The 498313-nt window shown below is 34.4% G+C and overlaps 3 protein-coding genes, 1 long non-coding RNA gene and 1 other non-coding gene across 10 annotated transcripts; 2 read left to right on the top strand and 3 right to left on the bottom strand.

The window, feature by feature from the left end:
• Positions 1-146854: 146854 nt before the first annotated feature.
• Positions 146855-357467, top strand: LOC149085227 (gamma-aminobutyric acid receptor subunit beta-like). 5 transcript variants are annotated; one of them, XM_089233108.1, is made up of 8 exons: positions 146855-147352; positions 163313-163395; positions 195194-195261; positions 228427-228653; positions 250668-250750; positions 256690-256827; positions 257671-258176; positions 322925-323284. In XM_089233108.1, the coding sequence occupies exons 1-8, from the start codon at positions 147261-147263 to the stop codon at positions 323153-323155; spliced, it is 1428 nt and encodes a 475-aa protein (XP_089089234.1). In that variant the 5' UTR covers positions 146855-147260; the 3' UTR covers positions 323156-323284. The 5 variants fall into 5 exon arrangements, with proteins under 5 accessions (XP_089089234.1, XP_089089231.1, XP_089089233.1 ...); XM_089233105.1 differs by lacking the exon at positions 322925-323284 and adding an exon at positions 311264-312107 and having other exon boundaries at positions 146858-147352; XM_089233107.1 differs by lacking the exon at positions 322925-323284 and adding an exon at positions 294430-297143 and having other exon boundaries at positions 146888-147352.
• Positions 195220-206742, bottom strand: LOC149085229 (uncharacterized). Its single transcript, XR_016192822.1, has 3 exons — positions 206660-206742; positions 196254-196460; positions 195220-195303 (listed from the first exon to the last, which is right to left on the bottom strand). It is a non-coding gene; the product is annotated as an uncharacterized LOC149085229 (long non-coding RNA).
• Positions 242877-242950, bottom strand: TRNAT-GGU (transfer RNA threonine (anticodon GGU)). The gene has a single exon. It is a non-coding gene; the product is annotated as a tRNA-Thr (tRNA).
• Positions 357468-384836: 27369 nt separating the features above from the next.
• On the bottom strand, positions 384837-422414 carry LOC149085226 (gamma-aminobutyric acid receptor subunit beta-like). The gene is made up of 9 exons (XM_089233103.1): positions 422154-422414; positions 421652-421752; positions 421437-421504; positions 420390-420610; positions 413321-413403; positions 397779-397910; positions 394855-395007; positions 393313-393536; positions 384837-389148 (listed from the first exon to the last, which is right to left on the bottom strand). The coding sequence occupies exons 1-9, from the start codon at positions 422351-422353 to the stop codon at positions 388777-388779; spliced, it is 1554 nt and encodes a 517-aa protein (XP_089089229.1). The 5' UTR covers positions 422354-422414; the 3' UTR covers positions 384837-388776.
• Positions 422415-438226: 15812 nt separating this feature from the next.
• LOC149085225 (gamma-aminobutyric acid receptor subunit alpha-6-like) lies at positions 438227-487090 on the top strand. Of its 2 annotated transcripts, none has more exons than XM_089233102.1 (9): positions 438227-438694; positions 443637-443746; positions 459597-459664; positions 460498-460721; positions 473877-473959; positions 475430-475567; positions 476581-476733; positions 477295-477545; positions 486678-487090. In XM_089233102.1, exons 1-9 carry the CDS (start codon positions 438552-438554, stop codon positions 487059-487061), a joined length of 1554 nt encoding a protein of 517 aa, XP_089089228.1. In that variant the 5' UTR covers positions 438227-438551; the 3' UTR covers positions 487062-487090. The 2 variants fall into 2 exon arrangements, with proteins under 2 accessions (XP_089089228.1, XP_089089227.1); XM_089233101.1 differs by having other exon boundaries at positions 443637-443761.
• The last annotated feature ends 11223 nt before the right edge of the window (positions 487091-498313 follow it).

The raw sequence follows: 498313 nt of genomic DNA, 5'->3' as shown, positions 1-498313 counted from the left end.
GTGAAGAAAAGGAAAATCAACGTCTAAATGAAACAATACCTCATTTCCTCAGGTTTTAATTTTTTTTTTCTTCTGCATCCGGGAACATACTGATACAAATTTAATTAATTAACTGGGGACGTGACCAAATTGCATTTCTTAAGAATTGAAGGAATTCACGCTACTTTAATTGAACCTATCTAGCTTGTAATTGAATGCTCTAAAGGTAATTGAATAAATTCTACCAATTTTCCACGTCAATTAAAAGGGTTATCGGATAATTTTAGACATTCACTGCTTTGAAGTTTCACTCAGAATAACAGAATTTCGTTCCAGTACTTTTCATTACTACCCTTTTGTGTACTTAAATTAGTCATTACTGTAGAAGCATATTAGTCACTCTGTGATTTTGTTTTGGTATCAAATGACCAAATCAATTCAAATCTATTAGAAAACTTTTCCATGCATAGAATAAAATATTTCAAATTCCATTTATCATACATATGTTTTTGGAATGAAAACATTACAAACTGTGTTAAAAAAGAAGACTCTTTGGGAAAACTGTTAAAAGTTTCCACAAAAACAAAATTTAGGAAGACGGAAGTTTATAAATCTTCACAAAACATGATCTTGTGTGCATAATGTCTATGATAATGTTATCTAATTAAATCAGTTGTTTTGAAAAATGCATCACTCACATTTTTTTTCGAAAATGAGTTATGAGTATTCTTACGTTCTGTTGGCTTAGGTACACCATTTTGTATGAAAAGTGTACCGATCCAATGTTCAGCATGGCTTTAGTAGGCAACTGGATTTAGTTTTTGTTTTGAAAACAACGATGCAAGACATCTTACTCTCTTCAAAAATACTCCATATGAACCCAGGAATGCCTTTTTATAGACAGAATGGTTGGTTTCACATCAATCAAAACGCTACACAAAAATAGCAACCACACAAAACAATCATTAGACAATGGAATTCTGGAATGGCCAGTATTTCACTGAATGCCCACGTAATGCAGATCATTTAATAAGAATACAATTTCAACACAGTTCAACTCAAAATTATCTAAAATTGTTTTTATTACGATGATGACATTTTCATTATCGGAAAATCAAAGTTTTCACTAATAAAGAGAGGAGGATTATTGTTTAAATTAAATTCAAAATTTTATATTAATAACCTTTAATGAGAATTTTGACAAGTAATCGGCTTTGGCTCTCTTTATATTCTTTTAAAAAAAGAATGAAATATCATCTTGACAGCGAGGTGAAGAGATAACATACATCGTTGTCAAGTTACAAAGACTTCAGTGAAAATCTCTTCAATAAGTAATTACGCATTACATAATACGCATATTTTAGGGGATTCTGTGAATAATATTTGTATAGAGTCATAGTTATATGTGTGTGTTAGAGATTACTTTTCATGTCACTTCGTTTGGTTTCAGAGAATGTTTCCGTTTCGAATGCAGTAATTAACGCCATGTGTGAATAAATTTTAGTTATATTTTCCATGCTCCAAAACTGATGAATATTGTAATGTGGTTCGAAAAGTGTTAGGAAATATGCAATTTGTGGGCAATTAGAAAGGTACTTGAACATATTCAATATAAAAAATCACCCCCGAAACTATTGCCTATCTCGGAAATAAAAAAAAAATTGAGTAAACATTTTAGAATAAACACTAATCATTAGAGCTCAGATTATTATGACAAGTCATATTCTTTTATGAGAAGTCATATTATGGGCATTTTTGAGCTATTGGTCCTATTTTGAGAATTTTCGAGCAATAGAGCATTTTTTTGATGATTTTATCACCATTTCAATATCTGCAGGCATTTTGTTTGGATATATACACCCAGTGGCCAAAAAATTAGGAACCCCCTGTTACACACAACTAATATCGTGTGGACTTCCTCTGGCTTTGATGAAAGCAGATATTCTTCTAGGCATGGACTCTACAAGTTGATGAAACCGATAAGGAGGAATATCACCCGATGCTAACGAAATGGCAGCTCTTAATTTCCTCAGATTAGAAGGTGGTGTTCGGGAGCTTTTAACAGACCTTTCAGCCTCGTCCCACAAATGCTCAATTGGGTTGAGATCGGGTGACTGGGGGGGGGGGGCAGCGAAGCAACTGAAATACTGAATCATGTTTCTCAAACCATCTGAGATAATTCTAGCCTCGTGGAAGGGTGTATTGCCCTGCTGGAAATATGTGGCCATCATCATCAGGAAACATTATGGCCATAAACATGTGCACGTGGTAGCAACGATGTGGAGGTAGCTGGCATTCACGGATGTTTCCAATGGGAATAAGGGACTAAGTGTATACCAGGAAAATGCTCCTCAGACTGTGATTTCGCCGCCACCCACTTGAGCAGTTGTCATGTGACATGCTGGATAAATGGCTTCGTGCTGGTCGCGCCACACACGGATTGTACCATCAACGTCATGAACCAGAAATCTTGACTCGTCAGACCAGACAATCTTCTTCCATTCATCAGATGCCCATTTTCTGCATTCTCTAGCCCACAAAAGTCGTTTTATTGAAGCGAAATCAAAGGGACTCTTGTTGTTCACCGGCTATTAAAACCAATTCGTTTTAAGATCCGTCTTGTAAAGCGTACGCATATACTTTACGATGATCCTGAGTTATATTGCCCTTCAATTCGTTGCGTTGTAGCTCTTCTGTTGCTGCACACAATGCGTGTCAGTCGCCTGGCATTTATTTCGTTCACAAGCGATTTCCGCTCGAAGTTTTTTGGCTTAGCTGCCATTCTTTTTGAAGACTTGAGATACTGTTGTACAAGAAAAGCAAAGAAAGTTAGTAGCTTCGGAGATACTGGAACCGCTCCTTCTGGTGTCCACAATCATGCAGCGTTCAAAGTCACTAAAAATTTCTTGTTTTCCTCATGAACGGGGAAATTGCAACGTTAACTGGTGCTTCTGACCAAGAGAGAGCTTTTTATCAGCAAATCTGGTTTATTACGTCTGCGCACGTGCTGCACGGACGAGTCGAAGTTTGAGCGAGGGGTGTTCCTAATATTTTGGCCACTAAGTGTAATTTTCACTTACGATGAATTGTCTTTTTTTTTCTTTGGAAAAAAATTTGCATAACTAGTAGCAATAGTCACTTCTTTGTTCTCGAAGGATACACTTGCTGTGTTCGGATGCTTGAAGTCGACGTTCAATGTACTTTCATCATGCCTAAACATTGAAGGGATTTTTGTTAGGCGGGCTGACTTGCTATCGCTCACAGGCACTGTGAAACTTTACAACAATGTTTTTTGCATAATATTTTAGAGTAAAAATCATTTGCTCAATTTTCAACAACTCCCTCAAGTTTGGTCGTAGCCCTCCTTTTGTCCCTTCCTGTAACTCTGGCGCTGCCTAAAATTGAAAGTTCAAAGTAGAAAGTTACTGAATTTATCCCCGGACTTCGGGAAGAATATTTTCAGTACCAATGGTAGCCGATGTGCGGGCATGTGGGGATCGTGAGGGATTCGAATCACGAGGACCTGGGATCAAATCCCATGGTTGTGAATGGTGGTCGGTTTTCTATAGTTTTCCCGCTTCAGACGCAAATGTGAATCAATCTCACAGTTGGAAAGTCTCACAACAACAGCTCCTGCAACTAGGGCCGCAATCATAAACAAACATTGGCATTATCACCCGAAAGGGTAAAATACCCATTTTGGAGCTCCTTCCTTATAATTTTGAACGGACAAACAGCAAATTTGGTGCCCTCACAAGTTCATCATCCGGTGCATCAGACCCTCTTGCCCACTCCTCTAGTAGCATCTGCCTGCTCCCGATATTTAAGCATTACCCTTCACTCACAATTCGAAATACAGACGGCGACACTGACTTCACACACAACACTAGACATGCAAGCGAGATGATTATGTCCATTAAGTATCACTCAGGTATGGCATACAATGCATTTTCAGCACAACTGACTTACTTTTGAAAAGGAATAAAGCGATAATAAATTAACCAATGACGTTAGACTGAAATTTCGATTTAAAAATAGGACCGATGATACCACTTGTATAGTATTTTGTTAAATATGATAAAAGTTCCAGCACAAAACCGATTTAAATGTGCAACAAGAATGCAATTCAGCTTGAGAAACAATCAACGAGATCGCAGAAACTAAACCTTTGCTTTATGACAGGATTTCTTAAAATATTGCTCTATCCAGTAATTTTTCTCGAATTTTTAAAACAACTTTTGCAAAGTATATATATAGTTTCTTTTCAAAAATATTTCCTGGAATAAACTAAACAATAGTTTTTCTAAACATTTGAAACTGCATCTCATAAAAATGCGACTCTAGAACATACTATTAGTTGTGCATTAGGTGGCATGTTCTTCTTTTGAACTTGGTGAGAGAATTTCAATTACAAAGTTGAATTGTTTTGTAAGATTTGTTTATTTTTCAACTTGATAAGATAAGAAGCAATAACTGAAAAGAAGAGATGGAATAATGGGAAAATTATAAGGTTATATTTTTATGTTTTTAAGCCATAAATTCTTGCATATTTTTAAGATTTTTACGTCATAAAAATCCGAGCGCTACTAACCATAACACGAGTACACGTATGTGTTTTCAATTGAATATTTTACGCTGGGGTGAAATTTAATCCTTCCGTTAGGAGGTTAAGTTATCTAGGATGTTGAAGTTTTTTAGTCGAATTTAAAACCATCCACGGAAAATCTGCAGAACAAACACATATTTGGTTAAAAATTTCCAATAATATCTTGAAACAACTTCATATTCAACTAATTTGATACGGTCATTTTCCCCGTGTGTTTAATTAAATGATTTAACATAAGACATGAAATAGTTATCTGAGAAATTATAAAAATAGCCATTGCTTATTTTGGAGAATTCTAAAAGCCATTCTCTATCGTCGAGACGAGTTTCAACAAAGATTTTGCGACCGTTCGTGTATTTATATCACTTTTAGATTAGACGTAATGTGCTCCAAACTGCCGCCCAAGGGATCATCCAGAACATTGAAAAACCAAGATTGATGGTTATATGATGGAGCCGAGATGACACCTCACCACCGGAAGAAGTCAGAGTTACATTACCAACGGCATATGGCTCTTTCGTTCAAAAAAAATAAGAGCGTGCTTTCTTTCTTATTTTCCTAATGGTTTCAAATGCGTCGCGAATACAATATCTTATTTCAGCAGGTGAAAACATTCCACAGTAAAACAAAACTTCTACGCAATTTGATAAATATTAACTCAATTATTTTTAGGGTCGGTAAAACTAAACGGAAGATTAATGTTTGAATAATTCACACAATACATTAAAGATACTTAATACCTCTAGATTCATGGATAAATAAAGAGATTAGATATGTTAATACTCGCTTAATATTTGCGGAGATTTAAATCTGGTTCTGATCTTCACCCTTCTTCTTATTATGTTAACATGCAGAGGTCTTGGAAATATTAAGTTTCTTTCCTAAAAATACGAAAAAAAGCGTTTAACGCGAGTAAAGAATGTAAATGTCTTCCTTTTCGCTGCTAATGATCGTGATATTCAAATTATCTGGATGTGAATAAATTATATTCAAGCCTGATAACCAAGAAACTAGTTTTCTTTAAATTATCAAACCGAAAGGGAGAGATTCCAGATGAACCTGAATATGATTGAAGCGTGAGCTAACGATTAGAGCATGACTTGCAGCTTTACCCATTACATGGTCGCTCATTTTGGTTCGAACAACTCACGTTTCACTAACGAGTTGAATGGTATCGCTATCCCGAGTGCAACTAGAGTCAACGATTTGGGAATTCTTATTGACGAGCGGCTAAGTTTTCGGTCATTTCATTGTTAAAAAAATGTCTTCGCGTTCTTTCACTTTTCCAGTGTTTCGTTTGTCTTGGAGTATGCAGTAATGTTTTGGAGACCCTTTACTTACTGACAACGGGCCATAGACTTCGTTGTATGCTGTTGTGGTGGGTTGGTAAGATATGGAGTCAAAGATGGGTTCGAACCCAGCCACGGGATAACTCCCGACTTTTTTTCTCAGCCACCTCGCTGGGCATTTTGCCTGTTGTTGATGTTTTGAATGCGTTCACATTTGCAGAGCGCAGGTGTCGGGGTGATACGACCCAAGTGTTTAAAATTTGGGATTTACAGGATGGACCATGAGTTATTAACACTTTATCGGTCTCTGGGATAATAATTTCCCACTTTTGAATTTTAATGGGGTAAAAATAACATGGATCCATGGATCTTTTCCACTAAAAAAATAATAAAAACTATTTCTTGGTCATTTGCCCTATAAAATGTTAACGCAACATCAATCGACTGCTTCGACAAGAGGACGATATCGATATTGATTAGTAAGACACAATTCTAGAATGTGATGTCACAGAGAGTTTTCTGTAGAGTTTGCTAATAAATGGAATAGCTTACCTCCGGGATCGAGAATTCTAACATAATCAACACGTTTAAAATGAAGTGTGATAAACATATCTTTTACTACAATAAGAAGGTACGTCTCGGCCCCAGTATACAGTGTTGTCACACTGAGGCCTCTGTAATATTTGTCTATCTGTATATTTTTTTAGTACTTATTATATGAAAGTGTGCCACCATGGAAAAATTTATGTTTCCATAATCTGAATGGATGAAGCGATCCCTCGAGTAGAATATTGTATGTATACGTATATATATTGTATTTTTATTTACTATTTTTTTTCTCAATAAACTGTTACTATAATTTTATTTCGATACATTCATATAGACACCCTGTGCCGAAAATCCCAATTAGAATGTTGTTGTCCTGTATCTCCTGATGCCAACAAAAAGAATCCACGTTCCTAAGTGAAATATTCGCAAAGATATCTGATATCAAAAATCTGAGAAAAGTTGGGAAAGATCCGTTGTCCGTTAGTGTATTTGTTTTGTTCTTTCTTAACTTTCCTCCGTTTTTTGGAATATCTCAGTAGATATTGCACTTGAAAACGCGAAAATTCATTTTCTTGTTGGCAACAGGAGAGACGGGGCAACAACTACAGGGTGTCGGTATAAAAAATTAGTTGCTTTTATTTGAATAACTATGCAACCCCTTGCAATACGAATGACGTAGCCAAAATTTTAGACTTTTTGCACCTTTATATTCCGCAAGAATAACTTTCTATCTATAATTCTATCTAATTTCTATCTAATATCTATCACCGTTTTCTTGCTATCCAATATTAACCGTCAGTCGATTGTGGGACACCGTATATTTGATGACATCCATATTTTTATGGACATCTTTTTTCATCCACCTTGTTGGGCATTTTTCCTGTTGTGGCTTTGTATTTGTATATATGATTCCCAGTCACTTAGCACCGTTACAAGTTGTCTTCAAATATAACCAGCAAATAACAGAAAATGAAAGTGTACTCTGAAATAATACTACCATAAATCTATTTTTTTTCTTCTTTCGAAACCTTTTTTTTGCTATTCGCTTAAAGTCATCTTCCAATAGAAAGAAATTGAAATAAAAAATGACTGGCAAACCGAGTCAACGCGTTATACCAATAAGGAAAGCTTCTACTATATATAAAGCGATAGGAGCAGCTGCAACGAATTCTTTTCTTGTAACTTTGCACTTCCCATTAATGATAACACAATATGAGGAAGAAAAATGGTTTCGAAGATTGAAGAAAAAAAAAACGAGGTACTTTCATAAGTCATATTGCTTGTCCTAACAAAATAACTAAAGACTTAATTTTTCTTAACACATGAAGAGAAAAATGTGAAGGGCAAAGCTATTTTTCACCAGAGAAGAATCCTTCTGGAGAATATTATACATTATTTTTCGATCTCCGATTTCAATCCTTTTTACTAACTTTAAGTGAAAAATAATATTGCTTCAATTTATCAGTGATTCTAGTTCATTTTTGTTGTATCACATGATCACTGGAACATCCCTGGAACATTCTCCAACAACTCCCAGCCCCACCTCATCCGTTATATCCACAGAAAAAATCGCTACAGTACCCAATGTCCAGGGAAATGTATTATTATAGTTTATTTGTATGTGTTTATATATGTTTTGGTATTTTTGTTTGTATATGTTTGTTTACCTTTGTACACAGGGTGAGTACTTAATTCCCCTTGCTGCATTTTACTGTTTTTTTGTAGGACTCACGAGAGACAGGGCAACAACTTTCGAATTGGATCTTTGAGGACAGGATGTCATTAGAAAAGTTAATTTTTTATTTGAATAACTGTACAAACACTTGAAAAATGAATGACATATCCGAGTTCTACATGTTATTTCGATAGTTCTTTGTTATTGGAAGTATGCCTCTAGGATCAACGGTTCTCTTGTGAAATGCTGCAAGGGAAATTAAGTAATCACCCTGTATAAATGCTTATATATTTTTTTATTTTTTAAATATTTTTTGCTGAATAATAAAGTGTTCCACACTTCTCCAGAAAGCTGGACTGGAAGAGATTTTGGCAATTGGACAAGTCTGCGGTAGAGCTCTGGCATTCATTCATACATTACGTAATTAATGACTTTATGTGCTTACGAGAATCTGAATATACTATAAGTTTATGAATCCAAACTTGTCGAACCGATGTTTAGAGGGATGGCCTGGTAATTTAATTGGTAAAATAAAAAAATTGATATCTAATTAGTTTTCTGAAACATCGAAACTTTTCTTAAATTTCTGATATAATTTTATACTGGTTAGAATCCTGAATAGTTTTAATTGAAAAAAAAAATGATAGATGATTTATAATATTTCACTCATATGTATATGTTATTAGTGTAATTTGATATATATATATTTGGCTTGATATTTATTCTTTGGAAATGCACTCTTTGCGTGATATCACTTTGGAACAAGATAGAATAATAGAATTCAAAAACATCCTTGAACAAATGGTTTCTAAAAAAACCAGAATTCTGTATTTTTCACGATTCTCCGTAGTTCCATGTTTTATGGAAAAAATCCGTAGAAACTACGGAAATGCCGCAGTAGTCGGCAAGTATGGATAAGGGTTTAGAATACTAAATTTTGTTTTTGAAAAGTTTCCAATATTTATCATGTTTAAATGGTGAAAAGTTAGAGATAAATGAAGTAATGCGATATTGCTTCCTAGAAACTACACTGAAGTGCCATGGAATTGAACGTTCGTGATGACATAAAATCGCGTTTAAAAAATAAATAGAAACCACAGAAACTTTCAAGTGCAGCTCATGAAATGGAAGAGTTAGAAATCCGAATTCAGTTCCAAATTTTGATTTGTCGTCTTCTTCGGTGTTGTTCTCGAGGACACCAGCGCCTAAAAATATACATAACGTGGATTGAATGTCCTCTAAAAATTTCTGAATACTCTTTTTATCTTTCTATAACAAAATAAACCGTCCTGAAAAAGTGAAAGGTGTTTTAAAGAGCTTATAAAATTCGAATAAAAATTCTGCATTGTATAACTGTTTTTCAATTTCGGTAAAGATTATCCAAAATATTGTGAATGTACACGTCCTTTAAAAAAAATTAGAACACCCTAGAAATTTACGAGAGCAGTTGACGAAATACTCACGACGGAAAGACGAAATTAAGGGAACGGATGTAGTTTGTATTTTCATCTTCTAAGAGGTTCTTTTAGCATATCGGCGGCAAAAACTTTTTCACGAAACCACCGACGATGGGATTCATGGTTGAGGTCCGATCTAGATTGGTGCTGGAGACTTCAATGGCTTCGTTAGTGTGAGGAAACGTGTTGATATAACAAGAATACGATGTGGTATGGAGATCTTTGACGTTATTCATAAATTCTATCCCTCATGACATTCAATTGAAAGCATTTTGTTACATATCCGAATAGATATTCACAATTATTTTCACACAGTTGCAGTTTTAAATCACCCATAATAGGCCCCCCAATTTGCATGCATTTCATCATCTTATTTTCAGAATAAAACAACGATGTTTCGGTAGGATTAATATCAAGTACCGTCATCAAATATCAGGAAAACGGCGAAGCATCGGATGGTGGAATCCTTGACGGAAACTTCGTTTTATTTCTCCCAACAAAGACTTCAACTACTAGAATCAGAAAGAGGACACTAATACTTTATTACAGTACTACAGCGGAACTTGGTTAATTCAAACGTGATTGATTCGAAATTTGGATAATTCGAACCTATACAAACTAATTAAACGATTATACAAACTAAAGTAACAAAATATAATTTAATATTAACATTTCTTGTTTAACTCGAAGTTTTTTCGAATATTTTGAATAATTCGAAGTTGTTTTTCTGCGGGGAGAATCACGATTTTTTTCGTTACGAGCAAATTAGTATGGCAGTCGGGGAAGTTCACAAGTAGTCAGAGGTTACTTCTCTCGACCAGATTGTTTAATCTCCATGATCCATATTACTACTTAACCACACATGCACCTCGTTCATATTCCTCTGCGGAACTTCTAATGAATTGAAACATGTTGGAGTGTGCGTGTATTTTTGTGAACCTGATGTGAAGTTTGTTTCTGTTTTAATGCTTGTTATTTGTAGTGCTGCCATCTGCTATCGATTTTTCTAACTATGAGTGAAGTGCAATGATTGAATAATTGCATTGTTGTAGACTTGTTGCTCTCTGTGGTGAGACTTTATAACACGCTTCGAAGTTGGGAACCACAGAAAACCACCTTCAGCCATCCACTACTGTGACAACGGTGGGATTCGACACTATAAGCAATCGACCACCACAGAGGCAGGGCTATTGACTGCTGACAGTAAATATTTGAAAATAAAACTTTAAAATATTTGAAGTTTAAGCGCACAACGGGTGTCGTTTTTTCACGTTAATTTGTGGCCCCAATAGCCATGCTAACATTTTATCCGCTGAGCAACGTGTAAGGAATTGTCGGGCTAGTTTTAAAGATCACCCCAGGTTTTATGTCAACTTGTAATAAAAAAAATGAGCAATTCTTCCTCCTTACATACACACTCTATGTCATTGTATGTCATAATTGAATTAATTCTTTTTGCGTTGCATTTATTATTTTAGTCCGAAAAAAAATTACCGGTTTTGTTGATCGGAATCAAGCAAAAAATTCTAAATGCTAATTTGCAATTTTTTTTGATAATTTAATGCTTATTGCAAAATTGTTCAACCGGAATGCATGGGAATCGCGTACCACTTGATATGAACTGTGTTGTTAAACTTGTGGAAACAGATTCCTTCAGAATAGTTTCTTCTAACAAATTCTGTTAAAAATAATTTCTCTATTACCATACAAATGATTAGAGAAATTTGAGAAACAGTAAAGAGTTTCGTAACTGATGATTAGTAACTATTTCCATAAATCAGGCTTTGAGCATGGTCAAAAAATTCTACAGCGATGCTAATTCCACAAAAATGGAATAATGTAGCTACAAGATCAATTATTAATCCTATGGGAATATCGATGATTAAGCTGCAATTTGTAGTCATTTTATTTACCGTCATTTTATATTATAGATTACTTATATGATTCTAATCTTTTGTTAATTTGAACTTTTTTGCTGTCCCCTTGAGCTTTGAATTAACTAAGTTCGACTTTACGTATATATCCGATCTATTAACTATCTAGATCTATCCGATCTATATACAGGGTGCATAGCAAACAGGAGGTATGCATTTTACTGGCAAACCGTTGATCCTACAGGTATACTTCGAAGTAGAAAAAAGGTTCCAAATATAACCTGCAGTAATCAGATGTCATTCATGTTAAAATTAATTCATATTAAAGAAATATATATATATATTATAACTTTTTTATACAGGCCCCGTGTGCCCCAAAACCCTGTTAGAAAGTTGTTGCCCTGTCCATCCTGATGCCAACACTTTTTTTTACGTTTGTAAGTGCAATATCCACTGAGATATTCCAATTCAAAAAGTGGACGAAAGTTGGGAAAGAAAGAATAAAAAGCGGGTAAAACGGATTCTTATTTCGTCATTTTAATGATTAGAATTTAGGTATCCAACGACAGTGAGATCGTCATTTTAGGAGAAAACATTGATTCTTTTTTTTCGTTTTTATGGAAGTTGTAGTGATTACAAAAAGGCCTTGTTTTGTTTATTTGACCCTAAAAACCAAAGTTACGTCCACTTTAGTGTTTCGTTTTTACATATAAGTAATCATTTGATCATTTTTGTCGCACCACGATCATTTTCTGCACACCAGGGCTAATTAGATCGCGGGACCTACAATTAATTGCCGATTCCGAAGGGCAGGCTTGTTTTTCATACTCATCGAGAGGTTGGTGCGCTAATCCCTCGATGGGGGACTCCCTGCGGTAGCAATTTTTTCTATGGTCATGTCGCCGTTTCGTTTGTACCCCTGTGTCAGGAAAGTTTTCTGACAAAGACGAACCAGGTATCGAACTCGCGACACTTCTAAACATTCTTTGGTACTTTAGGCGAGTATCTTATCGACAGGGCTACCGCACCCTATAAGTAATCCGTGAATAAAAACTTTTTACCCGTTTGACGAATTCTATTTTGGACATTTTACTTGAGAAACATTATTTCTACTAAATATAAATTCATGGTATCAATACAAAACTTTAATATGATATTTTGCTGTATACTGTTAAGGTTATGATCACATACTAATCTAAGGTGTTTATCACATACATTTGTCTAATTACAATGTTTTATAGATAATATGTAGAATAAAATTTCAAAAAGTTCGGCCGTACATTAACAGATTTGAGTGTAACTGATGAGCATATATCATGTAATCCTTTAAAAATTTGGGTTTATAACCTGCACCATCACTAGATTAATGTACTGTGAAAATATCAAAGCATTCCATTCATAGAACTTTTTGTAATCGTGTTTGGATGTCGCATGAGTTTTGCTTAAAATAAGGACATAATCTTGACATAAAAATGACTTTCTCATAGAAAATGGCATAAGTAGTACAAACTTTATTATTGTTATCACCATTTTAAGACACTTTCTACCAAAAAATATTGTTAAAGTTCACTCCAATACCAATTTATAGAATTTATAGAAAAGTGCTTTCGAACATAGTGGGATGTTTTAAATAATCATTTTGCTATAGCAAGATGGGCTCAACATTCAGCAGAAACGATATCGGTGTCTATTTCGTATTTATTTATCTGTTCCTGATTTTTCTTTGAAATTTACACTAATAATAATATAGCTTTTTACGCGATGTCGATTTGCGGAGAATGTTGCTTACATGTTAAATTTATTTCCATTTCCTACCGCAGTAATAATTTTTACTTTATGATAAAAGACTGCGAGAAAGAAAAACAAAATTAAGCACATGTTTAAAAAAAAAGTGATAATTCTGTTGTGATAACTTCCTCGCGTGCAGCTTTCACAAAACAGAGGTAAAAATGTTTCTAGTAAAACACTATTATAGTTGGAGACATTCAAGAGGAGACAGTCAGAAAGAGACTCGCAATAAACCAGCGAGATATACTAAGTGGATAACAACTTAATCCTGCATATACATCAAGGGTGCGTGATCTGCAGAGACACCCGAATTTCCGCTCACGCAGCAGCAGCCTTAGATGACGAACCAGACAAGAGTTTCTTGCGTGCAGTAGTCGATTTCAAGCGCCGAAGGAGGAGCAGATCAGAACAGCTTATCGCGCATCGAAACACACTGACATACTCCGAATGAAGCTTTTCGCAAATCGCTAAATATTGATACGCTACTTCTATTCTACATAGAAAAGTGCAAAAATATTCACGTATATTGTATGAGGGCGTTCACGTCTGACAGAAAAATAAATGCACTCTCTGTCAGACAATTTGTGGAAAGCGATTGTCACTGTTAAATCCCTGATCACTTTACCGCGTTTTATATTGCAACAAAGCATATGCTAATGATGTCTTCAAAAATAAAATTTTCTAAGCCTTTTCAGTTGTCAAGTATTGAAATATAAAGAGGGGAAAAATGTAGAAGGAATGTATGAAGCAAATGAGGTACCCGGAATGCTATTACATGACGAATAAAAAATTGTTGTCAATATTAAAAAAATATGGGATATTACACTTCAAGGAATGCACTGCCTTTATGATTTACATAGTTTTGAATATTATAAAAATGCCATTTTTTTGTTTGCCAATTTACTTTATCATCATTGTTGAAGAATGATGCACAGCAATATATCTCCTCCACACACAGTGTTTGTCTCCAAAATTCAAGGTTCAAAAATTGTTCTACCTTCGCTTGTCATGAAATAGGAGACATGCACCTTTGAACCATTCTGCTAGTAAACATAGAAACTTTATGAAGAGCTCACAAGTAAAAATCTAATATATTAAGGAGTTGCTTAAAAGTATCAATGCTGAAACGAACTCAAAATAAACAATCCGTTTTACTTGAAAAATATAAGAAACTCGTGTTGTTTTTCTCAGAGTAACAATACCTAATAAAATATTAAACGAGAGATATTTTTGAGCCATTTACATTAAAATATTTATTTTATGTATTTCTACTAATGCCATAAAACATTTAAAACAAGTATTAATATCTCTTACTACAGAAAAAAAACTAGAGTTACTTCATTTAGAGATTAACGCTAAAGAAAAGTGTGTTGAGGCCCTCCAATGAATTTAGGTTTTTGATTTACATATTTTATTGCGCTTTCTTCAAAACTATATATCATGTAAAATTGAATAGAAACTTAAATATTTGGTAATGGTGACAGGTGTGAAAAATAAATAAAAACTACTAACTAAATTTGTCATAATTAAAGAATCTTAAACTGGGACTTGAACGTACTTAGGAACAATAAATTATATTTTTGTCAAACAGAATTGTAATAAATATACGTTTGTTAAAAAAAGAAAATATATATATATATATCATTCGATAAACTTACAAAACAAGTTCATAAAATGTTCAAGTGTAGCAGATAAAATTTTGCATTATATCTGTAATTTGTATTTGTCGTCTTCGAAGTTTTTCGTGGGCGCATTCGTGATTACGAAATTTTGATTACGATTTCGCATACGAAATGGTACGTCGTATCGCTTTCAGACCCTGGTGGCACAAAGGTGTCGGTCGCTTTTTCTAACTACATTTTTCTTTCTTTTGACTTCAGGGTGTTAAGCCAAGACTTGTGTAAGTTTTGAGTTAGAGATATGGTGAATATGAACTTGGCGGACTTTCATCAGAGGACAACACTTAAAGCTGAACTTTGCGGACTTTCATCAGAGGACAACACTTAAAGCTGAACTTTCAGGACGTTTTAAGATGCCTTCCAGGAGAAAGTTCCTCCGGGAAAATTATGATTTATTACATAAAATTTAACAATAAATTCTGGAAAAAATTTGTATGTAAAGATGAATATATTCTGCACGATATTGGTTGAACAATTTTGAACCAACGAATTTTTTTTCCCTAAAAACCCAATTGAAAACTTGAAACAAAATTGGCAAAATAAGGATTTGCTGAAGTCGATGTTTTTAATGCATTCTTTGAGTATCAAAAATGCAAAAATATTTTCAAAATTCTAACAAATGAATGTTCGGGTCTGAACGGGGTATATCTATGTACACTATATGTAACTCCCATTTCTCTTCAATGGCTGTATTTCGAAAATATTATACAAATACAATTACAGCTGTCGTTACTTGGGGAAAAGAGACGACGAAATGTTGCGTTCTCGGAAATCATAATTTTATATTTTGTGAGTTATGAAAGCTGTCATATGATTAGAACCACTTGCTACTCTTGACATCTCAGCAGTATTTAATTTGAGATGAGCACGTGTCACGCTCTGGCTTGGTGAAAAATATGGTGAAAATTCGAACAATATATTAGTTGTTGCTATCAAAGAGTAACTTATTGGATTTTCACAAAGAGATATTAGTCGGCTTTCCAGTCGGGATTTACGGTATTTGTAAAACCAAAGCAGATATAAAGTGTAGTATTGCTTCATGTCCTGCTGGGTGGTTACAATCTACCGTTGACTAGACAAGTGACGCTGCTTTATATAAACATAGCAGAAACAGTTGTGCCAAGTGTCATTGACGTACGAGGTGAACATCGGTTCTGACGATGCCTGAGGGTAAGCAGTACTGAAGTTGCACATCGAACTATAACATTTGTTTTCAAAATGAGACTAGCTAACTCTGTTGTGCGTGGGACTATAGAGGTTGTGGATGATTAGTAAAACCGCATAATATATGGCAGCATCATATTTAGACTATTTCTTATAGGCAAAACGTGTTGTTCTCTCCGAAGATTAACTTTTTAAGATCCATGGAATAAATTTCTATGAAATTTTCGAGAAAAAAAGACTCTATAATCCTTTCTAAGTGAAAAAAGCTGGTGGAGTAGCATTTTTCTCTGGGGAATATTTTGTGGCATTTTGAGTTCACTAATATATACCGGTGAAAGACATTGCCAATCAATATGATTATGAATCGATCCTTGCAGATCATGTACAGCCATAATTATTCATTGGGAAAACATTGAATTCGTAGACTGATACAGAGGGGAACTCATCCCTTCCCGTTTAGGCAACTGCCTGCCTTAAAATGACGAATTTCTCGTGAAATTCGTCAAAAAATGAAATTAATTTTATGTATTCATTTAAAAGTGCAGTTATTCTAAAATTCAAAACTGTTTTATTTTTGCCTCTACAATAACTAGAAGCAAAGCTATTGCTGATCAAGTAAAACAAATATAATGATCTTAATCCGGTAATGACATCTTTGAATGTGTTTTCTGAAGAGTTGTGTTTTTATTTTTTAACTTCACAAAAAAATTCATAGATCAAGCACTTTTCCAAAATATCTCTATGAAACTTTCCCACTGCATTTTAAACAGTTCATACTGTACAATAAATTAAAAAGTAAGCAATATGTTTGGAAATTTCAGATTCACATAATTTTGAATTGAGAATATCAAGTAATTTTAACGAAAATGTGTATTTGTTTTACGTAAACAATCATAACTCAAAATGTTTTTTAACAGTATTCTAAAACTTTCAGTTCATCGCACAGAAAAATGTCAGAGTAAAAATCTGTGTGAAGAACAGTCGATTTTAGTGTACAATGTCTAGCAGAAGTACTGAAAAATATGTTAATTTTTACGTAACTAATGTTGCAAAAATATTCATGAAATCACAATTATTTTCTTAATATTACACCATTTACAAATCAAAACCACGTTAGTTTTATCCAAAATACTTTAAAAATAATACCACGAAGGCAGGGCAGTCGCCTCAAACTTCATAATGCCGTTATATTCAAAATATTGACTGATGCTCCTATTTGCGACGTACTGAGGATGATCCCAAAAACTCTAGAATTAAATTTCTACTCTTTGATTATTAATCAGCACAAGTGACCATGGCATTGAATAATGAATATTGCCAGCATATCCATGTGTGGTCGCGAACTACATGTATTTAAGGGTACCCCAGACTTTTCCAGTATATAGCCTTATCTATTTCAAGAGAGGTGCAATTCTATAATTAGTATAGGCACTCTAAAGACGATTCTATATACCCTCGTATTATATTGTATTCATGATTATTATTAATGAGATGATAACGTGAAACATCTGTCAGTATTCTTCAAATTACGACACAATGAATTCTCAAGTATGACATTGTTTGCTCCAGGTTCAAGACTAACGTGATCATTCGAGACCAAGTTAATGATTAGCTTCGACTTGTGATTCGATCTATAATGAATAACTACATTTTAATGAATGGAAATTTCTCATTGACCCCTCATTCATTTTTAATGGTTAATTTTATAAGTGAAATTAAATATAAAAATTGTATCACCGAAAACAAAGACGAAAATTCATTTAAATCGAAACTGGTGCCGTTAAACAAGTAAATACAGTCGACACTCGTTATAACGAGCAAGTGATATTACGATATCTTCATTAACACGACCGGTACGATAAGTCCTAGATTTTTTTCATGTCATTCTAAATTATTTTTAATCCAATATAACGTCTTACAAAGACCATTCAATCATTGTTTCGTTTGTCAAAAGTTTTGTTTCACCTTAACCTGAGATATTTGAGAATGTACATAGGTACATCCATGTGTAATTAGTTATTAAAATTTTATTATTACTGTATTTTCTGACCTGATGCATTTTCAATGCAACTGTTTACATCATAGAAAAATAAATAATATGATGTTTTTCTCCGTCCAAATATTAATTTCCTTAAATACTACTTTTCAAACTTTTCATATAACACGACCTCCCAATATAACGTTCATTTTCTGTGGAACGGGGGGGGGGGTCGTTATAACGAACGTCGACTGTATATATAGGTAATCCTATTTGGAAATAAATATGGAAATTTACGGACTGCAAGTAACATGAATGAGAAATGAGGGAAAAATTGAGAATTTTTTACGACAGAATATTTGCAATTTTGAGGAAAGTTTTCTACAGACTTACGTTGTTATCTGGAAAAATATGCATTAAATCGGGGTATATTTATGTCATTACGAAATAAAAACCACTTGGTGAAGCTATCACTTGACCACCTATATTGTAAAAAAATAAAACCATAAAAAAATTCGTATGTGTAAATGAATAATTATTTATAGAATATTCATCATATTCGTCCATTGTTAATCTGAATTTCATTTTTTGTCGATACCTCTCATATATATATTATGTAATTTTTTCTAGATCTCTCTCTCTCTCGCTAAATAATTATGGTGTGTCAGTAATTTGAATCATATTTTCATAAAATTATTACTTTTCATATCTTCGAAAAGTAATTATCAACTTATCAGTTCACATATATTTTGGCTATTTTTCTAATAAGAAAAAACAGTGCACCATGCACCTGAGTGTGCTATATCCTCACTTTTTGATAAATATTCAATAAACCTTTGAAACCTTGAATGGCGGAACGACGGTCCTCGCTGAGTGTACGATCAGCTGATAGCGTCTTCGTCATACCCAAGCCAATTCGAAAACATTAGTGCGCTAAGCAAATGACTTTAATAGGGTGTAATAGAAAACACTTAAAATTTTCACATCCATGTTTGTTTTATGGCCATCTTTTTTTAGCCACCTCGTTGGAAATTTTGCCTGCTGCGACCATGTATTTGTACTTGTATTCGTATTTGCATTTATTTTGTTTCGTCCTGTTTGGGGAAGAAAAAATGAATCCAGTAAATCACGTTAGACTGTAGGGGAGAACCATGCCCTTATGCCATGTATCATATTACGTTATATAAAATAAGATTGTATTATATGTGTGATGATCAAAGTGAATAATGTTGAAAATATTGTGAAAATAACATATGATCGATTAAAAATATATATATTCTGTATATAACAAGGCGGGGCAAATCCCAGGCGCCAGGTCGCTAAGGCGACAAAAGAATTGGTATTGGCGGCTAAAATTTTATTTTTGTAGTTACTAAATTTCAGACTGACAGCAAACCAAAATGTTTGGAATTTATAATAGCATATCTGCCGATATGAAAATGAGTCACTTCGCCCTGAAAAAGCATTATTTTGGATCTTTTTCTTCAGGTAAATTTTTGGCGCCTAGGTTTTTTTTCAATTTGTCAGGCCCTGATATATACCACTACCTAAAATATTATCATGATGAATATTTACATACAAAACACTAGTAGTATGCTAGTATTGTGAAATTATGAATAATATGAAATGAATGCATGATTTATTTATGCATTATAATTCTATTATGTCAGACATAATTACCGTCAGAAAATTTTTATGTCCAGCAAATCTGAGTCTTTGTGCACGGGATTATGGAGCGATTTCCCTCAGATGTTGAAATTCCGATTAATCCAATGATTGATGGAAACTTTTAGAACATTTTTGGGCATAATATGTAATTGTTTGGATACGAGTATTCTTTCTCATATCTTTATTTATAATGAACCTCTGAACATTGAGACAGTGAGGGAGTGTGACGATTTGGTAGTAGTGTAAACGGGTGAGATTTGAGTGCTATTAATTTCAATAGTTGCGTCAGGTGAAAAGTCCTTGTCAGTCATCCACATCAAGATCGATTTATTAGCATTAACTTCGACTCTACTGCTTTCACAACAGTTCTCAATCCGGTGGAGCGTTTCTTGAGTATTGCTAAGTGCTTTTGTGGGCAACCTATCTACAGAAATCATGACCGAATTGTCTACGTAAAGGGCCGTAATAGCCTTATGAGCGATAGAAAAGTCATTCATTTGAGAAGATTGTGTAATAATGGCCCAAGGACACTCTCTTGTGCAATGGGGCTCTGATAGGACGTGAGTTTGAAACTGAGTCATTGATTTAAATCCGAAAGGATCGAGCGCAAAGATACTGTCTCGTGAGTTTGATTATGCTGTACGGCATGTTAATGTGGATCAATTTGTATAGCAAGCCATCATGCCATGCTTTATAGAAATTCCTTTTCGATTCAAAGAGAGCCACAGTTGCTGTATCTGTAGAGTTGTAAACTCTAGCTTCCTATAAACACTCCAAGTCATTGAGTAGCTGCATAACGACAGAGTGATTTCTATGATGCATGAAACCATGCTGTTAAGGAATAATAGCAATATGATTGATATAGACGGCTTTTTCTCAGCTGAATATATCAAGGAAACAAATATTATTCCGGATATTATGCTGAGGTTGACTCGAAAAGAAAGAAAAGTGCTCTGATCGCCGCCGGGACATGAACGTAGACCCTTTTGCAAACCGGGCAAGCATATTACCACTGGAGACCCTGCCATCTTTATTTCACGCACTGTGTCGTGAGGCGCTGAAGTAGGGGCATTAGTAGCCGCTCTTAACTTTCTTAACTTCAGGAAATATCCCCCAGGTGAAACGGTAGAGAGAGAGAGACGGCTTTTTCTGTTCTTCCGGTGAAAACCCGGCGACTTTTCTTTCCGAGTCCACCTTGGCATAACCTCCTCCTAATGACATAATATAAAGAAAATATTTATTTCCTTAACATTATGATTGTTGGCATAGTCTTCAATTCTTACAAGAATGATCTTTTCAAACAGTTTACTCAGAGAACTGAGCAAAATAAACCTGAAAAAAACTTAATAAATAATACTTAAAAAAATACTTAATACTTAAAAAATAAATTATATAGATTTATCAAATATGTATGTAATATATGTCATCATCATCATCAACAACAATTTTTAATCCACTGCTGGATGAAGGTCTCCTCCAAATTTTTCCATTCTGCTCTGTCTGATGCTTTAGCCATCCAGTTGACTCCTGCCACTTTCCTGATCTCGTCAATCCATCTTGCGTGGGGACGCATTCTCGGACGTTTAACACCACAGGGGTACCACTCTAGAATACTTGTGGTCCATCTGTTGTCATGTCTTCTTGCAATATGTCCAGCTCATTTCCATTTGAAACGTTTAATTCCTTCCATGATATTATATACCTTTGTGTGGTTCCTTATCCAAATGATTCGTTTCCTGTCTCTCCTTGTGATGCGTAGCATACATCTTTCCATGCTCCTTTGTGTTGTCTTTAGCCTTTGTATCGCCTTGCTTGTGAGTGGCCATGTTTCAGCTCCATAAGTCAATGCTGGTAGCACTGGTTAAAAACTTTTCTTTTCAGGCATAATGGCATGCGACTCTTCAGAATTACACAGTTTTTGCCAAAAGTTCTCTATCCAATCCTGATCATTCTGTTTATTTCATTAATTATTCCGTTGTCAATGGTAATTTCCTATCCCATGTATGCCGCATAAAACATAAAATACAGGGTGGGCTAAAAGTCCGCACAAACTTAGAAAATTCTTAAAAACCGGAAAAATAACCGAAATAAAAAAAAGTTTACAGGGGTAGCATCACTAGGTCACGGGGAATTTTTTAAGGCAGGAAAAAATAACTTAAAAACAGCCGATAGGTGGCACTGACGTACACAACTCAAACAAAATATACGCAAATAACGACAGAATGCTTCCAAATCATTTATTACAACGGTATGTGTTCCACATGACCACCACCACCACAGGGTACAACACATTGCAGGCGAGTCACAAATCCAGCAACAGCAGAGTGCAGCAGGTCCGGATGTATACATGACATATCTCAGCGGATCGCATCTTTCAGTTCCGACAGATTGGATGGAAATGATTGCGTATTTTTTTTTACTTGTGTACGTCAGCATCACCTATCGGCTGTTTTTTAGTTGTTTCTTTTCCTGTCTTAAAAAATCCTCGTGACCTAGCGATGCTAACCCTGCAAACCGTTTTTATTTCGGTTATTTTTCGGTTACTTTTTGCCCACCCTGTACAACATAATTAAAGTTTATTGTGATTTGTCCTAACACCCTTTATAGCTCGAGGTACTGGATATATTTTCGGATTGTGTTATTTATTAATTATTAGTCCATTATGCTTAGCAACTATCTACAAACAAGCATGTCAAAAGGCAAAACCCCTCATTTTTGGATTCAGAAAAACAAAAAAAAGGTTTGCAAATGTCGCTGATCTGTTGTACTATCTACACTTCTACAACCTTTATGCCTTTCGTTTCTTTTATGTGATTTGTAGTCTTTATGTTACAGCACCATCTCTGTGTGAAATATTAGACTTTTTTTTTTTCAAAATTCATGAAATAGAAAATTCTAAGCCATGTGAACCATACTTTTTTATGTCAATTGATTGAATTTTTAATAATTTTCAAAATATATAATTATTTAATTACTTGCTGAAACAATTTTTACTTAAAATATACAACTACGGAGGTGTACAATAAATTTGTAAATACTTAAAATAATCTTGAAATTTAAGGAATCTGTATACTTAAATGAGGTTTGTAAAAAGTTTGTCTCACAAAAAGATTATTATTTTTCAATTCTTGTCGATAGAGGCCGCTGCACGAAAGAAAATCAGTAGAAATATGCAAATTAGAGTCCTATAAAATGCAGGGTGTACGATTAGCCGCTCATTTTGGAATATTTCTGTTAATAGCGCTTACATAATATTTTCATCGTGATATTAACATTGGTGTATAAAGCAACATCAGTGAAGTTGTTTTACGTCAGCCACGAATCACCAGCCGAAGCTCTACTAATGTTTCAAACACAGAAGAGATAGAAGGGTCTTCAGGCCCAATCACTCCTGTTGGCAGGCATTTTGTTTGGTGGCCTCTTCGACGAAAAAATTCCAATTACTTTTTTCCTCTACTGAAAAAAATCTCCGTTCATGAAAATAAATTTTCCTCAAACCGCATTCAAATATACCAATTCCTTCAATTTTTATGAATTTTTTAACCATTTACGAACTTATGGCACACACTGTGTATAAAATATTTGAGTTTCGGATAATCATTTTTATGCACTTGATTATGGTAAATCATTTTTTAAATTTGAAAAATAATAGTGAGTTGAATTTTTTATCGTTACTCACATGGGAAAAAAATCCGCATGGATAATAAGAAGGAAACGCATTTACGAATGGCGTTTTTCACATTGGTTACCTAACGAGATACGATCTTCTTTCAAGTGTCGAGTGAAAATTGAGCGACGTGCTCCCGCTACTAATGGGTATCAAGTTGGTTCTATTTTTGGAACAGAAAATTCTCAAAGCACTCGATATTTTTCGTACCGGATTTCGATATCATATGCGTTGTATATATCGCATCCAAATAAGAGCACTCATATATACATTTTCGTATCCAAAAAAGAAAATATTGAGATTTGAAGGATCTATAGCTAGTGCTTCAATATTTTCATTTTTTTTCAGATAATTTTCTGTCACAACAAAACCGAAGAATCTTCGAATGCATTTTTATCAATGGATATCTTCTCTCCAACCAGTATCGTTTTGAAAAATTATTCCTTTCCTCTAGAAAATATTTTTGTTACAGAATTACAAGAGTCTCGGAGGAAATATCTAGTTGTTTCCTCGATACTTTTCAGCGCTTGTAACAGCAGCATACTTTTCTTCCTAATTTTAACCAATATTGGAAGATCTTTGTTGCTTTTCAGGTGAAATGCGAGACCGTTTTCATTTAATGGATCAAGAATTTTCTTTGTTTAGAAATGGAAAAAAATCCAAGGATATATATATATATTTCGGCTATTATGTTTGGTATATACTACGGGGTGTCCTGTAAGTTCTAGGATGGTCTTTATCTCATCAACGGTCTGCTATAGAAATCCCATTCACATGTGCAAATATTGCGGCAGCATTGGGAGTTATAGCACCCGCTTTTGAAGACTTTTTTCCTTCGTAAGGAAAGAAATGGAGAGCAGTCATTGGTGAAAATTCTTGAAGCCGGTTTTAAACCCACTTTTTCTATTTCCCATGTTAACGGGGCTATAAGTATGATTCGAATTTAAAAATTGCTGAACAGTCGTTCAAAAATTACCCTGTACCAGTTTTGAGAGTGAAAATAGTCTGCAACAAAATAAAAAAATCAAAATTTTTAAACGGTCCCCCAACGACTTTCAGTAAAATAGTTGTTGCCCTGTCTGTCTTGATGCCATCAAAAAAATGTTTGTTTTAACAAAAAATCCATGTTTCTAAGTGCAATATTCACAGAAATATTCGAATTCCAAAAACCGGAGGAAATTTGGGAAAGAACAGCTGTAATTCCGGTTTTATTGTTTTTTCCGCATTCAACTTTGTTTTTTCCCAAATTTCCTCCGTTGTTCGAATTCGAGAGAACATCTCTGTGAATATTCCACTTAGAAACACGGATTTTGTTGTTGGCATCAGGAGAAACAGGGCAACAACATCCCAATTGTAAGTTAGAGCACAGGGGAACGTCTAAAAATGTAAATTTATTATTTTTTTACATACTGTATTTTCGCTCTCAAAACTGGTACAGGGAAATTTCCGAACGCCTGTTGAAAATTTTTTTAATTGAAATCATACCTCTCTCTCCTACGAGCAAAGTTGCTGAGATTATGGCGACGCAATATTCCTCGAGATCGCTGTTGTGACGCGCTCACCTTTCTGTCCGATATTTGCATGTACCTGTATAATATTCCAGTCTTCTTGTTGTTGTTGTAACCGTCGGTCGCGGGTACAGTTTTGCTCTTATGTTAATTGAATAAATGTTAATTTTATTTGTTAATTTGCGCATATCATTTTATGTCACGTAATAATATAAGACTTCAAGTAACTAAAAGATAAAGGCCAATCTAGCACTTACAGGACACAATGTATATATAATAAATTATTTTTACACACAAAACGTAATATAATAAGTACAACTTTTGTCAGATGTTTCAGGACTCTCTAGGCTCGTGAAACATAATTTAGTTAATTTACCAAATATTGGCCCTACGTCTAGCTAGCCAAAATGCAGTGAAGTCTGACTACAACGATTCAATATGCTTTAGTAAGGATAAATCCCTCTATAACGTTATTTGTTGAAGGGATTTTTAAACCCTCGCACAAAATCGCTTTTAATTTTTTAAAATGCTCGTCACCATTTCTTCTGAGGGCGTCCAATTCTATCGGTATTTTGCATCACCTGATCACCAAGTACGATTTATAAATCAACTTACTAATTACAATTCTTCGCCCCGAACCAATACGTGAACCAACAAGCCGAACATTGACATTTCTGAACGCGGGCCTTCCACCATGTGAATTTACATAGAAAACACTCCCAATGTCATGTATTCTCAAAGTAAAAATACGTTTAATGAATAACACTCGCGTTGAATGTGACAGGTAAACAATTAAAAAATTAGTCCAACCAAATTTATGCTAAACATTGTTTATTATGCGTTATTGTGTTAAAAATAGAAATACAGTGATATCCTGAAGTTACGCGATAACCGCTTAAGTTGGGGGTGCGATAACCGCTTAAGTTGGGGGTGCGATATTGCATACAAATACACACAAATATCAGAATTAATTGGGACCAAAAATTTAGGAACAATACCTGTTTTTTTTTCCTTATTTTTTATGGATGTACACAACTAAGGTACTTTACTAACTTCATAAAATTTAACTCTCCTTGTGACTGCAATTTGGTCCTTGATTAAAAAAAAGGCTAAATTCCCGAAAATATGTGCAAATTAAAGTCACGTGTTAAACGCTTTCAATGCTTCGGTTACACTCTGGTCCTTCGAAACAAATAAGCGGCTTCTGTTTGAGGCGAGATAACAATTTTCCTCCCAGGAATTAATTGAGTTGCACACTAGGTACAGTGTTGGTGATGGATAAATAACATTAAACATTTTGTTAACACGTTGGACTTCAGGTTTAAAATTGTGGCGAGTGTGTAAAAATGACAGATACTTGAAAGCCATGAAATCCATTTCTAAATCGCGGCAGAATTTTATCCCTATGAGTGTATTTCCGACTCTCAAAAATCAATGCACTTTCATTACATATGATGTTTGGATCGAAAAAAAAAAACAATTCTCTCTTTACTTGTTTATTTCATTTAATAATTTCTTCTCTCTTATTAATAATCTCGTGATTATGGTTGAATTACAGAAATGAGAGTTTTTCACAGGAAATCGCGTAACTTGAGTTATTGTATAAGTTGTATTACTGTAGAAGGAAAGTGAGAGAGAGAAGCAACTTCACAATTTTTTCTTTATAAAGGAAAAGGTATTCTAAATCTCTTAACGCAAATCTCACAATAAAGAGTTATATGCCGTACTTATAAAGTGGTTGCCATAGCTGAGAATACCGCCCATAAGTGGTTTGCTTGTTCCAAAAATGGCGGTTTGGATGTGTAAGAAAGAGGGCATTACGGAGGATCCACGCTTGATGGTGTCAACGAAATCGGAACATAAATTACACATACCGGGTGAAACGACGCGAGACATCGTATAGATAATTCACGTTTCTCCTATATTCGTTGTAGAGCTTACAAGAGACTTGAATACTGCTACAATGTTTGCTTGCCTTAACATTTATGAAAATAATACAGGGTGGGCAAAAAGTAAGAAACTTAAAAAAATTCATAAAATTCACACACACACACATTGACTCTAAAAATTCATAAAACCGGAATAACAACCGAAATAAAAAACGGTTTGCAGGGTTAGCACCACTAGGTCACGGGAATTTTTTAAGACGGGAAAAATGGCTCAAAAAACAGTCGATAGGTGGCGCTGGTATGAGCGACTTTGGTGGAATTTCACTTTGTGTTAGAACAATAAAAAAGTTCTTAAATATCGATAAAACATTTTATTCTCTAAACCTTCATTGCCAGCATTGTGTTATAATGCGATTTAAGTTACCCATTATTCCTTTAAAATTTATCGTTAAGAGGGGGTTGGCCGTGATGAGAGGAATGGGCAAACCAAAACAAACTACCCAGGTTCACTAAAAACACAAAATATCAAAGTTTAAAATCATTGATGACACAGTGAAAACACAAAACACAGTTTTTCATTTTCTTATAAATCATAATGAACGTATTTTTAATCACTCTTTTTAACATCATTAAGAGGGGCCCCCTGAGTTCACAGCTTCCGCTGGAATGCACGACAATACTAGTGGTATCGTATTTCCATAATATAGATAGTACATTCCGGATTAAATACTCAGACATTTTGTTTATATCGAATGAGTGAAATAATAAAAATAATAGACTTCTATATCAGTGCACATATTATCATTCGTCGTGATATCGCTAGAAGGGATAGAAATAGACGGTGAAATAAACAAGTCTATTACCGAGGGTTTCAAGTGTCTTCTCTGAGTCCGGAACGACGATGGAACCAAGAAGAGGAGGTCGTTGAGAGTTTCGGGGGTTACGGGCTCTCGAAATATCTTCAGTTTTTGGAATGGCATTGCCCAGCTTAGACGACCAAGGACCCTGGTTACGGGTCCTCGGGATATCCTCAGCTTCTGGGAAGCCACTGTCCAGCGTCGACGACCAAGGATCCTGGTTTCGGGCCCTCAGGACATTTTCAGGTTCTCGAAGGATATTTAAAACACCAGCGGTACGACGACTAACTCTGTTAAGGATATCGGGGAAATTTGCTTAAAACAAAAATCCATGTAATATAATCACGAATATTTAGGGCTCGCCTACTAGACTGAAGTCTGGTAGGACCTAGGTTTTACCAAGTTGAGTTGGTAAAAGCCCGAAATACACTTTTAAACGCTTTCATTTTGGACTTTCAACAGGTCAAAGCCGTTTTTGATAAATCAAATAACCGTATTTCGGGCTTTTACCAACTCGTCTTGGTAAAACCTAGTTTTCTCTTGGGGGAAAAATACTTGAATTTCATTATCTTGATCATTTCTATATCGACCTTGTGCCTAAAAAACGGTGACCATATAAAAATATTTGACACATAGCTCTGATACTGTATATCAAATGTAAACACATTATGCTGTTCCTACATCGTTAAGGTGTACATGAGAAAAAAAAAATCACGTACTCGCCGTTTACTTTCCTCAGAACAATAAAAAGCACTAATATGTTTCATAATATTGGTGTGAATATGCGGAAGCTTAGATGAGGCGAAAGCTCAGCGGAGAATTAATTTCTATAATATAAATATACAGTCTTGTATATTATATATGTTACTGCCAAAGCCCGAAATCAGCCAATTTCGTTAAATATTGACCCGGCTCATGTCCGAATTTCGGGCATTAGCCGGCCAGTTCGCGAAATGATGGTGATCCCTGGTCAAAGTTAGATAACAAAACGCATTATTCGGGATCATCATCAACTTCGCGTATTTTCTCGTGATAATTATATCTACGTTAGTCGTGGCAACCAATCAAACCGCGGTCACGATGCGGTACTCATTTTTTCTCAAAAATATGGCAGAGAAAACTATATTTACAAAACTTGAATTAATTTTTTTATAGTTTATTTTTCAAATTTCACTTTCTTTTCTTTCGTCACATGGAGTTAATCCAGTACAGCTGCTATTTATAGTCATATGTCAAACGTTGGAGATTTAAAAAATGGATTTTGCTCCTACCGGGCCGTCTTACATCAATGCATCGAGCTTTTGTCAGGGGTCTCCTGCCCCGTTGGGCCGCACTTCGGGCTTTGACAGTAAGATATACACACATAATGAAGACTGTTCAACAAAAGCGATAACTACTTGGTAATAAAAGCGAATAGAATTCTCGGTTTCATTTTCAAAAAAATCTCTTCGAGCTCAACCAGTCACTCTCCTGCTTTTCCGAAGCTTAGTTCGGCTTGAACTGGAGTATCTAATGTTTTGGAGACCATACCTACAGAGGGACATAGACTTGGTTGAAAGGGTGCAGAGAAAAGCTACACGGGTTATGAAGAGAGACTTAATATTTTGAATATGTTTTCATTGGAAGAACGCAGGTGTTCTTGGGATATGATCGAATTGTTAAAAATTTTCAACGAGATGGATAGGATGGACCATGAATTATTAATACGCCTTCAATCGAATGCTTTTTGACAAGGGGATACCAGTATCGATTGGTCAGGGATAATTCTAGGTTGTGGTAATAAGGGTGGTGAATAAATGGAATAGCTTACCCCCGGGGGTAATAAATTCTGACACAATTGACACGTATAAAAAAAATACGACAAACATGTTGGGGTGAATCGATAAGCTATCGTGCTTAGATAAGACAAAAATATTTTTTATGGGTATTGTGTTATATCTTATCATGTTTATTATAGCATTTTTAATTGGGTTGATGTATCTTAGAAATATATGGCATCTATGTTTGTTGCGGACATCTTTTTCTCAGCCACCTCGTTCGGCATTTTGTCTGTTGTGGCCTTGTATTTCTATTTGTATTGAAAGGATACATATCAATTCATTTCTGGTATACGTCGTGTTTCGCGTTTGTTGTCAAAACATGTATCTGGAAGCCCTGAATTTGGCAGCATATCTCTTGACTATGCGCTTCATCAACGCAAATGACTAGTGGGATCAGTAAAGCGAACAAACAATTACTTTATTGATCGCACAAAACTTGTTTCGACGAACAGCACAAAACAATTAGAATCCCGAAACTAAATGCTTCGAACACGGTTTTGAGGATGCGAGTGATGTAATCTATTCAGGGAGGAGGGCCACTGGGACCTTATTAATTTGTATTACCTGTTCTCAAAGGTCAGCGAAGCATGAGATGACCAGGACATGATTATAAGCCTTGGTTAGTTGAGTAACATGCCCTACGTCACTTCAATATTTCCGAGCCTTATTATTAAATGATCTAAATAGAATTGCAACTGATGAATAGAAAATTTTGAATTTCCTACAAATAAAGTGGAACTTTGCTACAACAATACTCTTTACAACTATAAATTTCTCTTCAACGATATTTTCCCAAACTTGTTTGGAATTGCTTATAGTCTAAGCTTATAGTCTAAGCTCTCGATACGGAGATATCCTTTACTATGATAATTCTCTCTATAGCGATATTTTCTGAGATTTTTCAAAAACCGCTACAACGATATATTTTACTAAATTGCTCAAATTCATTATGAATTTGATTTCAACTTCATTACTTGTTTTCGTTCTTCAGAATGTGCCTTGTTACATCGATATTTTGCATAACAGGATCAGCGAAACGCCACAAGTAATTGGTATTGCTATTTTCTGTGTGTCACATGACAGTGCAACGCGGTAAACACCTTCACTGTTGAAATTCATCTAACTGAATTTTATCAAAAAACTAATCAATTGCAATTTTTACGTCGAATAAACGCATAATAACGCATTTTATAGTAGTACTAATAATGCCGATTTAGAAAAGATGACAACAACAGCATAAATTTGATAAATAATATCCTGCGGTGATAATCCTGCCTCTGGATATAACGATATACCCTGCACAACAACAATTTCTTGATCCGCAGAGTATCTTTATATCGAGGTTTCACTGTACTTGAAACAGATAATAAAAATAACATATCTTCTTAAACATAATGAAAGAAAAACATAACGATAATAAATAGCTAAAATGAGTTACGGTAATTTTAGAGCATTAATAGAAAATTTTCATTCCTAACAGTAATTTCAGAAATTATTAATCTATTCTCGGGACAGCGCTCGTTACGTCATAACGTTTACTGTTGATGGTTATACCGAAGCGTACGCCATTCACAACGAAATGAAATCCTTTCCTCCCAAATAACTGCAAGAGCATTAAGACAAGTTACAGTTCTGGAATTAAAATTAATGGATATGTTTTAAAATTCTGTAAGGTCTCGGGTAACACTCCTTCATGGTTTGAGGATTTTGTGCCTGGAATCCTGCGTGTCATTCTTTAGAAACCACGCTCTTTGTTCAAGTTTTAAATCACGCAAAGCGCTAGAAAATAAAAATTGCTCTCTATGTAAACAATGGCCACCACGTCCTGCGTTCGAGAATTATATCTACGATTTTTTACCCTCTCTCATTCTACATAATTTTTTAGTGAAACGCGTGAAGTTACTCCATTACTTGTTTTCTTCGTTAATAAATATTACAAGTGGTGGAGTATAACTACTACAGAGAAAACAAACCCCACGTATATGATCGAGTGTCGAATACAATGAAATGAAAAAATTGTGTTTGTTTACTGATATGCTAATAATGCACGGGGTGTTTCCCAAGTGTCGGAAAGGAATAAAAATTCAATGATCGATTCTATAATCAATGAGAAATATGAGAAAAATATCTGCGAAGTAAGAGAAATTGAGGCTGGATATTTCTCCCTTGGTAAAACGTTCATGGAGACAAACATATAAATTACAATTATTATAAGGCTCTAATCAAAAAAACAGCAGCTAGTGAAATTTGCATCTGTCTCAATACAAATAAACCCGAATAAATTTACTCAGTGAAATTTATTTATTCGCCGAGATATCAGAGAATAAAACGCATTTTGCATTTGACAATAGAGCACTTCATTTTGCATTTGACAATAGAGCACTTCATTTTGCATTTGACAATAGAGCACTTCATTTTGCATTTGACAATAGAGCACTTCATTTTGCATTTGACAATAGAGCACTTCATTCTGCATTTGACAATAGAGTACTTCATTTTGCATTTGACATTGTGTTGCACTTAGCAGAACTAATCATTTAGCAATAATTATTAGTAATCATTATGCCCCACAGCATTTAGCAATATAATTTAGCAGATTCATTCGTCTGCTTGTAAAAAGTGAATGACTTTCTCACGAAAGAGGGACAAGAAAGAGAGAGACAGTAGTAAATCACTGAATTTTTTTTACGTTTATTTTTAACATAATTTTTTTGACGTTTTTGACGACCAAAGGTTAATCGAACCCTGGGTGACTATTTCTCTCCACGGCTCTAGTGATGACAGTAATGTCATTATAGCGAGTCACCCAAAAATAAGCCATCCTAAACATGCACAACTCAAATTTTGTGAACAAAACACATGAATGACGATTTCTGAGTGTTGCAAAAAAAATCTAATAAAGGGAAAAAATCCGCGAATACGGAAACCGTGAATACAGAAACCGCGAATATGGAAACCACGAATACGAGGGGCCGACTGTATTTTACTATTATGATATCCATAAATAGCGCTGTTATCTTCATAAATCTTTCTTTTAAATACAAATACAAACGCCACAACAGACAAAATACCAAACGAGGTAATTGAAAAACATGCCCATAAAAAATATCGATGTCGAGTATATATCTGAACCATATCAAAAATACAGCAACCCAATAACAGCAATAATTATGATAAAATATAAATATAATGGCCATAAAAAATTATAGTTCTCTCATCTAAATATGGATAGCTTCTCGATTTATCCCAATATGTTTATAGTATTTCTTTTTAAACGTGTCAGTTGTGTTTAGAATTCACGACCCCCGAAAGTAAGCTATTCCATTCATTCACAACCCTATAAGAGAAAAACTCCCTGCGACACCACAACCTAGAATTGTTTCTTACGAATCGATGCTGGTGTCCCCTTGTCGAAGCAGTTGACTGACAGTGTATTAATAACTCATGGTCCATTCTATCCATCCTGTTGAAAGTTTTAAACACTTCAATCATATCCCCCCCGCCCGACATCTGAGCTCTTCCCATGCAAACATTTTCAGAAAATCAAGTCTTTCTTCATAGCTTAAGCCCCGTGTGCCATCAAGAGCCCACGTCTATAAACATTTTAACTTTTATACGGTCCCGCTGTCCTCTAACTTCCAATCAGAAAGTTGTTGCCTTGTCTTTCATGAGGCCAACAAATATTTTCATGTTTCCAAAGTGCAATACTCGATATTTGAGTTCAAAAACCACAAATAAAAGTAGGAAGAATAGCATAAATGAGGGAAACGAGCATTGTCCGTTAGTTAATGATATGTTCTTCCCTGATTTTGAATTAAAATATCTCAATGAATATTGCACTTACATGGAAAGAGTCCAAAGGTGCCATACTCAAAAAGTTTCGAAAAAATTACCACTAATTATCCTCCTTTGAATACGCACAAACATATTAAAATATCCCACGAAATTATTAAGGATCACGGAAAAACATGTAAATATTAATATTTTTAACGCCACAATGAAATTAAAGAAGCCAAAAACGAAATTAAAGATCCCGCAACCCAAAAGTATTGGAGCTACGTCATTCAAGCAGCACAAGGTTATATACGGCACAGGCAGAAAAAGAGAGAGAAAAGAGAAACACACACACAACTAGAGTTTTTCTAGGGGGAAAAAATCTGGAGAAAGGAAGTATTTTTCATAGATATCACCAAGAAGCGCGAGAGGTGATGAGTAACCATCTATTGCCATTTTTAATATTTTTGTAGCTTTAATAATTGCATTCCGCCGCTATTTTTTGTTTTTATGTGTTTCTGGACGAGATGAATATAATTAATTTTTTCATACTTTTTTGAGGATGACACGTTTGGACAGAGATGGGTCAGTTGCACTAGAAGGTAGGTGTGGCTACCGAATTGCACTGCTGCACTCTTTTTATCCAAGTGTCCGGATTGCACTGGAGCTCCACTTTCTCGCTGATACCGCTTGTTGATAGAGATTTTATTTGGATCATTTAGATTTTAGACCATTGGACTATTTCCTTGTTAGAGACATTGAAATTTTTGTTGGCTTCAGGAGAGATAGGGAAACAGCTTTTTAATTGGAAGTTAGAGGGCACGGTGCCCGTATAAAAACTTGAATTTTGCAACTTTTTAATAATTTATTATTTTTTTAACAGCATTTAAGATGATGGATGACATCATTTGAATTGTTTTTTTCACAATTCAGAAGTTGCCTCTAAAACCAACGGATCAGGAAAAAGCAATAGAACAACGATAAGAGTGGCCACTCTGTATATAAATACACATACGTATGTTAATTCAAAACCATTCTTTACATGTTTCCAAAAGTTCCTTCTCTTCCATATGTTTCATACAATATTCAACCGACATTTATTCTAGATACGATACGTATGCTTTTTATGCTGAAATTCACTGAATCAAACTGATAAATACTTAAAAAGACATAAGAAAGAAACTGTCAGATGTAGGTCATAGTATTTGCAGATAAAAGTCTCTTATTTCATTCTACAAATAAAGACAAGTAGATGATGGAATTTCTCAACAATACTCATTTAAATATAATACTCACTCCAACATTTCAATACTTCAGTTGTGTCCTATTATTTTTCCTCTTGTCCTACCCTTTGAAGGTCTTATCTTTTCGCCTATATATTCTCTTTACCTGGCACATTGTTCTCGTTCCGCTGCTAGTGTATCGCATTTTCGATGGGAAGGCCATTCTTTATCTCCGTTCACGGCGAACACATATTTTTATCTATCAAACACCGTTATTAATTACTCTTCCGCTACCCGGTCCGTTACCATTATTCTCAATAACAATTATGGTAATTGCTCATTTATTAGTTTCCATTCATCTTCCGTTCAGTTCGTCTTCGTGGCTGTTCAACAACCTTAGTGCGACACTTTATAAATATAAATCATTTCAATCTCGACATTTTTACAGCTCGGAATTCTCATACATCCACTTGAAATCTCATGTCATTTGAATTTTAGTAGCGTATGGTCAAAATATGCGTTTTAGTTATACAGGGTGATTCAAAATTCAACGTACAAAGTTATAGTGGAGGTAGAAAACACAAAAACAAAACAGAATTACAGGAAACCACAACCTGATCAGCTGGAAGATAAATTTATCTTTATTTAGCGATACTTTTCCACGAGAGCAGTACGTGTACACGTTAAGTTTCACAACAAGTGCTCAAATTTCTTACCATAAACAGATATGAACGCTTGAGGGCGCACGGACCTCGTCGCAAGAATCTCCGTCGCAGCTGCAAACCTCCGTGAAATGCCAGGCATTTTTGAAAGGGGGGGGGGGGTTCGACAATCAATATGTCGCGATTGTGAAGCGTGCATGCCGGAGTGTTCAGATCGAAATGTCTCGGAAGAGCGCCAGTTGTCTCGATAACAGTTTCAAATTAATGGTGAAACGTTGGATATCCGAGATGGAACATGAGGATAGTACTGTTAGTGAATTGTATGTAAGATCTGTGCGATCAATATGTCATGGTGTTGTTGAAAATAAAATGCATGGTGTTGTTTTTTAATGAATTTTGAAAATATTTGTTTCTGTTCAAATATCTCAGGACAAAGCTATAGATATAGCACGCAGTGCTGGATAATTTCAACCAAGCAATTCCATTTTTTTATTTAATTAATCTAATATTTACATATAGTTAATGAGTTGGCAAGATATACACGTGCGCATAAAAATCAACAAAGAAAACAATGGAGAGAAGCAAGAAAAAAATGCATTGAAACTGCTAGGACTTGGATTCAAACCTGAAACTTTTGTGTTCACAGACTAACATTTTAAACAGGGCTATATAGGGTGATTCAGAAAAGAAGGGGAAAACTTTAAGAGGTGATAGTACACACCAATACAAGCAACTGTCATTAAAGAACGAATGGTCTAACATGAAACGCAAACGCGTTAGCGCGTTTCGAACCGGCCGCTCCGCAAACGTTAAAACGGCATTGCTGTTGAAATTTATTGGGAGAAAAAAGAACACCATGAATACAAATGTGATCTGGGGAAGAAGAATAAACCGTGTGCAAATCTACGTCACGGTGAATAAAAGGCGCGAATGCAAGCCCTGTGAAGTTATTTCCGCGTGCAACTATTCTACACCTGTTAGAACGGTAGAAACATTATCGTATTTTGTCCCTTTTTATAAAAATGTCCCATTTTTTTAACGAAGCTTGCTTTAATTCCCAATCTTAACTACTCACGTTGAAGGTAATTTGCATAATTTATAAATTGTAATAAATATGAATATAAAAATACTAATCTCCGATACTTACCACATTTTATTTTTTTTCGTGAAATACATTTTATCAGACTTATTACAGCATTTTTTTCTCGTCAAAGGGTATTTATAAACAATATTTGATAATTTCATCGACATGTGATAACATTGTGGCGAGAATTGACGATGTCAAGTACTGTGTAGTTAATATATACGGAAAACCAGCTGTGTGAAGAGATATTGATGTTTTAGGACAGAAAAATTCATCTTTGACTTCACGGGGACTCGAACCCCAGTCTCTCGTTGGCCATCTTGTGGCCTTGACGTCATCTGCAAGTTATTCGCGAAATGTTGCCGGCGTCCATCGCACGGAATCATTCAGCATAATCAGCATATATATATATATATACACACACTCCTGTGCTCCAAGATGGGACTATTCTATCTGCTTTCATAGCTTAGAGGCCGAGCACTTGTCCTGCATACGAAAGACCGGGGTTCGAGTCCCCGTGATTGCAGAGACGAATTTTAATTTCCTAAAACAATCTCTTTTCGCACAGCCAGTTTTCCGTATATATATTTTTTGTATTAGCAAAAGGAGAGAACGTTCTTTCTCTACATAACCGTATTAACTATCCCAGTTTCCTGTATTTTCTCGATCATTACCTTAATCATAAAGAAATATGAATTTCATGAAAAGTATTTCACACGTCTCTAATTATATCTTTCGTGAAAAAAGATCTTGAAAACGTCAACTTTGTTTGTTACGTCAGGATAGGTTATAACCCAAAATTTCGTGGAATCTTCAATGTCGTTATAACCAAGTTGACTGTAATATTAAAATGTTCAACAAAATATGTTTTATGTATTTATGACACACATGAAACTAGGTTACATTTATTGAATTTCTGAATCCGAAGAAATATTTACTTGATAAACTACGGAGAATAAAATGTACCAATGTTTATTACATTTCGTAACGTTATGAAAAACTATAGAAGAATATATATATGGAGAGAAAATAACAATCTTGTCGTAACACATTGTGTGAGGAATCTACTTTTATGAGTATCACAAATTATGATACAACGACTGACGTCACTGCTGGGAATAAGAAACGCTGTGTTGCAAATACTTTGTTCCCATCTGACTGGCTGATTAATTCTGTTGGCTGTATTTTTTTTCCACGTTTCTACTTTTCCCATTTATCCCTTTTTTTATACATCCAATTTTTTTGTCTTTCCTTACCATTCCTTGTTTAGTGTTTATTCTTAAAGAAAATCAGAAAAAAAGAGATTATTTTGAGTTTGCGTGACCATTTCATTCCTAAGCTTTACATTTACAGAATAAAGCTTTTTTGTGCATAGGAATGTTATTTTATTTTATTTTTTTCGTTTTTATTTGTTCCCGCAACTCCCGCATTCCGTTAAGAAAGATAACTTGGAGAATAAAATATATCTTGTCTCTTAGAGAAATAGGCCTTTAATATATTTTCTAAAACAACAAAAAAAGTTTCTTCCTCTCCACTGCATTTTTTAAATACTATTTAATGTTATTTTATTCTCTTGCGGAAATGTTTCGTTACTTTCTGTTTTTGGTTGTGGACAATTTATGGTAACAATGTGCGTATAATTCTTGGTATTTACAATTCCCATAATAAAGCGTGTACATTGTTTGTTTGGTTTTGATGTGACTTAAGAAATGAATTGTTAATAGTTTTATTACGATTTTTCATCCTAGAAACAATATTAGCAACTTCAACTGATAGTAAAATTTCCGATTATATGCAGTGACACTCCAAGATCATCATTTGCTTAAATTTGATATCATTCTTCTCTGCATCGTTCTAGTTTTAGAACATCTATATGCAATTCAAGGTACTAAAAGTTCTTAGCTCAAAAATTTAGAGACAATTCTGAATGGCAAGACAAGCGATGTTTAATTTTTTTTCGGTTCTTTCTTTTCGGAAAAACAACTGTTCTGGGCCAGTGTTTCTTGACCTTTTTCCACCTATGCCCCCCCCCCTTCAATCGTATTTTCTTCTCGTGGCCCACCGTCTCACTCAGGGGCCCCCGTCATCCAAAATCAAGACCTTTTCTTCTTATTGTACTGATTTTGTGAGTAAATTTATAAAAAAGGTCGAGATATCCTGACCTTTGGGCCAAAGTTCACTGAGCTTCTCTTTTTATGGTTTTATGCAGAGCCGTCTTAACATCATGGACCACTGGACAAAATGATGTTTTGTAGCTACATATTTTAACTGGAAGTAACAACTTACATATACTTATGTACTTACTTTTAAAAATAATTGTACTTGATGTCGTCATGTAGGCCCCCTATGGACATGGAACTCCGGACATGGCCGAATAGGCCCATCCAGTAAGATGGCCTAGGCTCTAAAGGGGATTTTTCTGGATTCTGAAAACAATCCTACTCATACACACCATATCTCAATGCTATACTTCTCATCTCATTATTTGTCAAAGCTCTCTGTTGCCACCTTAACCCCCTGTTATGTCTACCCTTCTACTTGGTTTTCACCCATGTCTTCTCAGGCCTACAGGAAGGGGGTGCATGACTTCGGGTTGAGAATAATTCTTCTAAACCACATAGAAAAAGAACTGATTTGGGCTTCACTGATTGCAATATGTTTCAAGTCAAACCTGATTCCAAGCCAAATAAAAGTAAACAAGCTTTTTTTCCTACTTTATTGTGGAGAAAAATTACAATGCAAATCTGTAGCAACAGTATTTCAAATATTAATAAATTATTTATTTTAGTTAGCGTTTAATAATGTTTGACATTCCCGAGCTGTCGGATACATTTTGGATACACTATATGCTAGAACTGCAATTCAATCCCATGTCTGTTGATCCCTCTATAGTCTCGTGGGAAATACTAAATTAACAATGCATTGTATAAAAATAACGTGAGAATTTGATATAAATTATTTTCCAGTGTCGATATTTTTTGCTCATGAATAAAACCAATATTTCATCATTTGAATTTTGAAAAATTGTATCCACTTCATTTTTTTTTCTGTCAGTTAATGATGATGCATCAAATTTTGAAAAGTTGGTGCAATACGTATTTGTTTTACCGTTTTTTTCCTATTTCTTCATAAATCTTAGAACTAGGAACGGAATCACACCAATTCAACCAATCGAAACAACCCTAGAAGCCTGTTCACCATTTATTATTCTTCGTGGTATTGTGATAAAAGAATTATGTGAATGAGAGTCATTAATTTTCATCAGAATGACAATTTTCATCTTTTTTTCTAAAGAAAATCCTCGTATTCCGTATCTTTAAATCTTTAATATGATTCCTTGAAATAATATCCTGCACTCTCTTGACTATAACTTATGCATTTATTTTCGTATCGTTTATTAAAAACTACGCGCACTGTCAAATCAATACCGACGAGTTTTGTAGAATCGGGAAAACAAATGTAGCTATGTAGATGGTGAGGAATCATTGGCTAGTCTTTTGAGCGTTAGAAAACTTGACGATGTGAGAGATATCTTCATTTCACTATATCCGAACAACCAAAGCACTCGAGATTCTTCACAGGACATGTCAAATAACAGCAAATCTTATCAAGGAAATGAAGTAGATTTGTATTAGGAATATATTAATGCTGACGCTAGATGCAAAAATTTTAAGATGCAGATGTGACTAGCAAGTGCGAAAAAAATATTTGTTGTGAGTAAATATCTCAGTAGCACGCGCCGCACGTGATTGTTGTCGACAAGAAATTCTGTGACTGCCACTTTCCCAAATGCATTTTTTGGCTATTGAACTTGACATTTATGCATATTCAGGGGAAAATGTCGAAAAAAGCTTTTAGAAATTGTGTTTTTCTGTGTTATTTTTTAGTTATATTTTAGTAAGCAAAATGCTTCACAAATTTCACGAAAACTTTGAATATTTACATGAAACTTCAACATAGTGCGCCCCCTTAAGCTTTGAAAAATTAAACTGTTGTATGTGCAATTTTTTTTAATGTCATCCGAACATATAGCACATTCGTTATATAATGCCACTTTCATTTTTTCGATTATTCCAATTTGAAACATGGTAGAAATCTGAAACCTTTATTTCTATAAAATTTGGTCTATCGTTTTTAAAAATAAATATTATAAATAAGAAAAAAGGCATTAAAAGAATCCTTTTTATGGAGTAATATGGAGTGGGAAGTCCAAAATGAAGAAACCTAATTCGATCTGATCAAAAACAAGGTTCTATGGAAATGAAAAATAAAAATTTCGTGGTTTGTTTTCGCAGTTCATGATACGATGGAGTCATAATCTATTTACGAGAGTCACAAATGCAATCTTTCTAGTCTGCCACAAACAGGCAAGGTGAACCCACAGAGAACAAGGCACATATTATATATTTTTAGACCACTTTTCTCTTCTATCTTACTAAACTTTCTACCTTGAATATATATTCTAAGGATCTAACCGAACTCATATGACACTTATGGTATTCTATATTACCCGGCATACCATCTTACAAAACAGCGTTCCATCTAACTGGAGAGAATCGCTAGCTAAAAATGAGAACATCACAATAAAAGGAAACACTGGAGATGTGCACTGTGCTTAGTTTCAAATTATTTTTCACATTTTCAATAATTAGTAAGCTCTTTTGAATACTGGCCTGAGTATTCTGAAAGTGTAAAAACAAATATTTTCTCCTATAACAGCCGTGATGATGGTGACAACCGAGTGACACTGACTACTCTATAGCATCATTATAGTATCATAAGAGGCCATACCGGAAGACAGCGAAAACCTTGCATTTAATATTACCCGAAAATGTGTGTACTCTTTATGTGCGTGTATATATGTATATTATAATACAGGGTACCCTGTAAGTGCTAGCACGGTCTTTATCTCATCAACTGTCAGTCATAGAGGTATGATTCTAATTTAAAAACTGCTCACAACAGACGTTCAGAAATTACCCTATACTAGTTTTGAGAGTGAAAATACAATACGTAATGAAATAAAAAAAATTTAAATTTTTATACGGTCCCGTTGTGCTCAAACTTCCAATTACATAATTTTTGTCTTGTCTCTCCTGATGCCAAAGAAAAAAAATTCCATGTTTCTAAGTATAATATTCACAGAGATATTCGAATTCTAAATTTGGGAAAGAATAGTGTTAAATGCGGGTAAAACGGTTTTTCCGTAGTTGGACTCAAAATCGTGGTGTGAAAAATCTAGATGATATATAAATGATATGAAGATAGATAATGAAGAAACAGCTAAGTAGCTTTTTAAATGACATAAGCGCTAGTACTGCTCACTTGTTCATTCAAAAAAACCACAAAAAACAATATATCTACTCTATAATATAAAATCACAAACTCGAAAAGGGCCTGTTTCCAAGCGACAGAAATTAGTGACGATTTTATGTTACGGAAATGGGTGACAGAAATCTGTTACGTTTTTGTGTTACGGAAGTCGGTTACGATTTTGGGTTTGGGTCAAGTAAACTTGAATTTAACTCTAGCATATATCGGGACCCATTTCATCCATCGAGACCATGTTATGTGCATGTACCGAGAGGCTCCCACATCCTACAGCAGGGCCCTTAGGCTGGAATTTAGATGGCGAGCCCCCAAACCAGCTTTTTAGGGGCCCCTCTGTGGTTAATTTATAGTGTGAAAAATCGAAAAGTGATAAGAATAGTTGTGGCCTCTGTCAGCCCTGCCCTTGTGGGGGGGGATCATGCCGAGAGGTATGTATATGTATAATATACATATAACAGCAGTGCTCCCAACACACAGCGTTGGGGTACCCGGGGGGGATTGCACGTATACCTTCATGGGAAAGTTAAAAGTTTTCATTTCCAGGGGCCCTTGATGGATCTCATTGTTTTCTTGTTGCTTTAACGTTGAAAAACTTGCGATAGCGGAAGCAGAAGATTTATCCAGTCTGGGGGCCCCACAAAATTTGTGAATTCGGTCAAGGGTAGTTGCGTGGGGGCCCTGGATTTTATTCGTTGCTAAAACGAATACAAATGAAAATTTTTCATGGCACTCGCACCGGGGGATACACCGACAAGCTTCCAAGTCGGGGCCCCATGTTTACAGGTTTCATTTTGGGGGCCCTGGATGAATCTCATTCCTTTCTGTTGTAGAATTTGCAACAGCGGAAGCCCGAGATAAAGTCAGTCTGGGGCCCCACCAAAAGTATGCGAATTGATGTCCCGGGTAATTGGTTGGGGCCCTGGATTTTATTCGTTGGTAAAAGGAATACAAATGAAAATTTTTGATGGCACTCACAGGGGGGAATGACCGACAAGTTTCCAAGTCGGGGGCCCCCATGTTTGCAGGTTTCATTTTGGGGTCCCCTGGATGAATCTCATTCTTTTCTGTTGTAGAATTTGCAACAGCGGAAGCCGGAGATAAAGCCAATCTGGGGCCCTACTAAAAGTATGCGAATTGGTGTCCCGGGTAATTGGTTGGGGGCCCTGGATTTTATTCGTTGGTAAAACGAATAAAATCCAGACAAGCTTCCAAGTTGGGGGCCCCATGTTTACAGGTTTCATTTTGGGGCCCTGGATGAATCTTTTTTGTTGTTTAATATTGTAGAATTTGCAACAGCGGAAGACCGAGATAAGTCCAGTCTGGATTCCCCCACTAAAAATCTGCGTATTGTGTCCCCGCTACTGGATGTGGGGCCCTGAATTTTATTCGTTGTAAAATTGATAAAAATGAAAAATTTTCGTGGCCTCTCACAGGGGGGTGTCCGACAAGCTTCCAGGTTAGGGATCCATGGAAATGTTGACAGGTTCTAATTCGGTGCCCCTGGATGTATCTCATTGATTTTTGTTGTTTAACGTTGTAAAATTTGCAACACATCGGTAGCCCAAGATATATGCAGTGTGGGGCCCCACTAAAATTCAGCGAATTGAATCTGGCACCCCCACGGGGAAGTTTTCTGGGGGTACTTGATGAATCTCATTTGTTTTTTGTTGCTTTATTATTTTTATTAAAATTCGCTTCTTCAATAAGCTGGTGCTTCCACACGTCCCCTTCCATAGCACGCTGATGAAGTGGGATGAAATAAACATAATAAAGATATGTTGGGAAGAGAAGTAGGGGGGGGGGGGTTGGCCACCAAAGGCGGAAGGGGGCAGAGCCCCCCTAGTATATACATATATACACACACACAAAAAGTAAATTATTTGAAGAAAAAAAGAATACAACATAGAATTTATGCAAGAGTGAAATAGAACATATGCAGTGCTCCGTCATCGGAACACTGCATATATATTATATATATATATATATATATACATACATATATTTCCTGCTATATAAGCAAAATGAAGCATGAGAAAAATATACAAATTACAAAATATACAGAAATTAGAGGGAATATTTACAAGAATAACAAAAAAAAAAAAATTGAAAAATCTCAAAATTTTTGACTACATTTTGGATTTTTTAATATAGTTTTTACACCCTGTATATGTTTATATATAGGTTCGTACTATAAGGACCCGCATCCTTCCAAAAAACGGACGTTATATTGGGAAGTGGTTATATCGAATTTTTGATTAAAGCTTAGCTTCTTGAGAGAATTCAAGCTCTGATGGCATAAAAGTTTTTATTTTTCATTTAATTGTAATATAACTAGTTGCAGTGAAAATGTTCAGGTAAGAAAACAATGATAAAATCGTGATTATTAATTACGTGCATGCACTTACTATATTACTGCATTACTGAGAGAAACAGAGAGAGAATTCTCCAACATATGTCAAACTCTAACACGATTTTGGCAAACAAATGCCATGGATTTTTTTATATTTATTTGCGAAGAAAAAAGGCGGGACAGAACTGAGTTCGGGCACTGTATTATATTAATGACCTATAATGGTCTCTGCATGTCAGATTCAAAATATGATGATGAATAGGAAAATATATTCGTTGTAATGATATAGTCGCAAGAACGTAAGGTCTTTATAAAGAGCGTCGGCTGTACAAAAATAAAATTTTAATTTTAATTTGCAAGAAAAATTATAAGTATGAGTGCTATAAGAAATTTTGTCATGTGTATTTAGCGTAACAAACTCTCAGCAACATCGCATGAAGAGTTTTTTTCATCGATGAAATCTCGGATAACCGAAGTTAATGTGCCGTTAACATTTTTCTAATAAATAAATCTGATATAAAACCAAACAACACGTATTATATTAAACAAAAAAAATCTGCGTGCGATAGAAGTGAAACTTCTAGGTTTGACATTACTAGATTCAAGAATTTTCGAAAAATGTATAATTATTATAAATATTCCCATATAATATAAATTTTGTCACAAATAAAGTCTAAAAATGCATTAAAAACAGCTAGCACGCATGATAATATAACCCGGCATCGATGTAATTGAATAAAAATTTATTCAAAATAAAAGAAATTGCGTTATGACAGCGCAGCCAACTAGGAGCTTGCAATGTGGCGTCACAAAACTTGCGTTAGCGTACAAAATATAGTCTCGTGTGGCCTGGGGGTGCGGCATCACGGGGAATAGGGAAAGGTAATGAACTGTCTTTGTCCGAAACAACCCGTCCAAATGAGCCCACCCCCAACTTTATTTTCTTACACCGCCAAACCTTTATAAACATTCCCCACCACCACCACAGCCCATCTGCTTCTCGGACTTTCATCACACAATCAGTTAGAGGAACAAAAAGTTGAGTTTTTAGGAAAAAGAAAGCGTTTCACTTTCTGTGATGATTTCCTTTCCCTCACAGAAATTCACTCTTATGTCGCTATAGAAGTTTCACTTCAAAAAAATATGTGCACGTTATACATAATATCAGAATAAGAATAGTTAACAACAATATTAACAGTGGGAACCATTATTTTAGCATACTAGCTTCAAAGCATTTTGAGCCGGTATATGAATTATGATTCAGGTTTAGACGTATTTAATTAATTTTTGACAAAGTACCGAGGCTTTTAAAACTTCAGATCCATTTGTTGAAGAATCTGTATAAAGAATTTCAAGAGGGAAAAACCCGATGAAATTACTTTTTATTTGATTGAAGTTATTTTACTACGAACTCCAAAATTTAAAATATTTCCGCCTCTGGATATTTTAAAACGAATCCAAAAATAATTTCAAAGCGATAGAATTATAATTTTTTTGTGCGTTTAAATTACTTTTCCGTAAAAGAAAATATAAATGTCTGTGTGTGTGAACCGCCGGTAGATACTGTGAGAAAGTAATGAGTTTCTAAATATAGTTTTAGTCATTGTCCTTCGTCCGATGTCCTGGTGATCCTGTGAGAATAGGAAAGTTTTTTCCCCTTGAAATAATTCCATTCGAAATGATGGTTCGAATTCATCTTATCTGCCTCCATACAGAAAAGAAAAAAAAATGTCTCTAAATCTATCTTTTTCCCAATACGAATATCGGAAACATTGATTTTAACAAAAATACCGCATGAATTAAAAATATTTTAATGAGGATTCATTATTTCGTTGGGATTTATTTTACATTTCTAAGAAAATGCGCAAGTATTCAACCGTATAGAGTCTGTTGTTTCTGTGATAAAACCGCTGTAATATTATTTCAAACTTTCTGAATTGTATGGATGTTTCGTTGGTTGAAATATTATTGTTATTTTCTGATTGCTTACATTACACCAATAAATGAGGAGCTTATTTTCTAAAGGGAACATTTCCACTTTTGTTAAATTTTCAGTAGATGTAAAAAACGTTTTTTCTCCGGAATGGACCGCTTTACTAAAGTAGAAAATAGTTCAACAGGTAACATAAGGGAGTGGTATAAGAATATTTAAATATTCTTGTTCTTAATAAACATTCAAGGTAGTTATCAGCTTTCAAAGTTTGGAGATGGATTTTGGAGACTGAAAGAAAATTAGTGGAAATGTTATCTTTTGATCAAAACTGGAGCTGGTTAAGTTTGAAAAGTCGGAATTTTTAAGCCACCCATTGATTCCAGAAGGTTTCACCTAGACAAGTAAGATATCCTTACTTCTCTCTCGTGAATAGGATAGAAAAAACCTTGATCATTCTATAGTGGAACCTCCCATAACGGACACTCCCATTAGCGGACATGTCCGTTCAGCAACGGATACTTTTTGAATTACGTCGACAGGACCCAATGTATTTTACCGTCCATTAATGGACGCTCCTCATTAGCGGACAAAATTTCCGGTCCCATGGGTACACGTAATAGTGAGGTTCTACGGTAAAATGAATAAGGTGAATGTGTTCCCGTGTGGTAAAAACAACCCACTTTACATTGTAATTTCGACCAAAAATATTCCCGTTTGAATAACCCCATAATTTGCATAATCCGACCGAGCTAAGATTCAGAAACCGTTTAAAAGTGCATTTCGAAAAAAAGTTTAAATGTTCCCTTTTGAAAATGTGCTCGTCAAATATTATACCTATTTGTTATTTTAATCCAGAGATCTTCAACTTTTTTTCTAGTCGCGAGGACTAGCTGTACACATCAATTAAAGAAGAGCACCCTCACGGCAAATTTGATATCCCAAAGCATGAAATCAGGATGATTTCATTCTTTCAATGCAGCCTGTACAAGGTTCTTACTTTGGACGTTGATCAAGTGCTCACGAGCATCGAGCGCTCTGGGTGCTTCAGGGGAGCACAGTGGTGTTTACGAGCAACGGGTTGAAGATGCATGTTTTGATTCATGACTGAATAAATCAGCTTTATATACGGTCTGTTTAGTCTTCTAGGGTCTTTGCATAGAAGATCCCAGCCATAAAAAACATGCTGTAAAAGGACTTCTGAACATTTTATCTAAAATTATGGTGTAGGTTACAGCAATTACGTTTGATCTAAAATTAGTAAAAACAGTGTTAGACCAATGTGTTTTTTTGGCTTCTCTAGGTGCATTGAGGCAGGCTGGGAAAGCATCATTATTCCAAAAAGTCTAAATATGAATGAAAATTTCTGCTGAAATCAATGGTGTACAGACTTTTATAAATATTATTTTAATGATATTATACAAATTATATTTATTTAGCGAATTTAATTCATTTTGCCGTATTTTACGGTATTTTAAAATAATGAATTTTTTTGAACATTGTGATAAAATCTAAAAAATCCCAATAGTCTCTTCTGCAGGAGATTGTACACCTCATGCACACACAAAAACTTTTCAGCAGGTTTTAATTTTTCAGATGTCTAATCTATAACTATCACGAATTTATATTTTGTCCGAAGCCACACAGAATCACCTCTCGGCTGCATGTGGCCCATGGGCTAGATGTAAGCTATCCCTGCTCTAGACTATGACTGTTTAGTCCTGAATCTCACCAGCATGTGTAGAGCATGCATGCTCAACACATGACCCTCGGATACACCTGATGTGGCCCACGAATTCAAATCTAATTTCACAAAAATTAAAATTTTCCAGATTACTCTTATATATATATATATATATAAAGTGACCCGCGTTGGAATTCCACGTTACTGAAGTGACCCGTTGCACATTTCCAGATCATTGAAGGGACCAGCGGCATATTCATAGATACATTGATTGACGCGCGGAACAGTTACAGATCCCATAAGTGGCCAGTGGTGCAATTCACATCACTAAAGTTATCCGCTTCACAGTTGCGCATCACTCAAGTTATCCGCTTCACAGTTGCGCATCACTCAAGTTATCCGCTTCACAGTTGCGCATCACTCAAGTTATCCGCTTCACAGTTGCGCATCACTCAAGTTATCCGCTTCACAGTTGCGCATCACTCAAGTTATCCGCTTCACAGTTGCACATGACTCAAGCAGCTTGCGACATATTTACAGAACACGTATGTGACTTGCGATACTGTTTCAGGTCACCTTGAGTGACCCGTATCACGATTGCAATCCAATCAAATGGCCCGTGGCACGTTTTCAAACCAATGAAGTGGCCAGCACTCTCCTAAATGCCGGGCACACTTGATGTACAGTACCACATCATAAAAAAAACGAATAAAATTTCTTCAGAAATTATAATTTTTTTTTTATCATTTCAGACTATGCTCATAAACAGAAAGGAAAATCTCTTGTCATTATTCAACACCCATTTTTTAAAAACAAAATTTCATTAATTGAATCTGATTTTTTTTGTTTTCAGAAAAACGGAAATAATTCAATTTAAGAGAAAGTTTAATACAACACCAACTTTTAAGGAAACTTGAAAATGAAATCAAAATTTAAAAAAAAATATAGGATTTTTTTTCCCCTTCGTATATTATGCATTACTCTTGATTATTGGTTTCGGCATTTTCATTAGAAATTTTTTTTTCTTGTCTTTAACATAATTGAAAAGCTAATTCAATTAAAAAAAAAAAAAAAGAATGATTATTGAAAGAAGAGGGGAAAATGTTTAAAAAAAAATGGTGTTTTTCCAAAGTTAATTCCCTTACGGAAAGAATTACTTGTGTTATGATGATGTGTGTTATGATATCGCTCCCCTGTTCGAAAATGAAGTGTTCGATTGGAGTAATAGGTGGGAAATAAGGGAGGAACTCTCTCAACAGAAAGCTATAATGAAAAAAAACACTGAAAAACCGTGTTTCTCGAAGCACTTCTTGCTACCTCTCATTAGCCAGGATATTCAAGTGGCTCCTCTTTTTTTTTGGTAGCAATTTCCTCTCAGGAGAGAGCCAGAGAGAGAGAGAAAGAGCCCTTGAAAAATAAGCTTCCGTTTATTCTTTTTATCATGTATAGTTTTTTTTTTTTCTCATCCGATCGAGTTCACACAAAATGGTTATTCACTTTCACAATAGAAACACTAGAAGTACTAAACTACCTAAAGAGAGATTTTTTTTTTTTTCCTATCTAATTCGACTTCCGTATATTCTCCTCACTAAATTGAGAGACAGAATTTTTAACGATTAACCAATCGCTTGCAGCTGACTTTTATTATTGTCGCATCTATATATGCACGTGTATTTTTTTTTTGTTTCAATTGTTATTTGGTAAAAATACCTGGATATTGACGTGGTTTTCAATATAGTAATTATATTAAGTTAGTAAATGATTTAACCCCTTTAAGCGGTTTTCAAATTTTTCTTGATCCGCATTATAACTGCCACAGTAAACCCTCTAGAACTTTCTACTCATTTTCAACAAGATTTTGTTTTTTCGGATTTTGCTATATATATAGCTGATAAATGCTTTCCCCCGGAACTGAGAATATATGTATATATGTGAATATATATATTAGGATAAAAAGAGAAATGAAGATAAAAATGAAGAGGAACTGAAAAAATATCTTTTGAATGAGAAAAGCGCTAGTGCTGCTCACTTGTTCCATCACAAATATATATATACAAAAAAAAAGAATTATTTTAAGAAAAAGGAAAAAATTGAATTTTATGAGAGTGAAATAGAACCTATTCAGTGGGTCTTCATCAGGGGGAAACCCCATGCATGGTTCGAAAAGTGTAGGGATTTCTGTAGGGTGGTTATGCCTAATTGCATTAAAAATGTCAACCCTTGTTCCCTGACGCCTGCCTTCTCAAAGACATGTTGGACGAAAAAAAGACAATGAAAAAAATGTTAAAAATACAATATTAGAAAAAATATATATACAGACTTCAGATTATAAGCTCAAAGAAGCATGAGAGAGAAAAATATATACAAAGTTACAGGAATACAATAATTGCAGTGAATATTTTACAAGGATTATGAAAAATGTCAAAAATAAATTAACAAGTCCCCAAAAAAATAGTCAAAGAATCACCGGACATACCTCAAGAATTGGGAGACTTGTTGTTTTGAAGATTTTTTTGGAAATGTCGTTGAGAAGAAAGCGGTTGGAATACTGTTGCCAGATGCAGTTTTAAAAAGATTGGGGAATGCTGTATTGTGAATTCCTGTTTATTATTACAAATGTGTCCGAATCTACAAATTGGTGAAATGAGTGTGTTTCTGAATATTTTGGTGTTGATGTTTGACTGCCAGTGGCTTGAACTGTTAACAGAAAAATCGAAGTCTTTCCTTTTGTCATAATCACCTGTTTCCCATTTATTGTTGTTTTTGTATATTTTTATATCCATTAACATTATTATGTCTTCTTTTGTGGTTTCCTTTAGAGAAAACTCTTCAAGATAGATGTTGGGAAAATGCTGTTAAAAATTTCATTCGTTGAAAATGATTAGATCATCAATGTAACGAAAGCCAAAAAAGTTGTATTGCAGTTTGGATTTTTGTTCATAGAAGTAGAGAAAAAGGTTATAAAATACATACATATGTACAGGGTGATTATAAAAAAACTATCCCGACATATGGGCCCCTAACTATCATACCATTCACAGAAACTGAATGAAATTTTGGCATAAGGTATTTTGATGTATGCGCTCAAGAATGATATGGAAAACAACAGTGTCACTCTAACAGTTACGGTTACAGTGAGAAAATTTCGAAAATATCAAATGGCAACACCAAGTTTTTTGTATTGGAATGTGATCTCCATTGTGAAAAACCCTAAATAGCGTTCGAACGGCAACTGTAGCATGAAAATCATCGGCGGTAGATAGGCTAAAAGTGAGGACAACCAATAATATATAATATATATATATATATATATATGAGATATATTTAGAAAAGGGAGAAAATTCAACTGCCCTTGCGGGGAATTGAACCCACGTCCGTTCACCCGGAAAGTGAAAGGACGTGGGTTGGATTCCCGGCAAAGGCAGTTGAATTTTTAATATAAATGAAAATATCAGCGAGGCACAAACTAGCTGATTAACAGCTGGTTTTACTTTTTATATGCACGCTCAATCATAAAATTCTTAGAAGAAATGCTGCATTAATATTATTAATGGGAATGTTTTTATGCCTATTTTATAGTAATATGCTAAGCATAGTTACATGAACTTCTACGATATTATTAAATTAAAATTTTTCCAAAACACAAAAAAAGTGCAAACAACACAAATAAAATCACATATTACATTGCGCTAAGTCCTAAGAAAATCATAAAATTCCTACAGGGTTCATTAATATGGATAGACTTCGCAACAGACCATCGCTATTTGTATATTTATCCATATCTTTGATGCAATATACAAAATCTTTGTGCTAAGGTTTTATTCGGTTTTATCTTTTCAATTGAGAATTCCTTTCTGTCAAGTTTTCCCATGATGAATAGATATTATGAAGTTAACTATTACCGTTTAGGTATAATCAGGAAGTTGCTGCGAAATAAAATCCTATAAATACCAGCGCAGTAAAGCTACAAAAAAAAGCGTATTGCTTGCTAAAAATTTACATATCTGCTGAACTTTTTGAATGCAAAAAAATACCGGAAAAAATTCTAGAGAATGTTTTAAATCCCTTAGAAACAGCTTTTTTTAACTTTCAACTTTAAAGAATTAAAATAAGAAACAGAAATATAGTGAAGCTAATAATCATTTCTCAATCCAATCGCTTATATTTATTATAAAAAATGAAATATTTTTTTAGCATAAAAGTAACGTTGAAAAATGAAGATAGGATGATTTATATTGCTTATAAATTAAGCTAATGAGTTTTCGGCGAAGGCGAATCCGTATTTCAATTTTTTTGAAGTCATCAAATCAGAAATACCAAATTATTAATTTTTCCTCTAGAATCGACTGAAGGAAAAAATATTGTTGAATGTATGAATAATTAAAAAAAAAAACTACAGTAGGAAAATAGTTTATGCAAGGAACCAATATAAGTGTTTTTTACCATCAAACGTTTGGAAGATTTGGTATTAAAGAAAGTAATACAAAAGTTGATTTATGTTTTCTACCCAAGATGAACACCTTCGAGTGATCAATTATAAAATAATTGACTACTCCTCTCAATTCAAAACATCTTCTTCTTCCAAAGTAATTGTCCTTTCTCTTTGAGACTTGAAGTCTTCTTTTTTGAACAACAAAAGATCTTTTGCGAAGGAGCTCAAAACAAAAGAAATAATTTAAATAAGAGAAAAAAATGTATAATCAATACACGGAGTAGTGCTAAAATAATCTGAAGGAGCGTAACAATAGCATCGTCTTTATAATTAAAAAGCCAGGACAACAACCGTCATTAATTGTTTTGATTGCCAAGCCTCTCTCTAACCCTATTTACTTGATCAATTCTTCCACCAAAAGCGTCAGCTGTTCCTTTACGTGCACAAAGTGCACTTAATCTTGTAAATGTAGAACTTTTCCTTGATTAATATCTTTCGTGATTGTCCAGAGCTTCTTTGTTCTAAAAGCTGGTTCACGTTATTTTTTTTAGTCTTATTTTTCATTATTTTTATGTGTCCCCAAAGGATTTCTTGTAATCGTTTGCTCATTTATCTGGTGGCAAAATGTGTTAAAGAAATCTTGAGAAGCACCAGTGCTAGTAACTTGCATGTTTTATTCTATTTGAAACACTTATACGATTGCATCCTTCATTAGATGTTTAACGAAAAGAAACAGGTGAACGAATATAAAAGCATCGCAACGAGAGAATTGTTAGTAACTTTTAACTATCTCTGTTATTCGATTAAAATTTTCTCGCTAAAATATCTTAGAACATTATTGGCAACGCTTTCACTGTAAATTATTTTCTGATAGTAAGTATAAAACATGTTTTCGGAGCTTCCAAAATCACTGTGAGTAAATAATTTTATTCAGACTTAGAGATTGCTTATGTTTGTGCTATCAATTATCTTGAGTTTATTTTGTTGTGTATATGTTATGGTTAATATGCATCATCGTGCCGAACAGGTTGATAAATTAGCCTAAACTCATCACTTTTACCGGCGATTATGCATAATACTCAAGCGTCTTTGGTAAATATAAATCGTACTAAATTCATCACATTTGCCGGTTGTTATGCATAATCGCAATTTCACATTAATGTACACGATAAATTGGTTCCATTGCTGCGATTGCATTTATTAACAGATTTAAAAGCGGGTAAAACGGTTTTTCCACATTTAACTCTGTTCTTTCCCAAATTTCTTCCATTTTTTTGTTGGCATCAAGAGAGACAGGACAACAACTTTCTCATTGGTAGTTAGAACACAGGGTGACCTTATAAAAATGTAGATTTTTTTTATTTGTTTTCACATTGTGTTTTCACTCTCAAAACTGGTACAGGGTAATTTTTGAACATCCGTTGAGCATTTTTTAAACTGGAATCATACCTCTACGACGGACGGTAGATGAGATAAAGGCTGTGCGAGTACTTACTGTACACCCAGTATAGTAGTTGTATTAGATTAGTTCCATGTGACGAGTGAAAAAAAAGAGAAATTTGAGAGAAAAATTTATTTGTGTAATAATATCGACATAGTTTTTCTTTCAAATTTTGAACAAAAATGATAACCGCATACTGGCTGCGGTTTGATGGATTGCCATAACTAACTCGAAAAAATACGCCAACTTGATAACCCAAAACCAAGTCTTTTATTATCGGACTTTGACCAGGGATCGCTAGCCACTTCACGAACTGGCTGACCAAAGCCGGAAATTCGGGCATGGGCCTGGTCAATTTACAACGAAATTGGACACTTTCCGGCTTTGGCAGTAACATATACAAGTGAAGAATCGATATAAATTGACGCGGATTCTCATGTCCTATTTCTTTGTTTTGTGTACGGTGTAAATGAAGTTTTTCTTGTAAAAAACACTGTGAGAGACGTCATTTTCATAACATCTTGAATTTTCTTCTCAAATTTCGTTTCATAGGTTTCAAGAATTCTTGTCTTTCTGTGCCTGTATGAGCATGCCAGCCATAAATTTAGGATACACTATAGTTACTTAGAAACTTTACGAAAAATGCCAGTGCAAGTAATTCATGAAAATAAAAATTGTCCAAAAATTTTAATGATGATTTTTCTCTCAGTGGCTTTCATAGTTACATTTTATTCCAAAGCTTCACCTATGACTTTTCATGACGATACAAAAAAATTAACACTAACAACGAACAACCTCAAATATATACAGGTTAATTCAAAATGAATGGTACATAATGAAAAATCATTGCCGAGGCCGTAGTAGGGGGAAGACCAGACCCCTAATCCTCGCCCCCCCCGAAATGTGAAATGTGAGAAAATGACCAAAAAAAAAAGGAAAAATAGTGCCAAATCTTTTGTTCTATCATTTGGTCCCTTACCCGAAATGAAAGTGGTCCCCCTTCGAACGAAATTTCTGGCCACAGGCCTGATCTCTGCAACTGCTGCAATCAATCAATTTCACACATATCAACATAACGTGAATGGATTAAAGTCCAGGTTTTATTTGACAACACTGACAAACTGCCATTATAAGCGCTGTTATTCAAAATGCATAAGTGAAATGAAATCTTGCGGTGTGCTAGAATATGCGAAAACTTCGACGCCTTTTGATATTCCTTACTGATTTGGGTAGACAGTAAAACCTCATTAAGTCGTCACTCCGGTTAAGTCGTCATTTTTCTTCCGTCTCGTCTAGCTTTCATAGATAACAATGTTATTAAGCGCAATCTTACTCGCCGTTAATTTCGGTTAACTCATCACTATTCAAAAGTTTGAAAGAGAGGAGCTTGTGGTAGAAGATACTAGGAGCAAAAACCAGTAGCGGAACAAGTCGCGTGTATGCACAAGGCTCTTTTAGCGGTCTTGCGCCTACACGTGACTTGTTTCCGCTCTTAGTAGCTTCCAGTGGACGACTAGCGTAAAGTGGTAACTAGATGATGTTGTTAAATCAGCTGCCTGATCGATATGGCATTTCAAGGAGCTAGCTCATTCTATAGTTCAGGCTATTCTAGCATAGATATCTAGCAGCTAACTAACTAGTGCACACTTAGAAGATGACAATTTTTCAGTGTTGTCAAATATAACTTGAACCGTCAACCTTTCATATTATATGATATATGTGGAATAAATTCATTAAAGCTTTCACAAGAATGTCTTCTTTTTGTACCATTTATTTTGAATTATCCTGTTGAAACGACATTCGGTACACTGGTGTGGGGAACCTCATGTTAACAATGAGTATCAGCACGATTAGCAAATACAAAAGGGGCGCTTTTAATATTGCAATTATGGTTACTTTCGAGTACATCTATGATATTATGGCAATTTATAGAACTTTAAGAAAAATATAAATTTTTCACAAGTATAAAATTCCGTAAAATCAGGAATACATATCGTAATCTCATTCTTTATAAATAACTTCATCCTCTTTCAATCCTCACGCTTTAAAAATGTTCAAAAGAAATTATTATTTTTCTTCTACTATGCGAATAGATTTGAATATCTGATAACACGTTTTTTAAGAACCAAATCTGAACCTTCATTCACGCCTGCCTTTTGCGATTAAATTGATTATTATACAAGCTTTTAAACTGGAAAAGAAAGGAAGCGCATTACGGTATACAAACACCAAAAAACTCCAAAAAGTTTGAACAGCAGCTTTTGATGGATACACGCAAACATATGATGACAAGAAAGCAAACAATGCATCATGATAATTATCAAATATTTTCATATAATTAATCTTGAACCTATGAATGGAATCAGATTCGGATCTGAATTTGAATTCAGTGAGACCTTGTAAGGAAAAGAAATTCTTTTGATCTTCTTAAATTCAGAGGTGACCTCATTTCTTCATCATCTTTTTTGCTGTCGTAATAAAACAGTGTGGGTAAAAGAGAAAGAGATAAAGGAGAGAAAAATTTTCCGGAGAAAGCTACGCCATTTTTTTCTTCTCCGTCTTTTACGGAATAAGTAAAAGAGAGAGAGAGAGAGAGAGACAGAAAAGACCAAAAGCCTTTCATGTTACAGTTCCAGGCACACTTTTACCTTTTCTTATACGCTGCTTTCATTTTTAACTTTCAGAGAAAAACCATGTCTGAAAAGCGCCGAAGACCGTCCATAATGAATCTCAATCCAACCTCATGAATTGTGTATAAAAACGGCGTATATATCCTCTAGTTAAGCTCAGTTGCGTTGCCTGTAATTCTTTGATCGAAATTCTATTTTTTTATCTCACGACTAATAAAAGTTGTTCTCATGTTAACCAAGTTGTGTAATATGTGACAAGTTATACCATTTGATATGTTCGTCACAACTGTCAGATCGTCCTTTTTAAAAAGAAAGAAAGAAAACTTTTTTTTTTGGAACAATTTCTCTAAAAAATAACTGATCGTATTTTCAGATCAAATTATATTTTGTTATCATGAAAATATACGGGGTGGAAATTTAGGTCCGTTTCACTTCGAATAACTCGTAAACAATTGTTCTTTTTTTTATTTCACATATAATGCACAAATACAGCATATGCCCAAATTCAAACATGTTACATAAATATAAGCATGAAATGCGCAAATTCAAACATATGTTATATAAATATAAACATATAATACACAAATGCAAGCACATGCACAAATACAAACATACAATACACAAATGCAAGCATATGCACAAATACAAACATACAATGCACAAATACAAACATACAATACACAAATACAAACATACAATACGCAAATACATGCATACACAATACAAACACTTTGTAGCATCAAGAGATTGACACGTCTTCCAGCAGAGGCCTAAAGGAATTTATTATGTTGAAGATTTTTTAGCAACAGCGTAATTGTATTTATTAGATATGTTTCAATGTATTTTCATTCGAATACTTTGGAATAAAAGTTCAGAACCAAATCAGATATTGTGAAGCTCAATATGGTATACATATCATGAATCATTTCACTTTTTTATTATTTTACTCTTTACTTGTACTCTGTTCAACATTGTTTTTATATACTCTAACAATACGTTCATCTCAAAATGGTTTCGTAATCTATGCTACTAACGAAGTCAGATATTATATGATTTATTTTTTTATTATTGATTTTTAGAGTGAAAAACGTTCAATATCAGAAATGTAACAAAAGCTCTTTTATACAGTTTTTATTAGGTTTTGGCACTTAATAAGCTTGATTCTATCTATTTGTAGTTCTATTTTGATTTTTCGTTAACGATTTTTCATTTAATTGCTAAAATTGTATAATTCTGTATATATAGCAAGACAAGAGTTTCATCAAGATAATGCAGGTCGTAGTAGTAGATGAACTGTGCACAGGCGTGCAGCACGCGCAAAATCCTAGTTTAAAGGGCTAAATATTGGAATATTTGATTTACCAAGCGTGTAGTCCCGATCTCAACCTATTGAGAATCTTTGCGGCATTTTTCGAGAGGTTTATGGAAATAATCGATAGCATTCGTTTGTAGAACATCTCAAATCTTCCGTTGAGAGTTGTGTTCTTTCGAGCCGCAGATAATGAAAGTCTTGATTTCTTATATGAAAACTTGCATTAACGAACTTAAAGAAAAGAAACATCCATCCAGATTTTAAATGATTTTTATGTTGCCGAAAATACCACCTTGTCTAAACTTTTGCGTCAATTGTTATACATGCTATTTTATTTGTCATTATGTTGTCCATAAAGTTTACAACCTAATATAATTATTTTCCATATAAAGTGCAGGTTCACCCCAATAAGAGGTAATTAATTTGTGATATTGGAATTAGTATTTCTCAGATACTGTGTGATCTCAACTAGTGTCCAAACTTTAACTGTGCACTGTATGTCACTTTTTAATAGGGGCCGTAAATGAACCGAAATGTAAAAAAATTAATTCTTCACTCTTTTCCCGTCCTCTATCATCCAGTCACGAAGTTCTTGCCCTATCTCACTTGAACTCAACATGAAAATTCCAGATTTCAAGTGCAATAATATCCGAGATATTCGAATTTGAAAATCACTGAAAGTGAGGAAAATATAACAGCATATATTAATACTTATTTTTCACACAGCAACTCCGGCTACAACGCTATTCTAAAATTTACCGCGTTAATGAGTTTGGATGGAAATGAAGAAGTCACCTATATCAGTGGCTCAAGCTCGTTGAGAAAAAATATCTTTCTATCAACATTTTTCCCCGCGATCGAACATAGGACCAAACGACAACCTTCGTAGTGATAGACGAACATTCTACCACCACGCCTTTGGGCACTAACAGCATGTATTGAGAAACAAGCTTGTTTTATGTGGTCCATACGCTATTCTTTAATTTTCAGTAATTAGAATTCAAATGTATCGGCTGACATTGCAATTAGAAAAATGGAAATGTTTTGTTGCGCTCAGAAGAGACAAGGAAACTTTTGTCGAAAGTTAAAAAGTAGGGAGACTGTATAAAATATTAAAGTTTGTATCTCGGTACATATACGGCCTCTATTAAAAATCATGACAACTAAAATGGGCACGTGCTATTTGAATACTTTTTTTTCTAATTGAAAGTATGTTTCTGCAACCAACTGTTTATGAGGTATGTATTCTGTGTATGCCTGTATGATATATTTTATCATAATATATTTTCATTTGTTTTATTTGAGTGTGTATAGTTTTTCGTGTTACTCTTGCTCTCATTTTCCTGTATTTTTTGGCCGGTTTTTTGTTTTTTTTATTTCAAATCAAATTTATAATCATTACACAAGTACAAAAAAAGCGAAAAATATAGAAAATAAATTTACTAAGGGGTCAAGTGAAGTAAAAAAAGTGGCCCACATTCTGGTAAATACTAGTAAAAATATATTAGTATGGGGAAACAAAATTTTGAACGGATAGAATAGAAAGGATAAAAATATCCGTTAAAAATTTTGTTAATATATAAGATTCATGGCAACAGAGGAGTGCAATTTAAAAACAGTTTTACATGTTTCATCAAAAAAAAATTACATTGTAAAAGTTTTGTAAAAGCTCTTTGATAAAACTTTTATTGCATGATCGGCATCCATATTTTTTATAGGAATCTTTCATCAGCCTTGATCGGCATTTCGTCTGCTGTGGCCTTTTTATTTGTATTTGTGTTATTTGACATGAAACAGACTTGAGTTTCCACCCTGCACAATCTAATTTCCTTACTTTTTCCTATGTATCAGTTATAATTTCAAAAAGTTATAAATAAAAACATGAAGTATAGGTTAATATAAAAATTTTAGCTTTGATGATTACTTATTATATATATAATCTGTAATATAATTTATTTTTTTAATTAAAAATGTTAACCACGTGAGATAGAAATAACATGGTTGTTGAACAAAAACTTGGAAGGCTATGATCATTTTTCATTGATTCTTATAGTCCATCGTATCTGTTTACTTTATGCGAACTTACCGAATTTACGCGATCGCAAGTTTAATCTTACTCCTTTTTACTTATATAATTGAGTTATGCCGCCAGTTTCAGTACCTTTGATTGTTCTAGAAAATTCACATATGTTATTGTTTGCCCACAGACATGATTTTCTGCTCAAACAAAGTGGTATTTCCATCGCTGGTGCAGTTTCCAAAATACCCACTCACAATTTCAGTCAACATACCTAATTAACGGCACAAAATATATAGCATTGTCAGGAAATCCTTAATTATTAGAACCGAGGTATTGCTACAGCAAGGCTATTTTTTTTCCTTCCAGAAGCACGCATGTCAAAGTTACGGAATTAACTGCTGCCGAAACACTGCAGGAAATAAGAGTTTGAAGTTACTGTGCTTCCTTTTTTAATTAAGGAAGCTGAAACCTTATTGAAGGAGTACGTAATTTAATAGATAGTAGTTCTAGAACACAGCACTGTTAATTTTCTCAGGGAACTAACTCCTCAACCGTAACTAAACGCATCGCGAAGATGTTAGTAAAATGTATAAAGCCGCAAGTGAGAAAGACTGGATTTATGTGGGCATTGGATATCACTTTCTTCGACATATACCACTAAATTTAGTTTCTGAAATTTCGAGATAAAATGAGAGAATATTATAATGGTGTAAACAAAGCTCCTTCAGGAACTGGAATATATTTTACAAAGAAATTTCAAACTTACTTCATAATTTTGCTACATATGTACATAGTTACTGGAGGATTAATTCATTTGATATGACCGCGGAATTGTTTATATGTATTCTTTCCATATTATGTGTGTTTACTTGTCCACATTTATTATCATAGGCGTGATGTCATCGAAATATTTTATTTAATCCTTAAATGCGTAGCTTAGCATATGTGCTTCAAAAATAGTTCTTTAAACGTTCATTACTGAAGCGAGTTTTTAAGATAAAAATCGCCAGAATTAAAAATTAAGACAGAATTGCTTTTGCACATATAGTGGCAGGTCTTATCCTCCACAAATCTGAACGAAAAGTGACTTAATTTTCTTTGATTGATTTGTGTTTATTGTATGTCAAATGCCCTAAAATTAAAAAAAAATTTAATTAATTTATTAATTTGGGTCGATATCTTTCCTAGGGTCACTTGAGTCGGTTACGCTTACGCATAGTAAGTCTTAACGTAAAAAAAATAATCATTAAAACCATTAAAAACAGTTAAAAATGAAAGTACATATAATGTGTGGACCTCTGGAACGAAGAAGATATTCTTTCCATTTTATATTTGTAATTTGCTCTGGTAGACGTCACAATTAAAAACAACTCTTTGTTGCAGAGCATGTGTGGCTGTGATTTCACTAATTTGTTTCATCGTTTTGTTTTCATTTCGTTTTTCTTTACCTTGGAGTATGGAATCCGAATTTTTTCTTACCATAGTTTGAATCACAAAGAGGGTAGTTATACATTTGGAAAGTAATATTGCTTCAATACATTCATTTTATGTACGATTTGCACATCTTTAAAAAGGATTAGTATAAAGTCGAAATAGATTTTTAAAATAATTTTTCGGCTTTAAATACGTGTCATGAACTATGAAAAAGTTATCAGCTCAGAAAAAAAAACTTGAGAATTTTTACGATTAATTCAATTTATTCATTTTTGAACATTGGAGGTTTTCAAAACCTTTTAGTATTATATAGTTTGCAAGAATAATTTTCTGCAATCATACTTTAACTTTTTTTTTTTTTTGCAATCTGGAAAATGTTATCAAGTTATTTTTTTTGAAGCATTAAGAGAATTATTTGTTTTTCCAATATACGAAAGCCGTCACATTTTCATTTTCTTGCAGCTAATTATAGCTGAACAAACTGTATTCGTGCTCTCAACTTTGTTTCAAGTCATGTCCAATGTGTCAGAGACGCTAGCGATGAGATCCAGTTCTTTTCCCGGAGAGAATAACTACAAATAATAAATAAACATGAAGAACGAACATGGAGTATTCTGCTACAGAATAAATCCACATATTCGACCGTGGGAAATGAGAAAAAATCAAAAGTGAAGAGCAAATAGAGAAAAGGGCAAAAAGACAGCCTTACAAAATCCCCTTTGGGGGTTTAAATAAAGTTTGGATGAAATAGACGATTCTTCGCTATCACCAATTCCGCCGGGAATCGACGTTGCGAATGCGCCTCAGCACAAGAAAGGAAAGGGTTAAGGAAGAAAAGAGTTGTGTGCCAACATAAATACAATGCTGGCGAAGCTTAAAGAGAGAGGAATGTACGTTGAATGAGAGATTGTTGTAGGTATGAACTCCAGACCACAAGGGCACTAGTATGGCAGCCCGAACGGGGAGGTAGTTCCGTTCTAGTTGTCAGCCCTGGCAGTCTGTGGCAAAAAAAAGAACAAAATCAAACGAAAATCCAATAATTCCTCTGAGATATGAGTGACCAGAGGTGTTGTTGCTTGGTCACGGGTAAGCAAAAACAGCTCCCTCTCGCGGGTGCCCTCTAAGGATATATTGACTTTCCGATTCTTTCCATTTCTCTCAGTTTTTCTACTTTTATATTTCTTTTTCATCGCTTCAAAAATGATTCCAAGGTCCAAAATGTAAGATACGCGACACTAAAATTGAATTTCTTCTATTTTCGCGGTGGTTCTCTCCCAGCTTTCATATACTTGTGGATGTTGCTTGCACTTTCATACCCGAGTCTCGCATATTCGCAAGATTGTTTAATATATATATGCGCTGCTGTTAAAGCAGATTCAGCCGAAAGTATAATCACCAATCCCAGTACAATCATACCCGCTTATAATAAGGATCTCTTTTTAAGAAGACAGCAGCGAATAAGGCAAATACACGTAAAAATACAAAAAATTCTAGGATTTTTTGTATTTTCGTGTATTTGCCTTATTCGTTGGTGTCTTCTTAATATTCTTGGGCAAAGTTCATCAACTCTTCCAAGGGTCTCTTCTCAGCGTAAATGCTCGTTATTTCAAGTCACTCGCTAAACCCGTATTCAAATGGAATAAAAATGAAATTTCTGAAATTAAGCACTTAAAGTATGTTGTATACACAGTGAAACTTGGTAAATTCGAATTTCGGATAATTTGAATTTTTGCGAGCTCCCCTCGAGTTTTATATCTAATTAAATGTTACAAAATTTCTTCTTTAATTTGAATTTTTTTCAAATGTTTTGGATATTTCGGTGTTAGAGGGAAAAAAATCGTGGTTGGTTTTGTATGAACAAATTTAGTTTGGAAAAATTCTATAAGCACTCAAAATGTTTCTCTCAACAAGCTGTTATACAACAAATCTTTGAAGACCGAAAATACGCAATTTGAATGAGTAATTCTTTTTTTTTAACCTGCACCCATTGTATACTGAACAGAATTTAATTTGCTTTTCGCGTTATATTTATTTTTTTAGCAACACAGTTCGACAAAAAATTTACCATTGCCTATTGAAAACCGGAAAAACTCCGTGATCTAATTTCATAAAAAGCTATACGTGCTGAATGCATCCGACAAAAGTGCTGGAATGACGAGTGAGCTATTTCAAATATTGAATTGTCAGTATAGGAAAACACCAAAATGTTTATTTATAAATTTTAGGTGTTTTTTGTCTAAAAATTCAAAGCCCATTTTAAAATTGTTCAGCTGGAGCGTATCGAGAATGTTTACTACTTGATACGAATTACGTTGTTAAACCTATAGATCAAAGTGTAGGCTACCATTCAAAATCTGAAACTTTTTATCGTCATTTTATGAATAAGGAAAGTATTGTATTAATTAAAGTATTAATTATTTAAATCACTTAATCTATTTAAATTTGGGAAATAGTTTCGTAAGATCAAATTTAATAATTAATAATTATTATCCTATATAAATATTGATGCTTATTTGTAATTTGTAGTCATTTCACGGATCCAGGAGAGATTAATTAGATAATTCAAACATTTTCCCCAGTGACTTTGAACATCTAATTAACAAAGTTTGACTGTATAACACGGTAGAGATATTTGACGTATAAAATATTTTTTCCGCCTTTTTCTAGCAACTTTATAATTTTCACTTAATATTTGGCAGTAAAACTTTGCTCTTTAGGACATTTGCCCCCAAATTTGAACAAATTACTGTAAAGATCTTCACACTCAAACACTGGAAGTAAAGCAAGGGACGAATTAGATTTTTTTTCAAAATTCTGATTGGTCAGTTTCTCTTGTTTTAATTTGTCATTCCTCTCTTCTAGAAGAAGCACTACTGTTCCTACACATTGTTCTTACACAAATCTTATGAGGTGATAGACCTTTTGTTGAATTATTGGACCGATATTTATATATCCCTCGTCAAGTGTATTATCTCTATGTTGTGAGGGAATCAAAAGAAACTCAAACACATTTGTGGTTCTTCTTGCTTTGACTTTTCATTTTCTCTTCATTTTTGAATTCATTTTTTTTGTTCTGTTTTTCTTTCAAATTACTCGTTAAATCTGAACTACAGTGACAACCTGCCACCATAATTACCATACAATTAGCATTGTGCCGAACCAAAAGCATTTATTTGCACGTTAAACCCAGAGTCTCACTAAAAGTCGGCTCGTTATAAGCGGGTGCGACTGTATATCCTATATTTCATTATTGTTAATCATTATAAAGTAAAAAATTTTCCGTTCACGATATATATATATATATATATATATATATATATGAATTTTTTTCTTTCGAAATGTTAGGCACAAACATTGCTGGTATAAATTAGACATTTCCATTCTAACAACTCACAAAGGCTGATAATAAAAATGCAGTGTTCTAGCTCAAAAGCGAATAAATCCCGTTTTAGAATAGAATAAAAAAATTTCACGATTTTGAACATTTTTTGCAATCAACTATGTCGGAAAGAAAAATAAGTTATCCCGTTTTACCATGATGTTAAACGGGATATATCGTCACTGTACTTGGACACGGGACTTTCCTCCGATATAATTATCATTCGGTTATTGTTACGAGGAACGAATCCTGATGTGATCATTTTTAGCGGCTGTAAAATTATAATTATGAGACATTAGAAGACTAACATTTGCATGAAGTTCAATGTGTATTTTAGCCAGAAATCTTTAAATATTTTTTTTATGATGCTCGAGGATCAATTCTACATGTAATGTAAGGAAACCTGCATCATACGCAGTAACAATCCGATATTAATTACAACCGGGCACAAAGTAGTAAACTAAAGGATATAAGTAACATTCGTTCGACATCTGAAAACTTTAATTAATAAAAAAAATAATGGTGGTCATGATTATGTTTTGACATACGGCGATATTCGTTAAAAATCCACGAATAAAGGAAATTCGAATGAATGCTACAATATTATTTCAAAAATGAACAGCAAAGTCGATCTTTCAACTTTTTCTCTTTGACAGAATTGTGGCTCTTAAAAATGGTTCTAAGAAACCGCAAACTCTTGAAGTAAAAGAAATGATTTCCGAAATTTCCATCCCAAGTCTCACTTCTAACAGAATTCTCCCCTTTAATATATATATATATATTATCAAAGAAGAAACGGATAAAAAATTCAGTTATGTTTTGATAGATAATCTGTCTTATGTTCAATATATATTTTTGAATCAGACTTTCGTATTCTCATCGTCTTTTGTATCAGCCGCTCTTTGATGAAAAATTCAAAGAAGTTCATCTCTTCTCTTTCTGAGAGCAAATATTTTTCTTTTATATGCGTATCATGTTTTTTAATCATGACTTGCTTCAAAACCAACGGTATTTTACCACTACTCATTTTTTGTGGGGGTATATCCTTATTTTCTTATACGAGTATTAAAGCTTGAGAAATTTTTATTGAATGTTCTCTGTCAAAAAAAATAAGAAAATATTAGATTCAATTTTTTATCTACGACAAGTAATGCTGCAAATATTTTCTTTTCCACATTTCTATCCTAAAAGATTAGATGAAAATGCAATATGTGTGTAAGAAAAATAAGTTCTTTTTTTCCTATAGCCTCTAATCGCGAACGCTTCTTACACTCCGACTTCAGTTATAATCTCTATTCAAGTTCTATTTTTATAAATACTAGAATTTATAATCCTGTTTCTTTGAAGACTATATGAGAGAAATTCCATATCTACTTGTAATTACTTTTTTTCCATGATCTATTTGCTTTGAATGTAATTATACAGGAAAACTTCTGTGACAACTCATTTTTATACTCATCTGTAACATAAAATAGGAAAAAAAAAACAATAAATGTAATTCGTTCTGAATTTTTATGTATTCATATTTATAAAACGAAATTGGTTATTTCATTATTTTCTCGGTTTTCTGAAAATCTCTCCGACTTTTAAATATTTTATTTTTATGGCGGAGATTTTTTTTAATGATTTTTCGTTGCGTCTGTTATTTTTCCATTTCTTCCCATTTTTCATTTTTATCCGAAGTTTTAAATAAATATATTACCAAAAGTTATGCTTGTTCTCTAACAAATAACATTGGATGTGAATCTATATGTGTATAAAAAAAGTTATCAATGAAATAAAATTCAATGGATGGACTCAATTTTGCAATTTCATGAATTTTAATTTTAACACACAAGATACGAAGTTTGTTCAAAAGTATGCGGCTATATTTTTTCGTGCGTGAACCAATAAAGCTAGGTAGGCTTGGTTTGGTGCACGTTTGAGACAATCATAGTGCGCATGCTTGAATTTTTTTCCTTTCTGCAGAAGCTGCCAGTCTCCAGCAAACCGCCGAGGAGTGAGGAAGTGTAAGAAAGGGCCTTGTGTGGCATTTTCGTTTTTGACAAAATGACAGGAAAATGTGAAAATTCACTGATCGTGAGTTGACGATCCTGCATCACTTGGTCAATAACGACTTCATTTCTGCATGTTTAGGGCCTACCAGAACGTTCTTCACTGTCCACTTATGTGCGGCAATCTTTGAAGGAGTTGTACTACTCCTTTATCTGAGTGGTGCCGTGCCGATTGCTTCATCCCTGAAGTCCTATTGAATTTTGCGGATTGTTTCCACTCGGGAATCACCAAGCTTCACACAAAACTTAATGCAGTAAGTAGCATTGCTCAAGTTTTTCCTGCCATTTTGTCAAAAACGAAAATGCGACACGGCGCTTACTTGTATTTCCTTGCTCATCTGCTGTCTGCCGACCACTGGCAGCTTCTACAGGCAGGAAAAAAACTTCGAGCATGCACACTAGGATTGCCTACATAAGTGCACCAAATCATGCTTCCCTAGCTTCATTGGTTCATGCACGAAAAATTATGGTGGGATACTTTTTGAACAAACCTCGTTTAGGTTTTTAAATGAATATTTGTAAATCCACACACACACACTTATAAGTATGATTACTAATAGTCTCATTTGGTATAAACCAAACTAGATTTTAATAACATTTTGAGCTTCATTACAGTCAGGTCGTGGCATAGTCAACAATTCATGGAAATAAACTTCGACAGGTTAAAGTAATTAATTCATTGCGTTAGTCAAAACAAACCGAAACTGTAAAAATAACTTGTTTATACAAGGAAATAAAACTGAGTAGCTCTAGGCTGTGTAAGAAACAACAGTGTAGAGAGGTTAATGATGTGAAGCTTGGTAATGACCAATATTTTCTGTTTGTTCATCTCTGTTTCGAATCAACGCTATTTAATTTGGTTTTACTAGAGACCTCACTAATTAAGATTATTTGGAATTGTATTAGCAAACACCATGAAATGATTGTGGTTTTCGGTCATCAGAGAATGAAAGTCATAAATTTCTATGAATAAGTACACCATTCGCGAGTCTGGCTCAAAACGTATCTCGTACTCTCGAAAACTTCTAAAATAATTCTTCGGAAATATTAAAGCTTATTACGAACGAAAAAAAGAATAAAAATATCGAGCAAAATACGTTTCTAATATCATTGTAGGAAGTGAAATAAAATACGGCTCTAAAAAAATTGAATTATTGGTGAGTATTTTGGCGATAGTAATCTTCTCCGTCATCAAATGCTGCGAGTAACACACAAATACAGATATCAGTTTATTTTATTTCTCCGCTCCAGGTTAAAGCTCAAGAATATAAAATCGTTTTCGCCCACTGAAGAAATACACTTCTAGCGTCATCTGGAATGGGCGGTGATACATAAGTTTCAGTTTACTTTTTATACAACGTCTTTCTCTGGCATAGGACCTGAATGTCTCATGATTAATTGTGACACAAATGAGGCGGAAAGAGGCGGTGTCGTTGCTGTTGTATAAGCTTCAAAGTCGTTAGCCATTTATAGTCTAGGAGGAAAAGAAGTTCCATACACATGCATATATACAAAATTCCTGAACTTTTAGCACTAGAAATTTTATGAACTGCAACGTATCCCAAGACAGAAGAACATGGTGAAAGCAACGTTCACTCTAACATTCATTATTATTCTACGAAATTCATCACGCATTTATTAATTGCAACAATGATTTAAACAGCCATATACTTGGTAAGATATGAAATTTTGTAAAAATTCATTCATTTATTTAAGCATTTTCTGCTTTATCCGAAAGAGATGTCCCTCTCAGCTATTCCTCGCGAAGGCTTCGTATGAATAGCGGACATTGACATCAACTTTGGATAAGTCGCCATCTGGTGGTAGCTCAACAGCAGGGCCCCTAGGCTCGGATCTTTTGCCGGCCCCCCGGTCAGACGTTTCACGGGCCCTTCTATAGTTAATTTATTGCGTGAAGAACCCAAAAATGATGACAATTGTCCCAGGCCACAGGGCAAGAGCCCTGTCGGCCCCGCCCTTGTGGGGGCCATGGTCATCAGTTGAGGTCTGACTGTCCATCTACGGTCCCGTTCAGCGCACACGAACGCTAAAGCCAGGTTTTTCTTAGAGCAGGAGTATCCGTTATGAGATATTGCTTAATTTTACATAGAAAAGTAAATGGTGACAGCTTAGACTTCTTTGTTAACTAACAATACTACGGTTTTACTTTTATATATAGTTCTATACTTGACACTATTTATGCAAAACGATTTCGATGACTTTTCAATATCGGATATAAAATGACATAGCATGATTGCGAATAAAATTGAAATAAAAACATGATATGTAGAAAATTGATATTTTCATATATATTCGAATTTAATCTAAAAATATGCCATTTTAAGGAGTATAATTCAAAACATAATTCGCCTTTGTCTATGCCTCAATGAAATTTTTTTGACCTCACGCGAGTCACTATTCATTGTCTAATAGGATATAATCAAGCATATCCATGCGAATCTTTCAAGATTTAAAACGCAAGAAAAAGAAGTCTCCGTCTTCTAACGATAGTTGACGTTGGATTCGTAGACCTAAAAAAAACAATATTTATTGAACTTTTCCATAAAGTATTTTGTTTATGAACAAAAGTCTATGGTGGCAGCTGTCCGACCAGCTGTCAAATCATGGTTTTATGTTCAATAGTCGGCATGTCTTTCAAACTTGAGTGAGTGGTGGTGAAAGCCAAAAAATATAATGTGGTTTTTCAGTGCTCGTCATTCAAAGAACAAGTGGTCGTGACATTGTTTTGTTAGAGAAACGACAGAAGAAATTTAAACAAGAGCCGAGCCAATTTTAAACGAAGGTAATACAAGAATTTTTCTCAATTGTTGCTTCATTTGCCACTTATTTTATTTATTTATATATACTCACACAACAGGCATATGCGCAATTACAGTGGAGTGAAGAAAAAAGTAAAAAACAAACATAAACAGCACGTTACAAATAACAACACAAATAAATATAATTCAAATAATACCATATGTGAAAAAAAAAAAAAGTCAAAGAAAAAGCACATGAAAACTTCCACACCTGAGGAAGTGGAAAAGAGGAGAATTTTCCAACATGTTAGTTCGGTATGGTGGGACATAGAGGAGATTGCGGTTAAGAAGATTGATGCTATACAGTGAAAACTGATTTGCCCTAAAATGTCTGGTACATCCAAGTCGAAGTGCAGAATTTTCACAAAAAAGGTGATAAATGCAGTCTGACGGTGGACTTCGAGTGATTCATAGTTAAAAGCAGATCTGAGTATTTCAGTAGGAATCCGAATATCAAAAATCTGAAATTTTTTGAAATAAACAAAGCGTAAAAGCCTATTTTGTTTGCTTTCGATCCTAACGTTATTGTGCAAGTAATATGGATTGCAGATTATGGAACAATATTCTAGGACTCTGATTACTTCACAATTAATTCTTCTTCAACTACGTAAGAATTGTAAAGAGGCAGAAAGGTTTCTGTATTTTGAAAAAAAAATTGCTGTTGCGGATTATGAAGACATTTCTTGATGCTTTTGAAACAATGTCATTAATATGATGGTTGAAATTGAGTCTTATCAAAAGTGACACCGAAGTCCTTTATGTACTCTACTCTTTCGAGCGTTACTCTACCATCAATATTGTAATTGTACAGGATAGAACTATGCTTATTAGGTACCACATCAGCTGTTCATTCATGCATGCGCAATTTTTAATGTAATGAATATATAAATTACGACATTTTATCATTCACACTATTTAAATCAATTAGTGATAGATACTCAAATGATCCATGTGTGAGTTCGTTTAAAGAGAACTATGAATGTTTATCTATGTAAAATATCATAAGACTAATACCCGAGCAAAGCCTTGTGTTTAAAGCAATTTTTGAATAACTTCATATTGTACTACTACTGTACTTTTAGTTAGTTCTTAAGTAGTTTTGCTTTAGTAGTCATTTTTCCCCAGTTATGGTGAAACATAATTATAAAAATGTAAATGATTCTAAGACACATAAATATCCTTCCCATATAACCATATATATATATATATATATATATATATATGGTTATACTAAAAAAAGTCATGCAAGACATTAAACGCTCACCTGTGTTGAAACAGCAAGTTCTAAAGCCATCTGATGCTCAATGGAGGTCATTGGAAACCACCATATAAAACTCTGGAATGTTTTAGGTAACGATACCACGTTTTCTACACGTGCAAGTAGCTCACGTTTCAATATTACGCATTTGAAAGCCCGTTCCCGTCTCTCTTTTCATATCGACCCGCTAGATATGAGCTCTTGCAAGTTCACTTTATCCCGTTCATACATGCAGAAGGAGATTGTCCCGACTTTTAGAAGCATAAACGTGCCAAGAGTAAGTTTTTCCATGAAGTTGGAAGCTGTTTCACGTATGTTATAAGAGCGTTTAACCTCTCTGGGACTCAACGAAGTGATACTCCTTGAACTTTTTCTGCAACGAAGAAAAATAATAATACGGAACATAAAAGAAGAGAAAGAAAACAAGCGAAACAATATATATATATAGAGAAACGGGAATACAAAACTTATTATTTAGTTGTTTCTTGTCGAAACAAACAATGTTTTCAAGTCCAGTGAGTTTCACTTCTTATGGAAGTGGAAGTAGTATACAAACACATTGTTTTGGTAAAGTTCGACCTACTCATGTTTGGAAATTTTCAACATGCTCACAAGACAATTGGATTTTTTTTGCGTTGCGGTTCTTTCTTGAATATTCTGCAACCAGGATGTTAATACATAACCCATAAAAAAACTGAATAAATTTTGTTTTAATTATTCTAAACAAGCACGTCAGATATTTGATTTCATGTAATTAGACTCGGTTATTTTTATTTTCCTAATTTGTTAATTACAATGATGATGTATGAAAGGATTTAATATAATGTAATCTTAATAGCGATTTACGCAATTTTTACTAAACTAATGGTTAAATAATCGCACGTGAAGACTAACTACATCAATTGTGTGTGCAATATCAAAAAAGTATCAGTAGTTCGAAATTTGGGACTATCATTTATTTTTAAAATAGGATCACAACTTCACATATAGTGTTGCAATGTCACCCACCTTGAGCAGATGAAGTTTTATGGAAGTGAGTAGATATCTTTGGAACGAATTTTTTTGATTAGATGAAGTTTTTTCCATCATATCTCGTATTTTCAATTTTGATTTCAATGTACTAGTGTTTCCGTAAAGTACGGTATTTATGGGCAGCGGGAAAAAAAAACCCATCGAAAATGCAGCCCACATTTGCTGCGATGTATGGAGATGTTTTATAAAAATTGATTCTTACTTCTTGACTTTTTCTTTCGAATAAAAGATAACAGATTTATAAAAAACTTCTTACATGATATTTTTTTATTAATATAAATAAATAAATAAATAAATAAATATATATATATATAATTCACTTTTATATCAATCGCTAATTTTTAAAGACCAACTTAACTATCCCCAACATCCTTCCAAAAGTGGCAGAAATCATGAACTTTTATCACCGATATCTCGGTGTAGTTTTACCCAAATGCTATGAGATAGATTGTTTTCAGCTAAATAAAGAAAATGGTTGATTACTGTAAACTGGGGGAGGGATTTGTATCACTTTTTGAGGTTTTCCGTTGATATTTTCCCTAATACTTAGCTTAGGATTTTACCAAAGGTAGCCTCATATCTCATCTTTAGAGTTATGGTTTTAAATTTTTTTTTTTATAATGACAAGGGACAGGGGGGTCTTTTCAAAAAAACTATTTCTGAACAAAATAAGGGCGTTTTTGAATTTTTAAAGAAATTGGTTTCTGATAGTTTATAGACATTTTGAACAAAAGAAAACATTTATTTTTTTAATTTCTTTTTGGATCATTTTAATTTGCCGAAACATAAACAAGATTAAAAAAGACTCAAAATTTCAACATGTAAAGCTCTTTTTAAAAAATAACATCGTATAAATATAACATTCATTTCTTCATATCCACTGCAAACTTGTTGTCTTTGCTAACTGGTCGAGGTTTCGTGATTTTCATTATGATTTGGCTCATCGGATACCAAATTTTATCGGCTGGGCCAGGCCATGAGTAAAATTTGCGAACTTTCTTCAACACCCTTATACACGCCTCCACAATATGATAAAAATTGGTGAGCATCTATTTCTTTCTTATCGCACAAAGAGCGTCTTCAAGTGTTTCATTTGAGTAATTGCGGTAGGGGCGACAACCCAGCTTCCGCTCGTACTTGCAAACCATTTCTGGAACAATAAAAAATAACAAACTAGTGAGAAAAAAAAGAAAAACACTGAAAAAAAAACAGGCGGCACAAAGTTGTTGTTTGTGCGTCATATTTCTACCAAAATATGCTGTATTTTTAGAATTCAAATAGGTATTTCTAATTGTAACTTCTACATAGAAATATTAACTTACCTAGTTTCCCCGAAACACACTAGCTGCACCAGAAGAGGTTCACGCGCTCTTGAAAAATTTCGTGTAATCTAAAAAATCCTCCAGACAACAGCTGATAGGAGATGATACAATGAAAGACGTGAATGGAGTCACCTACAGCTCCTGAATCGGCGTGAAAAATTTTGAAACCGTTAATTCATCCAAACGATCCCAGGAAGTGCTTTCGTCCTAAAATCCGTGAAAGGTACGTAGTCGGAACCTTGGCACAAAGCCACCCCAGTTTACAGTGCACTAATTGTTCATTTTTTGATCGGGGCTGCGGAAAAAGTTCCCATTTTAATGTTCCTGTAATTATTTCACAGAGATGCTTCTATCGCAGCTAAATTCTGGTAATTTACTGGAGTTTCTCGATATTTTATTTTCATTTTAGAATCAGCCGTAGAATTTTTATTCCTTTCGGTTAATTTTCGTGAAAGACCATGTATGCAATTCCATTCTGTATATGAAAGACTGAACAGTGATTGCTTTATTCATTCAAATAAAATCAAATTATCTTGTTCCTTATTATTCGAGTCACTTATTTCCTTCGTCTACCTTAAAACTTGTTACCCAAACTGAGTATTTTCAGATAAATGGAAACTTTCACCAAGATTTAATTAATTTTATTCAAGAGAGCTCACTACTATGCGTTTGGTTGTAGTTTTCAATCGATTTATTTCAAACTATTTCTCTAGAGACGTTGATTCAAAATGTTCGGTTTTATAACCAATTTTCTGAAGCAATGAAATGTTTTAAAATAGCATTCTCTGAAAACTAGATGTAAAAACGTTTCTATGTCTTAGAAAAAAATAATATATGTCCATATTATTTATCATGCAACCTAAACAAATTACTAAGAAAAATCACATGAGACGTTTGTTCGCCGATTGCCATTAATGGTAGACTATTATAACTTAATTAAATGTAAGAGAATACACTCTTCTCTAATTTATCATGCATTCGGTATTTATTGTTGCTGGTGAATACATTCTGATTTATGCAAGTTAAAACTTCTGTGATGCTCAGAAAAGTGGTAATACTTTGTTCCATAAAAAAATTTACTTTTAGTGGTTTGCATATAAAATAGTATTGATATTATTTGAAATCACCAATCTTTCATTATGGCTTCAAGGCCCATGTCCTCGCTGAGGAAAGTTTATAAAATCAATCGAACTATTGGGGGGCAAGATTTGTGGTGAAGTACTTAACAAAAAATTCTTACTTAAAAGTTATTACTTAAAGAATTTTATGTTTCGTTGCTTTCCAAAATGTACTTGATAGGCACATTTACATTGCATCGGTATTCTCCAGAAAATTAAAAGTTGCTTCATTTGCCGCAATTCCCTCATAAATCACTTATTTTTTACACCTTTCAATACCACCTGTCTTAAAACAAAAAAGTGTAAAGAAATTTGTGATATCACTGAAAAAAACAAGTCAATAAAAAACATTATTGTAAAATATATTACTGTTTATGTCTGTAAAAAAAGGTACGCATGCAAATACGCAAGTATTCGTACACTCGAACAAACACGTCTAAAAATACGTGCAAGAAGAAGACAAGTCATGAACATAAATAAAGAGAAGCATGTACGAAAAATATATGCACTATGCGGCCTCGAGGGACATCAAAGTCTTCCTAGAAGTCAATATTATATGTATTAGTTTTTCCTCTTGCCACTACTATTTGTTCGAATTACGTAACTATGAAATACAATAAATGGTTTAGAAAAAAAAAATCTTCTTATATTAAATCTTTTTTAGTTCATACAAAAAAAGACTTGTAACCATTTTCAACGGGAATTTTTTGGTTGTTTCATCAGAACTTGAAATTTATTTCAGGTTATCCGGTATTTTTGTCTTAGATATATTAATATTTGTGTTCTCTTTAAATTTCCTGACAGTTACAGTATTTTTGTATTTCATAGTGAAATATATGAACTGAAATAGAAGTGTTCCCGAATGAATAATATGTGCTTTATTTGTTATTATATAGTGAGATATCGAGTTTCCGCAACACTCAAGATTTTATTACCACACAATACAGAGCAGACAAAAACAACCACAAATTAAAATTTCATAAACAGTACTATAGGCATTTATTTTCCAGGGAGAGTTATGATGCTAACAGACCAATTTGTGATTGTATGTCTTTCCTCACAGCATTCATAATGATATAGGTATAAATTATGAGGTAGTTTAAAATATCGTTACGTGATTAGGAAATATAAATGCTACTTCCCACAAAAAATCTAAATCAAATGAATATACAAATGAACCATTGGCGCTGAAAATTAGTTTTTGAAGTCCCGTTTTTTTATTTACTTTTTCCAATGTGCTTTTACTCATATCGTTATTAGACTCGTAAATAACCATCCAATGCCGTGATTGCATAATGTTTGACAGGTTAAATCAAAAATATATATTGATTAGAAAAAGTTGGCAGGGTGAGAATGATATTCCTAGATTAGACTATATTATTAATATATTTAATTAATTTAATTATATTTATAATAAATGCCTTTATTAACTATTGCCACAGAATTTGATCTCCATTTGAGGGTTTTGTTCAAAACCAAATGAAATCAAATAATGCTACAATACAAATGCAGTTACAATAATCATGTAAACAATTCATTGCAATGAATTGGTATTTCATTCAATATACAGGGTGCCTCGCACCGCAAATTATTGTTGATCCTAGGCATACTTCTAATTAGAAATAAATATGCAAATGACATGTGGACCTCAAAGAAACGTCATTCATATTACAAGGGGTTTGTAGCTATTAAAATAAAGCAACAATAAGTTTTTTACGAACACGCTGTGCTCAAAAATCCGATCAGAAAGTTGTGGCTCTCCCTCTCCTGATGACAATAAAAATATTCTACGTTTCTAAGGGCAATATTCGCTGGGACATTTGAATTAAAAAACTGAGAAAAACAAGATAAACTTGTCAAATTGCTTTCCCCCCATTTATGCTGTACCCCCGAATTTTCTCCATTTTGAATTCGAATATCTCAACGTATATTGGCGTTTAGCAACATCATTTTTGTTTGGCTCAGGACAGACAGGGTAACAACTTTCCAATTGGGTTTTTCGAGCACAGGATGTTCGTATAAAATGTTGTTTTTCTTCATTTTAATAACTATATAACCCCTTGCAATATGAAACTTGTGTCACAGGTCCACACGTTATTTAGATATTTTTTAATTGGAAGTATGCCTCTAGGATCAACTTTTCGCCATTAATGTGCGGTTCAAAGAGTTATCCATCCTGCATTGGTAGTCAATGATTTTCTGTTTTTACTGAAGTATAAATAAATTGTATAGTTCTATTTAAATTTAGTTATTTCAAGAGTAAAACCATTATATTATCCCTATTCGAAATTTTCTCAATATCTTTTTCAGCACGTTTATGCAGATTTGGTTTTATTTAGAAGCTAAACAGTTCTGAATAATCTGCGTAGCGCATAACATTTGCATCTAATTTCGAGTATTCTATATCGTTAACAGGAATTGGAATTTATTAAAAAGTATTCTTCAACCAAAAAAATATCATTAATATAAATTATAATTCTTTTTAATGGTAGAATGAAAAAACATATGCAGTATTTGAGTATGTTATATATATATATATGTCATACGTAATTCAAAAATAAACGTGACACCTAAAAAAGATTTCTAAGACGCATCTTATTGGAAATCGTTGTGAGTGTGCACGTGAGTCTTCTCTCTGAATGCAAACCTACAATTTTTGACCAACCTTCACAAAATTGGCATGTATACCAAACAATACGTATTTCAAAAATCACTCAAAAATCACTTTTTATACGGACACCATGCCCTAAATTACATCCCAACTAGAAAGTTGTTATTGCTCTGTTTCTTCTGGGTGGGGTCAACAAAATTTTTTTCCCAGTTTTTAAGTAAAAGAAGGGAAAGAAAAGCGTAACGAGTTCGTCTGTGTTAGTTTATGTGGTTCTTTCCGCCATTTCCAGAATTTTTTTCAATTCAAATACCTAGGCAAATATTTCACTTAAAAAGGTAGGGTTATTTTTTTTGTTCGCCCCAGGAGAACAGTGCAACAACTCTATATACCTGAGTTTTTTTAATGATAGGGTGACGAAATAGAAAGTCATTTTTTTATTTTAATAACTATACAACCCCTTGGAATATCAATGACGTGTCTACACGTTATTTGAATATTTTTTTCTTATTAGAAGTTATGCCTCTAGGATCAGCAGTTCACCTGTAATTTGCGACCAACGGACTTAAGGTGTCACCCTGTAGAGAACGTAAGCGCACTCACTCAGGGGTATACTTGTACAACCACCTGTGTACAACTCAGGTGGCATCTGACGAGCTTGAGCTAAGTATGGATGTTTATTATAAGTTTTTTACATTGCTGACGTATCTAAACATAAGCTGAATCAAACATCTTTATCTTGGGAAAGATTTTCTCTCCATTTGTTAATACAAGGGTAATCGAAAGACCAGTAATAATTTGAGATGATAAGTTTAAGAAAATTCATGTCTGCCTCCACTGGGACTCAAACCCCGGTCTCTCGTTTGCCGGACGACTGCTCTAGCCTCTAAGCTATGGAAACAGAGCATTTCTCTCTTGGAGTGTATATATATGTTGAATGGGTGGACGGCGACAGAGCAATCAACTAATAGCCCTTGAATGGCATAGGTCACCGAGACTTATATGTTGAGAAAGATGTCCTCTCCCTATTACACAAGATTCGTCAAAAGACTGGTTATATTTTGAGATGATGATTTCAGAGCGGAGAGGACATCTTTCACAACATATATGTCACCATCTGGTCCTCTGGTGGTCTATGTCATTCACTAGCTATTAGTTGACTGCTGTCGCCGTCCATGAACGTAGATATTCAACATATACTATATATATGTTCCAAGGAAGAAATATTCTATCTGTTTCCATAGCTTAAGGGTAGAGCACTCGTCCGGCAAACTAGAGACCAGGTTCGAGTGCTTGTGGAAGCAGACATGAATTCTCTTCCTAAAATCATCTTCAAATATAGCCGGTCTTTCGAGGAATCTTGTATAAGCTAAGATCTCCATCACTCTGTATATTCGCGACAGCAACGCGCGTTGGTTATGGATTCGGGCGTTTTAGTTGTCCTTCTCTTTGGAATTTTATGCTCTACGCGTTCGTGTATGATTTATGTTATTCTGGTTTTACTTTGCCCTCCTATATCGTGACATTTTAGAGAAATCGGGAAATTTTCAAACTTTTGCGAATTCACAGCCTCGTATCTTTTTGAGTTTCCAACACATAGACTTGAAATTTAAAATTTAATATAACACGGACACTTTTCTTCAACACTTGCTTAATTCGAATTGGATAATTAGTTCTTGAGATATTGATCTCGTTTATGGACACGTGTCCAATCCGGAAAGTCGAAAATCGTGGGTTTAGTTTGTGCGTGCGCAGCCCGCGACGTATCGCTGCCACGAATATCGGAGTAAAGCCGGTACAATGATGGCACTGCTGTTTACATTTAGCGGAGTTTTTTTTTTCAAGTTTATGTTACTCCAACACAAACTTTTCCTCATTTGGGCACGATTGCCTCCCCACATCCAGCATTACTTTAAAAGACGTTTCCATGTCAAAAATATCAAAATGTTTTAGCTATACCAAAATAATGAATGGTCTTTAGAGATCCAGATGTATAACTTCCACCCTTATGCCAATACCCTTAGCCATTACCCAATGTCTAGGTCACATAATTGCAAAAACAAATATGACGCCAGTTATACACTATTTTCTTCCCAAACCCATGCTGGGGGGTTATCTGACAATATATCATTATCTAAAAATTTCAAAAGATCTAGAGGCTTCATAAGTTTTTAGACCGAGAACAAGATCCGTGGTCTTGAACCTCATCCTAATCTGTTGACTTGAGGAATATCCAGACTTTCAAAACTTCCTTCTTCACCAATTAGGTATTTTTCTCTGTATCAGTTACTAGCGGTATTTCACGATGATGCAACACACACAATGAAGGAATGTTGAAATACGGGATAGTGGACACATTCTTTTCATTCCGCTCATTTTGAAAGGCTTCCTATCGTGAACACACAATCACTTTTGTTCTGCCAGATTTCTCTCTTCTTCAGACAATCATAAGATACAAGCATAGGAAAATATAAGATATATATAAGGAAAATATAATATAATATCCGCTTATAAGAATGAAAAAAAAATTCTCACAAAAAGTGCCCCCGTTCATATCAGTGGCGAGAACTAGTTGAATATTTTTGGTTATACACTCATTGTCATTTTTACCTTTGTAACAAAACCATTCGATATTGACTGTTGTTTTCTCTCCCTTCCCCAAATAGTAAGGATTACAGTTGTGTAGTAAAGTGACCTTCGTTCCATGAAGGAAATAACTTATCCGCAAGGAGTTTATGGTTAAAAAAGGGTATTTTTTTCTGTCAAAGAAGTTACTGATAAGCGAATCTATCTATACATAGAGCAGTGTTTCTCAACCTCTCTTTCAGCTCATGGTTCCCTTTGGACAATATTTTCTTCTCGTGCCCCCCTCCTCCCGTCTTATTCAGGGCTCCCCTACTTTCATAACGGATCGTGATCCTTTCAACTTACCGAATTAAATTCAGTGAAAGCTGAATTAATAGTGAACGAAAATTTAAATAAATAAACTGGATCTCTGGAACTCTGGGCCAGACACGGATCCAGAAGGGGAGAGAAGGGGGGGGGAGAGTTAATCGTCCCTCTCAAGAATCGAATTAAAGGATAAAAGTAGGTCTGTGTAAAATATGGGACGTTTTTCAGCAACCTACAATCGACCCTCTCACCACATCACACTCTGCCCGTGCTCACCCTGGGCTAGAGTTCAGCGAGCTATATCTTCTTGTTGGGGGGTTCATGGCCGTCTCGACGTCATGGGTCTCGGGTAAAGTGATTTTTTGGGGAGTCCAATGCTTAGCTTGTAACAGCTTACAGATTTACATACTTACATTAAAAAATCATAGTACCAGATCTCATCATGTAGGCTCCTTATGGATATGAGACCTCGGGCCATGCCTACGTGGGTTAAGATGACCATGCTTTTATGGAAATCTCTGAAAGGTGTAATATTTTCACCTGCTCTCTGTGACCCCCTTCACTAGAGGGCCCCCTTAGAATATTCCAGGACCACAAGGGGCCATATGGTCCCAGGTTGAGAACCACTGACCTAGAGTAGTTTTTCCACAAAGTAGGCAATGTCGCTCCACTGCCGGGCGATAGAAACGTCCAGGGGTGATAGAAGCTACGGGTATAACATAGAATCCCATGGGTTGACTCGAGTTTGGGGCGATGAGAATAAAACTTCTGAAGAAGTGGGTGGGTGCGTGCGTGTGTGTGTGTGTGTGGAACAAAAAAAGGTTTAGGAACCTCTGATCTAGAGTGAGTTAAGCGCTCGCACAATAGTCATGCTCCCCACATCCTCTAGGCTGGAATCTTTCGTATGTCCCCGGACCAGACTTTTCAAGGCCCCCCCCCCCCAGTGATGTGGCGGTACGCTAACTTCTCCGTTACCGCCGACCTACGTCACCGCTTCAGGGAACGTTCTGCTTGTAGTGACGTGGAACGAGTGTCGGTGCTAACCTACGTGACAGCCGATCCATGGTAGTTGCACGGACCCTGCCATTTGCACATCCTCGGATTGTGAGACGTGTGTTGTGTATATAAGGACGAAGCAATGTTACGCCATCGCTCATTCACTCGCTTGCTTATTTACGTAGGTTAGCAGCAACTAACTCTCCTTGTACGTCACTACAAGCAGAACGTTCCTTCCGCGGTGACGTAGTTTGGTGGTAAGGGAGAGTAAGGCGAGACTGGAATAAGGATAAATAAGAATGATAAGCTATATGCAGTGGCTATAGAAGTTAGCGTACCGCCACAAATCAAAATCGCTGAACCAAACGTGATTCTTATAAGCGGTGGCTACTGTACAATAATATCTATTTTCGATCACTAAATAAACACGTGTCGGTGAGAACATTTTATATTTCTTCCACAAACGACTGAAATTACTTTATGCAATGTGACTGTTTCTAACAAGCGTATTGCAACAATAAGTTAAATAATAGGCATATTAATGACACATTAATTCCCATTCATTAACTATTATATTAAATTCTCAGAGATTTATTTAAATTGCATAATTGGTCTAAAATGAAGCAATCATGGCAAAATGGAAGAACGATAGATAAATGATATAATGTAAGATGTATATCTCTTATCATTAGTTTCATTGCTTTAAATGAAGTCTGACACATAAGAATATTTTCCCAGCCAAATAATAAATTACGTTATTCAATGTCTTATTTCATAAAAAAGAGTAAACGCATTTGAAATTAGCTGTTTTGTTTATAAATATTTTCGAATTTATATTTCTACGACGAGCACTTTCATTTATGCTCACGTGATGAATAAATGAATTACAAGAAGATGACGGAACCTCATTACGAAAAGGCAATGGTTTTCTATCCAGCATAATCCAATAAACATCAGTTGGAATTTCAAAACTCTCTCCAAATGCGAAATATATTTCGACATTCATTTAAAATAGAAAGAAATGTTTCACATCGTATACGTATATATATATTTTCCCTTATGATTAAGTTACAACATGTTTCAAATTTCACGATTAAATATGAAATTGCGAATTCAAGAAGAAAGGGTAATTTGAAGTGCATTTGAAAACAAAAATATTTTCAATGGATTACATGTCATTTGGCATTAATAGCAATACTTTAAACCGAGCTTTCGATTAGCATAACATAGAATGCATTTATACGAATAAAAAAACCTGCGATTTTTCCCCACTTTACTAGACAACTACAAACTTTTTGTAAACAATGAAATTATTTTTTATTCTCTAACCTTTACAGGCACTCTAAAATTTACACGTTTTGTTTTTAATTGTAATATTGAGTAGAAATTTGTCAAAAATTCTAGACTCATCTTTTTCTGAATGAGTTTACTCACGAAACTGTCGTTATTTGCATATTGACAGTTACTGCATAGAAAAAATAACTACCTCTCATAATGCGTCTTGCAACGCAGTATGACTTGTGTTGGAACAAACGTTGCATTGAATATGCGCATCTGAGGAAATCGAGCCATCGCTTTAAATAAGCAATGCATTCAGAAGCTGATGTGTTAATCATTAATCAATACAATGGTCAGATGCCACTTGGTAAATGATTTCCTCTAAGTTTCAAGTATGGTTTCATCCTTAAAAATTTTTTTATTTTTTTCACACATCTTGAAAGCGGGCGTAAAATCGTTTAAAAACCGCATTTCAAATTCCACCGCTTACGATCGGTTAAATTTAATGAATCGATCATGGGAATTAAATTTTCGGATCACAAGATCGAACAATCAGTTGTGTGGGACATAGGAAGTTTTTAATTTTTGAAAATGAATCGAGTGAAAATAACGATGAGCGCGCGATCGATTAGATGTTGATTGAGCAGAATCGACAACGAAACTGCATGTTAGTCATCTTCGTGGTTTTAGATGCATTGCATATTTTCATTCCCCGAAAATGTTCCGTACAAAGCTAGATCCACCAGGCAGACGTGGGATTATTCTACAATACATTACCCCCAGAAATCACTCACACAATACTAAATTGTCATCCTTTAAAAATACATCAAACATTACTTATTCTCGGAAGAGTAGATGACTGCCTAATAATACTCAAAAAATAATCAACGAATAAGGCAAATACCAGGAAATACTAAACAATTCCTAATGCATTTTGACACGCTATGGGTGTCGAATAAGAGTATCCCGCAGGAGAGTATCCATCCTTCAGAGGATATAAGAGTATCACGCTGACCGAGTTTCCCACTTGGATTGAGTACCAAATCTTCAATCTCGGTTGCTCAGCGGAAAACAATACGTCTGTTCAAATGTTTGACTTGGACAGACGAATTGTTTTTTCATTCCGGTTTTCACACGGTATTTGAATTTAACTCCTTGAGAAAGACTATGGTCTCGCTTTATGTGCAGGGCGCGTTTCTGAAATCTCATCTTCAAATTGGCTGCAGTAATGAACGTTTAAAGAAACTTTTGCACATGCAAAGCTACACATTTAAAGGTTACAAAATAATAGCTAAACTGTTACTCTGTAGATGATTCATAACAGTCACGGCTAACATTGACAAAATCACAAATCCGAAACGGCACATGTATTTTATTCATAAGTGCTTTCAGATCGAATATAAAATTATCTGTATCAAATAATCGACCATAAGTAAATATAACATTGTGTTTTAACCACGAAAAAGTACGTGTAATTATAGATGATCAGACTACGAGTACATTTCGTTTTTTTTAAGAAAAAGAACAAAATCTAATAATTTAATTACCTAAAGCATCGTTAAGGGAAAAAGAAATGATCGAACAGTCCACGCTATTAACCAAAACAGCCAAAAAAGTCTCTGGAAACAGTATATTGGTTACTCATGAGAACAAAATATATGGTTGTACTGGAAAAGAGAGAATAAAATCGACTTATATACCTGGACACACGCCATTATGTCGGGACAGATTATGGTGATGTGCAAGGCCGCGGAAAACATAATGAAAGCTATAGAAAAGGAAGGAACACGATAAAGCGCTGATGACGTCGCTTCAAAGGACGGCCGCTTCAAATGAATAACGATATCGGTAGTCTCCTAAAGCTATGTGTGCTTCCTAAGAACCTCATTTACTTAGCCTCTCCACGCAAACGATATAAAGTTGACTCTTAATAGTGTGTTCCTGCAGAAACAAATATCTGTTATCTAGATAAGATATCAGGCAGATTGTGCCGTGCTTACAGCTTTCAAAATAACCATATAAAACTTTTAAATTACACCGAGAAGAGTAAAGATAAATTTTATGAATTTTTATTAAGTTTTCTTTTTTTCCTTTTAAATTGAAAATGACTCGAAGAGTAATTACCTTGAAATAATTCTGGTTTATTGCAAGTATAAAAAGCCAAGTATAATCCTGCCCTTATATAAATTAATGTTTGTGGTTGACGAAAATGTTGAGCGTTGAATTCAAAAAAGCCACTATATATTAATATGTATATTATGAAAACAAATATAATTTTTTTAGGAGACAGAAAAACGAAAACTTTATATCAAATCATATAAAGTGATGTCAAAACCTACCGACAATAGCGCCTAAAAGCTGAAACATGCTACACTGACGTGACTTGATAATCACGTCACGTCAGAGACGTTGTGAAATCTGATTCGTAGAAATTCTGTAACGCGGAAATCTCACGTCACAGAATTTCCACGAAACAGAATTCGTAATGTCTCTGACATGACGTTAAATCACATCACGTCAGTGTATGCGTTTCGACCTTAAGACAGCTGATATTATATGGTGCGATGAATAAACGATATTAAGAGAAAATACAATTTTAAATAATTGGCCCAGGGGCTAAAAATGATGCAGAAAGAATTAGCACAATGCGACATGAAAAATTCTTTTCCAAATCTTCAAAATTTTTAGAATGAAAATTTACCTCAAAGATAGAAATAATTTTGAATGGAAGATCGAAAAATAAGTTTTAGAAACATCATCTTTTGTTTTTATCTTTTTTTTTTAGCACAACTTTTCAAAATTATATATAATTGAAAATGGGTTTTTCAAACAAACTCAATGTTAAAGATGATGTAATTTATTGTATGGAATGGCTTCTGTTAATCAATAAACAATGAAACCATTATAAACCATGAAACATTTATTTTGACAAGAGCCAACCTTAGAGGGGTGTATCAGGTGCGGTCGCACCGTGCACCGTGGTTTGGGGCCCCGCACTTACGGTACTGAAGTGAAGAAATATACATAATATCAAATACAGTTTTTTGTAGTAAATAAGGTGTCTGAGCCTCAACTTATTTGATTGTGGAATTTTCATCAATTCTGGAATTATTTCTCTCATTTATTCGGAATTTATATCAAAATTCTGGGTGTTTATTGTCAACAATTCTGAATTTCAATCTTTTTCTCTCAATACTGGGACCCTTTTCTGTCATTAATTCTGAATTTTCATCAATTATCGGATTTTTTCCCTCATTGATTCGGAATTTTCATCAAAGTTCCGTGTTTTTATTTTCATTAATTTTGAATTTCAATCAATACGGGCTTTGTCTTTCTCATTAATTCTCAATTTCAATAAAGTTTGAGATTTTTTTCTCATTAACTCTGAATTTTCATCTCAATTCTGGGGTATTTTTCTCTGATAAATTCTGATTTTTCATTAGTAGGAAAATATTTTTCAGCATTCCTGTATATTATGTGATAATGCATGAATCTTTGTGTGCATACTGATTCCCTAGCCCCACAAAATTGTAATATCAGGGCTAAGGAGCCCCAAAATTATTTTCGGACCGGGCCCCGCGTCCGATAAGGGCGGCTCTGATTTTGACGAAACATACTCAAAGTCCCAAAGACAAAGAAGAAAGTCATGATTATAACTAAGAAAATATACTCTATAATATACTAAAAAACTTTGTGAATTCCTTTTTAAATAAGTAATAAGTGGCTAAGTGATTCTCTAGAGAAGAGCTGATGCACTCACAGGCGCGAAGAAAACTACTCCCCTGTGTAAACTACTGCAGCAAACTTTCCAAAAAGCCGACTATCATAAGTTGCTAAAAACATAACAAAGTAGTAACTTAGCAATTTCCCCGTTTATTACTTTCGTGCATGTTCAAGGTGGGCATTTTTATTGCACCGTAAAATCCGATAAACTTATTTCTTTACCTCATTGGCCGAGATTCGTTATTCTACCAAAAATGTCATGTTTTTGCTATATATGATCGGTCTCTTTCCCTTCTTCAAGATTATGTAAGAAAGAGTCGTGAAGAATGATTGGATTCTCTCGCTACTTTATTTACCTGAGGAGGCGTAAATGGATTAAACCTCCATCACGTCCTTGAAGACGGAACAAAAATCCTATTTATTCTGCAGCGAGCTAATAAGTAGCTTGAGCCAATCACCCAGCACTCCCTTAATTAATGACGTAAAGACTTAAGCTGTGAAGAAAATTGAACGCTTGAATTCATTTGAACAATCTTGTCCGGTTATCATTAAAATGCAACGCGACGCTAATTACATTATTTTAAACAGGCAATATAATTTCCTTTTATGCAATGATGTACTGAATTCTTTACCTGCCTATGCATTAACATTATAAGCAATACGTGAACAATCTGAATCGTATAAAACACCATATAAAACGCCCTTGTACAGACACAGTGCATTTAATGCAAACCTGAAAAAAATTAGAAAAAAACTTTCTTATTGGGTATTGCCTAAATGCAAATATTCTCGAGGTGAAATTCAGTATATATATTAGTAAGAAAAACTAGTAGAAGAGTATAGTAGAGTTTTCCAGCATTTTTGATGCCGCAGATCCCCTGTAGTGAAAGTCAATGCATCATGAACCCACTGTGGAATCGAAACTTTGATTTCGATACTATCTTCCCATAAAATGCAATATGTATTGTTTCTTTGTTTTCCGTTTTTTTTTAATTTGCATATCATAAAAAATTGAACTTTACAGCACAAAATTGAACTTTACAGCACAAAATTGAACTTTACAGCACAAAATGTGTTATTCATTGCAATGGAAGCAAATGAAAATGATTTGGCGGACCCCTTACAAAGTACTTATGAATCCCCGAACATGTATCCTTTTAAAGGGCATTTTGACATACAATAAAAACACAAATCAATCGACATTTTTTTTTCAATGGTTAGTTTTGGCTCAGATATCAAGACGATAGACAAAATTATAAGACACCTACTGATTTTTGAAGAAAGTAAAATAACATTCAAAAACAAATTACATATAAATTTACAATAATCAATATTCACAATAATCGAAATTCACATTTTTTTACAACCTCTAATGCTAATCAGACAAATATTACCATTTGGCATGGATTTAACATAATCAAAGTGTCACAAGAAACATCATTCCAAGCCTGTGATATTGGGGCTTTTAGATGCTCGATGGAAAAACATTGCGTCTAACCAGCATATACTGATATGTAAAGGATGCCTCCGGCTAAAGCCCGAACTTTGGACATTGACCGGGTCAACTGGGCTGGCCACATCGTGAAGGGGCCAAGTTAAAATTATTAATTTTCAATCTTGAATATAACAGTCAGTTAGATCACCAATGTGATATTTTAATATTTAAAAAAGGTTAGATTTTGAATCAATTCTTTCTGGGGAAGTATTTCCTTCTATCTTTTATAAAAAAAAATTAAACAAATCTGGAAGAATAAGAAGAAACCAAAGCTTTTCACTTACGGAAAGTGAAAGCCTGAAAGTCACACCGTCAGATTTGACAGCTGCCAAAAGAAAAAAGCGTATGTAGTTCTTTTTTTTAAAAGCCGCCATCATTACAGAAGATATAAAAGAAAAAATATATTTCGAACCATCAATCATGTTTTAGACAGCTTGCTATACCTCAATATCCTCTTTCATGACAAAGTCAGCGACATACTATGGAATTAATACACTTGCTAGAGGATAAAAAAAATTAGGAAAGGACTTTGAAATTCTCTTGTTTAAATTTTTTTGTGATTCCTTGAGGATCTAAGACAACGGATGTTTTTACCCTTGTCTTAGAACTAACCCAACGTATTTCGATCATGTTTATTAAAATGGTGTTAAAAATTTCACTATGTTGTATCAGATTATACAAACTACGGTGAAGCCTCTCCTAATGAACATGCTCCATTAACAGACACTTCTCTGATCTTCGGTCCCGTCAATAGGGCTTTGGTGTTTTTCCCGTTAGCGGACAGTGAAATCAGGCAAACTAATTTTTTTTTCGAACTCTAATTTATCAATTTTTGGTCATAAATCGAAAATGAAGTTTATTTTTAACTAATGTTGTGATTAATCCCAAGCTCGTGGTGGTAAATATGATAAATCGCCAACTAATTACTTAATTAATTGAACATAACTGTGGCCCAGGATGGTGAATTCGAATAGTAATGTGTTAGTTTTGTTAGTTGATCCGTGTGAAGAAAGCCAACATTACAAGACTGATAATGTTGTTATGAATGTGCTTTATCTTCTTGGCACTCGTTAAAATTTAATTTTTATTGCAAAATATATGTGGTTCACGTATCATGTATGGGTAAAAATAATCAATTTGTTTTATGGAGAGAAGAAAGTTGTTCCATATTTATCAAACTTTCTAACTTTGCTTGAGAATTATGTATAATCAGCGGTAAAGTGAGTTATAACGTGAAATTTAATCAAACTCTCTTTATCGAGACCATTATTGTTTATGCATAACGACCGCTATATCACTTTTGCACTGTAACGTATAAATTTTAACATTAAAATTGATAGGGATCAAGTGCGACCATCGCATCGTATAAATGTGAAAGTCGTATAAACGATGTTACACAGTGTCTTCCTCCCCATTAGCGGACACTCCTCGTTAACGAACAAAATGTTTGGTCTCATGATGTCCGCTATCAAAAAACTCTACCGTAATAACATTCTACAGAGATTTTTATTCATATACATCTACAGATGGAAATTTCTGTAAATTTTGAAAATTCTGATACGATAGAAGTGACTTTCGTAGTAATTGAAATAACAGTTGATCGCTTATGTCATAATGATAGCTTTTTGACTAATAATCCTAGTTTTGACCAGAAAAACCGTATCTTGTATTAGGTGAAAGTAAGAAGTGACTACTTACCCTCATCCATCAAATTGCCAGAAAGGAAAAAGAATCTGTATTTATCAGAAGTATGCTGTGTTCTTATAAAAATATAGGTTGTTAAAGAGAGACTGTGCAAAAACTACATCAATCATGTCAAGTCTCGTTGACCCGTGATTCGGCACATTGTTCCAGCTGTACTTACCCAAGCAAGATACTATGTCACAATCTTTCTGAACCATAAAAATGACAATAGTTTCGAATTAATGCTCTTATATAATACTCCGTAGAAATAAAAACATTTCCTTACTAAAACATGACCTATTGGCAGTATAGAATATCGAACAACAAACATTCAATGTTTTTTCTTCAAGTTTTTATTTCTATTTCTATGCTGCTTTAGGTGAAAAGTTACGTCATTTCTAAGTGGAGTCTTTCTCAATTCATTTATGTTTGTCATATAGCAAAGATTGCTTCTGATTTCCCTTAAGGCGAGCTTTATACGGATACTCATATTTTCAGACAGTTTTGTTTCGAGTTTGTTTTTCTCTTGTTTTTGTTTTATCTATGTTCCTTGCTTTCACTAATGAAAGTATGTGGATAGCCAGTGAAGTTTCTGGTCTTCTGTGTGCTTAGAGTAATAACTTTTGTTTCGAACCTCTTTTTCTCTTTATTTTCTCAAAGTCAATAGAGAAAAAAATACTATCAAAAAATAATGAACTATTTTGATACACACGTAAGAAAAAAACTATTTAAAAAACGATACGTCACTCACTTTTAAAAATACTTCAGCACTTTACCCGTGGAGAGTAGCGAAAATTCCATTGTCTTAAGTGCTGCTTCCTACTTTAAATGACACGCGTCGACTTCATCTTGAATTTTCAGAACAGAGTAAAGCTTACGTGTACTTGCTGTCATGTAATATTTTCGTCATCATTTTTGATTAATAGTTTACATTCTATTCTGTAGCATTGTTGACATGAGTTGAAGTCTTAAACTTTCCTGGAAGCACTTTTATGGCCTGTCATTTATCTCTCTATATCTCAAAAAATGTTTATACATATGCCCACGAAGTTTGCAATTTTCATGATGCATGTTTTTGAAACTTTTGTTTAATACATGTATACGAGATATTTTATAAAAAATGTCCGAATGAGACCAAAATGTATGGAAATAAGCTATAAATAGAGAAAACTCAGCTGTGATAGTGGCCCCACTGTGAAACAATAATTAGGAGAGAGAGATATTGCATACAAATAAAAACTTCTACACGGCCTTCAACAAAAAAATGTCAATCAATGAAATTCGCATTTACCTTGATTAAACCGGAAGATATTTGGATAAAAATTCGCCAAGATATCGATAATTGAAATTATTGATTGTTGCAACCTCTTGTGTCAATTTTTTAAAGTTTCGAAAACTTTTTAAACCAAGCATTTTAGGAAGTAAAAATTAGGAAAACTCATGGTGATAGTGAATTCGAATTTCACGTAGTAAATTTCATTGAGTACAATTAAATCGATAAAAATTTTACTATTTAGCATCTTTTCATTGGAGCTGGTGTTAAACTTTTCATCAATTACTATTTTAGAATCAACCATAGCATTTATAAACATAAAGACAACAACGTGGATATACCCAAGATGTGATGAAATCGACGGCTATCAGCTATACACTTTTCGGAACTATATGAAGTTTCTTCTTAACAAGCATACATAAATATGACAAAAACGGCAAAAAATAACCTCATAATAGCGGAGGTTGCTCACCTATCAGGACGCAAAGTCAAATTGACTTTGCTCAAAATTTCTTACTTTGCGTCCTGATAAGCGAGAAACCTCCGTTATTACGAGGTTACTTTTTGCCGTTTTTGTCTTTTTTTGTATGCTAGTTAACAAGGAACTTCATATAGTCCCAATACGCGTATTATAGCTGTCGTTTTCATCACATTTTGGGTATATCTGCGTTGCTGTTTTTATGTTTACTCTTTCACGCAAAAGGTAAGCTCTTTCCATGAATTTATATTACTTCCATTCACTCTTGGTAAAATCCATTGTGTACAGCGATTTAACATGTATTTTGCGACGAAAAACTATTTACAAAAAACATTTCTGTTACTTGAAATGTATCACGCACGTATTTGGAGCAAATATTTTTGATAATAAGAATAAATGTGTCATGTATAAAAATTCTTTCTAAACTAGCAAGAGTGTCAAAATTATTGACACGTCAAATGGATTTGGCAACGAGAAACTCTCGAGAAATGTACCGTTTTCGTGACACTTTCCAAGTAATCAGATAGATATCATTTATAATCCGTTTTTTTTCAAATTTATTGGTAATAATTGGCGTTTCATAGCAGTTCGTAAAATAAAAATTTTAAAAGCATAAATTTCTTTGAACAATTTTGAAACGCACCCCGCATTGCATCACTTATAAAATTAAAAGCTGCTATAAAACTTGCTGTTATTTCTACAAATGTTCATTGTTATCCATGTTTGTTAAATTTTCGTAAATACGAGCAGTGCTCAGCATTTATTAAATTAATCTCAATATTTATATATACAGGGTGCATAGGTAACAGGGCGTATGACATTTTACTAGCGAACCGTTGGTTCTAGAGGCATACTTTCAATTAGAAAATCCGTCCAAATAATGTGTTGTACTCATTCACTGATTTATTTTAGAAATATATGAAATCCATATTTGTTACGGGCATCTTTTTCTCAGCCACCTCGTTCGGCATTTTGCCTGTTGTGGCATTGTACTTGTATTTGTATGTTGCAAGGGGTTGTATACTATACAATAACTATACAATGTGTATAGTTATTTAGAATAAAAAAATTACTTTTTATACCGTCCCCATATGTTGTTCTGTATCTCTTGATGCCAACTAAAAACATTCCATGTTTTTAAGTGCAATATTCACTGAGATATTCGAATTCAAAACTCGGAGAAAAGTGGGGAGAAAAATATCATTAAATGCGGGAGAACCGTTTTATTCGCACATTTAATTCTATTTTTCCCCACTTTACTCAGTTTTTATAATTCGAATATCTCAGTAAATATTGCACTTGTAAACGTGGATTTTTTTAGTTGGCATCAGGAGAAACCGGAAAACAACTTTCTAATTGGATTTATGAGCACAGGGTGTCCATATAAAAAGTTTCTTTCTTTTTTTTGATAACTATGGAACCCCTTGCAATATGAATGACATATCTGAGGCGTGGATGTCGTTCTGATGAAAAATATGGAAATTAATATAAGTATTCTTAACTGATCGAATTCATTGGAGAAATAATAATAATGTAAATTATAATAAATAATAATAAATATAATAATATTTATAATATTAATAATAAATAATGTAAATTTCGATGAACGTCTATGGCTGTAATTACATGGGGGTGTCTAAAAATGTATTACCATTTCTCTCTCTTTCTTGGGGATTAATATCTCTCAATTTAATAAAATAACAATATCACATCGAACTATTCGCAGAAATCTGTCTATTACTAGACGTGCACGAGAGATATTATTAACGCATCTTGAAAAATTATAATAAATTCCTATTTGAACTGCATGTGTATGAGTTTGTGTTTCATATTCAGTGAAGTATATGACCACCGAAAATGTTTTTCATATTGGTAAATTTTGTATTCAACGAACAATGAAATTTCTAACAGATCTTAGCATTATTTCCTCAACTGTTATTCTAATGTGGATCTCCGGAGACTTCCAAGAGGTCTAAAGATATTCATGATTTCTTTAAGAGAAGGTGTCTAATGTTTTCTTAAAGTGGCAGAGTGAACATAATAACCATCTGGAAAAGTCATAAAATGTTACTACCTTCACTATAGCCAGACTCTATCTTCTAATAACGCATAGTTTCCTAAAGTGAAGTGGCATGCCAGAGATATTACAAGTAATATGAAGCGATGGAAGCAAATAAAAAGAAATTTTATGGGTTGGGGTTTTTTACACTATTCTCATTTTTATGATAGTCTTTGGAACAGTAAAACCTAGGAGATTCCGGCTATAAAGCGTTTATAATTTCCCAAGATCCCGTCGCTTTCAACGAAGAAAAATTTTTACTCGTCCGTTTATATTAATTAAAATTACAGTCAGCTGGAGAGCAAAATGCTCGGAAAAGAATTTCTGTTGCCGTCTGAGAGATATGAATAGGATTCCTGGCAACGAAATTTGCCTAGTATAATTCATGCTACTTAACACAAATTGCCCGAAAACATTAAAGATGCGTACGCAGGAGGAAGCACTAGCTGGGAGCCATAGTGATTTTTCACTTTACTATAATCATGAAAACGTGGTCCTCTCTGCACAGTCTGTTAATTGTCTCAGTCTTTCATTTGTAGAAAAGGCAAACGTTGTTTGTGTGCGTGTGTGTTTGCAGGAAATTCTGTCGGAGAAATGGTATCTGACGTCGAGTACAGAGCGGGAATACGGCCACAGAGCTCAGCTACAGTGTCGAAATGAATAATCTGTTATCATTAGTTTATGGCTCTTCTAAACCCAATCCCGTTTGAAGCAGTTATTTTGCTCCCGAACTGTTATTTCCTTGTAGTTACGTGTTCAACTCACGCACTAGAAAGAAGAATGATTTATCTCTCCACGAAAGCACATATATGTTCGACCCTAAATCATTTCCGAACTCGAGAATTTCTCTTTGAATGAAATCGAAAAGCTTTAGTTGAAAAAAGTGCCATAAAAAATATTTTACTGCCTATATGAGAGAATACATATTTTATAACTATATAATTTCGCCTAAAACATTCAAATGGTCCTTGGAATGGACATCTATGCCATTCACTCTAATAATACTTCACCTATGTATAACTTTTGAAATAAGATACACATAGTAATGATATAGACTAGTGTATATATCCGAGTATCATTTTGGTGGGATTCCCATTACAATTTCCAATTATGATAAAAATTTCGATAGTATACGATTTTTATGTACTATGAGCCTCATGTGTATTTCGAAACATAGATTCATCAGTAACATGTAATGGATAACTGTGGGTATGTCGGGCTTACGTGCCTCTCTGAAATAAATGCTTCAATGGTTGTGTTTGATAGTTCAGGCACGAAAAAAGCGCTGACGTGTGTCATTGCAAAAACTCGTACTTTGGCGGCGGCGAGAAATGCATTCTAACAAAGTAATACTTGTACACTTTATCCTTGAAATAAATACATCGAATTACACTGAAAAACAAATTTTGACAAAGTTACTGCGTTCGATACAAAAATAGTCATTTATTATGTAATTCGGTGTGTTAAACACGAATTCGACCATAAAAAATGGATTGGTGACTTCGGTTTCCTCTGAAAGTACATATTTAGTACGCATATAACAAAATATATTGAAACACAACATGATTATATAAAAACAAAATAAATGTACAGAAAAAAATATCACACACACAAATATATAGCGAAACTGCAGCAATATAAGTAACACAACACAAAAGCATAGTAACACAAAAATGTTTTGCACCCCTATAGTTCATTTACGGGCTTCTCATATGTACTTCGTTTTGTTATTCGGCTTGTACTGCACATAGGATTATCTCTTACAATTGCCCAACAGTATTCGGCCAGCTTCGAGATGGACCATTGTTAATAGGATGATATCTAAAACAAAGAGTTAATAAAACGTTTATATGGTTATATTCATATTCAGCAGATCAAAATCCTTTGGAATTTATATTGTCATTGTCGGACACAATTTCATTGTTATACAGTGATACTACTCGTAAAGCTCTATTTTAACCGTTTACATAGTAATATTTTCAAAACAACAGCTAATAAAACTTTTTCATGGTTATATTCGTATTCATCGGAGTGAAAATCAGTCGGAATTGTATATTTTCATCTTGGACACAATTTCATTGTTGTCCAGCGCAATGAACTGTGTAAGTTTAATAAACACCTCAGAATAAATGAAAAAACACCAGAAAAGAAAATGTGGAAAGCAATTTTCTCAGTTCTAGTTTCTTGACCTCAACAAAATACCGAAGCTTTCATATAAAACGAATATATTACAACAACAAGAAAATATTATCCCAAGGAGAAAATTCTGGTATATATATATCAACCATTTAATTTAGTTCGAGGATAACAAGGAATTAAGTTCAGTGTTTCTCGGAATAAAAAGGAAACGAATTATTGATCCTGGTGAGGAGAATAAGCTCGACTTATATATTTTCTTTGATATTTTTCTTTCAGAATTCTCCGTGAAGCAATTTTTTTCGATACCGATAAGCTTATTGAAGTTATCTCAACAGTTTTCTGTTTCTTGTCAGGCAGTATAAAATTTATTCACATAAAATATATTTCACTATTTTCTGGGGGAAAAAATGATGTATTTATCCGGCTAATCCACTCCATGGGGCATGTAAGAATCTTGTTTTATTTTCAATTATAGGTCGTATTTCTTTTCCACAAATAAAATGCAATATTATAAAAATCTCGAATTTTAACAGTATAATCAGAGTTCTTACAGGCTTGAATTCACCTGTAATAGTTATACGAAAAATGTTGCTATCTAAAAATGTTAATGAATAATGTGTGTAAAAATTAAATTAATACTATGCGTGGAAAATATTAAACTAAATTTTTTTTTAAGCCGCAAAATTTATTTCCTGAACTCATTAAGTTTAAAAAGAAATGTAAGTGGGTTTTTAACAATTTCTATCCACTTTATAGAAGAGGGTAAATAGAAATTCGTTTTTTCTTCGTCACTGACATGAATTTAACGTGTGGAAACAACCAGCCTTTTCCGTGATACAGATTATTTCAGATCTTTTTCGACACATCCAAAGAATATTTCGGAAAATGAGGTGGGTCTTATGGAAAAATACGGTATAAAAGATACATAGACTTTATCAATTGAAAGCTGTTAACGGCTATCGTAACTTAGACTCCAACCTTAATTGCTGCACAAATCATCGTAACGACTCCGGTGGGACGTTTGAATGCCAGTACATGCTCAATCCTACCTCTTACCTGAGCGATTGGCGTGACTGCGAATTTATAGCAGAGACGTGCATAGCAATCCGTCGAATGTTTCCATGCAACAAAGAATTCGGTTACCTAGTCGGGCAGTCAGTCAAAATGCAAGACTGTGCTCAAGATTCAATTCACGTACTAATTCCCTTCACTTTTTTCTGAATTACTCTTAATTTCACCTGAAGTACCTTAAAAGTTACCGAAAGTCTTCAGTTATAGATGATTTCTGGATCGTTTTTTTTATATTTAAGAGTTCCTTACTCGATCCAATTACAAAGATATTCTTTAATAAGTGCACTGAAATAAAACGCGTAAGTGTGAAATCATTTGTCATTTGTTTTCTATTACAGAAGGCATATAGTGCAGCACGCGCGCGCGTATGGTGTCTTCCTATTTAACCGTTTGGCTGCGCGTAGAAATAGACAGATAAATGCTATCAGCGGATACCAAAAAAAATCTTTTTTTTAGTCTTTTTTTGTGAATTATAGATGGTACTCAAACTCATACATTACAAATTCAATATAATTGAAAAAAAAAAAGGTGATACAAACACAAAATCTGGAATCGAACCCAAAATCAATGACAAACTTGTGATTGGCGGTGGACAATCTACCACCACTCAATCCCATGCACACCCGTACTATACAGTACACACAAACCTGCCAGAGAATAGAGAAATAATAATTAAAAAAAACTAGAAAACGCGTACTCCATCAAAACGGCATTTTAAGAATTCCATCTCTTAAAAAAGTATTTTTTTAAACCATTGGCGGATGATTGAGCATGCTACTACGCTCATCATCTGTGATGGGAGTGCTTTGAGGGTTAAATTGGCAACCCATACAGAAACGTGAGCGCATGATTAGTATACCCACATCTTTTGAGTGATTATTGATGAGTGTATCAAGCATCATATTGAGTTACAAATCAAGCGATATGTGTATTGTTTGACCGTTGGATGGTGCAGATGAGAATAGTACTTACATGTAAATATTTTCATACGAGGTAGAAGGCTGTAACACATGATGTTAAATTTGCATGTGTTGTGTTATTGATCTCTACATTTTTTAGGATGATACCGGAAGTACAGAAACTGTTCACCTGTGGTTAGGATATCATTAGTACATTTAACCCTTATACGTAGCTATACATATGTGCAGAGTTTTTTTTTAACCACTGCACAGAGAGTGGCAATCTCGAAATATCTCGTCAAACTTGGTCTGCTTTATTTCGATCACCCAGAAATGTCTCGGGTTTTTAACACGCTTTTATTTCCAATGTGGCAGTTATAATGAAGATCGGGAAAATTTAAAAAACTGCTTAAAGGGTAAAACGTTCATTACTGCGGCCAGTTAGGAGATAAAAATTCAAAATCACTTTGCGCATAAGGAGAGGCCACATTCTTTCCATTTTATGTTTCGGATTTGCTGGTAGATGTCACAGATAATGACACAAGTCTTTGTTTGTTGCAAAGCATGTGTAGCTGTTATTTTGCTAATTTATTAGAATGCTTTGCTTCGATTTCTTTTTGCTATCTTTTAAAGTTTGCAATCCAAATTTTTCTCTCATTACAGTTTGAATCACAAAAAAACTAGTTATATAAATTTAAAATAATATTGCTTCAATACATTTATTTTATTAGTGATTTTTGCACGTCTTCCTTAATGCCCTGTATAAGCAGCACTGTTCGAGATAGACTTTTACATGATTTTTGCGAGGTTCCATACGTGTCATTAATTATGAAAAAAATTATCATCTGGAAAAAAAATTGAGCATTTTTAAGGGTGAACATTATTGAACATAATTGCTGGATATTGTCCAGAAATGTCCCCAAAGAACTTAGTACCCAATTATTACACACACACACACACATTGCTTAATATTCCACAACATGATTTTGGCATTACATGATTGACTTGTAAGAGGCTATTCATGTAAAATTTGAGAATTCTAACAATATATGCAGCTGCACCAGCTAACGGTCTATGGCGTGCTACCGTATTTTCTAACGTATAATCTGTGGATTTTTATACGTTAAAACAACCATCTCGGAGTTTCTTAGTGCTGATTATCTACGCTTTTTTTCCAAGAGGTTGCTATGGAAGTAAATATTCAAAATTAATTCACAAAATATTATTTGATTGATTAAAGATTCATGGAGAGCGTATGCAGGATGAACGTGATTTATTCTGCCAAACAATAGGGGGTGATAGACGAATCGAAGTGGAACATGAAACGCACAACCCCCCCCCCCCCCTGTTTTATCCCAAACAGTTTTCGAATTATAGGGATATTCACTTATCGAAAAAAAATGTGTCAAGTCTACAAAAACCCGAATTTATGACGTTTCTGGAAGACTTCCCGCAAACGTACGTATTTAGAAAGAGTGGAAAAATCTTATAAGAGGTGATATACCAATTTCATCAGAATATCCGGACTAAATGCCGAGCTCTAAGCTGAAAGATTGGGGAGGTTTAAAACTGTCGCCAAAATTTTTAATCACCAATTCCGAAAACCCCCTCCTAATAACAACCGTTCAAAAATTTCCAGAAACTTATCCACACATTCCACCATCTTTCGAAATGACTACATAAACCTTATCGTTGTTCTGGGTTTTGAAGAAATTTAGCCTTTTGTTCGCAATACATCACTGAAATCGATATTCATCGAAGGACATATTCGACGAAAATTCGGAATTCGCGGTTGCAGCTTTCGACGACAATTTTATTTTACAGAAAAATCCTATTAAGTGACCCTCTCCCCCCCCCCCTCCCGTATCAGAATATCTGGATTAAATGGAGAGCTACAAGCACCTAGAGATTGGAACTCGAATCATTTTCAAAATCCACTAAAATGTCTACTTCGACAAACGCTCATTTCAGTGATGTATTGCAAACAAAAGAGGCTATATATATATTTCTCCTGAACCGAAGCACCGATATTGTTTATTGTAGACTCTTTTTCGAAAGCTGGTAGAATGGATAAATTTTTTTTTAAAATTTGACTGTTTGTAGCTAGATCGGCTGTGGTGCGCGAGTAATCATAGATACGTACTCGCATCGCGTGGAACCGGATTCAAACCCCATCGTCACCACAGTGATCGTCGGCTGAAGTTGGTTTTCTGTGGTTTCCTACTTCAAAGGCGCAAAAATGCGAGCCAATTTTACTGTTAAAAAGTTTTGACACAGAGATCAACAGGCATACAACACCACGGTTGAATTTTCAGTCATCATTTTTCACTCATAGTTCGAAATATAGATAGCACCAATATAACAAGAATTACACAGAAGCAAACTTTCACAACAAAGCCTCACAACACATACACTCATAGCTTCCAGCATAGCTCAGGTATTCTTTAACCACCTGCTAAAATCTTTTGATTGAGACAGAACGGGGAGCCATGACCTGGTTGAAGGTTGTAGCTATAATGATATTTGCGGAATTGACAATTGAAAATTTTGGCAACAAATCGATTTTTAACTTCATGAAACTTTCAGCGCTTGTAGCTCGCTACTTGATTCATATATTCTAATCAAAATGGTAGCACCTCATAGGAAATATTCTACTCTTTCTCAACATGTGCTTAGTTTGAGTGTAGGTTTCTCAGTAACTTCACAAATTTGCGTGTTTTACACTTGATGCATTTTTTTTACATAATCGATTGTCCACCATAACTCGAAAAACTGTTCGAGATAGAACAGGGTGGGTAGAGTTTCATATTCCACCTGGGTTGATTTATTCCCCCTCCCCTTTTGTTTTGCAAGCCTGGTCACGTTCACCTTGAGGAAAATCTAAAATTTTTTTCCTAAGGAAAACATGACAAACAACCCTTTCCATTCCTTAAGTTTTCATTAACCATGAATGAAATATTTACACGCGTAGTGCATGTCATTACGAATTTCATTTTCTCAAAGTTGGGAAGGTTGCATCTGCTGATTTTACGCAGGAAAGTACGAAATTGTCTAACACTAGAAAGATGGACGGGGTCTGTGTGACCCTGCCCGCTCTTTCTGCTCCCAGATCTCAAGTAAGAATGAACCAAAAGCTTTAAAATTTCTCAAATTTTCCTGAATTACCATGTTCTTAGCGTACACCAAAGCTCTTTTCTTTATCTTTTCTTAGCAACGGAGATAATAACGGGTATACCTAGAAAGACGGAAGGGGGGGGGGTCACACTGACCCTTCCATATATTTTAGAACACATTCGCCATATAATGTCACCAATATTGGTACCACTGATTTTGTAAGGTCGAAATTCTTCTGATAATCTCTTTGTGCATCTAATACGGTACATCTCCATTCGTGAGACCTTTTTTTACCTTCATTCTTATCTGCAGATGTTGGTCAGCAGGTGTCTCAGCTTTTGTTCTCAAGTATTTTTGTCATTTCGTACAACAAATTGTTTGTGCTGCAAAGTAGAAATATTCACGTGCTTATGATTACTGTAGAAACGGCAAAAAGATACAGATTCACCGAAGACGAAACTTTTCAGAAGTTGGTGAAGATTGTGTGTGAAAAAAGCAGCAGTGCTGATGATGAGAATTCAGAGGAGAGAAAAAATGAAAACTATCCGATGCAAAACCTTTGTGAAGATGGATGAGCGAATCAGAATGAAATTATATCTCCAAAAATTTTTCGGCTGATGCTAAATGAAATACTACTAGAAACAATTAATGCAAATCACATTGAAGGCAAAAATGAAAACCTAGAAATACACCAAAACGTCAACTGATTTCCATAAATATCAGAGGTTTTAATATCTCGTTTATCGGTAGCGAAGAAACTGCAGATGAAAGTGTGAGAAATATCGTGGGACTTTCCTCGTCAATAGGACATCAAGGATTCCAAAATATTTTACTCATTGTTTACAGATAGTGATTCCATATCAGTTCTAACTATGTGAAAAAATTTTTTTCAAATCTAAATCAAAAACTTTTGTTGAAACCCTTAGGAATAATCATTGTCAGGTGCTTCAAACCACGATAAAAATATAGCACGCACATTCGTTGAACATATTCACAACGTAGAAGCGATGTAGCACTGAAATCCTCTCTCTATCGGGAATATAGAAAATACAGATTCCCCCAGTCTCTCGAGCTTCCTCAACACTGATGCTCATCAAGAGAAGTCGTTTGCATACGCACACAACAGAATCCTGCAAAATCAAATAATGACAGAATATATTAACAGGTCAATGGTTTTATACACTAATTCTTTGTGGTATAACTTTATTTTACCATAAAAGTATCATACCAAGCTATAAAAATATTAAAATGTTCAAACATTGTCGGAGAAAACAATGGGGTAACACAGACCCTTGCCCATCTTTCTAGGTATAGTCCCCGACCTGTCTTTCCAGTGCTAAGTAACAACTCTCAAATGAATTGAGGTATCACACATTCTGACAGGGTTGCCAATTCAAAATATCAGATACAATCCGTGTCTCACCCTATATAAATATGTATCAAAAGGTAGAATACGTAACATGAAAATAACATACACGGAAAACACCATCATCACAAAGTTTACGAAACAAACGATATATATATAATTCCCTTCCTCTTTTCATTTTTATTTTTTGTACTTCCAAATTTACTTAATTTTTTTTTTCCAGTAAAAAAAAAAAATCTTTTAAAATTCCTTCATACATAGTGCAGTATATAAGCTCGTCTTCGTACCCTACTTTATGCGTTTCGTAGATGCGACTGGATGAGCTGGTAGAACAGTTAATGTCTTTCTTGGCTCTTCCAGTGAACCAATGGCTTTTCCTATCCTTTTTATTTACTTTTTTTCGGTTATATTTGTGTTTTTATCTCTTTTTTCCGCCTTTTAAGAATCGGCTGCTTCCCGCCGTAAAACCGAAAATAAAATAAATAAATTCGAATCCTATTCCGAAGAGGCGAACCCCTTCCATAAATTTTCTGTACTGAATTATTTGAAAGTGTTGATCTGCAGCCGAAGAAATAGAAAATGAATGGGCGGCGAAAACCTAAATGGGCCATCTAGCACCAGAAAAGGATTCAGCACGTGAAATAAATTCGAATTGAACCATCACGCAAATAATGTCTAACTCTTTTTCAAGGTGCTCTCTCTCTCTCTCTCTCTTCTTCTCTCTCCTTTTCTTTATTTTTTCTTTCCCTACTGAATATAAGATAATCTTTTTTTTCCCCCATCCTTTTCTTGGATAAAGTACTGGGTGCTATGATACTGAATTCCGCGCGTACTGTTCTTTCTCTCAAGAGGCTGGTTTATGTGGGATTATGAAGAAGAAAATTTCTCAGGAAAATATAATTTTTTTTTTCCTTCCTCAGTATTTGGTTTGAAGATAAATATGGAGAAGTAGATCCCCCGAACTTGTGTAGAAATTACGTGCAAAAATAATATATTATGAGAGAAATTCTACAAATAAATCTTGATTCCTCACATGAAAATTTAATCACGATAATGTATTAAATATATCTTTAGTCGGTATACGTATTTTTTACATCTAGTTTATACTTAATAATATAATCAATTTATAGATAACTAAATATATTTTTGAATATACAAGCTAACAAAAAACTGGCACTATATTAACGGGACTACCTTTGAGATTTGATTTTTTTTTATAATTTTCATTTTTATGGTATTGAATAAAACAGTAAAAAAATGAAATCTATCGTACGCTTTGCCTTTACGAGTTGTTGAAACAGACACACACACAGATGGTGGAATTGCAACTTTATATTCCGCAGTTGCAGTAAAGTTTACTAAGAGAGAAAAGATGCAGTAATACACGTAATACCCAACCTACGTCACTCCGCGTTTACGTCGTCTCGTCCTAAAAATGTGTGTGTGTGTGTGTGTGTGTTTTTTTTTTCAATTAGACGTATTTTGAGCGAAATTGGAAAATAGTTGATGCCACGTTCTCTCTCAGTAAAGAAATATTTACCTAGAAAGTTGCATTGAAGATGCGGATTGATAAGAATAGGATGGCCGTATCACCCACATTTCAAGGGACATTTCACCCACATTTCCGTAGCATTTACAGTCTAGATATTTTTAGTGTCCCATTTTTTGAACGAAAAATTGTTATCTTAACGCTCCCACCGGCACTGATGAAATATCTCGCCTTTTCAAGTCTTCTATTTCAACAATGAGGAACCCAGATATTTTGTGATTGATAACACATTTTCCAATTCCCCCTTATTTGACACCTGATCAAAATCGGCAGAAAACCTACTTCTCAAAGAAAATAGCATCCAACTAGGGGTATAGTGATTTCTGCTATGTCGATTTGAGGATCAAGTGAAAATGCACATAAAGATAATTTTAATTGCTAATACAAAAACAAATACAACAACAGACAAAAATGCCCAACGAGGTGGTTGAGAAAAGATGCAAATAGAAATATGGATATCGAAGATATATCGAAACTATCAAAAATAGAGCAACCCAATAAAAGAAATAAAAAACCAATAATTATAATAAAATATAAATACACTGCTCATAAAAAATTATGGTTGTCTCATCTAACTATGGATAGCTCTCGATTTATCCTAATATGTTTATCGTATTTCTTTTACGTGCACATTGTGTCAGAATTCACTACCCCCGGAGGTAAGCTATTCCATTTATCGACAATCCTATTAGAGAAAAACTCCCTGCCACACCACAACCTAGAATTGTCCCTTACCAATCGATACTGGTGTCCCCTTGTTAAAGCAGTTGATTGACGATGTACATTTAACAAATAACAAATACACTGCTGGCCACCCAAATTGCAACACCAAGAAAGCCAAGAGATATCGCAACAATATTTATTTTGTAGATACCATGTTGACCAAGCATCAAATGATTAAATTTATAGACTTCTGTGAAGTGTGGTTCCTGCCAAAATCAGTAGCCAGAGTTGCCGCCATTGTTGGAGATCACCGCTGCCACACGCCTCGGCATTGATTCAAAGAGACTTTGGATGTGTTCTTGGGGTACAGCAGACCAAGCAGCTTCCACGCGTTGCCAAAGTTGATCTGGTGTGGCAGCTGGGGATGTAATCTGGGTCAATCGTTGAGCAACCATGGACCACATGTTTTCTATCGGCGAAAGATCCGGAGAGCGAGCTGGCCAGGGAAGCAATTCAATCTGGCGATTGACGAAGAACCTTTGGACAATGCGTGCCACGTGTGGTCGCGCATTATCCTGTTGAAATATGGCTGTGGGCAAGCCCTGAAGGTAAGGAAGGACAACTGGCTCCAACACCTCGGAGATGTAGCGCTGGCTTTTTAAAGTACCGGCAATGCGTACTAGAGGAGTGCGAGAGTGATATCCAATACCGCCCCATACCATAATACCCGGTGCAGGACCAGTGTGGCGGTGCATAACGCAGCTGTTCAGCATCCTCTCTCCACGGGGTCTCCAGACTCGAATCCGACCATCGTGGTGTTGCAGACAGAAGCGTGACTCGTGAGTAAAGACAATTTAATTCCATTGTGCCGTCCACATCCTTCTTTCATCGCACCATTGGCGGCGGAGACGTCTGTGGTTCTGCGTCAAGGGTAGACGAAGCAATGGACGTCTTGCGGACAGACCACTCTGCTGTAAACGGCGTCGAATGGTACGCGCAGACACTGGATGATGCGGTACAGACTGAATGTGCTGTGCTATGGTTCGTGATGTGGCTGAGCGATCCGTCACTGCCATACGCACAATACGCCTGTCATCACGTGAAGTGGTGCACTGAGGTGGATGCGATCGAACACGTCGGTCCGTCGTACCCTCCTGCATCCAACGATCAAATATCCGCATTACAGTTGTTTGGTTTCGTCCAACACGACTACCGATTTCCCTGAAAGATAATCCACAATCTCGGTAGGCCACTATCCTTCCTCTGTCGAACTCGGATACTTGATCAAAAGATGATCGCTGTTTTCTACGAGGCATAATTGATCGTTTTTTTGAAAAAACCACAAGAAAAACACAATTGCCGTACTTCAAATCGTCGAAATCTCCAAGCCTTAAATAGCGCTTTGAAGTGGCGCCACAGGCGCGCGTGATGTGCGTCTGCGCTGAAATTCTAATCATTTGCATATCTCACCTCCGCTAATGCATGTTGTAAATTTCATATTATTTGCATGCTTCCTTCAGGGTGTTGCATTTACGGTGGCCAGCAGTGTAACTCACGGTACGTTTTATCCATCCCGTTGAAAATTTTAAAAACTTCGATCATATCTCCCGACAATGTAATATAAAGATTGAAGTCTCTCTTCATAGCTTAAGTCCCGTGTTCCACCAAGAGCACGCGTGGCTCTTTCTTGCACCCACCCACCCCCTCGACCAAGTCTCAATGTCTCTCTATAGATTACATTGCGATGATTATAACTACAAATACAGATCAATATGCATGCCACATATATGTCAGCAACGTTTTTTATCAATTGCCTCCATAATCGCTAGTTATTTCCTCATTTGACAACTTTTATGCTGAGAATAATTGATATCATTTATTTCCGTCGATGAAATATGGTCACACGAAGACAGAAAAGGCTACCGATTCAACATAAGTAGAAATAAATATAAATAAATTATGATCAATAATTACAATAGGTTATGGTCATTAGATTTTGAAGAATTTTAGTTACCTCATTGTTTTAACAATCCTGTATATCAGAAAAGAAATTTACCTCGGCTTATGTTGTTTGACTTGGAACGAATCTCACCAATATTATATAATGGTGGTATCACCATATTATTATTCAAGTAAAGTGATTTATGAGGCCAATCTTGTAAAATCATTACGGTGCATGAAAAACCAGTTATTCCTACTAGCTGAAACATGGTAAGTAGAATAAGAAGTGATAATAGATGAGAAGTTCAGGCAGTAAAAATGGTAAAAATGGGCAGGCAGAATGTACTAAAAATGCCTAGAATAAGCACTAAAAAGGCATTTATAATTAACTAAATCTATGCATTTATAATTACCTAAATTTATGCATTTATAATTACCTAAATTTATGCATATATAATTAACTAAATTTAGGCATTTATAATTAATAACTAGAAGCTACGATATTAGTGTCCAAAAACTCACTTAAAATTAGTTGCTCTGACACAATCTACTGTTTCAATTTTTGATTGCAAGAACTGCTCTATAAAAAAAAAAAAAAAAAAAAAAAATGAAAATAGCATATGCCCCCAGTGTAGAACTCTGTCAGCTCTTAATCCACCCTGATAGAGATGAAAGTATACAAATACAACGCCACAACAGGCAAATTGCCCAACGAGGTGGCTGACTTAAGAACATCATGGATCCCCGAGGGAGGCCTTACCTACTACTGCTACACCATACACCCCCCCCCCCTCGCGGAACCCCCAACGAATCGGTACATGCGGGAATGTGCGTGTGCGTGTAGTGAAACCTGACGTGAAGTTTTTTGTTTCTCTGTAATGCTTGTTATGTGTAGTGATGCCATCTGCCACCAGTTTTTCAAACTATGAGTGAAGTGTTATGATTGAATGATTTATCGTTGCAGGACTGTTGCTCTCTGTGGCGAGACTTTTTAACGGGGAGATCGGCTCGCATTTGCGCCTTCAAGTTGGGAACCACAGAAAACCAACTTCAGCCGACCACCACTGTGGGGTTCGAACCCGGATCCTCGCATCGCGAGTCCGTCACTATAACCACTCGACCACCACAGCGGCACCACATTTGTCACTTCTATGCCCAACACCAATTTTCTTATCTCTCAGACACTTATGGCTATTTTTAGGCGTTCTTTCTAATAAGAACAAAAAAGTTATAAATTCTAAAAACACAATGTTTTTTTGAAATTCTCAATGCTAAAAATATCAGAGTTCTTCTGAATACGGCCTCTAAAATTCACGAATAAACATAAAACAATATCGAAATAAAAATTTACGGCAAGAAAAATTCAGATTAAGCATGTTTACGTAAAAATAGGCAAGAAAGGCATTTACGGCATTTTTCCTGAACTTCCGGGTTCTAATGATAAGGCATCTTGTAGTTGTGAATTAGCTTTAATATTAGTATAAAAAATATGATCAAACCGGTGTAATTTATTGGCTAAGATTGAATAATGTTGCCGTTGGAAGTTATACAAAATAAGTTAAGGGGATTTCTGAGAAAGGAATTCCCTAACTGTTTTACTGCAGTCAACTTCCTGCCAAAGCCTAGTCTAGCAAGACATTTTCATCGTTTAATGAGCTTACCGCAACACACGCACTCTCTCAGCGATACGATGAAGTTGAAATATCGATTCGTCTTACCAAACGACATGTTTCGAGTCATCTACCATCAAGTTTCGGTTCACAAATGTCGCTGTATTACTTGAAATTCCCAAAACTTTTGCAGTTGACGTGATCGAATACGCTGCCTTTCTCAATGGCACAATTTGTTCGCGATCTAAAACAGGATATAATTCATTTATAATGCTTACTTCTCACACCCATGATTGAATTTTCATTCCCGGAATTCCCGAAACTCAGAGATATGCACTGCACATATTTCACTCCAGATTGTCTCAGATAGAGCCAAGTTATGAAAAGTCTTGTGTGTACTGATTTGCTTGTTCAAAATCAGAAAAAGTATTTATTATATATACTACTGAAAGAGAAGTAACTGTAAAATATATTCGCACATTGACAAGACTCATTTGAAAAATTACTGCCATTAAGTAATTATCTTGTATTTCAGTTCTGTATTGAAAAGTTTAACTAACCGCAATTCACTTTTCCTTTCTAGAATTTAACGAGAATTCATAATTATGATTAAAAATTAAAAATAATCATTGACATGCCTTTCACTATCAAAAAGAAATTCATTAAGCATTTTAAAAGTCGTGTTATTAATAATCAATATAGTTTAACTTGCAATAAATGCAGTAAAACACCGTACATGGATTAAAATTTCTTTTTACGTATTCTACACGTATTCCATTGAATTGATAAGTTTTCGAATGAATAATTTCGAGAAATTAATTAAACAGTTTCCTGATTAATTAAATTTCTGATATCTAAGTAATTGATCTTTCATTAAATAAAAAAAAATATATATTTTTGAATAAATCGGGATTCTCTTCATCACCGTCTACCAGTGCGGAAAAGAAAATATTCAATATAAGGCTCATTTATCTTTTCGCTAATTATTCTAGCAGAAATTACACACGCTTCTAAATAAATCTAATTTAATCAACTTGCTTTTGATTGAAATTGAATTATTTATTGAAAGAGAAATATCCTTCGGTAGAGGTATAAAATTTAGAATTCTAAAAAAAATCAATGAATTAATCAGAGACGATTGCATGCTCAACGAAGACAGTTAATTATTTATCCACTAATCATATATGCAGAAACAAAAGTCCAAAGAAAAAAAATCTCAACCGTATAATTATGCATTTCTCATGCCAAGAACGAGATGACAGACATACGCATTCCGAGTTATTTTCACGGTAGTTTTCTGCACAACATATTTTGGGTTGGTAAAAAAAAAGAGAATCGCACATATGTCTTTAAGAGAATATTTTTTTCTCTCTCTTTTCTCGAGGTCATAAAAGTAAATAAAATGAGGAAAGAAAAAAGGAGAATAAAATAAAAGGAGTAACAACGAAAGGCTAAGATTCTGAGGCTGAGAGCAAGCAGCAGCTCAATCGAATGAGGCAAAATTTGTTCTTTCTCACTGGAGGTACTGACCTAGTTTCTTAGGATCCCAAAGCCATGAGATTCTGCCTTTTTTTGTCCTTTTTTTTTCTCCTCTCCCTGGTGATTTTTCGTCTTTTCTGTTTCCTTTTTGCCGTAATGTGGAACTTCCAACCAACAAAGAGAATAGAAAAGATGGAGGAAGAGAAATCAAGGCAAAAAAATAGAATATTTCTACTGTTAATAATGATACTATTTCATTTCTTATATAAGAAGTAATCTCTCATATTTATACATTTCCTTACTGATTAGTAAATAACTTAGGAATCATCATTTAGATCGTTTTATAATTCCAGGATAGCGTTTTTTTTCACAGGTGAACTTGGATAATTCGAAGTTGATTAACCCTTTCAGTGCCACATTATGAAAAAATGAAATTAATATGCGAATTTTTTGCTAGGTCATTTTAGTTCTAAGCCCTAGAAATAAAAAAGAAGATGTAAAGAAGAAGTAGTATACAAAAGTGTAATGCAGTAAACACTTTTACAGGGGTGAAACATTCAATTGAATTTTATCACAAATATACAAAGGCCACAACAGGCCAACAATGTCATTTGCAAAATGTATTTTTTCTCAAAATCCCTGGCTAACTTTCAGTCACCTTTTTCTTTGTTCCGTCGTTTACCGATCTTTTTCTAAATATAACATGTAGCCAACATTGAAAAAATTACAATCACCAAAATCTAAACTGTTTTTTTGTTTTGGCTCCAAGAAACTATGATTTCGTTATTAGTTTCACACACTAGTTTTTCCTTCTCACTGCACAGTTGGTGTTTTAAATCAATTTAAGTAAAATATTATATTATTCATTTTCATATTGACAAAATAATTTATCAAAAAATTCGAAATGTAACTGTTGTTACATTCCTTTGTTCTCGATTACAAAAACAAAACTATTATAAGACAAAATCCGAAGTACAGGCTTGATTGCTGCTACGAAACAGTATTTCTTGGTCATATCATATCTATGTAAGTATTAGCAAGAACCAATTTGACTTAAAACAAAACTATGTATACTTATCAAAGATAATTTCCTTACTTTTCGGAATTATGAACAAATAAATGTTTCCAGAAAGATCCCAGATCATTTTACTTTTCTACTTTGAACGGAAAAATGCTAAATATGCAAAATGTTCTTTTATTAAGTAAGTAAGTGTATGTTATTTATCCTGAGAAAATTTAGTCTAACGGGAACTGCAATCTAGCTTCTCTTGTTTTTTTCGCTTTCATCCGTCGTTCCAACAAAAGCTTTCACAAGCCTTGAAAATATACTCTTGTGTTCATTCCTATAACCAAAGATGAGTTAATATCTTTTTCAAGAAGACACGCTGTAATTTTTCTCCGTGTTTTGCGATTTAATGAGCTCCATCTATTGTATTTATTAGCATGGTATACTTTGTGAGTAGCTTAATTTTCTCTCTCTCTCACCAACATCCTTCTATACTTAAATTCAACCTTGTAACATGTTCTTGTGTTTTCTTTTCTTTTCCAAAAACTCGATATTTTCAGTGCTTTTGGGAAAATAAGACGGATTATTCTGAACTCTTTCAAGTTGTTTTCCTGTCAGAATTAATTTTATAATAAAAATTTATTGTTTCGTTGATGTATTTTTTAGGCAGTTCCTTGTGTGTGTCTGTGTACATATGAATATCCTTTGTCACAAGTTCTAACTAGATATTACAGAAATGTTTATAAACATTCCAAGTGCGTATAAAAAATGAAATATTTTTCATTAGCTTCGCTTGCGTTTGAAATATATAAATACTTCATTTTTTTAAAGCGTTTCGATTACTTTTAGTGGTTATAACTAAAAAAAACGCTGTAATTAATGTAAAATGTAAAAAAAATACAAATTTCATCTAATTCTGTTATTTCTAGCTTTTCATTAATGTTTTAAAAGTTTCTTTTCGTAATTGAGTGAATGTAGCAGCGAAGGCAGTAGATGATGCGATTTTCAAACAATAAGCATGAACTCAATAATACCCGATTTTTTAATATACTACGCAAATTTAATCAGGTAAATACAAAACATTTGTAGACGGCGATCGAAACCCCATGGTACGATCTTTAAGGGAGACTAAACACCCCTAAAAATTATTTTATATCATATAATTTGTGGTCTAAACACAATAGAGGGTTCTTTTGGAAAAGGTATAACAACTCTTCATCGAAACCAAGTACCTTATATTTTTCGACTGATTTGTTGCAGGATGTGACATCAACCACCAGAGGACGCATATGGTTTCAGTATGATAAAATAACCCTGTTTTCACCATGAAAATCTCTCGATTTTTTCTTGTGAGGCCATCTTTTTGTCATTTTGAATATGACCCCATTGGAACACTCGAACACCTAATCTGCGTGTGTGTGGTGTCACTCTCCGCTATTTATAAGAAGGTTTTAACAGCTGGCTGATGCGAAGATGAATTCAGGAAAAAAAATTCAACTACCTCTGCGGGGAATCGAACTCACGTCCTCTGACTTGACCACTTCGCCTAGCATAGTCCGAAGTAGACCACTGCTTGGGATAAGTCGCTATTTGGTGGAACAGTCAGAAATTGTGAGTTTTGGTCTGAGTTAGTTTTGACCGTGGCATCGTTCAGCACACACTAGCTGTACGAAAAGAGCTTCATTGTCTACTTAGCGTAGTGGTTTATCACACTCACCACGCAAATAAGGGAACGTGGGTTCGATTTCCCACGCAGGCAGTTGAAATAATTATGCATCAGCGGCTGGTGAATCCTTCATTTTCATTCAACTATGAAAATTGCTTGTTTAAATGCGTTCTATCACATGTACAGTTCGCACCTTAAATGAAATTTGAAAATCATCCTGTATAAATGCATGAAAATTTTATTATGTAGATAAGAGAGAGAGAAAATGTATTATTACAGAAAGTTTTAATTTCCTTGCAATAGAAATAATAAAAAAAATAGATATCAAAATGCAGAGAAAATCGTCTTCAGCAAAAAATAAAGACGTCCGTTTTCCGAATAAAATACGTCCTGCAAACTTTTATTTGTAATGGACTTCATGACAGAATCACTTTTTGAAATATTGCAATGCCAGTGAGACTTGAATAATCGTTTTGCATGAGAAAAGCAACATGGATATTGCAACCATCAACACATCAACGAAACAACTTTGATATACAGGAAGGGAAAAATCAACGTCTTGATCGAAAAGACGAAGAACATATCGATTTCATTCGGTTCGCTGGTTGAAACGACAGATTCTTCAATCCTTATACGCGGAACATATTTACACATTCTTTTGAAGTTATCTTTCTTGCGTAGTGAAAGTGAATACCTGTCAAACTCAAACGAGTTCGCATATAAATGTTAAAAGCTATTTTGAATGCTTCCCTTCGCATGAAAAGAAAAATATCAGACTCATTTCGTAGTTGCGAATACAAGTTTGAATGCACGCCGTCATAGTCTTACAAATTCTTTAAAACTTAACAGAAAGGAAACTTCTCTCTTGTATAGGTCGTCGTTGGATTTCGTTCTGTTGCAAAGCACAAAAATAACGCAGTCGATTAATCACGGCTTTCGTAGATATACCATTAATTTGAATCGAATGCATTAACGAGAGAGAAGGATAAAAATTCAACAAGACTTACCGATCATTTAAATTAAGTCTTTCAAGTATTCTGAAAAAAAAAGATGGCTTTCATCTATGGTTTAAACTTTTACTTTTGTTAAATTTTCCACTCGATAAGCGAAAATTAGAAAGAGCGTTAGATATACAAATTTAAACATGGAAAGGAAAGATTTTATCTACATGAGAAGGTTTCAAAACCTATTCAATAGGGAGTTTTAAAAGTGAGAAACGGTTTATCAAAAGAGAAGATATAACTTTAGATTTTATACGCAAAGTGGTAAATATTGACCGCCCAGTAATTACACACGTGATTACTTACGAAAAACTAATATGAGAAAGTGCTTTTAGTTTCTTTTATTTGACAAATAATTAATGTTACCACAAAAATTAGACCTACCTCGTTTTAATTTGTACAAAAAAATTGACAGCTTTTCAGACAAATAAAATTTTAATTGGTCAACTGGTCGAAACGCGTCGACCAGTCAACCAATTAAACTTTTATTTGTCTAACAAGCGTGTCAATTTTTTGTACAAAGTAATTAATGAGTTATAACGTTTTAAAAATTGATGCCGTCACTTCATAATCCTGCCGAATTCACCGAACATACACCAAGGGTATACCTTGGCATTTTTGAAGGTATTAATATTCTATTAACTCTATAAGAGAGAAAATCGAGAAAGCGAAAATCAGTTTTTTTTCCTCTCGTGTCTGTATTCAACATTATATATAGCAGAAAGCTTGTGCGCGAAGCTCGGGACGTCACTGAAGAAGTTCATTTCACCTATAGTCATTGGATATACTGCAAAACAGGGCAAAGATATGGAGTATTTTTTAGAAAATGTTGAATATATATATATATATATATATATATATTCTCTCAGATTTTTTAATTTATACATTTTTTTAATTTAAAAATTTATAAAAAAATTTTTATCTTAACGGATGAGCTCAAAAACTGCAATTTGAAAAAAATCACGTTCAAAGTGTTTTTCTTGTTCACGTTTGCACTGTTTATTTTGAAAAAACAAATTAACCAGATTGACGCGAAATATTTCGCATTTGATTTTCATTTGAATGAAATATTTTTAAACTCAAATTTTTGAAAAACAAACTTTACGGGTCGTGATACCCCCTTATAATGAATAAAGTATTGCAAAGAATTTTGAAGGCCGTTGTTGTAATTTAAGTTTCGGAAGATTTGCATTTTGAATCATGGCTTTTGATTGTAAGTTTTCAAAAAAATTAAGTTGATTAGCAGAATAATCTTATTTAATGAAATATATCAGAGTTACAAGCTTAAATAAAGCCTTTAAAATTTTTATGACATCTCATTTGTGTTGTGACAAAAATGAGATACCATGAACATTTTAAACTGCAATTGTTAGACTTCTTCATCATGGAAATTTGTAACTCTGATCAATTTAATTAAACATGATTATTCTGATAATCAAGTTAATTGTATTGCAGAATTATAATCAGAAGCCAAAATGCAAAATGTAAATCTTTCAAAATTTTTAAATTGCAACTGGAAAAAAAATCTCATCTGAAAATTGTTTGCAATACTTTATCCATTATAAGGGGATATCACGACACCTAAAGTTTTTTTTTCTAACATTGACTTTAAAAAATATTTCATTCAAATGAAAATCAAATGCGAAAATATTTCGTGTCCATCTGGGGTTGGTTAATTTGTTGTTTTTTTCAAAATAAAATTTGAAAAAAGTAATGAATTATAGTGCAAACGTGAACGCGATTTTTTTCAAATTGCAGTTTTTGAGCTTATCCGTTAAGATTTAAAAAAAAATCTATACTGCACCAAATTTCAAACATGACTTTAAAAATATTTCACTCAATTAAAAATCAAATGCGCAAACTTTCGTGTCAATCAAGACACTCTTTTATTCAAAATAAAGTAAGAAATAAAGTTAGTTTATCCGTAAGATTAAAAAAAAAAACATACTGCCCTAAAAATTCTGAAATTTTGCAAAAATGTTTATTCGACACATGTTAGTAAAATGAATCTCGAACTTCAATATCTGGTCATTCATTAGAATTTTACGATCTTTTTTTAAGTTTGAAAAACTTAATGAATTTCAAAAATCGGAATATTCAACATTTTTTTTAAAAATACTTCCCATGGGATATTTTCTAAATCTGGGGTTCATTTTACTGACACACATGGTAAGTAAATATTTCTGCAAAATTTCAATATTATTTTGCGCAGTAATTTTGTTTTTTTTTCATCCCAGCATGAACTCAAAAATTGCAATCTGAGAAAATCGTAATAACAACAGCGTAGTACACACGCGCGCGCGCACACACACATACACAATAGAGTAAAAGATACTGGTTTGCTTTCTCGATTAATCTTATTAGGGTGAATAGAATATTCCCGCCCAAAAACGCCAATTTATACGTTCGGTGTACGTTTGGTGAAATTTGGTAGGAGATTATGAAGGGATGTACTCAGTTTTAAAGCGGTATAACTCCTTAATAATGGTTCATATCAAAAAAAACTGAAAACACTTCCCCATATTAGTTTTTCAGAAGGAATCACGTGTGCAATTATTAGGTAGTCGATAGTTATACAGGATGCATAGTAAACAGAGGATCTGACATTTTCCTGGTGAACCATTGATCCCAGATGTATACTTTTAGTTAGTTTTCAAATAACGTGTAGTACTCAGATATGTCCTTCATGTTGCAAGGGGTTGTATAGTTATAAAAATAAAAAAGTATCTTTTTATACAGTGTGCCCCGAAACCTAATTAGAACGTTGTTGCTTTGTCTCTCTTGATGTGAACAAAAAAATCCATGTTTTTAAGTGCAATATTCACTGAGATATTCAAATTAGAAAAACGGAGTAAATTTGGGAGAAAGTGTTAAATGTGGTTAAAAAAAACATTTTTCTGCATTTAAGAGCTGTTTTTTCTCAACTTCCTCCGTTTTTTGAATTCAATTACTCAGTGAATATTGCTTTTAAAACATATAACTTTTTTGTTGGCATCAAGAGGTTTTTTTTTATTGCCAACAAATTTCCAATTGTGTTTTGGGGCACACGGGGACTGCATAAAAAGTTTATTTATTTATTTTAATAACTTCACAACCCCTTAACACATGAATGATATAATCCGAGTATACACATTATTTGGAGATTTTTTTCTAATGTTAGTATACCTCTAGGATCAACGGTTCATCAGTAAAATGTCATACTCCTGTGTGCTATGCACCCTGTATATAATTCATGAAGTGAAATTCGAAGTAATTACTTCAATGGAAATCTCTTGTATTAACGATAATATTGGCATCATTGAAATTTGTGCCGTTTTCCCCGCATTATGCACGTCGCAAAAAAATCGATGACACCAGTTTTTTAAATGTTAGAGTCTGGTCCATTCCGATATACCGAGGAAAATGAGGTTCCATGAGAAGCACATGATGCAATAAGATCGATATCAATCAATGTACATGGTGTTCGGATCAGATGTCCCTATTTTTAATCAGTTCTTACACATTTTAAGTAGTTGGAAGGAATGAGAAAATGATATAAATATAAAACTCGGAAAATTTATGTAAAAATGTCAGCCCACTTCCACATGCGGTCCTTTTGTTTTCCTCCAAGAAAAATGACCCCCCCCCCCCCACCATTTAACGCAAAAGTGCGCTGCGCAGATTGATTTTGAGATGGTTTCTTTGCACTTCGAAAATTGCAAGGGTATTTTCTTTGCCCCAAATTCGGCTATTTTGCTTATTAACCCTGTTGGTACATAAAATGTTACCTCATCTGAAAAAAAAGCCCTGGAGTGTAAATTAGGTACACCATCAGAGTTAACATCCCCACAGAACAATTCGTGCTATCTTCTGTAGGGGGCCATTCAAGTATTACGTCAACAGATTTTTAGCCATTTTTGACCCCCCCCCCCCGTCAGCAGAAGTCAGCAAAACATAGACCCGCCTCGTCAGAAGCTTAGAATATTTCATATCTTCAAAAAAGGATGGTTGATGACGTAAACAACCTTCAAACCCCCCTTATTATCAAAAGTCAGCAAATCCGAATCCCCCGATGCTGACGTAATACTTGTATGACCCCTAGTGACACTATTTTTTCATTTGTTTGCTCGTAAGAATGGCAGCGTACGTAATTACGCTTGGATAAAATTTGTCGTCAAACTCGCAGATATGGGCATTCAAGTTCTTCCTAATATCGTAACCCTACGTAGTATTATTGATTTTGAATCGCTGTTTTTTTTTAATATTAAGGATATTTGATCCGGACACCCCATATATATATATATATATATATATATATATAATATATGAAATACTGAATATATGCGAGTCGGAATAAAATTATTTTTTCATTGTAGCAAAAATGTATTTTGCCTAGGAATTCGATAACGATAACCGAAATTGAGTATTTACTTATTTTTCTTATATAATTATCACCAGCCTAATACGAAACGCAAATACAGTGTTTTGAGCGTTTTTTCCCGTGTTCAGAGATTGGAGAAATATGCTGTCACTTTTGTATTGCGATATCATTTTTTGCAACACAATGCAGATTTCTGCTCTGCAAAGTTAAACACATGATCATAGAATAAAAAAATACTTCACAACTGCTAACTTTTCCTCTTTTAGATCATCAAATCTACCAGAATGAATATGCTTAATATCCGATGTTTGCAATAACTAGATTAAGACAACCATAATCTTTTTTATGGGGGTATATCTATATATATATTGTATTTATATAGCATAACCTATTCGTTTTTTCTTCCGTGATATCTGCTTTTATATTGGGTTACTGTCTGTCGGTTATATAACTGACATCCATATTTTTAAGGGCCCCTTTTTTTCAGCCACCTCGTTGAGAAATTTTTCATGTTATGGCCTTTGTGTTTGTATTTGTATTCATATGGTAACAAAAGCAAACTTGATATCTGAACTAGCTCAACATATTTCGTAAAACGCAAAGGATCCTAAACTGCAGAGAAAACAGGCAAGCTTCAAATCAGACAATTCAATTAATTTTTGTGTGCAGATATTTAAGTATTTTTCAGAATCTGTGGCTCAAAATTCACGGCATGCCGGTTAATGAGAGGGAATATGGTATTTGAAAATGACCGGCTAGAAACACTCACTTCATTTAAGTTGCATAATGTAACGTTATCAAGAAACTTAATTCTTAAAAAATAAAATATATAACACGTACATATATTACTTATTTACTTCTCACATCGGTACTTTATTAGCACTCCTAAAACAAAAAAATATTATTGTCGGGGTAATTTGTATTACCATGGATCCTAATTTTCTAAGAATTTATCCAGTTGAAAACCCATCATAGAATGGACTGTTTTAATCTGCGAGTTGTGTGAAACATGTTACATTTTTCGAAAATTCATAACCATTACGCTTCCCACTGATTTCTCGGCCATTTTTCGTAACTAGAAATGTTCAGTCATTTTTCCTCATGCCTTTCAAAATTCATCGACCGATACTGAAACTTATGGAATGACCCACTTTTCCTTCCACACACAAGGCAATTACGACCCAAATGGTCATGCAGCATCGCATCATTTGAAGCGAAAAATAATAATAATAAAATGGTAATAAAAAAAATACATTCCTCTCTCTTTTCCTCGTAGCGATGATAACAGAATTGCATAAAAGAGTGATTGGATGGGGTGAGCTAATGTGGCATATAAGATCTTTCAAGGCAAATTTTTGATCAATATTCCCTGTCCTCTCTTCTCAAACACTTTGTGATTTGATTTTTACATATTTCGATTTTTTATTTTAATACGTTTTCTTTTCAATGCTATGTTTCTGTGACGATCGATGTCATAAATCAACAAGCATTATATGAAATCAGAGAAAAAGATTTCTTCTGTCCCCCACACCATTAATCGAAAATCGCAATTTTTATTTCTATGTACCTAACGAAATAATAATGCGGCGAAGATTACTGATCCTGATATTTTAGTAAATCAATGTCCATCGTATTTCAAGAAAGTATCAAAAGAGAAATGACATATGCTCGTTACCATAATTTAGTATAAATTATCATTGATTGCGTAGATTAAAGTAACTGTGCCACCGTTGTGATTTAAATGTAATATTTTAGACAAAAAAAATATTTGATGTTTTTAGACGTTGTTAGTTTTGGAGTTATCTAGTTCTGTACGAATTCTTTGCTCTGTAATAATTGCTTTTCCATTTTATTATTTTTTTAAGGGTACTGAAGTACATTTCTTAAGGTCACAGAAGAAACGTTTGAATATTTGGAAGTATGTTTTACAGTTGCCAGTCTTGTGTATTTTAAGAGGTCATTCAAGGTATAATTTTGAAACTATGGTGTACTTAATCTATACAACAGCATATGTGTAAGAAGTGTTTTAAATAACGCTACAGAAATACCTTTTTAACGTATCCTGGAGGTTTTTTTCTGTCGCTGCTACACAGATGTATTGTCAAAAATGAGTAATCATATTTTGTACCCTGTTTGTTTCTATATGTACAAATTGAGTATTTTCCTTTCATGTTTATTAAAATTTGCCAATCGGATCAATGCTTATTTTAGCTAATGTAAATATTTTTTTCTTCAAAAATATTATTAAACAGGCATGCCTATATAGTAGACTTTGGCCTATCCGACCTATTGCGGCGGAAGGGTGGGCCGGATAACGAAAAAGCCGGAGTTCTATAAAAATACAAATACAACGCCACAACAAGCAAAATGCCCAACGAGGTGGCTGATAAAAAGATGCCCATAAAAATATGGATGTATGATCACTTCCATGTAATGATCACTTCCTACCCCTCCACGTTCATCAAAAACACCTTTTTTTACCAAAGCCCCTTTTTATTTATATTGAACAGACGATGACCTCTAAGTACAGACGAGTACTTGATATTGAATGAACTGTGTTTTAAAAATTTATTACAGAATAAATGATCCAAGAATAAAAATATTTAGCCATATTTTAGGATGAACTATACATTATACAGTATGAATATGCACGCTTTCGGGATAAACAAAATAAACACCTAAAACGTAAGGATTTGTTTCTTACAGAAAATATACAAACTTATTTGACTGTTAATTGATAAATTATAACACAAATGTGTGACAAAAGCGTCAAAATATTAGTCTTTCCTAAGATCAAAGAGTGAAAACTCAGTTTTTAGTTTTTCGAAAAAGTCCTTGGGGGTGTGTGGGGTGTGGAGATAGATGCCTGCTTCCCTCTTTTAGCCCTTTTCAGCGATGTAATATCCCTTCATTAACGCTTTAGCCCCCGCAAAAACCAGTTTTGAGGTGTGGCTAGTACAGAGTGGGAGATTTTAATGGTGAATTTTGAGTAGAAAAAACTTCAAACCGGTTTTGTGCAGCTTTGAAATCATGAAGAGTTATTATGTATGAACTTTTAGCTATATAGACCGTATAGCCGTGAACCGGATATTGGAGTCTAACTGCACAGGTGTACGCAGAATTTTCTCGAGGGCGAGAGTTTTCAATTTTTTTTTCCTTCTGAGGGGGTTTACTTTTTTCCTGCAAAATAACACTACAAGCTTGACTCAAGAGGGGGTTAGAACCCCAAAACCCCCTTTGTGTAAGCCAATGGTCTATTGTATGTGTTTCGAAAACAGCTGAGATGAAATATCAAAAAGTTGCATGTTCTTTTTCAGCCCGTTACAGGGCGGACAAAAAGTCCGTAGAAACTTTAGAAATGAATAGAAACCGGAAAAATAACCGAAATAAAAAACGATTTGCAGGATTAGCATCACTAAAGGTCACGGGAATTTTTTAAGACAGGAAAAAACTCAAAAAAGCCTATAGGTGGCGCTGATACGAGTGACTGCGGTGGAAATATGCAAATGAGACGGTTATAAGAACTTGTGTTCATAATCCAGTTCACCGTTGTAAGCCGTGTATGTGGACCTGCTGCACTCTGCCATTGCTGGATTTGTGACTCGCCTGCAACGTGTATGTGATGGTGGTCATGTGGAACACATGCTACGGCTGTAATAAACGATTTGGAGGCATTCTGTTTGTTATTTGCGTATCTTTTCTTTGACTTGTGTACGTCAGCGCAAATATCGGCTATTTTTTTAGTTTTTCCTGTCTTAAAAAAATTCCCGTGATCTAACGATGCTAACCCTGCAAACCGTTTTATATTTCGGTTATTTTCTGGTTTTTATGAGTTTTTTAAAGTTTCTACGGACTTTTTGCCCACCCTGTATATTGACATACACAATTATGAATATTCAATGTTTTATTTCCCTGAATATAAATTACTTGAATAATGATGTTTTTTAATTGTAATAATACACAAGCTGGAACAATAAATTTTACAATGTAAATTTGTTCATGCAAAAGAGAATGAGAATTATATTTTAACTGTCTTGGAAATCTTTCTTATAATGCAACTTTTAAATAGTGGTGATTCAGGGTATCTGATTATCTCGAAATAATCATGGATATCAATGTCATAAAAAGAGACTGATTTGCCAAGTAATATAAAGATAGCACTTTTTAGTAATAAGGAAACATCAATGCTGCCCAATGAATCTGAAATATACGCACTTCCAGCATGGTAGACGTATCAGTGTCAGGGAAGAAGCCCATGAATCATTGAACACTTCGTGCATTTCGCCAACTATAAAAGCCTCAGGAGGAAGTGTCATGACACTTCTGGTGCAGCAACAAAATCAAATCAACTGACCATCGGATAGTACTGGGTGACCACATGATTTAATCTCTATGGATTTATTTCTTCCCACAAAGAGAGCGATCGCGCGTTGCCAGATGACAATGCCAGAGTTTATCGGATTCAAGTAGTAAAAGATTGGTTTGTGATGTAAAAGTTATTATATAGCTAACACGTGGATTAGCCATTGTGTCATGTCCATTGTACAAAATCCAACGATGATATACAATTTAAAATTTTTCCCCAATGTAACTAGATTTGATACAGAGTTGGCCTCACAGATTTATTAATTTAAATGCTAGGGGCTCTGCAATTGTTTTTGGTATACTGGGGGATACGTTTACGTTACTATAGATAGAACCAATATCAAATCGGGTGGTGCGGGGTATGAAGAGATATTGAAGTTTTAAGAAAGAAAAACCCCCTTTTGACCTCTCCGGGACTCGTGCATGCCGGACGAGTGCTCTACCACTAAACAATGAAAGTAGATGTGATATTCTCTCTTGCCTTGGAAAGAATATATATATAGATATATATGCTGAATGGCTCCGTGCGATCTTTGGCAGCCACATTCCGCTAATAGCTCGCAAATGACATAAAGGCTACCAGATGGCGAAGTTTATGCAGATAAAGACGTCATCTCCACTTGTAAATACAATATATACGAAAAACTGGCTGTATGAAGAGATATTGATGCTTTAGGAAAGGAAAATAATCAACGGTTCGCCAGTGAGAAGCGGCAAGAGGAGTTAGCTATGCACCCTGTATTGATTGAATAAAATTATCCTATTAATTTTTAAATAGTGATTTTATTTCGGTATAACACTTGTATATGATTATATTTTGCAGATTTTTTTATTATGCAATAAGTAATAATAAAGTGTAATAATAATCACTTTGATGTGTTATGCTCTTCGTCTTTCTGAAAAATTCCATTGATCGCGTATGTACAGTTTTAAACGAAAGGGCAGAAAGAGCGATCTCACCCTAAATAATTGCGGTAAACATAGTTTACTTCCAGCAAAGTTTGAACTTAACTGATATTGGTGAACCACAGAAGTATACATACATTTTTCGTCCTCCGTTTGACTTCGCGTGCTTACCAGAGCATGCTAAAATTCAAAGATGTATAGCCCTATTAAAGTCACGTATAAACTACATCTGTGTGCTTTACGACTTTCTAGTGATAAGACTTTATTGCCTTGTAAAGTTGCAAGAGACGCGAATAGAAAACGATTCATCATCTTCATTTTCCGTAAAGCATCCGGTTGCGACATTCCGAGCAGTGGATATTTATTACTTTCTTTTCAGGCGTAACATATTTGCCGCATTTCCTTCCAACATTATATCTTACGCTAAAGATTTCAGTAAAGCTGGTGATGGTCTTTTAAAATATCGCTTATATCCTAGAATTACACTCTGATATAAAAACAGGAAGCCACACATCGTGGCCTTTAAAGTGCACGTGGCTAAATCACTTTTTTTATTTTGAACGATTCAATTTCAGACATACTGAATATCGATTCGATAGTTTATTTTTGAATAAATATTATTTTTAAAATCTCTTTCTCAAACAACTTAAAATCAATTGATATCACGGATGAAAAAATAATTTCATAAGACAAAATTTCTAAATATATACATAAAAATATTTTATGGATCACACTTTTCAATGGAAGTCAAGGTGAAAAATCGAGATTATTTTTTGAATTTGTGTTTTGTTAGAATCCATATTTTTCACAAAAATCCATGGAAGCATTAGAATAAATATTTCTATTAAACATCGTTATTATTTTTGTTTTTCTTTTCGGTATGTGATCCTAAAAAAAGCCGAGCTGTTCTAAAAACTTTTCAACAGTATTCGGCTACCGTTTTGATTCTAGAAATACTGGTATCATAACTCTGAATTGTAAACGGGGGGGGGGGGGCAGTGTCTTTTTTTTTCCTTTGCTAGCAGGTGTTAGCAGTATTGGAAACTTTTATAAACGGAAACTGCAGTATTTGTGGTTTTTATGGAAAAAGTATGTATATGCAAATCAATATAAAGCTAGCCACCGAGTGTTTATTTCCTAAGGGATTTGAGAGAGAGCTGAGATTCCTAATAGATATGCACATAAATGCATACAAATTGAAAAATTCTTAGCCACAGCGAGTTATAAAAAATTATTTCTATAATACTGATTTTTTTTGTAACATAAGTTATAGTTTGCTTCGGTCTACATATACGTTGGTCCCAAAACCTAAAAATCGACTATGATTTGACCATAAACGAAAGTTTTTCTTTCTGTCGAATGTAGAACTAAATATATTGTTAGAGAGAAAGATAAATATGATAATACACACAGAGCTAAATGGTAAGTGAAATGTCGATGCGGAAATATGTTCATCCCAGGTAACGATGTAACTTTCATAACAACAAGAAAAATTTTGTAGGGTGAGTTGAAAACCCGAAATTGTGTCAACGATAATCTAATAGCGTTGAGAAGGTGACCTGTGATACCAATTAAAAATGCAAAACTCCGAAACTATAGAGGTTTTTTGGTTGATTTATACCTTGGTCTAAAACAGAATTTACAAACTACACCGCCCTGGATGGCGTGAAAACAGGAATAACTATATTTATGCCACAATAGCCTTTCATAAACTGATGCCTACAATTGTGAATTGCTTATAGATTAGTCTAAGCCGTAAATAACGGCGTTCCTCGGTATACGCGGGGATTACATTCCGGAGATCGCCGCGAATATGGTAAGTCCACGAATAACAAAAACCATAAACATTTGTTTTTAGGTCTTCCGTTTCTGCTAGACAGAAGGGTGTCCAGGGATTTTTGGCAGTCTTTTCTGAAAGTGAATGTCTGTTAGCTCCGTTTTTTTTTATTTCAATAAATTTGTTAGAGTATGGTAACAAGGCTACCAATTTCTCTACTTGTGAAAAGCGTACCATAGATGGGTCTGTCATGGCAGCAATCCCTTGCCGATTTAAACTTACAAATGCCTTACTCTATTTTGCTCATGATGCCTTGTCTTTCACTTCTTAATCTTGATAGCTTTCATAGGTTATCACTGGTGTCGAGGAGGGGGTTATGATCGAAATGTTTAAAACGTTCAATGGGATGGATAGGATGGAGCGTGAGTTATTAATACACCATCAATCAACTGCTTCGACAAAGGAACACCAGTATCATTTAGTAAAGGAAAATTCCAGGTTGTAAATGTCGCAGGGAGGATTTTTTTGGGGAAGATTATATGCTGGGAGGGAGGATTATCATTTGTACTTTGTGAGACAATCACTATCCTTTTTTTGGGCACTGCCTTATACAGTATTAATTATTAGTTTTTCTCTCGTGATATATGTTTTTGTATTGAGTATTTTGCATTTTGGTCATATTTCGCATCCATATTCTTTATGGGCATCTTTTTTCAGCCAACTCGCAGGGCAATTTTTCTGTTGTGTCCTGTTGTATTATGAAAAGAGGAGCTATACGTTACCATCTATGAAAAATAAATAAGAAATGCTCAATTACACGCGATTAACTAATACGCAAGACTAAATTCTCAGTCACACAAATCAGCACGATCACAAATCAGCAAGATTCATGTTAATTTTTAACTTCTAAACATGATCGTATCGTAATGCATAAGAAAAACTGGATGAAAGTTCAATTTGATTTTTTAACAGTGCTAAAATTTTATATATATATCTGCATTTTATACGTATTTTATATCTGCAAAAAAATTCCACGACACACCAGTCTTTGAAATAACTTTAAACTCTTTCATGATAAAGACAATGCGAATGTCTTATTTTCCGGTAAATTCCCGGTTTTTCTTTGCAGTTGCTTTTCATACGTTGTTGATATGCTATTTTTCTTGTAATAAAATCCTTTCCAATGATGAAAAGCTTGTAACATTACCTGCAAAGAATGTCAAGTACGGGCATATTGTTTCTTCAGACGTAAATAGAAAAGTTGAAAAGTTAAAAAGACTGAATAACAAGGAACGGAAGGAAACTAAGGAAAAATTCCTTTTATCTTTCCCGTGGATCTGTTTGCTCTGGAACTCTGGATAGCAAAAAAAAGATTACTTGACAAATAAGGGCCATACTTCAACAGAAAAAAAAGCCCTCATTGCCAACATGCTGGTAGCATCAATAAATTCGCGACTTTGAATTCTACTTCCATAGAATCTCTCCGTCCAAGATACGTGTATAGAAACAGAAATTTTTCAGAAAAAAAAAACTGAAGGTATAGTTAGCGTTTTCTGAAATGTGCTCCAAGGAAAAATTCTTAAAGAATAGGATTTTACTTTGAATTTCAAGAATGCAATGTATATGTTACGGCAAATGCGATACAGGCAATTATTATACATAATAACCAGTTAATATGCATACTTACCAAGCATTTCGGCATGTTTGGTAAAGTTCTCTAAATTTATCACTTTTACCGGTGATTATGCATAGTACCCAAGTGTCGGTAAAAGTGATTAATTTCTCTAAAGTAATCACTTTTATCGGTGATAATGCAAAGTATCCAAGCGTCGTTGCTAAAGTACTAAAGAAACCATCACACTTTTACCGACGATTGTGCCCAAAAGTCACGCGTTGTTAAACGCGAAACACCGTACTATATGATATACTATACATGATAATTCATACATGTATTATATCATTCTATTGGGATACGATCGTAAAATTTGATTTCATCGTATCGGGGTCCGACTATATTCATCACGCATACTAGACTCATTCTGACTCCTAATTTGACTCATAATTTTTTTTTCATATTTATCAAATTCATCAATCACACTTAGATATTATGCATATTCGCCGGTAAAAGTGATAAATTTATCAAACTTACCAAGACGATTGGTAAGCTTTAGCGTACGCGGGAGGGGGGCGATGTTACGGTTCTAACCTCCCCCCTTGAGCCGACATAATAGTGTTATTTTGCAGGAAAACGTGACAAACCGTTGTGTAACAACCGATTAATATGCATAATAACAATCCATCACATTTACTGTAGTATATATATGTACGGGGCATTCCACCATAAGGAGTTTCCCAAATTAATGTAAATTCTACGATTTATAAGAAAATTTTAAATGTGAATAAATATCTGCAAAAAAAGGGAGGTTTAGCTGTGCTGGTGACATTTTATTTTCAGCCAGATATGAACACTTAATATTTTGTTGAAATATGAAAATCAAAAATTTTATAGTACCTAATGAATTAACCATTTAACTTCCCGGAAAATTCCCTCTTTGAAAAATGAAAAATTCCACCATTCTCTCAATCGTGTGCTTTTTGTGTGTGTGTGTGTTTTTTTTTGGTAGATGAAAAAAATTACTTCAAAATATATTTTTCAAAAAATCGTTCTCTCTCTGTGAATTCCAAACGTAATAATTTAAGACGTCTCATGATTTTTTTCATTAAAATTTTAATTTTTGTAGTATCAGCAAAAGAGATGTCGATTATAGTGAAATTTGTTACACTGTTTACAGTGATACATTGGAACGATACAATGATACTCTGCGAACCAAGAAAAATATCATTGTAGAGGGATAGCGTCGTTGTAGCCTGGTTTCACTGCATATCATACCTATGGTCACACATGGAAAGCTCACGCATGATACAGAGATACTGATACATACATATGCATACTGATACTCTGTATCAGCCGAAAGAAATTTACTTCTGAAAAATGAAATTAAAATTTCTCGATGTATAGATAATTCAAATGCTAGAATTTTCATTACGTACCGAGTCTTTTTGAAAAGCCTTACAACTTTTAAAACAAGTAAGATATTTTAATAATCATTTTGGGAAACTTAGATCAGAATTTCACTGAATAATTTGTTTAATTAAATTTAAAAAAACAACAAATTTTTAACTACGAAATTTTCGGTACTGAGTTTATCGATAAAAAGTGAAAAAGAATGGAACCAAATACACTTGTATGAGAGACTCCTCTTTTAACACCTGTCCAATCAGAAAAATTTCCGTTCACTACCCTATCTCGCAACCACGATTCTATCCAATTCAACGAGTTGCCTTTAATCCCAATTTCATGTAAATGCTTCAAGAGTTTACCATGTTGGACCCGATCGAATGTTTTCGGGAAATCAAGATAAACGACGTCGGAGCTTTTACTTTTTTCTAAGGCCTTTGTCACGTGATCATTGAAGCAAAGGAGATTGGTTACACGTGACTTCCCCTTCCTGAACCCATGCTGGTTTTCCGACATCACATTGTTTTCGCTTATCCGCTTCACCAATTTTGCCTTTTGATCATAATTTCCAAAATTTTCGAGAGGAAGGTCATCAAACTCACAGGACGATAATTCGACACGGTTTCTCTACTACACTTTTAAATATCGGACTCACATTAGGAAGCTTCCAATCCCTTCGAACGATACATTCAGCAACACTACATCTGTAAATCTGTGCAACTGGCCCCAACAGTTCATTTGCAAATTTCCTAAGGACCCTAGGATAAATATCATCTATCCCTGGTGCTTTGATTGCACATGCATTTTTTAGAAATTTTAGTAATTCCACATCTTCCACATGAATATCGTTGAGAGCTTTATCATCTCATGACACATCCGTAATTTGCATATCACCTTATTTATTAAAAACTGACGAGAAAAACATTGAAAACACTACACACGCGTACATTGCTCTCTACCCTATATCTTTCTACCAAGTGGGAGCGCCAACTGTCTCTCCTTACATTCATAATAAATAAAAACGTCGTCGAAAAACGAAGGTGGAAAAAACAGTAACCTGAATGATATTGGAGTGGAGTTCGAACCACAACCTTCATAACATGAGCCCTATACTCTACCCACTGTACCACCGCTGACAAGTTAATTAGCAGTCGTCGAGCAACTCATAAATAAAAATACTATTATTTTTGGGGGATCTAATTTTAATTAAATTGAAATAATGATTTCTTATCAGCAAAGGTCTTTAAAACTAGTTGCGTGTGTGTGTTTTTTTAATGATGGACGTTAGAAAGCAAAGAAAAATTTGAATAATAATAATACAAATATTTAGTTTAGAATTTCTTGAAATGAAATTCCATTTTTAATGAGAAATGAAATTGCTCGTTTTCTGAATCACACATTTACGTGGGTAGTTATTTGGGAAAGTTTTCAAAATGACATTTAAATTTTTTTAAAGGAATACAAGTGGAAGTGTGTTTTGAAATTTACTTGGGAAGTTATCTTTTGGCATTCTTCTGTCAACACAGAAGTACAGAACTATTACCGAAAACTCTAATAGAACGCTGCTGCTACTTTTACCGAAGGAATCACAAAGAGGTGCGTGGAATTGGAAATAAATGTTCACTCTCAACGCTGTAATACACTATAAATTTCTTTGCATTTTTTGATACATCCATTGCTTCCAAGCTCCGTAATTTGGACACCTATTCATCGTTCCATCCGAGTTTTCTTAGTGCTTCATAGAGAATGGGATTTAGACTATACTCCCATTCAACTCAGAAAACCTTAACGCATATATGAAGAGTTTTCCATCACTTCAACCAGGATACATCAAAAATAGCCTTCCATACAATATATTAATCACTTCATGGTATATGAGCACAAAATAAGTAATTATTACGATGATTTTTTTTCTTATGAAAGCACGAAAAATATTCTTCCGGAAGACATTAATTAATACTTTTTTCCGCCTTCTAACTATTCATTGTGTGTTCACACACACACATACCATTTATTTTCATTATTAACCTGGTCATTCCTCAAATATTGTGCAGTCACGTAAGTTTGAAGAACATAATTAAATTGCAAATCCATCCATCAAAGGATATTGTTTTTGGAATCAGACACTAGGATTAGAAATGAAAATATTACAACGTGATAAACATGTAGCCTAATACAACGGAAAGAAATGATATGAAAGTTTAAGTAAAATTAACTAGACGTTGTTAGAGGAGGTTTGTTGCACCACATTTGGGGCAAAAAGAGGTGAATTACGCAGTTATGTTCATTCTATTTTTTTAGAATATTCCAGTACAAAGGATATCGTTGGAAGTTTGAATTCTCGGGATTACGTATGTTTCTCTCCGGGTACTTTGATGACACTCTTGGTGAATTTAACACAAATATGCTTCATAACATCAAATTAGTGCTGGTTGAAACGTTAAAAGTGTTATCGTTCTGGTTTTTCTCGTGTTTTAGGTGTTTCTGCCAACTCATTAACATAATCTCCTAACCAAGTGGAATGTTTGAAATTCGTTGCGGAATTAACTAAAAAATTCCTTTCGTTTTCAAAGCTCGCTATCAAATTTTCTGGATTATTTCTTCCCGAAATGCCATAGTTTTTAATTTTGATAATGCAATCAGAAGGAGGAAAATGACATTAAAAAACTATTTTTTTATTATTTATTTTACCCGCACTTCAAGTATCAAGTTGGATGCTTTTGAAATTGTAAATAAATATGGGAAGGATAGTCATGCAAAATTGAAATGTTTTTAACTTCTTTTAATTTTGTGTTTTTGGATGCAAGTTAAATTCTGTGGATACTTACGTTTCCTGAAATGAAAATAGGCATATATAGCAACGGAATTCATAATATGCATGTACACTGCTTTACAAAAGTTCAACACATGGTAATATATTCGATATAACTTTGAACTTTCTTCTTCGATTAACCTCAAATTTTATACCGAAAAAAGTATACCGACGGAAAAGTATACCAAACTACCGTTACAGAGGGAGGCACGTTAAATCATGGGTACTGTATAGGGTGAACAGATAATATCTCATACCCTAGTCCATTCTTTTTGGTTAAAGTGAGAACAGGAGTATACAGATTTGCAACAAACCATCACACATTCATTATAGAAATGGGGCACTTCTTAATTCATCTAAGAACGTTTACAGAATGACTAACATTGTTAGACATTAGTTTAGGTTAATTACAAGTTAGTTCAATGTAAGCGCAGCCCATGAAGAGAACCTTAGCATGAACCATGAAAAATTAATTAATTCATTCTTGATTGATGAAAAATTTAGGCAAATATTATATACCATTGTTTTGGTTTTCCAGTGGTTATTTCAGAACGGTTATTTATTACAATTTAGAATATTTATACTTAGAGTAAGAAGAAAAGGTTTGTAGGTTACAGAAGTAAACAGAGCAAACTTAGAATGACCCTCAATATTTCAATATGACCTGCTACTACGACTATTAACCATGCATGCACTTCATAACATTCTTCTACAAAATGTATTCACCATTTTTTTTAACGTAGCTAATCACCAGTTGGATACGTGATGTTATCAAAATATCATATCTTCCTTAAAATTTCACCCAATAACAATCACAAATGCCATCTTCCTTGTTTACGGAGAACTAACTTTGATGTTTTAAGAGGAGGTTAGCGGAAGTTTTCAAAGACCGGTTGGAATCAGTAGGGGTGGTAGATCAATGGGAAGAATTTAGTACGAAGTTGTCCTCTGTTTTGCACGACGTCATACCCTTTGTTTGAAAAAAGCGTGTTTGTACATCGCACCTTCTATGGTTCACGGACAGCGTGTGCGTAACCTTCATCTTGAAAAGAAAAGGGCATTCAGAGAGTATAAAAGTGGACGAGGTGACGTATCATTGTTTACTGATCTAAGAAGAGCGTTGAAGAAAGCGATAAGGGATAGTAAAAAGGAAGTTGAATCGAGGTTAGCAGATAACACATTGGCTCTGACCCTAAATCATTTTATAGATACATCAACAATAGATGTAAGGGGACAGTTGGCTCCCTCTCGATAGGAGGGTTTAGGTTAGAGAGCAATGTAAGCATGTGTAGGAATTTCAATCACTTTTTCGCGTCGGTCTGTAATAGAGATAATTATATTGTACGGGTGTTGCATGGGGTAATAAAATCCTCAAAAATATTCAAATGGAAGACGTGAAATTTCTAAATCTTCTAAAAAATGTATGTGCAAGCAAAGCACCAGAACTAGATTATATCTATCCCAGGGTCCTCAGGGAATGTGGTAATGAATTGTTGGGGCCAGTCGCACAGATATACAGGAGTAGTGTTGCTGAGGGTATCGTCCCAAGGGATTGGAAACTTGCTGATGTTGTTCTGATGTTTAAGAAGGGTAGTAGAGAAGCTGTGTCCAATTATCGTCCAGTGAGTTTGACTAGCTCCCTCTCGAAAATTTTGAAGATTATCATCAAAAGGCAGTTTGTGAAGTGGATAGACGAGAATAATGTATTGTCGGATAATCAGCATGGGTTCAGGAAGGGGAAGTCATGTGTAACTTTGCTTCTATGATCACGTGACGAAGGCTTTGGGTAATGGCAAGAATGTCGATGTTGTTTACCTTGATTTCCAGAAGGCATTCGATCGGGTCCAACATGGCATACTCTTGAAGCGTTTACACGAGATTGGAATAGGGGGCAAGTTGCTCAATTGGATAGAATTCGTGGTTAAGAGATAGGTCGCAACGAGTTATGGTGAACAGGGAATTCTCTGGTTGGACAGACGTCACAAGTGGAGTTCCTCAAGGAAGTGTCCTCGGCCCCATACGTTTCTCACTTTTTATCGATAAACTCGATCAGGGTATCGATGGTTTTGCTAGCAAATTCGCAGATGACGTGAAGCTAATGGGGGTAATCGGGAAACAAAGCGACAGCGAGTTGCTCCAAAGCAACTTAAACAATCATGCACGCTGCTAGTTAGAAGTTGGTATGCCTACGACCAAGGAGTACTGAGCAACTTAAACAGGATTGCAGCATGGGCAAATGAATGGAGCATGACGTTTAGCGTTGACAAGTGTATGGTCGCTCACTTTGGTTCGAACAACCCACGGTCCTCTTACGAGTTGAATGATGTCGCTATACCGAATGCAACTGAAGTCACCGATTTGGGAATTCTCATTGACCAGCAGCTTAGGTTTTCTGAACATTGTTCAGCGGTGATCAAAAAAGCGAATAGAATGCTTGGAATGATTTTCAAAAAGGTCTCTTTGCGTTCTCCTATAGTCATTGTTCCACTTTTTCGAGGATTAGTTCGTCCTGGACTGGAGTATGCTGTAAGGTTTTGGAGACCATACCTACAGAGGGACATAGAATTGGTTGAAGGGGTGCAGAGAAGAGCTACGCGTGTCCTTATTGGCACACAGGGCTTGAGTTATGAAGATAGACTTCATTTTTTGAATATGTTTACATTGGATGGACGCAGGTGTCGAGGAGATATGATCGAAGTGTTCAAAATTGTCAATGGGATGGATAGGATGGACCATGAACTTTTAGTACACGAGCCAATCGACTGCTTTTACAAGGGGACACCAGTATCGATTGGTGAGGAACAATGCAAGGTTATGGTGTCGCAGGGAATTTTTCTCTAATAGGGTTGTTAATAAATGGAATAGCTTACCCCCGGAGGTAGTAAATTGTAACACAATTGACACGTTTAAAAAGAAATACGATAAATGTGTTGGGGTAAATCGAGAAGCTATCCATACTTAGGATAAGATTGGGTTGCTGCATTTTTGAAATATATGAGATCCATATTTGTTATGGGCATCTTTTTTCAGCCACCTCGTTGGGCATTTTGCCTGTTGTGGCGTTGTATTTGTATTTGTAATTTATATTTATTTATTTAAATATATTATATTTATTTATATTTATTTAAATTTATATATATTTGTAAAATTTCCATCGCGTGTTTAACTATTTGGAAAGCTCTGTACATTATGCTTAATATGCAGTAAAATCTGTCTTTGATTCGAAGATAATTCTTCAGCTACATATCTTTTAATGCCCACGTTTCGTTTTCCCTACGCAAAAATGTAAATGAAAAACAAATATAATAAAGTACTGTGTTACACTTCAATATAAATATTGAATTCACTCTTTCGTATGAAGTCAGTTTCTAGTAAGTGTCTCCGAATGAAAGATCAAATGTCAGCTATGATGTTAAAATCAAAGTACTAAGAATCTTCCAGTTTAGATTTACCTTATATATCATAAAGGGAGGAAGAGATTTTCTAGAAGGCAAATGCAAAATGTGTTTGTGCCTTCTGGCCGTTATTCAAAAGTTTATGCGCATAATCTGGATCAAACCGATAGGAAGAGAAATCAGATGAGAGAGGCAGCATTTCTGCTTCAAAACTCACAAAATAAGTCACTTGGAAAAGACGTATGATGCGGAAAAAACGCAGCGTTGGAGAAACCGGAAAAGTATACCGAACTACCGTCACAGAAAGAGGCACGTTAAATGATGGGTACTGTATAGGGTGAACAGATAATATCTCATACCCTAGTCCATTCCTTTTGGTTAAAGTGAGAACAGGAGTATATAGTTTTGCAACAAACCATCACACATCCGTTATAGAAATGGGACACTTCTTAATCCATCTAAGAACGGTTATAGTTCCATGTAAGCACAGCCCATGAAGAGAACCTGAGCTTGCATCATTAAGAGAACCTGAGCTTGCATCATTAAGAGAACCTGAGCTTGCATCATTAAGAGAACCTGAGCATGAACCATGAAGAGAACACTATCCGCATTTACCTATACATGTCATTGTGAATATTAAAATACACTCATGTCCAAAAGTTAAGCATAATGCACAAACCACAAAATAAGTGCGTACACCTCTCGCAGGATCGACTTTTGGAGGGAACGCACAAGAATCGGGAAGGGAAAGCACAAGAATCTCCTTCAGAGAAATTTTGAATTGCTAACCTTCAAAAAAGTATTTGAAATTAGCGGAAACCGATTAAAATGGCATGCAAAGGTATGTAGTTTTTTCGATGCATTTACATTTTTTTTTGTTTACACAGTTATTCAACATTTTCAGTTTCTGATCGTCTTGAGGGAAAGAGCATGTGCCTCTCCCCCTTATGTTCCTCCCCTGCGTACCCCTATGACCACGTCTCCACCGATTCTGACGGAAAATCACCCGTATATCTAATACAGTACATCTACATAATAATCACCAATACAGTATATCTACACTGTTTCCTAAAGTGAGCATTGTCGCCCTCTGTAAGAAGATATTCATTGTTACGGTTACAATATAAGCTATAGCTCAGAAAAGGAGGTTGGACGATGAGTGAAAAATAACTCTGGGAGTTGAGAGGCGATGAAAAACAATGTTTGAGAAACTGTGATCTGCACCGGTGCTTCCCAAAGTGGGCAATATCGCCCCGGTGGGCGATGGAATGTGTCCGGGGGTGATAGAAAGTATAATATACGTATAACACAGAATCCTATGGATTCGCTTGAGTAGACGGACGATGAAATAAAAAAAAATTGCTGAAGATGGGAGGCGATGAAACAAAAAATTTGGGAAACTACGATCTATAGTCATATATACATTAGTGATTAGTCTGATTATTCATTTTTGAAAGAAAATCAATGGATATAAATTTGTGATATAACGCCAAACTGATGATCCATATAACAGATGAGAATGACAAATTAGTAATGCAGGACCATTAGAAACGATGAGCTGTTATAAGGTTTAAGATAGTAAAGTCTGTAAATTATATATCGGCGTTTAGAGTGAATATGGTTTACATGTGATTTCCATTGTAGATTCGAATCAATGAAAACTCCTAAGTATTTGATGGTATTAACCTGTTTGAGATGACCACAGTTACAGGGAGCACCGGCGTAGTAAAATATGTGAAAGGTAATATAATACTTTGTTGAAGATCATATTGCAAGGAAAAACTAATGAATTTAGTTTTAGTAACATTTAATACAAGACAGTTTACAGAAAATGAATTTCTAATTTTTATTAAATCATGGCTAATAATATTAATCAGTGATTGGTAATATTTTGCTGAATAAATTAAAACCGTATCATCATCAAAGGTTATAATTTTACCAGCAGAGTTCAGCTTACAGAGATCATTGATGAATATAATGTTATTATATTCATCAGAATGTTAATTGCATTTTTAATTGGGTTGCTGTATTTTTGAAACATATGACAACCATATTTTTATGGGCATCTTTTTATCAGCCACCTCGTTGGGCATTTTGCCTGTTGTGGCGTTGTATTTGTATTTGTATTTGTATTTGTATAAAGAGCCAAGAATCGATCCCTGAGGAACACCTTTATTAATTTTCATTAGATTATTGATTTTATCATCGCATTTTCCAATCTGGTATCTATTGGTTAGGTAAGCTTCTAAAAGGTTGAGAGGAGTTCCTCTCACTCCGCTAAAGTTTTGTTTTCGAGACATATTTTACGGGACACACTATCAAAATCTTTTCTGATGTCAAAAAAATAGCTATTGCCTTATAGGAATTATCAATATTTTTAAAAATTGTAAAGGAGAATTCCAAAAGGGCCGATTCTGTATTTATTTTTTTTATGGAGAAATCCATATTGATTATCTGAGAAAAAGATGGATTCATAAAGAATAAGGTCTATTTTTGATTAATGTTTCAAAGATTTTAGAAAAAGAGTTCAAACTGAAATAGGTCTATAATTATTATAGTTATCAGGGTCACCTGTCTTGAAAATCGGGGTATTTGCAGCAGTTTTCGGGCTATCAGGGAACACACCATCCAAAAAACAGGAGTTAACCAGTTGAGTCATCACTTGAATCGTTCTGAATTGGAATTTTTTTAGAGCTAGTGAATTCAGGATGTCAGAAGAAGTTGATGATGCCAAAGAGTCGGTAATTTTTTTTAGTTTCATTATTATCAGTCGGAGGGAAATAAAATGAATTAACACTACTCACCAAGACCACCTGAAAATGAAGAATATTAATAGAAGGTAGATTCCCAACCATTTTTCATATCGTGGACCCCCTGTAGTGAAGACCAATGTAGTTAAGACCTTGTAGTGAAGACCAATGTAGTTAAGACCTTGTAGTGAAGACCAATGTAGTTAAGACCTTGTAGTGAAGACCAATGTAGTTAAGACCTTGTAGTGAAGACCAATGTAGTTAAGACCTTGTAGTGATGACACCGCTGACCTTGTGACGTCAGTAGGTCAATTTTGACGCTGGCCTCACATAAAGTTTAAAATGTATGGTTTTTTATATAAAATTTTCATATCATAAAAAATTGAATAAGTTACAATTCTGTGGTGTTTGGTTAGAACATGATATCTCCAAAAAAAAATGGTTTTTGTGCATTTATCTCACATCTAATTAGCCTCGTTAATTATAACTAATTAGAAGTGAGATAAATGCACAAATACATGCGTACGGCTGTAAAATATTATGATGTATGATATTTTTATTTGTATTTGTGTGTATGCTTTATTTGTGATTTTAAATGACACTGAAAATGCTTATATCTCAAAAATGTGATTTTGGAGTTGTCATGTACTGACCAAACACCACAGAATTTCGCTGCACAAAATGTGTCATTCACCCAATGATAGTAAATGACATTATCCCGCGGACTTCTTACAAAGTATTTACGAACTTTTAATGAAAGTTTCAATCGAATTCTATTTTGATTGATTGATCAAGTAGATTATACCCACTGTATTCATTTGAGTATAGCTTAACAAGAAAACGTGTGTGTTCCGAATTTTTTCGGAAAAATATTATCAGGCACAAATGGGTTAATTCAACTAAAACTTTTAGTGCGATTAACAATTTCTCGATCAACCAACCCTATTAATCGATTGAGCCGATTATCCCTAATCAAGATTAGAATAAAGTTCTGGATGATTTTCCAAAGTATCGATAAGAGAATAAAATGATTTATTAATTCTAATCTGTCAAGTATTCATAATTAACATAAGTCTATTGATTATGAAATTAATTAATTAAAGCATTTCAGCAAAATTTAATGCAGTAATTTAAATTAAATTTAATAGTTTATTATCATTCATAAGTATCAATTTTTGAATCCTTTTCATTGAAATATGAAAAAAAGGAATCTTTCATCTTTGAAATATAATTGTGTAATTTTGAGTGCTGAAATATGAGTCGCTCCTTTTTGGTGAGCGTTTCCGATCTCGATACAACGCAACTGCCTCGACGTGAGTTCCATACAAGTCTCACAAAATAATGCATTTATTCAGGAACTGGGCCCGAAGGTAGATTCACATCTCATCTCTCAGAATTCAGAGTTTACTGCTTGTGAGAAAAGTTAAGGAAAATATAACGACGTGAGATAGAAAAGAAAAGCCTCTAAGAACGAAGAGTGGTCTCTTTCGTAACGATGAAACATTCGCTTTCTCGACAGTACCATTTAAGGTGCCATGCATTCTGAATACCAATTCATATAACAATAACAAAATAAGAAATTGAACGGAATACCTTTTACCGTTTATTTCAAATTCAAATATATATATATATATGTTTATTTTTACTATAAATGCTAGATGGACGTATAAGACTTTGAAGAAAGAAATTTCCTTATATCATAAATATGATGAAAATTTGTTACATACGGTAGAGCTTCGGTTAACGAGCTTAATTCGTTCCACGAACATGATCATTATCCGAGAATCACTCATATATCGAATCATACTTCCCCCAATAAAAAATAATGGAAACGCGGATAATGCATTCCGCAATTATTCATTCCGATAAAAATGACTAATGAAGACGACAAACAATAATAGAACACAATAGCAATATAATAAATAACACACACACGCCGTAAAATATTCTTATAATAAAATATAATACAAAAAACCCATAAAAATATATAAACATACAAAAATACGATAATGTTTACAAATTAACTTACTCTAAATGACGAGAAAGAGAAGAGAGAAGAGAACTCACTGTGTTGTCTGTTCAAGTCTTAGCTGTCTTCTTCATTTGTGTGGATTTTGAAAAAGAACCTATCCAGTCCAATGACACTTGCCCATGCTCCTTTTTAGTGTTTCTCAGAAATGGGAAATTGCGTTGCACGCGGGCGCCGTAGGACACATTTATTGCTTGCACACTGCTACATCTTTATTTGGGTTTTTAGCTAAAGCTTTATTCTTTTCTACAAAGTTTTACACAGATTCCCACATTCTATACATCTCTTTAATCTCATTCAAAGTGAGGGACTTCTCCTCACACTTTTCTCTTCCTGAGACGAGATACCCACCATAAGCTCTTGCTATCTCGTGAAATGGATACCCATCAATTCGTCCACTGTCGATTCCTGGCCATGTTCTTCTACTAGTTCCTGAATGTCATCCTCATTCATTCACCATCAGTCCCATAGTCTTTTCCAAGGAACCAATCTCTACGATAAATGGTGGTTCCTATTCATGAGCTAGCCTCACAAAGTCACGTTCTACATCTAGTTAATGCTAGGCATCGATTACGCTTAATTTTACTTTTAATGAAAAAACGTACTTCAATATTCAAACATTGCGTTCATAGTAAGATATACAAAACATTCTCATTATAAAGGGTGATTCAGAAAAGATGGGGGAAACTTTAAGAGGTGGTAGTACACACAAACACAAACAAAAAAATAAATGGAAAAAAAAATAAATATATATAAAAAAATTTTTTTTTTTTTCATTTTTTTTTTTTTTGTGTGTACTACCGCCTCTTAAAATTTTTTCCCATCTTCTCTGAACCATCCTGTGTGTATATATATATACATTGCAAAATATCATTTTTTATGTATGAAAAAAGAAAAAAAATTAATTATGTAAACTGGAAAGAAAAAAATGAAAATTTCAAAAGGAAAAAATATAAAATTCAAAAATGAGAAATTCAAAATTGAAAAATTTATAACCAATGTCTAGGGCTATCATCATTTTTCCTTTTCAAATTTTCTTTTCTTGCTTCCCAGTTCACATAATTATTATTTTTTTCTTTTTTCGTATATAAAAAATTATATTTTTCAATGTTTTTTCACTGCAATGCATATTAAAGCTGCCTATGGCGCTGGTATTGGTGAGTTTTGACAAATTTTAAATTTTCATAATGTACATTTTGTACATTTTTCTATATATATATATATATATATATATATATATATATATCGATATAGATAATTCCTATGAATATTATGAATATTGGTAATGAAAATCCTCAAATAGTTAATATATTAGAATTGTGAATATCAACTTATATTTCAATTGCGATTCATTATGTTTTACAGACGCATTTATATATATATGTGTGTGTGTGTCAATCTAATTAATATATCGAATCTAACTAAATATCAGAATATCAGTAGAAAATTTACTGTGCATGTGTTTTCTCTATATATACAACCAAATCAAGAATTGCGTTACATATATATATGGTATTATATGGTACAGGCGAGTTATAAATACACTGACACAACTCAGCTTGTGAATTTTACAACTACATCTAGCTACCTCATCCTTATCAATGCTACCGTATTTTAATCAGCCACGTTTGCACGTGTGTTAATTTTTCGAGTGAGCCACGATTACCGGAGACTGTAGGGGAGAATATTACCCACAATTCCACAGTACGTGTGCAGACGAAAGTGAAAAACTATTGGCTCAATTGTAATAACGTGAAACTGAATAAAAATATTTTGCTCGTAATCCAAGTCATCGCTCGTTAACCGAGTCAAAATTATTTATGCGATTATTTCGTTATGCGAATCGCACATCAACCGAATCACTCGTTAACCGAAGTTCCACTCTATTTTTATGAAATGTAATATATTATTATTTCTGCATGATGATTTGTTTGCATTTCACTCTTTAACAGAAAATCATTGGATAACTATGTCCATTCTACTCTCTCTCTCTCTCTCTCTCTCTCTCTCTCTCTCTCTCTCTCTCTCTCTCTCTCTCTCTCTCTCTCTCTCTCTCTCTCTCTCTCTCTCTCTCTCTCTCTGTATTTTTCTTTAAAATACTAGAATGAACATAAATATCCAATGATTTTTAAATCTGAATGTATTCCCTTAGAATACATTCAAATTAATAATGCTCTTACATCCTATATATATGTAGGGTATGCTATATATATATAAAAGTCCGTAGAAACTTTAGAAATGAATAGAAACCGGAAAAATAACCGAAATAAAAAACGGTTTACAGGATTAGCATCACTAAAGGTCACTAAAGGAAAAAACTCAAAAAAGCCGATAGGTGGCGCTGATACGAGTGACTGCGGTGGAAATATGCAAATGAGACGGTTATAAGAACTTGCGCTCCTAATCCACAACCACTTCACTGTTGTAAGCCGTGTATGTGGACCTGCTGCACTCTGTCGTTGCTGGTTTTGTGACTCGCGACTTGTGTACGTCAGCGCCACCTATCGGCTGTTTTTTTAGTTTTTTTCCTGTCTTAAAAAAATTTCCGTCAATTAGCGATGCTAACTCTGCAAACCGTTTTTTATTTCGGTAATTTTTACAGTTTTTAGTCATTTTTAAAGTTTCTACGGACTTTTTGCCCTCCCTGTATATAGCTCTCTCTCTCTCAGCATGTAGTAAATAATTTTTCTTCATGATATTTCTGATAGTGTTTGGCCAGCACTATGCCCTCTGATACTTCGTTGAACTAAAAGTTTATATGTGCAAACTCTCATTCTTTGAACCACAAAGTTATGTTATAAATTATCTTTGCTTATTTTTCATCAAATTGCTGTATTTATAATACTCTAATATGAAGGAAAAAACGAGAAAAAAAATTTTTACTGTATGCAGTCTTCACTGCAGATATATCCTATATGAGAAGAAGCCAATATAAGTGATTCCGTTTTTGGAAGTGATTCCTACATTTTGCTATATTTCTTACTTACTGTACAAAATGATAGTTTTAATTTTAAATAAATAAAGTGGTTTTTCACCAAAACGCAACTTATTATATTTAAAATATTTTGATATTGCCTTTTTTCATTTTTAGTGCATTTCCATTCATAGAAATTTTAGATAAGTTCTATATAAATTTAACTTTTTTCCTTCTCGCTATACAGGGGCACAAATTTTACCATTAAAAAGACGAGATATTTCTGTTTTGAGTGAAAAAAAAGTATTAGTATCAGGAGAAAATTATATTTGATCCCTTGAGGTATATTTATACAATGAATATTAGTCATTTAAAACAATCATTAACTATTCAATTAAAGTTAACAATGATTGTTTTAAATGAAATCGAATTGGAGGACAACTTCAGTCAAAATTATTCTTTTTCAATGCGATTAGCTCAGACAAACAACTCCCAACGTGCATATAACAATTACTAAAAGCACAGTTTTTGTGACACAAATTCTATATATCCGTAAAAAGTTTTCAAGCCAGTGTGCGTTAACTATTACTCATATAATCGGTATCATGATATAAACTCTAATTTGGATGGACTACACTTTGTGTATGCCTGAGAGAATCTGGCTGTCCTACACTGATAATACAGCCCACCTGTAACGTATAAGAAATATTCATTTTTCGATTGGTACTACAGATTTTAGTAATCACAAGTTCACAGATGATCCTGCATTTGAATTTATTTAAAGTATAACTTTACTCTAAATCACGTCTTTAGAACGGTAGCAAAACAATATTTCTATCTCGTATCTCTGTTTTCTCGTATCTTTACAAAAAATATAAACTTTAACATCATTTCTATGTAAAAATATAACCATATGTTTTGCACGAAGCGCCAACATTTTCGTTGGATATACGTATATCTATACATAATTATATGCACTCGAAGCTCGTTGTCAATACCTCTTCGAGGTTATTCTTCAAGTAGAAGTAACACATTGTGACGATAAGTATCACCTTCTGTTTCTAGTTCTTTTCGCTGAAAAGAAAGTAAAAGCGAAAAAAATAAAAAAAAAAGCTTCAATATATATATTTTCTTTTTGTCTATCTTGGTTTTGTGAATAAAAGCACAGAAAGAGGCTCAAAGCCCCCGTAGGAAGCCAGTGTTGAAAAAAGAATAAAAGTACGTGAGTGTTTGAAAGGCGAAAAATTGAACAAGTCAAAGCTTAGATGTTGAAAGTAACAGCAACGAGAATGAAAAACGAAGATGAAGTGGCAGAAAAAAAATTAGAAAATAGCAGCACAAGAAGAAAAGAAAGAGACTTTATATCTAAGATAAACTTGCCGAGAAACATCGGGATCTCTCCAGGAAAAGAGAATGTTTTTATGTCTATTCTTTTATGGTACGTGGAATGAAATTTAAATCAAGGCTCGATGCCATTCCCCTTACGCACTTCAGGAGCTGCTTATCAAAAGTGGCCTTTGTTATCCAAACAACTTATCAAAATAAAAACGTTCCAAGCAAATAAACCACACGTGAAACATGCCAAAGAAATGGAGTGGATTCACTTTAAGAACGTGTAAAATCATTAACTATGTTATAAGAGAAACTTTCACTCTCTTCCTAAAAATTATTATACTCATAAACTTAGCCTGAAATCAACTTCGTTAACACGAGTAAATAACGGTACCATCAAATTTCTTTATATCTCATTCATACATTCAAATTTTTTGCCAAGTCATCTGCTCATTGCACTTTTTTTATAATTTATAAAACTCAAGAAACGTTGTAAAACCCAACTTCACGACTGCGAAAGAAGGTGTATTTATACCTCTCTTGATAATTCCTATAAGGCAATAGCTATTTTTTTGACATCAGAAAAGATTTTGATAGTGTGTCCCGTAAAATATGTCTCGAAAACAAAACTTTAGCGGAGTGAGAGGAACTCCTCTCAACCTTTTAGAAGCTTACCTAACCAATAGATACCAGATTGGAAAATGCGATGATAAAATCAATAATCTAATGAAAATTAATAAAGGTGTTCCTCAGGGATCGATTCTTGGCTCTTTATACAAATACAAATACAAATACAACGCCACAACAGGCAAAATGCCCAACGAGGTGGCTGATAAAAAGATGCCCATAAAAATATGGTTGTCATATGTTTCAAAAATACAGCAACCCAATTAAAAATGCAATTAACATTCTGATGAATATAATAACATTATATTCATCAATGATCTCTGTAAGCTGAACTCTGCTGGTAAAATTATAACCTTTGATGATGATACGGTTTTAATTTATTCAGCAAAATATTACCAATCACTGATTAATATTTTTCTCTTTTTTGTTAGAATTCAGTCGCAAACATTATTTTCTTCTATATTAGCATTAAAGCTCGCTTTTTTCATGTTCACTTACATGAAAAATGATTATAATTATTATTATACACTTCTCCTTGAGAAGTGGAGTCCCTCAATGAGGTGTTCTTAGCCCCATAATTTTGTGACTTTTTATCGATAAACTTGCTCAGAGTATCGATGTGATTGTTAGCAAAGTCGCAGACGACGTGAAGCTAATAGCGGTAGTCGAGACTCAATGCGATAAGAAGTTGCTCCAGACCAACTTAAAAAGGATTGCACCGTGGGTAAATGAATGGATCGTATCTTTCAGCGTTGGCAAGTGCGTGGTCGCGCATTTTGGTTCGAACAACCCACGTTTAACTTACGAGTTAAAGGGTGTTATTATTACGGATGCAACTAGGATCACCGATCTGGGCATACTTATTGATGAGGTGCTTTTTTCTTAACACTGTTCTGCGGTGGTCAAAAAAATCGAATAAAACGCTCAGTTTCATTCTCAAAAAAGTTTCTTCGCGTTCTCCTAAAGTAAAGGGGGTTGGGGTTTTTTGGGGGCTTCGTTCATCCTGGATTGGAGTATGCTGTCAGGTTTTTGGAACCATACTTACAGAGGGGAATTTACATGGTCAAGGAGGTACACAGAGGAGCCACGCTTGCTCTTGGTGGCACACGGGGCAAACTATGACTGATTTTTTGAAAAAAACATCAAGTAGTATACATTGGAAGAGCGCAGATGTTGGAGGAGATATGATTGAAGAGTTCAAGATTTTTTTCAACGGGATGGATAAAATGGACCATGAGTAATTAATACATCGTCAATCAACTGCTTCGACAAGGGGACACCAGTATCGATTGGTAAGGGACAATTCTAGGTTGTTGTGTTACAGGGAGTTTTCCTCTAATAGGGTGGTTAATAAATGCAATAGCTTACTTCCGGGTTTTGTGATTGAAACACAATCGACACGTTTAAAAAGAAATACGATTAACATGTTCGGGTAAACCGAGAAGCTATCCATATTTAGATGAGACAACAAAAATTTATGTACGGTATATTTATATTTTATCATAATTATTGGATTTTTATTGCTTTTATTGTGTTGCTGTTTTTTTGACATAGTTTACGTAGCTTCTGTATTCGACATCCATATTTTTCATGGACATTTTGTCCGTTGTGACCTTTGTATTTATATTTGTATTAAATTTTTAATATTTGAAGTATTAAATATTTAGAACAAAAAATATATATACCTCCTTTGTGCATCCTTATTGTCAAAATGAAACTTTTTTTTTACAAAGTCACTTGAAGAATCATTTATTTCAACGCATGATTTTAATACCCGCAAAGAAAAATATATCCTCCAGCCTTCTTCAAAATCAGCTCAAAACTGCAGTTTTAATTTTACTATTAGTAGCATATCTTCGGCACTCCAAAATCCGGTTTCATTTTACCGAACAAACAAAAAGCATCACAGTAATAGGTCCGGAACGCAAAGTAGATGCGACAAAAACCTCTGATTTGAATTTTTCCAGCATGCCTAAACTTCTGTAGGGTCTGCGGTCAACATGCGACTGTATGATCATGTATTAATTTCAATAAGAGATGGAGGAAAAATCAAGCCTGCAAGAGAAACATGTGATTCTCAATCACCGGACAAGGTATTGCACGACACCATGTAGAGCAGGCATCTTCACCCCGTTACTCGCGAGCACATGGTGCTCCCTGAAGCACACAGAGTGCTCGATGCTCTCCCCCGATTTGGTGCTCCCGAGAATTTGATCAAAGTTCTAATTAAACCCCCTTGTACAAATTGCATTCAAGGATTGAATCCATCCTGATTTCATGCATTCGTATGTCAAACGTGCCGTAAGGGTGCTCCAATTTTAATGATAGGTACAAGCAGTGCTCGAAAACTCGACTAGAAAAAGATCGAAGACCTCTGATGTAGAGAATAGTTATTACGACGACTAAGTGAGGGGCAAACCACCGCTCGCCGCGGATAGTATAGCAGTTTTCAAAATTTTGTATCAAAATATTCATTTAAAAAATGAATTTTTGAAATTTAATTTGTTTTTAAAAAAAATCATTCAAGAGAGTTCGTTTTTTATCATATGGAAAATACACTTTCAGAATTCAAATAGAAATTGATTTAAAAACTTTTCGCTTCAATTTTTTTACATACGAAAATCTTTATGCACATATGCATAAAGTTATTAAAATGTTTTTATTTATTTTTCACATTTGTAAAAGATAAAACCAGTGTGTCATTTGCAATGAAACCATGGCAGTCTTCAAACTATACACATCCCACCACTACATTTCCAAGCCAAACAGTTCCAATTACGGTATTTTAACGTCTCTCATCGGTATCACAATCAGCTACATCAACCAGTCAGTATCATCAACAGAGTCACTTTCATCGTAAATTGCAAGGAATTATGTGTGTGTGTGTTGATATCTGTAATACTTTTTAAGAACCCCCCCCCCCCCTATTTTTGGGATAAAGGTCTTTGCCAAAAAAGGCCTTTTATCACACATTAAAATACGGTTTGCCTGGCCCACAAGTTTTTTTCTCTCTCGTAAAAAAGTTCGCTCATCACTAGTCTACACCATAGAAAGCTAATGGTTTCACCCCCACCCCCCAATTTCGAATAGGAATGGAGGCCTAGCTAATTCGGAAAATTACGAAAGCGCAGCAAATACCATATAACTCCAAGTTCAACGTATATCTTGATTTGTCTACATATATTGATAGAGGCGCAGCAGCCCAGGTCAATAAGATACTCGCCTAAAGTACCGAAGGATGTTTAGAGGTGTCACGAGTTCGATACCCGGTTCGTCCTTGTCAGAAAAATTTCCTGACACAGGGGTGCAACAAAAACGGCCCAGAAAAAAATTGCTACCGCAAAGATTCCCCCATCGAGGGGTTAGTGCACCAATCCCTCAACGAGTATAAAAAACAAGCCTGCTGTTCGGAATCGGCAATAAATAGTAGGTCCCGGTCTAACTAGCCCTCGCGTGCAGAAAATGACCATGGTGCGACAAAAATCATCAATATATTGATAACACACACAGTGCCAAAGCGAATTTTATATCATATTTAATTAGGTTCATAAAAACGTTTTTTTTTTTTATCATACAAATGCATATACAACTGAATTTTTGCGAATAGCAATTAAAAAAAGAGGGGATGTATTTATAATTCTAATAGCTTAATAATAGTATACTTAATCGTCGTTAAGTATTTGAAGATTTTCATTACACAAATACTCATAGCAATTTTCTAAAGTGAGAATGATTTATATCTCTTTCTATGAATGCACATGTTGTTAAGTATAACCGTGACGTTAAGTACAAGTGATTCTCAAAGTAAAAGCCTGAGGATATATTCACCGCAACTAATCAAATTTTATGGTTGGACACTCGCGAAGGTGTTTAGAGGATAAGACTTGCAGAAGATACAATTGAATATCAGAGAGAGAAAATTTGATTTAGAGTCTTATGATTATCAGAAAGTAATCCAATTTACTAACATGTGATATCACTTATTGATGCAGAAGTGATACTTTTCTTGAGGCATAATAATATATCATCTTTAGTTAAAAGTAAATCTATCCATTTTATAAATTGGATTATTACCATTTACGAGGGACATTGTTTTTCTCCCTATACGTTTGCTTTTATGAAATTAATCACAATGTTTCAAATAAATGCAAATCCATTCATGTTAGAAAAAAATTCAAATTGGATAACATTTAAATTATGTAACGATTACGTTTAATGTTTACGTCTGTGGAAATTGGAAATTCTACTCTTTTAACCGTAGAGGAATTTCAAATTCCGATGGAAAAACTCCCGTTTGTATTGATTCTTTTCTGTTTTAGTCATTTATAAAAGTTGCCTCTGCTGAAAGATGTATAGTATCTTTGAAGGAATGTTTTCCTTTATAAAACGGGAGAAATTCCGAGCGTTCGGTCATTTTTATGTTTTATTTCTTTTCCTTACGAGATGGAGATTCTTCTTTCCCACATTTTTTCTCATCTCACGAGAAAGTTGCTACTATCGTGGAGCCAAAGGAAGCAAGCAAGAGAGCATCGAGGGCATGCATGCCGTGCCGCCGTATCACACAGCAGATGGCTTTGAAGCGCGGGGAAATTAGCCCCAGCGTGCATCTCCCTCTTTAGGGACTCGTGGAATATGAAAAAGTCGTCGAAGTTCATCAATCAGCTGGACAGTGTCCTCACAGTTACTCCGAGAAGTGAGTAGATGGCGCTACCGCGTGATTTTCGAAGGAGGGGGGGGGGCTGAAAAGATCGCTACTAGTGCGGACTGCGGAAGGGTGCGCAGCTAAGTTGCGCTTCGGATGAAAATCGATGGTCGAATCTTGAAGCTGAGCAGCTTCGGAGTTGCCGAAGCTGATGCTATGTGCTCGTCGGAGTAGTCCAGAGAAGGAAGGAGGCGAGGGTCAGTCGACCGCGAGCGCCGGCCAGAGCTCGCGAGATCGATTTTGCGAGCCTCTTCTTCCCCTCGAAATAATCACGGCAATAATAAAAAAATCTATATGAAGTCCGTGCCGAGGCTTTGACACCTGTAAAAACCGAAAATTCAAATCGAATCGACGGCGAAAAAAATTCTACATAAACCTACAGAACTTTTCACGAAGACGGTAGCAGACGACAGGCTCTCACTTCGTAACCCGCCACTGAGGGTCCCGGGGCTGAATCCCACCGGAAAGTGAAACTCCTTGCGCTGGACTCTTCCCACGCGGCTGCTTCTCTACCTCAAGGGGCTGCTAGAACCGATGGCGTAGAAAAATGTCGGAAGAATTCCGGGTGTCCTTGATGCTTTGTATTTTACTATTCCTGGCACCCGTGCTGAGGAACCAGGGAACAGTAGCTGCTTCCGGGTAAGTCATTACTTTATTTTGCTCGTTCATCATCTAGCTATATCCGCGAACGTAAACTATATCTATCCGTTATTTTATCGTAATCATTTATCGAACGATTTAGCCGTAAAACTTATTGTCAATATCGTATGATTCGAGACACCCCGCCATCACCTCTTTTCCCATCCTGCGCGCCAGTCGCAAAACTTTTCCGAACTTCATTCGTCCCTCAGGAAAAGTTTTCAAACTTAGCAAACTCTGACGCGCACTTCCGCGGGACATTTCCGGCTACCAATAGGCGTGAATTACTTTTCTAGGTGTCAAAATAAGCATTAATGTGAGCTATTGGAGGGATATTTAAACTGATTTCTGGTTGTTTTGGTGGATGGCTTCTTCGGAATCGAAAGAGAAACCCTCCTCCCGAAGCTAACATCATTCCGTTTTTAATAATATGTATTTGGCTGTTTATAAAACAAATTTAGGTATTTAATTTTTAATATATTTCGAATGATTTCGAGTTCAGAAACTACTTTTGTTCGATATTTACCACCTTGTTGATCATAATACTTGTCGTCAAGTAAATAAAGTTTTTGTCCCACATATATTATTTCGACAACTTTCTAATATAGTTTATGTATTTGCGCTTTATATAGGTATTATATATTTATATCAAAAAATGAAATATTTATGATAATGAGCAGAACGAGAAGAGATTTCGTTTACGGTTTATATTCCTCGTCAGTTTTGGGTTCATGCCAGATTAGAATTAGATCGGATCGAAATGAATTCGATCATTCACTTCAATGTTTACACAACATCATAGTCCATAATGTATGGCAGTAGAATTTCATGTATCACGTGTTTTATGGTAGAATATTTTTTAATTTACTGTTGTTTATATATATATACCTAACCCTAGAGAGAGTAATGATGATATGACCTTAGAGAGAATGGTATTGATGATTTAAACTATCCATGTCAATTAGTAATTTGTGTCACTTGAACATCAGCCACCTGTCATCATAGTAATAAGCACGCTATTATTCTGACTGGTGTATAAACTTGAATATGGAATCTTAATGAAAAGTAATCGATTCAGCCATTCCAGATATACATTAAAGTTTTGAAAAAATTAACGTGAGAACGAAGTACACTTTATGTAGAAAGTTATTTTTTGATTTTTCAGCAAAAACAAATGAAAAATATTGTGTAAATTTCGGTAAAATTCCCCAAATTTTAATAACTTATATGGGGTTTTCGTGATATACGACTTCTAATTAAAAAGTAAAAATCTATCTTCTCTAGTAAATTAATGTTTCTATTAAGACCAATAAAGCAAGCCCAGCTAATTCTTACCTACGGATGAAATGGGGTAAAACTAGTGTAATTTCTGAATAGGGCGTTAATCATCAAATGAAAAGAATCAATCAGACAATTCAAAAATATCCAATGTGCTGTTAAGGCTAAAAAACATAAATCATTATAATTTTTTTTTCATGAATAGAAATTTAGCATCTCAAGATCTTACTCGTATCATTTTTTAATAACTTTCTTAGCTTCTCGAACTTTCATTTGAATAAATCAAATACCAATTCATATAAACTTCATTAATGAACATTCAGTTTATTTGCTTTTTCTAGTGTGAAACTAAACTTTAAGATTCATTTGGATCGTATTATCAATTAACATCAACTCATTAGTGTTGGTTGGTAAATTAAACGTATAGAAAAATTATTTGAAATACATCGTGTATGCAGTTCTTATTAAACAGGTATCATTATAAAGGTATTATAAAAACAATTCATTAAAAAACCAGTACATAACAAAAGTGATTCCAGCAAATATACTCTGGAATGATTCAAAACATCAATGAGGATACCAAATTAATTTTATCTTTGTTTTATAAAATTAAAATCCTAGAGTGATCGATATATTTTCACCTTTTTATCCATAGGGATTTAACCTATGGTTCACGACCCAAATGTGGGTCACAAAGATTTCTGAAATGGGTCGTACATCATTTTTTGCGTTATTAGTTTCAATAATTTCGAACACCAAACCATGAGTGGATTATGCTGTGGATCATGGCTAAAAAAAGGTTAAGAACCCCTACTCTAATCGGGACAAAAAAGAGGATCAATGTAAAACACTAACGTCATATTCACATAACATCATATTAACGGCCAAGTTCTAACAGTCAAAGACTCAAATTTCTATGTTTTGAGATATCTGCAATTTAAAGATTCACTTTATGTGGAACTGAAGGCAATGAACTCAAATTTAAATATATTTAGGAGTATAAGCAGGGTTGGGAGTTTGGCATTTCCCACCGTTCTCATGGTGTACATAACTCAAAAATGCAATTATTTTAGCTGTTGGCTACTTAAACTTAGGTCGGTGATATACATAAAGTTCTAAAACACACATATAAATTCTTTTCCTAAAAATTAACAAAAAAAAAAGATAACTTCCAAAAATTTATTTTTTGGCAAAATTAGCAGAAAATAGATTTAAAAATCAAATTACCATTTTTTTTCAAATCAGATGAAATGCTTTGAATGATGAATTCATTCATTCTTGATCATCCCTTATTTTTAGTTCTTGAATTAAAATTCATGAGCAACATGAAGAATCGCCACATTTTTAATAAAGTAACTGTTAAAGGTACACCCAACAAACACATTTTGACCTCTAACCCCGGATTCCATTTACACCCATTCATTTCTAACTGTGCTAAAGCATTTCCAATCTCAGAACTAAACAGATTAGCCTACAGTTTCAATGTTGTCGTCAACCTAGTAGTGTCTAGATATCGGTAACAGCCTTATGAATAGTAAATTCACATAAACGCCATTATACGAACAAAACACACTGTAGCTATTGAAATCAAATATTTATCAGGCCGTGGCTTGGGGTGTGACGAATCGTCAAGAATTGTTCATCGGGGATTAAAGACACGCGAGTTTGATCGATCTGTAGCTTCTTTTCACTCCTGTCCGAATGAGAGATCTGAAACCGTGTAATTATGTGGGCGGTACATGCTACTTAAGTAGTCATGAGGAACCCCGTGCCAAAAATCTAAAAAGGTGGTCTCCAACAAAATTTTTCTGGTCACCGGTTCATCACACCATTGCTGCCAAAATACTCTCTAGTTTGTAGTATCGGCGTTAGTTGCTAAAAATAAAAATTGGAAAATCTCCACGTTGATTAAATGTCACAGTCATGTGATTGGATTTCGTCCGTTCTTTTGTGTAATAGATAATTTCGGATACGGTTCAAAAAGTCTCGTGATTATGTTGAATAATTTGAAATATTCATAGATTTTAGTTAATATCACTGTAGTACTAGCCCTTAAAATCCAATTTGACATTATTCCATTACAGCCACGTTTTGCTGAAAAATGTTAATTATATTATATCATGAAAATCCAAATATCAAAAACATCTGGAGTCGAATTACAGAAATTTGTCTGCACTTAAACTGCCCCCTTTTTTAAGCACTTAGAAGATATCTTCTAAATAATACACATTCCCACAGAAAGTTTTTTTTTTTAATTCTTTCGTCCAATGAAAATCATCGACATTCTAATAACTTATAGAAAAATAAAGTCCACAACAGACGAATTGCCCAAAGAGGTGGTTAAAATGAACTGCACATAAGTAGTAGACAAGTAAAATCAATTTTTTTAAAGAGAAGTGAGAGAGTCCATATTTCCATACGCTAATGATTATTTTTAGATTCTTTTTAACTTTCAACTCAAATTTTTTCAGGATTATATTCAGAATCACTAATTTAGCCTGTATATAATTTTCTTATTATTCTACGATAAACCAACTAGTTGAAAACTTTTTTTTTTCCAAATAATATACAGCGTATTTTATGTAAGTAAAAATAAATATTTGTATCGAGACATATCGAGAAATAATATCAAATGACTGGAAAATTTCTCCACTTAACATTTTAATAATTTTTTAATTATTATAATTTCCTCCCAGTAAATGTCATTTTTTTATTTATGAAATTAAAGGAAAAATGTGTAAAAAATATATGTACGAGCGTGTTTAATATTTTTACTAATTTTGCCAAAATTCAAATATTTATATTAAAATATAAACTCGGGTATAGTATTCTACAAAGTAAACTAAAATAATACTTTTTTTCATCGAATAACAGAACTCCAGCAAAAATTTCGTTTTATAACTTTTTCAGATCCTGTACGCACAAATGTGTGGCTTGCTTTTTCTCGCGGTAGATATTATGTTTTTTTAACCTCGGAGAATTCAACCTTTACTTGAAGAACTATGGGTGTTTTATTGTTGAAGTCACAAAAGGGCTGAACTCTCTGAGGTTGAAAAAAGAATATCTGCAGTGAGAAAAAGGAACAACCCCTCGTTTATTAGTACTGAATCTGAAAGGAATACAATCGTGCATCGCACACAGAAGTATATTTTTCTTAATCATAACACAGCCTTATATCTAAAAGGATAATTTCAACACGATATCATTGCATATTAATTCATGTGGCAATGATATTTCAACTTCTATTCCCCTTTCACGATAAGTTAAACTTAGTTGTATTGAATAAAGTCCACAGTAAACACTAGATCTAGAAAACCACAACATTTTGAAATTTCCTGAACCAAGTTATCAGTAAAATGATGCTAGGAAAATAATCACAAAATATCTCGCACAATTCGTATCGATATATTTTTGTTTCTAGGAAAACATTTCATTTCACACAAAAGTAAAATAGATATAACTAAATAATGGCAACTAGTTATCGGAACCAGAAACTGTTCGAAAAAACCAATATTTTCTTGTGAAAAAAAAATCTGATGATATTTAAAAATCAAAACCCAATTAATAATGTCTTATCTAAAAGAGAGTGTAAACTAAATATATTTAGTATGAATTCTGCATAGTAATTCTAAACTTTCTGAACTTGTTTTTAATTTTTTCTTCTATTTTCATTTTGACCAAATGAAATACGTTGATAACACTTTCTCTCAATTCCAGTTTCCAATTCAACTTAACCTTCTCAATATAGCAAGATAAAACTTTTAAACTGCATTAATTCTTCCCCGAATTTCATCGTCAAAACTTAATAATTTATTGCAAGACTTATTTTGCGTTTATTCTCTTTCCCAATACACGAGCTTTGTGTGTGTGTGCTGATATAATTTCATTATATTTTCTTGCGAGGTGCCACCACTATACTTGAGGCTCTATTTACAAGTAAACTGATTTTAAGTAGAGTTAATCAATATTCGAAGTACATTTATGGAACACTTTTTTTTTATTATAAACCGAATCTTAATTGCAACATTAATTTCTAATTTGAAAGAGGTTAGAACAATATCATTTGATGTTTGCAACCTCTAATAATAATACGTTTTGGTTGATAAATCATCAATCAGAAAATAATATAATACAGTATTTTTTTCTTTAACATTTTTTTAAAGTGATATAATATTTTTCTAACTTTTTTTTAATTGTATAAATTGCAAAATAATATAGATATTTTTCTAGCATATTTTTGAAAAACAATATAAATCAGAAAATAATACAAATATTTTTCTAATGTTTTCTGTTGATAAATTAGAGGGCTCAGAAACCAATCAGCGTAAGGCAATTTTTTGAAAATGACAACGTATTTTCAAGTGCCTTTTCATTCTTAAAACTTTCAATTGAAAAAGCATTCAAGTCGCCACATTTATATTAGAACAGCAAAACAACCACGGAAAGGAAAGATCCTTTTACCTCATTTTTAATGTTTATTAACTGACACTGATTGGATTCTGAGCCCCCCAACTGTCAATCAGAAAATAATATAAATATTTTCTAACATTGAGATAATGTATACTATCAACAATGTGATTTGTATGTGGATTATATATTGCCATCGTAATTTAATTTTAATTTTATCTCAAAAGCTAGAGCCAATCTAGCCAAAAACAAAATATATGCCTAATTCGGAATCAGTACCCCAAAAATACCCTAAAATTACTGAAAGTTTCAATGTGATTTGTATGCTGCTTATGTATTACCACTGAAATTTAATTTGATTTAATCTGACAAAACCAATGCCAGATTCGGAACCAAAGTGTCTCAAAATCATCCTAAATTCACTGAAATATCTTTGAGAACAAAATCAGCAGCACTATAATTTAAATTCAAGATTTTTTTTGTTTGAAAATCTCTGATGATAGTATTTGGCAAAATTGGACTCATGTATATCAGAGTACAGGTAATTTCAGCTTTCATTAGGTGAATCCCACTCATTGTAATGGAAGGGACAATACCTTTTGAATTCGGGTCCACCGATCAACCATTAATTTTTATATTTTTATTTCAAAGCGATTGCGTCGGTTATCCTTCCAGCACTTGAGTCCCATGGACATCAAATATAAATTCGTAGCCTAGGCAACTGAAAGGTTTGGGTTAAAAGATTAATTTGTGCCAATTTAACGTTTCTCGCTGCCGATCAAAACTAACAGAGTGTATTAGTACGTTCCTTGTATAGATCCAATGGAAAAAGAAACATTTATTTTATTTTTTTATGGTCGAAAAATTCAACCACTCGCTAGACGTCTTTTACTCTACAGCATTCGTACTTACTAACAGGATAGAATAGTAGAAATTGTGTATATAAATAGATTTTCAATATCGCGGTAACCATACAAGCTGGTCAAAACAAAGTCACGTTCAACACTATAAATATATTTATAAATGTATAAGCAAAAAAATATATTAACTATTTGTAACTAAGGAATTAAACTAAGTACTTATAGAGTTCCTTAATATTGTATGTATCTACAACATGTACAAAATGAGAATGAGAAATCTATGGAAAAAAGTACTGATTTGAGAATGAACGTATACAGTTTTTGCACATGAATGAATTCAAAAACAGATAGAAAATTTACGAGGAATTGAAGGCAGTCTCTCTCGCTAAATAATTACTAAGTAATATTATATAATCTACTCGATTCTTTTCAATCTGGCTAATAAATCACTATGCATTGCATAACAATGCTTCGGTACTTCATGCACATCAATTTTAACTGGTATTCTTACTGTATGCTCAAAAATGGAAACGAATATATTTCCGAGAAAATATTATCTTGTTTTTATCAATCAAAATTGTATACAGGGTGTACATAATTCAAGTTCATTTGTTTTGAGCTGCCTACAGCCCGAACTACCCATCAAGACCAACTACATCAAGATTAACTTCCTCTCAAAGAAAAAATATCTCCACATGGCTTAAAGTGCGGAATCGCATCTACACTACGATTTGCATAGAGAACACCCTCAAGTAATCGATGTCGGAACTATCTTTTTCTTTCAATTTTATTTACATCCCTTCATGAAATAATTTCAAAAGTTTCGTAACTTTCTGATGAATAGTTATAGCTGTCAATAGGTGAACTTCACTTATATAATGACATGTATCTTATACAACCCATTTGGTTTTCCTTAATGTCGGTTTATACAGGGTTCTTACTTAATTCCCCTTGCCGCATTTTACTGGCGAAACGTTGGTCCTAGAGAGGCGTACTTCCAATTAGAAAAATTACCCAAATAACGTGCACAACTCAGATACGTCATTCATGTTGCAAGGGGTTGTATAGTTATGAAAATAAAAGAAATTAAATTTTTATACCGACACCTTGTTCTCAAAAACCCAATCAGAAAGCTGTTGCACTGTCTCTTGAGGCCAACAAAAAAACTTCCACGTTTCTAAATGCAATATTCGCTGTTCGCAGAGATATTGGAATTCAAAAACTGAAAGAAGTGGTGAAAGAAAAGCAAAAATTATGAACAACGTTTCTCCTCCTAATTTATGCTGTTCCTTCTCAACTTTAACTTCTCTAGTTCTACACGTTATTTGGATAATTTTTCTAATTAGAAGTAGGCCTCTCTAGGATCAACGATTCGCCATCAAAATGCGGCAAGGAAACTAAGTAATTACCCTGTATAATCGTTTCCATTAATCAAGAAAGAAATCAAAAATTGAGATCGATAGGCGGAACGTCTACAGTTGAATATGCATGAAGTTGTCATCTTATACTAACGAACAAAAGTAAAAAAAACATCGAATAACACGATATTCATATGAGTGGCACTAGATTAGTTTTTCCCAAATACACAACAGGCCACACAAGGCCACAACAGACAAAATGCCCAACGAGGTGGCTGAGAAAAATATGTCCATAACAAATACGGATGTGATATGGTTCTAAAATACAGCAACGCGAAACTGAAGACTATACATGCATGATAAAATATAATACAATGCACATAAATAATATTTATGGTTGTCTATAAACCCAAATTTCCCCATAGAGACAATGTTGAAGTCCCTTGCTTGAATGTGTAAGTTTCACGATCCAAATACGATAGAGCTTAACTTTAGTTGTTTTAGCATTGATTCGATTACTCCTATGTGGTAGTGAATAAAACGATTCTAAGCAAAAAAATGTGTCAAACGAACTGTAAAATTATGCTCGGTGACTTATACAGACCCAAAGCACGAGCGTTGCGAGATAGCTAATCGCTGATCGTTCTGTCGTGATTAGGGAACGACAGCACAGTTCTAAATCATGGGAACAAATACTTATGGCTTTCTCTCAGAAATGTAACTTTATCTAGCAGCTAAATGGAACTAGATTCTAAAGCTCCAAGTCAATACTTGCTGCAGCCACTGGATAGATAGTATACAGAAAGCTCCACAAAAAACGTTTGCACGGGTGGCGACAATATTTGAAGGTGATGATTTTTACCTCGTGTCAGAGTAGTATTTTAATGTGACACGGAAGTCATGGGAAGTCGACTCGAAACGTACTTATTCACGGCTAAGTCTCTCATGACCATACAGTGATTCCGATTGTATTTTCACCTGAAGAGAATCAGACATTCGAAATCTTACGCTTAACATACAATAAAAGGACGCTTTAGGTACATAAACGCAATGTGCTTGTGTGAAAAATTATTATCCTTGGGTGGGAGTACTGACCAGTAGGTGTTTCTCTTCTACTAGAGAAGGAATAGGTTACTATATACCTTCTCCCACAAAGGTCTGCATGGGAGTCTAATTTCTCAAAAATAATCTTAGTTCGAAAGCCATTTCTGGGGTTGCTCTGATACATGGAGATGATAACAGTTGGGACTCTGTTGTTTATCTGTGGATGACCATAATGAAATGCGATACAATTGTATAACGAAGAGATAATGCCCACCCACAAGTAGCTGGGTTTGTTCAGCAGCACGTGGTTTAGAACAAGCTATATAATTCCATTGTAATGTTCCTTTCAGCGATAAGCAACGATAAGAAATTTCAACCGCCCCGCCCTCCCCCCCCCCCCCCCCCCCCGGCGATGAGTGTCAGAAGCTCTCTCCACCATAGGTAGTGGGATTTGACAAACTTTATAAGTTCACGGTAACCTTGTTGTTTTGAATATATATATCACGGCGCCCTAGCCTGATCTCGAGAATTTACTGTAGTATCTTTAATTCCTCTGACACACTGGTTAGGGTAACAGCCCAATTACTACGTGCAATATAATTTTATCTCGTGGCACCTTGAACCAGTCTCATGGACCCTAAGGATGCGGTTCACACCGTTTGAGAATCACTGTCATTTGGATGAACTAAAGAGGCGTATCTGGCTTCGAATCTCCTCCAGAAGCCTTTTTACCATACAATGCGTGGATTGCTACCCCCATGAAGGTCAGCATGAAAAAATGGAAGGGTCGTATAATTGTTCGAGGAGGCTTTTCCTACATTGAGATTCTTCTCCGTATTCAATTTCCATATCCATATTTAGATACTTCAATGTTTCTATTGTTTATATATATAAAAATAATTAAATACTCTTTGTTATATGAAGACATGATATAGATTATGATGACGCATCTAGGACTACCGATCTGAATATTCGAATTGATGAGCGGCTTAGGTTTTCTGAACATTGTTCAGCGGTGGTGAAAAAATCGAATAGAATTCTCGGTGTCATTTCAAAAAGGTCTCTTCGCCTTCTCCTAAAGTGATCGTTCTACTTTTCTAGGGCTCAGTTCGTCCTGGATTGGAGTATGCCGTCAGGTTTTGGAGACCATACTTACAGAGGGTCATTGAGTTGGTCGAGTGGTTGTAGTGAAGAGCCATGCGTGCTGTTTATGGCACACGGGGCTTGAGCTATGAAAAGCGAGACTTGTTTTTTTTAAAACCTTTATATTAGAAGAGCACAGATATCCGGGGGGAATATGATTTTTAAGTGTTTAAAGTTTTCAACGGGCTGGGTAAGAGCTAACACATGAGCTTATTAATATATCGTGAATCAATTGCGTTGACAAGGGGGCATCAGCATCGATTGGTTAAGGAGAATTGTAGGTTGTGGTGTCGCAGGGAGTTTTTTTTAACAGGGTTGTGAATGAGTGGAATAGCTTACCTCCGAAAGACTGTGAATTCTAACACAACTGGCACGTTGGAAAAAATTCGATAAACATATTGGGATAAATCGAGAAGCTATCTATACTTAGATGAGACAACCATAATTTTTTGTGGGCAGTATATTTATATTTTATCATAATTATTCTTTTTTTATTGCTCTTATTGGGTTGCTGTATTTTCAATATGGTTTAGATATATATTCGATATCCACATTTTTTATGGGCATTTTTTTTTCAGCCAACACGTTGGGCATTTTGTCTGTTGTGGCCTTTGTATTTGTATTGAATTTTATCAAACTTTTTGATTTATTACTTTTTGTTTAAATTTTCGTTTGCGTTAATGTGGATATGTTACGGCAAATGTGATAAATCCAGTTATTATACATAATAAACGGTTATTATTCAGAATCGCCTAGTGTTTATATTTTAGTATTTATCAAATTTACCAACGACGTTTGGGTATTATGAATATTCCCCAGTAAAAGTGATAAATTAATTAAACTTACGAAGATGATTGGTAAATATGCATAACAACCGGTGAATATGTATAATAGCTAATTTATCACACTTACCGTAACAGATATATCTATAATGATAGAATACAGTCAGACCTGTCTTTAACGAGACCTGTCTTCAACGGAAAAAACTTGTTCACGTGATTTCAATTCATCAAAAAACCTGTATTAAAAGGAACCTATCCGACGCGGAAACGGAAAGGAAAATTATACCTTTTTATTTTTAACGGAAAATTTCACTCAAACATTACGAATGTTTCGCGACCAATAGACTAGGGCATAACACAAAATGTTTGTGTTTTACCGAAATTTTTTATGCAAGCTCTGCTTGCCAATGTGAGTTCTACAACATCCATCCCTAACATTAGCAAAGAAACCGTTTCTGTACTTGATGCTGTCATTTGATAAGCCATATGTAGCAAAGCAGCTGCTTCCTAAAACTTATGATAACAGTTTTCAGAAAAGCGGAATTTTCTGCGGGAGAAATCAGTGTGAGGGTTGGTTTTCTAAATGATATAGAAGACTTACAAATGTGTATACAAGCTCTTTTCTGTGATCGCAGTGCTGGAACTAGAGGTGCGAAAGGGGCAAATTTTATTTCGGAACAGAAACACTGTTATAAAATCATCAAATTTTACAGTGGTAGGTAGAGGGTGGAAAAATCATGTTGCCTTCAAAAATCCAACTTACGGCTCTGATGATGAATATTACATGAACATAGACTATAATGTGCAAACTGAACCTGACACGACAGATATTGACACTCTCATTCGAAACTTTAGACAAAGTAAACAAAGAACGTAAATTTCGTTATTTCGGGAAAAAACAGTGTAAGGTAAACTTTTGTGAAAATGCTATCAAAACCTTGAAAGAACACATTTTGTGTTACAGTTTAATTACTTGGGCATATTTAGTACGATTTCGAAACAAAACTGTTTTTTGAAAGTCAGATAGTAATGGGTGTGAACGGCATACAGAAAACTTATTATCTACTGGAAAAAATACAAATTTATTTATTTACAGTAATGTTTTTAACTTTTTATTCACTATTCGGCGATTAAAATAGTTAATGTATACAATGTACTGTTCAATCGATCCCGCTTATAGTGGTTCCACTCAGAACGCTTTCCCGCTTAGTATGACTTATTTTCGTGGTCCCAAGTATAATTCTCATGTCAAGATTTCTCGTAATGTTTTCCCGCTTACAACGTTCTCCACGGTGATTTGTGAAAAAAATCTATAAGCGGGATTTACTGTAGAATGTAATGTTAAAGTAAATATATATGTATTTTAAAAGAATAATGTATCATATTCAGTGATAAACACTTAGTAATCGGAGAGTAAATATTGCATATATTGCTTTATTTATTTTATCTATTTTAAAATTATTTACTTTATTTTCAGTTAATTTATTTTTATTCTATTTCAATTAACATACGAGATCGTTACATAATTTTACACATTGTCGATTGAACATTTATGAAACGAAAACCTGTGTTCAACGGAAAAAAATCGCGGCAAAATTTGGAAAACAGTTTCGTATCAGATGATCATAAACTGTTTCCGTAAATCAGGCTCTAAGTATGGTCAAGAAATCATTTAATGATGTTGATTCCAAAAGAGTGGAATAACGTAGCAGCTAAGACAAATTATATATATAATATAATTAAAAATTATTAAAATTTTTGGAAATGTTTCTTAACTGATGATAAAACTTTATTAATTTATAATCATCATTCTATGTGAATGTTGGTGATTAAGTTGCAATCTGTAGTCATTGCACGGATCCAGGACAGATTAATTGGATAACTCGACCTTTTTTCCAGGCACTTTGGATTTCAATTTAACCAAGTTGACTGTATTCGATTTTGACGATTTTATTATGAATAAGAAATGCCATATGAAAAATTTGTGGACACAGAGGATATTCATTCCTTCAAAGCAAATTAGTCAGTCCTAGTTTTAACCTATGAGTTGAAATTTTATTTTTCGTAATCCGTTTTTTTTCCTCTTATGTCAAGAAGTCCCTGGGTACAATTTCCTCAAGGGCGTGGTAGCCCAGGTCGATAAGATGCTCGCCTAAAGTACCAAAGGATGTTTAGAGGTGTCGTGAGTTTGATACCCGGTTCGTCCTTGTCAGAAAACTTTCCTGACACAGGGGTACAACAAAAACGGTGACAAGACCGCAGGGGGAAAAATTTGCTACCGCAAGGAGTCCCCCATCGACGGGTTAGCGCACCAACCCCTCGACGAGTATAAAAAACAAGTCTGCCGTTCGGAATCGGCAATAAATTGTAGGTCCCGGTCTAATTAGCCCTCGTGTGCAGAAAATGACCGTGGTGCGTCAAAAATGATCAAATAATCAAACAATTTCCTCAAAGAGCAAAAACATATATATCTTCAGCCTGGGAGGGGCTGAAGATATATATGTTTTTGTTGTTGTCCTTTCACATCAAGCCTTTGTCCATGCTGATAAAGCTAAAATACGACAATGCAACCGAAGGTTGTTTTTTTTATCAGAAGATACAAAGCTAAAAAAGAATGACATGATACAAAATAATACTCGAGATTATACGTAAAGAAGGAAAACGAATCGATCATAATCTGTTCTATTGTTTTAGTATCAAGTGTTTTATCGGTCTTCGTTTCCAATCATATTATATATTCTTCGGTCATATCGCTTTTGTTTCTTAAGACATAAGAAACACAGGTAAAGAAATGTAAAGAATTTGTTGTTCATGTAAAAAGATACTGTTCATTAAAAACACGAACCACTCCATAGTACACACTCCATAAAAAAAAAGCCGAGTTCTCTTTTTATTAACAGAATGTTTTCACGACGTTAAAAAAACGGAGAATTACACTTTTTTTATGCCGTCAATATATTTTCACCCTCGAGGCAAGGAAAACGAGTATCACAATAGCTACCTAACAATGATGGTATCTTGTCATTCTAATCATTTTAACAGGAAAAATGAAACCGTGCTTTTCTCTTCGGTTTCTTTATGCCTCGAAGCGCTTTTCAGGGAGAGATGTAGTTCGTATCATACTTAGAAAGATCTTGAGTTTCTAAACATGTTTCATAGGCCTTAATTAAAAATCAAACTGGGAGTTTCGTGCTTTGCCGTATCTGATATAATCGTCAATAAACATTTATACGTATTTGTTAAAAAAATTATTTCATCAAGTTCACAAACAAAACAAACGCTGAGGATTAAGATTCTCTTCTTATGCTAAAATACTCTTACAGACGATGGTGATGAATTGTTATGGGGGAATACATTGACTCTACTTCGCAACAGAGTGGTCAGCGCACCAATCGGTTTAACAGGAATTGTATTTCTGTGAGAGACATGGGAATAGAAATAGCCTTTTTGAAATAGCTTTGACTCTTTTCGCGGCCAGGACAGAAATCACTAAACTCCCTTTAAAATGTATTAATTTTTTTTAATGAAGTAGAATACTTTATGATTTTCCGCAGGTGTGATGTAAAAGTGTAAAGAAGAGCGTTCGTTTGAGAACTAAACTTTAGAAAGTATCTAGACTTTGAAAGAATCAAAGCTAAAATAAGATGTTATCAAACAGACGAGATATCTCGTCATTGTCGCTTAAAGGGTTAAACTGTTTGTTGTGGTTGAAGTAGTCCCCGTGAGCATAAAATGATTGTGTTAAAACTATCAAATGAAGAATCGGGATTGTGAGCAATTTTCCATGCCTCATACGCTTCAAAACGAAAGCAATGAGCACGGTGACGCTAAAATTAGGTCTATGGAACCGGTAGTGTCTAATGTGGCAGAGATGTATCTTAACCTGTACGTTATGACCCACACTTGGGTCACAGGAATCGGGAGATGGATCGTAACACACACACAAATCTGATTATAAATCTATTTAATGCACCATACAAACTCCGGTCATATCACCATTCGACAATTTCTTACCAATGGAGTTGGGTGGGACATGGAGACGCCAATTATCGGTGGTCATCCCAGGCTCGGTAGGTAAAAAACTAATTTTCTATGTTCTTCCCCGGATTGAACCCGTGGACTCTGACGGTAATTTTCATGCTGAAAGACAGTATCTTACCACACACCGCACCACTCGGGCGCAGCACCAGGGCCGTCTTAAGAGCATCATGGGCTCCCCGCACCAAGTGATTTTTCTGAGGCCCTACCAGGCAAATTCTTGAAAGTTTCAAACACATTTCATTTTTGTGAGGCTCTTTCTTTTCTCGAGGCCACCCGGGCACGGCCCGGGTGGGACAATGCGTTAAGACGGCACTACGCAGCACCGCTACTTTCATTGGTGCGCCACTGGTTTCATTGGTCTTAGTGATTGCTGTGGCCTGGGTTGAGACCCACAAATTGTTTTGGTCATCTTGAGCCATAATTTTATGTAATTTTTTTTTTTGGGGGGGGGGGGTGGGGAGACGGCAATGAAGAAGGCATCACATTGTTACAGAATGCAAACAGAAACACTGAAAAGTATTTATACGAAAATATGAAAACGCTAAACAAAAATTTTTAAAAGTTCAGACATGATGAGCATTTGAACTGATGAAAAAAATACATTATTCAACAATTCATAAAAGAATACTGAAAATTAAGGAGACAAATAATTCCAGAATCAACGGAAGTTCAGAGTTTATGAGAAAAAAATAATTTTGCAGTTATTGAAGCCTTCAACATTTTTGGGCCCATTACCTGTTGGCTCAGCTATTAAGAAGACATGAATTAGTTTCATTATTTTCAAAAAACTAAATATTTTGTTGATCGAGAATATTTAATAAGAATTTTTAAATTAAAAAAGACCGTTGGGTCACAAAGTTGATTTCGTTGTGTTGAATTTGTGGTTGTGACTGAAAAAAGTTAAAAATCTTTGTAATATGTTATAGTAGAAGTTGTAATTACGCAGTAACGAGTTTTCTTTTTTTACCCTTATATCATTTGTTTATACTTTTCATAATAATTTGTGCTAAGGATCTGAGATGTAATGACTATTTCTTCTCTCTTCAGAGATGACAGAATCAACATCACCAAGATTCTGAATGCATTCTTCGACCAGGGCTATGACAAGCGGGTGAGGCCAAATTATGGCGGTAAGTTATAATACATATTACGATTAAAATCTTTTCGGATCTATTTCGTTACAAATTGGACCCAGTTGGTGAATATATAGAAGAAAAAAAATTGTATTTTTTTGAGAACTAAATATTTCTTAAAGAAAATAAAATAACAAAAAATTTACACAAGAGAATATTTCATATGCAAATTCTCAAGTGAATACTGGTACAGAATATTGAGGTGTGAAATTTTCTTCCCTAAATAAGTATAATGAACTGATAAAGTTAAGTTTTTATCAGTTCAGGTAAGGATGTATACTAATGAATTGTCAACATGAGACATTTTTTTGTATAGTCTACGTCAAGAAATGCTCTCTAGATGGTTTAGTTCCTGTTAGTACATAACTCTGCATTTGGAATTTCGTGATTAGAAACTGAAGTAAACAACTTTTGTGCTGGTCTTGTCGTACAAAGGGTACAATAACCATTCACGTCACTACTGGAATTTTCGCATTAAAATATCATGGAAGACTGCGCGATAAAAGGAACTCCTGAAATCTAGTTCTCATCCTGTTAGGCTTACTGGAGCATTTAATTTTAATGACAGTCATATATTTCAAGACAGCCTCATGAGGCTGAATACATATCATTTATGAAGAGAACGAAATAACAGCATGAATAGACTGAAAGCTAGTTCACACACACACATTATTATTCTAGAATTTCGATCCGGAAGCTCCAGCTTCAACGTAAAGTGGGAAATTTTATGGCTTACGAACCCGTCCACTCTTCCCATTTTTGAAGTACTTCTCCCGATGTTGATGTCATTGGAAACAGCTTTATTTTGGAACATTTCTGAATTTAAAACTTAACATATTCCCTATTTGTCTTTTTAGCTTCTCCAAACTCATCTAATACCACGTCGAAGCATCCCAACTCAAAAGAAAAATCTTTATTGATAAATTCTAATAATTTCTCACAAAAATATTCAGATCATTAACTTATTGAAATTTCAGTACCGATTCCTCTGAATATTTTGGATCAAATAACATTTCCTATCAATGATAAGAAATGCAAAATTATTTTAATGCATTTCATTATGTATGCTCTATTTTAAATATGAAAAACCACACATCTCTCTCTCTCTTTAACATCAGATTCAGCAAGCATGAAACTGTTCGTTTAGATGACGGAAGGTAAATTATGAATTGAATCTGATGTAAATTAGTTCATAAAAATTAATTTCGAGACACTTGGTTCAGTTATACAGTAAAAAAAAAATCGCCCATAAAATTATCATTACACTCAAATGTCCTGAACATAATAATATCAGTTATAAAGTTTTAGTGATCATTTCCTGCCTGATTAATATTCAATTTTAGAATTTTATGCAGTATTTCTGATCGATCAAAAGTAATCACGAGAGTGAAAGACGTACAATAGCGTAAAATAAAAGTAATTGACATCCATACAAAAATTTTAAGTGAATATACAGTGAAACGTCAATACAATAAGACTCGATACAACAATGAATCCCTCTCCAACGACTTCTTTTCAAATATTTTCTGGATTGCCTGTAGTCTGTTAAACTTCTCGTTATAAAATATTTTTTTTTTTAAATTCCCTTTATAATGATATTTTTTAAAAGATTTTGAAACCACAACATGAATATTTTTTTATATATTTCGGTACATAATTGAAAAATTCAAAATAAAAGCATGGATGCTTACCAGAACGAGCACCTTAACCAAAGAATTTTCGACTTGGAACATCTATATAAGAGGGAACACCTCGAAAATATCATAGCCTACTTCTGCAAACCAAAACATGAAAATAAAATGTACATGAGTATAAAGAAGGAAAAACTCCCATCATTTTTATTTTAACTCAAATTTTACTTTCTGTTAAACGTCTAGATACGCGATTTACATTCTAAAAGTTATTTACATATTTTAAAATAATTACGTTAAAATTAATCAACGTGAAAAGTGATTTTTTGTCATTTTCAATATTTTAGTCACTCAATCATTCAATGGTAAATGACCAATTCACAAATATCGATCCCCTCACCATAAAACCAAAGTTCGAGGGTAATAATAATCATTTTCATGGTTATTTTGGCAAAGCAAATACAGAAATCCTAAGTTTTTCCCAAGGACAAAGTATTTTTGTAACATATTTTTATTCAATTCAATACAATGGATAAATACAATGAAACGAAAGGTAGATAAACCCCCATCGTATTTATGGCTTCATTCTTTTATATTTGTTTTTCTTTGTACTAAAATTAAGAACGCCTTTAAAGAATTCGAGTCTTAAATTAACGGCAATATCTAAAGCTTCCCTTTAGCCTCGATGCAAAACCTATCAACCAGTATTTCGTCAGAATTATATATTAACCTTATCCTAATTAGAAAGTTCGTGATGTGTTCACGTAGTCTGCTGATGTGTCAAACCACAGGTCGGGTCGGTGTAATATGTAAATATGGTCGCAAATTAAATGCTTTAAACAGCGAAATGCACTTTAGTGAGATGACGCGGCTTCTTTTCGAGCCGTCTCCTCTTTCACCAGCTTCATCCATCAAGCCTCTTCATACTAAAGCGAATGTACGCAAAAGACGCTAAAGAAATTTTATCCGCTGCAAACAATCAAGGAATTCCGCCCAAAGATTTCCTGCAACGCACCATTTCACTCTTTCAAACCAAATCTTTCGGCATTTCCTGATTATTTCGGCTTTGGATCAAATCAAACCTCAAACTACAGTAATTTCTTCAAGTAATAAGTTACAAAAGATTTCAAATTCAATCGCTTGACTTACCTATTTACTGAATCTATTGTTTGCGATTGATTGTCTTGACGCCATTTATCCCCATTAAAAACAACCGGAGTGATTGAAAAATTTTATTTTTAATGCTTAAATCAAATTCCATTTTGGCATTTTTTAATTTAAGTAAATTAAAATTCACATTTATATGACAATTAATTCCAAATTTTTTATCACAACATTATATATATTTCTGGACTTTCTATAATGTCCATACATATTTATCGGAGGCAAAAATAATCTCAAAAGATATAATACAATTCATACATTTTGATTTAATATTAAAATACAAATACAAATGAAAAGGCCACAACAGACAAAATGTCCAACGAGGTGGCTGAAATTGTACAACACTATTTTTGGAACAAAAAAAACATTTTCTTTCTTCCAGGGTGGAAGTTGTGATTTCTGTGTTTGCTTGGCCGGAATAATCATGAAAATGATGATTATTCCCCCAAAACTTTGTGCGGCGAGGAGATCGCTGTTTGTGAATTGGCACTTACCATTGGTTGATTAGGTGACTGGAATAGTGAAAATATCAGTGCGAAAAAACTTTTCGCACTGATAATAAAATTATATTTTAAAATATAAGTTACATATATCTAGACCTTTAACAGAAAATAAAATTTGAGTTGAAATATAATTTTAAATTTAAAAAATGAGACATTTTTTCCATCTTTATTTTCATCTTCACGTTTTACCTCCCAAAAAATAAATGGCGTGATATTTTTGGATATATTTCACCCCCAGATATATTTTCCGTGATAAAGAAGATATATATATATATATATATATATTCCCGTGATATAATATTTCCAAGATATATATTTTCACCCAATTGGAGAATTGTTTGGTGAAAGGGGTTGAGCACCCATGATTTCTTTGAATCCAGATGAGCGTGAATTCAGCAAACGTTGGATATTGTATTTTTGTACAGATTTTTATGTTTTCTCACAAGCTCAAGATGGTTTTTGGTCCAGCTAAGAACCCGTTCAGCATGTGAACAGATATATGCAAAGCTTCTTTATCGGTTTTTGACTTTTTTGGGAAGTTCTTTATATTTCAAATTCTTTACTGTAATTACAGTACATACGACACATAGCATCCTCCACGCTCATCTCAAAAACAAAGCATGGGTGCTTACACAAAAGAGCACCTCCACCAAAGAGTTCTCGACTTGGAGTATCTATATAAGAGAAAACATATCGAAAATATTATTGGCAATGATTTTTGATTGCAAAAGAAAAAGGAATATGAAGTGTATATCGGAACAAAGATGGAAAAAGTCCCATTATTGTTTTATTTTAAAATTTTATTTTAACTCAAACTTTACTTTCTGTTAAACGTCTAGATACGTGACTTACAATCTAAGAGTTATTTATACAGTTTTTAAAATCATTATCAGTGCGAAAAATTCTTTCTTTTTGTCATTTCAATATTATAGCCACCTAATCGGCCAAGTGATTAATTCACAGATAGCGATTCCCTCTCTTTTTTTACAAATTTAAAGTACAAAATTGCTGCACTCAGTCTTTTTTAGTCGTAAACCATTGAGAAATGTGGTTTGTTAACCATGAGCAAAAATCGTGTTACATAGTATAATTTTCAAGTGAATTTTTTAATTCATAATTTCCATAATTCATTTTCTGACATTTTATATGTTCTATATGGTAAAACTCCGAATATCCGAGCTGATGTGAATCGGACCTAACGCGAATAATAACGAACCCTGAAGAATTTTGAGGTTGAGTTAAATATTTCTATAAATGGTGGAAATTGAATTTACATATATATATATATATATAAAATAAAACTTTTATTACTGTAAAATGCAATAAAAACATCAAATGGTTATAGCATAAAAATACATTAGCTCTACTGAATTGAATTTACGCTTTACAACTCTTTTCGAAAATTACTTCTCATACAATACTTTGGAAAAGAGTATTTCAATTTCTTACGTCATCGAACACTCTTAAATAGTTTGAGGAGCACCATGGTGTTCCCGATAAACAGGTTTGAGATGCCTAGTCTAGAGCAGTGGTGGTTCCCAAAGTGGGCAATATCGCCCCCAGAAGGTGATGGAATGGTCCAAGGGGGCGGTAGAAGCAATGGGTTTAGTATAGGATCCTATGGCCTGACTTCAGTTGGGGGCGATAGGAATAAAAATTCTCTAAAGAGAAGGGAGCGATGGAACAAAAAGTTTGGGAGGCTGTGGTCTAGTCTTAAAAATTTATTTCTGTCGTCGTCCATGCTAAAAAATTCCAATTACACCCCCCCCCCCTGCCAGGCCAGCCTACAACATTAAATGTTGTACCTGTAGCTTCTACTGAACCCCTGTGCCATTTCATCTCTTTTTGAGGTCTAATCTCTAGAGCAGTGTCCGTGGACCCTAGAGGTCCACCTAGGGATCCGCGGTATCATTTTCATTCACTACACACGATTGCAGGAAAAACACATTTAGTGCTGTGAAAATATTAATTCATTACATCAATTTTTTATGACACGAAAATTATACAAAACAATACATTTTGGATTTCATGTGGGTTGGGGCGATCCAAATTTACCTTCGCTGCAGGGGGGGGGGGTCAATGCAAAATTTACCTATACTATAGGTCAATTGAATTGCGATGCATTGAATTTAGCTGATGAGGTCCCTATCATCAAAAAGTTTGGAAAACACTGCTCTAGAGCATAGGGTTTCAACTGGTGTTCTGTGGAACATAGGGTTTCGTGGGAGCTTTTTTGCTGTTCCTCGGAATAAAACACTACGGAGCCTTTGAAAATGACGAAATCCGGACAACTTTTAAAGAAAAAAATTCTTAACATGATACGCGTAAATCTTCATTTTGAATTTTAAGGAATTAGTGGTTTTAAAAAATCCAGACGACTTGGATGACTATGCAACTTGAAAATAGTCGTGTGCGAAAAATTCACCGCCAGCAATTCACCGACAATTAGAAGCTGGTTCCAACTCCGTGAATCAGATAAGATATCATTAATGTCATTCTTTGTATCATTAGGAAATTATAACTCGCAAAAAAAAAAAAGATTTTTATTTATTAGGACAGTAATAATTCCCTAACTTCAGAGCACACCCGCATCTTTACGGGACACCCAGAATTATTTCAACGAATGGAGCCCACCCGGGTACGGCGTAAGAACCTCATCTACATAAAAGCCGCACGATAATTCGATCCAGCTCTGATTTATGAGTAATGCGAATAATTTTAATACAAATGTGTAAATTAATTAATTCATCCAAGCCTATCATATTGCTGAGGGGTTATGATGATGTTAAACATATGGGCAATAGGATTATCCTGCATATGAAATAAATATTCAAAATTTGAATTGCATACGTTTTCCGCCTTGTTAGTCCATGGTTTAAGGAAATCACGTTATAAGATAAATCCGTTCTAGTTGAACCAGTCAATCCAAATCTTCTGTGGCCGATCAAGCTTCAGATGTCTATACAAGAAATAACTCAACAAGGGAAGATATACGCCTTTCTCGCTTGTCGCAAAGACCTACGCGTGTTTGAACCTGTGAGGATGAGTGCCACAGATGTAAGCAAAACGTCAGAAAATTAATTTCTTAGGTCTGGGAAACGTATGTAATTCATTTAATGTCAGCCATAAAAGACTCAGGCAATATTCAAAACTTGTTTAGGTTCCGTGGAACAGCATCATTATCATCAAGGGTCCCGGGGAACAACGTTAAAACTATCAAGGGTTCCGCAAGAGGTTTTACATTGGATATCCCTGCTCTCTTCACAAACTGCAGACATTTTGTCGCCACGCAAGGCATTTCGCGAGTTATTTTACTGCACTGAGTTTTTGAAATCAATTCATGGAAATTACCTTTCATATAAACGAGGTCCTATTGTATTTAGTTTCTCTCAATGATCAAACTGAGAGGTTTTATTGTATGTTATGTACTCAAATATCGCCATAAAACTATTTATTTTTGTTTTTCCGTGACGTTCGTAAATTCCATGGTCAAAAAATTGATAGCGAACAAGAAATCACGGTTATATAAGACAATTTACTTCTTGTGGTTATATGCGTGCAAAAACCTCAAAACGCGGATAACTTCGTAACTCGATTTTGAAGTACCTACCAGGGAATGTCCCTACTTTTTCGATTGCTCTGGTTTGGTTATGTGACTTCAATCCATCACTCTGAGTGGATTCGATTTTTCCTAGAAGCATAAATATGAGCTTAATATGTTCTTGCAGGGTATTTTTTTTCTAAAATAAAATTCTTATTTCCTGATGCTATCTCGTTCTACTACAGCAATATGAATTTTGACAGTGGCCTTAAAATATTATTTAAGAATATCGAGTTTACGTGGATTTGCACTATTTATATTCTTCTATGAGACAAAAATCGCGTGAATATTAAAATAGGGATGACGATTGCACTTTTACAAGACCAGGGCTTTCTATTTGTTGCAAAGACACCGTACATTAGCTGTTTAAAGGAGCTTGGATATTTATCGCTGGAAGTAGGAAAGCTGTGGTGTTATCCTCTTCAAACGGCCCTTATGTTTTAAACTACAAAACTACTCAAGCCTCGCAACCATCACATCTTGGCTGATAGATTGCTACTTCAACGTGCCCATAAGCAAGTGTTCACTTCTTCCTTGGAGATTAAACAAAAGAAAGAAGTGCAGCAGCCATTAGCCCTGGCTAGCACCTATTTATTGTCGTTATCTTTCTCTGGAGCACTTAATTCGTCCTAATTAGGAAAGCCGCTTTTAGAGAAATTGCTTTCACATTTCCTAATGAAATATGTAAATAAAAACACCGCGCTTTCCTCTTTCTCTCTCTTCTTCAAGCAATTATAATACCCGCGATGCCTCATACAATTTAAAAAGAGCAACATTTAGCTCGTCAACTTATTTAACGCAGATATGGTATCTCTGAACGCTTTACTGGAATTTTCCACATTGCTGGAATAGTACACTCTGGAAAAGGTTGAACTGAGCTCTATTTCCCCACCAGCATAGGATTTTTTTCTCATATTTCTATCAAACTGTAATGTTCTTTCTACACTATTTGTTCATAATTAAATTCATCTCAGAACTCTCTAGCTCACTATCTGATGACATAGATGACTATTAATGATTCGCATAACGAGGAAAATGGCTGGAAAAGGTTCTGTTCTCATTATCGTCCTACGCTGAACACTTCACGCTTTTCAAAGTTTGTCGATAAAAAATGTTCTTTTCTGGTATAAATTGCATCAGTTTGATTCCTCAATAACAATTAATTAAACATTATGAACACTTGACAATAATTAGTCTTATGGTTTATTGAATTGAGCATTTAACTGAAAGACACACACAATTGGTATTTCCATTAATCCTATCGGGTGACTTGGAAACGACATCGAATGTTAGCGATATTATTTATCATTAAAAGGAAGAAACAATTTAGAACGGGTAAAATTGCCTTACGTGAACAAAATATGAAGTGGGCTTGAATGATGTTCTTAAAGTATTAGATTTTAGTGTGTCACTTTCATGAATAGGGATATGGTTCATCCAATAGGGATTTTTACGTATGATTATCAGTAATTAAGTCCTTTTTGCTAGACAAGAAATATAAATATCCACCAAGGAAACCAATAATAACTTCACTTAAAGATTCAGGCTTACTTATTAAAGGAAAAATTAAATTGGATACCCAAAAGTAGAACAATATTTTTTTCGTTTTTTTTATTTTTTCAATGGCTTTGTTTTAATATAGATTGCAGTTTAAACTATTTAATTGAAATTGAACTGTATTTCAGATAATTAACAATCATATTCGTTAACATTCTAAGATTGTTTCTCTTAAAGCTTCTGTTTACTCAACGTCTATTCATATAGGCAATAGTTTTTCAAAAAGATGTCTCTCTGAAAGAGACATTTAATTGAAAATATCTCTTATGATTTATGACTTTGGTGAAGAAAAAGTCCTTTTATTGGTCGCGCGTCATTTTAAATCAAATTATTTTATGAATCCTCTTGAATAATTTGTGTATTGACGATGACGATCCATTCTAGTGGTCCTAAACATCCGATAAAAATGCAAAAGTAATCCTCTACGCGCTATAGAACCTTGGAGAGAAAATGATTAATTCGAACCGTCTGTTCGGGATTTCGCGAATGATTCCCCTTGTTGATGTGATCAATCAGTGTCAAAATGCTTTGGATTGATGATCGGGCAACGAAAGTTCCAGACACTTTCGTGCTTATAGCTACGGATAGGAAAAACAAACTGCAACTTTTTCCTTTGAAATATTGTTCCTGAATCTCATCTCAAGATGGCAGATCGCAACTTTAAGTATACCTAATACGAGATAATATATTTCAATGCATTCTTCCTACTATGACAAAGTATGTTATGCAGTTTACGAATTTTCCTTCGTATTTGCTTTGACTAGGCTATTTTTCTCTTCAGCCACTAGGCTATGTATCGCCTTTAACCAAATTCCCCTTTATTCCTCATAGATAATTGAATTAAAGGATATTTAAAAGGATATCGTCACATACGTCATAGTTTGTAGATTTTAGTAATGATGATATGTTTAATAGATTTGAAATATTCTGATAGATGTTTTTCATAGTCGTATAAGCGATACAATTTCAAATTTCGAAACCCATGTCTCTAATTTTTAATCTGATCTGGTCATCACAAATACAAATACAAACACAAAGGCCACAGCAGGAAAATTGCTAAACGGTAGAAACATTTTATAGCTGCAAATTCGAGTTTGGTCATACTTAACTGCTTAGCTTTAACATAATGTCCAGGTCGTGTAAGCGTAGAAATGAAACAGAAAAATATCACAGTTTGAACGAAATAAAATGTTTCAACTAAAACATTCATCAGGAAAAGAACTCGCAGACTTTCTTATGCAACCTCAAAATCGACTTTGAATCCCAATCTTAAAATAATATAATTTAAGCCTAAAGACCAACTTGTGTAAAATTTCAGTGTGTCTTTATAGAATTAAATCAGGAAAAAAATTGAAAATTTTTAAACCGAAGGGGCGCAAAGTCTGAACTGAGAAAATACACTCGAAATTTCGGAAATTTCAGACAAACTTATTAAAGTAAGTAGCCAAACTACCATTACCGAGATTCACCCAAGATGGTAAAAATAGAAAAGTTGAAAAATAATAATATATATATATATATATGAAAAAAAAGAAGATAAAAAGGCATATATGTTCCGTTTCCTTGAAACCTTTTCCACATAACTGATATACTTCATCATTTGGTCTTTCATGGCGCGTAGCAATCCGATTTTTACCTAGGGGTTCTAAATGGCTTCCTTCGTTACAGTTATTTTTTCTTCTTCTCCTCCCAGTTCTTTCCATCAAGTTATTTTTGTCATCTTTTCATCGGAGTTAAGGAACCGTTTCTTATGTCCTTCTCTCTTCTCTCATACAGACCAAGAAAAAAAAAATATTTCTTCCGAAATAGTAAAACCTTTCACGTTTCTCGGTTCACGAACGTGAGCATATCACGCGGACCTCGGATAACGGGTCAAAACCAAGGCTGCGTTTCCCGCTTATCGCCGCCGCAAATTTCCTTTCATCCGTTCCCATTTTTCTACTGTTACTTTCCTTTTTTCGTGTTTTATTTCTGTGATTCTTATTATTTTTCTCTTCACTCTCTAGTTCCCATTTTGGAAATCAATAATTTTAAAATGGCAACCGTACGAACCTTTATAGTGCAGGCGTGTTTGTTATCTGCGCTGGATGCTATTATATGCCTCCCAAAATGGACATAAACTTCAAATCGAAAAGCAGGAAACGGTTTAGAAGGACCGCTCTATACTGAATGTAAGCCGGTATTGGGTCTTATTTTTTTTCTTTACATCACCGGGTAAACTTTTGTTGAATTCCAAGAGACCCGTTCATGATTTTCTAGATTCGTGTGGATATAGGAAAGTAACATTTTTTATGCATGGGCGTATTCCCATTTTTATACTTGAGACTAGCACGGGATTGCGATGGTCGAGGCGGTATCATCGTCATCTTGATGCAGTTTTTTTTTTTCATCAATAAAATGTTCTAAAGAGATTTCATTCTAGCATCTTACCTTGATTGCTTTCTTTCAGTTTGATTTACTTTTCTTCATATTACTTTCGACTTGAGAGGCGAGATTGAATTGGTAGCAACTTCAAACACAAACGATCTTAGTTTGACCATGGATGTTTTTTATGATTATCGATATTTCTTTGCACTTTTTTACTTTATTTACCTAATAGTATACGCAATGAAATTGTATTTAAAATGACAAACGTGGCAAATCAAATAGCTATCTGTAAAGTATGCATGGTAAATATTGGATGAAAAATATATTCTTGATCTATGTGCAAACAAAGCACCAGGATCAGATGGTATCTACCCTAGGGTCCTCACAAGGAATGTGGTAATGAATTGTTGGGGTTAGTCGCACAGCTTTTCAGGAGTAGTGTTGGTGAGGGTATCGTTCCACGGGATTGAAAGCTTGCTGATGTGGTTCCGATATTTAAAAAGGGTAGTAGAGAATCCGTGTCCAATTACTGTCCAGTGAGTTTGTCGAGCTCCCTCTCGAAATTTTTGGAAATTATTATGAAAAGGAAATTAGTGAAGTGGATAGACGAGGATAATGTATTATCGAATAATCAGCATGGGTTCAGAAAGGGGAAGTTATGTGTAAACAACCTCCCTTGCTTCTATGATCACGGGACTAAGGCTTTGAGGTAATGAAAAAAACATCGATGTAGTTTATCTTGATTTACAGAAGGCATCCGATCGGGACCCACATGGCAAACTCTTGAAGCGTTTACACGAGATTCGGATTAGGGGCAACATGCTGAATTGGATAGAATCGGTGACAACGGGTTGTAGTAAACGGGGAATTCATTTATTGGACAGGGGTCACAAGTGAAATACCTCAAGGAAATGTCTTTTTCTCCCATACTTTTTTCACTTTTTATCGATAAACTCGATCAGGGTATCGATGGGATTGCTAGCAAATTCGCAGATGATGTGAAGCTAATGGGGGTAATCGGGAATGAAAGCGATAGGGAGTATCTCCAGACCAGCTTAAACAGGATTGCAGCATGGGCAAATGAATGGAGCACGACGTTTAGCGTTGATAAGTGCATGGTCCCTCATTTTGGTTCGAACAACCCACGGTTCTCTTACGAGTTGAATGGTGTCACTATCCCGGATGCAACTAGGGTCACCGATTTGGGAATTCTCATTGACGAGCGACTTAGGTTTTCTGAACATTGTTCAGCGGTGATCAAAAAAGCGAATAGAATGCTTGGTCTCATTTTCAAAATGAACGCTTGCTCGCATTCTCCTAAAGTCATTCTTCCGCTTTTTCGAGGATTAGTTCGTCCTGGACTGGAGTATGCTGTAAGGTTTTTGAGACCATACCTACAGGGGGACATAGAATTGGTTGAAGGGGTGCAGAGAAGAGCTACGCGTGTCCTTGTTGGCACACAGGGCTTGAGTTATGAAGAGAGACTTCATTTTTTGAATATGTTTACATTGGATGAACGCAGGTGTCGAGGAGATATGATCGAAGTGTTCAAAATTTTCAATGGGATGGATAGGATGGACCATGAACTTTTAGTACACCGCCAATCGACTGCTTTTACAAGGGGACACCAGTATCGATTGGTGAGGGACAATGCGAGGAATTTTTCTCTAATAGGGGTGTTAATAAATGGAATAGCTTACCCCCGGAGGTAGTAAATTGTAACACAATTGACACGTTAAAAAAGAAATACGATAAACGTGTTGGGGTAAATCGAGAAGCTATTCATTCTTGGAATAAGACAACCATAAGTATTCTTTATGGGCATTGTATAATATTTTATCATGTGTCTATATTGTTTATAATTTGTGTTAATTGCATTTTTAATTGGGTTGCTGTTTTTTTTTTGTTTTTTTTTTAAATATATGACATCCTTATTTTTATGGGCATCTTTTTATCAGCCACCTCGTTGGGCATTTTGCCTGTTGTGGCGTTGTATTTGTATTTGTATTTGAAATCAGAAAAATGTTGTGTTGATAACAAGATTTATTTTGTATACATTTTGAATCTAAGGGGACCAAACTTTAGGAGGGGATATGAGACTCCTAAATAACGACGGATTTGTTGCGATATGTGCTGTCAACCATCGAGGATGCATATGCACCTTTGGATTGGAGTTTTTTTTTATTGGTGCAAGGACCATGAAGGATACGCTGCCCTATACAATGATCAAGCGGTATAATGATTTATGGTAGAATTTGCGTTACCCAGGTTGAACCGCGAGAAGGCCTACCACATTACAATACCCCGAACCCTCGGATACTTTATTGCACTTACTGTAGCAAATCTGTCAGAAAAAATATGATTTTTAGTGAAGAGCTGTTGGGCTCTAAAATTACCCCTCTACCGCTTTTGCTATATCGATTCCAGCGCATAGTCTATGATCAAAAATGTTTGTTTAGAAGTCTTATATCATGTCTTAAAGTTTGTCCTATGAATTTGGAATCACCCTATATATATAGAGGACATGAAAAGGATTGCAAATTGCATGGGAACCCATGACCGGAAATGCCATCGTACGCCGCTAGGCAGTGCTGTTCATGACAACGCTGGAGAGGAAACGTGATCTTTCTTCATTTGAGCGGCAGTTGCTTTTGGAGTAGTATGCAATGATATACGAACAAGGGGCTGGTAGAAAAAAAATGAGGAGAAAATCCTATTTTTGTCAAATGGCTTGTATGTTGCATTGAGTTGATGGCTGTCTTCATGGGGAGAACGACGCGAGTAATTCGAAACTTGCGAGCATGGGGCAAAGGAAGCCACCACTATAAATCTTTGCTAACTTTTTCGACACAACTCGGCCTCTTTTCAGGTAACGGAAGTAAGGTGCTTTACATCAGTCCGGGGTTGTGAGCAGTTCTATCGATCTATCTATCATTTTAAAGTCTGTACCTCTATTTATGGGACACCCTGTATACATCAGTTCGAATTTGAATTGATTATTTATATTAGACACATATGAAGCTAGAGACACAGTCCAAAAGACAGCAGCATAATTGGTATTTTCGCGTATCATCATTGTCAACCCTTTTCATTCCACTGCTCGATGAAGGTCTCCTCTAAATTTTTCCATTTTACTCTGATGCTTTTTTGCTATCCAGTTGACTTCAGCCACTTTTCGGATCTCGTCGATACATCTTGTTTGGTGCGCCTTCTCGGAAGTTTAACACCATGGGGGGGAGGTGGGGTGGGGGAGTTCAATTCCAGAATACTTGTGGTTCATCTGTTGTCATGCCAGCGTATCATACAAATATTTAGTTGTAGAACAATTTTTCTTAATGATTAAAACTGTTTTTAAATAGTTTTACAAAAAATCTAATTAGTTTATATACAATGATACTCATACTAAATTTCTCGTAGATGTGGTTGTCTGAGAAAATAGTGACGCAGACGCCAAATCGGAATAAGCTCGGAAAGCCTCCATTTAAAAAAAAATCATAAGCACCGTCGACCGATAGACAAAAATTAAAATTTAGATTGAAAAAAATATATTTTACTCTCCAAGCTTTTCTATAATTTTTTTCTCAGAAAAACAACTTAAAACTATGTTGCTCAGTTACAAATATGTTAGATGAAAAGTATTCTCTATATCAAAGTTCTCGTAGGAAAGAAATAACCACTCACGTCAAAATAAATTATTAGGACTGAACCAAGGTATGTACTTTTGCTCTATCGAAACACCGAAGATAAAGTATCTCGAAAGCATACCATGTAAAGAAACACATCGCATAATTATACGTCTCTGCTATGACTCAAGAAATGATGGATATATTTTGAGAAAACGACGTGTTTGCTTGACTGCTATGCTGGAAATAAAGAATCATAATCTTAAATTTGAAGTAGGATGTCTGAACATGTGTGTGTGTGTACACACTTTTTTTTCCATTTATTTATATTAAGACATTTTAAAAAGAAAGTATCATCTTTTATAAGACGGAGCTTGCAAATCTGAATCAAACTCTGCGGCAGCAATTCCCGGCACCGAGAGTTTGAAAATTATTATAATTATGAAGCTGGATATCAAATTTGCATTGAGAAGTCCATTTCACTTTCTCACGTTCTTTCTTCTATACGTGATGTATAAATATTCTTTCAATTCGTTTTGAATATCATTCTTTCTGAATTTGTACTCATTGTTTCAGTGTGACGACAATGGCATAACTTCGCTATTTAACCTTGACGATTAAAATACTTTGCTTATATGCTTCAGTGACTGATTGGACCGTGACGTATCATTATAACTTATACGTATTAGTAGTGAACAAACGAACTCTTTCTCGAGCGTAGATCTGGTCTTTTCTATGCCATTCACAGAGTCAACCATCCAAATCCACGTCAACGTAATAAGTCAGTAATTACTTCCTCAATTATATCATTCATCTACGAATTGTAGAAGTTCTCTCTTTATTTTTCCATTCTTTTCTCGGTAATTATGTCCGAGATTTATCACTAGACTCGTAGCGTAGAGTTGAACTTTGAAAAGCTCTATTTCTGTCTCTGCACACAACTTTGTGAGAGTTGAAATGAAACTATCTTTATATACATCTCCGCCTCATTTAGTCATAAAGCATGCATTTTCATAATTAAGATTTAAAAAAAGAACTTCTGCTGGATAACTAGTTTCTAAATGTCACTGTAAGAACTTTCCACATTTCTAGTTTTCAATATAAGTAAAAAGAGTCGTCTAATATTTGATATGAGTGTCTCCATTTGGATGAACTTTCAAATGGTTCTTTAATAATATAATTAAAGAACCATTTGTTTAATAGTTTGATAGTTTAAGATGTTTAATAGTTAGCATTCTCGATTTTTTAATGGCCTGGTTCTTCGCCTTGACTATGATTTCTTTTCATTATGAGTCCAAAACTTGGATATCTATATTTCCATCTCAGTACACTGATACAAGGAAACTATTTTTAGTTCAAATGTATGCATAACATTGCAATGGCCCTTATGCACGTGATTCTCTGTATCCAGCTACTGCTTAAGAAATGTCACGGCATTTCCAAGAATGATTTTCAAGGAGATTGAATTCAGCCTACGATGGTTTGAAGCGTGTTATGTTAGTGAAAGTCCGGAAAAAACTTTTTCAACAACAAAACGATAGTAAGAAATTGTCTAAATAAACATGACCAACAATAACTGTTTCCCGCAACAACCATACAAAAAACGCTGCCAATTTAACATTATATATTTCAACATTGAAATCAATACAGAAATCATTCTTAGGACTACGCTACACTTTAGAATGGTGAATATCCAATACGTTCTCATGAGGAAAATCATTGTGAAAACTTTCTAATGTTTACTTTAAGAAATTAATCTAAACAGCTGATGCCCATGTTGAGCAACACTGTTGTAATGCGCGACTTTGACGCAATAAAGTACCAGTGGAAAAGTCAAGCAAGTAATAAGTAAAGTTCATGAATCCTAATGTGTTTAGACACACTATGGGTGATGTCTGCAGAGGATAGCCAGGATATCCATATAACCACTGTCACCCTGACCGAAAATCCCACTTGAGTTGGTTACAAAATCTCAACTCTTGGTTGCTCAGTGGAAAATTATTACGTCCGTACAAATCGGACACTGAGATCAAAACACATGCATACTTTTTTTCCGCTGAGCAACCGGGAGTTGAGATTTCGTAATCAACCTGAGTAGGATTCCTGTTCAACATGTAATGCATGAAAGACGCTATACCCCGACCCAACGATGAGACCAAACGGAGAGAGACGAAGCCCTGGCAAAATCTGTAGCTTCGACGTGGGAAGCAGTCCTGCTCCTCTTTGGACCTGAAACAACGGTGCTCGCGTCAAGTGCTAAAGCACTAACACGTCACTGAGCAACTTATTCAGAATAATTAAAAATTGGCTGCAGATCTACGCGTCTCCACTTTGTGCGAGTTGCACAGGGGTCGAGTTTGTGGTTTGGCACCGGACACGAGAAGTGACCTAAAAATAATGTGGTCAATATGATGAATAGTTATATGAATATCCTCTGAAAACCTTAACCATAGTATATTGAAAAGCGTCATGTTTTGTGGTTTCCCCCTCCCCTATTTGCCTTTTTTTTAATAACTGGTTGGCTATTGTGTTAGTTGCCAAAGATTCCAATATCTCCACAGAGCTTTGAGCCTAGCCTGGTAGGGTATGCGTTTTTACATACGATTAATTCGTGGATAAAAACTTTAAACGCGTTTTTACAAAGAATGCTATTATTGGCATTTTAGGTTTGAAACATGATTTATAAACAATTCTACTGTATCATTATAAAATTTTAGTGAGATATTTTGTTATATATTTTTGATGTTATGAAACAAAATCCAAGGTTTATAATACTTGTCTAATTATTTGTTTTATAGACGATATGTAGAATTAAATTTCAAAAAATTCACACGTACATTAACATATTTCAGTGTAACTTATACGCATGCGATACAATTCTTTAAATTTTGCTTCATAACCTATACTATTACTTGCTAAATGTACTGTGAAAATTACAAAATATTCCATTCGTAAAACTTTTTACAATTATGTTTCGAACATTACATTAATTTTTCTTGAAATTTGACAAAAATAATTTTCATAAACATAGGTAGTCCAAAATTTATTATTGTTTCCACTATTTTGGGACAATTTCTATCAAAAAATGTTATTGAAATTCAATATTATTCAAGTTGAAACCTTCGTATAAATAGCAGAGAGTGACATCACACACACAATCACACACTCACACATCTTCAGATTACACTACTACTATGCTCTAGGATTAATCGTGTGTGTGTGATCCTGACTGCACATTTATTACATGTTCCGGTTTGTTGATAGTCCTTGTCACAATTGTTTATAATGTATTTCTTCTATTTGAAATAATTCCATACATCGATCGATATATCAATCCAAAAATCTACTACGATTTTGTAAAAGACAAAGAAATATGTGATTTTATAATTAACTCTTTTTGAATGGTTAGCTAGAGTATCAGTCTAGTAAAGCAACAAATATACGAATGTTTACATATTTATGCATACGTAGAAGCTCAATCACTCGAGATTTTCAGAACAGAAAACTGTGAAATATCTTCATAAATATTCGTCACACACAATAGAAACGTACATTTCCGACATTTGCAAAATCAAGAAAAAATATTCTCTTGTCTATTTTTTACGGAAGGATTTGTAGACCAGCATTCTAAGACATGAATACACATCGAACAAAAAATATCTTAAGAAATGCGGTATGTAAGAAAACGAGAAAAAAATATCTAATCAGAGTTCTATTTCTTTATTTTCGTGTTTTTCCAGAAGTAAATCCTGCAGTAAATCTCAGAATATTACAAAAAAATCGAAATTTCTGGTGAACTGGTTTTTTTTTCATTTCTAAAAAATCAAAGTATTTTTATCAAAAATATTTGCAAGGGATTGAGTGCTTTTCTTTAGTGAATTCTCTAAGCATATAAATATTTGAAATATTTTCATATAAAAACCAAAATTTTAAGTGGATTTATGCAAATAATTTTTATGTCGTAGTTAGCTACATATAATTTACACGCCCAGGCACAAAAATTCTTGACAATTAGTGTCAGTGTTGAAAAGCCTCAAGACCGCATGAATAGACCCTTTACATCAATGACCTCAAAGAATCCCTCAATTGCATCACTAGATTATTTGCTGATGACTGTGCAATTTTCCGTATCTTTCACCATGAATCTGATCAAGAATTTCTCCAACATAACCTGGCTTCCATCGCGGATTGGTGTTATTTGCCAATCAATATCTCAAAAACGGTTCATATGAAAGTTACTCGTAAATTACTTCCTCTTGAATACTTGTGTTCCATCAATAATTTAACGTTATCCCAAGTTTCTCAAATCAAATACCTCGGTGTCACAATCTCAGCCGACCTACGTTGAAACAAACATGTCGACTACGTTTACCAGAAGTGTCTTAACAAACTTTTCTTCCCACGCCGCAATCTTAAACACTCCACTCGGGATATCAGACTACTCTGTTACCAAACTTATATCTCCCCCTTTCTTTCTTATGCCGCTAAAATCTGGGACCCCTAAACCTCCAGTAATATGGACGAACTCGAATCAATCCAAAATGAATCCACCCGATTTGCTCACGACTGCTGGTCATCTTTCGTTTCCGTGTCCGAACTCAAAAACGAACTTCATATCCTCCCTCTCTCTACTCATCGTTTCATTTGTCGATTAATATTGTTATAAAAAAATGTCCATGGTCAATTCAACATAGATACTTCTGGTACCTTATCCAAACCATCCTACATCTCTAGAAAAGACTCGACCATTACCTTAAATTAAAACCTATTTCTTCTTCCACTGACTGCTTTAAATACAACTTCTTTCCTCATACCATTGGTGAATGGAACAAACTCCCAAGCTCTATTGTCGAATCCCCCACTATCACTAGTTTTTTGTTCAATATCAAACAATATATTTGTCATTTCCAATCGCATCCTCTTGCATGGGCCCCAGGGCCAACAATATTGTATAAATAAATGAATAAATAAATAAAAAGATCACAAAGCGACGGGAGAGAACATTCCGGAAAAAGTCAAGTGGGGAATGTAATGTCGCTTGAATAGAACGTGCGTTGGTTTTCTTTAGACGCGTCACGCCTTTTTCTTGTCAATGTTGATCCGAATGTCCGACATTAAAGTCAATGCTTGTTGTGAGGATCCGTGAATGTTCAGGAACTTGAGGCTAAATCGTAACATATGTTATAGATGATTTCATTCTGGAGACTGACAATTTAACTACTGATAATTTTATCGTAACTTGCATTTTATAATCGAAAATTATCACATATAATGTTTAATTTAACTGAGTGATTCGAAGTTGCAATGGTCCGGAAAAATTTATATTATTATATGCCGAGAAAAATTATACTTTGACAGCCATCTTCATTATTGTTTGCTAAGGATTTAATTATTACCTACAGATCAAAATACATACCGAGATGCTGCTCAAACACCTTTATTTACTAGCAGGAGTTCATACCCCAAGAGCTTTCGAAGAATTTTTTTCTAACCAAGATCTTATCGAAAAAAATTAAAAACTAGCAGTTCTCATCAATTCACAATTAATTTTCATAATATAGTGGCTGATACGAAAGTTTATATTATTATTATTTTCCAGTATTCAACGTATACAAATTCAAATACACAATCAAACGCCATTCCCAAGAAGATGGCTGCTACTTTACTGCACACCATCTCTGGTCATATATCGCCATACGGCAATTTCAAACCAATAGAGCTGGGTGATAAATGAAGGTGCCATCTATCGGTGGTCCCCCTAATATCTATAAGTAAAGAACTTGTTTCTGATGTTCTTGCCCGGATTTGAATTTGTGAACCTTGGCGGAAACTTTCATAGTGGAAGACGAGCAGCTTACCAATATGAAGGTGATGGGCACCGACGTGCTACCGACTGCGTCAGAACCAGTTAAACAAGATGGCTGGAAAAAAATAAAGAAATATCAATAAAATTAATATTAATGGAAAAAAGCTCACTAAAAATATGGTTGTCATAGCCTATAAATACAGCTATCCAATATGACGAAATATACAGAGTGCATAGCTAACTCCACTTGCTGCAAATTACTGGCGAACCATTAATCCAAGAAGCATACTTTTAATTATAAAAAGTATCCAAATAAAATTTGTAGACTTCTGCTACGCCATTCATATTGCAAGGGGTTGTATAGTTATTAAAATAAAAATATAACTTTTTTGTATGGACATCCTGTGCCCAAAAACCCAATCGAAAAGTTATTTTGTCCCACGTTTCTAAGTATAGAAACAATATTACTGAGATATGGAAATTCAAAAATCGGAGAAAAGTTGAGAAAGAATAGCATAACAAACGGACAACATTTCTTTCCGTATTTCTGTTCCCCACCTTTTCTCTGATTTTTCCAAATCAAATATCTCAGCGAATATAGATAGCATTTGAAAACGTAGAATGTTTTTGTTGGCCTCAGAAGAGACAGAGAAATAGCTTTTCAATTGAAATTTTAAAAACAGAATGCGCGCGCCAATAGAAAAATGTTAGTTTCCTTTATTTCAATAACTATACGACCCTTTGCAATGTTAATGACGTAGCACAGGTCTACACTTTATTTTGATACTTATTCACATTGCAAGAACGCTTCTAAGGTCAACAGTTCCCCAGTAATTTTCGGTAAGAGGAGTTAGCTATGCACCCGGTATATTGGCTTCAATGCCTCATCCTCATATCATAACAATTCATTTCAATATCTCGTGTCTTTTTATTCATTCTTTGCAACAAATGGCATTCCAGAAATTTTCGTGACACACCCGTATAAATATGTATATAAATTAGTAAAATTTGAAAATATAACGTTTCTTCATTTTTTTTTTTATCAATTCTCCGCGTGTGTAAGAATATATATATTTGGTTGTAAGTATAATGAATGTGAAAGGGGCATTTTCCTACGTACTCAACACTCCGATCAATTCAAGTCATATCGCTAGAATGGCTCTTACTTTTCATTCCCTTTATTTTTACGCTATGCGAGAAATAAATGGGCTTCAATTTTTTTTTCTCTTTTCTAATAGATTCACTTTAATTAAATACACTTTTCCTCACTGTTCATCGCTTCTTCCGTTTTCTACGTGCGTTCAGAGATGATTTTAATTTCCGTTTTTCATTTCTTGTTTAAAATCTTTCATTCCTCGCTTCTTTGAGTGGTTCTCCCTTTCCCGGAAAAGTCATTTATATATATATATGTGTGTGTGTATAGAGAGTGCCTAAGCGAAAATTTGATATCTTTCTAAAATTAACATTTTTCTGCTGGAAAATGAGTAAGTGGGGGAAAATATACTTCTACATATTTTCGACGTTTTGAAAACTAACGTCGATGCTTTCTTTCCTTGAATAAATCAATAAATGACAAAAAAAAAATAAGAGATGAGAAAATATTTTTTTATCTTACATCAATGCATTACCCTATTCAAGTAGAAATATTATATGTTTAAAAAAATGAAAACAAGAAATGAAATTTCGAGATAAAATGTATCAAAATTTGTCCACTTCCTTCAATATCAATTGCCAAATCGAAATATAATATTTTTAGTCTTATTATTTTATACAAGATTTAGTTACACTGTAACTTTCTTTCTTTAGAGAGAATACTACGTGTATAAAAAATGAATGGATAGAGGATATTTGATCATATGGAGTTTTGACTTTTTATTAGGAAAATGAAGTTCTTATGCAGTTACTTTATATTTGTTTACGCTTGCTCTTTCGGTTCATCTTTTTTTTATTTGTTTATTTATAACGGAACAATAACTGAATACAGTAAATCGTCATTTTATATGCCGTTGATTCTGAACGGAAAATGAATAAAACTATTAAGTTCACATCGCATACTCTATAAATTTATTCCATAAACCTTGTGTTTCTTGACGTGTGGAGTGATTCGGCCTGATATTTTTTTTGTAATTAAACTGCCAAAATGTACTATGAATATCAATATAATTATTATTATGACTAAATTGTCAAATTAATAATTTCTCAATTTAAACTGAACATTATTACTAAATTTTTTCTCATCATTTTATTTTTCTACCTCATTGGATTTTTTATGTCTCTTCGAAGCTAGAAAGTAATTATATTTTATATTGGCATGTTTAGCGAATTGTAATGTTATTGAGTTTATTTTATTATAACAACCAGTATGGGACCTTGGTGTCTCTTCAGTGGTTTTCATTCCATTAAAAATTATGAATTGTTTTTATTAAACTTTTTATATAAAAAATATCTATTAAATTGAAGAAAATTAAATTTATGAAATTTATGCATTTGGTAAATATATAATAGCATAATACAGTGTAACTTCGGTTAACGAGCTTAATTCGTTCCACCGTTGTGCTCGTTATGCAAATCAAACTTCCTTATAGAAAATAATATTAAATTGGATAATTCGTTCCGCAATTAACCAAATGGCTAATAAAAAAGTCATTCATTCATTCAATTATGTAACATAATAATAATATAATAAATACAATAACATATTTAAAAAATAATAATACCACACATAAATAAATATACAAAATACGATAATGTTTACAAACTAAATTATTCTAAACGACCAGACAGAGGAGCACTACCGTTTAGGACGAATTACGCAACGCACTCACCGTCTGTAATTAACTTATTTGTGTGACTTAAAAATGGAAAACCCAATCTATGACACACTGATTTTTTTTTTTTTTTTTTGGAAAAAGGAGATCGCACTATACTTTATTGTCCGCACTGCTACAGCTTTATTTTTGGAGTGTTTCTCTTTTCTTCAAAGTTTTGCACAGAAATTCCCACGTTCTACACATCTCAATCTCATTTGAAGTGAGGGACTTTTCATTTCTCTCTTCGTCTTCCTCAGACGAGATCATAATAATCTCTTGCGTTAATCATATTAAGTGAGATCTTAATGAGCTCTACGTGCATAAGCGCTTGCTGCTGCGCTCAATGGAGATCCATCAGTTCGTCTGTAGATATGATCATGTTCCTCCAATTGTTCTTGAATGCCGGGCTCATGCACCTCCAGTCTCATGGTCTTCCCGAAGGCCACAATCTACTAAGAAATGGTAGCCCTTGTTCATGATCTAGCCCCTCAAAGCTACGGTCGATAAAACAATCAGGCCAAAGTTTTTCTCAAAGCGGAATTTAAAAACTTCAAGTTCACATACGCGTGGTTACAATCTAGTTTCATATCGTAAACAGTCACGTTCGTAGGGGTGTTCTTTTTTTCGAGTTAATCACGCTGACCGAAGACTATAGGTAAGTACGTTACCTACAATTTCACAGCACTTGTGTGGACGAAAGCGAAAAACCTCAGCTCAGTTATGATAACGTGAAAATAAATAAAGCCCAAAATTTTTGCTCGTAATGCGAATTATTACTCGTTAATCGAATAAAAATTTGTTCGAAATTTTTGCTCGATATGCGAATTGCTCGTTAACTGAAGTTCCACTGTATCTGATATCGAAATCAGTAAGCAAACAAAATTAGATGCATCTGAATCAGCTAAATATTTAACACATTTTTTTATTAGATTTCGATCAATTTGCAGCCTTTTTTCCTTAGAACAAATTAAAAATCAAAGATAATTATGTTATTGTACTGTAACAGAACATTTACTGAATAAAAATCCAATTTGATTTAAAAAAATCCAATTTTTGACCAAAAAAGGCAATTTTTGATACCTGAACTTACGAATAAATGTAGGCTTTTTCTTCAACGTAGCCAATCGCTTTGTACACTTATGTTGAAGGATACCTTACTTTGATGACATAAATTGTACAACGCCTTGAGAATGTTTTGTCAAGATAAATCACTGTTTTTCCTAGTAATATAATTTTTTAAACTTTGTTGACATATCGATTAGTACCAATTGAACTAATTAATCAGATATAAATACTTAGTTTCGAAACAAAAAATCGGCAGTGCATGCCGATTGTAAAAACCGGGTAAAGAAAGAATACCAGATCTTCAATTGCAGTTTAAATTTTTCATTATATTTTCTATGTGATCGCTCTCTGACATTTGCAACATAAATGTTATTTTGTTCAGCATAAAACAGAAGATAAACTGCACCATCGTTATAATTGGCTCACGAGCAACTTTATGGCCAGTCATAAATATCGTCCTTTTTATTCTCTTTTCCGAATGTTGAAATATTTGGATAGACTCGAAATAGCCGGTCGTATTCATGAATACCTCCGTGTTTCAAAATACGGGGCTTGCGGTATCTGGAATTTACAGCACTCGTGTCATTTAGGCTTTAAAGCATTTTGGGCGTGGGCTTTTCGACACTTCACAAGTATTATTTTCCTCTGGAGAATAGTAACTGTTTAATTATAAGATCAGTATATCAATTAATGTCACCTATACTTAATGAATACAATAAATCTGATGCATCGGTGGTAATAACAATATTTGAATAATTTCTCACATGTAACTTTATTCAGATATGTATCATTATTATGACGTCTATATACTAGTGAAACGCATGAAAAACCACAACAAAACTTAATCCAATTCATGAAATACTTTGGCACAATATAAGTTTAGTTTCAAAGTACAACCTCTTCATTTTAATAAGAATTTGTGTAGATATATATTTATTTTCGTGATTGCCCTATAATGATGAAAAAAGCGATAGTTCAAAAAATGTTGTTTTACTTGAATCTCGTAGAATTTAATAATATTTTACGACAAAAGAAGTCAGTAAAAAATGTGTTTCATTCAAGATAATCCATAATATATATTGAACGAAACACAATTTGCAAATTATAATGAACTTTGAATACTGATGATGCGGCTCATGAAAATAAAATTTCCTCATTTTGCATTCACTTTTCGATCATAACAATCTTCAATATTCATAGTTTGCGCACCCAGAATATTAAAAATCGTAATATTTTGTAAAAAAAAATTATTTCTCCATGTCCAGAAAAAGTGGAATCGTCGTAAAAATAGCTAAAATGAAATTGAATTAAAAAAAGGATAATTTGAATTTGCATTTCAAATTTTGTCTCTTTCATATAGAACTAACATATTTAAAATGAATGGGTTCATTTTTTTGCTAATAACTTTATTTCAAACTTCGGGATATTTCTACAATTATTACTAGAGTTCTTTTGCCTAGTATAAAATAAAGCTTTCACTGCAGTATTCACTTGAATAATACATGAGCCCCTTAAGAAAAGCCAATAGTAAAAAAAACATTTTAGCAGAAATGGTCGTGTTATATATAGGATCACTCATCAATTTCTATTTTAACCAATGTCGTGCAAGAATCAGCTTTTTCTTTCATTTTATCGCAGTCCTTCCATGACTCAATTGGAAGTTATTAACAATTCATTGTACAGTGAGATTTTTTTTTGTCTTGCTTAATTTCATTCACGCACGAAGGGAAATATTTCTCATGGTCTTACATTTTATATCAAACTCTCGATACAAAGTCAATCTAAGTTTTTTTGATTGATGGTGGTATATTCACTCCCGTGAGAACAATTGTCATGTTCGGGTTACTCAAAATTGACGACCTGAGATCAATTTTTCAAGATCACGGCTTTAGTCATAATATTTTCTTATGGATATGTAAATGAATAAATCGGTGTTATTATCGCATTTAAAAGTTTGAGCTTATATCGCTTTATATGGACTTTTCCGACCTTTTAAAAAGAACGGTAATTCCCATATTACGTACAAAAACTGAAGATTAGGTTGAAGTTTTTTCGGTATCGAAGTTTTCGCATTATATTTATATATATATATTCATCTCAATCTCTTTATTTATATCCCCTTAAACTTTGTCATCACTAGTACTAGGAAATCTAAAAATCCATTAAAAGTTCGTATGCATTTTTTTCTGACTTTTAAATAACTTATATCCTTTGATTCGTTTTTGACTCTCATTTTTATGATTTTCTTTGGATTTAATAGTATGCAATCGTTAAAAAAAATTGCATTATATATACTAATAGTACTTAATCTAACTAAGTGACCTTTCGAAGTATAAATGGGCTAGAAAACCGTGTTATTTCATTCATCCCAATGGAATACAGTTGTACCTTTGTTTCACATGAAATATTATAAGGATAAATTAATGACTCCTCAAAATATTTCTTCTCTCTCTCTCTCTCTCTTACATCTATAAGCAGAAAGACACTCAAAATGAACTTTCCGAATAGCATGATTGAAATGTTCGAGGCCATTCCCCATTTCCTGGTTATATAATAATATCTATAGAGAAACGAGAAACGGAGTAACATAATTTTCTAATAAATTCTGAGTGGTTTTGGATGTTTTCAAGGTTTTCAACCATTTTATTTATATCTTGAGTAGATACCATTGATCCATTATCATGAATACTAATGCTTTATTATTTTTGGTTCTTTATGGGGTAGTTCATGAACAAGTGACGTTGGTCATTTATCATCATTTCTTTATGGATCGTTTTTTTTAGGTCTAACCCGCTAGAGGATACAGTTCTGTTTCCATGAATTCTCATGCATTTATTTATTTTGTCTATGTATCTTCACCGAACGTCAGCTATAATTTATTTCGTATTCCCTCAACTTTCTTTCTCACTATCCGTTTGATTTTTAATTTCGAATATATTGTGATTACCAACTATACACGATTGATATATTTTACACGAGGAGTGTTTATTTTCTGTGAAAAGTTTAGCAGAAACGTTTTCGTGCCTCGTACTATACAGGGTGATTCAGAAAAAATGGAAAAACTTTGAGAGGTTATGCTACACACCAATACAAACAATTGTCATCAAAAAATGTATGGTCTAACATGAAACGTAAACGGCCGCTCCGCAAACGTTAAAACGGCATTGCTGTTGAAATTTCTCAGGAGATAAAGAACATCATGCATGCAAATGTAACCTGGGGAAGAAGAAGGCACCATATGCAAACCTGCGTCACAGTGAATAAAAGGACGCCAGCCCTGTGAAGTTATTCCAGCGTGCAACCACACATTCTAACACTTGTAACGTATGGGATGGCGTCCGCGTCTTTTATTCACTGTGACGCAGATACTATACTTTGCCTACTTCTTCTTTCCCAAGTTACATTTGCATGCATGATGTTCTTTTCCTCCCGATAAACTTCAACAGGAATACCGTTTTAACGTTTGTGGAGCGGCCATTTCGGAACGCGCTAGCGCGTTTGCGTTTCATGTTAGTCCATGCATTCTTTGATGACAGTTGCTTGTATTTGGTGTGTACTATCACCTCTTAAATTTTTTTTTATGAATAAACCTGTATAAGTCCTAATTTAAATATTTTATCGCCAGGTTATGATTTTATAGAATCATTAGTACTTGCAGAACTTAATCCAATCTGACTAGAAAACAATGTTGTCCTTAGTTTCAAGATATTAGAGTATTTCCAGGATTCGTTAACGGTAGAGTGGGAAATTAACCATAATGACCGAATTGCGCAAAAATCAGACTCCCAAGAATTTTAGGATATGGTGTCACTTCTTGAAAGGCAACGTGAATCAACATATCATAAAGTCTTGCAACAGTCCATGTGTCAGCTGTTGTCAGGAGTGAATCAACTAATTACAAATAGTCTATATAAATGCCGCTATTGTCGAAGAAAATAACCAAATACATTCAAAAATATTCCGCATGTACCTATACGATGTGGAAGGGTAGAAAAGTAAGTTGATTTACATTCAGCCACTTTGTTGGGCATTTTGCCTGTTGTGGCGTTGTATTTGTATTTGTATTCTTAAAAAGATTAAAACGCGTATTCACATCCATCAGTGACGCATTTTTGGATATATTGCATATATTGCAGTTATACTGAGTCCAAACAAATGTAGGGAACAAATTTCACTGTCTATATAGTATATAAATACAAAATATGCATGAGTACGTATGTTTGCGTGAGAAAGAATCATCTGGAAAGATGTATTTTCTTCACGAATATCCCCAATGCTACTATATTTCATACAACCTTTGGTTGACAATTCTGCTTTGTGTATGAATTTGACAACTTTCGGAACATAAGATTTTATATAGTTTTTGATCTGATCATCAAGATCATTTCAATAATCTAGATATCGCACATTCTACTTTCTGTAACTAATGGATTCTAGTCGCTCACACTGTTGTTAACATTGTTTTTTTTTCCCCATACCCCTGGCGGTTAACGTTGCGTTCGGGTGAGAACTTACAGATTCAATGGATAGCTTCTCGATTTACCCCAACACGTTTATCGTATTTCTTTTTAAACGTGTCAATTGTGTTACAATTTACTACCTCCGGGGGTAAGCTATTCCATTTATTAACAACGCTATTAGAGAAAAATTCCCTGCGACACCATAACATCGCATTGTCCCTCACCAATCGATACTGGTGTCCCCTTGTAAAAGCAGTCGATTGGCGGTGTACTAAAAGTTCATGGTCCATCCTATCCATCCCATTGAAAATTTTAAACACTTCGATCATATCTCCTCGACACCTGCGTTCATCCAATGTAAACATATTCAAAAAATGAAGTCTCTCTTCATAACTCAAGCCCTGTGTCCCAATAAGGACACGCGTAGCTCTTCTCTGCACCCCTTCAACCAATTCTATGTCCCTCTGTAGGTATGGTCTCCAAAACCTTACAGCATACTCCAGTCCAGGACGAACTAATCCTCGAAAAAGCGGAAGAATGACTTTAGGAGAACGCGAAGAGACCTTTTTGAAAATGAGACCAAGCATTCTATTCGCTTTTTTGACCACCGCTGAACAATGTTCAGAAAACCTAAGGCGCTCGTCAATGAGAATTCCCAAATCGGTGACCCTAGTTGCATCCGGGATAGTGACACCATTCAACTCGTAAGAGAACCGTGGGTTGTTCGAACCAAAATGAGCGACCATGCACTTATCAATGCTAAACGTCATGCTCCATTCATTTACCCATGCTGCAATCCTGTTTAAGTTGGTCTGGCGCAACTCCCTATCGCTTTCATTCCCGATTACCCCCATTAGCTTGACATCATCTGCGAATTTGCTAGTAATCCCATCGATACCCTGATCGAGTTTATCGATAAAAAGTGAAAAAAGTATAGGGCCAAGGACACTTCCTTGAGGAACTCCACTTTTGACGTCTGTCCAACCAGAGAATTCCCCGTTCACCATAACTCGTTGTGACCTATCTCTTAACCACGATTCTATCCAATTCAGCAAGTTGCCCCCTATTCCAATCTCGTGTAAACGCTTCAAGAGTTTGCCATGTTGGACCCGATCGAATGCCTTCTGGAAATCAAGGTAAACAACGTCTACATTTTTGCTCTTACCCAAAGCCTTAGTCACGTGATCATAGAAGCAAAGGAGGTTAGTTACACATGACTTCCCCTTCCTGAACCCATGCTGATTCTCCGACAATACATTATTCTCGTCTATCCACTTCACAAACTGCCTTTTGATGATAATTTCCAAAATCTTAGAGAGGGAGTTCGTCAGACTCACTGGACGATAATTTGACACCGCTTCTTTACTACCCTTCTTAAATATCGGAACAACGTTAGCAAGTTTCCAATCTCTTGGGACGATACCCTCAGCAACACTACTTCTGTATATCTGTGTGACTGGCCCCAACAATTCATTAGCACATTCCCTGAGGACCCTGTGATAGATATCATCTGGTCCTGGTGCTTTGCTTGCACATGCATTTCTTAGAAGATTTAGGACCTCCACGTCTTCTACTTGAATATCGTTGAGGGTTTTATTACCCCATGCAACACCCGCATATCGAATATCATCATCTCCATTAACTACTCGACCACTAGTCGAGGTCGAGGCATACTAACACTATTGCTAAAGCTAGATAATAATAATAATTAAAAATAGGAAAATAAAAAACGTTAACAGGAAATGAAAATAATGTAAAATACATTACTATGCGAAATATACGTAAGAGATTGTACGAAAAATTACGTAAAATAGAATGTACGAAAAAGTTACGTAAAATAGAATGCTCAACACTAAATCACGAAGAATAAAATAAATATGTAAATAAAGAGTAGAACACACTCTAAAAAAAGTATTAAGCTACAAAGTACAATTTTTACTTCTTAGAATTAGCTAACTATCTCAAATAACACTAACACTACAACTATAGGCCCAAGTGGAAGGGAAAACAAAGTTATTCAGAGAACCTGGGAAAAAGTATACACTGTTTGCTAACCCTAACGTCCAAAAAACCTACGAATTTATATCAGAGAAGCGAGAAAACACAAACCTGGCAAAAATTCAATGAAAATGAAATGCGAACGAGGAAAAAAAAAATTTAAGTCGATCGAAAATACACAACGAAAATTAAAAAAAATTTGAGAGCAATATAATAAAAAAACCACTTGTCTCGCAATCCAGCGTGTGCTAGAAAAAAAAAGAGAACACCGCAGAATATGACCCAAAAATAAACAACACGCTAAGTAAAACTCACGAGAACGAAGAAAAACACAAAGAAAGACACAAAATGGCGCACTGACGTGGCGGATAATCTTTCGGTAATCCCCCGGCAACGGTTTCGGATAAAACTTCTTCTATTGGTCGGTGAGCGAGCGCGATAAAAGTTCCCAACCACGTCCGTTCCCAACCACGGCGAAGACGAGAAAAAGAACCACGTCATTTGCTATCGATTTGGCAGCAGTTCGCTTTCTAAAAATCTCTTAAAATAAGATCTCTCTATTCTGGAGTTTTATTTAAGTGAGGATATATGTACACAGATCTTACGGATCTTTCAATGTAATTTTAATGCATCGAAGTTATCGTTTTTAGATTAAGTATAAAAATGAAATGAAATGAGAGAATAGATAGTTTTATTTTCGCTCAGAAACTTTATTCGGTAAAACATTCCATAACTCGAGTTTTTTAAAAGAATCACGAATAAGACACATTAGAGATTTTTATTAGAAAAAATGTCTTAAAGATAGTTATTCGGAAGTCATCGTATAAATTATACATGTAGTTCATATGAATTTTAATTTCTTATTCTAGATTTGTGAGTATGAGTTTCAGTACAAATTTAATTAAAGCAACAATAATTTACAAATTTCAGTACATGTTATTTTGCAGTATGCCCTAAAATAAATAAAAACCCAACACATATATTTTTGTTATTTCTGCATTACCCTCTTCTTTAAATATTCTTAAAATACGAACATATACCGGATAGTTTCGCTTTCAGTATTACCACCATGAAGAAGGATCAAGACAAAGGTAAAAGTTTCTTCTTCACAAAAGTGCAATATATCTAAACATAGTAAATAACATTTGATGTGGACTTTTGAGTTTTAATAATCGTCGTGGTGATTTGGATTTCCTTTCCTTGCACACAGGTCCGCCAGTGATAGTGAGTGTCACAATGTTCATCCTCAGCATCAGCTCTGTTTCCGAGGTTTTAATGGTAAGTACTCATTTCATAACACTATATCTTTTATTTTCTCACCTACAAAACAAAGTCTTGATTTAAAACTTTTATCCACATTATTTTAAATCTAAAAAAAATAGAATAAAATGAAAAGTAAACCCTTGCAGCTCTCAAAGAAATTTCTCGCTTTCTCATGCCGACTAACTCGGAAATATCTATATAATAATCGGATTTTTCTCCCATCTTTGAATGAATAACAAATGAAAGCTCTGCACCAAGGATAAGAGATTATACCAGGAAAAGGTAAGTGAGGAGAGAAAACACACACACAGGTATTTTCACAAGCAGCGCCAAAAAGTACAGCGAATAGTGCAATAAGAAAATGAGAAACTGAAAAGAAGGGCAAAGCAAAGGAAAAGATTCCTCCGGATACAAAGTGGCATTTGCCATGACTATGATCGATACTCTCTTGAAGGAACCGATGTGATGCTTATCGACTAGAAGCATGGATGGATAAAAAAAAAAAGAGAGATGAACATTCTAGAAAGAGAACAAAAAAAAACGCTCTGGTTCAGATGTTAATCAATTCTTGTTTGTTGAAAAGGACAGAATGGAGCTAGGTGAAGATAAAGCAAAAAAAAAAGTACTGAAAAAAAAGAATAAAACTGAAAAAAAAAAGAAGATTTATCTCGACAGCAGCTCTAGTGTTCTTCAGTGTCGTTTTTACCATCCCCCAGTAACGAAATGAATGAGAATCCTATCGATTTTTCCCCCCCTTTAAAACTTATCGAAAGAAATATTTTTTTTTAAGGCAGCATTAGTTGCCGTTTCCTCTTCTCTCAGGATTCCCCGCATCTAAATGAGTTTCAATCCCCCTCTTTCTCTGATAGAGTGCTTCGTATTGAAAGTTAGGACATCGATGCCCTAGAAGATAGATAAATATATATATATCCGTATATAATCATACAGGATGAGTGAAATTTTTTTTATAAATAAATAAAAAGGCTCTGACATTCAGCTCCACCTACTGATAAATGCGTGGTCTTGATCCAGACTTGATTGCTATATCTCGATCTTGTATTTGGACTGTTTATCTTCCATAATCATCAAACTCGAGCAAAAGGTAATGACATTTAGATTTCTGATTAGATTCCCTATGATTTCTCAATCCATCTCTGAAATGTTTCCGTTTTGGGATTGTTGCTTCGTGCGACTACGTCCTAAGCGGTTTTCCTCTGGTAAGTAAAATAATAAAAAATGAATAAAAAATAATGTCATCCATTATACGTTTGGAACGATTGAATTTACCGGTACTATCATGTCTATTTCTATCAATGAAAATTCAAGCTATGAGGTAAGAGTTGTTATATATTGACGTTTTTCCGATCAATATTCAATCTCTGGTAATGTAAAAAATCAGTTATATAAGTCACATCAACTATAAAGTTTGAAAATACAGGTTCATTACTTAAGTCCGTTGTCCGCGAATCACTGGTGAACCGTTGATCCTAGATGCATGCTTCTAATTAGGAAAAAGTATCCAAATGGTTTGTAGACCTTTAGATACGTCATTCATATTGCAAGAGGTTATATAATTATTAAAATAAAATAAAATCAACTTTTTATTTGGCCATCCTATCCTAAAAAACCTAATCAAGGAACCCTTGCCCTGTCTCTCTTGAGGCAAACAAAAAAAAATACGCGTTTCAAATTGCAACATTTGCAATTATTGCTGAAAAAGGGAAAGAACAGCATAATGAGCTTGTCCATTAATTTATGTGGTTCTTTCCCACATTTTCAGAATTTTTTCTATTCATATATATCAAAGAGTATTGCACTTGAAAATGCTGATTTTTTTCGGCCTCAAGAGAGACAGGGCAGCAAATTTATAATTGGGTTTTTAGAATAGGATTGGGTAAATAAAGTTAGATTTTTTTATTTCAATAACTATACAACCCTAGCAATATATATGAATTTCTTATCTGAAGTCTCCACATTGCTTAGATACCTTTTTTCTAATTGTAAGTATGCCTTCAAGATCAACGGTTCGCCAGTATTTTGCAACGAAGGGACCAGAGGGGTATGACGACCCTTCCAGTCGAGTTTTCAAAAGTTTTCAGTCGAGTTGATTGCAAAAAATGTTTCATCCAATTGCAAAGCATATTAAGACTTTCCTGTCAATTGGTTACTTCGTTCTTTCATAATAAAAGAAAGAAATAATGAATTATAGTGTAACCGTATACAACAAAAAACACTTTAAACGGGATTTTCTCAGATTGAAGTGTTTTTGAGTTCATCCGTATAAGATTGAAAAAAACTACTACCCAAAAAATTTTGAAAGTTTGCAAAAATGTCAACTCGACACATGTGTTAGTAAAATAGATTTCTAACTTAGACATCTCACTATTCGTTAGAATTTTATGAACTTTTAAAGTTTCAAAAACATATAAATTTTAAAAATCTAAATTCAATATTTTTTAAAATACTTTCCATTAATCAATATGGCTAAATCCCAGATCTATTTCACTAACACCTGTCGAATAAACATTTATGAAAAATTTCAGAATTTTTGAGGCAGTAGTTTTGTTTTAATCTTACGAATGATCTCAAAAACTGCTAACTAAGAAAATCGCGTTCAAAATATTTTTGCTTGTATATGTCTACACTATATTTCATTATTTCTTTTATTATGAAAGAACAAATCAGCCGATTGACAAGAAATTTTTAATATTTTATTTGCAATTGGATGAAATATTTTTTTATGTCATTTTTGAAAATTCGAGACCCCTTAAGTAATCACCCTGTATATTAAATGCTACGCATTTGTATTTTGTTACGCGTTATAAATAAATCTGTTCAATCCATCGGTACCATTTTTATCCAATATCCGTATGTTTAATTTATTATGTTTGGAAACCAATTCTTAAAAACTTTTTGAACGGTTATATAGCAACTAAAAACTTCAGTAAAAACCCTGAAAAGAATGGTTTTTTCTTTAGAAAGTAGCTACAATCACTTTAGAGCATCCGATCGAATAAAACACGGTCAATATTTTAACGCTTAGTTTTACTTAATAAATTCAGGACTGCTGCAGGCCACGTTAAGTGATAAGAGACTAGAGATGAATACATACCCATGAAGGATGCAGCAAGTGGAGGAGGATTAGAAGAGGGGAATAGGGTGGAAATTTTCTCAAGCTGTTACACACCCTTTTGTCCTTTCTTTTAAGCGTGAGCTCACTTTTCTGCTATTGTGGACCGTTCCTCTTTTAAAAGGGTTAATTATATCAAAAACATTGTTCTTGAATTGAGCTACAAGAGCTGATTAATTGCTTTATACACACAGCTTAGAGCTCTCTTCAAACGCTGAAAGCGATGAATAGCCATGTGTTTATACTCCTTGAGGATATATAACGAATGAGAAGAAAGTATTTAATACAGAACCCTCTGCCAATGAATTTCAGTGTACGAATTGCCACTAATTAGAAATGCACCGCAAGCACGTCATATTATTTGGATTCCATAAAGCCCTTTGGGAGAGACTGTGGTATTAAAGTATCGGGAACGGAGAAGCTGTGTGTGCTTCATAAATAGCTAGACTTAGATTTACATCTGAACAAGATCGGGTTTATTAGGGAGTTTCTCAATAGTATCGTTAATATATTTTTCCAGTAAACATAATTTGATGAGATAAAATTTGTAGTCTTATGGCTGATCCATCTTTCAAATTCCGATGCTTTTCACCTAATGTTCTGTCCAATCCCTAAATAAGCGGACAGTACTAATTTTTATGTTTCCCGTAAGTATTTATTTTATCATTGTAAGCTAAACTTACAATCGACGTCATTATTAGGAAATTATTAAAAACGGTATTCCACGAAAACAAAATTTAACAAAGCCATTTATACCTTATATATAAATAGCTTTTAGCTGATCACTTTCCTTTACTTCACGTATCGTTTCAATATATTAACATATAGTGTGTCCTGTAAGTCCTAATACAGGCTTTATCTCATCAACCATCCATCGTAGAGGAATGGATCTAATTTAAAAAACGCCCATAATGTGTCCAAAAATCACCCTTTGCAAGTTTTGAGAGTAAAAATAGGGTGTATCACAGAATAAAAAAATCTTAATTTCGTTATACGCATCTCATTAAAAGCTCTATTAGAAAGTTTTTGTCTTCTCTCTCCTGAAATTTGAATTTTTTTTTTTTTTTTTTGTAGCTCACTCTCGAAACTGGTATATATATAGAAGTAATGTGTGTTCCTGAACACTTTTCAACATTTTTTTAAATTAGAACCATACCTCTATGACGAACGATTCATGAGATAAAGACCACATTAAAACTTACAGGACACCCTGTATATCATTATATGGTAATGGTAGGGTGAAGAGTTTGCAATGTAGCGTTGATAGCTGGTTTAATGTTCCACGAATATCAGTTTCGTCGAGAAAATTTTGGTGTTTGGTATGAATCTTGAATAGAAACTATATCGAAAACAGGATTTCCAATTTGTGTATTTCCGAGAAAAATCCCCGAGTCATTAAGATGTGTTGTCCATTTTAAATGGATCTATGTTAAGATATAGCTAACAAAAGAAGTCTTTGAGAAGCGTTTAAGCGTAACTTAGAGATAATCCTCATGTCCATTCGGAGCAAAGCTGCGTAGCTGCGAGGAATTCGAAACTTAGTATTGAAGTCACGTAATTCATTTTCTCCGAAAACGATAAGCGTCCGACACGTTCAACGACGTTCAGTTCGATAAAAATCCCACAAACTGCAAAGACGTGAATGACAATCCTTTAGTATAGATCTTGACACATAAATCTCTTTTCCTATTTCCCCCGCACATATAGAAAACGGCAAATTCACTGAATTCCTTGATTTTCGCAATTGAATAAGATGTGAATGTCAATCCGAATTTTGATTTCCTCATATTACCGTCAAAATGATGAGAAAGGAACGTCTTTGGCCAAGCTAAATTTAGAACTAGAACAGCATAAATGAATCGTGAATAAAAATATAGCGGAAAAAAATGCTTTTAAGGGGTTTCATACTTTTTGACATGGTTTAAAACTATGGTTTAATAGAAATATTATTTAAAAACTATTTGTGTGACCATTGATATATTCCAAATTTTTACACATGTTCTCGATTGTATGTTTCTATCCAATGCCAATATATATCGTTTTGCATACCTCTGATACTTAATTTTTTGTAAATTTTCAAAAACAATGCATAAAAAGAGATTGTGTGCGTGATAAAATATCATGACATAAATGTTATTGAATAAAGATTGATTCAAAACAAAATAAACTGTTTAGTTCATGAAATGAAGCAAAAGGTTGGGATATCATTGACTCAATCTTATTTAAAATTAAATTTTAAAATTTCAAAAATTTTCAAATTTTAAATGAGATTGAGTCAATGAAATCTCTAACAAAATTTTGCTTCGTTCCATGAACTAAACAGTTTCTTTTACTTTAAATCAATTTTTATTGAATTGCATTGATGTCATGGTATTTTATCATGAGCGCAAGCTGTTTTTTTAATGGTTTTTTGAAAATTTACAAAAAATTAAGCGTCAGAGATATGAAAAATGTTATACTGCATAGGACATAAACATACAATTAAGAACATGTGTAAAATGAATTAAATCAATGGTTAATATTTTTAATGGTATTTGTATTACAGCATAGTTCTTCACTATGTTAAAAGATATGAGACCCCTTAAGAGAAATTGAGTGGGTTTTCGATGAATCTTAGAATATCTGTTATATAAGCAAAATATGTGATTTAAAAAATGCAATCATAACTAATGACGGGAATCCGGCATTTCTACGTCAGAGTCGAATCAATACTCATTTATACTTCTAATGTAATAAATATTCAATTTTTACTCTTCCAAAAAATTCCAATAAAATTTTTTATTTTGTTTAAAAATATCGATACATAATATAATCGATACATCGATAATTTATTATAAAAAAGTCAAGAATTATCTTTGAAAAACTTTTATTGAACCCATAAATGGTCAGACTTTTTTTAATTTTACGAGAGTACCGATTGTTAACAAGAGTCAGAATGCAGAAAAAAACCGTTAACATTTTGCTTTTATTACAATATGTATTTTTAATATCGCTGTTCGCTGAACCCGATTAAAATTTCCAGTTGAATCTTGCGAGGTTGTTCAGAGACAGAAACAATGATTTTAAGATAAATTATAGCTATATAATTTATCTTATATAAATAAAGAAATAAATTAGACTTATAAATAAACTATAGCTCTCGTTAAAACACATTCTAAGAGTTTTTGGATATAAAGAAGTTATAAATTCATCAAAGAGAAATATCATGTTAATTTAAATCGTAAAAGTTATTAGAGAGGTCATGTTGACTTGTCAATGTATCAACAGTATTTGATTAATTATAAAAAATATGATGATATAATATCTTATAAAAAACAATATACCTATTTCTCTGTGAAATTATTTGGTTATTTCGTGTTTAGTTTTCTTTTACCAATTATTTTTCCTTTAACATTTTATATAATATACATTTTATATAATACACATTTTATATATGCTTATCAGCAATGTATATATATATATATATATATATATATACTATAAACTAAGTATACAAGGTGCATAACGAAAAGTTGGCACCACAAATTACTGGCAAACCGCTAATCCTAGAGACATACATCGAATTAGAAAAAGTATCCAAATAACGTGTGGACGTCAGCTCCGTCATTCATATTGCGAGGGATTGTAGTTATTAGAATAAAAATAACTTTTTATTCGGACGCTCTGTGCTCAAAAACACAATAAAAATGTTGTTGTCCAATCTCTCGTGAGGCCAACAAAAGAAATTCTACGATTCTAAGTGCAATTTTTGCTAGTATATTTGAATGCAAACAGATTGAAAAATATTGGGGAGAATACTATAAATGAGAGAGAAAAGCATTTCCCGTTACTTTTATGCTGTTTATTTCTCACGTTTTTTCCATTATTTTAATTAAAATATCTCAATGAATATTGCTCGTAGAAATGTAGAATTTTTTGGCCTCAGGAGAGACGGAGAAAAAATTTCTTACTGGGTTTTTGAGCACAATATGTCTATATAAAAAGTTGTTTTTATTTTTATAACTATACAACCCTGTGATACACCCGCCCCCCACCAACAATATGAATGACGTATCTGAGATGCACACGTTACTTGAGTACTTGTTCTAATTGAAAGTATGCCTCTAGGATCAACTGTTCGCCAGTAAATTGAGGTGTCAGCTGTTAGCTATGTACCTTGTATAACTATGCCATTATGAAGGTACATAGCTAAGTACATAGCAAGACTTCTTGCAATTCATCCTCTTGATGCGCAGTAATATGCAACATTTATGAAATTCGTAATGACATTTGATGTCTCTAGAGACAGCATGAAGTTTCGCAATTTCATGAAATTGACATATTTTAATGTGTGAATCATTTTTCTGGAAGAAAAATATAAAGATTTTCTTCAACACACACTTCAGGTATAAATATTACAAGATGTTAGGAAGTATAGAGTTTCCAGTTGTAGCATTGAAACAGTACTTGTATTTTCTTTCTAAAAAAAATTCTATCTCGCTCTATTCTGTTTGATATTGACAAATATTAATCTTTTGAAATATATTCGTGTCCAGTATTTGTTTATCAGTATTTCCGGAAATATGTACAAGTCTGTAGTACTACATTCTATTTATTTTGATTGTACCATCTTTGTTCCCTCCAGTGTTAGAAAAAACAACAAAACAGGAGTTAAATTTTTTTGTCATGTTTGAGTTAGAAAACAAACGCTTCGTTGCATCTCTGCGTGTTGAACGATAATGTTCTAACGACTTTATTGCATGATACAAAAGAGAAACCTAATAAAACCGCATCGTTTCTTTGTTGCAGAGAAAGAAAACTAGATTCTGTTGTCTTTTGTTTCCAGCAGGTTGGCAGCAGGAAACAATAATAGTTTGCTCAACGATTGCACCAAAGAAATGACACTCCAGAGAGATCCTACCCCCTGCACGTCACTATGATTAATGATTGAATCGAATGATTGATAAGCCGATCAATTACTTTACTGATTACAGGTACCACAGTCTGTGAGCACGAAAGATTATTTGGCTTGCCGCTCTTTCCTGTAATAGTTATCCCTGTTGTTTGTTTCATTGTTTCATCCCATTTCTTTCCGCTGATTCAAGATTTCATACAGATTTCAGTTAGAATTCTTCATTTTCCTTTTTCTATTGCCTATTAGTTTAATTATATAAATAGTTACTTGATTTCTAAAGGTACTTACACAGGCTTTTACAGTGTTTACCTTTTTACTCCCACATTTCGAATCTCATTTGACGCATATTTGACTAATATTGTTCTGAGTTTTTTCCAGAGAAAATAGAAGGTGGAAAAAACGATTCGAAACATGCGTAATATTCCATATTCGATTGATAAAAATTCCTAAAAAAAGGATTACAGAGGTCATGTTGTCTCGCAACGGTTTCAAGAGTATCTGATCAAATATAGAACATGATTTATAATATCATATAAGAAGCTAAATATTTATTTCTCAGTACAATATATATTAATTTCGTTTTCAATTTCTTTATACATCACGCAATGTTTTAAATTATTCAGTTGAATGATTGCAATCTAAGTTTTTTTTCTCAAATAAATCTCAGTTTATGTAGTAACATTCATTTATATATGTTTTCTGATTTATATGCGAGAAATAACTTAGCAGATATAATAAGTCAATATTTTTTTAAATGTTACATGTAACTCTCAATCTAATCACATTTCTTGCGAATTGATATGTTCAGTGCAAATGAAATTGATATAAAAAGCAGCGGAACTCCTAGGTCTAACACTTAAGTGTCAAATCAGTCACCAATTTTGCATCATCATTTAATTTTTACTCTTTTATACTATCGATTACTCATTAAAGACATCTTATGTTGATTTCTAGTAAATGTTTTAGGTTAATTTAAAACATAGATGATTTAGTTACATTCATTATAGTTCCTTACACCCCAAAAGACAATAGAACACTCTTCAGTTTCATGTACAGAAAGACAACTCAATATTCGTTATCCAAATATTCCAGCGTGTCCTCACACCCCAACACTAGCGTTATTATATCCACAATATTATATTGCAATGTTAAAATTTTCAGCCATGCTTTCACTGTAAGATGAGATGAATTGCAAAAAAAGCCAATGCACAGTTACTTGGATTTTTAGGGAAAAATTCGACGATGGAATAAATATAGCACCAAAGGACAATACTTTATCTCTGAGCAGATTTCATCATCATAAATATTTTAATTTTTCTTTTGATGAATACAATTTTTTATATCTAACGCAAGATAAATTTAATTTTGTTTGCAAGAATCATGTCCTTCAGAATCGATCATAAAACTTCTGTTATGTAATAGGTGAAAGGACCGAAAATAGAAGCCTATGAATATCATGAATATTTAATGAATTTCATTCCTGCTTATTTTGAAAGACAGCCTGATGAAGTTTCAAACAAAAGATTCATAAGAATTTTTGTTTTTCTTTGATAAACCTAATTCATATGAGCTTCCAATCAGATTAGAAAATTTTTATAGAAAATCTTTGATTCTTTAAATTGACGCTTTTGAAATCAATTAACTCAATCAGTGCTTCCGACGCGTTTCCGATTTCCTTTCACTATAAAATTTAACCTTTTATGCTGCAAGCACTGCAAAAAAACAAATCATTCCATTATGTTTAAATACAATGACAGGATTCTTCAATATGATATATGTAATGTATCATATAGTAAATGACATATAGTAAATGTTTCTGACATATAGTAGGTTTCCTTAATAGAAATTCGCCAACACAAGAATTCGTGGCGCTTTTCAACAAATGAAAAGAATTAGAATTCAATATGCTAAAGCATTTCTTAAAATATTTATATTTTATCCTTAGTAACTCAATATTTCAAAATAATGATTACATTCGATAAACAACCCTTTTCATTCGTAATTTATGAAATCAAACATTCCCACTATCTATGGTAGCTGTGTTTATTCCCGTTAAGTAAATTTTATTCGAAAATATTATTGTTTAGAGAAAATATTTATGTCTAAATACGTACTGCGGAAGATAAACCGATATATTTGTTCATGCCATACAAGTAAATCATAAAATGAGAACTAGATATTTATTGGAACAGTTTTTAGTTTATCGAAAGTCATGCGTTTCATTATTTAAAAACTCGATGTTACCTTAGTTTTGATCAAGTAACAATCAAAAATTTGATATTTCATAGTTAAATATTAGAAATTTGATAATAATTTTCTGATACGTTAAGAACAAAAAGTTAAAAAAAAACAGATTATAAAATATTTTTATTCCAGTATGCATAACATTCCATGGATTCCTACGAAATTGAGTAACAAGATTATTTCCCTGGACTATTTTGCGAATTTTTCAGAGTTTGTGGCATTAATCAGAATTTTTGAACTGACATATTTATTTGAGAATAGTTCAACTTATTAAATGGGGTCTATCAATCAATAAGACATGTATAGTACTATTAAAATATGGAATCCATGAAGGATATGGCATTGGCCACAAAACACTTCATTGACAACTACACGTATATTGCAAAGTAACCTCCAAAAAATAGGCCATATACAGGGTGATTCCATAATTCTCCTTGCCGCGTTTTACTGGCGAACCGTTGATCCTAGAGGCATACTTCCAAATACAAATACTAGGCGACAACAGGCAAAATGTCCAAAGAGGTGGCTTAGGAAAAGATTCCCATAACAAATATGAATGTCACATATTTTTACAATACAGCAACCCAATTAAAAATGCAATTATATAAACTTAAGAAAGCATATATATATATATACATCATAAAATACAGTGCAATGCCTATAAAAATATTTAAGGTCGTCTCATCTATGTATGGATAGCTTCTCCCTTTACCCCGACATGTTTATCGTATTTCTCGCAAAAAGCTCTTTTTCAAAATGAAACCGAACTGTCCATTCGCTTTTTTGACCCCCGCTGAAGATTGTTCAGAAAACCTAACCCTCTCATCAACGAGAATTCCCAAATCGGTGAACCTAGTTACATCCAGGATAGTAACACCCTTCAACTCGTAAGAAAAGCGTGGGTTATTCAAACTAAATACGCAACCATGCAATGGTTAACGGCAAACGTCATGCTTCATTCATTTGTCCATGCTGCATTCATTTGTCCATGCTGCAATCCTATTTAAGTTGGTCTGGAGCAAATCCCTATCGCTTTGATTCCCGAGACTACCCCCTTAGCTTCACGTCATGCTAACAATCCCATCGATAACCTGACCGAGTTTATCGATAAAAAAGAGAAAAAAGTATGGGGAAAAAGACATTACCTTGAGGTACTTCATTTGTGACTCCTGTCCAACAAAAGAATTCCTCGTTTACTACAACCCGTTGTCACCGATTCTATCCAATTCAGCATGTTGCCCCCAATCCCAATCTCGTGTAAACGCTTCAAAAGTTTATCATGTTGGTCCCGATCGGATGCCTTCTGGAAATCAAGATAAACTATGTCAATGTTTTTTGCATTATCTCAAAGCCTTAGTCCCGTGATCATAGAAGCAAAGGAGGTTGTTTACACATAACTTCCCCTTTCTGAACCCATGCTGATTATTCGATAATACATTATCCTCGTCTATCCACTTCACTAATTTCCTTTTCATAATAATTTCCAAAAATTTCGAGAGGGAGCTCGTCAAACTCAGTGCACAGAAATTGGACACGGATTCTCTACTACCCTTTTTAAATATCGGAACCACATTAGCAAGCTTTCAATTCCCTGGAACGATACCCTCACCAACACTACTCCTGAAAAGATTTAGTACCTCCACATCTTCCACGTCAATTTCGTTGAGGACTTCGTCACCCCTTGCCACACCGTTACTTTGTACATCGCCTTCACTATTAAAGACTGACGCGAAAAGGTCATTTAAAGCACTACACATGCTCTCTACCCTATACCCTCCTATCAAGAGGGGTTCAACTGTCCCCTTACTTGCTTGCATGCATTATTGGCGTACCTGAAAAATGATTTTGGGCCAGAGCCAATATTACGTGTCAATCTAGATTCAAATTCCTTTTTGCTATCCCTTTTATCCCTCTCTTTAACGCCCATCTTTTTTCAGTGCACAATGACAGGTCACCTCGTCCACTTTTATGCTCTCTAAATGCTCTTTTGTGTTCAAGGTAAATATCACACACGCTATCCGTGAACCAGAGGAGGTGCAATACACAGACACGCTTTTTACGGACAGAGAGTCGTGCAAAACAGAGGATAGCTTCGCACTAAATTCTTCCCATTGACTTACCACCCCGACTGATCACAAGCAGTCCTTGAAATTTCCCACTATCCTTTCTCTCAAAAGATCAAAGTTAGTTCTGCGAAAATAAGGAACCATTCTCTTTCTTATCAACTTCGCCCGAAGAAAAATTACAGAGAAAACTAACGACACAAAGTGATTTAACGACCAGTTAACGTATTCTAATAACGTGTAGAACTCATATATATGCGTCATTCAGGTTATAGTGCTGTATAGTTATTAAAATACAAAAATTAACTTTTTGTATGGACACCCTGCTCTCAAAAGCTCAATTACAAAGTTATGACCTTGTTTTTTCTGAAGGGAAAAAAATATATGAGAGGTATTTGAGTTAAAAAAACCGGAGAAAAATTAGAAAAGATCAACATAAACTAAAGAACAACGCTTCTCACCCTCGTTCATGCTGTTATTTCCCAACTTTTCTATGATTGTTTAATGCAAACATCACAGCGAATATTGCACTTAGAATCATGGAATTATTATTTTTTTTTTTTTTTGGCCTCAAGCGAGACAGGACAACAACTTTCTAATTGGGTATTTGAAGACCGGTTGTCCGTATTAAAAAGTTAGTTTTTATATTTGGATAACTATATAACCCCTTACAACATGAATGACGTATCTGGGTTCTACACGATATTTAGATATATTTCCTAATGGGAAGTATGCCTCTAGGATCAACGGCTCGCTAGTGAAATATGGTAAGGATAATTATGGAATCACACTCTTTACTAAACACATTTATTTAAAAAAAATTATTCATCGTTAAGATTTAAAGATGCATCAACAAAAACTCTTTGAACATCTATAATAAAGCAAACTGTTGAAAGAAATTCATATAAAAGAAATTATTTGCTCAAAATCACCGAATACATATATATAGAATATGAATGCACCGTTATTAAAAGAAACTCATATCGGTCCTTTAGATTGATGGTAGATAATTCAGTCTTGAATTTCTTTCGGAATGTAACGTCATCTTTATACTGATAAGCTCTTGCTTATCTATGAGCAGTTTTCTGAGGCTTATCTTCCTGTTCACGGTAGAAAGAAAAATGCCCGAAATAAGACGAAGAAGAAAACAACATGGCTGATATCTTTTCACCTGCAATAGACGGTAGAACCGAATCTCGGGAGAAGAGAGAAAAAAAAAAAAAATATATATATATATATATATATATATATATAAACGAAAATCGAAGGAAAAACGAAAATAGAAAGATATATATATATATCTATATAAGAAACAAAAAAGAAAAGAAAAACTTCTTACTATTTTGGAAATTGTTGGATTTTTTTTTCATTCTTTTCTGCTTTTCGATTTATTTTCTTCTGTATATATGCACCTTTCCTTTATCCGCCATTTTTTTTTAAAGATGGAAGCTCTCTTTAGAGTGAGTTTCGTAAAAAAAAAAAAAACTCTCGAAAAAAAAAAATCAAAATAAAATTTTGATGCGAAAGAGGAGTGAATGCGTCATTTCGATCGAAGAGGAGCCTATCCTATCTTTCTCTCTGGTTCTGCTCATAACAACCGCTACCCTCACCTGACCTCTGAGTAATGATCTATAATTCAAGTCCTCTCTTTCATTATTCACCAAGGTTCGAAAACCTGTTAAGAGATTTAAAAAAAAGAGTCATGCTGCCATTTGAGGTGGGTGTAATAAGGCATGTATAAAAATTCTACTAATGCGATGGAAAAACCAACTTTGATTTATCAGAGAAACATCTCTACTCACGTCCCGCACATATTAACAAGCTTGCAATTTTGGTAAAAATAAAAGATCTCGGGTTGTTTCATTTGATAGTTGATATTATTTTAACCATTTTTCTCTAGAGAGCTGAAAAATTACTACCACCCAATTATATTTGCTATTTTAATGTTGATATATAATATTATATCATCGTGACTGATCGCTCTGTTCAATTTCAAAATATTTTTGGAGGGTGAGTAAATTTAAAATAGTTGGTTGATTAAAATTATTCTCATTAGTTTATGTGCATCATCTTTATCAGAAATTATGCATTTAACTTTTTTTCGTTATTCACCAACATTCGAGAACCTCTCAAAAGATTTTAAAAAGAGACATGACGCTATTCCAGGTACGTGCAATATGGCATGTGCAAAAAATTCTACTCATTTGATGGAAAAGCCAACACCAACATTGATTTCTCAGAGAAACACCTAATGTACATATTAACAAGTTTGCGATTTGCGTAAAGTAAAAGAGTCCATTTTGTTTCAGTAGATAATTAATATAATTTTAACCACTATCTTTTTTTCTTGAGGGAGAGTGTATATATCTACGAAATTACTGCTATCCAATTCTATTCACAATTTTAATGTTGATACGGAACATTATATCGCGGTGATTGGATTTCGATATATTTTTGACTTGTCAGTTAATTAGAAAAAGATAGTCCCAATTTCATAGAATTATTTTCTTTCTGCTCATGCTCATCTTTGTTACACATTTTGCCTTTAAGTTTTATTGTTCACTAAGGTTCGAAAGACTGTTAAGAGATTTAAAAATATGATCCATGACGTTAGTTGAGGTGGGTGTAATAAGGCATGTATAAAAAATTCTACCAATGTGATGGAAAAAACAAACTCTGATTTATCAGAGAAACATCTGTACTCACATCTCTTGTGCATATTAAAACGCAATGCAGAAATTGACTGTGTGTGGTGAGACAAAAATGATCAATCATCCATTAACAGTTTCGAAATTTGCGTAAAAAATAAAAGAATACGGGTTGTTTCATTCTCAGAGTTAATAAAATTTTAACCATTTTTCTTCAGAGAGTGTATGTCGCTAAAACATTACTGCTATCCAATTCTATTTGCCATTTTAATGTTGATACAATATTATACCATGGTGATTAATCTGTTCAATTTCGATATATAGTAGTACCGATACCCCCAACGACCCTTACATCTCTACTCACATCCCTTACATATTAACAAGCTTGCGATTTGAGTAACAAATAAAAGAGTCCAGAGATTGTTTTATTTGATAGTTAATATAATTTTAACCATTTTTCTCGAGAGAGAGCGCTTATTGCAAAAAAAAGCTATCCAATTAAATTTGCCATTTCAATATTGATAGAGAATATATCATCCGGACTGATCTGATCATATGAAAATATTTTTTGAGGAGGATCAGTTAATTAGATTTAGATGGTAGAGTGTCCATTAGAATTCTTATGTCCATTAAAATTCTTATATTCTTTTATGTCATCTTTATTAAAAAAAAATATGCGATAAATTATTTTATTTTCAAATGTTTGCTTCCTTTCGCTAAATATGCGTTTTTAGTCATTATAAAGCCCTAAATAACGTATTAAACTATCGGGAATATGCATATACAGTATTATATGTAAAGTTAGATGTATATTATAGTCAAATTCAAATAACGGTTTTGACTAATGTTATTTAATTGAGGTTAAAGTATGATAACAGGGACTAAAATATGAATATGTTGACGAAGCTTCAAAATTAAAAGCTAAGTAATACATACTATTAATTTGATTATCATTCTATCGCAGGGAGCCCCCCATGGTGTGGTTAGTGCACCAACCTCTCGATGAGTATAAAAAAACAAGCCTGCCGTTCGGAATCAGAAATAAATGGTTGGTCCCGGTCTAATTAGCCCTCGTGTGCAGAAAATGACCGTGGTGCGACAAAAATGATCAATCATCAATGATTATCGTTACATCAAATTCAATTATGTTATATTTAATTTGATATTTTAATATTAAGTTCAATTTTTACATTGAATTAATTTTTAATATTAAATTCAACTTTTTTTAATACTAAATTCAATTTCTTTGATATTAAATTTGATTTTGTTCTACACGGTATGTGAATATTTTTTTTCAAAATTGGAGTTATACCACTAGGATCAACTTTTCGCCAGTAAAATGACGTGCGTTGTGTTACCTATGCACCCTGTATATTCAAAATAATTAACATAAAATTATAAATTTTCAAATACAATACCATGACCCTCAACAGGGAAATTGCCTAATGAGGTGGCTGAAAAAATTGGCCGATAAAATATATGGATGCCAAATTTAACCAAAATACCCAAAGCATATATTACCGACATTTAATAATATATAATACATCGTCAATAAAAAGATTACTGTTGTCTTTACTAAGTATGGATAGCTTCTCGGTTTCTCCCACTATGTCTATCGTACTTCATTTTAAACGCATCAATTATGATTGAATTCCCGACCCTCGGAGGCAAGCTATTTCATTTATGGACAACCCTATCAAAGAAGAACTCCCTGTGGCACCACAACCTTGAATTTTCGCTTATTAAACGATACTCGTGTCCCCTTCTCGAAGCAGTTGATTGACGGTGTATTAACAACTCATCGTTCATGTTATCCATCCCCTCCGAAATTTTACAATCATATCCCCCATATCTGCAAAGCGTTGATGCTTCACTCTAAACAACCCCTACGCACAAGACCACCCGGTGGTCTGACTCGACGATTGCGAGAGTTTCATGTGCCAAGTAGAGCAAGGTGAGTCAGGTACCTTTCATTATCAAGGATATGCTATCTTCAATAGAAAAAAAAAAACTTGCACAACTAAAGACTATGCACACCGGGAAGTGATGCGTGGAACGTTGCAAGACAACGTCTCATACTGCTCTAAGCAAGAGACTAGCTTGTCACCTGTGTACACACTGGGTGTTCCTGAAAATTATAACACTATGCTGTAGAAATACAGAAGAGATTTCAAGACGGGAACAGTATCAAAGATATATACGACAAGTTCTTTAGCGTAAGCGCTAGATTTCATACTTTTTTTCCAAAGGTATGCTATGCTATATGAAACCCCCAGAGACTTTCAAACCGCCTGTCTTGTTCCCTGGTACTGGCAAGTCAGCACAAGCAGCACTCAATTATCCTGATGCATACCACAAAATGCTGATGGGTTCTGGTGACTGGTGGGTTAGATACATACGTAGTTATCATTAACGATTTCTACTCCTGGCTAACCTTTGACTCACTCTTGCGACTTGCGTTTGAATAGAATATTTAGTCTTTTTAGCGTCACTGTCAGTAATAGAGAACACATGAGGAATCATATCAGGTCAAAAGATCCACCGGGGGTACGCCATGTATGTGGCTTTAATGTTTTTAGCAGGATCAGAGTCTAGTATTTCAGGTTGCCCGTTAGGTATAGGTAAGTGTTCAACAGTTCCAATTATATCGTCTATTATTTTGCTGCCAGTCTTTAGATAGGTTAGAGAGTCATTTATCCAGTGAGATTTGAGTATCCTGTGTGTGTACTTGAATGGTTTCCTGTAATTAAGTTGCCATTTAGAGAACATTCCTTCTTCGTCGTTGTATTGAATAACAGCTTTAGGTACTACACCGTGTTTGTCCCAGAGTACGTGCATTGCAGGATTGCAGTGTCTGTAGACAGTTTGCAGAGATGTACTGCCCACCAGCTTGTCGTTCGGGTCAGTGACGTATCTGTATATGTCGTAGTTGCAGTTTTTGAAGTATGCTGACCATTGCACAAATCTCTTGGATCTTTACTGGTCCTAGGTGTAGGAAAGAGATTGGAGAAGTCCCTTCGGTAGCCATGGCGATACCTTTTCATATTCTGAAAGTAGTTTAGCAGGAGTATCAGCTTGTTCACTAGACATACCAAACGTCATGTTGTATGTCTGTATAGATTTTAGAGTCACATACCTGCGTATAGGCATCTGTAGCCAGTTCCTGGGTACAGCAGGTTGTGCTTTAGTCCGAGAGCTCCCATGGCGATAAGTCCTGCGTCTCCGGTATAGGTTGCATGTCCTCATCGTCGAATATGTACGCAGGCGGCGACCGGCGGCGAAGTATCCTCGGTAGCGGTATCCTCGGTGGCCGGTACCCCGACGGGCCAGGTACTGGATCCGTCTGCGGTTGAGTTGTCTGCGTCTCCACATGCTTGGCTCTCGGATGTACGACTGCGATGTTCGGCATCAGTGTTCTTATACTTATAGGAATTATCGGAACATGTCCCACGATGGACACTGTACCCTGTGCTGTTAGATAAGCATGTGATCCGTGATAAGAGTCCTTGAGTTCCTGATCAAAGCATGATGAGGTTTAACCTTCTGAAGAGTGCTGACCTGTTTACTATATTTGGATACCAATCCCCCAACACTTCCATCATATCCCCCGACATCTGTAATCCTTCAATCTAAGCATATTCAAGAAATCAAGTCTTTCTTTATACCCGACGACACCAAGCGTACGCACAGCTCTTCTCTGTACCTCTTCAACCAAGTCTATGTCTCTCTGTATAGGTGTGTGGTCTCCAAAACCTTACGGCATACTCCAATCGAAGAAAAACTAAGTCTCGGGCAAGAGGAAGAATGATTTTAGGAGAACGCGAAGCGACTTTTTTGAGAATGAAATCGATCATTTTAATGGCGCGATAGCCCGGTCGATAAGATGCTCGCCTAAAGTACCAAAGGATGTTTAGAGGTGTCGCGAGTTCGATACCCAGTTCGTCCTTGTCAGAAAACTTTCCTGACACAGCAAACTTTCCTGGTACAACAAAAAACGGCGACTTGACCGCAGCAAAAATTGCTACCGCAAGGAGTCCCCCATCGAGGAGTTAGCGCACCAACCTCTCGATGAGTATGAAAAACAAGCCTGCCGTTCGGAATCGGCAATAAATTGTAGGTCCCGGTCTAATTAGCCCTCGTGTGCAGAAAATGACCGTGGTGCGACAAAAATGATCAAATGATCATTTTATTCGCTTTTTTTTACTACCGCTGAACAATGTTCAGAAAAATTAAGCCGCTCGTCAATGAGAATTCCCAAATCGGTGACCCTAGTTGCATCCTAGTATCTCGGGGAAAGATACTATTCAACTCGTATGAGAAACGTGGGTTGTTCGAACCAAAATGAGCAACCATGCACTTGTCAACAATAAACGTCATTCTCCATTCATTCGCCCATGCTCCAATGCTGTTGGTCTGGCGAAACTCCCTATTACTTTGATTCCCGACTACCCCCATTAACTTCACGTCATCTGCGAATTTTGCTAACAATCCCATAGATACCCTGATCGAGTTTCTCGTTAAATGTGAAAAAAGTATGGGGGAGGGCACTTCCTTGAGGGACTCCACTTTTAACACCTGTCCAATCAGAACATTTCCCGTTCACTATATCTTATCTCTCAAGCATGATTCTATCCAATTTAACAAGTTACCCCTTTCCCCAATCCCAGTCTCATGTAAAAACGCTTCAAGAGTTTACCATGTTGGACCTGCCTTTATTAAAAAAAAACATAACGAGCAAGGGTGGAAAACTCAGTAAATTACCAATTGATTTTCAAATGATCAAACGAAGATAAGTAAAAATTCACACATTAAATAAGCATTCTTCATCTGCACCATGATCTTTGTTTCAAAATTCAAAAAGCATTAGTTTAGAAGTTTTTCATTCAAAAGGTAGTTTGAGTTGAAATGTTTCATTTCCAAGAGAAAAGACTTTTAAAATATTTCAACAGACCGGAGTCAAAACAAAGCTGGTTTAGTTACGGTATTTAAAAAAAAAAAAACGTAATTAGCATTTTCACTTCCACCCAGATATTTGCTGAACTCGCAAACGCAGAGAGAGAAGATATTCAACTTTAAAAATAAAAAATAAAAACTTTTTGTCGAGCTTATATATATTATGTTGCATTTAACGAGAGAAATCTTTTTGCTGTGTGTGTGTTTCCTTTTTTTTTTTTTCTTCTTTTCTTCATATTATGCAAGAGTCTCTGTAGAGCGTAGTTAACACACACAGCCTGCGGCACTAGGAACCTAACATTATATATTTTCTTTTAGAGAGAGAGAGAGAGAGGAACACTGTTGCTAACAAACGTTGTTCACGATCTTAAGCTTTTGCAGCTACTTCGTCATAAGTCTTTTCCTGGTTTACACGAGTCGTTAGTTGGCAGGAGCTACTTCCTTGCGCACGAAATCGATCTGCACCGAGAAGGAAGAGAAGCACCAAAATGGCAACTGTAAGCTCAAAGCAAGGCATAACATCAAGAAATCTTGTTTGCTGCTAAAAACTCACGAAAGATAAATAAACAAACAAATCTTGTCTTTCGTATAAAGCAGTGGTTCTTGACCTTTTTTTTTCTATTCGCACTCCCAGTGAAATTCAATTTACCATCCTGCACCCCCGTTGAATATCGTGTTGTACTTTAGTTAAAAAATTTAATTTTTTTGTAATTAATTACATTAATATTCCACATGTCTACAAAAAATACTTTCCGAAAACTTTTTTAATTTCGGCATAAATGATTTTCATACTATTTCCAATGCTGATTCCAAAAATACAATCTATTATCTTCTATCACATAAGGTTTTTATTTCATATTTTTGCGGGAAATAACTAAAATACATATATTTTGAATATTTTATTTACATTTTACCACCTCATAAATGCATAATTCATATGTTTATCCTAGCTCTATTATAAGCTCTGCTATTATTCTATCTCTAATTATAATGATAGGCATAAAATCAAAATGAAATATCTTTGCCAGGGATTTACTATATTTATTCATAACACACAGTTTCAATGAGATTTGTATGCTGCTTAAGTACGACCATTGGGATTTAAAAAAAATTTCACTTTTTCTAAAAAAAATTCATCTCACAAAACCAATGTCAGATTCAGAATCAGCGTCCCAATATCACTCAAAAATCGCTACTCAACTACACATGAACCTCACCCACATTCCTCTGTGGAATTTCTAACGAATTTGTACATGTTGGAATGTGCGTGTACGTGTTGTGAACGTAACGCGAAGTTTGTTTCTGTGAAATTCTTGTTATGTGTAACTACCATCTGCCTCAGTGCTAGCATCTGCCATCAATTTTTCTAACTATGAGTAAAGTGCAATGATTAAATAATTGTACCGTTGTAGGCCTGTTGTTCTCTGTGGCAAGACTTTCTAAACGGGATCTGCTCGCATTCGTGACTCTAAAATCGCCAAACTAATAGTTTAAATTTAAAATATAAAACAATTGCAAAACTAATTTGTTGAAGACAAAATGCACACGGGGGGGGGGGGGGGTATAGGTTATTTTATTTCTGATTAAAGATTAAAGAGACAAGTACGATCAAATTGAAGAATTATATTTCTGTAATGTTTTCAGCCAAATGTGTGTTTAAATTACCTAAACACATACGATAAATGCGTTTTAGTGTATCCAATCAAATTATTTGTAAAAATTTTATGTTTAACTAGCTATAATGCCCGGCGTTGATTGGGTTTTCTTCAATTACTGGCAGGATTGAAAATTGACAAACCATTACAAAGAAATAAACTGTTATACATAATACAGGCAGCATTAAAGAAGTGGCAAACCATTAAAAAGGAATAAATTGTTATACATAATACGGGCCGCATTAAAGAAGTGACAAACCATTGTAAAGCATATGAATGTCTGAAACGCAATGGTAGGAAACCACGGTAACCAAAGTAAACATTCCGAAAGTGATTTTTGAGGCTCAGAAACATTGTTGCCCGACCGTTTTTCGCCCATTTCGGGCATTTCCCCCTGCTCCGACGAACTTTTAAAGTAGCCTATCGTTCAATCCGGGTCCTGTTTGGTATATATGCAAAATTTGGCGACGATCGATCTAAAATTGCAGATTTGTATAGAGAACATATGAACATACACACAGAGAGAATAAATGTTATATGTATACATGAATAATTTATTGAAAAATAACCACACAACTGAATTGAGTTATATTTGTTCCCCCTGCATTTCTCTCCTATTCTGATGAAATCCAATTTTTCATTTTATTTTGCTAACAAAGAAACACACAAACATTCATAAGCATCTATTTTAAGCCATGACCAATGATATGAGAAACCATAAATAAAAAGTAACAAATTGGCGCCAAACGAGTTTTTTCGACCTTTTTAAAAATCAAATAGTTTTTATGTAGTAAATATATATATTGATGTGATTATAAATGGATTCTTAGTTGTCTCAAATAGGTCATAAAAAACAAGTGTGTAAAATTTGGAATAAATGAATAATATATTGTTTGCGCAAGAGACATTTTGAATATCACTTTGTGACGAAATACAAATGCGGAGAAAACTAGAAATTAACATACTATTTTTCCCGTGTACAACCACTACTTCGCCACACACCAACTCTAGCCACATCGCTATACGCAATTTACTGCCATTAACGAGTTGGTTGGAAATAAAGGCGCCATCTATCGATGATGTCCAAGCTCGTTATTTTTTTTTTCAAGCCATGATTTTTTTAATTTTAAAAATTCGAATAGAAAAATAAGTAACAAACGATTTTATTGGGTAGTTTTGAAATATTTTACGTAAATTCTGCTATATTTTTATGTGTAAAAACCAAAAGAAATTCAGTATCTTAAATATTTGAATATTCCGTACCTCTTTAAGGCCTAAAGACGAAAAAAAGTATATTTTTTGCGAAATATTAATTGGTATAACAACGATGAGGTGGTTCACAAATCTTCATATGACCCCCTGCAGCAGACAGAAATACCACGAATTAATTAAGGCTGAAAAATTTAGGTGAATGTGTATATAGAGATAGATATATATCACATACGTAAAAAATATCATATGATATAAATATATTTTGATTTATAATTAGTAAACATGCTAGTAGACTAAAAATTATAATAAAAATAAATAAATAAACAATTTTGTTTCAATGTTAAGAAAGGGTTTCGAGTAACGCTTTGAAAAACCTAACTTCTAAATATGCATGAGAAAAAATTTATACTAATTCTTTTCTTAAAAAATTCTGAAGAAGTAGAGAAAAGTTTGAAGACAGTAATTTTGTGTGTGTGTTAAGAAAGAAACAAATTATCATATTAAAAGTTATATCGCTAGTAGATCTAATTATTTATTCTCTACAGAAACACAAACATGTAAATAGAGTTTAAGTATTAGCCAGGGAAATACACAAGTATATCGTTTTTATAGTTTTTAGTATAACTTTTTAACCCTATCAATATACTGAACACTTTTACAGGGAAATCTAATTGAATTTATTAATTAACATATTTTAAAAAGTAATAGTCTCACACTTGTGCAGTCGAGTACACTCATAACATACCCTGGATATAACATACGGTTTTGCAACCCTTGATTTTTTTGGCCCATTCACTTATATATATTTTTTACCTCTGCTATTACATACCGCGCTTAAAACGTACACATTGTATTTTACATCCAGAAACACTGTTAATCGAGAAAAAAAATCGGATGTAACATGCGGCAAACAAAAACTTGGAAAAATGAAGCCGGAGAGTGATTTATTTGTGTAACATTCATTGTATTCGGGGATATTTGGATTTATTCCCCTCACAGAAAGTCATGGAAATTTCTTTAATAACGAAAAATTTAGTCGAAATAGTTACATTCGCTATTGATAGTGTTGTAATGAATCAGACGCGGATCTAATGGGGGGTGGAGGCGATCACTCTCAAAGAGCCAGGAAAATAATGCTTTTGTCCCTTTAAATACGGGACGTATATTCACCATTCACCCTTTGCTCCGACTAATTTGCCCTCCCAATCATATTGCTCTAGCCGGTGGTGAATGGCTAGAGAGAGAGAGAGAGAAAGAGCGCTTCCTGTTGTTATCAAATATAACTATTCTGACGATGGAATTTTTCTTGTTATTTTGAAAAATTCCTATTTCCTCTATTTCTGTTAAAAACTGCATCATCGATACTTTTAAAATCATCGAATTTTCACCTTTTTTTAAAATTTTTGGATCATCTGGTAGATGGCAGAGATAAACACCTGTTGTGATCAAGAACAGAAATCCGCACTCTGCTAAAAGCATCAAACTTCTACAGGTTGAAAGACTGCGAAAGCATGTTGATTGATGACACACTATTTATCATCATATAATATTACTTAAAGTTTTCTAAATTAATTCTACAAATGTTTAGAACTTTGAGTGTTAGCATAAACTCAAATAGTATCAGGGAAATAAATTAAATTAAGCACAAATTTATACACGTTCGGTATATTATGTACTCTAGTCAATTTTCAGAATTCCTCTGAAGATATCAAACAATATCTATTTTCATCCTGTATTAAGCTTATTTTGTTCGCTACAGCCAAAAAATTCACTTTATGCGAGCATGTGTACAACTCTATACACTGGGTGATTTCATAATTCCCCTTGACTCATTTCACTGGCGAACCGTTTATCCTAGAGGAAACATGGAATCTTTTTTTATTGGTTTCAAGAGAGACACGGCAACAACTTTCTAATTAGCTGCGCGTTATTGTTCATATTTGATAACTATGCAATCCTCTGAAACATAATTGACGTATCTGATTTCTACACGTTATTTGGATACTTTTTTTCTAATTGGAAGTATGCCTCTAGGATCAATGGTACGCCAGTAAAACGCAGCAAGAGAAATTATGGAAGAAGCTTATTTCTAGACCTCGCTTATAAGATGCAATTCTCTAATCATCAAGAGGACCCTCTATGGTCCCGTGTAAATTTGAATATGCCTTTCAGAGACCCTGCACGCACAAATGTGGGGTTGCTCTTTCTCACTTAAGCCCTGATTTAAGAGCTTGTGGGTGTTATGAGTTGAATACATGCTAAATATGAACTATGGGGGCTTCATCCTGGAAAAACACTTGGAGTGTATTTTGCTGTTTTTTCAAGTTGGCTTGCAGGAACCTTCCGGTAAAATATTACATAAAATGTAGCATTAAAATTCTGGGGAAAAATCGTATGGGAATAACAATGTACTTTGTGTCGTTTTCAATGCAGAAATTTTAACGAAATAAATTATTTTCTTACTTATGAAGCTCAAAACTTTGACATGAACATGCATGTCAGCAATAAATTTACTTTTCTTATGACAAACGTTTTTGAACTAATTATGAGTTTTCTCTGATCATTTTAAAGCAGTTTTTTAGCTGATAAATTTTTCTAACGAATGAACAGTTTTACATCATAAGATTGAGAACAGTTTACATTCCTTGTAGTTTACAGATGGATAGAATTTCATTAGAAAAACATGTGCTTGAACAATAAATTTGATGCAATCATTTTAAAACAAATTTAAGGGAAGGAAGGATGAGACGTGTGTGTGTGTGTGTGTGTGTGTGTGTGTGTGTGTGTGTGTGTGTGTGTGTGTGTGTGTGTGTGTGTGTGTGTGTGACATATATATTTATATCTGCGAAAAGAATCATGCTGCTTTTATCAATATCACACCATGTGACATTTCAAAAGCTGAATTTCAGGCAAACGCATTTACGTCGGTCCTTAAATCTGAAGAAAAAAAAAATGTGCTGAAATTTATGTTCTTATTGTAATTTTTGAATATCAAATGCGCAAAAACTTCTTAAAAGTTTGAAAAAATTAATGATTGGACATAAAAGGTACATGGCAAAAATACAAATAAAATTCAAAGTAACAACTACCCAACTTTTCTAAGCAAGATTTTATGTTTATAGATAACAGTAAAAAATGAAGGAAAGTTGTATATTTTACGTTTAATTGGCTATTGTAACTAAATTGCAGAAAAATTAAAAAAATACTAATATTCATGCCTCATTTATGATTATCAATATTTTTGTGATAAAATTGCATAAACCATAAACATTATTTCAACTAGTTCGATTTAAGCATAAAGTTAACATCGGTAAAAACATTAGCTGTGTGTGACCACGAATTTCAATCAAAATTTTCAAAACTCAATTTTGGGTATCTTAAATGAGATGTTTCCGATAAGTTTTCGTAATGGTTGTGATAACTATCAAAATAATTTTGATTCCACAGTTCCATAGTATACTCATTACTACGAAAAATTATTGAAAATAATGTTCTCTCTCGATTTATGATAATTTACCCAAAATTTCATTGAAAAATGAATGAATATTGAACTTGGAAATTTTATTTCACAAATGCAGTTACATTGATATTAATAAAAATAATTTACATTTGACCTGTGGTCTTTCTAAAGTAGATTTGTGAATCAGAAATGATAAATAGTAATTTATCATTAACTAGAACGCACAAAAACTAGAAAAAGTTTCAGAGTTATACCTATGCAGTATCTTTAATTATTTGAAAATTTCGACCCATTCCAATTTTTTTCAATTAATTGAAAAGAAGGAATTAATTGAAAATTATGCATTTCTCTATTTCACACACACACAGTGTTTCTTCAAATACAAATACAAATACAAATACAAATTTCAAATAAATAAAATAATTCTCAGGTGTAGATTAAGAATTAATAAGCATTACGACTTTCTAAAGTAAATTTGAATGAACAAATTTTTTTATTAATCAACTTTAATAAATAATATTAAAAGTTGGCCTCGACTTTTGGAAGGAAGTTTTGACGAATGCCTCTGAGCTAAAAGAAATATTTATTATTTTCTCATTATCTAACAATAATATGCATAGGTGAAAGGTTAATAAATTGGTAATTAATGAGAACTCGGGCCATGGATCATTAAGCTCATTAATCATAAATGACTTCTCTCGTCACCCCTTGAAAGAATTTTTACTTTATGCCAAGTAAAAATTGATCGGTTATAAGGAAATGAAAATCGCTGCAAGAACTGCAAAGAATATAAAAGGTCTGGGGAACGCTCCATATAAGATATAGCTGAAATTCATCAAAAAAAAGAAAATATTCCAAATATTTTACGGAATCATTATCCATACTGTGTAATGACTTAGAAGTTTTCTTTAAGAGAACGTACGACGTATAACACCTAAAAGCTAAATATTCGAAGTTATTTCAAAAACAAAGTATAGATTTGAGACGAGCGTATTATTTTCCGAATTACCATTGCACCCTTTTGCATAATTTTAGTAATCAGCGGCATTTATAATAAAAATTTATTGTGATGTCAGACATTATTTATACAAGAATCATTATAGTGTAAAACATAAGTACAAACATACGTAAAAACTAAAATGTTATTCATATTCATGTTTCTAATAGCAGTTTCAATGTTTAGAGATGTATTTAAAAATTTTCAAATCAAAAATTAGCAGAATAGATCTATTCATCGGAAAATTAAATTGAAAACAAACTAATAACATAATCAACGTATTTTATCATTTTCTTAACCCTTTAAGCAGCTATTAGAAATCACTCAAACACCCCTTCAAAATGCCATATCTGTTTTAATGAATTAGGTTTTCCTTCCAATTTTCAGCAGGTCCAAACTAAAGGGTATAGGGAAAAGTTTTCCATTGAGAAATTAATTTTACAAAACCGAGACAACGATATTCTTTATATATCAAATCAAAATCAGTTTGGATATATTTTCAAATTCCTTCGAGAATTCGAGAATTTCTGAGATAATAACATTAATATTTTGCATTATATATATATATATTCTGTGTGTGAAAATATTAAAGACTTCTTTCTATGTAGTAAACAAAAATAATGTGCAGTAAACAACTTTACAAGTTAGACAACCAACTGAATTTTTTTAATCAATTATAATATTTTTGCTGCGAATAATCACTTATAATAGCATTTTGTCTTGAAATTAACAACGCCAATTCAGAAGAGACGTCAAGAACAACATAAATTTGTTGGTGCCTGATGATAGTTCTATCCCTCGATGTAACGATAACCCTTCTACAACTATATTTTTTCTTGGTCCGCAGAGTATCGTTATATTGAGGTTTCGCTCTATTTTCAGCCGTTTATCTTTGTCTTAAAAATAACTTTTTTTCCAAAACAATCCAGAGTTCTGTACCACCTACTACTTTCGTTATTTGAAAAGCATATAAGTGCAGAAACCAAAGCCTAAATGACAACACGGAGTATTTAATCGTTCGTTAGAATGACTGGATGCATAATTAGGCATGTCTTTAACATTCTGATACGAACAGAAATCGCATAAAGATTTTGATTAAACATTAATTGCATTGAAAGACGAACTGCTTACATCCTCTCGTGAAGGCACTTCCATTTCCGTATCTGGAACAAGTCGGATTGTGTAACAGTAATCTCAGTCGACGAGATTAGATGGCTCTATCTGTGGGCTGTAATAAATTTATTGCGAAACATTCACGTTCCAGCAGGCTTATTACAAATGCTGTGTACAACACACATGCATACACAACACTCAGTGCATCAAATAAATCTGCTATGCCGAAGCCACAGTTACTCAGAGGGTGAATATTCTTTGCTGTTCAGTAAAATTGAATTGGGCGAGCATAATGACAGTCCTAGTGGATTCCGAAGGCTGGCCAGAGTAAAATGGAGAACTTATGGTGGGAAGAAGGGGCAAGGAAGGAATGAAATGTTGAGCTCTTCTGTGCTCGCTCTCATTTAAATAAATCTATGCCGTGAATCTGTTTTCACTCCTGCCCGAACTGTTCATGTCAAACTTCCAACAAATTCGTGCCCCGCTCTCCATGGGCACTAACATCATGAATATGCTAGATAGGAAGGAAGCTGTAGCACATATTGCAAAGACTAAAGTGTTCAAGTCTTGATCTGTTTAACAACTTCGAATGAACATTAGCAATCTAATACACTAGTAAGCAATGGCTTCGAAGTTTCAGACATTCTGTTTGAATCCAAACATACAACTAGTCATCTGGAGCCTTCTGTTAATCACGTTTTGCAAATTCATTGGGTATTTAGAAATGATTTTTACACTCAATATGTATTTAGGCTAACGAAAATGTTGATTCTTAAATTGTGATGCATTTAAAATGTGATGCATAGATTTCCTACAGTGAATCGAAATATTATGAAAATAACTTTTGTTTTGTTCATAATTTTTTTTCAAATAATGGCTAGTTCAAAGATGTTTTTAGATGTGTTATCCTTCCTCTAACTGAAATAACTTATATGAAATGGCACTCGAGTGCATAAATTGCCCGCTAGACTATATTGGAAAATGAAATTGCAAAAGTGTCATAATTTATTTACTCTCTAATTTATTGATTTATTAAGAGTATTTAGTTAAAATGTTATACTACAGAATATTTTTTTGACACATTATAGAATGAGATATTTTTTAATTTCAAAGAATTAAACACATAAATGACAAAGGTACAGTAAACGAAATAATACGTGCACAATATAACAAAGTAAAATACACAAAAAAGTGAAAACAAAAAAATAAACGCCCACCCTTGTAACCCTTTGTAAGGATTTTACAAAATCATTCCATCAGGTCTAGATGAGGTATAAATATCAAATTGTTTACAATGCAACAGAGTTGGTTAGGATGTTATATTAGTTATTATAATACATTAAACAATATATCTGAGAAACATTGAGGCGGAATAGTGCGATATCAAAGTATAAATTTCTGTGCGTGTTTCATGTGATATCAATTCAGAATATTATATATATATATATATATATATATACACATATATATTTTTAAACAGTAAATGTATCTCACTGCATCATAGTTTCATAATTTAAGTCTTTTACAATTGAGATAATGGCTTTTGTGGAATTTGTTACAATTTTCATGTTATTAACGCTATAGTGATAGTTCAATATTTTGCTCACCGAGGATTAAATCGCGGATGAAAATTTAAAAAAAATGTGTACTCAACAATATGAAGTATAAGTGCCTTCAAATACGTAGATCCCATCACAGTTACTTCGTGAACATCACAGGCAGAAATGCCACCGACGCAAATCAATAACGAGGCGGCTTTCCCGGACAGTCATCGTTCAGCTTCACCGGAGCTCCCGGAGAGCGTTACGCGGCTTTAACACGGCAGCTACGCCGTTCGAATTCCAGCAAGTATTTCGGGAAACGAATTCAGCGACGATCACAAAATGCAGGAACACTTTCGTAAGCCTCATAAATGTCTAGTCTGCTGTATATTTTACGATTCATGAAATCCTGTGTGGTCTAATGAAACTGTAAGTTTATGTGAAAATTTTAAAACAACACGAAAAAGTAACATTTCAACCTTAATTTCAAAACCAAATTTAAAAATACCATTTGCCACATAATTTTACAAGTTAATATATTTGATGTGTTGTATTGTTCAAATTTTGTTATGTTTTATATCTATTTGACCATACGTCCACTAATTTCCGAAGGTTCACTTTTAAAGGGGTTCTTTAGGGCCGTATTCACTGACATGGTTTGAACTATAGTCACAATTTTTTGATAAGAGATCGACACGGATTGGTTAAATTCGAGTTTTTAACCAATCTGTGTTGATTTCTTATCCAAAAATTGTGACTACAGTTTAAACCATGTCGGTGAATACGGCCCTTAGGAAACTGAATCTAATGACTTCGTTGAAGGTTTATTCGCAGAACCATCTGAAAAATCCAAGAGTATGAGCAATGAGCTCAAAGGTCCTTCCGAAAATCCTCAGTCTCCTATGATACAGCACGACACTGAAGTTTATGCATACCTCTGCATTCAATATTATCAATCTTCCGACTAGCGTTGCTTCCTACTCGACGTGATTAATTGGACATAGTTGTGAGAGAGAGATTTTAAATCTCTTTCTCTCACACTCCTGTACCAACTGGCAAACAGCCACCATTTCATACAGTTTGGATGATATTACAACTGACGAATACATAATATTAATGTCCCGCATTCCAACTGAACGTGTCACAAGCATCTCTTTCTCTGTAAAACTCTCTAAACTTGTTACTACGTATAATTTAATGCTATCATTTAAAGCGAAATTTATTTGTAGCAAAAATCAACACCTCATTTCGAAAATAACTTGACAGAACTTCGTACGGCCGAATACTTTTGTGTTTGCAAAATAAATGTACCTTCAAGTAAACTACATCTACGTATGCATACTTGAATCAATCAGTATGTATTCATACACATAACCAATATCATATATATAATTGCTTTTGGCTGCAATAACTAAACATTTGAATAATAAATTATTTCATTTTGTGCGTTGATGGATTTCCAACAAACAAATAGAGTGGCGCGTTTTTCTGAACATGATATTTGAGGACCTGTGACTAAGAACTGCCTTATAAAGGTCTACCGTATAGAACACCAACTTTCTCAGACATTTACCAAAGAACAACCATAGTTTTGATTCATAGTTTTGAACAACCAAGTCCGGGATAACGATAGCCAACAATCACGGAAAAAATTGTCTTTATAATAGTCTTCTCGTTATAAGTGTATTCCACTTAATTGCTTTCTTTCGGGTAACAAATTGCAAAGTTAGGGGTCTTAAATTTAAAAATTACGACTTTATCTGCTTGATTATCGTCTTTTAGACCAGCGGTTCCCAACCTTTTTGAGACCGCGTACCCCCAGCTGCCTCTGTTCCTTTCCTCGTACCCCCCGACCCCGAATCCTCCAGACTCCCTCCCCCCATCTGTTTCACCCATTACAGTTTTCGAAAAACTTCAAAAAAAGGTACATGTTGAATTGAATTAAATGGTCCATTCTCATTATTTTGATTTTTTATCTTTCAAGTAAGTAAACAAATTAACACAAAGATTTGGAATCGCAATAGCAAAGGCAGTGTTTTTAGAGAGCGCACTACAGAACTTCACCAAAAGCAAATATCATATTTTTCTGACGGATTTGCTGCAATAAGTACAAACAACCATTCGAGGGTGCATGGTATTGCAATGTAGTAGTCCTTTTCGTGGTGCAACCTGGATAACGCAAATTCTACCACAAGTCATTAAACCGCTTGATCATTGTTTGGCGCAACATAACCTTGATGGTCCTTGCACCAATAAAAGACAAACTCCAATCAAATCCGAAGGTACATATGCACCCTCTAATATTTGGTAGCACATATCGTAGCAAATCCGTCTGAAATATATATATAGAAAAATGTACATTATGAAAATTTAATTTCTATCGAAACACCCCAATACCAGCGCCAAAGGCAGCTGTAATATGCAGTGTAGTGAAAAAACATTGTTAAAGTTCCATTTTTAAATGTGAAATTTTTTTTATTATGTGAAATGGAAAAAGAAAGCAATAATATGAACATTGAAAATTTCAAAAAGAAATTCAAAAATGAAAAATTCAAATAGGAATTCAAAATTGAAAAAAGTCATATCCACAATGCCTAGGGCTCTCATCAGGGGGGGAACACAGAACGTTTCTGGGAGCATTTCTTAGCCTCCATATCCTATAAATAGATGCTCTATCCCCAATATATATTTATTTATTTATTTATTTATGCACTCCAAAAATCACTCTCGAAAAACACTCTCTACCGCCGTTGCCTATTGGACCGAACATTCTATGATCAAAAATGCTTGTTTAGGTGTCTTATATCACCTCAAAGTTGATACCATGTGTATTCAGAATCTCACCCCCGTTTTCCCATTCTTTTGCAGATACTATTATTAGTTTTATCTGCCATTCATGGATATTAATCGTGTGTAAAATATTTGCGTAACTCAGAAGAAACCCCCATCTATAAAAATTCAAAAGGCCACTCTTTACTAATTATCATCAAGCTATACTAGATTGGCATTGTAGCTTGAAATATGGCGTGAGGTATTTTCCGACGTCTAAAATCTAAATTGCATCACGTACTTACGCGAAGTTTACTGCGAGTCCTAATCATGATCATAAATACTGAGATAAGAGCTGGCCTTGAGAGTATATTGTGTGTTCGTGAATATGAATTTATTACTTCTGCATATACAGTACCATGTATATCCACTTATACGTACCGTACACGTGTCAGAAATAATGCGTGACTGAATATTTTTCTTTTTTTTTTTGCTTTACAGGATTTCACTCTCGATTTCTACTTCCGGCAAGCGTGGAATGATGACCGGCTTTCCTTTACACCGAGATCCGGCTTCGAGAGTCTCACTGTCGGAGCTGAAGTTGCTGACAGAATTTGGGTACCAGACACGTTCTTCGTGAACGAGAAAAGCGCTTACTTCCATAAGGCTACCACTCAAAACACCTTCCTACGGATATCGGCTGGCGGTGAAGTTTTTCGGAGCATCCGGTAAGTTGAAATTTGTTGCTTATTTCCACATTTATTCGTGCTAGATTCTAAATCTTGGATGTACATAACACGAAACTTTTGCTGTTTGAATACTCGATCAGGGATAATAAATCCAGGCTCTCGTGCTGCAAAACTGTTTTTCTTCACAGCTTTAAAACTAAACTAACTAAAACTAAGCTTTATCGAACAGTCGCGAGTTCCATACCCGATTCGTCCTTGTCAGAAACTCCTGACGTAGGGGTACGACAGAAACGACGAAAATGACCGCAGATAAAGATTGCTACCGTATGGAGTACCACACCTAGGGTTTAGCGCACCAACCCCCTCAACGAGTAAAAAATAAAGGCGAAATGCCGAATGCTGCCATTCGGAATCAGCAATAAATTGTAGATCACGGTCTAATTAGCCCTAATGTGCAGAAAATGCCCGTGGTGCGACAAAAATCATCAATGGTGAATGGAATTTTAGAAACTTACGGGACTAATGTATAAACCATATATATTTCAACGAGTAGAATAGTATAAGATTTATTTTAATCTGAATTTTTACTTCTGAACGGACTGACGAGGTAAGGATTTTGCCTTCAACTTTAGATTATTCAAACACATTTAATTAACTTCTTGCAACGAGTTGGAACTTTTATGCATTTTCAGCTACTTTATGTCAATATAAATGTGAAAGAAATCAAATTAGGAAATTAAAATGAGGAAGTACATGGGGAAAAACTCCTTTATTCATAACACACGGTCATAACTTTTTCGAATTTTTCATATAAACACGTGAACGTTTTCAACAAATCATTTATTTTTTCATTAATGTGATAACGTACACATCACTTAAATTAAAATGGAAATCACATTTTAATTCTGATTGCCTAAAAATTTGTATAATTATCCCTTCATTCATGATTCACGACCGAACCCAAAAATATCGTGGGCGGATTCTCTAAAAATATTTCTATAGCTGTATGAAGTGTACCGTAGAGCAGTGGTTCTCAACCGGGGACCATATGGCCCCTAGTGGTACTGGGATACTTCAAGGGGGCCACGGAAGAAGGGGGCCAGGACCTGGGCTGCAGCTCTGTCAGTGCCACTCTTGGCAGACTGTCAGTCCCATTCATGCCCGGGGGGTCTCATGTTCATAAGTGACCCCATGTTATATTTTGTATAGTACAATAAATTTTGAAAATAAGTAGGAAATATGTAGGCTGTTTATTTTCGGCTGAGTATGGGACTACCATAGCATCATGGTCCTGAATATAACTCGGATTAGCGGGCAGCTCAATAAATTCTAAGCCAGTGGTCTGGAGGCCAATCTTATTTGCGAAATTTTCATTCAGTATCTTGCTTCTAAATTAGGGTCGAAGACTATGGGTAAGACAGGGGAACCACGAGAAAAAAAATATTCTTCCAAGGGGGCCATGGGCAAAGAAAGGTTAAGAGACACTGCCGTAGAGTACGGGTGACTTGGGTACAGATTTTGGACATTTTTTTGCATTATCTTCCTTATGAATTAAGGAAGATACATTATACAATTATTATAATCCTCAGCCACCTCGTTAGGCATTTTGCCTGTTGTGGCCTTGTATTTATATTTAACATTTTTTACTGAAAGTTGCACCACTGGAGAGAGAAAGAGAAAAGCTTTTTTTCTATGTTTTTGTGCAAGGGCAATTGCTTTGCAACTTATTATAATGGAGAAAAATGAATGAAAAAGTCGCACCTAAGTCAGTCCACCTGAAGGGGGTGACTTGGGTACACTACGCTATCACGTCAATATTGCCCTTTTCGAATCGTATATTTGCATCTGACCCCACCAGAAATAATTAAGGACAAATAAAATACATAAACACGTGAATTTTGTTTTTATTACACACAAATATAAATACAGGATATTATTTTTTTATGTCTACAATCTGCCTAGTCAAAGATGGCTGTTGTGGTGTTAATCTTCAAATGCGGTGTCAATATCTCAAATTAATTAATTTCTAATGGTCTAAGTAATTTCTAAATGGTCTGAGCATAACATTTTCTTATATGTTCGTGGCATCTTTATAACTGTTTGTTCCTGTAACGTATATGAAATACTGTCCTGATGTCACCCCTCAATTCTTAAACATTTTACTAATCATACAACCTTTAACTAACAAATTGATTTAATATATTTGATGTTTTATCATTCATGGTTGAAACAATAAATATATTACCTAAGCAAAATTCTAACAAGACTAAGATGCAACCACAAAACTCTGTAAACAAAGTTTTGCAATGGTTTCCATGAAACCGTAAAACACAGGTTATGATAAAAGTAGGCGTAAAAAAAAGACGGGATAATTATTAGAAATCTGGGCACAATTTTGAATCATGGTGGTTCACTCTTGAGGCTGGACTTGGAATCCTCTCTATTTCATTCATAGCGGCTATGGCGTCATCTAAAATAAAAAATTAGAGCATGTACCCAAGTCACCCCACTTTACGGTACCTTTCCCTGTGTTGCTGCGAGACGTCGAGTCGGGATTATATATAGTGTAAATAGCCTAACAATGCAACCCAACTACCAGCCACTTAATGCCTTGGTGATGTAAATGTGTTAATGGGGTGTAAAGTTTGTAAACACACCGGAAAAGAAACTAAATAAAGCATCTTACAGTGTGACGGCGAGTCTCTCGGGAGTTCTTTCATTGGTTTTGACCCAAACCAAGAAGAGTGGGTAGCGTTATCATTTCGACCTTTCCGACGCGATCCCTTCTTAACTGAACTTACATCCTAGGGGTTGGTCAATTCGACCTTAATAAGTGCCCTTGTGACCAGCCCCGTGGAAATTCTTTTGAAATAAAGATGCGTGATGTGTGCATCTTCTCTCCACACCTTGTGAGCTCCACGCTTGTCTCGCAACCGAGTTCCTTCGATTCTATCCCGTATGCCCCGGGGGCTGGTCGGGGGTGAACTATGCATTTCCCACTGTTCATGGATAATAAAGGACTCTATAATGCCATTAAAAATGTAGAAATTAATTAGTTCTAAAATTATATCCCAAAGAGCACGTACGTGTTATTCGCAACATTGTAGTAAATCACCCGCGTGCTACGAGTAATCATTACATGACCTTTATCAGAATCTTTTGGTTAATGTAATATTCTTGCCCCTTCGAAACAGGTTTGCTTACAGCACTCACTTTTGATACAAGCAATAACTTATGGTGATTTCAAATATGTCTCTAAATAATTAAATTCTATTTCTGGACTTGACGCAGACAGTCGCATCTATCAAACTGACAATGTCAACCAAAGGTTGCACGTTACGATGCCCTGATGGATAAGCATTAGCGCGATCAGTTTGCGAGAGAGGTTTGATGAAAGATTTGTTTAGGTGTGCTCTAGCATAAGGAATACGGCTTCTGGTTTAAACGATGGATCATTGCGTGATGCCATTCCATTAGTGTTATTGAACAGAAATCCGCTTTCACTTACTTCCAGCATCAGTAAACTGGGAGGAATATTTAAAGGCGTTCATTACCCGGAAATTTATAATTTGTAACATTGTGTAACTAGTAACACTGTTCTAGCATTTCCGTTGCTTCGATAGTTTGTGGTTTATTGCGTGTCATATATTAATACTGCCATGAATCTGAAGCGGATATAAAGAGAGTTTGTTTTATTTCTTTACCGTCTTAACCTATATTCTTGGTAGATAAATAGGCGTCAGAACGTAGCCCAGCCAAAATAATGACATAAATTACAAAGATAGCCATTACAAGTATACTAAAATACAATCCAGCTTTGCTATAATGACACCGAAGATTTCTTGAAATTCCATCGATATAACCGAGAGGTTGACGTTTTCCAAAACATTTGAAATACAGAGTGGATAACAAGTCCTGGACATATATTAAAAAATAATAAAAATCAACCAATTGACATAAAAAAGTGTGGTTTACACTAACTTATCATGGCCTAGAGATCATGGCTTTCTGATAAATTGCGTAAAAGTTCAAATTTTACTCACAGGTGGCACTGTAAAATAAAAAACTCGACATAGTACATCATATGCAACACAAACAGTGTATAATCAATGTTTCTGACAACAATTTTTTCGTCATATAAAACTATCACATTTCAATATAAGCGTTCTTTCTTTAGCTCAGGCTACATCTAAACAGGTGAAAGGATGCGCATGTTGAAACATGGCAGTTTTACGTAATGCAAATTGTCGTAAAAATTAATTATACACTGTGTTGCATTTTATGTGTGTTATATCGAGTTTTTCGTTTTACAGCACCACCTATGAGTGAAATTTGAATTTTTTTAATCAAAAAGGTCTACGCCATAACATTACGTAGTAAGTTAAGGCGTCTACTTTTAATGCACCTAGTTTAAGGCGTCTACTACATTAAGTATACGCCATATTTTAGTGCAAACCACAAACCACTCCATTTTGTGTCGGATGATTTGTTAATAATTTTTAAAACGTGTCCAGGACTTCCCGTCCACCCTGTATTAATAATATACTCGGATACAATCTACTACAAAAATAAAGTTGATTAAGGTGACCATATTTTATCGAGAAGAATACAGGAAATTGGGATCATAAACATAGAACATCGCAGTTCTTGCCAAAAATTATATCGCCTATTGTCGGCGAACTTCACAATTATTGCCTGTAAATAACTGATATCTAACAATAAAGTGCAACAGCAAGTCTGCAAGGAATTAAAAACTATTTCACGGAAAAATATAACTTCTCCATAACTAATATACGAGATTAATATTTCTGTGTTCAGATGGCAAAATATTATAGGCATTTTTTAAAATATCACGATGGCACGAATTTTTAAATAATAATTTTTCAACATGCGATACTGTGGCTTTTTGACATATTACAATTTGCCTCCGTTGCTTCCTCATAAACTAAAAAAGAGAAAGATTAAATTTTGCCACCTTCCAAAATTTTAAAGAACGAATCTCTGGAATGCGAGCAACTCAATTTTTTGGGAAAAAAGTGACTTATAACATTTTTCCATCTGAGCACACAGATTTATAATCATATTCTTATGATATAATTATAAATCGTGCAAACTATCTTGATCCCTGATTTCAGTCTTTGAATCAGAGGAAGCTTCATTGAAAAAAAGACATTTTCAATAGGAATAGTGCAGAATCTTCTTGAGGAACGGAAGCAAAGTGGCAAAAAACTGTTACATTCTAGAATGTTACATTCCAAGGTCGTTGTATTTTTATCGATGTAATAATCAAAGTTCATTAACATTACTCTCTGTAGGAATCAGCTGTGGCATCCAATTATTGACGTTATAGCCACGGTGTCGTTACAACCGAGTCTGACAATATTTAAAAATGCTATGCGATATTCAGCGTATTCGATAATAAAATCTCACTTATCTGGAGAATCGAAATACTCCAGTAGATGTCTTACCGGCGTAGTTTTGCAGCTACCGAAGTACATTCTCAAGAAATAAACTTGAGTTCGAAATTTACAACTCGCATTTAAAAATAGCTTTATGATCGCATGATAAACATTCATTCTAGTATATTTATGACTCTTTAAATAAATAAATAAATAATGCGAAGGAAATAAAGTTTGATGGGGGGACATCATCGATAGAGTATTCCTAAGGATTGCCAAAGTCATCTCGTGCTGGCAGCTTGAACTCCATAGGAAAAAGCCGATTCTCGATATCGTCTCGTATATTCTTAACTAATGAAATTGGTCTTAAGAAAGGACTAGGCGGTAAACTAAATTCCGATTTAGCTAGCAAAGTTAAATGCTACGATCAATAAAAACTCTTTGCTCTCCGCATTCACATATTAGAAATCAATCTATTCGGCTGCGTCGGTTTCCTGTTTTCAACAGTTTCTGCGCATACGCATGCTGGTTCCACTATTATCCGATTCTTGAGTCCGATTTATACATCATCAAATCTTTATTTAAAATTAATTGATAAAATTTCTCATTATCTATTATAGCAACCTCACAAAAAATATGAATCAAACGCGTGTTCTGACCGATGTATAAAAACCTAGAGAATGCAGTTTGCGAGTGAGCACGTAAACCTCAAGTTTAAGTAATTTGCAATCCTTCATACTGGAATTTTTATTCTCATATTTAATTAAACATAGATGATATGCTAAAGAAAACTCGTGCATGCTCAAAACAAAAATATCATAAATACAAACACAAATATAAATACAAGGCCACGACAGGCAAAATGACCAACGAGGTGGCTGAGAAAAGATGCCTATAACAAATATGGATGTCATATGTTTCTAAAATACAGCAACCCAATTAAAAATGCAAATCATAAAAACTAAAGACTATATATACATAACGAAATATAATACAATGCCCATAAAAATATTTATGGTTGTCTTATCTAAGAATGGATAACTTCTCGATTTACCCCAACATGTTCATCGTATTTCTTTTTAAATGTGTCAGTTGTGTTAGAATGTACTACCCCCGGGGGTAAGCTATTCCATGTATTACATGGTATTGTATTACATGGAATCCAGTCGTCGCAGGGAATTTTTCTCGAATAGGGTTGTTAATAAATGGAATAGCTTACCCCCGGAGGTAGTAAATTGTAACACAATTGACACGTTTAAAAAGAAGTACGATAAACGTGTTGGGGTAAATCGAGAAGCTATCCATTCTTAGAATAAGACAACCATAAGTATTCTTTATGGGCATTGTATAATATTTTATCATGTGTATATATTGATTATAATTTGTGTTAATTGCATTTTTAATTGGGTTGCTTTTTTTTTTAAATATATGACAACCATATTTTTATGGGCATCTTTTTATCAGCCACCTCGTTGGGCATTTTGCCTGTTGTGGCGTTGTATTTGTATTAACAACCCTATTGGAGAAAAATTCTCTGTGACACCCCAACCTAGAATTGTCCCTTACCAATCGATACTGATGTCCCAGCAGTCAAAGCAGTCGATTGACGACGTCTTAATTATCCATGGTCCATCCTATCGATCCCGTTGGAAACTTTGAACACTTCGATCATATCCCCCTCCAATTAAATCTCCCTTCTCCCTATCTCCTATCTCGCTTCTTCCAATGTAAACATATTCAAGAAAGATGTCGTAAAAGAATATTTAAATACTATGTTGAAAAGTGAAAATTGAGTGAAAAAATGAATTTCGGAAATGAAAAGTGAATTTAACAAAATGAGAATTATCTGTTTTGAGAATATAAACTCCTCTCAAATACAGTTTTGAAGTCTCTTTTCATAGCTGCGTGTGCCAACGAGGGAACGCGTAGCTCTTTTCTGCACCCCTTCAACCAAGTATATGTCCCTCTGTAGGTATGGTCTCTAAAACCTTACGGCATACTCCAGTCTAGAACAAGCAAAGCCTCAGAAAAGCGGAAGAATGATTTTAGGACAACGGGAGGGGGGCGAAGAGACCTTTTTGAAAATGAAATCGAGCATTCTATTCACTTTTTTTGACCAACGCTGAACACTGTTCAGAAAACCTAAGCCGCCCGTCAATGAGAATTCCCTAATCGCAAATTAAAAAAATTTTTAATTCGATAATATTATAATTCCAAAATCATTAAAAATATTATTTAACCAGTGATTTATTATAAATGTAGAGCACAAATTTTCAATTTTATGTGGCATGCCATGCCAACACAAAGTTTTACAAGTCTCTAATATAGGTTTTTAAAAACCTATATAAAAGTTTAAGAAACAAATCTGTTTTATACACCTTGTGCCCATTCAGACCCGGCTTTCATTTTCTTTTTTTTTTTTACGATACTTAAAGAATGCCTTAAAACATAAATGTTGGCAAATCGTCCTCAAACCCCCTGAGGTCGAAAGAAAAAGGTTCTACAGTGAGAAAAAGCAACCCACACATTTGTGGCACCAGGGTCTGAAAGGGATAAAATAGCATTCTAGCAATGTGATTGAATAAAAATTGATTGAAAATAAACAGGAACTTTTCTAGTTTCATTAAATGAAAATATATGCAAAATATTTAAATTTCACTTAATATTATTTAAAATTGAATTTTAAATTCAAATTTTGAAAATGTCAAATTTTAAATGATTTTCTTTTCATAAAACTAGTCTTATGAATGAATCTCGAATATTTTGTCTCATTTGATGAACCAAACATTTTAAATCAAATTTTATTCATTTACATTAGCGTCATGTTATTTTTCATGCGCGCAAGGTATATATTAACAATATTCTTTTTTTTTCTGAATGTTTGAAAATTTTCAAAAAAATAAGTATCGGTTGTATGTTAAACACTGTATTTCCATAGCATAGCAGATACAGTCAGAAATTATGTATAACAAATTTGAAATAAATCAAAAGTTAAATAATAATTTTAGTTGTTTTCTTACTAGAGCATATATTGTGAGGGTTTGCTTTTTCTTTTCTTTTCTTGCTTCTTGTATATATTTTTTGGAAATAAGTTTTAAGAAATATTCAACGCATGACACAAACCAAAAAGTAATAAAAGTTATTACTTATTCATCTTTAAAATGTCAATAGTCTAACCTGGGTATAAAGACACTTACTTATTGAGCAATATTATGACATAAACACGAATCTCATTAAGTAGGATTTTACCAAACTCACTTTGTAAGAGAGTGAATTCACGTATTCGACATGTTATCAATGTTTAACTGCGTACTGATAATATTAGTTTTGAAATACAACTAGAAATGCAAGTTAAAAGTTCAAAAAATAATGGCTAGAGTGCTAGATTATCGCAAAGATTCGTCTTTTGTAAATTCCAGAATTTTTGTAATTTTATAAAGAAATATTGTAGAGAAGTCATGTCAATTTCACTTTACTTCCTCCAACGTGAAACCTGACATTGCCAAAAGTTTACAAGACATCATTATCCATTACAAATTCTGAACTATTCAAAATGGGAAAAAATCCCATGATATAACATCAAAAAAATATTATTTACTTATCATATTTCTGAGATATGTACTGTAGGCATTAATCGGTATGTATTACGAAAGAGGAAATAAAACTAGCACAGACTGGAAATAAAATTCTTGTACATTTGTTGGATTAAGAAATCATAAATGCTCAGGAGAAAACTTTACGTCTCAGACCAGCTCATTTTTATTCGCTACAGGCTGGAAGAACAATGTCTGCTAGAAATTTTTAGATAGAGAGAGAAATAAAAGAAAAAAAAATTTCTTCCCATACATCTTTGAAGGTTTCACTAAAATGTATACTGTATATATATATATGCACTTCACTGTCTTCAATACAAATTAGACTGCACTCTCATGGGTTCCTGTACTCGTAGAAATGTATAAGTTATATATTTTGCGTCTTTCTTTGAATTGCAAGCCGCCTCGTATTTTTTTTTTCCTTGAAAATGAACTCTAAAAGAAAGCGTACATCGTGCATAGAAAAAGATAAGGTGGTATAGAGAACTCTCCAAGACTTACAAAAATAAAGAGAAAAATTTCTGCAAAGTAAAGGTAAAAAAAGCAGAAAAAACAAAAAAACACGGAAGTAAAAAGTAACTGACGCACTATTGGAGCAAAGAAAATTGAATTTTTTTTCTCTTTCCTCCTTCAAAGAACAAAGCTGTGTCAAAATTACCTTCAGGAATCAAATTTCTCCCAAGAATAATCTGCCGCCTCACGAAACACAAGATAGAACCATCATTTTCTCGTCTTCTTTTCTGGGCCATTTGCATACATAGGAAATGCTAACAGCTGCTACAGAAATATTGTAAAAGAAAATACTCGAATACGCATAACTTCGAACGAACTTTTCCTTGTTTTAGCTCTTCTTACTGAAACCGAATATGATGTGTGTGTGTGTGTGTGTGTGTGTGTGTGTGTGTGTGTGTGTGTGTGTGTGTGTGTGTGTGTGTGTGTGTGTGTGTGTGTGTGTGTGTGTGTGTGTGTACCGAACTTGAAAAGTATGCGACGAAATAACTTTAAGAAACTCGCGTATGAAATTGTTAATTATTTTTCACCTATTCTCTTTTTTTGGTTCTATGCATTTTGAGAAGACCATATCGAAACCAAAATTGTGAAATTCACCAATTACGTAAGTTCGTGATGGTTTTCATTGGAATATTTCTTAGTTCTATGTCCACCTATTCCATTATATTCCAAAGGAAAACTTTCTATACGAGTATAGCCTAGCCTACATGATATGGAACTGAAGATAGGATAACTGAAGAAATATACTCATGATATACACTGAAGAAACAATTACACCCATAATAGATAGCAGACCCTTACTGAATGCATGTATTTGGGGAAAAGTTCAAAGCAGTGAAAAATTATGAACATTCTGAAAGCGAATATATATTGAAAAAAATATAAATTGATGAGATGATTTTTACATTTTAAATGTCGGAGAAAAAAATAATATTTCAAAATATGCCACGGTATTGCATACTGTACTGCTAAGATTTTATTTTTGACGTATGGCAAGGCAATTGAACACAAAAACAATTACCTTGAAGCTTATATATTCAACTATCATGATTTATCTGTTTTAATTGAAATATTTAACAAATTACAATTTTAAGCTTGCTCTGAGATTATGTAGGGAATTCGATACTACTATTAGGCAGAAACAATCAGTTTTATATGCACAAATGGCTATAAAAATCGTAAACTAGAAATTTCAGATATTGAGTGGTTCGTCTCATTTGATAGTTAACCATTATGTAAATTTAGAGAAAATTTACTATGTATACAGGTATAATACGTATATCATGCACTGTGTGTATCATAATTTGTTGTAGCTCAATTGCAGCTATTGTTGTGTAAAATACTTTTCGAAGGTTTTAACAACTGGCTGTTGCGAAGATATATTTTGAAAAGAGAGAAAATTCAACTGCCCCTGCGGGGAACCGAACCCACGTCCTTTTACTTTCCGGGTGAACGCCCTAGATCACCAGACTACAGAGGCACCGAATTTCTCAATCTTACCTCGGAGCTCGTGTACACTGAAAGGGACCGTACATGAACGGCAGGAGCAGACTCAGGCCAAGTTCACAACTGCTGACGCTGCCACCAGTCCATCACGAGCTCCGAGGTAAGATTGAGAAATTCGGTGCCTCTGTAGTCTAGGGCGTTCACTCGGAAAGTGAAAGGACGTGGGTTCGATTCCCCGCAGGGGCAGTTGAATTTTCTCTCTTTCCAAAATATATCTTCGCAACGGCCAGTTGTTAAAACCTTCGTATGGTAGCGGAAAGTGACGTCATCCTTGTATAAAATACTTTTGTTTGCTATTGTTCCAAAAAATCGGTTCAAAGTAATCTGTTAGTACGACCATGGAAGGATTTTTTTTATCCCTTTGATGTATGTTCATGTTTTGTATAGTGTATTGTGGTGTTTATTCGAAATATATGAATAGTTCTTGTTAAAATTCTTAAGTATGGTGATGTTGAATCCATGAGCTTTACAACACCAAAAGCCACACATTGTCTATCAACGTAAATGTTTATTAGAAGTCTTTTAATCTAAATACCATGGCATAACTAATTTCAAGATAATTATCTTAAGTTAAATGCAGCATGCTTTGGCAACCATGGTTCACGCCAAAATTGTTATCTCAAATGTACATCACTGTAGCACCATCAATATAAATTGTTCTTGCAGTCAAAGTACGGTAGAATCTCCAAACAGTAATGTTACGGATGTTTAGACATCTTACAACCACTGTTTTTAAAATGTAAGCCATGTACTAACTATGCCAAAGAGCACTGTAAAATCAATATTTCACTATATAGCAAAATATAAAATGTTTCTTTACACTATAATATCGAGAAAGGTGACAGAGTGCTTAATAGCACGTCTTTTGATATTCGCTGGTGACTTCTAAAGGCAATAATATGACCTGCAGCTTTTGTGATCAGTAATTTTGAGGAGAGAAGGTTATGTTGCAGGCTCTGTAAATCCGCAAACTTGAACCTTTGTGAGAAACATTACGCTTTAATGCTCCGCTGCAATAATCTCTATTGGTAGTTAATGTTTCTCCAAGCTACACGTTATGAAGACAAATCTCGTGGAAGCACTACGAAAGCCGTTGCCAGAATTCCTAATAGGACTTCCAGTTCGCTATTTCTCGCAACTGTTTGAGCCTGTTTCGTTCTATATCTTTCATTCTCCATCTGTATAATATGCTTCATATTATGCGTCAATGCGTCTTTGCTTTCTAGTTGCATGATATTTTTGGTATTAGAAAGAACGGGTTTCATTCGCACAATTGCTGCTAGACAGTTTGTTTTCAAATTTTTAACATTCCCTGTTCGTTTAATAAAAATGTCTTTTGGTGGAGTTTCCTTAATTTAATCATCAATCTGCAGTATACTTAATTAATAATCTTGATTTTAATTGTAATAATTATAGATAAAACAATATAAAGGTCTCTTTAATATTAAATTACTAGTGGAGACCATACCTACAGACGGACAAAGACTTGGTTGGGGGGGGGGGTACAGAGAAGAGCTACGAGTGCTCTTGATGGCACAGAACACGTGAGGTATGAAGAAAGACTGGATTTCTTGAAAATGTTTACATTGGAAGAACGTAGGTGGCTGGATATGGTCGAAGTGTTCAAAATTTTCAACGGGGTGGATAGGATGGACCATGAGTCATTAATACGTCATCAATCGACTGCTTTGACAAGGCGACACCAGTACCGTTAAGTAAGGGACAATTCCAGGTTGTGGTACCGCAGGGAGTTTTTCTTTATTAGGGTTGTCAATAAATGGAATAGCTTACCTCCGGGGATCGTGAATTCCAACACAATTGACGTATTTTAAAAGGTGTACGATAGACATGGTGGGATAAATCGAGAAACTATGTATACTTAGTTAAGGCAACCATAACCTTTTTTATGGGCAGTGCATTGTATATTACTTTTTTTTATGTTATATCCAATAATTCGGTTGCATTTGACGACCATAATTTTTATGGGCAAATTTTTTCAGCCACCTCGTAGAAAAATTTGACTGTTGTGGTCCTTGTGTGCTTTGTATTTGTTTGTATTTGTACTATTTTTGTACAAATACAAATAAATGCCCAATGAGGGGGGCTGAATAAAGATGCCATAAAAAATATGTTTTTCAAATATATCTAAAAGACAGAAATCCAAAATAAGAGCAATTATCACGAGAAAATAAATGCACATTAAAACCTCCTTCCGATGTACACATATTCGACAAATGAATTCTCTTTTCGTGGCTCAAGCCCCGTGTGCCAACAAGAGCGACTATGTCCCTCGGTGGGTATGTCCCTCCAAAATTTTACGGCATACTCAAGTCCAGGACGAGCTAAGCCCCTGAAAAGTGACGAGACCACTTTGGAAGGTATATCCTCGGTGAAGAACGCGTAGACAGCTTTTTAAGAATGAAACAGAGCATTCTTTTTGCTCTTTTGATTAACGTGGGATAATGTTTTTGTAAGATGAACGAACCAAAATGAACGACCATGCATTTGTCATCGCTGAAACTCATGCTCCAGTTGTTTGCCCATGCTGAATGAATGAACGCCAGAACTTTGCCACTGGACTTATCCCGTTGCCGAGATCTCTTCCGGCCCAGATTCGTGCCAGAGTCTGGAACAATTTATTTTGTGTCAGAAAGAAAAAAAAACCATACAAAATCTTCACAACATATTTTCCCCGGACAATTGGGTACTATCGCAATTAACAATTTTTGTGATTACAGACGAGATGGGGTTGGGAGTTGGAGAAAAGTTTCGGGATTTCGTTAAGACGGATGAATGCCTAATCACTTCATGGTACACCCCCATATTGTGGATATCGCATTCTCTATACTTAAAAAACCACCAAGGAATTCTTATAAAAAGTCACCTTAACAAAAAAATATTGCCCATCTCATGGTGATATTTTTCCAGAAAGGTTATATTTTAATCTCTATGGCAACGTTTTTCAAACCATTCAGACCAGAGAATTCGCTGATGCAAAAGAATATTTGTGAAATGCCATGTATTGCAATTAAATAAACTTATGTAATTGTTATGTTATAAGTATGCGCAATTGTACCATTTGTCAAAGGGTAGAAGGGATCAGCAAAAATAATAGTTATAGAATAACCCCCAATATTGCTTAGACAGAAGCGATTACCTCGAATTCTATCTCTTCATTTAACACTATTTACCTTCAAGGAAACAGTTATTTTCCGGATATTATGCTGAGGTGAGCTCGGAAAGAAAAGTCATCACGTCTCCGCCGGGACTCGAACCCAGGCCCTCTTGCATACCGGGCAAGCATGCTACCATCTACACCACTGGAGACACATGAATCTGCCTTCCAAATTTCACGCACTGCGTCGTGAGGCGCGGTATGCAAGAGGGCCTGGGTTCGAGTCCCGGCGGAGACGTGATGACTTTTCTTTCCGAGCTCACCTCAGCATAATATCCGGAAAATAACTGTTTCCTTGATATCTCTGGCTGAGAAAAAAGCCATCTATATCTCACTATTTACCTTCTTACACAAATTTTACATCAAAACCAAAAAATCAAAAATTGATTAGAACTCTAAAATCTGTAGTTCATCCTCGTGAACATACATGTACGCAAGTAATGTACGAATAATTATTGTTGAAATTTTCAAGCAAGGTCATGTCAAAGCATGATTTTACGATACTAACAACAACACGGTACCTATCATTAGAACATTTTATTCGGACGAAATTTGTTGATAAAAATATCACGGCATATATACATATTTTAAGATATTTATCCTAAATTAAACACATTGTCTTCAAATTAGAGTATCAGTGTGATTTTATGCGTGCTTGCTTGCGTGTGTGTGTAATGACTTGATACGCTCAGCTCCGATGTATTTTCATACGACTTGTACGCTTACGGCAGGGCTATGTCGAAAAGATAGTCATCATTAGTAATATGAAGCAGAGGTGTCAAATTACTGGAGCCAAATGCTGTTGCCATACATGGCTCTGGAAAGTATAAACCTCGTCTGGGCGAAAGTCTCGTGTGGAGAAAAAACAGGTTGCGAAAGTAGTAATGTGGAAAGTAAAAACGCATATATATCTGTTTGGAACATCTTGATGCACTACCACTCGGTGCCATTCTCTTGTGCCGGAAGTCCATTATCTTCCTTTGGACTGTTCGTGTGGGTTGCCTTTGTTGTTGAACGGCCAATAGTATATTTGGTTTCCTTTGACTACGTAAGGTTGTTTTCGAAAACACTGCATGTATCGGAATTAATGTGTATTTTATAAAGATCAATATTCGTTTTCCCTTTCACTATTTCTGGAATTGTACTGCTCTTTGATATATTCTATAGACCATTCTTTCCGTTTAGGATTTATTTCTGTAAGATTTTCTCTATAAATCTTTTCTCTGCAGGCAGGTAAAGTCCAGTTGTCACTCTATTAATGATTTTTAATCCTTCGCCTTGTAACGATGGTGAAATAGCTTATCTTGTCTGGGTTGTCTAGTGGAGGTTGCAACATTTCCTTAATGTCGGCCTTATATCCCCGTTTCGGTATGGTGATTCAATCACTAAAGAAATCTAGTGAAATCCATACAAGGAAACTGGAAAAAAAGTCACTAGAATGAAGATGTTTCACCGAATTGTCTTGGTGAAAGTGGAACAAAACACTGTATTAAGACCATGTTTCTAAAATTCATCGTCAAAATTGGACCACCGCTCAAATCACAGAATGGAAAATTAATTGACAGACATTTAGCTACAACAAATCTTATCCACTTTAAAAAAAAGGGTTGCGGACTGAATTTCTTGGCACTGCGTATGTTGATAAGAATTAGCAAATCTCAAGAATTTGTTTCACTGATATTAGGAGTCTCTTGTTACCATTTAATTATCAACAAAAATACGAACATCATTCCAAAAAAAACTCATTCGCTTTTGAATAAGTCTATGGATTTATTCAATAAGATATCCATATCCAGAAATTTTAGCTCAGTGTGGATAATTTTTTTCACGTTGTATACTTATACATTCATTCGTTCTAGGCCATAAAGTCAAAACCAATTTTTATTACAGAAAGAACTCTTTTGAAAATGCGAGCTTGATCCATGATGTTTGGTACGGCAGCAGTTCTCTTGAAAAACGTATTCAAGAAATAAAACTGACATAATTAACTGCCCAACACTAACTAGAACTGTTTATTTATTCACTGCTTTCGTGCTACTTATTGCCGTTTGAACTGTAAGAGGAAATGTAAATTTTTATGTATAATTTAACATTTATCGTTTCTAGTAACAATTTTTCACGAACACTAAAAAAAAACAAAATGGGGACAAAAATATTTTTGGCTAGTGTATCAAAACCAACGCTGGCTGATAATGAATTACCAGGAGAAAAATCAATCGCCCGGGAACGAGTGAAATGCAGGCAACAACCCACTACTATCGCCATTCCGTATCTCCGCTTTTCATAATTGACGAAGTTAGCCGAAGTATTTTTAATTTTTATTCCACAGGGGGCTGCCTCATTACATAGAAACTAAAACCTGCTTTTACGTCAGCATAATCAATAACACTCATCGTTGGATAGCAACAAAATTCCCTTAGATGTGTGTGTAGGTGCCCAGAAAAGCAACAGGAAATGGCATCTGTTGGGAGTGGCAGTAATAATTAATTATTAACAAGAAATTCCTAGCTATTTCTTGGGAATTATGGAAAAACGAAAAACGCTTTCTGACATTTTACTTTCCCCTTATAAGGTTTTACAGCATCTAGGATCAAGATTTTTTTTATAAAGAAAATTCCAATTACATTAAGCTGTTCTAAAAATGTCCAAAATTCATTGAAAGTGTAACGTCCATTTGTTAATGAAATAATACGAGTACGTAAAGAAATTTTACCGATATATATATTTCACATTATCTGATTCAAATATAAACTGGTTCTATGTAAGCTCCCAAGAGCCCAATTTATCTTAAGGTTTCCCCATAACACGCAGAATAGCTTCTTAATTTAGAGTAATGAAATATAACAGCTTTTAGAACGGTGATTCCCAAATTGTGAGCCACGACCCCTAGGGAACCATGTAAATCAGTGATTCCCAACGTGGGCGTTAACGCCCCCTGGGGGCAGTAGAAGCTACGAGTATAACATAGGATTCTATGGGTTAGATTGCGTTGGGGGGCGATGAGAGAAAAAAATTTCTGAAGAAGGGGATGATGGGGCAAAAAGGGTTGGGAAACTATGATGTAAATGAATCAGAGGGGTCGCGAGAGAATTTTCAAAATAAAAGTGTCTGATAATAAATTTAGTTTCATCTTTGTTTAACATAAATAAAAAGATACCAAACCAATATAATACCTTACTTTTGACTAAGCTATTTAACATACATGTATGTATCATATCATATAATACGATTCTACAGATAATTCCGTGGTCTTCAAGCTTTTCGATAGTTTGATTAAATCCGTCTTCTGCTACGCATCTGCCATTTGGGCATTCCCATACTCCGAAATACTGGAAAATGTCCAAACCCTTTTTTAAACAGGTTTAAAAAAAACCTCGTATTTTTAACTCACTCCTGTGCTCACTTGCTCATTCACTCATTCAAGTCAGTCATTAAGTGACAAAATCAGGTAGCAAATGAGCACATGAGTGAGAGAAAGAGAAAATTTGTGAGCAATTGAGCATAGAAATGCGTGAATGAGCGAATCAGTGAGAAAGAGAGCATAGGAGTGAGCGATTGAGCAAATTATTGCTCACTTACTCACTGACTTGCTCATGATGCCATTCACTAGCTATAGTCGTTGAATTACTTGTTGGCAGTGACTGGAACCTGACCGACAGTAACTGATGTGTGTGAATAGCCCACACGGTAACTGGTTGGATGCATCGGCAACTGAACAAAGGTGACACGATGGCTGCACAGATGTGTGAATAGATCTTAATATTGACTTTCATCGATCACACATTGCAGCATAACATAACCCGTGTGACATCCTCCTCCAAATACGCATATACTTATAACTGATTTCAGTATTAACCCAACCGTATATTTTGTACAACATTCCACTCCCAGTCAGACAAAATATGTCCAGACTACGTCTATACAGTCGAGTTCGCTTTTAACATGTCCCTCGGTGATTCGAGAAATGTATGTTATAACCGACGTGTATGTGTTACAGCAATGTCTTGAAATTAGCTTATATAGCAGTTGTATGTATGCCTAGAGTACATTATTTAGATTGCCCCGGACAAAATAAGCTTATGCAGCATGTACTTAAATTTAATACAGAATGAATATCGTTTTCCGTTGATATCTCTTGACGAATTTTGAAAATTTATTGGAGCTGTGAAGTACATGCAGGGCATACGTGTCTGCAGTATACACTGGATATATTAGAATATACATTTCTTTTTAATGTAATTTATTCCACTAATATTATTCGAGTTTATGCTAATGGTTTTTGTTCAGCATTAATACAATGAGTAAATAAAAAAGCAACTCACAGAATTTCACTTGTCATCAATTAACATGCTTTTGAAAAGTCTTTCAATAGGTAGAGATTTTTGATGCAATTGAAGCAGCTTGAATTTTTTGGCTTTTACCGATCGGAAAATTCGTTTATCACTGTCATCTACCAATAAGTGATCCAGAAGTTACAGAAGTGAACATTCAATAATTTAAAGAGCATATTTCATAGTTTTTTTTTCACAGAAATGCATAAAATCTCTTTAAATAATACAACTTTATTGTAATAATAGTTAAATTTTTAACTAAGGTGACACTTTTTAACTGTCGGCCATTACAGTGCTCTAATGTAATTATTTACAGTTAATGTAATTATTTCGAGATTAATATTTTTTTGTAGAAATTCCCACGGCTTTCTGCGAACTTCCTTGTACTCGACTGTATCAATCTATCTTGTATTCTGATAGTGCCGATTTATTCAGATTTTTACCAGATACCCCATGCTTTTTTTCCAGTATTAGCAGAAATAACCTATTCCACGTTTTCCTCGAATGCAACTTTTTTTCTCTCCAGAAGCACAAATATCTGTCAAAATCCATACCTATATTCTGTTGAAGGAACAACTTTGCCTATTTCCTCAAGAACCCCTCAGAAAATGTATGCTTCTTCCTCTATGACATCACCCAAGACATACCCAAGAGCATAAGTCTCATTCAATATATATCCTAAAATTTGAAAAAGTCTCGTGCATGCCTCAAATTCTTTTACCTGTATTTATTTATCGGTGTTTTCCCCCTCTTTTTTTCTATTGTACTAGATTTTTTTTATTTTTTCTCCGTTTCCTCTTCAACATATACAGATATAAGCCACAACGGAAAAATTTCCCAACAAAAGGTGGCTGAAAAAATCATGCCCATACGAAATACGAATGTCAAACATAACCAAAAATACTCAATATAAAAGCATATATATCATCGAAAAAATTAATAATTCTAATACACAGGCCATAAAAATGATTATGGTTGTCCGAGCTGTAGCTTCTCGATTCATTCCCTATGTCTGTCGTACTTCTTTTTAAACGTATCGGTTGCGTTAGAATTCACAACCCTCAGAGGTAAGCTATTCCATTTATTGATAACCCTTACAACCGCAACCTGGAATTGGCCCTTACTGAAAGATACTGGTGTCCCCTTATCGGAGAAGTTGATCGACGGTGTATTAATAATTCATGGTCCATCCATTGAAATATCCATCCCATTGAAAATTTTAAACACTTCGATCATACCCCCCCCCCCCGACACTAGCGTTCTTTCGATGTGAACATATTAAAAAAAATCGAGGCTTTTTTCATAGCTCAAGCCTTGTGTGCCAAGCGTAGCTGTTCTCTGCACCCCCCCCCCCTATCCTAGTCTTTGTCCGTCTGTAGGTATGATCCCCAAAACCTTATTGCATACTCGGGTGAAGGACGAACCAAGCCTGGAGAAAGCGGAAGAAAGAATTTCGGAGAACATGAAGAGACCTTTTTGAAAACGTAACTGAGCATTTTATTCGCTTTTTTTTACCACCGCTGAACAATGTTCAAAAAAACCTAAGCCACTCGTCAATGGGAACTCCCAAATCAGTGAACCTAGTTGCATCCGGGATAATGATACCATTCAACTCGTAAGTGAAATGTTAGTTGTTCGAACCAAAATCAGCGACCATGCACTTCTCGACGCTAAACGTCATGCTTCATTCCTTTGCCCATGCCGCAATCCTGTTTAAGATAGTCCTGTGAGCAACGCCCTATTCCTTTGATTCCCGACTACCCCCAAAATAGAAGCGTATCTAGTAGCTTCTGATATTTGCTGATTATAAGAAATCATCGAGCACCAACTTCAGAAAATCTCTTTCATATTGATTCCTAGCCTATAGCCAATCGTTGCCCAGATAATTAAAATTCACTAATATTATTACCCTCTTATGTGTTTACACATGTATGGAATTCATTCATCAAGCTTGGAGATGCAGTTTGATCCCGATTCGGTGGGTTATAGCAAACTCCTACAATAAGCTTACGACGCTTTTTCATTTCAAGCTCAATCCATATAGTTTCAATATCACTTCTCTCCACGTTTAACGTGTATTTATTTTTATAATGTATTACGTGTATTTATTTTTTCCTTTGTATGTAACATTTATCCACTTTTTCGAACAGCTATTTCTATTTTTTTTTTCCTTGTATCGTTGTACTGCCAACCCTGATTGACACATATGAATTTTCATTCATAATAGGATTCTAGATACACAATAATCAATATATGCCTAGAATAAATTTATATACATATAAGCAATGAGAAACAAATGAAAAAAGTTATTTGGTAGCAAATTGTGTGTGTGACAGTGCAGTTACTGTTGTATTTTGAATGAAGTTAATTTTGCAGCCGGTAGGCTGGGGAGGGAGGAAGGAGTCAAAGATAAAGTCTTGTCAAAAGAGGGGGGGTTTCCAATAAAATTCTTATCAAAAGGGGCTCGCGCGTGCTCAAAAATTTTGGGAACGAATATTTTAAAAGAATATAGATTTTTCTGATCTTCTTCAAAGTAAGAAAATTCTAGGCTGTAGAGCCATAGACCACAGCACGCATATAGCTCAACGATGCGACTGATTATTGAAAAATTAGGATTTTTTTGAAATTAATGAAATAAAATTTCATGAATTTTCTCGTGTATGAAGTATTGTTTTAGGTACATTAAGTCATATACGCATGCAAATATAACAATAATAGATTTCCAGTGTTAATGTTTAACTCGTACAAACCTATGTGGGTGTGTAACGCTCAAATGCGTATAGGAAATTTCGATAGCTGCCACATAAATATTTCATTTAGCATAGCACTCCACAGAACCCTAAAAATGAGATCGTACACCAAATTATATATGAGTTCGTGTAAAAGTGCGTGTTGAGTAATACCGAACGCTGTGAAATATTGTAGGAAAAAAAATTAAAATACGAAGTTCTTTAATTTTTATCTTTTTTTCCCCGCCGAAGCATTAAAAACACCTAGCAACGAACGTTTTTGCATATTAGTAGAAAGATATAAGCTACATGCTTCTAAGAGTACATAAATTTTCCGAGTTGAGGAATTGCCAAGAAGTTCCGCAGCTGGTTCCCTTATTCCTGAAATACAGAAAATGTCGGAAGAAATTAAGAAGGTTCTAGAACTATTTGCATTCGATTTGCAATTCCAACCACGCCTTAAATATTTCCTAATTGCAGAATCGCGTTCTTTAAGTAGAACTTTGTTAGACGTTTACGTGTCGTTATTTTTTATTTCTTTCCAAAAATTAGAAAATTTTCGGAAATTTACAACTGCACAGTATTTTAACGAAAAATCTCCATCCCTTCTATCAGAGATGGAGATTTCGGTAATTTAGTTGTTTCCCATCAAATCGGCATGTCTAATTTTGGAACTAACAGGGGACATTTAGATGTCATTTGTAAAATATAGCACTTGTATGTTTTGATGTGGTACGTACACACACACACACACACTGTTTTGACAAAACCTATTGGATTCGCACTCTAACCATTCTATTTTATTCACAGACTGACTGTCACTGCCGGCTGTCCCATGGACTTGCAATACTTTCCTATGGACAGACAAGTGTGCTTCCTCGAAATTGAGAGCTGTAAGTTACACTCTTTCAATGTTTTATAACCATTTTAAAACTTTCCCCAAATTTATGCAATTTGAAAGAATCTCACAGTTAGGGCAACAGAATGGGTGATAGAACTTCTCTGAGAATATAGAACCATTTTAAATTCTCTCACGTTTTCCATTTTGCTTTTAACGAATCTAGTGAATGCACGATATGCTAAACACATTTTTTCTTCGCTTTTTTTCTTGAATACTTTTCTCCTTTATCAAAACTCCAGGCGGAAACCATTTGATACGCTGCGAACTTAGAGAGTACGTGATGCATCACGAGCTTCCCAAATGAGCCAGTTATTGAGCCGAACGTCATGAGCAGAATTATTATTTTGTTTTTTGAATAACAATGTTCTGCGCGCAACGGTTCTGTTTATCTCGCATGTATTCAGCTGTGAGTTATGAGGAATGTATAACAGAAAATTGTATGCACCTCGTATACTGTAGTTTTCAGTGAAAACTTCTCTCTCATTTGAATTATTTATTTTTTCCATTTCTAATACTGGGTGTTGTTATCCTTGTCAATAATCCCAAATTCCAAAGCTCGAGTTCTGATAATTCGTAAGATCTAGAAACTCACTCTGCTTTTTTCAAAATCTTCCCTGACACAAGATAACTGATGTGATTTCGAAAACATTAGATGGCACCATAACTACCGGAAAAGTATATGATTAAGGGACAATGTTACACCTTGAGCATTATTTTTCAAACTTTACTTTCAAAAGTCAGTTTTTACGGTAAAATTAAACCAAATTGATTTTTAGTATCTGTATACTGAATGAAACATCGGGTGATATTAAATCACCTTTCTGTTCTACTATAATCATGATATATGGATTTAAGAGCGGGCTAAAATGTCTCAAGATACAACATTGGATGTTGTATCTTGAAACAGGATAAAATTACAAAAACAAAGAAATACTACTGGAAAAATAGTATATAATAATTATTTTATTAAATATAAATCACATACAAATACAAATACAAAGGCCCCAACAGGCAAATTGCCCAGCGATGTGGCTAAAAAAAAAGCCATAAAAATATGGATGTCTAAAATGCAGCAACCCAATAAAAAAGCATATATCACAAAAAACTAGCATAAGTAATAATATAATATACTTTCCGTAAAAATTTTTTTTGATTGTCGTACCTAAGTATGGATAGCTTCTCGATTTTTCCGAGTATGTTTATCGTATTTCTTTTCAAACGCATGTGAATTGTGTTCGAATTCCCGAATCCCTGAGGTAAGCTAATCCATTTATTAACAATCTTATTAGAGAAAAACTCCCTGCGACACCACAACCTGAAGTTGCCCCTCACTAAACGATACTGGTGTGTTCTTGTCGAATCAGTTAATTGACGGTGTATTAATAACTGATGGTCCATCCTATCCATCCTACTAGAAATTTTAAACACTTCAATCGTATTCCTCGGACACCTGCTCGTTTCTGATGTAAATATATTCAAAAATCAAGTCATTCTTCATAGTTCAGCGCTGTGTGCCAGCAACAGCGTGCGTACCTCTTCTCTATAACCACTCGGCCAAGTCTATGCACATCTGTAGGTATGGTCTCTAAAACCTTACGACATGCTTCAGTCTAGAACAAACTAAGCCTCAGAAAAGAATAATGATTTTAGGAGAACGCGAAGAGACCTTTTTAAAAATGAAACCGAGCATTATATTTGCTTTTTTGACTATCTCTCAACAATGTTCAGAAAACCTAAGTAGCTCATCTCAATGTTGTTGAAAACATTAATAACTTTATTCACAAGATTGAGCATTTGGTATGGTTTATCAAGTGATTGCATATATTAGGATTGCTAAATATGGTTTACCAAACTTGCAGTGATGAGAAAAAACACGTCAAAAAGAAGCGCACAATTTTGTTACAAAAACGTATCTACCTGCAAAATCTCTGTCAAGGTCACAGGCAAAGAGCTGAAACACCATTCAGTTGTGAGGTTATGTATTTCTAATCACTTGCACTCGAAAAACATCCTCTAAAATGCGGATGTTTTGGAGAGCATTAAAACTATTTCAAGGATTTCAAGGTTTACTATGGTCAAGGGGTATAACAGTGTACCCTACTACAGCATCGTTAATGCGTAGACGTTGGATAAGGCTTGGATGTACGTGTGGGATAAGACGATTGCTTCAAGGGGGTATTGGGAAATAGCTTCTTGTCTCACAAAGAATCTTGAACTAGAAGCAGTAACAGCAAAAAACACCTAGTAGCGTTCAATGACATTTGCACTAAATCACAATTTCAAATTAGATTTAACATGAATGAAAATTGTCATGGATCCAAATATTACTTTTACGGTATTTGATCACAAATATTTTGCATCAGGCCAGTTTTATGAGGAATGATTCAGATTTTAGAAACACTGAAACTGCCAAATGAACTAAAGTGCATTATGTACCTCCAGACTGTTACGAAACTATGTACAAGTAATGCAGCACAGGTGAAGATGATACGTTAGTCAGTGGTTCAAGATAAGTTGAAAGCAATTCAGACAAGATAGACCACATTTTATGTACTATAAACATAAGTTTCACACACTCCGACTGCGACCTTCAAAAGGGTCTGCACAATGTTTTGCACAAATCAAGCAACGACCGTTGTACACCGCAACAAGACCTGTTACCGAAGCCAAAAAAAGGAAATCATGGACTCTTTTTTATACCCCTTGTTCATCACCCCTTCTTTAACTACTGCTTTAAAAATTTCAGAAAAATGGATGGCATTGAACCGCTTGACTATTATGATGACCCAAGAGAATAAAGCCCAATCGAAGAAATGACCTCCAGACCTTCCCGAAAGAAAGAATGATTGAAGATTTTTACTTCTTCATGATGCTGATTAAAAAACTAAATACAATAAAACATTATAAAAAACTAACTTTATTTATGCTTTATTCCTTTATAATTATTTTATTAACGAGAGTGGCAAAATGAAATTTCAAAGAATGCAAAAGCGGTGTAAGTCATGCACAAATGGTGTAAGCAATTTTTCATGGGAAATTTTTTCTGCAAATGTAAGTCAATTCACTATGGAATATCAAGGAAACAGATATTTTATGGATATTACGCCAAGGTGATGTCGGAAAGAAAATTTATCTGGTCTCAGCTGGGACTCTAACCCAAGCCTTCTTTCAAACCAGGCAAACGTGCTACTATCTACACGACTCCACTTGCCAAGAAGGCAGGGTCGTGTTTGAATGGTGTAGATGGTTTGTCTAAAGGGGTTTTTACAAGAAGGCGTGGGCTCGAGTCCCGGTGAAACACAGATGACTTCTCTTTCCGAATTGATCTCGACATAATATCCAGAAAAATATCTGCTTCCTTGATATATTGGGTGGAGAAAAAGCTGTCTATCCTCTCTGACTATGGAACAATTATTCCAATTCTGAATGAGAATCACTGAAATGTGCTCAAGTAGTTAGACATGTTAACTGGGAAAAAAATTAGTATTTCCTTCAATAACTCATAATTTACAGAACATCTCAGAAAGGACTAATTATCTCGAAACACATTTTTTGACCTCACCACATTTGCACTGAACGGCACATATATCTGTCCGGAATCGGCCAATAAATCCTGCTGTGTTTAGTCATGAAGTAGTAAGCATAAAATGGCCGCGTAATGCGACTAAAATTATGAAATGAAATTTTTTTATTACAGATTTCATCAAATAATACTCCCTAAATGTTGAAAATAATCTTTCTGTAGACAACAAACAGAACATATATAGAAATAGTGTCTAAAAGTATGAGAGGAACTTATTAATTTATATCAAAAAGAACTCATACAGTTCAAATAATGAATTCAAAACAGAAAAATCTCATAAAGAAGGGTATCGAAGTAGGTTATTCAAACTAATAAACACTAGCCGTAAGCAAAAAAATTATCTATATTGAAAATGTTAATTATAATACTAATTCCCAAGAGTCTACTATTAATTTCTCTTAAATTAATGTCATTTCTGTATGTTTGCTAATGTTTATTCTGACCCGAGGGTAGAAAACTTCATAAGGAACTGCATCTTCTATATGCAAAACAAAGATCACGTTCTCTGTTATCTAAGCTCAATTCCATAAAAGCGATCCAGGCTAACTATTACTGAAAGATAAAAATATATTTCTCATTGAGAACTTGATAATTTTTCTTAATATTATTATTTCAGCATTTTCCGCCATGTTGCTTTTATTGACTCGAAATCTTGCGGAACGGAGGTTAGAGAAATTATTTATGTGAAGAAAAATGTAAGGAGGGAATCTCTCGTGGAATGCGTATATGTACTGTACACACATGGAGAAGCAACTTGAGCTAATGAAAAATGAAATAAATAAGAAATATACAACTAAAACTAATCTAATTTCGAATTCTGAAGAATTGTCGATATTAATTTCGAAAGCCAGCCATGCATGTATGTCTCTGAATAAGTTTTTTTTTTTACTTTTATTTATTTATTTTCCTGGAAGCCAATAAAACATTTGCGTGACAATTTCTTATTCTTTGTTTCCTTTTTTTGCGCATTAGAAATGAAACTTGAAAAGTAACGCGTATTCTTTGCCAGATGTAGAAATCTGATTTCTTCATTTTCGTTTCCTACTTGTGCTTTCATCTTTTATCGATGCGAAAAGTCTTGTTTTTGTTTCTTTCCTTTAATACCATACGAATTCTTTGTAACTTCTCTTTTGCTCTCCCATTTCCATCCAGCATGTTCTTTGAATCCAGCTTCTAGTCTCCTCTTTTGAACATTCTCTCTACTTAGTTTTTGTTTCGTTTTATTTCGTTCCTTTTCATTTTTCAATGCGCCCCGTAACAAAATTCTTATTCCTCTAGTGTTTTTACTGTTTTCTTGTTCTTTGAATGAAAACTGTAGATACAGAAAGCCGATTCTGACTATTCGTCTTGAATTAGCATTTTCATCGAAGCATTCTGAGGCTTTATTTTGCTTTAGTTTAAGCTCAAAGTTTCCTCTTTCTCCGATTTCTGATTTTTTGTTACTTCTCTCCTGTATGACACAAGAATCCTTTTGCTGTAAGGAGACACGCTTGTCATGAGATTTCTTTTAAATTTTATTCAAAAATTTAACCTCTTGACGTATTAGAAATGTCAAATATAAGTACGAATTCATAAAAGCGAATACAAAAATAAAAATCTCTTTCGTATTTAATTTAATATTTCTATGTTTAGATGCTCAAAATTTTCAACGCAGTTCTCGTTGAATAAAAATTCTTATATGAGAAGTTAAATCGTTTTATAGTATTATAATACAACTGAGGTTCAACATAAAAGAGCTTTAAAGCTGCGACTCTTGAACGAGTCATGGTGGTAATAATTTAAAACAACAAATTTTCAACAATTTTTTGAAGTTTTATATAAAAGTCTTCGATTAAAGTTATTTCCAAAGAAACTTAAACTTATTTAAATAGTAAGATTTTGTTTCGTTTTGAATGAATAATTCTTGCTTTACACGTCTCTCTTTCCTTAATTCTTAAATTAATCTTTCTGAATCACAGTTACAGAATAAAAATTACCATACTTGATCTTTTATCGGTAAGATTAATCGAGTTTTATTTCTTCAAGTGTTCTTAATGTCAAATTTCTGGTTTGGAAAATGTGTTTTTTGTGATATACAAATTTTAATCACGTGTTGCTAGTTTTTACCGGTCACATGTTTGAAATTTCACAATTAATTTTTGTTTCATACAAAGTTAAGTTCACTCATTTAGGATAAAACTGCGACATATTGATCGAATTCTGTTCCAAATTTTCATAGACATTCTCAGACTTTCTTCCAATTTCGCCTTACTTTGATGACACTTTGTTTGACAATTATTATAGTATCAATCTAAATTGGCTTCCATTCCATCCAACGATTCAGTGACCTAAGTTTATTTTGTTTGCAGTCGGCTATACGATGAGGGACATCAGGTATCAATGGGGTCAAGGAAAAAATTCCATTGGTATGTCTACAGATGTCGAACTGCCTCAATTCAAAGTGCTGGGGCACAAACAAGACGCAAAGGAGGAGCACCTATCAACGGGTGAGAATCACGTTTGTACAGTTTTCAATGTATTTGACCAATATTTCTCATCCAAAAGTTGATAAAAAAAATCATAAAAACGTTAAAAAAAACATCCAAAAATGAAATCGACAATAGTTGAAGAGCTTCTTTTCAAAAGGGAAGATTTCCACTTTTTTCCTAAATGCACTTTTTAACTGTTTATGAATTTTTGGGATAAGCTGTGTCAGATTATGCAACCGGAATATTTTTGGAATAATGAACCGGAATAATTATTTCAAACGGGAATATTTCGGCAGATATTGATATTTATTATATCAATGTAATTGAAAATGGTGTCCGTCAATGGCGGTGTCCGCTAACGGGAGTATCCATTATGGGAGGTTACACTGTAGAACTATCGTGTTTCTTATGTTAATGACGGGAGGGTAGTAAGGATACTTTCCTGCAGTAGTTAAAACTTTCTGGAATCAACAAGTGTCGTAGAGATTTCCAATTTTTCAAATTTGAACAGCTCAAATTTTCATCAAAAGGTATCATTTACACATTATCATTTATCATTTTTTCTTTCAAAACGGGCCGTTTCCAAAATCCAAATGAAGATAACTCTCTTGAATGTTGATCATGAAACATAGTATTTAAATATTCTTCTACCATTTCTACATGCTGTTGAGCTATTATACTTTTGCAAAGCAGCCCATCCAGATAAAAAAACGTTTTCATTTCTACTGTAAATTAACAAAAGTGTAAATGTTCCCTTTTGAAAATAAGCTCCTCAGTTATAAATGTACTGGCTTCTATTATTAATAGGTAATATTAATTGGCATCAATCATTTAATATATGCATTTTTGTTTTCTTTTCAGGTAATTATTCGAGATTAGTATGTGAAATACAGTTTGTGCGGAGCATGGGCTACTACTTAATTCAAATTTACATCCCAGCCGGGCTGATAGTAATAATTTCTTGGGTGTCTTTCTGGCTTCACAGAAATGCCACCCCAGCCCGTGTAGCCCTGGGGGTCACTACCGTGCTCACCATGACCACCCTAATGTCCAGCACCAACTCCGCCTTACCTAAGATTTCATACGTCAAAAGTATCGACGTCTACTTGGGCACCTGTTTCGTGATGGTGTTTGCATCCTTGCTCGAGTACGCCACAGTCGGCTACCTCGGAAAGAGAATTTCTATGAGAAAAGCTCGAAACCAACAAATGGCCAAGATGGCCCAAGAACATCGGCAGCGTTGTGTCGCAGCGGCTGCTGCTGCAGAGGGAGGTCCTCCGGAGAGATGTCCTCCACCACCGGAAGCTGTTCTTCTGCCAGGCAACGCTGAAGTTACCATGGTCAAGTCAGCTGTGCGCGGTCAGCCGGTAAGTGTCTTTCTTAGTTACCATTCTAACCTTTAAACCTATAAATTCCTGAAATTTCCTGATCCTTATAATTTATTCATAGAGTTTTTTGCCTTTTTTCTTAATCGAAGGAAATACTTCGAGAAAAAAACAAAAGTCTTGAAATCTGTTTATTTTGCCACCATTTTAGGACTATAAATTTTGACTATATGAATTTTCACTAGAATTTTATAATGCTTAGGGGAAAAAAAATTGAACATTTATTAAAGCTGATAACATAAAATCAGATGATATGATCAGATGATCAAATATATTCTCTAACAAAATACTATTTGGTTTTAGTCTTAGGAGGGGGATCTCAATGCAAAAATGCATTTAAAATCCATATTGCAGTCGATTGATCAAAAATTACCCATTTTTAACAACGGCGACACATATTCCGCAATGTTTAGGTATAATAAAGTTGTATCAAACATCAGGATCGTAAAAATATTAAGGCAAAGGCGTCAACTGTCTCCGGACGGAAAAGCTTTAGGGCGCGGTAAATTTCAGGAGGAACAAAAACACCGTTATAACATTATCGAATTTTACAGTTTTGGCGCGACAAACGTGATTTTGCCGGCGTCCCCCTCCATAAAAATCCTAGTTACGATCCTGATCAAACAGTAAATTTGTTGCGAATTTAAAAGAATGTGTCAATACGCTGTACGTTATCGCATATATTCGTTGGTATTATTTGTCAGAGCTTTGATTATACAAGTATGTTTTTATGAAGGTATATTTTTTCCAAGTTTCTTATAATGTCATGATCTAAAAAATAAAAATATTGAATAATATCTAAAATAATGAAAATGATGTAAAATTTCTTCATAAATAAAATTATGCCCAAAACTACTCAAACTATATCGTTCAATTTCCATAAATTTCAATAGAATTTCATAATGTTTTCAAACAAAGACGGTAATATTTTCTCATTACCGAAGTATTGTTTGCCCTTCTATCATGGCATATACATATTCTACTACTAAGATACAAGGAAAAGCTCTAAACTTACAGGGCAGTAGTTTAGTTTCGATACGCGTTTATTTTAAGTTTATTATGCCAATCTTTCAAAGGTTTCGACAAGAAACAGGGTTTTCTCTGCGGGCACGACACGCTAAACGAGCTGTGGGGTCCTTGACTATCATTTATCCTAAAGATAGATCACTGTGGAGTGAAAGTTGTTTGTGATTTTCTCTCTAAACATTAGAGAAATCCATTCTTCTTTACAGTGTCACGTCGTTACTAGGAAAGGGCATTTCTAAAAGAGAAAAAATTTTGCCCGGATTTACGGAGAAAGTGTTTAATCTCTTTTGTCTAGTATGATTTTGTTTCTCTGGTCATTCAAGAGAAAAAGGTTATAGTACCAACGTACCGGAATACAGTCAACCCTCGGTTTACCGACGTCTCGGTTTGCGAACAATTTGGTTTACGAACAACAAGAAATGTTTTGTTTCACGAAGTAATCCTTGTTTACGAATAAGCTAAACGGTCTAAATACCGGAAGAAACATAGTTCAGAAGTCTGAGATACTTTTTTTCTATAGAATTTGGTTGAAGAAATATACAGTCGATGCCGTTTATTAGAGTCATGGAATACGTGATTACCCGGGTATTTTTATTCACCTTTCTCAAGGAATGGAACGGACCAATACATGGGGAAAATTCGTTCATAGTTATCGGGACTTCGGATAATACTATCAATTAATTTTTTCCCATCCAGAGTTTTTTGAGTGCATTCTGAAACTAAAGTTTGCCAAACTTAATTTTTTTTTCTTCTACTTAATGTCGTAATCAGTACGCAGTATTCACTGTCCCATGTATGTGTGAAGTTGCTTTTGTTTCTATAGTGAGCACTTTCCTATAGTGAAAGCAAATGTATAACGAAAAAAAGCGCTCTCCTTCAGCTCTCGATCAGTTTCTTTCAGTTCACCAGATTCAAATTTATTTTCCAGAGAGTCTTTTTCAACGGATCTATGAAACGTATAGTGTACATAAAAAAAATCATTAATTTGCCTAATACATTAGGCAGTTTCATTCTAAAGCCTCACATGGCTGATTAATAAAAATGCAAAATTTTCGCTTAAAGGGAAAAACAAGAGGTCCCGTTTCAGAGTAGGAAAAACAATTAACGATTGAATATTTTGCAACCTATTATGTAGGAAAGAAAAACGGATGTCCTGCTTTATCAAAACCCCTTTACCATACGTCTTCTTCAACCAACAGGATGTATAGTCACAGTATTTCAAACGGGACTTTTCGGATATATTTATCATTCGGTTATTGTTATCAGAAACCCGGGTCCCATGTGCTCACATTAAGCGGTGTGGACTTTATTTCATCAAAGTAAAATTTCTACTACCAAATACGGCTCCTCACATCCAGCCCATGGATCAGCAGGTCATTTCAAGCTTTATGAAGGTGTGAAGAGAAGACTTACCTTTTATCACCCTACAATTGCATAGCTCTTATTACAGCTTGGCAGCAATTGTCTTGCAGAGCCACCAATTTGGCTAGAAGTATGTTTTTCCCCGCGCCCGAATGGCCTGGTGGTAAGATGCTCGTCTACCATTGTGATGGTTGCTGTCACAGTCCCGTGTTCAAACCCGAGGGAGGCTATAGATAAGATGTTTGTCGAGCTTGAGGCTGTCACCGGTAGATAGAGCCTTTATTTCCAACCCATCTCATCCAGATAGCAAAAGCGAAGATTTTGATTGCTTTGACACCGAGATTATAGATGGCACTTATGCACGAAAGGGATGGAGTGACTGTAATCCAAATACTGGATCATGCTCTGCTTAGGGCTGTATTCACCGACATAGTTTAAACTATAGTCACAGTTTTTTGCTAAGAGACCGACACGGATTAGTTAAATTCAGGTTTTCAACCAATCTATGTTGATCTCTTACCCAAAAATTGTGACTACAGTTTAAACCATGTCGGTGAATACGGCCCTTAGGACTCCAGACTTTGCCCTTGCATCGTTTTCATTCCGTTTGCATTTCACCTCTATCGAATTATTTTTTCAGTGTTGGTTTAATGATAACCATATTGGCTACGCACAGGCACAGCACATTAAAAGTTCACACTAAAAATGTTCGGAGTCTCAGAAATGGATAAATTCATTTTACATTGATTCCTAGGGAAAAAATTGTTTTCGTTTGCAAACAATTCGGTTTACGAACGGATTTCAGGAACGAATTACGTTCGTAAACCAGGGGTTGACTGAGCTGACAAAAATATTAGATTTCTCCTTACTTTATTTATTTTTTTCATCCGATTCAAATTCTGAACCAGAAATATATAAAGGATTTTATTGCAGAGTTTTCTTCCGTCTCTGGGTATATTTTTAATGGATTTCGTTGTTTTACGAGTCTGTGTTCGCACGTGTTTTTGTGTTCCTCACAGAATACTTACATTGACTTTAATAAATGTATATTTCTTCTGCTTCTGGGCTTTGTATGGAATTGGGAAGAGTATGGTTGTTGGTTTTTTTTACCTTGAGAGCAGCTTGCTTGCCTATTTCACGTCAGCAAACAACGTTTTACGACACGTGGGGTTTCCATAGAGGATAGGGTTGGTGGTCGTGCTCGTATTTACCGATTTCTGTGTTTTTTTTTCCGTGGCGCCCACTTGTCATTTTTTCCGATTTGCGTGCTCGCCGGTCTCCATTTCGAACCTGGTCTCAATGTCGTCCCTACTCGCTACAACGAACACGAACTATATGTGTTTTCCTTTCATATCCGAAGACGTATCTCCATGATTGGTTCATTCTTTTATTTATTTTTATTTCCTATTTTTGCCATTGATTCTTCTCTCCTGGAGTGTAGTTTTCTCTTTCAGCCGTTTCCTGAGGAATATATTAAAATACTGAACTTCAAATATTCAAATAAGGTAGAGATATCTCAAAAAATATCGGATCATGATTTCATTTTATGTTGTAGAAAGAAAATCCCCATCAGCTAACTCTTCTGTATATTGTATATTTACTCAAACCAGAGGATTTTTTTTTTTTTAATTTTTTTTCTTTTCTTCCTGTGTTTATCAATGTTCCTGTCTGAGTTTTAAGATTAGATAACATGCACATGCCATGTCGTATTCAGAAACATGATATCTCGCTCTTTGATGTGATGCACAAACGGAAATATTCGGAAATGCCAAAGAGTTATGATCAAACTTCGTGGGTATATTTTCTATCGCAGGATTGAATATCGTGCCTACTAAGTCAATCTTTTATCTTCGATACATTTTCGTATTGTACATGATGATATTCAAAAACATTTTCAGACATATATTTATATATATATATATATATATATATATATATATATGTTATTTGACTCAAGAATTTTCAAAAAATTCTTCATAGTAGCTAAGCTAGAAGTCTTGAATTATTTTGGTTGAAGCATTGGCATAAATAGATTCACAGATATGGGAAACAGAAATGAATTAAACAAGTTTCACGTAACCAGCATGAATTACTATTCCGAAAAGAAGTCATAAAAATATATTCAGGGTGTTTCTGGAGGATTTCCCGGAACAATGAAAAGTTTATGATTTCAAAATTAGTAAGTTAATGAATTATAAATTATAAACAAAGAAATATTGAAGAAATAACAGAAGAAATGTAATTCAGCTTTGATTGTGACATTTTTGTGAAACAATAGTTAAGGTAAGATGCTAACTCAGAGTATTTAGTTAATACAGATGGATCACGAATTATTATGCATTTGAAACCACTACAAAAATAATGAAATTTTTATGCGTGAGGAAAACGGCTTTCTGTGAAAAACAAGCAATGATAAATTTTACTTTAACGTTAATTTTTTTTTCAGCTTCATAATTGATGCATTTGCGGTGTACAAAAAATTTAAACAAGAAATTATTTGTTGTAGTTAACTTTGCAATACGAATGATAATGAATAGCATATCCATATATAGGTTTAGATTATGTTTTTCTTATAGAGGGAAATAGTGCAATAAAGCCATTTTTAATTAATAATTTCCAAGACAACAAAAACATTTCTACACAATGAAAAAACAAAAAAATATCAAACTTACAAAAACTTACAGGCTTTTTGAAGATCTGGTATAATTTCAATTTTTTTTTTCCTAATAACGCCAAACACATTATCCTCCCTATGGATCCTATTAGATTCTGTATTTTCCAATATCAATACTGTGCAATACTTTCTCAACACGATCAGATACTCACCTCTGAATAATTTAAAATTTATGCATTTTCACCTCAAGGAGAATCGTTTTGTGGTGATTGATCTATGAATAAACGCGTTTTAGAAACAAAATGTTTATTTTGAAAATCCTAAAGCCTTTTCAAGCGATAGTTATGTACAGTGTCTACTTGTATGCGACTGTGTTTTGACGGCCGTCCAAACTTCAAGAAAGTGTCATCAAAGTCAAACGCCACATCACACTGTTACTAAAGCTCGAAAAATCAAAGTCAGTTCTCTTCTTTAAATTATACAAAATGCAAAACTTTCCATATGAACCATCTAACAATATGCCATTTACCGCTGTAGCACACATACAGGATTTCAAATTCATTTCAGTTTAGCTCGTCGGTGCTTTTTTGGTCGAGTTGATTTTACGGCAATAGTTTTTGTAAGCCAGGTATTCAGCTTCATAAACAATTTCGTCCGAAATTTTCACTTGAGAAGCTCTGGTTTCATTCACTAAGCACATTTTTTCAAGTTGAAACTGAACGCTCGTTGCAAAGTGTTCTACTTTGGGGCTTACTAAATTGAGATTTCAGCTAAGATGACAAACGTTGAGGCAATACACGATAAATACTTATTCAAATGATTGAAAGGAATATCGATGCCCTTTAAAGGCATTCTCTTTATTTTTGAATGAATTGTTTAAAGGATCTCGTCGGACATAAAATATCAACGATTTTATCATTTTTTACACAAAACAGTACGATAACTTCCCGGTTTCATGCATGTACCTGAGACAGATTAATTTTTCAAAATGCATATGTGACTAATCTAAACTTTTGAGTTGGCTGTTTCTGAAACTTTTGTGTACCTATTTTTTTTCCACGGATAAATGTCCGTGATTTTAGTAAATTTCCGCATCTGATATCAAGCAAAAAACAATTAAAATCAAGATCAAAATTTATCATTCTAGATGATACGATGCAGTTGAAAATATGGAGCTTACACATATACTTGCATGAACAAATTACCAAAACACTTATGATGTAAGGAAAAAATCCTATATTTGAATGTGAATCAGAATTGGTTCAATCATCACAATACCTACCTTAAAAGTACTAAAAATTATCGTGAAGAATGATGACAAAGGTTTAATCATGAATGTTATATTTTCAAAGAAAGACATACTACATCTCACTGACAGTAAAAAGACATTCTCAACGTCTATGTATGGTAAGTAAGTGAAAACAAACTTTTTTTGTTTCGTTTCGAACACTGCCACATCATCTAACACCTCGCAACAATACTCAAGATATGCGAAAACATCGATACTAGAAGGCATTCGTTGATAGGAAAACAGTGATTCAGTCTACCTAAAGTACTTCTTCTTCCACGACAAAAAAAAAAAAACTCTTTTTCCCAAAAAAAGGCTATCTTTTTTACTTTTACTTTCTATACCTCACGATAATCTCCAGAACCTAAAGAAGACCCTCTTCTTCACTGACGGACTACGTTACTCACCTAAAGGCAGAAGGGCTCAGAAAACGCAGCAAAGAAAACGAAAACCAAATGAATCGAAAGGAAAAGAGCTGATGTAAAAGAAAACACAAAAAAAACGCTATTCCTTGAGCAAAAGGAGCCTTTTGCCGTGCAGTGAAATCGGAAAGGAAAAACCCCAGCATCTTTTCGCAGCTGTTTCAAAGGAGTAGAAATCTCACGCCTACAGCACAATTTTTTTTTTTTTTTTTTTATGAGCACTGCTTCTTCATCTTTTCGTTTTCTTATTTTTCTGTTACCTTTTTTTTGTATATACATGTATATATTTTAGTTCCTTTTTCGCTACTAGCATCACAACAAAGAACGCTGCGGTCTCTTCTACATTTTTTTTTTTTTTTTGAGCTATTTGCTCATTTCCATTTATTACCTTCACCTATTTGTTTTCTATTTTTTTTTTCCATTTTTATTATCTTCTGTTGTTTTTGTTTGACCCTTCCTTCTTGTCTTATTTTGATTAGGCAGTTCCTATATATATTTTTGTTTTTCCTACCCCTTTGACTGCCCATTTCCTATCTTTCTCTGTTTTTCTCCTATACCTTCTCGTCCTTGTTCTTCTCCGTCTTCTTCTTCATCTTCTTTCTTGAAGCTTCCCTTCTTTATTTTATTTATTTTCATTTTTATTTTATTTTCTATTCTTTTTCTCTACACGCTGTCTACTGTTTCTTAGTTATATTCGTTTAGTTTGACGAGGCGATTCGCAGAAAACGTGTGTTTGAGTGTGAAGACTGTTTTCGTGAGGCCTGGATGAAGAATTGCCCCATCGAAGGTGATCCATAAAAAGGTGAGTAAACCACATGAAGAACATTTCAACTCTTATCTGTCTGTTCTCTATTTGTTTTCTGTTTTTTTTTTCTTTTGTTTCTCTCTTTCTCTATCTCTGTCTCTCTCTCTATTTCTCTCTCTCTCTATCTCTATTTTTTTTATTATTATTATTTCTCATGAGTTTCTGTGTGTTTTTCTTTAACGCTTTGAACTGATATATGGTCTTTTTTGCAAGTGCATGATTTTTCTGCTTATGTTTATTTACTTATTTTGTGTCCACACTTTAAGTTACTTTGCACTTTTGTGTATGGCTGTCATTCACTGTTTCCATGCCAAAATGTTTTTGCAAGCTACTTTTAGGTAAAAGTAGGTGTTAAAAGTTGGGAAATCAGTGTTTCTAAACATCTCTATTTATTATCAATGTGTAGAAACCAAAATCAATGTCGTTATTGTGACGTTTATGTCAAAACGTGTTTCAACGATTCGATTTACTTATGTGTTTTTTTTTTGTTTTTTTTTTTTTGTTCTTTTACGAAAGTAGATGTAAAATATGTGTTTTTTCTTCTTTTAATATATGTCATAAATGAAATGTTATTTTTGCAAGATATAAACTCGTTGTTTTTTACGGTTTGATGATAGAAATGAAACCACTTTTCCATTACTAATAAACCAATATCGGAGATATAAATAGTGATTTTATCCGCGTTAACCTTTCAGACTTTGGTGCGCAAATGTGCAGATTGTTTTTCCCCACTGTAGAATTTTTTTTTCTTTTGACCTCAGAGATTCAACTCATGACTTATAGGATTGTGTAAGTTCTGAGTTATCAATACAGTGAATATGAACTTTAAGGGCTTTCACCAGAGGGCAGCACTTGAAGTTGAACTTTCGGGGGGTTTTTAAGATGGCTTCCGGGAGAAGTCCGGTTTATTACATATAATTTACCAATAAAATTCTGGAAAACATTGTATGTGAAGATGAATATACCCTTCATCCCTGCATTGTTTTAGCTGTAAAAATTTAAACGAAGTTCAAAAATAAATTGAAAATTTAAAAAATAAAGATTTGTGCTGACATTTGTGTTTTTAATGCATATTTTGAGTATCAAAAATGCAAATACATTTTTAATGTTCCAAAAAAATGAATGCTTGGGTATGAAAGGAGTATTTTATAATCTTACTCTTTTTTGCTCTATTATTCTCGAATTCTTTAGTAATGAAAGATTTACAATACACTCACGATGAAACTCTCTTTCAATGCTGGCGCATTGTACTCGACAATCATCAACTTATTTTTTAGTCATTCAAATTATCCACGAAAATTTATATTCACATTACGATAATCATATTTTGAAAAATATGTGTTCTTTGGAATGTTGCAATGTCGATACATCTTGAATGAAGAAAATAACTGAGGTTATGGTCGGAATAGAACTATATTTTTGAAATAATCTTTTAGAAAATTGATTCGTTGCAGAATCATTCACTATCGCTGATAATTACGTTCAATAGTTTTATAGATATTTGTTTGAAAATGACGATGAAAGAGAGAGTTTGCAATACAATTTAAAATTTATAGTTGCTTCCCCCATCTTTACAAAGCTTACAAACTACTAAGCTTTAATCAAAACGGATCTTTCAGCATACGAGCAGTTGTAATAAGTTATAAATTCATAGGGAATTTAATGAATGAAAAACGTCTGAGAGAGAGGGGGGGATTAAATATATATATGTATAAACGAATCTCAATTTGGTTCTTCAGCCTGATCACATTCATTGAAAAGAATTCTTTGAAGGGCTTTGACTCACTGATGAATGATCATATATTATTCATCACGAACTACCTTCGCAAAAAAAAAAGCACTCGTGAACAACTTGGATTACATTTTTGTGATTTTATTTGGGATTTTGCCATTTCCGTTGGGGCTATCGCATGTTTGAACACATTAGACACTTCGCGCTGTATAGATAGAACATTTTTTTTTCTTTTGGCATTCGTGACAGATGAAATTGAGGAAGCCTAGTAACAGGATTCAAAATGCGTAAAAACAAATAAACTTATACTACAACTACTACTGAAAATGGTAGCCTATGAAGTACTTCTCTTTACCAAACAAAAAAGTAGCGCTATTATTTAATGTATATTTATTCTATTTTTTAAAAATTCATGGACGACATGATATATTTTTAAAAACAACGGCATGTCAATGTTCAATCATAGTGGAGGCAGAGAAATCGCAATGTAAATTGAATAAATTATGTTTCGGAAAACATTAAGGAATTACGTAGTTTTTTAAAGTACCCGACTACGTTGAAAACGTCATTTTGGAAGAACATTTCATCATTTTTCATTTTTTCGTTTCACTTGAAAGCCATGTTCTTTGTGATTCCAGAACAGGCTTTGTTTTGTTTGTATGACGCTCAGAACCGAAGTTACGTCCACTTTGGTGTTGCGTTTGTACATACAAGTAATACGTGAATAAAACTCTTAACACGTGTATTACGAAGAATGATATTTTTGACATTTTACTTGTGTACAAGGATGACGTCACTCTCCGCTACCATACGAACGTTTTTAACAACTGGGTGTTGCGAAGATGAATTTTTCGAAAAAGAGAAAAATTCAACTGCCTTTGCGGGGAATGGAACACGCGTCCTCTGACTTTCCGAGTGCACATCCTAGACCACTAGGCTACAAAGGCAACGAATCCCGTAATCTTTCCTTGGAGCTCGTGTGCACTGAACGGGGCCGTACATGGACGGCCGGACCTGACTCAGGCCAAACTCATAACTACTGACGCTGCCACCAGATGGTGACTTATATACACGGATGACGTCACTCTCCTCTATCATTTTACTTGTGTTTTTGACATGATTTTAAAAATCTATCCATTGTATCATTACAAAATTTTAATATAATATTTTTCTATATATTGGTAAGGGTGTGACCCAAAATCTAAGGTCTATCACTTATATTTTCTGAATTACAGTGTTTTATAGACGAAATTGTATGCACGTACATTAACGCAATTGTGTGTAAATTTGAATTTTGGTTCATAGCCTGCAGCATCACTAGCAATGTACTGTGAAATATACTGTGAAGATCGCAAAACATTCATTGACAAAATTTTTTACAATCGTGTTTCGAATATTACGTGATTTTTGCCTACAATTTCACATAAAAACGACTTTTTCTTAAAAAATGGCATAAGTAGACCAAAATTTGTTCACCATTTTTCACCATTTCGAGATATTTTCTATCAAAAAATGCTATTAAAGTTCACTCCAGAACCATTTTACATAAAAGTGCTTTCGAACGTAGTCAGATATCTTAAATAAGTAGTAAATTGAGGTTCTAATTGCTAATATATTCATTCCTTTTGTAAGATACAAGAGAAAAGAGAAAAATGCCTTGATTTCATGGGAAAATATCGCAGACAACACATCGTGTTAACTTTATGGAAAACCATAGACATATGGAATCATAGACATCAACATTCTCAAGAAATTATGTTTGCTTTTTTTGTTTTCCTACACATAAACAATTTACTTTGTTTTTCACAAACAAACGTTTACTTCAAGTCAATGTTAATTAATTAGGTGTTTTCACACACCTTGCATTGGCTGAAGTTAATATTTCAGCTATTAAAAAGTTCTTAAATTAATCATTTTCATAAAAAATATGCTATCCGATTTTTAAATAATAATATGTAAGCGCTGTGGAAAACATTATACAGTAAATTTCATTAGATCGTCATCTATGCATGGTTGTAATTGATTTCTCTCTCTGGTACAGTGATACCTTGGCTTACGAATTTTTTGGCTAAAACAGATTTTTTTCGAGACTTTTCTGCCTTTCTAACGAACAGTTTCATTGGTATGGATGCACGGGCTAACATAAAATCAACGCCACGTCATGACCCGAATTTTAGCTCCAATCACGATCAGAATTGCTGTCACTCGAGCTCGATTAACTCCTGTTCGCCTCGGAATCTTTTTTCAGATGTACCTTCACTTCTCTTTCTGAAAATATTTGAACGATTTCATATAAAATGAAAGATTCAGCTAATAGAAAATGCATTGGAAAAAAATACTTATGTTTTCAGAGCACACGTTCTTTCAGTGCAAGACTCGCAACATCAAACTGAACAGTCTGCACATTCTGGAAGCTTATATTTTTCATCTACGTGTATTAGATGTTGAAATGAGCTGACCAAATTAGAAATGGATGGGGACACAAATGGTGTTCGACACTTACGAACTTTACTGCGTTGTGTCAACACTAGCTTCAGTAGACTAAATCATATGATATTTGTAGACTAAATTTGGTGTTGGCTGTGTATACGGTATGAAATAGAATAAACTTTAGTACCTCACCTTCCTGTAAATTCTCATTATCCCAATTTTAAAGCTGTTGATTTTAGTCTTCGATCAGTTTTTGTCATTTTTATAGCGCTGTTTGGTGTTTTAAAATACTTATCTTTAAATTTGGGCAGTGCCTGGAACGAATTAAACAATTTTCTATAGAAATCGCGTTTCGGTTAACAAACGTAATTCTGCAGCGAATCCCCTTCGTTAGCCGAGGTATCGCTGTATAAATAAATTTTGTGAAATCTATTTAAGCAATTTCTATCGTTAGAATATTTATTATTAATCTATTGTGATGACTTTTCAATCTGCAAGGGTCTGCTACTGAATGGATGACGATAAGGTAGGAGTGGTACTGTATAATTCAAAGAGTTACATTTGCTACTACATCTGCCAGGTGGAAAGACTTGTGTGTTCAGAGTACCACATTAGGCGCGCTATGAAATCCTTTTTCCATTCCTGATGTCTCTACTTAACTTGGGGAATAATTTGAACGGACTGGTCTTTCTTTGCTTCAGCAGCTTTTCCGAGCCAGCCACCTTTGCATCATGTGGTTTCAGATCCTCATTTTTGGCTGCCGATGCTGGTATATAATGCTCTTTTGCTCTCTATCCATGGCTGCTTATTCGTCTTAGAGGTCGGAAAGTTTGCTAAACTAATCAACTACGTATGTGTAGGTGGATTCGTGGGAGTTGTACAATAAGTATTTAGAACTTTAAAACTTCCCTGGATTATTTGTTATGCCGTACTATGTAGAGCTTTCAGACAGCGTGCATACATGATACGTTACCTGTGAGAATGGCTGTTGCACGATTCCCTTCGGCTGCTCTCTGGATTGCTTTCAAAAGTACAAACAATTCCATTCATAAATGTTGTTTAGATGCTCTAGGTCTATGGACTACAGTAGCTGGATGGTACCATTTCTACCGACCTCGAAGGCAGCTGTCTTTGACCGATTCATTAAGAATTAGACTGGAAAACTCATGACATACCCTGTGGTAACATCCAATTATAAATCAATTAGATTTAAGTTTCAAACGATGTCACTGATTTGTTATGAAAGAGAGAAATAATAACTTTCGTGGGAATGTATTTTCATTCTAAATTAATACGCAAAAAACATTATTAATTTAAATTCGAGGATGTCTTTATTACCAAAATTTTCCGGGTGACCGAACTCGTTTTCAATGCGACGTGTTTTTTTTTTCTTTTAATACCCGGTTTTATTATTATCATGTATTTTATTATTTTTCCTTTTCCTATTTCTAATTTCCGAGTCGTGTTTATCGTAAGCAGCGCATACTTTCTCACACTATACAATGCTTCAGGTGCTTTTTAATCTGAGAATTAATTTTCTTTCTCCTCTCTCGCGCTTTCGTAACATAATTTTACTTTGAAAGCATTTTTCTCAAATTATTGCGCTAATTGCTTTGAGGCTGCAATGAGCTGCTTAACTTATGGCTTAATTAAATAAGCCAGATTATTATTTTTTCATTATTATTATTTTGGGAAACCAAAAAACGAAAAACTCTTCATGATAGTGTTTTACCCTATTACTCATTTTGCGGCAAAAGTTGGAAAGTAAAAAATAATAATATTATTAATACCAAAAAAATAAAAATGTGAATTCTGAAATTGAAGAATATTTTTTTTAATATTTTTGAGAGAGGAAAAAATAAAATATGGCAGCAAATTTTTCTACAGGATCAATTAATTGTCTTCTCGGAATATCTCTCTGGAATTAAATTTTCCTTGCTGAGGTGACTTTTTTACTTCACCTTTCCCTAGAACTATTCATTTTTAAGTTTATTTTAATTACTCTTCAAAAACGGGTTTTTCTTGGAGAAATACATTTTTTTCTTACTTTTGATGAAAAGAGGACAATTTATAGGATTTAGAGTATTTTAATGAAGTCTGTGTTAAAGTTTATGTGAATTCCAATCAGTAAATTCAATCTGAAAGAAAATTTTAATTTTTTTTTCTCCACCATATACGAAAAATGATGACGGGAAATTACGTTCTTGGAATACCGAAAATACCTAAAGCTTCTATCGGATTTCTAAATTTAGTTTTAATTGAAATGAAATCTTAGAATAAAATATAATAGTTATTTAAATTAAATGTGTCGATTGTTTTTAATATATATATATATAATGAAAGGTTTTTCATACTTATCTGTCATAAAAATGCTCGCGGGCATTCAAAACAATAACAATATAATGAGAGTAATTTTTACTTTTTTTTCGTGATATTTGACAAAACAAAAAAAAAATTGTCTCGATCATTATAGAATTTACTTTTGTTTGTGTGTATTCACTATTTATTTTTCTATATTTATTTATTTATTTGGTTCTTCAAATAGTATTAAACGAGTCGAGATAATAATGGGTATTCCTCATGCACACATATAGATAGAAAAGTTTGAAGATTCACGTCATGAACTTTTGCGTTACTTGAACACGACTCTTTTTGTTATTGCAAACCTACCTGAATTATACTCTCGAGTTGTTCAAGTATGGAGGAGGAATAATTTATTGACACTGACACTAACACTAGCATAATAAAGAAGAAACGAACGAGATGAAGGCAAATACCAAACACGAATCATCTTTCGCAAACCATTTTCTGTTTCACTACCATCTCATATTGGATCTTGTTACCCAAGCAACCGAGACATGCTCTCGGCGTTTCTTACTTATGTAGCAAAAACATTCAACGTCTACTCAGATCATATTACGTTGGACCATGAGAAGTTACTAAAGACAGAGATTGCTAACACAAAGATATTTAGCACAAAATTCTCAACACTGCTATAAGTTACTACTCCTCAAAAAAAAATTCAGACAGGCCATCCAGAGAGAGTACTGGTGATGCCTTATGAATCAGAAATCTCTCAAGATCACAAACATTCTAAACTAGTTCAACCTAGAATTTTGGGATGCTGTTTCACATAGGAAGAACAAATTCGTGCTCAACCAACTCCATAGATGAGGTGCGCTTGGCTCTTTAATTTTCCTTCGCATACGCAGTGGCTTTAAGGCCTAGAATATACATGCTACTAAGTAGCACGAAAGCATTCCACTTTCGAGAATATGCAACCAGTGAGCTTATTGGTTGCATTCGAGCAAATGTTACCAGCAAGCTCATTGGTTGCATATGCTCGAAAGTGGCATGCTTTCGTGCTAGTCAGTAGTGTGTGTACTCCAGGCCTAACTTGTTCTCAACGCCGAATTAAATGATTCGAAATTAGCAAAAAAACAATTAGTCTCTTGCATTAATATTGAGCTTTGCATTGAGAATCTTATTTACATTCCATACATAAATAGAATGCTTTGGATTTCAATTTTAAATCATTTAGTAGTGTTTATAGTATTTTTCAATGTGTTTTTTCATTTGTGTTTCTATTTCAATTTTTAATTAATCAACTGCGTATGCATTTGTTCCTGCATATTTCAAGAATAGATAAAAATGTATCTATTACATATAAAATTTGCGATTTTTTCAATGATAATATATAGAAATTAGTTGATGCCGTTCGTTATTCCCCGGTTCTTTTCCAAAACATACATTCATAAAATTTTCTGACATTGATCCTAAAATTAGTTCTTCATAAGAGCTGTGATTTTTTACGTGACTATTTTTTTAAATTGTTATATATATTTCTCCACATGTTAAAACTGTTAATCTAGGGTATCAAAAACGAGTGCGCATCAAAAGCGAATCATTTGTTTATTTTACTGCGAAATATTGATTTAAATATTTTCACTTTACGGTTTGAATACCTGTCTATTTGATAGCTTAATGTTTCATGAATTTTTATTTGAAGATTCGTTTGATTAGAGTGGGTGTTTTCAATCACAATACTTCAGAAGTTACTGATGTGATGTTCAAAAAAAACATGTTCAAATGTTCAAGTTACTCTGAAAATACTATACCTTTCTCGAAGAATATTTTTTGGTTCTGATGACCAGACCAATATAATTTTCCTTTGAGCACTACCATTTTGATGACTATAGTTTAGCTGAACATCTGAAGTGCTGTAGTGATGTATTTCCATTTCAATTTGCACTTTGAATTGCTAGTGCAGCATAAAATTTAAAGTCTTTTTACGGACTATAAATTTAAAGTATTTTGTGGGACCATAAATAAAGTTTTCTTTCTACTAATATTTTATTCATAAACCCCCGAGAAGTATATATTTATTCAGTTATTAAGCAAATAGTTTACACAAAACAACAAACAATCAATTTACCACCGAACTTCAAATCATTCTAATGCAATTCAATGAGTTATGCTCTTTTCAGTTTATTATCGACATAAGTTTTCTCTGAAATTTTGTATAGTTGTGTGGTATATGGATAAATTGTTTCTCATTTATGCAGCCGTTTTTTTCTTCATATTATATATACATTAACTTTTATCACCAATCTTTCATAGAATTTACAGACTGTCAGTTTCTTCTCCGCCCTGCGGAGCAAAATTCTTACATCCCATGGGACAGAGCCTGGGTCATGTATGGTCCTATAGACTGTGCTATCCAAATCACGGACAACCGTTTTAAGATAACACAATACATAATTTTCATTCAAAATATCGGTATAGTGATGATAAAATCCTCCCCTGAGGTATCACAATTTTCGCAAATTTGTTGCATTTAGAAAAGAATGACAGGATTTGAAATACATTTCGATAGGAAACATTACGACTCATAACGTAATATTTCATTTCATATTCAGAAGTAAAAGCACTACTATGATATACATTGTAAAAGGAGTTAATTATTGATTGATTGAAAAAGATCTTAATGAATCTGTCCTTTGGGATGTTTGTTAAGAATATTAAAAGTACTTTGTTTTATTTATATCTATCCCCCCCCCCTTTTCTCTTTAATATCCATTATATTTAAATCCGAGGATATCGACACATTTCTTATAAATCAGAAATGCTCGTTCGAAAACGAATAAATTGATACGCAATCTCAATATGCTATTAAATAAACAATGAACAAAACTACAACAGGTAAAATAATAGAGCTATGGTTAGCTGATATCATGCGTATGTAATGTATTAAATGTATGTTTGAAAGTAAAGCCATAGTTTACACTGTGGTTGTAAGATAAAAGAAAACGGAGAAAAGCAATTTATCAGAATGACCTATAGTTATCATTCGCTGGACGAATTGCGATCAATAACCATTGATAGATTGAAAGCAGGTCAAAGACTAAAGAGGTTGTCAGATGGTGAAATGTAAATCTCTTTGTAGTTAATGGTCTTCGGCAGTAATTTTTATTCGGCGGCTAGAAGGTTCAGCAGAGTGAACGGTCAAGAAAAAACGTGAGTGCCGAAGACGAATATTTTTTGTTGCTCCCACTATATTGCAAGAAAAATAGGACCTCGATCCCAACCCAACTAAAACTCACCCTTCTTAAAGCCGGTGAAATGAGGATATTATCGAGCACTGTGCGATGAAAATTTTGCAAAGGAGCTCTATATGCGAGGCAACCAACCATTTTTGTACAATTCATCTCCCATTAGAAGGGACACGGCGTTTTCCAGTGGGCACGTCTAAATATCCACTCGACTGCAGATTAGCGACGTGCTCTTCTGTTCACGGATGAGAACAACTTTAGCTTGCAGTGTGATAACAAACGCTGTTTGATTTGAAGAGAACGTGGTTCCTTCTATCATCATTCGAACATCCGTGAAATAGATTCATTCAAAGGAGACAGCATATGTGTTTGATGTGGCATCTATTTAGGATAACGCATAAATTTCAGTGTCTTTCCACGTGTAACCGTCATTGTTCTTGTTAAAGGGAGACACACACTGGTCTCTGTTTCGGTACGCCTTTATTCTAGTGCAACAGGTGAAACATTGTATAAAACGCTCAACCACACGCAGCTCTTATCGTGGAATAGTATCTTCAGCAGGAAACAATTCGATGCATGTAGTCGTCAGCTCGATAGCCTTACTTGAATCCCAATGAGCATGGTTGGAATGCTCTACGGATAAAAATTGTTGCTCTCAATCCTTCCCTTGACACCGTTGTCATGTATACAGCAGCTTTGTCCTTTGCAAAGACAATTGCTTTCACTTTCTACTTAGCTCATTGACACTCTCGTCTGCAGCATGCACTATCGCTGTAAATGTTATATTGCTTTGCTCTGGGCAATTGTTTTCTTAGTAAGATACTTTTCTGGCCATACTGGCACATCCAATTTGCCCATTTCAAAAATGTGATGAATTCAAACAAACAATTTTCTGGGAAATTTGTTTCTACGTCATTTCAAAACGCATTGTGTTATACAGGCTGTCCCTAATTGTTTGCACATCAAATATCTCTGAGAATCCGTTGACTTTAAAAACATACCTTCAGTTACAAAACGTTTTCAAATGACGTACTGTTACTCAAAATGCCGTAAATTTGCCAAGGGGCAATATGCATAAAAACATTAAAGTATTCGTATACATGGGAACATTTCCAAAAAGAAATTAACTTTTTATACAGTCCCAGTGAGCTAAAAGTTTCCATAATTGAAATGTAGATCCTGTTCTGAAAAATCATTTGCAAAAACCTTCATATTTGTAAATTCAATATTTATCGAGATTTTAAATATATGAAATCACTATATTTTGGCAATTATCACCTTATTAGCAAGTTTCCATTGTCTCAATAGTTGTCATATTTAGGGACATACGCTATTATATAACTTTCACTTAATACGAAAGATCCGCATAATACACAAGGCCTGGTGCTCTGAGATTTAATTTATCGATCACAGATAATTGTGATTTTTTATTCAAAATGATCGATTTCAGTTTATCATTTTTGAGCTAAAATGTTGGAGAACGTTGAGTTATTCGTGGTTACAGAAGTTTGCAGAGTGATCTTACACATAGTAAGCAGTAAAATCCTTGGGGAATTACTTTATTATGATTCTGATCTTAATATCTTAAGCCTTGGAAAAGCTTCGAATGATTAGATATCAAATGTAAAATAACATGCAATATAATTGAATTAAAAATCATACAGAAATTAATCAAGTACTTTCTAAGGAAACTCGTCATAAAAACTATATATAAAACTCAAGCAATATTTTCGAAAACTTCTCAAAACTTTAAATCACAGTCTCACTTTTGTAATAAATTCATACATACAAGTATTTAAGAAAATTACAATTGTCATAAAGTTGAAAATTGGCTATTCTGTCTTATAGAAATTAGTTTTAAACCAATTTAAAGTAAATTATATAACTTGCGGTTTATTCTTTTTGCACAAAATATAATTTGTACAAATAATTGTTTTCCTATAAGATCATAAATGCGTGCATTAGCGAGTATGAAACTCGCTTAAAGAAATCTCAGGATTTATTCCTAAATATTATTTCATTTTACATTACTTTATGGGAGAAATACCGATAAAAGAAAATTACGAAACGTAAAAGCTATTCCTAATTAAATGCGCTGTTTCACAAACAGTTTATTCTTTGAACGTATTTTTATTTCAGGTATATTTGTCCTAATGAATCTCAAAAAAATCGCTTTATAATCCTTAAAGTGATTTCCAATCATTTACAAAATAATTTTATGTAAAAATAATAGCAAAACCCCCCCATAAATATAATGCCACAGAATTTATTAAAAATTAAATAATGAGCTTTGCTTGTGTGTAACATCTAGTATTTTGTATGCCGTAATCCCTCCTAATAAAATTATCAAACATCTAGTCTCTAATAAATGATCGCTTTCGTTGGAGAATAATGGCATTGAATTAGTGTCATCCAATCAGCCTCACAACCTCGTGGATAATGTGATTGGGCTTTTAAATTTTGCGGAACTAATATATATAGTAAAATTACTAATCTTATAAATATTGCAAATCAACCAATTGGATTACCTAAGGGAGTCTTTAGTTCTCTTAAAGCTGATTTAAAACGATCTTATATATGAATAAAAATTGTTTTAGTCTATGACAAACTTTCATTTACTCAGCGAACGTTTTTCTATTTTTAGTGTTGACATATAAGAAACCGATTGCTAATAATTGTTTCAGCCATAAAATATTTATTTAATTAAAGTCTGAGTAAGAAGAATTGGTTCTTCGTTAAAATACTAAACTTCATAAGATTTTACAAATTATAATTTATTATAAAACATGTGTGGTTCAGACTACATATGCAGGTTGTCCTGCAAGTCTCAATTCGGCCTTTGTCTCATCAACTGTTGGTTGTACAGACATGGTTCTACTGTAATTTTAAGAAATACTCAAAATGTGTTCAAGAACCACCCTCTATCATAAAATAAAATGAAAAGAAAAATTATACTCTCCGCCTGTCCTGTAACTTCCAATTTAAACGTTGTTGCCCTGTCTCTAATGGGGCCAACAAAATAATTTCATATTTCTAAGTGCAATATTCGCTGAGATATCTGAAGTCAAAATCAGAGACAAGTTGCGAAGGAACAGCATAACGTAATGGACAACGCTCCTTTTCCTCACGCTGGTCTTTCTCAACTTTTCTCCAATTTTCGAGTTCAAATATCTAAGTGAATACTGCACCTAGAAACGTGGAACTTTTTTTCTCATCAAAAGACACAGGGCAACTAACTAACAATTTTCAATTTTTCTTTTTTAGAACAGGGTGACTAAATAAAAAGTTATTTTTTTCGACTTTATGAAACACTGTATTTTCACTCTCGAAACTGGTACAGAGTGATTTCTGAATATATTTTGAGCCTTTTTAAAATTAGAACCATGCCTATACGACGAACGGTTGATGAGATAAAAGCCAAATTAGGACTTGAAGTACACCCTGTACAGACATCTATAAATTTAAACCGGATCTTTATTTAATCACTTAATGTTGTGAGAAATACAATTTTAACAAAAATACATTTTTTTTATCTCAATTACCTGACATTATTTGAGTTTGTGCATTTAGTGATGGATAAACAAATATCACAATAAATCATGTAACATTACAATAACTAAAAGTATATGTTACGGTAAATGTGATAGATCCTGTTTTTTCTTATGTATAGTAACAAGTTGTTATGCATAATCGCTCACCATTTAGGTAAGTTTGATAAATTTCCCTAAAGTTACCACTTTTACCGGGGATTATGCATAATTCCTAAGTGTCGCTTTGTTGGTAAACATGATAAGGCGTACTATATGATATACTTTACATGATAATTCATATATATGTATTATATCGGGATGATATAATACATTATATATTATATATGTATTATAGCATCATTATTTCGGGGTAGGATCGTAAAATTCAATATCATTATATAGGGATCCGGCTAAAAACTCATCACACATATTGGACTCATTTGGAATTTTTTCATATTCATGAAATTCACCCATCACACTAGGATATTATGCATATTCACAGATAAAGGCGATAAATTCCAAGTATTTATCAAATTTACCAACGACATTTGGTCATTATGCATATTTACCTGAAAAGTGATATATTCATCAAACTTACTAAGACGATTGGTAATTATGCGTGAGAGCCGGTTATTACACATGATAACCGGTGGTTATTATGTGTAATAAACGATTTATCATATTTACCGTAACATATATAGTCAGATACACAGCCGATAAGTTACGAAATATCATTAAATTTGGAAGTAAATGCAGCAAGAACCTTTTTTTTTTTTGTGATCTGCAAAAATTCTGGAAATTAGGAAACACTTCCGAAACTCTTTTTACTAAAGTAAGTAGCAGCAACTCCTCTCCTCTTTCAAATAAAAAGCCAACACGGGAAAAACAAGAAGCGAATAAAAGAAAAATTATATCAAATTAGAGTCCATTTCCGAATCGAATGTATTCCGATATTGATAGCAAAAGCAAAGAATAGAAACACTACTACCAAAGAAACAAATACCAGAAGGAAAAAAAAAATAACAGCAAACATGATGATAAAGAAAATGCCTTTTTAACAGCAGCCAGAGAGAAACCCATACGAAATGTTTGGACCCTGGTAAGCCTCAGTAGCCATTCACAAGATTGCATTAGAATCGAAATCTACGAGAAAACAGAAATTCAGGTTATTGATGTTGATATATATATGAAGAGAAAAATAAACGAAAACAATTGATGTTCCAAATAAAAATTGATGTTAAAAGGTTTTTGTCCTTCTGTAAAAAGGTTTTCTGCAAGTGACTATACCGAAATGGTTTTATTTTTTGCTTTCTTGACCAAAACTTATTAGCAGAAACAATAAAACTTACTAAGAACAACCTATGATCCAAAAAAATGTCATTAGTGAGTTTTTTTTTTATACGCTTCTGGATTAAAAAATATGTAAAATATGCGCCGTGAACATTATTGGATTAATCATGGTAAAATTCAACGATAGATACAAAATATAACATTAGTAGAGCAAATAGAGCAGAAGCTCTCGATAACTTACAACCACGGGACCAAAAATTTTGTCCGCTAACAGGGAATGACCACTAATGGGGAGGTACTGTATACTTTGGAACCTCGTATATACGGCTTTCACAATTTTACGATGCTTGGCTTCAGTCTCGCATATGGTTTCTAATCATTTTAAACTTAAAATGAATCACTAATCGTCTCTTGAAGAAAGTTTGATTGAATTTCACTACATTTATATATATCACTTTTACCGGCGATTATGCATAATCCCCAAATAAAGTCGGAAAGTCTGATAAATATAGAAAAACTTATAATTTTTCTTCTCTTCATTAAATCAATAAAATATTTTTCCCCGTACAAGATACGTGCATTACACATATTTTGCAATAAAAATTAAATTAAGGACGAAGAAGATGAAAACATTCATAACAGTGTTATCAGTCTTGTAATGACGGCTTTCTTCACACGTTATCAACAAACAAAGCCAACATTATACCGTTCGAATTCACCATCCATGACCACAGAAAAACATTGCTACCACAGGAAGTCCCACACCGAGGGGTTAACCTCTCTGTGAATATAAAAGAATATTGCCGTTCAAGCAATCTGCAATAAATTGTAGGTCCCGGTCTAATTATCACTCGTGTGTAGAAAATGACCGTGGTGCGACAAAAATGATCAAATTAATTAACGCGATTTATCACGTTTACCAACACGATTGGGATTGAACATAATCTCAGTTGAATGTGATGAGTTCTTGGTTCATGACCAAAAATTAATAAAGTAAAGTTTTGTGGGGAAAAAATATGGTTTGTCTGATTTCATGTCAGATAACGGGGAGTGAAATATAGGGTGTTTCAAAAAGAATCACCTGATTTGAAATGCGTATATTACAAAAAATATTGAGCATAGACACTTAATATTAATTTTATATTACATGGCTAATCATAAAGTGTTTTTACAAACCAAATTAAAGGTTCTCAATATGTCCACCTTGGAATGCACGGCATATGTCTATACGGCAGTCAAAGTCGTCCCAAACTTTTGCGAGCATGTTTGCATCCACTGCGAGTGGACCCTGTCAGATGCGCTCCACATTTTTGTCTGACATGCGTGGACGACCAGGGAATTTCCCTTTGCACAGACAAACCGTGTCTCGGAATTGTTTATACCATCGCCTATTGCGGTGAAAAGTTCAACACCAGGGTAGTGTCGACGAAAAGCACGATGAACAGTTGTTACGGACTCGCACTTCGCGAAGCTTAGAACACAAAACGATTTCTGTTGTGCACGCCATGTTGACAAACACCAAAGTGGTGGCCGAAGGAAGAGTGTTAGCGCTACCTGTTGGCAATTGCGTGAAACTCGAGATTTTCCTTTCTGCCTATGCATTATTCGATCAAAACGGATTAAAAGCAGAATAGCTATGATTTTTTTTTTAAATCGGATAATTCTTTTTGAAACAACCTGTACATTAAAGTCCTATTCCACGGAACCGGGGATCAGAAAAGTGTCCGTTAACGGGGAGTGTCCGTTATGGGAGGTTCCACTGTATACACGGCATGTTCGGTAAATCCGGTAAATTCCCAAAGCTTAAACGTTTTTTGACAAATTTGTAATGCGACTGATAAGCAAATGGTTAGTTAACCAAGCTCTATCTCAACGGATCTCAATTAGAACCTCAGCTAAAGTTTGTATGTTTTTACATGTTTTTGTGGTCTTTTAGGACGTAAAACGTTCGTAGAAAAACAGAGTGAATGAATAAGTCAATATCAAATTTTCAAAAATAGTGGAAATAAATAATTATTTTCAAAGTGCATGTTTATGTGTGTGTGCGTGCGTGGATAAAAAATTCTCAATTTTCAAAGTGTCTATTTTTAGAACTGATGATGGAAATTGATTATTTTTAATTCATTCCTGGGAAGAACAGTCGGGATGTAAGTTGAGCAGTAGATATAATAAACACTCAAATGTGATTAATTTAATGTGTGAAAAAATGTTCTAACGTGATATTCTGATGTTGATGATTAACAAAGTTCATTTTTCAAAACGTTCGTTCCTTCACACGAAAAAATTCCGATTACAGCTCCAAAAATAAACTTCTGACGCACCATTTTCCTTCCAACTCAAGACACTGTTTCACTACGCGGTGATTCAAATTCAGTTGTCCACAGGACTATCTTTGCAGCCGTTGACTATAAGTGTAATTCCAATTACAAAAATGTTTCAAATGACATGGGGTTGCTTAAAATGTCATAATTTTTTGAGAGGTAATGTACATAAAAAATTAAACTGACTTCTTATGCAGTCCCTGGGGGCGAAATATTCTAATTAATTAAATGTGAACAAATTTTCATAAATCATTCTCAAAACAGCCATATTTTTATATGCAATATTTATGGAGATATTTGACAATGAAGTTTTCAGCATTTATCGCCAATAATTAACCCTTTATACCCGACATTGTAAAAAGTAGGATAAGAAGAAAATCATAATAAATTAAAATAAAAGTATAAGTGTAATGATAATAATAAATAGTTATCATGTAAATTGTTTGGTAGGCCATTTTAGTTTTAATTAAAGACAAAAAAACAATGGTTCTGAAACAGTTAGTTCAAAACAAATTATCTAACCTATTACGTTAAAGTACCGTCAGTATATAAAGGGTTAAGGGTGATTAAATTCACAAATTCCGAAAACGCAAATTAAGTTCAAAGTGCAAAAATTCTCTGAAAATTGTAATTCTCATTGTGACTAAAAAAAATTCGATAATTTTAATGATGAAGCTTTTCCAGTCAAGATATTTCACTACGAAACCACCATTTGATTTTCTCATGTGACCAGTGTTTTGAAGTTGGAGCCACCAACATGCCTTGCATTTGTTATCTTCCGAAGAGAGTTGTTATCTGTCACACGTCGCACGCCATGTGTTTTTTTTCCTTCTCGTCCTGAAAATATTGAATAATTACTTTTTTATAATTTTTTGTAATTTCGTTCAAGAGAGGTAAGGAGTATCTAACACAGTGAGCGATGAAAAGCATTTATCTTTCAAAATAGAGAATAAAATAATGTAACACTAGAGCGACGGAAGTCGACATTTTGGCCGCAATAGCAAAAATTCAACATAAAATGTTTCTTCGCTGATTTTTTCTGAAACTTTATGTATCCAATATCTTTATCATATTTTTATGATAGACCCTTTTCATCCAATTTTTTTTCCCTTGCAAGTCCCTTGATAAGTTTAGAAGTATTATACCGTGGAGAAAGTTGAGAAGAAATTACATGTGCGAACTGAAAAATCAGGAATAGTCGCGAAATCATGAGCAATATAGAACATTCGTGAAATAACTTTTAGAGCCTGATCGCATTGTGAATTGAATGAATAAATTTTCCGAAAATGCAACTGCACTCATTAGCAGATCCATAAAATTTCATAATTTCAGGCAAAATTTCTTTTTTCAATGATTTCAATTTGTTTGCATGGTACTCAAGTCCTAAATTTTTCTGCTTACCAGCTTTAGATAGTGGAAAGGAATTCACATTCACCATCAACCTTAAATGAGGTGAGCTCATTGCTGTTGTTAATCGGCAGAAGTTTTTGTGATTCGATAACAGCAATAAATTTCCTTCATTACAGAGAAATTCCGTATTAATGCATATGAATTTTGAATTGTGTTGTTTCTCTAAATATGGAAAATATCATCGTTTCAAAATTAGCAGCAACAAGGATTTTAGCTTCTTCCCCCCCCCCCTCCCCTCCCGGATTTTCCACTGTGTACTGAATTCTAACACAGCAACAAATATCAATCATTTTTTTTTATATTCTCATCAGACAAAGAATAAACCGATGATTTAAAAAAAAAATTGAGGTTTGTAGCTAGGGAATGAGGGTTAAATGTATTATTTGTGTGATATGTCGTGAAATCATGGTTGCTCACATTATCCAGCAGGGTCCTCAGACTGGGATCTTTTGTGGGGTCCTGGTCTCTTTTCATAGTAAGTTTACAATTTGAAGAAACAAAAAAAATGATAAGAATCATAACAGGCCTCTGGCGGGAGCCTTGTCGGTCCCACCCTTGTAGGGGTCATGGGTAAAATCGTAAGAAATAAAGATGCTGTTCTTCGTGCGACATTTTCCCAGCGAATGGAACGTATTAAAAAGTCACAAGATCCATAAAAATGCTAAATGAATCGAATAACGTTCGACAACGAGATTCTTCAAAAGTGCACATTTGAATGTTACAAAATGGGTACTAAAAACGAGCAAACACCATGATAAGGCATCTGTTCTTCCAATATTTATGTTTGCATAAGAAAAATTTTCATTTCGAGAAGTTTTGTTATCATATTTGTGCAATATCTCCATGAAGATCAAAAAATGACCCCTACCGTCGTTCTACGTAGAAATTAATTTTATCTCTAAACTAAGAAACGTAGAAAGTTTATATTCTAGAAGTTTATAAATGCCTCAACAAGGTGAGAAAAGCCATGAAATTTCAATAACCTGGCATCAGTACTTATCCCTGATGCAACTAGGGTCACCGATTTGGGAACTCTCATTGACGAGCGGCTTAGGTTTATTGAAAATTGTTCAGCGGTGGTCAAAAAAGCGAATAGAATGCTCGGTTTCATTTTCAAAAAGGTATCTTCGCGTTCTCCTAAAAGAAGAGAAACTTGATTTCTTGAATATGTTTACATTGGAAGAACGCAGGTGTCGAGGGGATATGATCGAAGTGTCCAAAATTGTCAACGGGATGGATAGGATGGACCATGAATTATTGATACCCCGTTAATCGACTGTTTTGACAAGGAGACACCAGTACCGTTTAGTAAGGGACAAGTCCAGGTTGTGGTGTAGCAGGGAGTTTTTCCGTAATAGGGTTGTTAATGAATGCAACAGTTTACCTCCGGAGGTAGTAAATTCTAACACAATTGATACGTTTAAAAAGAAATACGATAAACATGTTGTGGTAAATAGAGCATCTAGAATATATATAAGACAACCATAAATACTTTTAATGGGCATTGTATAATATTTTATCATGTATGTATAGTTTTTAATTTTTATGATTGCATGTAACTGGGGTGCTGTACTTCAGAAATATATGATATCCATATTTGTTATGGCCATCTTTTTCTTAGCTACCTCCATGGGCATTTTGCCTGTTGTGGCCTTGTATTTGTATTAGGTGTAATCACATGTCAAAGTATCTTTGCGGTTGAAGTGACCGCATCCGTCGTTCTAGTGCTAGATAAAATAACCAATAGGCGAGACCATTCCATTTGTGTATAGTCCCTAAAAATTAGAAACTTACAGTGATAAGTACCCAAAACCTAGTAATTTTAAAATTTCATTTAAAAATATGGAATGTTTTGCTAATATGACTTTTCAAAGCAAGTTCTACATTTCACTAATTGGAATTTTCAGCATGCAGGGGCTGTGTAAAAAGTTTTTCTTTATTTTTTCATGTATACGACCCTGCAAAAAATTGGGACATTTTGAGAACCGCATGTCATTTGAAACCTTTTTTGAAGTTTGAATTATACTTTTAAAGTCGACTGTTGCAAAGATGGTCCTGTGGGCAAACAATTTGAATCACCCTGTATTTCAATCGACTCGACATAAAAAAAATTCTACAGATTAAGGTGCAATAGAAATTCTTCGTTTGAAAATAAATATTGCATTTGTTGAAAATACTTTCATGCACCGAAATTTAAATAAAACAAGACATTCTTTATAAAAAAAAAATTATTACGTTAATCGTCTATATTCTGACACTATCCGCATAACGTTAGTAGTAGCGCATAACGTTAGTAGTAGCGGTGATAAATTTCAGCAATACCGTGACTTAGAGTTACGTGAACCCTGGGGGGTTACTTGAACCCCCAAAACAAAAAGGTGTTTTAACTCACTCATAGATCTGCTGTCACGTAAATATAGACATGATTCACCATCTCTCCAACACGTAGCAGTACTAGCTAGTCCTAGCTAGTCGGGATATGGACTTGGTCGCCGTTTCGGTTAGTAAGTACTAGCTATTGCCTGAGGCGCTAAACTACGTTCCCGCTCTTTCCGCCTTTTTCTAGTTCAGGTAACGTTGCTTTCCGATAAAAACACGAATTTTTGTGACCTGATAACTTTCACTTTTTTGCACACTACAGTCAAACGCAAGGCAAAGATGAACAAACATTATATCCCTTTCAGACCCGAGCATTCATTTTATGAAATTTTCAAAATGTTTTTGCATTTTTGATACTCAAAAAATGCATTTCGAAACATAAATGTCAGCAAATCTTTATTTTTTTCCAATTTTTTTTCTTCAAATTTTCAATTAGCTCACTTTGTTCAATTTTTTTCAGCTAAGATGATGCATGATATATATTCATCTTCACATACAAATTTTTGCACAATTTTATTAGTCAATTTTATGTAATAAATCGCACTTTCTCCTGGAAGTCCTCTTAAATCCCCCGGAAGTTCAACTTTTAAGTGTTACCCTCTGATGCCCCAAAGTTCATACTCAGCATCATCAAAACTTACACAATCCTTTAAATTAGGACTTAACTGCCTGAGGTCAAAAGAAAAATTCTACACTGAGAAAAAGCAATCCATACATTTATGGCACCAGGTTCAAAAGGATATAGTCCTGAAAAATATACCAATAGTTAGCTAGATAGATAGCCATTTAACACATTAAAATTTAAATAATAAAATAAGTAATAAATAATGTGGTGTGTGATATAAAATAAAAATGGGATTACTTGGACCCAGCCAGAAGGTGTGTTCAAGTAACGCAGTACGTGTTTAATTACACGTTTTCAAATTTCACAGTAAATAACTGACACATCACATTACTTTTTCGTCAATTTTGTTCCCTTAAATGGGTTAGCAGCACACACACTGTTCACGTGCATTTATTTGCAGATCTGAAACAAAAATGACCCGAAATTACAAAAGGTCTCCTGGGAGCACAAAGTGTGCGAGCCCAAATTAAAATAAGTAGGTCTACTATAAAAAAGGAGATTGAAGGATGATTTATCAAACAGACCTGGACATCCAATAGTTTTTACTAGTGAAGAAGAGGTGGACTCCACTAGTCATTTAAATAAAATTGAAAAAATTATTATCCTTATTAGGACTAGTTAGAAAAATAATAAAGGGGCTGCTATAAAATATTTCATTCAACATCACAGAATTTATTATATATTTTCCATGAATTATCGAATTTAATGTCCACATTACACAAAAATTCTTACAACTATCTCTGTTTATTTCCCGATCCAAGGTCCTAATTTAGCTTTTCCGGCGGTGAATTGTTGTCGGGGAATTGCTGGCGGTGAATTTTCCGGACACGAGGGATTACTTGAACTCAAATTTCCGTAATTTATGATGTACATATGTTACAGTAAATGTGATAAATGCGGTTGTTACACATAATATCCAGTTATTATGCATAATCACCGAGCATTTCGGTAAGTTTGATAAATTTCCCTAAATTTATCACTTTTACCGGCGATTATGCATAGTACTCAAGTGTCGTTGGTAAATTTAATAAGTACTAAAAAAATTATCACTTTTACCGATGATTATGCATAATACCCAAGCGTCACGTCTTTAAGAAACATGATAATTCATACAAGTATTATATCATTATATCGGGATACAATCGTAAAATTTGTTACCATTATATCGGGATACAATCGTAAAATTTGTTATCATTATATCGGGATACAATCGTAAAATTTGTTATCATTATATCGGGATACAATCGTAAAATTTGTTATCATTATATCGGGATACAATCGTAAAATTTGTTATCATTATATCGGGATACAATCGTAAAATTTGTTATCATTATATCGGGATACAATCGTAAAATTTGTTGTCATTATATCGGGGTCCGACGAAATTCATTGCACATACTAGACTCATTTGGATTTTTTTTTTTCATATCTATCAAATTCACCAATTACACTAGGGTATTATGCATATTAGCCAGTAAAAGTGAAAAATTTGTCAAACTCACCAAAACGATTGGTAAATATGCATAATAACTGATTTATCACATTTACAGTAACACATATATAATTAAACTTTTGGTGTTTGAAAAACCCTAGAATCTTAGAAAAACATCAAAAAAGTAGTAAAAATTAGGTCATTTGCATAATAACTGTTTTTAAACCCAAGTTACGGTAGGTTCGTAAAAAAATATTAAAAGAAAATCAAAAAACTTCAAGCGGGGGGAATGACCGTATTCACCTTGACCAATGATAACGATTTCTATGATCCGCTAAAGATTCGATTGAGAGGACGATGATGCGCCTGTTATAAAATAGTGGAACTTGGTTGTGCAGATCGATACGATGTCGGTAAATACTCTGGTCTTTGTGTACAGAGTCTCGTGGTACACATTGGTCACAAGCAACGGAACCTTCTCTCTGCAAATAAAGCGGCTGCTTGCTCTAGAACACCGATAAATTCGCTCTGCAAACATCGATTAGGCTTCCGTCAAAGGCTGCTTGAATTTGATATGCCATGCTGAGGCATACAAAATCTCTCTGAGGAAGCCCTGGCTTGCGTGTCATAAGTACTCCTACCTATATGTAGCTTAGATGAACGCCTATTGTCTAATGAAGTAAATTGATTATATAAACAAGATCAACGGTGATTTATATTGTTTTCATTTGTGTGTTTAGGAAATCAAGAGCATGTCTCGAGTAAATATCAGTAAAAAAATCCGATTCAAGATAGACAAAAAAAAAGGATAAACTGCACTAAAAAAATCGTTAAAGGTTGTGATTTTAATATATTTGGTGGTTTTTCTAGCAACGATAAAACATATATATCGATATGTGTTTCATAATTTTATTTCCATTTTATACCAAAAGAGAATATGAAAAGTCCATTTAAATGTGTCTTAATTATAGGTTTTAAAAACTTGTCTTATGCCCAATATTGCTTCAGTGTGTTGCTCGTGATTGTTCAATCTATTATCAATAATATCCACAATGTAACTTCAGAGAGAATTTTCACACAAATAATAAGTTTTCTCATAGGTTAATTATAACTCAAAAAAGTTATTTCCTCCCCCATGGTAACAAATATTCCAACTACAAAAATCCATTTAATCATCAATTTTGACTGCTTAATGCATTATCAAATGAATCCTCTGAGTATCATCGCTTGAGAAGTCACAACTCTACTCAATTTTCGTGAGGAAAACGCAAAAGTGAAAATTTCACTTTGCTTTCCCAAATTGTAACTATTATGTTTTATTTTTATATTTTAATCATAATTTACATATGCAATGACTCAGTCGACATTCCAAAGTCTCAACCCAAATTTTTAAAAACACGGATAATCTTGTTATTAGAAATTTTTACGTCTCCAAAGAGACGGACAAGGTGTTTGTCAGATTGATATCAAGTTCAAATAAAATTTACTTCCCACACACTTTTACAATACTTGGCTGTGTGTGTTGATTTTAGTACTCTACGCGTCACTGACATGTCATTTATTTTTGAAGAATTTTTCAAATAATTCTATGATCCAATTATGTTACCCACAAGGACTACGGTGGTTTAGGCAATAGAATTTTGTTAAGGAATGATTGCTAAAAGAACGTATTTTTATACACAAAGTTAAAATTTTTACTTCTCGCATCTATATGCCATACATGTAGTAATTTCTATTACACGCTTTTTCTCCTCTCAACTGATCTCTCAATTCATAGATAAAGCCTAATCGTTGCGAATGTACAGGTTTTCCACTTTTACAGTTAAAGTGTCTAATTCTCAAACCATGTTAGAGATATATGTTCAGTTGAATTGTTTTTTTTGTTTTTTTTCAAAAGTGGGAAAGCTTTATCGTAAAACTAACGTGAAAAAACAAAATTGCTTCTGGGACTACTAAAATATTCAACTTTTTATGCGCTGTTTGGTTCCTAAATAATGTATGTGATGCACGTGCTGTGGCATGTGAAATAAAAAAGCATTCTTTTACGACCAAAACTGACCGAGTTATGGAACATTGAATTTAGTGAATTTTAAGCATTATCTTTCATCCAAAAACGCATCATTTTGGCCAAGCTCGAAGGAGCCATATATAAATTTGTGTCTAAAAACCAATGTAATTTTTTAGAATGCATGTGGTGACATAAAATTGTTGTTTTCTGGGGTGCTCCTGATTAATAAATTAAATTAATCGAAATTATTTATCTCTGAGATCATTTTGTATATTAACTATTGAAAAAGTGCTTCAACTTTAATAAGCTATAACACGATCAATTTTGGTTGTGAAAGAATAGATTATTTTGATTTCACATGCTTGTGCGCAAAGATTTTGTTACCAGAAAAAAGTTATAGAGGACTCAGTAACCGTACAAAAGTTTAAATTTTCTGCCTACTTCAAAAATAATTTTTCTTATTTATGTAACGCTTATGATAGTGCGTGAACAATATTTTGTGATGGGTTTCCTCTCTGGCTTACAGAATAGGGATGAGCTGTTGGATAACGATAAAAAGATTGGACATTCTGTATATATTTCTATGAACTTGGAGAACTTTGTTTTAAAACACCTTATGAAATAGACGTTTCGTTGGTGTTTTTTTCATTTCTAACTGGATTTCTATTTAATGCAATATTGATTATCAGATAGATTTGCGCCAAGAGACTATGCACATAGTAAAACTATCTTAAGTAAACCAGTGATCTTTTTATGGCTTTACCTTAGTTCCATCACGGAATTTCATCATTCTTAATACGTTTCCAGAGATTCGTTATTACAGCTTCTGCACGAAATCGCACCTGTGAGCATTCATGATACGCTCAGGGTTAATTATTTAGAAATAAGCATTATGAGTCACGCTTAATTCAGTTACACGCCGCGAATCTCTGCTTGCATGTTGCGTGCTGCAAATCACGCGCTTCCAAACCCACAGGAACCTTGCAGCTGTGCGTGCAAAGCGGAGCAACTTTAATTACGGCGAGTTTCGATTAAGGTCGAGCAGAAGGATAGTAAGGGTTACTCTTCAGTAAGTTACAGTATAGAGCCACTTAGTGATGGGCGAAACTGTAAGCGGAGGGTCCTGTGAAAAGCATATTACAAGACCAAAGAAAAGGTGAAACGCAAACACAGGTGTAACATGTAATGTATTTTATATTAATATGCCAATAATATTTTCTGAATTGCTGTGCAATCAAATATGACATTATGCGTTTAATAGCTTAGAAAAATCAGCAGATTACTTTTTATATGAGCAAACAATAGAGTGGAAAGAATCCAGAGTGGAAATGTATTCAGTTGAAATGCAAAATGTTATTTCATGCGTCATATTTGGCAATGAAAATGGTTAATTCTTTCTGCTTACATCATATGAAATTTTATGTATAAATGGCATATTTCATGCCAAGTGTTTATTTGAAAGAACATATAAATTATACGGCTTTTGAAACTGTTAAAGAACAGCAGGATTTCGAGACATAGTTTTGTTGCTCACACTATTCGATGAAAAAAACATAACTAATCTGCATCCAAGAACTTCTGTTACCTTAATTTAAGTGAAATGTACAGTTGCGATGCAGGAAAAGTACGTACAAAATAAAAAATAGAAGCTGATATCCCATAGAGGGAGCAAAGGATAAAGTCATCACAGAAAAGGAATTTTTTCCATAAATGAAAATAGAACTTTTGCAGTGTCAATACGGAGTGCGAACTCATGGAACTGCAACCCAAGATCTGCATCAATTTGGCATGCTGTCAAAAAGACGCATGTTTGAAAGCGCCTGATGACATTATCCCACTATTTTTGCAAATTAGTTTGTAATCTGGGGATGTTCTTTTCTTTGTGATACGTGTCTACAGAGAGCATCACAAGCATGTGATGGAAAATGTAGGACATATTTCATGGTTGATATCTTCACTCTCTAATACAGTGTTTCTAAAACTGTTTGATCGCGGACTCCATGTAGAATAAATAGGTCGATGCACCAGCCCCCCCCACCAAAATCCAAAATATATGTTTTTATAATTTTATAATTTACTTATCATACAAATTGAAGTAATAAATTACAATATCAGCACTAAGTATTCCATTATTATAATGGAAGTAAATGGAAATGATCCCGCGAAATCCCGACAAAGTACTCGTGAACCACAGGTTGAAAAACACTAATCTACTATATTGGTGTAATGTAATCTGTCCCGTATGTATGAGCACTGTCGTTCATACACAAAAAATCAACACCCATTACTCCATACAAAAGACAAAATTGATCAGAAGAATCTTTCAAACCTTCGAATTTTCCAAATCCTCTTGCTTCTTTAAATAAAATGAATTTTGACTTTCCCAATGAAGAAATTAGCCAAAAATGGAAGCTTACATCAATAAGGTAACAGGGGAAAAAAGATGAGTCTCTGAATTGCATTATCGTTGTTATTTTTTTATACACCACACTGGTTTTTTTTTTTCGTGATGCTATAACAAAGACCGTGTATCATTCGGAAGTTATGGTCTATTAAAGAATATTCATCATTGTATAAACGCGTCTAGCTAGAGAAAATCCACGTGAAAAAAGTGTCACGTTTTCTAATTACAACCAAAGACAAGAATAATGTGCACGCAGTAAAAATTCGCATGTATTATGCAGAATTTGTTTTTCATCAGTTTTGATGAAAAAAATTGTGTACGCATAATATCAACAGTACGCAAAGCTACGCATTTAAGGATTAACCAAGTTAGACTGAATATATGAGTTAGAAAAAATGTCGAAGCAGCATTATATTTCGTCGAAAAGAAGAGTTGTACCATGTGATATAATGAAAAAACAAATATCAAGTAATATTCTGTTCACGTTTGTAGCTTCATGTAATGTTTAATTAGAAAAATCACACGAAGAAAAAAACGCATTAGTCACTAATACACACACACAAGTCCTTTCTCCACGAAGTTATTTAAATGTAACTACGGCCTAAAGACAAAGACGAGCGGGAGTGGGACGATTTCGAATGAAAAACCTTTGTATTCTGGTCACATGAAAGGTTTGTAGGGTTATTTTAAAATCGCAAATTGGCACGCAAACGCGACATAACCATCTCTCATCGAAGAAACGGTGTTTTGTATTTCTTCCACAAAACTTCTGACGTGATATTACGTCGCAAACTTCCGAGGGGTTCAGAATTATTCTATGACCACCATGTTCCTCTGCATATTGAAGCTTTGCTTTTTTTCAATCGCAGGAATACATTTTTTGAATTTGTTGCTGCAGTTTGCCTTAATGAAGAAGTCCAAATTCTTGCCCATATCGTGGAAACTTGTCACAATTGAAATTGGTCGTTAACACTTTTTTGGTCCTACGTTGAGGTAAAATCAATATCAAGGAAAAACGGAACTTCCTTGTCAGGAAAGCCTCTCAGGATTACAGGAAGGAACCTAGATATTGGCTTTTGTTTTTTTTGGGATAGCTTATAACTACAACAGATTATAATAGTTTATAAAACTGAAAAGTTACATCTAGTGACCTTCCTGAAATCGTGATTGCAGAGGCGGGGGCGCTAGAAAGTACGGGCTATCTAGTGCTAATGAAGTACCGAAAAAAAACTGCTGGACCGCAAAGGGTTAAAAGCACTATACATGGAAGAAAATTTCCAGAATAATATTCCATAAACAAAATTTAATATCACCGATCTTTGTAAGTTATTTCATATGAATAGCCGCTCTAATTCTCTTTATTTCAAGCAAATAATACAAATTGCATATAATAGTACCTTGTATAATACTTTTTCTCCTCCTGCGTATTTTGTTGTGCTAACAGCAAGGCGAAAATTATTTATTGCTCAGCGAATGTTAAATAATGTATAGTTTTATATCTTTTTAAATTGAAATTTGTATTTATATCATTGAGTATCTTATCAGTTTTGTCACTAATTTTCAAATTTAATAACTTTAAGATTCATGGGCATTTCTCTCTTTCAGGAAGTTCGATTAAAGATGGTAGATCCAAGAACATACACCAAAAATTCAACAATAGACAGAGCTACACTACCTAGTCTAGAGGCATCAGCTCTTTTTCCCAATAACAATGATGTATGCGGAGTTACTCCAAGTGACATCGACAAGTATTCTAGGGTGGTATTCCCTGTGTGCTTCGTCTGTTTCAATCTCATGTACTGGATCATATACCTACATATAAGCGATGTTGTATCGGTTGATTAAAGTGCCCTAGCTTGTCAGATGGTCTCAATTTCCAACCTAGCCATTGATATTTTTTTCAAAGACTTATATTCTGCCATTGATAGTGCAAAACAATGAACTTGTTGGCACGTATCATTTCATTCTGATTTTTTCTTCAATTCATAAACGTATTTACAATTTCCGTCACCTTCGTTCCTCCATGCAAAATACGTTATTGGTTCATACCAAAATTTCTTATTCACTTTCTCTTAATCGATTATTCTTTCGTTCTGGAAAAGAAAAAAGAAATTCAACGCATCTATATAAGAGCATGAGGCTTCAATTATCAATGATTTGATGTCGGGAACATTCAATACTTGGCCACTTGTTCCTTCTGACAGCTCTCTATCACAACAATGTCTACGAAGAACCATTATATTAACAGAAATCTTTAGAAAATATTCTCTAAAACTCTTATAAAGAAAATAATAGCTCAAACACATATTCGTTATCCCTCCATATTTTGATAAAACGATAATAAAGCACTGCCGGACCTAGCCATGGGTTTGAATTTTGATAAGCACTTTAAAAATGAATGATCTGGATCAGGCATTCAGCAGAAATGCATGCTTTGAAATGTTTTCTGTGTATTACATCTTACACACGCTAATGTCTCGCTACCAATAAAACAAACGGCGTGCACTTTTTTCATCGCAAACATTAATGTTTGAAATAAAGGCTTAACAATTGGAACAAAAAAGTAGTAAACTTTTGCAATCATCGTTTACCTTATGCACTTTTTTTTCGTAAAATTTTCAAATGCTTCTCATATGACATGAGTTTCAAAACAAGGAGAATCAATAATCAAAACGTTTTAGGTGGTAAATTCTGTACAAAAATAGTGATAGTGTATTTTGCCACACTTCTTGGCGCAATATTGGCATTTTGCTGTGGCAACCCTACCGAGAAGAGAGAGAGAGAGGACATTTTTTTATTACTCTTCTAATTAAAATCATCTCACGGTAGTGGGTGAAAAATTTCCTATTTGGTCTTTCTGCAACTGTCGGCTGAAATACAATCTACGCTAGAGATTCAAGACTAAAAAAAATCTTAGTCTTCCACCTAAAATATTTTGATCAAAATTTAAAGATAATTTCTACTAGTGTAGAATGGATACATATAATGCACGGTAACTTTTTTGAATAATTCCACATCAATAGTATTTTCCTTCCATGATTTTAGAATCGAATTCTTTATACGTGCAGAAGAAAAAAAAGTGCATATTTAAACTATAAAGTTTGATTCGTTATCTTTTGCTTCATATTGATTTATTTTTAATTTCATCTCATCTAATTCCTTCATTTTGTTGAAAGAATAATTCTTGAAAAGCTATTTCAAAGAACGTGCTAGTCTTTGAAAGAAATATTTAACGACTTGGACCAGAGGTACATAAATATAAGATGAAATAACACAGTTTCAAAAATATATAAAAAATAAAATGTATATAGATAGTGAGTACTAAGATAAAGAGTATAGAATAAATCGAGAAGTAATTCAAAAAAAAATGTAGATAAATATGTAGCACTTAGACATCACAATAAAAAACATATTTTCACAGAAGACATACCATATCCTCAGGCATGTGGTTTCTGAACCTAAATTTGCTTTAGCTTAGTAAAACATTCTGCGATACTTTTTATTTTTAAGGTTTTCTCAGTTTCGATCATTTTTCTATCGTACTGAAATACGTCCAATTGAAATACTCCGTCCGTTATTTGAAAAAAAAAGGATTCGATATCGAATATGCATTCCAGTATTTTGCACTTTGCAAGCAAAGAAGCAAAACGTGTATTTGAGCAGAAAAAAGTTTTAAATAAAAAACAAACATATTTTTGAAATTTAATTTTTCTAGTACACCTGCCATTTTCTTTGGAATTTTCATATTTTATCCACTTTTAAAATTATATAATTAAATTTAGTGCATATTTCTTGTAATATCACATTCTACCAAATATCGTTTTAAATTACATGCGTATTCACAGTCAGAGAACATTTTCTCACGGGCCATATCGCTTGAGCTAACATATCCTTCCTTAAACGTTGTTTTTTCAGACATATCCTCAGAGATCGGATACTGTATTTTGTCTTTCAAATTTGCTATCTGAGATAGTTGAAATTTTGTCTCTATATAAAATACACTATTTTTATGCATTATTACGAAGGTATTTTCCAGTGTAGTTGAATTATTGAGAGATGAGTGTATGCATTTGTAAAATGAGAAATTCGCATGTGCTCAGGAAGAAACGAAGTAATCAGCAATAAATTATGAATGTTGAACACAAAATATATATTATATAACATATTGTTTAATTATATTTGAAAATGTTATCGAATGTTATATTTGTTGCTTTCCATTTGCTATTTTATACGTTATTTATATTTTTAATGTTTATGACGGAAACTTTCCACAAACGTTTGTATTGCTAAACTATAATAAAGTTCAGTTTAAAGTGTTGAATTTCTTTTGTTGTATTTTTCGTAGAACATATTCGTCACCATTAGCTTTACATTATGTGTTATGATTACGGTTATTGTTAAATCGTTAATTCTTCACTTCTCAGCGCGTTATCAAATCAATAAACTGCGAAATATGAATTCATCGAATCATGCTTGATTTATTAATTCAAATATTTTTTCGCATTTGTTTGAGAAAAATTTTATGAATATTATTGTTTTCATTTTGTTTTAATAATAATTTTGAATTATATGATGATAAATAGCTTCTAATGCGCTCAGAAAACCGTGTATAATACTTTAAAATACATAAGCGATATCATGTTCAGAAATTCCTAGAATTAGAGCTCATCACATTGGTGCAATGTTTGTCTGTTGTCGATACCTAGCGTTAAAAAAATATTTATTACATATTGAACGCTTCAACTTGCTCATTGGCATGACCCGTATATGGACCATTACCGTATTTAACCGTAATTTTGCCCTTTCCGGCTCTATTTTTTTGACAAAAAATGCCCATTTTTCCAACACAGCTTAATTTAATTTATAATTTTATCATACTAGAATCTTAGGGTTGAAGACCATTGCATGATTTATAAATTGCGTTATAATGAACGGGTCTATCAATATGAATAAATAATATCTCATACATACATTTGTTATGTGTTGAATGTGTTCCGCGAAATACACTTTAAATCAATGCAGACTTGCTCTGCATTTCTTGCTATAAGGGTTATAACTTATAAGCAATATTTGTAGGTATCGATGGCAATTGGCAACATGTTTAGTGAGAATCAGTGATGCTCCGTATTTGTGATCCCAATTTTTATCGATCAAATTTGGTCGCTCTAATCATTGCGAAACAACAGCTTCATGCACAGTATTTGACTGCACAATTGTCTTTTCGTCAAAATAGTTCTTGAGAACGTCAGCTTCTGTTGTAACGTCAAGTCGGTTATAACAACAAAAATTCGTGGTTACAACCGAGTTTAACTATATTTCGATCTGCATTAACTGCGTCTGTTCGTATGTGATACTTGGCACGTTTGATCAGAAAAATAGAATAGTTCATATGCAGTAAAAGTAGTAATGTATCAATGTTCTACCTTGTTTACAACTAAAAAAATGGGGAGCTTGCTCCTGCATGCTGAACTGTGTTTGGATTACTTTAATTTAATTATCATATAAATGAAATTTGTGGTTTCAGTAAGAGAAATTGTTATTTTCACTATGACTCACATTATAAAAAATTTTCTTTTTTTATGAGTTCTCGGAGCTTAAATGAATTAACGCTGAACGCGCCATCAGGGTAGAATATTTGAAAAAAAGGAGGAGTTTTTATTGTTCCCCATGATAATCTTTCATTTGTTGCTGCACATTATTTGTGCTTTTCCGGTCAATTTTCATTTACGTCTTGCTTTCGTTTGCGAACTTACAAAGTTTGACGTCTTTGTATATCATCTGCGGTCGAAATTTTCGAACTCGATGCTTAAGTATAGTGAGCATATCTCTTCACCCGTGTCCTGAATGGGTATTTGGCTTCATTCCAAAGCGCTAATGAACACAATCAGTTGTTTTATTTTTCTCGTTGAGGGTTCAATTTTTTTTGTAACTAAGTTCTCCAAGAAAACATCCATCCCATTCATGATTCAGAATATTTGACTTAACAATGTGTATACGAAAAGCTTCTATGTTGGCAGGGTTTCATATTTTTTGGAAATTTCAGAATTTCCGTTAAGCTGATAAGCTTCTTTTTTTTGTGCCTCTTTATCGTCCAAGCGACAAAGAATTGTCATTCCCGTTGTCTATCCCGAAGTAAAAAAAAAAACCTCATGTTATTTTTTTAATTCATTTAAATATATATATATTAGCTCTCGTATATAAAGTTACAAAACTTATTAAGGCTTCATATTTAAAATATAAATGGATAATTTGCATTGCAATACATTCATCCAGAAATTGAACTCGGAAACCACCAGAATATATCTGCCAACATTTAACATTAAATTTGGCATTGGGTTACCAAGGGGAAACAATTTCTGGCTTTTTTTATTAAACTGAAATGAATTGGTGTTCCTGAATGTTTTTTTTTCGGAAAAAAAGAGAGAATTTATAAAATTGTTTGTAAAAAAATTTCGGTTAACATTTGAACACTCCTGTTTCCCGGCTACTTAGATAACACCAAAGCGACACAAATCTGAGTAGGTTTATATTAACTAATATTTTCATATTTTTTGATATAAGTATCACACTACAGCACGAGTCTATCGTTAGTTTTAATCGGAAAAAAGTGGTGAACAATTTCTGTTAAATTATGGGTGCGGTATCCTAGGTCGATAAGATGCTCGCCTAAAGTACTAAAGGATGTCTAGGGTGTCACATGTTTGATTCCCGATTTGTCCTTGTCAGAAACTTTTCTTACGCTAAGCTTCAACAGATACGATGAGAACATGACCACACACAGAAAATTATTGCTACCACAGAGGGTCCCACACCGATTGATGAGCACACCAACCCCTCGGTGAGTATAAGAAAGGCAAAATGTTGAACGCTGACATTCGGAACCGGCAATAAACTGTATGTCCCTGTCTAGTTATCCCTCGTATGCAGAAAATGACCGTAGTACCACAAAAATGATTAAATGATCTGTTAAATTATCTTAGGTGTTTTTCACATGTTCTCCTACGTGGATAAAATAAAGTGTTGTCGATCGATTAGTTCAAACTTTTAACTTCAAGATCGATTAAAGTACATCTTTTTACACGAGGATGTTCCAAAGCGATGAGGGTAACGTACTATAGCCCATAAGTCTATATATTCATGGTGTAGAGTGACACAAATTGACGAGGCATCACTTGATAAGCAAGCAAATCATTTGTTATCGGAAACACAACATTATATAACACGAAAGCACAACATTCACACTAATAAAATATCACGAACGCAACCACGTGCGTATCACACCCAACTGCCATGACACACCCCGGCAACCAATAACCAACTCTCTTCCGGAAGAAAGTCTGCACTCGAAGCGCCATCTATGGATCCTAAAACGTTACAATGATGAATCACCATAACACGAAGCATAACTGTTGGGTGGGGTTCCTAAATATGTATCACACGATCTGATTTCCAAAAACCACTCATTTTACTTCAGTAAATTTCATGAGAACATAAAATTATTTTAAAAACACATGCAGCTAGTATTCAAAACAACGATGAGAGCTAAATTGAAATGAACGAAAAAATGAGAATCGAATCTTTTATAGCTTTTAAATTTAAAATTAAATCAGTTAAAATACGGAACCAGTTTATTTAAAAATTAACCCAGTATAAGATCGTAGCTTTTTTTTATGCTTCATTCGAGTACATTTGAGTTGGCCAAAAAAAAGAAAAATATTGACGCCGAATTAAAATCATCTGGCAGTGAAAACCCCGGAAGTTAGAACATTGTCTTGTACTCGTTATGCTTTTCACCAGTGCAAATCATGACTGTATATCACATGCGGAGAAAGTATCCACCATATTGTCATTACGACGCAGAAGATCAGATTTTTTCCTCCATTCTGAAATTAGCACTCCATCAAAGAGAGATAACTGAATTGAATAAAAAGGGTTAGTGAATTAAAAAACGTGTTCCCATCCGTGTATATGTATAGAGTTACATTATTATTAATAATTGCTTAGCATCTAAAACGTTTTTACCAAGTGTTTTCACAGGAAAAGGTGATTAATTCGTCAGAAAGACCTGTTAAAGCATGTGTTATCACCTTCATATTTTCAGGCTATAACGGGATCCCTTTTTTCTATAAATATTCTGTACACTACATGAACACTTTGTAAAGGTGTTTAAGAACTGTTTGTTTTTCAGAAAAATAATTATAATAATGCATCTCCTATATTCCGGCGAAAACAGTAGTTTATGAATGTAAAGACTGTGCATTCTTTTACGTGTAACAAAGTAGATAAGAATTTTTTTCCACAACCGGGCAGCGTATATTTCACCTTTAATTAGTTTGCTTTATGCATTATTCATACAGCACAACTTTAAGTGGTCATCGCTATCGAATTGATCCAAAATGCAAAATGCGATTTATTATGTTGAATGAGGGAAACAATCGGGCAAAAGGTCTTGGCCAAACTCTTCTAATAGTAGTTAGGCATTTTTGGCCATATGGCGTATCGTATTTCTGTGATGAAGATTCCATACGTAGAAACAAAATTTTAAGACATTGTAGCGACACGTGGCTTGTCATAGCACCGTTCATGAAGATCTTGTACTCCCCAAGAATGGCAATAAGTTATTTATGAACATGATCTGCGAGGAAGGAATCATAAACATAACAGTTGAATGTGACTTCCATAAGTATTTCTGAACATAGACAAAGCTACAAGAACGTTTCTCGGATATAAATGCTGCTATCATCAGCTCGTATTCTCCCAGCAATGGTTACAATCTTGTTCTCGGAGATTTTTTGCAGAACTACCAAGAGCTATCTATTCCATTTAGCGTATAATGTTGCTCATCCATGAACGCTACTATTTTCCAAACAGAATAGGTTTAATTCTGATGTGCCTATTAATTCGAATTGAGGTCGTTTGTACCGCATATTTGGTTGTAGTTACCAGCCATATTTACTTTATAGCATCATACACACGATTGGCTATGCCGACATTTTGGAAAAAAGTTTCTTAGCTCCTCTTTCATTCGGACAGAGGACTGCTCAACTGCAGTACGTCGGTCAGCCCTCGCGCACCTTTTCAGAGCCGACGTTCATCTCTTGCATGAATGGCACTCTCGATGCTCCTCTGTATTTACTTAAATTAATCGCAATGGAACCATTTCTCTAGTTATGGTACGCTTCGACGATAACATCACGAGGATATTTCACCCAGTGTCAAATATTATCCGATGCTTTAGCATGAAAGCCCACAATCGTGTTCTTTTTAAATAGCTTGTTTAACCTATGTTAAAAAACGACTGATACGTTTTTTCATTATGATTAAATCCTATTTTATATTTGTGCCAAGCCAGATCATGAGTTTTGCATTATTTCATTAACTACAAGTAGTTGATGTCAAAAATAGAGAAGACAGTTACAATAATATTACTCGACTGAGACAATCAGAGCATTCGGAAAACATTATGAACTTTTTGGATGAGCAATATATGCGTTACGGTTTCTAAATATATGGATTCAATTATATCCCAAACATCATAAGTATATTACTACAAATTTTGTGTTAAAAACTATCCGCAAGTGAAGAAACAATCGATTGACACCAAATCACAAGGCAAACTAAAATGTGCTAATAAATGCCAGAAGCTTGGGAAATAAGAAAGATTTTTTTAGAAACTATGGTAGCTGTGGAAGGCCTAGACCTTGTAGAATCTTAGGCAAACGATGAGGATGAATCCTTCTTACACATCTAAAGCTACTATACCTTTTCAAGAAATATATCTAATAGGAAAGGGGGTGGAATCTTGATTTAAGTAGAATCATTTTTGCAGGGTCAAGAGTGTAACATACCCGTTAGTACAGTGAAACCCCTCTTCACGGACACCCGTCAGATGAGGTCACCTCTCTCTTACGGCTAAATAATAATTTATCATTGTATAACAAAACTATGCATTTCAAGCCGCTGATTAACGGTCGCCTCTCTCTTACGGGCGAATTTTTTTGTCCCGCCAGTGTCCGCAAAAGAGAGGTTTACTGTATTTGCAGAAAAAGGAAGGGCATTGAAGAAGGTGATTAGGGAAAGTAAAAAGCAATTGAATCTAGGTTGGCAGATTACATTGGCGCTGACCCAAAATTACTTTTCATGTATGTCAATAATGGTTGTAAAGGGACAGTTGGCCCCCCTCTCGATAGAAGGATCTAGGGTAGAGAGTAATGTAAGAATGTGTAGTATTTCCAATGACTTTTTAGCGTCCGTTTTTAATGAAGAAGTTTGGATGTATCCAAAGTATGGATGTGTCATGTGGTGGTAAAACCCTCAACGATATTCAAGTGTAAGATGCAAGTCCTTAAACTTGCATCGTTTTAAAAACCAGATGATATTTGTCTTAGATTCCTTAGGGAATGTGCTAAATGGGGCCCAGTTGCACAAATTTACAGAAGTAGTGTTGCTGAGGTATACAAGGGTATTGCCCCGGGGGATTGGATTCATGACTGCAAGGTTAGTTCTCGGCATTTGTAAATTTTTTCAAGATTTTATTCTTAAATAACTCAATATACTCGTATAAAATTGAAATATTCTTTTCAGAACTCGAATGTATTACTGCATAATCATTGCATACATATACGTGAACTTTCAGAAATCTTTTCTATACCTTGGACTCTATCGATTGCCTACATAAATTCTGAAATATATTTCGACAAGAAAAGCTTTATAAAAATACTTAAAATTTTTCTGTTTGACAAAACCATTCTAATTCTTCTTAGTTCTCATTCTGCATACGTTATAGACATTCAAAGATAAAATCATAAACAAAACCTTAGTTTTTTAAACAAAATTTGTTTTTTAATCTTGTAAATATCTTCAAGCATATTATTTCTTAGGCATGAGACTTGTATCGTCACCCTCATGCTTCCAGAAACACGAATATGCAATGTCCTTCAAAAAAAGAAGGCGGGAAATGACATGAATGTGTGTGTTACTCTACAGAAGTTATTTTCCTAAAATGTTTTGTAACATGTGTTTCAATGGGCATTCACATTCACGTTTCAGACAAAATTCACGTTCATAGCAAAATAAGGTATCCAACTATCTGATGAAAAAAAAGAGGAAAATTTGCACATTCGTGTTTCTGGGATCGAGAGACGATATCATTTCTATGATAAAGCATAAAGAGTTCACATTACCGGAATCACCATACCCCTAAATCTACCGGAGAGGTCAAAATGACCGCTATTGTAAAAATACATGATATAGCTGTAAATTCATTTTTAGATTAAAATAAGTGTCTTAATAATTAGGTTTGGTTGTCTTGAAATATTGTCGTATGAGGGTTTTTGGGAGACCCCGGACCCTAACCCGCAAAAAATATTGTTTCTTATTTTTCGAATTCATATTGGATTTTATTCATTTATTTTAAAATTTCGGAATGTAAGTTACTACACAACAGAATGACACCCCCCCTTTATACTCAAGGATACCGATAGGGAAAAACAGTGAAGAGTTACTAGGGATGCCAAACATCTACCATATAAGGGATTCAATAAAGCCAACGGAGAAAATGTATGTTTGACTTTGTATGTTTATGAATTATTGGGTTATGCTTGTAGAAATTATTGAGGACTCAAGTGACCCGAATCCTTTGGGTTTCACCAACTACGGTTGCCCTATCCTAAGCAAGAAACAAACTTTTACGCGTTTGAAGCTTATACGCAATTTACTGACATAAAGAACATGGCGTGCTGTCGATGCAATTTTGTCGCTTTTGTTTTGAAGTGATTCCAACAGGCAAACCATTTTGTCAATAATTATATCATATAATTGTATAATTAGCCCAAATAATATGAAAAGTAATGGTTCTGTCCGATAAAATACGGGATCTAAGGCCGTGATTCTCAACCTTCGGAAGATCGCGGCTCCGCTAATTTCTTTTTTGTGAGAGAAAGGCTCACTAATACATACGGCTAATGGGAAATAAATGGGGGGAAACGAAGCGTTTAACCATTCAAGTCCCAGTTTTGCTGATGTCAGGGCCCAGTACCTGGACGCGGTCTGGTGGTTGAGAAACACTGATCTAAGGTCACTTTACAACTTTTACTCCCACTTAGTGGACTCTTTGACACATCAACCTGGTAATGCGGCCGCAAAATGCATGGTTAAAATAAAATGTGATTCACCTCCTAGGTTTTACTATCAAGAACACTCTGACACCTTCGTATCCTATTTTCCCCCAAGACAAAAGAAAAGATTATTTAATGCAGTCTACCATCTTTTGCAAATTGGACCATCTTCTTTTGAAACACCCTGTGTGTTTGCACACTCCTGAAATTCAACGAAACAAACAGTTCTGTACCCTAGTTTTAAAGAGAAATAAGTATAATTTTATTATTTAAAAAAGCATTAAAATAGTATACTTAAAATCTGGTTATAAGCAACGCGAAATTTTTGAGTCCGATCAAAATGACCGCTCGGTAGCTCTAGGTAGAAGTAGTTTTTGAAAATCAACGGAATGATTTAAGACTTTTATTTTTGCTCCAAAAGATTTCTTTCGACGAATTAGTCAAAATCACGAAGTGAAATTTTCAAATTTTGAAAAAATAAACTTGCAAATGACGATCAAAATTTAAAAGGCCATGATAATGGCCAAGCGAAAGTGTGTCTCAATAAACATTGCACACATACACGTGAACTTTCAAAAATCTTTTCTATAACCTCTATATCAATAGCCCACATAAATTCCGACAATAGCGGTTTAATCCTACTTAGCTCTCATCTCGCACACTTTATAGACATCCAAAGAAAAACTCACATAAACAAAACCTTAAATGTTCGGGGAAGAAAAAGTATGACTATGCATTTTTTTTTTCAATCTTGTAAATATCTTCATGCATAAGATTGCTTAGGCATGAGACTTATATCAACTATATGATAAAGCAGTTAAGTCTTCGCAGTAAATAAAGTTACGAAGCGTAAGGATAGAGAGAAATTTCGACCCTCCCATCACATTCTGAAATAGGATTAAATCTACGGAAACTTCGAAAAGGGGATTAAAGCTTATATATATTCCTGGTGATGTAAATTCCCGCTTTAATGCTCGGCTGATTTTAAATTGAAGATTATTCCTGAAACATCAACAATTTAAGTGCATCTCCCACTCAAGAGATGCAAATAATTTTCTTTCATTCCTACTCAAACGCTTTTCCTTTCGCAAATATCACTGAAAAGGCCATTTAATTGAGCTGAATGCGCTCCAGCCCCCTTTGATTGAAATTTCGGTGTGACAGTTCGAAGATCTAATTTTCTTGGGATTCCATCCGTAATTCATACGTTTGAAATTCGTGAATGATAGCTAGCTTTCTCTTCTGTGTTGTTTCCATTAGCGTTGGTTAAATGAATTGAAAACCACCTGAAATAATTCCCGTTTATAAAAATAGCATCGAAACTACCGTGCGGAAAATCCCTACGCTAAAAGATATTTAAATGGCGTAATTAAATTCCAGTAGGTATTTTTCGTTCATTCTCACAAAAATACTTTTATTTTTCGTCTGACAGCCAAACAATTAGAGCACCAGTGTTGTCCATAGCAAATTTATGTTCAACATATCAGTTAAAGCATGCTTGGAGATTTACTTATACTGTTTGGAAAACCGAATTCAAACTGTATCTAATAGGCCTCATGCGCGTAAATAAATAACCGTACTATGAAAAAGTAAATAGATGAATTTTTTTTATTAAAAGTTTATTAATCATGATGAAATGTTACATAATAACGAAAAAACAAATTCATCGAGGAGGTCTATACTGATGAACATGAAGCATTCAGTGAATAATTACTATACAATTACGAAGACGGAACAAACAAATGCATGGAAATTAATTCTGCATCTATACAATGAAAAAATCTGCAATCATTATGTATAATGATAGTAAATAGTAGAGAAACTAAACAGCATCTCAGATACATACTCACATATGCATACAGGGGCTGGACAAAATAATGTGAACACCTGTGCAAAAAACAATACTCGAGGGAACCTGTCGTATACACCCGCCCTCTAGTGTGGAAGAGTTCCACTTAGTGGGCGATAATGTGCACACATCAGTCTAGTCGTAGCAGTGATAGCGTTCGGATGCGATGTATATTGGGGCGTTAAAACATCGTTATGGCTGACCTCAGATTTCGGAAGAGGCATGATTGTTGGAGCCCGTCTTGCCGGGGCCACAGTAATGAAAACGGCCGCTCTTGTTGGTGACGGGAGAAGTACTGTGTCGATGGTAATGACAGCCTATATCAAACAGGGAAAGACATCATCTACCAAGCATAATTGTGGGCGGAAGTCGAAGATGGCTGATAGACTCAGAAGGGTTTTCAAGCGGATTGTGTGGCCAGAAAGCACAGCAAGATAACAGCATCCCAGATAACATCTGAGATGAACACACATCTACAGGAAGGTGTATCGACAAAAACTATCTGCCGTGAACTGCATGCAGCAAACATACAAGGTAGAACGACTATTCCAAAATCATTGGTGACACCATGCAATGCCTTGAAACGATGAACATGGTGTCACGAGCATAAGAATTGGACACAACAACAATGGTAGAATGTCATCTGATCAGACGAATCGTCGTTCAGATTATTCCAGATTAACGGACGTGTTTACGTTTGGAGAACGCCAGCACAAGCTTATGATGTTGACTGTCTCCTTTCTACTGTTAAGCATGGAGAGGGAGCAGTGATGCTTTTTTTTTTTTTCCAAACCGAGCACAACTCAGGTCTATTGCCATAGGCAATTTACTACCTAGTGAGTTGTGCTGGAAGTGTGAGTACGTGTACCTAACAGTCTGAGTGCGTATCTGGTGTTGTGTATGATTTTTCAGTGCTGCCATCTATATCTCAGAAGTGAAGTGAGTGATGTGTAGTGACTGAATATTTGTACTGTTTGTAGGACTATTGCTCTCTGTGGCGAGACTTTTTAACGGGGAGATCGGCTCGCATTTGCGCCTCGAAGTTGGGAACCACGGATCAGCGATACTGTGGGGCGTCATGTCTCACCATGGTATCGGCCCACTTGTTTCCTGGATGGATGGGTTAAAGCATCGGTTTATGTCAGTGTTCTGGCCGACCATCTTCATTCAATGGTGCAATATTTGTTCCCTGATTCTCGACCTATGTTCCAAGATGTAATTCATCCGTTCACACTGTTGGAATTGTCGGAGACTGGCTTGATGAACACGATGATGAACTGCAATACCTCGTGTAGCCCGCTCAGTTCCCTCATCTTAATATAATTAAACCTTTGTGGGGTATTTTGGAGACCAAACTGCGCAGTAGGTTTCCACCTCCAAAGACACGTTCTGAAATAGTGACCCCTTTTTGCAGGAGGAGGGGCTACGTATCCCCGTGACTGTGGTGCATGACTTGTATTTGTTCATCCCACGACGGATACAAGCTGTAATTAAAGCAAAAGGAGGGCCAGCGGCCTATTAATAAAGATTTGGTATCATTTCACAGGTGTCTATATTATTTTGTCCAATCCCTGTAAATGAAGGAACAACACAAAATGCTAGAGTTTAAGATGCGAGAATCGGTTAGTGACTTGGATAATTCAAAGCAAACTGAAAGAAATGCACTCATTATAAAATAAAATTTAGGACTATGACTGACAGAGCTCTGTTTTTTTTTCAAAAATGATCGTTAATGTCAACTATTGAGAAAAGATAATTTTTTAATCGTTTTTTCAGTATCGGTATGGAAGGAGAACAAATAATACCATGTGGTAGTTTGTTATAAAATTTCTGAATTAGATATGTAAAATGGTTTTTCTCTTCATTGTTTTATGTACTAAGGGAATATTCAAAATGTTATTGTATCTATTTGATATCCATAAATTAAGGGGAACACTGAGAGTTGTTTTTTAGTACTTACGAGAATCGATTTATAAAAGTATAAATACCGCAACGGGAGTACGTTCGTTGTCGGTAGAGATCAAATGACACGGAGGTGAGTAATCACCAGAGAGAGAATTAGTGATTGAATAATTTTTTTCTGAGTTTGAATGGTACGTTGCAACGTGCTGATATATAAACACTGCCCCAAACAGTAAGTCAAATTTAAGTGCATTTGAAGGAATAATATTGTTAAAGTTTTCAGTTTTTTACATAAAAAAGAGGCGTACTCATTTCTAAATACGATCAAAATTTAAAAATATGTTTGCAAAAAAATTAGAATAGCGAAAGAAAATACCTTTACATGTTTTCTTGATCAATTTCTGTTAATTTAGAATATTTCTTTTGGGGGGCTGGAAACTACCTCAGAAATCTCTAAAGGTCTTTTCCGTACCAGCAAAAGGCTAACTCTCCTACGAGACAATAGATGACTTTCGCATTGAAACGCATTATGGGCCATCTTATGATAAAAGTGGACAAAGATAAATTTTAATAACGACACAACTCATCTCTTTGAGGGTGAAACAGTAGTGGATTGCCCTATGTTGATACACTCAAAGATTTTGTATTATAACCAGTAATGAAAACTTTTTACATTATCCAACCATACACTTGAATGATTTTTGCGCAATCTACGGAGCAAAAATGTTCACATTCTAAAATCATTGCTGGTATTAAAAAAATATTTGTAATTTGTTCAAAAACTACTAAGAAACAAGTGATGTTCGCGTTTTCGAAACCAAAATGAAAAAATAATGTGGCTCTGGAATATATAAAAACAATTTCTATATTTTTTACGATCGAAATAACTGAAACCCAGTTCGATAAAGAAAAATAAAGTAAAGTAAACCTTTTTTAAGAGATTGGCTCAGATATTTATTCTCTTCTAAGAGCTTAAATTTTCGCTTACCAAATTTTTCTATTAAATTTCATTTCATCGTAACAAAACTGAAATTCTATCATAGCAAGAGAATGCATATTAAAACCCAGGATTGCATTTACATTATCCTTCTTCTTCTACTGTAGCATATTCAATTCAGCATAAAAAAAACTTGTGCAATTTTTTTAATTTATTAGAATGCATTTCTACTTTAAATTTAAAAATTCTTGAGAACAAAAATTCTTCAGGATATGAGGGAATTTTTTTTTTTTTTGGGATTTCCATTCAGTTCGATAATCCCTGATATTACTGTGGATTCATATTTAAAATTTTATAATGGTTTATTTTATCCATCTCAAAACGGTTTCCGGGTTCCTTTGTAGTGAATTTTTTTACTGCAAATTACTTCATCTTTATCTTTAAATATATAAAACAGTAGTTTAAAAAATACAAAAACTACTTACTTATGGATCCTCGTAGCAAAAAATTAAAAAATTATAAATTAGATTTACGTGTTTGTGTTTTTGTAGAGAATAAATAGATCTACTAGGGATATAACTTCTGATATGATAATTTATTTATTTATAATCTCAAAAATTACTGTCTTCAAATTTTTAAGAACTCCTACGTTTCCAAAAACTCAAGTTTTTGTTTTCTCAAGCATGTTTAACTTTCACTACTAACAGTACTTAAAAGTATCACTAATTTCTTAAATTCCGTAACATCCCTTACATACGTTTTGGGACGTTGGTATTTTGAAGTGTAAACGCTGTGTAACTACTTTACGATTACCAGATGACAGCTAGGGGAAACTAGTTTTTAAATATGTTAACTAATAAATTTCAGATGTTTCGCCCCTGTAAAAGTGTTTATAGCATTATACTTTTGTGTCATGTTCCCTAACAAATGCATATAAAACAAGTTATGGCTTTCTTTGTGGTAAAATAAATGTTCATTTTTAGTATTACTCAACATATTTGAATTGATATTTGTTATTTTTATTGAAGCGTGTATTGCTGATGAAACTTTCAAGTGGCAGGTTAATTAATTCTTTGTTTTTGAAAAAAAATTATTATTTTTTGTTTTTCGACATTAATTAGAACTAAAATGACCCACCAAAATATTTACATGGTAATTATTTCATTTTTTCATGATGTCGTATTGAATGGGTTAACAAAATGCAAAAACTATTTACTCGTGGATTCCCCAAGCCAACATTTAAATTTGATTTACGTGTTTTTGTAAAGAATTATTTAGATCTTGTTATAAAACTTCTGATACGATAATGTCTCTTTCTAATCTCCCAAAAATAATTGCCGTCAAATTTTTCAGAACTCGTAAGTTTTTAAGAGAAGGCAAATTATTTTCTTTTCCCAAGCATATTTAAAAACTAGGTTTTTCGTAGTTACTGGAAACTCTTTCTTGACATTGAAACTAAATTGTTTATTCTGTTATTATTACTTTTAGTCTACTAGGATGTTTACTAATTATAAATCAAAATATTGATATTCATATTATATTTTATACATATAAGATATATCTATATACATACTTTGTTTCATTTACCCAAATTTTTGGGCCTTAATTAATTCGTGGTATCTCTGTCTGCTGCAGGAGGGCCGTGCAAAGATTGGTGAACCGCCTCACCCCAACAAACCCGTTGAGAACCCCGCAAACGGCGCTCCTGATCTTGATGCCATCTTCGGCAAAAAAGCAGACAGCCTCTTCGGTGTTAGTCCCAGCGACATTGATAAGTACTCTCGGGTTGTATTCCCTGTTTTCTTTGTTTGTTTCAACCTCATGTACTGGATCATCTACTTGCACATCAGTGATACCATTGATAATGACTACATTTCTGTGGGATCGCGTTAAATCTACGGACTCCTCCACAGCAGTTGAATGTGTGATGCGGCCGCCAAATAATTTGAACAAGACTAACATAAGCCGTGAGAGATGTCGAAGAAGCGATATCATTAGCTTCCTCTCTCCAGCACCAGCCTTTCTTTTATTTCTTGTGTTTTTATTTCTTTTATGCCTCCCTTTTTTTGTTTGCTTTTTTTTCCCTTAGTACAGCATTGTGATGGAAGTATTTCATCCCTTGCAAATAACAAGCATGTTCCTAGCCAATGCGATCAACTCTGCTGCATCACATCTACCTGAAGCACCACGAACATGTACTGTACTTAATTAAGCTTTTGCCGATTATATTGCTGGTTGCACTATATGTACAGATTAATTCGAATAGTACAGTATAATTTATTTATGTAACTCCAGCATAACTAACCCACGCTGCCTCAGAAAAAAAACCAGCTAGAGTGAGCACGAAAGATAGAATATTGAGTATAGAATTGACAGAAATTTATTGTTTTTTGTAAATGATATATTTATGTTTATGTATCGAGCAGTTATGTTTGCTGAGTATAAGCTAAGCAGTTGACACGCCTTTATTTTGTTGTTGAAAAAGTAAAAGAAAAATAACTACTCTGGTGGAACTGATGTGCATTCAATGTTTTGTCATCCAATTTAACATTGAGATCTATCTCACTGACAAAACGAATTTTTCAGCTTTCCAAATGTCCTTGCAGAATAAAACACTTAGTATATTCTCGAAATAAGTAAAAATTAGATTTATTAGAATCAAATTAGATTGAAAAAACTCACCATCATTTGTAAAAGTCTGTTTCATTTTCATGCTCAAAGATTGCTCAAGCCATTATGATGTATACAAATATCTCCTCATTGTAACGCTGTCGTATTTAAACTTGTGTATTTTTAGATACACTATTTAAAATGAACTCCCTCTTTTTGGAAATAGGCTATGAAAAAATATATCTTTTTGAGTACCGTGATTTCTTGAAGATAATCCGCATTAAAGGGTTAAAAAACCGTTCCAGAGCAAAATCCATGCCTTTGCGTAAGCCGCATATTATCGTCATGTCAAGGGATATCTAGACGTGAACGTTCGAATAAAATTTTATTTGGTGAATTATTGTCAAGAGAGAACTCTCAACTGTACATTGATTATCAGAAATAAATGAAACAATACTGTTGGGAATAAGCAAATAATCTAAAATGAGCACACACGCAAGCCTTTCACATCAATTTTATATTGCTGACAGCACAAACACACATACTGAAATAAAAATAAATATTTCAGTATTAATAGAACTTTATTGAAATATAGTTCGTTAATTCTGAAAGCTCGTTGTTTCAGTAAGAAAGTTTTTGATCACACAGCATCCGAACTTTCGGAAAAAGGTTTTGTTTATCATTTCCATTAATATTTTTACAACTTTTAGCACTTTAAATGATGTGTCTTTTATTTTGTTATTGTTAATATAAACGATATCCAACATACAAAACAGAAATCCCACGTGAGTCATATTTAGATTTTTTCGAGGAAAAGCATTGTCAAAATTATATATTACAATATCGTTTCAACACCGTTTACCATTCTAACTTTTGAAACCGTATAGGCCGCGGCTTATCTCTCAGAATTCACGGTATTTATAATTTTGTCTGGATGATGCTCTTTGAGTAGACTAAGAACTTAGATTTTATTGTTAGCATTAGAGTTTCTAAAAGCGAAGATTAAATTAAACAGATATAGCAAGCAATATTAGATTTTAAAAAATACAGTAACATCTAAAAGTTTTGCAAACCATAGTTACAATATAAACTAATGAAATGTTTTTAAATATGTGGGTTATGTAATAATTAGATGATTCCGGTTTTTTTTCTCATCGTGCTTGCTGCTTATATTTTTACTATTGTAATTTTGAATGCGACAAAATGTTCCAATGTCAAGAAAATTCGTTTTCAGTCTTATATTGCTTTTTATTTCATACCTACGGGATAATATCTTGTGTAAAATTCTATTCTTAATTTTTTTTGTGCCCAGTTAAGACATGTTATTTTTTTCTGTTGTGTAAAATGTTTTATATGTTGCCAACGATACGTGAATTTTTGAGTTGTTTCCGCGCATGTGAACATTCATGAGTTGTGTTCCAATTCTCTCACCTTTTAATTTATCATTTCTACTGTATGATTTCTCTAATTATGTTAAAAGTAGTGCTAATGACAGTTAAGCTTAATATTGGACGTAACTATTCCTCTGACCTCTAAACTGGCTAAAATAACGGCTCCGAATAGGATGAAATTAATGCACAGCTAACGGATATTCAGGTAAGCACAGGAGACAGATTAATTTAATGCGTCTATTCACGCAATCACAGGTGCACTGATTATAGTGAGTTTGTATATCATTGATGATGATGTGAGCCTGTTAGTATGTTAAGTATTCAGTTAATGCAAGTAAGTGTACGAGTAGCAGGTGCAGAGGAGAGAAAATAATACTTTAAACTTAATAATGAACATGAATAACAATGAAGAAATGCTGAATTGTTCTCGACTGTGGATGACTTTCCACATTTACGTAAAAATATGAACATTTATTTAATTTTTTTTTACTTTCCTTACGTGCTTTTACAAATCCTCCACTTAGTTTCGCATATTAATGCACGTAAGCTCCATTAAAGAAATATAGCAAAACCTATATAATTTTTAAAGAACTTCATTGTATGTCCAAAGTACCCTTCCAACTGATTGTGAATAAAATCTGAGAATCGACTGCCTTTCTCAACATTTAACGTATTTAAATTACTTCAAGTTTTCTTCTTATACACTGGCTATTAGTACTTCATATTCCCCAAAATAAAATTCAGATTCATGATGATAAAGAAGAAAATGTCAAAAAAAAAATTCCAATAGAATATTCAATTGAAATTTGAATGAAATTAGCCATCATTTGTCCAAATGGCAGAGGGCTGGTTTTAAGTATCCCTTAACTTCAATCATATAAATTTACATCCATTAAAAAAACCTGCATAGCCACCAAGTAATTTTAATATTGTAGAAACAATATAATATTTGAATATCTAGATGGAACTATATCAAATAAATTATGTACAGTACTATAGTTTTTTTTTATCGTCCCAAAACAGTGCAAGTAGTATTTGCATGACTTACTGTGATAGTTATTTGGTTATTTGTTTGTATACTGTGCATGCGACGTGATTCTCAGAATGAATCACATAAATTAATATTACAGTGCCAAAATCATGAGAGAATATAAAATCAATTGCTGTTTGTGACATTTAAATACTCGCAGTTTACATCCTGTTTCTGCTTCTTTTGTTGGTAAATTTTATTATCTGCTACAAGTATTACTGGTATCAATTTAATTTCGGATTTCACTTTAGTTATGAAAATAGGGCTCGAATTTTTATGACCTAAAGATGAAACGTCCGCCGATCGGTTAAAAAAACCGATCGGCAAGGACGTTTCTCATCTTTAGGTCATAAAAATCCGACTCCTAGTTGTGACCTTTATTGTGGAAGTACCAGAAAATGATTTTGAACTTGAAACACATAACTGAACTGAGATCTCGAATGTAATGAGATAGTAGTATCAAATTGATTACGATTTCAATTCAGTTATGTCTCTGCGAAGCTTATTTTAAGTATATTGAAGATTTCTCGTTAATGAGGCAGTCTTTCATCATCAATAACCGACGCTTAAATGTCTACGTGAAAAGATTTGAATTGAATAAAATTAAAATATGCAAGCCAGCAACAGGGTATCCAAACCCAACAACAGCAATCGCTCATTGGATGCTTCAGCTTGAGCTGTATCATCCATCATGCTAATCAGAACATTTATTTTTACTAAGCTTTGGTATTCCCAGCTAAACGAAAAATTTCCATGTCATGCCCAAGAGCTTCGGCTAAGCTGGAAAGTGTAAATGAGCATTCTTCACTATGCTCGTAATGTATATATCCGTTTGCTGGTATTTGTCATAAATCATCGCATGTCACATTAACGAGACAGGAAGAATTTCGGCCACAGACCTAGCTAAACTTGAACAAAAAAAGCAATCTCTGTCAAGAGAAAATATTAGTGCTTTCACATAAAGTCTTAAAATCTTCTCAAATTCATCCGCTTTAGCAGGTTCACCTTAAAAAAGATCTATTGTTGTCTATTTATCTGAGACAACTATTTAGTAATTAACAATGAATTATGTGTGATATTTTAAAAACGTGTCTTTCTTCTTCGAAACATAAACTGTTCAATGACCTAGTCATTTTGGCATCATTTCGTAGATTACATTTTATGAGAATAAACGAAAAATCTCATGTTGTCATTTGCTTTGTATGTTGAATGTGTGATTCGTTTCATGATGATTCAGTAAATTTGTGAATGTACCTCTCGCATGTAACTTATACTTGTTTCTAAAAAACCATATGAATCCCTATTGAATGTGAAGTCTTCCTCTACTTTATCAAATTTATCTTCTGAGACAAAACAGTAAGTACCTTTATAATCGATGATGGTCCATGCCTTAGATATCCGTAGAGCACAAAAATTAATTGATGAATATTTGTTATTATCAATTGTACTAGAGGAGTTTCTACTGTCTTTGCTGAATGGTGGAATGAACATTTTCAGGACATTGTTGGGGTAATGTGATTTCCGTAGTTCATATAGGTTCTGAACTCGTCTGAACTGGTTATACTGTTATCGTTATGTTCGTCCGCTAAAGTACTCAGAACGTGCGTAAAAGAACATCGCATGTTAATTCTTAACATTAGCAATTTTCACGGCAATCTGAAGCATCTAAATTTATAACTCCTATGTAATACGAGTTATGAATGGAGATGGTTCTGTATATTGCAATATCTAACGTATCTTGAATATTTATAATTGTTTTTAAGTAAAGATATGTGTTAATTATTAAGCTGACGAGCACTAGAAGATAATGCTGCTCAAAAACGCTATTTTTCTGCACTTTGTGATAGAGTTACACACCTGCATTGTTGTTGAATCCTGACGTTGAATTTTAAAATTAGAAAAAAAACCGTGTGAAAGTTGCCACGCGAATTTTTTAGTGCACTTTCTAGCACAAGCAATAATTATTTAGAAACCTGGTGACCTGATGTTTTTGGAGTTTGCTTTCATTGGTTAGGCAGAACAAAATGTACGACGAATTAGTATCACGAAAGCCTTCAAAGCAATCAAAACCTCCCACGCCCTGCTCCCCTTTGATTGTATTTTTACAAGTGCTTCCAAACAACCAATTTTCAAGAACCAAAGTTGCCTAGCCGTTTGTTGTTTAGTAGATACTCTATTTTCAACGTGCAGGAAGAAAAACTGAATACTTCGGGTTTCAGTTCTATAAATGACAGTTTGTGCTAACTACATCTGTGATTTTTGGACTGTTTGAAAGTATGCAAAAAATTACGTGTTCAATAAAACGTAGCTGTACTTACTGCAGTAAATAAGACAAATCCTACTGTGTGCATCTAATCATCCGTAAGATGAGTTATGAATATAAAGTTTTACTGCAATACTGAACAAAATATCAATTTTGTGAAAGAACATAGCTCTGTTAATAAATTTCTTTTTTTAAGAAATTATTTTAATTATCTTCTGAATTAAATGCGTTCACCAAAAAATCCCAAATACAAATTTTCGTGCAACACTAAATAAATAACACTTTAATGATTCAAATTCCCGTTATAATGTAAAAAATTCAAATGATACACACCCATTGTAATCAGTTTATTTATTTTTGACAGTTATCTAACTTAAATCACATATTTAAACTTCACAACTTCCAGATCAATGGGTTGAATGTTTTAAAAGCGTATACGAATATAGAAAACGAGAAGGGTTAATCAGATAAATTATTGCAATAGTACTTATATGAAATATGTCATGTCTGAGTGAATACTCATTGCTATATCTCCCTTTTTCTTTAATAAACCTTTAGAATCTTCCCGGCGAATAGGCCATCCAATATATACTAAGTAGGAACTTCATTTTAAGCTTGATATAATCGTACAATTTTTTGTCGTGTGAAATGTTTCTCAACAAATCGAGAACTTATTTTGGGCAAACATTTTCCTTAACATAAAATCTATAGTTTAAAACGTATTTTATATACATGTGTAAATAAATAAATACAAGTTTAGCTGCTAAGGACATGTGGAAGGCACGATTTTTTCATGATAGAGGAGTTGCATTTTTCATATAATATATATACAGTACATACATACTTATATATGTATATGTATATATACTAGCCAAAAAAAATCACTCATAAAAGAACAAAGAAATGGTAATTTAGTAATGTTGAAGTCACAAAAGTTTGTTGATAACGGAAAAAAAACCTGTCCAAACCTAATCCTTGTACGTAGTTGTCCGAAAACCGCTCAAATGCACCTAGTCGTATGCGTAAGGTGCAAAGGTCTTGTATGTAGTCTTTATAAATACATGGGAAAAATAAACTGTTACCTTGCTCTGCTGTTTTTCGTCTGTATTTTTGTCTTTTTTTGTCTTGAATATTGAAACGATTGCTTTCTATACATGAAAAACGTCTCTAAGTGATTTCAAAAATGTTTTAAGTTAGACTGGGTGCATTTCAGCCTACCCGTCAATTCAAATAACTGCGTGGAATACAGTGAAACCTTTCAGTTCGGTCACCTATCTTCGTTATCTTTCTATATTAGACGGTATTGGTTTAATTAATAAATAATAATATTATTTACTATTTTATATTCAACACCTTTCTAATTCGGATAAATTTAAATGGGGCTACACGCAAGGGTGTCCAATCTACTCTGGATTCACTGGAAAAGTTCTCCGATGTACGAATTTCGGGTTTTCTATTCTTCACTTTGAGACGAAAAAAAGAGATAAGTGCGAAAATGAGGTGTATGGAAAACAATAATCTTCTTTATATACTATCCTCTGTATTGTTGCTATAGCAGCGTAAATATTCGTTGCCAATATTACCACAAATTGGCTAAAATATATTTTCAACGTCCTTTGTAGAATTAATCCTCCCCCCCACCCGCGAGAGTGTTGTAATTTAAGCCTTAACTATGGAATAGTATTTCGGTCCTAGTTTGTGGTAACTCCGTCGATTCCAGAAAGAATGAATGGCATTTGTCTTCTCTTCATTTACCTAATTAGTATTCGTGATATGCTGCTTTTGCTAAAGATTCGATTAGATTATCAAATGCACTGCACCTTCTTGACAAAATGAGACGCAGGTGTGGTCTCCAAAATAGATATTTGATGCATAATTCATTAATCGATTATCGTGTTAATTTATTGCACGCAATAAATAGAAGAAAGAAGAAAGCCATCGTATTCAATCAATGAATAACATCGGCAATTTAAAAAATATATGCAATGTGTATAAAAAGCTATTTATAGGTTTGATCTACAGTGTTTCAAAGCCATTGGTGGGACGAATTTCAGTATCAATGTAGCTCATATAAAGAGTCTGCCATCCAAATTACAAACGGACAATCATTTTAAAATAATATTGTGTAGTTAATTCATCTTAATAATGGCTAACTAGCGGATTGAAAGGCTCGCTGTAAGCGAGGAGGATGTGTATAGTATTTTAATGTTTACTAGTTAATAATTAAATAAATTAATAATAAATCAACTATTATTTAAAAATGACAGTGTTTGAAGTCAATAAATCGCCAAACTGAAACCGACATAAGTGGTGGCTGTTTATCATACAAAGGGATATGCTTTCAATAAAAAAAATCATATTTGAAATGAATTATTGTGCTTGAATATTTTTCTATCCATAGCAAATATAGTGGTTCTGCTAATTCATAAAATGTTGTGCAATTAACCAAAAACAATCGTAACATCAAGTTTCATTCTCCACGATTTTTTCAGAACTATTATTTGCTGACATTTTTCCTTTGAAAACTGTACACGGAATGCGCTCTGTATTTAATCGTTGTACGACCCAATGTTACATCTTATCAGGAATGTGCTCTGTAAAATTTCATGAAGTAAACCTCGCTTGAAGAGAACCTGAAAATATTTTGAAAAAAAGGTATATCTATATATAAAATAAGATATGATAATTTTATTTAGTCAGTTGAAACACATGCACAAAACATTAAGCTAGCTTGTGAGCCCACAAAAATATTTATTGATATATGTTTGTTGGTACAAATAATAACGAGAGGAAAAAAAATCACATATACAGTGTGTCCCATCAAGACCACCCAAACTCTGCACAGTCAGATTCCTCGCTTGGAATGCATAAAAAGTGCCCGAAGAACTGTACCTGTACGACCCATAGTTTTCGAAAAAAATGCGAAAGAAAAGTATGACGTCATATCTGGTGCAAGGGAAAAAAAAACTTTATTGGGAACATAAACATCGGTAGTTGCATATGTTTACATAGGAAGATATTCAAGATGTGTCCACCGCGCATATCGAGGCATGCATGCGCGCACTCCGTGGAATGACGTCAAGCCGTCGTTATGGTATAGCACCGGATATGACGCCATACTTTTCTTTCGCATTTTTCTCGAAAACTATGGGTCACACAGGTACAGTTCTTTGGGCATTTTTTATCCCATTTCAAGCGAGGAATCTGGCTGTGCAGAGTTTGTGCGGTCTTGATGAGACACCCTGTATATAATACAAAGAAATAAGTGGCAACAGAAATGAAAAGTTGATAGACAAATAATTCGGCATTTAGTATGCAAGGTGAAAGAAAATTACATTACATTGTCAATATTTATATGTCAATAATTTAAATTTTCTTGAGTTAACTACCAAGATTTTAAATTCACAAAAAAAGATGTACCTGGAGATTGTTCAACTATATTAACTGAAGAAGTAAGTTAAATATTTTGGGAGCTAAAAATAAAAGAAAAAGTTTTGAAAACGAGTTTTATTTGGCTTTGAAGTTGAGTTTTATTCATCTAAGTAAAGTATACCGCCGCCATCTCGTGATGATATATCTCAAACCCGGCATGATTTACGTAAGCCATAACAACGCACTCCCATATTCAATCGCTCAGTTTTTACTTGACACGACAAAGGTTTTTACCACGATGCTCGTGAGTTTTTCATGTGACTAACCTCAGCACTATCGACACATTACAGGTCATAAACGAAACACTGTTGACTTAAAAAATCACACGTATCCGTTATACTCTTCCCTAGTGAGAACAAGCTATGTGTTTTCTTTCTCACTCACTCACTCACTTGTCCTGGTTCGCTTTTCATTAGCCTAATCAATCTCTCAAAAAGTTTGGCATATACCCAAAACCTGTGAGCTAGGTTTGGATCCCTGAATGCCTTCAACAAAACAAACTAGATATGTCATTAATCACATAAATTACTCTGTATGGCCATGGTTCATAAACTTCAAAGAAGTAACGTAATAAGTATCTTTCTAAACTCAGCCGTGTCATTTCGGTTCATTCATATCAGACATTGTAAGATATGATAGGTCCACTTTACGATAACCTTTATTCTCACCACCAGATATAGATATTTATGTTCTACGAAAAAATTTTCTGTTCCGATACTTTACTTTTCAATTAAAAATTCACTGAGCATTTTGCTCAACTGAAAACGATTTTTTGTTTCCGGCAAATCAGTAAGGAATTTTACTTTGCGCAAGAAACTATTTCGAACTTCATTGACGGTGTCCAAGATATTTTCGAGCGATCAAATTCGTTCAAAACCGATATCGCTTCATTTATATTTGCTAACAAGTAATTTCTCGTATGGATCTTTGTAACGAGTGTCATGTGACTATATGCAAGTTTCTTAAATAGCTAATTTCTGTGTGACGAAATTCATCGAGCTACAAAACTTCGAAAGTTATTTTTAAAATGTTTTCAAGTGCGTATAATACTTGAGCATATTCTGCTCAGCATCAACTTAGTTATACTGGACTACAATCTAAAAATAATCACTTTCAATTTTGTAGTTAATTATACTTTGTATTTTAGTTGAGAAATTATGTAGGTGTGTTAGAAATATTGTATCACAACAAACGTTTTCATCACTCTTCACAACATCTCATTTGAGCAAATTAAATTAAAATTTTGACTGAATAATTTATATATATATATATAATATTATAATATAATTAATATATATATATATATAAATCTAAATTTTGACTGAATACTGTAATAAAAAGTTTACAAAAATAATATAGTGGTCTTTTCAGAGATGGGTATTTAAACCACAAAAATCGGAAGAAAAAACGTTTACTTTCTTTTTATTGGTTTATGAGCAATTGTTATTGTTTTCTATTTGTATTTAGCTTTTTTTGTATGTTCAACGTTTTATAATTTTGCTTATGTAGTTTTTATTAAATGCTAAATGGGATCAGCTCTCCAACTTAGAGTGTAGATCGGTCCATCACATATTAATATTAGTTAGGCAGAATATTTCTAATCGCAGTTGCGAACGTCAGAGATTTTAATCCAAGCAACCTTAGATTTTCGCTATTAAAATACCCTCCATAGCTTTTCCTTTTGTTATTGCGTGAGTCTTTGTTTTCCCTTACGAATTCTTTGCATGTTTTGTTGTGGAAACATTCCTTTTAGTTTATGTGCTAAGAAATATGTTGTTACAATGCTTTTACGAAAAAAATAAAAATTTTCTTTCATTAAAAGTACAATTTTATCATCATTTATTTCTTGCATCTCACCCTCTTTTAGATTACTGTGATGTCAAATTTATGTTTTGCAGTTTTTTGACGCATCGATTTAGTTTACCATTTGCTTTATAATTTCAGTTAAGTTTTTTTATAAATATGCATTTGTATCTGCGTTGTCAAATATTAGAAACCCTATTAAAAAGAGCATCCTTCTTTGAGGAAGTTGTTGTAGGAAAATAATTATGAAATTGCACTTATTCGATGGTAGACTGATTGAAAACAGTTTTGCAAATAGCACTGAAACTGTAGAGCAGCAACTGGATTTGTTAGAATACTATATATAGATGCACTTATCTTCATTAGAAAGAAACACGTAGATGTGACCGGAAATAATGTTATGTTATGCCGCATGAACCATTTGATCGTTATTTAGCCCTGATTGTCTTTCAGGCAGGAGTTACAAGAATAGCTTCTTATAGCTCAAATTTACGCACACGTACGCGGGACAATGGAATGTTCAGATGTCTCTGAAGTTTACTCTCGTATGGACTGGTCTAAATTTAGTTACTCAGGGCTAAACTGATTGTTAAAAACGCATAAATTTATAAAGTGTTAATACGAACAGCGGCTACCAGCTCTGTAGTGGATTGATATATCACCTGCTGCAAACTTGGGTTTCTAAATTTTTGACAAAGCAGAATGTTTCTGGCAATTTTCGAGAGAATTCAAATAATCCGTGTGGTTGTTGTCTCTATCTCCTTCAGGATACACGACTGAAGAAGATGTCAGACGCACCATCAGCAATCCCTCCAGAACTGGAAGCGCTGTTTGGAAAAGACGACAACAAAATGTGTGGATGTACCCCTAGTAGTATTGATAAATACTCGCGGTTCATATTTCCCATATTCTTTGTGTCTTTCAATATGATATACTGGATAACTTATTTGCATATCAGTGATACCTTGGGAGAAGATAATTTAATTCTAAAGAAGTAAACGAACTATTTCACTAAAAAAAAATAAAAAAATAATAAGAAGAAAAGAAACAAAACACGACAAGGAGACGGCGATCGATGCAGACGAATATGTGCCGAACAATCATGACGTTATTTTGATATGAGTACAAGTCTCTTCCTCATGCCCTTGCTATCTAGTGATGTGGTTATGTTGAGACAGAGAAGCCATCCGAACAGATTCCAGTTTAGTGAGATATAGTCGATGCCATTCCGTACCACTCGAACAACTTTGAATAACCTAATTGTTTTGTATAAATAGCAATAAGAACAGTATCCTCGCTTTGGTGATGATGTTCTGAACTTTTATTTTATGTTGACAAAAAAAATGATTTTGTGTAGACTGACGAGGTGTTCAATCATGATACCCAGGAAGTGTTCAAAATAAGCACAAATCAACCCGTGTGTTAAGCAATCCATCAAGTTTGTTGTGCTCGTTATATATATATATATACATATATATATATATACATACATATATATATATATATAATATGTCTCTTGACCAAGACTAAACTTAATGGTGCTCAAACACACGAGCATGTTGGTTGTCAAGTAAACGCTGCCATCAGCTTGTTATAAATGTTTTGGTAGTTACTGTAGAAACTGCCTGCGCTTCCTTCCAAACATAAGAAAAAATATCTATATACATACATATATACATACACTGTGTATATCATGGTTAGGTTTAATTGTTGAACCAACTAAATTTACTGATTCTATATATGATATATATAGTATATTTTTTTGAAGACATATAAAAAATGGTTATTTATTTCAAGACTTTATAAATTTTAAAAACATCAAAACTTTAATTAACGTTTAAATATCAAGTATATATTATCAATATATTTAATAAGTATGAACAATATTATTAGCTACACGTAGGTTTGGTTGAGCAAAATTATGGCCACTAAAGAATTACTCGAGTTTGAGAAGTGCCAGACCAGTTAGAGTTAATTTATACATTAAGTTTATTTTTGTTTCAAGATAATACAGTATATTGTCTGTTTCATATAAAGAAACAGCACTAGGATTATATATCCGTGTAATGCTCATCAAGTACAAAACAATTTCTGAACTTGTTATCTGTCACGAAAAATTATATCGCTTAATATTTTTATTATATTTATCGCTTCATCTTCAATGTTATGAAAAATTTGAGTCGAATCTGGCAGACTTTTAGAATATGTCAATTTTTTAATTAATTTTTTTTTTACGATCGATCTCGAAGAATATTATAATCTCTCTGACTAATTTTAATTATTCATTTATCACATCAGAAAATGGTTCGACGTTAAATTAAATTTTCAAGTATTTCTTCAACAGCAAAAAAAATATTTTATAAAATATAATTTCTAGATACGTCTCTGAAAACTATTTAATAATAACAAATACTCAAATCGTTTAGAATTACAGCCATTGTCTGAGGTGACCCATAGGCAATTATTATTCTCATTCTATAGCAAGAAAGAAAGCATTGCTTTCAAAAGATAATTCGATCTTTGTTTCGAAGAGCACCAGTGAAATCATCATTCAGGAGGGGAATTCAATTATATAAATACTCTAAAATACTCGTAGTTAAGATATAGATCAAAAGAATACACCATTTTTTTTTACTTTTGATGAACCATTTGCTAATAGCTTTTTTTCTGATTACCATAACAAATTTCAAGTGTAATGCATTTTCTAATCTGTTTTTACCTCAAAATTATTGTACTATTGTCTCATCTGAACGAAATGAAAGCGTTGTTATGCTTCTTTTGTCTATGAAATATAATAATAGATAATAATCAGGAAGGTATTAATAATCTGAGGGCTATTTTTATGAGAAATATGGAGTTTATACAGAATTTGTACCAAAGTAGTTAAACACGAGTGTAGATTATCATTCATATATTGATATACTCATACTTTATACTCGCTTTATACTTTGAAAATGATTTAAAAATTCATTATATCAACTCTATCTATTCAGAATACAAACTACTAAAAATATATATTTGCCAATCGTGAACTATTCGTGGTTTTGAGTTATGTCTACTTCGAATCTGGTCTGTCCATGATATTCAAGAAATATCACCTATATTGTTTAACAAATGAACTAATATCAGTTTTTCCAATCAAACTAAAACCTTTAGTAATTATTGAATTTCTGCATCTTATTTTCAAACAAAGGTGATTTTTTTCATAATATTGTGTGTTTTCTAATAGAAAAGGTTTTGGTTTCCCCATGACAGAGAATATGGAAAATTTTTCATTTCAGGATTTTCATGGAGTTTATTCGTAATTGTTTTTCTCGCCTCTTTATTAGAAAAGAACTTTTCTACTTTTGATATGATTATTGTTGATTCATACCTGCAGATTTGGTTTCGAATTTTTACTGTTTGATTACAGAATTTATGCCCTGATTCAATAAGCTCTAGATGCTCAGCTAGAGGACGGCATATTTATTTACTTTAACGAGAGCTTCACAACTCAGTGTAGTTGAGCAATTCATGTCACGTGAATATCTGATAACATAAACTTCATTCTACGTCATTGTGATGTCAACTGTTGACAGGAGATGCTAGCTTTTGCTAAGACCAAAAGACGTCTCCGAATCGTGCCAAAACATCGACCATGCAATATATTATTTCAATGTGATAAAAGTTAATAATTTGGTTAAGTTTTAAGTCAGTTAACGGATTTGTTGTTGATAATTCGAAAAAAGTGTTTGTAATTGATAGCTATTTCTAAAATGTTCATTGTTAGTCACAGATGTATAATACCCTGTTATTGTTAACTTTTAAAATATTTTCTCTACGCAACCATAAGATACCTGATTTTATGACACACATTTATTTTGTTGGGTATTAATAAAATAACTGAAGACGACCGAAAACATGTTTTGTTATACATAATCGGTTTGGTTTTTTCGCCTTTTTGGTCTTCCAATGTTTTGACAAACAATTTTGCTTTGGATATTAAATCAATTTGATTCCAAACGTATAAAAGAAAAGAAAATTTTAAGAAAAACTGAAAAATAACGTTTGAATAGAGCTTTCATTGATGAAAATAACCATTAATAGCCTTCACAGTTATTTCAACTATTCCTCATATTTGTCATTTGTCGAAGGACATATTTTACGGTGAAAATGATAAATCCGGTGATTATGCATAATCCTGATTCTTCTAGTAATTTTAATGAATTTTGTTCCTATCCCGCGAATTTACTGCATTTGCCCGTGATTAAGCATAACCACTTATTCGTTCAGGTAGCCTAAGTATGATTAATCTGAAAAAATATCAAATTTCCCAGGTGCTATGTATGATGATGAATTCGATAGATAATTTTCTGGTTTTAAATGCCTAATTGTCATTACTTCAGTAACGTAGAGCATTTTCTACATCGTATATGAAAAATAGCCGAATCTACTGGGTAATATTACTTTTATGTATTTCTTCTATACACATATTTAAGTTTGGCTACTACGCTTTTTCACACATGTTTTGCTCGAAAATGAAATTTTCATAATTTTCTAAGTAAAATGACATTCATTGAAGGGTTTTTAAAACTGTCATCATTACAAAGATGAATGAACTCATTCTAGTCAATTTAGAACTATTTTATATAAACTTTAACCGAGATAATCGGTGATTATGAATCAGCGGTTATAAGAAAATCACCTGCTTACCAATCTTACCGTAACAGATATAAGAGCATATAAATTCGTTAGACAAATGACAAGTTTCAGGCTCAAATTTTTAACAATTATTTCATGCTTGTGAAGTTTAAAATTCCACAGGTTGATATCCAAACTTAATACCAGAATAGACCTGATTTATCTCTGAAGCTTAATACAAAAACGTGTCAGTTAGATTCATAATTACTTTGACCAAGTTTCGTAATCCGTCCTTTTTGAAATGGCCTTAATAAGTTTTTTGAAAGCCTATTAATAATTGACGCTCTTCCAATTATGAGGTTGACAGTTTAGCGAACCTCAGGGAGTCTCATGCTTCCGTAAACCATTGCCTTAAAACAACAATACGAAAAAAATGATAATAACTTGTCGTAAATTGGATAACGACTCTGACTTGAGTGATTAAAATCACAGAAATAGTACAAATTTCAGCAATATCGAACTCTACTTCAAATAGTTGCTCGCCATATTCTATGCGCTTACCTGGTTTTTTTCATCGGATATATTTTTGAAAACACCAAATCCGTATGCCTACTAAATTCTCTCTGGCACTATCGTAGTATGTATTCCAGACAAAACATATCAGTTGAGTAATTCATTCAGCAGATGATAGGAAACAAATTTTACCATATTATTCTCATCTCATATTTTCAGTACTTCCATTTTAATTTAAATTCTGGATTCCTATTATTGAAACCTTTCATTACTGTATTTTTACACTTTAATAGGAGTGATCATGCATAGTACTTTTTCTAGACAAACCAAATTTATTGTTCCATTTCTCTGTGTTCAATCCATAGCCTCTACTCAAAGGTCAGTGAGTTTGGTCTAGTATATATTTCTAATATTTCGCCGTCTGACTTTAATTTTCGACCGAGGTAATATAGTCTAGAAAAAATTCCCAGAAAGGTTCTTTCATTTGAAATCAAACATCAGCTGTTAGAGAAACGAAAAATATTTTGTTTTTTATTATTTCAAAAGAGAGAAAGTCTTCGTTTGGAAATTGCGATTTCCGAGTGGCAGCGTATCATGATTGATGATACATACTTTCAACGGTCAAGCGTTTATTGAGAAAAAAAATCTATTCTCTTTCCAAAATGTATATACGTCTGTGCGTATTATGTAGTAGTACTTCTTTCACGTTCTTTTTCGCTATTGAAATTGGTGGATTTTCCTCGAAACTAAAAATTAAACCTCATAAATGACAAAAGAAAATGACGAACTTTCCTTTTGTCATTCAACTAGTTCTTTCCACCATTTTATTGGAATAGGTCGAAATTTTTACTCTGATATTTCTTTAGAGTTTTTTTAATGCATTACGGTATTGTCGCGATTTTATGAAAATATCCGTGAAAGAACTGCTTATTGGCTTTACAAAACGCTGTGAAAACATTTTGGCCGTGATGCATGGGTAGCTATGATTTGAAGAAAAATTGTTGTGAGAAATGTCAGGAGTTTTATAATACAAACACGAGAGTGAAAACAAATTTTTCGTTGATTTGTTTTTGAAAATTTGAATCACCAAAAAAAAAACCAAGTCTTGCTATTTTACCACAGTATAGGTTTACACAGCCGTATACAAGTATATTGTTCCTTTTATTCTGAAATTCAAAAAGTACAAAATACTACAGACATCCTGGAAAGAAACTATTTTTTATTTTTAATTCAAAAACCAAAAACTATATTTTATTTGAATGTTCTTGGTAATAAGAACATCAAAAATTTTATATTTGTCACTATAAGAGAAATTTTGAACGGCCGATTTTTTTATAATTATTCTATGGGGTTCGTGACATGCATTGTAATAACCCCATGAGGTGCATTCTTATGAAACTATATCAAATGAAATTTCATGATAACCAAAAACTTGTTTCAAATGACATCATTGCCGTGATTATAACACATCCTCACATATTGATATTGAGGTTTGAATGATCTTTTCATGGTGCTCTTTTTCGAATGGGCTAAACAACTTTCACTTCCATTGTTAGTTAGGAAGTTATGATACGTGTGTGTGTTATAAGGTTTTACAACAATTATATAGCCAACAAAATGAGACATCTAAAAAATATAGTTGTAAATTGTTCGATAAATTGTATGTTCGTCGATTTTTATATGTGTAGTAAAATACAGAATGTGCGGGTTTGAAAAGTCATATTAGTTTCTAAATCATAAATTTATGAATTCGAAAAAAAATGATTTTACTAATATAATTTTGAAGTTTCTATATGTTCCTTGTTATTTTTAAAGTGTTATCATGCTCATATTAACCTGGTGCCAAAGTACGATACTTTTAATGTACGTTTGATTGTATCACACAAAACATTTTGCTAAAATAACATCGCTGATATGCTCTTAATAATCAACAGCTAAGTTTTGTATTTGCTGCTACCACCATGGTAACTTCTCATAGCGTTGAATTTTTAAAATTCGAATGCAACTGAATATTTTGTAAACGCTGTTTTGGACTGTGAATTCAGAATTTCAAAGCGAGGATTGTTTTGTTTTTTTTCCATTTTTACTTGCATGTGTTAACGAATACGCTCCTACTTCCTCAAACGCATTCTTCCAATGTACTGGATGGATACTTCCAGTACTCGAGAGTAATCGCACTTAGATCACAAACCGTGAGATATCATCCCCCTCCCTATCTTATAGAAAATGGACGTGCCAGTGCAGCCTTAGTCAACTTCCGCTGGAACCCCCAGGCTCGGAAAATTCCTGCACTTTGCTCAAACCAAACAATTTTACCATTGAAAAAAACAATATAGTTGAGAAAATATGTAACGTATATTTGTGAATAGTTTCGCGAATGTGAAGTGTATATCATCGATATCAAACGCGAATTAACCTTCCGCAGTATAAGTCATTTGTAAATAGTTGGTACCTTTTACATAAAATGCATACATATACGACTATACAATGTAAATATACTATAAAATATATATATATATAAATATATACATATAATAAATACATAATATATATATATATACGTACATGTGCATAAATAAGCCGGTATGCAAGTGTGTACACATACAATATGAGTAGGTGTATATCAGCGTATGCATGTGCATGCTTTATGATGTCGGCTGTGGGACGATGATGATGTCAAATCCCAAGGTGTAAAACATTCAAATTTTGCAGCATGAATTAGATTTTGTCCACTCCGCATGGCATGTGCGTTATTACTTCATAAATATGTTAGCGTAGGTAATAATAAGACAGTTTTACAATTCATTTAAATCGGACAAGATAAATTTACTGTAAGCGCTCTCTCATTAAAGTTCTTTTATCTATTTTTATTTGTTATTTCTCAATTTCTAGCCCCACCAGACACGGGCTTTATTTTTAAAGACAAAAAAAAAATTTGGCATAAATGTCTCATGTCATTTTTTATAATATATGTCCGTAGAAAGCGCAGCCTTTATAAAACAAAACATTAATGAAATCCCTGTGAAATAAAGACAATAAAGTCGTGATCAATATTTAGTCTTCCTTACTCTAATAACAAGTACTTCCATTATAAGGTTTTTTGATCCTTTTTTGAAATATTAATTTATTAAAAAATTAATATTGAATTTCCTAATCAAGGTATCTGACTATATTAACGCGTGATTTTTTTTCTTGCTCGTTCAATTCAATTCATTTTAATGATATTTGACTTTATTCAAGTGTTTGATTTTATTTTCCTCCTTATCGCACTTAATTTTTTTGAGTATTCTAGTAATTGTAAGGTAAAAAAAAAACCACCTTTTCCGAATTGGTGCTATGAAACAGAAATGACGGATACAAAAAAAAGTGCAGGTGTACTCCATTTTTTTAATTCATTGGTTTATTATTCAATGAAAAAAAATAATGATTAAAAGTGCCCTCTTTATGCGATTTAGTCTTTTTCAACAACAGAAAAAATGTTTATTTTAGTGCTTTCGCTTTTCAATGGCTTTCTCGCCTAGGGAATATATATATTCCTCTATTTTCCAAAAAAAATTAAAAAAAAATTATACATATATATATATTATTCAAAGCTACGTCGAACAAACATTAATCGTAGTATCCCACTACACATTGCACATTCTCCATAAATTTTTTGTGAGGTCTTTGTTACACATACTCGTGTAAGATTTATGTCATGATGTTAAAATCTCTTGAAATGATGCATCATGTTGTGGTTGTGAGTTTCCCTCTATATATGTTTCAGTTCTTTATTCACACTCATTAAAATTAAATCTTTTATATTTCTCCTGCTAGACTTAAACTCAACTTTTGCAGCTCAACTTACGCAGAGCTTCCGTTGCAAAACTGTGTTCAATATTTCACACACATTCCCCTACCCTTTTTTTATATGTATAAAAAGTTGGCGTGTTATGAAAAATGTACTGTTTAATATATTACGATGTTGCAAATGTTTCCGTTGAAGCACTGAAAATATATATATAAACAGTGTACGAATTTGTTTTGTTTTTTTAAATGCACGACCATATTGGTTTTTTTTTATATTATTGTTTATTATTTATATATTCTTCCTTCTTTAACTGGAATGTTTAATTGAATAGAAACATTGCAAATGGAGTGCGAAAGTAGAGTTAGCAAGCTTCGGATTATATAAGATAGATCTATAGTTATTGCGTTGAAGTTGTCACGCATAAAAAAAATGAAAGATCGATTGCATTAATGACTGCTTTGTACCAATATCAAGCTGGCTGAATATATTTCTATATAACGTACTCCATTATCATGCAGTGTTAAAGCTCACTTTATGGAATACTAGAATAGAACACGTTGACAGTTGTTAAGGTTTTGGAAATGTATATAATAGAGTTGGTATATAAATTCATTTCCTTCAATAAAAATGATTTTCCTTTTCACTAGTGTTGAACTTAGATTTTTTTAATTTTTTTTTTCTGATGCATTTTATAATTTTTTTATTTTATTTTATTTAATATATACAAACCTGTGCAAGGCCCTAGGCTCTAACTTCGCAGGTGCACAATTCAAACAATCAATAAAATTGGAAAGAAATAGTAGAGATATCAGTAAAAAGCAATAACATATTCACGCACATGAACATGTGCGAGGTGAAAATGCATATAAATGACATTAAGAAATACGTTAAAAAAAAAATAAATAAAAACCCACACACAAATATTAAAATAAACATGTACACACAAATAAAAGTCAATATATGAACGCATATAAATTAAAATACAAATACAACGCCACAACAGGCAAAATGCCCAACGAGGTGGCTGATAAAAAGATGCCCATAAAAATATGGATGTCATATATTAAAAAAAAAACAGAAACAGCAACCCAATTAAAAATGCAATTAACACAAATTATAAACAATATATACACATGATAAAATATTATACAATGCCCATAAAGAATACTTATGGTTGGCTTATTCTAAGAATGGATAGCTTCTCGATTTACCCCAACATGTTTATCGTATTTCTTTTTAAACGTGTCAATTGTGTTACAATTTACTACCTCCGCGGGTAAGCTATTCCATTTATTAACAACCCTATTAGAGAAAAATTCCCTGCGACACCATAACCTTGCATTGTCCCTCACCAATCGATACTGGTGTCCCCTTGTAAAAGCAGTCGATTGGCGGTGTACTAAAAGTTCATGGTCCATCCTATCCATCCCATTGAAAATTTTGAACACTTCGATCATATACTTCGATCATAAAATATCTACAAAAAAATTAAATTAAACGTATTAAAAAATTATTGCATGCATGTCATTCCAAATTAAAATAATCAATAGAGTCTATGGGAAAAAAAGCAGCAATATCAGTAGCAACAATGAAGAAGACTTCATGCAGGAACGCAAACGGGAAAAAACATAAAAAGATGACACCTATTAATAGGTTTTATCAAAAACAAAAAGCACGAACACTATCATATGATGTGTATATACAAATAAGCAATAAATAAGCATATATAGACCAATAAAACTCAATGTGATGAACTAAAATGCATAGCACGTTAAAAATGATGAGATCAAAACCGTTGAGAGAATCATAAAATCTGCGATATGCGGTTGAACATACGAGTTCTGTTGGCAATCTGTTCCATACTGTTCCAACTCGGCATCGGAAGTTATAAAATTTAGCATTATTCCTGGTAGTTGGAATTTTAATTTGCAATGGATGTCTTTTCGTTGATAGTCTGGCAATGATTTCAAAAAATGGAGTTGACTGACCCGTATAAACTAGGTTGTGTACAAGTTTGAAGCACAGCTTCAAGTCGGCTTCAAGGCGACGCCATTATAACGAGTGGATCCCCAGACTTCCCAGCCTTTCCTCGTATGGTCGGTGCCATATCTGCGAACAATATTCCAGGGTTGGACGTATAAAAACGTCAAATGCGTGCATGAGTGTAGTAGTATCACATTTTTCATAGACCTTTCGCAGTACATAAGATTAAATTCTATCTCTCATTTATATCGTCTCGGGGATTGTCAAATAGTTTTATGAACGACATCCCGCTATATATAATGTCTTTTGAAGAAGTAAGCTTCTCGAGCAGTGTTTCTTAAGTGCTGGCAAATGTGAGCAAAGCTTTTCAACTCCTAATGATCGTTTCCTGTATTCGATAACTCACACAAGTCTAGATTCGATAATCTGATACTATTTTCATGGAATATATTCAATGTCTAGACATACGTGAACGATATAATTAACGGAATAATGTATACATTTTTAATAAATCTGGCGCTTTCATTCTAAACAGAGATACAAATGAAGTCAACGTGCTTTAAAAGCATGTGCTGCTTCAAAAACTGTTTCAGTAATGTTGATTCTATATGTTGACTAAAGCATATAATTTTATATTATCTAAATGGTATCTTCTCAGAATATGCATTATGAACTGTATAGTGTAATCCAAAATTAAAATCCGAACGCTATTTTTACTGAAAAAAAAAAATCATCAACCTACGGTAGTAAAGATTCAAGATGATGACAGGATTATCTTTTATCATATTTATAAAGAAAACGTATAATTACGTGTACGATGAACAAAGTATGAACACCGACGCATACTCCTGAAATATGACAGAAAAAAGCAATAACAACCTGAAGAAAGCGATGATGTCACGTTGTATGACTGATATCGTTGTGTTATGCAAGACTGGCAAAGCCGAGATAAGATTTGAATCATGTCATTTACTACATCTACCTCTGAAAGGAATTCTATTCTCTAATGACAAGTACTCTTGTTTTACTCATAGTTTTACGTGCGGGACGGCAAGCAGTTACTTCTTTCTAAAGCAGTGTTACTCAACCGCTATGCTATTTTTATCTTCTCATAATACATTACAAACTTTCTAGTCTAATACGTTTCCTTCAGTACATTTGTCCAAAATTGGAGTCTGAATGCTATTTTGTCCAACAAAATTATCAGCATACGGTAGTGAAGATCCAAGATGATGCCCCAGAGGAGTATTTTCTGTCACATTTATAAAGAAAATGAGCAATATTCACATACACAATGAAAAATAAATATGAACATAAATGCCAATATTCGAAATGTGTTAGAAACAGCAACAAAACAACCAGAATAAAATTATGTGGCGTTGGATGACATCGTTGCGCTATGCATGGCAGACAAAAAAGAGGGAAGAGACTTGAATCATGCCATTTATTACATCTTGCTGCCAGGAATTCTAGTCTTTAATGAGAACTAGTTTATAAATCCTGCAGAGTTTTAGGTGCTGGACGGCAAGCAGTTACGTCTTTCTAAAGCAGTGTTTCCTCAACCACCGGGCAGCATTCCAGTAACAGGCCGTGACATCAATCATACCGTTCGTAAGATAAAAAAATCTTCTGGACTAAGGTGTCAGTAATAATTAGTGGGTGTCTTTTATTAGTTAATTAATGTGATGTTAGTTAATAATCATATAAATAGTGTGTGATTTATATATTAATCAACTATTCATTGATTAATCATTCCCTCATGAACGATTAAACTTTTCGAGACAAAGAGCAAGACTCCTAGAAATTTAATTTACCAGGACGCGGGATCTTAAAAAAATTGAGAACCTCCGATCTAAAGAGCATGTGCCTCATTATGCTTACTTTGTATCATTTTATGAAATTAATTGTCATATACCCACTATATTTCGTATTTCAATTTCAGACACGTGTGTAGTTTCTTACGTGTATTATATTTTTTTCTTGTTTGTAGAATTGCTTCACGTTAAGTTCACAACACGTACACGCCCATTCCAGCATCTACCAATTCGTTACAAATGCTGTAGGGGAATGTGTACGAGGTGCATGTACATATGCACTACATAATTAGTGTAGAATTTGTATTTTTTTTTTCGGAAATTTTATGGAATTATAAATATAGCATATATACACAACATAAAATAATATCCTAAATTTTAATGATTCTTGAAAAAAATTAAACAATCCAATTATTTTATAAATTAAAATTTCATACAGGTCATTTCGAAATTTTCAACGGAAAATTCTCCGTTAATTTTTTTTTCAGCATTAATTTGAAAGCATTTTTTTTTTCTTTTAGGTTCATTACTATTTATAATTGGGTAAAATATCCGGGAAACATTGAGTACAAATTTGGAAAGAGAACGATTATATATGGAAAGTAATTTAAAAAATATTTCCGATATGAATAATTAGATATTTATAATGATATGCATTTGATAGTTTTAGGTATTTAATATTTCTAAAAAAAGGTTGAAAAGGATTTATTTCCCTTCAAATTGAGAAAAAAATCGATAAAAATACTTATATTTTTCGCAACATTTATACGCTTTATCAGAATTCTCCTCGTGATATCTTAGTGTAGTTGATTTTTTTATCATCTAAGACGAAACAACTTGCACTGTTTTCTTGAATTTTATTTTTATATTTCTACTTTTACCAAAGAAACCTCATTACTAGTTATTTGCTGAATGCACTGTTTTTCTTTTTATTTATTTTTTTCTTTATCTTCTTCCTCACATTTCTTGGCCAATTACAAGTGTTGAAAGGGTGAGCATGAAATGTCAGCTAGGCATTTTAACTCTACTTCTATCTCGACATTTCCAGTTTTTTCCCAGAGAATATTCTCCCGAGAGTCTTCAAATGAGTGCCAAATTGGGAAAAGAAATTTTCTTTTGATTGTTATTTGCGTAAACAAAGAATCACAAGGAAAACCACAAGTGAGGAAACTCTTGAAAAAGTCCCTAGGCTTGTTTTAACAGTCTCTATATTCCCATTTATGTTACAGCCTGTAGCTTCTTCCGTATCCAGTTGATCTCATTTTGTGGATTGTCAGACAGCGAAATGCTTTCAAGGTATTTCATTCACTCTACTTGAGAGTGCTATGGCAGTGGCATATCGGTGACAATATCCATTATTCGCCGTAAAGGTTGGCGAAATTGTTATACTCCTTTTTCCTTCTAAGGCTTTTAATCTTTTATGTCATGTAATCATTGTTGAAGGGAATAGTTTTGTTATGGCGTGGGAGAAATGCTTCAATCGTTGTTTGAGAACGTTTTTCTTTTAAGCTAGAACTTTTTTTGGCCTAAATAAGCTTTATCAAATTTGATATATGTCAGCGTAGTACATTTCGTAAGAAATATGATGTAAGATGCATGTATATGTTACTGTCAAAGCCCAAAATTGTGCCTATTTGTGACGGGCCGGTGACTTCGTCAATCGGCCAATTTCGTTAAATATTGACCCGTTAAATATTCAACTGTCCGGTGATCCCTGGTCAAAGCCCGATAACAAAAGGCATGATTCGGGATCATCGTCAAGTTGGCGTATTTTTTCGTAATAATTATTTCCACGTTAGTTATGACGATAGTGAAGGCGATATGCAAAGTAACGGTGTGGCATGGGGTGACAAAATCCTCAACGAAATTCATTGGAAGGTGCGGAAGTCCTAACACTTCTAAAAAATGTATGTACAAGCAAAGCACCAGGAATAGATTATATCTACCCCAGGGTTCTCAGGGAATGTGGGCAACTTTTTTATCAGCCACCTCGTTGGGCATTTTCTCTGTTGTGGCCTTGTATTTGTATTTATCTACCAATCTAGATTCAATTTCTATTTTGCTATGTCTTTTACTTTGACGGTGCTTATTTTTGAATAAACAGCTCTCTTTTAACGCTGTTATCCATGAACGCTGACAAATTTTCTCTATCATTTTTAACTTCTCTGAACATCTTTTTTTTATTCATGCAAATGATGCCGCACGTTATCCGAAACCAGAGAGAACACAACGAACAAATTCGATTCTTTCGAACGTGGCGTATCACTTCATGCAAGCAGAGGAAAGTTTTCATTCTTTTATTCCAGCCATTGATGTACCACTCCAAAAAAAATGAAGAGATCTAAGTAAATTTTAACACCTTTTTATGTATAAACTATCAAGAAATTTATCGAGAGAAAACCTCTCCCAAAATGATCGCTAGCTGGAACGTTCTTTAGATTTGCCCGATGATTGAAACCCCCCAAATTATTATAATGTTGTGCTTACATACAGGGTGAACGCTTCAGTCTCTTTGCCGCAAATTACTGGTGAACCGTTAACCTTGAGGTATTCTTCCAATTAAAAACAGTATCGAAATAATGTGTAGATTTCTACGTTCGTAATTCATGTTGCAAGAGTTGTATAGTTATTAAAATTAAAAAACACTTTTTATTTGGTCACCTTTTCCTAAAGAAACCTTGATCACCTTTTCCAATCAAAAAGTTGTTGAGAGACAGTTGCCCTGTCTCTCATGAGAAAAACGAAAAAATTCCACGTTTCCAAGTTTGTTTATTTGCGTTTCTGTATTTTCTGAAATATTTGAATTCAAAAATCTCTGAAAATGAGAGAAAAAAGCATGGAACGAGCTTGTGTTCTTAACTTCATGCAGTTCATTCCCTCATAATCAACGCTTTTTGAATCAGAAAATATCTCAGCGAATATTCCACTTAGAAACGTGGAATGAATTTTGTTTTTGGCCTCAGGAGAGACAGGACAACAAGTTTCTAATTGGGTTCTCAAGACATGGTGACCAAATAAAAGTTATTTTTTTAATTAAACAATAATAGAAACCATCTAAAAGTTTCATAATGCACTTTTCTTGATAATGCATTATCTTCAACTTTTCAGCGAGTAAAATTAGCACCTTTTAATTGATAATACCTGAATGGATAATACCTTATGAATCAAATACAAGCTTCTCCGATCCGTCTATGAACTGTATCTATTGAAATTTTCACTTCAGGATCTTTCATAATTTCATGCAAGGTCATTTTTTGCGTTGAAGCCAATCTTCGAACGGTTTTGTTCTTCACGTAAACTTGTACTGCTTCGCCCACCACAACGAGAAGGTTTTAGTTTTTGGTACACAGGTTGGATTGATACACATCAGACACTGCATTTCGACCCGCTTAAGGCAATTGCAATGCCTTTTACAGCCTTTCTTTTTGCTTCCAAATAATGTACTCGAATGATTTCATCGTACAAAATATGCGACGAAGCAATTTTTCTCTAAATGAAAACCAATCCGATAGCTTTCTACTTTTATACTATCGCGTATCTGATAAGCCATGTAGACGCAATCTCCGAAATTCGCATGTAATTGGAAGTTTTTCTAACCTTTTGAGACAGCTATTTTCCAAACTTTTGAGGTAAAAAAATCCATAACGTGTTTTCCTCGACAAAGGCCAAAATGACCGAAGTTTAAAGTAAGGTTTCTCATTCTGATCCCAAGAAAAAAAAATAAAATCGAAATTTGACACGTTATCCATGGCACGGTCAAAAATCTATAGTGTCTAAACTTTTGAGAAAGACTGTAGAATCTCTTGCAATAAAAATGACTGACCTGAAGTCTACATGTTATGTGGACAATTTTGCTATTTGGAAGTATGCCTCCAAGATCAACGGTTTGCCAGTACTTGCGGCAATGGGACTTATGCTTTCACCCTTGTATATACGAAATTTTATTATGAAACTTGAATATTTTATTCAGATTTATTTAAGTATATTTCATTTGCCACCTGTAATGTATTGTTGATAAGTGTTCTATTGTTGTATGGGTAAGCTATTCGAATCATTATTAGCTATTTTCCTGGCTTCACTCCTATTATTTCCACTAACTAGCCCATATTCCGCATCTACCTGGTCTGAGAGCAAAAAAAAAGTTTAACCCAAGCCTGTCATAAATCCTCCAGAAGCTTTGTTTATTCAAGTGAACCCCCAGATGTTGGATCACAACCTAAGTAAAGCTAGAAATTTCCAACGTGACTTCAAGAGAAAAGGATTCGCGCTGAATCTTATTTCTATACTTCCCCCTAGGCAGTAATTGAATGACTAAAACATCAGAACACCCCACCTCCAGATCTTATTAAGTCCCTATACACAGCAATATTTGCTCTTGCGTGATTAAATCCGTCGCCAGACTAATTTCGAATTTCGAAATAGTCGAATTACGGAACATTGTTTTCCTTACAAACAATTTCCCGACATAATTTGTCCGACCATTTCATTCATATATCCTGATAAAAACTTGAGCTTTGAATTACGAAACTGTTAAATTGCGAAGCAACCATGTATGCAGTGAATGACTTCAAGGAGACTCTAAAAAATTCAGTACTTTCTACTTCAATCAAAACGCGTTAGATAAGATTCTTATAGTTCCACTGATAACTGTTTACATTCAAAGTTACCCGATATCTTCCAAAACGACGTAATTAATCAGTATACCATAAAAGAAAAACGCACTGATTATTCCCAGTGTTATATCAATTTACTCCCTACCCTTATTATATGACTCTTACTAACAAAGAAATTAAATATCCTTTGAAGATGTGTGAGATCTACATGAAAACAAGGTAACAGAAAAATCAGTATTCACAAAAGGTCTGAGAGTGATTTTAATATTTCAGACGAACACTAGAAACTTTGGTTCCACTTCGCCGCATAATTCTTAATTACCACTGGTTTGCAACTTGCTGAAATACTCGTAAATGAATAACTCTATCCATTAAGACACCCTCATCTTCCGAATTTACGCTTCCGAAATTAATTTACGACAGCTACGAACTGAGTAAAATTCCGTGAATCACGTCTTTCGCTCCATCGTAAAAGTTTCTGCTGTTCATACACTGCACGAGAATACTTCATTTTCAGCGATGATCTTGGCGGAGTAATTTTGAGATGACATAAGGCAAGAAAACTGGAAAAATCCTCTGTAAAATATAAGACTGTTTAAAATATTCACTAGATGGTAGGAGAATAGGGAACTGCGATTTAATTTCACTCAGTAGTAGTGTTTTTTAGATTATTTTTTTATATTATTTCACGATGTTCTGCACGCAAAAATTCTCCTCTAGAGCAGCACAAATCCTACATAACTTATGCATTACTACATTTTTTACTATGAATTTTGAATTTTAAATAATTTATGCGACTTAAATGTGAAATACAAGCATCTTCGGTCATGTGTAAAATAAAAATAGGCATATAAGCTGAGATAATATAATTTTTACGAGTAAAAATAAAAGATGTTTGAATCCCTATTCGAAAAAATACTGAAGTAATGTATTTAAAAAAAGTGAATTTATTATAAGAAATTTTTCAATATAGTATTGAATTTGCCGTTTTCCCCCAACAGAAAGTGATTTAACATGACTGCACTGCGAGACAAAGGGCATTGAAAAGAGACCAAGAGACGTCGTCCCACAATTGCAGAAATGTAATGCTCAACTGATATACTGTAAGCCAAGGCAATGAATGATTGTGACTTACAGTTCTTCTCAGTACGTTTCCGTTTCAGACACGCCCGTGTAAGTCCACGGCTGTGAAATATGCCGGTCCAGTACTCCGGCAATGCTATCGGGTAATTCAATGTTTAACTGCAAGCTAAGCACGATATGGTTTGGGATTAACAGCGACGAAATCAAAGTATTTGTCTATTGCTGCAGCGTAAAGTACAACAAATCATCTTAGAGTATCATTTCCACATTTCTGAATTGTCATTGTTTAAGCTCGAATGACATAGAATACGAAACTTTCGTTGAGATATAAAGACAGATTTACGGTATTGCTGCACCATCTCCAAACCGTTGTTTTTTTCTTACATGAATGAAGTACTGTTACTTATACGCCGTCATTGTATCCACGCGACGTGTCACCTATAGTCCTAATATATGCACGCTATTTTCAGACTTCTGAGAAAGTGGCACTCGTGAAAAAGAGCCTTGCTCTTAAGTCAAGTTGCTTCTATCCTCAACGTTTGTGGGCAGCAAAATGGCCGTTCAAAAAAAGGGCACTTCATGCATTTATGAATATACAGGCAAGCACTCTTTGGACTCATTTTATTTACAAAAAATTTTTAGTTGAAAAATTTTTCTATAGAGTTGCCATATGGCTTCTTCACTGGAAAAAATTGGTTTTATTTTTCGTACGATTCCTCTGATTTTCAAATTATTGCTTTTATATGTTATAGAAAGATTTTGACGGGTTCGAGATTTATTCCAGCCTGCATGATTCGCACAAAACTTGGTCATTTTTTCAGATGAAATTTCAATTGGGGACGTATTTATAAGAGGGTGGTTGCCCCGGGCCCCTCTTAACAGGGACAGACTTCGAGCTCTCTCTCTCTCTAGCCGTATTAGTCATCACTAATTTTGCCGCCCCTTTGAGATGCTCTTATATTACGCGTTTGTTAATTCCCCCCTTCCCCCAAAAAAAATCATGCCCCCATCTCTCGATTTTGAAAATAGAAGTAATATCTTTACTGTTTTTCTAAATATGGTTTTAAAAATTGTTTCAAAGCATAAATGAGAGGTCGTACAAAATTTAAACTGCACTTGTTAGACTTCATCGTGACAATTTGTAACTGTGATCGATTTCATTCAACAACCTTATTCTGTTGTGAAAGTTAATTGTGTTGCAGAATTGCAATCAAAAGCCGTGGTGCAACTATGCCCCCCCCCCACATCTTGGGCTGAACCCCTAGACTGGGTTTTTAAGCGGGCCCGTAGCCAGACTTTTCATGGCCTTTCTGTTGTGAATTTATTGGATTAAAAAAAAAAATAATTGTTCCGGGCCCCAGGGTTAAAGCCCTATCAGCTCCATCCGTGTGGAGGGCCAGAGATGCAGGGCCGTCTTAAGAGCACCATGGGTATCTCTCTCACGCTTTTCTGATTTTTATGAGGCCCTACCAGGCAAATTTACATGTTCTCGAGAATTTCAACTATATCTCATTTTTGTGAGGCGCTGCACTGCATGGATGTAATATGAAAATCTTCGGAAACAAGTTGGAACTTGGAGAAAAAAATCTGATCTTACAATTGTCAGCGATATTTCATTCATTTAAATGAGGCAAACCAAATGATCACCAACGTAGTGCAACTTTGATCAAAGCAAAAAACTTTTATTTTCGGGTATAGACGATCGAGTGAAAATCTGGAAAAGACACACACACACAAGACAGGGAAGAAAACTGGTTTGTTTTTTTTCTCGATTTATCGTTGGGGTTATATTAATGTTACATAGTTTCAAAAACGTCAAGTTGTACGTTTGGGGTACATTCGGTAAATTTGGCAGGATTTGGAAGTGATATCATCAGTTTTTAAAGCGTTACAACTCATTAATTATGGGTCAAATCAAAAAACTGAAAACATTTCTCTGTATTAGTTTTTCGCAAGGAATCACGTGTGTAATTATTGGATTATAGTTATCACCCCGCCTATGATTTATCAGAACAAAATTTCCATATCTTTAATACGAATACCCCAAATACGTCCGAAATTAAATGGCAAAAATAATCTTTTGGAAATTAAGAAAATTCAAATGATTTTCAATCAACCGCAAACAAGATGCGCAGCATCGGCTTAACGAACTTATGTTTTACGAGGGAATATACCCTTCCCTTTTTCAAAAACTCATATTTTTGTAAAAAAGCTTAAAAGCTTTCCAAACACAGAGTTAATCCACTGTATATATTTCCCCATGTGATTTCAGATGTAACTAATAATATAAAAGTTTCATAAGGTTACGGGGAGCGGGTGGCCTTCATTATGATGCGAAAATAAGTTGATTAAAGTTGCTTTTTTTTTTTATAATTCAAAGCTTTCTTGGAAAATTTTCTCTCTGAGAAGGAATTATATCAGTGACAAAGAGCCTTAGATATTCTCGTTTTCTTATCTCATTATTTTCAGTTCTGAATTAACAATATCCTTTTACGTTCAACGGACCAGATCGATGAAGGAATTCCTTTCTTCTATTCTTTGAAAATAAAATAAAAGAGCAATGATTCCATTTCTGACTTCAAGTTTATTTCTCTTTCATTGAGAAACGGGAAGAAAAAATTCTGAAGCAATGCTGATTTGTTCGTTCTCCTGGATCAATTTTAGATTTTATTTTTTCCTCTTGGAAACAAGAATAAAAAAAGACCTTTGACTTTCGGGGTTTTTTTTTTCTTTTCCAATTTTTTCCCCTATTTCAAGCAGCATATTCCCCTTTGATAAGCTTTTTAAATCCAACATTTCCAGACGAAATTTTCATTTTTTTTTTTCCTCCAAGCTGTCCGTATCGCTCACAGAGCAAGTAAAATAAAGTTGAACGATACTTGGCTAATCTGCTAAAATTCTTCCATTACTCTTACTTATCCACGGGTTTTACAGGAGGTTGCCTTTAATCTTGATAGAAGTTTCCTCTGGGCTAGTTTTTTGTTGTTTTTTTTTTTCTACCACCATATTGGCAGATGACAAGAGAACTAAAAAGTAAGTTTTAGAGTTAAGTAAAAAACCCTCGTGTGTTGTTCCGTCAAAATTACTTATATGTGCTAGTGTGTGTATCAAAGAGAGAAGGCATTTATTAAATCATATGATGAACCATAAAATTTTCTTCAGGGTGATGAACAAATTCCAAATCGGATTAATTTCGCGTCGTGTGTTGATTGATCAAATATTAATAAATTCGGTTTTTGCAATGAAAAACTTCAAAATGTCTTTCTATACATTTCATGGAGAATTAACACAGTGATACAGCGTATAACGACACTCTGTGGACTAAGAAGAATATCGTTGTAGAAAGGTTATACACAGTCGACGCCGCTTATTAGAATCACGGATATTGTTATCGTTCTGGATTTGATTGGACTTTGGTTTTTTTTTTTTTTTGGCTCAAGGACCAATTAAGTCACACTGTGCCAAAAGAAATGGCCATGTAAAAATAGGATAAAATTTGTTCTAGTCATGTCAAAGAAATAAAAGTATGCATGATGAAGAAACAATGTTGCGTGAAACGTAAAACAAAGACCTAGATTGCAAACAACAATAATTTGTCGTAAAAACCAATGTCTTTGATGAATTTGAAAATGCAAGATACATCGCAATGGTCAGAGAAAATGTCAAGTCTGAAAAATAGTCTGAAAAGATTACTATGACGAAACTAAAGGATATGAGCACAAACATGCAGCAACAATGATTTGTGACACATTTGGCGTTACCCAGGGTGCACCACAAGGAGCACCACTATCACATTACACCCTTTTTTGTAAACAGAACGAACAATACCATAGTATGGAAAAAAATTCGTTTCTTGTTATCGAGATTTTTGTTTGTGTTATCAAGAAAATGTGCAAAAGAATTTTTCGACGAAAAATTTTTCTGCACATTTTCAAGCTAAGATTTAACAAAACCTCAGCTTATCGTTCGCCGTGAGTTATCGTTATCAGGCTACGAGACTATGTACTAGTCTAGAAGGTGTTCTCTGCCCTACTCCCTCTTGTTGACAGTTCTTCAACAGTTTTTTCGATTGACCATATTCAAATTTCTTTTTCGAGAGACTTTCTCAAGGGATTTATAAACGTATTGTATACCTGGACTATATACTAAAGCCAGGTTTTCGTAGGAGCAGGTTTCTACAGTGCACGAAGCGTGAAAACGCTGTTTGGTCAAAAAAAAAACTCTGAATTTCAGGTTTTTAACCAATCAGCGTTTTCACGCTGCACACGGCGCAAAAGTTCTACTCCTAGGAAAACCCATCTTAAGGGCTTTCTCATCTTTTTGTAAACGCACTCGCCGCCCTGGCTCGGATAGGCGTGGTCTCGGAGCTACTGCGTGACGTCATTGATCAAGCACTTTGTATCAGACAACCGAAGAGCAAAGAGTCGTAGCCTACTGTATTGAAGAAGGTTATTTTAAATTTTGGTTGCTTATTTTACTGTTTCAATTGAGTGATCTCTCGTTTATAGTGTTGTTTTAGATATGCTTGTGGTGTTTTTTAAATATTTTTTGTGGTTCTCTTGTGAAAATGAGAAAACAAATCTGAGTTCTCGTGCGATAGAAATGGGCAAGAACTACACTCGGAGGACAAAGAAACTTGAGATTCAAGTTACTTATTATGATTTTCCTAAAGACCCAGAGACTCGCAAAATATGGGTGCCAAAATGTAAGAGTCTCGATCAAGTAAACTGTAAGTACGCTCATATTTACAGCAATCATTTTCAACCTAGTTATTATGAAGAAGACCAGCTCTTCCAGGTTTACTTCAAAGAAAAAATTTTGAAAGCCTCTGCTGTACCGTCGGTAAATCTACCCCGTCAAGGTACACCAAATCATGAATCTATTTCAAGAGAATCTCGATTGAATAAGAGACGAGTACGTTCGAATGCTTTGGACAGGATAATATATCTAAGCCCTAAAAAACCGCCGAGTTTTTTTTTTTTAATTTGCTTATATTTTTTAATATTAATTAATATTATATATTTTTTTTTATACTTGCTCCCCCATGTTTTTATGTTGCAGTTGTATTGGTAATAACGCGAAGTTAACACTTTAAAACCTACAGCTAATTAAATTGAAAATAACGTGAGATAATTAAAAGTTATAGAAAGTTCGAAAGATAATTGAAATTATTTGTCTCGAGTTGGCTTTCAATTAAAATTAACTAACGTACGTGATTCAATTGAAATGAAGCCGGGGAAAATATTCTTAGTGGAAGTTCCCTAATGAGCAAATGTGAAAAATTTCTTATTTTAAGGGGTCTCACTACTCTTTCAACTTGAAAAAGTCGAATTTTCAAAAATGACTTTAACAAATATTTCATTTAATTGCAAATAAAATACTAAAAATTTCGTGTCAATCGGTTAGTTTCTTCTTTCATAATTAAAGAAAGAAAAAATACTGGATTATAGTGTAAACGTGTACTAGAAAAAACACTTTGAACGTGATTTTCTCAGATTGCAGTTTTTGAGCTCATCCGTAAGAGTTAAAGAAAACTAAGTTTTCTTTAACTCTTTAGAAGGAAAGTTTAGTCGATATGTGTTAGTAGAATATACCTCAGACGTTGATATCTGCCCATTCGTTAGAATTTTATGAATTTTTAAAGTTTTAAGAGAGAGAGAAATATATAAATTTCAAAAATCTAAATTCAACTTTTTTTAAAAAATACTTCCCATTAGTGAATTGCTGAATCGGAGGTCTATTCTACTAACACATATCGACTAAACTTTTCTGTAAAAATTCAGAATTTTTGGGGTAGTAGTTTTCTTCAAATCATATGGATGAGCTCAAAAACTGCAATCTGAGAAAATCACGTTAAAAGTGTTTTTTCTAGTACACGTTTACACTATAATCCAGTATTTCTTTCTTTAATTATGAAAGAACAAACTAACCGATTGACACGAAATTTTTAGTATTTTATTTGCAATTAAATGAAATATTTTTTAGTCATTTTTGAAAATTCGACTTTTTTAAATCGAAAGAGTAGTGAATGCTTAATTACTTAAATGCTTAAATGGTTGAACGAAGCAAGCTAATGGATACACAAATACAAATGACAATAATCGAAAAAATAATTTTGGAAAGAATTCCATAAAATGGACAGTAGAGCGATTGCAAACTATCTTAATTAACAAAGTAGCAAAACGGGCGCACTGTGTCGGTTCTGCTTGATCAATGGCGTCATGCATGACGTCACCTGGTACCCGACGCCAGCGCCTCATGAGACAGCCCTTGTTACATAGCCCTGGTATTGTACATTAAAAAAATATCGTAATTCGTGATATACATGAAACAGTTCCATTCTAACGCCTCCCAATGGCTGAACTAAAAACGATGCAGGATTTTAGCTTAAAGGGAGAAAAAAGTCCTGTTTCAATTAGAATTTTTTAAAAATGGAACATTTTAGTGCGAAAAAAAACAGGAAAGTACCATTTTGCCAATACCCATTCACCATACATTCCGTTCTACCAAACGGGATGTGTGGTCAACGTACTTACAAACGGAACTCTGTCGGATTTTGTTATCATTCGGTTATTCCTATCAGAAACCCAGAGGTCCGATGAGATCCCATTAAGCAGCGTGGACTGTAGTTGCATCGAGCGGTAGCATTATCACATCAGTCACCACCAAATTTATGCTTTTTTGGCATCTCTTCCAAATCGGTGTTCTTAGCACCACCATAAAATGTATTTATCAGAATTGATTGTAGCCAAAATATTCTCATTGATTAATTGATGAATAAAATTCAGTCAGTTGTTTCACCCTGTACAACAGTGTTTTGCACAGCACTTTTCTGTACTGCACAGAAAACAGCTTCACATGGCAACTTCATTAACACTTTCGGAGCTTTTTAGACAGTGCAAAATACTGAGATATCATTAAACACCCTCCAAAGAACAAAAAGTGGTTAAGAACGCCAAAATATATCGAAGGTGATTTTGAGCAAAATATAAAAAATTACCGTTGTGGCGTTTCAAAATATTAAAAAAATATTGTTATAGAGAGATTTGTCTTAGTAAAGGATATCGTTGTATTGAGAGTTTAACATTAGACTATAGGCAATTCCAAACAAGATATGAAAAAATATCGTTATAGAGGGATTTATCGTATCGAGTAGTATCGTAGCGAGTTTTCACTGTACTCATTAAAATCCATTCTCAACAGTCTCATCTTTTTTGTAGTTATTATGTTAATTTTTTTACAAAATTCAAAATTTTGTTATTGGCATAATGAAATAAAACCGTCTGAAGCATCTTTACATCATTTCTTTAAAAGCGTTCATAACCCGGACCAATAAAATAAGGATGAAGAATTTGAGAATATGATTTTGTTAATTCAATATTTTTCTTTAAGACTAAAAAAATGCAGTATTTGCAATCATGCGGCGAGAAATGTTAAGTCTGGGTGGATGGATCTGATTTAAAAAAATAACAATATCAAGTCACGATTGTGGTCTGTCTGCTGTATGCTGCCAAACAAAACTGCTCTAGCTAAGATAAACTGCCATACTAAAGATACAACTTTCGATAAAGACTTCGTTTCGGCTATATGCATATTAGTGTTGTTTTTTTTTTGCCCTTTCTTCTGCCCATGGTCGTCTTTAAAAACCATCAAATCCATCATTAAAGCATTCTCGGTCGTTGTAAATTTGGTCTTTGAATCAGTCTTGATATTTTCCTCTTTAAAAATTGTTTCTTCTTTTTTCCTTTTCTTTTTTTTTTTAACTTAAACCTTCTAATGTAAGATTATAAACCTAGGTATGTATTTGAAATACTTACCTAGGTTGAACAAAAAAAATCAAAAAAACCGTAACTGTAGATAGTCATTATTAGGTAAGTTATGAACAAACGGTATTGAATGAGGTAAGAAGAACAAGATAAAAATTACCTACCTACTGTTAATTATAGCATTTAAAACTAACTACGTTGGTATCACAAGTAGGCAACAAATTTAATGACATTTCATGTCCACCAAGTATTCGTTCTCACCATAAGAGGAACACAAGAACATAAGCGAAGGTTTTATTGACCACCACATTGGTGTATGCAATGTATACTAAACTTCATCTTGGCCAAGCCCAGTACTTCTCCATCGTGGTAACCAGGACATTCTTTTCATCCAACACAGTAACTCTTCAAGGGTATCTTTTCCCATAGTGTAAGATAACAACGTAGTCACCTGGTGACAGCCCTGCTAGGTTAGGTTGTGCCCGAGTGGCATGGTGGCAAGATGCTCGTCTGCCATCGTGAAGGTTGTTGTCAGAGACCCGGGTTCGAACCCAAGGGAGGATATAGATAAGATATTTTCCCCAACGAACTCGAGGCGACCACCGTAGATAGCACCTTCACTTCCAACCGATCTCACTAATGGCAGTAAATTGCAATATAGCGATATGGCCAGAGTTGGTGTTTGGTGAAGTAGTAGCCCTGCTAGGTTGATTTGCTTAGAATTTCCTCCATTAAAAAGTTAATGCCGCTGATGTTGATGGCATGTTGGTTTGAAAAGAACCAACCTTACTGGAGTTTTTCTCTTTTTTTTTTCTTTTGTTCTTTGTTTCTTCTGTTTCTTCCCTAAGATTTTAGATTTTATTTTCTTTTGACCCCTGTTTGATTCTTTTCTGGCTGGAGCCTTCGGAAGTGGCAGCAATTTTTCTGGAAAAATGACGGAAATATTGCTGCTTGAAGGTCACACAAAATTTGATAACGTAGCGCTTGAGGTAGCTTGTAAAACGACTTTGCTCAGCGACCTCTCCTATAACAGAGCCTACACTCGCTGTCCTTATTTCATCTGGAGAACACTTACAGCACTTAAGGTTGGTTGGCACGTGGCCAACCTGCCCCTCCTATAAGTTAGCCAATCCAACCAAGTCAAAACAGGGTTTTTAAATAAATGTTTAAATAAATGTGGCGGTAGAGGTGACAAGGCATCTCAAACTGTAGAACGTAATACACGAAAATCAAACTCTTGGCTACACATTTCAGCTGTGCTAACGGGAATAATACTATCTCGCCATATGTTTACCACAGAAAAAAATTACTGAAATGCGAAAAACTTGCTTACCAAGTTAGAAAACAGATATTCTGGTACAGTTTCAGCATAACAGCTGGGATCGCACTATAAACAATTGTCTATGAGTCAACAGTAGCGCCCATCAGAGGTTCTTGGCGAAAACCAGAAGCTGATTGCCAGCCAACCCCTTACGTTAATCAGTCCCCCCTATATACAGTGTTGTGTCACCAATAAAAGAAGTGGAACTTTCGATATATCCTTTTATAATTAAAAGAATGCGCCACATACATGTTTCCTTATTCAATCTGTAAGCAAACCGTAATACTTCCTTTTACTTCCGCGTGTAAAACGTGCTACTTTTTGTTGACATATCAGGAAATTATTATGCTGTAAGAAAAATTAGAAAATATCTATCTAAATATCGGCTAAAAGGCCAGTTTGTCAGTATGTTTCAGGATTAAAGAAAGTCTCACCTGAAACAACAACTTATATGCACACACCAATTTGATAAAATTCCCACTGCTGTCAAAAACTTAGTTGGTTCAGAAAAAACAAGTATAATAATGATTATTAAACTCTTTTTTACGATCACGTAACTAGACACAGGAAATTGGATTGATATTGCGCTCTTGAATTTTTCTGATAGTGCCTTGATAAGGCCTCGAGATAAGTCTTTACGACGATTACGTGGCGTCGTGATAATGGGTACATATACGGGCTCTTGGCTTAAACGTATGTGGGTTATATGGTGGCAATAAAAAATATAAAAACGATCTTACTGGAAAATGTCCTTAGTAGAATTTTTGGAGCAAATATTCCAGAAGCCTATTCGAGATTCTCTTCATTGATGGTGATTTTTTTTTTTTTTTATAAATTAAGAAGAAAACGTTAAATTACTTTTGTCATATCAATTTCACGTTGAATCAAGATGAAGGATAAGTTTCAAGTTGAACTAGCCTTAAAATTGTTAAAATCCTGGAAGAAAATTGATATCTTAATAAGGAGTTAACACATTATTAACACATGTATTTCTCTCATTCACCGACAGGTGGCAGGAACTATTTTCTTGAAATTCTAGCTAATATTTCCCATTCATACTCATTTATCTACCTTGCCAATTTCGAACGTGGTAACCATTTTCTTTTTGGAACTATTGAAAGATTTGTCTGTATCTGGCTCTATGAGACCCAACCCGTGCAGTGGAGAAACTTTTTTTTTGAATGTTGATTAATATGGTTATTTTAAAACGACTGTAAAAATGCGATATGAATATGTTTATATTTTCCTATTATATAACATTCATTTCTCATGCATTAAAAAAATCATTTTATTGTTTTATCCTTGAGTTTCCTGCTTTAGTATGGTGTTGTGAGTGATCCAGAACTGTTAATTTGAAATTTAGTAGCCTATGAAATAGTACAGCAATGGTTAATTACATTCATTTTGTGCTGATATTGTAGCTGAAATGATGTAATATTAAATATTAAGAAGACACCAACGAATAAGGAAAATACACGAAAAACACAAAAAATCTTAATGCATTTCGACACCAATGGGTGTCGTCTTCAGAGGAAAATTATTTAACCACTAATCACACACACACAAGCTGACCGAGTTTCCCACTTGGGTTGAATACCAAATCTTAACTCTCGGTTGCTCAGCGGAAAAAGTACGTCTTTTAACTTCAAACGTCGTGGTCAGAATGCTTGGAAAGAAATGGGAGACGTGTACTTTTGAGAAATTCTGCTGGTAATTATAGAAACCTCATGAACAGCTTAGAAGTAAAAATCGAATGTTTAGGAGTTTCTCAGAAGCAGCAGTGCCGAAATAAGCTCAAAGTATACAATGTCTTTACTTGAAAAATATAAGAAAATCATGTTGTGGTTGAGAGCAACAAGGCCAAATAAATGTTAAAACCATTTGCTTTCGTCGCGAATATCTGTAGATAATTATGTGCTACAATTAATGCTCGTAAATTTTATATTTTTCAGTTCCAATTTCAATTTTTTACTGATTTTCTATAAATCATCAAATCTTGTAAGATAATCAATCGCAAAAAAAACCCATTACTATATACAACTCATTGGCTTCATATTATATGTCTCAAAGAACCGGATATTCCACGGAAATACGCGATCTTTAAAATTATATCGCACTGTCTTTTTTATGCATCGTCAATGGTAGCGAACCGTTAACATTCATGTTGGTGTCATTGAACGGCACCCAATAAAAGTCGATGTCATAAATTTTCACTATGTGATCAAAGAAATTAAGGTAACACTCGGTATAGAAGCCTCTGATCTGCCAAAATTACTCCCATGGTCTTTCGCAATTTGTTTTGCAATAAACCTAAACCTGCTAATGCTTGTTGACGAAAAACGCGAGCCTCTCGCGAAGCGAATGTGGTGCGAGATCAGCGATAACGGCAATTCTCAAGGGTGTGCTGGGACGTATTTTATCTTTTCAAACCGTCGTTTAAGAAGCGTGAATTCAGCGCTTTCTAACAATCCCTCGAAGAGCAATCTCTTCTGAGCTTTACAGGTCTTTCGTTCTCGCAAAACCCAATAAATTCACTGACCTCCTCTTTTTGATTCACTTACAATTATTGCGCTTGCTTATTCGCGTATTTAATTTGGGTGAATGCGGAAAATTAATCAGAGCGGTACACGAGAAAATTAATCAGAGCGGTACACGAGAAAATTAAAACAGCGTGATAAATGGGAGATATTCTATACGACATTAAGCTCTACTGTCTAAGTCAGTGTTTCTCAAAGTTTTCAAGCCCGCGGCTCAGTTTCATTCATTTTTGTGAGTTGAAGGTCTGGTCAAACACACGAAAACGAAAAACGGATAAGGAAAAATGAAACAGCTAATCACTCGCGGCCCGCTATGAATGATTTCAGGGCCCGGTACCGGTTGAGAAACACTGGTCCAAGTCTTACATGCTCAACCCATGTCCCGCCGGCCAAATGTGGCCCTCCGATTCACCTGATTTGAGTCCGCAACCTTCATATTAAGTTTGTAAAAATGAACTAAGCGACACATTTACAGTTTACTTAAGTGGCACAGTTCTAGATCCCTTAAAGAAATCGCGGCATATTTACAGAACACTTGAGTGCAGTTTCACATCATTTAAGTGGCCCGCATTCCAAATCACTTTAGTAATCCGCGACATAGTTACAGAGCACTTGAGTGGTCCATGGTGCACATCCAGATCACCCAAACAGCTGGTGACACATTCACAAATCATTTAAGTGACCCGAGGTACATTTACGGATCACTTAAGTGATCTGTGGAACAATTTCAGAAGGCCCAGTTCCAAATCGCTTTAGTTGTCCGCTGCACATTTCTATTTCATTAAATTGATCCGCGGCACATTTTCAGTTTTTCAGTTTACGTAAGTGTCCTGCAGTGCTGTTCCGCATAAAGTAAGTGGCCTGAGACACGTTTTCAAAATAATGAAATGCCTCTCATTTATGCACTGTACATCGCAACTATGAACAAAACACTATATATATATAAATATGTATATATATATATATATATATATAATATTTAGTTCTTATAAATTGAATATTAAAAATCACTAAGATTAGCAACTTCTCTTATATCCTGTATATGTATATACATATGTATATATACAGGGTGTCCTGTAAGAGCTAATGCGGCCTTTATCTCATCAACCATCAGTCGTAGAGGTATAATTTCAATTCAAAAAATGCTCAAAAAGCTTTCAAAATTTACCCGGTTCCAGTTTTCAGAGTGAGAATACAGTGCGTCACGAAATAAAATATCTAAATTTTTATATGGTCCTCTTTTTTTTTTTCTTTGAAAAAGGCTTTTGTTTGTATGAATGAAATTCATACAATGACATAACAGAAACAACACAACACATAAACTACACACAAATTGAATCACTTCCAATCACACAAAATCTTCCAACGCTTCCAATTAGAAATTTGTTGCCCTGTCTTGTCTTAGCCCAAAAAAAAACGGTTTAACTGCAATATTGCAGTTAAAAACATAAGATCTTTTTCGTTGGATTCAGAAAAAACAGGGCAACAACTTTCTAATTGGAAATTAGAGAACGGGCGGCCGTATAAAAATTTAGATTTTTTTTTTTGATTTATGGCACTATACTTTCGGTCTCAACACTAGTAAAGGGTAATTTTTGAACACATTTTGAGCATGTTTTAAACTAAAACCATACCTCTACGATATACGGTTTATGAGATAAAGGCCGCATCATTAGTTACAAGACACCCTGTATATTAAATTTTGTTGAAGAAACTATGTTTAATGATATTTTTTTCGTTTTTTTAGAACATGTTTAATATCATAATGAGAAAAATACTAAAGTGATCGATCATAACACAATCTTTGAAGCTTTTTCTTCATCTAACAAAGACTATAAATAAGAAATCACCCGTGTCGAGTGATAATTAATGTTATCATTGTATGGTAATAAAACTTTATTTTAAGTAACTAAAACTAGGCAATATATTGTATTCGACTTTTGTAAAGAAGACATATGCATGAAACGTGCCATTTCTAACGACTCGAAATATCAGTGCTGCCATCTCACGGTAAAATATTTCTCCATCGTCTTCTCTCATATATAGTTGGAAAATTCCTATTATACAAACATACTTTTGGGAATTCGTTATTTTTTCATTTTTTTTATACTGGAAGGTTTTGTAGAAAATAACGTGACGAAAATGCCCCTGAAAAATTAAAATTATCAACTTGTAGAATTCTTTTCATTTCATAAATTATGCATCAAATATCAACTAGGAATTTTGTTTAATTGAATTTGCCAAATGAAATTAAACTGTTAAAAGATTGAAATTTAAAAAAATTAAATTAAACTGATAAAAGTTAAAGATATTTTTAAAAATTTATATTAATTAATTAAAATAAATTTATTAAAAAACGATTATTTCGACTTCTCACCCATTTCCACTAGAGATTCTACTATAATTTTGGACGAAAAAATTTAACTTCAAACTTTTTCGACACTGGTTCATAAGTCTTTAATGATAATTCAATTATTTTTAAATTTAGGGCTCAATTTCCTTAAGCATTTAACTGTTGCTACGTTTGGATTCCTCACAATCACGCGGGAAAAAAATTTATAATCTATTCTATTGTTAAAAAAACTTACAGTACATCAATATTCAATGATACGGTACGAAAAGAAAAAAAAATCTAATAAGTCTTCTTAATAAAGCACAAAAAATGAATTCCATTATAATATTCTAAAAAGAAAAACCCTATCACAGCTTTATAAATGAGTTTATGCGAATATGGAAAGAAATGTGTTTCTATATTTTATTAAGAATAATAGATGTCTTCATTTCTTATAAATACAATGAAACCTAGATATAATGATACTCTGCTGACCAAGAGAAATACCATTGTATCGCATTACCATCATTCTCCACCAAATTCATGCTGTTGTTGGCATGTCTTCTAAATTGGCATTTTTGGTACCACCATAAAATGCATAAGCATTCGCGTAATTAGAAACAAAAAGTTGTAATTGATTAATAAAATTCAGTAAGTTGTTCCACACTGTAAAGTAGTTTACTGCGCAGTACTTTTTTGTACTACACACAAAGTAGCTTCACGGCAACCTCATTTACACTTTCGGACGGTAGATAGTGCAAAATACCTTCATCTACCGCATTATGAAAAAATGAAATGATTAGTATGTAAATTTTTTGATATATCATTTTAGTTCCGATTAAGGCCTGAAAATCAAAAAATATTTATTTATAAAAATTAGTCCGTGTATAACGAATTAATTATCGTTTTACTTAAAAATACCATAGCGCTCTATGCTTACAATAGAAATAAAAAGTTAAAATTTAAATATGTTGAATAACGCATAGGCTATATATATATAATATTGAATATTTATTTATTTTACACGAAGCCAGCCATAATTGTGGGATGTGGTACACAAAAGTAAAATGTAATCCAGTAAACCCTTTTACAAGGACGAAACATCCACCTGAATTTTATTAGTATATAAATCTAATAATTATAACTTTATGGTGGCAAATAAATACTACACAACGGTAGTACAACTTGGATTTCGAAAATATATCAAGAACAGCATAATCTGGTGGAGTACTATGACATAAATGAACGCCAGGGTCTCTGCCACTGGACTTATCCCATTGCCGAGATCTCTTCCAGCCCAGCTTCGTGGCAGAGTCTGGAACAAAGTGAGTGTGTACACCTAACAGTCTGAGTGTGTAGCTAGTGTTGTGTATGATATTTCAGTGCTGCCATCTATACTTCAAATTGTGAGTGAAGTGTAATGATTGAATATTTATAACGTTGTAGGCCTGTTGCTCTCTGTGGCGAGACTTTTTAACGGGGAGATCGGCTCGCATTCGTGCCTTGAAGTTGGAAACCACAGAAAACCAACTTCAGCCGACCACCACTGTGGGGTTCGAACCCGGATCCTCGCATCGCGAGTCCGTCACTATAACCACTCGACCACCACAGCGGCGGAGTACTATGACAATGATGATCTGCCTCTTTATACAACGATAATCCCTACAAAGATTTTTTTAGGATTTTCTCTTACAGTTACTCCACAGATTATCGTAATATCGAGATTTCATTTATTAGTTCTAAAAATTAAAAAAATAAAATTGGGTTAAGTTATGTTATAGACAAAACGGCGATGAGCGTTTAAAGAATTCCGTCACGCAACTTTTTTGCGAATACGCTCCCAGTATTGTCAAATAATTCAGAAGGCGTGTTTACGTCATAAACCGCTCGTTCAATTTTTTTCAAATTAAAACAAACAACAAATTACAAGATACAAATACAAAATGTAATACAATATACAAATATAAACATAAGTTACAAAAAGACAACGACACAAAATACACACATATATTACATGCACTATGTAGCCCCAAGGGACGGTAAGGTCTTTCCAGCAGGCCTATATGATTTTTATTAGGCCTGCTGATAAAATTTCTTTTATAAAACTTGCAAAATCCAGCCAATATAGCTCATAGGTTACATTCGAGCAAATGCAACCGATAATCTTACAGGTTGAATTTGTCAAATTTTATAAAAGAACTTTTAAAAAAATTTTATAGTGTAATCCCGACCTTATTGATTTTTTCTTTTCCATCAGCAACAGCTCTTTTATGTATTAGATGTATTTTACTATATTTATATTTATTTATTTATTTATCATACATTGGAAAATAATTGATTTCAAATCACTGCTTTTTAATAAATGATTCCAATGATTCTCTCTCTCGAAATCTCCTCAAAAGATATAGTGATATAGGGATTTACTGCAGAGAAGGATATCGTTGTATCGAGAGGAGTTTAAAATTAGACTATAGGCAATTCAAAATAAGATTTGAAAAATATCGTCGTGGAAAGATTTATTGTTGTATAGCGAGGTTTCACTGTATTCCTTTACAGATAAAAATAGTCTCAAATTTTTAACGTAAATTTATACTGATGAAAATGTTTATTCTATTACATACGATGTGATATGCGCATTTTTTTTTCACTTTTTCTTTCTTTTTTTTATGTATAGATCGACCCACATTTGAAACCACCAGAGGGAAGAGTTCTTTTGCAGCCACCGATGATGGAAAATGCCAACAAAGAATTGCAAATGATCGAAGCCGGAATACCGAAGCTTCCCGAAGGTCTCTTTGGAATCCTTCCAAGTGATATCGACAAATACTCACGGCTAGTATTCCCGGTTATATTCATTTCTTTCAACTTGACCTATTGGATCATTTACCTACACATCAGTGATACGCTTGGAGAAGATAGCGTCGCACTATCATAAACATAACAAGTATATGTATATATATATAAACAAATATATACACACATACATGAAATGATAATTAAGAGAAACAGTATTCGACTTAGCGATTCCGAGAGACAGGTGTTATGTATCAGAAATAACTGTTTACATCCCGATTAGTCGCAGTGATTTTTGACCGGGCACTTCCCTGTAAAGCAGCCTTTGTATGTAATCGAAATTAAGGGTGGTAGATTCTAAAAGATAGAGTAAAATTGACAGAGAGAGACAAAACTTGATCACGCAAGAAATTAATTTACAAAAAATAAAAATTGTATTAACCTGCACATTTTTGAAAATAGGCTGAAAAATCAATAGAATATAATGAGGTATGGACGCTGATGAAAACACCAATTTCACCTGGTGTGGTCCTTCATCAGAGGTTAATACGTATTATGTTGCTAAATATATGTGTGTTAATTGTTAACTTATATAAAGTCGTATTGATTTTATTTTAGAATAGATATCTTCAACATCGTTTGGTTTTTCCTTATAACTAATCATCATCGTTGATGTTTCAAGTGCCATAAAAAAATATATGAGCTATATAATGCGTTGAAAAATTTATAAATTTAAGTAAGTTTAAACTCAATGTAAAAACATTGCCTTTATTAAATTACCAAAAAATCAAAACAATGGATTATATTTCCATGAATTCATAACGTCTAAGCAATAAGACAGTAACATCATAAGATGACCGGATATCTGTTACGGCTTATTGTAATTAAAGTTTGACGTTGCTGTTCAATAAGCTAATTATTACATATATATATATATATAGTGATTGGGAGAAAGGTAAGGATTATCTTTTGAAGTGCTTCTTATAAAGGTATGTATGGCTGTAGCGTGAAATTATATATATATGTACAGAAATACTCGTTTTTTCATTAATGGAACGTTGAAAAATATCCGGTATCTTTTGATGTTTTGTTCTAATGTACTCCATTTTTAAGAGAAAGAATATAAATGTGCCAACTTTAAATAAATTTTGCATATGTCCTTCACTGTCCAGTTGCAATCATTACTTTCTTTTCTCTTTCATTGCAATTCCATCTAAGTACCTGAGAATTATAATGTCGTCGCTCAAAATTGTATTTATAGCACATTTTTTTTAAGATTACCCAACGTCCTATTCGAGTCCTTGAAAGCGTGAAAGTGCTAAATATTATATACAATAGATTACTCAGATAGTTCTGATACATGGTTAGTTGACTGAAGCTCAGACCATTTTAATCTTATTATGGCTGTACCTGATTGTCTGAACTTTTCCCGTCCACTAATCAGCTCAGATAATTGTTCATCATGTATGTCTATATCTACTTCGCATCTTTTTCTCGATTTTATATATATATATATATATAGGAGACCGAGTTCATATATTACCATGGATGCTATCGTTCCTATTACCTCATAATTTCCAAAATAAAATTGAAATAAATTATCTGAGATTCAGCATGATAACATAGCATAAATATTTAGTATTATGCTTGTAGGCGCTGTACTAATAATATTAACGTGGAAAACACAAAAAAGAACTAATCTAAAAAATTAATCGATCAAAAACATAAAGCCAAAACGTTATTAGTGACTACTCCATATTTCATAAATAACAAATATGACATAACTTAATTTGCCATCTTCCCTTTGAATTTATTGAACCTGAGGCACTCATTTTTGAATATACATTTCTAATAAATATAGTGTTGCTAAAAGTTTTATGATATATATTATAAATTAAACCATATTATACCTATTTCTTATTCAGTAATAATTGTGATATATTTTGACATGTAATTTGTAGAAATGAATTATACCTTTAAATAATAAGATGATAATATCCCTGTAGAGTAATATCATTTTTGATAATTTCTTTTTTTTACGCAGCATGCTAACATGGGAGATTTAAATGATTCATGACAGTATTAATCACACAATTCAGAGGAAATTAAATTAAATTTATGGAGCAGACATCTCAGAAAATTGTTTAGACAATCAAACTTTCGACATTTGTTCTCTGTGGCAGATATATAGCAAACTTATAAGTCCGGTGTACGAAATCGAGTGGATGAAAATAAGGCGAGGAAATGTATATGTACACTCTCTCTCTCTCTCTCTCTCTCTCTCTCTCTCCCAAAATTTCTGAATTTAGATGTTTTTTATTATAATTTTCTTTTCAATCCCTTTCTCTCTTTAAACCCTTATACGAAAACGCTCTTTCGAAGCTTCTTTACCGCCATCCATCTACAAGCAATATTTTGAGAAATCGTGCAAGCGCGATCGTGAAAGCAATTTCGTATCATTTGTCGTCAAAGTCAACTATGTTTATTGTTGGCGAATTTTGGCTTTGACGAGTTTTTGGAATATAAGAAAATATATATATATACATATAAAATGAAATAAAATATTGAAAAATGAAAAGCTCCTTCTTGTGCAGTGATGAGTGTATTGTGCGTGTGCGTGATGTGTTATTTTTTCCCAGGGAAAACATGGAATAAAAAATGAAAATAAGTTTGTGTTGCGAAAAAACTGTTCAAAAAAAAAGAAAAGGCTTTCCTCGATGAAGGCAAAAAATGCTCAATTGTAGACGAGATTATATATGTATATGTATGTGTATGTATACAAATATATATACAAATATATATATGTATATACACATAGAATAGTGCACTTTCTTTGTTCCCCTCCAGCAACGGTGTTGAGAAATATTTCAGATTGTAGTGCTGTTATTTTCTTATGATTTATCTGTAAGTTTAGAGTAACGCAAATAAAGTTTATATTAGAAAATGAAATCTTTCTTCATGGGTTTTGTTTTTTTTTATTTTTGAAAAAATTGTAGTGTGTCTATATAATCGAAATACCTATCTCCACCTTTAATCAAAAATTTCTGTGCATCGTTATGTGCCAGAGTGATTGATCTCTTCCAGTTTGGCGTGTGTTGGTACCAACCAAAAATCCACTGACATTAGCATCTGTGTCACAAAATTGCTAAACAAAACTAGACAATTGCAGCACACATCTGTTACTTACGTTATGATGTTGCTTATGAAGCCAATATTTCTCATCTCTAAACTACACTGTAGCGTAAATACAGGGTGTTCAATTGTTGTATACTTCCAGTTACAAAAAGTTTTCTAATAATAAATGCGGTTGCTTAAAACGTCGTAATTTATATATATACATGAAGCAAAATAAACTTATTTAGCCCCACTGTTTTAAAACTCGACATAACCCATAAAATAAGACACAAACATTGCATAATTAATGTTTATTACGACTGACGTTACATAAAACTTGTCGGCCCTTTCTGATCATCATTTTGATCATTTTTGTCGCACCACGGTCATTTTCTGCACACGAGGGCTAATTAGACCGGGACCTACAATTTATTGCCGATTCCGAACGGCAGGCTTGTTTTTCATACTCGTCGAGAGGTTGGTGCGCTAACCCCTCGATGGGGGACTCCCTGCGGTAGCAATTTTTGCTGCGGTCAAGTCGCCGTTTTTTGTTGTACCCCTGTGTCAGGAAAGTTTTTCTGACAAGGACGAACTGGGTATCGAACTCGCGACACCTCTAAACATCCTTTGGTACTTTAGGCGAGCATCTTATCGACCGGGCTACCGCGCCCTCGGCCCTTTCTCTTCGCTGTAGCTTGTAATAAAAAACATTTATTTTTACATGATTCAGATTTTTGTCACTCCACAAATTTCCCATTTGCAACCAAACCCAAACACCGTAATAAACACTTATTATGCACTGTCTGTGTCGCATTCTATGTATTATATCGAGTTTTTATGATACTACGCCATATGGGAGTGAAATTTTGAATTTTTTTTTTAATTTATCAAAAAGCACTCAACGCTATGATAAGTATTTTAGTGGACTATTCTATGTCAACTGATTGATTTTTCATTCATTTTTAAAATGCGTCACGGATTATTCACCCACCCTGTACAATAAAACTATCGTATATACATACACTCTAAATATCTTTAATGTGTTGACCAACTTGTTATTAATTAAAGGAACAATAATGTCCACAATTAAAAAAAAATGGTTTTCCATCGTTCTTAACTGAGAAAAATGAAATAACTTATTTTTAGCCCTTAAGAGGGTTCTTAAATGAAACATATTCTTAAAGCAAATTTTTAAATTACAAACAATAAAGTGGTTTTAAAAAGCAATGTGAGGTCAAATCCCTTCACACTCTTGCCAACAGAAAACTTTGAAGAACCCTCATAATTGTCAATTTCCAGACTTGAAAAATCTGTAGTTTGTTACGTGACGTAATATTTCACTGCCAAAAATAAAGTCATATAAACAGAGGGTAAAAATGGGAATTTTTGAGGGACTGCTTCGGGGGACACTATAACCAGTTTTAGCGGGACATTCCCATTTTTCCCTAATTATAATCGTCCAGACTTTTATACAAATACAAATGCCACAACAGGAAAATTGCCCAACGAGGTGGCTGAAAAAAAATTATACCCATGCAAAATGTCCAATATAACCAAAATACCCAATATAAAAACATATATCACCAAAAAGAAATAATAATAAGTAATAATATATAATACACTGCCCACAAAAAAAATTATGGTTGTCTTATCTAAGTATGGATAGCTCCTCGATTTATCCCACTATTACACTATAAAAGTTTGATAAAATCCCTTTTATAAAACTCAAAAAATTCAGCCAATAAAGCTCATAGGTTACATTCGAACAAATGCAACCGATAATCTTATTTGTTGAATATTTCAAGTTTTATAAAAGGACTTTAAGAAAACTTTTATAGTCACATATAAACCCGCCTCACTTCTTTTTAAACGTATCAATTGTGTTAGAAATCACGACCCCTAAGGTTTTTAATAAATAGAATAGGTAAGCTATTCCATTTATTAACCACCCTATTAGTGAAAAACTCCTGCGACACCACAACCTGGAATTGTCCCTTACTAAATGGTACTGATCTCCCCTTGTCGAAGCAGTTGATGTACGATGGGGGTCACATACCTCTTAACATGGGGAAAAGTTGAATTTAAAAAGTTATCATAGAAAATACTATTTTCAGTAAATAATTCAGTAATAAGTAAAGTTATTTACTTAGTTAATAAGTAAAGTTTATTAAATTACCATTGATTTATTAGAAATGTTTTCACATATTTTTGATTAAATATGCTATCCTATTCTGGTTTACATATCTTTAATACTTAATTTTTTTTTAAATTGCAAAAAAATACATTAAAAACAGCTTACGCGCATGATAAAATGACATGACATCAATGTAACCATACAATATTGAAATCAGAATAAGAAAATGGTTCATTTCATGAAATGAACTAAAAGATTGAAACTGCATTGACTCATTCTTATTTAAAATTTGATTAAAAATTTAAATTTTCAAAAATTCAAAAAAAAAATTATTTTTTTTTATAAATCAAATATTTCTGAATGGATCTGAAATCTTTTAGTTAATTTTATGAAATGAATCGTTTTCTTCATTTTAATTTCAATATTGTATGGTTACATTGATGTCATGTCATTTTATCATGCGCGCAAGCTGTTTTTAATGCATAATTAACATTTTTAAAAAATCAAATATCAGAGAGATATGTAAAATTTTATACGAGCATATATATATAGGATAGCAAATTTAATCAAAAATATGTGAAAAAGATTTCTAATAAATCAATATATACAAATACAATGATTAAATAGTATTTTTAATAATATTTTAACTTTTTCCCATGTTAAGAGGTATATAACCTTAATAACTCATGGTTCATCCTATCCATCCCATTGAAATTTTTAAACCCTTCGATCATATCACCCCGACACCTGCGTTCCTCCAATGTAGACATATTCAAGAAATCACATCTCTTCATAGCGCAAGCCTTGTGTCCCAACAAGAGCATGCGTAGCACTTCTCTGCACCCTCTTACCCAAGTTTATTTCTCTTTGTAGGTATGGTTTCCAAACCTTACGGCATACTCCAGTGCGGGACGAACTTAGCCTTGAAAAAACGGAAGAATTACTTTATGACAACGCGAAGAGACCATTTGGGCACTGAAACCGAGCATTCTATTTTTTGACCACCGCTGAACAACGTTCAGAAAACCTAAGCCGCTCATCAATGAGAATTCCCATATCGGTGGCCCTGATTGCGTCCGGTATAGTAATACCATTCAACTCGTAAGTGAAACGTGGGTTGTTCGAACCTAAATGAGCGAACATGCACTTAACAACACTAAAGCTCCGTTCACATGTGCAAATATTGCGGTAGCATTGGGAGTTCTAGCACCCGCTTCACTACTTTTTTCCTTCGTAAGGAAAGAAATGGAGAGCAGTCATTGGTGAAAATTCTTGAAGCGGATTTTAAAACCGCTTTTTCTATTTCCCATGTGAACGGGGCTTAAAGGTCATGCTCTATTCATTAGCCCAGGCCGCAATCATATTCAAGTTTTCTTGAACATCTCCCTATCGCTTTGATTCCCTACTACCCCATTAGCTTCACGTCATCTGCGAATTTGCTAGCAATCCCATCGATACCTCGATCTGTTAAAATTTTTATCGATATTCCCGCATTTTTACTGTTGAGAATTACTATTTTTTTTCCCCCGTATTTACAACGAAACTCAATGGAATTTTTTCATTCTCAGCTAAAACAAAGGGTTAAAATTATTTTGCAACTTGCCAATTATATTATTATAATTTTGACTATAAATATCTGTCACACATATTTAGTCATGCTAAACGTGTTCGTTTGTTGTTGTATTTTTTTGTCTTTTTGTTTTGTAGAATTCATTTTAATCCTCTGTGATTCGTAATAGCCCTTATTTCTCGTCATTACTGATTTTGGTAATAATTGACAACTTCGCTCATTTTTGGCATATTTGAAAACAATTATGATTTCCAGTTTTTAAAAATCACAATAATCCCAGCATTTTTGTCGAGGAAACATGAGCCTAGGATTACAAGGACTGAGGGATTTTTCTTTTTTGCAAAGCACAAGTTTTGGATTTTCACTTTTGTATAAAGATTCGAAAAATTGGAAGAATTTGGTTTCCAACCGCAATATTTCAATCATATACAAGGCTATAAAATTGGAAAGCTTCGGGTTAAATCGGAGGCATTGGCACCTACGAACCATTATTTCTCTAAATAACAGCATTGTTCTGAAATTTTTAAAATCTTCGCATGTATAAAACTTTATTTTTTTACAAAAGACAAAATCATTGTATTTGCTTTTGGTATTCGCTGGATTTATCAAAACGTAATAGGACTTGTATAACTAAGCTTACTTTTTATATGGTGATAGGAGAAAACGAAGGAAACGAAAACATTCAACTCCCTTGAGATCATAAAAATAAGAGATCACACACACAACAAACAAAAGCAATAAAACGACGAAATGGTAGAAAGCAAAAGAAAACACTAAAACCCGTTTTTACTATATTAAGGAGTCCGGCTTTGATCCAATATTGACTTTGCTGTACGTGGCAATGAAAAACAGTATCTTTTTTCGGATGCATTGTTCTCCTTTTGGCTCGTTGATAAGACGATTGTTTATAGCCAGGGGTTGTTTTATGCTTCTTAACCCGACCTTCAATAAATGTTATTTGTTTATACAACGTCGTCGATGTAATTCAAAATTTTATCAAGTATTACTATAAATTTTAAATGATTATCTCGTTTTATTGCAATCCAAGTAATTTCAAACACCCTCCAGACCAACAGGTCTGAGTGAGCGTTTTAAACAGACCAATAACATTTACTTTGTCGAAAGGGTATTCCGAGGTTTCCAGAGTTCTAAACCAACTCAACCTTGTCAGAAATATTCTGAAGAGATATAACTTCCATTTGTGTGGAACATAGATGGCGCCAAAAAAAACGACTGCATAATGGACTAAAAGAATTACAGTGATGTAAAGCTCCATAACCTCGATCTCCCAACTCGGAACCTTCGACCATACAGCAACATATGTAGATTACACGTTGCGATAGCAACCCCGAACAAACCAGAGGGTGTAAAAAAACTTTTCAGAATCAGTTACCAACAAGTATGGTTATCAAAAGGAAACTTAAAAATGAGGACGCATACGGGCACCCTTGACAACGTTGTTTTCGTGTGTTTACAACAGATGGTGCGAAAAAATGGCGCCTGACGTAGAGTATTCATTAAGGAACCGAACATTGAGTTTTGTTCCACCAATTTCATTTATTTTTGAATGAAAGAAGAGGAAAAATTAAAACCCCCATAACTGTCTCGACACATGGGCCTACTCGGGCATGTTCAGGGGGTCTCGGTTACATGGGGGGGCTGCATGATAATGAAATCTGGTGCTGTGATTTTAAATTAGGAAGTTGGTACTTTCACACATGTAAAAGGTGCCGCGGAATATTATTTTACCTGGGTACCAATGGTGCTGTTGCGATGACCCTGGGTAACACCTTCCCAGTGCAAGACATTAGCTGTTGCGAACAATGATGTTCTCAAGATGAATATTGTGAGTTTTCTTCTTCATGATCGGTTTTTTGAACTGTCTTCTTCATACTAGTATAATTGAGCACATAGAACTGTGGCTAGAATAGCATCGCTCCCTGTTGAAGGCACCTTTGTTTCTCGTTTTCCGCAAATGTTGACGATGATTGGTCAAAAGGTCTAAATACGTGTGAAAAAAAGAAACAATCAAACACACACTAATAAAGAGACATGTTTCGAGAAGCAATTTTTATTTCCTAGAAATAAAAAAAAATTCCATACATATGAAAATGAAGACAAAAGGGGGAAATTTCAAACATGTTTGAGGTCGCTTAAAATGGCATCAAAAATGATAGCGTGTGCTCATAAATTAAGACGCAGGGTGACATACTTATAATTTTATTAGAAATTTTGAGTTCAGTTAGTCATCATGTGGCTAAAATGACCGTGATGTGACAAAACTAGTGAAATAAATAGGTCCAAGTTTGAATATTGATCAGCACAGTATACGAAATCTGCTTCATATCGTAAATACCATCATCCCTCGTAAATCGCATTGGTGCGACAAATAATACATCAAAAGACACATCACGTACAGTAAATCGACCTGTTTCAGTTTTTATGCGCTTGTTTTGTGTAGACGTCAAAGAATCTAATATCATGGAGAATGTAAATAAGTTCAGCTGTTGCTCTTTCTTAGAAAAAAGGAAGAAAGAGTATGAGGGAAAACAAAGACATACTACATTATAGAAAAAAACAATTTGTTCTTTCTGCAGGAAAATTTGTGACATGTGGTTGATTGATTAGTAAAAGTGTGATTACAATTAATAAATAGATTGTTTAGAAGACCATGTCATATTGGCAAAAAAAGGTAACTTACTGACTATCCCAAGAATTGATTTTGTTTTTATACAGGGATTACGAATCATCGGAAAACTTCTGAGACGAACTTTTATTTCGCGAACATGATCAATACTTGCTGTCAAATGTTATAAACAGAAATTTTTTCTACATCATACACAAGTTGTTCGTTTGAAGTCATTGCTCAACTTACATTAATTTATTATTCATTAATCATTATCATTTAAATTCAATGAAAGTCACATCAAATGAGTTTGAGTTTTCATTATCGGAAAGTTTCATTTATTTTTACACGTATTATTAAAATATTTGATCTCGAAACATTCAGAAAGTGTGGAATTAAAAGATTTTAAATACACACAATCTCACCGAATCTCGCTTTTAAAGACACTATTCTTCACATCCTTGCTTCAACTTTAGTATACTAATCGTCTACTAATCCGGAGATGACATAGCAGTTAATAAGGAACACGTAATTCCTAATTATTCCTCTAATCCTCGAGTTTCTACACTGGGATTATATAAATTAGGGCGCACAAAATTTTTGGAAGTAAATGGTAGATAGTGGATTTATGGAATTCGTGTGTCTGGTAGTATAATTAAAGTGAAAAGCGCGGATGTGTAAGGATAGGACGTAACAAGTTCATAACAAATGTCACACGCTTTTGTTTCCAGTTGTTATGGAGGAATTAATCTTTAAATTAAAATATTATTTTTTTCCAAAATGACAGGAGTCGTACTGAATTGATAATTTCCGCTTTAACTTTGCAAAATGAGATAAGTCGAGTCGTGTTTGCAATTACTGTTTGGTGTGAGGTATTTCACAAGACAGAGATTTTCGTAATTATATATACAAGCTATAGAGTCTTATTCAATAACAATTTTTTTATTAATTCGAATACGGGTCTACGTACTCTGTGGAATATATCAAATTTTAATAATTTAGCAATCTTTTATACAAAAGAAACAATAAAAGATTGCTTGCTATCGCAGGGAGTCTCAGATCGAGGGATTAGCGCATCAACCTCTCGGTGAGTACAGATACGGCTGCCGTTCGGAATCGGCAATAAATTGTAGTGTAAAAAATATCCATGGTGTGACAGAAATGATCAATGATAAAATTTTAACCCTTTATATCTTGACGGTACTTTAAAGTACCAGGTTAGATAATTTGTTTTGAACTAACTAATTGTTTCAAAAACATTGTTTTTGTTTTTTGTCTTTAATTAGAACTGAAATGAACTACCAAATAATTTACATGATAGCTATGTTTTCTATCATTGCATTTATACTTTTATTTGAATTTATTATAATTTTCTTATTATTCAGCTTTTCACAACGTCGGATATAAAGGGTTAAATTACGAATTTATATTTTTGTGGTTTATTGCTTGTGATATGTTGAATGTGGTTAATTAATTCAATTGTAATTAACTGAATAAATTAATTAATTAATATGAGCTGGTACAGTTCTACAGAGTTTTTGACCAAACTCTCATTGCTGTCATGCAGCTAATTAAGAAACATATATGAGTTACTGTCTGATTATCTCCTCAAGAAAATTACGGGAAATGAAATCCCAAATATGGGAAATAGCCAATTGTCACCAAAAATGATGCCCCAAGGTGAGCAAATTTGCTAATTATAAATAAAATCACTGAAAACTCACCGATGGGGGGATATAAAATGCTATATTGCAAATCACAGTGGACTGGAATGTATTCCGTGCGTTAAACGTTCAAAATTACTGAACATGTGCGATAAATATTTATATTTATAGTCATAATTCTTTTGATATAATTAATAAAAGATTGGAAAGAAAATAGATTCAAGATTTCAGTAAAGACTAGAATTTCAAGTATTCTTTGTTCACTTGAATTTTACTGAAACTAAAAAAGAAGAAAAGGGACATTTTTTTTTTTTTTTTTAAATTGGGATGGTCAAAATTACGGGAAAATATAGGAATGAACCGGTAAATATAAAAGTCGTGGATATTGTTGGATTTTTATGTTGAGATTTAAACTAAAAATGAAGTTAGAGAACACAAATTCTCTCGTAAGAAAGATGATATTCTAGTTTATAAATGCGTGTGGCGTCGTTTTGTATAACGCAATAAAAAAACTTTATTATGTCTCTCAGTTCAAGAGACATCAATGAACTCTCATTTAATATCTCATTTAATTACATCAAAAAAAATGGCTTACTCTTTCCCTTTTCCTCAACCCACTGTGTCTAATTAATCAAATTTAAGTTTAATTGCTACTTGTAAAGTTTGCATTTTTTGTATGAAAATCATGATGCCAACAAAAATATGGTAAAACCGGCACGAAATATCTCTTTTGTTTAAGAAGAAAACAATAGAAGAGAGAAAAATAAAAACAGGCAATTCACACGGAAAAGTATTTCAAGGTTTTCAAACTTTTTTGTTTGTATGTCACGTAAATGGGAAAATAGTGAACAGGAAAAAGCTTTCAGTCTTCTTATGCATCCTTAATTCACATCCTAAAAAAGAAAGAAAGATACGCTCTTCGATGTTTTATGCACGAAAACCTTGCAGTTCGGATTTTGTATCGTAGAGGGAACATGTGTTATTTTTCTCAAAAGTGTTCCCTTAGTAAAAACATGAAGTTTAGCTTCAATACCTGAATTTCAATGCTAAAAAATATTTAATATCAAAAATATTAAGACTTTGAAACAAAACTAATTATAGACATCTCATCATCATAGATTTTTTCAGAATACTTTCAAGTTGCTTTAACAATTTCAACTTTTGAGTCCACAATTTTTATGAGTGAAAAAAGTGTTTTTGAGGTTAAAAAGGGCTTTGATATATTGTACCGTCTACATGTTTCTCTAATTCTAGTGTTTGTATCATCCGACGATATTTGACGGTCTTAAAACGGTGTAATATTTTTTTTCCAAACTAACCATTTTGATTTCTTAATGATCAATAAACCATAAAAAAATGAAAGCTTTTGTGCTGCAAATTAACTTGGAATATGCTGTAAATTAGAAATCCCATGAATATTATGAATTTAAATCATATGCGGGATAACGTGATATTTAGTTGTGTTGAAGTTCTACAGAATTATTAGTTTTTAAAATCTTGCATTCGTTTGAAAACTCTTTTTATGAGGTGATGGTACGCGCAACAGTTTTCACCCTTCATCTGTGAGATTCATCTAGTATACGTTGAAGTATTTGAATTTATTCAAATTTCACTTATATTCATATAGGCCTATATTTATACTAAAGCAAAGAACTTCAAATGGTCTGATGATGAAGCATACTCAAAATGCCAAGAAAAAAAAATTAGTAGAGACGTATTCCCAAAACCAAAACACGTTTGACATTTATGAAATAACTCTCAGATCAAGAAAGGGAAATGTCAGAATTGGCCAGAAAAGATTAGATTTCTCTTCCACCGTTATCTGGATTTTTTTTCACTTTTTCGAAGAGAACAAGTCTGAATTTTGTTTCGGCATCCAATTACTGAGCAGCACTTCCATATTTTGACATCTGCCATTCTCAAAAGACGATAAAAAGCTGATGGAAAATTAAAGTGAATAGAGAGACCAAAGCGTTCGGAGAATAATAACAAAAATTTGATAAGTGCATAAAAAAGAACATGAGAATGAATTTGATTAAGTTGGCTGTGTCTTGATTGGAGTAAATTCAGTAACGATAATGAACAATTTCTTTTCTCTCTCAGATGTATTATCAGACTTCGTGTAGTTATTAAATCCATAAAAAATGCGGAAGATCAGACGTTAGAAAAATTTTAAAAACGCCATGCGTCCTCATCGCAAGAAGAAAAAAAAACTTTATTGGAAACATGAACATCGGTATTTGCATATGTTTACATAGGAAGATGTTCAAAATGTCCACCGCGCATATCGAGGCATGCATGCTCGCGCCGTGGAATGGCTGACTGCACACGTTTTTCATGCACCGAATATGGCATCATAGTTTTCTTTCGCATTTTTCTCGAAAACTATGGGTCGTACAGTTCTGTACAGTTCTCCGGGTACAGGTACAGTTCTTCGGGCATTTTTCATGCATTCCAAGCGAGAAATCTGGCTGTGCAGAGTTTGAGTGGTGTTGATGGGACACCCTGTATATATATATATATTTATTAGGGACAAAAATTGTAGTGTGAAAAATCTAGAGATATGAAGATGATACAGAATGAAGAAATGGCTGAAAAAATAGCTTTTAAATGGCAAAATCGCTAGTTTGAATCAACAACTGCTCACTTGTTAATTCAAAAAATATATATACACAGAAGATAATTGTTTGAAGAAAAAAAAACTAGATGGAATTTATGTAAGAGTAAAATAGAGCCTATGCTGTAGGTCGTCATCAGGGAAAACCCCATGCATGGTTCGAAAAAGTAGGCGTTTCTGAAGGGTGGTCATGCCGAATTGCACTAAAAATGAAAACCCTTGTTCCCCGACGACTGCCTTCTCGAAAATATGTTGGACAAAAGAAAGTGGAATGAAAAATAAGGAAAAAATGTATAGAAATACAACATTTTTGAAAATATACAGATATTCATGTTATAAGTAAAATCAAACAAGAGAAAAAATATTAAGAATATCAAAATCTATGTAAAATACGTACAAAATTACGAAAAATGCAAAAGTTACAGGAAATTTACAAAAATTACACAAAATAAATTTAAAAAAGCCCAAAGATCAGTCAAAAATCATCGGACGTACCTTAAAAAGGGGGATATAGTTGTGTTGTTTTGAATATAGGATGTCTTTGAAGAGATGGTGGGGATGCCGTTCATGTGATATTTTAGCCCCTTGATATTTTAGTCTCTCCTTCAACGTTTTAAGGGAGCACGAAAATGCGTTCTTGTCCCCGCTGACCAGTCATCTAGTCGCGGCCCTGTGTGTTTCATAAAGTGTAAAACGTTTATTTTTAATAGGCCATATCTACAAATTAACAGATTTGTCAAGAAGCTAGTGCTTAGTTGAATAAGTAGAGTGAACATAAATATTTAAATTATTTCAGTTCCATTCTGTAGGCCAATGAAACTAGTTATTCAGTATTATTGTTTCCATTTACCAGGGCCGTAGTGTGCTTTCTCGGGGCTTCGGGGTCCAGGGGCAATGCCCCGGTTGACCCAGCCTATTTACGGCCCTGCCATTTACAATGAATTGATAATTCAATAAATTCTTCTCTTTTTTTTTTTTTTTTTTGGATGCTTATAGTGAGTGAATCGCCTGGCATAACGGAATCGCTTCGTTTTATCCAAAAAAGCGTTGCATAGAAAATTCACGTAAAAGGAATAATCTTCGATTTTTTTACTTAAATTAAAGGAAAATTGAAAGTTTGTATAGAAATTTTGTTTTGTGTAAAAGACGGTTCAATTAAAAATGGTTCGTTATGTAGACTCTATAGTTTCATACATGTGTTAGAGGGTTTCTCTCCCGTTATTTCGCAAATAAAATGCAACTGGGAAATACCCGGCAATCTGAACTCATTTCCCGGATCCCTGAAGAATACAGTTGAACTAGATTACATTTCTATACTGAACTAGACATACCTAAGTCATTCTTATCACCAGAGGCATGCATTTTAGAAGCTGCAATCATTAAATTTTAATAAAATTGATCTTATTAGATAAATTACTAAATTGCACAGTGTCAAGGAAACATCTGGATATTATGAGATGAACTCGGAAAGAATATTCATCTTGTCTCAACAGGATTCGAACCCAGGCCCTCTTACATACCGGCGCACAGTATATTTAACCCTTTTCGCGGCATTAACGAGATGTCTAGTGAATCTCTCTTTCCTCTTATTTTAGCATTGACAAGCCCAGACATTTTGAAATGTTGAAAACATTTCCATTAATTTTTTTGACGGGCAGTAAGAATCTGGAATAAATAAGTAACTTGAGATTCAGGTTTTTATTTTTCATTCATTTGAATTTATTCATTTACTAGTGGGCCACCGTAAGTTCATGAGACGTTAAAAGGTGAAATTTGCGCCCCCCTTCTGGTCCAGGGCAAAAGACCCACTTGTTCTCCTCACCCCACTTACGGCCCTATGACCATGGACCACCAGAAACTTCCATACTATAAAATGATTTACTGCACAGCCCTTTTGTGTACTACACAGAAAGTAGCTTCGCGGCAACTTAATAAACACTTTCGAAAGGTAGATAGTGCAAAATACCAATGTTTATCAAACTCGCTCGAAAGAACAAAAACTGTTGAAGAATTTAAGAATATATAGCAGGGGAATTTCGAGCGAAATATAAAAAAAAATCTTTGTGTACACCACTGTTTTAAATTCTATAAAGCAATATCGTTAGAGAGGGTTTTTATTGTAGTAGAGGATATATCGCTGTATCGATTGTTGAACATTATACTAGGCAATTGCGAACAAGATTTAAAAAATATCATTGTAGAGGCATTTAACCATCGAAATGAATCTACATATTCGCGAAAGCGTTTTCCCCAATATCTACCCTGAAGAACTTTTTCTGAAGGAAACCACACAAAGGAAAACGAAATCAATAATTTCCTGGACATTAAACTATATAAATTATTTATATATGTGTGTATTATATTATTATATATAATATATTATATTATATTCTTATTATATATATAATATATATACACACGACAAAAGAAAAGATTCAACTTTTTTGTTAACTCTTTTGAAGCCACTACTGCACCAAACACCCCACAACACTGGCTATATCGAAAATTTACTGGCATTAATGAGTTGGATTGAAAATGAAGGCGCTATCTATCGGCGGTCACCTCAAGCCAACGCCATCTATAGTCTATAGCTAGGACTGTTATAGCTAGTTAGTTATAGGAGGTGTTGCTCAAGCTCGTTAGGGGAAATATCCTATTCATTTTCTTCCCCGGGTTTGAAACTGGGACCGTGACGGCAACTTTCATGGTGGTAGACAAGCATCTTAACCACCACGCCACTCGTGCTCTCTGCTAAGCCACAGCACTCAAATATCAACGTTAAATATTCAGAAAATACGTAATAAGCAGGAATTCTCATTTCAGCACTCCTCGATCTTTCCAAGGCTGCATCAGGTAACAGCATACCAACCGCCTTCTTCAACGATATCTCCACAAAATTCAAAACAACACAAATGTATCCCCCTTCTTATAAGGTATGCCCGGTAAATTGTTTACTACGCTTTAGACATTTTTATTTTTATTTTTTCCTACAATTTTTGTATTGTTTATAATTTTGTACGTATTTTACATATAGATTTTGATTTTCTTAATATTTTTTCTCGTTTAATTTTACTTATAACCTGAATATCTGTATATTTTCAAATGTTGTATTTCTATATATATTTTTCCCTCATTTTTCTCTCATTCCACTTTTTTTTTGTGCAACATATTTTTGAGAAGGCAGGCGTCAGGGAACAAGGGTTTTCATTTTTAGTGCAATTAGGCATGACCACCCTTCAGAAACGCTTACTTTTTCGAACCATGCATGGGGTTTTCCCTGATGACGACCCCTGCATAGGTTCTATTTCACGCTTACATAAATTCCATCTTGCGTTTTTATCTTCAAATAATTATCTTTTACGTATATGTTATGGCCAAGCCCCGAAATCAGCCAATTCGTGACCGGTAATTCTTGGCCGAAGCCCGGTAACAAAAGACATGATTCGGGATCGCCGTCAAGTTGGCGTATTTTTTCATGATAATTATGTCCACGTTAGTTATGGTAACCCATCAAACTACGGTCACGCGATGCGGTGATCATTCTTTTTCTTCAAAATTTGGCAGAAAAAATATACGTTTATATGATTATTTTCATATAATTTTTTCTCTCAAATTTCGCTTTTTTTGTCTCTCTTCACATGGACCTAATCCAATACAACTACTATATATATAGACATGTATCACACATGGCGATTAAAAAAAACGGATTCGACTCCTACCGGGACTTCTTACATCAGCTCACCGAGCATTGGCCAGGGAACTCTGACCACTTTGCGAAATGGAAGGTCAGAATCCGAATCATTTCTGCAATTCGGACTTAAGCCAAAACTCTTGGCCAATTCGCAACGGGGCCGGCCACTTTGTAAAATTGCCACACTTCGGACTTTGGCGGTAACATACAGGGTGCATAGCAAACAGGGAAGTATAGCATTTTACTGGCGAACTGTGATCCTAGAAGTATACATCCAATTAGAAAAAGTTTTCAGATAACGTGTAGTGCTCATGTATATGTCAAACATGTAGTGCTCATGTATATGTCAAACGTGTAGTGCTCATGTATATTTCCAGGTGTGTGTTGTATAGTTATTAAAATAAAAAAATTAATCTTTTATATGGGCACCCTGTGCCCAAAAACCCAATTAAAAAGTTGTTGCCCTGTTCCTCCTAATACCAACCAAAAAAATCCCATATTTCTAAGTGCAATATTCACTGAGATATTCGAATTCGAAAAACGGAGGAAAGTTGGGGGGAACAATTTTAAATGTGGTAAAACCGTTTTTCCCACATTCAACGAGCTGGCTGAAAAAAGATGCCCACAAAAATATTGATGTCAAAAATATCTAAAGAGCAACTCAATAAAAGACCAATTCTCTCGAAAAACAATAATTATGATAAAATACAACACACTGTCCATAAAAATAATTATGTTTGTGCTTTATGTAAGTATGGATAGCTTCTCCATTTATCCCAATACGTATCGTATACCTTTTGAACGTGTGTTAATTGTGTTAGAATTCATAAAGTACGGGGGTAAGCTATTCCATGTTTTCATGGCCCCCACATCTTGAAGCAGGGCCCCTAGGCTGGGATCTTTTACGGGCCCCCCGACCAGACTTTCACGGGGCCCCCTTTATGATGAATTTATAGCGTGAAAAAACAAAAAAATGATTAAAATCCTCTCGGGCCCCAGGGCTGGAGCCTTGTCAGCCCACCCCTTGTGGGGGCCATGCATGTATTCATATATCGTATCCCATCATTTCCGCTTAAGGGTTAATAAAAATCTAGAATTTATGAAAGAAATCATTTCAAAATTAATGCAATCTTTCGATAATTTCAGAACCCCTTGCTCAGGCCCCGTTGGCCCACCCTTTAAGACGCCATTGACTGGTTTCAAAAACTTCGAAAACAAAACATTTTGATATCCAGGAATTTTCATAAGTGTTATTTTATTCATAATAGGCACGTGGGTCATGGAATCGCTCATTTAGTTGATTTTGGTTGCGGATAAGTTTAAGAATCACTGCTGTAATAAGAACCACGCATATCAAACTACAACTACTGTACCGAACGGTTCTGAAACAAATGATGCCTTCAGAAGTAAAACTTTAATAAAAGGGCCCAAGTGTGTGTGTGGCAGGTAACTGGGGTTATGCAGGAGCGGCTTAAGCGAGGGTGCAAGGGGTGCAGTGCACCTAGGCGGGAGATTTTAAAGGGTGGGAGGTTAGTTTTTAGTTTTAGACACCAATTTTTTCTTGAATGTCCAATACTCAAAATTCATATGACCAAGGGCGGATTTATGGATTGGCTGACTGTGGGCAACAAAATCTTTCCCACCCTTCTCTCATCCTATTCTGATTGTTTTGACCAGTTATTTCTTGAATTTGACGGGCTATAAGCCTGCTCAGTACGAGGCCGATGTTTCTCAGTTACTTTTTTCGTCACTCTTACCCTCTTGACCTGGTTCCCTTGCTCTCACTTTTTGTCGTCCACCGACCTGGTCACTTGTTTTTTAGATCACTTTTTTAGTCACTCACATGCTTACAAAGGTTCTTAACAGACAGCTGATGCGAAGATATATTTTGGAAAGAGAGAAAAATCAACTGCCCCCCCCCCTGCGGGGAATCGAACCCACGTCCTTTCACTTTCCGGGTGAATGCCCTAGACTACAGAGGCAACGAGTACCTCTGTCTTTCCTTAGAGCTCGTGTGCACTGAACGGGACCGTGCATGGACGGTCGGACCTAACTCGGGTCAAAGCTCACGATTGCTGACAATGCCACCAGATGGCGACTTATCCGAGGATGATGTCACTCTCCGCTATCCATGCAAAGGTTTTTAACAGCTGTCTGATGGAAGATATATTTTAGAAAGAGAGAAAATTCAACTGCCCCCCCCCCCCTGCTGGGAATGGCACCGGATAGCGGAGAGTGGCATCCTCCTCGGATAAGTCGCCATCTGGTGGCATTGTCAGCAATTTTGAGCTTTGGCTTGAGTTAGGTCTGACCGTTCATGTACGGTCCCGCTCAGTGCACACGAGCTCCAAGGAAAGATTGAGATGTTCGTTTCTACTGCAGCCTAGTGGTCTAGGACGTTCACCCGGAAAGTGAAAGGACGTGGATTCGATTCCCCGCAGGGGCAGTTGAATTTTCTCTTTCCTAAATATATCTTTGCTGAGGGTTCGCATCAGCCAGCTGTTAAAAACCTTTTTATGGATAGCGGAGAGTGACATCATCCTCGGACTCACATGCTTGTACCCTGTTTTTGTCGCTGGCATACTAGTTTTGGTCAGTCTGAGACCACTCGCTGTCTGAGCAGAGGCGAATTTATAATTTTGCGAATTTCGGCGCCCATTACACAAATTTTCTTCACCACTCATTCTTCAAATTTGCTGCCTTAGACTATAATGCCCGTTAAGCTCCTCTGTAAATACGTGTCTGCACACGACTTCATACTTTTGAGCGTTGTGTGATGTTGAGAAATCTTGAGGAAAAAGGCAGAGCTTGGGATATAAGTAATACCAAAAACAAGAATGCACTCATCTGAAGGAGCAAGTGTGGGTTTTGATGCCCTCATTTAGTAATTTTTCATAAACGGTCAATTGAGAGTAAATTAAGACCGGTTTCTGACTTGTCCGATACCTGGCGCAACCACAGAAACGGCTTTAAAAATAATTTTATTTATAAAAGTCGGCTCGTTATACTTCCTCTTTACAGGATAAGTGTCAGTAATGATGACTCTCCTCAACAAGATCTGTAATGTGAATTGAGTTACGTGGCATAATATAAGAACGTTAAAGTGATTGTAGACCAACAAACGGTACAATCTTTTTTTTAAAGCGGCATGTATGGTCACACTTATTCCGCTTGGTAAACAATTGTGTGGATCTTTTCCGGGGTCTCCTAAGATAAAACCCTGTCAGCCTCCCGCAAGAGTCTTCTTTAGGGGCGGCAGGTAAACTCCAGCCTCTGAGGTTATGCGTGGTCCACCCATACATGCACTATTCGTTTCACTGCATGTTACGTTAAGCATTAGTGCTACGAAAACTAATTTTTTTTTTTTTTTTTTTTTTTGTGTTTTTCAATGTAAATATCCTAAGTTTCAGATATTTAAAGACATTTTAAGATTTCGGTTCAATTGGCTGGATTCCACTGGGAATTTGAGTTTTCGGCACAAACGTTCATCACAAAACGATAAATTTTCTTTAGTCAAACGTGGTTTTGCCCATTTTCCATATACATATTGGAAGTAAATGAATTAAATTGCGAGAACTTGAGTGTATTATACGTACACATATACACACACACACAGAGTATATATATATATGCGTGGTTCTTATCTAAAGTTGTCCCAATTCACATCTTATTCTGATTTAAGAATCAAACTCGAACCTATCTTCTCTGAAACAAGGAAGGAAAACAGTTCTTGAACAAACTTCCCGAAAATTCCATCAGCACACACGAACTTTTATATTTTCGGAACAAGGACTTTCCTCTCTATCTTCCCGCCATCCATCGGGCATTATTTTCCCACCATCTCATAGAATTAATTCTTCCTTCATAAATTTTCGTCTACTCACGCAACTTACGCGAAAGATTTTAAAAATTTCCTTTTCCATCTTTCCAAGAAAGTGTGTGCAAGCTGGTAAATTTAATTTTATTTTGTCTTTCAAACGTCTAATTTATCCAGAAAATCTGACGTACTTTGCTTTTGGGGTAATTCCGTTGCCGTGGACCCTATGATTAAAATAGATTGCTTCTCTTCAAGAAACCCCACCTAGAAATTCAAGAAATATTTTATCACTGTAAAAGCTTTTAATTTTGGGATGTCGAAACTTTTTTCCATTTTAGTTATTTCCTAGATTAAGAAAAAAAATCGATTTTTTTATATAAGTGCTCTTACTCATTTTTATCCTAACTGTACTCGTCATTTTTGGCGTGAATACGTCTTTCAATTCATCTGACGGTACTGGATACATTCGTAAAATGTTGCGTGACGAAATGTTTAAAACGCTCATATATCAAGGAGTATTCAGAATATATCAGTGTTTTTTTATGTCTGTGGGTAGATCTCGTTAAGGCAAATCCAATCATACCACTCTGGTTTTATTATCTCCTCCGGTATGTGTGCGCAACAGGTTCGCGGCTCGCTTTTGTATCGAAATTGTTTTACGCTATGACATGCAAGCGGTATCCGGGCTATTAGGCCATGGTCTCTAAGACATTTTTTCCTAACGTTTCACCCACATCTGTGGCAAGCATCTTCTGAGGTTAGACTGACATAGCTCTCCGCGACAAGCGGGAAAGGCTTTGTACATCAAGTGTCATCGACTTGTTCTCTATATGCACTTCTGAGGCTTGATCGGCAGCGGAAGAACCATATTGGCTTTCTTGTGTCGTTGTTTTACGCTATATCTCGGAAATTTAACAACACAAATAGACAACAATGGTATCATCTGTTAGATATATTAAGACAAATCTGATTATATCCATTTCGTTAAGTCGGTACTTACCACGCTGTTTAAGGCACGAAGAACGTATTCACGTCGAAACTTGCAGCCGTGTCTATGACACCGCATACCCTAATTTTTTTTTTTTTTTCTTTCAACTATCGTATAAAAACGCGTTTTATGGAATACCGTATTTTTCACCATCATAAAATTATGTTAGTAAGCGAGGCTGACAATATTTAATCGAGAAAAACGAAGACCTCTTGAGAATGAAAAAATATGAGACATCGTCATGTCTCGCTAAAAATTTTGCCAAAAGTAGAAAAAAGATGCCAATTATGACTAAAATCGTTAAAAAGTTGCCGATAAAGTTACTTAGATCACGTGATATTTTCCTATTCAGGTCATCAAACTTATAAAGTAGCATAAATACAAACTTATCGAAGATTATCAACATAGGTGACTTTCTTAGACGCTAATGGGAGAAAAGAAATGTAGAAAATGAATCGATTTTTTTTCTTCCATGGGGTGAGTATATTTAATTAAAAAAATCGTTGGCACGACTGAAAATGACATGAGTATGGGCTGACTGTATTTTACTCAGGAAAATACTGAAAATACACATGCTACATATGGAACACTCCAAAAAATTCTAGCCGAAAAAGTTCCCAAATGAAAAAAAAATTGCTAATTATGGCTGAAGAATTGCCACACCGTGAGATGAATATCCATACTTATAGTCATAATTATAGTAATGTTTCGTAAATAATGAGGATTATCTTTATCAATGATTTGTGCTAAGATTAAAAATTCGATTGAGTTTTGTTGCAAATGCCCCAAAAAACAGGGTATGGCCGAAAGTGAGGAAAATATGAAAATGTCTCGTAAAATAGGGGCCATATGGTCTAGCTTTTGTTCTTTCTTTTAGCCGAATTCAGTGCATTTTCCCATGCGAACAGTATTTTCAATATCGTATAACATTCAGATAGTTAAAACTACCGTCCATGTCACTATGCTGCTTATAAACATTATCAAGAGGATTTCTTTTCAACAACATTAAGGAAAACACTCTGGATGACCCGTATGTACCGGGACATTCCCGTATTTTAGACTTTTTTTCAATCATAATTTGCAGTTTCACTTTTTTTTAGCATCAATTTCGGTAACAATCGGTGATGTCCCGCTTTTGGGATCCCAAATACCCATATTTTTCTTGAGGAAATATTGTCATCCTACTCCCGATGCGACTGTTTGCGAATACCTTACATGTAATTTTTTCTTGGAGGTTGCTTTTTTTTCAAAAACAAGAACGTTTTTAGAGAGATAGATGGCTTTTTTCTCAGCCCAAGATATCAAGGAAACATTTTATTTTCTGGATATTATGCTGAGGTGAACTCGGAAAGAAAAGCCATCTTGTCTCCGCCGGGACTCTTTCCGAGTTCACCTCAGCCTAATATCCAGAAAATAAAATGTTTCCGGGGGCCAATTCCTGACGGAAAAGCTGGGGCAAAAAAATAGGAGGGTTGATATCAGGCAGGGACGTTAGTATAAAATATTTCTTTCATAGGGGGACGTTTGGCATTTCGGGGAGCCTATTAAATGATAGAACAATACACTCGACCATGCTATTCTACATATATCAGTCATTTTCTCAAATTTCGATGGGCGAACCTAGGGTCCCCTCTGTCTCTAGGGTTTTTGGTTTAGGAAAAACATCAGTAGCATTTAAGACACTCTAAGTTAGTTGTTAATCAATGTTTCTTCCATGCACAGTAATGTTGGTCTTACCGAGGGTGAAACAACTGGTCCCAAACTCATATTGATAAACCTTACATTGATACGAGTAGGTGGAAAATTTATTGTCACTTGATCAGTGCAGTCTTAACGCATAGCACAGCTTGGGGCCTCAGGTGCATAAGGCTGGGCCGTCTTAAGAGCATCATGGACCCCTGGCCAAGTAATTTTTCTGAAGTCCCACCTGGCAAATTTTCGAAAAATTCAACCCCTTCTCATTGTTCTGAGGCCCCTATTCTCTTGAAACCTTCGGGCCGTGCCCGGTTGGGCCCATACGTTAAGACGGCACTGGCATAAGGGGGCCCCGGGCGTGATAGTGTGATTGGGTGCTAGGACTTTCGAGAGAAAGCATAGAAATTTATAAGCAGGTACATTCAGCTAATTAGGGCCCCAGAGCCCCAGAATATCACTTTGCCCGACGACTCATGGTGTTGTCAACTCGGCCCTGTACTTGCTTAGTCGTAATGAGTGATAAAAGAGGGGGGGTTTACGTCACTCTCTCGGGGGAATTCCCGACAAATTTCCAGGTGAACACAAATATCAATTTTTCTCCCCTTTGGCCTACCGTTCTTTTTACTTTCTCCCGTGTAGTAGATACTTTTCTTTCTTTTACCTTATTCCAAATCAAATCGTTTGATTTTTCTCCTCGAAACAAAAGGGGAGAAAAATCACCATTTCTGCCTTCATTTCACCAAGAACTCTACTAATATTGAGGAATTACGTTCGTCATCATCCAAAGTGGTTGAAAGTAAGGCAGCGCTCATAGTGGAGTGACGAGGTATGAGTTACAGGAATTGTGACTGGGAAGACAAAAATGCATGGGGGTGGAGAAAGATGTTCACACATATTAAAGGAGGAAGAGGATTCAGAAAATGACCGGAGAGGTTCTGAAATTTAAGGGTGTGGTGGTGGTGATGATGATGATGATCCCTCCGTAGAGGAGGGAAAGAAAACAAGGGAGAAACGGATCAATCAGCAGATCGAGGTGCAAACAAACAGGTATGTTCAAGTCGCGCACCTCGTTGAGTGGCCAAATTTTCGTCCAGTATAAATTCACTGAAAAAATCAATTCAATACGTATAAAGGCGCGTATACACTAGCGCGCAGATCATGCAATGAAAGCATTCGCAATTGGTTGTTCAGTAATTTTTACGGTGTTGCGAACGATTCTTGAGCTGTTTTCACAGGACCCACCTGGAATCGGTTGTTTCAACGAACACAAATGAAAGAAAGGAACACAAAGGAAGTTTGCGTACCAACGAGCGGATTAGAACCGTTTCAGGGGGTCGTGTATTGCAGGATCGCCGTACTAGTGTATACGCGCCTTACAGGATCTTGCTTCCTGATGAGGGTCAAAGACTCTGGGTAAGACGGGGAGCCACGAGAAAAAAATATGGTTCAAAGGGGGCCATGGGCAAAAAAAGGTTAAGAAACACTGATCTAGTTGCTCTCTCCTTTGCATCCCTCCAACCAAATCTATATCTTTCTGAAGATAGGGTCTCCAAAAAATCGTACGACATACTCTAGACCAGGACAAACTAAACTTCGAAAAAGCGGAAGTATGGCTCTAGAGCCCCCGTTTACGTGGTAAACAGAAAAGGGGTGGGCTTAAAACCCGCTTCAAGGATTTTCCCCAAAACCCGTTTACATGAACCGGCAACGCCGTGGGGTTCAACGCCACGCCTCGCCATTCCCAATTAACTTTAACCCCACTTCACAGATGTCGTCATAGGTCATGCAATTCACTGCGCAAAGGCTTATAGGGAAAGAAGTTACGCTCCTCAAGGATTCCCGACACAGAGAAGGGACAATTTCTACTTTCAATTTCATTCCCTACAAGGGAAAAAAGTCGTCAAGCCGAGTGCCAGCACTCCCAATGCTACCACAATATTGCTCATGTAAACGGGGGGAGACCTTCTTAAGGGGGCAAACAAACCGAACTGCTGAATCAAGCAGAGCATTCTATTTCCTCTTTTGACTACAGTCAACGAGAATTCCCATATCTCGGATCCAAATGCACCCAGAATCCTAAGAGAAGTATATATAGCCGAAGATGATGTCACTCTCTCCGCTAGACATGAATGACATATGAAAGTTTTTAACAGATAACTGATGCGAAGATATATTTAGGAAAGAAAAAAAATTAAACAGCGGGGAATCGAACCCACGTACTTTCACTTCCCAAGTGAACGCCCTAGACCACTAGACTAGAGGTAACGAATACCTCGATCTTTCCTTGGAGCCCGTGTGCGCTGTACGTGTGTGTGTACATGGACGGTCCGAAAGAAAGAGATTCGTTGCCTCTGTAGTCTACGGCATTCACCCGGAAAGTGAAAGGACGTAAGTTCGATTCTCCGCAGGGGCAGTTGAATTTTCTCTTTCCTAAATATATCTTTGCTGAGGGTTCGCATCATCCAGCTGTTAAAAACCTTCGTATGGATAGCGGAGAGTGGTATCATCCTCGGATAGGTCGCCATCTGGTGCATTGTCAGGAATTGTGAACTTTGACCCGAGTTAGGTACGACCATCCATGTGCGGTTCCGTTCATTGCACGCGAGTTCCAAGGAAAGATCGAGATATTCGTTGCCTCTGTAGTCTAGTGCGTTCACCTGGAAAGTGAAAGGAAGTGGGTTCGATTCCCCACAGGACAGTTGAATTTTCTCTCCTTCCTAAATATATCTTCGCATCAGCTATCTGTTAAAAACCTTCATATGGATAGCAGAGAGTGACATCATCTTCCGCGATATATACTTCTCTAAGGTTAAGGTGGCCCTGATAAAGCATAAAGCAGAGTCAAAACAGCAGGGCGAACGGCTCTAGACGAAATTTTCACCAGTATGAATTATTGTTTCGGCACATAAGCCACATCAGTAAAATAGTAGCTAGCATAGTCGGAGATGGAAGCAGGGCCGTCTTAAGAGCATCATGGACCCCCGGGCCAATTAGTTTTTCGAAGGCCCTACCTGGTAAACTCTAGCAAATTTTAATCAGATCTAATTTTTATGAGGCCCCCGGCCGTGCACGGGTGGGCCCATGCGTTAAGATGGCACTGTCTGGTCAGTATTGTTGGGGGGCAAGATGATGATGTCAACTTATATATACACATATACATTAGACTAGTCGACTTCATCTTTGACGCTGGGGAGGGGGCAATGACCCCCATGCCCCCCGTATCTCCGCCCATGGTAGCTGTGCCCAGCTAGATGAAATTTATCAAAAATTACAGTTGCTTCTGTGAATCATTCCCTTTAATGCATTCACAATTTAAATTTCACAGGCAAAACATTTTTTTTTTAAATTTTTTTGCAATTATTTTTTTCCCTTTTACCCCTTAGTTGGCACCCCTCCTTTTGCAGCCGCTATAACAGCCCAGAGCTGCTCCTGAATATCCTGAATGAGAATTTTTATGATCTCATTTTTCCAATGAGTACACGTGCATGTATATCCAAAGTATGGAATGTATGATATGAAATTAAATGACAACATTATTATATGAGAGAAAAAAGAAATCAAAATGAAAAAGTTGTCCTTATATATAAATGAATTGGGTTTTACTAAATAAGAATTTTATGAAGGTAAAAGTGCCAATAACTCTGCTGTACAAAGTTCATGTAGATTTTTCACAATGTAGCAGTAACACTCTAAAATACAGATGCATATCACATTTCATAACTGATGAATTTTATAACAACATGATTAAAATAATTATCGGTGTAGATAATATTCATGCATGTGTAAAAGACATTCAATGTGTAACTCATTTTCTTAAAACATTTTAGCTATTAAAGTATGAAAATATATCTGATGTTAGTCAGAAATCATTAAATAACTCAGGTTCAATAGGTTCAAAGCTTATGTCATACTAATGAAATAAAAAGTGAAGTCTCTCGCTACTTAATATTGTTCTGTTTCAGTAATGCATAAAATATCCTACATTACAGGGTTCTCAAACTGTGCCCCGCGGAGCCCTGGTGAACCTCCAACCTTTGTCAGGTTGGACTAATGAAGGTTTTTAAAGAGACACTTTGTTAAACTGCTCTAGGGAGCCACAGATAAGTGATGATTAGGGAAAGAGGCACTGCGGGTGGAAAAAGTTTGAGAACCCCTGCCCTACATTATAAAAATAGGATTTAGGAGAAAATATAATTAAGAGCTTCTTATGTGCAATAACTGTGAAACTCTTCAAAAGACCATTCCATGAGCTTATATACATATAACAAAAGACACATCTCTGATGAAGAAAAACAATAACATCTGTTATAGAAAAAATTTACAAACACATGAAGCAAGAACATTTTAGAACATTTTTCAAAGCTTCTTCAACAAAGTAACTTTTCCCCCATCAAATTTTTCTTTCAAAAAGACGACAGCACATATTATATACAGTTTAAAACAATTAAGTTCAGAGAACCTTGAAATGATCATAAAATGAGATCATAAGATCTGCATTATAGGTGGAGATAGACTTGGAAGTCTGGGGGGCACAATGATGATGATGATGTCAACTCATATATGCATATATACATTAGATCAGTCGACGCCATATATGATGCTGGGGGTTCAATGCCCCCACCCCCCCCTTCCCGTATCTCCGCCTATAATCTGCATAGAACTAAAATAAACACAACAATTTTAAAAAAATACAAGTTGAGTGAGTGAGTGAGAGAGAAAAAATGATAGTTAAATTTCATTTAAATCGTATAAATGTGGTAATAAAATAATCATATTGAAAAAATAAAATGTTGAACAAAAAGAGATTTAAATCAAATGATCATCATCCATTCTGTGTCTTGCTTTCTAAAATACTCTGGAGAAATGAAGTAAGGATAGGTGGCTTTGAGAAATAAGAATAAAAAATATTTATTTTGCTAACTTTAAATAATTGTAAATAACCATAATTCATAATGTCTAAATATATTAGGGTAAAAAAAATTACCCTTGGAAAGTCAACACCATATGCAGGAAAAAAGAAAGATATGACTCGATATTTGATTTTAAAAAAAAGATTGTTGACATTCTAGTCAATATCTCATTGGATATTTTTTCCCACTTCGCTAACTCTATTGGACACAATTTGTCTGCTGAAGTCACATCATAAACTAGTGTTTCACATAATACATTTTATATTTCAACTGATGAAGAGTCATAAATAAAGAAAAGTGGGGTAAATATAATAGCTATCCATACTTAGAATAAGACAAACCATAAATATATTTTATGGGCATTGTGTAATATTTTATCATGTATATATATTGCTTCTAGTTCTTATAATTGCATTTCTGATTGGGTTGGCTTCTTTTTCTCAGCCACCTCGTTGGGCATTTTGCCTGTTGTGGCCTTGTATTTGTATAAACTGAACTTAACTGAGTGAAAAAGTTAAATTTTCTCGTAGTTATAGAGAAAAAAATAACTCTGAATGCTATTGGCAATCAGCATTAAAAGAAATTTCTTATATTTATCACACTTAAATTTTTGTATCATTTTCATTCCCAAAGGTATGAAAGCAGTTTTTTTCCTTTTTGAGTTTTTAAACAATTCAAATTTACATGAGTATAAAAATACTGTATGTTTTGCATAGCAAGACTTATTTAAGTTATTAAGCTGATATGATCATGATGATTTTTTCGGCATTTCACTTTCTCTAGCGATAGGCAGATGCAATGGATTGATGCAATTTCACCAGAAAAATGAAAATAACTTTCACAATTTCCAGACAAATGGCCATGAATGTCTTATATCCTTAACGTTTGCATTGCATCATGCTTCTAAGACTTCAAAGAAATTGATACTTTCTTCAAAAATGAGATTGTGATGGTATATCGGCTGGTATATCTGGTTGATGAATTTCATTAAAAAATTTTAAATGATCTAAATTGGATAGCTTTTTTTACTATTTATTTAAAAATCTATATTAAACCTTTGTCCAGAGCAATATAGAAAACAGAATGGAAGTTTACACATCCATAATGCAATAAATAACTCATATAGTTAACAAAAACTGTTTCTCATCCTGCTAAATTAGAACACATAAATTATCAAATATACATTTTAAAAGTTCTAGAATCATTTTGAAGCATGTAAAGTTTACTGTTGAGTCCCTCTTTTTTGGAATGATCAAATGGATATTGGATTATCAGCTTCACTGCAAATACTGAAATCATAGTTAAGCTAATAGTAAAAATTAGATATCATAAATATGAGGAGCGTTTATCAGCCATAAAAATAATGTGCTTATACATAATGTGTTTTTATACAAAATGCTTTTGAGAATCACCGGACTATAATAAATGTTGTTGCAAAAATATGCACAGTTAGGAATTATTTCTTTCATATTCTTTCACACTGGTTTCAATAATAGAATGCTTGAAAAATCTTACGGGGGTATTTGTATAAGTTTAACATGTATATACACATATTTCTGGTGCAAATTAAAGGATTTTACATCCTGTGTCAATTCTGCTGGTTAAAAATGATTTTTTAGTTATTATCTTATAATATCTAAAGACTTCTTGAAGCAAGGCCGTAACTAGGATGGGGAAACCAGGGTACTTCCCCGGCACCAAACCGAATGGGATCTGACAGAAAATTTTGTTCACATTTATTTTGTATATTTTTTTCTTTAAAGGGCCCCAAGAAAAATGTCTGCCCCGGGGCCCCAAGAAGGTACGCTACGGCCCTGTCTTGAAGGGTATCTATCAAATGGTTACCTATTGACACTTAGCATTTTTTTAAATTCCATAAGATTGTACAGCATAACATCTGATTTACCATAAGTGTACAATTATACAAACCAAACACAAGAGCATTTCAATAAAGGTATCATACGGAAAAAATAACTGATTTCATTGCATATGACAGTTTACTCAAAGAATATTTTTGGAGCACAAGTTGGTTGTAGATTTCAATTTGTACTCAATGTTTCCATGACTGTACTGGTTAACATCATCAGATGTTCATAGCTCTTGAAGTATAAGATCAGCAAACACCACCTGATGGTGTAAACCACTAGAGCTGAGTGCAAACATTAACTTAAAATGACCTTGTAGCCTTTAAAAATTTTATTAGCTGATCAGATACTTGGTCATATTCCTCATTGGTTTTTCCAGGAAAATATTTTAATAGGTTTTAGTTAATTGACTTATGATAAATATTGTATACAGAATCTTTGATGTCATGATGGGCATTATTCTTATTAGGTGTCATGTCATCCAGTCGTATTATATATACTTTTTTTCTTTGAGATATGTCAAATATTTGAGATTACAGAATCCAGATAAATTTATTCCAGTTAGTGGAACATGTTTTGTTTTTGTAAATCTTTCTTTAACTTTCAGCCTGTATTTGTTACATTTAAATGGAAGAAAGAAAATTCAACATCAGAATAGAATATACAACACCATAATAACATCATTACAAGAACTATATGCAAGTGCAACGCTTATCTTGTATTAAGAAAGTGATTATTTCAGCAATCAGTGAATCACAGTCAACTACAATAAGTAAAAACTCCAATAAATTCCATTAAAAATAATGAATGAAAGTGGAAATATAACTCTTGAATATTTGTCTATCATATTAACATCTTTTATCTTTGGTATAGCGATACGTAAAGCACTGGCTCCTCTTCTGATGCTTTGTAAAACTCTTGGTCTTCTTGGAACACTACTATATTCTGAGCGACTTTTTCTACTGTAAGAACGTGGAGAGTAAGGCACTCTTGGTCCCATGTTACTCATTCTGAATGATGGTGGAAACCGAGCTTCACTTGTGTGAGATGAAGACACTGAGGACTTCTTATGTCTATTTCGAAGGCATGGAATTGGAGACATCCGAATATCTTGAAGTTCAATTATCTCTTCATTCTGAAAGATTTTGGTTATTTAGAATATTTATACTTAATTTATAACATGTTATGGTGTAATCCTGGATGTCAGTCAAAACTGTAAACTCTATAATTTATTGAATTAAACTGATAAAACTCAAGAGACCAGAGAAACATATCATAATAAAGCAGTTATTATTATAGAAAGAATATATAAACACAATGGAGATTGCATCAGGACTTAATCCAGTAGCACAAAGATATAGGTCTATATCTTAACAAAACTCTCCTCTGTTTTGCACAGTGTCATACCCTTTGTTCGTAAAAAAGCGTGTTTGTTCATTACAACCCCTTTGGTTCACAGCTAAAGTGTGTAATCTTTATCTTGAAAAGAGAAGGGTGTGTGTAGCCTTTATCTTGGAAAGAGAAGGGTGTGTGTAGCCTTTATCTTGAAAAGCAAAGGGTGCGTGTAGTCTTTATCTTGAAAAGAGAAGGGCATTCAGAGAATGCAAAAGTGGGAGAAGGAAAAAGGGCATGGAAGAAAGTGATAAGGGCATGGAAGAAAGTGATAAGGGATAGTAAAAGAGAAGTTGAATCTAGGTTGGCAGATAACATTGGTTCTGACCCAAAATCATTTTTCAGGTACATCAATAATGGATGTAAGGGGACAGTTATCGTCCTCCTCAAATTACGACAGTCTAGGGTAGAGGGCAATGTAGGTATGTGTAGTGCTTTCAATGACTTTTTCAAATAGTGTGAAGGCGATATACAAAGTACTGCGGCATGGAGTGACAAAGTCCTCAATGAAATTCAAGTAGAAGATGTGGAAGTCTTAAAAATGTGTATGCGCAAGCAAAGCACCAGGACCAGATGATATCTATCCTACGGTTCTCAAGGAATCTGCTAATGTATTGTTGGTGCCAGTCACACAAATTTACACGAGTAGTGTTGCTGACGATATTGTCCAAAAGGATTGGAAGCTTGCTAATGTGATTCCAATATTTAAAAAGGGTAATAGAGAAGCCATGCCCAATTATCGTCCAGTGAGTTTGATGAGCTCTCCCTCGAAAATTTTGCTAATTATTATAAAAAAACAATTGATGAAGTGAATAGATGAGAATAATGTATTGTCGGATAACCATCATGGGTTCAGAAAGGGAATGTCATGTCTAACCAATCTCCTTTGCTTCTATGATCCCATGATTGGGTATGGCTTTGGGTATGAGCAAAAATATCAATGTTGTTTATGTTGATTTTCAACCTGGTAAACTCTTGAAGCATTTTTACATGAGATTTCGAGCAAGACAGGTGACAATGGATTATGGTCAACTGGAAATTTTCTATATATATATATATATATATATAATGAAATTTATTAATTCATCGCCAATCAACTGCTTCAACAAGGGGATACCAGTATTGATTGTTAATTGTCATTTCCAAGATGTGGTGTCAGAGGGAGTTTTTCTCTGATAGGGTTGGGAATAAATGAAATAGCTTACCTCTGGAGGGGGGGGGGCATGAATTCTAACACAACTGACACATTTAAAATGAAATAGGATAAACATATTGGGATAAATCGAGCAACTATCCATACTTTGATGTGACAACCATATTTCTTTATGAGCAGTATATTTATATTTTATCATAATTACTGGTTTTTTATTGCTCTTATTGGGTTGCTATATTTTTTATGTATTTCAGATGTGTATTCAACGTCCATATTTTTTATATATATATTTTTTCATATGGGCATTTTGTCTGTTAAGGCATTTGTATTTATAAAATTTCAAAGTTTCCAATATTGGTCTATATCAAACCCCGATATTGTTCTATATCTGGCTAAAAAGGCATAGTCAGAGATATATAGATCTATATTGTGTATGGGCCATGACAGTGTACACATTCTTCAACTTTAGGACAGTAGGTGACGCCCTTTTAGAAGAAATTAAAAAAATTATAGCTTTCTGTGGGTGGGTTTGCCCCCCCCCCCCCGAAAACGTTTCGTCTCCTCACTCACCAAAAACAGCACTAAGGCACTAAAAATTTAAGTGTTTGCTTCAATACCAGTTTAAAAAAAGGAGGAAAGCTATTCACTGACTGGTGTTGGTAAATGGTCTGCTAAAAGCCTAGCATGTGATTATACATTCAAAAGTATTTTTTAGGCATTTAACAGTTAGCTTTCATATAACATAAGGTTTTCCTTTCTCCAGGCTTTTACAATACCATATAGCCTACATATATCCAGGCTCTAACTAGGCTGAGGCAACTAGGGATAGTGTCTATTACCAAAGATATTTGCTTTACTTGCTATTCTATGTTACTTTTCTACAAATTAAAATTTGTACCTATTTTTCAATCAAGTAATGCCATGTAATACAGTAATACGCAGTAGTAGAAAAATAAATGAAAATATATCTTCATTTCCTAAATCAGTTGCTGATATGTTCACCACTAGAATTTCACGTAGTATCCTCTAAATTTCACAAGTAATTCATCATAGTTACCAGTGCAGTATATGAATGCATTCTGAAAAACTGTTTTTTTCCTAAATATGGCAATTGGCTTCATAGTTGTTAACGCATTCACATCAGGAAATGAATATTCTCGTTTTTAAAAAATAAGCATTGTCATCAAGAAACGAGAACTCTTGTTTTACACATATGTTGAAATACCTTTATATCACTTTATATAAATGAGACATTAAATAGTAATAATTATAATAATAATAATATTATTATTATTATTATTATTATATTATATTATAATTATTAATATAACATTAGCCTTATATGAATGTGTTAATAACCAAATTTTTTTTCAAACTCTTGAATACAGTAAGGTTTTTTTTCAAATCTGTTTCTAACTTTTCATAATTCAATGTTACTTTTTCACTGATGTTTCTACCATTGATGTGTTCACTTCCATCTGTTTTGCATTAAGTTCTCAACATTATAATCTGATTTTCTGAAAATATTCATTAAAATGTTGAATCTTGTCTATCATACACAACTATCTACTTACAATATTTGAAGGAATTTTTTTTATGATAGTGAGTTTTTCTATCTTGGTGTGATCCGCTAGCATGTCCTTCTCCATATTTACAAATTTCTTAAATTATTGCTACTTTCACAACGATTCCGTAAAAGAATATGCCATAGAAATAGTTTTACAGATTATCTCAAAGCTTCCAAAGATGTCTAAGGAGCTGGAACTATAAGTAGCAAAAATGTGATTTATAGTCATATTAGATTTAAAAAAATATTAGGCCTATTTCATAAAAATGACACTTTGTACATTGTTTGATGTTTTAAATCTAATTGATATGTTCTCATTTTCTGAACATTTACATTTTGAAGTCAATTTTTTTTCTTTCAGTTTTGAATCTTGCAGTCTGATGAAATAAACCATTTATCAATATATTATAAGTCAAACAAGCTTGTATATGTAATATTTCTTATACTTCTTAAAGTATCTAGGTTATCCTATTATTCTTAGTTTTTATATTGATGGACTCAAAATGACATTATGTGTTAACAGGAGTGGCTTAAGCTCATCTGCGACAAAAGAGTGACAGCGTGCTGTGTCTCATTAATTTTTGTTATTCCAAAATTTAAAAATTTAGAAGTATAAACAAAAACCTAGGCTGCCGCCTCTTACAATCTGCTGCCCGGGTGCACCGAACCCCTTGCACCCCCGCTTAAGCCGCCACTGTGTGTTAAAATATGTTTAAAAAAAATTAGCAATCTCTCAAAATCTGTCAATTTTAAAGCAAAGTTTTTTTTTATCATCTAACAAGTAGTCCAGTTCAGTCAGTGTTTCAATATCCTACAAACATGCCTTTGTTCTTCACAAATTCCCAAAAAAGGACAGATGGATAAAGAAATTTTTGTCACTCTAATGTAAAATCATCGCAATGTTTTAGACAATTGAATTAGTTGTTATAAACAACCTTTTTGGTAGTTTATATGAAGATAGACAGTGAAAATTATGTTGACAACAGAAAATTGCTTAATAATAACTATATGGTAAAATTTATTAGGTATCCAAGTTCTTTTGAAAATAATGCCCAAAAAGTCTTAAACCTTTACAAAACTCCTCAAAGATGAAAAAGGTAAATAAAATGAAATAAAATATTATTCTTGTAATTGTGTGTTAAAATAATTCATTTCATTGTAACTGAGCAAATCATATTACTTTATACCGTTTCAGTAGAACGAGTAGATTCTTTCATTTTTTTTACTGGCTTTTTCTTGGCTCTTCCACCCCAGTATGTATAGTTAACAGCTGCATATTCTAGGAGAGCAGTGAACACAAAGACGAAACACATGACTAAGTAAATATCAATAGCTTTCACATATGATATCCTTGGTAAAGAAGATCGAACTCCAGTGCTAATTGTTGTCATGGTAAGCACAGTGGTTATACCTATAAAAACAGATTGTAGAACAAAAAAAAAAATTTTCAATAGTAAATAAATTACTACTTTTCTCAACTTTTTCCACCCGCAAAGCCCCTTACCCTAATCAACGCTTATCCGCGGCTGCCCACAACAGTTTAACAAAGAATCTCTTTAAAAAGCCTTTGTGGGCCACCGTTGTAAGGCACTCCTGACAAAGATTGGAGGCGCATAGTTTGAGAACAACCTGGCCTATGATAAATAATAAATAACAACATATTCAATCATTAATGTCCAAGTAGAACTAAAATAACAATGAAGTATTTTTCTACTATAATGACCTAAATTATTTAGCATAAATATATATATATATCAACTTAAAATCATGATGCATTAGATTACATCAGATCATATAGACCCAGTAGAATTTTTATGATTTGCATCTATTTTTATCCTCTATTTTATGCATTATATTATACAGTGAAACTTCTCCAAGACAGCCACTTGGCATTCCACAAAAAAGTGGTTATCTACAGAGGTGACTGCCAAATAGAGGTTTCATGACAGGCAAAACACATTTCATGGGGGCGTATCAAAATAACGGTTTGCAATGTTACAAAAAAAATCTTATGCTCAATTTATTTACAATACCCAAAAAACAGATACATATACAGTGAAACCTCGCTACAACGATACTCGATATAACAATAAATCCTTCTACAGCAGTATTTTTTCAAAACTTGTTTGGAATAACCTATAGACCTATAACCTATAAGTCTGTAATGTTAAACTTATCTCGATATTATGATATCCTTCACTATGATATAAACCCCTCTATAACAATATTTTTTCAGAGGATTTTAAAACCGCTACAACTTTTATTATTTTTCATCCCAATGACGGCCATTATAGACGGTCATCCCAATGTTTTCTTTGTGCGGCTACTCTGAAAGGAAAAAATCTACATATTGCAACTGAATTTCTTAATGGTTGAAATCTACAATGCTACATGTTAGTTGATGCATGGGAGAGAGGAAATGTCACATATACAATACTTTTCACCACCGTAAACATAAACTTGTTGGTAATTGCTTTGTAAATCACTATCATAAACTTAATTATTAAATGCTGGTAATTTTACTTTCACATTTTCTTTCAGTGTTTAGATGAAATGCACAAAAATATTGAGAAAAATATTTCCAGCCAAATTTTTTGAAAAATTAATTCTATTTATGCTTGTGTGTATTATTACACTATAATTTATTATATCCAATCAAACATTTTTGAAAATTATCAACAGAATATACATAATTTATAATGATTATGCTGTTGAGGCTTAGAAATTACCTAAGGCAACTCTGGCAGATGTTGCTTCATGATTGATCCAAAAAGATACCCATGAGAGCATGACAATCAAAATAGATGGAAGATATGTTTGAAATATGAAGTAGCCAATGTTTCTTTTGAGTTTAAAGCTGAGTGATAATCGCTGATATGTCCCTGAAAATTCAATTCAAACTTTTAAATCATTATTCATCTGCATAGCTAATGAACTCACAACAAAACATGAAAATAATTAAATATATGAAAATTCTTTTGATTTAGAGAGATTCAAAAGAATATAACCAAATAAATTAAAAAATTATTCAGTTAAACTAGTAGTAAGAGCCATTCATATGAAAGAAGAATCAACATTTTCAAATGTTGTTCAGATGAGTTTGAAACTGGATAGTTTTAGAAGTTGAGATGATATTTGCTTATTATATCAAAACATTTCTTCATCTACCAAAGCACTTCATTCATGAGAAACATTATTTTTGTTAAAATGCAGATTTCTTAATTTTGAATAAAAGCATATCACTTGCATATTATAACAAATGCAATATATATACATATATAGCCTAATAAGAATACATATATAATGTATGCTATTTTTGTATAATTTCATATTTTTCTACTTCATTTGAATTGTTTTTGAGTTTTTAAACTTCATTAATTATATATAGTTTAAACAAAAAATGTACCTTAAACATATTTGACCATTTCAATTAAAATATACTTAAATATCATATTATTAATAACCAGAGGCAAGCTTATTTACATTAATATACACAATCACCTTTTTCATTCTACATTTCCCGCATTTTTGTTTTTATATATTTTTAGTGTATTTTGTATGTCACATTTAATTCTATATCCACGTTTGATTGAATTAGATATTATTAATTTATATTTTGATGCATTTCATGTCTGTCTTTCTGTATATACATCATGGCAAAACATAGCAGATCGAAAACTTTATTTTAGGTTTAATCTTAACCTCTTCCCCATGTCCTCAAATTCATTTTCAATTTTACATTAAAAAACATTTATTTTTAACTGCGAAACTACTTGAAATTCATTTCTGCCAACAGATGAGTATGACATTTAAAATTTAGTGCTAACATATTCAATATGTTACTACCAAATGTTTATAACATCTAGACCTAATTTAAGCTCTCTGTGAGCATTTCATTTAGCTAGGTGGACTTTTTTTTTAATTTGCTGTTTAGTGTCTCCCACAGGCAATGCAGGGTCTGAGGATGTTAAAGTAGTCTCAGAAATGTTTTGCTTTTTGCCAGTATGTGTTGTTCAGAGCCCTTGCTTTTTATGCATTCTTCAATTTCCAGCTTTTCATCTTATATTATTATTTGCAATTTTATAATTCATTTGGGATTCATTTTAGATTTTGCACTACTTCAAATTGAATTATAGTCTGACTGTTACATACGGTTATATATTTGATACCATTTATCCAAACTGCTTCTTGGTGATTATATTGGATTGATATTAATCAACATCGTTGCTTTAAATTTCACAAATTTTTGAATATAGCACAATCAGTGTTCATTTTTTGCAAGCTCGTGCAAACTTAAACAATTTGTTCATAAAATCAAAAGTTCACAAATGAGAAAGATGTTCAGACAAATGGCATATTGTTGGCGCAGGACTAGTTCATAAGAACACATCAGTGCATAAATTGAGCATTGATTATATCAAGTGCATGTACAATAGGGCTACATATTATTTTGCTAATGCACTTCTACATTCTAAGAAAGGACTTAAAGGTAACAGTTTTCAAGTAAGCTTCTTAAACTTCACATTTTTGGGCAGTATTGAAACTCTGTCAAATAACCAATCAGATGAATATTCTCCATTTTATTAAAATTAAAATTTATTTCTATTTTCCATTCCATAACTACATTTCAATGTATCAAGATGTCAATACTTCAGATCAACATGTATAAATTTGAATAGGTAAGCCTATTTATAGGTATGCACACTTCATCTTCTCTACACTTTATTTCCATTTTAATATTTCTATTTTGTCTGAGATATACAGGAGGCTCCGTGATAATGAGATCTAGCACTATGATTTTCATGTAAGTGTGTAAAATGGCATGATGACTTTAAAGTTTCACGTTTCAGTATTGTAGTGTTATATATGAGATTAGTGAATTTATTAGAAATTAGATTAGTGATTTTTAGAAAATTTCAAGAATATTGCACCCACACAAATTGAACAATTGCACCACACAAAGTACAGAATTTTTAAGTAAATATGTATCTAAAAATTTATGATTGATTATGTGTGAATATGTGTTAAATGTACATTCTGTGCTTGAAATGAATGACAATTAATTATAGATAGCAATGTTGGTGAAGAAAAATTTAAGACTTATCTCTTCATATTTGTATTCCGAAGGGACGAGTACCATGTTACGAATGGGAAATTTTACAGGAGAGCTATCTAAAGATTTCTTTTAGTGTCTTTCCATAGAGCTTTCTCATTTTATAAAGTGAATATTTCTGTAATTTATTGACATAGGATTCAGTGTCCTATACTTATGTGTAGTGTAATGAAAGTACTGCAAATTAACAGCGTTATCCCAATATTGATAAAAATAGACATAATGCTCTTTATACCTCCAGATATACATATATATTACAGATAATGTATACAGAGGTGGATTTAACAGTGGGTGCACTGGCTGTGTGCCCTTGGCTTGTCTGCTGAGAGGCCCTGTAAAACCCCAACTTTACACTTTTTCTAATTTGAGGGGCCCAATATTTTCTTCTGTGTCTCGGAAATCAACCGACCTTACTACACCTCTGGATGTACATGATTTATAGACAATTTTATGCAGTCAATCTAAAGTCCATTAAAACCATAACAGAAATGAAAAAAAATTGAAACAAAATTAAAATAGTTTTTAGGTTAGTTCACAGACCAGTGGCAAGTTCTTCTTTTCTATCCGTTGTTCCAAAGCCAATTATAGAGAACTGAGGTAACTCTGCCTTTTCAACTCCCAACACTGCATCATCCATCCAGTACATCACTACATCGTCAACTGTGTATCCATCTTAAATTAAAATACAGAATATTTAAATAAAATCAATGAAAATTTTTATTTCATTTACTGACACATACACAAGATATTTTATTCATATTGATTATTTTTATCAAATAATTTTGCTACCTGGTTGCTTCCCAAAAAATTAGGAGGAGAACTAAAGTTTTCTATAAGCTTTCACCTTTATAAAAATCATTGATAATATAGTTGTGAAAATGAAATAGCTTGTCCGTTCTTCATAATTTTCCACTTTTCGCAAAAGTAAAGCTTCCATGGGGGTATGATGACAATCTACTTACTTGGTGAGGTACAATAAACAAATATTTTAGACCCTGCCTCCTTAATATATGACAAGCCATCAACAGACAAAGGAAAGCAAGGTCGAATTTGGCAACCCCCCCCCTCCAGATTCTTTGTTGGGGGTTCGCCGTGTGCTGATTTTTCATTCAACTTTGAAAGTTCTGGCAACTCAGATGTATTTTTGGGAGCACTTCTTCCAGTTGAGGGGACTACGGCTATGATGAGTTATGAAAAGTTTTAATTCCATTTTTTAATTAATTTAATTTTTCAACTGTTTTGGTTAATTTAATTTTTTTTTCATTTGGTCATTACCAGAATTTTTTGGGAGGAGGGAAGAGGTAAAAATAATTTGGACACAAATGATTTAATTAATTAACTTCTTTACTTCCAGACTTTAACTTTTGTCAAAAATTTTTGGATGATGTGTAGTTGAGATGTGTACTACCAGAGATAAATCTCAAAAAGTGGTATTTAAAAGTGGAGAAAAGTATTATTGTTAACATATAGGAAATGAAGGGGAAAAAGATCAGAGGAACACACACACATAGTTTTCTCCATTCTTTTTTCTTTTTCTTTCAACCACCTTATCTCTGTATATATATGTAATACTTATTTTTTTTTCTCGTCAAACCGTCATGAGTAGGCTGACCATATTTGCTCGAGAAACATACGGGAAATCGAGCTTCTGAATACGGGAAAATACGGATCATAGCCGATTGTCGCCAAAAATGATGCCAAAAGTAAGCGTACTTGCCAACTCATGCTAAAATCACAGAAAAGTCGCCAATCGCAGGAAATGAAGCGGCACTTCAAATTGGAGTAAATTAAAGTAAAAAACATGACAAATATGTGAGATGAATATTCTTATTTGTAGTCGTAATTATCGTAACATAATCTCTGAGTTGGGAAGGTAATTTTATTCGTTGGTTTAAATAATAAAAAGTCAAGCTTTCTTCGTTGAAAATACGTGAAAAGCCTGGACACTTTTACAAAAGTCGAGACTGTCCCGGGAAATACGGGACGTATGGTCACCCTAGTAAAAGAAAAAAGTAAAAAATAATTTTCGTTCACAGAGTTAAGGGGTCATTCAAGTATTACGTTAGCATCGATGGGGAGGGAGTTTCCAGTTTGCTAACTTTTGATGACGAGGGGGTTCGAATGATATGCTTACGTCATGAATCACCCTTTATAAAAATATGAAATATTCTTAATGACATCTTACTTGGTGCGCCATAAACGAGAAAAACGTTTCGCTAGTTTGTGGGCACTTAGTATAATATAGATAAGTGTAAAAGAGGTATAATTTATATATTATACTATACTCTCTCTTACCTGTAATACTTACAGATAAGAGAGTAGGTACGAAGTAGATTTCTCTTTTCACCCTCACCTACCTGTTCTCTTTCACTCTTAAATGTATATAGTAGAAGGATACATCACGGAGGTAAAAAGAACTAATTTTTTTTCATAGGGTTGCAACAAAGCTTCGCGATGATGGAGAGAGGAAAGAAAATGCAAATACAAAGGCCATAACAGACAAAATGTCCAACAAAGTGGCTGAAAAAAGATGCCCATAAAAAATATGGATGTGGAGTACATATCTAAACTAAACAAAGAGAGCTTGTTTGAATTTATTCCACTAGCGTTTGGACGCAAAATTACATCCTTGATCTAAAGTGGTTAACTTTACCTTTATCTAAATATCGTAGGGTAGTGATTCGCAAACTTTCGTCACCCGATGCTCTCTTGCTTAGTTCATGGTTCATCTGCGACTCCTCATAATAGTTTAGTGGATATTTTCACTCATAAAAAACCTCTTCAAAGCATAAATAGGCTCACACATGAATATCTCTAGCTCGCCGTGACGCCCCTGATAAAGGTTGACGACACCACTAGGAGCTGTGACGCAAACTTTGGGAAACACTGTCGTACGGAAAGAACCTTTAGTTGCCAATAGCCCTAGTAATTGTTTAAGATTGAGAGTGTGTTCCAGAAATTTTTCAAGCGTTCGAAAATGTAAAAAAAACTTACGTACAGTTTCAAGGATTTGCTCCATCATTGATTTCATTATACTGGACGGCACGAAAAAATAAAATTGAATCGATTTTTCAGAAACGAAATATGAGGAATTCTCGAATCATCACAAACGAACGTATTTTGAGAATATTTTCAAACTTGGAGGGGGAATGGTCCGAAACAGCTACTTCGGGTGTTTTTGAAAATTTTGTGCCATATAATTTGAAATTTCGTGGTAATTTAGCGAAAATTGGCGATGTCCCGTATTGGAGAACCGAATTTCCCGTATTATTCTCGAGGAAATATCGTCAGCTTAAGCATATGCAGTCATCCGCGTTATGTAAATATCCTTCACCAGCAATGGAATGTTAAGGAATGAGGGAAATTTTTGGTTGTTTTTGTAGAAAAAGAAAAAAAATCGTTTCCCCTCTCTATACACTAGAATTAAATTCTACTCAATTTCAAAATTGAAACTGTAGAAATGGGGTAACCATACGTCTCGTATTTGCCGGGACAGTCCCGGTTTTTTCTGTTTTCCTGAATTAAAGAAACACAGAAATGAAACTTTTTTTTTTAATGGGAGCTGATATTTCGAAAACTTTTTTAAGTTCAAGTTATCGATGTGCCTGTTTTTTGCTTCAAAAAATGATTAATTAAAGCTGCGGAATTTCTTCAATGTAATTTATATGAGACCCATAATTAATTTCAAAACATCCTAAACTATATGGATTGAGAGATGCAATTGGATAATCTAAGACAATACGGGGACATTAATTCTCATTTTCGTGCTTGAGAAGATATAAATAAAAAGCTGAAATCAATGTGTTATTGCACGGATATCCACCTCAAAAAAGTGGATCTGGCTCATTATTTTATATTCAATTTTGTGGGCTTCGTATCTCTAAGCGAACTCAATATTTCGAAAATCAAAACTTCAATTCAATTTTTAAAATTATTGATGTGGCGGAAAATCCCACTAAATTTCCGCATTTCTACGTTAAAATCGGCAATTTTAACATTGATCTCTATGGGGATCATCCAGTGTTTGTCCCTCTGGGTGACGCTGATGATGATTACGACGTCTATTTGAAAAGCCTCATTTCGAAGCCCAATTTCACGTATTTTTCTCTGACAAATATGGTCAGCCTATGCAGAAATATCAATATTTTTTTGTAAAAAACGAAAATTGAAGGGTCTGGAGAGGGGGGAATTGGTTTCACTCCATAAAATAAAATTTTCCAGGACTGAAAAACAATGTTCAAAATTTATACAATGTGTGTGTGTTCGGTTCCTGCTCGAGAATCCTGCTCAAACTACATGTTTGGGGGGACGGGGTGGGAAGGTGAAGCCAAGAAAATTTTTTTTGTATGCAACCATTTTTTATTTGGTTTTTAACCTTCCGTCCACCCCGTCCCCCCAAACATGTAGTTTGAGCAGGATTCTCGAGCAGGAACCGAACACACACACATTGTATAAATTTTGAACATGTACAAAACTTCCAATTTTTCGATAGGTATGTCCTCTTGTCGATGATACTTCACCCTTTTTGCTAGTTTTTAACAGTAATTTCATGGCTGGTGTAACTACCAAAGAAACTGGAACGGTGGTACACTAACATGAAAGCATCCGATTGGCCTTGTCGACAGTGGGCATTTTTTCTTGTACATAGGCTTTACAAAATCTGTCCAAGGTTAAAAAATTTCTTGTTTACAGTCAAAATAACTACGAAAGGAGATGGTTTTTACACGACCATTTCTTATAACTTCCATTCATTCCTCTGGAATCTCGAGGTATAGTCCTCCTACCACGAGATGAGATTTGGCTACGGCACGTCATGTCACGTCAAACGATTCTATTTTATCCTAGAAGAACATGCCAATCGTGAAAGCTCTGTCACTGATGAACTTTTCTCGATGTGCAATCGTTTTACCAAAAAAAAATTGAATAAAATCATCCGACGTGACGTGACATGACGCAGCGAAAATTGATCTCGTGGTCGGAGGACTATATGCCTTTTGTTTAGGACGCAACATAAATCTATATTCTATCTTTTCAGAGTGATACTTTTTATACACGAACTAACCTCAAATTCATATGCACAAATCACGAATAGTATATCATCATCAGTAAAGCAAAAAAAAAAACGCACACAAATATCGCTCTCTGCCCATTTCACAAATTGAGGGGGGGGGGGATCTCATGTAGACAGTGACCTTCCTCTTGTTTTGAACGTCAAATGTGCAAAATTTTATCAAGATTGGAATAAAACTATATTTGTATTAATTACCCACAAACAAACACTCTTTATATACATATATATAAATATAGATTTTTTAAAATACGTGAAACCTCACCAGGGGCGTAGCCAGAAATTTCGTTCGGGGGGGACCAAAGTGACAGAACAATGGATTTGGCCATCTTTTTCCCTTTTCTCGGTCATTTTCTCACATTTCGGGGGGGGGACCAGACCTCCAAGTCCCCCCCCCTCGCTACGCCCTTGAACCTCACTACAACCATACTGATATAACGATGAATCCCTCTGCAACGATATTTTTCAAGTCTTGTTTGCAAATGCCTATAGTCTAATGTTGAACTGCTGCCTCTCTCGATATAACAATAATCCCTCTACATCGATATCTTTTCATTGTTCACAGAGTTATACAGTACCGAGAGAGAGAGAGATTTCACTGTATTTCTCTTCCAGCCTCTCGGCAAAAAATACCACAGATAGTAGGCAACGATGTTTCATTTGCATTAAGAAATTAGGATTTTTTTTTTAACGTACAAAAATTTATTACCATAATAATTAAAGTAAATTTATTACCGTAGAATTTATTACTGTATTATTAAAAGAAAGTTATGTGATTTATACGCATTTTTTCATTTTTCAAGTAACACCATCTTAAATGCGGCCCACCACATGCGGGCACCATTATGCGGCCCTGAATATATTACATTTTATTATATTGTAATTGTAATAAATAATAATAATAATAATAGTCCTTATGTTATTGTTTAATAAAAATATAATTATGTAATGTAAATAAATAATAATAAATAAAAAATATTTTACAATCAATAATAAAATATATATATATTTATAATAATTATAGGTTTATTTTATTATTTCATTTATCTCGAACGGGATGTATGGTAAATGGGTATTCGTAAAACGGACAACTTTGTTTTTCTTTCCCCCATAACTGGTTGCAAAAATGTTCAATCTCGCTCCATTTTTTTTTTCTTCCTCTCTATTGTAAAACAGGACTTTTTTGTTTTTTTCCTTTTGAGCTGAAATTCTGCATTTTTGTTATTCAGCCATTGTGAGGCGTTAGAATGGAACTGTTTAATGTATACCTCGCAATACGATATTTTATGTTTAATGTACAAACGTTTCATAGATCTCTCGAGAAAGTCTCGCGGGAAAAGAAATTTGAATCTGGTCAACTGTACGAAACTGATCAAGAACTCAAGGAAAGGGCTTTTTTTTCCGTCACACATTTGCCTTCACTATAGGAAGGTCATTGGTGCACACGTACGTGGATCACTGCGAATACTACGAACCTAAAATTGCTTGTCAACACAAGGGCCTCCTTCATAGTCACGCAGACTGATAACGATAACTTACAGGGAAAAAATAAGTTTGATTTAATCTTAGCTTCAGAAAGCGCAAAAAAAGAATTTCGACGGAAAAAAATATTCAAAACGCATTTTTTTTCACATTCTGATATTAGTCCATTTTGTTGATTGCAAAAGTGGTAACAATACGCAAATGATGAATAACATTATCCGTGATTCTAATAAGCAGCTTTGACTATATATTATTGTTTTTATAATAACTGGTGCTTTACTAAATAAATAAAATAAAATTATATTATGTATATTATAATATACACCCAGTGGCCAAAAAATTAGGAACACTCTTCTACTTACCACTAATATCGTGTGGGACCTCGTCTGGCTTTGATGACAGCAGATATTTTTCTAAGCATGGACACTACAAGTTGCTGAAACCGTTGAGGAAAAATATTAGCCCATGCTAACGAAATGGCAGCTCTTAATTACCTCAGATTAGACGGCGGTGTTTCGGAGCTTCTAACAGACCTTTCAACTACGTCCCAAAAATACAAATACAAAGCCACAATACACAAAATGATCAACGCGTGACTGAGAAAAGATGCCCATAACAAATATGGATGTCATATATTTCAATGTCAATGCTCAATTGGGCTGATATCGGGTGACTGAGGGGGGGGGGGGTCATTGAAGCAATTGAAACTCTGAATCATGTTCCTCAAACCAATCTGAGATAATTAAACCCCGTGGGAGGGTGCATTTGTTGGAGTAATATCATTCTTTACCCTCTTATTATGCGTATATTTGTTTTTTCCAGTGCGCGCAATTTTTGCTTCACATGGGGAACTTAGGTGACAGATAGAACAGCGCTCGAAATCATTGGTGGTCCACTCTACTGGTCAAATAAATAAAATTATTATTATTATTATCATTGCTGGTCCGCTGGTCTGAGACCACTGAATAAACAATAGGACCACCGAGAGGAACCAGTGACTTATATTTTTCAATTCTAACGCTGTAGAATATTTAATCAATGGAGCGCATATATATTTCGAGGGACCCGGGTTCGAGTTCCGGTAGAGGCAGAGATAAAATTTTTTCAAAATCAGTATCTCTACAAAATTAACCAGTTTTTCTGTATATGTTGTATTAACTAGTGAAGAGTACATCTTTCTCTAAATAGGGACTTTGGTTTTCTTTCCCCCATGTTGACCGCTAATATGTATGCATGTTCATCATTTTTCTCTCTCTAGTAAAGAGGTCTTCAACCTTTTCCAGTCGCGAGCACTGCCTGTACCCGTCATCAAAAGAATAGCAACTTTACGGCAAGTTTAACATACGAATGCATGAAATCAGGATTATTTCAATCCCTGAATGCAATTTTTACACGGTATTTTAATTGGAACATTGATCAAGTGCTCGCGAGCACGAAATTGAACACGATTATCGGGCACTCTGGGTACTACAGGGAGCACCATGGTGATCGCGAGCAACGATTTGGATGTCCTCTAGTAAATGTCGTTCGTCAGACAAGGCGTATTTCGTTTTCTCTCTGTCGTCGTCATATCTTTTCCCTTCCACACTCTGCCCGCTCACAGGTTATGCGCCCCAGAGACGAATCTCAAACAGACGGTCGCGTTTTGACATGCTTTTACGCTCGCCGGGACGGCAGTAGTGATATCTTGTTAGAAGTTTAGTTTCCATTCGTTTTATAGTGTGCATCAGGAATCTTCGCAATGATAATGACTAACATCAAAGATAGTATAGCCAAGCGGAATGATCACAATTATTCTAACTGGAAATATAAAAAAAGTGAAACTTCTACTGATTTCTTTATTTATTTACACCCACTAAAGTTTGGTTGCATTTACATTGCGGGGAAGAAAGAAAAAAGAGCACGAAAAAGAAAGGAAGATGAAGAGAAACTTTTCAAGAAAGTCATCGAGAACGACAGACCGGACCTAGGTGAAGTGAATCAAAAGGTCCTCGATCTATGGGATGAAGCCGACAGCCAAGCATAAGCATAAATATCGGACTAACTGTCGAAGAAGATTATCTCATTCACATCCGTGGTCGGAAATCAGCAAAATACATGTGAATTGATTGCCTTGAAGGAGAAGCACGAGATCACGAGAAGAGCACCCTCACCAACAAGGCTTACTAGATGAGAACAATTTGTTACTTGAAGTTAGAGAAAGGCGGAAATGTTCCCGAGCATGTCATCAGCATTCAAGAACTTGTTCTCAAGCTGAGAGACCTCGGCGAAGATTCCTTATGAGATAAGTGGAGTACCACCATGCTACTCAGCAGCCTGCCAAGGAGTTTCGACCCAATGATCACCGCATTGAAAACACGTGCCGAAACCGAGTTGACGTTTGCTGTTGTCCAGCAAAATGTCATAAAGGCAGCAACATGCGGATCCAGGCAGTATCCTCGCCGAAAGAAATGATAAACCTTGGACCAAGCAACATCAGCAAGAATAGCAAAATACACATGAATAGCAGATGCAGGAAATACATCGAGTGGAAAAAGAATCATCCGGAGAGAACTTCCAGGAGCCAGCAAACGGATCCCTTACAGTCGCAAACGGTGAAACAGTTCATGTGCTAAGCATAGGTTCTGGGAATATTGTATTGAAAAATTTAGACGGTACTATCACAAAAGTGTTACTTTCGAATGTGCTATATGCTTCTAACATGGCCCCCACATCCTGGAGCGGGGCCCCTAGGCTGGGATCTTTTGCGGGCCCCCCTGGTCAGACTTTTCACGGGCCCCTTCTGTAGTTAATTTACAGCGTGAAAAAGCAAAAAATGATGAGAACTGTCCCGGGCTCTGTCAGCCCCCCCCCCCCTTTGTGGGGGCCATGGCTCCTAATGTCGTCAGTAATCTGATATCCGTTCATCAGTTAACTTTGCACGATACTTCCGTGAACCTTCATGGTGATTATTGTGAAATTCATAAATATTGAAAGCAGATGGGCATCGGTGACTGTCGGAAATCTGTACACATTACGGTTGTCAGTTACATAAGGTGTATACAGTGACTAGACATAAAGAAAATTGCGTACACACATGGCATCGAAAAAGATCATAGAGATACAAAAACAATCAAGAATATACATGCTGAAGGAGTCGTTAATGTCTGAAATTCATCGACTGTGGTATCAGCATGTCTTGCGATACGTGCACAAAAGGGAAACTTTCAAGAGTTTCCCACTTTTTTCCCACTCCCGTTTTTTTCAGTTCCATTTCCCACGCAATCCACGAGTGAGTCGAGAGCTCGCCGTTAGATACAATTCATACCGATGTGTGCGGCCCGATGCAAACAATCACACCAACTGTAAAGCGGTTTGTTGTCACCATCGACGACTATTCAAGGTACACTCAAGTACATTTGTTGATACAAAAGTCAGATGTATTTAATGCTCTGAAACAGTACCTGAGTTCTGTTAAAAATAAATTCGGACGAAAAGTAAAGATGATTCGATTCGATCGAGGAGGTGAATATCTGAACCGAAATTTCAGCCAACTACATTATAAATCGAGTTCTAACTGGAGTAAAGGACAGAACTCCTTACAAACTGTACACGAACAGGAAGCCTACCATCAAGAACTTACAAGTTTTTGGATAGAAGTTTTTAATTTCATGTACCAACAGAGAGGCGTCAAAAGATCGACACAACACAGGAGTAGAAAGGATTTTCCTTGGGTATGATGAGGAGTCAGAAGCATATCGCTGCTATAACCAATCATCGAAGAAGGTCGTAATAAGTCGAAATGTCAGGTTCTGTGTAGAACATCGCGTAAGCGAAAGTTCCGACGTGAGTGAAGATTATGTTTGTGGAACTGAACTTTCCGGCTTAAAGGAAGCAAAAACTCAAAAGGAGAAATCCAGAAACCCTACAGAGGAGGGTCCCAAAGGTGCCAGATCCCGAATTCGTGTTACACAAAGGTCAACCAAGAGACGTGAAGTGATGAGAGCGGGCGACGACCTTTACATGGGAAATTTCTCCGAGAAGTTGACGGATGAAGACAGCGATGATGAGGAATGCCCAACCTGCAATCGTATTCTTGACAGAAGGTACTTCAACGACGGCTTCCTTGTGCATCAAGCCAGTTTGTGCCATAGTGAAGATCCGGAAACATTAGAAGACGCTATGGCCAGCCCTAAAGCGGCGAGAGGGAGAGAGCCTTTAGATATTGAACATCTTCACAACAATTCATGGGAACTCGGTAATCTTCCAGCTTTAAGAAAACCCATCAAAAGTCATTGGACTTTTAAGACGAAAAGCCAAGGTCGCCAATCGGCAATCCGTGAGAAAGTTTTAGTGGTTTACGGAGAAATTTGGACTGGATTGGGAACATTTATATTTATGACATGAACAGCATTGACAACCCTTACGTATCGGTACGAGAAATAAATGTCACGCTAATTAATTTATGACCCGTATTTTACTGGACATTCCGTATTTTCGGATGCCCAGACTTTTTTATGATAATGTCCCATTTTTCTCCATGAAACTTACTTGAATTTTCAGTTTTTACTAAAATCAAAGATTAAGATTACTTTCACAACTTTTTAATTTAATTATTATTAAAATATAAACGCTCATCTAGCTTATTTCTCATGTTCAACTTTTTTTTTCGTCCAATAAATTTTAATTCATTATGATTTGCAGTAGTTTCATTTCCTACTATTGACAATATTTTAAAGATTTTAGCGATAACTATAACGATTTTGTCTACGTTTCTCTACTTCTTCGGTGATTAATTGGCAAAATTCCGTACTTTTCTCTATGACATATAGTCAGTATAACATTGAAAATTTTGGTATAAATAGGGTGATCATAAGAATCGTATTTATAATAATTTTAACAATTAAATACAGTAATTCATATAATTTTTTATATGAATCGTATTTTATAATTATTATATAATATACAGAAAATACGAGATATATATCGCTAATTCTTGATAAACGTGGAAAAAGTTGCCAATTATGACTAAAATTTCTGAAAAATTAAGTGGAACGGGAAATTAAGAACTACTGCAAATCGACATGAATAAAGATATATTTTAAGGGGGAAAAAACGTTGCGCCATAACAAATATGTGAGATGAATATTTTGTTATAATTATCATAGTGCATATAATTTATAAATTACGAAAACCACTTTCATCCTTAATTTCAATCACGAATAAAAATTCATGTGAGCTTCGTTGGAAAATGGGAAAACGAGGCACATTAGTATGAAAAAAGTCGGGAGGGTAAAAAATTTATGAAAATACATAAATTTTTTTCAGATGAAATACGAATTATATAGACATTACGATAATTATGACTACATTAATAAGTACAGTCTACCCTCGGTTTACGAACGGCTCGATATGTGAACAATTCAGTTAACGAACAACGAAAAATGATTCGGTTTAGGAATTAATCTTGGTTTACGGACATATAAAAATGACTGAACATCGAGGGAAGTATTTTTCAGAAGTTTGTGACCACGTGACTATTTTTTTGTTATTTGAGAGAAAAGTTAATTGAAGAATTTGATTTTATCTGAGTAATAATAAAGCCCTGGAATGCGATTATCCACTATTATCCACTCAGTGATTTATGGATTTGCAGGTCATTTCAAACTTCAGGAAGCTCTACATCAGAGAACTTTTTCAAAAAAGCTTTACAATAATAATTTCGGGAAAAAAACTAACACTCATTGACTTCTCAAAAGATTATTTTAATATTCTACAAATTGCGCACTGCGTTTGCTATCATTGACAAAGCTTAGCAGTAAATATTTTATAGAACTATGAATTTGGCTTGAAGGATATTGGGGACAGATTGTATTGGATTTTAAGGGCTTTGACACTGGGATAACTGTGGTTATTTTTATTTCAGCAACTCTCTTATTATTTTAATGATTTTCATTGGTTTCACGTTTGCGCAGCTACTGCAAAAAATTCACACTAGAAAACTTCGAGGCGCCATTAACGTATTAAATCCTTTTACATTGATTCTTATGAAATATTGTTTCGGTTTACGAACAATTCAGCTTACGAACGGACTTCAGGAACGAACCAAGTCCGTTAACCGAGGGCTGACTGCATTAATTTCACATATCTATATATATAAAATAACATGTCCTGAGTGACTGATTCATGATCGCCGAGCCGAAACCTCTGAAACTATAAATGTGCAATTGGGCCAATTGTTTCATTTTATGATGTAAGGGCTCACTAGGAAGAGTTAAATTCGACCCCTTAAGGGGGTTCAAAGGTCATGTATAGAAATTATGATAAGAAGAAATCGCTGGAACTATAGGTGTGAAATTTGACCAGTGGTTTAATTTTATGATGTAAGGGCTGACTAAGAAGTTTTTTTTTTTTTTCAAAATTCGACCCCTAAGGGTTGCATAAGGAAGTTGAAAGGTCATACGAGGCAAGCGTCACTCAGCCGAAACCGCTGTAAATATGAAATTTAATCAGTATTTTCATTTTGTAATATAGAGACTCATTAAGGAGGGATTTTTTCAAAATTCAACCTCTGAGGGGGGTCATAAAGGGGGGGGGGAGGTGTTCAAAATTTATATGCGACAATCAAGAATGAACCCATACCACTGAAGCTAGAAATACGAAATTTGGTTAGTGTTATATTTTATTGTATAGAGACTCATTAAGACATGATTTCTGAAAATTCTAATTTCAACTCCCAAGGGTCATGAGGGGCTCAAATGTTACATGGGAGAGGATTCGCCGACCAGAAATTTCCGAGCGAGTAACAGCTAATTTGTCATATATATATTCAACGGTTTTCTTTTTCGTGAAATATATTTTAACTGACGGTGATTTTCAGTGGTCCTTTATTACCCTGTACCGTTAGAATTATTTTTAGGATTTTCAACCGCAATTAAAAAGTTTTTCCACGTTCAGCAACTTGAGCAAGAATCGGCGATGTCATATTTTTTTCCGCATATAGGATCTTCATTTACCATATTATTAACGATTAAATATGTTCATTTCATATTAATAAGAGTAATTGTTTGTAGTAGACCAACATGTGGACTTCAACGTGGTGTTATAATTTTGTTTGTGATTATACTGTATTGTAACTTTTTCTACACGTTTCGTTCTAACGCTATCGATTCATATGCATGATCGTCGAAGAATTTTATAGCAAGTCACACGAAAAAAATTTTTCGCATAAACCCAAAAAAAAATCTTCTTTAAAAAATTATTTTTCTCATAAAACCAAGATGAGCAGCATATTTAACAGATTCTTTTCTTTAATAGAACTAGGTGCTTAGTGATAGGTGGATGCGAGATTTTTATTCAAGTTAGAATCGTTATTCAATTAGCAGTCATATCAAATATAGGCCTACCGGTGGTCCTGAAGTCCTGACCTGTTTTGAAAAAGATATCAAAACACATAAAAACTGTTGAAGATAGAGACAAAATGGCTTTTACAGAATTTGAAAGAGAAGGTTTCAAAGTTTTTTTTTACTTGTGGTACAAAATTGCTACATGAGCATCTTGAGTGTGACGCGGAGGATGTCAAACTTATGCAGTGAAACCTCGATACAAAGGTAATCTGCGAACCAATAAAAAATATCGTTGTAGGGATTACTGTTATATCGAGAGGTATCATTCTCATCAGGCGCCGCCAAATTTATGCGGTTGTTGGTATCTCTTCAGAATTGGCATTGTTATCATCACCATAAAACGCATTTATAAGCATTTATTCGGCATCGAAAATTCTAATTGATTACTTGAAGAATAAAATTCACTTGGTTGTTTCACCCTGTAAAGTAGCTTCCTTCACAACATTATTTTTTACTGCGCAGAAAGTAGCTTCACGGCAACTTCATTAACACTTTCGGAGGGTACATATTGCAAAATACCAATGCTATTTAATTTTCCTCGAAAGAACAAAAACTGGTGAGGAATTTCAAAATACAGTCGACGCTCGATGTAATGACTCCCGTCGTCCCTCCGAAAATGGACGTTATATTGGGAGGGTCGTTATATCGAAAGGAAAACACATATGATATTAGTTATATGAAAACGTTTGAGACTTATTCTACCGGTCGTTGTAATGTAATGGTCGCTATAACGGGGGGGGGGGGGTTATTATAAAGAGCGTCGACTGCATGTTGAAAATGATCTTGAGTGAAATATAAAAATTATCATTAGCAGTTTTACAATCTCTTCAAAAAAATGTCGTTTTAGAGGTATTTATCGTAGTAAAGGACATCGTTGTATCGAGAGGAGTTTAATATTATACTATGGGCAATTCCAAAGAGGATTCAAAGAAGTATCGTTGTAGAGGGATTTATCGTTATATCAAGTATCGTTGTAGCGAGGTTTCTCTGTATAGCATTTCTTGCCATGTTATTTGTAACATGGGGGGTTACAGAGAATAGAAGTAAAGATGGCAATAAAATAAATGGATGTAAAAGAAAACTTTGAAACCTACTTTCTTAAATGCTTTAAGCCAAGAGTTCTTAAATTTTTTCCACTCGCGGTGCCCCTTACCCTAATCAACGCTTATCCGTGGCTCCTCAGCGCATTTCAACTACAGATTTTTTCGAAAGACCTTTGACGGGCCACCACTCCGTGGCGCCCCTGCAAAAGGTTGACGGCACACAATATGAGAACCCCTGTTTTAAGTTGTGTTTCTCTATCTTTAACAGCTCTATTAATTTTTTTTTCAAAACAGGTCCAAACTTTTGGACCATCCAGAATTTAATGCAAGTATAGATATAAAAAAATTAAAAAAATTCCTCAAATTCATTCAAAACATTTAGTGGTAACTGCCCAACAGAAATAAAATCAATAAATTACAAAGAAAACCAACTTTTTTTTAGTTCCATCTATTTTACTTGCATCTTTACTTCTATTCTTTGTAACACTTATGCTACAAATAACACGGCAAGAAAGAAAAAATGCTATATAGACTTGACATCTTCCGCGTCACTAAAGATGCGAATTTAGAAATTTTGTAGTAAGCTAAAAAGAACTTCGAAACCCCCCCCCCCCCCATACTTCCCTTTCAAATTCTTTAAACCGTTTGTCTCTATCTTTAAGAGCTTTTCTCAAATATCATTTCAAAACATGTCACACACACAGGTTTCATGGACCACCCTGTATATTACCTGCAGCAAGCACGGCTATGGGAGCAATCGCCCTTCCCAACAGCCAAATAACAATTTAATTTCTATATTAATTTTTCTGTTTCAAAATCGCGTTTGTTTCACAATGTTGAGGTCGGTGTTATAACAACCTCTTTACGATCACAGGAAGAACCCCGTGAATTTGGCTTCTTAGCACAACTCATAAGCTATACAAAAAACACAATAGCTAGCTTCCAGGAGCCTCATTGTGCGAGGGAGGCGATATAAAGTACGAACTGTACCAACGAAGTACCGAAAAAACCTCTGGATCGCAAAGGCTTAAAATATTCTGAAAAGAATTATAATAAAAGATACCTATATTCTATCAGTCACAAGTAACTTATCAGCATACTTACAGCTTTCAATTTCTATAGTACAATTCTGCGAATCAAGTGGATAATAATGCAAATCCATCATACATGCCAATGTTGTCGTGAATCTATAATATAAGTTATTGAATATCCGTGAGGATATTTCACAGTAAAATCATACTGAATGTAGGGCATCATACATACAAAGCCAAAAAAAATTATATTTAAATGAATATTATTGTAATGAATTATGATCAATATGAGACGCCTTATCCTTGAGGGTTGAGTTCACGTAAGGAAGAGTTCGCTAGAGAAAGAGGTGAAACAAAAAATAGAGTGCGTTTGATTCTCCTTTTTTACATTTAGCATTCCAAGGGGTATACCCCACAGGGCAGTAACTAGGATTTCTGTCATCAGTTCAAAACTTAATTTTAAAGTCGATATTTATGAATAAAAAATGTTTTTCCTTGCATTATATTTTTAAACAAAAATAATTTTTCGCACACTTTATTCCTCAAATTTTCCGCCGCCGGAGATTGCCACTCAGGGAAAGCGCTTCTTTATCCCCCCTACCCCAGTTTCCTCCTTGGTACCACGTCCTTATTCTTGAAGAGCGCATTCTCCGAAATTAGGACCAGTACTCAAAATTTCTTTTTCGTCTTTAACCAAGGACCAAATAAAGGCTTAAGTATTGGATTCTTGAATCAGTCTTTGTCTTCAATAAGAGGTTGGATGACTACATGATGTCACCGGAGATGAAGGAAATCTCACTCTTTTTGGTATATATAAACTTATATTTAAAAAAAATATATATATTGCTATCTTAGTATGGAGTAAAAAGTGAAAAATTAAATCATTAGGGTTACTTATAAGTCATTTATGCTTCTTAATGTTATATGGAAGATAGCCAAGAAGCTATTGACGACAAGAGTTTAAGAAATTAGGAAAAGTACGAAGTTGAAAGCGTCACCTGCCAACTGAAGAAAAGGAAATGAACCAAAAATAATCCACTGGTCCAATCTCAATTATGGAGCACATAAGCACTCGCAAGCAAAACCTTGAAAACACTGATGAAACAATTTTATTCGCAGACAAATCCTACCAAAACATTAAAGTCGAACTTACATAACTGAAAAGTACCCCCTTTCCCTCTGAACATCGAATAACTTTTACTGGCATTCACGAACTGAATATCGAATTTATGGTGACATGTATTGGTGACATGCAATTTTCTCTTTGTTGTTGTCACCAAAATACCAAATACAAATAACATGTTTCAAATTCCGATCAGCTACGTGTAGCTCTGTTGAAGTGACATAAAACAAAAAATATTTATAACTGTAGATACATTATTGAATAAATCTAATATTATCACCCTAATCGCAAATTCGTGTTTTAAACTCCGTTAAAACATAAATCAGTAGAAAACGTCCAATATTTACTCCATTAAGAACACTGAGCAAGCGTTAAGTTCCTAATGACGCGAATTGAAATATTTTTTGACTAATATTCTATCTACAGTTTTATGTAGGTTGAAATTATCAGTAGATGTAACAGTGTATAACTAAAGTGTCAAGATCGTATAGTGATGGCGCTTTTCGTACAGTTTGAAGTATTCTATGGAAGCATTATATTATGCTAAGGACTGTGAAAATGGCTGTAATTGTGGGTGAAATATTTCGTTTCCAAAAGTAGTACTTTTTTTTATATCGGTATTATGCGCAAAACCAAAGTAAGTAAATTTATAATTTTGTTTATTTCTATTTTCACTTTTTTTACGATAGTTCGTAACCCTTCAACTGCGGAAAAAAAATCAATTTTTTTTCGTCTCATTATTTTCTTAATAAAGAAAAATATAGTTGGAGACATATTTATTGAGAAATACAATCTCTCTCTGCGAATTGAAGTACATAATTTATATAAGAAGCCGTATAATTTTTTAATGACCATTTGATCATTTTTGTCACACCCCGGTCATTTTCTGCACACGAGGGCTAGTTAGACCAGGACCTACAATTTATTGTCGATTCCGAACGGCAACCTTTTTTTTGAGAGGTTGTGTGCTAACCTCTCGGTGTGGGACTCCCTGCGGTAGCAGTCTTTTTCTGTGGTCATGTTGCCATTTCTGTTGTACCCCTGTGTCAGGAATGTTTTCTGATAAGGACGAACCGGGTATCGAACTCGCGACAGCTTATAATTTTTTAAATTAAAAATTTAATTTTTACAATATCGCGTTGATCGTTCATAGATGATTGAGCAGTTAAAGGGTTAGAAACTGTTTTACTATCTTAATGGAGAATCCACGAAATTGAAGAAACATCAAACACAAAATAAGTTTCTCAGGGTTGTTCGGTAGTTAATGGCGGTCCCGATAAATCTTACGTTGTGTGTGTGAAAATCGGCCATTTGTTTTTTTATTTACTTCTCGAAAGTTAATGGCTACTGGTGCTGATAAAGAAGGAAAACAATTCCGTTAAGAAAATAAACGATGAAACAGGAACTTGATGTTTTCATTCCGTTAAAACAAAAGCGAAACATTCTTTAAAAAAAAAAAAAAGAAACATAAGTCACGTGCTCAAAAACACTTTGAAGGATTACTTTGACGAATCGTGCTTTCAGCTTATCTTCCGTCACTTCTGAGAGTAAGTGCACTGCCGGTGCCTGATTCTGTGACATACACTGTTAACTCACTGAAGTAAAGCCACAAATACTGCGCGATCATAATTACGCTCTTGGCATTCGTACTCAAGCGCCAAAAATCGTTCCAAGTGGCACTATGTCAAAGAAAAATTCAAGCTCCAAACCCGAAATAAACACCCACCGAAAAGCGGAGAAATAAGTTCACACTCCACTCGTTTAACTTTGCCAGCCACAAATGCTTTCCCAGCCTATAAGCCTTACCCACAGATTTGCTATTTCTGGAACCTTTGCGTTTTCCCCCCTCGCTTTCAACTTTTTCCTATATTATTAGCTGAACATCACGCACCAAAAAAAAGTATTTCATAATTCATTTGTACAACGTGGTTGTGTTGCTGTTTAAGTTTACAAATAAAATGAAAAACGTGGTCTAAGCTGTTTGAATAATTTTGCAAGTTATTTAATTTCTCACGAGAAATAATTCAGAAATTACATACAGAATTTTTTTTTTTATTTTGCTGCGAAATGTTTCGATGGATTCTGAGTAAAGTGAGAGAAGCACGTAAAACAATTGGATCAAAAATATAAAATTTAATTTCTCGCCTTTATCGAGTTACTTTTCAATCTCATTAACTCTGATATAGTATTGACGAGGTTCTGCAGATCGAACGTCGGGTGTGTACGAGAAGGACGCAGGTTATGTTAGATTTCCTGCATCGGCGTTAATCTAATAAATAAAATAACGTGTTTCCTGATCAGAATTTTTGCCAAATTTTCAGACTTATTTTGGACGTAAATTGTATTCCTTTTTCTAAGAGAAAACACGAAGTCATATATAACTAATATTACAGTATTCTATGAAAAATAGATGTAAGCATCTACGTTTGATTTCATATCGACTGCCCAGTTGATAAAGGCAATTCAGAAAATTGTATTTTTGACTTATTCACACCATGAGAAAGGTGGAAAATTCCTCTACATATTGCAAAACAGCAACAATTCCCAACTCTGCTTATACGCTCTCTACTGTAATTAAATCTCAGTTGATAGATTCCAATTCAGTTCCATACAAAGTGAATCTTTAAAATGCAGGTATCTCAAAATTTTTTTTAAGTTGTTGCGTTTTTGGACTGGACTGTCGATATACAAATATGTAGTACATTTGAACCTCTCTAATCCGGACTCTTCGGTACCTAGGTGGTTCTGGATTAGGAAATTTTCCGGATAAAGGGAAATTTGGTTTATTTTTTAAGTTTTCACATTTAAAGCCGTAATAACCATCGAACATTTTGAATCTTTCTTTTGAAAGATAATTAGTAAAGCAATATTCAGGGAAACCTCGCTACAACGATACTCGATATAACGATAAATCCCTCTACAATGATATTTTTTCAAGTCTTGTTTGAAATTGCCTATAGTCAAATGTTGAATTCCTCTCGATACAACGATATCCTTTACTACAATTAACCTCTCTATAACGATATTTTTTATAGATTTTGAAATCGATGCAACACAATATCTTTTTATAGTTCACTAAAAATTACCTTCAATATATTTTTAAATTCTTAACCAGTTTTGTTCTTTCGAGGTTGTTTGTCATTAGACTATTTTACACTATCTACCCTCCGAAATTGTTTGAAGGTGTCGAGAAGCTGCTTTCTGTGTAATACACAAAAGTGCTGTGCGATAAACCATTTTACAACGTGGAACAAGTAACTGAATATTATTTATCAACTTATCAGTTTTATTTTTTGTTGCGAATAAAAACAAATGATTTTGTATAGTAGTACTAATAACGTTCATTCAGAGGAACTACCAACAACAGTATAAGTTGTGAGTCTTACGAGTTGAATGGTGTCACTATCCCGGATGCAACTAGAGTCACCGATTTGGGAATTCTCATTGACGAGCGACTTAAGTTTTCTGAACATTGTTCAGCGGTTGTCAAAAAAGCGAATAGAATGCTTGGTCTCATTTTCAAAAAGGTCTCTTCGCGTTCTCCTAAAGTCATTCTTCCGCTTTTTCGAGGCTTAGTTCGTCCTGGACTGGAGTATGCTGTAAGGTTTTGGAGACCATACCTACAGAGGGACATAGACTTGGTTGAAGGGGTGCAGAGAAGAGCTACGCGTGTCCTTATTGGCACACAGGGCTTGAGTTATGAAGAAAGACTTCATTTTTTGAATATGTTTACATTGGATGAACGCAGGTGTCGAGGAGATATGATCGAAGTGTTCAAAATTTTCAATGGGATGGATAGGATGGACCATGAACTTTTAGTACAACGCCAATCGACTGCTTTTACAAGGGGACACCAGTATCGATTGGTGAGGGACAATGCAAGGTTATGGTGTCGCAGGAAATTTTTCTCCAATAGGGTTGTTAATAAATGGAATAGCTTACCCCCGGAGGTAGTAAATTGTAACACAATTGACACGTTTAAAAAGAAATACGATAAACATGTTGGGGTAAATCGAGAAGCTATCCATTCTTAGAATAAGACAACCATAAGTATTCTTTATGGGCATTGTATAATATTTTATCATGTGTATATATTGTTTATAATTTGTGTTAATTGCATTTTTAATTGGGTTGCTATATTTTTTGAAATACATGACATCCATATTTTTATGGGCATCTTTTTCTCAGCCACCTCGTTGGGCATTTTGCCTGTTGTGGCGTTGTATTTGTATTTGTATTTGTATTTGTATAAATTTTGTGATGATTGATGATAATGCTACATCTCGATATAACGATAACCTTTCGCCAACGACATTCTTTCTTGGTCCGCGGAGTACCGTTATGTCGAGGTTTCACTGTACATTCATATGATCACAGATAATTTAATTTAAACAATAATTTTTAATTTACATACCATTAGGGGTCATTCAAGTATTACGTCAGCATCGAGGGGGGTTTCGGATTTGCTGGCTTTTGATGACAAGGGGGGGGGGAGGGGGTTTGAAGGTTGCTTACGTCATCAACCACCCCTTTTTGTTTGAAGATATGAAATATTCTAGGCTGCTGACGAAATTTTGCTGACAGCGGGGGGGGGGGAGGAGAGGGTCAGTGTTTTACTGACTTTTGCTGACAAGGCAGGGCCGTCATTTCAACTTTTTCCAGGGGGGGGGGCAACATTTTTCCAGGGGAGGGCAAACCTTTTCCGGCGGGGGGGCAAAGCACATGTACTCAATGTATGTATATATATACCATTTTTAGTGTATTTTCGAAAGCCAGGGGGGGAGGGCCCCATGCCCTCCCCCCAAATGATGTGACAAGGATGTGGCCTGTGACAAGGGGGGGGTCAAAAACGGCTGAAAATCTGCTTACGTAATACTTGAATGGCCCCTTAGTAGTGAAAAGAGATTCCCCTTTTTTTTACTTATTCTTTAAATATATTTTGTAGGCATTGCTCATGTCTGAAAAAAAAACTGAAAAATATTTTTTTGTTTCTGAAGATCGATATATATATAAACGGTAGATTTTTCCGATTCCACAGTCATCGCAAAACATTCGTACTACTTCACCACACACCAACTCCGGCCAAACTATAATGCAATTTACTGTCGTCAACGAGTTAGATTGAAATGAAGACACCATTTATCGGTGGTCGCCTCAAGTTCGTCGGGAAAATATCTTGTTTTCAATATTCTTCGCAACGGATAGAACCGGGAACCTAACAGCAACCTTCGCGGTGGTGGACGAGAAGCTTTCCACCAGGCCACTCGGGCACAAAAGATTAGTACTGGTGTTCCGAGTTCTAGATTTCTCTCTCTCAAAAGTTCAACTTTCTCACATACTTGAAGAGTTGTTTCCGTTTATAGCTCAAACCTGCCTAATGGCTTGACGTTTTCGGTAGCTTCAGAAGTTCATTTAGATCATCATAGAAAATAATAAAGCATTGGACAATCTCTAAAACACTGAGGTTAACCGTATCACGTGGATAAATGAAGTCAAGAAAGAAAAGTTCTTCTGACTACTTATATTAATTGAGACACGGAGGGGACACATCATTTTTTCTACTTTTGAAAATCCCGAAAACTGCAGCGAACACCAACAATGTATCGTGGAAAAGAAATAAAATGCTACAAAAAGAAGGAAAAAATATCCAATGCATTAAAAGAAGTCGAAAAATACTTTTGGTATAGAAAAGGCATGACAGTTCCCAATTGAGGAAAAAAATTCCGAAGTGTCCGAATTATGGGTACCCGGATTTGAAAGGTTCTACTGTACATATGGATAAATTATTACACTTACTTGTATAATACTTTAAACTATTCAATCTAAATTAATGACTTACGACGTTGGTAAATATATTTTTGAACAAAGGTGTTGAATATGTGATAAGTCGTACTCGAAATCAAAATAAGAAAATTTTAACGCCTAGCACAAAGACTGTCTTTCTACAAGGCTTGAAGAATCCTCTGGCAGACAAGCAATGAGTCACATTTTAAATGAGAAAATTCAGATTTTTACTTACCTCATTCCATAGGTAATAGTACCATCCGATTTCAAATAAACCAATTTATTTTTCTCTGTAACTTCGTGGAGGAATGAGTTTTTATCATTTGCGAAAAATGTATCAGGAACCCAAATTTTCTCTGCGAAATCACCCGATAGTGTGAGCTCATGGTTTTCGCTGCTGAAAGATAAACGCTCATCCTTCCAATATTGGTTCAAGTACAAAGTCAGAGTATAATCCTGAATTGAAAGAATGTGCCGTATATAAATTCATATATATATATACTTTGAATTCATATGAGATACGCATTTAAGATAATCCTTTCAGACACTGTACGCACAAACGTGGGGGGTGGTTTTTGTCGCTGTAGATTTTCTTTTTTTAATCTCAGGGAGTTCAGTCCCGAATTCAATGATTCTGGGTGTTTTATCGTTGAAGTCAGGACTGAACTCCCTGGGGTTAAAAAAGAGTCTTTGCAACAAGAACAAGTAATCCCACATTCGTTTGTACTGGGGAGGGGGGGGGGGTCTGAAAGGGATATTAATATTGAAACATAACAATGCATCTGAATTGCATCAAATTTTTCGATAAATAATTTTCTTACCCATTACATGTTTCAGATGAATACTGTGTATCGAAATCATTATATTTTATATTTTTAAATGTATGTTAATTGTATTTTTTTTTACGTTAAAGCTGGTAACAAATACAAATACAACGCCACAACAGGCAAAATGCTCAACGAGGTGGCTGAACAACTTTAAAGTAAAAAAATATAATTGACGCTTTCAGAAGAAACGCCTTTTTTGTGTTTGAATAACATATATACATATTAACTGGGGAGAAAAAAAAATTATACCGTGTTTTCAAGGAATTAACCTACACATCGCGTTCGAAACTTACGTGCTTGGAATAATGGAAAAAATATCATTTTCGAGAGATATCGATTCACACTAGAATGAAACTAGAACAATACTACTGAAATTAGAAAAGCGAAAAATGTTTTCATACGCGTTTGAAAATTGAATTAACACAAGTTCTGAAACTAAGAAATAGAAAACTCACCATATTTACTTCAGAGATACTATCAAAACTAGCAATATTCAAGTCCATTCCTATGTACAAAGGCTCATCTGAGAGGAAAAATATAAAAATTCACTGAAAAATTCATTGTATCAGTGATGAAAAAAATCTCAAACGACTGTAGAAGCGCAATCAGCATAGAAAATATGAAAATAATAATCAAATTTTTAATACTGTACTTATTATGAAAAACTTACTTCCGAAATTTGGTCGAAGGCGTATGTCGTAGTCTACAAGAATAGCTTTTATAACGCTGGTTATATTCTCTAATTGACTTTTTCCTGGGAACTGGCATGTTCTGCAGAAAAGAAGCAAATATTATAAAATTATTTTACGCGCGCGCGTTATATTTATATCCAATTCAGCAAACCAAAACCAATATCAATTTAAAGAAATATATCAATATAAGAACACGATTAAGTATACGATTTAAACTGAAATTATTTTCGAAGAAATATGTTATTCAATAACACAGAATGATAGTACAGAACTAATGACGTATAACTTTTTTGTTGTAAGGGTATTTATAACTTATTTTTAAAATTATAGTTACACTACTACGAGAATGAAAAAAATATATATACTTTTAAAATTACACGACACCTGTTTTGCCATGCGTCAACTGTCAACTTTCCAATCAGCTGAAGCGCGGGAATCCGCCAAACTACGGAATGCGATTCGAAATGAGAAAACACTTACCCTGTGGTGGAGGAAGATCCAAGAATCACAAAACAATAGATGAAAAATATCAACATAACCCTCGTGTTGGTATATGGCCATCCAGAGCTACTGCGATAAAGTTGTCGTTTAAAAAGACAGCAGCCACGAGACCTTGCCCCGACTATCTGAACGGAAAACACAGGATTCACTTTTAGGTTAGTTACTTGCCCAATGCGCATGTGTCTGCGTGAAGTCAGCTTCTAAGAGGCAATGAAGGTTTGGTTGCCTTCCGGAATGGAATTCTCACGCACTCTTTTTCGTTGGGTGTGGCGGAAAGCCAGAGCGTAAAAGGATTTTTATCGATTACAAAGCGAAATGTGTTTTCATTGAAGTAACCGTGAAGCAAGAGAGACGAGTGAACAGAAACTTTCTGGAACATAGGGAGACAACGCCGGTGCTACTCTACTTCGATAGATATTTTTGTCGGGTTACAAGGAAAAATATAGCGCACTCTCCAGAACAAAGCAACTAAGCAGTGACAATGAAAGCTATACCATTAGAGAGCACGTCTCGTTAATTATGCAAATACAATGTGAGCGCACGCACGAGCACGAAAATCATATTCTGAATTATAAATCTTTATATCAAGAAGATGGTAGTATGTGTTTCCGTATTTATATTCAATCTATGTACACTATATCGCCAAAAGTCTACGTCCACTTTGGAATATAGAAATTTGGAAAAAAACTAGACAAATCGTTCTGAAATTTTGGTAACGTAAAATTCCCTACATTAGTACTCACAATCTCCAGTAAAAATTTAGTCATGAATACATTTAGGGCACCATCAAAAAATTAAATGAGAGAAAAAGGGTTTGATAAACCCTGTATATCATAAGAAGCTGCAAATAACTTGTAACTTTCACATAATGTTTAAATACGTAGCTTCGCGAAATACTTGTATGCATTTTTGTGAAAATAGCATGTATATTCACGAAGATATAAATGCTATTGTACAAAAATTCTAATTTTCATCGCATGTTTTTTGTTTATATCATGCGGAGTTTTCAACCAATTTTTATTAAACACGGAAAATTTAACACTATACTTGAGACACTGTAAAAAAAATTTAAGATGTACCATCCCAATATTCAATGAGATATATAAACATTTTAAGTAAATGGTTTTTAAATAGTTTATAAGGTTTTCGCGGCCATCATTTGATAAAAATTGTTTTTTCGGGTTCGAAAACCGTCGTCCGTTTGAGTTTGTTCTCAACGTTTCCCCAACACTAGTGGTTGGCATCTTCAGGAGAATTGGTAAACTGGATCAAAGTCAAGTTTTCCGGAGTCTCAGGTTGTATTTATGCACATAAGTGGCTTGAACTACACTATTGTTTTGTGATTGGTCAGTTGATTCTATGGCTGGCAGCGTATTGTAAACAGTTCAAACAGAACCAATCAGGTTCTACCAGCATAACAACTGTTTACAATACGCTGCCAGCCATAGAATCAACTGACCAATCACAAAACAATAGTGTAGTTCAAGCCACTTATGTGCATAAATACAACCTGAGACTCCGGAAAACTTGACTTTGATCCGGTTTATCAATTCTCCTGAAGATGCCAACCACTAGTGTTGGGGAAACGTTGAGAACAAACTCAAACGGACGACGGTCTTCGAACCCGAAAAAACAATTTTTATCAAATGGTTTTTAATTACGCATGCGCAGGAAACATATATTTTATTTTTCATAATTTGGTTGCCAGATGTGTATATACTGCAACTTATATAAAAATTCTAGTCGAATGTCGTGAAAATTAGAGAAAAATATCGGTGATATAGTGAACAATAATTTCGTTACTTGGCTGAAAGTAACTGGATAATAAGGGATTTTCTACCAATTGGTATTTCAGTTATTTTTTGTCATTTGATTATTGCTTTCGGTTTGTTAATTTTGTCATCATGCACGCGTTATGCTAAAGCACTTCTCTTAGCGTATCAGACACGCGTCTTCTCCATTCGCGTAATGCTCTGGGCTTATTCTCGAAATTATCAAATCACGGGTACTAATAGAGATACTAATTTGTGAAAAAAAATACCTCATCTCCTTAATAATATAAATGCAAATTTGTGGAAAATCTTTAATTTCCTATCATCCCTTAAGTTACTTTCAGCAAGTAACGAAGTTACTGCTATCACCGATATTTTTCTCTAATTTTCCGGACACTTGACAAGTTGCACTAAATATATATCTGACAACCAAATTATGAAAAAATGAAATATATATTTCCTGCGCATGCGTAATTAAAAATCATTTGTAAATGATTTTCAAGTAAACCTAAAATGTTTATGTATCTCACTGAATATTGGGATGTCACATCTTAAATTTTTTTACAGTGCGTTTCATGTAGCGTCAAATTTTCTGTGCTTCGTAAAATTGGTTGAAAACTCAGCATGTTATAAGCAAAAAACATACGATGAAAATTATAGAAATTAAAAAAAACAATTACATCTCCGTGAATATACATGCTATTTTCACAAAAATGCATACAAGTATTACGCAGTTATTAAATTATTACGTGAAATTTACAAGTTATTTGCGGCTTCTCTTACTGGGTAGATAAAACATTTTTTTTAATTTAATTTTTTGACGGTCCCTTAAATGCACTCGTGACTAAATTTTCACTGTAAATTGTGAGTACTAACATACGGTTTACATGACCAAAATAAATTTCAAAACGATTCATCTAGTATTTTTCTACAAATTTGAGAAAATATCTAAACTCTAAAGTGAACACAGAATTTTAACTGCATTAGTGTAAGTTATATAAATTAAAAATATTGATTAATGCTTAAAATTATACAATGTTTTTGTTCTTTTGTATCTTATATAATATTTTAAAAATCTATTACAGAAAGGAAAATCGCAGATCGCCCAGTATAGTTAATCTTTTCTGAAATACTAGATATTACAAACTTTGTTATCTATAATTAAGTAGTCTCCATTTCTATAAGTTAATAACAAGGAATAAGATCGAGCAACGAATTTATATTATGATATAGAGAGATCTTAAGAGAATTTATGTCTTATAAATAACTTATAATAGTTGTATAATTTCTTGAGTTTATTTGGTTATATATTTGCTTTGAAAGTATATGTTAGCTCATATTAGTGAAAATTGTGACACCTAAAGGAATCATCATATTGGATCAAAATTTACATGTAAAAATAATATTAATTAAAAAACAGAGAAAAACAACAATGATCAATATTGCAGTCCATATGTCAAGGTTAATTGCTAAAAATCCACATTTTACTAATCCTTAACGATTTGCAATATAGAAGCTACATTTCTGCACACCGGGGCAAAATTAAATAAGTTAAAGAATTTCTGGACGATGTTCCTGGGGACTTACCTACCACAGGCTACTATGATTCAAATGGGCAGTTTATTGGAACTGGCTGTTGGATGCCAATGACTAGCTACTTGTCGGAAGACTATGTAACAGATGTATTCAAGAAGCTCCATAGCTGGTCAACATGCAATTCTTTAAATAAGAAATGGTATCTGTTGTGCTTCGAAGAAATTCCGTACATTCCTGATAACATGTGATCAGGTCATTGCGTTACTGGACTATAGCACCATAAGTGATCTGAAGGAAAGGCATAACTTCAGCCTTCAAACTTCCCGGGGCTGTTTGTTGTTGCTAAGAGTAATTGAACAAGTTGAAGCAGCCGAGAACACTTTTTGTACCCAATCGCTCCTTAAACTATTACTACTATTATTCGTGCAATATGTCACTGGAAAATGAAGCCAGATTTTTAGATAAGCATTTCTGGAAGATGACACTCAAATTCATATTATCTAATAAATAAATAGCCATAGCTGTAGTTAAGGCTGGAGAAGGACTCTCAGAAAACATGGCATACTGCTAATTTGCGCAAAATTGTGTTGTATGTGTTATATTGAGCCCAATTAAAACATGAAGCTTCAACTTTTTTAGGCTCATGTGAATGCTGTACAACAGAAGGCTTGCATTTAGTTCCATGAGCAGCAGACGTCGTCCATTCGTCGAAGCAGATAATGCCAGACTTGTTGCAATGTTCTAATTCTATGAAAGTATTCAAGAGATTGGATGATCTGTTACTGTCATGTGAATGAGGGATCTATCAAATACAAATACAACGCCACAACAGGCAAAATGCCCAACGAGGTGGCTGAAGCCGAGGTGATCAGTCCGCTATAAAGTCACATTTCGTGGTTCATTGCTGTATTTCCAATTTTTCCTACTTCCTTTAATCCCAAGCTCCTACACTCATCACTGTTGTAGCATCTGAGTCGTTCAATGAGCAGCACTTTCATGGTAGAGAAACCTCCTTCACACAGATTGATCATTCGTTTCCTTTCAAACAAAGTAGCGTGATTGTAAGGCATACTTTGACGGGTACAAAGACTATTTTAGGAGACTTCATGGCTTACTCACGATGATAACCTACTCCTCCGGCTGTCAACAACTCTCTATTCATTCATACAAGCTCTCCCATGACAGTTCAGAGAGCACTGCTGAGCTCAGACATGCATAATCACTCTCAAATTCTTGCCATTTGCATGTCAAAATTTGTTTTGCATTTACTGTAAGTGTTACATTTTCTTCGCATGAACCCTTCACGATATTGAAAATTTCATAAACATGAGTGATTTCTATTGTAAAACTACTTATATATGCCATAATTAAAGTATCGTTGTGTCCGTAACGTGAGAGACTATGCATTGTTTGAACAGAAAGTTTGGTTTCACATACTAAATATTCAACAAATTAGCGGAATGTAAAGAAATGAAACGTCTGTTTCGATTTGTTTTGCCCGTTGTTGCTATCACCTTCACGCTGATCTCACAATTCATTTATACATCCATAATTTACATTATAGCAATTTGGCATCAATATTTTTATAGGCATCTTTTTTCAGCCACCTCGTTGGGCAGATTGTCTGTTGTGGCCTATATGAAATATGAAAATTTTAAACGGTGTAGAAACTAAAGTTTTGACGTCAGAAACATAAATTATTGGGGAAATTTAGCTCCTAAAATCTAGTGGTAAAAATTATGCACAAGATAAATGTCACATCGATGTCGTATTAACATTAGAATCACGTGAAATAAGAGGACCATCAAGGTGGGAAATTGCTAGACACTACTCAGTTTTTTCCAGAGATACAAGGCTACTATTTGAAGAAGAAAAAAAAGAAGCACATGCTGTGCGCTATTTATGGAGCATAGTTCTCGAAGCGAATAAAAAGTGTAATAAAATAAACCGCGTATATATCTAACACCGCCCTTCTTCAAGTTAGCAAGTTCTTGCAAATGAACCGAAATGAACTCCAAAAATGACTGAAAGCGTAGTTATGACGGTTGCATATTTTTAGAATAAGCATGTGGAAAAAAAAAATGTTAAATTCCATTCTCTCTATCCTTTCATTTTCCCCCACGGGTCCAAACATTCTTAGCTCTTTCGACCAGAGAGCGTCCGTTCTGAGATGATGATTATCATAGTAGTAGCACACGAAGAGTACACAAGCTTCCGTACTAGAGAACAGGCGTTTCCGCAGTTAATGAGTTTAGTGCTATTTATAAATGGCGAATACGACAGCAGTGATTAAGTTTCTTAGCTACAAGCTCCGAAGTCGAAGCAAACTTTCAGAGAAAATCCAGCATTGCACGCGACTATATCATAGATAGCTTTGAAATGAGCATAACATCAAGGTGTTGCTGTTGTTTTGTTTACTTACGTATGATTCTTTTAGGAAAAAAGCTCATGGAATTTTACAGAGAAGTGAGAAAATCGTTCACCGATATTTAATGGTAGCCAATTTTTAAAAAAAAAAGTAAGGTTACTAATACAATGAACTTTTGCACGCATCATTGATATTCATCTTTTAACATGCATACACATTTATGAGATTCTCTGTCTATTTAAAAAATTATGTGTATAAGTACAGTATATAAAATTAAAAAAAAAGGAATCTACCAAACGTTATATGGTTTTAAAGTTTTTTTTGTTTTTTTTTGCTCCTGTGGTTGACAAGATGGTGCGACGTACATGATAACTTTAGTAAATGTTTTTTTATAACTGCTCAAGACACTGTATTGCGAATTTCATTTTTTCTGAATAGCAATATATGAGGGGTTAAAGTCAGTGATAAGTCACATTTTCAACAATTCTGACCGAAATCCAGAAACTGTTGAAAGAAAAAATTAACCAAGTCTCCTCTTCAATAGTTTTGTGAAATCACAAAATTTATAAGATTGGTAACTTATATAACGACAATTCTAATAAAATATTTTTCTCAAAATAAAGATTATTCGATTTGCACCACTCTGACTTAAACCCCCCCCCCCCAATATATTCGAATATTTTTGGCCGGGATTACACTATAAAAGTTTGATAAAAGGTCTTTCATAAAAGTTGAAAAATGCAACCAATAAAAGCATCGGTAACATTCTAGCAAATACAATCGATCACTTTATTGGTTGTATTTTTCAAGTTTTACAAAAAAAGAGTTTTTATGAAACTTTTAGTGTAGTCCCGGCCTTTGATACTGTATGCTTCTTGATAGTTAGGCCGCGATTGCACTATAAAAGTTTGATAAAATATCTTTCACAAAACTTGAAAAAAAAACAACCAATAAGTCTATTGGTTACAATCACTCGAATGTAACCGATAGGCATATATATTGGTTATATTTTTCTATTTTTATACAAGAACTTATTTAAAGCTATTATAGTGTAATGCTGACCTTATCTGTGCAATGAGCAGAAGGTTTTAATGTGGGGGGGGGGGTGAGAGATTTTTATACCTTGGAACATTATTTTTCAAACTTTTTTTTCCGAGTCAGTTTTTACAGTAAAATTTCACTAAATTCGTTTCTAGTATCTGTATACTGTATGAGACATCGGGTGATATTTAAATTACCTTTCTGCTCTACTATAACCATCAGATATGGATTTAAGGCCGGTATTAAACTATAAAAGTTTGATAAAAGTTTTTTTATAAAACTTGAAAATACAACCAGTAAGCGTATCGAGCGAATATAATCAATAGTCTTACTGTTTTTTTCATGTTTTGTAAAAGATCTTTAATCAAACTTTTATAGTGTAATAACGGCCTAAGAGCGGGCTAAAATGTTCGAAGGTACAACGTTGGATCTTGCACCATGAAACATGTAATGTTGTACCTTGAAACAAGGTAAAATTACAGAGACCCAAAATACAAATATTACTGGGAAAATAATATGAGTATTTTTTGAAATACAGGTAAATCATATATTTAAATAAAATATATCAAATAATGACTCAAATATGATCATTTATATATGCAGAGAAGTAACAATAATGGAATTAGGAACGCATATATATAGATGAAATGCATAATTATTCTGCATTACACTTGAAGAAAGGGGAATAAATGTTTTAAATCTTTAGCTCTGTCATGCCTTTGATGCAGGGTGATTTCATTAGAGAAACAATATCCGTGATGTCAACATTTACTATATCTAGCACTGATGAACAATAAAATATTTTCTCACCTCTCCTCCTAAGGAAACTCACTTGGTAAAAGTTTGTGTTAGACCAATCCCACACTGTAAAAACTTTGTTTTTTTCCCCAACAAATTTGACCAGGAAATAACCAAAGGTAGATGGAAGAAGAGAAATGTGGGAAGCTGAAGTTTTTGTAGGAGAGAAGTATATAGAACTAAAATTTATAAAATATAAATTGTATTTAAACTCAAGAAAAGAAGCATTAAAGTTGGTGTAATTTGAATATTCCAAAGGTGAAGTAGGAAAATTTCATGTTTTTTTATACTGTTCCAAGATACACGATCTTTTTTGTTTCAGGGTACACGATGTTCGACCTTTTGTGGAAAATATCAATGACTTTATTCACAGTGCTTGGTAAGATTGAACACTTGGTATGGTTAATCAGGTGATTATATAGATTAGAATTACTAAATAAAGTTCATTAAACTTGCAATTTTGAGGAGAAACGCGATGATAGAAATAAGCGCACAATTTTGTTACTAAAACGTGCCTAATTACAACCCCTCCATTCTGACGACCTCCCACCAATACGAGGTTTTTTCCTCCACAAATTCTTCAAGTACTGGGATTTTTTAGTGTATCGCGACGTTTGATTAAGCGGAGTAAAAAAATGCTCTCACGAAAACCCAGGGTTCCGCAGAACACCGGTTGAAAACCTATCACCAAAATGAAGGAAAATTGTCTGGGAGATTAGATCAAGAGAGAGAGAGAGAGATCACTTTGTGTGTATTAAAACGAAAGAGAGTTATTTGAAATTAAATGAGCTCGAAGAAATTATCATGCACACATACAATTTAGATATACCTGAATGGTGTGTATGGCACAAACTGTTCAGGTATTCCTGAACTTCATAGTGTATAACGAATTTTATGCGAGTAAACGTTTCCAGATCCATTATGAATTCTATGTATGTTATCGATTGATACAGTAGACTAGAATGGGAGAAGTGTCGCAATGAACAAATTTATTTGTGACCGTGTTCTGTGTCTCGATGCTTGTGGAGACGTATTTCGTTCATTAATAAAAGGGTCTACCAATAGCCTAGTTAATGGAAAGTAGACATAGTGCCATCGACATGAATCATATTTATAATAGCCATTGGGGACGGGGATAAAAAAAGGTTAAAAAAAGAGAAGATGAAGCCAAGAAAGAACTCTCAAATAAATAAAATTATTTGTCTTATTCTGGGATCGCGTTATTGATAAAACTAACCAACGCTTTCAAAACCACGTTTAAGGTTTTTTTTACGGGCTATTGCCTTATTGATTCCTATCAATAAGATAGAATCATGAGATTAATAAATAATATAAAATCTCATATATTATTATATGGTACCTAGTGAACCTGTCGATCGTTCAGTTGACCGTAAAATATGCAAGTGCAAAAAAAAGCTGCATATAAGTGTTGCTTGCGCTGTGTCTGAATTTTTTTGCTGGTTTTATTTGTAGACTAGTAGCAGTTGATGATGACTGGGAAGAATGTTACATTTAAGCAGGACTATAGAGTATAGTTTTATAGACTATAATATAGTTTTTAACGGTTGAGGAATGTAAGCCAGTAGAGATTCAATTGCGAATGGTCACTGTGTATGGAGAAAAAAGTGCTTCGCAAAGATGACGATACTAATTGGAATGTTTGGCTATAACGGATTTATCACGTCCCGGACAGCACGAATTCTGGTGACCGGCAGTCAGACTGTGAACATTGGCAATGCAACCGAAGCAAACCGATAAAGCATCCGTCACTTGGCAAGTGAGTTCGGTATTTCTGTTGGTACTGCACACAATATTAAACCTGTTACGAAACTGGTCTGCAATATTGAAGACTGTGTTGCTAATGGATACTACACATGCTGACTGAACCATAGACGGAGATGGACTGGAAGGGCTGGGGGGGGGGCACGATGATGATGGTGATGATGATAGTTATGCATGTATGTGAGTGCGTGTAGCACACGCTTACGTGTAAATAGGTCACGGTGAATGTGATCAACATGGTGATTATGCATAATTATCGTGTTCTTTATGAATATGAAACATAGGCGGAGATAGACTTGGAAGTCTGGGATGGGGGGCACGATGATGATGATGTCAATTCATATATACACATATACATTAGGTCTGCCCACTCCACTTTTCACGCTGGTGGGGGGGGGGGGCCTGTCCTTCCCAAGCCCCCCCCCCCATGTATCTCCGCCCATGATATGAAACCATTTTGGTAAGGAGATCAAATTTTGCAAATTCATCACAATTTCCGGTGATTATGTATAATCTCCAGCTCGTGTTGCTAAATATGATAAATTTTCAACGAATTATCCGAATTTTCCGGACATTTTGCTGGCACTTCAGTCTAATAATTTATACGTTTTAATACTTATAAAAATGAATTTAAAATTAGTTTTATGTTTTTATGGCCAAATATCCGTAGTAGAACCATCATGTTACGTCAGATGCTGATCAGTGGTTTAATTTAAGCTATAACATGATTTTTTTTCATATTTATCATACTTGACAACTGCATTCGCAAATTACGCATAATCACCAATAAAAAAGAGATAATATAGGAAAATTTATTAAACTTACCTAGACGATTAGTGATTATGCATAATAACCGATGATTATAGAGAACCTCCGATTTATCACATTTATATATGTAATATAAATACATACAATATACTATGTACAAATAGTATAACGTACATAAATACAAACATGCGGTAAGGAAAAAAAGTTCAAACCTAGCAAACTGGTTAAATGGCTTAGATTGATGTACACAAACTGCAAGAGCCATAAACTTCCTCGGATAGAAAACGAAAAGTAATTTTTAAAAACGAATTGTTTAGAATTGTAAATAAAGTCATTAAAAATGTTGTTTAACCCTATCACTGTCACCTGTGGTTAGCTATTCGGTGAACATGGTACATTTCAAAAGGACACAGTGAAAGGTTTAATCAATTACAGAGCGCAAAAGAATACACCAATAAAAAAAGAACATCCCTGATCTGGCCTATCCGAAACCAAGGATTAGCCGGGTCGAGAAAATCTGGTTGAACGAGGAAGATTGATACCATTGCGAGATTGTACAGTACTGAATTATTACTGTACTATTACTTCTTCATAGAAAAATATTGCATAATATAATTGAAAATTTTTTTTAAATAAATTACAATCAAAATAGATTTCATTTTATAGAGGCAATAGGGACTTACTGCGAATTACTGTATAGCTCACTAAAGAAATCCACCTCCACAACAACTGTGTGCAAGTCCCACAGTAGATATGCGGTAACTTGATTTATCTGCGATGTCGCTCAGGAGGACTTGGAAGGCGTTGCTGAGAAAGAGAGATCATTGGATTTAGTTGATTAATAATATGAATACTTCGGTGGAATCAGTGCAAATGTCATGCGCAAAGTTTCAACGCAGTGCAATCGTTCTTTTTCGCATTTTGAAATGTATATGTCAATCAGAACATCTAGGTCTAAATTGTTGATTAAGAGTGACACCAAAAACAAAACCATGAGGTCCGAAAAGCGCTCTTGGTTCATCGAACACCTCAGCCAACTACTAATTCTCCTTATGGCTGAAAATGATCTCTCGCAACTAGCGCTGGTTGATGGCAATGTCAGACATATTTTTAAGAGAGTCTTCACATTGGGAAATATGTTTGTGTTCATAACGTTTTGCTTCATTTCTTCAACAATATTGTTGAGAGGCATGTCTGGTGGGATTCGGCGCTGACATTTTTTAGAACTGTCATTTCTGCTTCAGCATGCATGTTCATGAAAAATTTTGATTCCTTTACGTTAAGGCGGAGAAACTTCTCGCTAGATTTTGCGATTTCCAATGCTTCTCCAGAGAATCTTCTTTTCATTTCTTGCAACAAAATGTCTAAAACAGGGTAATAGAAATCGCGCTTATACTTTTGTTTCAACTCAGTTTCAACATTTCCTGTTCCAAAAACTTCGTTTTCTGAACTTCTCCCTTCTATCCTCGTTTTCTGTCCAACAGATGCCATCACTATGTAGCTATCTAGGCTCTTCGTTATCAAGAGTGTCACTGATCTTATTGATATCAGAAGGGCCAGGTAATGTTATGTTTAGTTCTTTTTGAATATTTTGGAATTCAGCATGCATGTCAGGATATGACTGCATAATGTTGAAGAAATTGCAACAAAAATCATTTTCTTTACATGCAGCAACAAGAACCAAATTTACCTTATGTGCCAAGCAATGTACATATACAGCAAACGCGTTGCTATCCCTTATGATTTTTTGTAAACCATTTTTTACCCGTGCCATCACACTAGCGCCATCGTATGATTACCCAATCATTAATGCACGGATACCGACTTCATCAAGAAATCCTTCAATAATTATAGGAAGGGCATCTGCATTTCGTGAAATACAAACATCTATAATGCCAAGTATTCTTTCTTTTATATCCTTGTTCTTGAGATAGCGAATGAAAATTGACAATTGCTGCACTCTATGACATTTTGCCTCGTCGACCATCAGAGAAAAATACCCAGCTTCATTTACTTCATTTACTATTTTTCTCAGCACTTCACTTCTCACAATTTCTAATAGTTCATTTTGTACGTGAGGGCTCGTCAAATTATGGTAATGCCCATACTTTTCTTTAAATGTTTGGTCATATTTACAAAAAAGTTCACAAAATTCTAAAAAATTACCTTTGTTATTTGATTCATCAGATTCATAGCGGCCACGAAGAAGAACCAAACCTTGCTTTGCAAAGTACAATAAAATGTCTAAAACCTTCCTGAAGTACGCTCTGTTTTCCCTTACAAGTACTTTATGGGAATCTGATATTTTAGTTGCAACGGAATCGGTGTGTTTAGAGATTGAAAACAAGTGTACTGCACTTACCGCATTTTTATGCAGTTTTTCGCTAGTTTTCTTCCAATTGTTCATGTTTCGCGTTGTAAATAAATCCTCTTAGTTTCTGGAGGGAAAATTTCTACACGCGAAGCAAAACACTGCGTCTTCTTTAACGCTGTATTCCAACCAGTCGTATTTCTCGTAATACGAAGCTGTAAAACTTCTATTGGCACCCGAAACATTGGACAGAGAATAACTAGATAATACTGGACGACATGGAATACTGTGCAAATCACCTAGATCCAGTACATCACATTTTTTTATGTTTTCCCACACTTGACGATAATGGTCCTGATATCTCACCATGAGCAACTAATTGTTTATCATTCTCACGTTTTGAACTTGGTACGAGCAACTTATAAGTTGAGAGTGCATCGGTGCTCTTCGAATCCGAAAAAAAAAAACCGTATATCTCTTGATCTTTTACTCATGACTGTTATCCAAGAACTTAATTCGTCATTCAAAAAGATATTTCACTGAAAAGGCTCAAACAAATGCAACGAAATAAATTTAGAACAGAGAAGATGGACTGAAACGAAATGAAATAAATTTATAATTGCAACTGAAAACAAAAACGTTAACTGCCCTCTAACGGCTGCCTTAATAATAAAAGAGAAATGAAAAATATAGAAAGCGAGAGACACGAATGATTATAGTAGGGTGATAAGTTCCCTTAAAAAAATAAACCACCTTCCATACACAAGGAATGGTTATTGTATACATTCACTGCAAAATTCAACTAGTAACCAGAAATGTCTGTTGTCAGCTACTACGATCAAGCTGTCTCCGGGCTTGCACCTGCTTACGAAACTGAAACTAAGGAGCCCAATTGCAGAGACAATCGTAAATACTCCAACGAATTTTATTATTTTCAAAACGGTTTACAGACTACCATATATACAATCATCAATATAACCGATGCCCAACATCCACTTCACGCTCGTTGAGTAAACAAAAAGAAAAACGAGAGAGGCACAGAAATGCTCGTCCCCATTTGAAGTATATACTATGTATACAGTATAGTAGTAACTCTCTTTCCTTTTATGAACCACAACCATTTTTATTCTTAATTCACATATTTAAGTTGAAATGATAAATTTGTGCATTTTAAAAATAAATTATCCCCCGCAATTTTTTTTAACATCCGGAAATCGTAAAGGTTTGTTGGAATCGTAAAAATCGTTGGAAATTGTAAAATTATTATCCTGGGGGGGGGGGGCATTCCCCTCCCCATGCCCCATGCCCCCCGCGAATCTCCGCCCATGGACTGAACACCAAAAGTTGAAGGGTTCTTTCTCAATTTGCAGCATTCGATGCGTAACAAAAATGACGGTGAAGAGCTTGTGTGGCTTGCAGCGGAAAGAGATGAAAGATGGTGCCACCAATTTCAACTGAAAGGAAAGCCTGTTGGCAATCTGCGAACACATCGGTCACAATATATGTTATATTTTTTTGAAAGATTCAAATTGATTCAATTTTACTAAATACTGGTCTACTACTGATGCGTTGAGAAAAGACCAACGACGACTTTTTAGCCCGAAAAGCTCTCTTTTATTCTGTAAAATGTGTTAAAACACATCACAATGTTGTTTGATTTATTGACATTCGTTCTTGTGTAATAAACAGCATGCAAGTACTTAATTTTTGTACCTGAGGAGCCAGAATAACGTGAAGCTATGAAGCTAAATGGAAGTTACTATAGTTTAGTACTGATATTTGGGCTCAGTGCTTCATGACATTCGTAAAACACATAAAATTAAACAATTTAATATAGAATACCAACTAAATAACGCAAAAATTTTAACTCCATTCCTTTGGCTCTGAAATGCAGGTTTTCTTATTATTTGGACGATTCTCGTTTCAATGAACTTTTCCATACAATAAGAATCCGGAAACCTATGGATCGCAATGTTCATGAAAACAAGACGATAAGTGTTAAATAAAAGTTCGTTTTCTTATTATTACATCATGTTATGCTGACTGATGAATACCGTTGAAAAATCTGCACAGGAAAAAGAGTTATGTTTATTAAATGAAACTATATGGAACGAACTAAAATTTACAAAAAGCAATAAAATAATAACCCGAATTTTAAGGCTAATGATTCTCAGGAGAGTGAAAATCTAAATTTAAGCTAACGAATAGCCTGGCATATTTCCACATTGCTGTCTTGTATACACTTTCTCACGTGGGATGTATGTGAGGGTGAGTCTCGAACACATGAGATTCGATGGCACTGAACATTAAAAATTGTTACTGAAAAGAAAAACTAAGTCGGTAGCTTCCTGAGCTGACTTAGGTTTTAAAATAGAACTAACTCATAGGCTCATTGCAAAAAAGAACATCTTCCACTATAATCGGCCAGTTAAACAGCTGTTATTTTGAATTGCACGAGATGGGACTCAAATGATAAGCAGAACGTGGATAAAGACATGATATAAAGCTTTTGTTACATCCAAAAAGACAAAATTACTTTTGTGGAATAGAAAAAGCAAAGTGCCTTGGACTAGATTTTTCGTCCATGCTACCGAACATTTTTTTTTTAATGATTTCTTCCAGATGACATCCACTCATTTTAAATGCATGCAAAATACATCAGGAAAAACATAAATACGTGAAATATACTTAGATGTATTACTCTTTGTTATTCAAGCAATTACATGAGTATGTGTTAGGTTAATTTACTTCTTTGAAATAATCAAATTTTTTCCCTATTTTTCAAGATTTTGTTTTTTCTTCCGTCATATAGAAATATATTTGGTAAAAGAATGAGTAACCATTTTTGTCAAATCACTTGTTTCCAACATATAAAATTTTTTTAACTGAGATGTAAAAGAGAGAAATATAGCCTTGATCTGAAAATTTGTATGCCCACAACAATCACAAATTGAGAGTGATTCATTTTATAGATTGGGGATCTCGTTTAAATTATTTCGGTTCACTACAAACTGGGTATACCATGATATAAAATATTTCTGGTCTACGTCTATACTATTTAAATTTTTCGAAATAAAGTGTACAGACCGATGTTCAATGCAAACAAATATGAAACAGAATCTCAACGGAATCTGAGAGTTTTGAGTCTAATTCAATGACACGGAATATAAAATGAGAACTCTATTGTTCAATCCATTAAATCATCACGATCTTTCCAACGTACGTGAAAATTACTAGCAATCGAATTCTATCAAAACATTCCTACTATACGATGTCATATTTGAATACTGAAGGTCTAGTTTGACAAGTCCAGGATCAGAAGTAGAAAAAAGCAGGCTCATTGTTTGAAGAGTAGTTATGCCAGTGTTACAACACCGCAACAATTTAGTGTCGCAATTGGAACGATCCTAATTAAGAGGTTAATAATCGCTTACAAGCGTACTCTCACAAGCTACAAGAGTAAACAGAAATCTCGGTGGCAGACCTCCAGTTCCAGACTATGATGATAGCGCATTAGTCCCCTCCACGTCTACCCCACGTTTGAAAAATTCCTCTGAACAGATGCAGTGGAAGTTTCTTCCAGTTCACCTTGTTTAAAAGAAGTTGGTTCACAAACTTGAGATCTTCTTGTAAAGTTTGGCGCTACTTGGCAGCATTCAAACCACACAGTGTTTGTAGAAATGGTTTTGGCAAATCGTCAGGGGGGGAAATGAGAAGAAATGCCTCAAAGCATACGCACACGCTACTATCCAGTCCCACAGTAGATATGCGGTAACTTGATTTATCTGCGATGTCGCTCAGGAGGACTTGGAAGGCGTTGCTGGAGCTAAGGAAGGGAGATCATTGGATTTAGTTGATTAATAATATGAATACTTCGGAGGAATCAGTGCAAATGTCATGCGTTAATCATTCGGTTGCTATTATTCAGCTGCTGTGCTTTTATTTTTTGAACTGATTTTCGTACAATTTAATGTATATTCAAAAGGCACATTAGCAATGAAATGTGGACTACCCGTCAGTATAAATATTGCATTTCTCCTATCTGTCAGTGGACTATCATACAAGCCCTCACGGTGATACTAAATCTGATTTATAAACATTGCATCTCTATTGTGGTCCTGGATTGTTTGCTAAGAGCTCAAAGGTATGCATATTTTGTGTTTATTCACAGCGTGATTTATCAACCCATTGACGTCTCTAAATAATTTTTTTTTATCATTCAATTTTACAGTGTAACCTTAGCCTACCTAATGCTAGCTTGTGTATGTGCCGCAGAAAATTCAAAAGATCAAAATCCTCCAATTAAAATATTCAAAGAATATTAAAAATCATCTTTTACCAGAGAGAGTTTCCCCAAACTTCTGTGAAAAATTTAAATCAAGTTTCTGTTCAAGTCAGTAAGTTGAAAATTAACCAGTGTCTTCTAACTCATCAATTCAATGCGTGACAATCTTAAATAATCAACGAACGATGAAAAGCCCATACTTTTAAGGTGAATTTCAAAATACTCAAAATAAATGCTGCATTATTTACCTGACATTCACAAAATATTTCATATTGGTACGAGTAATAGTGTTACTTGAGGTATATACTCTATTCATAGAGTGGTATCTCGAATTACGGGTCTCTTTCCGAGTAGTTCAAGAAACGAGCAAAAATAATAGTAAAAAATCCTTCAATTTGCAAGCAAATGTACAACTTGAAACTCAATGGAAAGGCTCATTTAATACACAATAGCTTGGCCACTTTAAGCAAGTTCAAGCAGATAGCGATTGTCAGAGAGTATTATTTTCTGCATTTGTCTTGGGAGAGCAAAACTATTTTCACTCTGCATTGAATGCATCGTGCTGATTGATTTATATATAACACTGATTTTTATACAATTACTAATATTGTAGAAATGTGAAACGACTCAAAAATATCGATTACCACTGGTTTAAATGGAAGAAATATATAAGTTTTACATGAGGAGAAAACTTTCAAGAACGAATCAAACTCGAATTCACAAGGTACAATTGTGTTTAGAAATGACATTCCTTCATACGTATTGCAATGATCGGAAATTATTTGTATGTTTTCACTGAATTACTTTCTAATCATATCCTAAGTACGTATATACGAACTACGGTTGAGCGCGCTAGCGCAGGTCGATAAGATACTCGCCTAAAGTACCAAAGGATGTTTAGAGGTCTAGTGAGTTCGATACCCGTGGTTCGTCCTTGTCAGAAACTTTCATGACACAGGAGTACAACAGAAACGGCGACATAACCACAGAAAAAGATTGCTACCGCAGGGAGTCCCACACCGAGGGGTTAACGCAACAACTTCTCGCTGAGTATAAAAAAGGCTGCCATGTTCGGAATAGGCAATAAATTGTAGGTCCCGGTCTAATTAGCCTTCGTGAGCAGAAAATGACCGTGTAGTACTATGTTTATATTACAAATAAAGTGAAATTTTTAATTTTGGAAATAGTTGTTTGGCTGGTCAAGTTTAATTGAACTTACTGTACTAGGTTGAATGACCATACATTTTAAATATGACCTATTTGGAAAGTATATCACGAAATTGTTGTAACATGCATATTCTTTAACATATTACACTAGAAGATTATGCCTTATTTGAACTTGTTTTTATAGTTTAATGATCGCTTTGTGTGTGAAACAAGTCATAAAAGTACATTGAATAAAATCTCTGAGATGAATGATAAAGTGGTTTTTCGCCATTGTAACAAAGTATCAAACGCAGAATTGTGATCCAAGCACCGGTGATTTCGTGTGGTTTTGTTTGTTCAAAATCGCTTTTGGTCTTCTGTCAAGTTAACCTTTGTTAAGCTAACTAGTAGTCTTTTGTCAAGCTGATCTAATTTTAGCAAACTGGATTGCCCCTGGAACTGCAAAAAGTATCATTTGATAATTACCGTAAGTATCTACGATGTCAATTTCGCTATAAAAATGCACACACACACGATGGAAATTATCTAATTAAAAACTTAATTATTAATTTTGAAGTATATATTTAAGTATCGCAAGAAAAGAATCCATAAGAAACCTAATATTCTAATACTAAACTAACCCGTTTAATATTAGGACTCGATGATAAAAAAAAAAAAGAGAAAATAGTTCAATTTCTGACTCCTATTTTGTTAAGCCCTATCTCAAGAGATTGAAAAACAAACATTGTCGCCACAACCGTTTTCTAGTAGTGTTAAAGTAAGACCATTAAGATAGGTTCAAGTAATGCCTGCCATCAACAACGGTTCAAGTATAGCCATCAACAGCAGTTCAAGTTCTGCCATCACCACCTTACGCTGTTTGTAAGAAACCACATAAAAAGTTAGGATATATCGTGAAAAGAAAAAGAGGAATCCTTGCCAGAAAAAATCTTGTCTCTTGTGTGGTCGACCCCAGCTTGACAGCTAAAAGTGTACAAACTTGTAACTGCGGTTAGAAGCGACAGATGAAAACCATCGCTTTGGTTTTATATCCAAAACAATCTTCAGAGCTGTATTTCAAGTTTACGATTGTAACTTTACTCGGTCGAGTTATACGTGACAACATTCAGTTGACGTTTACGACGCAACATTGTTAGATAATACATTTACCCTCACATACTAGTGAAATGCCTTTATCTGACATTAGGCTGTGATTTACACAAGAATATGTCAGTCTATAATGTCTTTGACTCTTATCTGACACATTTTTTTCACCCCCTTCTTCCCAAATATACTCCTTTCAAACGGAAAAAAAACTGTGGTGATCTTGATCACTTTTCAGCAAAGGTTGTACCGGAAACGATAAGTACCAATCTTAACAATTACTAACATAGTAAAATTCCGATAATTCAAAGTAATTTAGATTTCAAAAAAAGTACTCTTATTCAGTAGAATATGCTATATATGATCGAAATTCTCAAACTATCACGTGAAATATGAGTCTCTATTATAGACGTAGTGAAAATAACCAATCAAAAAATATGAAAAACGAGCGGAAATTCACTTACTAAAAAAATTCATTATTACAGCAATTCAGAATTAATAATAGAAAAAATGTACACCCATAACATATCAGAATATGGACAAAGATGCATGAACATGTGGTAAAATATTTTAAAAAATGTACGCAAACATTCACTGGTTCAATTGAATTTAGGTGATCACAGTATGCAAAGTGGAAAAATGATTGAAAAATATTGGCACCAAAAACAGTGATACAAAACAATTTGCATCTGAGAAGAATAGCCGTGAACATTCATATCATCCATTTCTTGGATTTTTGTTGATTTAAAATAGTGTGTACTTGATATATATATATATATATAGGAATTTTTTTAATTTTTTAATTTAAATATTTTATAAGGGACATCTTAATCTTAAAGCATAAGCTCCAGGGCAAAGCAATGCAATGGAAATTGATGTAAGCTGCAATGAAAGCTCATCATGGGAATCCTCACAAACCAAGATCTCCTGGGCCGAGCCCGATTATGCCCACGCGTTAAGACGGCTCTGTTTCTATGCCTTAAATAAGCTTTGGTACATTTAAAATCTGAAAAAAGTAGGTTCTTATTAAAAAAAATGGTTAAAGTTTTAGGAAAAAAGAGGGAATACAAGTACAAATGTAAAGGGAATACACACTACTCCTAAATTTGAACCCCATTCAGTGTCAACCATACGCTCTGATTTACGTATGTTCGTATCAAACACCGTACTTTTTAGTTCCGAATTTGTAATTCACACTGCGCTAAACTCTGTAAGACACCGGGTTCTAAGATCTTATTGCTTAAAGTATTGCAGACTTAGAATGTAAGCATATTCTAAATACAAATGCAAAGGTCACAACTTTCAAAATGCCAAACGAGGTGGTTGAAAAAAGGTGCCCATAAGCAATATAGTTGTCAAATACAATCTCGAAACTGACGGGACCGAAAAAAAATTCGAGATAAAGAGTTTTTGCGAAAGGAAAAACACGGCAAAAATGGCGAAAATTTCGATTGGCAAAAACTAAAATACTAAATTTTACTACATATTAATTACATTTTTTTGTCAGGTTACACAATATTAATGTTCAATTACACTATATTCAAATACACTAAAATACGTCAACTTTTTTTGTTCAATTCAAGTTTTAGTTATAGGCCTATATATTATTTAAAATAATCCGAAAGCTTAGATTGATGCTTAATTTTTTTCTTTTTGACCCTTCATGTAACACGGCCCTCGTATCTTGGAGCAGAGCCCCTAGGCTGGGATCTTTGGCAGGTCCCCAAGATAGACTAAAAGCTAGATGCATATAAACTAATATCAATACAAAATGGGTTCAAATACTTTGCAGTTGGACAAAGTTTTAAAAAATGAATGCCTTCATTTTTTTGTAACGAATATGCCTATCTTAACAGTCAAGAAAAGCTACTATAATTTTTTTACATCTACATAAAGCTGATGGATGGCATGCAATATCTTCTCGTCTATGGGCTAATACAATAGAAGACACGTGCAAATTAAAAGAATATTTCAGTGAGCTAAGACCTAGTATCCTTAACAATCTTTTGAAACAAAAGAACAATTATGGCGTATCGCCAGTTTGACGGCATTGAGCTCTCTTTCACATTATCTGCTTGTAGAGCCTCCCATACCTCTTGATTTCTTTTTCGCTCATCTTACCTTACGTATTTTCGGGCCTTAAGTATAACTTCATCATTGTCCCATTACTCACTCAGTGTCCTGAGAGAAGGCATCAGAGGATAAGATATAAACCACTGTAATAAACTGATAACTCTATCCAATACATTTAGATAAGCAACAAGATGAACCGTATAAATCTCAGATCGCTTTTAATGCTACTCAAAACACTTTAGTCACACCTAAATAAAAAATGAATATGGTAAAACGCGTAAAAAGATTAGAAAATAAATTCCTCTAATTTGAAAGTAACTAAATGATAGAAGAAATAAAATTAATGATTAATGTATCGATAGTGTGCAGAAAGCATTTGAATTCGTAACAAATTTTAAGTATAGTAAGGAGTTTATATAATGATTATATATATAAAAGAGTATATAAATAACTCCGTAAATTTTCTCTTTGACCACAGTGTATCTGCTGCTCCAATGTCTGAAGACATTCTAAACTACACTTCCTCTTTGCTGGACAGTTTACTGGCAGAAAAAAATTACAACCGACAATTAAGACCAGTCTTTGGAGGTAAGAATGATTTTGGTAGGTTTTTGGATTTTATATTCTCCTTTTCAGCATGTTTTTTTATTCTAATTTGTATTATTTATTTTTTATTCACAGAAAAAAAAAAAGAAATATACTCACAAAGGCGTGTAGGGTAGTAGTTTTCTTACTCTTTATGCCTTTGTGCAATGGCGTATGGAGTTTATGCCATAATACACATGATGTATATCAGGGCCGGAACTAGAGGGTGCAGAGGGGGGCAACTGTCTCGGGCGAAAAATTTAGGGGGGGGGGTGGCAGTTTTAGGTGGGAACAAAGAACACCGTTACAGAATTATCGAATTTTAAAGTTGTGGGGGCGGTAAAATAATGTTTGCACCAGGCGGCAAAAATCCTAGTTACGGCCCTGATGTGTGCAACTAACAAAGCAAGTAGAGTTTTTTCTATCATGAAAACTTGTCATTATCTGTCACTCGAAAGTTTACAAACGTCTACCATTTCTCCATCTACGCAGGAATTGCTTCAATATCAATTCCATATATATCCAAACCTTTAAGCTGATTCTTCTATATGAATAACTCGAATCATATTCTTTGTTCGCCCCATATATATTTTATATATATATATATATATAAATAGCCTTTTACAACACTTCTATGCATTTAGGAAGGTATGGTGCTCTGTGCGGCCAAGATGGTTATCGTCGTGCTCTGAGCGACCATTTTTTTATTTCTTCATTTATTAAATCTTCATTCTTTACTTGGACAAATCTTTCTTTTTGTGATATCTTGGTGAATGAGTCGAATAGAAAATTCGATAAGATTTCCGTTCTTCTTTAGCTTAAAACTTCCCCTTATATCACCAATATTAGGTGGAAATATAGGAATACAGTAGATATCGTTTCAACGACCTTCTTGAATATCTCCTTTATGCGACTTCCACATTTATACCACGTTTGGCTTCGGTCACAATCTGTGCTCGCAAATATGCTTCTAGATGCGTGATTCACGCATTAAAATCCAATTTCACTCCTCCAAATTTCGTTGAGGAGTGAAAATACTTCTTCAAATTTTAGGTTATTTTGTTTTAAATAAATTAATATATATATTTCTCTGGTTTTTTTTTTCATTTAAACAAATATTCTTCTCTTTACAAAATTACTCCTTGAAATTTTGTGAATGAAAATTTTTACTTTTGAAAATTATTTTTGCGGATAACACTAGTCACAATTCCTCTCTGTAGATTGCAATGGTAAAACATTTCATTTATACGACAAACAACTTCAATTATGTCCACTCTACCCTCTATCGCTTTGAATCCCTAAACCCTATCGCTTTGAATTCCTCGTAAAACAAGCTGACAGGAACGCCAACATGGCTGGAGATACGGGGTAGGGGTGGCATGAAGGACAATACCCGCAAGCTTTAATGAAGGATTCGATTTATCCAATGCATGTGCATATATTGTATATGAATTGACATTATCATCGTGCCCCCCCCCCCCCAGCATTTCAAGTCCATCTTCGCCTATGAACGCCAAATCTTTTTAAAAAGATATCATTTCTATCCATCGAATCCACGTAATTTTTGTAGATTTTAAATAAATTAAGATTATAAATCAGCGTTTTCCAACTTTTCTGAACCAGTAAAATGTCTGAAACAATTCAAAGGACCACTAAATTGCAGCATATTTACAGTAGTGTAACCACATGACCCGTATTTTACATGACATTCCTGTTCCTGTTTCACGTGAATTTCACGTAAATTTGGCCGTTCCGTGTTCCTTTATACAATTTTCCTGCTTATTTCAACGAAACTAATTTTTACTGAAATCGTGAATGAAGGTATTTTTGATAATTTGTAAAATATTTTGATAATTTGTAAAATATTTTGATAATTTGTAAAATATTTTGATAATTTGTAAAATATTTTGATAATTTGTAAAATATTTTGATAATTTGTAAAATATTTTGATAATTTGTAAAATATTTTGATAATTTGTAAAATATTTTGATAATTTGTAAAATATTTTGATAATTATGACTATAATTGTTAAATTCTCACCTCGTGTATTTGCCATGCTAAACGTTTTCTTTTTTGGTTAATTACAGTTCAATTCAATGCGATATCCAGTATCCCGCCATTTCTCACCCCTCGTTAATTTTTCAGAAATTTTAGTACAGTTGGTAATTTTGCCAGCATTTTCAGTGATGTCCAGTATTTTTCTTTATAAAATTCTAATTTCCCATATTTTTCTAACGAAATGGTCACCATGCCATGATGAGCTTTTTTTTTTCCTGAAATATGTTTTTTTCTGTGATTTGTAGTAGCTCAAAATACCAAAATTAAACAGGCTAATATTTAAAAATAATTGCATTTCATTAAATCTTTGATTACATGATGAAAAAACCAAGACAAACAGATGTCCCGAAAGAATTTTTCGTGACAGTGCATTAATTAGTTAAAAACCAGGATGTCTGGCCACCTTTCATGAATCTGTAACAAAAACTTCTGTTTTGAACTAGATGATATGAGCGTTTAAAATGCGGCCAATTTAGTCAGACATCCGATATTTAGGACTTATTTACTCCGAAAATTAAATTCATTTGGCACTCTGTGAACGTGTTCGTAATCGTTTCAACAAAATTGAAATGTAGGAACAGGGAATGAAGTTTCTTTTTCAAATTCAAACTTTTTTCTGTTATTTTTTCCCTTGAAATTAAAAAAAAGTCAATAACGACGCTGACATAGGTAAAAATTGAATAATTTCACTTTAATGGACATCTTACTATGGTTTGATATGGTCTCATATTTGCGTTACGTTTTCACAAAACTAACGATTGTTAATTGTAATGACTAATGACTGAATTTTTTCTACATTGTTATCTAAGGGAAAATGGCCTGTGGCGAAAGTTTTTGTGAAACACTGAACTAGTCATCTTATCAAAATCGTCAAATATGATCATATTTTAAATATAACGGAAAGAGAATAAATTTCGACGTACTTTTCTACTCATTTTCTCAAGTTTGAATACTACCACAGCTGTTTTTGGAATCTTGTACGAGTACAGCTTGTTAAACGATGCGATGGGCTGAGTTTTAAACACTGTGTTCTATACAGGAACATTTTGGTGTGCGAAAATCCGAAGTTATGAAATGAATATCTGACAAAGTTGGTGGCAACCCTTTCCCATCTGTAGGTGTTGAATGTTGATTCCTCAACATTCTGGCCTGATGGCAGTCAATGTCCTATGGAATCTCAAATATCTTCAATCAATATGTTCAATCGGAGAACGATGTGGTTGTTTGAAAATTTGTGTCGGAAGTACGAAGACAGTGGGGGATTTCATTTATTAACAACTAAAGCGAGGATCTACCGTAACAAAGTGTCTATGAGCACAGAACAAGTTTTGACCCCAACATGTTTGAATTTTTATGACAATAGAGAGTGATCTATTTCAACTAACTCTGAACAATGAATTAGGATTTCTTCGGAAATTATTTCTCCAATTTTGTTTCACACTTTTTGTACATTGTTTCACACTTTTTGTACATTGTTTCACACTTTTTGTACATTGTTTCAAATTTAAACATGTCTCGAACTTTTTGAAATGTCCTTTCAGTAAGAAATCTAACTGAAAAAAATACATATATTGATAAAACAAGGTGATAAACGTGGCATGAATTTTTTCTTGACATGGATTTTCTAGAGAGAGGAAAAAAGGTTTGGTGACTAACATAATCACTCTTCTTCTGTCTCAAAATGTCATTTTTATATCGCCAGTTCACAGAAAACATTTTTGTCAAGGAAAAAAAAATATTGTAGGTCGTCCAAATTTTATTCTTTTGCTAGGAAGTAGCAAATATGTATGAAACTCTCGCGCGTTCTCAGCTTCTAAAATAAGCATTCCTATTTTCGTATGTTACGTTACTTCATACGTGAAATAAGAAAGCGGTCATTAATTTGATGGTAAAAAGCAAAAAAATAGCGAAAATTATGGATGTATATATATATATATAAATATGTACCGCAGCAGGTTCCTTTGGCAAATTAAATTGAATGAAGGAAGAAAACATCCCACGGTGCCATCAAAGAAAGTTCTGTGTTGAACACATAAGTAAACATCAACCTCTGTGCTAAATTTTTTGTGATTCTCAGTTATTTATTAACCATTTTTCTCTATAATTCTATTACTTCGCATAAAAACCTTGAATCTACTTCTATGGTGTCATAATGAGCATCATACATTGTTTGATGTAGAAAATTGCTTCTGAAAATGAATGTTTTGATAGGAGTATCTGTAAAAATATACTTAATGTGGGTGTTTGACCGTTAAAGCTCCGAAGCCGTTAATATGCACATTACCTAAGTAATCTGCAAATTAACTAGGCCGATCCGTTAAAGTGCTGAATCATTTACGAAATAAGTTTTCCACGCTTTACCTAGGTAATTCGCACATTAACGAGTTCAGCAGATTACATAGGTAATTTGAGAAATGAAACAATTTTCCGCACTTTAACGGATCGGCTTGGTTAATCTTCAGATTACCTAGGTAATATGCGCATTACCTGTGCGTGTGTGAGATTTCCACACAAAACGGCAACAGGTACAGGGGTTGGACAAAATAATGTGAACACCTGTGCAAAAAACAACACTCGAGGGAACCTGTCGTGTACGCCCGCCCTCTAGTGTGGAAGAGTTCCACTTAGTGGGCGATAATGTGCATAGTCGTATCAGTGATAGCGTTCGGATGTGATGTATATTGGGGCGTTAAAACTTCGTTATGGCTGACCTCACAGATTTCGAAAGAGGCATGATTGTTGGAGCCCGTCTTACCGGGGTCACGGTAATGAAAACGGTCACTTTTGTTGGAGTCGGGAGAAGTATTGTGTCGATGGTAATGACAGCCTATAGCAAACAGGGAAAGACATCATCTACCAAGCATAACAGTGGCCGAAAGTCGAAGATGGCTGATAGACCCAGAAGGGTTTTGAAGCGGATTGTGTGGCCAGAAAGCACAAGATAACAGCATCCCAGATAACAGCTGAGATGAACACGCATCTACAGGAAGGTGTATCGACAAAAACTATCCGCCGTGAACTGCATGCAGCAAACATACAAGGTAGAGCGACTATTCCAAAATCATTGGTGACACCATGCAATGCCCTGAAACGACAAACATGGTGTCACGAACATAAGAATTTGACACAACAACAATGGTAGAATGTAATCTCGTGAGACGAATCGTCGTTTACATTATTCCAGATTAACGGACGTTTATACGTTTGGAGAATGCCAGCACAAGCTTATGATGTTGACTGTCTCCTTTCTACTGTTAAGCATGGAGAGGGATCAGTGGTGCTGTGGGGCATCATGTCTCACTATGGTATCGGCCCACTTGTTGTCCTGGATGGACGGGTTAAAGCATCGGTTTATGTCAGTATTCTGGCCGACCATCTCCATTCAATGGTGCAATATTGGTTCCCTGATTCTCGACCTGTGTTCCAAGATGTAATTCGCCCGTTTACACTGCTGGAATTGTCGGAGACTGGCTTGATGAACACGATGATGAACTGCAACACCTCGTGTGGTCCGCTCAGTTCCCTGATCTTAATATAATTGAACCTTTGTGGGGTATTTTGGAGGCCAAACTGAGCAGTAGGTTTCCACCTCCAAAGATACGTTCTGAATTAGTGACCCCTTTTTGCAGGAGGAGTGGCTACGTATCCCCGTGACTGTGGTGCATGACTTGTATTTGTCCATCTCACGACGGATACAAGCTGTAATTAATGCAAAAGGAGGGCCAACAGCCTATTAATAAAGATTTTGTCTCATTTCACAGGTGTTGATATTATTTTGTCCAACCCCTGTATATATCACCATGTAACGTGAATTTAAATATTTTTTGTGAAAGGTGGCGAGTGCTCGTAGTAACGTTATGTGGTTATGAAATAAAAGTAGGTACTAGGCATTTAATATGACGCATAATACGACCAATGCCGACATCAGATCACCTTAAATTTCACGTGCGCTGAATATCCTCCTTCGGCCGGTCATACTCTTTAAGCTACTACTACCCGTGGCAAAAAAGAGTTAGATTGTATACAAACACACTACCAATGTTATGTTTAAAACTCAAAAACAAATAGAGTATTAAAAATGATTTCTGTTTTCTCTCAGTAAAAATTTTTTGTATAAAATCAATCATTCTAAATAAGGAATGAATAATAAAAATCAAGTTTATTCTAATATGACCTTGAAAACCAGTATATGAATTGGCAATCCCCGGAAAAAAATTGTTTGATCACTATTTTAAAAAGTATGTTGACTCGAAATATGTGAATGAAATATTGTTTGTGCTCAGGAGCAGGGTAACCAGACAATACATGAAAAATGAATACAACGGGGTTTTTTTCATTATTATAACTTTTTCCGAAGTGCCACGAGATAGCTCCTTGGGCATATCTTTACGATGGTCAGAAAAACCGATCATTTCTGTATTGGAAAACGAGTTCCTGAAAAGGAAATTTTATGATTTGTTTAACTGAGAGTTCGAATTAGAGGGTTCAGCTTTCTTTGGAAAAAATATCAGAGGACTAGTGCGGGAGGGGGGGGGGGATGTAGTGGATTCGATTCGAGCATATCGCACACCTGGAATCACAAGGAGATGTGATAGAAATTCGCTTACCAAAAAGAATTGTGTCATCCCGAAATAACTGCATTCAGAGTGGGCAAAGTATAAGGTTCGTGTAGGCAACCATACTTTACACTATATTTCACGAGAAAAGAGTAGAAAGTACTGCAATCAATACCTAAACTCCATTGAAATTGGCAGCAGAAGAGGTCTCGTAGGCAATGATGCAAAATCACGTCAGCTCTAAAATAGTTGACAGAAACAATATGCTTCAACTAACTTTACAGTGAAGAGTCAAGAAACAGCTGGAAAACTGTATTAATTTATCGATTGATTGATGACCGCTCACGCCCAGGGCTGTTGTGCAAGACAACTTCCTCTCTTCACCTACTGGGAGGCTGGGTCGTGGCGGAGAGTATCTTCTATTTATTCAACAAATGAAATAATTATATACATTCTATAGAAATAATCCATCAGAAAAGATTGAGCACAATAGAATCAGGATTGGATAATTGCCCAGTAGGCTGGAAAACTGGAAATGGCTACGATAAATTCGTAAGGAGAAGAACAGGAGAACAGCTTAATGATAAGTGCATTGATCGGAAAAACAGCTAATGTTTGGATTTTTTTCGTTTAACGTTTGGACATGCACGACAGCATGCAGATTAGGAAAAATGTTCATCCAAGTGAAGCGTACTGTGAACAAGGTTCGTGTAGGCAGTACTTCAGTACGTGAAGCGTACTGTGAACTCAGAAGGCGACGTGGACATTATAAAAAAAATTGTGACTTTTCGAATCCATAAACGGTTTTGAGATTCAACGAATTTTTCACATTACAGGACGACAAAGCGTCTTGCTATTTACAGTGAAAACACCCCCCCCCCAACTAGTCCTCTAATATTTTTTCTAAAGAAAGTTCACTATACTTTGAACACTGTTAAACAATCCTGAAACTTCCTTTTGAAAAACTCCGTCTTTAACATGGAAAATATCAGCTTTTTGAGATCATCGGAAAGATATGTCCTGGGAGCCATCTCTTAACGCTTAAGGAAAAAGTTATAATGATAGAAATGATGTTATATATTCATTTTTAATGTATTGTCCGGCTACCCTGCTTCTGCCCAAACATTATTTCATTCAATTATTTCGAGCTAACATATTTTTTAAAAGAGTGATCTAACACTTATTTCCCACCAAAGTTGGGTGTTGCCAGTTCATATACTGCAGTGGTGGCAAACTTCTCTCTGTTCGAGAGCCAACAGCTGCAGCGTCGCGGGCAGCACCTTGTATGACATTCCGGTGTATAATCCGCATCAGTAAAATGACCTGGAGAACTCGTGCATCTGCACCATAAATAATATGGTGAAACACGAGCAATTTAGTCATTACGCTTTTACCCTGGGCTTTATAATCCTCCCCATCTTCCATAAACTGACACATAATCACTGTTTATCTGATTACATTCCCAGCAAGATGCAATGCATCGAAGAATTAGTTTCTGCTAATTATTCCATCCAACACATTCATAATTAGAATTTTACAAGCACAACGTATATTTTTTTTTTCAATTTTCAGATTTTTTTTCTTACCCCCTAACTGGACACACTTTCTAGAGCGGCAGGCCGTGAGACTACACGAATTGAATAGACGCTCAAGGCATTGAGTCACTCACCGGTATAATTCGAGAGAAGTTTTATTATTGGGATGGAAAGCGTGCCAAAATCCTGTCGAATGGACAGTATTGAACATCCAGAATGAGTAAGTACGTGATGGTACCAAGATAAGATAGACTAACACCACATCCGAAGATATCTCTATGTGAAATATATCTCTAGTATGGCAATGGATGGACCAGGCAGACTATCTGCCTATAGATTTAAAAAAATGTGCATACACCATTACTTTTACGTCCATGGCATTACAAGAAACGCAGATTTGCGAAACGTGTATTCTTATTAAATGAGCTACCTGCTTTAACCAGGATATCGGTATTTCATTTTGAAGAAGTGTCAGTTTAAGAGTAAATTCATATCTACAGACACCCACCGTGTCGTATCAGACACGGCAAACATTCTCCAACATAAAATACAAATACAAATACAACGCCACAACAGGCCAAATGTCCAACGAGGTGGCTGAGAAAAAGATGCCCATAACAAATACGGATGTCATATACTGTATTTCAAAAATACAGCAGCCCAATTAAAAACACAATCACAAATATTATAAAAAATATAACAATGCCCATAAAGAATATTATGGTTGTCTTATTCTAAGTATGGATAGCTTCTCGATGTACCCCAACATGTGGGGTAAAACCAGTGAACGTATTCATATATATCGTATCGGCAAGCTCAGACAGACATTTTTATGTTAAATAATGGTTGCTGTATCTGACACGACACTGAGTGTCTGAAGATATTAATCTACCCTAATGCAATGTAGAATATCACCAACCTGCCATGTCGGAATTTAGATGAATTCTTCTGTTTTCGGTGCAAATATTCATCGCTGCCGGGTGTGGAACTGCCAGACTCTCGAGACATGGGGGGGGGGGGGGCACTAGCGTCAAAGGTGGAGTCGACTGATCTAATGTATATATGTATGTATGAATTCACATCATCATAATCGTGCTGCCCCAGCAATAATGACCGTGTTCCCCCCAGACTTCCAAGTCTATTTCCGCCTATGACTCGAGGTGCCATTGCGAGTTGGCATCCACTTCGAAAAAATTTCGTCTTAGTGAACGGAATACCCAATATGCAGTCAGCTACGTAGATAACTTACCCAACGATACGACGAAAAGACAATGTCCATAACAAGCTTTATAAGCAATTTGAGTGTCTGAAAAGGTGGCATGGTGAGTACATAGCAAATTATTTTCGTCACTAGAAATAATGAATGTATAAAGTCCGTTAATTAGGGAGTCTGCTGTTGGAACCAATAACTTTTAATTCAGTAATGCACAGTATTTCTACCTAGTCGGGGACCGCATGCGGCCCACGGGCTAAGTGTTGGCCACCCCTGATATACTGGTTTTCAAGATCACATTAGAATAAATTTACGCGATTTTTCACATCTATTTTGTATTTAGAATGATTGATTTTAACAAAAATTCTCACTGGGAGAAAAAATAATTATTTTTAATATTTGTGTGTTAAACGCATTATTAGTATGTATGTATATGATCAAACACTTTTTCCACGAGTAGTAGGATCGTAAATAAGTCGCGAAACAAATCGCATGTATGCGCAAGACTAATATAACGGTCTTGCGCATACACGCGACTTATGCTGTGACTTGTTTTCGATCCTAGTAGCTTCCAGTGGACGACCGGCCTTCGGCTTGGATTTGAGGTGATGCGAAAAGCATGGCCCACAAGGCTGGGGCTGACAGGACTGCAGCCCTGTAGCCTGGGACAAATACCATCATTTTTTGTTTTTTCATGCCATAAATTCACTGTAGAAGAGTCTGTCAAAAGCCTGGCTTGGGGGCCCGCTGAAGATCCCAAACTAGGGGCCCTGCCTCATTATGTGAGGGCCATAGCGGAAGGCTTTCATGACAGATTTCACTATGCCACATACGAAATAATGTGCATATTATATTTTTTTCACTGCTTATAGCTTATATATATGGCAGCCTTCAATGCGTCAATTATTTAAAAGTTTATTATCACTAATTTATATATTATATATATATATATATATATATATATATATATATATATAATTAGTATCACTATAGTAAATTTATAAATTTATTCTATCACCTCTTAAAGTTTTTCCCCTCTGTTCTGAATCACCCTGTATATTTGAGCACAAATATTTAAATCAGACTAAAGAATTTTTTAGAACAAGAAACATACAAATAAAAATACGTAATAACAAACCAATATTAGCGCCTAAGGCAGCTAGAATATATAGTGTGCTAAATAAAAAGCAACGAAGATGAATATTGAAAGAAAATAGAAATGGGGGTTCTTCATCGAGGGAAACACCACAGAGAATGGCTAAAATACCAAAAAACGCGTTTCTGAAAGCACTTTATGCCTGAGCCTTAAACAAAAGTGCTTGTTCCACTACGGTTTTGTTCAATGCAGCACATCAGAAGTCCAACAAACGAAATCAACAGCAAAAAATCCAATCACACTATACATACACACTTTTAACATAAATAAACTGTGAATAATAAACAAGAGATGCAGGAAATAGGTGAAAATACATGTAAAATAAGCTTACCCTTTCATACAGCAAAAAATTATTCTTGTGGGTTAATGAACAAACTCACGTGGTGCTGTCTCTGTTGAAGATATATATAAAGTAAAATAAAATATATGGTGAAAAAAAAAATTTCAATCAGGTAGATTTTACAACATACCACAAACGTGACACAATGGAAAGTGCTGAAACAAACATAAGGATTTTCACGCAATCGTCATCTACGTCGGCTGATGATATATGGTATACTGATTGCCCAATTCTCCCAATGTATGTAGATGAATCACGCATGCGCATTCAGGGTTATCAGTTCACATTGGTTGATACCGTACGCTGCACATTGTATACTTTTCTTTTTTCCAGGATCTTAATCTCATAACTGATATTCTCATAAGTTGCTCCTTATTTTATTTCCTTAAAAAAACTATGTGCAGACTAATAAAGTTTGAGGTACACAATTCGATTTGTTTGCGTAACTTGTATATGAATAAAGATCTTCAATTATTTTTCAAGCTACAATTACTTTGTGATATTGAAATTAAAAAATGCTGATGTACTCATATATTTTTAAGCTTTTGAATCTTATCTCTATACGGTTGTCATTTGACAATTGGTGGTTAAGCTGTTACTCCTTCATACAAAAAAAAGTAGATAGAGCGAAAAAAACAGAATATGAATCTGGATCGCTTTGAATGCCACATAAACAAATGTGACATAAAAATATTGCGCATTTTCACTCATATGCCAAAATATTTGACGGAATCGATAAGGAATATATACGACCACAACGAATGACAGTTCAAGATTCACGCCTGTTTGGCATGCTTCCCACGTAGCTGTACAAAAAGTGTTTCACGATTTCGTTTCGTTCCATGGTAGTTCGAAGATTCATGATAAATTTCAATAGCGAAAACCACTTGAAGCCACACATCTTCTGTGGTACCTCAAATAAGCGCCTGAAGAAAACCATTTTCATGTAAAATCTTTTTTGCAGTTAGGCGCATTCGAATTTAATTAAGGTGGAGGTTGAATGGAACATTAGAAATCGCATTGAACATTAATTTGAAATTTGTGAAACTATACCAGTTGCCATGAAAAATGGAAATGGAGTGAAATACTTAACACGTTCCCAATCTCGTGAACCACATGTGGCTCACAATGTCACGTTCTGTGAGCCACATGTGATTCACGGGACAGGAAACGTGTTGACACTCTTCCGAACATGCTCTTAGAAGTCTTCCAAACAGGTTTTGAATTTTTTATTGTCGTTTGAGATACGTCTCAGTCATTGCATTCTTAGATTCTGTTCTTATATTAGGGATATCCGAGAATGAGGATTCCTTTACTCTTATCAAAAACTGTATTATCCGCATTTTTACATATTCGGAATTTCCAATCAAAATATTCGTATAGCATCGACCATTGGCATATCAACCTAGATTTTCTGATACCATAAGATGTTTCTCCTTTCGGGAACTTATCCAACAGTAATGTCAAATCAATGAAATAAAATAAATTTGCTGATTTTTAAATATATAAATCAATCGGTGTAGCCTTAAAAAATCCCATAGCGAGTTCTTAAAATTACAGACTCTAAAGTTATATACTGAAAATTATAGTCTCACACTAGATATTACCTTTCCGCAGTAAAAATGATACAATTGTCCTGGTAATTCAAAACATGTAACCGTAAGATACCAAGTCTTTTTAGCTTATGAGCAACAGTTCCGAAATGGTGATTTCACAAAATGAACTTTTCAAAGTGAAGTCCTTAACTTTTTTGACCGACCTCGAGTGCCGTTGTTTTTTTGTTTTTTTTACTTTGACATCGTTCGAAGAGTTTCTGTTCTCGGTTTCTGTTTCTTCTCTAGGTTGTTGTTTTATTTCTTTCCTTTATTTCCAGTAGCAGAGATATATGGTGCCGTCTTCCTCTTCCCATTCTGTCTTTTAACTCATCTGTCTGTCTGAGAGATGCGTCTGCTGGTTTTAGCTCAAGACAGTTTTCTTTTGTTTGCTTGAAACTAGGACTTGCTTGCTTCCCTATCACTTCATTTTTCCTCTTCATCTTTCGGCAAATTTCCATCCCTATCTTTTTATCTATCTCACCTTTTCAGAACCTCTTTTATACGACGACAAAGTGTAGAAACTGCTGTTTGTGTATCGCTCTAAATTGTTACTTTTTGAGGAAAAAAAACCGTGGAAGGGGCATTTAAAAATTACTTACATCCTTCGTTAGTTTTGAATGAGCACACTGAAAAAAATTGAACGCATCTCTACTGTAAAAGACCTGATTTTTTATTACCTTTTTTTCAAAAAGAATGCAACACATGTTTAAAGCCCAATTGTAAAAAAAGAACTGATATTTTAAGTATATCCAGTAAAAATTGTCAGTTGAATCATGTTTCGATTTCTAATTAACAATTACCATGTCATGATGGCAATATAGGTACTTAGAAATTTTATTTAAATATACTTTTAACTACTTTACTCACCCAGGTAACATTCAAAAATACTTTTAATTCAAAATACAGGATGTCCGAGCTAAAGGTGATCAAAATGGACTTAACAGCTGCTCGAACCACATATGTTTAATAATGAAAGTGCTGCGCCATCGATAGGGGATTGCTTTAAGTTTTCTAACAAGGTTGCATAAGCGCACTATCGACAACTGTTTTGAGACTTTTCACGCCAGTCAGCATGCGGACGCCACAACGTGATGTTTATTGCGTGCTTTGGCTAGCTGACCTAAATCAGTGACGCGTATTAACTGCCGTGTACGAACTGACATGTGGGGACTCCCATAACCATATCAACAGCGTATCTATCTCTACAGCAGTCGATTTATTAACACCTTAAGGCCGACGTCAGACGCGCGATTATCGTCGTACGCCGAAGTTGACGGAACGCACAACCAGTTGTCAGACGAGCGCTGTTTTTCACGGAGGAACCAATTTCATAATGAAGAAAAACCGCTCGTCGTGAACTGCTGCGCGATTTTTGCCATTTGCGATTCGCGTCTGGCAACTCTAGTTTAATCTTCATCCCCACTCCAAAGAGTACGCCGAAAATCACGTACGTGCAGTTAACGCTCGTATGGCATCGACCTAAATGCTATTAAACACTTGACAAAAGATCGAATACCGTTCGAGAGTATCCGCAGAGCCACCGATGGTTCTCACATTGAACTTTATTACTATGCAAATAAACTGGAGGAGTGGCCGTCTTCAATGAAACTCAAATTTATAACTAATCGTGTGTGATAATAGTCTCACCATAAGCCATTACTTTTGAATACCTTTAGGCCGGACATCCTATGTTTCACTAAGATAAACACATTTTATGGTAGTTGAGCTACTGAATAGAACCTGGATTTTTTTAGGACACTGCTGTCTTTAACTGAAAAGTATTGATCAAAAAAGGGAATATTACCGCACAATCTTGTCGTATACGTATTTAAACTGTTCCGATATACTTTATAAGCCTTAAAAAATGAACAAAAAACCGTTATTTGCTGGATGGATCAAGAGTAGTTATCAGATCCATGCATAAATATTTGATATATAAAAAAATAAATTCTTTTTTTTTTAATTTTTTTGAAAATTTAAATTTTAAATTAAATTTTAAATAAGAATGAGTCAATGAAATTTCCATCTCTTAGTTCATTTTATGAAATGAATCGTTTTCTTTATTTTAATTTCAATATTGTATGGTTATATTGATGTCATGTCATTTTATCATGCCCGCAAGCTGTTTTTAATGTTTTTTTTTAAATTTTTAATAAGTTAAGCATTAGAGACATGTGAAATTTTACAGTGGCATAGGATAGCATATTTAATCAAAAATATGTGAAAAAATGTCTAATAAATCATTGGCTAAATAGTATTTGTAATGATATTTTAACTTTTCCTCCATGATAAAGGGTATGTGACCCCCTTAACGGGATGGATAGGATGGATCATGAGTTATTAATACACCGTCAATCAACTACTTCGACAAGGGGGACACTAGTATCGTTTAGTAAGGGGCAATTCCAGGTTGTGGTGTCAAGTTTTTTTTTTCTAATAGGCTGGGTTGTCAATGAATGAAATAGCTTACCTCCGGGAGTCGTAAACTCTAACACAATTGGCACGTTTAAAAAGAAGTACGATAGACATAGTGGGATAAATAGGGAAGCTATCCATACTTAGTCAAGACACAATCTTTTTTATGGGCAGTGCATTTTATACACGTATATTATTAAATTCCCCCCCCCCGGTGATATATGCTTTTATGTTGGGTATTTTCGTTATATTTGGAATCCATATTTTTTATGAGTAAATTTTTTCAGCCACCTCGTTGGGCAATTTGTCTCTGTTGTGGCCCTTGTATATGTATTTTCATTAATTCAAAATCTCTAAAATCAGAAAGAGAATAGCATGTACAATATTTTACGGGAAAAGTTGTTTTATGCTTTAGATGCTATTCTTTCTTCCATTTTTGGCGCATACTCGAAGTAAAAGTCTGTACATTAAAAGTACTATTCCAGAGGACTCAGATAGAAAATTTTTTGTTGACCCTTTAAGCGGCCCAGCAGTAATCTCACTAAAATCCTTCCCCCTCAAAATGCCATATTTTTTAAATAAAGTAGGCTTCCTTCCGATTTTCAGCTTGTGCAAAAGTAGGGGTATAAGGAAAGTGTTTCATTGAGAAATCAGCTTTACAAAATATCTGGGCTTGTCAAAATGCTGAAATAAGAGGCTTTTAAGGAGGCTAGATATCTCGTTAATGCCGCTCAAAAGGAGAGTAAAAAAGGTATCCGCTATATAACAGGAAGTTTGTAAGAAACTAGAGGAAATTATTCGTACCTCCGCGATTAGACAATTCCTCACCGAGCAACGCGTATGGTAAGGCTGGCCCTGGATCGATTTCGTGTCTCACAACTTTCCTTTCTAATAAATCAATGCCACTTCAACGGAATAATTTCACACAAATTTTTCCTGATTAATTACGTTGTTTTTCAAATTCTCCACGTCCTATCCTTTCAGACAAGCCGACAATCATCACCACTGACATAGAAATCAGAAGTTTCGGTCCAATTTCTGAGTCAGAAATGGTAAGCAAGTTCTTGATGTTTTTTTTTTCACGTATTCATTAAAAAACCTTCGAAACTCTTTGACCCCGATAAGTTTCAAAACATGAACTACATTCACAAGCCGTTATTTCGAGACGGGAAACGATCTAAAATAGCAGCACCCACAGTTATTTTAAGATAATTCAGAAGTGAAAAAAAGTCAGTAAACAGAGCATTGAATTAAAAGCTGCTAATGCATCTGTTGCAGTTCCAAGAAACATATCATAATCCAACTTTAATACTCTTGTTTTCTTATAGAAGAGTAGATAAACTTTGCCTGATAATACTCAAGTCACCAACGAATAAAGCAAATTAGAAACAATGCAAAAGGAAATAAAGCAAAGTGAAATTCACGGAAAATGCAAAACTCCTAATGCATTTCAACACACAGTTGGTGTCGTCTTCAGAGGAAAAATATATAACTACTTATCTCGCTGACCGAGGATCCCACTTGGGTTGGTTACCAAATCTTAACTCTCGGTTGCTCAGTGGAAAAAAATTTACGTCTGTTCACTTCAAACGTTGTGGTCAGAATGACCACGATTTGTTTTATTCGCTGGTGATTTCTGAGTCTTGTTTTCTTTTTTACCTACAACTTCCACGTTTTTTCATTGAAATTTAAAATCATGAAAATTTTAGAACGCAGAAAAAAAGAGATAACTCTCGTAGTTATAATGTGATGTACTCTGACTATTAACAATATAAATATGTAAATATAAAAAATTAAAAAGTATATATATAAATTAATAATTATATTTATTTTTGTACCCTTGAAAAAAAAATCGATTTCTGACAAGATTTGTTGTTTATGAAAGACATATTCCATGGACTGTTACTTCCGGCAAACATGGATTGATCATAGATTGCGGTTTGAAGGAGCAAGACTCGATGAATTTTCCATGAATTGGAAGTTCTTGCAGAAAGTTTGGATTCCAGATACATTTTTCACGAACGGCAAAAGCTCATACCTTCACAAAGTCACGGTACCCAATAAATTCATACGATTGCGATCAGATGGGCAGATGAAATATTCTATGAGGTAAGTTAAAAATTGCTTTCAAGTACGTATATTAATTTCATTTATGTCAGAAAACCTTAATATTGTCCTCTGAAGAATTTATAAAAACAAACAGCACTTCCATCTGTGTCCAAAACAATACCGTAAACGCGGGCTATTTTGGCCCATATTTTTTTAAATTTAAAATTCACATTCCAATAGGGGCGCGGTAGCCCAGGTCAATAAGATGCTCGCCTAAAGTACCAAAGAATGTTTAAAGGTGTCGCGAGTTCGATACCCGGTTCGTCCTTGTCAGAAAACTTTCCTGACAGGGGTACGACAAAAAAACGGCGACTTGACCCCAGCAAAAAATTGCTACCGCAGGGAGTCCCCCATCGAGGGGTTAGCGTACCAACCTCTCGATGAGTATAAAAAACAAGCCTGCCGTTCGGAATCGGCAATAAATTGTAGGTCCCGGTCTAATTAGCCCTCGTGTGCAGAAAATGACCGTGGTGCGACAAAAATGATCAATGATCACATTCCAATAAACCCAATATATTACTACTTTGAAGTTTTAGTAACCTTTTTTGATATCAATATAGGATATCTTATATCGATATCTAAATAATAAACAGATTTTTTCAACTTAAGCTAATAAAAAAAGTAAAGTTTTGGCCAATGCTACCCTTGTATTTGGGTTAACTTCGACCCACTTCACATTTTCATATCTTAAAGCATTAAATGAAGAGCTAGTGCCAAAGAAGTTCCTGGGTTTATAATGAAATTTTTATTGATTTCATATATAATGAAATATATATATTTATATATATATATATATATATATATATATTTTTTTTTTTTTTTAAGTTATAAAAATAGAATATTTATATGGCTTTTTTTTAATTTTTACTTAATCTTACAAACAAATTTACTTGCAGTCTTACAAATTGTTGACCAAAAAACCCTCTTTTAACAGCCTTTGGAAGCTTAATTATTGGGAACCCATAATAACACATTTTGTCAACGGACTGGCAAAAACTAATTCCTCCTCGCCACTAAAACCCTTGGAATGACCTGGTTTGTTAGGAAATGAATTTTTAAGTTTGTTTTTAATGGTGCTTCGGAGTATTTTAAAATGATTAAATATTAAATATTTAATATTTAAAAACCTTGCCTTTGAGTCATTTCACCAGATTTAATTGCACTTAAACAGTTTTGAATGAAGGTGGTCATTGTTGTAGTCTGAATAACTTCGACTTCCAGACTGAGGCTTGTATTAATACGCATCTTACCAATCTGGAAACAAAGGACTTGAAATAGGACAACATTCAAAAAATAACATAATAGTAGTATATGCAGTGGATCCCGCTTATAACGTTTTCCAAAAAACCACCAAGAAAAAAAGTTGTAAGCGAGAAAACGCTTTAAACGGGAAATCTTAATGAGAATTGTTAGAGTTGAGGCCACGAAAATTAGTCTTACTCAGTGAGAAAACGTTATACAATACAAATACAACGCCACAACAGGCAAAATGCCCAACGAGGTGGCTGAGAAAAAGATGCCCATAACAAATATGGATGTCATATATTCTAAAAATACAGCAACCAAATTAAAAATGCAATTACAATCAATATATATGCATGATAAACTATTATACAAATGTTATAAGTGGGATCGATATATTCCTTCTAGTTAGTCCAATCCAGGGAAACCAATTTTACACTATCGAATAAGGGAATTTTAGCAGAGAAAATTTTCATTATTGGGAAACGGCCAAAAATCAAATTCGCCAAATGGATGAAAAGAAAAAAAAGGGGCCAATGAAAATTCAACCACATGCGCAGGATTATCTTCCTCACAGTCTTTGGTTCCTTTATAGCGAAAATAATTGATTTAGATGAACGTGTGTTTTTACTACTGTATAAATATACGGAGTGGATACTATCGACCGCTTAATAATTACACATGTGATTTCTTGTCAAAAACTAATATGGAAAAGTGTTTTCAGTTTTTTGATTTGACCAATAATTATGGAGTTATAATGCTTTAAAAATTGATTTTTTTTTTCCCAAACCGAGCACAACTCAGGTCTATCACCATAGGCAATTTACTACCTAGTGAGTTGTGCCGGAAGTGTAAGTGTGTGTGTACCTAACAGTCTGAGTGCGTATCTAGTGTTGTGTATGATTTTTCAGAGCTGCCATCTATATCTCAGAAGTGGAGTGAGTGATGTGTAGTGACTGAATATTTGTACTGTTTGTAGGACTGTTGCTCTCTGTGGCGAGACTTTTTAACGGGGAAATCGGCTCGCATTTGCGCCTTCAAGTTGGGAACCACAGAAAACCAACTCCAGCCGACCACCACTGTGGTGACGGTGGGGCTCGAACCCGGATCCCCGCGATGCGAGTCCGTCCCTATGACCACTCGACCACCACAGCGGCTTAAAAATTGATTATGTCACTTTTTAATCCAGCCAAACTCACCGAATGTACACCAAACGTATAACTTATCATTTTTGAAGGCGATAAAAATTCTATTGGCCCTAAGAGAAATCGAGAAAACAAACCAGTTTTTTCCCCCTTGCACTTTTCAAATTTGTACGCGATCTTCAATATCCAGAAATAAAAATGTTTTTGCTTTGATCAAACGTATGCTCAACGTATGTTGTTCATTTGGGATTTATCTTTGTTAAAGGCATATACATTTCTCCACATCCTGCAACAGGGCCCCAGGCTGGCACCTTTAGTGGACCCCTAACCAGACATTTTACTTGCCCCTACATAGTAAATTCACAGTGTGAAAAATCAAAAAATGACAAGAACTGCCCCGGGCTGGAGCTCTGTCAGTCCCACCCATGTGGGAGGCTTGGGTATCCAACTACCTTTCTTGTCACTTTTCTTTAAAATGGTACTGGAGTGAACTTTAGTAACATTTTTTCACATAAAGTGTCCGAAAATGGAGAAAACAATAATAAATTTTAGACTCATTTTCTACGAAAAATTTTTTATGTCAAATTTTAAGTGAAATTCATGTAATATTCGAAACACGATTGAAAAAATTCTATGAATGGAATGGTTTGTTATTTTCACAGTTAGTAATGATGCAAGTTATGAACCAAAATTTAAAGGATTGTATGATATGCTCCTGAGTTATATTCAAATCTGTTAATGTACGTGTGAATTTTTTGAAATTTCATTCTTCATATAGCTATTCTTCATTGTAGCTATCATGTATAAAGCACTGTAATTAGAGAAATATATGTGATAGACGTTAGATTTTGGTTCATAACCTTAACAAAGAGTACAGGCTAACTCTGAACTCGTGGGCCAAACTTTGGGGGAAGGTAATATACACACACATAAAGAAGCAATTTTTGTATAGCATCGTGGGGTCGGAAATGAAAAGTGTTGGAGAAGAAACTCTGATGAGGACCTCATTGCGTATGCAAAACTTTCAGTCGCTTCTACAACTGTTTGTGAAACACCTGGCACTTTGAAAGGGTACGCCAATCACTTGCTAGATGCTGGTGGTGGCACATTTGATAACTTACTGTAATTATTAATGTAAATAATTTTTTTTTCATTTCTTCAGCATTTCGTCTTTTTCCACCAACACTTTTCATTTCCGACCCCACATTGCTACACAAAAAAATGCTTCTTTATGTGTATTTTACCTTCTCTTAAAGTTTGGCCCATGAGTTCAGGAACACCCTGTATATAGTAAAATATCATATTAAAATTTTGTAAAGATAAAATAACTACATTTTCAGAAATCATGTTTCAAAGTTAAAATATCAATAAGAGCATCTTCGTAAAAACACGTTTAAAGTTTTTATTCACGGATTACTTGTACGTAGAAACCCAACACTGAGTGGCCGTAACTTCAGTTCTATATAAGCGTCATATAAACAAACCAAAGCCTGTATTGGAATTACAAAAGAAATGGGGCATTCATAAGAAATAAAAATAAATAGAAATCGATATTTTCTTCCAAAATGACGTAGTCGGATAGCTTAAATGAATTAATTATCACTATGTATATAAAAATTTTGAGATGAGATTTCTTCCAGTTCCAATTTAGATGTTTTCAAGCTTTCACATATCCGAGCTTTCCAAACTGTTCGTTCTATCTCTCGGCTTCTTCCTCGAAAATTTTTTTCTCTCATCGCCCCAAACTCAAGTTAACCCGTAGGACGGAAGCGTCTCGCTGCAGTGTTGTGCAGTTAAGCATTGTCAGAAAGCGCGTGCGCTATTGGCGCGTGCTTTTCTCTCTGGCGACTGTTAACACCACCACATTTCCTGCGACGTTTAATATAATGTATATACTTAATTCTACAAAGGTTCTCAGCATCCACAAGTGGTACAGTGGTTAGAACGTGCGAGGCATGTAGCGAAGGTTGGGGTTCGAGTTCCGCAAACTCGGCTGAGGTTTTTCCTCATTACCATCTTCGTTTTATTAATATGTGTGTGTGTGATCTTAAATTTATTTTTACTTCAATTTTTTTAAACCGTTCCACAGGTTAAATGTGGTTCATTTACATCACCAATCTCCAGATGCATTCTGGTTGTGGTGAAAACAGAGTCAATATTTTCAGGTCCGGGGCAGGGGTCCCCTCTATCGGCCTGAGGAGCGAAGCGACGTCCGAGCGTAGCGAGTGGGCCGAGGCTGGTGGCGGAGCCGTTTGCGTGCCGGAGTTCGCCCTATAGGTGTATTTACTAATAAAGTAGTCGAAAATAGCGAGCGTTTGGCGATAAGTTGCCAAGCGTTATAGCCAGACACAAACTCGCGCATGCGCGAATGCCCAACCTGCACAACGCTGCAGCGAGACACTCGTCATATAGGACCCTATATTATTTCCGTAGCTTCTACTGTCCCGACGGACCATTCCAACGCCCCCAGGGGACGATATTGCTCACTTCGGGAAACACTGATTTACATGTTATATATATATATATATATATATACACTGCTGGCCACCCAAATTGCAACACCAAGAAAGACAAGAGATATCGCAACAATATTTATATTGTAGATAACATGTTGACCAAGCATCAAATGATTAAATTTATAGACTTTTGTGAAGTGTGGTTCCTGCCAAAATCAGTAGCCAGAGTAGCCGCCATTGTTGGAGATCACCGCTGCCACACGCCTCGGCATTGATTCAAAGAGACTTTGGATGTGTTCTTGGGGTACAGCAGACCAAGCAGCTTCCACGCGTTGCCAAAGTTGATCTGGTGTGGCAGCTGGGGATGTAATCTGGGTCAATCGTTGAGCAACCATGGACCACATGTTTTCTATCGGCGAAAGATCCGGAGAGCGAGCTGGCCAGGGAAGCAATTCAATCTGGCGATTGACGAAGAACCTTTGGACAATGCGTGCCACGTGTGGTCGCGTATTATCCTGTTGAAATATGGCTGTGGGCAAGCCCTGAACGTAAGGAAGGACAACTGGCTCCAACACCTCGGAGATGTAGCGCTGGCTTTTTAAAGTACCGGCAGTGCGTACTAGAGGAGTGCGAGAGTGATATCCAATACCGCCCCATACCATAATACCCGGTGCAGGACCAGTGTGGCGGTGCATAACGCAGCTGTTCAGCATCCTCTCTCCACGGTGTCTCCAGACTCGAATCCGACCATCGTGGTGTTGCAGACAGAAGCGTGACTCGTCAGTAAAGACAATTTCATTCCATTGTGCCGTCCACATCCTTCTTTCATCGCGCCATTGGCGGCGGAGACGTCTGTGGTTCTGCGTCAAGGGTAGACGAAGCAATGGACGTCTTGCGGACAGACCACTCTGCTGTAAACGGCGTCGAATGGTACGCGCAGACACTGGATGATGCGGTACAGACTGAATGTGCTGTGCTATGGTTCGTGATGTGGCTGAGAGATCCGTCACTGCCATACGCACAATACGCCTGTCATCACGTGAAGTGGTGCACTGAGGTGGATGCGATCGAACACGTCGGTCCGTCGTACCCTCCTGCATCCAACGATCACATATCCGCATTACAGTTGTTTGGTTTCGTCCAACACGACTACCGATTTCCCTGAAAGATAATCCACAATCTCGGTAGGCCACTATCCTTCCTCTGTCGAACTCAGATACTTGATCAAAAGATGATCGCTGTTTTCTACGAGGCATAATTGATCGTTTTTTTGAAAAAACCACAAGAAAGACACAATTGCCGTACTTCAAATCGTCGAAATCTCCAAGCCTTAAATAGCGCTTTGAAGTGGCGCCACAGGCGAGCGTGATGTGCATCTGTGCTGAAATTCTAATCATTTGCATATCTCACCTCCGCTAATGCATGTTGTAAATTTCATATTATTTGCATGCTTCCTTCAGGGTGTTGCATTTACGGTGGCCAGCAGTGTATATATCACAACTTTTAAAATGAAGAATCTTCATTGCAACATGTAGAATTCGTTATTAAATGTAATTGGATGAATAATCAATAGAAAATATCCAAAACTAGTAATTATTTTGAATATGTCAATTCATAAAATAATTATTTTGATTAAAAGTTTCTGATTGCGTGTGTGTATCTTGGTTATTATTTCACTGTTTTCACCAGTCACACCTTCACACATCAAGCACCATTTTTACATTCTTCATTGAAGCCTTTTACGCGTAACAGTTCCGATGGAGTTTTAAAAATACTCAAAAAGTATTGCCCTGCTTTACTGATCAACATGTGCTCTGATTAAAACGACAGGTTAAAAAAACGATAGCGCAGTAAAAACAATATGCTGTATAGAGAGTATAAAGTGGAACAGGTGACGTATCATCATTTACTTCGTTTAGGCACCCGAGTGGCGCAGTGGTAAGATGCTCGTCTTCCACTATGAAGGCTACCAGCAAGGTCCATGAGTTCGAATCCAGGCATTGAACGTCAGAAGCAAGTTCTTCACCTAACGAGTCTGGGGTGACCACCGGTGGATGGAGATTTCATTTACCACCCAACTCCACAGGTTGGAAATTGCCGAATGGCGATATATGACCGGAGTTGGTGTGCGGTAAAGTAGTTGTCATCGTTTACTGGAAAGTAAATTGAGGGAAAGTAAAAAAGAAGTTGAATCTCTCTCTCTCTCTAGGTTGGCAAATAACATCTTCGCTGACTCAAAATCATTTTTCAAGTATGTCAACAGTGGATGCAAGAGGACAGTTAGCCCCCTCTCGATAAAAGGATTTAAAGTAGAGAGATATGGTGCGGTGCTTCCAATAACTTTTTCGCATCGGTTTTTAATAGGGGACGTGAAAAGTACTGGTGTGTCATGAGGTGATAAAGTCTCCAACCATATCCAAGTGAATGATGTGGAAGTCCGTAAAACTTTTAAAACATATAGGTGCAAGCAAAGCACCAGAAGATATCTATCCCAGGGTCCTCGGGGAATGTGTTAATAAACTGTAGGGGCCAGTCGCTCAGATCTACAGAAGTAGTGTTACTGAGAGTATCCTCCCAGTGGATTGGAAACTTGCTAATGTGGTTCCGATATTTAAAAAGTGTAGTAGAGAAACAGTGTCGAATTATCGTCTAGTGATTTTGATGAGCTCCTTCTCGAAAATTTTAGAAATTATTATCAAAAGGCAATTGGTGAAGTGGATAGACGAGAATAATGTGTTTGAAAACCAGCATGGGTTCAGGAAGGGGGAAGTCAAGTGTAACCAACCTATTTTTTGCTTCTATGATTACGTGACTAAGGCTTTGGGAAAAGGCAAAAACGTCGATGTTGTTTATCTTGATTTCCAGAAGGCCACAAGATCTGGTCCAACTTGGTAAACTCTTGAATTGTTCGCATGAGTTTGGGGTTGAAAGCTACTTGTTAAATTGAATAGAATCGTGGTTGAGAGATAGGTCACAACGGGTTATGGCAAATGGGGAATTTTCCGATTTTACAGGTGTGAAGAGTGGAGTGACTCAAGGAAGTGTCCTTGGGCCCATACTTTTTTCACATTTTATCGATAAACTCGATCAAGGTATTGACGGGCTTGGCAGCAAATTCACATATGACGTGAAGCTAATGGGGGTAATCAGAAATCCAAGCGATAGGTAAATGCTCCAGATAAACTTGAATATGATTTCATTATTGGATTATGAATGGAGCATGACCTTTAGTGTTGATAAGTGCATGGTTGCTCATTTTAGTTCGAACAATCCACGTTTCCCTTACGAGTTGAATGGTGTTTACTGGTTTTCACATTAAACTTATGTTTAACTGTTAAAAATTAACACATTAAAAATTAATCACGCGAACACACATGAGCATCACCGCGGAAGACATACTGAAGAACGAGCAAGACAGAGCGAGAGAGTGAAGCCCCGCAACACGGTTACACAGGATATATATATACATACAAAAACTCCAGTAGCTCCACCTAAGGTTTAAAAACACAAATATGCAAATATGCAACACCAAGATAACAAATAGGAATCAAATAAATTTTGAAAATTTAATTTCCACCGTATAAGATACGCTTCCCGCTTTCTTATTTTTAAATTATTTTTTTGCAATGCAATGTACATTTCACATCACCTTGTAGTATTATGCCGAAATAATATTCAAACACTCCGGGCATAGGTGCCAGAACCTGGGGCTGATGCCATTTGAGCCCCCACCCCAATAACTCATGAATATACAATGCAATGCACCATTCCGCCTCCTGAGTACGGGTTTGAGTCCCTTATATACGGAACGAATGACGATTTTTAGCCCCTCCCCTCAATGTTCTCTTCATGTTGGCGATTTTGATTGGCCAAGGGTGCTGGAAGTGTTTGGAACTTGTGGGTCATGATCTTTAAGTAGGAGAAATTTTGATTTCTGAATCAATTTTCTCGGTGCTTTTACCCATTCTATAAAGTACTGTGGGCACCCATAGCATCCCTATCTCTGACATCACTGAAAATGTCAATCGATTTTTGATTTTTTTTTCAACTCTAAATTAACAACTCTCAAGTAATAGAAAGAAATCAGACTTTTAATTTAGCATCAACAGACAATATAGGATTATATCCAGAGAATATGTGCATCTTTTTCTCTGCCGCCTCGTTGGGCATTTTGCCTGTTGTGGCGTTGTATTTGTATATATTTCCTGAGTTGTATACGGGATTTATATCTAGGATCACAAGTTCAAGTGAAAGCGCGTAACCAAAATTGAATAATTGATGATCTAGAACATGAATTAGAAAGGAAGAAGGGAGGCAAGGTTTGAATAGCCCACAGGGGTGGTAAAGCTATAAATCCGCCTCTGATTATAGCCTACATTTATCAGGATAATTTTAATTTAAAAAAAATCATATCGTACATATAAACACTTCACAATATCTAAACCTTTGTTTCAGTGCCTTTGAGTATCATTTTATTTAAACACTTATACAGCGTGAATATCCCAATAAAAAGCCTGATGATGATAAATAGAATAATAGGTGATGGTATTTTGAACTAAAATACTTTTTTTAACGATACGTAGATTTCAATTTATTGTAATTGAAATTTAATTCAAACAATTTAATTTAAAAAGTGCTACATTATTTTTTGCCATCCGTATAATCTGTATCTATATTTTATGATACAACAAAAAATTTAAATAAAGTAAATTAATAATAGGCTAATTCATTTTTCACACAATATTGCATTAAAAGTTTTTCTAATTGCGGAACACGAATTATGTGGGAGAAGCTTTCAAACACGCACACAAAGCAACAGATCATTTCCATGTTCGGTTTCGCAATATTACATGTTTTTGCCGACAGAAAAATGTAGGCCAAGAACATCAACTTTCACTACCAAAAACTTAGACGCTAATGAAAACTATGAAAATATTCAAACAAGCCAGCTAAAGATATGCGACTGACCTATAGTCGTCTTTCTTATTGGCGATTACATCGCCTTTGTGTCGGTGCTCATCCTGTGGGCATTATGAAAGCTTCATCGAATCGTCATTCATAAGCACTATACATTTCTACCCTTGATCTGCGAGAACTCCCTTCGCTGTGAGAGATAGAAATCCCAACATAAAGCGTGAAGTGCGGCTTATACAGTAAAACTCAAATGTTAATTTAATTGAATTATTAATTAATTAAATATCTCAGGTTCACATGGAGATACTGTAATGGTAAATGTTGGTGACTCTCGGAAAGGGGGGGGGGAGAAACTCTCGAGCCCATGGGGCGGATAGAAGTTTACAAAGTTGAAGAGAGACTCCACTGTAATTTGGGGAATATCATACACACCGAAATTTTTCCACATAGTATTGAAATTTTATCACAGCAAAAATAAATTATTTAACATTTAAAATTTTTTAATAACTAAATTTACAAATATAATTAAATTTTTATATACAGTTGAATTTTTAAATGTAATTGATATGTTAATTACAATAATTAAATAATAAAATATTAATATCAATTAAAATTTTAATTTAGATTACCTTTCCGCAATGACAAAAAATAATTATTTTTAGTAAACTGCATGTACACTTTTGTTCATGTTTCTTATTTCACGTATAAGGCCAGGATTACACTATGAAAGTTTTGTAAAAGTGCTTTTATAAAACTTGAAAAATAAAACCCATAAACTGATCGATTGCATTTGCTCGAATGCAATCAATCACCGTATTAGTTGTATTTTCAAGTTTTATAAAAGCACTTTTATAAAACTTGAAAAATGCAGCCAACAAGGTCACCGGTTGCATTTTCTAGAATGTAACCAATAACCTTATTGGTTAGATTTTGCAAGTTTCATAAAAGGAATTTTATCAAACTTTTACAGTGTAATACCGGCCTTAGACAAAAACCTATATACAAGATCGCGTGGAACATGTACAATGAAGAATCGACGTTTCGACGAATTGATTCTGCGATAAATTGACGTCACGACGAATTGACACCGCGACAAACTTATATCGCGACGAATTTGTACCATGACAAATTGAGACGCGACGAGTTGAGTGCGACAAATTGACCGGCTACGAAATTTTACGTGGGAAAAAAACACCGTTATAAAATCATCGAATTTTACAATGGTAGGGTGGGAAGATCATATTGCTCTTTTCCTCAAAGTTATGGCCCTGATGGCATACGTAACATAGACGGATATGTATTACGTAAACATAGACGATTATGTACAAACTGAACCTCTCATGAGACAGATAAGGATACCCTGATTGAAAATTTTTGAGGAAGTTAAAAAGATGGTATACACACTCATGTCCATAAATTAAGGATAATTCAGAATCCCATGGAAATCGAAATCTAAAGTAAAAATTTCACCTGTAGAATTATCACACACATCTGCAAGAATGATATGCAAATTTCAGGAAGCCACCAGACGATGCCGATAGTACGTCACAATGACGAGAGTGTAAGAGGGGGGTATATAAGGAATGGTGGCAAAGAAGTAAAATTGTTCACAAGAGTTCTGTAAGGCGCTCAGTGCCATAAGCGAATACTTATGACACAGAGGACGCATGTGGATGATTTTTTACTTGGTAGAATTATCGGCCGCCTGGAATGTGGCCATACTCAGATGGAAGTATCCAAGGAACTTGGAATTGCCCAAAGTGTCATCTCTAGGCTTTGGCAACGATTCCAAGATAACGGAAATGTCAGTAGACGTTACAGTACAGGTCGCCCCCGTTACAACGCCGAATGAAGACCGGTATTTGGCAGTAACCGCCCTGTCTCGTCAGCTATCTGCAGCCACGGGTACCACAGTTTCAAGGCAAACCGTGTACAAACGTTTGGGAAACATTGGTCTATATGCTCGCAGGCCTGTCAGATGTGTTCCGCTCACGGCAACTCACTGTCGGCAGCGATTAGCCTGGAGTAGAGAACATGCAATGTGGACATCGTCACAGTGAGCTTGTGTGATGATTTCCGACGAGGCCAGGTTTAGCTTGCAGTCTGATTCACGTCGGACTTTCATATGGAGAACGCCAGGTACCCGTTACCACCAAGACAACATCATTGAACGACACCGTTACGGTGGTGCAGCATTGCTCGTTTGGGGTGGAACTATACTGGGTTCCAGAACAGATCTGCATGTTCAAACCGGAACCATGAACATGGCCCCCACATCCTGTATCGGGGCCCCTAGGCTGGGATCTTTTGCGGGCCCCTCGGTCAGACTTTTAACGGGCCCTTTCTGTAGTTAATTTATAGCGTAAAAAAGTAAAAAAATGATGATAACCATCCCGGGCCCCAGGGCTAGAGCCCTGTCAGCCCCCCCCCCATGTGGTGGCCATGACCATGAAAGCCCAAATTTATCAGGACACATTCTGGAACAACATGTACGTTTGTTTAGGGGTGCCATGGGCGCAGAATTTGTGTTTATGGATGACAACGCCCGTCCTCACCGAGCAAACATCGTAAACGAATGCCTTGAATCTGAGGATATAACACGTATGGAATGGCCAGCATTCTCACCTGACTTGAATCCGATAGAGCATGCATAGGACATGCTTGGCCGACGAGTTGCAGCCCGTCAACCACCTCCTACATGTGTACCGGAACTTCGGAGAGCATTGCTTGCTGAGTGGAGTGATCTTCCCTAAGATCAGATCGATAACTTGATACTCAGCATGCCTAGGCGTTGTACGGACTGTATTTCATCGCATGGGAGGCATACAATGTATTAACCATCATACTAACCATGTAATAGTAAGTTTTTGTAAAGAAGATATTTTTTACAATTGCTCCAGGGAGCAAAAATCGTAGTTTTTATGAATGGTATCATACATACACCTTCGTTTTTGTTCTTTATCTCTTGTTTAATAAATGGGCTTTATGAATAAATAACGTTTGTTTTGTTTCTGAACCTTTATTTGCCGGAGCTGGCATTATCCTAAATTTATGGACATGAGTGTATATAAACGGTTATTTTAGAAGAAAAACAGTGTTCAAAACTTAAATACAGTATTTAGTAATTATTGACTAATTATTCATTTATTTATATTTAATTATTTTAAACATAATTAATTTTATCTTTTCTTTTTAAATTATTGAATTTATTTTCATATTTTATGTCGATTGCCTACGAAATCGTTACATAATTTTATGCATTATATCAGTTGAACCTTTATTAAGCGGAAACTTGTGTTCAACGGAAAAAATCTCAGTCCCTTACGATTCCGTTGAAGACAGGTGTTATTGTATTATACATCAAATCATATAGCTTGTTCGTTTGTTCTTTATTTTAGGCTGACCATTAAAGCTGACTGCAAAATGCATCTTCGAAAGTATCCATTAGACACCCAAGCCTGTCCATTAAACATCGGAAGTTGTAAGTAATTTTAAATCTTGACTTTTTTTAATGTTCTCTAATTATTATTACACTTGTACAAAATACAAGATTGTTTTGAACTTAAATGTTTGTGATAGAGATGATACAAATTAGTGTTATGGTGTTACATTTAAGAGAGACAAATGAGGTTATATAATAATACGTTCTAGATTAGATGAGTTTCAAGTCCATAAACACTGGAGAGAACTCTGTTCTAAAGCTCTCACAATAATTTGATGTCTTAAAAGAATATATTAGATTTAATCTCGTCAGCAAGCTGAAATGCTCACCACTAAATTAGATATCAGCATTAGTGCTCAAATGTTTGAGGCTGACTGAGTAAAATAAATACGTTCGTAATTGAGCAATAATTATATTATATAATCATGATGAACTGGATTATAAGCCATGTTATTATCATGAATTTTTTCTATTTATGGTAAAGCTAATTATCAATTTAAATGATATGTAAAATTCTTCAGTCTTGATTCCATCATCCTTTTGTGTCTTGAATGAATAGAACTCGATAACATTTACATTAAATAGTTTTAATTGGGTATAAAATTTTACTGATTTGGAATCAATACACTGCATTGGTGTCCAAAATGAAAGTCTGAAAGTCATATAGTTATAAAAAATATATATATATTAGTTATCATTCAAAAAAAAATTGTAAAATAGCACGAATGTGCGAAGATGTGACGAATATTCGATGAATTAAAAAAAATGGATAAAATGTATTGTTCGATAGTAACTTTTTTCATTTCTTACTGCGTGTATTTTTTGAATTGATCTCTCCAGGCCATTGGCCTGATATGGTCTATCATCTTGAAATTGAACACATTTAAGTAGAAAAAAAGTCCTCAACACAGCAAATATCGCTATTCTGCATGGACATGTCGATATTATAGTGACTAAAGAAGCCAAAAGCTGCTTTGCACAAGTAAATTCTATCTGTTCAAGATCATAATTTAATCAAAGAATGGGTGGCTCCTAGAATCGGCTTAAATTTGTAGATATAGGGCTAAATAGCCTTCGTGCGAATAATAAAAATATATATTACAACAAAAAAGTGATTAAACGGTCCAACTCAAAACTAATCTGACTATGAAATAAGGTTAAAACATAGCAAGATCATATACAGAATTTGCCACTCCTAAGATTCCGCCATAGGACTTTGTTCCTGCAAAATAATTTTATGCCTTCCAGGAGATAATGCCCGAAGCTGAATTTAAGGTCCAGTCGACAACAGTATTCACGATTCAGTTTCTTTTTTTTTTTTTTGAAAAATAGAAAAGCAAGAGAAAAACACTACTAGAATTACTTGCCCAAAGTCGAATATCTTTTGGACCTTGATTTCGGACACCAAATATTTTCAGATCAGAATCAGTTTTTGCAGTAACGAGATTTATTTCTGTTTGACGAATTATAGAACGATTGTACATGAATTGTTCCTGCTTCTGTGTTCAGTTGCCTATCCTGTTCATGAAGTGTCGTATGCTTGGAAACCTGGGAAGCCAGTGGTAATTTCAAATGACGTGACGTTATCGCAGTATGACTTCCTGAAAATTATCATATCGAATTCTACGATTTTGAGAAGAGAAGGAGGTGAGTATATAATGATATATTCATTATCCTGTTTTCTCAATTCATATTAAATGTAGCAATGCAGATGCGTACAAAAAAAATCAGCCTACGAAGGGAGTGGGTCACTAAAGCAGTATTATAGTGTACTTAATTTTGATAGAGAAAAATTAACAATAATTGTAGATAGCATCATCACGTTTGAGAATTACTACAGCATCTCTTCTATAAGTCCTAAAAAGTATCCCAAGTTTTCATTGTAACCAGAAGAGGATTGGAAAACGTCTATTGAAATCAGCAGATCTCATACCTGAGCACTCTGAAGCCAGTAGCGAATCAAGAGGAGGTTAATGTGGACGATTGCATCTCTCAAGAGCCGAATAAGGGGAAAAATTGGCTGTAATATACAGGACGATATTCACGAACCTATACAATAAATAGCCCCTCCCTAGATCCGCGCCTGTCTGAGACGGAGAAGTGAGCCTTAAACAATTTCATTACCCGTCAACGAATATCGTTGGTGGTCGGCTGAAGTTGATTTTCTGTGGTTCCCAACTTCAAGGCGCAAATGCGAGCCGATCTCCCCGTTAAAAAGTCTCGCCACAGAGAGCAACAGTCCTACATCAATAAATCATTCAATCATAACACTTCACTCATAGTTAGAAAAACTGGTGGCAGATGGCAGCACTGCACTTAAGCACTACAGAGAAACAAAAAAAAACTTCACGTCAGGTTTCACTACACGCACATTCCCGCATGTACCGATTCGTTGGGGGTTCCGCGGGTGGGTGGGTGGGCGGGGTGCATGTGTGGTGTAGCAGTAGTAGGTAGGGCCTCCAAAAAATGGCTCGGGGGTTCATGATGTTCTTAAGTCAGCCACCTCGTTGGGCAATTTGCCTGTTGTGGCGTTGTATTTGTATAAATTAATTTACACTTACAGCATGAGCCAAACTTATTCCAGAATACCGTATAAACAGAATATCACTGAAATAATAGTGAAGTTATGAATATTCTGTTGTATTCCCCTATATTCACAGACAGAAGATCCGTTATTTCTGTGCACTTTGTGCTTCGGAGGCGGCGGGGATATTTCATCCTTCAAATCTACGCTCCTTGTGCCATGATTGTCGGAGCTTCATGGGTATCATTTTGGATCAACCGGAGTGATGCAGCTGGAAGAGTTGCAGTAGGTGAGTTATATCAAAGACAAAAATTCATCTTTTTAGTTAAAATTTTAATTAGATTTCTCCAAGAAAACGGATACGAATATGTTTATTATTATAAAAGCTGCATCGTTCCTGCTTTCAGTTTTGGTTTTAAAATGTGGAATAGAAAAAAACAATTTTTCCAAAGTTCCAAAAAAGCTACTCGTAACAGAAATAAGGAACAGCAGAAACCATCATCAAATTAGCTGAAAAATAGCAGAAATTTAGACCACTTTACAAGGCCGTAGCGAGACGGGGGAGAGAAGACCCAACCTCCACACCGAAATGGCTGTTATATAGGAAATAACATGTTCATGTTTATTATTCTATCACTTTGGTTCCCCGAAATGCCAGCAGTCTCCCTCCGAAATGAATTTCTTGCTACGGCCCTACCACTGCAAATCTTAATGGACCATGAAAAAATATGATTTCAGTCAAAGCAAGCAATCTTGAATAAACGAGCAGGTGAGATTGTTATAAATGAGATTTGTCTTTCAAATATGCAGAATAATAATGATAAAATTCTTCTTCGATTAAATTCAACAGGTGCCACAACTGTTCTGACTCTTGTCACTATGGGATTTGGTGGAAGAGGATCTTTACAGAAAGCTGCATACGCTACTGCACTTGACTGGTTTGTGATTATGTGCTTCACTTTTGTTTTTGCTGCGCTTGTAGAGTATGCAGTCGTTAACTTCATCGACAATCGAGAGAAACAACAAATGAAAACTCATCTAGAAAAAGAACGAGAAAAAAAAAAGAAAGAGGAAACTACGGAAGGTCAAACAGAACCTTTGGTAAGTTTTTCATTTTGTTTCACGTGAAAACGTCATTAAAATCGATGCTGAGTGTGGAGAGGCGATAGCTCCCAAATGAGAGACAGTTTCTGTCGAAATAATTTCAAACTTAAATAACTCAGCTAAAAATAGACATAGATGATACGACATCTTGATCTCGTTTTGAAGAAAAAAGATGAAAGGTTGTTCGACATTCATGGCAGCCGGAACCCGTGAACTGTGAGCACATAAAGTGGACCCACGATTTTCGACTTTCCGGATTTGATATGTCCATGAACGGGTTCATACTATCTCAGTTCTACTAATTATCCTATCCGATAGAAACCAAGCATTGTTTGAAGAGAAGTGTATGTGTAACAACTAATTTTGTGTTCTAACTCTATATCTCAAAAAGAGTTCAGAATTTCGAGGATGTGAATTTGAAAAACTTTCCGATTTCCAAAAAGTGCTTTCCAAAGTGCAATCAGAATTACAAAAATCAGGCACGATTGCGTAGAGCACAAAATTCACAAAAACGCCATTCCTGAACCCAAAACTAACGCTCAGTAGGTCTTACTGTCGCGAATATGCAGTGTGATGCCTTAAGTCCCTTGGTCGCAAATTACTGGCGAACCTTTAACCACTTTGCAATCAACAACGTAATACTGCGTCTAAACGCCTGTGGAATAAATTCAAACAAGCTCGCTCTCTGTTGTCTTTCTTCTCTCCTCACCATCGAGAGGCTTTGTTATAACCCTACGAAGTTGTTCTTTTTACCTTCCCCTTTTATTTCTATACATTTAATACTGATATTTCTCCCCACCTATCATGCGTTCTTCTACTATATAGGTATAAGGGAGAAAGAGAAATCTACTTCGTATACCTACTCTTTTATATCTCTATCCTCTCTCTTATCTGTACTTATCTTACCTTCTTTCCGTTTATCTTGCGTGCGGTTAGGTTAGAATAAGGTTAGCATATTTATCTCCCATTCGTCAAATAGAGATCATTCGAATTTCTTGCCAATACCTTGTAAACGAAGGGGTTAATCCTAGAGACATGTCTCCAGTCGCAAAAGTTATCCAACTACCGTATAGATTTACACGTCACTCATATTGCAAGGGATTGTATAGTTGTTAAAATAACCTTTTTACTTGGTCACCCCCGTCCTGAAAAACTCAATTAGAAAGTTGTTGCCCCGTCTCTTTTGAAGCCAACGAAAAAGATTCTATGTTTCTAATATTCACTGGGATCTTCGAATCCAAAAAATCGCAGATAAGGTGAGAAAGATCAGCATAATGAGCTTTTTTGGTTAGTTAATGCCGGTGTTTCTCAAAGTGTGCGCCTAGGACCGTCGCGACGAGCTGGGAATATTGATGTGTGCGTGCCTATTTATGCTTGGAAGTGGTTCTTCTACGAGAAAAAATATCTGCCAAAGTATTCTGAGGAGAGCTCCAGATCACTGAGCAACTATAAGGAAACTGGAGTGAGGACTTCGCGAGCCTTCCCTATACACGACCGCATCACATCCTATTGAGGCGAAATAAATAAAACTTTTATTGGTTAAATTCGCTCAAATGTAACCAACAGGTTGGTTAGTTTTTTTTTTTTTAATTTTGTAAAAGGTATTTTATCAAACGTTTATAGTGAAATCCCAGCCGCGTAATTACAATCCTAACATTCTCAGTAATACAAGAGGCATTAGCACGCCGGTGATTGGCTACTACGAGCAAGACAGATAACAAAACGTCACGCGGGGCTTTTGAGCGAGCAGTGAAGCTTTTCGCGAAACAATTTCAAAGTGCTCTAATCACTGCTCCAACTGCGAATGTCGGACATCCAAATACAATTAAGTATTCTATTCCTATATCTATTGTTAGACATCGTCTACCAAAATTTCACTATGAGTGAGACGTAAAACGGTTCATCATTCATTTCGGCTAATCACGATGAGCTAAATTTCTATAATATATATGGACCATTTGTATATGGACAAATGTACAACTATACTAACAAAATAATGTGAATGCAACAGAGGCGAATTTAACGGCGGACGCACTGGGCGCGCACGTGGAGGCCCCCGACTTCTACGGGGCCCCAAAAATCCAAACTTCACACTTTTTTCTAATTTAAGGGGCCCAATATTTTTTTTTTTTTTTTGCTCCCGGGCCTCGAACGATTTCAATCCACCACTGGAATGCAATTGAAAAAATCAAAAATACTGAAGTTCCCGGCCGTTCCAAGATGCCGAAGTTGGCATGCGGAATGCAATGTTTTGCGTATTTCGCTCCTTTGCAGCCACTTATTGTATTCCTCCGCGGTCGGCTCGCATACTTCCTTGTTATTCTATATAGGGCAGCCGCTCTCAACCTTTTTAATTTACGGAGCGCTTTTTAGTCATTTCTAATTTCTATGGCGGAGCCCCGTAGCCCTCTTTTTTTATATACATTCGAACTCGATTATAACGACTTCGGTAGTAACGACAAATCGGTTATAACGTCATTGATTGGCGGTTCTGACTAATTTACGTGGAGAATAATGTTAATGGACCTCGCTTATAACTTCATTTAAAATGCAATGCCTCGGACAGGGCTAGAACTAAACGGGGGAACTGCCCCAGGCGGAAAAATTTAGGGGGCAGTAATTTCAGGTGGGAACAAAGACCGCCGTTATAAAATTATCGAATTTTAAAGTTGTGGGGGCAGAAAAATAATGTTTGCCCCGGGTGGCAAAAATCGTAGTTACGGCCCTGGCCTCGGATATAACGACGCATTTTTTGTCGTTATTTTATCACAATTAGAGTGATAACATAACACGTACGAAAAAATTCTTAATTTTGCCCTTCTCTTGACATTTTTTTTTCAATTAAAAAAGCCCTTTCTTTTTCAACAAAGTTTTGCCATGCTCAATGCATATCCCCCACATCCTGGAGCAGGGCCCCTAGGCTGGGATCTTTTGCGGGTCCCCCGACCAGACTTTCACGGGGCCCCTTTATGATGAATTTATAGCGTGAAAAGAAAAAAAACTATGAAAATCGTCCCGGGCCCCAGTCCACCCCTTGTGCGGGCCATGGCTCAATGTCATCTTACAGCATGAGCTCACCCGGGCACGGTCCGGGGACCTCAAGTGCAGAAAGGGCCTCGTGAAAATAAGATCTGGTCAAATTTTCAACAGTGAGTATGAAATTGGGTAGCGGTGTTATTTCATACTCTTTCTCTCTCTAGCCAAGAAAAACCACTTTGCCCGTGATGCCGTTAAGACGACCCTGGCCGTGTTCAACCTTTTTTTCTCGACAATCGTTATTTTTAAGGAATTGGCGATTTATCTGACAATTGACAACATTTTAGCGAGAATTAGTATTTGATATCTCAATTTCTCATATTTTTCCAGATCAAACATGGTCACCTTAAATGTCATTTGATCACATTTGTCGCACCGCTTTCTTCCCACGAGGACTTATTAGACCGGAACCTACAATTTATTGCCGATTCCGAACGGCAGCCTTTTTTTATACTCATTGAAGGTTGGTGCGCTATCCCCTCGATGGATAGTTATCAATCATATATTGCTGTTCCGCCCCTAGAGGCATACAGCGGGGGTCCTGAAGTTCAACATTTCGAGATCAATTCCCTCTCAGCACAAAAAGTACAATTTTCTCAGAGCTATCTCTAAAAAAAAATTTTAGGTTATTTAAGCTACCTAATTAATTCCAACCCCCCCCCCCTTCCGTTTAATTCTCCAACTCTATATCGAAAAACAACAAACAAAAGTAAATTTAGATCAAAATCAATTAGCACAACAATAAACAAAATAATTAAATAAATTAACAGAGGATGGGGGAGCACGGAAAGCAGTGCCTTTCGACTCCCGGCGGTAGCAATTTTTTCTGCGGTCACGTCGCCGTTTCTGTTTTACCCGTGTCAGGAAAGTTTCTGTGTAACCGAATGGATTGGAAGATCGGGAAGGAAAGTGGTTCCTTTTTGACTTGGGGTGGGAGCTGGAAGGTCCTGGTCGTTCTCTTCGACCCAGTGCCGTCTTAACGCATGGGCCCACCCGGGCATCTCAAGGGAAGAAGGGCCACACAGAAATGAGAAGCAGTTGAAATTTTTGACAATTTGTCAGGTAGGGCCTCAGGAAAATCACTTGGCCCGGGGGCTCTTGAGACGGCCCTGCTTCGACCAGCCTTCAACATTTGACGTTCATTGCTAATGGTGGAGCGGCCACACCACTCGCCCATGAACAACCCTGAAACGTACTGGGTCAGGCCACGGCCGACTCAGCACTAAATTGAGGCCGTGGCCAGACAGGACACGAGTGTGACCTCGGCGGCAGGGATGGCTGTATCTGACCTGAAACCTGTTGCAAAACCTCATGTGCCGCCCTTAAAGACGACCCTGGTGGGAGGCTGAAAAGGCTTTAGCCAAGGGAATCTGAGATGAACCTGATTTTTTACCCGTCCGAAACACACCGCACACAATTTTTTTCAAATTAATATATAATCTTTTTTAGTACAGTGAACCTTGTTAACGCCAAAATACCTATTCCGAGGTTCCTAAAGTGGTAAATAAGGGAGTGTTGAAGATTCGAGTGTTGAAAAAATGAGTGATTACACTCATTTTTTCATTTCGGGATCGCGTTGATAGGTTGAATCAATCACGATGCGTATAATAATAAAAAATTATTTTTAAATAATAATTTCCAATAATACGTTGGGCGGAAAATAAGGGCAGCAACTAGGAGAGAACAGGCGGGTTTGGTGATCCTGGTACTGGACCAGAAGGGCAGGGCCGCAACTAGATGTTTAGTCACTCGGGGCAAGTGCGCATTTTGGCGCCCCCTTGTAATGTTGTCGGAGAGGTTTGAAAATAAAATTTGCGCCCCTCTGGTCCAGCGCCCGGGGCACGAGACCCGCCTGCCCCCCCCTAGTTACGGCCCTGCAAAAGGGACACTGAATTCATCCTCAAACTGAACCTTCTACATTACATTGGGGAAGCCGAAACGCCTCCTTCCAAAGGCTCTAGTTTCGGCCCTGTTCAGAATCATCGAAAAATCCTGTTTTTTCGTTACCAGCCACAAACGTATGAAAATAATAAAAAACATGAATCTTGAAATTCACACAAAATGTTTCCGATAATTAGCATATTTTAACGTGTATAAGGGATCCCTGATTTTTTAGGCTTAAAATTCGGAAAGAAGTTGAAAAGATGTGTCTATAATACCATCAATGTATAAGAAACCTTTCCTATATTTTTGGGACCAAATTTTTGGCAAAAAGGGGTTTCTTATACACGTTAAAATACTGTGTTTTCAGATAATATACACTCTGGCCAAAAAATTAGGAACACCTCTCACTCAAACTTCGATTCGTCCGTGCAGCACGTACGCTGATGTAATAAACTGGATTTTATGATAAAAAGCTTTCTCCTGGTCAGAAGCACTAGTTAACGTTTGCCTGTTCATGAGGAAAACAAGAGATTTGAGTGACTTTGAACGCGTCATGATTGTCGGTGCCAGAAGGGGCGGTTCCAGTATCTCCGAAGCCGCTAACATTCTTGGCTGAATGGCAGCTAAGTCAAAAAACTTCGAGCGGAATATTGGGCGGAAATCGTTTGTGAACGAAAGAGGTGCCATGCGAATGACACGCTTTGTGTGGTGCAGCAACAATGCAACAAATTGCAGCGCAATGCAACTCACGATCATCGCACTACAAGATCATCGCGTATGCTCTACAAGACGGATCTTAAAACGAATTGGTTTTAATAGTCTGCAACAAACTAGAGTGCCTTTGATTTCGCTGCAAAACCGAAGAAAATGGCTTTTGTGAGCTAGAGAACGCTGAAATGGGACACTTGATGAATGGAAGAAGGTTGTCTGTAGTTTGAACGTGGAAGAAACTTTTTAGTGATCTGTCGGGATTCGAACCCGTGACAGCTGATAAAGCCTTTCAACCTCCAGGCTGGTGTGCTAATCACTGAATCAAAAAGGCTTGAAGTAGGTTGTCTGGTCTGACTTGTCAAGATTTCCTCTCCATGACGTTGATGGCAGGATTCGTGTGGAGTAAGCAGCATGAGGCCATGGATCCGGAATGCCACACAGTGCCGTCTGAACGCATGGGCTCACCCGGGCACGGCTCGGGAGCCTCAAGAGAAAAGGGGCCTCACAAAAATGAAATTTATTTGAAATTTTCTAGAATTTATCTGGTTGGGCCTCAAAAAAAATCACTTGGCCCGGGGGGCCCCCATGATCCTCTTAAGACAACCCTGATGCCACATGACAACTGTTCAAGCGGGTGGTGGCGGAATCATGGTCTGTGAAGTATTTTCCTGGTATACTTTTGGTCCCTTATTCAGTGCCGTCTTAACGCATGGGCCTACCCGGGCACGGCCCGGGGGCCTCAAGAGAAAAGGGGCCTCACAAAAAGGAGATTTGGTTGAAATTTTCTATAATTTACCTGGTAGGGCCTCAGAAAAACCACTTGGCCCGGGGGCCCATGGTGCTCTTAAGACGGCCATGCCCTTATTTCCATTGAAAACATCCATCAATTCCAGCGCCTACTTCTGTACCCGTTGCCGACCATGTGTACCCGTTTATGGCCATAATGTTTCCTGATGATGATGACTATATTTCCAACAGGACAATGCAATCTCCCATGGGAACATGGAGAATCATTCATTACTCAGTGCAGTTGTTTGCTGCAATCAATCTGCATGGTTTCAGGAACATGATTCAGAGTTTCAATTGCTTCAATGGCCCCTCAGTCACCCGATCTCAACCCAACTGAGCATTTGTGGGATGAGTTTGAAAGGTTTGTTAAAAGCTCTGAAACACCACCCTCTAATCTGAGGGAATTAAAGGGTTGGAGAATCACTTAGCTAAAATAACTCCCATAAAAAATTGCAGATTTTCAAAAAAACATCTGTAAAACAGCGGTTCTCAACCGGTGCTTGAGGAAAATAAAATAAAAAACAGTAATTTGAAAAAAACAATTATAATTACTTTAGAATAATAAAAATAAATCAGTAATTTTGCTGAATAAGTAAAAAATAGGTCTACGGGGCTCCGTCATAGAAATTATATGCCAAAAAGCGGGTCAAAAACGGTTGAGAACCGCTGCTGTACACGATTTGTGAAACAAGAATTGGGGAATTACCTGTGTGTGCTCAAAGAACAATGTCACACAATTGGTACCATGAAATCATGCGGTCAGCGACGTCTTAACGCATGGGCCCATCCGGGGCCTCACAAAAATGAGATCCAGTTAAAATTTTCTAGGATTTACTATGTAGGGCCTCTGAAAAATCACTTGGCCCGGAGGCCCACGATACTCTTAAGACGGCCCTGCATGTGGTATCTCAGTCTTGACGTCCAAAGCATCATAGCTGAGTGCCTGGCTACTAACAGATTTGTTCTCGCTCCAGACATTTGGTACAAGCTGATGGAAAACTGTTATTAGCACATAGTCCTGGACAAGAAATAACCAATGTTGGCAGTTGTTGCCATAGCCCCCACATGCTATAGCGGGGGCCCCTAGGTTGGGATCTTTAACGGGCCCCTTCTGTAGTTAATTTATAGCGTGGAAAAGCAAAAAAATGATGATAACCGTCCCGGGCCCCAGGGCTAGAGCCCTGTCAGCCCCCCCCCCCTATGTGGGGGGCCATGGTTGTTGCCATATAAATAACAATGCAGATTTATCCAATACAAGACAAATAAACCAGACAAGTTTGTCATCAAGTTCTGATTAGCAACTGTTGTGAAATCCAAATATGTTGTCCGTATTTGGGCAAAGATAAAGAGCGACCAATCAATGTACAATTTTGGGAGAATGTTATGCTGAAATTACTGCAACCATATCTAAATTCCAGATGCACTGTCACAACTGACAGCTATTTCCAGGGGCGTCGGAAGTGTTTCGAACCTGTGGGTGCCCGTCTTGAGATTCATGTAGGAAATTTCGATTTTGAATCAATTCTGTGGGTGCTCGAACCCGCTCTACAAACTTCCGTGGGTGCTCGAGCACCCACAGCACCCCCGGCTCCGACGCCACTGGGTATTTCACTTATGTGAAACTTGCAGATGAACTTTCTGCAAAGAAAACCACAATTGCATGTGACACTTCAATGCCACAATATTGTCCTGTTGCACTGAGAAATGTAAACAACACACTCATTATATACATAGGTGCAAGAGCAAAAAATAATGTCATGATTTTTAGCACCATGCGCACGAATGTGGCTGAAGATAACAGTGCAACCAAGAAGCTGAAAAATGTCACATATTACAATGACACTAAATGTGGCATAGATGTAGTAGATGAGATGGTGAGGAAATACACTACAAGATGTGGAACTTGCAGGTGGCCTGTTCATGTATTTTACTATGTCTTTGGCATTGTTACACTCAATTCTTGCACACTTTTCAAGGAATCCTCAGGCTCCACAATTTCATGTAGAGGATTTCTTTTTGCGCTGGGGAATAACTATGTGCTGGTGCTTTGAGCAGAAAATGCCTGCAAACTCTTTCAGTACACAGTATACGATTTCTGACGGCTCTGCTTAAGGTGCCAGAAACTATTTTGTGGGAAATATGTTGGTGTCACTGTCAACCGTGCATATTGCTCAACTTGTGCTGATTGATGTTTAACAAGCTTTACATATATAGAACATATTGTGAGTTCATTCATTGTTCATGTGTGTAATTTTTTTTTTTAGAGAACGTGTTATATACTAATTTCTAATATGTGTCGAGTCATATTACATACTTTTTTGCTTTTTTATAATTTGTTTTCCCTGCAAAAGCACAGTGAAACAGTGAATAAAAATGACTTCATAAGGGGGGGGGGGGTGATTTAATAAGGAGTAAAACATTTTAAAAGTAATTCCAGCAGGATTTTCGGAAAGCTGACATTATAGGCAGGGTGACATTAAAGTGGTCGACATCATACCGTGGTCCTACTATGTATTGCCATTTCAACATATATCATTTATCCATCAAACAACAGTTACTTTTAATAGAGCTTGAATTTCTCACTGAGGGAGAGGTCAACTTGACCCCTAATGGTGGTTCTAGCATTAAGCTGAAAGTATATGTTTATGCATGAAAGAAAGAAAGCAAACATCTCACTAAAATTATATTTTGTAAATCCCATTCTTTTAGGAAGGTATTCAAACTTTAACTGGACCAACAACATCAATAGAAGCTGGTGCATCATCTGCTGTTGAAGTGGATGCAGAAAGTAGAATAGGATCAGGCTTTTCACAGCAACAATTGCCACAAACTATGTCTATAAGAGGTTCTCATCCAACAAGGCTGGGAGGTTTACGACTTCCTCGAAGTCGTAGACCACTAATATCTAGTGTTCTGCCTCCTGACAAAGATGGATTTCGCACACGGCAGTTGGCAGGAGTGGTGGACAGATATGCTCGTCTGTGTTTTCCAATGACGTTTTTATTTTTGAACATTTTATACTGGACTCTATACCTCCATCTAATTGATGATGAACTTGAATTAGACATTACGCCAGATGAAAAAGGGATTTGATGTTTCTCAATAAAAGTTTTACAATTCCATCCATTAAGAAATCATTCATTACTCAGTGCAGTTGTTTGCTGCAATCAAATTTTTCATTACCCAAAGCAGAATGCTCGACATATATTTATTTATTATCAAAAGATTCAAAAGAAATTAAAGAAATTGGTATGCAGGGAAATAATACATATACTAGGCCTATACATATGTAATTCATCATCTATGTCACATTATCATTCTAATGTCATGAGTATCTTAATCTCTAAATACACATTCTTATATTTTTGAACATATTTTTCAACATAGCTTTTTGGCATATTTTCTGAAACATGCATAGTATTGTATAATATCAATAATCTCTTACTTCTCACCACCTAAAAGTCACGGTGCTTACCTTTTTTTTTAAAATTTAAACAAATCACAAAATGCATACACACATACGTAACATAGGCTATACAAATTATAAATACAACTCTGTGTCCCCAAGTTGAAAAGTTCTTCCAACAGACCTGAAAAGTTTTTAAATTTTTTATAATTCTAAAGCTTTTTTTTTTAAATTTTAAAACTATTTTCTTTTTCAATTTTACCTGCTTGCAAAAGTCCACCCTTTGAGTCAAAACCATCATCAAACTCTCCCAATATAATTCAAAAGTGTTTAATCATGTTAAGTTCAGGAAAAACTTGTTCACTATAGTCGGCTGTTCAATGCATTTTATGAATGAAAAAGTGAATGTAGTCTACTAGTTAGTGCAGCCAGCACTTATATGTAGCATATATTGATAGATAGAAAATATGTAGACTATATTAATTGATAGGAAAACTATATATAGCAGTAGATAACAACAGGAATAAAATAAAACCTATCCAGTGTGTATGCAGATTATATAATAAGTTTCTTATACACCTGAGTAACTTTTGAAAGCAGATACCTATAGCCATATGAATAGGTAAGATGTAGATATAGCAAAGTATTCATGCAGGATACATTTTTATAGGCTAAAATTAATTATGGATTGAGAATATTAATCACATAAACTAGGGGCATATGCAGGATTGTATAACCTCTGGTGAAGGCACAACATGTTTAAGGTAGGGAACAAGCATGGACAGATATACGGGGGTGAGGGGGTTGCACCTCCTATCAGCATCAAAGTTAAAGCCGACTGATCTAATGTATTTGCATATATATGAATAGACATCATCATCATGCCCCACCCCAGACTTTCAAGTCTATCTCCGCCTATGGGAACAAGGAATCTCTCCTAGAGAAGTTTTGAGTTACTAACTTTCAAAAAGAATAATAAATTAACAGGAATTAATTGAGAAAGCATATACAGATATTTTCATTCGATATTTCAATTTTTTTACAAAAATATTTATAAATATTCTAAATTTTTTATCATCTTATGGGGGAGGGGAGCACAGCCCCTTATGCCTCTGATACTGACATAGCAGTATGCTCAACTTGGATCAACTTGTATGCTCAACTGGTATGCTCAACTTGCATTGGCATACACAATGGGAGGTTTGGGGTTCTAACCCCCCCCCCCCCCGAGCCAAGATTATAGTGTTATTTTGCAGGAAAAACTTAAACCCCCTCCCTCAGAAGGGAAAAAAAATCTGACCCCCCCCCCCCCCGGAAAATTCTGCGTACGCCCATGCACCTCTGAAGCAGCATGATTCTCAAAAGAACTTAGCCTTCCAAAATCAAGTGATGACAAAAGAACTACATACAAATGGGTTAAGAATTTAAGGGAAACAACTATCAAGAAGGTAAGTTGAAGCTATGATAGCCAATATTATGGTAGCCAAGACTAATAGAAGAAGTGCGTATAATTTGGAACCTGATAACGAATACTAGAAATGTGAAGAGTCCCATGAGCACAAAAACCCTTCTCTCCAATATTTGTCATCACCTCTATAACATCTATTGAAATATTGTTGACAAATAATTTTATGTCTGTCGTAAATATGAAAAGCTATTTGAATCTTCGACAAAATCTGTTTTTATATTAACATAAATTGAAAAAATTGAAAAAGAAAACATGAAATTAAATTAATCACAACAATATAAAACCAAACAAAATACAAATTCTATTTTTTTTTCAATATATAATCATTTTAATATTCAGCAACTAAATTTCAATTTATAAATTTATATCAACCACTTTATGATCAAGGATGTAATGTTTCATCCAAACACCAGTGGAATAAATTCAAACAAGTTCTCTGCTTTCTTTCACCTCTTATCATCACAAAGTTTTGTTGCAACACAATAAATTTTTTATCCCTCTTGATTTTTTGTATATCCTGATAGTGTGATTTTTTTCCACACATAGTGTATCTTTCTTATAAGAGTGAAAGAGAACAGGTAGGGTGAAGGTGAAAAGAGAAATCTATTTTGTACTGACATTCCTATCAATTTATCTATTACAGTGCCATCTTAACACATGAGCCTACCCGGGCACAGCCTGGGGGGCCTCAGAAAAATCACTTGGCCTGGGGACCCACGACGCTCTTAAGACAGCTCTGATCTATTATTCTGTTTTACTCATTCATATATTTGTTTATTTTTTCTTCCATTTTTCTCTCTCTCTCTCTCTACTCTCTTTTCTTCTCCTTTTTCTAACATGAGGCTAGGTTAGAACAAGGTTACCATATTTATCAAATACAAATACATGGCCACAACAGGCAAAATGCCCAACTATGTGGCCGAGAAAAAGATGTGCATAACAAATATGGATATAAAACAAATATATAATAATAACAAATATATATATTTCTAAACTACAGCAACCCAATTAAGAATGCAATTATAAAAACTAAAAACTATCCAATGTATACATAATAAAATATTATATAATGCCCATAAAAAATATTTATGGCTGTCTTATTCTCTAAGTATGGGTAGCTTCTCGATTTACCCTAACGTGTTTATCATATTTATTTTTAAACTTGTCAGTTGTGTTAGAATTTATTACTCCGGGGCGGGGGGTGGTAAGCTATTCCATCTATTATAACCCTATTAGAGAAAAATTCTCTGTGACACCACAACCTGGAATTGTCCTTTATCGATCGATACTGGTGTCCCCCCCCCCCCGTCAAAGCAGTTGATATTGATGGTGTATTAATAATTCATGGCCCACCCTATCAATCCCGTTGAACATTTTCAACATTTCGAAAATATCCTCCCTCACCACCTACTTTCTTCCAATCTAAACATCTTTAAAAAATAAAGTCTCTCATCATAACTCAAACCCAGTGTGCCAACAAGGACATGCATAGCTCTTCTCTGCACCCCCTCAACCAATTCTATGTCCCTCTGTAGGTATGGTCTCCAAAACCTCACAGCATACTCTAGTCCTGGATGAAATAAGCCTCGGAAAAGCATCGATGATTCGACAAATAGAGAGCAACCGACTGCCTTGCAAATCACTTGTAAATGAAGGAGTTAAGAAATAAAAGATATTTTTGAATTCAAATAAAATTTTAATTCACTCATATGAAACAATTATTATATTAATTTCACTGAAAAAATGATATAGCTATTAGTATATTTTAGATTAACATTAGATATTTGGAATTAACAAGGCCGTAGCGGGGGGACTTGGGGGGTTTGGTCCCCCCGAAACGTGAGAAAATTACAAAAAAGGGAAAAACAGATGGCCAAATCTATTGTTCTATCACTTTGCCCCCCCCCCCCGAATGAAATTCCTGTGGCTACAGCTTGGTAATTAACTATAATTAAGTTATTAACCAGCTATGTGATTACGGTGTTGGCATAGGACATTGCACGATTTTCGATCTAATTATTTCAAGTTTTGAAAACTAATTAGTAATTATCTGAATTATTATATATTTTTTTTGATTATTTAAAACAGTTATGAACATTATAGTCAGTTTCAATGTTTTGATTAAAAAAATTTAATGTCATAGCTGATATGTATTTGAATTTATATTTTATTTCTTTTGTTTCTCTCAACATATTTATCACAAATTTGTAAAAAATTTACATCTTTTAGTGCAAAATAAAATATTTTTTTACTATTAAAGACTTGTAATCTCAAAACAACCTCAATTTCAACAAAAAAGTTAAATAAATGTTTATTTTTTCCATAATGCTGAGTAATGCAGGGATCCAACTTATAACATTTTTCAAAAAACCATCAAAAACATTGTAAGCAGGAAATCTTAATGAGACTTAGAATCTTAGTGTTAAGACCACGAAAATAAGTTGGAAAACGTTCTAGATGGGAATGTTATAAGCGGGATTGACTTTTTTTGTATTAGAGAGAAAAACTTTCAAATTACAACAAAATTCATTTTAGAAACAAATGTTCTAATAGATTACAGGAGTACTTTTATTTGTTTAAAATCTACAGAACAATAAAAACTTATTCACTCCAGAATTTAAATTTCAAAAATTAACAAAACATATATATAAATAATGTTAACCATTTCAAAATCAAACCCCAGGTACTATAGTTTAAAGAAAATTTAGTTCTTGATTAGTTTAAAGGCAGTGGTTCTCACCCTTTCTTTTTTAATCCAAGAACCAGTTGCATGTTCAACACAATTGGACAAACTGCTTAAGTACTTACATGCTTAATTTTGTTAATTATTTAGTACATTTGTTTTTAATAGCTCATTTAATTACTTTGCATTTAATTAAAATATATTTTTCAAGTCTGTCTATGCACCACCAGTACCATCTCTGATATACAGACTACAGGTTGGAAACAACGCTGGTTATTATTATATACATATATTAAGGGTAATCATCTTTTTTCATCACCATTGATAGGTCAAATTGTTGAAAAAAAAAAAGACGTATTTCCAAGGCACAGACATTTTACGGTTACATAACAGTAAATTATACTGTATGTAACCAAATGTTATAGATGACAACATTTGGTTATGTTCTCAAGTTTTGTGTGACATTAGAGAGCAATTAGAAAATTTTAATGCATTTTATAAAGTCTAACAACTTTACTTTTTTTTCTCTCTCTTCAGAGGTTATAGAAAGTTCCAAATAAAGAAAATGAAATAAAATATGCAAAAAATTGACAACAAACACATCATACACATGTTAAAGAACTGTAAACTTCTTTACTCGAATGTACAAGAGAGGATATGAATAAATGTAAAAGACTATATAAGAATCGTTTTTAACTACCAAAGACATGCAAATTGTAACTACAAAAATGAATGTCTATGACAGTGGTCTTCAATACATAACCTGTGAGCCACCTGTGATCAGCCAAGCTCTTTGGTAACATGGGTGTAAGATAGCTCAGTTACCTGCAGGCCTCATTAAACAAATAAAATATATCCTATGTTGTGTCAACAATTGGAGGCACCAGGTCTGCAACAAAGGTCACAAACTAGTCACTGTATACAACTCTTGAATGCTTCGTATCCAGCCTGTAGCCTGTAAGGTGGCTGAACTATATTTTTGGGTTTCAAATATATATATTTATTTATTTAGATCACAGTTTTGTATTAGAAACAATTTTAGAAATCAAAAGTTTGAATGTCTACAGGTGTTGACATAAAGGCTCAACAACAAAAAGGCTCAACAACAAAAAGGCCTTTGTAACAGACTTTCTTTTTTAGTATATTTTTTGGTTCGCAGCAAGCACATGTCAACAGTATCTTGTTGACTGGCTCTTTGCTGTATGCATTTGAGTTTGTTACACCCTGGTATAGAATCTTCAATTGTTCCAGGGTTATTGACTATTTTGATGCCCTACTTTCTCTGTAGTTAAATTCAAAATATCATACATCGGAGTATATCAGTATACATAACAAGGACCTTCTACTTTTTTTGGTCCAAAGTATGATGAACTAACAAAGTTTAAATTTTTTTTCTTTTTAAATGATTAAATCTTTTTCATATACTAGTCTCAAAAGTACTAGAAGTTTCCCAAAGCTTCTGAACAGTTTCTGATGATATTATATAAAGGATATTGATACTAAAGGATCTAAGAATTGAGCATGCAAACTTACATGTTCAATTACTTCTATGCTTCTCATAGAATAATATGTCGAAAATTGCAATATGAGAAAATTTATTTTTATATCCTGCTCAGCAAATGAAATGAACAAATGAAGCATATGAAGGCAGCTAGGATTTTATGCTCTAAAAACTTCTAAAATATGCTCTATAAAAAAATGTATTTATTCTCTTAAAAAAACTGTAAATATATGCCCTATATAATGAAAAATATGTCCTAAATTTTTTTCATTCTGATCTCAAATAGCATTAGTTTTAACAAAATAATATGATAATGAAAAGTGTTGATGCAGTCTAAATTATTTTCAACCATTAGTTATTATATGAACAAAAATTCTTCATTTTACTAACTAATCTCATCCAGCTAAAATTTCCCTCAAAAACTTCCGTAAGTTTCACGTAAGTTTTTCCCTAAAAATTCAGAACTAATGTGCTGCTATCCATAGGTGAAAATACCTAGCCAAGTACAGTATTTAGCTTAGGAAAGCATCGCACAAAATTAAAATAAATAATTCTTTTTATTTGATAAAAACTCAAAATTTGCCACAAATGCTAAAAAATTCCCCCATTTACCAATTTTAGCCAATTTTTCCCATGAGTTACCATCACAGACACCATTTCAAATGATTAATTTATTTACAGCCACACACCAGTGTCCTTGAAGGGCTAGTATTTTTATGCTCCAAAAATTCAATGTCATTGCTGATTGGTTGAAAAACCTGTATTTCAGAATTTTTTACCAATCAGCAACAATGCTTAGTTTTTAGTGCTTAAAAATCCTAACCCTAGGAGCTCTTGTCAGAGACAGGAACCGCAAAAACCAGTCTGAAGTGGGATTGGAATAGCAAGGAAAAAATTTACTTTTTTTATCAAAAATTATGAAATATGCAAAATGTGCCATAAAATTGTGAAAATATGCTCTATCACGTAAAAATAATGAAATATGAAAAAAAAATATGCAAAGACATAGAAATTCGAGCCCTACTAATTAGATTATAGAACTTACAGTGTTCAGAGACATTTTCAAGCAATTCTTTCTTGCACTCCCACTCCCAAACCTGTTTAACCAAGGATAGGTGAGCTTAACATAAAGCTGCTATGCAAAATAGTTTATGTCCATTACATGCAATCAGTGTCACTTCTTCAAAAGATATGTTCTCTAAAACAGTATAAGTATAGTTAAGCATACAGGATGCATAGCAAATGGTGGTATGGCATTGTACTGGCGAACCATTGATCCTACAGGTATACTTACAATTAGAAAAAAGTTTCCAAATAACGTGTAGTTATTGTATAGTTATCAAAATAAAAATAAAAATTAACCTTTTATACAGTCCCTGTGTGCCCCCAAAACCCAATTTGGAAGTTGTCCTGTCTCTCTTCATGCCAAAAAAATCCATGTTTCTAACTTCAATATTCACTGAGATATTCAAATTCAAAAAATAGAGGAAAGTTGGAAAAAACAGCTCTAAATGCAGAAAAATAGTTTTATACTAATTTAACACTGCTTTTTTCCAAATTTATTTCATTTTTCAAATTTGATTATCTCAGTAAATATTTCACTTAAAACTTAGAAACAATTTTTTTTAGTTGGCATCAGGAGACAGGGCAACAACTTTTTAATTGTGTTTTAGGGCACACAGAAACTAATTTTTTTAACATTTTCATAACTATACAACTCCTTGTAACATGAACGACATATCTGGGTACTACTTTATTTGGTTATTTGGAAACTTTTTCAGATTGAAAGTATACCTCTAGGATCATTATAAAGTATACCTCTAGGATCATTTTTATAGAGTCATAATCTCATGGTTCACTAGTAAAATGTCATATCCCCCCCCCCTGTTTTTGCTATGCATCCTATCAGAAACTTACCTAATCATAAACTGTTCTATTAACTTTAGATTGAGCATTGCTTAATCTGAAACATTGTTGAAACTCCCTGATCCAGACTTCTCTGGACCTAGATGATTCTAATTCTAAATTATGGATCAAATTTAATTTATTTCTTAAGTGTTTTCATATCTAAAGCAGCAATATGCCTCTTTGATATATATATTGATTCATATTTTCTATGGGAAGAACATAGTAAATCAAAGTATATATGAAATTAACATGTTAAAAATTCTACTCATTTATCATGTATGTTCATAATTTATGTATTATTACTACTAATACATAATTCATTTTAATTATTCTTACGACATATTTTGCTGGAATTGCTCAAAAAACATTGGTTATTTTCCTGCATTTCATAGACATTGGTTTTTCTAGTTTCTCTTGGATTTTTATAGAGTCATAATCTCATCCTTGCATTGTTACAATGGTCTCATCTTCTAAAACAATATCTAAGCAAAAAACAACTTAGTCGGAGCTTTTTTCTGCATTCTTTTATCTATCGCTTCTTAAGGAACTCACTCACCTTCTCACTTTTTTTTCTCTCACCTTTTCAATCAATTCCTTCTCAATTCCCAGCACATTTAACTAGCAAAGTTTGTATGCCTACATTGTGCCAGTCAATTTTTACCAGCCTCTCTTAGTTCTTTGTATTAATACTTTCCAAGCTTGCATAATATTCCAATCTGCATCTTTCACATTTACCTGTGGGATGTAAACTTGTCTGTTGTCAAAGTGATTGAGAAAAATCAATGTTCAGTGAAAAGTGCTCTCATAGAAAAACTGTAAATTACAGAATGCCCCCATATAAATGGGTTGCAAGTGCAGTTCAGTGGTGAAAATATTCTCTCTCAAAACAAAAATGTTTTGAAAACGCTTTTCCATCATTTTTGTTCAGACCAAAAACCATAGGTATAAGGATGAAAGAGAGTGTACAAAAGACATACCAAACTTATTTTAGGCAAAAAAAATCATCAAATGTCTCAGACAGAGCAAAAAATTACAGCCTCACAAATGGGGCTCAATTATGGAGTTTCTACATTTTTTATCCCAAAAGATTTTTGTGCTGTTGATCTCAAATATACACATAGTAAATAATATTTTACCCACATGGTTGAGCTTCTTCACACATAATTTATGGAACATGGTTTTTTATTTTCTTTTATTTGGTGAAATATCTGTGTAATGACTTTTAAAAAACCAAAGGAAAAATTATTGTTATATAAAGGAATTAACATCATAAATGAAACATACGTTTCATTACGATGTTAATTCCAACAATAATGTACATTATTGCTATAGCAAATCTTTTAGACCAAAGAGTAATATTGCTATATACAAGATCATCATTATGGATGGTAGTATTAAATGGAAGTTTCACTTTATGCAGAGTGCAGCACATTATATCAATTTTTAAATTTGAGAAAACATTACTTTGGTATAAATAATGCTCAAATTCTGTGGATTTTGCATTATTATTTCAAATTATCATTTGACTCTTTTTATACCTATCAATTGAGTACTGAATACTATGTTATTTTTTGTAGTATAATCTTCAGATAAAAACCATCCAGTTCCATTCTTTATTTCATGCTATTATTATTATTGTTATTGGCATGAAAAGATGAAGTGTCCAAAAAAAAGCTATAATCTCTTTATAATTTCTAATGCTGAAAAAAAACAAGTGTATTATAAATGGTACACCCTGGTTTACTAATAATAAAACATATCTGATTTTCTTTTTGTGCCTCTATTTATAAAAGTAACAACAAATTTAATGCAAACTTAAAAGAAAAATAAACAAGGTATAATTTTTACTTTCTGCTATCAGTTTATTTGGAATTATCTCTATTTATTTTCATCTTTAATCTGTAATCAGAAATTGAATGTCATAGTAGTCTGGTTGGTCTATAAGCAACTCCTTTTTTTTACCCCCAACTAAAGTTGGTCTAAATAAAAAAAGTGTAATTTTTTTTTATGTTCTTATATTTATTTTTTATTTCCAAGTGACCAAGAAAAAGTGTCCTTGGGCTTAACAAACATAAGCATATAAACAATAGCATTGCAGAAAAAAAAAATCTAGAAAAGCAACAGTTTATTTCTTACTTGCACCATGATTCAGCAATGAGAGCTTGGCAAGATATTAAATAACTTTGCTCCATGGTTAAAACACAAGTACACATTAGACACCGGTGACTATATGCTAATGCTGTGTAGATTTGCCCATTGGTGTAAACTTTTATTTCACGCCCCCTCCCCCAAATAATTTTTCAAATGTTGATAATACTCAACAGATATCTATTGAAATACAGTAAACTCTCAGTTTATGAACGAATCTGTTCGGGAACGATTTGATTTATAAAAAAACAAAAAATGTTTCAGTTTATGAACACACAAGCCAGAGACATAGTACTGAGGGAAGCATATTTCAGAAGTCTATGACTACAGCAACAAAAGGATTGCCTTCGGAATCTTCAGAAGAAGGATATTGTCTTCAATCTGTAAAACTTCATTAAAAAAAGAGTTGCAAGTTACATTATAAAAATTTTCTAATGATATTGACATGTTCTGGTCTGGAACATATCACGTTCCGAATCAATTAGAAAAAAAAATCATGTTGCACAGATTTTTAGAGACACATATCCAGTGACTCAATGAGTCATTCATTGTTGTGAAGAAACAAAAAAAAAAAATCCGCCAGAGTGATAGTTCTCACCTCATAGGTTCATGAAAAGGAAGCTGTGATATTTTTTGTTGCTCACCATTCAAGGAATCACCAGCGACATAAGCACAATATCAATATGAATGCAATTAATTAATTTTAAGTTTACACTAGAAATCATCGTAATACCAGGAACTAATTAATCCAGTTCACATTGATTCTTTTGAGAGAAAAATAATTTTGGTTTCTTTCATTTGGTTTGTTTTCAATTATTCACACATTTTTGACATTCAAAAAAAAAAAAAATTGAAATTGTGTGAACAAAATGTATTAATTTATTAGAAATTTACCATGGAAAAAATTCTTAAATTATTTCTTTTATTAATCCTGAATTTTTATCAATTCTTGAATTATTCCTTTCATTAATTCTGAAAAGATGTCTTTCATTAAATATTTCTTTTATTAATCCTGAATTTTTATCAATTCTTGAATTATTCCTTTCATTAATTCTGAAAAGATGTCTTTCATTAAATATTTCTTTTATTAATCCTGAATTTTTATCAATTCTTGAATTTATTTCTTTCATTGATTCTGAATTTATTTCTTTCATTGATTCTGAATTTATTTATTTCATTGATTCTGAATTTATTTCTTTCATTGATTCTGAATTTATTTCTTTCATTAATT

The sequence above is a fragment of the Pholcus phalangioides genome, unplaced genomic scaffold (assembly GCF_987345545.1).
Source record: "Pholcus phalangioides strain wild (caught in Gottingen) unplaced genomic scaffold, Ppha-v1.0 ptg000007l_1, whole genome shotgun sequence".
Classification (NCBI taxonomy): domain Eukaryota; kingdom Metazoa; phylum Arthropoda; class Arachnida; order Araneae; family Pholcidae; genus Pholcus; species Pholcus phalangioides.
This window is presented reverse-complemented; position numbering and strand designations above follow the sequence as displayed.

Excerpts from the sequence above, each read along its gene's own strand:
- LOC149085225 (XM_089233101.1), top strand. The coding sequence starts at position 438,552 with ATGTGGACTACCCGTCAGTATAAATATTGCATTTCTCCTATCTGTCAG. Across the intron at positions 459,665-460,497 it reads CAATTTCTGAGTCAGAAATG|ACATATTCCATGGACTGTTA; the intron begins GTAAGCAAGTTC and ends TGTTTATGAAAG. Across the intron at positions 473,960-475,429 it reads TCCATTAAACATCGGAAGTT|TTGCCTATCCTGTTCATGAA; the intron begins GTAAGTAATTTT and ends TTCTGTGTTCAG.
- LOC149085227 (XM_089233104.1), top strand. The coding sequence starts at position 147,261 with ATGTCGGAAGAATTCCGGGTGTCCTTGATGCTTTGTATTTTACTATTC. Across the intron at positions 163,396-195,193 it reads GGTGAGGCCAAATTATGGCG|GTCCGCCAGTGATAGTGAGT; the intron begins GTAAGTTATAAT and ends CCTTGCACACAG. Across the intron at positions 195,262-228,426 it reads CTGTTTCCGAGGTTTTAATG|GATTTCACTCTCGATTTCTA; the intron begins GTAAGTACTCAT and ends TTTGCTTTACAG.
- LOC149085226 (XM_089233103.1), bottom strand. The coding sequence starts at position 422,353 with ATGCGCATTGGGCAAGTAACTAACCTAAAAGTGAATCCTGTGTTTTCC. Across the intron at positions 413,404-420,389 it reads ACTATTACCTATGGAATGAG|ATTCACGACAACATTGGCAT; the intron begins GTAAGTAAAAAT and ends CTTATATTATAG. Across the intron at positions 393,537-394,854 it reads ATCTGCCAGAGTTGCCTTAG|GTATAACCACTGTGCTTACC; the intron begins GTAATTTCTAAG and ends CTGTTTTTATAG.